Consider the following 488870-nt stretch of genomic DNA (forward strand, 5'->3'; position numbering starts at 1 on the left):
CGTGTGGAGCACACGGACACACGTATGCTCCACACGTACACACGGTCCATGGCAGAATACGCACGTGAGCGCAGACCCATTAATTTTAATGGGTCTACGTGTGCCCGTGTCTCCGGTACGTGAGGAAAAGGACCAAACACGTACCGGAGACAAGGATGTGTGAAAGAGGCCTAACACAGATTTAGAAAAATAGTGAACAATATGTGAGAGACAAAGACCATTTGTGTCCATAGAAAAAGTCTTAGATCATAGAGTTCAGCTCATGAAAAAAGAGAACAAAAACTAACGTGTTGTGTTTATATTTTTGTTCAGTGTATTTATCTTTATATCTAATAGATATATCAGACATATCTATTTCTATTTTTAAATTTAGAATTGGGTGATCTTGCAGCCTTCAGATAAACAAGTTCATCCACTATAATGAATGGAGCTATGTGGAACACGATTTCACAACTGTGTAGCAGCTTTGTCATTTTGCATGAATATTTATTATCTATCTATTTATAGGTCCATCCTTCTATATCTATCTATCTACCGCTATCTAGCTATGTATAATAAAAATAATACGTTTTTTATAAATACATTTTATAAGATTGATTGTGATTCTAGAGAAACTTCAATGTGTTTAAATACAGGATCATATTAATGAATAAACAATCACTATTAAAGTCAATGTTGTGATAACTGTTTTCTTATTATTTTTATCATCATTTGTTTTCTTATCATTTTTATCTGTCATTTGTTTTCTTATCATTTTTATCATCATTTGTTTTCTTAGCATTTTTATCATCATTTGTTTTCTTATCATTTTTATTTGTCATTTGTTTTCTTATCATTTTTATCATCATTTGTTTTCTTATCATTTGTATCTGTCATTTGTTTTCTTATCATTTTTATCATCATTTGTTTTCTTAGCATTTTTATTTGTCATTTGTTTTCTTATCATTTTTATCATTTGTTTTCTTATAATTTTTATCTGTCATTTTTTTAAACAATTATTTTTATAATAAATAAAGTATGAAAAAATATGAAAACCATGGGTCAAAAGGAACTTTTTTTTATTTGGAAATATTTAGGTTGTGATTATGTGAGTAGTAGTACTAAAATTTACTGAATTTCCCAATTATGCTTGGACAGATACTGGGCACACAGAAGGGAAAGGTCTGAGACTCTGATCTCAGAATGAAGTGGAAGATGCTCGCCACGCTCGGGCTGCTCCTAGCAGGTAAGACAGTAAATCTTTGCAGAGGACACAGACATTGGAAGAGAAATTTTCATGAATTTGCACAACACCCATCCTTTCAAAAATTCCAAAAGTCATGAAACCTACAACCATTGTTGGGTTTCTCCGTCACAATTTTTTTAAACATTAAGCTCAATAAAGCTTCAAAAAAGTATAATCAGAATCAGCCTATTGGTTTTTATGATCCCGCACTATAGGATGACTTATAATATAATCTACTTAATAAACACAGGATTGTCAATAGCAGACACTGTACTATATACATATCTTTGAGCTTGTCTGCTAATCTCTCCCATCAAACAACAAACAATGGGAGGAAGAAATAGGTACAATCCACACTGCCAATGAAAGGCAGCACAGATTTTACGCCATTCTTTCTCCTATTATTTGCTGATTCCACGTGGGCCTGCTGCAGCCATTTACAGTTAGGTCCAGAAATATTTGGACAGTGACACAAGTTTTGTTATTTTAGCTGTTTACAAAAACATGTTCAGAAATACAATTATATATATATATATATATAATATGGGCTGAAAGTGCACACTCCCAGCTGCAATATGAGAGTTTTCACATCCAAATCGGAGAAAGGGTTTAGGAATCATAGCTCTGTAATGCATAGCCTCCTCTTTTTCAAGGGACCAAAAGTAATTGGACAAGGGACTCTAAGGGCTGCAATTAACTCTGAAGGCGTCTCCCTCGTTAACCTGTAATCAATGAAGTACTTAAAAGGTCTGGGGTTGATTACAGGTGTGTGGTTTTGCATTTGGAAGCTGTTGCTGTGACCAGACAACATGCGGTCTAAGGAACTCTCAATTGAGGTGAAGCAGAACATCCTGAGGCTGAAAAAAAAGAAAAAATCCATCAGAGAGATAGCAGACATGCTTGGAGTAGCAAAATCAACAGTCAGGTACATTCTGAGAAAAAAGGAATTGACTGGTGAGCTTGAGAACTCAAAAAGGCCTGGGCGTCCACGGATGACAACAGTGGTGGATGATCGCCGCATACTTTCTTTGGTGAAGAAGAACCCGTTCACAACATCAACTGAAGTCCAGAACACTCTCAGTGAAGTAGGTGTATCTGTCTCTAAGTCAACAGTAAAGAGAAGACTCCATGAAAGTAAATACAAAGGGTTCACATCTAGATGCAAACCATTCATCAATTCCAAAAATAGACAGGCCAGAGTTACATTTGCTGAAAAACACCTCATGAAGCCAGCTCAGTTCTGGAAAAGTATTCTATGGACAGATGAGACAAAGATCAACCTGTACCAGAATGATGGGAAGAAAAAAGTTTGGAGAAGAAAGGGAACGGCACATGATCCAAGGCACACCACATCCTCTGTAAAACATGGTGGAGGCAACGTGATGGCATGGGCATGCATGGCTTTCAATGGCACTGGGTCACTTGTGTTTATTGATGACATAACAGCAGACAAGAGTAGCCGGATGAATTCTGAAGTGTACCGGGATATACTTTCAGCCCAGATTCAGCCAAATGCCGCAAAGTTGATCGGACGGCGCTTCATAGTACAGATGGACAATGACCCCAAGCATACAGCCAAAGCTACCCAGGAGTTCATGAGTGCAAAAAAGTGGAACATTCTGCAATGACCAAGTCAACACCAGATCCTAACCCAATTGAGCATGCATTTCACTTGCTCAAATCCAGACTTAAGACGGAAAGACCCACAAACAAGCAAGACCTGAAGGCTGCGGCTGTAAAGGCCTGGCAAAGCATTAAGAAGGAGGAAACCCAGTGTTTGGTGATGTCCATGGGTTCCAGACTTAAGGCAGTGATTGCCTCCAAAGGATTCGCAACAAAATATTGAAAATAAAAATATTTTGTTTGGGTTTGGTTTATTTGTCCAATTACTTTTGACCTCCTAAAATGTGGAGTGTTTGTAAAGAAATGTGTACAATTCCTACAATTTCTATCAGATATTTTTGTTCAAACCTTCAAATTAAACGTTACAATCTGCACTTGAATTCTGTTGTAGAGGTTTCATTTCAAATCCAATGTGGTGGCATGCAGAGCCCAACTCGCCAAAATTGTGTCACTGTCCAAATATTTCTGGACCTAACTGTATGCTGTTATAGGGGTTGTGACTTTCACAACCCTATGAGATGAGCCTCTCCTGGTTTTATTTGGATATATATATTTGGGTAAGACCCTATTTGCACTTTCTTGTCTCCAGCATCTCCATTTTTTGCACTCTCTCCTTTTTGTGAATAAGATTTCATATTTTTCTGCAGTAAAACAACTTTCTGGAACTGTTCTAGTGCAGTAGCACTTAGTCAAGATTGCTGCTCTCAAAATAAAACAATATTATACCGTTAATGGAAATCTGTCACCTCCAGAAACGCTAATTACCTGCAGATATGAGGATAATCTGCAGCAAAATAGGATTTAAATCCTGTATATCCGACTTGCAGGAGCAGGGAGAAAAAGTTTTCATCAGCTCGCTGCCAGTCATTGAGGAGGTGCAGACAGTAATTACAGCCATCATTAACTACTCTTCCAGTAAGGCATTCAGGCCGCCATTTACCTTCAAATTAACCCTATATCTGCATGTAAATAGTGTGTTTTGACATGACAAGTTCTCATTAGCACCACAATACAAGACTGAGATATTACATTTCCTGTTAAAGCAAGTCTAATATATAGATTAATAATGTATCAGAAAGTAGGATCAGTCATAAAGCTTGAGAAAGTTTTTCTGATTGTAATCTATAGTGAACTATGTACTGTATATAACGTGGCCAGTTTGGCTAATTAGGCATCTTCCACAGTGGCAAAAGTCCCTCTACTGATGGCCCTATGATAATATCCCATTTTTATATCTCACCCATTTAAATGCAATATGTTAGCAGGTTTTTGGTATGTAATCTGAAAACTGCAGGTAGGGGCTGAGACACAGGGTTCAGCGATATGCGTCTCTTTTCACATTGTGTGCTGTTATCTGCAATGTTTGTTTTAACTTCAGGTAATTATCATTGCTGGACTAGGTCAGCTAGTCCAGCACACCTCTTGCTGTGATTAGTAGTTCACTGTCTACAGACATTGTATATAGAGAGCCTGGTTTGGGCAGGGGCAGCTTTCTGAGCTTTAATAAATTTAACAATTCTGATTGCGTCAGAACAGCTGCACCAAGTAAACTAAATGATACATCATTGGATTCAGAATCTCTTTGCCTACATCATGCTGCTCTGAGATGAGTTAGCAAAAACCTGATGGCAGATTCCCTTTAATATGAAAATGAACTTGTAACATTGAACAAGTAGCAATAGTCGTTATATCAGGGATTTGGATCCCGTGAGGTTTACAATATGCCATTATAAATGGCATATGGTAGGTGAGGGCCTATTACAGATTTCACATTGGGAGGTTGCACCTATAGTTACTGAGACATCTTCAGACAAGTCTCTGTTAGGCTATGCGCACACGTTGCGTACTGACGTGACACATATTCTGCAGCAATTTGACAGCACATGTGCGCTTCAAATCGCTGCAGAAACACTGCGTAATGGTTGCAGTGTGTCTGCAGAATAGATGCAGATTTCAATTGCTCTGGTTGCTTCCTCTCCCATAGACAGAGCGGGAGCAGCATCCAAAGGGCACCAAATAAGTGACATGTTGCTTTTTTGAGCGCAGCGATTTGGATCAATATTTCAGCATGCAAATCGCTGCGCTCTCATATGCAATGTGCGGATGGATTACGCACAATCTTCATAGATTGTGCTGGGGACGCAGGATGCATGCGTTTATGCTGCAGTGCAATACGCAGCGTAAACGCATTAAATTATGCAATGTGCGCATATAGCCTAACTAATACTGATGACATGCTGCAGGATCTGTGGTTGCTGTTTTTTGAGACACCTATCTCTGATCTTCTTTTAATGCCACCACTAAAATCAATGTACAGTAAATGAGAAATGAAACATGTAAATTACTGTGATTGTTAATTAGAAATGTAATTTATTAAAACACACCTTTTTGAGTTTCTCCCCCTCTTCTAGCCTCGATATAATTCTAAGCATGGCATTTGATGGAGAAGCATGTGACCACACCTGTCCATAAACATCCAATGGATAAAACAGATGATGGCCAAGTATAGTCTCATGCTCCTCCATCAGTGGCAATTGAGAATAGAGAAAGGAGAGCGATCTGTGAGAAAGGCTGCACTCCACAAAGGAGAATAACTGGGAATACTGATAAATATGTAGCACAAACTCATGTCCCTAAAAGCGGCTTTGCACGTTGCGACATCGCACGTGCGATGTCGGTGGGGTCAAATCGAAAGTGACGCACATCCGGCGTCACTTTCGACATCGCAGTGTGTAAATGCAAGATGATACGACGAACGAGCGCAAAAGCGTCGTTATCGTATCATCGGTGCATTCACTGACATTTCCATAATGCCGGTGCCGCGACAGGTACGATGCAGTTCCTCGTTCCTGCGGCAGCACACATCGCTGTGTATGAAGCCGCAGGAGCGAGGAACATCTCCTACCTGGCGCCGGCGGCTATACGGAAGGAAGGAGGGGGGCGGGATGTTTACATCCTGCTCATCTCCGCCCCTCCGCCGCTATTGGCCGCCTGCCGTGTGACGTCGCTATGACGCCGCATGACCCGCCCCCTTAGGAAGGAGGCGGGTCGCCGGCCAGAGCAACGGTCGCAGGGCTGGTGAGTGCATGTGAAGCTGGCGTAGCGATAATTTTCACTACGGCAGCTATCACAAGATATTGTACCTGCGACGGGGGCGGGGACTATCGCGTGCGACATCGCAGCATCGGCTTGCGATGTCGCAACATGCAAAGCCCGCCTAACACATTAGTGGACAGTCCCTTTAAAGAAATCTCTTTGAAAATAAACAAAAGGCTTTATGTGTAAAGACATCTTTCCATTTCTATCCAATTACACCAATATTAGTCGACAATAGTATAGCGGGCTTTACACGCAACGACATCGCTAACGAGATGTCGTTGAGGTAATGGAATTCGTGACGCACATCCGGCCTCGTTAGTGACATTGTAGCGCGTGAAATGTACAAACGACCGCTAACGATCAAAATTACTCACCTAATCGTTGATACGTCGTTCTAATCCCAAATATCGTTGCTGTTGCAGGACGCAGGTTGTTCGTTGTTCCTGAGGCAGCACACATTGCTACGTGTGACATCCCAGGAACAAGGAACAACAGCGTACCTGCGTCCTCCGGCAACGAGGTGGGCGTGTCTTTCTTTCGGCTGCTCTCTGCCCCTCCGCTTCTATTGGACGGCTGCCGTGTGATGTCGCTGTGACGCCGCACGAACCGCCCCCTTAGAAAGGAGGAGGTTCACCGGCCACAGCGATGTCGCTAGGCAGGTAAGTATGTGTGACGGGGACAAACTATATTGTGCGCCACGGGCAGCGATTTGCCCGTGACGCACAACCGACGGGGGAATAATCAATCTATGGAATAATCAATCTTTTATTCCATAGGTCTACGCGTTTCGAGGTGTAAAAACCTCTTCCTCAGGACCAGAATATCAATAATTTGTTCATATTCTGGTCCTGAGGAAGAGGTTTTTACAACTCGAAACGCGTAGACCTATAGAATAAAAGATTGATTAATATATTATTATTATTATTATTATTTATTTATAGAGCACCATTGATTCCATGGTGCTGTACATGAGAAGGGGGTTACATACAAAATACATGTACAAGTTACAGTAGACAGACTAGTACAGAGGGAAGAGGGCCCTGCCCTTGCGGGCTTACATTCTATAGGATTATGGGGAGGAGACAGTAGGTGGGGTGTAGGTGGGGCGGCAGCTCCGCACGGTGGTGGGGCGGCAGCTCCGCACGGTGGTGGGGCGGCAGCTCCGCACGGTGGTGGGGCGGCAGCTCCGCACGGTGGTGGGGCGGCAGCTCCGCACGGTGGTGGGGCGGCAGCTCCGCACGGTGGTGGGGCGGCAGCTCCGCACGGTGGTGGGGCAGTGAGGTCATTCAAGGTTATAGGCATTTCTGAACAGATGAGTCTTTAGGTTCCGTTTGAAGTTTGCAAGTGTAGTAGATAATCTGACGTGTTGAGGCAGTGAGTTCCAGAAGACTGGGGATGTTCGGGAGAAGTCTTGGAGACGGTTGCATGAGGAGCGAATGAGAGAGGAGGATAGAAGGAGATCTTGGGAGGACCGGAGATTACGTTTTGGAGTGTAGCGAGAGATTAGTTCAGAGATATATGGAGGAGACAATTTGTGGATGGCTTTGTAAGTCAGTATTAGTAGTTTGAATTGGATACGATGGAAGATTGGGAGCCAGTGAAGGGACATGCAGAGAGGAGAAGCGGGGTGGTAGTGAGGCGAGAGGTGGATCAGTCGGGCAGCAGCATTAAGGATGGACTGGAGAGGGGCGAGCGTGTTAGCAGGGAGACCACATAGGAGGATGTTGCAGTAGTCGAGGCGGGAGATTATGAGAGCATGCACTAGCATTTTTGTAGATTGAGAATTGATGAAGGGACGGATTCTGGAAATATTTTTGAGTTGAAGACGACAGGAGGTGGTGAGGGATTGAATGTGTGGTATGAAGGACAAGGCAGAGTCAAAGGTCACTCCGAGGCACCGAACTTTGGGTGCTGGGGAGAGCGTGATGTTATTTATTGTAATAGATAGATCAGGTAGAGAGTGTAGGGGAGATGGAGGAAAGATGATCAGCTCAGTTTTGGCCACATTGAGCTTTAGGAAGCGAGAGGAGAAGAAGGAAGATATAGCAGATAGGCACTCTGGGATTCTGGACAGCAGAGAAGTGACATCTGGACCAGAGAGGTAGATCTGAGTGTCATCGGCATATAGGTGGTACTGGAAGCCATGGGACTTTATGAGTTGTCCCAGGCCAAATGTATAGATAGAAAAAAGTAATGGTCCCAGGACAGAGCCTTGAGGGACACCAACAGAGAGAGGACGGGATGAAGAGGTTGTGTGGGAGTGGGAGACAGTAAAAGTGCGGTTGGAGAGGTATGAAGAGATCCAAGAGAGGGCGAGGTCTCTGACACCAAGGGAAGAGAGGATCTGTAGTAGGAGGGAGTGGTCAACAGTGTCAAAAGCTGAGGATAGGTCTAGAAGTAGGAGTATAGAGAAGTGGTTGTTAGCTTTGGCAGTAAGTAAGTCATTTGTGATTTTTGTCAGGGCAGTTTCAGTGGAATGATGTGGACGGAAGCCGGACTGTAGGTTGTCAAAGTGAGAGTTAGAGGAGAGGTGGGAGGAAAGTTCAGCATGGACGTGCTGTTCCAGGAGTTTTGAGGCGAATGGGAGTAGCGATATGGGGCGATAGCTGGCAGCAGAGGTTGGGTCGAGGGAAGGTTTCTTTAGGATGGGTGTGACTGTTGCATGTTTAAAGGCAGAAGGGAAGGTACCAGTTGATAAAGATAGGTTGAAGAGATGGGTTAAGGCTGGAATTAGGATAGTGGTGAGGTTGGGGAGGAGGTGGGTTGGGATGGGATCACGTGCGCAGGTGGTGAGGTGCGCTTTTGAGAGAAGATGTGCAAGCTCTTCTTCGGTGATAGTGGAGAGGAAGTTTATGGGGGAGGAGCAGTGGTCTGTTATATGAAGGGGTTGTGGTGGTTGAGCAGAAAAGACTTGTCTGGTTTGGTCGATCTTTTCTTTGAAATATGTGGCAAATTCTTCTGCGGAAATGAGGGAGGTTGGAGGGGGCAGTGGTGGGCGAAGGAGGGAGTTGAAAGTATTGAAGAGCTGTTTGGGGTTGTGTGTTAAAGAGGATATGAGGTTTCTGAAGTATTCCTGTTTAGCCGAGGTAAGGGCCAAGCGAAATGTGTGAATTGCATTTTTGAATGTGGTGAAGTCTTCCTGGGAGTGCGTTTTCTTCCAGCGCCGCTCTGCAGCCCTAGACACTTGCCGCAGTTTTTTAGTGAGGCTGTTGTGCCAGGGTTGTCTATTGATTTGTCTCACTCTGCCATGCACAAGAGGAGCAACTGAATCAATAGCTGATGTGAGAGTGGCGTTGTAGAAAGTGGTGGCACTGTTTGTGTCGTGCACTGAAGATATGGAGGACAGTGGTAGGATAGAGTCAGAAAGGGTATGTATGTTGACGTGTGCGAGGTTTCTGCGAGGGTGTGATACGTGCTGGACAGGAGGGGCAGGTGAGGAGGACAGGGCAGAGAAGGTCAATAGATGGTGGTCAGATAAGGGGAGAGGGGAAGTAGTGAGGTTAGATAGAGAGCAGAGACGGGTGAAGATAAGGTCTAATGTGTGTCCATCTTTATGGGTGGCAGAGGTGGACCACTGAGATAGACCAAAAGATGAAGCAAGGGAGAGTAGTTTGGAGGCTGCTGACTGGCGGGTGTCAGTGGGGATGTTGAAGTCACCCATGATAATAGTGGGAATGTCAGCAGAGAGAAAGTGTAGAAGCCAGGCAGAGAACTGGTCGATAAAGGAAGTGGTAGGGCCTGGGGGTCTGTATATGATGGCCACTTGGAGGTTGGAAGGAGAATAGATGCGGACAGAGTGCACTTCAAAGGAAGGCAGGACAAGGGAGGGTAAGGGTGGGATTGGATTAAAGCTGCAGTTGTTAGAAAGAAGGAGGCCCACTCCTCCACCTTGTCTATTGCCAGGGCGAGGAGTATGGGAGAAGTGAAGGCCACCGTAGCACAGCGCAGCAGGGGAGGCAGTGTTGGATGGTGTCAGCCATGTTTCAGTGATGCCCAGAAAGGATAGATTGCTAGAGGTAAAGAGGTCGTGAATGATGTGCAGTTTGTTACAGACCGAACGGGCATTCCACAGCGCTCCAGAGAGAGTGGGCGGTGGAGTGGGTGAGAGGGGGATGGGTTTTATATTGGAGAGGTTGCGGTAGTTACTAGTAAGGGTGGAGCGATAGGGGGGTGGTAGAGAGGAGTGTCCCATCTGGGGAGGTCCAGGATTGGGAGATATGTCACCAGCAGTGAGGAGAAGTAGAGAAAGAGAGAGCAGGTGGGAGAAGGAGAGTGGACGGCATGGTCTGCGTGTTATTAAGAGAGACCTGAGATTTAGGAGCAGGTCAGCAGATGAGGACAGGTGGGGAGGTAAAAGGGAAGGGGAGATGAATATTTGTTTGGCGAGTGCTGACGTTGGGGGATAGCGAAGGAGAGTGAGGAGGAGTGGAGCAAAAACTGTGAGGGCATAGGTGAACATGGTGAGTTTAAGGTTTACATATGAGAATATGAAAAAGTGTAGGGGAAAAATGCAAGTGACAAACAGTTAAGGAGGTAACGCTCACCTTCTGGTCACTTCTGGGACATTTCTGGAATATTTCTGATTGCCCACTTAGAAAATCCCACTTATGAAATCACACAGACCATGGTCAGAACAGACCTGTGCCAACAAATTTATACAACTCTAGAGGCCTAGAAAATGACTCAGGTGTGAGCAGAAGGGAGGGGGATAGAGGAAGAGAGCTCTGAGAAACACACCAGGGGTGAATTAGTAAGTACAAACTAAGAGAAACATTTGGACTACTTCACAGCTAGAAAACGAACTACTTAAGATGCAGAAGAAATAGACAGGTGTGAACCAAGAACAAAGAGTTACAAGAATATGAAATTCAGATGGCAATGGCAGTGGTTGGAACAGTATCACATACCAATAGAAATAACATACAGGAAAGGATAGACTTCAATGGGAATGGCAGTGGTTGGAACAGTATCACATACCTGTGGATGAAACGGATGAATTGTCAGGTCAAAAGAGGTGGCAGCATTCAGGAGGATATATTATGAATTACATTTCTGGAATATTTCTGATTGCCCACTTAGAAAATCCCACTTATGAAATCACACAGACCGTGGTCTATATATCAACATTTCTACATCTTATTTGGCGGATTGCACAGGATTAACCCCTCTTTCTCCTCCTACTCTGATAATAATGCTTTGCAAAAGTGTAACACGCTGGAAGTTATATGCTCACTATCTGGAGTGTAAAATTGTGGCAGAAAATGATCCGTACAATAAAGAATTGTTGTTTACAGTGGACTGTTGGTCTCCTTGTGAGTGCGAGACATCATCTTGTCCTGGCCAGCCGACATCAGCGGCAGTATGCGGTCTACACGGGTTCTCTGTCCACACACCCAGCCAGGACGAGGCATTTCACGCATTGTGTCTTGTGTTCCTAGCGTCCTTCGTCAATCCCTCACCCAAAACTAACGCCCCACACCACTCTACAGTGGCATAAATAGGCTGATATTAATGTAGATGATATGTGGGTAATAATTTACATCATATAGCTAATGCCAGTGGCATACCGTCAATAGAGGCAGACCACACCACGGCCATGGGGCCCCTGACGTGAAGGGGGCCCGGCCCCGGCTGCCCGCTGTGTGTGTGTTCTCACTTTCATACTTCCCAGCACCAGCGGGCTTCCCCGGGGAGGTCACCAAGCAGCTGATTATAGCCGCTGGGGGCCCGCACTGTTCAAATAGCTGCAGGCTGCTGCAACATCGATATGCAGACACTGCACACCGCGTGGGCTCTGTGAAAGATGCCAGGAGGCGGACAGCCAATCAGCACAGGGGGCGGAGCTTGTTCAGGACAGCGCGGGAGATTGAAAGATGAAAAACAGAGCAGGAGCAGAGAGCATAATGAGCAGAGAGCAGAGAAAACAGAGCAACAAGGCAGAAAGAGTAGAATCAGCACAGCAAACACAGAGCACACAGAGAGAAGCAGAGGACAGGATCTGAACACAGCCAGACCCACAGGAAGTGCAGCATGGAGGGGAGCCACTAACATCTCTTACAGCACAGGAGCAGGTGAGCATTATAATGTACAAATGTCTGCCTGTAACACTACAGAAACTGCCCTGTGCTGTGCCATCCCTGTGTGTATTATCCCTGCACTGTGACATCACTGTGTTCACTACCTCCATACTGTGGCATCACTGCATGGTACCCCTGTACTGTGACAGCACTGCATGTTACACCTGTACTGTGACATCACTGTGTTCACTACCTCCATACTGTGACAGCACTGCATGTTACCCCTGTACTGTGACATCACTACATGTAACACCTGTACTGTGACATCACTGCATGTTACCCCTGTACTGTGACAGCACTGAATGTTACCCCTGTACTGTGACAGCACTGCATGTTACCCCTGTATTGTGACATCACTGCATGTTACACCTGTACTGTGAGAGCACTGGATGTTACCCCTGTTCTGTGACAGCACTGCATGTTACCCCTGTACTGTGACATCACTACATGTTACACCTGTACTGTGACATCACTGTGTTCACTACCTCCATACTGTGACAGCACTGCATGTTACCCCTGTACTGTGACATCACTACATGTTACACCTGTACTGTGACAGCACTGCATGTTACCCCTGTACTGTGACAGCATTGCATGTTACCCCTGTATTGTGACATCACTGCATGTTACACCTGTACTGTGAGAGCACTGGATGTTATCCCTGTACTGTGACATCGCTGTGTGTATATCTCTGTACTGTGACATCACTGTGTGCAATATCCCTGTACTGTGACATCACTGCATGTTATCTCTGTACTGTGACATCACTGTGTGTATTATCCCTGTACTGTGACATCACTGTGTGTATTATTCCTGTACTGTGACATCACTGTGTGTATAACCCCTGTACTGTGACATCCCTGTGTGTAATATCCCTGTACTGTGACAGCACTGTGTGTATTACCCCTGTACTGTGACATCACTGTGTGTATTACCCCTGTACTGTGACATCACTGTGTGTATTATTCCTGTACTGTGACATCACTGTGTGTATAACCCCTGTACTGTGACATCCCTGTGTGTAATATCCCTGTACTGTGACAGCACTGTGTGTATTACCCCTGTACTGTGACATCACTGTGTGTATTATCCCTGTACTATGACATCACTGTGTGTATTACCCCTGTACTGTGACATCCCTGTGTATTACCCCTGTACTGGGACATCACTGCATGTAATCCCTGTACTGTGACATCACTGTGTGCATTATCCCTGTAATGTGACATCACTGCATGTTATCCCTGTTCTGTGACATCACTGCATGTTATCCCTGTACTGGGACATCACTGTGAGTATTATCCCTGTACTGTGACATCACTGTGTGTATTATCCCTGTACTGTGACATCCCTGTGTGTATTATCCCTGTACTGTGACATCACTGTGTGTATAACCACTGTACTGTGACATCACTGTGTGTAATATCCCTGCCTGTACTGTGACATCACTGCATGTTATCTCTGCACTGTGACATCACTGTATGTATTATCCCGGTACTGTGACATCACTGTGTGTATTATTCCTGTACTGTGACATCACTGTGTGTATAACCCCTGTACTGTGACATCCCTGTGTGTAATATCCCTGTACTGTGACATCACTGTGTTTATTACCCCTGTACTGTGACATCACTGTGTGTATTACCCCTGTACTGTGACATCACTGTGTGTATTATCCCTGTACTGTGACATCCCTGTGTGTATTATCCCTGTACTATGACATCACTGTGTGTATTACCCCTGTACTGTGACATCCCTGTGTGTATTACCCCTGTAAATCCAAAAGCGGAAATAGAGATCCATATTTACATATGCATGTCTACCAAGCAAAATATATATAAACCTACATTTAGACCTGCGTGATTATATGGTGCATTAGAGAAAATACACAAAATTTCAAAAAGTATACAAATTTTATTAACATGATATTAACAGCACAGAATATCACATGATTAGAGACGGATGTCAAAAAGGACACAGTTAAAAGTCATTCCCCTTAAAAACACAGAAAAACAATCCTGGGACAGTGTGGTATAAGGTTGGTATAATTGTAGTGGTCAAAAAAATGGATATATGCATACACCCTAAAGTACATCAAAGCTAATTTGCACAAAAACACCAGTCTAATGTGCTTCAGCAATCATAAGAAGGTGTATGATTATACCCCTAATAAATCAGAAATACTAATACTGACACTCCAGCGGATGTAATAAACAACTGATACTCAGAGTTAATACAACATGCAGATGCAGGCATCCTATACATATAAAAGGCCATCATGGATTACAAAGATCAAGGCATGCATTACTGCAGTTGGGTTATTGGTTATTACCCATATAATGATTTACCAAACTTCAGGTCAAGAAGTATATAGTACCCCAAATGCGTACCATGCCAACCTACCACCCAAGGAAAGAGGGGGGAGGGGTAGGCAAGGGGTTAGACCAAAAAATACTTGGTGATCTGCTGGAGGCAGATTAAAGATAATCAGAGACCACTACCTGTTGAACCACACTGCCCAGCACCTCTACGCGCGTTTCACACTCGCTTCGTCAGGAGGTGCTGTGACAGGGAGGTGGTCATCTTTTTATTGCTCAGGACTCACCTGAGGCCCATCAGTGGCGCGCGGCGCGCGGCGCCGGCCATGCCGCCCGCTCCAGCCGGCGTCCCGGAAGTCGCATTGCGCATGTGCGCTAATCGCTTCACTCATTGGGCGCCGGCTGCAGGGGAGGGACAGACACCGACACACATCGCGCGCACGGGCATCAGTGAGTCCAGCGCCATCTTGGTTGAGGGCAAAACTCCTGGAAGCCAGCATAGATCACAAGAAATCATACATACATTACTGGAATATTGTTTTTTTGAGCAGTAATCATAGTGTAAGTACACAATATCACATATAGTTGACAGAAGATGCATAATGTCCTGATCCAAAGGTTTGTGGGAAACGCGGCACACGGGGATACCAACATACATTATTAAGCCATCTATAGCAAAAGGATTTATTTATTACAAGGTTATCCCGTGCGTCGCATGTCCACAACCAAAACAGGACACCATGCGTGTCATACAGGCTGAAATAAAATTACATTACTCCAATATTTAATATATATATTGATGCACATAAATCCTGGAATGTTGTTCCATCATATTATATCGCACAGATGTTTAATATGCAGATTGATGCACATAAATCCTAAACCGCAATTCCATCATATATGCAGAGAGTCCGCACATAACTGGCCTCCAAAAATTCGCTCTCCCCAAGCCCTGTATATAGGAATTAAAGAAAAAAGATTTAAAAAATGACCATAAAAATCAGACAGAGAGCAATAAGTCCGAGGAGGCAGCTCAAGTCAGACCCAAATAGTAAGTACCACACAGAACATGATTAAACAAGGATAATCAGCATATACCAAAAGAGCGCATGAGAACAGGATTTGAAACAAGAGTTCAGGGCAGACGTATCCACAGGGAGGGTGGTCACAGAAAGGACCTGTGGTCACAGAAAGGGCTTAAAGGACACCAGATCATTTAGACCCTGAGGCTACTGTGTACTGTGACATCACTGTGTGTATTATTCCTGTACTGTGACATCACTGTGTGTATAACCCCTGTACTGTGACATCCCTGTGTGTAGTATCCCTGTACTGTGACAGCACTGTGTGTATTACCCCTGTACTGGGACATCACTGCATGTAATCCCTGTACTGTGACATCACCGTGTGTATTATCCCTGTAATGTGACATCACTGCATGTTATCCCTGTTCTGTGACATCACTGCATGTTATCCCTGTACTGTGACAGCACTGTGTGTATTACCCCTGTACTGGGACATCACTGCATGTTATCCCTGTACTGTGACATCACTGTGTGTATTATCCCTGTACTGTGACATCACTGCATGTTATCCCTGTTCTGTGACATCACTGCATGTTATCCCTGTACTGGGACATCACTGTGTGTATTACCCCTGTACTGGGACATCACTGCATGTTATCCCTGTACTGTGACATCACTGTACCCTGTACTATGCAGAGTTTTACTATAACTCCTAAGGCTATAAAGAGGGTCATAATCGATACCATGATATGGGGGAGACAAATGTGAAAATTTATATTGTGTTTGGTGAGGGGCATGAAGGAGGACATCGCTACATTAGGCCAAGTTCCTAAACTGCAAATTTTTTGGGGGGGGATTTGCGGTGTGAACCCACTGGTCTTGGTGCAGTGAGCTCTGCTTATTAACTGGATGGTAGCTGTATTCAGACTCTGTGGTGATAATATTTGGTCATGGTGTGGCGGCATTATTGTGCAATGTATAGTAGTATTATTGGTCTTGGTATGGTGGGTGTTGTTCAGTAACACTATATAGAATGTGTTATCTGGTAATTGTATGACTATTTTGCTGATGCATTACTAAAAAGAAGTGTAAATATTTCTAGATTTGTATAATTGAATTATGTTTATGGCGTTAGTAAATGTATCAGTAATTACTGTAAGGCACTTGCTAGGTCTATTTTTTATTACTGTTTACTCTGGAGTTCTTTGGTTTGTTGGCTGCAGCGCATTCCACTGTTTGCAGGCACTGCGGTGTTCAGCGAGTGTCAGCCACTGCGGTGCTCAGCAAGCGTCGGGCACTGTTACTTTGGCTGCTTTGGTTTGAAAATCCCAGTGCATCCTAGGAGGCTTAAATGAGTCATGATCAGGGGGCAGAGGCTGCGGTCACTGTTGCAGTCTCTGCCCCCACCCTGAAATTAATTGTCATTAGCGACGTCCATTTGAGGGGATGAACCAGTCCCTGCTCTATTGAGTATATACCGGCTGTCAGTTACAACGGATGCTCAGTAGAATCTTGTAACTGTGTAGAGTTCTTCCCAGTGCACAATGGCAGTGCACTCCCTCGCCGACTCTGATTACAAGTGACAAGTTGGCAGCAGACCGCACGGTCAGTGTACATGGTAAGTAAAGAATGAAAAAAACACCAATCATTTACCTCTAAAATTATACTTTTATTAACAATCTCATTCAAATAGACACATAGGGTGTCCCTTCAACCAACATACAACATACTTCGTGCCAGTGAGTGCTAGGTAGGTATAAGGTCCATACCGTGAGGGATTGATAGATTATCAGTAATTTTAGGAAAGACTCAAATTACTAGATCACATCCTATATTGCCCTTTCTACCGAAGGAGGATGTCATAATTTTTTAGGCATCCCCCGTTCCGGGTGGCTGACCCTCCCTCACCCTATAGCTGTCTAGCAAGGTAACCACCACCGAAACAGGTGCAAAGAAAGGTGAAAAACAAAACACATACACACAATACAAAAATTGCGTTAAATATAATATGGTTTCTAACTAGTACTGAATCCCTAGGCAGAGCAAAAAATTGTTTAGGAATGGAGTCAACGGGCCTACTTACTTGTGTGGACACAACGCACACAGTCACAAAACAGGAGCACAGGACTGCCTAGACTGGTACTCTGCAGACGGATCCGTGCCCGATAATAGTCTACTAAAGGGCGCCTTACACGCTACAATGTATCTTACAATGTGTCGGCGGGGTCACGTCATAAGTGACGCACATCCGGCATTGTAAGGTACATTGCAGTGTGTGACAGCTACGTGCGATTGCGATTGAACGGTAAAACGTTCATCGTATGCACGTCGTTCAATTCCTAAAAATTGAACGTTAGGTTGTTGATCGTACCCGGGGTAGCACACATCGCTGTGTGTGACACCCCGCGAACGATGAACTGCCTAGGTGGGTGGGATGTTTTCGTCCCGCTCATCTCTGCCCCTCCGCTTCTATTGGCCGGCTGCCGCGTGACGTCGCTGTGACGCCGAACGTCCCTCCCACTCCAGGAAGTAGACGTTCGCCGCCCACATCGAGGTCGTATGGATGGGTAAGTACGTGTGACGGGAGGGTTACTCGTTTGTGCGACACGTTCAACAAATTGAACGTGCCGCACATACGATGGGGGCGGTTACGATCGCATACGATATCGTATGCTGGATCATAACACGTAAAGCAGGCTTTACTGGACTGGTAGATGTAGAGCCTGGCTAGCATAAAGAATAATTCATAATGAGTATATACGCCCCTAGTAACTTGTATGCCGGCCCCCAGTAACTTATATGTCCCTCCAGTAACTTGTATTCCCCCCCCAGACGTGAGCTGTTTATTATGTTAATATTTTATTGTATTTTTTTACCGGGTGGGTGGGGCCCTATTCAGACTTTTGCTATGGGGCCCCATGATTTCTATGTACGCCCCTGGCTAATGCATAATCTATATTTTTCTTTATACAGCTCTGAGCCTGGGAGCTGAAGCACAAACTACACAAACTACTACTGGTAAGTTGAGCACATTTTAAGGTAAAAATCAAACGTTTTGCACCACGCTCCATCTACCACACAGCAGCATGATGTGCTTTTATCTCTTGGCTATGTATTAAATATTCAGTTCTTTCATTTTAGTTGAGGTTTACTTTAATATATTTTCACACAAGGCAAGTTTAAAAAAAATCAAAAGCAAAATGAAGTCACTACTGCAAAAATAACAGCAGAGCCCCAGAATGTAGACACCACCGCACAGAGCTAAAATAGTACCATTAGTAGTGGTATACAATAACTATATTGATGACACAAAAAACAAGACACTGCCCCTCGTTCACTAATTTATTAGAAAGCAGAGATCCCAGGTCCAACTTAGTCCATCCAGCGGGTCACACAATGTTTCTTGATACATTAATCTAAGGCTATGGAGTCTCAGAATGAGGCACTATAGACTTTGAGCAGCAGCCACTCCCGACTTATGCTGCACTGTGCGATTGGGAGGAGCGGTGACGTGAGGAGCAGCACCACTCATCAGAGTGATGAACGATGACATTCCTGATGTCACTGTTCCACCGTTCCTGACGTCAATGTCCCACTATGCCCATTACAAAGTAATAATGCCTCCTTTGTGCCAGGTAGATAGTAAAATTACCCCCAAGAATACCATAATGCCCTGTACAAGTGCCCTAGAAAAGTGTATCCACATTTTGCCGCTAGCAAGGGTCCCATGTGCACCTTTGATGGTTACAATACTCCGAGTGCCCCTATAACAATAATGCTTCTTAAGGCCTTGTGCGCACTAGGCGTTTTTGCCGCGTTTTTAGCGGCGTTTTTTACCGCGTTTTTGTGCTGAAAACGCAGTGACATTGCTTCCCCAGCAATGTCAATGGGTTTTCAGAAGTGCTGTCTGCACACAGCGTTTTTTTTTAGCTGCGTTTTTGTGGTGACCACAAAAACGCAGCATGTCAATTATTTCTGCGTTTTTCACTGCGTTTTTCACCCATTGAGTTCAATGAGATGTTCAAAAACGCAATGAAAAAGGCACATTGCAAATATAGCTGCGTTTCTATGACTAAAAACGCAGCTATAAACGCAAGGGGTGGGTACTACAGTGACGTGTACAGGAAGAGGATTCCTTCTGTTGGTAAACACAGAAGCATGAATCCTCCCGGTACCGTCACCGCCGCTTCCACCTCCCGTCCTGTGCATGTCAGCTGCCGTGCGGCGCCATGTCTGGGCGGGAGGTGGAGGCAGCGGCGAAAACCAAAGTGAACAGTAGAAAAAAAAAATGTCATATATACTCACCTGTCTGCAGGGTCCCGGTGCCATGTCCGCTCCTGTCCCGGTCCCGCCGCTCTGGCTGTGTGCAGTCTCCCCGGGGCAGGACCTTGCTTGCAGGACCTGGCGGTGGATCACCTGATGCAGTCACCTGACGCATCAGCTGATCGTAATTCTCGCGGTGTCGCCCGGCCGGCTATCAGCTGATCCTGCCGTCAGGAGACTTCATCAGCTGATTACCGGCAGCTCCGGCAGCGATGGGACAGGATCAGACTCTCATCCGATCGCTCCTGGAGCTACCGGTAGTCAGCACATAAGTGAGTATTATTTTTTTTTTTTCACCGATGCATCTGCTGATTGTATAATCGGCTTTTATACAATCAGCTGATGTGTGATGTGATTCAGGCACTTGATCCTGACAGGAATAGCAAAGTGAAGAGAAAGACATACGCCTAAAACTTAGCCTTTAATCTAATGTATTATTAAAAATCCACAATGGACCTAAAAAAAAAAAAAAAAAAAAAAAAAACAACAACAAACAGACCACTAAAACAGCCAATACACTCATACAAGGTAGAGGACCAATTGGCTGATCACACAGTTTGATACGTGGAATGTGACATTCATATATGTAGTTAGCACACTGTACCGCACAATATACCAGCAGTAATGAACATGTAATGAATATCACATACTATACAGCCACAATAAACACATGCCAGAACTACAGCTGGCGGTGAGTACAGGATGAAAAAAGGAACGGTCTTACCCCGTCTGCCGTGTCACCCTTTCCCTGTACCAAATGGAGCACTTATTGCTGGGTGTTTCTGGTAACCATAACATATGAGATCGCCTGGTCCTTAGTCTAGATGACTCAGGTCTCCACAGGTTCCAATACAGTATCCAGCAGTTGTGCAGGATTCTCCCAACGCGTTGTCTTTACATCATCAGGGGAGGATAAACAATCCGGTATTCAGGTCACAATGAGACCCATGTAAAGCGGCATATATTACTCCATTAATACCAGGGATATTCCTGGGCAGAGTGCCTCTGGCACTCTGCCCAGGAATATCCCTGGTATTAATGGAGTAATATATGCCGCTTTACATGGGTCTCATTGTGACCTGAATACCGGATTGTTTATCCTCCCCTGATGATGTAAAGACAACGCGTTGGGAGAATCCTGCACAACTGCTGGATACTGTATTGGAACCTGTGGAGACCTGAGTCATCTAGACTAAGGACCAGGCGATCTCATATGTTATGGTTACCAGAAACACCCAGCAATAAGTGCTCCATTTGGTACAGGGAAAGGGTGACACGGCAGACGGGGTAAGACCGTTCCTTTTTTCATCCTGTACTCACCGCCAGCTGTAGTTCTGGCATGTGTTTATTGTGGCTGTATAGTATGTGATATTCTTTACATGTTCATTACTGCTGGTATATTGTGCGGTACAGTGTGCTAACTACATATATGAATGTCACATTCCACGTATCAAACTGTGTGATCAGCCAATTGGTCCTCTACCTTGTATGAGTGTATTGGCTGTTTTAGTGGTCTGTTTGTTGTTGTTTTTTTTTTTTTTTTTTTTTTTTTTTTTTTTTTTTTTTTAGGTCCATTGTGGATTTTTAATAATACATTAGATTAAAGGCTAAGTTTTAGGCGTATGTCTTTCTCTTCACTTTGCTATTCCTATTATTTACTAGTGAATTGATACCCAGTAGCTATTTCAAAACAACACTTGATCCTGACACATCATCTGATCGCTCTGCCTTCCAGCAAACCGATCAGATGATATTGGATCCGGATTGGACGGCGCGGGACCCTGACCCAGGATTACTGCGGAGGGGGGTTTATTTCAATAAAGATGGAGTCACTAATTGTGTTGTGTTTTATTTCTAATAAAAAAAATTTCTGTGTGTTGTTTTTTTTTTATCATTACTAGAAATTCATGGTGGCCATGTCTAATATTGGCGTGACACCATGAATTTCGGGCTTAGGGCTAGCTGATAATATACAGCTAGCCCTAACTCCATTATTACCTGGCTAGCCACCCGGCATCAGGGCAGCTGGAAGAGTTGGATACAGCGCCAGAAGATGGCGCTTCTATGAAAGCGCCATTTTCTGGGGTGGCTGCGGACTGCAATTCGCAGTGGGGGTGCCCAGAGATCTTGGGCACCCTGCACTGTGGATTCCAATCCCCAGCTGCCTAGTTGTACCCGGCTGGACTCAAAAATTAGGCGAAGCCGACGTCATTTTTTTTTTTTTAATTATTTCATGAAATTCATGAAATAATTAAAAAAAAAGGGCTTCTCTATATTTTTGGTTCCCAGCCGGGTACAAATAGGCAGCTGGGGGTTGGGGGCAGCCCGTACCTGCCTGCTGTACCCGGCTAGCATACAAAAATATGGCGAAGCCCATGTCATTTTTTTTTCTTTTTGGGCAAAAAAACTGCATACACTAGTGAATGGAGGATGCTGAGCCTAGTAGCTGCAGCTGCTGTCTGCTCTCCTGCATACACTAGTTCTGCAGCTGTCTGCTCTCCTGCATACAATGAACATTTTGAAGAAGGAAATGACATCAGACCTTTTTTTTTTTTTTTTTTCATCAACAATCTTTAATGGCATTGTGCACTGATTAAAAACGCAGTGAGCAAAAACGCAGCAAAAAATGCACCAAATCGCGGCAAAAACGCATGCGTTTTTGCCGCGTTTTTTTTAGCCGCGGGTGCGTTTTTTGAGACAAAAACGCACATAAAAACGTAGCGTGAAAAAAACGCCTAGTGCGCACATACCCTAAGTATCCACTTAACAATAAATCTCTCCCAATGAATCTGCCCATAAACAGCTCCCCTAGACACAGTTTAAAGGGCCCACAGCTCCCTATACACAGTATGATGGGCCCTCAGCTCCCCTATACACAGTATAATGCCTGCAGATATCCCCTATACACAGTATGTTGACTCCTTAGCACCACTATACACAGTATAATGTCTCCACAGCTTCACTTTGGGCGGCCCTATTCCCTTCAGGCCCCCCAATGGTGTGTCTGGTGGGTAGCATACCTCCCAACCGTCCCGGATACAGCGGGACTATCACACTTTGCATTGTTTGTCCCGTTGCCACAAGCGGGACGGCCGTCTCCCGGGCTCCGCCCACCCACTCTCTCCCCGCCTCCCTGTTTTTCCCTCCTACCATCCTAACACGTGAACAGAGAGGAGCGCGCTGCCCGAAACTAGTCTCTGTCTCTGTGCTGCTAAGGTATGTAGAATCTCCCCAGCGCTGATTCCCCTCCCATCCCCTCCCCTCCCCTCCCGGCCGGAGCCTCTCTGTGCGGTCGGCCGGCCGCCTGTCTGTGCGTGCGGCCGGGCGCCTGTCTGTGCGTGCGGCCGTGCGCCTGTCTGTCTGTGCGGTCGGCCGGCCGCCTCTCTGTGCGTGCGGCCGGCCGCCTCTCTCTGCGGGCGGACGGCCGCCTGTCTCTGCCGGCGGACGGCCGCCTGTCTCTGCGAGCGGACGGCCGCCTCTCTGTGCGGGCGGACGTCCGCCTCTCTGTGTGGGCGGCCCGCCGTCTCACTGTGCGGTCGGCTGGCCGCCTGTCTCTGCGGGCGGACGTCCGCCTCTCTGTGCGGGCGGCCCGCCTTCTCACTGTGCGGACGGCCGGCCCCCTGTCTCTACGTGCGGACTGGCCGCCTGTCTGTGCGGTCGGCCGGCCGCCTCTCTGTGCGTGCGGCCGGCCGCCTGTCTGTGCGGTCGGACGGCCGCCTGTCTCTGCGGGCGGACGGCCGCCTGTCTCTGCGGGCGGACGGCCGCCTCTCTGTGCGGGCGGACGTCCGCCTCTCTGTGTGGGCGGCCCGCCGTCTCACTGTGCGGTCGGCCGGCCGCCTCTCTGTGCGGTCGGCCGGCCGCCTGTCTCTGCGGGCGGACGGCCGCCTCTCTGTGCGGGCGGCCCGCCTTCTCACTGTGCGGACGGCCGCCTCTCTGTGCGTGCGGCCGGCCGCCTCTCTGTGCGTGCGGCCCGCGCCTGTCTGTGCGGGCGCCCCCAGCCGCCTGTCTGTGCGGGCGCCCCCCGCCGCCTGTCTGTGCGGGCGCCCCCCGCCGCCTGTCTGTGCGGGCGCCCCCCGCCGCCTGTCTGTGCGGGCGCCCCCCTGCCGCCTGTCTGTGCGGGCGCCCCCTGCCGCCTGTCTGTGCGGGCGCCCCCCTGCCGCCTGTCTGTGCGGGCGCCCCCCGCCGCCTGTCTGTGCAGGCGGGCGGCCGCCTGTCTGTGAAGGCGACCGGCCGCCTCTCTGTTCGGGCCGCCTCTTTGTGTGGTCGGCCCGCGCCTCTCTGTGCGGCGGCCCGCCACCTGTCTGTGCGGGCGCCCCCCGCCGCCTCATTGTGCGGGCGGACGGCTGCCTGTCTCTGCGGTGGACGGCCGCCTCTCTGTGCGGGCGACCGGCCGCCTCACTGTGCGGGCGACCGGCCGCCTCACTGTGGCTGCCTGCGTCTCCGTGCTGGAGGCCCGCCGGCTGCCTGCCGGCCGCGTGTCCGTGCTGGAGGCCCGCCGGCCGCCTGCGTGTCCATGCTGGAGGCCCGCCGGCCGCCTGCGTGTCCATGCTGGAGGCCCGCCGGCCGCCTGCGTGTCCACGCTGGAGGCCCGCCGGCCGCCTGCGTGTCCATGCTGGAGGCCCGCCGGCCGCCTGCGTGTCCATGCTGGAGGCCCGCCGGCCGCCTGCGTGTCCATGCTGGAGGCCCGCCGGCCGCCTGCGTGTCCATGCTGGAGGCCCGCCGGCCGCCTGCGTGTCCATGCTGGAGGCCCGCCGGCTGCCTGCGTGTCCATGCTGAATGGGTGTGGATGGGGAGTGGATATGGGCGTGACTGTGAAATGGGTGTGGTTAGGGGGCGTGGCCTAAAAATTTGCCCGCAAACTTTGTCCCTCTTTTCCTTCTTTAAAAGTTGGGAGGTATGGTACAGTGTAAAGTGTTCCTAGGATTTTGATTGGCTAAGCTGTTAGCAACACCAAAGGACCAGGACCTGTAACCAAGGAGGGTGGATACGGTGCAGAAGAGCAGATTACACAATACCCTGTGACGACCTGATAGGCCAGGGCGTCACAACCGCTCCATCTGCCCCTCAGGTAGCCACACTACTGGCCAAGCCCCATTCCGACCATTTTGGTGAAGCTAACTGGGACTAGCCTGAAAATCTTCAATGCTAGAATGTTTTTAGGCAACTTACAAAATATGCAAAAATGTTACAAAAATTAAACTGTTTTATGTCAGAAAACTGAGGTACACACCTTCATGAATCGGGGCCACAGCGCACAATACACCTCACAAACATCACACAGAAGATTCTAAACCGCAGATTTACAAAAATCACAAAACTCTCTGTTTGCTACTGGTGTCTCCAAACACGAAATTTGTGGTAAAATAATCTAACAACGAATCTTCTCACTTTCCTGTAACAGGTAAAACGTCAACTTCCTCAACACAGACGACAATCTCCACACAAACAAATAGTACTAACACTCACACTACAACACAGCCTCCAACTACAACACAGCCTCCCACTACAACACAGCCTCCAACTACAACACAGCCTCCAACAACCACTAAGCCTCCAACTACAACACAGCCTCCAACTACAACACAGCCTCCAACTACAACACAACCTCCAACAACCACTAAGCCTTCAACTACAACACAGCCTCCAACTACAACACAACCTCCAACTACAACACAACCTCCAACTACAACACAACCTCCCACAACCATGGAGCCTCCAACTACAACAGAGCCTCCAACTACAACAGAGCCTCCAACTACAACACAACCTCCCACAACCACTGAGCCTCCAACTACAACAGACCCTCCAACTACAACACAACCTCCCACAACCACTGAGCCTCCAACTAAAACAGAGCCTACAACTACAACACAACCTCCCACAACCACTGAGCCTCCAACCACAACAGAGCTTCCAACTACAACACAACCTCCCACAACCACTGAGCCTTCAACTACAACAGAGCCTCCAACTACAACACAACCTCCCACAACCACGGAGCCTCCAACTACAACAGAGCCTCAAACAACAACACAACCTCCCACAACCACTGAGCCTCCAACTACAACAGAGCCTCCAACTACAACACAAACACCCAAAACCACTGAGCCTCCAACTACAACAGAGCCTCCAATTACAACACAACCTCCAACAACCACTGAGCCTCCAACTACAACAGACCCTCCAACTACAACACAACCTCCCACAACCACTGAGCCTCCAACTGCAACAGAGCCTCCAACTACAACACAACCTCCCACAACCACTGAGCCTCCAACTACAACAGATCCTCCAACTACAACACAACCTCCCACAACCACTGAGCCTCCAACTACAACAGAGCCTCCAACTACAACAGAGCCTCCAACTACAACACAACCTCCCACAACCACTGAGCCTCCAACTACAACAGACCCTCCAACTACAACACAACCTCCCACAACCACTGAGCCTCCAAATAAAACAGAGCCTCCAACTACAACACAACCTCCTACAACCACGGAGCCTCCAACTACAACAGAGCCTCAAACAACAACACAACCTCCCACAACCACTGAGCCTCCAACTACAACAGAGCCTCCAACTACAACACAACCTCCTACAACCACGGAGCCTCCAACTACAACAGAGCCTCAAACAACAACACAACCTCCCACAACCACTGAGCCTCCAACTACAACAGAGCCTACAACTACAACACAAACACCCAAAACCACTAAGCCTCCAACTACAACAGAGCCTCCAATTACAACACAACCTTCAACAACCACTGAGCCTCCAACTACAACAGAGCCCCCAACTACAACACAACCTCCCACAACCACTGAGCCTCCAACTACAACACAGCCTCCAACAACAACACAACCTCCTACAACCACTGAGCCTCCAACTGCAACAGAGCCTCCAACTACAACACAACCTCCCACAACCACTGAGCCTGCAACTACAACAGAGCCTCCAACTACAACACAACCTCCCACAACCACTGAGCCTCCAACTACAACAGAGCCTCCCACTACAACACAACCTCCCACAACCACTGAACCTCCAACTACAACAGAGCCTCCAACTACAACACAACCTCCCACAATCACTGAGCCTCCAACTACAACAGAGCCTCCAACTACAACACAACCTCCCACAACCACTGAGCCTCCAACTACAACAAAGGCTCCAACTACAACACAGCCTCCAACTACAACACAACCTCCCACAACCACAGAGCCTCCAACTACAACAGAGCCTCCAACAACACAACCTCCCATAACCACTGAGCCTCCAACTACAACAGAGCTTCAAACTACAACACAACCTCCCACAACCACTGAGCCTCCAACTACAACAGAGCCTCCAACTACAACACAACCTCCCACAACCACTGAGCCTCCAACTACAACACAGCCTCCAACAACCACTGAGCATCCAACTACAACAGAGCCTTCAACAACACAACCTCCCACAACCACTGAGGCTCCAACTACAACAGAGCCTCCAACTACAACACAACCTCCCACAACCACTGAGCCTCCAACTACAACACAGCCTCCCACAACTACTGAGCCTCCAACTACAACAGAGCCTCCAACTACAACAGAACCTCCCACAACCACAGAGCCTCCAACTACAACAGAGCCTCCAACTACAACAGAGCCTCCCACAACCACTGAGCCTCCAACTACAACAGAACCTCGCACAACCACAGAGCTTCCAACTACAACAGAGCCTCCAACTACAACACAACTTCCCACAACCACTGAGCCTTCAACAACAACAGAGCCTCAAGCTACAACACAACCTCCCACAACCACTGAGACTCCAACTACAACAGAGCCTCCAACTGCAACAGAGCCTCCAACTACAACACAACCTCCCACAACTACTGAGCCTCCAACTACAACAGAACCTCCCACAACCACAGAGCCTCCAACTACAACAGAGCCTCCAACTACAACACAACCTCCCACAACCACTGAGCCTCCAACTACAACAGAGCCTCCAACTACAACAGAGCCTCCAACTACAACAAAGCCTCCAACTACAACACAACCTCCCACAACCACTGAACCTCCAACTACAACAGAGTTTCCAACTACAACAGAACCTCCCACAACCACAGAGCCTCCAACTACAACAGAGCCTCCAACTACAACACAATCTCCCACAACCACTGAGCCTCGAACTACAACAGAGCCTCCAACTACAACACAACCTCCCACAACCACTGAGCCTTCAACTACAACAGAGCCTCAAACTACAACACACCCTCCCACAACCACTGAGACTCCAACTACAACAGAGCCTCCAACTACAACACAACCTACCACAACCACTGAGCCTCCAACTACAACAGAGCCTCCAACTACAACACAACCTCCCACAACCACTGAGCCTCCAACTACAACAGAGCCTCCAACTACAACACAACCTCCAACAACCACTGAGCCTCCAACTACAACAGAGCCTCCAACTACAACAGAGCCTCCAACTACAACACAACCTACCACAACCACTGAACTTCCAACTACAACAGAGCCTCCAACAACAAGACAACCTCCCACAACCACTGTGCCTACAACTACAACAGAGCCTCCAACTACAACAGAGCCTCCAACTACAACACAACCTCCCACAACCACAGAGCCTCCAACTACAACAAAGCCTCCAACTACAACACAACCTCCCACAACCACTGAGCCTCCAACTACAAAGGAGCCTCCAACTACAACACAAACTCCCACAACCACTGAGCCTCCAACTACAACAGGGCCTCCAATTACAACACAACCTCCCACAACAACTGAGCCTCCAACTACAACAGAGCCTCCAACTACAACAGAGCCTCCAACTACAACACAACCTCCAACAACTACTGAGCCTCCAACTACAACAGAAACTCCCACAACCACAGAGCCTCCAACTACAACAGAGCCTCCAACTACAACACAACCTCCCACAACCACTGAGCCTCCAACTACAACAGAGCCTCCAACTACAACAGAGCCTCCAACTACAACACAATCTCCCACAACCACTAAACCTCCAACTACAACAGAGCTTCCAACTACAACAGAACCTCCCACAACCACAGAGCCTCCAACTACAACAGAGCCTCCAACTACAACACAACCTACCACAACCACTGAACTTCCAACTACAACAGAGCCTCCAACAACAAGACAACCTCCCACAACCACTGTGCCTACAACTACAACAGAGCCTCCAACTACAACAGAGCCTCCAACTACAACACAACCTCCCACAACCACAGAGCCTCCAACTACAACAAAGCCTCCAACTACAACACAACCTCCCACAACCACTGAGCCTCCAACTACAAAGGAGCCTCCAACTACAACACAAACTCCCACAACCACTGAGCCTCCAACTACAACAGGGCCTCCAATTACAACACAACCTCCCACAACAACTGAGCCTCCAACTACAACAGAGCCTCCAACTACAACAGAGCCTCCAACTACAACACAACCTCCAACAACTACTGAGCCTCCAACTACAACAGAAACTCCCACAACCACAGAGCCTCCAACTACAACAGAGCCTCCAACTACAACACAACCTCCCACAACCACTGAGCCTCCAACTACAACAGAGCCTCCAACTACAACAGAGCCTCCAACTACAACACAATCTCCCACAACCACTAAACCTCCAACTACAACAGAGCTTCCAACTACAACAGAACCTCCCACAACCACAGAGCCTCCAACTACAACAGAGCCTCCAACAACAACACAACCTCCCACAACCACAGAGCCTCCAACTACAACAAAGCCTCCAACTACAACACAACCTCCCACAACCACTGAGCCTCCAACTACAACACAGCCTACAACAACACAATCTCCCACAACCACTGAGCCTCCAACTGCAACAGAGCCTCCAACTACAACACAACCTCCCACAACCACTGAGCCTCCAACTACAACAGAGCCTCCAACTACAACACAACCTCCCACAACCACTGAGCCTCCAACTACAACAGAGCCTCCAACTACAACAGAGCCTCCAACTACAACACAACCTCCCACAATCACTGAGCCTCCAACTACAACAGACCCTCCAACTACAACACAACCTCCCACAACCACTGAGCCTCCAAATAAAACAGAGCCTACAACTACAACACAACCTCCCACAACCACTGAGCCTTCAACTACAACAGAGCCTCCAACTACAACACAACCTCCCACAACCACGGAGCCTCCAACTACAACAGAGCCTCAAACAACAACACAACCTCCCACAACCACTGAGCCTCCAACTACAACAGAGCCTACAACTACAACACAAACACCCAAAACCACTAAGCCTCCAACTACAACAGAGCCTCCAACTACAACACAACCTCCCACAACCACTGAGCCTCCAACTACAACAGAGCCTCCAATTACAACACAACCTTCAACAACCACTGAGCCTCCAACTACAACAGAGCCCCCAACTACAACACAACCTCCCACAACCACTGAGCCTCCAACTACAACACAGCCTCCAACAACAACACAACCTCCCACAACCACTGAGCCTCCAACTGCAACAGAGCCTCCAACTACAACACAACCTCCCACAACCACTGAGCCTCCAACTACAACAGAGCCTCCAACTACAACACAACCTCCCACAACCACTGAGCCTCCAACTACAACAAAGGCTCCAACTACAACACAGCCTCCAACTACAAAACAACCTCCCACAACCACTGAGCCTCCAACTACAACAGAGCCTCCAACTACAACACAACCTCCCACAACCACTGAGCCTCCAACTACAACAGAGCCTCCCACTACAACACAACCTCCCACAACCACTGAACCTCCAACTACAACAGAGCCTCCAACTACAACACAACCTCCCACAACCACTGAGCCTCCAACTACAACAGAGCCTCCAACTACAACACAACCTCCCACAACCACTGAGCCTCCAACTACAACAAAGGCTCCAACTACAACACAGCCTCCAACTACAACACAACCTCCCACAACCACAGAGCCTCCAACTACAACAGAGCCTCCAACTACAACACAACCTCCCACAACCACTGAGCCTCCAACTACAACAGAGCTTCAAACTACAACACAACCTCCCACAACCACTGAGCCTCCAACTACAACAGAGCCTCCAACTACAACACAACCTCCCACAACCACTGAGCCTCCAACTACAACAGAGCCTCCAACTACAACACAACCTCCACCAACCACTGAGCATCCAACTACAACAGAGCCTCCAACAACCACTGAACTTCCAACTACAACAGAGCCTTCAACAACACAACCTCCCACAACCACTGAGGCTCCAACTACAACAGAGCCTCCAACTACAACACAACCTCCCACAACCACTGAGCCTCAAACTACAACAGAGCCTCCAACTACAACACAGCCTCCCACAACTACTGAGCCTCCAACTACAACAGAGCCTCCAACTACAACAGAGCCTCCAACTACAACACAACCTCCCACAACTACTGAGCTTCCAACTACAACACAACCTCCCACAACCACAGAGCCTCCAACTACAACAGAGCCTCCAACTACAACACAACCTCCCACAACCACTGAGCCTCCAACTACAACAGAGCCTCCAACTACAACAGAGCCTCCAACTACAACAAAGCCTCCAACTACAACACAACCTCCCACAACCACTGAACCTCCAACTACAACAGAGTTTCCAACTACAACAGAACCTCCCACAACCACAGAGCCTCCAACTACAACAGAGCCTCCAACTACAACACAACCTCCCAAAACCACTGGGCCTCCAACTACAACACAACCTCCCACAACCGCTGAGCCTTCAACTACAACAGAGCCTCAAACTACAACACAACCTCCAACAACCACTGAGACTCCAACTACAACAGAGCCTCCAACTACAACACAACCTACCACAACCACTGAGCCTCCAACTACAACAGAGCCTCCAACTACAACACAACCTCCCACAACCACTGAGCCTCCAACTACAACAGAGCCTCCAACTACAACACAACCTCCAACAACCACTGAGCCTCCAACTACAACAGAGCCTCCAACTACAACAGAGCCTCCAACTACAACACAACCTCCCACAACCACTGAGCCTCCAACTACAACAGAGCCTCCAATTACAACACAACCTCCCACAACAACTCAGCCTCCAACTACAACAGAGCCTCCAACTACAACAGAGCCTCCAACTACAACACAACCTCCAACAACTACTGAGCCTCCAACTACAACAGAAACTCCCACAACCACAGAGCCTCCAACTACAACAGAGCCTCCAACTACAACACAACCTCCCACAACCACTGAGCCTCCAACTACAACAGAGCCTCCAACTACAACAGAGCCTCCAACTACAACACAACCTCCCACAACCACTGAGCCTCCAACTACAACAGAGCCTCCAACTACAACACAACCTCCCACAACCACTGAGCCTCCAACTACAACAGAGCCTCAAACTACAACACAACCTCCCACAACCACTGAGCCTCCAACTACAACAGAGCCTCCAACTACAACAGACCCTCCAACTACAACACAACCTCCCACAACCACTGAGCCACCAACTACAACAGAGCCTCAAACTACAACACAACCTCCCACAACCACTGAGCCTCCAACTACAACAGAGCCTCCAACTACAACACAACCTCCCACAACCACTGAGCCTCCAACTACAACACAACCTCCCACAACCACTGAACCTCCAACTACAACAGAGCCTCCAACAACAACACAACCTCCCACAACCACTGTGCCTCCAACTACAACAGAGTCTCTAACTACAACAGAGCCTCCAACTACAACACAACCTCCCACATCCACTGAGCCTCCAACTACAACAGAGCCTCCAACTACAACACAACCTCCAACAACCACTGAACCTCCAACTACAACAGAGCCTCCAACTACAACAGAGCCTCCAACTACAACACAACCTCCCACAACCACTGAGATTCCAACTACAACAGAGCCTCCAACTACAACACATCCTCCCACAACAACTGAGCCTCCAACTACAACAGAGCCTCCAATTACAACAGAGCCTCCAACTACAACACAACCTCCCACAACCACTGTACCTCCAACTACAACACAGCCTCCAACTACCACACAAACTCCCACAACCACTGAGCCTCCAACTACAACAGAGCCTCCAACTACAACAGAACCTCCAACAACCACTGAGCCTCCAACTACAACAAAGCCTCCAACTACAACACAACCTCCCACAACCACTGAACCTCCAACTACAACAGAGCCTCCAACAACAACACAAGCTCCCACAACCACTGAGCCTCCAACTACAACAGAGCCTCCAACTACAACACAACCTCCCACAACCACTGTGCCTCCAAATACAACAGAGCCTCCAACTACAACAGAGCCTCCAACTACAACACAACCTCCCACAACCACTGAGCCTCCAACTACAACAGAGCCTCCAACTACAACACAACCTCCCACAACCACTGAGCCTCCAAATACAACAGAGCCTCCAACTACCACACAAACTCCCACAACCACTGAGCCTCCAACTACAACAGAGCCTCCAACTACAACACCACCTCCCTCAACCACTGAACCTCCAACTACAACAGAGCCTCCAACTACAACACAACCTCCCACAACCACTGAGCCTCCAACTACAACAGAGCCTCCAACTACAACAGAGCCTCCAACTACAACACAGCCTCCAACAACCACTGAGCCTCCAACTACAACAGAGCCTCCAACTACAACAGAGCCTCCAACTACAACACAACCTCCCACAACCACTGAACCTCCAACTACAACAGAGCCTCCAACAAGAACACAACCTCCCACAACCACTGTGCCTCCAACAACAACAGAGTCTCCAACTACAACAGAGCCTCCAACTACAACACAACCTCCCACATCCATGGAGCCTCCAACTACAACAGAGCCTCCAACTACAACACAACCTCCAACAACCACTGAACCTCCAACTACAACAGAGCCTCCAACTACAACACAACCTCCCACAACCACTGAGCTTCCAGCTACAACAGAGCCTCCAACTACCACACAAACTCCCACAACCACTGAGCCTCCAACCAAAACAGAGCCTCCAACTACAACAGAGCCTCCAACTACAACAGAACCTCCAACAACCACTGAGCCTCCAACTACAACAGAGCCTCCAACTACAACACAACCTCCCACAACCACTGAACCTCCAACTACAACAGAGCCTCCAACAACAACACAACCTCCCACAACCACTGAGCCTCCAACTACAACAGAGCCTCCAACTACAACAGAGCCTCCAACTACAACACAACCTGCCACAACCACTGAGCCTTCAACTATAACAGAGCCTCCAACTACAACACAACCTCCCACAACCACTGAACCTCCAACTACAACAGAGCCTCCAACTACAACAGAGCCTCCAACTACAACACAACCTCCCACAACCACTGAGCCTCCAACTACAACAGAGCCTCCAACTACAACACAACCTCCCACAACCACTGAGCCTCCAACTACAACAGAGCCTCCAACTACAACACAACCTCCCACAACCACTGAGCCTCCAACTACAACAGAGCCTCCAACTACAACAGAGCCTTCAACTACAACACAACCTCCCACAACCACTGAGCCTCCAACTACAACAGAGCCTCCAACTACAACTCAACCTCCCACAACCACTGAGCCTCCAACTACAACACAGCCTCCAACTACAACACAACCTCCCACAACCACTGAGCCTCCAACTACAACAGAGCCTCCAACTACAACAGAGCCTCCAACGACAACAGAGCCTCCAACTACAACACAACCTCCCACAACCACTGAGTCTCCAACTACAACAGAGCCTCCAACTACAACACAACCTCCCACAACCACTGAGCCTACAACTACAACAGAGCCTCCAACTACAACACAACCTCCCTCAACCACTGAACCTCCAACTACAACAGAGCCTCCAACTACAACACAACCTCCCACAACCACTGAGCCTCCAACTACAACTCAACCTCCCACAACCACTGAGCCTCCAACTACAACACAGCCTCCAACTACAACACAACCTCCCACAACCACTGAGCCTCCAACTACAACAGAGCCTCCAACTACAACAGAGCCTCCAACGACAACAGAGCCTCCAACTACAACACAACCTCCCACAACCACTGAGTCTCCAACTACAACAGAGCCTCCAACTACAACACAACCTCCCACAACCACTGAGCCTACAACTACAACAGAGCCTCCAACTACAACTCAACCTCCCACAACCACTGAGCCTCCAACTACAACACAGCCTCCAACTACAACACAACCTCCCACAACCATTGAGCCTCCAACTACAACAGAGCCTCCAACTACAACACAACCTCCCACAACCACTGAACCTCCAACTACAACACAACCTCCCACCACCACTGAGCCTCCAACTACAACAGAGCCTCCAAATACAACACAATCTCCCACAACCACTGAGCCTCCAACTACAACAGAGCCTCCAACTACAACAGAGCCTGCAATTACAACAGAGCCTCCAACTACAACACAACCTCCCACAACCACTGAGCCTCCAACTACAACAGAGCCTCCAACTACAACACAACTTCCCACAACCACTGAGCCTCCAACTACAACACAACATCCCACAACCACTGAGCCTCCAACTACAACAGAGCCTCCAACTACAACACAACCTCCCACAACCACTGAGCCTCCAACTACAACAGAACCTCCAACTTCAACACAACCTCCCACAACCACTGAGCCTCCAACTACAACAGAGCCTCCAACTACAACAGAGCCTCCAACTACAACAGAGCCTCCAACTACAACACAACCTCCCAGAACCACTGAGCCTCCAACTACAACACAGCCTCCAACTACAACACAACCTCCCACAACCACTGAGCCTCCAACTACTACAGAGCCTCCAACTACAACACAAGCTCCCACAACCACTGAGCCTCCAACTACAACAGAGGCTCCAACTACAACACAGCCTCCAACTACAACACAACCTCCCACAACCTCTGAGCCTTCAACTACAACAGAGCCTCCAAATACAACAGAGCCTCCAACTACAACACAACCTCCCACAACCACTGAACCTCCAACTACAACAGAGCCTTCAACTACAACACAACCTCCCACAACCACTGAGCCTCAAACTACAAGAGAGCCTCCAACTACAATAGAGCCTTCAACTACAACAGAGCCTCCAACTACAACACAAGCTCCCACAACCACTGAGCCTCCAACTACAACAGAGCCTCCAACTACAACACAGCCACCAACTACAACACAACCTCCCACCACCACTGAACCTCCAACTACAACAGAGCCCCTAACTACAACACAACCTCCCACAACCACTGAGCCTCCAACTACAACAGAGCCCCCAACTACAACAGCGCCTCCAACTACAACAGAGTCTCCAACTACAACACAACCTCCCACAACCACTGAACCTCCAACTACAAGAGCGCCTCCAACTACAACAGAGCCTCCAACTACAACAAAACCTCCCACAACCACTGAGCCTCCAACTAAAACAGAGCCTCCAGCTACAACACAACCTCCCACAACCACTGAGCCTCCAACTACAACACAACCTTCCACAACCACTGAACCTCCAACTACAACACAACCTCCCACAACCACTGAGCCTCCAACTACAACAGAGTCTCCAACTACAACACAACCTCCCACAACCACTGAGCCTCCAACTACAACTGAGCCTCCAACTACAACAGAGCCTCCAACTACAACACAACCTCCTACAACCACTGAGCCTCAAACTACAACAGAGACTCCAACTACAACACAGCCTCCAACTACAACACAACCTCCCACAACCACTGAGCATCCGAATACAACACAGCCTCCAACTACAACACAACCTCCCACAACCACTGAGCCTCCAACTACAACAGAGCCTCCAACTACAACACAACCTTCCACAACCACTGAGCCTTCAACTACAACAGAGCCTCCAACTACAACACAAGCTCCCACAACCACTGAACCTCCAACTACAACAGAGCCTCCAACTACAACACAACCTCCTACAGCCACTGAGCCTCCAACTACAACAGAGCCTCCAACTACAACACAACCTCCCACAACCACTGAACCTCCAACTACAACAGAGCCTCCAAATACACTACAACCTCCCATAACCACTGAGCCTCCAACTACAACAGAGCCTCCAACTACAACAGAGCCTCCAACTACAACAGAGCCTCCAACTACAACACAACCTCCCACTACAACACAGCCTCCCACAACAACACAGCCTCCAACTACAACACAACCTCAAACTACAACACAACCTCAAACTACAACACAGCCTCCAACTACAACACAGCCTCCCACTACCACTGAGCCTCCAACTACAACACAGCCTCCCACTACCACTGAGCCTCCAACTACAACACAGCTTCCCACTACCACAGAGCCTCCAACTACAACACAGCCTGCTACTACCACTGAGCCTCCAATCACAACACAGCATCCCACTACCACAAAGCCTCCAACTACAACACAGCCTCCCACTACCACTGAGCCTCCAACTACAACAGAGCCTCCCACTACCACTGAGCCTCCAACTACAACACAGTCACCCATTACCACTGAGCCTCCAACTACAGCACAGCCTTCCACAACCACAGAGCCTCCAACTACAACACAGCATCCCACTACCACAGAGCCTCCATCTACAATAGAGCCTCCCACTACCACAGAGCCTCCAACTACAAAAGAGCCTTCCACAACCACAGAGCCTCCAACTACAACACAGCCTCCTACTACCACTGAGCCTCCAACTACAACACAGCCTCCCACTACCACAGAGCCTCAAACTACAACACAGCCTCCCACAACCACTGAGCCTCCAACTACAACACAGCCTCCCACTACCACAGAGCCTCCAACTACAAAACAGCCTCTCACAACCACAGAGCCTATAACTACAACACAGCCTCACACTACCACAGAGCCTCTAATTACAACACAGCCTCCTACTACCACTGAACCTCCAACTACAACACAGCCTCTCACAACCACAGAGCCTCCAACTACAACACAGCCTCCCACTACCACAGAGCCTCAAACTACAACACAGCCTCCCACATCCACTGAGCCTCCAACTACAACAGAGCCTCCCACTACCACAGAGCCTCCAACTACAACAGAGCCTCCAACTACAACAGAGCCTCCAACTACAACACAGCTTCCTACTACCACTGAGCCTCCAACTACAACACAGCCTCTCACTACCACAGAGCCTACCACTACAACACAGCCTCCCACAACCACTGAGCCTCCAACTACAACACAGCCTCTCACAACCACAGAGCATCCAACTACAACAGAGCCTCCCACTACCACTGAGCCTATAACTACAACACAGCCTCCCACTACCACAGAGCCTCCAATTACAACACAGCCTCCTACTACCACTGAACCTCCAACTACAAAACAGCCTCTCACAACCACAGAGCCTCCAACTACAACAGAGCCTCCCACTACCACTGAGCCTCCAACTACAACACAGCCTCCCACTACCACAGAGCCTCCAATTACAACACAGCCTCCTACTACCACTGAACCTCCAACTACAACACAGCCTCCCACTACCACAGAGCCTACCACTACAACACAGCCTCCCACAACCACTGAGCCTCCAACTACAACACAGCCTCTCACAACCACAGAGCATCCAACTACAACAGAGCCTCCCACTACCACTGAGCCTATAACTACAACACAGCCTCCCACTACCACAGAGCCTCCAATTACAACACAGCCTCCTACTACCACTGAACCTCCAACTACAACACAGCCTCCCACTACCACAGAGCCTACCACTACAACACAGCCTCCCACAACCACTGAGCCTCCAACTACAACACAGCCTCCCACTACTACAGAGCCTCAAACTACAACACAGCCTCCCACATCCACTGAGCCTCCAACTACAACAGAGACTCCCACTACCACAGAGCCTCCAACTACAACAGAGCCTCCAACTACAACCCAGCTTCCTACTACCACTGAGCCTCCAACTACAACACAGCCTCCCACTACCACAGAGCCTCCAACTACAACACAGCCTCCAACTACAACACAGCCTCCCACTACCACTGAGCCTCCAACTACAACAGAGCCTCCCACTACCACTGAGCCTCCAACTACAACACAGTCACCCATTACCACTGAGCCTCCAACTACAACACAGCCTCCCACAACCACTGAGCCTCCAACTACAACACAGCCTCCCACTACCACAGAGCCTCAAACTACAACAGAGCCTGCCACTACCACAGAGCCTCCAACTACAACAGAGCCTTCCACAACCACAGAGCCTCCAACTACAACACAGCCTCCTACTACCACTGAGCTTCCAACTACAACACAGCCTCCCACTACCACAGAGCCTCCAACTACAACACAGCCTCCCACAACCACTGAGCCTCCAACTACAACAGAGCCTCCCACTACCACAGAGCCTCCAACTACAACAGAGCCTTCCACAACCACAGAGCCTCCAACTACAACACAGCCTCTAACTACCACTGAGCCTATAACTACAACACAGCCTCACACTACCACAGAGCCTCTAATTACAACACAGCCTCCTACTACCACTGAACCTCCAACTACAACACAGCCTCTCACAACCACAGAGCCTCCAACTACAACACAGCCTCCCACTACCACAGAGCCTCAAACTACAACACAGCCTCCCACATCCACTGAGCCTCCAACTACAACAGAGCCTCCCACTACCACAGAGCCTCCAACTACAACAGAGCCTCCAACTACAACAGAGCCTCCAACTACAACAGAGCCTCCAACTACAACACAGCTTCCTACTACCACTGAGCCTCCAACTACAACACAGCCTCCCACTACCACAGAGCCTACCACTACAACACAGCCTCCCACAACCACTGAGCCTCCAACTACAACACAGCCTCTCACAACCACAGAGCATCCAACTACAACAGAGCCTCCCACTACCACTGAGCCTATAACTACAACACAGCCTCCCACTACCACAGAGCCTCCAATTACAACACAGCCTCCTACTACCACTGAACCTCCAACTACAAAACAGCCTCTCACAACCACAGAGCCTCCAACTACAACAGAGCCTCCCACTACCACTGAGCCTCCAACTACAACACAGCCTCCCACTACCACAGAGCCTCAAACTACAACACAGCCTCCCACATCCACTGAGCCTCCAACTACAACACCGCCTCCCACTACCACAGAGCCTCAAACTACAACACAGCCTCCCACAACCACTGAGCCTCCAACTACAACACAGCCTCCCACTACCACAGAGCCTCCAACTACTACACAGCCTCCCACAACCACTGAGCCTCCAACTACAACACAGCCTCCCACTACCACAGAGCATCCAACTACAACACAGCCTCACACTACCACAGAGCCTCCCATTACAACACAGCCTCCTACTACCACTGAACCTCCAACTACAACACAGCCTCTCACAACCACAGAGCCTCCAACTACAACAGAGCCTCCCACTACCACTGAGCCTCCAACTACAACACAGCCTCCCACTACCACAGAGCCTCAAACTACAACACAGCCTCCCACATCCACTGAGCCTCCAACTACAACAGAGCCTCCTACTACCACAGAGCCTCCAACTACAACAGAGCCTCCCACAACCACAGAGCCTCCAACTACAACACAGCCTCTCACTACCACTGAGCCTCCAACTACAACACAGCCTCCCACTACCACAGAGCCTTCCACTACAACACAGCCTCCCACAACCACTGAGCCTCCAACTTCAACAGAGCCTCCCACTACCACTGAGCCTATAACTACAACACAGCCTCCCATTACCACAGAGCCTCCAATTACAACACAGCCTCCTACTACCACTGAACCTCCAACTACAACACAGCCTCTCACAACCACAGAGCCTCCAACTACAACACAGCCTCCCACTACCACAGAGCCTCAAACTACAACACAGCCTCCCACATCCACTGAGCCTCCAACTACAACACCGCCTCCCACTACCACAGAGCCTCAAACTACAACACAGCCTCCCACAACCACTGAGCCTCCAACTACAACACAGCCTCCCACTACCACAGAGCCTCCAACTACTACACAGCCTCCCACAACCACTGAGCCTCCAACTACAACACAGCCTCCCACAACCACTGAGCCTCCAACTTCAACAGAGCCTCCCACTACCACTGAGCCTCTAACTACAACACAGCCTCCCATTACCACAGAGCCTCCAATTACAACACAGCCTCCTACTACCACTGAACCTCCAACTACAACACAGCCTCTCACAACCACAGAGTCTCCAACTAAAACAGAGCCTCCCACATCCACTGAGCCTCCAACTACAACACCGCCTCCCACTACCACAGAGCCTCAAACTACAACACAGCCTCCCACATCCACTGAGCCTCCAACTACAACACCGCCTCCCACTACCACAGAGCCTCAAACTACAACACAGCCTCCCACAACCAATGAGCCTCCAACTACAACACAGCCTCCCACTACCACAGAGCCTTCAACTACAACACAACCTCCTACTACCACTGAGCCTCCAACTACAACACAGCCTCCGACATCCACTGAGCCTCCAACTACAACACCGCCTCCCACTACCACAGAGCGTCAAACTACAACACAGCCTCCCACAACCACTGAGCCTCCAACTACAACACAGCCACCCACTACCACAGAGCCTTCAACTACAACACAGCCTCCTACTACCACTGAACCTCCAGCTACAACACAGCCTCTCACAACCACAGAGCATCCAACTACAACACAGCCTCACACTACCACAGAGCCTCCCATTACAACACAGCCTCCTACTACCACTGAACCTCCAACTACAACACAGCCTCTCACAACCACAGAGCATCCAACTACAACACAGCCTCACACTACCACAGAGCCTCCCATTACAACACAGCCTCCTACTACCACTGAACCTCCAACTACAACACAGCCTCTCACAACCACAGAGCCTCCAACTACAACACAGCCTCCCACTACCACAGAGCCTCAAACTACAACACAGCCTCCCACATCCACTGAGCCTCCAACTACAACACCGCCTCCCACTACCACAGAGCCTCAAACTACAACACAGCCTCCCACAACCACTGAGCCTCCAACTACAACACAGCCTCCCACTACCACAGAGCCTCCAACTACTACACAGCCTCCCACAACCACTGAGCCTCCAACTACAACACAGCCTCCCACTGCCACAGAGCATCCAACTACAACACAGCCTCACACTACCACAGAGCCTCCCATTACAACACAGCCTCCTACTACCACTGAACCTCCAACTACAACACAGCCTCTCACAACCACAGAGCCTCCAACTACAACAGAGCCTCCCACTACCACTGAGCCTCCAACTACAACACAGCCTCCCACTACCACAGAGCCTCAAACTACAACACAGCCTCCCACATCCACTGAGCCTCTAACTACAACAGAGCCTCCTACTACCACAGAGCCTCCAACTACAACAGAGCCTCCCACAACCACAGAGCCTCCAACTACAACACAGCCTCTCACTACCACTGAGCCTCCAACTACAACACAGCCTCCCACTACCACAGAGCCTTCCACTACAACACAGCCTCCCACAACCACTGAGCCTCCAACTTCAACAGAGCCTCCCACTACCACTGAGCCTATAACTACAACACAGCCTCCCATTACCACAGAGCCTCCAATTACAACACAGCCTCCTACTACCACTGAACCTCCAACTACAACACAGCCTCTCACAACCATAGAGCATCCAACTACAACACAGCCTCACACTACCACAGAGCCTTCCACTACAACACAGCCTCCCACAACCACTGAGCCTCCAACTTCAACAGAGCCTCCCACTACCACTGAGCCTCTAACTACAACACAGCCTCCCATTACCACAGAGCCTCCAATTACAACACAGCCTCCTACTACCACTGAACCTCCAACTACAACACAGCCTCTCACAACCACAGAGTCTCCAACTAAAACAGAGCCTCCCACATCCACTGAGCCTCCAACTACAACACCGCCTCCCACTACCACAGAGCCTCAAACTACAACACAGCCTCCCACATCCACTGAGCCTCCAACTACAACACCGCCTCCCACTACCACAGAGCCTCAAACTACAACACAGCCTCCCACAACCAATGAGCCTCCAACTACAACACAGCCTCCCACTACCACAGAGCCTTCAACTACAACACAACCTCCTACTACCACTGAGCCTCCAACTACAACACAGCCTCCCACATCCACTGAGCCTCCAACTACAACACCGCCTCCCACTACCACAGAGCGTCAAACTACAACACAGCCTCCCACAACCACTGAGCCTCCAACTACAACACAGCCACCCACTACCACAGAGCCTTCAACTACAACACAGCCTCCCACAACCACTGAGCCTCCAACTACAACACAGCCTCCTATTACCACTAAGCTTCCAACTACACCACAGCCTCCCACTACCACAGAGCCTCCAACTACAACACAGCCTCCCACTACCACAGAGTCTCAAACTACAACACAGCCTCCCACAACCACTGAGCCTCCAACTACAACACAGCCTCCCACTACCACAGAGCCTCCAACTACAACACAGCCTCCTACTACCACTGAACCTCCAACTACAACACAGCTTCCCACATCCACTGAATCTCCAACTACAACACAGCCTCCTACTACCACTGAATCTCCAACTACAACACAGCTTCCAACTACCACACAACCTCCAACTACCACACAGCCTCCAACTACCACACAGCCTTCCACTACCACACAGCCTCTAACCAGTACTAAGCCTCCAACGACTACTAGGCCAGTGACAACCACAACTGCTAATAACGTACTACCATTAACATTCAAGATTGTAAACAGAACATATACGCCCAGTCTCCAGGATCGATCGTCTACAGACTATCAAAGACAGTCCACTGAAATAATACACAAAGTAAGTAACAATGAATTAATCTCCACATTCATATTTATATTATTAGGGCGCAGTCCGCACATGGCATAGGATGTGTATCTTATCATGTACTATTGGGGGATATACGCAGATTATATTCTCATATCTGATGTCTCCACAGTGGGGTTTACAATCTAATATAATGAATTCCTATAAACCACACATACGAGCAGTGAGGATTTTTTTAATCTCATTTATGTAAAGAAGGGAGGTGAAATTTATTCAATTAAACGCTCCTACGATATACCGTAATTCCCAGTTTTCATTTTTCCCTTTTTGACAGTTAAAATAACAATCTACGACTGATATGAACATGTAGGAAATTTATAACAACATTTGCTCCATTTCCCCTCCAGTAGTGACTTGTCCATCATCTGCTGCGTCGCTCCCATCTAGGAGTATAGACTGCAGCAGAGCAGACTAGAAGCCACAGCACAGGATGATGGGCGATTCCCACTGTCATTACTGGACCCTCACCCTTCTCTCCTTTCATCTCTCTCTACAGCTGATGGTGTTTTTAAACAAATATTTCATCGCTATAAGAATAACCATAATAATATTTAGGTAAGTTCTTATATGAGTGTGAAGGATACAGTGATAATAAGCCGGGAGGAATATAACTGTTATCAGCGGCAGCCGGGGACATCACTACTGTTAGCCACATCAAGGCCACAATCAACAATATTTTATTCAACTGATAAAAATGTAAAATATGAATGATTCAATGTTTTATTTAAATATTATTTATTTTAATTGAGTAAAATATGAAGAATAATTTAAAAAGTTTTATATTTTCCACTTTTAAACACTAGGGGGAGCAGCTGCTGAAATTCGGCATGAAAACCTAATGTACAACTAGCTTGCATTACAACTGCAGTAAAAGTGGGTGGGGCCTGGTCACATGTGTCTGATGTCATCGATCCTCTCCCCTTCTGGGTGTTTGCAAAAAGATAAGAGAAGTTTAGGATCACAGTGAGGAGCCATTTTGTTGGTGACTGCAAAGCCATATTGAAATGTAGAAAGTGTCACTGAGGACAGCCAGCATAGTGCATCACTGTATAATGTGCCCCTTATAGTGCTCCTCTACTGTATAATGTGCCCCATATAGTGTTCCTCTACTGTATAATGTGCCTCATATAGTGCTCCACAGTATAATGTGCCCCATATAGTGCTCCACAGTATAATGTGCCCCATATAGTGCTCCACTGTATAATGTGCCCCATATAGTGCTCCACTGTATAATGTGCCCCATATAGTGCTCCTCTCCTGTATAATGTGCCTCATATAGTGCTCCACAGTATAATGTCCCCATATAGTGCAGCACAGTATAATGTGCCCCATATAGTGCAGCACAGTTTAATGTGCCCCATAATGCTCCACTATATAATATGTCCCATAGTGCTCTATACAGCACACGATTCTGCTATATCAGTTTGCATGAATATAACAGAGCTGTGTCAATGAGTTCAGGGCACAGCAGCGTGATTATTTCTCTGCTGTGCTCTGAACACGGCGTTGGCGGTGATCTGTAGCTTGTACTAATAACGTCATGCTGCAATCACTGCTCCACGCCGATGGTATTTACCTAATCCCAGACCTCTGCTCCTGGCAGCTCCTCCTGTCACTCTGGTGTCCCGGCAGTTCCTCCTCTCACCACTTGGCTCACACTTAGCACAGAGCAGTTACAGGGGAACTGTCTTCACAAAGATGGCACCGATCCCCTCTTACAGCTGTCACCTGACAACCCAGGGTGTGTGCCAAGGTCACTGCAGGAAGAAGCTACACTGTAGGTGAAGGGGTTTTGGACACATATTATCATCTCCTATGTACAGGGGCTGCTGTATTTTTGGTTTGTAAGTATCGTTACACACCAGCAAATACAAAATGGCAGCCCCCAGTGTTTGAATAAAAATAGAATAAAAAAAAAACTATCACTTTTCCTTTAAGTATTTTTTCATCATGGTTTTTTTTGTGCTGACAAAAGTTTGATGAATTTATCGTAAAGGGGTGGACAATGTTTGATGAATTGGTGCAATTTCTTTTTCCTCTTTAGCATTTTTATAGGCATTTTCCACTTCCAGAAATACTATTTACCTACAGAAATATATATATATATATATATATATATATATATATATATATATATATATATATATAGTGGGTATGGAAAGTATTCAGGCTTCTTGACTCCTTTAAATTTTTCACTCTTTGTTTTATTGCAGCCATTTGGTGAATTAAAAAAAAAATCATTGTTTTCTCATTTATGTCCACTCTGCACCTCAGCTTAACAGAAATGTAGAAATGTGTCGCCCAGGACGATGGTGTACTCGGTCCTGGGCCGTATATGTACGTGGATGCTGTGTCACGGGTGTGCTGTGGCCGTTGCCCGGTTCCGGTGACCCTGCGGACGCTTTTTAAAAGGGGTATATTTACAAATGCGGTTAGAATAACGTTTATAACGTGACGCCACTTGCGGGTTGTAGCTATGTAGTTGCAGCCGCCGCTGCACAGTTCCCCTTACTGGGGCTGGTGTTGGTGGCACCCTGAATATTTGGCCTTCCGCAAGCAGGGCCGGGCCCCAGAGGGTAGGTGATGTTGATGGGTGTGGAAAGAAGGTGGGCCACACAAGGGGTTGCAGTATAACTGGTGTCTTTACCCGCAGTCTCTGGTGAACTGGTCACCCGAGGAAGGCTGGTCTTAACCTCTGGTCTTCTTAGGCCCAGTGCCTGTGTAGTGACCTGGTGGCTTCTTTCCCCTGCACCTGTCTCTGGTTGGTGGGTCCCCTTGGCTTGGAGCGTCTGGGGGTCCCCTCCTGGTAGTCTCTCAACGGTAGTCCATATGACGGTAGCGTGAACCCTGTGGGGTCGGAGTCTCTGGTCCTGTTCCCCGGTTATCCCATTGCTACTGTGTCCCAAACTTCAAGGTCAGTGAGGTCCTTGATGGTCCCCTCACTGTGCAGATTTTATCAGGTCTGCCTGGAGCTTTTGCCTGACCTAGGATTCTGTACCCCGTTTGTGCTATGGTTCCGGGAGTACTCCACTGTACTCCACCGGCAACCACACGCCTGGGCCCTCAGGTCACCGTCACACTTCTGTCAGTGCTTCCACACGCCTTTACTGTCACCGACCAACTACTGACTCTTCACTGTCTGCCCCTCCCACCTGGTCATCTAGTGGACTGGATCGGCTCCACTCTCTAGGTGGCCATCCACTGGATCCAACCCTAGTCTGTCACCAGTCTTTGGGGAATTTGGGGACTGAAACAGGGATAAACGGGAATGTTTGGGTGTTACCAGCACTGGTCTATTGGGTCCCTGGGGGTAGCCCTGCATCCTGGTGGGGATGCAGTACCTTGTAGCTCCCTGATGGATTCAGGGGCGTTATAGACATTTTTGCAAATTTATTAAACAAGAAAAACTGAAATATCACATGGTCATAAGTATTCAGACTCTTTGCTTAGTTTTGAGTAGAACCACCCTTTGCTTTTGAGCTAGTACAGCCATGAGTCTTCTTGGGAATGATGCAACACGTTTTTCACACTTGGATTTGGGGATCCTCTGCCATTCTTCCTTGAAGATCCTCTCCAGCTCCGTCAGGTTGGATGGTGAACGTTGGTGGACGCCATTTTCAGGTCTCTCCAGAGATGCTCAATTGGGTTTAGATCAGGGCTCTGGCTGGGCCGCTCAAGAATGGTCACAGAGTTGTTCTGAAGCCACTCCTTTGTTATTTTAGTTGTGTGGTTAGGGTCATTGTTTTATTGAAAGGTGAAACATGACCTAAGTCTGAGTTCCAGAACACTCTGGAAGAGGCTTTCGTCCACAATATCTCCATACTAGGCCGCATTCATCTTTCCTTCAATTGCAACTAGTCGTCCGGCCCCCATCTGAAAAACACCCCCATAGCATGATGCTGCCACCACCATGTTTCACTGTTGGCATTGTATTGGGAAGGTGATGAGCAGTGCCTGGTTTTCTCCACACATACCACTTAGTATTATCACCAAAAAATTCTATCTTCGTCTCATCAGACCAGAGAATCTTATTTCTCATAGTCTGGGAGTCCTTTATGTGTTTTTTGCAAACTCTGTGCAGGCTTTCATATGTCTTGCACTGAGGAGAGGCTTCTGTTGGGCAACTCTGCCATAAAGGCCCGACAGGTGGAGGCTGCAGTTATAGTTGACTTTGTGGAACTTTCTCCTATCACCCTAATGCATCACTGGAGCTCAGACATTGTGATCTTGGGGTTCTTCTTTATCTCTTTTACCAAGGCTCATCTCCAGCGATTGCTCAGTTTTGCTGGACGACCAGGTCTAGGAAGAGTTCTGGTGGTCCTAAACTTCTTTCATTTTAGGATTATGGAGGCCACTGTGCTCTCAGGAACTTGAGTACTGCAGAAATTCTTTTGTAACCATGGCCAGATCTGTGCCTTGCCAGAATTATGTCTCTGAGCTCCTTGGGCAGTTCCTTTGACCTCATAATTCTCATTTGGTCTGACATGCAGTGTGAGCTGTGAGGTCTTATATAAACAGGTGTGCGCCTTTCCAAATAAAGTCCTATCAGTTTAATTAAACACAGCTGGACTCCAATGAAGGAGTAGAACCATATCAAGGAGGATCACAAGGAAATGGACAGCATGTGATTTAAACATGAGTGTCTGAGCAAAGACTCCTGAATACTTATGACCATGTGATATTTCAGTTTTTCTTGTTTAATACATTTTTTTCTGTCAAGATGAGAGATGGGGTGCAGAGCATACATTAATGAGAAAAAAAATTATCTTTGAATGAAATGAAACAAAGAGTGAAAAATTTAAAGGGGTCTGAATACTTTACATATCCAGTGTGCGTATGTGCAGGGGCGTAACGACCGCGGTAGCAGAGGTTGCCACTGCGACCGGGCCCGCAGGGTTATAGGGGCCCGGCAGCCGCTCTGCAGAGCCGGCTGCCGGGCCCCTATGTGTACTGCCGCTGTGTAGTGGCCGACTGCGCGACCGTTAGGGGGCCGGCCTGTGAGTCAGGGGGGCCCGGTGTCAGCAGGGGGGCAGAGGGGCCCCTGACTTGGAGAGGCCCACCAGGCGTTACTGACCTGCAGCAGAGCAGAAGTGCTCCTGCACGGCAGACGGAATCCATCGCTACCAGGACCTGCGATGATGTCATACCCATGTGTGGGAGGAGACACAGGATTGCCAGGGAGAAAGCAGGAGAAGATACTTTGGACACATGACTGGTAATGAGAAAAGAGGGAACATGAGGGGGAGGGGGTGCAGGGGGAGTGGGATATGAGGGCTGCAGCTGTGACAGAAGCATGTGAAGGGATGCAGAGTCTTTGAGAGGGGTAAGTTGGGGTACAGGCAGGGTGAGATATGTGGGGCAGGGTGTGTAAGATATGGGGGTGTAGTGTGTGTGTGATATGGGGGGGTGCAGGCTTTATGGGGAGCAGGGTGTGTGACATATGGGGGCAGGGGCGTAACTACTGAGGTCGCAGGGGTTGGAAGGAGAAGAGAGGTACTTGTTTTTTTATTTTGCTGGCTGCATGACACATGGAGGCCCTGGGGGGGCTGGATGCATGACACCTGGGGGGGCTGGCTGCATGACACATGGAGGCCCTGGGGGGGCTGGATGCATGACACATAGAGGCCCTGGGGGGGGGCTGGCTGCATGACACATGGAGGCCCTGGGGGGGCTGGATGCATGACACCTGGGGGGGCTGGCTGCATGACACATGGAAGCCCTGGGGGGGCTGGATGCATGACACATAGAGGCCCTGGGGGGGCTGGCTGCATGACACATGGAGGCCCTGGGGGGGCTGGCTGCATGAAACATGGAGGCCCTGGGGGGGCTAGCTGCATGACACATGGAGGCCCTGGGGGGGCTGGCTGCATGACACATGGAGGCCCTGGGGGGGCTGGCTGCATGGCACATGGAGGCCTGAGGGGCTGGCTGCATAACACATAGAGACCCTGGGGGGGGGGGGGCTGGCTGCATGACACATGGAGGCCCTGGGGGGGTGGCTGCATCACGCCTGGTGGGCTGGCTTCATGACACATAGAGGCCCTGGGGGGCTTTCTGCATGACACATGGAGGCCTTGGGGGGGCTGGATGCATGACACATAGAGGCCCTGGGGGGGCTGGCTGCATGACACATGGAGGCCTTGGGGGGGCTGGCTGCATGACACATGGAGGCCCTGTGGGGGCTGGCTGCATGACACATGGAGGCCCTGGGGGGGCTGGATGCATGACACATAGAGGCCCTGGGGGAGATGGCTTCATGACACATAGAGGCCCTGGGGGGGCAGGCTGCATGACACATAGAGGCCCGGGGGCCTGGCTCCATGACACATGGAGGCCTGGGGGGCTGGCTGCATGACACATAGAGGCCCTTGGGAGGCTGGCTGCATGACACATAGAGGCCCTGGGGGGCTGCCTGCATGACACATATAGGCCCGGGGGAAGCTGGCTGCATGACACATAGAGGCCCTGGGGGGGCTGGCTGCATGACACCTGGTGGGGCTGGCTGCATGACACATGGAGGCACTGGTGGAATTGGCTGCATGATACATGGGGGTCTATGGGACTGCATAATAAACATGAATGACACCTTATACATGGAATATAGGGGTGCATTATACATGGAGGAGTATGGGGCTGCATAATACAATATGATGATTCATGGGGCTGCATTATAATACATATAGGACTATGGGGGCTACATTATAATATATGGAGGACTATGGAGGCTACCTTACACATGGTCTGTGGTGGTGCATTATAAAACATGGAGGACTATGTGGTGCAGTATAAAATATGGAGAACTATGGGAAATGCATTATAATACATGGAGGACTATGGAGGTGCATTCTAATATATGAAGGGTTATGTGGGACCCTTTATACTATATGGAAGGCTATGTGGGGGCCATTTTAGTATTTGGAGAACTGTATACGAGGGGGGACAAAGATACAAGTAGGGGATGGTAATGTTTTGTGCTGAGGGAAAAAGGCTCTTTCCCTCAGCACCCAGCTATACATCTCTCAGCACCCAGATTTCCCATGCTCTGATATGGGAAAGCTGGGTGCTGAGGGAAAGATGTATGACAGAGCATGGGAAAGCTGGGAGACGAGGACAAGATGGATATCAGATCATGGGAAAGCTGGGTGCTGATAGAGGGATTTCAGATCATGGGAAACCTGGGTGCTGTGGGTAAAAGCCAAATGTCAGCATCATTATCCCGTACCCTAAGTGTCGGTGTACATGGAAGGGGGCCCTGGGCCCATCAAACTCTAGTTACGCCACTAGGTATGTGTATATATATATATATTTATTTACTGTGTATATATATATATATATATATATATATATATATATACGGCATATATATATATAGAGAGAGAGAAGTGGTGCAGGGAGCGGTTACATTCACTCCTCACTACACTATGACTGCGTCTGTAATCACTCGCAGGCACTTTGATAGACCGCCTGCTCTACAGTGTGTATATAGGTTGTATGTACAGAGCAGACTGTCAATCAATGTGCTGGGGAGTGATAACTGTGCACTCACTGTGTATTCAGCTGTCACTGTAACCGCTCCCTGCACCTCCCCAATGACTGCAAGCCACTCAGTTTTTTCCCTGTAGCCGCACTTCTTGCCAGCTGTCAGGGTTTAGTTGCCATTTAGGGTACTTTCACACTTGCGTTTATTTCCTTCCGTTACAATCCGCCCTTTTGTAAAACAGCGGAATCCGTTAACGGATTCCGCTGTTTCCCATAGACTTGTATGGGTGACGGATTGTACCAAAAGGACCTGCGTTGCTTCCGCTGGGCGATGCTCCGTTGCTTCCGCCCAGCGGGAGGAACGCAGCATGTAACGTTATTTTGAGCAGCGGAATCCTCTGGATTCCACTGCGCATGATCTTCTTTTTTTTTTTTTAAATCAAACTTTATTTTGGCTCGCGGTGGCCGAACGTTCAGCTGAGCGCCCGGCCGTCGGCAAGCGACAGCGCTCAGCTGAGCCACCGGCATGCCCGGCCGCCGGCAAGTCACAGCGCTCATCTGAGCGCCCGCCCGCTGGCATGCCCGCCCGCCGGCATGCCCGGCCGCCGGCAAGTGACAGCGCTCAGCTGATCACCCGGCGGCCGGCTGCAGGGAGCGATCAGCTGATCACCTGGCGGCCGGCTGCAGGGAGCGATCAGCTGATCACCCGGCGGCCGGCTGCAGGGAGCAATCAGCTGATCACCCGGCGGCCGGCTGCAGGGAGCGATCAGCTGATCACCCGGCGGCCGGATGCAGGGAGCGATCAGCTGATCACCCGGCGGCCGGCTGCAGGGAGCGATCAGCTGATCACCCGGCGGTCGGCTGCAGGGAGCGATCAGCTGATCACCCGGCGGCCGGCTGCAGGGAGCGATCAGCTGATCACCCGGCGGTCGGCTGCAGGGAGCGATCAGCTGATCACCCGGCGGCCGGCTACTGGGAGCGATCAGCTGATCACCCGGCGGCCGGCTACTGGGAGCGATCAGCTGATCACCCGGCGGCCGGCTACTGGGAACGATCAGCTGATCGTTTACAATAGTCTGCCGCTGGTAAAACTGTAAAAAAAAAATCAAAAAAATCAAAACGAATTGCGTTGTTTTGCAGCATCCGTTGCATCCGTTGTGCCACTATATGCAACACATCCGTTGCATCCGTTACACAACGCAATGCAGCGGATACCGTTCAACGCAAGTGTGAAAGTACCCTTACCTGCAGATTAACTCTATATATTGGCTTAAATAGCATTTCTGAATGTGGCAGCTTAATCAAGGATAATTTAAAATAAAAAAGTTGCATCATCTTTACAATAAACTTGAAAATGTTGCAAGTGATAATAATAATAATATTATAATATTAGTGATAGTTAATATATACTTGTATAAAAGTGAATGTCCAGGTGGTCAAAAATCAGTATTCCTAATTATCATAGATGGATCCTCCTCCTCTATATCCCCCCTTCTGCTGTCACATACAATACACTGATTACTCCACACTTCTAACCTGACTTTTTGGATCTCTCCTGCAGGAGCGGCTCTTTAGTGACTGACTTGGAAATAGAATTTGCAAATCAGACAGTAACCCCTACGTCCAGGAAGTTGGTTGATACAGTCTATCAAGGAGTGACAAACGACTCCAAGGACAGCATTGATGGTTTACAGTTCGATCCTCCTAGTATACAATCTAGAGGTAAGTCTACACTGGGATTTTTCCAAACTACATAATAGTACACAAACTTCCTTAGCAAGAAGGCCAGGCCGGGCCATCCTAAGCACATACAGGCCACTAGAGTAGTTCAGACTCTGGTTTTTGTGACCTTCTATACTTAGATTAAAGGGGTTGATCACTTCAGAGTTCACTGAAAACGAAAATAGCCTAAACTAAACCTCCTGGATTGGTGCCATATCAGCAATGTCGAGACTGAGAGAGGAGGGGGCTCTAAGGGTATGTGCGCACGTTGCTTTTTTACCTGCTTTTTACCTGCTTTTTTGCTGCTTTTTCTTCTGCGCTGTTTAATGCCAAAATGGATGTGTTCTTCTATTCAAGCAAAGTCTATGGGAATTTGGGTTTCTTGTTCACACTATGTTGTTCAAAATGCTGCCTTTTTGTGGCAGAACTTTGGTCAAAAACTCAGCTTTGCAGTACAAAACCCAAATGGCAAAAACAATTGACATGTTGCTTCTTTGAAAAGCTGAGTTTTTGACCAAAGTTCTGCCACAAAAAGGCAGCATTTTGAACAACATAGTGTGAACAAGAAACCCAAATTCCCATAGACTTTGCTTGAATAGAAGAACACATCCATTTTGGCATTAAACAGCGCAGAAGAAAAAGCAGCAAAAAAGCAGGTAAAAAGCAGGTAAAAAGCAACGTGCGCACATACCCTGAGGCAGAACTTTGGTCAAAAACTCAGCTTTTCAAAGAAGCAACATGTCAATTGTTTTTGCCATTTGGGTTTTGCACTGCAAAGCTGAGTTTTTGACCAAAGTTCTGCCACAAAAAGGCAGCATTTTGAACAACATAGTGTGAACAAGAAACCCAAATTCCCATAGACTTTGCTTGAATAGAAGAACACATCCATTTTGGCATTAAACAGCGCAGAAGAAAAAGCAGCAAAAAAGCAGGTAAAAAGCAGGTAAAAAGCAACGTGCGCACATACCCTAAAGGGGTCATCTCAAAAAATACTAAACACTATAGGAAAGAAATAAAATAATAATTATGTATCAAAGGAGGATCCCCAAATGAATGAAATATATTTACAGCATTAAATCACAGACAAAACAAATACAATAAAAAAGTGTAAAAACTCGTATGTTTATAGAAACAAAATACACAGAAGGTTGTGCCCAATAGGACGTTGTGTATTTTGTTTACAAACCTACAGGTTTTATAAGGACTTTCAATGTATTTGCCTCATCTGTGATTTAGTAAATATATTTCCTTGATTTCTGGATCCTCCTTTGATACACGGCTTCTTTCTTCTCTTTGCCGAGCGATGTCAGCGCTGAATTTGCGGCCCTTGTGTGATATAGTTATGTCATGTGAGCGCTGCAGCCAATCAGCCGCCTCTAATGGTCTGTTTTCCTCACATCACAAAACCCAACGTCACATGAGTATCGGCAGATGCTGGAGTGGCGACTGTCCAGGGGGTGAGTATAAGCTATTTTCATTTTCAATGGGGCTTTGTTTCATTTCAGAAGGGGTCCTCCAAGTAGGGAACAACCAATTTAAAGGGAATCCGTCTTAAAGTTTTTGGCATATTATCTGACAGCAGCATAATATAGAGCAAGAAGTCCTGATTCCAGCGATGTAGTTACTGGACTGCTTGGTGTTGTTTTGATAGAATCCTTGTTTGTCTGATATAGATATGGCAGAGATAAAAATCAGTGGCATAACTAGAATCCGATGGGTCCCAATGTGAAATGTGGACCAACTCCCCCAACCCCCACCCCTGCATGGTGGTCAGATGTATGGGCTCTTGTACTGTTCTAAATCCTATAAGGACACGAGTTACCACCCCTACCATATTATGAAGTAATGTCCCCTATCCTGGGCCCATCCTGGTATATATGTCCCCCATCCTGGGCCCATCCTGGTATATATGCCCCCCATGCTGGTATATATATATTTCGCCCATCTTGGCTTACATATTCCCCATCCTGGTTAATATATTCTCCATCCTAGTATATATGTGGTCCATCCTGGTATATATATATATATATATATATATATATATATATATATATATATATATAATATATATTTGACCCATCCTGGTTTATATGTTTCCCATCCTGGTATATGTGTGGCCCATCCTAGTATATATGTTCCTCTTCCTGGTATATACTGTATGTTGCTCATCCAGGGCCCATCCTGGTTTATATGTTCAATGTCCTGCTATATACAAGTGCATCTTAATAAATTAGAATATCCTCAAAAAGTTAATTTATTTCAGTAATTCAATACAAAAAGGCAAACGTATATATTATATAGAGTCACTACACACAGAGGGATATATTCCTATATATTATATAGAGTCATTACACACAGGGGGATCTATTTCTATCTAATATATAAAGCTGAATGTGTGTATGTTTGTATGTATGTATCTATGTATCTATCTATGTATGTATGCGTGTATGTCCGGGATTGGCATCTGCACCGTCGCAGCTACAGCCACAAAATTTTGCACACTCACACTTCTGGACCCCGACAGCGTCATAGGCTATGTTTTGAGGGGAAATTTTAACCCTGCTCTTTACAGTTATTCACCAAAAAACCTGCCTCCATTAAAGCGAATGAAGCTGAGAGCCACAGTGCAGCCAGAACTTCAGAAGAATGCGCAGCCACGCCCTTATATGGAATGTTGGCATGTCACAATGCAGCCAGGGAAAGAGACAGACACAGACAGGGAAAGAGACAGACACAGACAAAGAGACAGACTGACAGGGAAAGAGACAGACAGGGAAAGAGAGGGAAAGAGAGAGACAGGTTAAGAGACAGACACAGACAGGTAAAGAGACAGACACAGACAAAGAGACAGAGACAGACACAGGGAAACAGACACACAGGGAAAAAGAGGGAAAGAGACAGACAGGGTAAGAGACAGAGGGAAAGAGACAGACAGGGAAAGAGAGGGAAAGAGACAGACAGGGAAAGAGACAGACAGGGAAACTGACAAAGATAGACAGGGAAAGAGATAGACAGACAGGAAAAGAGACAGAGACAGTCAGAGACAGACAGGAAATGAGACAGACAGACAAAGAGAGAGAGAGAGACAGAGAGATATATACAGAGGGGGAGACAGAATGGGAGAAAAACAGAGAGACAGTTACTATCCCGGGCGTTAATACAATCTATTTATACATTCTATCCCGGGAATGTTAATACATTCTATTTTGTAAACAGCAGTTATTAACCCGGGCGAAGCCGGGTAGTACAGCTAGTATATTATATAGAGTAAATACACACAGAGGGATCTATTCCTATATGTTATATAGAGTCATTACACACAGAGGGATCTACTTCACGTGTTTATTTCTGTTAATGTTGATGATTATGGCTTACAGGCAATGAAAACCCAAAAGTCATTATCTCAGAAAATTAGATTATATAAGATCAACTGAAAAAATGATTTTAAACTCAGAAATGTTGGCGCCTACTGAAAAGTGTGTACAGTAAATGCACTCAGTACAGTACAGTAAATTGCTTCTTAAGCAATGATCTTTTATGGCTTACCCTCCTTGTGGAGTGTGTAAATTACTGCCTTCTGAACATCTGTGAAGTCAGCAGTCTTCTATATATATATATATATATATATATATATGTGTTTCCCTTTTTGTATTGAATTACTGAAATAAATCAACTTTTCGATGATATTCTAATTTATTGAGATGCACTTGTATATGTCACCCATCTTGGTATATATGTGGCCAATTCTCGTATATATGTTCCCTTCCTGGTATATATGTTACCTATGCTGGACTCGTCCTGGTATATACGGTAGTCTCAGATTAAATAACAAAACCTGCTGACAGATTCCCTTTAAGTCATTTGAACTTCATATTAATTTGGTGAGGTGGAGGTTTTGGCCTCTCTGAGTTTATCCTCTACATGTAACATCCTTAGATACTTGAAGGTTGGATTTGATTTATAATAAAGACTGAGAGCGGCTATTCCAACGTGGCTGATAAATAAGCTCAAACGACTTCAGTATAGTAGATGAATGTCTCTAAAGCTCACTCCAGTATTTTTTTTCTTATTTCAAAGCTGGCATGGTGCTTTAAATCTAAGTCCCCCTGTCCCCTGTCTTATATTCACCTGCCACTATCTTCATCTTTTTTGAGCGGGTTGGTCTCTTGCGATTTGTTACCTGCCTGCTGTAAGGCTCACCGCTTGAGATGGTACTGTGGTGATCAGAAGTGGACCCACTGGACCACAGGGGGGACCTCGGCTCACCCTTTAGTGGAAGGAGCTTGACAAAGCACCCACCGCGAGGCAAACGCCAGGTGCCACTCCCAGAGCAGTGAGCGGGACTGTGGCTGTTGACCTCCAAGGCAAGGCCGGACACAGATGCAGACAGGCAGAGTCACTAGTGTAGACAGGGACCACCAGGACAGCTGGGGCAGATAGCACGGCCAGGATGGAGAGGTACAGTCCCTAGTATAGACAGAGACCACTGGGACGGCTGAGGCAGATAGCACGACCAGGGTAGGCGGACACAGGGATACCGGCGGGCCTGAAAACAGGCAAGGACACTGTTCACTGACACGAGGATGCACAGCGGACAGGGGGACCTGACAACTAGCTGGTTAGGGAACAAGCCACTAACTAACTAATCACGTTGCTCAGGCATCTCCCCTAGTGGGAGAGTGCCTAAAGTACCCAGTGCCTCTCAGCGATAGGCAGTGTTTAATGTTGTGCGCCTGAAGTTACAAATTAATAGAAGTCTATAAGAGCCTCGTTCGCACCTCGTTCTGGTTCTCATAAACTTGCATTAAACAATTGTGACGTAACTTTTGACTTATGGCCAGTCAGAGGTTCTGGGTACAAGATGGCGCTGCAGTAACAAAGCTGAAAAACGATGAAGCTGCTGGACAGTAAGTTTAATACAGTGAGCAAAGGGTTTACATATAAAGCGCCATTCCAGTGTTGAAAAAAAAAAAAACAAACACTGACGTGGTGCTTTAACAGTTTGAAATCAGCCCATGTAAATGCAACCTAAATATCTTTGTGTATTGGTGCAATATTTTAGCATTGGGGCACGAGTTTTAACTTTTGTCCCTGGTCACACTTTGTCTAAAATTGGCACTGCATAGGATTCAGTTGGATTAGATAGGAGTTCCTTCCTGGGGATGTCTAAGGCTATGTGCACACGTTGCGTCGTGTCCATACTAAAAATTCTGCAGCGATTTGGCAGTGCATGTGCGCTTCAAATTGCTGCAGAAACACTGCGTAATAGATGCAGTGTGTCTGCAGAATAGATACTGATTTCATGCGCTTTGGATGCTGCCTCTCCCATAGACAGAGCGGGAGCAGCATCCAAAACGCACAAAAGAAGTGACATGCTGCTTTTTTTTAAACACATCGATTTTGTCAAATATTTGGCATCCAAAACGCTGCGTTTAAAAAAGCAGCATGTGCATGGATTATGCACAATCTTCATACATTGTGCTGGGGACGCAGGACGCATGCGTTTACGCTGCAGTGCAATACGCAGCGTAAACGCATGACATTACGCTACGTGCACACATAGCCTTACACACATTGCGAAAATATTAAGGCTGTGTGTGGATGCTGCATTTTTTTGTGTTTTTGCCTTGTTTTTTGGGTGCCCAAAACTGCATGCCTATCCTTCTCGCTGCAAAGTCTTTGAGAATCCATAAATGCTGCGCGCACGTTGCTTCTTTCGTCCATGGAGTTTTGGGTGCAGAAGAAAGAAGCAGCATGTCAATTGTTGAAGCGTTTTTGTCCTGCATTTTTTAGCCATTGAATACTCTAAAAAAAAAACACATGGCACAAAAACCCTCCGAAACCCCCCCAAAAAAGCATGCGATTCTGTCACAAGTTGAATTTCTAGGTGTAGAAAATGCCTGCACCTAATCTGCAGCGTGCGCACATACCCTACACAAGTTCTATTTTGGAGACACCTATTTTCACAACTACAATTCTGTGGTTTCCATTTTTTTCTAGTGGTGGTTACCTATTGATTTAATTCATTTTGTATTTTGATAGATCAAACATTTACAAACGCCATAATGCAAAACATGTTTATGTTTTCATTAAAACAAATTTGAATGGGCGAATAGGAAAGGCGATTCAATTTTTTTTCTTTTTTAGATATTTTTTTAACTTCAAATTTTCTATTTTTTCAGTCCCCTTAGGCCCCCTGCACACGTCAGTGATTCTGGTACGTATGTGCTTTTTTTTTATACGTACCAGAATCACTGACATACGCAGACCCATTATAATCAATGGGTCTGCTCACACATCAGTGATTTTTCACTGAAAGTGTCTCCGTGCAGCGTACTCGCGTGTCCGTGATTCTGCACGGAGACAAGTCCGTTTTTTTCTGGCGTCACTGATGACCCACAGACCACACTATGGTGTGATCCATGAAACAAGTATCAGAAAAACACTGACATATTAAATAATAAACATTTTCAAATTCCCTTTCCAGTGATTCGCTGTGCAGCCTCTGCTCTCTGCAGCTCCTACCCGGCTCATGAATATTCATGAAAGCAGGAACAGCCGACCCGGAAGTAGCTGCAGAGAGAGCGGTGGGCGGATGCTGCAGAGCCGAGGAGTTCAGCACCATGGAGAGCAGGAGCGAAGGCAGGTGAGTAATGTCTATTTGCAATCACGGATTGCACATAGACAACCCACGTGTGCCGTGAATTACGGAACACGCAGGGACATGTGCGTGTTTAGAACGTCAGTGTTTTTCACTGACGTGTGAAACGGGCCTTAGGGGATTTAAAACTGCAAACATCTCATCTCTTGAACCTGAACTCGCGCTTTACATGTCTCCTTCAGAGACTGACATTGGCATTTATGAGGCTCAGCTCCACTTGGCTTCTGTTAGAGGCAGATGATGAAGAAGATGTCAGAGGAAGATGATGGCTGAGTTTTTTTATCTGTTTTAGGCCCCCTTCACACGTCCATGAAACGCGTGCGTGTTTGGTCCATTTCCATATGTACCGGAGACACGGACACACGTATACGCATTAAAATCAATGGGTATATGTGCACGCACGTGTTCTGCCAGTGGCCCGTGCCTCCATGTGGAGCAGACACGTTTTGTGACAATTTAAGTAACTATGTTAAATAAGACAATACCTCAAAATAAATGAAAATAGACTCATTAAAATTATTTTTTTATTACAAATGTTTCATGAAAATCATTTTTTTAACTGCAATGAGCTCACTAACACACACTAAAATCGATTCTTCTTCCCAGTGAGGCTTCTCTTGGTACATTTACGCGTGTGAGTAGCATCTGTAATGTCTCTCTGAAGCGTCCAACAGTAGTCAGCCATCATTGTAGCACTCCATCTTTCCTGGTATCTTCTTGTAGTCTGCCATCATTGTAGTGCTCTATCTTCCCTGGTATCTTCTTGTAGTCTGCCATCATTGTAATGCTCCATCTTCCCTGGTATCTTCTTTCCATCTCTTTAATGTCCTGGTGGAATCGTTCACCTTGCTCTTCCCTCACAGCTCCCAAATTTTTTAGGAAAGTTGTCAAGGAGGAAATGGAGGAAATGCACTTTCAAACTCATCAGGCAACTTAAAGCTTGAAATGCTTTCAGCATTCGTCCGACGATTTGTTTGTAGTCAGGGTCTTTGTTATTGTCTAAAAATTTCTCTACAACTTCTAAATGCAATCCACCTTTCTTTTTGAGGATGCGTCATGGTATTGATAAACTCTTGATCAGCTATAAGCCTTCTAATGTCTGGTCCAACGAAGACACCTTCCTTCAATTTTGCCTTCGAGAGGCCTGGAAACTTGGCGACCAAGTATTTGATGCATTCTCCATCTTTTGGAAGTAATTTTACGAATTGCTTCATCAATCCCAATTTGATGTGGAGAGGTGATAGAAGAACTTTATGGGGAGGAACCAAAGTTTCTCGGAGGACATTTTTTTCACCAACTGTGAGCACCCTCTGCTGCCATTTTTTCTTGGTCCAGTGATTCTGTCAGTCTCAACTGTCCCATAGACACAGAAAACAAGGGTATTTGGTATACCCAGCTTGTTGACTTTCTAATCCCCGCACACTTGCCAACCGTGGTCTTCATATTTAAGTTTACGAAGAACCAATTCCAAGTTCTTGTAGGTTTCCTTGAGGTGTACGGAATGAACTACAAGGATAGAAGCATAAAAACCGCCGTTGTGGAGTAAAACTGATTTGAGACTTCTTTTTGAAGAATCTATAAAAAGACGCCATTGCGCTGAATCATATTGGATTTTGAATTGACCCATCAAACCTTTGACATTCATGCAATAACCCAACTTATCTTCCTGGGCAAAGTAAGGAACAAACTCGTCTTCACGATGTCTGAACCATGAAAAAGACACTCCTGGCAACAATAAATTCTTCCTTTTGAGTCTTGAGCCGAGTAACTCAGCGGCATCTTTGGGAAGATTTAAGTCTCTTACCAAATCATTCGTCTCCTCCTGGGAAAACAATTTTGGTCTTGTATCATCTTCAAAGTCAGAACTTGATTCATCTGGTTCAGATATGACTCCACCTTCTTCGGACATAGTTATTGTCACAAACCACCGGGGGGGTCACTCAGAAATCCCCCGCGCTGGCTACCAGTACGTCACAATCGGGGGGTAACAAGTGGGGGTCACCCCTCCTTTATACCTCCCGACCGACAGACAGAGCACGTGACGCGCTCTCTAGCGCCCCTCTTATAGTCAGGCCAATTATGGAATTGCCCGACAATAAGCAAGGAGGCCGCTATACTACTTATGCCGATTATTGAAGGGTCCCCGGTGAGAGTAGGGTATATATTCCCCCGACCTCCGCGGGCGGAATATATAAAACCTCCCCGAATCTCACTGGCCTCCCCACAATAATCCTTGGCACAACTCGCTGCCACCAACCGCTTCACGGTAACTATTAGCCGAACACACAGACGTGGGATTCAAGATCGAGATAACAGAACAGCCCAAGATTAATTATATAATTTAATCAGCCTAAAGCACACTAGAAACTACAATATATACAATAGGGAATCTACAGAATATACATATGTCAGAGTACAGTTACAGATAAAGCCTGGTTTACAAACAGGTATGCAATTCAATCAGTTACCTTGTGCGTCTGGCCACAGGGGGGCGCTGTAGACCAGGTTTCCAGGAACTCCCACAGATGTTTCCTACACGTGACCCCCAGCGAAAGAACACTGGAAAATGGCCGAAGTAGGGTTATCAACCTGGGCAAATCCAGGTCCCCTCCTACCTTCGTGACCTCGGAGGGAGCACTGCTCCACCCCTGGCTGGAGTTATGGACAAAATCCACAACATGGAATATGGCCATAACTTGGCCTGGGAGCGTCGTAGGCGGACGCCAACGCTCTCATTGTGACAGCTATGAATTTAGCTACAGAATGAGAGGACTCGTGACTTGTCTACTAGTTCCACATTGGCTGATATCACGCCTGGGGTATTTCCCAAGCTCCCGCTCCCATAAAAAAGGGTGTGCCAGCATCGTCCGCATGCGGAGACACCATTTTTATGGTTGCCATATTTATCGAAAATATGGCTTGCGAGATATGAACCATTTTTTACTGGAGTCGTTCTGTCTGGATACTTCCAAGCTTGCTAATTAGATAGCAGCTCCTACCACAGGGTCACGGCAGGGAGTCATCCTGTGTCCATTGTTCCCACATCACCTAATTTCCATATCATAGGAGATGGCCATGGGATGTGACACCTTCACAGATGCTGGACATTGAGGACAAGAAGGGAGGGGGGCACTGCCAGGGAGTGATGAGCGATTATGACTGGAAGTCATAATTCATCTTCATATCCCGGGATTTGCCTCACACCTCCCCCCTTTTGAGGGCGCTAGGGGGCAGCACACTCCGGTGTTCCCCCGTGCGCCCGTCCGCGACCTCTCCTTGTCGGGACAGCCCGTCTGCGTTACCGTGGTCACGGCCCCTTTTGTGGCGAATGGTGAAGTTGTATTGCTGGAGCGCAAGGCTCCATCGCAACAATCGCCCATTCGTCCCAGAGACGGTGTGCAACCAGCTGAGGGGATTGTGGTCCGTCTCCACGATGAAGTGGCGCCCGTATAGATAGGGTTGCAGACGCTGCAGGGCCCACACTATGGCCAGGCACTCCTTCTCCATCGTGGAATAGGCCACTTCCCTTGGTAACAGCTTCCTGCTCAGGTACAAGACTGGGTGCTCTTGGCTCGCAGAGTCCACCTGGCTGAGTACCGCACCGAGGCCGAAGTCACTGGCGTCGGTCTGTACTACAAACGGCCGCGTGAAGTCGGCTGCCTGTAGCACGGGCGGGCTGGACAGGGCGTCCTTTAGGGCCCGGAAGGCTGTCTCGCAGTCCACTGTCCAATCGACTGCAGAGGGCAGCTTCTTCTTGGTGAGGTCCGTCAAGGGCTTTGCCAGGCTACTATAGCATGGAACAAACCTCCTATAGTACCCAGCGGTCCCCAAGAAGGACATCACCTGCTTCTTGGTCCTGGGGGTGGGCCAGGATGCGATGGCTTCCACTTTCTCAGGCTCGGGCTTCAGTGTTCTCCCGCCTACCCGGTGACCGAGGTACTGGACCTCGCTCATGGCCAGCTGACACTTTCCCGGCTTGATGGTCAAACCTGCCTGGTGGATCCGCCTGAGCACCTGTGCTAGATGCTCTAGGTGGTCCTCCCAGGTGGGACTGAAGACGGCAATGTCATCCAGGTACGCGGCCGCGTACCCTTCAAGTCCCTTGAGCAGGGTGTTGACCATCCGCTGGAAAGTGGCAGGGGCATTCCTCATCCCGAATGGCATCACCGTGGACTCGTACAGTCCAAATGGGGTAATAAAGGCAGAGCGTTCCCTGGCCTTGCGAGTCAGGGGGATCTGCCAATATCCCCGGCTCAGGTCCATGATGGTCAGGTACTGAGCCCCGGCCAACTGATCGAGCAGGTCATCGATGCGTGGCATTGGGTACGCATCGGCGACCGTGACAGCATTGAGCCCCCTGTAGTCCACGCAGAACCGAGTGGTTCGGTCCTTCTTAGGGACGAGGACTACAGGCGAGGCCCAAGCGCTGTTGGATGCCTGGATCACCCCCAGCTTCAGCATCTCGTCAATCTCCTGGCGCATGTGTTGCTGCACCTCCAGGGAGACCCGATATGCTGAACGCCGGATCGGAGGATGATCCCCAGTGTCCACGTGATGGACAGCCAAGTCAGTCCTTCCGGGCTGGTTGGTAAACAACCCCCGGAAGGGGAGGAGGGTGGCCCACAGCTGGGACCGTTGGTCCTCCAAGAGCTGGTGGCCAACCTCCACATCCTCCATGGATCCGCCTGCCCTAACCTGGGCTAGCATATCCAAGAGGGTTTCCGCTTCTCCCTCCTCGGGCAGGTTGCACACGGGGAGCGCACATGCCTCCCGCTCATGATGTGCCTTCATCATGTTCACATGGAAGGGCTTCCGCCTTCCACGGGCAGGGTCCAGGGTGACCAGGTACGTCACAGGGTTGAGCTGCTGGTACACGAGGTATGGGCCTTCCCAGGCTGCCTGAAGCTTGTCCTGTGGTACGGGGACCAGTACCCACACCTTTTGACCCACTTGGTAGGTCCTCTCACAAGCGTTCTGGTCGTACCAACGCTTCTGATCGGCCTGGGCTTGAGCCATATTGTCGTGTACCAGTTGCGTCAAGGCCTGCATTTTGTCCCGGAAGCGCATGACATACTCGATAACCGACACTCCAGGGGTGGCCAAATCCCCTTCCCAAGCCTCTTTCACCAGAGCCAGGGGGCCCCGCACACGTCGCCCGTACAGGAGCTCAAACGGTGAGAATCCTGTTGAGGCCTGTGGAACCTCCCGGTAAGCAAATAACAGGTGTGGGAGATACCGCTCCCAGTCACGCCCATGGGAGTCGACCAACATCTTAAGCATCTGCTTTAAGGTGCCATTGAACCGCTCGCACAGGCCATTAGTCTGTGGATGGTACGGGCTGGCCACCAGATGTCGCACCTGGACTTGCTTACAGAGGGCCTCCATCAGCTGGGACATGAATTGGGTCCCCCGGTCAGTGAGCATTTCCTGGGGAAAACCCACTCGGGAGAAAATCTCCAGCAATGCGGTGGCCACCTTGTCAGCCCGAATGGACGACAAGGCCACTGCTTCTGGGTACCGGGTGGCATAGTCCACTACCGTCAGTATGAAGCGTTTCCCGGAGCTGCTGGGGATGGCCAGCGGGCCGACCAGATCCACAGCCACCCTCCTGAAAGGCTCATCGATGATGGGCAGAGATACCAGTGGGGCTTTGGGGCGTGGCCCCGCCTTCCCCACTCTCTGACAGGTTTCACACGAACGGCAGTAGGCAGCCACATCGGCCCCCATTTTTGGCCAGTAGAAATGCTGGTTTAACCTGGCCTTGGTCTTAGCGATCCCTAGGTGTCCGGCCATCGGAATCTCATGTGCGATCCGCAACAACTCCGTCCGGAACGGATAGGGTACCACCAACTGTCGGTCCCTGGGCCACGCCTCCGGTGAACCCTGCTGGACCGTGGCCCGGTACAGCCGTCCTTGGTCCCAGACCACTCGCTCCGGGTCCGAGTCCGAGGGAGGCTGTGCCGCCTGCTCCTTAAGAGCTTTCAGGCTGTCGTCAGCTTCTAACGCTGCCTGAAACCCCTGACTAGATGTGGCCAGAATCGACGAGACTGTCACATCTTCAGTCAGTACCCCGGGACCTGTGTCCTGGCCTCCACCTGACTCGGCTGCCACTTGGTCAGAAGGGGAAGAGCTATCGGACCTCCGGGAGGCCCCTTGGCTTCCAGCACTCCCACTGCGGGTGACAGCGGCCACAGCCGCTGCGACCGTGGGTCGTGCCTGCTCCTCCTCCGTTCCTGACCAAGTCGCCGGTTCAGGCAGACCGACCTGGCTTCCTGACACCCCGGTTGTGGGGGAACCATGCACCGAGATCTTACCTGGGAGCACTTCCGCTCCTGGACCGGCCCCAATCTGACCTGCCTGTTCCCCTCCTGCAGCAACAGAACCCCGCTGTGAAATCTCTGGGGACCCCACATTTGCTGTGGTAGCCCCCACCCCACACACTGGTCCTCCCCCTGCAGCACCCTGCTCTCTGCTTATCCCTGCAGAGGGCAGCAGATCCCAGCTCACAGGCTGGTTACTTGTAGAGGCATTGTCACACCTTTCTCTGACCCCCTCCCCTGTCACAGCTGCAGCTGAGTGTGTGTCTATGGTGTCTGTGCAAGCAGAAATATCAGAGTTCACTCCCTCCTCCCTTACATCATTCATAGATAACACATTAACATTGTTAGGAGTCATGTCAGTACGGGCTGAAGGTTCAGCCCTTGGGGGGGGGCCCAAACTGGGAGGTTATCTGCCCCAAATCTGTCCCAAGTAGCACGTTTGCAGGGATCCGATCAGTTACCCCCACCTCCCTCACCCCTCGCCCTGCGCCCCAGTCCACATAAATGTCAGCAACAGGCAGCGCCGGGTCAATGCCTCCAATCCCGGAGACAGCGAGGGTTTTTCCAGGGATCAAGTCTTGGGGGGACACCATCTCAGGCCGCACCAGAGTCACCTCCGAGGCGCTGTCTCGCAGTCCTATGGTCACAGACCGGCCGACGGTGACAGGTTGGAAGCTGTCCAGGGACCTACCACCACCCCCACCCACACAATACACCTTGGGCGGCCCTTGGGACGGAGCCGGGGCCTTGGGACGCCGAGGGCACATGGCCTTGAAGTGTCCAGGTAGGTTGCACTGGTGGCACCGTCTTGGTTCTGCCACGGGCCTGGAGAGGGGAGTTGAGGGGGACACCCCCTGCAGTCTAGGGGCAGGTGGGGCAGTCGCAGAGTTCATCTTACCCCCTCTCCAGGTGCTGCTGGTGGCTGCTCTCCTGGCGTCAGGAGCCCGATTGTTGGTGTAGTCATCGGCCAGGGCAGCTGTAGCCGTGGACCCCTTTGGCTTCTGGTCTCGGATGAACTGGCGGAGATCCTCAGGGCAGTTCCACAAGAGTTGCTCCGTGATGAACAAGTCCAGGATCTCCGGTCCGGTGGAAAGCTGCAGGCCTTGGGTCCAGTGGTCGGCAGCTCGGGCAAGTGCCCGCCGGTGGTCAGCCCAGGAGTCCTTTGGTCCCTTTTGCAGGGTCCGGAACTTCTTGCGGTAGGACTCTGGAGTGAGGTTGTACTGTTGGATCAGGGCCCGCTTGATGGTGTCGTAGCCCTGATCTGCCTCAGCAGGCAAGTCCCCAAGGATATCCAGGGCCTTACCCCTTAGACGGGGGGTCAGGTATTTGGCCCACTGATCCTTGTCCAGATGGTGCTGCAAGCAAGTCCGTTCAAAAGCAGTCAGGAAAGAGTCCAAGTCTCCATCCTTCTCCAGCACTGGGAAGTCCTCAACACGGACCTTTGGAAGTTTGGTGTTTTGAAGGTCACATGTGGCTGATGAGGGCCGGAGCTGAGCTAGCTGCAGCTGGTAGTCACGCTCTGCCTGGCGCTCTCGCTCTTCACGCGCTGCCTGCCGCTCCGCAGCCTCACGCGCTGCTTGCCGTTCCGCAGCCTCAGCGTCACGCGCTGCTTGCCGCCCACGCTCGGCCATGAGTATCTCGTAGGTATCCCGGTCTCCAGCCATAAGCCTGGCCAAGGCAGCTTGAAGGAGGGCCTCTGCACCTCTCAGGCCGGAGGGATCGGCAAGTGGTGATCTGCGGCCCGCTGCGGAGCCTGGTGATTCACTGTCCATTGCAGAGCGGAGGGCTGGCATCTGGCTCGTTGAGGACCCTTGGGTGAGCTGCTCCTCATCTTGTCCAGCAGTGCCAGGTTGTGCAATGTCCTCTGCAGAGCTGTTTTCTGGCGTCGAGCTCCTGGAGGACTCGTGGGCAACCTCCTCATTACTGTCCACAGCACCGTCCTCCCTCTCTTCGGCTCCTGCTTTAGCATTGGCCAGTTGCCTAGCTCTGCTCCTGGTGCCATCAGCCATTCTTGCAGACTTTTGGTCACTGACACAGAACTGACACCTGATGCCTCCACACACCTTACAGTATCTGCACTCTGACACTCTAGTGTTGAGCTAGTCTGAAGACCCCAGCAGCCACAGCTGCTGCAGGCAGTCTTTAGTGTCTGGGAGTATGGGTCTCACACTCACACACACTATTATCTCGATCCCACCGCTATGCCACCAATATGTCACAAACCACCGGGGGGGTCACTCAGAAATCCCCCGCGCTGGCTACCAGTACGTCACAATCGGGGGGTAACAAGTGGGGGTCACCCCTCCTTTATACCTCCCGACCGACAGACAGAGCACGTGACGCGCTCTCTAGCGCCCCTCTTATAGTCAGGCCAATTATGGAATTGCCCGACAATAAGCAAGGAGGCCGCTATACTACTTATGCCGATTATTGAAGGGTCCCCGGTGAGAGTAGGGTATATATTCCCCCGACCTCCGCGGGCGGAATATATAAAACCTCCCCGAATCTCACTGGCCTCCCCACAATAATCCTTGGCACAACTCGCTGCCACCAACCGCTTCACGGTAACTATTAGCCGAACACACAGACGTGGGATTCAAGATCGAGATAACAGAACAGCCCAAGATTAATTATATAATTTAATCAGCCTAAAGCACACTAGAAACTACAATATATACAATAGGGAATCTACAGAATATACATATGTCAGAGTACAGTTACAGATAAAGCCTGGTTTACAAACAGGTATGCAATTCAATCAGTTACCTTGTGCGTCTGGCCACAGGGGGGCGCTGTAGACCAGGTTTCCAGGAACTCCCACAGATGTTTCCTACACGTGACCCCCAGCGAAAGAACACTGGAAAATGGCCGAAGTAGGGTTATCAACCTGGGCAAATCCAGGTCCCCTCCTACCTTCGTGACCTCAGAGGGAGCACTGCTCCACCCCTGGCTGGAGTTATGGACAAAATCCACAACATGGAATATGGCCATAACTTGGCCTGGGAGCGTCGTAGGCGGACGCCAACGCTCTCATTGTGACAGCTATGAATTTAGCTACAGAATGAGAGGACTCGTGACTTGTCTACTAGTTCCACATTGGCTGATATCACGCCTGGGGTATTTCCCAAGCTCCCGCTCCCATAAAAAAGGGTGTGCCAGCATCGTCCGCATGCGGAGACACCATTTTTATGGTTGCCATATTTATCGGAAATATGGCTTGCGAGATATGAACCATTTTTTACTGGAGTCGTTCTGTCTGGATACTTCCAAGCTTGCTAATTAGATAGCAGCTCCTACCACAGGGTCACGGCAGGGAGTCATCCTGTGTCCATTGTTCCCACATCACCTAATTTCCATATCATAGGAGATGGCCATGGGATGTGACACCTTCACAGATGCTGGACATTGAGGACAAGAAGGGAGGGGGGCACTTCCAGGGAGTGATGAGCGATTATGACTGGAAGTCATAATTCATCTTCATATCCCGGGATTTGCCTCACAGTTATCTCTTCCAAGGTACCAGGGGCCTTGGGTACTGGTATATCTGTGCCATGGGGGATGGGACGAATTGCTGAGTGAATATTGGGGTATGAAATGGAATGCTTCCATTTTGAATTATATGCTTTCACATCGCATGAACAAAAGTAACAATCGTCACTATGGTTCTTTTGCTCTCGCCATACCATGGGAATCCCATAATGGAAAGCTTTTTTCTTACCTTTGAACCAGTTTCGGAGGTCCACAACACACCATTTGCACACTTTATGAGGCGCCCAAGCTTTATCTTGATCTCCAAGCTTTAGTCCGAAATATGCGAAGTATACTTTTTTCACAAAGTCTGTAATATTCAGCTGTTGCTTCAACACTGTATACTCACCACAAATGTAACAAACTGTCAGGCGAATTAATACACTTCCGCTGAGCCATAATGCTAATTTTGGGAAACACGGTTGAATATGAAGAGCTAAGGGTACATTCACACTTGCGTTGTTTTCCTTCAGTCGCAATCCGCCCTTTTGGAAAACAGAGGAATCCGTTAACGGATTCCGCTGTTTCTCATAGACTTGTATGGATGACGGATTGTGCCAAAAGTACCTGCGTTGCTTCCGTTGGCCGACGCTGCGTTGCTTCCGCCGTGCGGAAGCAACGCAGCATGTAACGTTAATTGCTTGCGTCAAAATGACGCCGAGCAGCGGATTCCGTTGTTTCCGTAAAAATTTATAATGGCTCCCTATGGTAGCTGATTCCATTGCAAAGTGCTTTACAACGGAATTCGCTGCTGGATTCCGCTAATTTCTACTGAGCATGCCCAGAATGAAAAAAACCCAGAGCCGACGCATTCCGTTAGACGGACGCCTAACGGACACCAAACGGATGCAACGGGTCCGTTATTTCACAGGAATCAGCTAACGGATTCCTGTGAAATAACGGTTCCGTTGCATCCGTTGACACCACAAAAATAACGTATGCGTCAAAGCGACGCAGCAACGGACCCAGCGGATTTCGCCTAACGCAAGTGTGAAACTAGCCTAACACGGACTGAGATTAAAAAGTGTGAACAGGCGAGAACAAAGATAAAACAATTGAAACAAGCCCGGGCATGTCAGAGCCCGCTTATTCAGCTTGCAAAATGTTGATGCAGGTTTCATTAGCTCACTCTGAAAGTTCTTTTCTTTGAAAGTTATATTTTTTTGGCATTATATATCTTCAATTCATTGATGTGAATTAATTAATAGTCATTTTGACTTTCAAAACCCTAAAAAAAAAAAAAAAGCAAAAAAATTATGAAAAATTTACTACATTTGAAGATAATTTTGCATTTTGTGGCGAATCCTGACGTCCAGGATTTTTTTCAATATTTTTTTTCATTTTCAGCACACCAAAATACATGGAAATTAGATTAAAATAATCAAACAGCTTTTTAGTCGCAGACCTGTGTAATTTTTAGAACTGCCTCTTTGTGGGGAATAAAAAAAAACAACATAAAAAAACCCCCAGATATTCCCCAGTTATTGTTTTGCTTTTATCTCCTTCCTATACTGTACAGTAAAAATGACAGGTTATTTTCATTAGAATGTGTTATTATAATGGTGGTGACAATAATTATTGTTTTTTTGTGATTTATTAACCCCTTGTTGATTGATGCTTATAGGAACTTATCAAATCGGCAGCATTTTAGGTTAATGCACTTAAAAAATTAATTATTCTGAGAGCCATAACTTTTTATTTCATGTGTGAAATAGTTGTGAAGAGCTTGATTAATTGAGGCTCTATTGTCATTATTGGTATTATTTTGTGATATTTATAACTTTTTAGTTTATTTTTTTAGGGGGGGTGAATAAGACAATGTGCACACAGTGCAGATTTGTTTCTTCAGCAAAAAACGCACCCTCTGGCAGAAATATGCACCTCTGGCCAAAAAAAGCACCCAAAAGGCATGCATTTTTTAACCGCATTTTGGTACGTTTTTGGTGCATTTTTGCTTGTGTTTTTGTTCCTGCGTTTTTCAAACATTATCAATGGCAAAACACAGGGACAAACGCAGGGACCTGCAGAAAAGAAGTCACATGCTGCTCCTTTCTGCTGCGGGAAAACTGCAGCAAAATTTGTAAGGGAATGTGCCCACGATCAGGATTCACTGTGTCCACGAGTCTCCTCCGCAGGAGAACACAGGAGACCGCAGCTGCTTGTACCCATGATGAGGGTTCAGTGCACTATGGTCTCTCACTTTTGTTCTTCCTACGGAGGATGCATGTGAGTCCGCAGCAAACAGTTGACATGCTGCGGTCTGGAATGTCACCCTGCATAAAAGTGTTTGCTGTGGAAAAAGCAAGCACAGTGGGCATGGGATTTCTAGAAATCTCGTCTACTATGCTTGTACTGTGCAACGCAGAGTTTTGGACACAGCATGCTTCAGCTGCGTCCAAAACTCTATAAACACTGATCGTGGGCACTCACCCTTTGGAAGAAATAAGCAACATACGCACAGCATTTCTGATTTCTCATTGACTTAGCTGGGGAAGGGCTGCATGAAGTTTATGAACAAAACTGCACCAATTTTGCACCAAAAAAGCAGTGTGCGCACAGGGCCTAAAGGAGATATTTGAGCTTTTATATATACATATTTTTACTATTTTTCATTTTAGTCTTCTTTGCTTGTATAATATACTTAAACAGTCCACAAAGCATAAATTTGGTTATAATACATTGGCAACTTGATTTTTTATTGTTTGTGGACTGCTGATCAAAAAGTGACAGACAAGCATTTTTTATGGACACATTAGAAAACCAAAATCAACAATTATAAGTTTAAGGCTATGTGCCCACGCTGTGGAAAATGCGCGGATTTTGCCGCGGATTTCTCGCGGAAAAGCCGCGGATTTCCCGAAAATCTGCAGCTCAGGCACTTCCCAGCCATTTCTATGGCATTTTGGAAATGCTGTGCCCACAGCGGATTTTGATCCGGAAAAATCTGCAACATGTCAATTATTGTTGTGGATTTTCATCCGGATTTTGGCTTTAAAATTGGGAAAAAAAAAAAATCCGCACCAAAATCCGCATCAAATCCGCGGCAATTCCGCGGTAAATCCACGGCAAATCCGCACCTTTGAAAAGGTGCGGATTTTGCGGGAAAGCTGCGGATTTTGATGCAGAAAAATCCGCAGCTACATTCTCCCGTGGACACATAGCCTTAAGGATACATGTCAACAGCGAATAATTCAGATATCAAGACATCAGCTGCATTCACTGTAAACGCTAAACTGATGATAATTACAGTCAAAATAATCTATAGAATTTCTTCAGGTTTGAAAAAAAAAAATCATAGACGCCTTAAGGCTATGTGCGCACGTGTCCGCTCTGCACCGCACCGAGAATGTGCGCTTCAGAGCGCAGCTGAAAAGCTGCGTTCTGAAGCGCATGGTGCCGGCAGAGAACGTGCGCTCTGCATGCTGCCTCTCCCTATAGACAGCATGCAGAACGCACGAAAGAAGTGACATGTCACTTCTTAGAACGCAGCGATTCGGCAAGCAGCCGAATCGCTGCGTTCTAACATGCCGTGCGCACGGCTCCTGCACAATCTCCATAGATTGTGCAGGGGACGCAGGACGCATGCAGTTACGCTGCGGTGCAGAACGCAGCGTAACTGCATGTAATACGCACACGTGCGCACATACCCTAATTATCTTTATGGACGTGGCAAAAAACTGCCCTATTTTCACTGACTGTGGTGGAATATCTGGACGGTTGGCAACCCTGCTGCTGGAGATTGCTATTGACGTTATTATGACACTGAGGACTAATTGTATTGCTCCCCCAAGGGGGTGCAGGCTGTGTGGGAATTATCTTTATAATTCAGCCCACACGGTGCTGTATCTGACATGATCGGACCCCCACTGATATGCTGGAAACATCTCTAGGGGTCGCTGGATGTAAACACATTAAGGCGGGCTTTGCACACTACGACATCGCAGGTGCGATGTCGGTGGGGTCAAATTGAAAGTGACGCACATCCGGCATCGCATGCGACATCGTAGTGTGTAAAGCCTAGATGATACGATTAACGAGCGCAAAAGCGTCGTAATTGTATCATCGGTGCAGCGTCGGTGTAATCCATAATTACGCTGACGCGACAGTCCGATGTTGTTCCTCGCTCCTGTGGCAGCACACATCGCTCTGTGTGAAGCCGCAGGAGCGAGGAACATCTCCTACCGGCGTCACTGCGGCTTCCGTAGGATATGCGGAAGGAAGGAGGTGGGCGGGATGTTTACATCCTGCTCATCTCCGCCCCTCCGCTCCTATTGGCCGCCTGCCGTGTGACGTCGCAGTGACGCCACACGACCCGCCCCCTTAACAAGGAGGCGGGTCGCCGGCCAGAGCGACGGTCGCAGGACAGGTGAGTCCATGTGAAGCTGCCGTAGCGATAATGTTCGCTACGGCAGCTATCACAAGGATATCGCTGCTGCGACGGGGGCGGGGACTATCGCGCTCGGCATCGCAGCATCGGCCTGCGATGTCGCAGCGTGCAAAGTACCCCTTAGGCTAGGGCCCCACTTTGCGTTTCCACTGCTTTTTAGGTCCGTTTTGAGCTGCAGCGTTTTCATGCCAAAAGGCATGCGTTTTGATTTTCCAGCAAAGTCTATGGAAAAAGTGGATTTCCTGACCGCACTTTGCGTTTCTAAACGCTGCGTTTAATTTGTATATTTTGTGGCAAAAACCATGCGCTCAAAGAAGCAGCATGTCAATTGTTTTTTCCATTTTGGGTGCGTTTTGCTACCATTGAAGTCAATGAGAAATGGCAAAAACAAAGATTCCTACAAATTCCTGCGTTTTGCCTGCTTTTCCAGTGCAGAAAACATGTGTTTTGGAATACCAAAACGCATGCTTTTTGGACATCAAAATAATGATTTCATATGTCCCTTTACACACACACATAGTCCGATAATTAAATTAAAGAAAAATAATAATTTATTGCTATTTTTCATATAAATAGTATATTACCGCTATAATTTTATTAAATATTTCTATCTTCTTTATTAATTCTTTAATTTTATGTTTAGTTTTTTTTTTTCTCTTTTTTCACTGTGTTTGAGAGATTAAACTTTATTTAGCTGTGTCTTGATGTTCAAAACGCATCTGTCAAAACGCAAGTGGAAAAGCATGCAAAAAGCGCTGAAAACGCAACTAAAACACGGTAAATACGCATGCATTTTCAGCGCTAAATTTCAGAAAAAAGGCAACTTTGGCTAAATCAATTAAGGCAAAAACGTGCGTTCTGAACTGCAAGTAGGAGAACGCAAAGTGGGGCCCTAGCCTAAATGTAGTGGCCATTGTCGAATATTGCAAAACAGCCTCTAATATTTGATCAAGAGTAGTGCTGAGCGGGCCCGGACTGTAAATGTCCGGATCCGCGCGGTTTCAGCACTATTTCCAGGCCCGACCCGGACGAGGGATTCCGGGTGCACGATCCGGAACCGGCAATTAATAAAAATGAAAAAAAAACAATATATACGGTAAATGAGCGTTTCATACTTAGAGACTCGGTGTCATGGCGGCACACTGCTTCCTGGTCGCGCTTTCACTTCCTGTGCAGTGCACGCAATCACACAGCTTTCTGTGTTTACCCCGCCTACCGGCCATCCTTTCAGCTGTGATTGGATCCTGGCTGACGCGCTCCCTGCCTGTGACAGCTCTGCCGTGCAGTCATCGCTTATCGCGGCTCAGTACTACGCTGCACTCAGAGCGGGCAGCCGTGCTCTATGGCTGCTCGCTGTGACATGTAGCAGAGCTGTATGTGTCTTCGCTGGATCTCCTGTGGATTACGCCGGAGCTGGAGGGGTGTGTTGGGGTAATAAAGTGGTGAAGAAGGAGGCTGCGTTTGTACTTTATTCTAAATAAAGGATTTCTCTGTGTCTTGTTTATTTACTGTAATTTACAGGTTTGTGATGCGGGAGTCTCACAGACGCCCGTGCGATCACAAACCTAGGGTTTAATAGCAGCCATGCGCTGTTATTAACCCCTGCTATTACCTTGATTGCCACCGCACCAGGGCAATCAAGATTAGCCGATATCGCCCCAGAATGGTCACATCTAATAGATGTGGCAATACCGGGCGGCTGCGGGCTGAGGATATACCAGCCCCCATCCGGCGTTATCATGGCTAGGAATGAAAATTGGGGGGGGACTGCACGTCGGGTTTTTTAAAATTATTTATTTAAATTAAAAACAAAACAAACGCATGCGGTTTATCTTAGGCAGCAATCACACTTGCGAGGGACTCCCACAAGTCTGACATCGCAGCACAGCCGTAAACACACCTGACAGGAGCGTGCATGTGTTTCTAGGTATATGCACGCTCATGTTCAGACAGCAGCAGGCTGTACGGTATGATGTCATGTCAGACCTGCACGAGTCTGACAGCCCATCTCCCGCACACATCTGACAGGAGCGTGCATGTGTTTCTAGGTACATGCACGCTCATATTTAGACAGTGGCAGGCTGTGTGGTATGATGTCATATCAGACCCGCACGAGTCTGACATTGCATCACCCGCACACTTCTGACAGGAGCGTGCATGTGTGTGCAATTTTATCCCACATCTGCATCTCCTGGCAAAAAACAGCCAAAAACCAGCAGTACGAAAACCATTTCATTACCGTTTTCTGCCAAAAGATGCAAATTTGTTGGTGAAGTAATACACCAAAATCCTGCACCAAATTTGCACCTCCTGGCACAAGACCGCACAAAAACAGCGTCTAAATGTTTCTTTTTAATTTTTGGACCAAGGGATGTAAATTGTGTGATTATTACATTTTTACACCATATTCCGGCACCCAATCTACACCTCCTGGTAAAAATAACCGCGGCAAAAACCGCAGCAACAAATTGCGGAAGTCTAGATTGGATGCAGGAATATGGTGTAAAAATCTCAGCATCAAATTTGCATCCCTTGGCCCCCAAAAATAAAAAAAAAAAAAAAAATTGTGCCACAGGTGGAAATTAGGTGCTGAAAGCTGGTGCAGATGATTTCAGCACCAAATGGTCACCTCCTGGCAAAAAACAGCGGCAAAAATTGCTGAAAAGTAACTGCGGCAAAAACCGCGGCAAAAATTGCGTCAAAACACCACGCTTTATTGCCAGGAGGTGTAGATTGGATGCAGGAATTTGGTATAATAATTTCAGCACAAAATCTGCATCTCTTGGCCAAAAAAACTGCGACTTTTCTGCTAGGAGATGCAGGTCTGTGAACTCAGTGACCTCCACCTGAGGTCAGGTTACCTGCGATCACAGATGAAGGACCGTGGGAACTTCCAGCTGTGACCGCAAATGACCTGAGTGACGTCACCGCTCAATGCGCAGCTCATTCATTCTCTGAAGCTCACAGAGCGCTGTCGGTCGTGCCGCTCTCTGTGATATTCAGATGTAGCAGAGCTGAAGCGGCGTGGGACTTCTCCTGTGGATTACGTCGGAGCTGCAGGGTGTTTGGAGTTAATAAAGAGGTGAAGCAGGGCGTGTTTTGTATTTTATTCCAAATAAGCGATTTTTCTGTGTGTCTGTGTTTATTTACTGTCATTTACAGGTTAGTGTGATGCAGGTATCTGATAGACGCCTATGCCATCACACTAACCTTGGGTTTAGTAGCAGCTATGTGCCGCTATTAACCCCTGCTATTACCCCGACTGACACCGCATCACGCCACCGGGAAGAGCCAGTAGCGTACACCGGTATGGTCGCATCTAATAGATGCGGCATTCCCGGACGGCTGCGTGCTGGAATACCAGCCCCCGGGCCGGCGTTATCTTGGCTGGGGATGAAAATAGGGGGAACCGCATGTCGTTTTTTTTTACTTTCACTGGAATCACACATGCGAGGGGCTCACGCGAGTCTGCCATGGAAGAACCCGTCAAAGCCTCGCATGTGTGACTCTGGGCACTGTATACAGCGCACAGATACAGCGCGGCAGCTGGGGCTGCAGCCGCGCACTATACCTTTGCTGCCGAGTGCTTATTTTTACCACCGTGAACTGACCGACAGACTGTACTGCATTCCCCGCCCACCAACCGTCCTGGCGCCTGTGATTGGTTGCAGTTAGCTGACACGCTGCCACTCAGGGTGGGGGCGTGTCTAGCTGCAACCAACACGTGCCGGTGGGCGGAGAAAACAATGAATATTGAATTGTCGGCTCCGGAAGGTAACAGCGTGACCCGGAAGGAGTGTGCCGCCATGACACCGCCTCGGTGAGTATGCCGCGCTCGCTCCTATCCCCTCCACAAACGTTTTTAACCTCCGGATTCCGGTCCCCATTCGCTTATATGGGCACCGGATTCTGGAGCGTATCGGACTTATTTTTAAGTCTGTCAATGATCCGCCGGCCCCGGATTATTGGCATCCCGCTCAACTCTAATCAGGAGCTGTGCTGCAGGACATTGCAGAGGCCGCTACCCTTCGGAGGTGCACAGTTATTTGTATGACACAGTGATGTAGAAGCTATACAGCACTTACTTTGGCCGAATATCTCGTAACCGAAGTTGCTATAAAGTCCCAGCCAAAATGTAACAATGCAGAGCACCAAAACTGAATTGGTCTACATGGCTCTGGACCCACTTTCGTTTTAGACACCAAAAATACCTTTATTAGCTAAACAGAAAAATATGTATGCCACCTTTCAGAGCACAGAGACCCCTACGTCAGGCAAGTATAGAATAAGTATGAGGAATCGTTAAAAAAGAATAAAATACAACAATAATCTTATATCTCCCTTAATTCTAATGAAAAATATGTAAATTACCTAATTCAGCTTCGATTTATTCAAGGTTTTAGGCCTGAGGCTGCTGAATTGTACTGATCATATAAAAAAAACCTTTTAATTTATAATTTTATTGTTGGCCACAAACAGCCGAAACGCTGCCTACTGCAATCCCCAATTGGCGTTTCACAATCAAGCGCACATAGACCCACGGCAGGAGGGCAGAGCTTTGGCAGCTTTTCCATCACACCAACATCGCACCATCCGGTTGAATTCTAATGCTCATTATTGTTCATGTAACACATTGGCCAGGAATGCAACAGGCAGTAAGGATGACTCAGTGGTGACTTCAACTGGTTTTTTAATAGGTGGGAACAGGGAGACGGAGGTTGGGTAAACAATAGACAAAGAAAATACAAAGCAAATTAAACTAAACAACAGTTGGCACATTTCACAGTTACACTCGACTGATGAAATATGTCCTAACACTGAGTATTATTTCCATCAAGCTCACTCAGCGATAACCCAAGCCCGGTCCTTTCTTTATGGGAGCATCAAAGTCGCCCTACTAGGGTAACAGTAGGCAATAAACAAGATAATATAAGCTTTCATTGACCCACTCATGTCAGTGGTTCATTAAATGTGGCACAGTTGCTTGGCAATCTCTTACACAACTAACTTTCTTATTAAGCTATTCTCTCTCAGTACCATACGCAAGGCGGGAAGTAACAGCCTGGCTCACTTGAATACTGCCAGGGAACAAATGACTGTTTCTTAGTCTCTGGTTCTCAATGTTCAGTCTTTGGCGCTTGACAACGTAGATCGATAATCTTCTGGAGGAGCTGTTACATCTTCCTCTGGTGACGATATTTGGTCATTGGGTTTCTCTGCCGACGATATTCGTTCTTTGGGTTCCTCTGGCAGTGACATGCAGACTTTGGGTTCCTCTGGACTCAGTGCACTCCAGATTATTTCCTTGCAGACAACACTGTCCTGCTCTGCTCCACACGAGTCCTTTCTCCTGATATTCTTGGCACCAACTCTGTCTTCACGTTGCTGGCCCAGCCATTTTTATTTGGCAACTGTGCTACAGTAGTTGTGTCGCCCACCGCTGCAGCGGTCGCCTCAGGGACACCGCTCCACCTCCAGGGACGCCGCAGGGTGGCTCCACAATGATTACCGCTGGCAACAGGTATGTCTGATTGTTTACTTCTGAGTCGTGACGCCACTCTCGGCTTGCGGTCAGGGTTGTAGGTGACCGCCACTGCAGTTTAACGAGCGTCTGGGGCTGATGGAATCTGCAGTCAGGTGGTGTGACCTCCCGAGAGTGAGGCTGGCCCCAGGGGCTTGGGTGTTTGGGTGTAGAACAACAGGTCGCAGAATAACTCAGTCTCAGTCCAAAGTGGCTTTCAACTTGTTTACTCACTGCTGTTGGTATTGTTGTGAGGTAACCTGGGCGATGCTGAGATGAACCAGGAGAAACCAGGTATCCTTCAGGCTGGCATAAGGGTGACTGTCAACTCGCCTTCCTAGCACTTCTTGTTTCGGACAGCCCCTGACTTGAAGTACCGTGGGACTCATCCAGGGAAGTCGCTTCTGCCTTTTCTCCCCTTTTTGGCCCGTTTGCTGGCAGCATGGACCAAGGAAGATGGCTCCAGGCTCGATCCTCCTTATGGGCCCCCTCGTTGCTGCTGATGCCCGGACTCTGTTTTGGTTGGTGTGGGACTTGTGGTCCTCCCCACCGGCAGGTTTAGCAGACCACTAAATGGATGTCTGGCTCTAGGGACCTCTTACCCGTGCGTGCCTAGCCCCCAGAAGTCTCTGTACACGACCAACTGACTCCTTCAGTGTCTTCCTGACCAACTGACTTCCTCAGCGTCTTTCTGTCCAACTTCTGGTGACCGTTGTCCCCCGCCAACAGCCACTACACGTGTGGGGTCTGACTAGCGTGTCTACGCCCCTCTCTCTCCCTGGGACCACACTTTGCGCTCTCCACTAACAGACTGGCTAACTCCTCCTACTTTTCCTTACAGCCTCCGCCGCCTAACTTCCAGCTTCTCTACCTCACCACTAGCTGAGATGTGGAGGCCACGCCCCCTCCTGGGTCTGCCCAGGGGTCCCCTCTATGGTGTGTGTGTGAACCCTGGTTGCTATGTGTCTGTGAGTACATACCCTATTTCAGCCTTTGGGTTACCTGAAGGTACTGACCCAGCATGGGTGCAGTACCCAGTGGTGCCTGACCAGGTCAGGGGCGCCACATAGTCACCAGACTCAGCATCTCCTACCTCTTCCCTAGAGGAAACACACTCCTGACACAGGGCTTCCTGGTGACCTTGGTTCTCTGGCAGATTACGATGTTGGTGCACAAATTTCATGGGGCACCAAATCTGAGTATTTTTTTTCTGACCACACTCTTAAGGGACTTTACATGCTACGATATTGTTAATGAATTATCGTCGGGGTCACGCACGCACATCCGGCGTCATTAACGAGATCGCAGCGTGTAACACTTAAAAGCGATCTTAAACGATCGCAAAAGAGGGCAAAATCGTTTGCCGTGGAGAGGTCGTCCTGAAACAAAAAATCGTTTCAGGATGTTAGCGATGTTGTTCCTCGTTCCTGCGGCAGCACACATCGCTATGTGTGACACTGCAGGAGCGAGGAACATCTCCTTACCTGCCTCCATCGGCAATGCGGAAGGAAGAAGGTGGGCGGGATGTTTACGTCCCGCTCATCTCCGCCCCTCCGCTTCTATTGGCCGCCTGCCGAGTGATGTCGCTGGAGCGTTGCACGCCCCAGCGACCCTTAGGAAGGAGGTGGTTCGCCGGCCAGAGCGACGTCGCAGGGCAGGTAAGTCCGTGTGACAGGGGTAAGCGAGGTTGGTCGACACGGACAGCGATATGCCAGTGTCGCTCAACCGACGGGGGCGGATATGATCGCTTGCGATCTCGCTAGCGAGATCACAGCGTGTAAAGCCCGCTTTACAGTCACATAATTCAATCATATCTACCACTTGTGGGAATTGATGTAGATGATGATTGTCATCCAATCAAAATCTCAATACATAGTTTTGTCACAGTTCCAGCAATCGGATGAAGTGTGAACATGTCAGTGATTGGTGAATAAATCTAGGAATCATCTGTACTAATTCTTTATATAATCCAGGATCAGATTGATGGAGGTTTATAGTGAGGTCTACAAATATCAAAATGTGCAGAACAGTTCCTATATATAAATTTTTCTATTTCTGCAGGTGAAACAATACCGACTCAGGCACCGAGCTCAGAACCTCCCACTTCAGTATCCACAACCACAAGACTAACAACAACAACCACACAGCCTCCCACCACTACCGAGCCTCCAACTACTACACAGCCTCCAACCAGCACTGAGCCTCCAACTACTACACAGCCTCCAACCAGCACTGAGATTACAACTACTACACAGACTCCAACCAGCACTGAGCCTCCAACTACTACACAGCCTCCAACCAGCACTGAGCCTCCAGCTACTACACAGCCTCCAACCAGCACTGAGCCTCCAACTACTTCACAGACTCCAACCAGCACTGAGCCTCCAACTACTACACAAACTCCAACCAGCACTGAGCCTCCAACTACTACACAGCCTCCAACCAGCACTGAGATTCCAACTACTACACAAACTCCAACCAGCACTGAGCCTCCAACTACTACACAGACTCCAACCAGCACTGAGCCTCCAACTACTACACAGCCTCCAACTACTACACAGACTCCAACCAGCACTGAGCCTCCAGCTACTACACAGCCTCCAACCAGCACTGAGCCTCCAACTACTTCACAGACTCCAACCAGCACTGAGCCTCCAACTACTACACAAACTCAAACCAGCACTGAGCCTCCAACTACTACACAGACTCCAACCAGCACTGAGCCTCCAACTACCACACAGCCTCCTACCAGCACTGAGCCTCCAACTACTACACAGCCTCCTACCAGCACTGAGCCTCCAACTACCACACAGCCTCCAACTACCACACAGCCTCCAACCAGCACTGAGCCTCCAACTACTACACAGACTCCAACCAGCACTGAGCCTCCAACTACTACACAGCCTCCAACCAGCACTGAGCCTCCAGCCACTACACAGCCTCCAACCAGCACTGAGCCTCCAACTACTTCACAGACTCCAACCAGCACTGAGCCTCCAACTACTACACAAACTCCAACCAGCACTGAGCCTCCAACTACTACACAGACTCCAACCAGCACTGAGCCTCCAACTACTACACAGACTCCAACCAGCACTGAGCCTCCAACTACTACACAGCCTCCAACCAGCACTGAGCCTCCAACTACCACACAGACTCCCACCACTGCCGAGCCTCCAACTACTACACAGCCTCCAACCAGCACTGAGCCTCCAGCTACTACACAGCCTCCAACCAGCACTGAGCCTCCAACTACCACACAGCCTCCAACTACCACACAGCCTCCAACCAGCACTGAGCCTCCAACTACTATACAGACTCCAACCAACACTGAGCCTCCAACTACCACACAGCCTCCAACTACCACACAGCCTCCAACCAGCACTGAGCCTCCAACTACCACACAGCCTCCAACCAGCACCGAGCTTCCAACTACTACACAGCTTCCTACCAGCACTGAGCCTCCAACTACCACACAGCCTACAACCAGCACTGAGCCTCCAACTACCACACAGCCTCCTACCAGCACTGAGCCTCCAACTACCACACAGCCGCCTACCAGCACTGAGCCTCCAACTACTACACAGCCTCCTACCAGCACTGAGCCTCCAACTACTACACAGCCTCCAACCAGCACTGAGCCTCCAGCTACTACACAGCCTCCAACCAGCACTGAGCCTCCAACTACCACACAGCCTCCAACTACCACACAGCCTCCAACCAGCACTGAGCCTCCAACTACTATACAGACTCCAACCAACACTGAGCCTCCAACTACCACACAGCCTCCAACCAACACTGAGCCTCCAACTACCACACAGCCTCCAACTACCACACAGCCTCCAACCAGCACTGAGCCTCCAACTACTACACAGCCTCCAACCAGCACTGAGACTCCAACTACCACACAGCCTCCAACCAGCACTGAGCCTCCAACTACTACACAGCCTCCAACCAGCACTGAGGCTCCAACTACTACACAGCCTCCAACCAGCACTGAGGCTCCAACTACTACACAGCCTCCAACCAGCACTGAGCCTCCAACTACCACACAGCCTCCAACTACTACACAGCCTCCAACCAGCACTGAGCCTCCAACTACTACACAGCCTCCAACCAGCACTGAGCCTCCAACTACTACACAGCCTCCAACCAGCACTGAGCCTCCAACTACTACACAGCCTCCAACCAGCACTGAGCCTCCAACTACCACACAGCCTCCAACTACTACACAGCCTCCAACCAGCACTGAGCCTCCAACTACTACACAGCCTCCAACCAGCACTGAGCCTCCAACTACCACACAGCCTCCAACTACCACACAGCCTCCAACCAGCACTGAGCCTCCAACTACCACACAGCCTTCAACTACGACACAGCCTCCAACCAGCACTGAGCCTCCAACTACTACACAGCCTCCAACCAGCACTGAGACTCCAACTACCACACAGCCTCCAACTACCACACAGCCTCCAACCAGCACTGAGCCTCCAACTACTACACAGCCTCCAACCAGCACTGAGCCTCCAACTACTACACAGCTTCCAACCAGCACTGAGCCTCCAACTACCACACAGCCTCCAACCAGCACTGAGCCTCCAACTACTACACAGACTCCAACCAACACTGAGCCTCCAACTACCACACAGCCTCCAACTACCACACAGCCTCCAACCAGCACTGAGCCTCCAACTACTACACAGACTCCAACCAGCACTGAGCCTCCAACTACTACACAGCCTCCAACCAGCACTGAGCCTCCAACTACTACACAGCCTCCTACCAGAACTGAGCCTCCAACTACTACACAGCCTCCTACCAGCACTGAGCTCCCAACTACCACACAGCCTCCTACCAGCACTGAGCCTCCAACTACCACAAAGACGCCAACCAGCACTGAGCCCCCAACTACACAGACTCTAATCAGCACTGAGCCCCCAACTACCACACAGCCTACAACCAGCACTGAGCCTAAAACTACCACACAGACTCCAACCAGCACTGAGCCTCCAACTACTACACAGACTCCAACCAGCACTGAGCCTCCAACTACTACACAGCCTCCTACCAGCACTGAGCCTCCAACTACCACACAGCCTCCAACTACTACACAGCCTCCAACCAGCACTGAGCCTCCAACTACTACACAGCCTCCTACCAGCACTGAGCCTCCAACTACCACAGAGCCTACAACCAGCACTGAGCCCCCAACTACCACAAAGACGCCAACCAGCACTGAACCCCCAACTACACAGACTCTAATCAGCACTGAGCCCCCAACTACCACACAGCCTACAACAAGCACTGAGCCTCCAACTACCACAAAGACGCCAACCAGCACTGAGCCCCCAACTACACAGACTCTAATCAGCACTGAGCCCCCAACTACCACACAGCCTACAACCAGCACTGAGCCTAAAACTACCACACAGACTCCAACCAGCACTGAGCCTCCAACTACCACACAGCCTCCAACTACTACACAGCCTCCTACCAGCACTGAGCCTCCAACTACCACACAGCCTCCAACTACTACACAGCCTCCTACCAGCACTGAGCCTCCAACTACTACACAACCTCCTACCAGCACTGAGCCCCCAACTACCACACAGCCTCCCACCAGCACTGAGCCTCCCACTACCACACAGACTCCAACCAGCACTGAGGCTCCAACTACTACACAGCCTCCAACCAGCACTGAGGCTCCAACTACTACACAGCCTCCAACCAGCACTGAGGCTCCAACTACTACACAGCCTCCAACCAGCACTGAGCCTCCAACTACCACACAGCCTCCAACTACTACACAGCCTCCAACCAGCACTGAGCCTCCAACTACTACACAGCCTCCAACCAGCACTGAGCCTCCAACTACTACACAGCCTCCAACCAGCACTGAGCCTCCAACTACTACACAGCCTCCAACCAGCACTGAGCCTCCAACTACCACACAGCCTCCAACTACTACACAGCCTCCAACCAGCACTGAGCCTCCAACTACTACACAGCCTCCAACCAGCACTGAGCCTCCAACTACCACACAGCCTTCAACTACGACACAGCCTCCAACCAGCACTGAGCCTCCAACTACTACACAGCCTCCAACCAGCACTGAGACTCCAACTACCACACAGCCTCCAACTACCACACAGCCTCCAACCAGCACTGAGCCTCCAACTACTACACAGCCTCCAACCAGCACTGAGCCTCCAACTACTACACAGCTTCCAACCAGCACTGAGCCTCCAACTACCACACAGCCTCCAACCAGCACTGAGCCTCCAACTACTACACAGACTCCAACCAACACTGAGCCTCCAACTACCACACAGCCTCCAACTACCACACAGCCTCCAACCAGCACTGAGCCTCCAACTACTACACAGACTCCAACCAGCACTGAGCCTCCAACTACTACACAGCCTCCAACCAGCACTGAGCCTCCAACTACTACACAGCCTCCTACCAGCACTGAGCCTCCAACTACTACACAGCCTCCTACCAGCACTGAGCTCCCAACTACCACACAGCCTCCTACCAGCACTGAGCCTCCAACTACCACACAGACTCCAACCAGCACTGAGCCTCCAACTACCACAGAGCCTACAACCAGCACTGAGCCTCCAACTACCACACAGCCTCCTACCAGCACTGAGCCTCCAACTACCACACAGACTCCAACCAGCACTGAGCCCCCAACTACCACAAAGACGCCAACCAGCACTGAGCCCCCAACTACACAGACTCTAATCAGCACTGAGCCCCCAACTACCACACAGCCTACAACCAGCACTGAGCCTAAAACTACCACACAGACTCCAACCAGCACTGAGCCTCCAACTACTACACAGACTCCAACCAGCACTGAGCCTCCAACTACCACACAGCCTCCAACTACTACACAGCCTCCTACCAGCACTGAGCCTCCAACTACTACACAACCTCCTACCAGCACTGAGCCCCCAACTACCACACAGCCTCCCACCAGCACTGAGCCTCCAACTACCACACAGACTCCAACCAGCACTGAGCCTCCAACTACCACACAGCCTCCAACTTCTACACAGCCACCTACCAGCACTGAGCCCCCAACTACCACACAGCCTCCTACCAGCACTGAGCCTACAACTACCACACAGACTCCAACCAGCACTGAGCCTCCAACTACCACACAGCCTCCAACTACTACACAGCCTCCTACCAGCACTGAGCCTCCAACTACTACACAGACTCCAACCAGCACTGAGCCTCCAACTACCACACAGCCTCCAACTACCACACAGCCTCCTACCAGCACTGAGCCTCCAACTACTACACAGCCTCCTACCAGCACTGAGCCCCCAACTACTACACAGCCTCCTACCAGCACTGAGCCTCCAACTAATACACAGACTCCAACCAGCACTGAGCCTCCAACTACCACACAGCCTCCTACCAGCACTGAGCCCTCAACTACCACACAGCCTCCTACCAGCACTGAGCCCCCAACTACCACACAGCCTCTTACCAGCAATGAGCCCCCAACTAGTACACAGCCTCCTACCAGCACTGAGCCTCCAACTACTACACAGCCTCCAACCAGCATTGAGCCGCCAACTACCATACAGCCTCCAACCAGCACTGAGCCCCCAACTACCACACAGCCTTTTACAAGCACTGAGCCTCCAACTACCACACAGCCTCCAACCAGCACTGAGCCCCCAACTACTACACAGCCTCCTACCAGCACTGAGCCTCCAACTAATACACAGCCTCCAACCAGCACTGAGCCTCCAACTACCACTCAGCCTCCTACAAGCTCTGAGCCTCCAACTACTACCCAGCCCAAAACCAGCACTGAACCTCCAACTATATCACAGCCTCCTACCAGCACTGAGCGTCCAACTACCACACAGCCTCCAACCAGCACTGAGCCTCTAACTACCACACAGCCTCCTACCAGTACTGAGCCCCCAACTACCACACAGCCTCCAACCAGCACTGAGCCCCAAACCACCACACAGCCTCCAACCAGCACTGAGCCTCCAACTACTACACAGCCTCCTACCAGCACTGAGCCTCCAACTACTACACAGCTTCCAACCAGCACTGAGCCTCCAACTAATACACAGCCTCCAACCAGAACTGAGCCTCCAACTACTACACAGCTTCCAACCAGCACTGAGCCTCCAACTAGCACACAGCCTCCAACCAGCACAGAGCCTCCAACTACCACACAGCCTCCAACCAGCAGTGAGCCTCCAACCAGCAGTGAGCCTCCAACTACCACACAGCCTCCAACCAGCACTGAGCCTCCAACTACCATACCTACTACTAGCACTGAGCCTCCAACTACTACAGAGCCTCCTACTAGTACTGGACCTCCAACTACCACACAGCCTTCTACCAGCAGTGAGCCTCCAACTACCACACAGCCTTCTACCAGCAGTGAGCCTCCAACTACAACACAGCCTCCTACTAGCACTGAGCCTTCAACTACCACACAGCCTCCTACCAGCAGTGAGACTCCAACTACCACACAACTTCCTTCCAGCACTGAGCCTCCAACTACCACACAGCCTCCAACCAGCACTGAGCCTCCAAATACTACACAATCTCCTACTAGTACTGGGCCTTCAACTACCACACAACCTCCAACCAGCACTGAGTCTCCAACCACCACACAGCTTACTACAAGCACTAAACCTCCAACTACAACACAGCCTCCTATTACCACTGAGCCTCCATCTACAACGCAACTTCCCCCTACCACAGAGCCTCCAACTACAACACAGCCTCCCAATACAACGCAGCCTCCCTCTACCACAGAGCCTCCAACTACTACACAGCTTCCCACTACCACAGAATCTCAATCTACAACACAGCTTCTCACTACCACTGAGCTTCCAACTACAACAAAGCCTCCAACTACTAATGAGTCTCCAACTACAACACAGCCTCCCACTACAACAGAGCCCCCAACTACAACACAACCTCCCACTACGATTGAGCCTCACACTACTACACAGCATCCCACTACCACTGAGCCTCCAACTACAAGAAAGCCTCCAACTACCACACAACCTCAAACTACCACAGAACCTACAACAACACAGCCTCCCACTACCAGTGAGCCTCCAACTAAAACACAGCCTCCCACTACCAGTGAGCCTCCAACTAAAACACAGCCTCCTACTACAACAGAGTCTCCAACAACCACACAACTTCCCACCAGTACTGAGCCTCCAATTACTACACTGCCTCCATCCACAACAGAGCCTCCAACTACTATACAACCACCCACCACCACACAGCCTCCAACCAGTACTAAGCCTCCAACGACTACTATGCTAGTGTCAACCACAACTGCTAAGAACATACTACCATTAACATTCAAGATTGTAAACAGAACATATACGCCCAGTCTCCAGGACCGATCATCTACAGACTATGAAAGACAGTCCACTGAAATAATACAGAAAGTAAGTAACAATGAATTCTAAAGAAGGGAGGTGAAATGTATTCAATTAAATGCTCCTACGATATAATTCCTGGTTTTCATTTTTCCCTTTTTGACAGTTAAAATAACAATCTACGACTGATAGAAACATGTAGGAAATTTATAACAACATTTGCTCCATTTCCCCTCCTGTAGTGACTTGTCCATCATCTGCTGCGTCGCTCCCATCTAGGAGTATAGACTGCAGCAGAGCGGACTAGAAGCCACAGCACAGGATGATGGGGGATTCCCACTGTCATTACTGGACCCTCACCCTTCTCTCCTTTCACCTCTCTCTACAGATGCTGGTGTTTTTCAGTAGATATTTCATCGTTATAAGAATAACCATAAGAATATTTAGGTAAGTTCTTATATATAAGTATGAAGTATACAGTGATAATAAGCCGGGAGGAATATAACTGTTATCAGCGGCAGCCGGGGACATCACTACTGCCACATTCATTTATCTGTTTGTTTAGGGTTTTTTTTATAGGGAAGGCGCCATAAAAAAAGAAACATTTTTTTCAACTATGGAAAAAATGTAAAATATTAATATTTACTTTGTTTAAAAAGTATCATTTGTTTTAATGGCGTAAAATATGAAAAAAATTAAAAAAGGCTTATGTTTTCCCTTTTTTAACACTAGGAAGAGCAGCTGCTAAAATTTGTCATGAAAACCTAGTGTACAACTGGCCTGCATTATAACAGCAGTGAAAGTGGGTGGGGCCTGGTCACATGGTCCTGATGTCACCAATTCCCTCCCCTTCTGGTGGTTTGCAAAAGAATAAGGGAGGATTAGTGTTGAGCGAGTACCTGACTATTCGTATTCACTATACTCATAACGAGTACTGTCTAATACTCGCGTATTCATTTCGAATAGCGTGTGCAATGCAAGTCAATGGGGGATACTCTCAATGTAACGATTAACCCGAATTCCGCACTATTCTCTACTCACACGAATAGTACGGCATTCAGGTGACTCGTTACATTGACTTGCATTGCAGACGCTATTTGGAATTAATACGCGAGTATTAGACAGCACTCGTTATGAGTATAGCGAGTATGACTAGTCAGGTACTCGCTCAACTCTCAGGAGGATGAATTTTAAGATCACAGAGAGGAACCATTCTGCTGGTGACTGCAAAGCGATACTGAAACGTGGAACGTGTTAAAGGACGGCTGGGATAGTGCTCCACTGTATAATGTGTCCAATATATAGTGCTCCACTGTATAATGTGTCCAATATATAGTGCTCCACTGTATAATGTGTGCAATATAAAGTGCTCCACTGTATAATGTGCCGCATATAGTGCTCCACTGTATAATGTGCCGCATATAGTGCTCCACTGTATAATGTGCCGCATATAGTGCTCCACAGTATAATGCACCCCATATAGTGCTCCACTGTATAATGTGCCGCATATAGTGCTCCACTGTATAATGTGCCGCATATAGTGCTCCACTGTATAATGTGCCGCATATAGTGCTCCACTGTATAATGTGCCGCATATAGTGCTCCACAGTATAATGCACCCCATATAGTGCTCCACTGTATAATGTGCCGCATATAGTGCTCCACTGTATAATGTGTCCAATATATAGTGCTCCACTGTATAATGTGTGCAATATAAAGTGCTCCACTGTATAATGTGCCGCATATAGTGCTCCACTGTATAATGTGCCGCATATAGTGCTCCACTGTATAATGTGCCGCATATAGTGCTCCACAGTATAATGCACCCCATATAGTGCTCCACTGTATAATGTGCCGCATATAGTGCTCCACTGTATAATGCGCCCTGTCACAAACCACCGGGGGGGTCACTCAGAAATCCCCCGCGCTGGCTACCAGTACGTCACAATCGGGGGGTAACAAGTGGGGGTCACCCCTACTTTATACCTCCCGACCGACAGACAGAGCACGTGACGCGCTCTCTAGCGCCCCTCTTATAGTCAGGCCAATTATGGAATTGCCCGACAATAAGCAAGGAGGCCGCTATACTACTTATGCCGATTATTGAAGGGCCCCCGGCGAGAGAAGGGTATATATTCCCCCGACCTCCGCGGGCGGAATATATAAACTCTCCCCGAATCTCACTGGCCTCCCCACAATAATCCTTGGCACAACTCGCTGCCACCAACCGATTTACGGTAACTATTAGCCGAACACACAGACGTGGGATTCAAGATCGAGATAACAGAACAGCCCAAGATTAATTATATAATTTAATCAGCCTAAAGCACACTAGAAACTACAATATATACAATAGGGAATCTACAGAATATACATATGTCAGAGTACAGTTACAGATAAAGCATGGTTTACAAACAGGTATGCAAATTCAATCAGTTACCTTGTGTGTCTGGCCACAGGGGGGCGCTGTAGACCAGGTTCCTAGGATTCTTCCTCACAGGTCTTTCCCAACCAGGCCCCCGAGCAGAAGAACGCTGGAAAATGGCCGAAGTAGGGTTATCAACCTGGGCAGATCCAGGTCCCCTCCTACCTTAGTGACCTCACAGGGAAGCACTGCCACTCCCCCTGCATGGATCAGAATTATCCAGCAAAGGGGATTTTGGCTATAACTTTGCCTGGGAGCGTCGTAGGCAGACGCCAATGCTCTCATTGTGACAGTTATGAATTTAGCTACAGAACGAGGGGACTCATGACCTGTCTGCCAGTTCCCCATTGGCTGATATCACGCCTGGGGCATTTCCCAATGTCCTGTTCCCATAAAAAGGGGGTGCCGGCATCGTCCACATGCGGAGACACCATTTTTATGGTTGCCATATTTATCGGAAATATGGCTTGCGAGATATGAACCATTTTTTACTGGAGTCGTTCTGTCTGGCTATTTCCATAGCCTTGCTAACTAGCTAGCAGCTCCTACTACAGGGTGACGGCAGGGAGTCATCCTGTGTCCATTGTCCTGAAGCCACCTAATTTCCATATCACAGGACATGGCCATGGATTTGTTGCTAAACCAGTTGTGTGAAGGGAAGGGGGTAGTGACACCAGGAGAGGGCTTCCTGACATGACTTGAATGTCATGATTTATCGTCATATCTCCGGATTTACCTCACACCTCCCCCCTTTTGAGGGCGCTAGGGGGCAGCACACTCCGGTGTTCCCCCGTGCGCCCGTCCGCGACCTCTCCTTGTCGGGACAGCCCGTCTGCGTTACCGTGGTCACGGCCCCTTTTGTGGCGAATGGTGAAGTTGTATTGCTGGAGCGCAAGGCTCCATCGCAACAATCGCCCATTCGTCCCAGAGACGGTGTGCAACCAGCTGAGGGGATTGTGGTCCGTCTCCACGATGAAGTGGCGCCCGTATAGATAGGGTTGCAGACGCTGCAGGGCCCACACTATGGCCAGGCACTCCTTCTCCATCGTGGAATAGGCAACTTCCCTTGGTAACAGCTTCCTGCTCAGGTACAAGACTGGGTGCTCTTGGCTCGCAGAGTCCACCTGGCTGAGCACCGCACCGAGGCCGAAGTCACTGGCGTCGGTCTGTACTACAAACGGCCGCGTGAAGTCGGCTGCCTGTAGCACGGGCGGGCTGGACAGGGCGTCCTTTAGGGCCCGGAAGGCTGTCTCGCAGTCCATTGTCCAATCGACTGCAGAGGGCAGCTTCTTCTTGGTGAGGTCCGTCAGGGGCTTTGCCAGGCTACTATAGCATGGAACAAACCTCCTATAGTACCCGGCGGTCCCCAAGAAGGACATCACCTGCTTCTTGGTCCTGGGGGTGGGCCAGGATGCGATGGCCTCCACTTTCTCAGGCTCGGGCTTCAGTGTTCCCCCACCTACCCGGTGACCGAGGTACTGGACCTCGCTCATGGCCAGCTGACACTTTCCCGGCTTGATGGTCAAACCTGCCCGGTGGATCCGCCTGAGCACCTGTGCTAGATGCTCTAGGTGGTCCTCCCAGGTGGGACTGAAGACGGCAATGTCATCCAGGTACGCGGCCGCGTACCCTTCAAGTCCCTTGAGCAGGGTGTTGACCATCCGCTGGAAAGTGGCAGGGGCATTCCTCATCCCGAATGGCATCACCGTGGACTCGTACAGTCCAAATGGGGTAATAAAGGCAGAGCGTTCCCTGGCCTTGCGAGTCAGGGGGATCTGCCAATATCCCCGGCTCAGATCCATGATGGTCAGGTACTGAGCCCCGGCCAACTGATCGAGCAGGTCATCGATGCGTGGCATTGGGTACGCATCGGCGACCGTGACCGCATTGAGCCCCCTGTAGTCCACGCAGAACCGAGTGGTTCGGTCCTTCTTAGGGACGAGGACTACAGGCGAGGCCCAAGCGCTGTTGGATGCCTGGATCACCCCCAGCTTCAGCATCTCGTCAATCTCCTGGCGCATGTGTTGCTGCACCTCCAGGGAGACCCGATATGCTGAACGCCGGATCGGGGGATGATCCCCAGTGTCCACGTGATGGACAGCCAAGTCAGTCCTTCCGGGCTGGTTGGTAAACAACCCCCGGAAGGGGTGTAGGGTGGCCCACAGCTGGGACCGTTGGTCCTCCAAGAGCTGGTGGCCAACCTCCACATCCTCAATGGATCCGCCTGCCCTAACCTGGGCTAGCATATCCAAGAGGGTTTCCGCTTCTCCCTCCTCGGGCAGGTTGCACACGGGGAGCGCACATGCCTCCCGCTCATGATGTGCCTTCATCATGTTCACATGGAAGGGCTTCCGCCTTCCACGGGCAGGGTCCAGGGTGACCAGGTACGTCACAGGGTTGAGCTGCTGGTACACGAGGTATGGGCCTTCCCAGGCTGCCTGAAGCTTGTCCTGTGGTACGGGGACCAGTACCCACACCTCTTGACCCACTTGGTAGGTCCTCTCACAAGCGTTCTGGTCGTACCAACGCTTCTGATCAGCCTGGGCTTGAGCCATATTGTCGTGTACCAGTTGCGTCAAGGCCTGCATTTTGTCCCGGAAGCGCATGACATACTCGATAACCGACACTCCAGGGGTGGCCAAATCCCCTTCCCAAGCCTCTTTCACCAGAGCCAGGGGGCCCCGCACACGTCGCCCGTACAGGAGCTCAAACGGTGAGAATCCTGTTGAGGCCTGTGGAACCTCCCGGTAAGCAAATAACAGGTGTGGGAGATACCGCTCCCAGTCACGCCCATGGGAGTCGACCAACATCTTAAGCATCTGCTTTAAGGTGCCATTGAACCGCTCGCACAGGCCATTAGTCTGTGGATGGTACGGGCTGGCCACCAGATGTCGCACCTGGACTTGCTTACAGAGGGTCTCCATCAGCTGGGACATGAATTGGGTCCCCCGGTCGGTGAGCATTTCCTGGGGAAAACCCACTCGGGAGAAAATCTCCAGCAATGCGGTGGCCACCTTGTCAGCCCGAATGGACGACAAGGCCACTGCTTCTGGGTACCGGGTGGCATAGTCCACTACCGTCAGTATGAAGCGTTTCCCGGAGCTGCTGGGGATGGCCAGCGGGCCGACCAGATCCACAGCCACCCTCCTGAAAGGCTCATCGATGATTGGCAGAGATACTAGTGGGGCTTTGGGGTGTGGCCCCGCCTTCCCCACTCTCTGACAGGTTTCACACGAACGGCAGTAGGCAGCCACATCGGCCCCCATTTTTGGCCAGTAGAAATGCTGGTTTAACCTGGCCTTGGTCTTAGCGATCCCTAGGTGTCCGGCCATCGGAATCTCATGTGCGATCCGCAACAACTCCGTCCGGAACGGATAGGGTACCACCAACTGTCGGTCCCTGGGCCACGCCTCCGGTGAACCCTGCTGGACCGTGGCCCGGTACAGCCGTCCTTGGTCCCAGACCACTCGCTCCGGGTCCGAGTCCGAGGGAGGCTGTGCCGCCTGCTCCTTTAGAGCTTTCAGGCTGTCGTCAGCTTCTAACGCTGCCTGAAACCCCTGACCAGATGTGGCCAGAATCGACGAGACTGTCACATCTTCGGTCAGTACCCCGGGACCTGTGTCCTGGCCTCCACCTGACTCGGCTGCCACTTGGTCAGAAGGGGAAGAGCTATCGGACCTCCGGGAGGCCCCTTGGCTTCCAGCACTCCCACTGCGGGTGACAGCGGCCACAGCCGCTGCGACCGTGGGTCGTGCCTGCTCCTCCTCCGTTCCTGACCAAGTCGCCGGTTCAGGCAGACCTACCTGGCTTCCTGACACCCCGGTTGTGGGGGAACCCTGCACCGAGATCTTACCTGGGAGCACTTCCGCTCCTGGACCGGCCCCAATCTCACCTGCCTGTTCCCCCCCTGCAGCAACAGAACCCCGCTGTGAAATCTCTGGGGACCCCACATTTGCTGTGGTAGCCCCCACCCCACACACTGGTCCTCCCCCTGCAGCACCCTGCTCTCTGCTTATCCCTGCAGAGGGCAACAGATCCCAGCTCACAGGCTGGTTACTTGTAGAGGCATTGTCACACCTTTCTCTGACCCCCTCCCCTGTCACAGCTGCAGCTGTGTGTGTGTCTATGGTGTCTGTGCAAGCAGAAATATCAGAGTTCACTCCCTCCTCCCTTACATCATTCATAGATAACACATTAACATTGTTAGGAGTCATGTCAGTACGGGCTGAAGGTTCAGCCCTTGGTTGGGGCCCAAACTGGGAGGTTATCTGCCCCAAATCTGTCCCAAGTAGCACGTTTGCAGGGATCCGATCAGTTACCCCCACCTCCCTCACCCCTCGCCCTGCGCCCCAGTCCACATAAATGTCAGCAACAGGCAGCGCCGGGTCAATGCCTCCAATCCCGGAGACAGCGAGGGTTTTTCCAGGGATCAAGTCTTGGGGGGACACCATCTCAGGCCGCACCAGAGTCACCTCCGAGGCGCTGTCTCGCAGTCCTATGGTCACAGACTGGCCGACGGTGACAGGTTGGAAGCTGTCCAGGGACCTACCACCACCCCCACCCACACAATACACCTTGGGCGGCCCTTGGGACGGGGACGGAGCCGGGGCCTTGGGACGCTGAGGGCACATGGCCTTGAAGTGTCCAGGTAGGTTGCACTGGTGGCACCGTCTTGGCTCTGCCACGGGCCTGGAGAGGGGAGTTGAGGGGGACACCCCCTGCAGTCTAGGGGCAGGTGGGGCAGTCGCAGAGTTCATCTTACCCCCTCTCCAGGTGCTGCTGGTGGCTGCTCTCCTGGCTTCAGGAGCCCGATTGTTGGTGTAGTCATCTGCCAGGGCAGCTGTAGCCGTGGATCCCTTTGGCTTCTGGTCTCGGATGAACTGGCGGAGATCCTCAGGGCAGTTCCACAAGAGTTGCTCCGTGATGAACAAGTCCAGGATCTCCGGTCCGGTGGAAAGCTGCAGGCCTTGGGTCCAGTGGTCGGCAGCTCGGGCAAGTGCCCGCCGGTGGTCAGCCCAGGAGTCCTTTGGTCCCTTCTGCAGCGTCCGGAACTTCTTGCGGTAGGACTCCGGGGTGAGGTTGTACTGTTGGATCAGGGCCCGCTTGATGGTGTCGTAGCCCTGATCCGCCTCAGCAGGCAAGTCCCCAAGGATATCCAGGGCCTTACCCCTTAAACGGGGGGTCAGGTATTTGGCCCACTGGTCCTTGTTCAGATGATGCTGCAAGCAAGTCCGTTCAAAAGCAGTCAAGAAAGAGTCCAAGTCTCCATCCTTCTCCAGCACTGGGAAGTCCTCAACACGGACCTTTGGAAGTTTGGTGTCTGGAAGGTCACGGGTGGCTGATGAGGGCCGGAGCTGAGCTAGCTGCAGCTGGTAGTTACGCTCTGCCTGGCGCTCTTCACGCGCTGCTTGCCGCTCACGCTCGGCCATGAGTTCCTTGTAGCCCTCCCGGTCTCCAGCCTGGCGTAGGGCCATAGCCATTTGAAGAAGGCTATCCGAGCCTCCCAGGCTCGGTGGAATGGCACGTGGTGATCTGCGGCCCGCTGCGGAGCCTGGTGATTCACTGTCCATTGCAGAGCGGAGGGCTGGCATCTGGCTCGTTGAGGACCCTTGGGCGAGCTGCTCCTCATCTTGTCCAGCAGTGCCCGGTTGTGCAATGTCCTCTGCAGAGCTGTTTTCTGGCGTCGAGCTCCTGGAGGACTCGTGGGCAACCTCCTCATTACTGCCCACAGCACCGTCCTCCCTCTCTTCGGCTCCTGCTTTAGCATTGGCCAGTTGCATAGCTCTGCTCCTGGTGCCATCAGCCATTCTTGCAGACTTTTGGTCACTGACACAGAACTGACACCTGATGCCTCCACACACCTTACAGTATCTGCACTCTGACACTCTAGTGTTGAGCTAGTCTGAAGACCCCAGCAGCCACAGCTGCTGCAGGCAGTCTTTAGTGTCTGGGAGTATGGGTCTCACACTCACACACACTATTATCTCGATCCCACCGCTTGCCACCAATATGTCACAAACCACCGGGGGGGTCACTCAGAAATCCCCCGCGCTGGCTACCAGTACGTCACAATCGGGGGGTAACAAGTGGGGGTCACCCCTACTTTATACCTCCCGACCGACAGACAGAGCATGTGACGCGCTCTCTAGCGCCCCTCTTATAGTCAGGCCAATTATGGAATTGCCCGACAATAAGCAAGGAGGCCGCTATACTACTTATGCCGATTATTGAAGGGCCCCCGGCGAGAGAAGGGTATATATTCCCCCGACCTCCGCGGGCGGAATATATAAACTCTCCCCGAATCTCACTGGCCTCCCCACAATAATCCTTGGCACAACTCGCTGCCACCAACCGATTTACGGTAACTATTAGCCGAACACACAGACGTGGGATTCAAGATCGAGATAACAGAACAGCCCAAGATTAATTATATAATTTAATCAGCCTAAAGCACACTAGAAACTACAATATATACAATAGGGAATCTACAGAATATACATATGTCAGAGTACAGTTACAGATAAAGCATGGTTTACAAACAGGTATGCAAATTCAATCAGTTACCTTGTGTGTCTGGCCACAGGGGGGCGCTGTAGACCAGGTTCCTAGGATTCTTCCTCACAGGTCTTTCCCAACCAGGCCCCCGAGCAGAAGAACGCTGGAAAATGGCCGAAGTAGGGTTATCAACCTGGGCAGATCCAGGTCCCCTCCTACCTTAGTGACCTCACAGGGAAGCACTGCCACTCCCCCTGCATGGATCAGAATTATCCAGCAAAGGGGATTTTGGCTATAACTTTGCCTGGGAGCGTCGTAGGCAGACGCCAATGCTCTCATTGTGACAGTTATGAATTTAGCTACAGAACGAGGGGACTCATGACCTGTCTGCCAGTTCCCCATTGGCTGATATCACGCCTGGGGCATTTCCCAATGTCCTGTTCCCATAAAAAGGGGGTGCCGGCATCGTCCACATGCGGAGACACCATTTTTATGGTTGCCATATTTATCGGAAATATGGCTTGCGAGATATGAACCATTTTTTACTGGAGTCGTTCTGTCTGGCTATTTCCATAGCCTTGCTAACTAGCTAGCAGCTCCTACTACAGGGTGACGGCAGGGAGTCATCCTGTGTCCATTGTCCTGAAGCCACCTAATTTCCATATCACAGGACATGGCCATGGATTTGTTGCTAAACCAGTTGTGTGAAGGGAAGGGGGTAGTGACACCAGGAGAGGGCTTCCTGACATGACTTGAATGTCATGATTTATCGTCATATCTCCGGATTTACCTCACACGCCCCATATAGTGCTCCACTGTATAATGTGTCCAACATATAGTGCTCCACTGTATAATGTGTGCAATATAAAGTGCTCCACTGTATAATGTGCCACATATAGTGCTCCACAGTATAATGCACCTCATATAGTGCTCCACTGTATAATGTGCCGCATATAGTGCTCCACTGTATAATGCGCCCCATATAGTGCTCCACTGTATAATGCGCCGCATATAGTGCTCCACAGTATAATGCACCCCATATAGTGCTCACTGTATAATGCACCGCATATAGTGCTCTACTGTATAATGCGCCCCATATAGTGCTCTACTGTTCAATGCACCCCATATAGTGCTCTACTGTATAATGTGCCCCATATAGTGCTCCACTGTATAATGCGCCCCATATAGTGCTCCACTGTATAATATGCCGCATATAGTGCTCCACTGTATAATGTGCCGCATATAGTGCTCCACTGTATAATGTGCCGCATATAGTGCTCCACAGTATAATGCACCCCATATAGTGCTCCACTGTATAATGTGCCGCATATAGTGCTCCACTGTATAATGCGCCCCATATAGTGCTCCACTGTATAATGTGTCCAAAATATAGTGCTCCACTGTATAATGTGCCGCATATAGTGCTCCACTGTATAATGCGCCCCATATAGTGCTCCACTGTATAATGTGTCCAACATATAGTGCTCCACTGTATAATGTGTGCAATATAAAGTGCTCCACTGTATAATGTGCCACATATAGTGCTCCACAGTATAATGCACCTCATATAGTGCTCCACTGTATAATGTGCCGCATATAGTGCTCCACTGTATAATGCGCCCCATATAGTGCTCCACTGTATAATGCGCCGCATATAGTGCTCCACAGTATAATGCACCCCATATAGTGCTCACTGTATAATGCACCGCATATAGTGCTCTACTGTATAATGCGCCCCATATAGTGCTCTACTGTTTAATGCACCCCATATAGTGCTCTACTGTATAATGTGCCCCATATAGTGCTCCACTGTATAATGCGCCCCATATAGTGCTCCACTGTATAATATGCCGCATATAGTGCTCCACTGTATAATGTGCCGCATATAGTGCTCCACTGTATAATGTGCCGCATATAGTGCTCCACAGTATAATGCACCCCATATAGTGCTCCACTGTATAATGTGCCGCATATAGTGCTCCACTGTATAATGCGCCCCATATAGTGCTCCACTGTATAATGTGTCCAAAATATAGTGCTCCACTGTATAATGTGTGCAATATAAAGTGCTCCACTGTATAATGTGCCGCATATAGTGCTCCACAGTATAATGCACCTCATATAGTGCTCCACTGTATAATGTGCCGCATATAGTGCTCCACTGTATAATGCGCCCCATATAGTGCTCCACTGTATAATGCGTCGCATATAGTGCTCCACAGTATAATGCACCCCATATAGTGCTCACTGTATAATGCACCGCATATAGTGCTCTACTGTATAATGCGCCCCATATAGTGCTCTACTGTTTAATGCACCCCATATAGTGCTCTACTGTATAATGTGCCCCATATAGTGCTCCACTGTATAATGCGCCCCATATAGTGCTCCACTGTATAATGCGCCCCATATAGTGCTCCACTGTATAATGCACCCCATATAGTGCTCCACAGTATAATGCACCCCATATAGTGCTCACTGTATAATGCACCACATATAGTGCTCTACTGTTTAATGCACCCCATATAGTGCTCTACTGTATAATGCGCCCCATATAGTTCTCCGCTGTATAATGTCCCCCATAAAGTGCTCCACTGTATAATGTGCCCCATATAGTGCTCCACTGTATAATGTGCCCCATATAGTGCTCCCCTGTATAATGTCCCCCATATAGTGCTCCACAGTATAATGTGCCCTATATAGTGCTCCACGGTATATTGTGCCCCATATAGTGCTCTATTGTATAATGTGCCCCATATAGTGCTCCACTGTATAATGTGCCCCATATAGTGCTCTATTGTATAATGTGCCCCATATAGTGCTCCACTGTATAATGTGTCTCATATAGTGCTCCACAATATAATGTGCCCCATATAGTGCTCCACAATATAATGTTCCCCATATAGTGCTCCACTGTATATTGTGCCCGATATAGTGCTCCACAGTATAATGTGCCCCATATAGTGCTCCACTGTATAATGTGCCACATATAGTTCTCCACTGTATATTGTGCCCCATATAGTGCTCCACAGTATAATGTGCCCCATATAGTGCTCCACAGCATAATGCGGCCCATATAGTTCTCCACAGTACAAAATGCCCATATAGTGCTCCACAGTATAATGGGCACTATATACTGCTCCCCTGTATAATGTGCCCCATATAGTGCTCCACAGTATAATGTGCCCTATGTAGTCCTCTACAGTATAATGTGCTCCATATAATGCTCCACAATATAATGTGCCCCATATAGTACTCCACATTATAATGTGCTCTATATACTGTTCCTCTGTATAATGTGCCCCATATACTGCTCCACAATGTAATGTGGTCCATATAGTTCTCCACAGTACAAAATGCCCATATAGTGCTCCACAGTATAATGGGCACTATATACTGCTCCCCTGTATAATGTGCCCCATATAGTGCTCCACAGTATAATGTGCCCTATGTAGTCCTCTACAGTATAATGTGCTCCATATAATGCTCCACAATATAATGTGCCCCATATAGTACTCCACATTATAATGTGCTCTATATACTGCTCCTCTGTATAATGTGCCCCATATACTGCTCCACAATGTAATGTGGCCCATATAGTGCTCCACAGTATAATGGGCCCTATATACTGCTCCCCTGTATAATGTGCCCCATATACTGCTCCACAATGTAATGTGCCCCATAAAGTGCTCCATTGAATAATGTGCCCCACATACTGCTCCACTGTATAATGTGCCCCATATGTATAATGTGCCCCATAGTTCTCCACTGTATAATGTGCCCCATAGCGTTCCATACAGTACACAGCTCTGCTATGTCAGTTTGCAGGGATATAGCAGAGCTGTGTCAATGTGTTCAGAGCTCAGCAGCGTGATGATTTCTTTGCTGTGCTCTGAACACAGTGGCGATGAGCAGTGATCTGCAGTCTGGTACTGAACTAATGATGTCAGGTTGCAATCACCGCTCTCCGCCGCCGGTACTCCACCTCTTCCCAGACCTCTGCTCCCAGCACCTCCTCCTGTCACCCTGGTGTCCCAGCAGTTCCTCCTGTCGCCACTCAGCTTGCTTAGCACAGGGCAACTACAAGGGAAGGCATACCATACATTGTAGGCTTCACAAAGATGGCGCCATTCTCCTCTCACAACTGTGACCTGGATAGCCCAGGGTGCATGCCCAGGTCACTGCAGTAAGAAGCTACAGTGTAGGAGATAGGGTCGGATGTCGACTATTATCTCCTACAGTGGGTACAGAAAGTATTCAGACCCCTTTTCACTCTTTGTTTCATTGCAGCCATTTGGTAAATTCAAAAAAGTTTTTTTTTTCTCATTAATGTACACTCTGCACCCCATCTTGATAGAAAAAAAACAGAAATATAGACATTTTTGCAAATTTCTTTAAACCAGAAGAACTGACATATCTAATGCTCATAAGTATTCAGACCCTTTGCTCAGTGTTGAGTAGAAGCACCCTTTCCTTTTGAGCTAGCACAGCCATAAAGTCTTCTTGGGAATGATGCAAGTTTTTCACACCTGGATTTGGGGATCCTCTGCCATTCTTCCTTGCAGATCCTCTCCAGTTCCTTCAGGCTGGATGGTGAATGTTGGTAGACGCCATTTTCAGGTCTCTCCAGAGATGCTCAATTGGGTTTAAGTCAGGGTTTTGGCTGGGCCGGTCAAGAATGGTCACAGATTTGTTCTGAATCCACTCCTTTGTTATTTTAGCTGTGTACTTAGAGTCATTGTGTTGTTGGAAGGTGAACCTTCGGCCAAGTCTGAGGTCCAGAGCACTCTGGAAGAGGTTTTCTTCCAGGATATCTCTGTACTTGGCTGCATTCATCTTCCTTCAGTTTCAACCAGTCGTCCTGTCCCTGCAGCTGAAAAAAAACCCATAGCATGATGCTGCCACCACCATGTTTCACTGTGGGGATTGTATTGGGCAGGTGATGAGCAGTGGCTGGTTTTACCCACATATACCACTTAGAATTATCACCAAAAAAAATCTATCTTAGTCCAGACCAGAGAATCTTGATTTTCAGAATTGAAAAATTCTTGAATTTCTTATAGTCTGGGAGCCTTCATTTATTTTTTGCAAACTTTATGTGGGCTTTCATATGTCTTGCACTGAGGAGAGGCTTCCATCGGGCCACTCTGCCATAAAGGCCTGACTGGTGGATGGCTGCAGTGATAGGTGACTTTGTGGAACTTTCTCCCCTCTCCCTACTGCATCTCTGGAGCTCAGCCACAGTGATCTTGGGGTTCTTTTTTACCTCTCTCACCAAGGCTCTTCCCCCACAATTGCTCACTTTGGCTGGACGGCCAGGTCTAGGAAGAGTTCTGGTGGTACCAAACTATTTACATTTAAGGATTATGGAGGCCACTGTGCTCTTAGGAACCTTGAGTACTGCAGAAATTATTTTGCAACCTTGGCCAGAGCTGTGCCTATCCACAATTCTGTCTCTGAGCTCCTTGGGCAATTCTTTTGACCTCATGATTCTCATTTGGTGTGACATGCAGTGTGAGCTGTGAGGTCTTATATAGACAGGTGTGTGCCTTTCAAAATCAAGTCCTATCAGTTTAATTAAACACGGCTGGGCTCCAATTAAGCAGTAGAACCATTTCAAGGAGGATCACAAGGAAATGGACAGCATGTGACTTAAATATGAGTGTCTGAGCAAAGGGTCTGAATACTTATGACCATGTGATATTTCAGTTTTGTTTTTTTATAAAATTTGCAAAAATTTCTACATTTCTGTTTTTTTCTGTCAAGATGAGGTGCAGAGTGTACATTAATGAAAAAAAATGAACTTTTTTGAATTTACCAAATGGCTGCAATAAAACAAAGAATAAAAAATGTCTGAATACTTTCTGTACCCACTGTAGATTGTATGTACAGAGCAGACTGTCAGTCGCTGTGCAGGGGAGTGATTAATCATGCACTCACTGTTTATTGCGCAGTGACTGTAACCGATCCCTGCACCTCCCAAAGACTGCTGTTATGATCCGGAACCATGGAAGATCACAATTTATCATACGCACAAAGGTGACAAGAGCATTGGCAGCTAATCTGGCCGCCATCCCCTTACTAACCACCAACACTAGAAGTAGCTGAGGAGTGAACTAACATCCTATGCACCGCAAACCCAGCCGGAGAAACTAGCTATCCTAAAAGAAGGAAGGATGAATAACTCTCTGCCTAAGAGTAGACCTCCAAAGGTATAGCAAGCGCCCCACATTCAAAGACTACGGTGATATAAGAAAATACAATACACAGATAAAGGATAGGATTAGCAAAGGTGAGGCCCCATTAACTAAATAGGAAATAATAGGAAAGGGGCTGATGGTGGCCAGAGAAAAACCCTACAAAAACCCAAATACCTGATAGTACAAAAAGGTCCTCAGATCACACGATCTGTATTCCGTCCTATATCAGGCGCTCTTGTCAAACTAATGAACAGAAAAAACAGGAACAATTACAAATTCAAGAAGAAACAAACACATGGACTTAAGGCCCCTTTACACACTGCAACATCGCTAGCGATATCGCTGTAACGTCACTGGTTTTGTGACGTAATAGCGACCTCTCCAGCTACATTGCAATGTGTGACACACATCAGCGACCTGGCCCCCGCTGTGAGGTCGCTGATCGCTACAAATCTTCCAGGACCATTTTTTGGTCCTTTATTTATAGTGTGTTTGACACCGTTACAACGACATTGTTAGCGACTTAGAAACCAGCCCATAGGCGTGCTATAGCGTTCCCTTTCCCGCCTCCTTACCTACGATTGGTGGTCGCCGTTGCGTTCTGATTGGGCGGCTTTCACTGAAAAGAAGGCAACTTTAGCGCCTCCGTCCTTTGTTTCAAAGCTACCTTGTTCCTGAGTGTGCTGGTTTGCGGATCATTAGAGAGTTCTCCAGTCTGCAATACTATAAAGCCTATACGGTAAGCATCATTTGATTAAAGCTGTATTGATGCTGTATAGATAAACCAGGGTGGAGTCGCCGCACAGAGAACTCTACAAAGATCCGCTAAGCAACAGAAGCTCAGGAACAAAGGATAAACAATCGCAAATTTTGCCAATCTTTCCAAGCTTGGGGACGCCAATAAGAACGCACTAGCGATCACCAATCGGAGCTGAGGGGGGGGGTAAAAAGGGAACTTAGGTGGCTTCAGCGCCAAACACCACGCCCCTAACATAGGTGTGAGTCGTCAAATAGCTGCTGTGACACGTCCCCAATGACCAGCAAGGTCGTTCTGCAGGTCCGTATCGCTGCTGCGTCGTTGGCCAGATCTCCCTGTTTGACAGCTCACCAGCGACTGTTTAGAGACTTTCCAGCGATCCCAGCCAGGTCGGGATTGCTGGTGGAATCGCTAGAAAGTCTCAGTGTGTAAAGGGGCCTTTATAGGAGCAAAACTCCAAACATAGCTGCAGGGAGCTTCCCAGCTAAGCAACAAAGAGGGAAGATTCCTGCATGCAAATAAACTGACAATAACCACAGTAAATGACAAACCCAGATAAGAACAAAAAGAACAAAACAACTAAGAAAGAACCAAGCACTTATCTGGGGTAGATGTGGTCAGAAGCAAGATGAAAAGGCAGGTGAGCGACAGGACAATGATAACTGGCTCAGACTGCCAGGAGGCCAAGGCTAAAATAGGCAGCGTTAGCAATGGAAACGCCCATTGCTCAAGAACACCTGGTCTCTGTCAAAACCATTCCTGCCCACAAGAGGGAGCCTCACAGCAGCAACAGCATAACTGACATTCACAACAGACTGGAGCCAGTAGCTGCAGAGGAAATAAAACTTAATTTTGTCCCTGTAGTCGCACTTTTCACCAGCTGTCAGGGTTTAATTTCTACTTATCTGCAGAATAACCCTATATCTTGGTATAAATAGCATTTCTGAATGTGAAAGATTCCTTTATAATACATAATCGCACTATATTTTCAATAAGCTTTAAAACTTTGCAAGTTATAATCAATATATACTTGTATAAATGTGGTTGACTAGGTGATCAAAAATCAGTAATCCCTACCACAGCTTGATCCTCTTCTTCTACATCCTTTACACCCCCCCTATCTGCTGTCATATATACAATAGACTGATTACTCCACACTTCTAACCTGACTTTTTGGATCTTCCTTGCAGGAGCGGCTCTTTAGTGCCTGAGATGGATGTAGAATTTGCAAATGAGACAGTAACCCCTACGCCCAGACGTTTGGTTGATACTGTCTATGATGGAGTGACAAACGCTACCCCACCAAACACCATTGATGGTTTATTGATCAATCCTTATACTATTGAATCTAGAGGTAAGTCTACGCTGGGATTATTCAGAACTACATAATAGTATCACAAGCCTTCCTAAGCAATAGCAAGGCCAGACTGGGCCATCCTAAGAAAGTACAGACCATCAAAAAAGTACAGACTCTGGTTTGTTTTTTTTCTATATTCTTTGTTGGGAGTTTATTTGCCTTACCTTCTATACGTCCTTGATTAAAGGGGTTGCCCATATTTGTGTTTTCTGAAAATGAAAATAGTTGAAACTAAACCTCTCAGATTGGTGCTATACCAGCAATATCAAGACTGAGAGAGGAGGGGGCTCTAATGGGATCATCTCACAAAATACTGAACACTATATGAACCAAAGAGAGAAAAAGAACCATGAATGAAAGGAGGATTCCCAAATGAATGAAATATATGTATTAAATCCCATACAAGAATGTGGCTAATTGGCCACATCATGGGCCAATAAAGGTTTGCTTTTTCAGCTTTAATATTAGAGTTATGTCCTCCTTTTCTTTTTGTGTATATTATTGGCAATTTGAAAAATTGCTTGGTAGGCCCTGCACCCATAATTGTTTTCTTCTGTGCTGCTCTTGTTTCTTTATATAAAATATAGATATTTATTTATTTATTTATAAATATATATAGAAATAACTTGAATCTGACAACAGTAATAATAAATAAAAATCTGAAAATAATGTGACAAAAGGGACATGTTAAATCAAGTTGTGTCCACTAATTAACATCGCAGGTGTCTACAATCTTGTAATCAGTCAGTGGGACTGTATATAGGGCTACAGATACTCACTGTGCTGTTTGGTGACATGGTGTGTACCACACTCAACATGGACCAGAGGAAGCGAAGGAAAGAGAGATTAGAAATTAGATTAGAAATAAAATTATAGACAAGCATGTTAAAGGTAAAGGTTATAAGACCATTTCCAAGCAGTTTGATGTTCCTGTGACTACAGTTGCAGTTATTATTAAAAAATGTAAGATCCATGGGACTGTAGCCAACCTCCGTGGCCACAGGAGGAAAATTGATGACAAATCAAAGAGACGGATAATACGAATGGTAGCAAAAGAGCCCAGAAAAACTTCTAAAGAGATTAAAGGTGAACTTCGAGCTCAAGGAACATCAGTGTCAGATCGCACCATCCGACATTGTTTGAGCCAAAGTGGACTTCATGGGAGACGACCAAGGATGACACCATTGTTGAAAAAAATCCCATAAAAAAGCCAGACTAGAATTTGCCAAACTACATGTTGACAAGCCACAAAGCTCCTGTGAGAATGTCCTATGGACAGATGAGACATAAATGGAACTTTTTGGCAAGGCACATAAGCTCTATCTTCACAGACAGAAAAATGATGCATATCAAGAAAAGAACACTGTCCCTACTGTGAAACATGGAGGAGGCTCTGTGATGTTCTGGGGCTGCTTTGCTGCATCTGGCACAGGGTGTCTTGAATCTGTGCAGGGTACAATGAAATCTCAAGACTATCAAGGGATTTTAGAGAGAAATGTCTTGCCCACTGTCAGAAAGCTTAGTCACAGTCGCTGGTCATGGGTCTTGCAATTGGATAATGACCCAAAACACACAGCTAAAAGCAGCCAAGAATGGCTAAGTGGAAAACATTGGATTATTCTGAAGTGGCCTTCTATGAGCCCTGACCTAAATCCTATTGAGTATCTTTGGAAAGAGGTGAAACATGCCGTCTGGAAAAGACAACCTTCAAACACGAGACAACTGAAGCAGTTTGCTCTTGAGGAGCGGCCAAAATACCCGTCAAGAGGTGCAGAAGTCTCATTGACAGTTTCAGGAGTCGTTTGATTGCAGTGATTGCCTCAAAAGGCTATGCAACAAAATATTAAGTTAAGGAGGAACCATCATTTCTGTCCAGGCCTGTTTCATGAGTTTTATTATTTTTTAAATTCTGTGGAAATATGGTTGAAAAGCAATGTCTGACTGTTATTTGTTCCTTTTTTCATAGATTTTTTTTATTTAGTATTACTTTTGTCAGTCCATGAATAAAGAAAAGTCCAGCTTCCACAGAGAGTTCCTTATTTTTTTGCTATGTTTTTATTTTTCTTTGGCACAAATAAATAGGCATATAACAGTCAGGACAGAGTCATGACCACGTCTGTGACGCATTTCGAGTGACGCAGCACTCTTAGGGGTACTTTGCACACTACGACATCGCAGGTGCGATGTCCGTGGGGTCAAATTGAAAGTGACACACATCCGGCATCGCAGGCGACATCTTAGTGTGTAAAGCCTAGATGATACAATTAACGAGCGCAAAAGCGTCGTAATCGTATCATCGGTGTAGCGTCGGCGTAATCCATAATTACGCTGACGCGACGGTCCGATGTTGTTCCTCGTTCCTGCGGCAGCACACATCGCTGTGTGTGAAGCCACAGGAGCGAGGAACATCTCCTACCGGCGTCACCGTGGCTCCCGTAGGATATGCGGAAGGAAGGAGGTGGGCGGGATGTAAAATGTTTTACATCCCGCTCATCTCCGCCCCTCCGCTCCTATTGGCCGTCTGCCGTGTGACGTCGCAGTGACGCAGTACGACCCACCCCCTTAATAAGGAGGCGGGTCGCCGGCCAGAGCGACGTCCCAGGACAGGTGAGTCCATGTGAAGCTGCCGCAGCGATAATGTTCGCTACGGCAGCTACCACAAGGATATCGCAGCTGCGACGGGGGCGGGGACTATCGCGTGCGACATCGCAGCATCGGCTTGCGATGTCGCAACATGCAAAGCCCGCCTTCATCATGATTAAGAGTGCTGCGTCACTCGAAACGCGTTGCTTACGTGGTCATGACTCTGTCCTGACTATTATGTGCCTATTTATTTGTGCCAAAGAAAAATAAAAAATAGCAAAAAATAAGGACCTCTCTGTGGAAGCTGGACTTTTCTTCATTCATGGACTTGCTTTAGGCGTGGCAGCACCTTGTCCAAAGCTCCAGAGAGCCTTTGAGACTGATTCAACACGGTGAGTTGAATTTTTTTTTTCTATTACTTTTGTCAGCTTCAAGTTATTTCTGTGACCATTGTGGGCTTTGCTTTCATTAAACGATGGGCACCAACAATTTTGACCACGTGTGTGTTGTGTGTGTGTGTGTGAATATATCTATATACATGTATGTATGTGTTCATTCATTGCATGATTGTATTATTCATGCTGGAACATAAGTCATTGATAGAGTTGGTCGAACTCGCAAGAAAACGGGATCGGCGGGTCCCTGCTGAATTAAAAAAAAAAACCCGGATCTACTCCGGAATCTGGTACCCGTATAAGTCTATGGGGACCAAAATCCAGAGATTATGTGCTGCCCCCGTGGAAGCAGCCGAGCTGCTCGGATCCAGGTTCGCTGTGGCTCGAGGGTCTCCGGACCCGGGGGTCGTGCGGCTACTCCAAATGTAAGAGGGGAGTGGTATTTACAGGGGAGTTGGTATATAGTTTGTGGCGCCACCCGTTGTGTACGGTAATTTGGGAAGTACCGCCGCTGCTGCTGGGAGTACCCGGGGTAATGAAGTGGGGAAGCAAGGTTTTGTAACCCTCCACAGGTAGGGGGATGCCCCGGGACTCGGTGAGGGGAGCCGTGGGGTGCAGGGGTCACTCTCGTACTCACTCAGTTCATAAGCAGACACTGACAACCAGGTAAACCAAGTCTCTGGGTACCGCTGCCGCTGAGGGGAGCTCGTCCGGGTCCCGTCCCCAATGGTGCTGCCTGGTGATCCATGACCTAGCACTTAGTTTGACTTTGACTTAATGGCCCGGTAGCATGGAACTAGCCGGGCCCCGCTCCCTACTATGGCTAAGTATGGGAGCTTGCTCTCAGGCCTCAAACTTGGGATTTACTGGACCGTTTTGGATTGGAAAGACCTATCCCCCTCATTGTGCTAATGCCCCGATTCTGGAGCGGGTGGGAACAGATCATAAAGGCTCCGTTCTCCTCAGGTGAATTGTCGGGTTGCCTGAAGCTACTCCCCGACCTAGGGTCCGTGTACCCCGGACCGGTGATAGAGCTAGGCTGCCGGCCATCCTCCTCGACGGGTCCAAGCACCTCGCCACTTTCCCCTGCGACCGGGGGTCCGACTTCTCTAGGCCCAGACCACCATCAGCAACCTAGACAGTTATTTCAGGAGTCACCACTCCCGACTTCCTCTGAGCTCCTCACAGCTCCTTCCCAACCCTCTCTCACTCACAGACTCTTACTCCCTGACTGACTACACTCCTCACTTCCCCTCCCTGACCCCCCAAGTGGGCGACTCTATTCCACTCAAGCCGTCCACTGGTGTGTCTGGTGGGTGTGGTGCAGGGTGTATCTAGGATTTGATTTGCTGTTGCAGGCAACAACATTTAGTTAGGGACCCAGAACCAAGAGGGTGGTGGAATACTGCACGGAATGGCGGCTTGTGCAGTACCCTATGACGACCTGATAGTCCAGGGGCGTCACAATTAAAAAGGGTTGGTGGAAGGGATAGGTGGGTAGGAGTGCGCGCTGTGTACTCACCGAGGCTGTGTTATGGCGGCACACACCTTCCGGGTCATGCTTTTCCTGCCGGAGTTGACAAGTAATTCTAATTGAATGTTCACTGCTTTGCCTGCCCACCGGTGCGTGTAATTGGATTGGTTGCAGTTAGATGCGCCCCCAACCTGAGTGTCAGCGTGTCAGCTAACTGCAACTAATCACAGGCGCCAGGACAGCCGGTGGGTAGGGAAAGCAGTGCAAGTGTCTGCAGGTCAGTATGGTGGTATAAAAATAAATGAATAAATAAAACAATCGGTGCAGGGTCTGCCATATTCTGATGCCAGCACAGATAAAGCCCATGGCTGCAGCCCCCAGCTGTCGGGCTTTATCTGTGATGTGTATCAAAATAAGCCCAGATTCACATGTGCGAGAGACTCGCATCACATCACCTGGCACGGCCTGCCACTCTCCAGACATGAGCGTGTAGGTAGGTACATAGAAACACATGCGGCAGCACGCTCATGTTACGAGAGTGTGTGGCTGTGTCGGGTGATGCGATGCGAGATTCATGTGAGTTGGGAATGACATCACCTGGCACGGCCTGCCGCTATCCGAACATGAGCGTGCAGGTACATAGAAACACATGCGGCTTCCCGCTCATGTTAGGAGAGTGTGCGACTGTGCCAGGTGGTGCAATGCGAAACTCGTGCAAGTCCCTCGCAACTGTGACTACGGCCTAACCCCAGACGGCTTTTTTTTTACTTTAAATAAATAATTGCCGACCGCCGCTCAATATGCTCATTGCATATTCACTTCACTGTGGCCGGAAGCAGCAGCAGCGGGGAGGCGGCAGGACCGGAGACTGAGGTTCAGCACCACGTACAGCAACGCCAGGGACAGGTGAGTAGAAAGTTCCCGTTCTCCGTGTGTTATCACGGATAACACATGGAGAACACAAGTGTGCCATACACACTGCTCACCAAGGGCAATACGCACCTTTGAAACGTCCGTGAAAAACGTGCGTGATTTTCACGAACATGTGAAAGAGGCCTTAGTGAGTGTAGTCATGTGAGGTCTGCCTTTTTTTCTGCAGGACAAGGTCAAGTCTTATTAGTGCTTTTTTGGGGTACCCATAATATTTATGAATAATGTATAGACTTACCTCTTTGTGGCGAATGCAAAAAAAACTACCCAGAAATTCCCCCATTCTTGTATTGCTTTTTTCCCCCTTTGTAACCTGTACAGTAAAAATATCAGGTTATATTTATTGTACATGTTATTATGATGGTGGTGGCAATATAAAATTGTTTCTTGTTATTTATTAATCCAAAAAACCACCTGATTCAACTCCTCTTATAAAAAATACACTTTATTAAATATTACTAAAACCAGAATACTTGGAATATTCCCTCTTTCTGATTTTAAAAAACTGCATACAAGACAATGACAATTGTGCATGTGCCAAACGGTGTTCAACCCACACCATAAGTCAGCTCAGGACAGATGGTTTTGAGAGGGAGAACAGGATTCAGAGGTTTCTCAGACAGATATCCAGGTGATACTAAGTCACATATATCCTGGTGGTTACCCCCTGCTCATTCTCCCGGGGTCCTCAACCTCTGTTCCTATATAAGCTCACCCTCACTCTCCTGGTAGCTTAGGCGGGGGTGACCATCACCAAAAGTGATAACATGTAGTGCAGGACAGAACCACAGTTATAACATAAATCATGCGTTAGTTTTCAAGGTTCCTCATGGGACATGGTATCCCTAGTATGAAATATAGATCTGTTAGGTAGGAGTCAAGAGGCCCACTTAACTTATGGACCCCCTTAAACTCTCCCGACGCGTTTCTCCCCCCCTAACGCAATATGGGGGATCATCAGGGGACCAATTCTGATTCACTTCATAAATTATCACACACAGGGAACTATTCTTGATTTTCCCGCCAATCAGTACAAAATTAGTCCTTATCTGATTTATGGCTTCATTAGGGGAAGGCTTGATAGACCTGTCCGTCACTACTGACTAGTCCCTGCGCTAGGATGTCATAAAAAAATCCTTTTAATACGTAGCGGTAGTTTTGGGTTTGTCTGGACGGACGAGCTTATGTCCACTCAAAAAACCCTCGAAGCTGAGAGTCCTGTCAAGGAAGTCAAGCAAAATACAAATTTCACAATTATACTAGTGTGTCTGTGCTTCCTCTCATTTGCCCTGGATAAGGTCTGGCCACAGTCAGTCCCTGTAAGGAAAACCATATGCAGAGGAGGAGGAAATAGCTCCCTGTCCTACGAATTAATCAGACAGACCCTTTTGCAGTCGGATAACTTTTGTTCTCGGGTAGTGAGCTCCACCAGCAAGGACTATTAGTCCCGAGTATCTGCTACTCTATCACGCTGGGAGCTCACGGCCGAATCCTCCAGGGAAAGGTGTAGTGTGGTCAGAGCGTGGCCATCGTCCAGACTGACTATACTATACTAGTTAGACCCTGCTGGGAACCCCTGCTTAAACCTTAGGGCTGTCTCTTTGCCCGGCTGTCTCTTTGCCCGGCTGTCTCTTTGCCCGGCTGTCTCTGTCTCTATCTCTCTGTCTCTTTCTGTGTCTCTGTCTGTCTGTCTTTTTCTGTCTCCCTCTATCCGTCTCCCCACCGACATCTTATTACCTCACACATAAGCTTCTTATACTAACAGTTTATTTTGTTCCTATAGCAACCACTGATAGTTGCTACTAATAGCCCGTATCTCCCAGCTCCATTCAGATTAATAGAGGCAGGATTTTGGAGACTAACTGTAAAGTGCAGGGTTAAATTTTCCCGTCCAAACATAGTCTATGACGTTCCCTGAGTCACATAAGGTGTCTGTGCAAAATTTCGTGATTGTAAATGCGATGGTGCGAATTCCTTTAGCGGACACACACACACACACACACACACACACACACACACACACACACACACACACACACACACACATATATACACACACACACATACACACACATATATATATACACACACACACACACACACACACATACACACACATATATAAATATATATACACACACACACACACACACACACATACACATACACACATACACACACACACGCACACATACACACACACACACATACACTCAGCTTTATATATTAGATAAATGTGTGTATATATATAATTATATAATATATATATATATATATATATATATATATATATATATATATATATATATATATATATATATATATATATATATATATATATATATATATATACACACATATATATATATTATATATATTATATATATATGCGAAAGTATTCGGCCCCCTTGAACTTTTCGACCTTTTCCCACATTTCAGGCATCAAACATAAAGATAAATTTTGTTGAAGAATCAAGAACAAGTGGGACACAATTCTGAAGTACAACGAGATTTATTGCTTATGTTAAACGTAAAAAATAAAAAACTGAAAAGTGGGGCGTGCAATATTATTTGTCCCCTTTACTTTTAGTGTAGCAAAATCACTCCAGGAGTTCATTGAGGATCTCTGAATGATCCCATGTTGTCCTAAATGCTGATGATGATAAATATAATCCACCTGTGTTTAATCAAGTCTCCGTAAAAATGCACCTGCTCTGTGATAGTCTCAGTGTTCTGTTTAAAGCGCAGAAAGCATCATGAAGACCAAGGAACACAACAGGCAGGTCCATGATACTGTTGTGGTGAAGTTTAAAGGCCCTGTCACACAGAGAGATAAATCTTTAGCAGATCTGTGGTTGCAGTGAAATCATGGACATATTGTTCCATTTGTACACACCCACAAACCTGGCACTGATTGTCCATAATTTCACTGCAACCACCGATCTACCACAGATCTGCCACAGATTTATCTTTGTGTGTGACAGGACCTTTAAGCTGGATTTGGATACAAAAAGATTTCCAAAACTTTAAACATCCCAAGGAGCACTGTGCAAGAGATCATATTGAAATGAAAGGAGTATCATACCACTGCAAATCTACCAAGACCCGGCCGGCCATCCAAACTTTCATCTCAAACAAGGAGAAGACTGATCAGAGATGCAGTTAAAAGGCCCATGATCACTCTGGATGAACTGCAGAAATCTACAGCTGTGGGGGGAGAGTCTGTCCATAGGACAACAATCAGTCGTACACTGCACAAATCTGGCCTTTATGGAAGAGTGGCAAAAAGAAAGCCATTTCTCAAAGATATCCATAAAAAAGTGTCAGTTAAAGTTTGCCACAAGCCACCTGGGAGACACCAAACATGTGGAAGAAGGTGCTCTGGTCAGATGAAACCAAAATCGAAAGTTTTGGGCACACTGCCAAACGATATATTTGGCGTAAAAGCAACACAGTTCATCACCCTGAACACACCATTCCCACTGTCAAACATGGTGGTGGCAGCATCATGGTTTGGGCCTGCTTTTCTTCAGCAGGGACAGGGAAGATGGTTAAAATTGATGGGAAGATGGATGGAGCCAAATATAGGACCATTCTTGAACAAAACCTGTTGGAGTCTGCAAAAGAAATGAGACGGAGATTTGTCTTCCAACAAGACAATGATCCCAAACATAAAGCAAAATCTACAATGGAATGGTTCACAAATAAACGTATCCAGAAGTATCCTATATAAGCAAGTCCTTGGTTACCCCTCTCTACACATAACAGTTTTTAATTGCAATGAGATGACACACAGTTAGGGTTATAGAGCAATGGACCCCAATATAGAGATATACCTTGACGAGGTTTTGGGGCTCAGTTACATTGATCAATGCAATTGCTAAATATCTCCTTTTTCCTAATATTCATGACCGGTATGCATTTCATTATTCACATTTTCAAGTTAGCAAGTGACATTTTTCATTGTATGCTTTTTCGGTATGCTTATGGCATTATACTATTATCTAAGTTCCAAGTCACAGTCCAGACCTGAACCTAATCGAGAATCTGTGGAAAGAGCTGAAAACTGCTGTTCACAAACGCTCTCCATCCAACCTCACTCTGCTCCAGCTGTTTGCAAAGGAACAATGGGCAAGAATTTCAGTCTCTCCATGTGCAAAACTGATAGACACATTCCCCAAGAGACTTGCAGCTGTAATTGCAGCAAAAGGTGGTGCTACAAAGTATTAACTTAACGGGTCCGAATAGTATTGCACTCCCCACTTTTCAGTTTTTTATTTTTTACAAAAGTTTAACATAAGCAATACATTTCGTTCAACTTCACAATTGTGTCCCACTTGTTGTTGATTCTTCACCAAAAAATAAATTTTTTTATCTTTGTTTGAAGCCTGAAATGTGGGAAAAGGTTGAAAAGTTCAAAGGGGGCCGAATACTTTTGCAAGGCATTGTATATACTGTATATATATGGCCCATCCTGTTATATATGTTTCCAATCCTGGTATATACTGTCTGTTCCTCATCCTGGGCCCATCCTGGTTTATATGTTCACCATCCTGTTATATATGCCCCCCATCCTGGTATATACGTGGCCCATCATCATATTTATGTTCCGTTTCCTGGTATATATGTTCCCCATCCTGGACCCATCTTGGTATATATGTCCCCTATCCTGGTATATATGGCCTCTTTCCACTCCCGGTCCTGGTCGAAACCGATACCATTACGCCCCTGCTAAGACTTTTGGGCTGTGTATAACCCCACACACTCCCCTGAGTCACACCTTCCTGTGTAATTGTCAGCAAGGAGTTAAACATTTATTCAGAGTAGGACTGCTGACCACCTGGCACCCAAGATTTAGTCCAGTAGACTGAACCTCATGTTGGTAAAATACTGATTGTATAGACACTACAGCACAAAGCCCAGCAAGTGACAGATCCCTATTAATATCAGGCTCTTGTGCCCTGTATTATGCTGCTGTCATATTTAAATAAAAAAACCTGCGGACAGATTCCCTTTGAAACATTTGATCTTGATATTAATTTTGTTGAGGTGGAGGTTTTGGCTTCGCTGACTTTAGCCTCTACATAAAACATCCCTGGGTATTTGCATATTGGATTTGATTTATAATAAAGACTGAGAGCAACTATATAATATGGCCTTAGGCCTTATGTGAAATAAAATAAAAAGCCCCACTTCCACCACTTTATTAACCCCCAAAACACCCTTCCAGGTTCCAAGTAATCCACACGAGGTCCCACGGCGATTCAGCTCTGCTACATCCCTGTCCTGTCACAGCCAGGAGCCATACAGTATGACTGCCAGCTGTAAGTGTGGAAAGAGCTGCAGCAATCAGAATGAACTCGGGTGAACCCCTGAAATCACAGCTGCGGGCCCCACAGAACGGCGTGTGTCACAGCGATAACGTCACGGGTTCACTGCTGTGAGATTCAGGCCGCTACTGAAGTGAGCCACGCAATGGGCAGTGCCATCACTCACGTGAGTCCTCCAGATGCGGCTCACTTCAGAAACTAACATTGGCATTTATGAGGCTCAGCTCTACTTGGCTTCTGTTAAAGGCAGATGATGAAGATGATGGCTGAGGTTTTTTTTGTTTTAGTCGGTGTAATCATTTACATTTACATTTACTGTTTTTTTTTCCTGCAGGAAGGGATCAACTTTTTGGTGTTGTTTTGGGGGTATCCATAATTTTTTTGAATAATTCTTAGAATTGCCTCTTTGTGGGGAATGTAAAAAATAAAACCCCCAGAAATTCCCCATTTATTGTTTTGCTTTTTTTTGTCCTTCTTATACTGTACAGTAAAATGACGGGTTATTGCCATGAGAACAGTAATTTTGATGGTGGTGGCAATAATTATTTATTGCTTTTGTGATTTATTAACCCCTTCCTGATTGATGCTTATAGGAACTTATCAAATGGGCAGCATTTTAGGTTAATTTAGTTAAGAAAAATAAATTCAAGACCTTGATTTATTGAGGTTTTATTGTTTTTATTGGTATCATGTTGTAATATTTACAAGTTTTAATTATATTTTTTGGGGGTGTTAAATAAGTTAATTGAGATTTTATATATACATTTCTTTAATTTTTTTTATTAGTCTCCTTTGCTTGTTCAATCTACTCCAATACTTCATATTGTAGTCTTTTGTAAGTCTCTATAAAGCCGGTCACATTAAGGACATTCAGTTCAAACATGGCAGATCCCGACATTCAGTGCTTTGTGCTGTGATCTTCTGAAGGACAGTCATGTAAAACTAGCGCCTCAGAAAAACGTTTAAATGTCCACCATAAAAACACTATAAAGCAGTAGGTTAGGTGTTTATATCAGTGTTACAGATATTCTCTTGATTTTCTTTATTTCAGTAAATATGTTCATGTCTATGAGGTCTATGTGGCTCTACAGAGACTGAAGCCTGAGGCGGTGCTGTGCTGATCTTGTTACAGCCATTAACCTCTGGTACATCAGGAGTTAAAACCAAATCTGCATCAATGTTCACACATAAACTAAGGGGGGCTTTACACGTTGCGACATCACTTCCGAAATATCGTCGGGGTCACGCCGTTAGTGATGCACATCCGGCACCGGTAGCGACATCGCAACGTGTAAATCTTAGGTGCGACGATAAATGATCGCAAGTGTGGAGAAAATCGGTGATCTGTATAGCGTTGTTCATTTTCATAATGTCGGGCCGACCGCAGGTACGATGTTGTTTGTCGTTCCTGCAGCTCCACACATCGCTGTGTGCAATCCCGCGGGAGCGACAAACATCTCCTTACCTGCGTCCCGACGGCAATGCGGAAGGGAGAAGGTGGGCGGGATGTTATGTCTCGCTCATCTACGCCCTCCGCTTCTATTGGCTGGCCGATTTGTGACGTTGTGGTGACGTCCCTGTGACGCCAAACGCACCTCCACCTTGAAGGAGGGATTGTTGGGCAGTCACAGCGACGTCGCCGAGCTGGTATGTGTGTGTGACGCTGTCGTAGCAATAATGTTCGCTACGGCAGCAATCACCACATATCGCATGTGTGACGGGGGCGGGTGCTATCGCGTTCGGCATCGATAGCCGATGCTAGCGATGTCGCAACGTGCAAAGTACCCCTAAGGACACAGTCTCACTAAACGACGTACCAGCGATTCCGACCACGATATGACCTGGTCAGGATTGCTGGTGCGTCGCAACATGGTCACTGGTGAGCTGTCAATCAGGCAGATCTCACCAGTGACCAGCCACCAGCCAGCAGCGACTCGTGGAAATGATGCTGCACTTGGTAACCAAGGTAAATATCGGGTAACTAAGCAAAATGCTTTGCTTGGTTACCTGATATTTACTCTGGTTACCAGGGCACACCGCTTAGCGCTGGCTCCCTGCACTCGTAGTCAGGGTACACATCGGGTTAATAAGCAAAGCGCTTCGCTTAGTTACCCGATGTGTACTCTGGCTACGTGTGCAGGGAGCCAGCACTGGCAGCCTGAGAGCGGCGTACGCTAGTAACCAAGGTAAATATCGGGTAACCAAGCAAAGTGCTTCGCTTGGTTACCCGATGTATACCTTGGTTACCAGCGTCTTCAGCTTCCAGATGCCGGCTCCCTGCACATTAAGATCGCTGCTCTCTTGCTGTCAAACACAGCAATGTGTGCTTCACAGCAGGAGAGCAATGCCCAAAAAATGAACCAGCACTGTGTGTAACAATTTAAGACAAAAATACTGAGTTTTTAAAGTGCAAGTGTACATTTTTTATTTCACAGTGGGTGACAATTTCAATAAAACTTTTTTCTAAAAGTCAAAACGCCAGGACTGGACAAAAACGGTATATAATAGTATATGTATAAGACAAAGTCTCCCGAGATTCACAAGGCACATGTATAAATTAATGGTACATGATCACAACATCTGGGAGCAGACTAACAGAACAAACCTACAGGTTATTATGACTAATTTAGTGCAGGTGACACATAAGCACATATGCATTAAAGGACAGTCAAAGATACATTTTTAGCCAAAGTAAGTAAAAATTATTGGTCCAAGATGCAAAAAGTCCTGAAAGATCCACTACATGGAGTGGTTTACACTCCACAGGATTGTATTTGTTGCGTGCCTAATAGCAAGCCCCAAGGAGACCCGTGAGATAGAAGATACATGAGACAATCCAGGCGTTTGGGAAGGCCCCCATTACGCCCTACGTACGTTTCAATTCTTTAGTTTGTGTAGAATCTTCATCAGGGGTCAAGGTGCCGTAGTGAGGGGTCCTCAATCCGCCGGGTTTAAATAGCACCGCTCAATAATGATGAACCCGGAAATCACGTAAGCGGCGCATGCGCGGATCGCTCCAGGTGATCTCGCGCGATTCTTTCTGTGTTCTTCACAGCCTATTCCAAAGCCGACATGAATTTTAGGGCCAGGGACAGCAGCTGGCTCTCATCACTTAATGATGCACTGAGGAGTGATGGTGACACAAGCAGTGGAGCAGATGGTACTCACTCAAATGAGGCATTGACCTCTAGATATAAAGAACTGTCTAAAAAACGAACCAAACTTTGGTGGAATAGGGCTTTCCTATCCAAATATATGGAGAAAGATCTAGTCCCTCGGGGCCTCCGGGTACAGGTGTTTCCGTCGTTTGTATCGGAGGACGAGGATTTCAAAATGAAATGGGAAACATTGGCACAGACATGTTCCAAGGGTTTCCTGGCCCTTTTATGCGATAATAATACCCTTTCATTAACTCAGATTGAGGGCGAATTGGAATCCCTTGATAAAGCCATTGTAGAAAAATGTGATCCTTCTACAGTTAGCCACTTCAATGCTGAGATGGAGAGAGAATTGGAAAGATGGGAGAAGGAAATTAAAGCTTATAAAATTAAAAAATTCAATCGTGATATGTTGGATTATTCCACACAAAGAGCCTACAGGTGGAAAACCGAACAGGGCCGTGGACGACAGATGTTTCGCTCTGATAAGAAACAGAGATCGAGATCTACATCCTTCATATCCCAGACCTCTGGTGAGGGATCCTCCTCTGGAGCATCAGAAAGTCACAATATGCCTGCAGAAACCGTAGGTGGTCGGGTCAAGCAGAGAAATCGTCAATTTGGGCCCCCCGGAAAAAACAAGCAACAAGGCAATAAATTGCAGGTAATAAATTTATCTACACGTGTTCTTTCTGGTGCCCAGGTGGAGGTTCTCTCCCGCGGTCTGACATTTGTCCCCTCTAACCCATTCAATCTCTTCACAGCGTTGAAGGACGTTAACCTTTTTGCCCGTAGATTAATTTTCAAAAAACTTTTTTGTAAGAGGGATGCTATGACTGACAGCCAAATGGAGAGGGAGGCCATTCAAAATCTGGAAGAACTTCTACAGGAACAGGAAGCTCCCCCGACAGGTGTGTTCCCTCAGACACTTTTGCCTAGATCCACAAAATTTCCCCCCTTTTCACTATGCCCGGCAGTGGATATATTTACTAGGTTGGTCAGTGAGGATTTTAAGAAGCTTAGAACTACATGTAAACGGGATAACCTCACCCGTGATCAGAGAAGGGCCCTCACTGAGCTACAAAATTATTCCGATATAATCATCAAACCTGCCGATAAGGGGGGAAACATTGTGGTTCTGTCTATAGAAAAATACGAACATGAGGTACTTAGGCAACTAAGAGACAGGGACACATATACTAAACTTACATATAACCCCCTAACGAAATACACCAGTGAACTTGCTGTGATCCTTTCCAGGGCTCTTGAAATCGGACTTATTGACAAAAAAATGCACGATGGTTTATGCAGGAAATATCCGAGGATACCGACCTTCTACGTCCTACCCAAAATACATAAAGATGCCGTCAACCCGCCTGGGCGTCCGATTGTGTCCGGCATCGAGGGGTTGTGTGACCCCATTTGTAAATTCATTGACTTCCATCTTAAACCTTTGGTGGAAACACTCCCCTCGTATGTTCGTGACACAACTGACGTCCTACGGCGCATTGACGGTATCTTTATGGAGGAGGATATGGTGATAGTCACTGCTGACGTGGAGGGTCTGTATACTTGCATATCACATGAGGATGGTTTGAGGGCGGTCCGCTTTTTCCTTGAGACGTCCGGTCGGGATGGCGTTATGGGTGAACTGATCCTTGAGCTGCTCCGCTTCGCCCTGACACATAACTTTTTTGTGTTTAAGGATAATTTTTATTTACAGAAACGCGGCACTGCAATGGGCGCGGCCTGTGCGCCCTCGTACGCTGGCCTTTTTCTGGGTTACTGGGAGAGGCTGGTTTTTGGAGACGGGGGCGTACAGGGCGTTGCCCATGTGCAGTGCTGGCATCGATTTATCGATGATATATTATTTATTTGGCAGGGCCCGGCGGAGCAACTCGATCAGTTCATGAGGCAATTAAATCGAAACAAATTTAACATCAAATTGACATATAAATGCAGTAATCGCAGGATCGACTTCCTAGATATCCAAATCATTGTTGACGATAGGGGGTCGATCCAGACGGACGTGTATCGCAAGAGCACGTCCGTCAATGCATTACTGCATGCCTCATCAGCCCATAATCCATCTACTATTCGCGCCATTCCGACGGGACAATTCTTAAGGATGAAGCGGATCTGCTCCTCAAACACCAATTTTGAAGCACAATCGTTCGATCTCAGGGGCCGTTTTCTGGATAGGGGTTACAGCAAGAGGTGTATAAAATCTGGCTACAATAGGGCTAAAAAAACACCTAGGACCCAACTACTTAGCTGTGCTCCCAAACGACGGGAAACCTTTGACCCGGTGATTAGGTTCATTGGCACTTACAATGAGGAGTGGGAGAGGATGCGGAACATAATGAAACAACATTGGTCAGTTTTGTTAACTGATCCAATTTTGGCTGAACAACTACCACAATTTCCATCCATGACTTCCAGGAGAGCTAGGAATTTGAAAGACCTCCTAGTGAAAAGCCATTATGTCCCCCCAAGGACATATATATTTGGCTCACGAGGCCCTTTACAGGGATGTTTTCCCTGTGGCCATTGCTTGGCCTGCAACAATGTCCTACGAAGTACAACATTCTATTCATCTGATGGCAAAAGGAATTATAATATTAAATCATACATTACATGTGACACTACACATGTTGTGTACTTTGCCACATGTACCTGCTCTCTGACATATGTGGGGCTCACTTCACGTGAGCTCCGCATTAGAGTCAGAGAGCATGTTAGGGACATTGTTGCGGCCGAAGCAGTGACCGACATGACTCTCCTGAAAACCTTGCCAAGGCATTTCAAGATCCACCACTCCTGTGACCCCTCTAAATTAAAAATTAGGGGCATCGATGTGATAGAGGGAGGGATCAGGGGTGGTGATCTGAAAAGGCGCTTGGCACAATGTGAGGCCAAATGGATCCTTACATTGGACACTTTGGTCCCTAAGGGACTTAATGAGTCCATTAGTTATGTCCCGTTTCTCTGAACCACCCCTCTCTGTATCTGTACCGTTGCTTGACTACCTCTGCTTCACTGTTAATTTTAGTGTTACTTTTAATATCACTATTTTAAATGTGGCTCCATCATTAATGCCGGGTATATATTTTTCTGATTGTTCCTCTTTAGGCAATTTTGCATCTCTACAATATTAACATTGAAGATTTGGACCACCGCTGTGGAATTCATATGAAAATCACTTTTTTGTAACATACTAATACATATTATGTTGATGGCCCGACTCACGTGTGCGCGTGCGTTGATCCCGGCTGGTCGGCGCGATGGTAGCCGCCGTCTGAGGCGCCGTGCGCATGCGCGGGAGCTATGGTGACGCGTCCCTGCTCCCGCGCATGCGCGAGATGGCCTGACGGCGGTGAATCGCGCGAGATCACCTGGAGCGATCCGCGCATGCGCCGCTTACGTGATTTCCGGGTTCATCATTATTGAGCGGTGCTATTTAAACCCGGCGGATTGAGGACCCCTCACTACGGCACCTTGACCCCTGATGAAGATTCTACACAAACTAAAGAATTGAAACGTACGTAGGGCGTAATGGGGGCCTTCCCAAACGCCTGGATTGTCTCATGTATCTTCTATCTCACGGGTCTCCTTGGGGCTTGCTATTAGGCACGCAACAAATACAATCCTGTGGAGTGTAAACCACTCCATGTAGTGGATCTTTCAGGACTTTTTGCATCTTGGACCAATAATTTTTACTTACTTTGGCTAAAAATGTATCTTTGACTGTCCTTTAATGCATATGTGCTTATGTGTCACCTGCACTAAATTAGTCATAATAACCTGTAGGTTTGTTCTGTTAGTCTGCTCCCAGATGTTGTGATCATGTACCATTAATTTATACATGTGCCTTGTGAATCTCGGGAGACTTTGTCTTATACATATACTATTATATACCGTTTTTGTCCAGTCCTGGCGTTTTGACTTTTAGAAAAAAGTTTTATTGAAATTGTCACCCACTGTGAAATAAAAAATGTACACTTGCACTTTAAAAACTCAGTATTTTTGTCTTAAATCATTATGTTCATGAGTTTGTGCCACCCGAGGGATTTCTGTGGGTACAGAACCCAGGGGAATTGTTTGAGTATGGTTTCATGGAATCTTCTTCTACTACTGTGTGTAACAAGCAGGGATTTCACAGCAGGGGCCAGATCACTGCTCAGAGTCACACAGCGAGATCGCTAATGAGGTCACTGGTGCGTCACAAAAACCGTGACTCAGCAGCGATCTCGCTAGTGATCTCACTATGTGAGAAGTACCCCTAAGTAAAGATGTGAACATTAATGTGGTTGGTAACTAGATTCTTCCAAGGCCTCAGCAGCAACTTGTGTACAAGTATGGTAATGACATTTTCACCAGAAAGTAAAAAGCAAAATTGAAAACATGTCAGTATTCGTGAATAAAGTGAATAAACATCTAAACATGTTTCCACTGGGGACAGGTTTTACAATAGTTCACGATGTGTTTCATAGAGTTTTTACCAAGGCAACATTTATAAACAATAAATAGAAAATTAGTAACAGTATATATTAGTATTGACAACAAAAGTTTGTTAATTTTTTTAAATCTATTTTTACAGGTGAAGTAATAACTACTCCAGTACCTACCACATCACAAACAACTACTCCATTATCAACAACTGCTGGATCTACAACAACAACCACAGGACCTGCAACAACAACCACAACGGGACCTGCAACAACAACCACAGGACCTGTAACAACCACCACAGGACTTGCAACAACCACAACGGGACCTGCAACAACAACCTCAGGACCTGCAGCAACAACAACCACAGGACCTACAACAACAACCACAGGACCTGCAACAACCACCACAGGACCTGCAACAACCACCATAGGACCTGCAACAACCACAACGGGACCTGCAACAACAACCACAGGACCTGCAACAACAACCACAGGACCTGCAACAACAACCACAGGACCTGCAACAACCACCACGGGACCTGCAACAACTACAACAGGACCTGCAACAACAACCACAGGACCTGCAACAACCACCACAGGACCTGCAACAACCACCACAGGACCGGCAACAACCACCACAGGACCGGCAACAACCACCACAGGACCTGCCACAACCACCACAGGATCTGCCACAACCACCACAGGACCTGCAACAACCAGCACAGGACCTGCCACAACCACAACGGGACCTGCCACAACCACCACGGGACCTGCAACAACCACCACGGGACCTGCAACAACCACCACGGGACCTGCAACAACCACCACGGGACCTGCAACAACCACAACGGGACCTGCAACAACAAGCACAGGACCTGCAACAACAACCACAGGACCTGCAACAACAACCACAGGACCTGCAACAACCACTACAGGACCTGCCACAACCACCATAGGAACTGCAACAACCACCACAGGACCTGCAACAACAACCTTAGGACCTGCAGCAACAACAACCACAGGACCTACAACAACAACCACAGAACCTGCAACAACCACCACAGGACCTGCAACAACCACCACAGGACCTGCAACAACCACAACGGGACCTGCAACAACAACCACAGGACCTGCAACAACAACCACAGGACCTGCAACAACAACCACAGGACCTGCAACAACCACCACGGGACCTGCAACAACTACAACAGGACCTGCCACAACCACCACAGGACCTGCCACAACCACAACAGGACCTGCCACAACCACAACAGGAGCTGCCACAACCATCACAGGACCTGCAACAACCACCACAGGACCTGCAACAACCACCACAGGATCTGCAACAACAACCTCAGGACCTGCAACAACCACCACAGGACCTGCAACAACCACCACAGGACCTGCAACAACCACCACAGGACCTGCCACAACCACCACAGGACCTGCAACAACAACCACAGGACCTGCAACAACCACTACAGGACCTGCCACAACCACCATAGGAACTGCAACAACCACCACAGGACCTGCAACAACAACCTCAGGACATACATCAAGAAACACAGGACCTGCAACAACCACAACAGGACCTGCAACAACCACCACAGCATCTGAAACAACAACATCGGGACCTACATCAACAACCAAAGGACCTGCAACAACCACTCCAGGACCTGCAACAACCACCACAGGATCTGCAACAACAACCTCCGGACCTACATCAAGAACAACAGGTCCTGCAACAACCACCACAGGACCTGCAACAACCACCACTGGACCTGCAACAACCCCCATGGGACCTGCCACAATGACCACGGGACCTGCCACAATGACCACGGGACCTGCCACAACCACTACGGGACATGCAACATCCACCATAGCAGCTGCAACAACCACCACAGGACCTGCAACAACCACCACAGGACCTACAACCACCACAGGACCTGCAACAACAACCAAAGAACCTGCAACAGCCAGCACGGGACCGGCAACAACCACCACGGGACCGGCAACAACCACCACGGGACCGGCAACAACCACCACAAGACCTGCAACAACCACCACGGGACCTGTAACAACCAGCACGGGACCTGTAACAACCAGCACGGGACCTGTAACAACCAGCACAGGACTTGCAACAACCACCACGGGACCTGCACCAACCACCAAAGGACTAGCAACAACCACCACAAGACCTGCAACAACCACCACAGGACCTGCAACAATCACCACAGGACCTGCCACAACAACCAAAGAACCTGTACCAACCAGCACAGGACCTGCAACAACCACCACGGGACCTGCAACAACCACCACAGGATCTGCAACAACAACCTTAGGACCTACATCAAGAACAACACGACCTGCAACAACCACCACAGGACCTGCAACAACCACCACAGGATCTGCAACAACAACCTCAGGGCCTTCAACAACAACCTCAGGACCTGCCACAACCACAACAGGACCTGCCACAACCACAACAGGAGCTGCCACAACCATCACAGGAGCTGCCACAACCATCACAGGACCTGCAACAACCACCACAGGACCTGCAACAACCACCACAGGATCTGCAACAACAACCTCAGGACCTGCAACAACCACCACAAGATCTGAAACAACAATCTCGGGACCTACATCAACAACCAAAGGACCTGCAACAACCACTACAGGACCTGCAACAACCACCACAGGATCTGCAACAACAACCTTAGGACCTACATCAAGAACAACAGGACCTGCAACAACCACCACAGGACCTACAACAACCACCACAGGACCTGCAACAACCACCACAGGACCTACAACAACCACAACAGGACCTGCCACAACCACCACAGGACCTGCAACAACAACCTCAGGACCTACATCAAGAACAACAGGACCTGCTACAACCACCACAGGACCTGCAACAACCACCACAGGACCTGCAACAACCACCACAGGACCTGCCACAACCACAACAGGAGCTGCCACAACCACCACAGGACCTGCAACAACAACCACAGGACTTGCAACAACCACCACAGGACCTGCCACAACCACAACAGGACCTGCCACAACCACAACAGGACCTGCCACAACCACAACAGGACCTGCAACAACCACCACAGGACCTGCAACAACCACCACAGGACCTGCCACAACCACCACAGGACCTGCCACAACCACCACAGGACCTGCCACAACCACCACAGGACCTGCAACAACAACCTCAGGACCTACATCAAGAACAACAGGACCTGCAACAACCACCACAGGACCTGCAACAACCACCACAAGATCTGAAACAACAATCTCGGGACCTACATCAACAACCAAAGGACCTGCAACAACCACTACAGGATCTGCAACAATAACCTCAGGATCTACATCAAGAACAACAGGACCTGCAACAACCACCACAGGACCTACAACAACCACCACAGGACCTGCAACAACCACCACAGGACCTCCCACAACCACAACAGGACCTGCCACAACCACCACAGGACCTGCAACAACAACCTCAGGACCTACATCAAGAACAACAGGACCTGCAACAACCACCACAGGATCTGCAACAACAACCTCAGGACCTACATCAAGAACAACAGGACCTGCAACAACCACCACAGGACCTGCAACAACCACCACAGGACCTGCAACAACCACCACAGGACCTGCAACAACCACCACAGGACCTGCCACAACCACAACAGGACCTGCCACAACCACCACAGGACCTGCAACAACAACCTCAGGACCTACATCAAGAACAACAGGACCTGCAACAACCACCACAGGACCTGCAGCAACCACCACAGGATCTGAAACAACAACCTCGGGACTTACATCAAGAACAACAGGACCTGCAACAACCACCACAGGACCTGCAACAACCACCACTGGACCTGCAACAACCACCACAGGATCTGAAACAACAACCTCGGGACCTTCATCAACAACCAAAGGACCTGCAACAACCACCACAGGATCTGCAACAACAACCTCAGGACCTACATCAAGAACAACAGGACCTTCAACAACCACCACAGGACCTGTAACAACTACCACAGGACCTGCAACAACCACTACAGGACCTGCAACGACCACCACAGGATCTGCAACAACAACCTCAGGATCTACATCAAGAACAACAGGACCTGCAACAACAACCACAGGACCTGCAACAACCAGCACGGGACCTGCAACAACCACCACAGGACCTGCAACAACCACCACGGGACCTGCAACAACCACCACAGGACCTGCAACAACCACCACAAGACCTGCAACAACCACCTTGGGACCTGCAACAACCACCATGGGACCTGCAACAACCAGCACGGGACCTGCAACAACCACCACGGGACCTGCAACAATCACCACAGGACCTGCAACAACCACCACAGGACCTGCAACAATCACCACAAGACCTGCAACAACAACCAAAGAACCTGTAAAAACCAGCACAGGACCTGCAACAACCAGCACGGGACCTGCAACAACCACCACGGGACCGGCAACAACCACCACAAGACCTACAACAACCACCACGGGACCTGCAACAACAACCAAAGAACCTTCAACAACAATCCCAGGACCTACATCCACAACAACCCCAGTAACTACAACAACCCTGGGAACTGAAACATCAAAAAGTGTAGCTCCAACTCAATCAAGTCAGCCACAAGGTAATGAGACCAGTAATACAGCTACATAGCACTGCTAAAATTTATTTTTAGTAATCTTAGGTATTTTGTCTTAACAAAAACATATATTGTATAATGATAAATAATACATGTATATTATGAGAATAATTTTGCTGCATTTTGTTTTTCTACAGGAAATACTGCTGGCGTTGCTGCCTCAGACACTATCCCTGCCTTTGGAATTGCCCTAATTGTGCTGGTCATTGTCGTTATCGTTATTGTACCTGTATGCTTTGTTGTGGTACGTAGACAAGTATTACTGAGGCTCCTATAAATATAATGATGATGACCCTCTGCTAAGTTACGGGAGCATTTGACACCACAATCATGAAGGCAGGAAGCTCAGTCTAGTCAGCTTTTAAGCATACTTTGCAGAGTTTACTATTAGTGATGAGCGAGCATGCTTGTAACTACTCGGTACTCGCACGAGTATCGCTGTACTCGGGCTGCTCGGCGGGGACCGAGTAATCTCGCGATACTCGTGCTGTACTCGTGGTCTTCATTTCTGCATGTTGGCGCTCTTTTGAGAGCCAGCCCTCATGCAGGGATTGGCTGGCAGACCACTGCAATGCCACAGCCCTGTTAGTTGTGGAATTGCAGTGATTGGCCGGCCTGCACAGCGTGACCGAGCCTTTATATCGGCCGGCGCGCTGTGCTCTGCTCACAGCTATCCAGACTGTCAGTGCAGGGAGAGTGTCGCTGATTCAGGGAAAGCTTTGCGGCCCTTTATAGCTTTTTCAGTTGCAGGGCTGCAAACAGTGTGACCAAAAGTCCTTCTCAGGACTATTCTAGTTGTATACAGGCAGGCAGGGTATAGCCAGGTCGGAGTACAGTAGCAGAGTCCTTCTCAGGACTATTGTTGCTATATACAGGCAGGGTATAGCCAGGTCTGAATACAGGCTAGTGACCAAAAGAGTCCTTGTCAGGACTATTGTACCAGTATACAGGCAGGCAGGCAGGCAGGGTAGTGGTGACCGTATACCAGCCTTCATCATATCTGGGGCTGGTGTACACAGTGTAAAACAGTCCAGATAGTGTCTGACTTGTCTGTAATTGTCGCTCCCCAAAAAAACCTGTTAGGTTCTTATTGCGTCCGTGCTTGGTTTTTAAAACCGCACGTGTGTGCCTGTTGGTGGCAGCGTACAGGTGCACTTGTGTGCAATTTCCACAAACTTTGATATAACGCACAAGTAGTGAATATACACGACAGCAGTGCACAGCATTGCAAAATGCGCAAGGGCATTGGCAAGGAACAAGGAAGTGGACGTGATGGTGGTGCAGGCAGAGGCCGAGGTCGTGGGCAAGCTCTAATTTCGCCACAACAAAGGGCCACATCTAGTCGCTCGCACGTCCTGTCCCAAATTCTTGGGGACCGCAGCAGTACACCGCTCTTGAACCAAGACCAGTGTCAACAGGTTGTTAGTTGGATAGCAGATAATGCTTCCAGTCAGATTGGCACCACCACAAACACTCTGTCTTCCACACGGTCAAGTGTCAGTAGCCGTGATACTGCACCGCACATTTCTGAACCTGATCCTCCTTCCTACCACCAGGCTGAGTACACGTCCTCCTCGGACATTAATGATCCCACACTTGGACACTCGGAAGAGCTGTTCACGTTTCCATTCACACATTCTGGCCTCTCGCCAGCTCATATTGAAGTGGGTCATGAGGAGATCGTCTGTACAGATGGCCAAATATTTGAGCAGCCACGTTCTCACGAAGTTGGCAACGTGTCTCAACAAGTGGTGGACGATGATGAGACACAATTGTCAGCAAGTCAGGAGGAGGAGCAGGGTGCGGAAGAGGAAGACGACGTGGTGGATGATCCAGTAACTGACCCAACCTGGCAGGATATGCAGAGCGAGGACAGCAGTGCACAGGGGGAGGGAGGCGTAGCATCACAACAGGCAGTAAGAAGCAGGGTAGTGGCCCCAGGCAGAAGTCAGGCAACCGTTCCCCGGAACAACACGACGACACAAGGTGCCTGTACAAATGTTAGGTCTTCCCGAGTCTGGCAGTTTTTTAAGTTGGATCCAGATGATTCAAAAAAGGCCATTTGCAACACCTGCCGTGCCAGCATCAGCAGGGGTACCAAAACTAGCAGCCTGACCACCACCAGCATGATCAGGCACATGTCAGCCAAGCACCCGACTTTGTGGGAAGTACTGTACATTCAAAACACTGCACTCTCATCAGCATGAGGTATTAATAAAAGGAAATCAACAGATTCTTTATCGTGCAAAAAAGTTTCTTTATTTTATGAATAAGGTGGGTGGGAGGGACTAAGGGACGTTTCGGCCCAGACTGGGCCTTCTTCATACCAGGTCACACTGGGAAAGGGTAGAAAAGAAAGAAAATCACTATTTACATATATCACAAAGAAAAACATATTTACAAAGCATATACATATATACAAAATAACATGAGAAGTCATATCCAAGTTATTGTGGGAAGTATAGTAGTAGCATCTCAGCAGTTGAGGTGACTCTCTGAATTTCATAGCAAATAATGTCACGTCAAAGACTAGGTCAAGCAGTATATGAATGGTTTGCATACCTCCAAATTAAGAAGAAGTAATGTCACAGAGGGAATTTTTTTCTCTCTCTTTCTCTCCTCGTTAGAGATTTATTGGTATAGAAGTGGTTACGGACTCCACCCAGGAAAATGAATATAATAGTTGCAAGATGCCAGTCCTGCAGATAGAGGCATGATTATCAAGGGGTGGTATTCCTACAGGGGAAGTGGCATTATGGAGGAGGGAATAACGAATTACCTTGCCTGTATTAGCAACTAAATAGTTATTAGAAGTTGTCCTTTTATATTGGGAGAGTTTTGCAACTCGTGGTCCCTAGAGGATAAACAAGGTCTGCTTATCGGCAGGTAATAAATGATATATGGCACCCCCCATATAGGATCCTCTGCATAGCATTACCTTAAGCTTATCGTAGGCAGATATGATCACATATGATATGTTAATATCCACAGGCATAGGGGGCTTATCTGCATCTATAATCATGTAAGCAAAGTCTTAGTGATTACATTCCATGTAAACAGAGAGTGCAGTGGCACATAGCAATTCATGAAGTAGCACGTATTACCTGCAGGCTTTAAGGTGAGAGTATAGCAATGGGTAATGGAGTCCTCTGAAAATTAGAAGGAGGAGTAAAGCGTTATAAGAATGGAGCATTGAGAGATTGGAGGTGGATAGCACTAGGGACAGATAAACTCATCGCATACCCTTGTGGCCGTCTTCCCAGACTGTGGCATAGAGCGATAAGTTAACAGGAATGGGAGCTATTTAACTCCCAGACCCGGAAGTGACTGGGCACGCCGGCGCCTGCGCAGTGGCGATCTGCGCCACTATTAGTATATGAACGGTACCGTTCAACCATGAATAGAGGCGCCCGCGCATGCGCAGTAGAGTAAAACTCGTACTTAGACATAGGAGGATGTTTCTCCTACGTGCGTCATAGGGGATCAATGGAGGGATAGGAGGTGGACATTAGGTGAAGCAGTCTGTTGATAGAGATTGTCTATTGGTACCAGGGGGGATTTATCTATCTAGTCACTATACAGAGCAGCAATGTATACAACATTTGAACATATAGGTACATAGAGACAATTGCAGTATAGTATATAAGCATATATACAGATATAACTAGAGATACTGAAATGACTTCCTCTTTTTGGTCAAAGACCAGTGGTGATTGGTTTACATATACACATCCTGAAGTATGATCTGGGAAGAACACATGAAAAACACATAAAAAAAGGAAGGGTCCCAATATTCTAGTAGAGTGAACTATCATTACCGTCTATATATGACTAAAAATAGAAAGTGCTAGATTTATACGTTACCATCTAATAGTGAGTGAGCGATGGAAGGAGGAAAGGTGAAGATGATAATTTTCAAGTTTTCTGCAAAAAAAAATTTTTTCATGATATGATTAGTATGAATATGGGTAAATGCATAGGTACAGTACCAACATTATACTAGCCAATCTAATTCTCTATTGAGACCTCTCGGTGCTAGGGTTTGAAGCTTATGGATCCAGAAGCTCTCTCTTTTTTGGCTACCTATTCCACACCACTTTCACGAGGCTAAGCATAACGTAGCGCAGTTGCGCTTTCAGGTTATTGATAAAGTATATAGACCCAGACGCGGAGGAAACCATATCGAGCTCCTCAAAAAAAGAGAGAGCTTCTGGATCCATAAGCTTCAAACCCTAGCACCGAGAGGTCTCAATAGAGAATTAGATTGGCTAGTATAATGTTGGTACTGTACCTATGCATTTACCCATATTCATACTAATCATATCATGAAAAAAATTTTTTTTGCAGAAAACTTGAAAATTATCATCTTCACCTTTCCTCCTTCCATCGCTCACTCACTATTAGATGGTAACGTATAAATCTAGCACTTTCTATTTTTAGTCATATATAGACGGTAATGATAGTTCACTCTACTAGAATATTGGGACCCTTCCTTTTTTTATGTGTTTTTCATGTGTTCTTCCCAGATCATACTTCAGGATGTGTATATGTAAACCAATCACCACTGGTCTTTGACCAAAAAGAGGAAGTCATTTCAGTATCTCTAGTTATATCTGTATATATGCTTATATACTATACTGCAATTGTCTCTATGTACCTATATGTTCAAATGTTGTATACATTGCTGCTCTGTATAGTGACTAGATAGATAAATCCCCCCTGGTACCAATAGACAATCTCTATCAACAGACTGCTTCACCTAATGTCCACCTCCTATCCCTCCATTGATCCCCTATGACGCACGTAGGAGAAACATCCTCCTATGTCTAAGTACGAGTTTTACTCTACTGCGCATGCGCGGGCGCCTCTATTCATGGTTGAACGGTACCGTTCATATACTAATAGTGGCGCAGATCGCCACTGCGCAGGCGCCGGCGTGCCCAGTCACTTCCGGGTCTGGGAGTTAAATAGCTCCCATTCCTGTTAACTTATCGCTCTATGCCACAGTCTGGGAAGACGGCCACAAAGGTATGCGATGAGTTTATCTGTCCCTAGTGCTATCCACCTCCAATCTCTCAATGCTCCATTCTTATAACGCTTTACTCCTCCTTCTAATTTTCAGAGGACTCCATTACCCATTGCTATACTCTCACCTTAAAGCCTGCAGGTAATACGTGCTACTTCATGAATTGCTATGTGCCTCTGCACTCTCTGTTTACATGGAATGTAATCACTAAGACTTTGCTTACATGATTATAGATGCAGATAAGCCCCCTATGCCTGTGGATATTAACATATCATATGTGATCATATCTGCCTACGATAAGCTTAAGGTAATGCTATGCAGAGGATCCTATATGGGGGGTGCCATATATCATTTATTACCTGCCGATAAGCAGACCTTGTTTATCCTCTAGGGACCACGAGTTGCAAAACTCTCCCAATATAAAAGGACAACTTCTAATAACTATTTAGTTGCTAATACAGGCAAGGTAATTCGTTATTCCCTCCTCCATAATGCCACTTCCCCTGTAGGAATACCACCCCTTGATAATCATGCCTCTATCTGCAGGACTGGCATCTTGCAACTATTATATTCATTTTCCTGGGTGGAGTCCGTAACCACTTCTATACCAATAAATCTCTAACGAGGAGAGAAAGAGAGAGAAAAAAATTCCCTCTGTGACATTACTTCTTCTTAATTTGGAGGTATGCAAACCATTCATATACTGCTTGACCTAGTCTTTGACGTGACATTATTTGCTATGAAATTCAGAGAGTCACCTCAACTGCTGAGATGCTACTACTATACTTCCCACAATAACTTGGATATGACTTCTCATGTTATTTTGTATATATGTATATGCTTTGTAAATATGTTTTTCTTTGTGATATATGTAAATAGTGATTTTCTTTCTTTTCTACCCTTTCCCAGTGTGACCTGGTATGAAGAAGGCCCAGTCTGGGCCGAAACGTCCCTTAGTCCCTCCCACCCACCTTATTCATAAAATAAAGAAACTTTTTTGCACGATAAAGAATCTGTTGATTTCCTTTTATTAATACCTCATGCTGATGAGAGTGCAGTGTTTTGAATGTACAGTTTAGTGTCCGGACCTTGGTCCTCTCACTAGCACCTCAATACCATCTTTAATAGTGCAGTGTTCACACCATACATATCTTAACTTTGTGGGAAGTACAACAGAGTCGAGGAGCAGTGCTTGCTGATGTCACTGCTATGTCTTCGCTGGTTGTGCATGCGAGCCAATCCTCTGTCCATGCTGCCTGCGAACAAGCCTCCTCCACTCCTGCACCTGCAGTTGCCTACGCAGAAAGAACACCATCATCAAGCACGTCCTTGTCCCAGCGCAGCGTTCAGTTATCCATTCAGCAAACCTTTGAACGCAGGCGCAAATACACTGCCAACACCCCACATGCCACAGTTCTAAATGCTAACATTTCGCTACTGCTTGCGCTGGAAATGTTGCCTTTTAGGCTGGTGGAGACAGAAGCATTCCGTGACCTGATGGCGGCAGCTGTCCCACGTTACTCGGTCCCCAGCCGCCACTATTTCTCCCGGTGTGCTGTCCCCGCGTTGCATAACCACGTGTCACAAAACATCACACGTGCCCTGAACAACGCTGTTTCACCCAAGGTCCACCTAACCACAGACACGTGGACAAGTGCTTGTGGGCAAGGCCGCTACATCTCGTTGACGGCACACTGGGTTAATATTGTGGAAGCTGGGACCCAGTCTGAGCGAGGGACGGAACACGTCCTTCCCACACCAAGGTTTGCAGGCCCTACCTCAGTCAGTGTTTCACCCACACTCTACAGCTCCGGAATGTCATGCTCTTCAGCCTCCTCCTCCTCCTGCGCATCCTCATCCACTGTGCCCTCCACACCAGTCACAAGCTGGAAGCACTGCAGCACTGCCTCGGCGAAGCGGCAACAGGCTGTGCTGAAGCTAATCTGCATAGGTGACAAACCCCACAATGCAGAAGAGCTGTGGACAGCTCTGAAACAGCAGGCAGATCACTGGCTCACACCTCTGAACCTAAAGCCAGGAAAGGTCGTGTGTGACAATGGCCGGAACCTGGTGGCGGCTTTGAGGCGAGGCCAGCTGACACATGTTCCATGCGTGGCCCATGTGCTCAACCTCGTGGTTCAGCGGTTTATAAAGTCATACCCAGAGCTGTCTGATCTGCTGGTAAAAGTTCGCCGCCTGTCTGCACATTTTCGAAAGTCACCTACTGCTTCAGCCGGCCTTGCCGGCTTTCAGCGCCGTTTGCATCTTCCGGCTCACAGACTGGTGTGTGATGTCCCCACGCGTTGGAATTCAACTCTGCACATGTTGGTCAGGATATGTGAGCAGAAGAGGGCAGTTGTTGAGTACCTGCATCACCTAAGCCGTCGGGAAATGGGTCAAACTCCACACATAACACCTGAGGAGTGGAGATGGATGTCAGACCTATGTACCATCCTCCAAAACTTTGAGGACTCCACCAAGATGGTGAGTGGTGATGACGCCATTATTAGCGTCACCATACCGCTACTCTGCCTTCTAAAACGGTCTCTGCTGAAAAACAAACATGATGCATTGCAGGCGGAGCGCGATGAGTTGCAGCAAGAAACAGTAGTGGGTGTGGGTGATAACACACAGCCCAGCCTCGTCTCATCACAACGTGCAGTGGAGGACTATGACGAGGAGGAGGATGAAGACATGGAGCAACTCTCCGGCCAAATTGAGGATATGACATGCACACCAGTCATATCCTCGGTTCAGCGTGGCTGGCCAGAGGACAGGGTAGATGAGGAGGAGGAGGAGGAGGACAGCATGTTCAGTCATCTTGTTGGTCAGGCTACTGAAGTCCTGGCTGTTAAGAGTCTGGCGCACATGGCTGACTTTATGGTAAGCTGCCTGTCTCGTGACCCTCGCGTTAAGAACATCTTGGCCGACAATCATTACTGGTTGGTAACACTGTTAGACCCACGCTACAAGGAGAACTTTTTGTCTCTTATTCCCGTGGAGGAGAGGTCAACCAAAATGCAGCAGTTCCGGAAGGCCATACTCACGGAAGTAGGCAAAGCATTCCCCTCACAAAACGCTAGCGGCATAGGTCAGGAATCAGTGGACAACCGAGGCGTACAGCCGAGAGAGGCACAAGTCCAATCCGCCAGAGGTAGGGGAACAGTCTTTAAGATGTGGGACAGTTTTCTCAGCCCCTCACGTACCACAGCCCCTGAGGTGCGGGGTAGTGCCACAAGAAATCCTAAGTTTGCCCAGATGCTGAAGGAGTACCTTGCAGATCGAACAACTGTGCTCCGACATTCCTCTGTGCCTTACAATTATTGGGTATCCAAGCTGGATACGTGGCATGAATTGGCTCTCTACGCCTTGGAAGTCCTGGCCTGCCCTGCTGCTAGCGTTTTGTCAGAGCGTGTTTTTAGTGCCGCAGGTGGAATTATTACAGATAAACGCACCCGCCTGTCAACTGAAAATGCTGACAGGCTGACTCTGATCAAGATGAACAAGGGTTGGATTGGGCCAGACTTCACCACACCACCAGCAAATGAGAGCGGAATTTAAAGTTTGCCATGTACCTCCACTCACCCATGGGTACACACTTCTGGACTTTGGATAATCGCTGGACTGCTCCTCCTTCTCCTCATGCGCCACCATGATGATGACCGTTACAAATTGCAATACTTAGGCCTTTGTTTCAGGTATACCCCCAGTGGTAAATTTTTTCGCCCATTCTTTGCAGAATGGACATTACAACGACAGGAGACCCGCTCCTTTGCAATGGGAACAATGTTTTGAGGCCCTCATGCACGTCTCTACCCAGGGACAACATGGAGCCTCCCAATTTTTGGCTGCCCTGCCTAAGGGCTATACTATAATACACCCACTTCCTTAAAATGGACACTTAATGTTTTGAGGCCCTCATGCACGTCTCTACCCAGGGACAACGTGGAGCCTCCCAATTTTTGGCTGCCCTGCCTAAGGGCTATACTATAATACACCCACTTCCTTAAAATGGACACTTAATGTTTTGAGGCCCTCATGCACGTCTCTACCCAGGGACAACGTGGAGCCTCCCAATTTTTGGCTGCCCTGCCTAAGGGCTATACTATAATACACCCACTTCCTTAAAATGGACACTTAATGTTTTGAGGCCCTCATGCACGTCTCTATCCAGGGACAACGTGGAGCCTCCCAATTTTTGGCTGCCCTGGCAAAGGGCTATACTAAAATAGACCCACTTCCTTACAATGGGCACTTCAGGTTTACAGGCCATCATGCACGTCTCTATCCAGGGACAATGTGGAGCCTCCCAATTTTTGGCTGCCCTGGCAAAGGGCTATACTGAAATAGACCCACTTCCTTACAATGGGCACTTCAGGTTTACAGGCCATCATGCACGTCTCTATCCAGGGACAATGTGGAGCCTCCCAATTTTTGGCTGCCCTGGCAAAGGGCTATACTGAAATAGACCCACTTCCTTACAATGGGCACTTCAGGTTTACAGGCCATCATGCACGTCTCTATCCAGGGACAATGTGGAGCCTCCCAATTTTTGGCTGCCCTGGCAAAGGGCTATACTGAAATAGACCCACTTCCTTACAATGGGCACTTCAGGTTTACAGGCCATCATGCACGTCTCTATCCAGGGACAATGTGGAGCCTCCCAATTTTTGGCTGCCCTGGCAAAGGGCTATACTGAAATAGACCCACTTCCTTACAATGGGCACTTCAGGTTTACAGGCCATCATGCACGTCTCTATCCAGGGACAATGTGGAGCCTCCCAATTTTTGGCTGCCCTGGCAAAGGGCTATACTAAAATAGACCCACTTCCTTACAATGGGCACTTCAGGTTTACAGGCCATCATGCACGTCTCTATCCAGGGACAATGTGGAGCCTCCCAATTTTTGGCTGCCCTGGCAAAGGGCTATACTGAAATAGACCCACTTCCTTACAATGGGCACTTCAGGTTTACAGGCCATCATGCACGTCTCTATCCAGGGACAATGTGGAGCCTCCCAATTTTTGGCTGCCCTGGCAAAGGGCTATACTAAAATAGACCCACTTCCTTACAATGGGCACTTCAGGTTTACAGGCCATCATGCACGTCTCTATCCAGGGACAATGTGGAGCCTCCCAATTTTTGGCTGCCCTGGCAAAGGGCTATACTGAAATAGACCCACTTCCTTACAATGGGCACTTCAGGTTTACAGGCCCTCATGCACGTCTGTATGCAGGGGCATTGGTGAACCTCACAATTTTGGACTGCCCTGGCAAAGGAAAATACTACAAAGACTAACTTCCTCAAAATGGGCACATTAGACTCAAGAGGCCTTCATGTACGTCTCTTCTCATTGACATCGGAGTGCCACACAATGTTTTCACGTAAAATCTTTCATGTATTAATCTCAAAAAGTAACATACACCAGCTCTATCTCACTATTGGGTATGTGCCCTTAACATTTCTGCCATGAAAAATCATTTTGGGGTCATTTTGGAAGGTTTTCTGGTGAGTCCGTAAAAATGGCGTGAAACGCGGACAAAATTGTTCACAGCTGTGACTTTTGAGTGATAAATGCTTCAAGGGGTCTTCCCCATGCTGTTGCCATGTCATTTGAGCACTCTTCTGAGACTTTTGTGACATTTTTAGGGTTTCTCCATGCTGCCGGGGGGTCATTTCACAAAAATACTCGGGTCTCCCATAGGATAACATTGGGCTCGTTGCTCGGGCCGAGTACACGAGTATCTTGGGAGGCTCGGCCCGAGCTTCGAGCACCCGAGCTTTTTAGTACTCGCTCATCATTATTTACTATGCATAATTTGGGTCACTTGAACCTCGCCCAAGGAATATCCCTCCATTTTCTGGTTTGGTTTGTGGTTCTAGCGCAACAAAATAACTGCAATATGAGTGGATTATCAGGGGCTTCAAAACCTGATCTGTAGCAATTAGCTGATATTCTGAAATAAAAAAATGATTATTATGGCAAAATTGTTGTCTAATATATATTTAATGACTATCGAAAGTGGGGGGGTGTTTTATACATTTGATATAATTATTACAATGTATCAATGCTCTGTAAGCTAAGTACAGCAGCAGAAATCTCTCCCCTGTCTTAGACCAGGCTGATAGCTTTTTACCTACACTGATACATTGTAGCAGCCCATCAGTGGTGTGCGCATGCTCCTAAACACATATTAGAAGTTTTCATTAGTATGGCCCTCTTAATTTAATACTGGGGTCCCTGATTAAGGTGGAATGCAGAATAGGGTATAAAATGGTTGTAAAGTTCATTCTTGGTTATTTTGCAGATTTTCTTTGTCATACCAGTGTTTTTCATCAATTTGTTTTCCATTTTTAGGCCGCCAGAATTGCTAGTGTTCCCTTTATCTTGCCTATTGGTCGCATCCCGGCCTAAAGTTTTGACACTTGCAACGGTAAGAGAATTTCTGTTGGTTTCTCCTCCAATGTCCTATGTGACTCTGTCTGGATGAAGTTAGATAATTGGGCACTTTGCACTAGCCTCACCCACTTTGACAAATATTAGGTGGCTATATCCCCCAAGAAAGGACAGCTGTGAGTTATGCTTATGCACAAACCTGCAGACAATGGCGGGTATATCAGTCTTATATCCATCTCATTCAGTGATGTAATTTTCTCCCAAGCAGAGACATGGATTCAATGATGATCTGATAAACAAGAAAAAAAGGGACAAAGTGCGATGAGAGACGTCCAATATTTCTGAAAGAAAGTGGCAACAGTAGTGAAAGAATTACTGATCCTGATACATCTAACAACCTGCAAATTAGCAATGCAACCGCAAAGAGAAGCAATCTCCATACAGTCTGCGGCTGTCGGGCCATTCTAGTTATTTTGCACATCTGGAGAGACACTGGACAAAGACCACTATTTCATGTCCTCTTTCCTGTTATCTCCTAATAAACCCCTGCTTCACGAATCTGTCATTTCCCAGCTGCCTCTTCCAATACTGGAGACCACATTCTCATGCTTGTAATATTCTCATAGCTGTGGTCACTGGTAATTATCTGGAAGGATAGGAGGGTCAGAAATGTAATGCAGGCCTATGGATTTGCACTAATGTCTACAATGATTTTGGCCTTACCAATGGATGGACAGAGGTCACACATGGAATACGTTATATGACGAACAGGACAATGGTTCAACATCACGCCTGTCTGCTGCACATGATGAATATTACCAAGCTCACCCATGAGCGCTTCATTTATTTATCTCCTATGTCTATTTATTGAATGATTTTTCTTTTTTATGGATTTAATGTGAGCAACCTGATATTTGTATTTATAAATATATGTAATGGTTTTCCTCATTTTGATATATAATCTGTGGCCTTATAAATAAAAAAATATGACAATCAAAGGCAGAAGCATAATATATTCTGTTAATCTGGCATCAAGTGTCAGATTAAGGGACTATCTGAACTACTGGATGCATTTACACATACACACATGTAGACGTCATAACATTTTACTAACATATGATTAATTAGAAATGAACTTCTTTCACTTTGTTACCGCTCACACGAGCTAACATTGACCTATTAATGGTGGCTCTAATACCTAAAGAAGACTTTTCAGCAAATTTTTCATCTTGACCTGGACACACAATGTAACACTGGCTGCAGGGAGTACTAAAACATTTTTTTTATTTTGTTTCTCTGTTGCATAGATATTATCAAAGGGACTGTGACACAACTAAACTCAGCTGTGCTGCCTTTCTCCCACATGGACCTTATCTGAAAGTTGAGAGTCACTTGTACTCTAATCTCCCACCATTTTCTAATCATGAAGGAGGTTAGACCAGGAGATCAGAGCTGCATCATCATATCACACACAGAGAAAGCTAACTTATGGTGGGTTAAGCACAGAAAGAAAAAAGGAACAGCACTCACCGGTAATTGCTGTGAAGTATTTCAAGTTTATTCCATGATCGGAGGATACATGCTTCGGCGTAACAGGGAGGGAATGAGGATGGTTAGCACAAAAAGACTATGGCCGTTTCGCCCCTGCAGGTGGGGCTTCGACGGGTCTTGCCTTCACAGCAATTACCGGTGAGTGCTGTTCCTTTTTTCTTTCTGTAGTCTTTTTGTGCTAACCATCCTCATTCCCTCCCTGTTACGCCGAAGCATGTATCCTCCGATCATGGAATAAACTTGAAATACTTCACAGCAATTACCGGTGAGTGCTGTTCCTTTTTTCTTTCTGTGCTTAATGTTTCATGCTCTGATGCTTTTGGAACAAGCACCCCGCAGCTGTATTCAGTATAGTCCGACCTGGAAGTTTTCTCTTGTCACAGCAGAGATTAAAAGCACCGTGTGTGCTTTTTGCAACTAGTCGCTGTTTGTTTGATGTGGACAGTCCTCAGTGGAAGTAGTGCCCCGCAAATCCTTCTTGTTATTACTGCATAACTTATGGTGGGAGTGTGTGTTCTTTCTTCACTGTGTTGTTGCCTGCTTATGATTGGGTAACTCATTGAAGTAGAATAAGTACCCGCGCCCCAGTTAAAACTATCTGATAACACCCACTTGAGCTTCAAAAATGCATTAGAAGCCACATACTTTGACTGCTAATATTTCTGCACAAAATGGTGAAATAAAAAACAGAAAAAAATAAAATAAAACGTTTTATTCTGCTCTGTAGCCACTATTACATCTTGTCCAGTTCAACATGAAACATTTAGTGAAAGGTTTTCTTTAAAAAAGAAATGTTCTATTTCCTTTCTCTTGTTCACAATGCAGAATAAGAGAGCTATCTGAGTAGACCAGAAATGCTATTATCACCAAGCACAGGCAGCCTAAAGGGTGCTTTACACGCTGCAACATCGTTAACGATAGCTAGCGATGTCGTGCGCGATAGCACCCGCCCCCGTCGCTCATGCGGCATTTGGTGATCGCTGCCGTAGCAAACATTATCGCTACGGCAGCGTCACAAGCACATACCTTATCCGCGACGTCGCTGTGACTGCCGAACAATCCCTCCTTCAAGGGGGAGGTGCGTTCGGCGTCATAGCGACGTCACTGCGGCGTCACTAAGCGGCTGCGCAATAGCAGAGGAGGTGCGGAGATGAGCGGCCAGAACATGCCGCCCACCTCCTTCCTTCCTCATTGCCGGTGGACGCAGGTAAGGAGATGTTCGTCGTTCCTGCGGCGTCACACACAGCGATGTGTGATGCCTCAGGAGCGATGTACAATCAGCAGCATGCACCACCAACGATATTTGGAAAAACAGCGACGTGTCAACGATTAACGATTTTAGACGATTTTGCGATTGTTGCACGTCGCTCCTTGGTGTCACACGCTGCAATGTCGCTAACGGCGCCGGATGTGCATCACAAACACCGTGACCCCGACGATATATTGTTAGCGATGTCGTAGCATGTAAAGCACCCTTAAGGGGTACAAGACTATCTCCATAGACCTTTGTATGACAGCTTCAACAGTTCAAAATAATATCAAAACGTTTGTTACACAAGGAACAGCCAAGAACCTTCCAGAACAAGGAGAAAAGAGGAGAATTGATGAGAAAATACTGCAAAAGTTAGTTCTAAATATGACAAAGAAACCAGATGTATAGTTCACTGAAACCACGTACATAAAAAGACACAAGTTCATTAACTTCAACTGATGAATGAGAAGGGATAAAGGCATTGGGGTTTAGGTAAATCCATAATTCATGATTCAGTCTGCCATTAAGACCACGTTTTTTCTCATAATTCCGAGAGTCGATCATAAATGGTAGTCATTCACTAAATGGGCTTTAGTCAGCAGTGGGGTACCGCACGGTTCTTTGCCATGATCGATTCTTTTTAATCTTATTAATGACCTTGTGGATGGGATAGATAGTAAAGTGTCAGTCTTTGCTGATGACACCAAACTATGTAGAATACTAAAAACTGACCTTGATAGTACAATATTACAAAATGATCTGAATAAGATGTTGAAATGGGCAGACATTTGGTAAATTACATTTAATGTTGATAAATGTAGAGTAATGCACCTAGGACGGACTAATCCTATAACTGCATATACAGTAAATGGAAGTAAACTTGAACAGAACAGGAGAAGGGCTTGGGTATTCTGGTAACAAGTAAGCTGAGCAGCAGCACTCAATGTCAGGCAGCAGCTGCTAAAGCAAACGAAATTTTAGAGTATATGAGAGATTAGATCCCATGATCCCAATGTATTGTTAGCCCTCTATAAATCACTTGTAAGGCCACATCTGGAATATGGGATCCAGTTTTGAGCTGCACATTTTAAAAAGGACATTCAGAAGTTAGAGTCAGTTCAAAGGCGGCAACTAAATTAATACAAGGAATGGAATGGATTTGTTTAGCTTAGAAAAAAGATGTCTCAGAGGAGATCTTATTTATATGTATAAATACATGTGTGGTCATTATATAGGACTGGCACATGACTTATTCCTTCCAAAGACAATACAAGGGACCAGGGGGCACTCACTGCGAGTGGCAGAAAAGCGATTCCGGCAGCTAAATAGGAAAGGGTTCTATTCAGTTAGAGCAGTCAGACTGTGGAATCCTGACCATAAGAGGTAGTAATGGCAGACATTATATCAGCTTTTATATCAGGGCTGGATGATTTCCTCAGTACATAACATAGTCGGTTATAAATGACTTAATGGCAAATTGTATAATTGGTGGACCTAGGTCTTTTTTCAACCTATGTAACTATGATCAACCTGATCTACATTCAGAACAAGAATTTTATACATTTCTATAAGTATTTTTGTAATTTTATTCTAAAAAAAAGCATTTAAGCCTTTTTTTTAAACAATCAACTGTTCCTGCTATGACCGGTGCCTGAGGTTGGTTGTTTCAGACTAATGGTTCTCATGGTAAAGAATCTGTTTATCCTCTGGAGATTGAACTTTTCTCCAGGCGCATCTTTTAAAGTAGTTTTACGTGAAACAACTTTTGACAATACTTTTTGTATAGGTCCTTTATGTACTTGTACAGGTTTATCATATTCTCCCCCTTATGTGTCCCTTTTAAAGACTAAATAAATGTATTTCTTAATTAACTGTCAAGGATTCGACCTTTAACATTATTTAAGGACGCCAAAATTAAAATTTCTCCTAAGGTGATCCTAATCATTTTTCTGATCCTCCTTGCATTAAAGTTATTGTGGAAAGAAGTAGTGTAGATGACAGGTGTCTTGGTATATACACTGTGATCGCTGCTTTCTGTTAAGAATAGACACTTACATGGCTTCTGTCAAAGAGAATAGCGTCTCTCTGTTTACTAATAACGCCACATCGCCGTTTGCCCAATGACACTGGGGATTCCGGCGGTGACGCAGTCTCACGCAATTGTTTTGATGAGCCGAACCTCGTGAGTGGCTGACCCTGGAGGGGTGTCATGGAAGAGGGCAGGCATTTATCTATATTAGCTGTACCTCTATGCGCAGCACGCACGGTTGACATTGTTACAAAATGGGGTGTATCTGAGCCATAACAATATATTTATGCCATAAAGATATATATCCCCAAGCATCAAAAAGGGGAAGTCGCAAATAAAATAGGCCTCCTGATGAGTTCCTCCAATATAGGGGTGATGAAACGAGTAGAGGCGAGGTAGACTAGGTTGCAACAATTAATAGCACCTAGTCAAAAAAAGCAAAGAGTGCTGAGATAAAGTGGCACAGGAAGTGGCGTAACTAGAGTTTGATGGGCTGTGGTGCAAAGTTTGGACCTGGGCCCCCCCCCCCCCCCTCTATGTACACCGACACTCGGGGTACGGGATAATGACGCCGACACTTGGCTCTTTCCCTCAGCACCCCGGTTTCCCATGATCTGAAATTCCTCTTTCTATCAGCACTCAGCTTTCCTATGTTCTGATATCCATCTTGTCCTTGTCAACCAGCTTCCCTCTGCTCTGCTATACATCCTTCCCTCAGCACACAGCTTTCTCATATCATAGCATGGGAAAGCTGGGTGTTGAGAGAAGATGTATAGCAGAGCATGGGAAAGCTGGGTGCTGAGTGAAAGAGCCTTGACAGGCAAGGGGGTCCAGAGCTACCGCCACTTACACTGGGCCCCCGACTCACGGGCCATATAGCGGCTGCGTAGTCTGCCACAGCACAGAATAGCTCCTCTATCACAGGGAGGAGCCGGCTGCTGATCTGCAGGGCGGGCGTGGGGCCCCTGACCCTGTGGGCCTGGTAGCGATGGTGACCTCTGCAACCGTGGTCATTACGCCTCTGGGCACAGGCAATTTAATGGATACTTAATTACTGCATGCAAAGATATAAATGCTGCGTTAATGTAAACGAGCAACGAATAGTACACGGTGTGGTTTACAATAGCGCTGTATGACGTTCAGCAAAATAAAGTGTGTCAGCATATGGCACACACGGGAGTAATAGCAGCACTATGAAACGGGACACATTTCAGGTTGCACTAGCACTGAGTGGCATAGGGATGAATTAAAGTGTCACTGTATAAGGTCTTATGCCCACAGGGCGTTTTTTCTAGCGTTTTTCCTTGTTTTTTTTAATCATTAAAAACCAAGGAAAAATCATCCCAGCAAAGTCTATGAGAATCATGACTTGCTGTGCCCGCGTTGCTTCTTTTTTATTTGTTGTTTTAGTTGCTGAAAAATGGGATATGATGCAGCGTGAAAATTATGTCATCTCAATAAGGATGCAGTTTTCATAAAAACCCATTTTAGACAATAGGCTAGATCACTAAATAAATAATTATTGGGGCCTAAGTAAATCCTCAATATTGATGTTTAAGGCACTAGACGCTTTAAAATAAGGAGAGGAGAGATATTGACGAATAAAGCAAAAATTTATAGAGGTTATATCTAGAAGGTCCTATGTGTGAATCTCTCACTGATTAACCCCTTCAGCCCCCAGCCTATTTTGACCCTAAAGACCCGGCCACTTTTTGCAATTTTGACCAGTGTCACTTTATGAGGTTATAACTCTGGAACGCTTCAACGAATCCCGGTGATTCTGAAATTGTTTTCTCGTGACATATTGGGCTTCATGTTAAGTGGTAAATTTATGCCAATATTTTTTGCGTTTCTTTGTGAAAATAACGGAAATTTTGCGAAAATTTAGTAATTTTTAAAGTTTGAAATTTTATTTTAAAGTTTTTAAATTTTATGTCATTTTAAAGTTTGAAATTTTATTTTATTTTTAATTTTATTATGAAATTTTATTTTATTTTAACATCGAAATTTTAAGTTCTTAAACCAGCGAGACATATGACACAAAATAATTAATAAATTACATTTCCCACATGTCTACTTTACATCAGCACAATTTTGGAAAAAAAAAAAGTCATAAGGAAGTTATAGGGGTTCAAAGTTTATGAGCATGTAAAAACATTAAAATTAATACATCTAGCTATTAAACATTTTATAGTAGGACATATTATATGTTTTCACAGTTTTGTCTATATTGGAAGGGCATATCTTATTGATAAAGTTTTTATAAGGAATAAATAATAAGGTATCTGTATTAAGTATGGATAGATGCTGACATAGCATGGTGCCTATTTATATATATATATATATATATATATATAGCCTTCCTTCTGGAAACGTCTAGTGATTACGTCATGTGTAACTGTGTTCAGTTGAAACACCCTATATGGATTGGACAGTTGTCATATAACACGATGGAGGGGGCTACTCCTGCTCCTGCACATCGTCTGCTGTCCCAGAAGCCTTCCAGGCTGCAAAATGAACACATGCTGAAAAGCTACGGTATATCACCTCTGCCTTACCATTCAGAATCCAAGGAGAGATGGATGAAGATTTTCTATTGATCAGTATGGACTAATTGAACTCTTTTCCGTTTTTTTCCTTTTCTGTAACTGAACTGCAACTTTATACTTTAGCAATCATTTTTATCATATATAAACTACATTTATTTTTTACATTTTTGAAGTTCTTTCTTTCATGCGCTTTTACGTATTTGAAGAAAAATATATTTAAGAGTATATTTTTAACATTTTGGAGAGCCAGCCATTCGTGTTTTTTAATTTTTGTACTTCTTCCTTCACTTTGCATAAGGGGGGACAGAGATAGATGCCTCCTGCAAAGTGACAGGGAATTGACAATTTATAAAAATTACGCAGAACCTAGGAAATACGGATAAGTCAAGTTGCATGAATGTTTTTTTAAATGAACTTTAAAGACTTTGCTAAGCCACAGACGATACTCTTTTGACGTGTCTTTGAGCAAGAAAGAATAAGTCAGTCCATAAAAAGTATTGGACGTGCTGAACAAGGTGAATCAAGTCTTAGAGGATCATCCATGAGATCATCTGATCATTTCAGGTAAGAAAATGGATTTTATCTCTTCATATGTTAAGCAAAGTAAACTTCAGTTCACTTACTCCGATATCTCTAATGTGGAGGAGCTTTGTTTAAGCCTTTATGGGGAGTGTGAACTTGAGAATTCACGTGTAGAATGTGCAAGGTCTTTTAATAGAGAGAAACAGAAAATCAGAAATGTCTGTCATTTAGTCTATGAATTTCACAAGTTAATCATAGAAAAATGTAAAAATGGTGGAAATAGACAACCTGAAATGTCAGGAAAGTCAGTGATAGAGAAATCTAAAGACTGCTTAGAACCTGGAATGTCAGTCAGTGATATTGTGAATTCTGACTGTAATGTTGCAAATGAAAAGTCAGATTTAGACTGTAATTTTGCAAATCAGAATCTTGACAATGGCCGCAGACATGTGCCGTCTTTCCGGGACTTTGGAGAAGAAGCAGGAAATGGCATAGAGAAGCCAGAAGGGGGAGGAGCCAGAGTGGGAGATGTGCAAAAAGTTGTCAGAAAAGGAAATGACAAAGCGGAGCTAGAAGGGGGAGGAGTCAGAGAGCATGGCGGAGATCAGTTTCTAAAAATAGAACAGACTAAGTTAGAACTTAAACGAAGAAAGAATTTATTGGACTTATGCAAATTAATTCCCGCATATAATCCTAAAATACATGTATGCAGAAATTCAGAAATATTTGAAAGTTCTGTTGAGAAATTAAATTTAACCAATAGTGAAACAAATCAGTTATTTGATATGTGGATACCCCAGCATTTCTTTAAACAATTGGCATTAAAAAAGTCTTCTGACAATGAGACATTTGATTGTTCAAATGATAATGATATCATAAGGCTGAAAAATCTCATCTTCTGTGCAAGGAATGACGCGAATCCAGATTATGAGATGTTAAAGGAATTACAAATTGAACAGAATGAAAGTACGTTCTCGAGATTATTATTGGTGAAAGTGAAGATAGAGGGCACTATCTACAACTTAGCAAACATATATGCACCAAATATTCCTGATCCACAGTTCAGAGCCAGATTGATCGAAAGTATCACAGGTTGGGATATGACTAATTTAATTGTAGGCGGAGATTTCAATGAGGCTCATGATGGAATTTTAGACAGGTCAAGTCCCCAGCCATCTCCTCTATTGGCACTCCATAGTGGTTTGCAATATCTCGTCAATCAATTGGGACTAATAGACACATGGCGCATGCAGCACCCAATAGATAAAGATTATACATTTTATTCACATGTCCATGACTTACATACACGGCTTGACTATTGGCTACTAAGCCCAGCACTGACGCCACATTTACTTTCCTCCAACATCCTAGACATCTGTATTTCGGATCATGCACCGGTTACTTTTAATTTGTTATTATCTACCACAATACTATGGGAAAGAAGGTGGAGGTTTCCTTCATATTTATATCAATCTGAGGATTTCAAAGCTTCTTTACAAAACTACTGGAGCTTTTATGAGAAGGATAATCACGAGCATAGTGGGGACGCTGGTTTGTATTGGGCTGCCTCCAAGGCAGTAGTAAGAGGTCAGATAATATCATATGTCAGCTATAAGAGAAAAAAGCTCCTGGAACAAACTATATCAGCACAAAAACTTCTCACGCAGGCATATAAAGATTTTAAAAATAACAACACGGATACGACAAAACAACATTTCTTAGAGGCCAAGGAGGCGGCGGACACCTTGGCCCATGAGATGGCACTTAGTAACCTGGACTACCAGAAACATAAATACTTTAAATGGGGCAACAAACCTGGGAAATTACTAGCTTCTTTAACCAAACCCTTTAGAACCACCACTAGAATCCACAAAATGAAAAAGAAAGATGGTACCATGGTAACAAAAGATGAGGAAATAGTGGAGGAGTTCAGGGCATTCTTTGGCTCGCTGTATGAGGCGGAACCGAGGGAGGTTGACGGGGAAGCTGATTTTATCCATGGTACCGTAGCGCCCATCTTGACAGAGGAACAAAGAGTAGTACTAAACGCCCCTATAAATATTTCAGAAATAGTAAAAACTATTGGCACTCTTAAACTAGCCAAAAGCCCAGGGCCCGACGGATTTAGTAACGAATATTATAAGATCTTGGGAGCCTCTATCGGTCCTCATCTATGTGCAGTGCATAATAAGATAGTCACAGATAGAATAATTCCCGACAGGTTCAATGAGGCAAACATTATAGTATTACCTAAGCCAGGAAAAGACCCACTACAGGTGGAGGGATACAGACCCATCTCATTACTCAACTCTGATTTTAAAATCTTTACTAAAATACTAGCTGGTAGATTACAAGTGATTCCAGATCTTATTCTGCTCTTCCAAACGGGATTCGTGCACGGGAAATCCATCACCTATAACATCAGGACGGCTATTGGTGCTATCTCTTATAGCAGGAAGCATAGATGTACCAAACATATAGTAGTTAGCCTTGATGCGGACAAGGCCTTTGACAGGGTCTCTTGGGCCTATTTACATAATCTTTTGGCATGTCGCCAGGTGGGATCCTGGTTTTGCGAAGCAGTCAAGATGATATACACAGACCCCAAATCCAGACTATCTATAAATCATACATTCTCTGAGCCATTTGAGGTACAGAGGGGAACGAGGCAGGGGTGTCCCTTGTCACCTTTATTGTTTAATTTGGCTCTGGACCCAATGTTGAGGACCCTACATAATTTAGCAATATTTCAGGGCATGAGAGTCGGTGGGACAACAATTAAACTTTTGGCTTTTGCCGATGATATTTAATTGTTTATTGCCAATCCCTCTCAAGCGATTCCAGAGATAATGAACACATTGAATAATTTTGGAAAGGCCTCAGGCTTCAGGGTAAATTACAAAAAAACTGAGGCATTGGCAATGTACAAATCGGGTAAAATTGATAACTTATTTCCCTTCCAGTGGTGTACCAGGTCCATTAAATATTTGGGGATTCAGCTCCCAGCAAACCCCTTGTTACTATATCAAATTAATTATGAGCCTCTTATAAATTCATTAATACATCTACTCCAATCTTGGAAACATCTGAAAATATCCTTTTCGGGTCGATGTCACTTAATTAAAATGGTAGCATTCCCCAAAATAATGTTCTTATTTCAGACTCTCCCGTTGCTTCTACGCAAATCAGATATTAAGCTACTAAATTCATCCTTTGGAAAATTCATTTGGGGGCACAAGGGGCGTACTAGGATCAGCTTAATCAAGCTTCAATTACCAAAAGGGGCAGGGGGCATAAATGTTCCAGATCTGGGCAGATATAATCTAGCAGCAAATTTTAGATATGTGGTGGACTGGGTGCGAGGAGTATCTCACTTTGCCAATGTACAATTGGAACAACAGCTATGTTCACAAGTCTCGTTAACAGCATTGCTGCATTTAGGGAACGAGGAAATACCGAGTGAGGTTAGCGATCATCCAACACTATGGCATACTATACTAACGTGGAGGAAGGTGAGGAAACTTGGTAAAATTAACACTTCAAGTTCCCCATTTCAACCGTTTATTGGAAATCCGAGATTCCTCCAGGGTCGCTTTCCGAGGATTTATGAAACATTGTCAATGCAGGGTTGTGCTTATGCTGCAGATCTAATGGAGCCTGATTGGTCGTTGCTTTCTTACGAGAAGGCGGCACACCGATTTCCAGCTTTTGTGGGTCAGCCTTTTCTTTTTCTTCAGGCGCGTAGCTTGGCACAAAAATATCTTGTTGACAAGCCAAAGGGAGATCTTGGAGGAAGTGTGGATAACTTTCTTAGGAGGGCAAGAAGCCAGGCGTCCTCGACTAGTCAGGTTTATTCAATGTTGCGTACAGTTTGGACATGGGAGGGGAAAACAACAGGTCCAGCAAAATGGAAGGTAGACATGCCAGAGTTCGAGGTAAAGGATTTTTTACAAGCCACGCTGTTGCAACGTAAATTTCTGTCGTCCAGTAGCTACACAGATATGGCCTTGATGATTCTACATAAAGCATATATTACTCCAAAAATTCAATCAAAAATGGACACAAATGCCTTATACTCTTGTTCTAAATGTGGCATAAGAGACACTGACCTGTTTCACCACTTATGGGACTGTGTTCAGATACAGGGAGTATGGAGAAGCGTTCTCTCAGTCTTACAAAACACATACAATATTCAGTTTGCTCTGACACCACAGTGGGCGATTTTTAACATGTTGGAGGAGGCTCAACAAAGTCTTCCGAGAGGTACCAGGGCAATGTTAACTATTTGGGCCTCGGCCACTAGGAAAAGTATCCTACATCTCTGGGTAAATCCTGAAGCACCCTCTCTAGCGTTTATCCAAACAAAACTAATGTTCATATTCAAAATGGACTGGCTGGATGCACTGTCGAATAAGGAGAAGTTGACTAAGCATTTCTTTGAAACATGGTCTTAATTTATACCTAACTTGGCTACAGTGCCTAAGGATAGACTTAAATCTCAGTTTGGACAGACCTCTTGGTACCTTTTTGAACTGCTCAATGGACACATACCAATTACATAAGTTACCATTTTAAGTTGCTTCTGGTCGCACGCAGAGCGGGGGGAGGGGTGGGCGGGACTGTTTTGATTATAATGTCATCAATGAAATGCTCTTTGTATAAGAGCAGATTGTAAAAGAAATTCGGTTAAAATTTAATAAAAAGATGTTTAAAAAAAAAAAAGAAAGTACGTTCTCATTTATGTCCGTTTTTGAACGTTTATATAGGGCGGTCATTCCAAATGTCAGATTAAAATCTTTAATTTCCACATTCATAAGGAAATTTAATTTCCTTGATAATGCAGCCTGTACGGTGGCATTAAAGAAAAAGTCCCTATTTGAATGTACGACATTTATCGATTTTGTTAGAAATCACCAAAGTCAATCAAAACAGAAATTAATTAAACAGTGTCTCCCAGATCCAGATATTTCTGTCACAAAATGTATGAAATTCGCAGGAAATTGCATATAAATTACAAACCATATAATCCATCACAATTATTATTATCTAAAAATCTTTTTCCACAGGAAAAACCTTTGTTTCCCTTGTCTCCAGTGAAGGGATTGGTCACAGGATCAGATATTGATGATCCCAGACAAATGATGAGTAAAAGCTTTGAAAGACAGAAACAGGTGTCTTGTGCAGATTCTCTCCCCTGGTCACTAGTGAAAGAAAAAAAGTTGTCCAGAGAATTTGACAGCCAGCGACAGCTGGGTGGTCTTTCAGAGAGAGACATTCTTTCTCATTTAAGGAGAAAAATTGAGTTACAAAATAATTTCCATTCCAATATTCTGGAAATTACTGTAATAGATCGGATCTTGAAAAAAATTGAAGTTTGGGTTTTAGCTGGATAAAAGGGGTTTTCTGGATAAAATAATTTTGCTATTTTGATAATCATGATTATTCATATACAGTGAATCTATGCATTACATATATATATTAAAAGTAGTGATAGTATAATCAAAGTCATATCTTCATTTAGTTATGATAGTCTAAAATGTTATAAATTAATAATTTGATCTCTGTATATGAATAATAATATTTAAAATGTAATAATAAGAGAAAGTAACTGATTCTAAGTGTTTCATTTTTATCATAAATATGATAATAATTTTATTCTTTTATTTCCCTCAGAATTTATCAGTAAAGCAGATTGATGAAGTATTAACTTTTTATTTATAAATTTGTTCTTGTCCACAATCAGGTAACATATATCTTATTGTGTAAGGCTGATCGCGAAAGCATGATTAATAATAATTATTATTTTCTCAGGTACCAATTGCCAGAGGACCATTAGTTTAACATTTCTTTTATGAATATATATCTTCCTTAGAGTTATTAGAAATGTAATCTGAGTTTTGAAGTGGAGTAATTAAAAAACTGCTTGCTGTTTTGGAATGGAATGTTCTTTGCACGTAACCAGAGCATGTGACTTTTGAATTACTAAAGCTAAAAATAAATGTCTGTCCTATGGTCAAATGTACAGTATGTGACTATCAAAGGTACCTGTCACTCATGAGTATATGGAATGAATAAAATTATTCATATTAGTATCATATATTTTGAAATGCGCATAGAAAAATTGGGAAAAAAAGGGATATGTGTCTGTCAATGTTTCTATGTGGCTGTATATGTTAAAGAACTATGACAGTTTTGTGTGCATAGATGTGTCTATGAATGATTGATTGTCTGAGCAGCTGTCAACATCAAGTACTTGTTTAAAAAGGTCTTTGAAGCTTCCAAAGAAAAAAAGGGGAAACATTTTTTTTTACTTCAAGCTTATAATATGTATGTATATTATTTAGAGTAAATAAGTTATAGTACATAAGTATAAATAATGAAGGAATTTATACAGAATATAGCTTATTCATAGACATATTTCTTTAGTATAGAGATGTTAGGATCCTTATTAAAGGTTTATTCTGAAGAATTACATTCTAGAATAAGGTTTTAACGTTTTGATTTTTATACAGTTATGAGTTACTTTTTTTACTGATACACAGATTGGTAATCATTTTTCTTTTCAAATATGGAAGTAATATTTATAATATGGTCTTGAAGATATACAACATAAATTTTAATTTAATTTAATTTTGACATATTAATTTTTATAACATCATATTTCATGATATTGAAAGGAAAAGGTTGGGTTTTAATTACATATTAATATTTGATAAATATATGTGTCTACAGAATACTTTAATAATTAATATTTCAAGTACAAAGGAAGAATTGGAAAAAAATATATATTTGAAGTATATCATAATGCATTTATATACTAAGAGAAGAGTATTATTTGCAAAGTTACATGACTTAATTATTTTTATAGGTTACTGATATGATAGGTATGGAAATCCTATAAGATACTGGTAATATTAAGGTTATGTATTATTAAAGACATAAGTGTTATATACATAGAAGGCCTTATTTTTATTTCAATTTTTATTTTTATTCCGATTTTCATTTTTCCTTTTATTCCTATTTTTTATATTAATTATTTTTATTTAATATTCAAATTTTTAATCAAAATTTTAATTCTACAATTTTTTATTTTTCCTTCAAATTTTAAATATCTCAATTGAGAAAACACTTCAATATTTAGTTAAGTAAAATCTAATATAAGAATATTACTTTATTAAATATGAATCTTATTAAAAAGGGAAAGTTCCAATTTTTGGAAAAAAGAACACTTCATTCATCACGGTATACAATTATTTACTTCCTAGTAATACATTATTCTTATATTAGTATGTTAACACAATAAGGATGAAATATTGGTTATAGTTGCACATTTTCTTATATAGTAGGTTATTTGATAAATAATAGACAAATCAAATAAAGTAAATTAGAGTAATAAAGATGGAAGATCGAGGTACATCTAGGTTTACCTTCCTATATTTACAAATAATATATATATATTATATTTTTAATCAATAATAATTTATAATGGGTATTATTGTGTTTTGATGGAATCATCCAGTCTTGTCTAAAAGGTTATTTGCTTTGGTTTATAATTTTACAAATGATCTAACTAAATGAAGGGAATTTTGTTTACTTACCGTAAATTCCTTTTCTTCTAGCTCCTATTGGGAGACCCAGACAATTGGGTGTATAGCTTCTGCCTCCGGAGGCCACACAAAGTATTACACTTTAAAAAGTGTAACCCCTCCCCTCTGCCTATACACCCTCCCGTGCATCACGGGCCCATCAGTTTTGGTGCCAAAGCAGGAAGGAGGAAACTTATAAATTGGTCTAAGGTAAATTCAATCCGAAGGATGTTCGGAGAACTGAAACCATGAACCAAAGAACAATTCAACATGAACAACATGTGTACACAAAAGAACAAACAGCCCGAAGGGAACAGGGGCGGGTGCTGGGTCTCCCAATAGGAGCTAGAAGAAAAGGAATTTACGGTAAGTAAACAAAATTCCCTTCTTCTTTGTCGCTCCATTGGGAGACCCAGACAATTGGGACGACCAAAAGCAGTCCCTGGGTGGGTAAAAGAATACCTCGATTAAAAGAGCCGAAAACAACCCCCTCTTACAGGTGGGCAACTGCCGCCTGAAGGACTCGCCTACCTAGGCTGGCATCTGCCGAAGCATAGGCATGCACCTGATAGTGTTTCGTGAAAGTGTGCAGACTCGACCAGGTAGCCGCCTGACACACCTGCTGAGCCGTAGCCTGGTGCCGCAGTGCCCAGGATGCACCTACGGCTCTGGTAGAATGGGCTTTCAGCCGTGAAGGAATCGGAAGCCCAGAAGAACGGTAGGCTTCAAGAATCGGTTCCTTGATCCACCGAGCCAAGGTTGACTTGGAAGCCTGCGACCCCTTACGCTGGCCAGCGACAAGGACAAAGAGCACATCAGAACGGCGCAGGGGCGCCGTGCGAGAAATGTAGAGCCGGAGTGCTCTCACCAGATCTAGCAAGTGCACATCCTTTTCACATTGGTGAACTGGATGAGGGCAAAAAGAAGGTAAGGAGATATCCTGATTGAGATGAAAAGGGGATACCACCTTATGGAGAAATTCCGGGACCGGACGCAGAACCACCATATCCTGGTGAAACACCAGGAAGGGGGCTTTGCATGACAGCGCTGCTAGCTCAGACACTCTCCGAAGTGATGTGACTGCCACAAGGAAGGCCACCTTCTGCGAAAGGCGTGATAGAGATAACCCTGAGGACGCTAGGAGCCAGGACTCAATGGCCACACAGTCAGGTTGAGGGCCGCAGAATTCAGATGGAAAAATGGCCCTTGAGACAGCAAGTCTGGTCGGTCTGGGAGTGCCCACGGTTGACCCACCGTGAGGTGCCACAGATCCGGGTACCACGACCTCCTCAGCCAGTCTGGAGCGACGAGGATGGCGCGGCGGCAGTCGGACCTGATCTTGCGTAACACTCTGGGCAGCAGTGCCAGAGGAGGAAATACATAAGGCAGTCGAAACTGCGACCAATCCTGAACTAATGCGTCCGCCGCCAGAGCTCTGTGATCTTGAGACCGTGCCATGAATGCCGGGACTTTGTTGTTGTGCCGAGACGCCATGAGGTCGACGTCCGGCATTCCCCAGCGGCAACAGATCTCTTGAAACACGTCCGGGTGAAGAGACCATTCCCCTGCGTCCATGCCCTGGCGACTGAGAAAGTCTGCTTCCCAATTTTCTACGCCCTGGATGTGAACTGCGGAGATGGTGGAGGCTGTGGCTTCCGCCCACAGCAGAATCCGCCGAACTTCTTGGAAGGCTTGACGACTGCGTGTGCCGCCCTGGTGGTTGATGTACGCGACCGCCGTGGCGTTGTCCGACTGTATTCGGATCTGCCTGCCCTCCAGCCACCGCTGGAACGCCCTTAGGGCTAGATACACTGCCCTTATTTCCAGAACATTGATCTGAAGGGAGGACTCTGTCGGAGTCCAGGTTCCCTGAGCCCTGTGGTGGAGGAAGACCGCTCCCCACCCTGACATACTCGCGTCCGTCGTGACCACAGCCCAGGATGGGGGCAGGAAGGATTTTCCCTTCGACAAAGAAGTGGGAAGAAGCCACCACTGAAGAGAGGTTTTGGCTGCCAGTGAAAGAGAGACGTTCCTGTCTAGGGACGTCGACCTCCTGTCCCATTTGCGGAGAATGTCCCATTGAAGTGGACGCAGATGAAACTGCGCAAAGGGAACTGCCTCCATTGCTGCCACCATCTTCCCTAGGAAGTGCATGAGGCGCCTCAAGGGGTGTGACTGGGCCCGAAGGAGAGAGTGCACCCCTGTCTGCAGCGAACGCTGTTTGTCCAGCGGAAGCTTCACTATCGCTGAGAGAGTATGAAACTCCATCCCGAGGTAAGTCAGTGATTGGGTCGGTGTCAATTTTGACTTTGGGAAATTGATGATCCACCCGAACCTCTGGAGAGTCTCCAGAGCAATGGTCAGGCTGTGTTGACATGCCCCCCGGGAGGGTGCCTTGACTAGAAGATCTGTAGGACCGCCACCACTGCTGCCATGACCTTGGTGAAGACCCGTGGGGCTGTCGCCAGGCCGAAAGGCAGTGCCACGAACTGAAGGTGTTCGTCCCCGATGGCGAAACGCAGGAAGCGTTGATGCTCTGGTGCAATCGGCACATGGAGATAAGCATCCCTGATGTCGATTGATGCTAGGAAGTCTCCTTGGGACATCGAGGCGATGACAGAGCGGAGAGATTCCATCCGGAACCGTCTGGTTCTCACGTGTCTGTTGAGCAGTTTGAGGTCCAGAACGGGACGGAATGATCCGTCCTTTTTTGGCACCACGAACAAGTTGGAGTAAAAACCGCGACCACGTTCTTGAAGGGGAACGGGGATCACAACTCCTTCTGCCTTCAGAGTGTTCACCGCCTGAAAAAGTGCATCGGCTCGCTCGGGGGGCGGAGATGTTCTGAAGAAACGAGTCGGAGGACGAGAACTGAGCTCTATTCTGTAACCGTGAGACAGAATGTCTCTCACCCATCGGTCTTGGACATGTGGCCACCAGGCGTCGCAAAAGCGGGAGAGCCTGCCACCGACCGAGGATGCGGTTTGGGGAGGCCGAAAGTCATGAGGAGGCCGCCTTTGGGGCGGCTCCTCCGGCGGTCTTTTTAGGACGTGACTTAGACCGCCATGCAGAAGAGTTCCTCTGGCCCTTCTCTGACCTGTTGGACGTGGAGGAATGGGACTTGGCTGAGGGCCGAAAGGACCGAAACCTGGGTTGTATCTTTCGCTGCTGAGGCCTGTTTGGTTTGGACTGGGGTAAGGACGAGTCCTTTCCCTTGGATTGTTTAATAATTTCGTCCAATTGCTCGCCAAACAAACGGTCGCCAGAAAATGGCAAACCGGTTAAGAACTTCTTGGAAGCAGAGTCTGCCTTCCATTCGCGTAGCCACATGGCCCTGCGGACTGCCACCGAATTGGCGGATGCTACCGCTGTACGGCTCGCAGAGTCCAGGACGGCGTTCATGGCGTAGGACGAAAAAGCCGACGCCTGAGAAGTCAAAGACACAACCTGCGGAGTAGAGGTACATGTGACCGCATTAATCTCAGACAGACAAGCTGAGATAGCTTGGAGTGCCCACACGGCTGTGAATGCCGGAGCAAAAGACGCGCCTATGGCTTCATAGATGGATTTCATCAGGAGCTCCATTTGCCTGTCAGTGGCATCCTTGAGCGATGAGCCATCTGCCACTGATACTACGGATCTAGCCGCCAGTCTAGAGACTGGAGGATCCACCTTGGGACACTGAGCCCAACCCTTAACTACGTCAGGGGGGAAGGGGTAACGTGTGTCATTAAGGCGCTTAGTAAAGCGCTTGTCCGGAAATGCTCGGTGCTTCTGGACAGCATCTCTGAAGTTAGAGTGATCGAAAAACGCACTCCGTGTACGTTTGGGAAACCTAAACTGGTGTTTCTCCTGCTGTGAAGCCGACTCCTCTATAGGTGGAGTTGGAGGAGAAAGTTCTAGCACCTGGTTGATGTACGCTATAAGGTCATTTACTATGGCGTCCCCTTCAGGTGTATCAAGATTGAGAGCAACGTCAGGGTCAGAGCCCTGAGCTGCGACCTCCGCTTCATCCTCCAGAGAGTCCTCATGCTGAGACCCTGAGCAGCGTGATGAAGGCGAGGAAGGTTCCCAGCGAGCCCGCTTAGGCGGTCTGGGACTGCGGTCCATGTCGGAGTCCTCCCCGTGGGACCTAGGTGTCACCCCAGGAGCACTTTGCTGCGCCGACCGAGGGGGGCCTGGTGGTGATGAACTGCCCTGGGCCTGTGATACCGGTCTGGACTGCAAGGCTTCTAGTATCTTAGCAGACCATCTGTCCATAGACTGAGCCATGGATTGTGAAAGCGACTCAGAGTTTTTCAGCCAAAACTGCAAACTCTGTCCCTGCCACCTGGACAGTGGAAGCCGGTGGTTCTACCTGAGCCGAGGGTCCCACCAGTGCCTGAGGCTCCGGCTGAGTGAGTGCCACAGGGGCCGAGCATTGCACACAATGAGGGTAGGTGGAACCTGCAGGTAACATAGCCGCACAAGAGGTACAGGTTGCAAAATAAGCCTGTGCCTTGGCACCCTTGCTCTTTGCGGACGACATGCTGTTGTCTCCTCTTAGAGTAATCAGTGAGGGTATATAGCCAAAGGCAAATAATGCGGCCGAACAGAGAAAATGTATACAATATATGAATATATATATACACTTCGGCACCCAAGGGGGCCAGCACCTTAACCGGTGCGGCTTACCGACCGCCCAAAGCGGTTGTGTGACCACCAGATTCCCTGCCTGGGCCTCCCAGAGCTGTAGAGCTCGTTCTGAATTCCTCCACCGGCAGAAGTGATTATAACAATGGCTGCCAGCATTCTCAGAGGAGGAGGGAGCCGTGGGCGTGACTAATAAAGTGCGGGAATCTGGTGCCCCTCAGTGCTCAGTGAGGGGGGAGGAGGATACCTAAGTATGCTCCAGCCCTCACTGCCGACGTCTAGTCGAGCGTCCCGCCCTTACCCCTGACTGGCAGGCCCGGGGGCGGGAGTTATGGTACTAGGCCGCAGAAGCCGGGGACTAAATTTAATAACGCGGCCGGCAAACAGGCGCGGTCGGCGCGATAGTCCCGGCGTCACAAAAAACACAGCAGCCGCTGCAGCGTCTGTTACACCGGCGCTCCATGCGCCGTCCCCAAGGGGACACAGAGTACCTCTTAGAAGCAGGGCCTGTCCCTGATGATACCCAGTCTCCTGTCCGTCAGATTCCCCCAGGGGCTGCGGAGCAGGGCTGTGGAGTCGGAGTCGGAGTCGTGGAGTCGGAGTCGGAGCTCATTTTGGTGGAGTCGGAGTCGGAGTCGGAGTCGGTATAAAATGCACCGACTCCGACTCCTAAAATATATAATAAATTGGGGACAGGAGTGCAATGCAGAATGTGCTGAATATTTTACTAAATAACAACATTTAGTATAATGCTTATATTTAAGTGAAAAATGTATTGTAGTACAATGTGAACATCAGACATTTAATTGTTTTTATGATACAATAATCAAGATATTTGGATAGAACATAAAATATTTATTGGAATACAACTTTAGAACACAAAAAAACTAATAAATTGTAAATATGTAATATATATAATATATATATATATATACAGTGTATATACACACACACAAGATATATATGTAATCTACTGTATATTACATAGTGTATTACATATTTACAATTTATTACAGTTTTTTGTGTTCTAAAGTTGTATTCCAATAAATATATTTTATGTTCTATCCAAATATCTTGATTATTGTATCATAAAAATTATTAAATGTCTGATGTTCACATACACATATTCATGTACTACAATAAATTTTTCACCTAACTATAAGCAATATATGTAGGAGTCGGAGTCGGAGTCGGAGCCGGAGTCGGAGTCGGAGCCGGAGTCGGAGTCGGTGCAAGAGAATTTGAGGAGTCGGAGTCGGAGTCAGAGTCGAAGGTTTGGCTTACCGACTCCACAGCCCTGCTGCGGAGGGAGCCCGGTCCCAGTGCATGGTGACCGGTTAGGATCCCACTTCTCCCAGAGCCTCTAAGGGATGGGGAAGGAAAACGGCATGTGGCTCCAGCCTTTGTACCCGCAATGGGTACCTCAACCTTAACAGCACCGCCGACCTTAGTGGGGTGAGAAGGGAGCATGCCGGGGGCCCTGTGGGGGGCCCTCTTTTCTTCCATCCGATAAAATCAGCAGCTACTGCTGACTAAATGTGGAGCTTGCGTGAATGTGTGCCTCCTTCAACACAAAGCATAAAACTGATGGGCCCGTGATGCACGGGAGGGTGTATAGGCAGAGGGGAGGGGTTACACTTTTTAAAGTGTAATACTTTGTGTGGCCTCCGGAGGCAGAAGCTATACACCCAATTGTCTGGGTCTCCCAATGGAGCGACAAAGAAAAGCCACATTGTTGCCTTTCATATTTATAATATGGTACATGTTATAGGTACACATTATATTATTTCATATTTTATATTACATTTTGGTTACATTTAACACATTGCCACCTATGGGTTTGGAAAGGTAATTACACCAATGACAAAAAAGGTTATTACATGAGAATACTATTGTCTATACCATTATGCAGTATTATTTTATCATTCTAACTATCAATTATATTAATACTTCTACGATAATAATAATGACATGGTATTATAGTATTAGTGTTATGATACGCTGTGACATTTATTAGTGATAGTTATTGCCATATTTGGTATCTAGATTAGGGAATGAAGACTTCAATCAAGATTAAGATAAAAGACTTTTATTCATTTTTCTAAAGTTAAGGCTATGTGCGCACAGTGCGTTTTTCGCGGCGTTTTTGCGCGTTTTTCGGGTGCGTTTTTGGCCTCAAAACTGCAGGACTTTGCTTCCCCAGCAAAGTCTATGAGTTTTCATTTTTGCTGTCCGCACACATCTGGTTTTTTTTAGCTGCATTTTTGTGGTGCCACAAAAACGCAGCATGTCAATTATTCCCGCGTTTTTCACTGCGCTTTTCATCCATTGAGTTCAATGGGATGTTGAAAGACGCAATGAGAAACGCAAATAGCTGCGTTTTGGTGCGTTTCTAAGACCAAAAACGCAGCTATAAACGCAGGAGGTGGGTAGTAAAGTGACGTGTACAGGAAGAGGATTCCTTCTGTCAGTATATACAGAAGCGTGAATCCTCCCGGTACCGTCACCGCCGCTTCCACCTCCCGTCCTGTGCATGTATGCTGCCGTGCGGCGCCATGTCTGGGCGGGAGGTGGAAGCGGCTGCGAAAACAAAAGTTAACAGTAGAAAAAAAAAAAAGTTATACTCACCTGTCTGCAGACTCCCGGTGCCATGCCCGCTCCCATCTCCTCTCACGGTATCGCCACCCCCGCTCCGGCTATGTGCAGACGGCCGGGAAACCTCCGATGGATGCAGGACCTGGCGATGGATCACCTGATGCAGTCACCTGACGCATCAGGTGATCGTAAGTATCGCAGTGACGCGGGCGCCCGGCCGGTATCAGCGGATGGGTCAGGAGACTTCATCCCTGATTACCGGCAGCTGCTGCAGCGATCGGACGGGATCAGACTCCCGCCCCATCGCTCCAGTAGCTGCCGGTAATCAGCACATAAGTGAGTATTTTTTTTTTATTTTTTTTTTGCACCGATGCATCTGCTGATTGTATAATCGGCTTTTATACAATCAGCTGATGTGTGATGGGATTCACGCACTTGATCCTGACACATCATCTGATCGCTTTGCCTTCCAGCAAACCGATGAGATGATATTGGATCCGGATTGGACGGCGCGGGACCCTGACCCAGGATTACTGCGGAGGGGGGGTTCTTTATTTCAATAAAGATGGAGTCACTAATTGTGTTGTGTTTTATTTCTAATAAAAATATTTTTCTGTGTGTTGTGTTTTTTTTTTATCTTTACTAGAAATTCATGGTGGCCATGTCCAATATTGGCGTGACACCATGAATTTCGGGCTTAGGGCCAGCTATACAGCTAGCCCTAACCCCATTATTACCCAGTGAGCCACCCGGCATCAGGGCAGCTGGAAGAGTTGGATACAGCGCCAGAAGATGGCGCTTCTATGAAAGCGCCATTTTCTGGGGTGGCTGCGGGACTGCAATTCACAGCGGGGGTGCCCAGAAAGCATGGGCACCCTGCACTGTGGATTCCAATCCCCAGCTGCCTAGTTGTACCTGGCTGGACTCAAAAATTGGGCGAAGCTCACGTCATTTTTTTTTTAAATTATTTCATGAAATTCATGAAATAATTTAAAAAAAAAAGGCTTCCCTATATTTTTGGTTCCCAGCCGGGTACAAATAGGCAGCTGGGGGTTGGGGGCAGCCCGTACCTGCCTGCTGTACCCGGCTAGCATACAAAAATATGGCGAAGCCCACGTCATTTTTTTTGTTTGGGGGGGCAAAGAAATCCTGCATACAGTCCTGAAAGGAGGATGCTGAGCCTTGTAGTTCGACAGATGCTGTCTGCTCTCCTGCATACACTATTGGATGGAGGATGCTGAGCCTTGTAGTTCTTCAGCTGTCTGCTCTTCTGCATACACTAGTGGAGAATGAAGAACACATTGAAGAAGGAAATGACATCAGACCTTTTTTTTTTGTTCACTGATAAAAAAAGCATAAAGACGCAGTGAGCAAAAACGCAGCAAAAAACCGCACCAAATCGCGGCAAAACGCGTGCGTTTTTTGCCGCGGGTGCGTTTTTGTGCGGTTTTAGCGGCCAAAAACGCACAAAAACGCAGCGTCAAAAAAACGCAGTGTGCGCACATAGCCTAAAAGGGATTCTACAAAAAGGTTTAAAAGGCTGAAATTCAACGGTCCAAAAGGTAACGTCATAAGACTGTGTTACATACAAAATACTTACCGCGTCTGGACCTCAGAAAGACAGTGATCTTATGGTGCCAGGATGGACAATGACACATGGTCTGTGCATTAAGACCTCACTACAGTTGCTAAGGAGAGCAATAACGTATTAAAGTTAACCCCTGTCGTGCTGACCAAGAACGTCTTAACATCTGTTCCAGGATTTGACAACAGGCAGCGCGGAGGATAAAGGTGACTAATGTAAATTACACTGCACAGACATCAAAGACTTATGCTATTCTTCTACACTCATGAACGGTGGTTTATCAACATTGGCTATGGACTTTGCAATAAAGAATAAAGTTTATGGACTTGATCTAACGATGATAAATGCAATACGGGACTGTATTAAATTGGTAACCATTCATCTTTTATCAAAGGATTTATTTCTAAGAGACTGTGTTTATGCCGGATTACTTCGGAGATAAGAAGAAATCATCTCAGAGGACATCATATGGTGACCGGATTTGTTTTGCATCTTTTAAATTTAGGAAAGTATAATTATATATATTGTATATGATTACCAGTCACGGCCTAAAATAACATGAATCCACATTATTATATTATTGAACTTACAACATGAATAATGCAAATTGATTATTATTCATCATTATTATTGATATCCATTATCGCCAAATAAGGAAAGAAGATTTGTTATTTTAATGATGTATTAATTCATTTTTGGGGTTTCATTAATAATAATTAATAATTCACCCGCTTCAAGGGGGAATTGTAAAAACATTAAAATTAATACATCTAGTTATTAAACATTTTATAGTAGGACACATTATATGTTTTCACAGTTTTGTCTATATTGGAAGGGCATAGCTTATTGATAAAGTTTTTATAAGGAATAAATAATAAGGTATCTGTATTAAGTATGGATAGATGCTGACATAGCATGGTGCCTATTTATATATATATATATATATCCTTCCTTCTGGAAACTTCTAGTGATTATGTCATGTGTAACTGTGTTCAGTTGAAACACCCTATATGGATTGGACAGTTGTCATATAACACAATGGAGGGGGCTACTCCTGCTCCTGCACATCGTCTGCTGTCCCAGAAGCCTTCCAGGCTGCAAAATGAACACATGCTGAAAAGCTACGGTATATCACCCCTGCCTTACCATTCAGAATCCAAGGAGCGATGGATGAAGATTTTCTATTGATCAGTATGGACTAATTGAACTCTTTTCCGTAAGCTAATGAAGTATATTTTTTTCCTTTTCTGTAACTGAACTGCAACTTTATACTTTAGCAATAATTTTTATCATATATAAACTACATTTATTTTTTACATTTTTGAAGTTCTTTCTTTCATGCGCTTTTACATATTTGAAGAAAAATATATTTAAGAGTATATTTTTAACAGAGCAATTTCTCATTTTTACAACAAAATTTACAAAGCCACTTTTTTTAGGAACCACATCACATTTGATTTGATTTTGAGGGGCCTACATGAAAGAAAACACCCAAAAGTGACACCATTCCAAAAACGGCACCGAAGGGAAGGTGCGTCATTTGACGTTTTGAACGGAAAATTAGATGAAATTGTTAGCTGCACCATGTTGTGTTTGGAGAGCCCCTGATGTGCCGAAACAGTGGAAAATCCCCATATGTGACCCCATTTTGGAAACTAGACCCCCCAAGGCATAGATATAGATGGGTAATGAGCACTTATAACCCTTATATGCTTCATACATTGAGCCGAAAAAACAAAAAAGTACTTTTTTTTCCACAAAAATGTTATTTTGGGCTCAATTTTTTAATTTTTACAGGGGGAACAGGATAAAATGGACCCCAAAATTTGTTGGGAAATTTGTCCTGAGCAATCCGATACTTCATATGTGGGGAAAAACTACTGTATAGGTGTGCAACAGGGCTCCGAAGGGAATGAGCGATGTATTTTATCAGGGACATGGTATGTCAATTTTATATTTGTGTTGTGAAGGTTTTGTGAAGTCACCGTCTTTGTCATGTAGTGTGCATCAGGTCACCGTCTTTGTCGTGTAGTGAGTCTGGTCAACATCTTTGTCATGTAGCGTGTATCAGGTCACCGTCTTTGTCGTGTAGTGTGCCTCAGGAATTTTAGGTTGGCATATATCAATTTAGTACCCGGACGAATGATAGACTTTGAAGCAGTCACTCATACAAAGTCCGGGTTTGTCGGGACAGGTATCACATTGATACTTGGTTTCCCGCCTCACCCCCTTTTTATAGCACACTCGGCACCTTTTGTGCGCTCTTCCTCTTCCGGTGGTTTGTGGTACCTCACCAGGAAAATGTTGCCCTGGTACGACACGGGAACCTTCAGATCTAGAGGTAGTAGGAACTGCTGCTTCTTCTTCTTCTTCTTCTTCTCCTCTTCCAAAAATCATGGTCTTGATTACTACCTCCTGGAACTGAAGGAAGGTGTTGGTCTGGCCTGGACATCGTGAGAGCACGAAAGCATTGTATAGTGCCATCTGCACGATGTGCATGGCCAGCTTTTTATACCACACCTTAACCTTCCGCAGGGCATTATAGGGCTGGAGGACTTGATCGGAAAGATCAACTCCTCCCATATGTTTGTTGTACCCCAAGGCACAGTCCGGTTTGTGAACCTGTGCTGAGGTACCTCGAACATTGGTGGCTGAGATGCTGGGACCATGTATTGTGGTCAAGAAAAGGACGTCCCTTTTGTCCTTGGACTTAACTACAGCAATGTTGTCGCTACATTGGGCTCTACTCTCACCTTTTTGGAGCAGCTGCCCAATTAGCGTCACAGGGAGGCCCTTCTGGTTTTTCCAGATCGTACCGCAAGCTGCGGTACCTCTGGAAGAGAGGGATTGGAAAAGTGGGATGCTTGTATAGAAGTTATCAACATACAGATGATAACCTTTATCAAGCAGTGGGTGGATCAAACTCCACACAATTTTCCCACTCACCCCCAGAGTAGGTGGTCATTTTGGGGGTTGGATCCACGTGTCCTTCCCTTCGTAAACACTAAAGCTGTGCGTGTACCCTGAGGTACTCTCGCACAGCTTATAGAGTTTAAAGCCAGACCTTGCCCTTTTACTGGGCAAGTACTGGCAGAACTTTAGTCTCCCCTTGAAGTGGATGAGGGACTCATCCACACAAATTTCCCTTTGGGGAACGTACACTTCAGCAAACTTTTTGCTAAAGTGTCAAAATTCGGGTCATTTCGGGGAAGACACTCCAAATTGTCCCTAAAATGTAAAAATCTGTGGATAGCCTCAAACAGTTTGCGGGTCATAATCATACCAAATACTGGAGTGCTGTATAAAACATCAACACTCCAATATTGGCGAAGTTCAGGCTTCTTCACTAACCCCATGTGAAGAGCCAGACCCCAGTACTTCATCATTTCTACTGAATCCATTGGGGTCCAGCTAGAATATGATGAGCGAGGTTTTTCGACCAAAAATTATTGGGCATAAAGATTTGTTTGCACCACTATGAGACTAACGAACTCTTCAGAGAAATAGACTTTGAAAAAGTCTATTTCTCTAAGGTTGTTAGGCGGGCTTTGCACGTTGCGACATCGCAAGCCGATGTTGCGATGTCACACGCGATAGTCCCCGCCCCCGTCGAAGCAGCGATATCTTGTGATTCCTGGCGTAGCGAACATTATCGCTACGCCAGCTTCACATGCACTCACCTGTCCTGCGACGTCGCTCTGGCCGGCGTCCCGCCTCCTTCCTAAGGGGGCGGGTCGTACAACGTCAGAGCGACGTCACACGGCAGGCGGCCAATCAAAGCGGAGGGGCGGATGAGCAGGATGTAAACATCCCGCCCACCTTCTACCTTCCGTATAGCCGCCGACGGCAGGTAAGGTGATGTACCTCGCTCCCGCGGCTTCACACACACAGCGATGTGTGCTGCTGCAGGAACGAGGAACAACAACGTACCTGTCGCTGCACCGGCATTATGGAAATGTCGGAGAATACACCGATGATACGATAACGACGCTTTTGTGCTCGTTAATCGTATCATCTAGGATTTACACACTACGATGTCGAAAGTGACGCCGGATGTGCGTCACTTTCGATTTGACCCCACCGACATCGCACCTGCGATGTTGCAACGTGCAAAGCCGCCCTTAGTATCAAACTGGATTCCTGATTGAGGAGTAAAATCAGGAATCCATGGTGCAAAACTTTCGGGGGCTGGGGTCCACTCCTCAAACATGGCAGAAAATGGGGAATTCAGTACTTTGTGCTGCGATCTTCTGAAGGATAGTCATATAAATGTGGCGACTCAGTAAAACATTTAAATGTCCACCATAAAACACTGTAAAGAAGAAGGTTATAGATATTTTCTTGATTTTCTCTACTTCAGTAAATATGTACATGTATATGAGGTCTTTGTGGCTCTACAGAGACTGACGCCTGAGGCTGCTGCGCTTTGCTGATCTTGTTAGGGTATGTTCCCATCGACCCCCGGAAGAAGAATCATTAACGAAACCTATAGGTCGGGGTTCAGGGTTCCCACCACATCTCCAGGTATGGTAATAGTACTGCAGCTGATCTAGGGATATATTTTCAGTCACTATGTATTTTGATTCCTTGGTGTCTTGGATTAGCTGCATTTAGCACCTCTACCTACTTGCAATGTGTCCTACCTTGGGCCACCTTTTCCATAGGTGAGCCTTAGGTTGTGTACATTTAGACATTATTCTTTGCACATGTGCTTTTACCTACCGTATGTTGTGGTGTGAGCGCAGCGCGCCGCGGCACATTTTTAGGCCACGCCCCCTAACCACACCCATTTCACAGTCACGCCCATATCCACTCCCCATCCACACCCATTCAGCATGGACACGCAGGCAGCCGGTGGGCCTCCAGCATGGACACGCAGGGAGCCGGCGGGCCTCCAGCATGGACACGCAGGGAGCCGGCGGGCCTCCAGCATGGACACGCAGGGAGCCGGCGGGCCTCCAGCATGGACACGCAGGGAGCCGGCGGGCCTCCAGCATGGACACGCAGGCAGCCGGCGGGCCTCCAGCATGGACACGCAGGGAGCCGGCGGGCCTCCAGCATGGACACGCAGGGAGCCGGCGGGCCTCCAGCATGGACACGCAGGCAGCCGGCGGGCCTCCAGCATGGACACGCAGGGAGCCGGCGGGCCTCCAGCATGGACACGCAGGCAGCCGGCGGGCCTCCAGCATGGACACGCAGGGAGCCGGCGGGCCTCCAGCATGGACACGCAGGGAGCCGGCGGGCCTCCAGCATGGACACGCAGGGAGCCGGCGGGCCTCCAGCATGGACACGCAGGCAGCCGGCGGGCCTCCAGCATGGACACGCAGGGAGCCGGCGGGCCTCCAGCATGGACACGCAGGGAGCCGGCGGGCCTCCAGCATGGACACGCAGGGAGCCGGCGGGCCTCCAGCATGGACACGCAGGGAGCCGGCGGGCCTCCAGCATGGACACGCAGGCAGCCGGCGGGCCTCCAGCATGGACACGCAGGGAGCCGGCGGGCCTCCAGCATGGACACGCAGGGAGCCGGCGGGCCTCCAGCATGGACACGCAGGGAGCCGGCGGGCCTCCAGCATGGACACGCAGGCAGCCGCCGGGCCTCCAGCATGGACACGCAGGGAGCCGGCGGGCCTCCAGCATGGACACGCAGGGAGCCGGCGGGCCTCCAGCATGGACACGCAGGCAGCCGGCGGGCCTCCAGCATGGACACGCAGGGAGCCGGCGGGCCTCCAGCATGGACACGCAGGCAGCCGGCGGGCCTCCAGCATGGACACGCAGGGAGCCGGCGGGCCTCCAGCATGGACACGCAGGGAGCCGGCGGGCCTCCAGCATGGACACGCAGGCAGCCGGCGGGCCTCCAGCATGGACACGCAGGCAGCCGGCGGGCCTCCAGCATGGACACGCAGGGAGCCGGCGGGCCTCCAGCACAGAGACGCAGGCAGCCACAGTGAGGCGGCCGGTCGCCCACACAGAGAGGCGGCCGGTCGCCCTCACAGACAGGCGGCCGGCCCGCCCGCCTTCACAGACAGGCGGGGGGCGCCCGCACAGACAGGCGGCGGGGGGGCGCCCGCACAGACAGGCGGCAGGGGGGGCGTCCGCACAGACAGGCGGCAGGGGGGCGCCCGCACAGACAGGCGGCAGGGGGGCGCCCGCACAGACAGGCGGCAGGGGGGCGCCCGCACAGACAGGCGGCAGGGGGGCGCCCGCACAGACAGGCGGCAGGGGGGCGCCCGCACAGACAGGCGGCAGGGGGGCGCCCGCACAGACAGGCGGCAGGGGGGCGCCCGCACAGACAGGCGACCGGCCGACCGCACAGACAGGCGGCCGGCCGCACGCACAGAGAGGCGGCCGGCCGCACGCACAGAGAGGCGGCCGGCCGACCGCACAGACGGGCGGCCGGCCGCACTCACAGACGGGCGGCCGGCCGACCGCACAGACAGGCGGCAGGGGGGGCGCCCGCACAGACAGGCGGCAGGGGGGGCGCCCGCACAGACAGGCGGCAGGGGGGCGCCCGCACAGACAGGCGGCCAGCCGGCCGCACAGACAGGCGGCCGGCCGTCCGCACAGACAGGCGGCCGGCCGTCCGCACAGACAGGCGGCCGGCCGCACGCACAGAGAGGCGGCCGGCCGCACGCACAGAGAGGCGGCCGGCCGCACGCACAGAGAGGCGGCCGGCCGACCGCACAGACAGGCGGCCGGCCGACCGCCCAGACAGGCGGCCGGCCGCACGCACAGAGAGGCGGCCGGCCGACCGCACAGACAGGCGGCCGGCCGACCGCACAGAGAGGCTCCGGCCGGGAGGGGAGGGGAATCAGCGCTGGGGAGATTCTACATACTTTAGGCTTAGCAGCAGCACAGAGCAGTTTCGGGCAGCGCGCTCCTCTCTGTGTTATGCCACGTCACGTGTTAGGATGGTAGGAGGGAAAAGCAGGGAGGCGGGGAGAGAGTCGGTGGGCGGAGCCCAGGAGACGGCCGTCCCGCCCGTGGCAACGGGACAAACAATGTAAAGCGTGATAGTCCCGCTGTATCCGGGACGGTTGGGAGGTATGCAACAACCACCACCCCAGGAACTGCAACAACACAAAGTGTTGCTCCAACTCTATCAAATCAGTCACTAGGTAATGATATCATTAACACAGGTAAATAGCACTGCTAATTATATATATATATATATATATATATATATATATATATATATATGGTACCAATAAAAATGTCACTTTGTCCTCCAAAGAATGCGGCCCCCCCAAATTATTTCTTTTCCTCTGTGCGGCCCATACACCCAGCCGAGTTTGAGATCCCTGGTGTAGTATTTGTTGTAATAGCTGTGACGACAGACATTCCACTCACCCCAGCTAGGAGTTCCTGTGTGTTAAAGATTAACTGTTACCAGTATAACTTCCTCTGTTCATTTGCAAAACGTTTAATTCCTGTCTGTCAATAAGGCTATGTGCGCTCTGCACCGCACCGAAAAGGTGCGCTTCAGAGCGCAGCTGAAAAGCTCCGTTCTGAAACGCATGGTGCCGGCAGAGAACGTGCGCTCTGCCTGCAGCTCCTGCCGTAGACAGGGCAGGGGCTGCCAGCAAAGCGCACGGAAGAAGTGACATGTCACTTCTTAGAACGCGCGCTTCGGGCAGCAGCCGAAGCGCTGCGCTCTAAGATGTCACGTGCTCACGGCCCCTGCACAATCTCCATAGATTATGCAGAGGACGCAGGACGCATGCAGTTACACTGCGCTACAAAGCGCAGCGTAACTGCATGTAATTACGCAACATGTGCACATAGCCTAAATCTATCCTTGGATCTGCAATCTCAACTGAAATACCATATTTGAATCTTGCACAAGAGGCTACATCCGTGTACATGAGATTTCTGGACTCTCATAGGTTTTGCTGGTACTGTAATAAGCAGTTATTGATTTGCATAAAACCAATGAAAAAACATGCAAAAAATGCACTGTGTGAACATAGCATTACAGACACAAAAAAGCCAGATGTCACATAATGAAGCTTACATAAAAATGAGAACGTTCTGGCTGCTACAACTATGAATGAATGAATGAATGAATGAATGAATGAAGAAAAAATAAATATATTCTGTTTTTCTATTGTATCAAATACTTATTTCATTGCAAAAAAATGCAAATTATTTAAAAATCCTACAATGTGATTTTCTGGATTTTTCTTTATTCTATCTGTCACAGTTCAAGTTACCTACGATAAAAATTACAGACCTCTCCATTCTTTGTAGGTGGGAAAAGTTGCAAAATTGGCAGAGAATCAAATACTTATTTTCCCCACTGTATAAATATTTGGAATTTAGCATTGTTTGACCAGCAGGGGGCAGAACTTGTATTTCACATACAATATTACACCTTGGTTTAAGTGACTGAGTCAACGTGCTGCTGGGTGTGACTTCTGCCCTGCAGCGCGGATCCTTTCTCATCTTTATTAGCAAAAATCACAATATAAACAACCAATAAATATTTATGTTACAAGCAAATAAAATACACAATCATATAGAGAACATCCTATTATTATTATAGATTTTGTAAGAAATCCCAAGACTATTACTATTCCATATGTCATGGTCACTTACAGTACATAGCACTGCTCCCCATCATACTATAATAGGGGGCTGTGAGGTCTGAGGTGGACCATCATATAATATAGGGCACTGTGAGGGTGGAACATTACAGTATATAGGGGCTATGATGAGGACTATCATACTATACAGGGGGTGTCACGTGGACCACCATACTATATAGGAGCTGTGAGGTGGACTATCATATATGAGGGGCTGTGAGGTAAACCATCATAGTTTGTAGGGGCTGTGAGGAGGACCATCATAGTTTGTATGGTCTTTGAGGAGGACCATCATACTATATAGGGGCTGTGACGTAGACCTTCATATTATATAGGGCCTGTGAGGTGGACCATCATACTATATAGGAGCTGTGAGGTGGACAAACATATATGAGGGGTTGTGAGGTAAACCATCATAGTTTGTATGGTCTTTGAGGAGGACCATCATACTATATAGGGGCTGTGACGTGGACCTTCATATTATATAGGGCCTGTGAGGTGGACCATCATACTATATAGGGGCTGTAAGGTGGACAATCATATATGAGGGGCTGTGAGGTAAAGCATCATAGTATATAGGGGCTGTGAGGAGGACCATCATATAAGAGGGGTTGTGAGGTAAAGCATTATAGTATACAGGGGCTGTGAGGTGGACCATCATAGTATATAGGTGCTATGAGGGGGACCATCATACTATATAGGGGCTGTGAGGAGGACCATCATACTATATAGGGGCTGTGAAGTGAACCATCATATTATATAGGGGCTGGCTGTGAGGTGGTCCATCATAATATATAGGGGCTGTGAGGTTGACCATCATATATAGGGGCTGTGAAGTGAACCATCATAGTATATAAGGGCTGTTGGGGGAACCATTATACTATATAGGGGCTGTGAGGTGGACCATCATGCTTTATAAGGGGCTTTCACATGGACAATCATACTATATAGGGGCCTATAGGAGGACTTTCATACTGTGTTGAGGCTATGGGGGTTCCTCATAGTATGTGGGGGATCTATCATACTGTGTGGCTGTGGGACGACCATTATACTGTGTTGCTTGGTCGTGATGGACATTATACTCTGTGGGGTGGCTGTGGTGGAAATCATACTGTATGCGGGCTGTGGGGTTATACTGATAGGGGGCTTTGGTGGACAACATACTTTATATAGGGTCTGTGGTGGACATCCTACTATGTGGGGGTCTGTGGTACACCTCATACTGTATATTAGCGGCTGTGGTGAATACTGCATTAGGGGCTGAGGTGACAATCTTACTGTGTTTGGTGCAGTGGGGCATCGTACGTTGTGTAGGATTTGTGGGACAATCATTCTGTGTGGGTTGTCATACCATATGGGGGCATAATACTTTAAGTGAGTCATGAAAGGGATATCAGAATGAGTGATATCACTTAGGGACAAAATAGCTGCATAAGTGCCGCAATACATATCCATACATATCCTTCTTTGTTTTTTTAAAAAATTTGGAGATATTTCTTTGACTGTGACATGGAAGGCCTTCAATGGGGCGCCTGTTATTTCTAGGTACTCCCTGCTCAGCAACTTTATTACAATAAACACTGAGAGTCACTATTTGCGTACGGTTCCACTTGCGTATGACTCATGCGTGTCTCACATCGGTATCACACGGCACGACCACACACTCTCCTGACAGGAACGGGTCGGCTGCATGTATTTCCATGCAGCTGAGGCGCTCGTGTCCGGAGAGTGTGCGGCCGTGCCAGGTGATACCGATGAGAGATTCGTATGAGTTATACGCAAGTGGAACTCCGGCCTTATAAAGAGGCACAATGGGGGATCATTATCATTATAGGGGAAGCAATGAGGCATTATAATAATAATAATAATATGGTGATGATGATGATGATGATGAAGAAAAAGAAGAAGAAGGCACAGGGGATGTTTTCATTATTTTAAGTAGTTTCGGGGTCCTTATTATAAGGTGTCAAGGTGTATTATTATTAAAGCAGGCACAGGGGACTTATTATAACACAGCACAACTTGTGGGTTGTGTAGAGGTGGTGGAATGTCAGGAGGGTCCTAGAAGAGCAGTAAATTAAAAATGTCTGCGTGTTACATTTTACAGGGATGAGTTAGGCTGCTTTCACACTACGTGTTTTTAACATGCGTCCTGAACGTTTTTTTTGCTGCAAAAGCGGATCCTGTTTTTCCAAAGAGAAACGCATGCAAACGCATGAGAGAGAAAGAAAGAGAGAGAAAGATAGAGAAAGTGGGAGAGAGAGAAAGAGAGAGAAGTGAGAGAGAGAGAGAGAGACATAACCGCACGCACACACACCGACACTGCCGCACCCATCATCATGGCACACAATCAGGCACTAACGCACCCCTCATCACCGCACACACAGGCATTACCACACCCGTCGTTACCGCACACACGCAGGCACTACCACTCCCATTATCATCGCACACACCGGCACTACCTGAGTGATGTCACCGCTGACAGTGCGACTCACTTCAGTTGCTTCATGGAGCTCACAGGGAGCGGCAGTGTTCTACTGCCACTCCTGTCATGTTCATGTAGCAGAGCTGCATGCGTCGTGGGACCTCGTGTGGATTACGCCGGACCTGGAGGGGTATTTGGGAATTTTAATAAAGTGGTGAAAGAGAGTGGGGTTTTTTTGTCTTTTATTTCAAATAAAGGATTTTTTTATTTTTTTGGGTGTATGTGTTTATTTACTTTCACTTACAGGTTAATCATTGGGGGTGTCTCATAGACGTCTGACATGATTAACCTAGGACTTAGTGGCAGCTATGGGCTGCCATTAACTCCTTATTACCCCGATTGCCACCGCACCAGGGCAATTCGGGATGAGACGGGTAGAGTCCCGAGACTGTCACAACTAATGGATGCGACAATTCCGAGCAGCTGCTGGCTGATATTTTTTGGCTGGTGGGCTCCCCATAACGTGGGGCTCCCCATCCTGAGAATACCAGCCTTCAGCCGTGTGGCTTTACTTTGGCTGGTATGAAAATTAGGTGGAACCACACGCCGTTATTTTTAAGTATTTATTTATTGTACTGCACCAGATAGACCCGCCCATCAGCGGCTGTGATTGGTTGCAGTGAGACAGCTGTCACTCAGCGTGGAGGTGTGTCTGACTGCAACCAACCATACGCAACGATGGGCGGGTGAAGCAGCGAATACGAGATGGAATTATGAGCGGCTGGCATTTTCAAAAGAGAAGCCACCAGAGCAGTGTGACAGCCGTGCAGTGCCACGCCCGTGATCGGTGAGTATGAGAGAGGGGGTGAGACGGAAAGACCAACCAACAGAGAGAGATAGAGACCGACAGAGAGAGATCGAGAGAGAGAGATAGACCGACAGAGAGGGAGAGACCAACAGAGAGAGATAGAGACGGAGAGAGAGAGCCCGACCGACAGAGACAGAGAGACAGAGAGAGACTCTGTGATCACGCCAGGCTGGTTTGCGCCCAAGAGGATCCTGTCTATCAGCATGCCAGCGTTCACATGTATTTTTGTGCAGTATAGTCAGGATCCAGTGACAAACAGTATTTTGACGCAGCTCAAAAATGCTACAAGTAGCGTTTTTGAAAAATGTTACAATACTGCAAGTCGCTGGATCCTCACTATACCGCACGCAAATGCATGTCAACGCGTGTCCATTGCAAATGCTTTGGAATTACAACGTATTTGCACTGGGTCAGCTCTGGCTGCAAAAAAACGTTCAGGACGCTTGTTAAAAAAACGTAGTGTGAAAGCAGCCTTATGGATGGAAGAAGAGGTCATGGCGAAAGGTAAAAGGAAAATGAATGACAATAATCAGTGAGAACATTACTGGTGAGAACCTGCATTGTACATTGTCTGCAGAGCACTATGATATTACCATAATATGGTCACTGTATGGTGGTAATATCAGTCGTAGTACAGTGGTCTTGGTTAAAGGGGTTGAAGTTAAAGTCTGCAGTGACTCTGTGACTGCAGAGATCTGACTCCTCACATGCTAGTGTGCTGTGAGGATTCTCCGATGCCAGCACTGGGAATTGGTGACAATGTGACCACAAGTACGGTATATGATTTGTATATATGCGGTCACATGCTGACTAGACGTGCACGGCCTCACACAATACAAGTGAATTTAGCAAAACTGAGTACGTTTAGTAAAAATGTGGCCAGAGATGTGGAAAAGCATGTTTGTGGTAAAATCACTGCGCACTGTGAGGATTCAGAAGTCTGAGGTCAGATACACTTTATCCTCAAGCCCTATAACGATCAGTATGGTGGTATATCACTATGGTATATAGTGGTAATGTTCAGTTATGGTTTGTCGGTATTTGTCTGTTATCTTGCAATATCATTATTGTAGTATTATTATTATTCAATCTTATATCGCGGTATTATTGAGATTATTAGGAATGTTGCTCTTGTAGTAAGTCGTGATTTCCTCCAGGCAGGGTGATATTAGTAATGGATGTCCCTATCTGGGGCTCGGGGGCAGGGAAAGCATTGGTCTCTGTGCATCCAAATACCATAGGTAAATTTCAGACTCAGTCCGACCCTGGTCAACACGGCACTCCCATGAATGCCAGCCGCTCATAGGAGACCATGATTTTTGCTTTCTACAGAAATACTGTGTAAAAATACCAATAAAAAGTAATTTTTCCCCATTCTTAGCCTGATAGATTTACTAATGACCATGAAACTGAAGTAAATGATGGAGCCTGCGCCTCCTCACAGCTGTTGTTTCCCACAAGATACACAAGATGGGGCTGCTTCCCAGTCTCCTCATATTTTCTAATCTTGCTTTTATACTATACACAAGAATTGCCCTCAGCACCTCTGGCTACTAAATGGAAACAATAAGTCACGTTCATTTTTTTTAGCATCAAAATTATATTATATACCATAAATGTTGTCACAAAAAAGACTACCTGTGTGTGGTGGACGCCTCACTGACCAGCACTGACTGGATCCCCCACAGCAACCAGGGATTAGCTTTCATCTCTGCTGAGGTAAAGTGAAAGCTGTGCTGTGATTGGTCGCTATGGGCAACGAGGCCTGGTTCTCTTACAGCCTGAACACAAGCCTGTCCTCTCTGACTGCTCTCTATGAGGCTACTTTCACACATCCGGCTTGAGCTCTGCGGCTCAATCCGGCTGTGCAAGCTATGCAACGGATGCGGTGAAAACACCGCATCTTTTGCATAAGTTTTTCCTTTGCGGCCAGTCCGGTTTTTGCCGCTTGCGGCATGCTACTGAGCATGCGCAGTGGCAAAAACCGCGTGCGGCGGCCGGATGCGGTTATTGCCGCATCGCGCCGCATCCAGCCGCCATAGGCATGCATTGAAAAATGCGCCGCATCGGCCGAATGCGGCGCGATGCGTTTTTTTTTTGCCGCACGAAAAAACGTGCCAGGCAACGTTCCATCCGGCCGCCGCATCGGCTAAATCTGCCGCATGCGGCAAAAACCGGACGGAACGCAAGGCCATGCGGCACAATGCGGCACTAATTAAAGTCTATGCAGGAAAATCGCAACCGGCAGCAAAAAAAAAACGGTTGCGATTTTCCTGCAAAGTGCCGGATTGTGCCGCTTAGCAAAAACCGGAGGTGTGAAAGCAGCCTAAGTCCACAATGCAGCAGAGCACTGCGGACATATGGCTGAACATGATATAGAACATACTTATATGGCCCTAGCACTATGTTTGCATAAATGAGTACACCCTCTTTGAAAAGTATGACTTTAATAAATATCTCACTGAATACAGGAACAATCTGTAAAATTTTGACAAGTCTGTGTGTCATACACTTTTTTTTAACCCATAACATAAATGTAGTAAGGGTAATAATCAGAGTTGAGCGAGTACCTAAATATTTGTTCGTACTCACTATACTCATAACGAGTACTGTCTAATACTCACGTACTCATTTCAAATAGCGTGTGCAATGCAAGTCAACGGGGAAAAACTCGCAAAGTAACGAGTAACCTGAATGCCGTACTATTCGTCTGAGTAGCAAAAAGTGCAGCATTCGGGTTACTAGTTACTTTGCGAGTTTTCCCCATTGACTTGCATTGCACACGCTATTCGGATTAATTCATTTTATATTCTGATTGGGCATTTCTGAACGCGGCGATACCAAATATGTGTATTTAAAAAAAAAAAATGTAACGGTTTTATTTTCAATGGGCCGAATGGGGGTGATTTGAACTTTTTTATTTTTTTATGTGTTCATAATTTTTTTTACATTTTTTATTTATTTTACTAGTCCCCCTAGGGGACTTTACGAATCAGCAGTCTGATGGCTTGTGCATTTCTGTTGATCAAAGTTGCACAGCTGTGATGAGCAGAAATGCAGCGTTCCTGTGAGAATAGGCACTTTGCCCGACTCTCACATGAAATACATTGAATTACATGACCCCAAGCTACCATGGCAACCACTAGCTCCTCATAATCACGTCATGGGGCCTTCTGCTGCGACTATTTAAATGGCGCTGTCACATTTTGACAGTGCAATCTAAGTGGCATCTAATAGCCCCACGTCTGCTGTTCAAATCAGCAGACGTGCAGGGATCACCGCCAGCTCACCACAGTAGCCGGCGGTGATTACCGCGACATGACCAATGATGTACCAGTATGTTGTTGGTCGTGAAGGGGTTAATAATATAACTTACAAATTCTCAAGTTTTACTCAGATTAGTTGATGCAAAAATGACTACACCCTACATAATAAACTACTACATCTAATATTTTATACGACCTTCATGATTTTGATGGACGGCACCAAGTCTTTCACTAGGCCTTGAATGAAAAAGTTGACGACATTTTGCACCATCAATCTTTCAGAGCCTGAACGGTGAATGGAGAGTGATGACAACTTGTCTCTTCAGAATCCCCCATAGGTGTCCGGTTGGGTTCAGATTAGGAGACGCTTTCACCCCGTTCTTCTTAAGAAATGCATCAGATGTGTGTTTTGGGTCATTGCCTTGTTGGAAACATGTTTGTCTACCAAGGGCCTGGAATGATGGCATCTTCTGTGAATTTGTGATACCATCAATGATATGTAGCTCCCCAACACCAGCAGGGCTCATGCACATAATGACATCGGCACTACAGGTCTCTCTGTAGGCACCATGCAGTTTTCTAAATTAATTTTTCTAAATACATGGCTTCTATAGTGAAGTATGGTGATGGCAGTATCTGAGAGTGGACTGATAGAAACAAGAACTTGGGTTTAAAATGTGATGTACACCTAGACAGAAAGATGATGGAGTCCATTATCGTCCGTGGGGACAGACGGACTCTGCTGTGTGTTTGACAAATCAACCCAAGCTGCTTTCCATTGTTCTGCTCCTATAACGGACAGGAGAACAAAACGATTTAGCAGTAATGTGAACACAGCCTTTAAATGTTTGTCCTTCCCTTTCTGAACCTTTTTAATGTGACCAGGTTAGAATTAATTGGTAAATGGGTGAGTTGTGGGGTAGTTAAGGGCTAAAATATTGCCAGGGCACGCGGAGCGTGCTTCATGTTCTTTCACTCTTCTATTCTTCAAAAGTTGGGAGGTATGTATACAATCCTCTGTGACAGTTTTCTAGTGGTAAGAGTTTATAGCTCCTTGTTCGAGCACAGACTTGGGGAAAATATAGCCTGCAAGACACATGCGGCTCTTTGGCTGTTTCAGTGTGGACCAAAAAATCCAAAGGACTGGATACAGAGGTGTCACTGACCACGTGCCTACCCTTTGCTCAGCTTGTCACTTTCACTGGTATCTGCATCCTCAGGACGCAGATACCGCTGAATACAATGATGGAACTGGAAGCCTCTGGCTCAAAGATTGCTACAGTGAAGCATAGTGGTGGCTCAGTGATACCTACAGTGAAACACGACAGAGCTTGTTGAAGCGCTGAGACTGCTTTACTTCTTCAGGCACTTAAACCTTTACAGGCCAGCCTTCATATTTCTCCAAGATGGGTACTACTGCTTGAACGGAATGTGAAGGCTCCAGGTTATTAGCTAATGCTGATTAACTGCAATGTTCACCATACCATCTTCAGATGTTGATGCCCTAAAGGGTGCTTTACACGCCGCGACATCGCTAGCGATAGCTAGCGATGTTATGCACACTAGCACCCGCCCACGTCGCTGTTTCGTCATGGGGGTGATCGCTGCCGTAACGAACAATATTGCTATGGCAGCGTCACATGCACATACCTGCTTAGCGACGTCGCTGGAGACACCAAACAATCTCTCCTTTAAGGGGGAGGTTCATTCGGCGTCACAGCGGCATCACTAAGCGGCTGCCCAATAGCAGAGGAGGGGCGGAGATGAGCAGCTGGAATATGCCGCCCACCTCCTTTCTTCCTCATTGCCGGTGGACACAGGCAAGGAGATGTTCGTCGTTCCTGCGGTGTCACACATAGCGATGTGTGATGCCGCAGGATCGACGAACAACCAGCGGCATGCACCACCAACGATATTATGATAAGGAGCGACGTGTCACCGATCAACGATTTTTGACGTTTTTGCGATCGTTGATCATCACTCCTTTTAGTCACACACAACAATATCGCTAACGGCGCCGGATGTGCGTCACGAACACCGTGACCCCGACGATATATCGTTAGCGATATCGTTGGGTGTAAAGTACCCTTAAAACCGGCGTAATGAATGCGTGCCTTTTGATGAGCTAAAAGCCCAGTTAAACAACCCCCAACTATTATTAGATGAGGATAAATTTACAGGTTTCGGAGCATGTTCACATTTGACTTATTCCAAACAAAGACAGAGATGAGGCTGACTCTGAATAGAAGCCTTTAAAGAGGGGGTAGTTTGAGATTGAAAAACATGCTGGTTTATTCCAGAAATGTACCATACCTACCCACAGGTTGGGTCTGTTAAGAAATTAGTAGTGCAATTGTTTTTATTCCTGGACAATCTTTTTCACCTTCTGGATTAACATTCACGAGCTGAGGCTCGGTGCTCATATGTGATGACCAGAAACTTTTTGGAAACCTGAAAGAGAAATTTCAGATGACCTAAGACAGTCTGGTTATAGAAAACTATGTTCACAATAAATCCTCCTTATGACGTTGTAATTGAGTTTTAGCGACTTGTGTAAGTGATTTCATTAAAGTAATTTCCATATTATTAATGGCTCTAATCATTCCAGGCATCGCTTAGATGTTTTAGTAATAGGCGTCTTTTACTTATTGATTATATTAACTTCAAATGACTTGATAGAGCAAAGTAAGTAAGAAAAGTGTTCTGACCAAAGAACATGCCGCACCCTCGCTGTATTATATTCTATAGTACAGCAATTATCATAGAATGCATTTACCAGGAACACATATTTTACCAACTACACTACAACATTACAAAACTGTGTAAAAAGTCTAGTAGTGTATCCTGATTTTGGCACAATCATGGCTATTTCCAATATAGTTTTAGGAACTACAACTGCATAAACAAATTAGTTACGGTACTTTATAAGTTCACTATCATATTTTCTACTTGACTCACTGTGTATATAAATGACGTATACTCTACTGATCCTGAGTTACATCCTGTATTATACTCCAGAGCTGCACTCACTATTCTGCTGGTGCAGTCACTGTGTATATACATTACATTACTTATCCTGTACTGATCCTGAGTTACATCCTGTATTATACTGCAGAGCTGCACAAACTATTCTGCTGGTGCAGTCACTGTGTACATACATTGCATTACTTATCCTGTGCTAATCCTGAGTTACCTCCTGTATTATACTCCAGAGCTGCACTCACTATTCTGCTGGTGGAGTCACAGTGCACATACATTACATTACTTATCCAGATACATCTTGTGTTATACTCCAGAGCTGAACTTACTATTCTGCTTGTGTAGTCACTATGCGCATACATCAATACACCTGTGGAATATAATACAGGCTGTCACTCAGGATCAGTACAGGATACAATGTTTCCCCACCCACCCTCTCTGCTGGGGTCTATGATTAGCTGTAGTTAGTCTGCCGGTGTGTTGTTGTATCTGATTGGCTGCCCTCACAGAGGCTGTCTGGGTCTCCGAATAGAGTGTAAAAATAAATAAATAAGAAAAATGTCACATGGTCCCCCATATATTGACACCCAGCAGAGATAAACCATTGCACGAGTTAAAAGCCTCCAGATGTCCAGTTGAGAACTCAAGGACCATTCAATTTTTCCTTAAAGTTACCAGGTTGACAGTTGCCACAAGAACCCACAACTGTGAGCTCCGGTAACCTAAAGGTTACCGGAACTCACAGCCACCAAGTCACTTGGCAGCTGTGAGGATCAGAAACCTTAAGAAAGCCTTTAAGTCTCTTGGAGTTCCCAGCTATTCGGACACCTGGAGGCTGTTAACTTTGGTAACAGATCAGTTTCCAGATGTTCTAGCAGCTGAGAACTCAAGGAATGTTAAAGGCTCCCTTAAAGTTACCGGGTTCACAGATGCTGCAAGACCAAGTGGCTGTGAGCTCCGGTAACTTAAAGTTACCAGCTCACAGCCACTCATGCTCCCGGCAGCTGTGAGGCCTGGAAACCTTAAAGGAGCCTTTAAGTTTCTTGGAGTTCCCAGCTGTTGGGACATTTGTAGGCTGTGACCTCTGGTAGCTGCTGGAACATCTGGAAACTGATGTTATCAGAGTTCACAGCGTCCAGATGTCCCAGCAACTGGGAACGCAAGGAACATTAAAGGCTCTCTTTAAAGGCTCCCTTAAAGTAACCAGGTTAACAGCTGCCATGGGACCCAGTGGCTAAGAGCTCCAGTAACCTAAAGGTTACTGGAGCTTCCAGCCACTGGATCTCCTGGCAACTGTGAGGCCTGGAAACCTTAAAAGAGCCTTTAAAATAACCTTTAAGTTTCTTGGCGTTCCCAGTTGTTGGGACACCTGGAGACTGTGAACTCTGGTAAGAGATTACAGGCTCTAGATTTCCCAGCAGCTGGGTACTCAAAAAATGTTAAAGGCACTCTTAAAAGGTGTCTAAAAGTTATCGGGTTGACAGCTGCTGTGAGACCTGATGGCTTTTTTTTTTTTTTAATCCAATCAATTTTTTATTGTAGGAAGTTACATTACAAAAAAGAGAAATTCAGGTATCATTGGCAATAGTACACAAAGAGAACAACGCTTTAACATGTGGTAGTATCACCTTTGATTATGATTCACATTTCCTGTCACACCACCAACAATCATGTCTGATGCAAGTTGCAACTTTTTTTTTTTTAGGTTAATCAATACCCAATACGTATAGAGTCAACCTACCAATTTACTCTTTAATCCTCAAAACGAGGGTTCCAAACAACCAGAACCAGAGAGTAAGAAAGGAAGATAAGAAAAGGGAGGGGAGAGAGAGGTGGGGGAGAGGGGGAGAACCATGGATGGTTGCAAGGAGGCAACCAGGGAGGGGGAGGGGGGAGAGAGGGAATTGGATGGCGTTTCGGGGTAGCCCGAGCAGTAACAACAACAGAGATTTAAACACCTTGAATATTGACATGTGGTATGGGTGAACTCCCTGCGTAACACTCTCTTTGACCCTAATTGACCCATTTTTAATTATCAACAGTTTGCCCTGGAAACAGATGCCTGACAGGGGATGCATATACAGAGTTTAGCCACGTGTCCCAAATCTGAAGTATTTTGTTTCTGGCGCGGATGGAGTGAGCCAGACAGAACTCGTATTGGCATTGGAGATTAATTCGGTTATATAGTTCAACTAATGTAGGCGTCTTTGGGGATTTCCAGTGCAAATTTATGCAGTATCTGGCAGCTACTAGAATGTGAACTAATAAACCCCTGGATTCCCAAGAGAACTCCTCTATACCCACGTTTAGCACTGCCAGACCTGGATTCGGATTAATAGGATTGCCTGTCAGCTCACCCATCAGGCCAAACACCTCCAACCAGAACGAGAAAACCTTGGGACAAGCCCACCAGCAGTGACCAAGAGTACCCCTTTGGAGGCAGCCCTTCCAACAATGTGGCGAATAATTTGGGAGGAACTGTGCTAAGTTGGCTGGGGACCGATACCATCGCAGGTGTACTTTTTTCAGTTGCTCCAGATGATTTATACACTTGGAATATTTTGGGATATTTGCTGATGCCGAGTGCCAGTTTGAAGGAGAGGTAGAGACACTCAACTCCACGTCCCATTTATTCATATAAGGAGATTTTTGCTCTTCGGGGGGGTTATTGAGCCATTTGTATATCGAGGAGATACCTTTGGATTTAATTATCTTTTTAAATACCAAAGCCTTTGTTGTAGGTAACAGAGGATTCGACTTTGAAGGAAATTTAGAGGCCAGAAAATGACTAATTTGGATGTGTTGATAGAAACAGCCCTTTAAAGAGGGGTGTTCCCGTACTATTTCATTAAAGGGGTTGTCAGGAACCACCGGGGGGGTCACTCAGAAATCCCCCGCGCTGGCTACCAGTACGTCACAATCGGGGGGTAACAAGTGGGGGTCACCCCTCCTTTATACCTCCCGACCGACAGACAGAGCACGTGACGCGCTCTCTAGCGCCCCTCTTATAGTCAGGCCAATTATGGAATTGCCCGACAATAAGCAGGGAGGCCGCTATACTACTTATGCCGATTATTGAAGGGTCCCCGGTGAGAGTAAGGTATATATTCCCCCGACCTCCGCGGGCGGAATATATAAAATCTCCCCGAATCTCACTGGCCTCCCCACAATAATCCTTGGCACAATTCGCTGCCACCAACCGATTTACGGTAACTATTAGCCGAACACTCAGACGTGGGATTCAAGATCGAGATAACAGAACAGCCCAAGATTAATTATATAATTTAATCAGCCTAAAGCACACTAGAACTACAATATATACAATAGGGAATCTACAGAATATACATATGTCAGAGTACAGTTACAATCAAAGCATGGGTTACAAACAGGCATACACAGTTCCAGCAGTTACCTTGTTGCGTCTGGCCACAGGGGGGCGCTGTAGACCAGGTTTCCAGGAACTCCCTCACAGGTCTTTCCCAACCAGGCCCCCGAGCAGAAGAACACTGGAAAATGGCCGAAGTAGGGTTATCAACCTGGGCAATCCAGGTCCCCTCCTACCTTAGTGACCTCACAGGGAAGCACTGCCACTCCCCCTGCATGGATCAGAATTATCCAGCAAAGGGGATATTGGCCATAACTTTGCCTGGGAGCGTCGTAGGCAGACGCCAATGCTCTCATTGTGACAGTTATGAATTTAGCTACAGAACGAGGGGACTCATGACCTGTCTGCCAGTTCCCCATTGGCTGATATCACGCCTGGGGCATTTCCCAATGTCCTGCTCCCATAAAAAGGGGGTGCCGGCATCGTCCACATGCGGAGACACCATTTTTATGGTTGCCATATTTATCGGAAATATGGCTTGCGAGATATGAACCATTTTTTACTGGAGTCGTTCTGTCTGGCTATTTCCATAGCCTTGCTAACTAGCTAGCAGCTCCTACTACAGGGTGACGGCAGGGAGTCATCCTGTGTCCATTGTCCTAAAGCCACCTAATTTCCATATCACAGGACATGGCCATGGGATTTGTTGCTAAACCAGTTGTGTGAAGGAAAGGGGGGGTGACACCAGGAGAGGGCTTCCTGACATACTTGAATATCATGATTTATCGTCATATCTCCGGATTTACCTCACACCTCCCCCCTTTTGAGGGCGCTAGGGGGCAGCACACTCCGGTGTTCCCCCGTGCGCCCGTCCGCGACCTCTCCTTGTCGGGACAGCCCGTCTGCGTTACCGTGGTCACGGCCCCTTTTGTGGCGAATGGTGAAGTTGTATTGCTGGAGCGCAAGGCTCCATCGCAACAATCGCCCATTCGTCCCAGAGACGGTGTGCAACCAGCTGAGGGGATTGTGGTCCGTCTCCACGATGAAGTGGCGCCCGTATAGATAGGGTTGCAGACGCTGCAGGGCCCACACTATGGCCAGGCACTCCTTCTCCATCGTGGAATAGGCAACTTCCCTTGGTAACAGCTTCCTGCTCAGGTACAAGACTGGGTGCTCTTGGCTCGCAGAGTCCACCTGGCTGAGCACCGCACCGAGGCCGAAGTCACTGGCGTCGGTCTGTACTACAAACGGCCGCGTGAAGTCGGCTGCCTGTAGCACGGGCGGGCTGGACAGGGCGTCCTTTAGGGCCCGGAAGGCTGTCTCGCAGTCCATTGTCCAATCGACTGCAGAGGGCAGCTTCTTCTTGGTGAGGTCCGTCAAGGGCTTTGCCAGGCTACTATAGCATGGAACAAACCTCCTATAGTACCCAGCGGTCCCCAAGAAGGACATCACCTGCTTCTTGGTCCTGGGGGTGGGCCAGGATGCGATGGCTTCCACTTTCTCAGGCTCGGGCTTCAGTGTTCTCCCACCTACCCGGTGACCGAGGTACTGGACCTCGCTCATGGCCAGCTGACACTTTCCCGGCTTGATGGTCAAACCTGCCCGGTGGATCCGCCTGAGCACCTGTGCTAGATGCTCTAGGTGGTCCTCCCAGGTGGGACTGAAGACGGCAATGTCATCCAGGTACGCGGCCGCGTACCCTTCAAGTCCCTTGAGCAGGGTGTTGACCATCCGCTGGAAAGTGGCAGGGGCATTCCTCATCCCGAATGGCATCACCGTGGACTCGTACAGTCCAAATGGGGTAATAAAGGCAGAGCGTTCCCTGGCCTTGCGAGTCAGGGGGATCTGCCAATATCCCCGGCTCAGGTCCATGATGGTCAGGTACTGAGCCCCGGCCAACTGATCGAGCAGGTCATCGATGCGTGGCATTGGGTACGCATCGGCGACCGTGACCGCATTGAGCCCCCTGTAGTCCACGCAGAACCGAGTGGTTCGGTCCTTCTTAGGGACGAGGACTACAGGCGAGGCCCAAGCGCTGTTGGATGCCTGGATCACCCCCAGCTTCAGCATCTCGTCAATCTCCTGGCGCATGTGTTGCTGCACCTCCAGGGAGACCCGATATGCTGAACGCCGGATCGGGGGATGATCCCCAGTGTCCACGTGATGGACAGCCAAGTCAGTCCTTCCGGGCTGGTTGGTAAACAACCCCCGGAAGGGGAGGAGGGTGGCCCACAGCTGGGACCGTTGGTCTTCCAAGAGCTGGTGGCCAACCTCCACATCCTCAATGGATCCGCCTGCCCTAACCTGGGCTAGCATATCCAAGAGGGTTTCCGCTTCTCCCTCCTCGGGCAGGTTGCACACGGGGAGCGCACATGCCTCCCGCTCATGATGTGCCTTCATCATGTTCACATGGAAGGGCTTCCGCCTTCCACGGGCAGGGTCCAGGGTGACCAGGTACGTTACAGGGTTGAGCTGCTGGTACACGAGGTATGGGCCTTCCCAGGCTGCCTGAAGCTTGTCCTGTGGTACGGGGACCAGTACCCACACCTTTTGACCCACTTGGTAGGTCCTCTCACAAGCGTTCTGGTCGTACCAACGCTTCTGATCGGCCTGGGCTTGAGCCATATTGTCGTGTACCAGTTGCGTCAAGGCCTGCATTTTGTCCCGGAAGCGCATGACATACTCGATAACCGACACTCCAGGGGTGGCCAAATCCCCTTCCCAAGCCTCTTTCACCAGAGCCAGGGGGCCCCGCACACGTCGCCCGTACAGGAGCTCAAACGGTGAGAATCCTGTTGAGGCCTGTGGAACCTCCCGGTAAGCAAATAACAGGTGTGGGAGATACCGCTCCCAGTCACGCCCATGGGAGTCGACCAACATCTTAAGCATCTGCTTTAAGGTGCCATTAAACCGCTCGCACAGGCCATTAGTCTGTGGATGGTACGGGCTGGCCACCAGATGTCGCACCTGGACTTGCTTACAGAGGGCCTCCATCAGCTGGGACATGAATTGGGTCCCCCGGTCAGTGAGCATTTCCTGGGGAAAACCCACTCGGGAGAAAATCTCCAGCAATGCGGTGGCCACCTTGTCAGCCCGAATGGACGACAAGGCCACTGCTTCTGGGTACCGGGTGGCATAGTCCACTACCGTCAGTATGAAGCGTTTCCCGGAGCTGCTGGGGATGGCCAGCGGGCCGACCAGATCCACAGCCACCCTCCTGAAAGGCTCATCGATGATTGGCAGAGATACTAGTGGGGCTTTGGGGTGTGGCCCCGCCTTCCCCACTCTCTGACAGGTTTCACACGAACGGCAGTAGGCAGCCACATCGGCCCCCATTTTTGGCCAGTAGAAATGCTGGTTTAACCTGGCCTTGGTCTTAGCGATCCCTAGGTGTCCGGCCATCGGAATCTCATGTGCGATCCGCAACAACTCCGTCCGGAACGGATAGGGTACCACCAACTGTCGGTCCCTGGGCCACGCCTCCGGTGAACCCTGCTGGACCGTGGCCCGGTACAGCCGTCCTTGGTCCCAGACCACTCGCTCCGGGTCCGAGTCCGAGGGAGGCTGTGCCGCCTGCTCCTTAAGAGCTTTCAGGCTGTCGTCAGCTTCTAACGCTGCCTGAAACCCCTGACTAGATGTGGCCAGAATCGACGAGACTGTCACATCTTCAGTCAGTACCCCGGGACCTGTGTCCTGGCCTCCACCTGACTCGGCTGCCACTTGGTCAGAAGGGGAAGAGCTATCGGACCTCCGGGAGGCCCCTTGGCTTCCAGCACTCCCACTGCGGGTGACAGCGGCCACAGCCGCTGCGACCGTGGGTCGTGCCTGCTCCTTCTCCGTTCCCGACCAAGTCGCCGGTTCAGGCAGACCTACCTGGCTTCCTGACACCCCGGTTGTGGGGGAACCATGCACCGAGATCTTACCTGGGAGCACTTCCGCTCCTGGACCTGCCCCAATCTCACCTGCCTGTTCCCCTCCTGCAGCAACAGAACCCCGCTGTGAAATCTCTGGGGACCCCACATTTGCTGTGGTAGCCCCCACCCCACACACTGGTCCTCCCCCTGCAGCACCCTGCTCTCTGCTTATCCCTGCAGAGGGCAACAGATCCCAGGTCACAGGCTGGTTACTTGTAGAGGCATTGTCACACCTTTCTCCGACCCCCTCCCCTGTCACAGCTGCAGCTGAGTGTGTGTCTATGGTGTCTATGCAAGCAGAAATATCAGAGTTCACTCCCTCCTCCCTTACATCATTCATAGATAACACATTAACATTGTCCGGAGGCATGTCAGTACGGGCTGAAGGTTCAGCCCTTGGTTGGGGCCCAAACTGGGAGGTTATCTGCCCCAAATCTGTCCCAAGTAGCACGTTTGCAGGGATCCGATCAGTTACCCCCACCTCCCTCACCCCCCGCCCTGCGCCCCAGTCCACATAAATGTCAGCAACAGGCAGCGCCGGGTCAGTGCCTCCAATCCCGGAAACAGCGAGGGTTTTTCCAGGGATCAAGTCTTGGGGGGACACCATCTCAGGCCGCACCAGAGTCACCTCCGAGGCGCTGTCTCGCAGTCCTATGGTCACAGACTGGCCGACGGTGACAGGTTGGAAGCTGTCCAGGGACCTACCACCACCCCCACCCACACAATACACCTTGGGCGGCCCTTGGGACGGGGACGGAGCCGGGGCCTTGGGACGCTGAGGGCACATGGCCTTGAAGTGTCCAGGTAGGTTGCACTGGTGGCACCGTCTTGGCTCTGCCACGGGCCTGGAGAGGGGAGTTGAGGGGGACACCCCCTGCAGTCTAGGGGCAGGTGGGGCAGTCGCAGAATTCATCTTACCCCCTCTCCAGGTGCTGCTGGTGGCCGCTCTCCTGGCCTCAGGGGCCCGGTTGTTGGTGTAGTCATCGGCAAGGGCAGCTGTAGCCGTGGACCCCTTTGGCTTCTGGTCTCGGATGAACTGGCGGAGATCCTCAGGGCAGTTCCACAAGAGTTGCTCCGTGATGAACAAGTCCAGGATCTCCGGTCCGGTGGAAAGCTGCAGGCCTTGGGTCCAGTGGTCGGCAGCTCGGGCAAGTGCCCGCCGGTGGTCAGCCCAGGAGTCCTTTGGTCCCTTCTGTAGGCTCCGGAACTTCTTGCGGTAGGACTCTGGAGTGAGGTTGTACTGTTGGATCAGGGCCCGCTTGATGGTGTCGTAGCCCTGATCTGCCTCAGCAGGCAAGTCCCCAAGGACATCCAGGGCCTTACCCCTTAAACGGGGGGTCAGGTATTTGGCCCACTGGTCCTTGTCCAGATGGTGCTGCAAGCAAGTCCGTTCAAAAGCAGTCAAGAAAGAGTCCAAGTCTCCATCCTTCTCCAGCACTGGGAAGTCCTCAACACGGACCTTTGGAAGTTTGGTGTCTCGAAGGTCACATGTGGCTGATGAGGGCCGGAGCTGAGCTAGCTGCAGCTGGTAGTCACGGTCTGCCTGTCGCTCTCGCTCTTCACGCGCTGCCTGCCGCTCTCGCTCCGCAGCCTCACGCTCTGCGTGCCGCTCTGCCCTGCGCTCTGCCAGGAGTTCCTTGTAGCCCTTCTGGTCTCCAGCCTGGAGAAGGGCCATAGCCATTTGAAGAAGGCTATCCGAGCCTCCCAGGCTCGGTGGAATGGCACGTGGTGATCTGCGGCACGCTGCAGAGCTAGGCGATTCACTGTCCCTTTCAGAGCGGAGGGCTGGCATCTGGCTCGTTGAGGAACCTTGGGTGAGCTCCTCCTCATCTTGTCCAGCAGTGCCAGGTTGCGCAATGTCCTCGGCAGAACGGTTTTCTGGCGTCGAGCTCCTGGAGGACTCGTGGGCAACCTCCTCATTGCTGTCCACAGCACCGTCCTCCCTCTCTTCGGCTCCTGCCTTAGCATTGGCCAGTTGCATAGCTCTGCTCCTGGTGCCATCAGCCATTCTTGCAGACTTTTGGTCACTGACACAGAACTGACACCTGATGCCTCCACACACCTTACAGTATCTGCACTCTGACACTCTAGTGTTGAGCTAGTCTGAAGACCCCAGCAGCCACAGCTGCTGCAGGCAGTCTTTAGTGTCTGGGAGTATGGGTCTCACACTCACACACACTATTATCTCGATCCCACCGCTATGCCACCAATATGTCAGGAACCACCGGGGGGGTCACTCAGAAATCCCCCGCGCTGGCTACCAGTACGTCACAATCGGGGGGTAACAAGTGGGGGTCACCCCTCCTTTATACCTCCCGACCGACAGACAGAGCACGTGACGCGCTCTCTAGCGCCCCTCTTATAGTCAGGCCAATTATGGAATTGCCCGACAATAAGCAGGGAGGCCGCTATACTACTTATGCCGATTATTGAAGGGTCCCCGGTGAGAGTAAGGTATATATTCCCCCGACCTCCGCGGGCGGAATATATAAAATCTCCCCGAATCTCACTGGCCTCCCCACAATAATCCTTGGCACAATTCGCTGCCACCAACCGATTTACGGTAACTATTAGCCGAACACTCAGACGTGGGATTCAAGATCGAGATAACAGAACAGCCCAAGATTAATTATATAATTTAATCAGCCTAAAGCACACTAGAACTACAATATATACAATAGGGAATCTACAGAATATACATATGTCAGAGTACAGTTACAATCAAAGCATGGGTTACAAACAGGCATACACAGTTCCAGCAGTTACCTTGTTGCGTCTGGCCACAGGGGGGCGCTGTAGACCAGGTTTCCAGGAACTCCCTCACAGGTCTTTCCCAACCAGGCCCCCGAGCAGAAGAACACTGGAAAATGGCCGAAGTAGGGTTATCAACCTGGGCAATCCAGGTCCCCTCCTACCTTAGTGACCTCACAGGGAAGCACTGCCACTCCCCCTGCATGGATCAGAATTATCCAGCAAAGGGGATATTGGCCATAACTTTGCCTGGGAGCGTCGTAGGCAGACGCCAATGCTCTCATTGTGACAGTTATGAATTTAGCTACAGAACGAGGGGACTCATGACCTGTCTGCCAGTTCCCCATTGGCTGATATCACGCCTGGGGCATTTCCCAATGTCCTGCTCCCATAAAAAGGGGGTGCCGGCATCGTCCACATGCGGAGACACCATTTTTATGGTTGCCATATTTATCGGAAATATGGCTTGCGAGATATGAACCATTTCTTACTGGAGTCGTTCTGTCTGGCTATTTCCATAGCCTTGCTAACTAGCTAGCAGCTCCTACTACAGGGTGACGGCAGGGAGTCATCCTGTGTCCATTGTCCTAAAGCCACCTAATTTCCATATCACAGGACATGGCCATGGGATTTGTTGCTAAACCAGTTGTGTGAAGGAAAGGGGGGGTGACACCAGGAGAGGGCTTCCTGACATACTTGAATATCATGATTTATCGTCATATCTCCGGATTTACCTCACAGGGGTTAACACCCAAATCAGAGTATAGATCCGCCAGCACTGTAATGCCCGATCCCTCCCACCTGGCCAGATTCAAAAAGGGGATTTGAGATTCCAACGACTTGAGGGAAATCTCTGAAAGAGGAATCTGAATCTTATGAATCAAGTCATTTTGCCAGACCTCCAGGGAGGCTGACATGGTGGGAACACACGGGGAGAACCGTGAACGGCTCAAATATTCTGCTTCCATCAATCTTCTGACCGAGCCCTGGCGGGACAGGAAGTTTTCAATCTGAGCCCATCTATGTGAATTACCTGGACGCCACCATTCCTTTAGTGATTCAATTAGTAAGGCTTTATAATATGCCGATATGTTTGGGGTGCCCAATCCCCCTAAGTCATATGGGGGGTATAACACTTTACCTGCGACCCTAGCCCTTTTATTACCCCAGACAAATTTGTTAGTCAACGATTGACGTTTCATCAGGGTTTTGTGAGAAATTTTGATGGGAAGGCATCTGAGCACATACAATATTTTGGGTAAGAAAACCATTTTAAAGGACTGTATCCTGGCCATCCAGGACAATGATATTTTTTCATACCTTCCCAATTCCTTTTCTAAATTTTGGATCAGAGGTTCCAAATTTTCTTTAATTAACATCTGCGATGGTGTCAGCTTAATACCCAAATAAGGTATCCCCCTGTCGCACCATTTGAATTGAAAGGCCCCCTCCAGTGCACTCCTGGCCTCCACCGGTACATTAAACGGCAGTATCAAAGACTTTGCCGCATTAAGCTTATAATACGACACTTTAGAAAAGTTCGATAATGTGTTCACCACTACTGGAATCGACACTGCAAGGTTAGAACAGGAAATTATCACATCGTCTGCGTATAAACCAAGTTTATGTTCAAATTCCCCAACTCTTATACCAGAAATGGCTATGTTTTTTCGTATAGCTTCCGCCAGAGGTTCTACCACTAAAGCAAAAATAGCGGGAGACAATGGACACCCCTGGCGGGTGCCATTACTTATTTGAAATTTAGATGACAGAAACCCCGATGCCAACACTGACGCATTTGGGTAAGAGTAGAGGGCTAGAATGGATGACTTGATTTTCCCCAAGAACCCGAATTTTGTTAGAACTCTCTCCAGGTATCCCCAGTGCACCCTGTCAAAGGCTTTTTCAGCATCAAGAGACAGGAATGCACTGGGTTCACACGATATCTCCACCAGTCCAATCAAGTCAAGCATCCGTCTGGTGCCATCCTTAGATTGCCTGCCTGTCACAAACCCAACTTGGTCTGGAGCCACTAAGGTCGGGATCACTTTATGAAGTCTATCTGCCACTAGTTTGGCATAAATTTTAACATCACAATTTAGGAGTGAAATGGGCCTAAAATTACCCGGGGTGTCTGCAGGTTTCCCTGGCTTGGGTAGCGTGATAATAATCGCTTCTAAGTTATCTGGGGAAATTGACCCTTTATTTTGCCAAAAATTGAAGGTTCTTGACATAAAGGGGGGCAGAGTGGGTGTAAATTGTTTGTAATATTTGTATGGCAGCCCATCGGGGCCCGGGGCGGAGTTAGACTTAGTCATTTTGATGGCACCTAGGATTTCATGTGTAGTAAAGGGAAGATTAAGTTCCTCTAATTGCTCATCTGAGACCCGGGGAAGATCCAGGGTGTCTAGGAAACCCTGTATATCCACTTGAGTCGGCTGTGACGTATTGGGATCATATTTTAGATTATACAGGGCCTCATAGTATTTCGCAAATGCTTCTGCTATTTCAATGGGATGTCTAGTGATTGTTCCGTTCGGGTCCCTCAGGAATTCTATTTTAGATTGAATCTCACGTTTTTTCGTCCTTCTTGCCAATAAGGACCCCGCTCTATCCCCCATAGCATAAAATGTCGATCTATTTTTTTTAAGATTATGTTCGTATTTTTGCAGGAGTAGGGATCTTAGTTGGAATCTATGGGTTACAATTTCTTTAGTCAAGTTAGGGGTTGCTTTGGCTTTATTCAGGGATTCAAGGTGATGAATACGGGTTAATATATATTTAATATCTGCGTCTTTTTGCCTTTTTTGGATGGAGGGTATTTTTATGAGCTGCCCTCTGACTACTGCTTTATGAGCAGCCCACAGGGTCTCATCAGAAATTTCCCCATTACTATTAAGTTTAAAATATTCTGTTAACACTGACTCTACTTCATCATGTACCTGCTGCCTACCAAGCAAGCTGGTATTCAGTCTCCACCTAGGGGAATTTTGAACATTAAAGCTACCCTGAACAGACAAAGAGATCGGCGCATGATCTGTCCAAGTAATTAAACCAATATCAGCTGCCACACAATTACTTATAGATTTGCTGTCGACCAAAAAAAAATCAATTCTACTGTATGAGCGATGCCTGGAAGAGAAGAATGTATAGTCTCTTTCTGATGCGTGCAAATATCTCCAGATGTCATGAAAATGGAATTCATTGATGAGATGCTTAAGTTCCTTAGCATGTGGGAGGCTGATGTTGGAGCAATCCATGGAGCGTATAACAGGTATATTAAAGTCTCCACAGATGATTTCCGCCCCTGTGGCAGTATCTTTGAATGCTTGGAAAAATTTCCTAGCAAAGGTCAATTGTGATGAATTTGGGGAGTAGACCGTTGCCAAGGTATAAGGGATGCTGTTGATATAACAAGACAAAATAATATATCTTCCATCCGCTCCATAACTGACATTTATCAATTTAAAGGCCACTGAGTTCTTTATTAAAATGGCCACTCCTCCTCTTTTTTTTGAGTCATTAGCAAAACAGGTGTGTTGGAAGCTTGGATGAAGTAGCCGTTTATTATCTGTGGAAAGAAGGTGGGTCTCCTGAATGCACGCTATATCACAGTTAGATGCCTTCACCTCTCTCCACATCATTGACCTTTTTGCTGGGGAGTTGAGTCCATTCACTTTAATAGACAATATCTTAATTCTCATATTGGAGCCGCAGGGGGGTTTGAATTCCTAGGAACGCCATCAGGGATGAGAGGGGCTAGACCAGCAAGGAATTGAGAGAAATTTCCAAAACAAATTAAGGAACATTTGTGAGAAGAGGAACAAAAACAAAAAAATTCCAACAACACCGGTTTGCCCCGAGTAGGGTGCCCGGTGTATAACCGCTCGCCATAGGCGAGAACATCAGGGGGGCTACGTGACATCCCGTGTCACAGGAGCAGGGACAGCAGGTGCCATAAGCAGGAAGGAGTCCCAGCTAAGCTACTGACCATTCAGGGTTATTCCTGTCTGGAGGGCCTCTTTGATTCTCCCGCTCACCAGGGTTTGGTGGGTGGGCTATTCCCCAGTCATCCAGCAATTTGCCCAGCTGAGAAGGAGTATGACATATGTGAGTGCCTCCATCTTTGAAAATTATCATCTTCACCGGAAAACCCCACTTGTACTTTATGTCTTGATCTCTAAGGAGTTTAGAAAGGTGGGCAAATTCTCTTCTTTTATTAAGAGTTGCAGCAGAAAGATCTGGGAAGATTTTTAGTCCCATGAAAGTGTCTGGCAGGGCTGGATTTCCCCTCAGTGTGTGAAGCACAGCTTCTTTTGTTTTATAGAAATGAAGTCTAGCCAGCACATCTTTAGGCAGAGCTGGATCTATGCCTTTGGATTTAGGGACTCTATGAATCCTGTCCACTATCAGGTCTCTGGTGTCCCATCCAGGGAGTATAAGCTGCAGAAACTTGTGGAAGTATTCCTGGAGGTCTTTATCTGCTACTGATGAGGGAATCCCTCTGATTTTTAGGTTATTTCTTCGGGATCTGTCCTCTATATCACTGATTTTAAGTTTTAGTGCCTCCACCTCCTTTTCCAAAGCTGTGTTAGCATCTATCAGATTATTATGTGATGTTGCAAATTCAGCCATTTTAGTTTCTACATGCTCTGTGCGATCACCCAGAGACCTGATCTCTTCCTTCAGTTCTCTTACTATTTCTCTGAGATCAGCCTGCAGGGAAGCCCTCAGCGTTTTCAGCAGAGATTGCATTGTTTCCTCTGTCAGAGGAATGCCTGTGCAGCCTCTCAAGCAGCCTGTATCTCCTTGTGAGGAGTGGGAAGAAGCTGAGTGGGAAGCCAGAGCCTTCTTGCTTGGTGAGCAGAGATCCCTATCCTAGGGGTAGAAGTCTGTCAGTTTGGCTGGAGTGCCAGTTTTTTTAGTTCTCCCCTTAGGCATCGCTGGGGGCTGGGGTTAGGGGTGCTTCACACATAGCGAGATCACTACCGAAATCGCTGCTACGGCACGGTTTTGGTGACGCAACAGTGACCTCATTAGCGATCTCGCTGTGTGTGACACTGAGCAGCGATCTGGCCCCTGCTGCGAGATCGCTGCTCGTTACACACAGCCCTGGTTCGTTTTCTTCAAAGGCGCTCTCCCGCTGTGACACAGATCGCTGTGTGTGACAGCGAGAGAGCGACGAAATGAAGCGAGCAGGGAGCAGGAGCCGGCATCTGGCAGCTGCGGTAAGCTGTAACCAGGGTAAACATCGGGTAACCAAGGTGGTTACCCGATATTTACCTTAGTTACCAGCCTCCGCAGCTCTCACGCTGCCTGTGCTGCCGGCTCCGGCTCTCTGCACATGTAGCTGCAGTACACATCGGGTTAATTAACCCAATGTGTACTGTAGCTAGGAGAGCAAGGAGCCAGCGCTAAGCAGTGTGCGCGGCTCCTTGCTCTCTGCACATGTAGCTGCAGTACACATCGGGTTAATTAACCCAATGTGTACTGTAGCTAGGAGAGCAAGGAGCCAGCGCTAAGCAGTGTGCGCGGCTCCTTGCTCTCTGCACATGTAGCTGCAGTACACATCGGGTTAATTAACCCAATGTGTACTGTAGCTAGGAGAGCAAGGAGCCAGCGCTAAGCAGTGTGCGCGGCTCCCTGCTCTCGCGGTTATGATCACTGCTTCGGCTGCTGTGTTTGACAGCTAAGCAGCGATCATAACAGCGACTTACAAGGTCGCTGTTACGTCACAGAAAATGGTGACGTAACAGCGACCTCGTTGTCGCTGTCGCTTAGTGTGAACCAGCCCTTATACCTCCTGTAGCTGGTAATCCTGTTATCTGTGAGCTGATAAGAGCCGGTTTATCCTGCTTCAGCACAGAGCTCTCCTTTCAAGCAGCCATCGCCATCAGCGTGCAGGCCACGCCCGACCTGATGGCTTTGAGCTATGGTAACCTAATAACCATGGGCCTCCCCAGCCTGTGAATACCAGTCCCCAGCTGTCTGCTTTACCTTGGTTGGGTATCAAAATTGGGGAGGTGGAACCGCACACCTTTTTAAAAGAATTATTTATTTAAATAATTAACAAAATGGGGTTCCTTTTATATTGATACACAGCCAAGATAACTCACATAGCTGGAAGCTGCAGCCTGTAGCCATAAGCTTTATCTGTGCTTAGTATCTATATACGGGGGACCCTGCAACATTTTTTTTTATTTATTCATTTGTTTTTACACTTCATTAGGGGACCCAGACAGCTACTGTGAGGGTAGCCAATCAGAGAGGCCGGCACACCGGCAGTCTGACTGCAGCCAATCACAGAAACCGGCAGAGAGTTTGGGCGATGGAAGTGTGACGCCCTGGGCAAGCCAGGGGTCACAGGTCATTGCACCACCACACCCTACACCCCAGTTAGGAACATCAAGGCTACCAAAATCCTTGTTGCCTTCCTCCAGGGGCTGATGTTCACACCAGGGGGTGGGCCAGGCGGTTGGCTCCGCCCACCGAGGAGTACACAGCCCTGGAGGCGGGAGGAACCAGGCAGATAGAGTTAGGAGGAGGAAGTAGAAGGAGGTGAAGATTAGCTCAGGGGGAGCTTGAGTGAGGAGCTAAGTGAAGGAGTAAACAGTAGAGTTGAGTTTAGAAAGTGAAGTAAAGTAGAAGTGAAGTTGGAGTGAAGCTGAAGAGAGAAGCTGAAGTGGCAGTAGTAAAGCCTGAAGTTGGTCCGGCTGTGTGCCAGGACAGTGTCAGCAAGGTCAGCAGACGGCGGTGATAGTCCGCAGGGGTGACTGCTCGGAGGTTGCTGGAAGGACCGCGGACGGGTAGTGGCCCGGCGGTCTGGAGCAGTATACGAAGAACAGTCAGTACCAGGGCAGGGGCCTCTCGGACCCCGGCAAGGCTAGGAGTCGCCGTAAATTTGCCAAATCCGTCAGTGAAGGGGACGTCTGTCTCCAAACAACCAAGTCCCGATTGAAGGCAACAGTCCAACCATTGAGGAGAGACACCGCCACCGCCAGGGCACCAGTTTCTCAGGGCCAGCGCCTGCGGGCAAAGTAGGGCTCCTCCGGCCCACATCCAAGCCGGGGAGCGGGTTACCGGTGGGAACCCATCGCTACCAACACAGGAACATTAGGTGCAGGAAAAGGGACATCACCGTCACCTACTGGGGAAAGCAAGTGCAGCCATCCGTGGGAACCGTCTTTCCAGCCGTGTGTTTTACCGAGAACTGTGTCAACGTCTCAGGCTGAGTGAGTACCACAGTGCCGCAAGGCACAGCGCTGCCCCCGCGTCCCTGCACCCACCAAGCCCTGCATCACCCACCTAATCACTGGGCCCCGGGATCACCAACCCCTACCCACGGAGGGGCAACACAACAACTGGCTGCTCCATACCATCCTTCCCGGGATCCCCATACAGAGCAGCGGTGGTGTCAACCAAATCACCACAACCGTGGGTGGTGTCACGGACAATAAACAATCCCCACACAAAAAAAAACCCTTTCACTCACGGGCGAGGAGCGCCGCTAGAGTCCCCGGGATCCGGCCCATCGCTCGAGCTACCGAGCAGCAGCAGGCCGCAGCAGCCGCGGCAGCCGGACCCGAGCAGCAGTGGGAGAGCGCGGCGTCCCCTCCTCCGCCCGCGACAGAAGCAGTGCATATGTATGATATCTAATGAGCGGACCCAGAAGTAGTGTAACAGCCATGGGGAATCTCAGTCTTTTTTTTTTCACTGCGCCTGCCAATCACAGCAATGCTAGCAGCAATGATAACTACGGAATTACTGTAATTGGAAGCAGGGGCGTAATGACCGCGTTCGCGGAGGTCGCCACTGCGATCGGGCCTGCAGGGTTATAGGGGCCCGACAGCCGCTCTGCAGAGCCGGCTCCTCTCTGTAAGAGAGGGGGTGCGCTGTGTAGTGGCCGACCACGTGACCACCAGGGGGCCGGCCTGTGAGTCAGGGGGGCCCAGTGTCAGTAGAGGGGCCCCTGACCTGGAGAGGCCCACCAGGCGTTTCTGACCTGCAGCAGAGCAGAAGTGCTCCTGCACAGAAGACGGAATCCATCCGGGGTGCAGGGTGTTTGAGAGGGGTAAGTTGGGGTACAGGCAGGGTGAGATATGTGGGGCAGGGTGTGTGACATATGGGGGTGTAGTGTGTGTGATATGGGGAGTGCCAGTTGTATGGGGAGCAGGGTGTGTGACCTATGGGGGCAGGGGCGTAACTACCGTGGTCACAGTGGTCGGCAGGAGAAGAGCAGTACTTGTTTTTTTATTTTGCTGGCTGCATGACACATGGAGGCCCTGGGGGGGCTGGCTGCATGACACCTGGGGGGCTGGCTGCATGACACATGAAGGCCGTGGGGGGGCTGGCTGCATGACACATGGAGGCCCTGGGAGGGCTGGCGGCATGACACATGGAGGCTCTGGAGTGACTGGCTGCATGACACATAGAGGCCCAGGGGGGGGGGTGGCTGCATGACACCTGTGGGGGCTGGCTGCATGACACATGGAGGCTCTGGGGGGCTGGCTGCATGACACATGACTATGTGGTGCAGTATAAAATATGGAGAACTATGGGGTGAATTATAATAAATGGAGGACTATGTAGGTGCATTCTAATATATGAAGGGTTATGTGGGACCCTTTATACTATATGGAAGGCTATGTGGAGGCCATTATAGTATTTGGAGAACTATATACTAGAGGGGCCAAAGATACAAGCATGGGATGGAAATGTTTTGTGCTGAGGGAAAAAGGCTCTTTCCCTCAGCACCCAGCTTTCCCATGCTTTGATATGGGAAAGCTGGGTGCTGAGGGAAAGATGTATGGCAGAGCATGGGAAAGCTTGGTGCCAAGGACAAGATGGATATCATAACATGGGAAAGCTGGCTGGTGATAGAGGGATTTCAGATCATGGGAAACCTTAGTGCTGAGGGTAAGCGCCAAATGTCAGTGTCATGATCCTGTACGCCGACTGTCAGTGTCATTATCCCGTACCCTAAAGGCCGCTTTACACGCTGTGACATCGCTCAAGCGATCTCGTTGGGGTCACGGAATTTGTGACGCACATCCGGTCGCTTTAGCGATGTCTTTGCGTGTGACACCTATGAGCGATTTTGAATCGTCGCAAAAACGGTCAAAATCGCTCATCAGTGACATGCCCCCCTATTCTCGAATATCGCTGCTGCTCGGTGTTCGCTATGTGTGACACCGCAGGAACGAGGAATCTCACCTTACCGGCGGCCGCCCGCAATGAGGAAGGAAGGAGGTGGGCGGGATGTTACGTCCCGCTCATCTCTGCCCCTCCGCTTCTATTGGGCGGCGGTTCGGTGACGCTACTGTGACGTCGCTGTGATGCTGAACGAACCACCCCCTTAGAAAGGAGGCGGTTCGCCGGTCACAGCGACGTTGCTAGGCAGGTAAGTAGTGTGACGAGTCCGCGTGATGTTGTGCGCCATGGGCAGCGATTTGCCCGTGTTGCACAACCGATGGGGGCAGATATCGCAGCGTGTAAAGCGGCCTTAAGTGTCGGTGTACGTGGAGGGGGTCCTCGGGCCAAATTTTGCACCAGGGCCCATCAAACTCTAGTTACGCCAATGATTGGAAGGCAACCCCAGCATGTTTAGTGGCTGACAATCAGGTGTCAAACCTGCTGGGAGGGGTCTCGAATCTCATAAGATGAATACCAAAATACTTGATGAGTAGCGGATATCACGAATACCTTAATATTTGTGCAAGTAACGACTAGTGGCGAGTATATTCACTCATCACTATTAGATACCAATGAAAGTTTTATATGTAATACACTTTGATACCAGCTACACAAACAGTCATTAAAGTCAAACCATTAATTACAGCCTAGAGTGCATCAGTCTATAATACATGTCGCTATCTAGTTAAATTCTGATGCAATGTATAATTACATCCTTTTTGAGTACTTTGTGATGTTCAGATTTACAACTCATCATTAACTTTTCTCTTCTAGGATTAAATCTAATAAGAAAGGCCGCCAGTGAGAAGTGTACATAAAATAAGCAGGTTTGCGTGAAGTATTAAGTGTTACTAACCACTACTTTATGGAATGAATTCATCGAGAGAAGAGCTAACTTAAAAAGAAAGTTCAGTGTAAATCATGGAAAAGCAGATAGAAGTCTGCGCCTCTGAACGGAGTGGAGAGATTACAGACAACCTCAGACTTCAACAGGCAATTCAGTTACACTGGAGTCTTGGCCATGACTGAATCATAGACCAGAGCTATAAAGCAGTCAACACTCCAGAAAGTAGAAAACCATTGCTGAAATATAGGAAATGTAAACAAGTGTAGAAACACATTTGGACACATCTGTTTGCAGAAGGAATCACTCATGTTAGTGCAACTATGAGATGTCTTAAGCTGGGTTCACACTAAGCGACAGCGACAACAACGTCGCTGTTACGTCACCATTTTCGGTGACGTAACAGCGACCTTGTAAGTCGCTGTTATGATCGCTGCTTAGCTGTCAAACACAGCAGAAGCAGCGATCATAACGTCGCTGTGCTACATGTGCAGAGAGCAGGGAGCCGCGCTTAGCGCTGGCTCCTTGCTCTCCTAGGTACAGTACACATCGGGTTAATTAACCCGATGTGTGCTGCAGCTACATGTCACAGTGCAGAGAGCAGGGAGCCGCGCGCACTGCTTAGCGCTGGCTCCTTGCTCTCCTTGCTACAGTATACATCGGGTTAATTACCCGATGCGTACTGCAGTCACATGTCACAGTGCAGGAGCCGGCGCTGGCAGCAAGAGCGGAGGCTGGTAACGAAGGTAAATATCGGGTAACCAGGGAAAGGTCTTCCCTTGGTTACCCGATGTTTACGTTGGTTACAGCTTACCGCAGCTGCCAGTGCTCGCTTCATTTCGTCGCTCTCTCGCTGTCACACACAGCGATGTGTGTGTCACAGCGGGAGAGTGACGACCAAAAAATGAAGCTGGACATTCAGCAACGACCGGCGACCTCACAGCAGGGGCCAGGTCGTTGCTGGATGTCACACACAGCGACAGCGACGTCGCTGCAACGTCACAGAAAATGGTGACGTAGCAGCGACGTCGTTGTCGCTGTGTGTGACACCAGCTTTAGAGAGAAAATAAACTTTGACATCTTGGGTGCTCAGTAGTCATTACTAGTCATGAGCGGGGACTACCATGCTCAGGTGCTCTGTACTCATAAATAGTAATGACGAGCAAGCACTGCCATGCTCGGGTGCATGGTACTTGTAAATAGTGATGAGCGGGCACTACCATACTCGGGTGCTTGGTACTCGTAAATAGTGATGAGCGGGCACTGCAATGCTTGGGTGCTTGGTAATCGTAAATAGTGATAAGCGAGCCTTACCTTGCTCGGGTGTACATGGTACTCGTAACTAGTGATGAGCGGGTACTACCATGCTCGGATGCTCAGTACTCGTAAATAATGATAAGTGGGCACTACCGTGCTCGGGTGCTCAGTACTCGTAACTAGTGATGAGCGGGCACGACCATGCTCGGGTGCCCAATACTCGTAACTAGTGATGAGTGAGCACTACCATGCTCGGGTTCTCGGTACTTGTAACAATTCGAGCAGTTTGTGTCCAGACGCGAATACACGAGTATAAGGGAAGTCCATGGGGGACTCGAGCTTGAGTCCCAAGTTCGATTGCTATTATACTTGGTATATTAATGGCTATCTGTTGAGTTATTCACAGGGCACCAAATTTACAAGGTTATACAAGCTGTACACTAACTGTAAATTATATCAAAGTGTCAGATCTTTAGTGTTCTCCCATGAAAAGATATAATAAAATATTTACAAAAACATGAGGGGTGTACTCGTTTTGCATAAACTGGGGTCTAAAGGTTTATGAGCCAGTTGTATCTACAAAAGGGGTTTCGTGTAAAGAAGGCTTTAGAAACATTGCTACATTAGTAATGGGACAGACATGAGCATGGAATTGAATTCTACTCTAATTTTACAAAAATCTGCATTCTGGAGAAATAGATTTTTTTGGAATTCTCTCGGGGCCACCATTTTGCTGAACAAAAGCTTAAAAAGAAAAGAAAAAAATACTCATCTCAGCTTTCCAGCTGTCCCCACTGCTCTGTGTGCTTTGTCCAGTCCTCTGAGCCTTGATCACATTGCATCTTCAGTCACCCTAGGCTGGGGCTACTAGCTGCATGGTGATCTCGGAGTTCACTGAGCATGCTCTGGGGCCTATTCACACCTGGAAGCCCCGGCCTAGAATGAACACCAGACCAGAGATGCAACGTAATGGAAGCAAGAAGGACCGACCAGACAGTGGATAGGGAGCAGTGGGAGTAGCTGGAGAAGTGAGCTGGTGGATCCTTTATGTCTCTGTCGCTCACCCTATATTCAGCCCTGTGTTCACTTTAGGCCAGGGCTGGAGTTCATTTTGCATGCTCCAAGGTCTTCTCATAGCACGAAGTCCATTCTAAGGGGTACTTTGCATGCTGCGACATCGCAAGCCGATGCTGCGATGTCGAGCGCGATAGTCCCCGCCCCCGTCGCAGCAGCAATATCTTGTGATTGCTGGCGTAGCGAACATTATCGCTACGCCAGTTTCACATGCACTCACCTGTCCTGCGACTTCCTAAGGGGGCGGGTCATGCGGCGTCACAGCGACGTCACACGGCAGACGGCCAATAGCAGCGGAGGGCCGGAGATGAGCAGGATGTAAACATCCCGCCCACTTCCGTCCTTCCGCATTGCAGCCGGGACGCAGGTAAGGAGATGTTCCTCGCTCCTGTGGCTTCATACACAGCGATGTGTGCTGCCGCAGGAACGAGGAACTACATCCTACCTGTCGCTGCATCAGCATTATGGAAATGTCGGACCCTACACCGATGATACGATAACGACACTTTTGCGCTCGTTAATCGTATCAAAAAGAATTTGCACACTATGAATACGACTGCGACGCCGGATGTGCGTCACTTTCGATTTGACCCCACCGACATCGCACCTGCGATGTCGTAGTGTGCAAAGCCCACCTAAGAGTGAACACCAGGCAGAAATATGACTCAAAAGAGGCGCAGAGGACCGGATAGCAGGCACAGAATAGTAGGGGCGGCCGGAGAGGTAAGCATAAGTATTTTTTTTATTTTTTACATCTTACATGTATTATGTTCTGGGGTCTCTACAGACCCCAGAGCATTATAAGGAACATTAATTTCACGAAGAAAACTTTCTTAGCAAATCAAATTTACTGGTAAAAGCCACATGAATAGGCGAATGTGAATTTTGATTGATCCATAATAAATCAAAATAAATCCATGAAAGTCAATGGTGACTAAAACAGAAGGTAGCCAAAAAGGAGAAAAAAGCATCAGCTTACCATAAATTAGTCTAGGACGTCTCAAGGGGTACGATAAAAAAATCAGACCGTCTCCCGGGCAGCAGTAAACATAGGCACAGGCCAGTCTACGCGTTTTGAGCGATCCCGCTCTTAATCATGTTTAATTTGAAACGCGTAGATTGGCCTGTGTCTATGTTTTTAACCTTTTGTATGGAATACATCAAGCAAAGAGTTATCAAGAAAATTTGCGGATACTGTTTTTTTTTCTATATTGGATTAATAAAGCAGAATCTGCTTATATCTCCAACTTTATTGCCTGTTATTACCTCTATATTTCCTCCCTATTAAAATTTTCCAGATACTATACAATGTTATACTCTATTATATCTCATTATGCTGATGGTTCACTCATGATACATACACAAACTTCTCACTGACCTCTTTATGAAACCTGTGTCAATGGGAGATGACAATTGCTGCATAAACAGATAATATTCATAAGTTACTGCTTCTATCTTGTCACGCATCAAGTGAGAAGTACGGGACATGACCTTATAGTAGAAACTAAGGTTAGCACTACTCCAAAAGACACTGCTAACCACATTGGGATAGAGAAGGTATTCACACATGTGCTGCACCATATCTGAAATTGTAAGACTGGCACACACAATCGTATCTCCCAACGTTTGAAGAAAAAGAGGGAGAAATAATGTAGCACATTACACATCCTTTGGTAAGTTTTCACCGTACACCTATCCCCACCCACTATTACTATTTTGTTCTACTCAGGCAGGAGGAGTTGTCGAGGGGCGGCAGCAGTGAGAGACATTCAGCAGATGCCCGCACTACTGGTTGTAGACCCAAACCCGGAACTGTACTACTGTATCCAGGACGGTTGGGACTAGAGATGAGTGGATTGATTCACAGGACTCTGGTCCAGTGTCCAGGTCAGTGGTACCCGGCGGCTGGATAGGAGGCCGCAAATCTATTACATTCCAGTATCCCCGACTTTTGATTATCCAAGGTTGACGTGACATCATTTGTGCATTCAGCTCATCTTTAGTTGGGACCTATAGATTTATTATTTGTTCCTTCATTTATAGTTGTAGCAGCCACAGCTTTCTCATTTTTATGTAAGCTTCATTATGTGACATCTGTTTTTTTGCTTCTGTAAGACCATGTTCACATATTGTATACAGGGTATTTTTTTTTTCTGCAGTTTTCCCACACCAAACTGCGCAATAATCTTCTCTAGTTATAGCATTTTTGCTGCACTTCTTATGCCTTTTCCCCTTAATTAGATGTGTTTTTGGTGCAGATGTGGAGTGTTTTTGTGTTTTTACAGTACAGAGAAGCTTTGATTCTGCACTTAAAGTGCACCAATCACCAAAATTTTTCTTTATAACCTAAAGCCAGTGCTATACTAGCGCTATCATGCTGATTCTATAAATACCTTTAGTTGTCAGCTAGGATGTATAGGTTTTAAAACACAAGCAAGTAAAGTTTGTAAAATGAGCAGCTTTTTCATTGGCTAATTCTATTATAGAAGCGTTTTACTAAGTGACTAGAAGGATCTTTGCTAATGTCATACCCATGTGACCAGAAAAGGTATGGCCTCAGCTAACAGAAAAATAATGTTACTTCCTGGTATCAGCTATGTTGGCTGAGGCCCCTCCCCTTCTGGTCACAGGCTATAATCCGTAAGTGGAAAGAACATAATTTCACCAGAAACCGGCCACGTCCAGGTGATCTCCACAATATTTCATACAGAATAGTGAAAATAATTATCAGAACAGTTGTTCAAGAGCCAAGAACCACCTGTGGAGAGCTACAAAAACACCTGGAATCAGAAGGTACAATTTTTTCATAGAAAACATATAAAGCACTGACCCTTCTGTGGCTTGTATACACGCTCACCACACAGGACCGCATTGCTGAAAAAAAAGTATGTTCAACTGCGTTTAAAGTTTGTTTAATAACATTTCAACAAGCCTGTGAAATACTGGGAGAATATAGTCTAGTCAGATGACATCAAAATTGAACTTGTTGGATATCATAATACACACCATTTTTGGAGGCCAAAAGACAAATTGCCCTCAAAACACGATACCATCAGTGAAGTTTGGAGGTGGGAACATCATGGTGTGGGGCTGTTTTTCAGCATACAGCACTGGCAAAATTTATTTAATTGAAGGAAGAATGACTGGAAAAATGTTTCAAGACATTATTGATAAAAATCTGCTGCCATCTACCAGGATGATGAAGTTGAAACAAGGGTGGAAATTTCAGGAAAATAATGATCCCAACCACATAGCCAAGGAAACTCTCAATTAGATCAGAGTAAGAAAATAAAGCTGCTAGTATGGCCGAGCCGCACACCAGACTTGAATACAATAGAACATTTATGGAAGCAACTAAAACTCAGAGTTCATAGAAGGAACCCATGGGACTTGCAGGATGTGAAGAGTGTTTGTGTGGAAAAATGGGCCAAAATTCCATCTGAGCAATTGAGGCGACTAGTTTCTCTATACAGGAGGATTCTTGAAGTTGTCATAAGCAACAAAGGCTGTTGAATGACATATTAAATACATGTCAGTAAGTGGGTTCAATACCTTTTTCCTGTGTAATTTCTCATTATTATACATAACTTCATTTATAGACACCTATATCTTGGTTTCTTTGCCTGTGCGGATTGGATGGGTTTTTAATTACATGTAGTGAGAATTAAATGCCAGTAGCTTAGCTCCATTAGAAATACATTTACTTAGAAATTTGGTGTCATTTTCATTACTTATTTCACCCGATGTATGTCCATGTTATTTGCTAATTTGTGATGTTCATTATTTTTAAAAAAGGACACTGCTAAATCCAGATGTATCTCCTATTTAGCAGTATAATCTGCCTGTGGGTTTGGTGTTTGCAATGTAGCTTCAAGTATAAAAAATTTCACTCAGTTATGTCAGTGCAGCCTGTGGCTCTTGGCTTTAGCTACTGTCCTCCAGTGTTAGGGGTACTTTGCACATTGCGACATCGCAGGTGCGATGTCGGTGGGGTCAAATCGAAAATGACGCACATCCGGTGTCACTGTCGACATCGCAGTATGTGAATCCTTTTACATACGATTAATGAGCGCAAAAGCGACGTTATCGTATGATCGTGTAGGGTCCGACATTTCCATAATTTTGCAGCAGCGACGGTACGATGTTGTTCCTCGTTCCTGCGGCAGCACACATCGCTGTGTGTGAAGCCGTAAGAGCAAGGAACGTCACCTTACCTGCGTCCCGGCTGCAATGAGAAAGGAAGGAGGTGGGCGGGATGTTTACGTCCCGCTCATCTCCGCCCTTCCACTTCTATTGGCCGCCTGCCGTGTGACGTCGCTGTGATGCCGCACGACCCGCCCCCTTAGGAAGGAGGCGGCTTGCCGGCCAGAGCGACGTCGCAGGGCAGGTAAGTGCATGTGCAGCTGCCGTAGCGATAATGTTCGCTATGGCAGCAATCACAGGATATCGCTGCTGCGATGGGGGCGGGGACTATTGCGCTCGACATCGCAGCATCGGCTTGCGATGTCGTAGTGTGCAAAGTACCCCTTAGAGGTTGTGTGGTTGGTTCCTGGGAAAATAACATTTTTTAATTGATTTTCATTATTTTTAGTAGTGGTGTAGGAGTAAAAAATATCTGACTTTTTATTCACCTCTAGAATAAAAGATACCCTGCTATGTACAGATTTATCTCTATGTACCTGCTTAATTTGTTTCTGAGTTCACTGCCTGCAATAGAGCTTCAAGATTTCCAAATTTTTCATGCTAATCAATGTAAGTTGTGGCTCATCACTTTAGCCACTTCCTGCAGAGATAGAGGTCATGGGTTTGACTCCTGTGGAAATCATAAAAAAAGAGAATTGTTAATTTTTGTACATCAGAGCAAAAAATGATGAAGCTATTGGAGTGAACTGAGTATTGGAAGTCGGGATAAAGCGCTGGGACTGCAGGGTGGACTCCTGAAATCAGAAGAGTCCTGCTTTATTGACCGTATAGACTGCACCAACAATCTTATATACAATAAATAACCATCAAATTTCCAGTTCGAGTTAATTGCAATTAAAGGGGGACTCTACTTGCCCCACAACTACAGAGCAAGCTGTGTAAGGTAAGACTGGTTATGACCATCCATCTTATACAAACAATATCTTTAGACTATTTTATTCTAAGTAGAATTCACAAAAAAAGTGTAATTTTTTCATTTGGTAATTTTTTGGCAGTTTTCCAAGCAGCTTAGATTTTATATTTTTTGTGCAGGCGTTAAAGATAAAGGTCAATTGTAGTGATCTGTGAATTTTCTGACAAAAATATTGGACAGGAAATCCTCAGAAATTCTGGCACTTGTGCATCTACCTTTAGGGTATGTGCGCACGTTGCTTTTTACCTGCTTTTTACCTGCTTTTTTGCTGCTTTTTCTTCTGCGCTGTTTAATGCCAAAATGGATGTGTTCTTCTATTCAAGCAAAGTCTATGGGAATTTGGGTTTCTTGTTCACACTATGTTGTTCAAAATGCTGCCTTTTTGTGGCAGAACTTTGGTCAAAAACTCAGCTTTTCAAAGAAGCAACATGTCAATTGTTTTTGCCATTTGGGTTTTGCACTGCAAAGCTGAGTTTTTGACCAAAGTTCTGCCACAAAAAGGCAGCATTTTGAACAACATAGTGTGAACAAGAAACCCAAATTCCCATAGACTTTGCTTGAATAGAAGAACACATCCATTTTGGCATTAAACAGCGCAGAAGAAAAAGCAGCAAAAAAGCAGGTAAAAAGCAGGTAAAAAGCAACGTGCGCACATACCCTTATTTCTTGGTTGATCTTGTAGGGCTCTATTGCTGATGTTACATGAAGTTCTTTCAGAGGAAGAAACATTCTATAATACTTTGTTTGATAGATAAACTGAAATAGACTCAGTGTCCTCCCCAAGATATCTTAGCAATCTCATCAATATATTTACATGGTAATGTATGTAAATGTCTCTAAGGAATCACCTGATGACACAGTAGAGTAGAGAGACAATCCACCCATCCTCTAATTATATTCTTATTACAAGGCTCACAAGTGGCGGCTGTAGATGTGGGTACAGTCATACAAAGCTTATGTAACTCACAGGAGCACTATCTACAAGGAAATAATACCAAGAGGAGTATTTATAGGGTTAGAAAACACAAGTACTTACATGTATGACAAGTGCTGATCTCACAGAGGCTCGAGGTTCAATATATTCTACAAAGCAACAGGATACGTAGCAATGGAAGCTTCTGGGGCTGAGTTACGATTTACAATACACTGGGCTTCTTATCTGACAAATGGACTTTTGAGCTGCTCAAGCATCACACAGGGCCTTTTTAGACAAAGTGGGTCACTCTGAAAAAGTTTAAAATAGGGCCCTAAATGCTCACATATTGCCCCATCACACTCAACCATTTATGTTGCAATTACATCTACTGACTTCAGACTAGTGACAATATTCTGCCCTTTGGCGCTTGTTTCCGGCCTCTTTACATAGAATGAGGAAGACTGGTGGGCACAGATAAATCACTAGTAGATAGAGTTGGTAGGACTCGCAGAAAACTGGGATTGGCGGGTCCCTTCTAAATTAAAAAAAAAAAAATTTAGATCCAGGTTCAGAGAGAGGGGGTATTGTTCAAGATGCCTCAAACAAGCATACAATCGGGCGAGAGCAACACCAAGACGTGAATTGTTATGTAACAAGAACAGTGAGGAGGATGAAAATCTTGAACAGATAAGGTTTATTTCAACCTATAATGAGAGGTGGGATGATATAAGGGGTATATTTCTTAAACTGGCCGTTGTTACAATCGGACCCATCTCTAAAATCTCTCCTCCCTGCGAATCCTTTGATGATGGCCAAAAGGGGCAAGAATTTGAAAGACGACCTGGTTAGGAGTCATTATGTTCCACCAAAACCTACCAACCCCTTTGGTTCCAGGGGTCCAACTAAAGGCTGTTTCCCCTGCGGTTGCTGTGTCTCCTGTGCCAATATCCCTCGCAGCTCCACCTTCAAAACAAGTGATGGTCAGAGGTGCTTTGACATCAGAGAACACATCACCTGTGGCACTGTTAATGTTATTTATTATGCCACATGTGGTTGTGGGAAAATCTGCATAGGTCTCACCTCTAGACAATTGAGTGTGAGAGTACGAGAACATGTGAGGGATATTGGCGCAGCTAGAACGGCGACCAATGAGGCAGACCTCAAGACCATCCCCAGACACTTCAAGGCCTTCCATGATTGTAATCCCAAATCCTTTAGTGTCAGGGGGATTGATGTGGTCCATATGGGTATACGGGGTGGTGACATTAAAAAGCTCCTGGCAAAAAGGGAGGCGAGGTGGATTACGGTACTAGATACGGTGTCTCCCAAAGGGCTAAATGAATCTTTGAGCTTTTCTTGCTTTTTATAACATGAGCTCACCGTGCAATAAATGTGTGTATTTACCATCAGCTTTTAAAGTGTTTTTAATTTTGTCTCTATGTAATTATATGGTGCTATAAATATTTTCATATGTTACATTTATTATTTCTAAAAGAACCCCCTTTTTTTCTGCCCTATATGATCTTTGCAGGTCTAACCTTAATGAATTTCTGGTCACTTAAATCCATCGAACTCCATGGAATATTCATACACAAATGAAGGAAAACAAATGATATGTACAGAATGAAAGAGGAAAGCCAAGAAAAACTCTATGATTTTGTGCATTTTTGAATATTTTCTGACCAATATTGCTACTTCCGTTGGCTTATTATTGTGATATCTTGATTTCCCTTATCATTGTATTATGTGTTAACATCCGTCCTTGCTACCAGTGCGCGTGCCTGCCGCCTGTGCGTGCCTGCAGTGTCCTTTATCGGAATCTTTATGGAGATGTGGGCGTGAGTGCAGTGTCCATGGTTACCTGTGGCGCTGTGGGCGCTCCCCTTATGCATCTCCATGATGTCTGGTGTGGGCGTTCCGAGCGCAGCACACGCGGCGCACATGCGCCGACGGCGGGCTAGGATTGGCTGTTGGACCAGATAGATCTTGGTTGTACGCAACCAATCCGGTCATGTGACCGGGTATTTAAGGTCTTGTACCTGCAGTATAGATCATTCTCCCGGACGAAGCGGTCTACTATAACATTGCGAAACGCGCGTCGGAGGTTTCCAGGCAGTAAGAGACACATCGGTGGGGCTAGTACTTTATGGGTGAGACTTTATTATATATTTTGCCTTGTCGGGCAATAGCCTTTTTACACTCTGCCTAATTTATGGCTGGGACATAGGGCAATATAATGAATTTAACAAGCCAATATGTGCAATAGCCCTGTTCCCTCTATTTACTGCTCCTTATTTATATCTATTCATTTATTTATTTAGAGTGTTATGTATGGTACTCCCCATACACCCCCTGAATTCACACTGATGTGTCTGCCTCTCGTGGGATTAAGATTGGGTTGGTTTTCCATTCCCTATCCCTCCCCCCCTCTTTTCCTTGAACATCTACAGCACCTTGTTTTTAATTGTGTGTGTTTTTTCTATATATTTCTATCTATATTAACTACAACAACCAATAAAATAACTATTTTTACCCTAGCCATTTAATCTCCAGTTCTTTTTGTTGTGTTTCAAAGCAACAGGATACGTAGCACTGCAAGCTTCTGGGGCTGAGTTACCATTTTACAATACACTGGGCTTCTTATCTGACAAATGGACTTTTGAGCTGCTCAAGCATCACACAGGGCCTTTTTAGACAAAGTCAGTCACTCTGCAAAAGTTTAAAGTAGGGCCCTAAATGCTCACATATTGCCCCATCACACTCAACCATTTATGTTGCAATTACATATACCGACTTCAGACTAGTGACAATATTCTGCCCTTCGGCGCTTGTTTCCGGCCTCTTTACATAGAATGAGGAAGACTGATGGGCACAGAGATATCACTAGTAGATAGAGTTGGCAGGACTCGCAGAAAACTGGGATTGGCGGGTCCCTGCTAAATTAAAAAAAAAAAAAATCCAGATCCGGTCCGTAATCTGGTACACATATAAGTCTAAGGGGACCAGGATCCATAAATTAAAAATGTTGGTAGAAGGGATAGGGAGGTAGGAGTGCGCACGGTGTACTCACTGAACATCCGTCATGGCGGCAAAATGCTTCCAGGTCACACATTCCCTTCCGGAGCCGACAATGAATCCTCATTGAATATTCACGACTTTCCCCGCCCACCGACGCTTGTAATTGATTGCAGACAGACGCACCCCCACCCTGAGTGGCAGCGTGGCAGCTGATTGCAACCAATCACAGGCGCCAGGGTGGGTGGGGAAAGCAGTGCAAATGTCTGTGGGTCAGTATTGTGTATAAAAATAAATTAATAAATAAAACAATCAGGGTAGGGGCCCCCATATTCTGATACCAGCACAGATAAAGCCCACGGTTACAGGCTGCAGCCTCCAGCTGTTGGCCTTTATTGTGCACAAACCAAGAGAACCAAGGGAAGCGGTAGTCATGGGTCACAATAGGACCACAAAGTCAATGATATACACAACTTTTTTTGCAAAAATATAGCAAATATTTTATTTATATAAAGTGAACAGCAAAAAAAGTGACAATACAGCAGCAATATCAAAGGTATTAAAAGAACAATGACCAGGCTTAAAGTTGTGTCACTAATGCAAAACACATGGGTCCACATACCATATGGGGAGTGGTATCACAAAGTATGTAAAACATAGGCAGTATCGACTCCCATATGCACAATGTACTAAATGAAGGATTGCCCCACTCATAATAAAATCAAGTTTAGACAGTCCGTGGACACCTCAATGTGTGTCCTAACATGCAGGGCCATAATTCAAGGAAGAAATCCTCAGTGCATAGGGGGTCGGAACATACACTGGTTCATAGGCAGACAGGTGGAAGTATACAACCTCAAGAAAACACTAGTATAATCCCGTCTTAGACTCACCCATAATGGATAGCGTGGAACCCAAGAAAAACGTGCCCCGACGCGCACGTTTCGCTAACTTCTTCAGGGGGCCGTGGAGTAGTGTGTAATAGGCTCAAATGCGTTTAAATAGACCGCTTCCATGACCGGCTTGTTAGCCATTGGTCGCACGCGAGGCGTGAGTCCAGCAAGGGACCGAGTCATCGGGCGCTCCCGGAACTGATGCGAGCACTTCCTGTGTCGTCACACAGAGTGCGCGCGTCACGCCGTATGGAGGCCGGCCGACGCCAGGTATAGCTGGAGTGCCACTGCACGCGCACACCGCCACAGCGGCCATTGAGGAGGTGGGCAACAAAGAGGGCAAAGACAGATAGAAAATACAGCCCAGCAGTATATTGCACAGCCCACACAGCGGAGTGACTATGGAAACAAAAACAGAAATCTCAATCCATATGTACACACGGCTCATATGAATAGGTATAGGGTATAATATGATCCCATAAAGGGCCAAATAAGCGCCGCTGACACAGGTAATGAGATTTCTTAAAACAGCCCACACAAACAGTGGGCGGAACAGAGGCCAACTCCGTCTCTCTATACATCAGGACCATAGAAGGTACAAAATGACCATAACAAAGTGAACAATGTAAGTGAACTACTACAGTTCTACATGGGTCCGGATTTGTATAGATATATGGGCAAACCAATGGTATATAGAAAGTCACTTCCTCAAAGGATTCTCCAATTCTTCCCTTCATGATGTAAATAAGGATAGGAAATAAAAGACAATCGTGCAAACCATCCGTATTAATTCTCATATATCCACAGGATGGCATGTCCAAGTCGAAAACTCATGAAGGGAGAGTCCGTGAAGCGGAACAAATATAGACGCAGTGACCTAGCCTGTAAACAAATAAACAGAAACAAAGAAAGCAGAAAAACAAACACACCAATATTAGTAAAATGTTTTTAAAAAGGACACCGAGGCATACCACTAAGTTTAAAAACTAGACAATCGACCAAATAAAGACTAGAACTGGATTCATAAAAAAGGGGCAAAAGATAATTTTTCGTTGAGTCCACCGGGTACCATCGTACCCAAAGTGACAATCCATCTGCAGTCAAGACGCGCCAACGCCTGCTGGTAGTTGCCGCCCCTTGAGCCCAAATGTAGCTTGTCAATAGCCCATACTCTGAATGATGCAGGATTGCAATCATGATGTATCTTATAGTGTCGGGGGATGGTCCTAAGGGAGCACAAATCATCTACCTCTCTTGCTGCTATGATGTCCCTGACATGCTCACGTGTACGTACACGGAATTGTCGAGTTGTCAGGCCGACATACAGCAGATTACATCCACACTTGGCAAGGTAGATGACATGATCTGTATTGCAAGAGATGTAGTGTCTGATAGTGGGAAAATAGAACGAAGGAAGGAGGGATCCAGCACAAATCCTCGTGGTTAAAAGTAAAAAAACATCCTTTATTTCAAAAATTTAAAAGATCATCAGAGACCCGAAGTAGGGAACATATTTACAGTGGGCGCATAGGCAAACTTTACGCGTTTCGGACTGGGGGGGTAAAAACAACAGAGTCCTTAATCATAAGTGACCTATGCTTAGCTGGAAGCAACTCATATAGGGGAGGAAATGAAATACACACCAGGAAAAAGGGGGCGGAAGTGAAAAAAGTCCATAGGTGGAAGGAACAAACCAAACCACCTGTACCCACTTCAATTAAGAGACAAAAGGACACTCAACATACATGAGATAGATATATAAATATACAACCATATTGTCATATACAAATAGACATCCAAATGTAGAAAAATCTTAGCCAAAAAAATCACATGGGAATAAATGGGTTATAAACAGAAAAGCAAGCCTTCCCTAACCACAGCAAATAAACGAAAATCAATATAAGCTGATAAAAAAATGAACACCATACAACATGATTGTAAGATAAAATCCGACAAAAGGCAAGGTAATTAGTAAGTAGAAAAATATATATATACATATATGCGTATAAATAAATATGAATTATATAAGATGTTGATGATAAAGATGTCAATTTAAATGTCAATCTGAACAAAGGCAAGACCTTATGCATAAAAAATACGGGCATAATAATCCATACTAATATCCCTATGTGGTGATGTAATGCAAATCTAGGAGGGGGGGGGGGGGAGAAACAAAACAAAAGGAAAAAAAAAAAAAAAAAAAAAAAAAAAAAAAAAAAGGGAGAAGGTAAAATGTATATAAGTGAAATACATATAATGTCAATGGCAAAAAAGCCAATCTGAAAGATGACAATATCTCACAAATAAATATGCGGGCTAGATGATTTATGCAGAAATCCTGATGCGATAATGTGCTGTACAGGGTAGGGAGGGGGGGGGGGGGAGAGAGAGGGGGGAGAGGGAGGGGGTATGATGGAGGGAATGGACAGAATAAATAATCAGAAAATATATCTCAAATCGGAACGATAATTCAGACCATGCGGATGTCTGGTATTTAATTTAAGTATCCATTTCGCCTCTGTGTGCAAAAGTGCCTGAAACCAGTCCCCTCCTCGAAATGGCTTGGGAACAAACTCAACGCCAGTAATTGTGAGCGACGAAAAATCCGCTGAATGGTGTTCCATGAAGTGTCGGGTAAGGCCCGACAGGGAACGTTTTTGTGACGGAAGACTATTAGAATTAGTCGGTTCAAAGCAAGATGTTATCCTAGTGTGTTCAGATATCCTGGTTCTCAAAGGTCTGGATGTACAACCGATGTAACTCATGCTACAGATAGAACATGTGGCTTTATACACGACATGAGTAGTGGCACAATTAATAAATGAATTGATCCTATAGTCTGTATTATCAACATTAGTGATGATCTTGGTGTTATTCATAAATTTACATAAACCGCAGCGATTGGAATTACATTTATAAGAACCTGAGACACTAAGCCATGTTTTCTTAGGGTTACGAACTGTGTAAGCGGTCGGTGCTATCATGTTACCGACTGTGCAAGCCCTCTTCGCCACAATATTAACTCCCTTAGAAAGAACAGACCTCAATGTAACATCCTGCTCGAGAAGGGGAAGAAACCGCAAAACCGCATCTCTAATGTGGAAAAAATCCACACTATATGGAGTGGAAAAAGTGATCTTCTCTTTATATGTGGTGGGTTTGATGCGATCTAGTAACAAACTGGAACGGGTCCGATTGTCCACAATGGACGATGCTCTATTGATTGTTTGGTTAGAATAGCCTCTGGTTCTCAATCTGTGTTTAATGTGGGAAGCTTCTTTAGAATAAGCTTGATCGGAGGAACAGAGTCTCTTTGCCCGAAAAAATTCTCCCACAGGAAGGTTGAGTAAAGTGTGGGGGATGTGGCAACTATCCGCATGAAGGGATGTGTTGCCACTAATGGGTTTCCTATAGAGAGTGGAACCGATGGTACCAGTAATGGAGTCGCCAAATAGGCAGATGTCTAAAAAAGGTGCTTGCTGTAAATGAACATTTATAGTAAATTTCAAATTTAGACTATTGTTGTTGAAATACAGACTGAGGGCTTCTGCAAACTCATGAGGTGTGCCTTGGTCACGGGTATTACATATCAATAACTGGTCATCGATATACCTGGCATACCAGGAGACCTGATGTAAGAAAGGGTTGGTATCAATGTGAACATAGTGCTCCTCCCAGTATGCCATATAAATATTGGCCAGGGCACAAGAAAAGCTGGCACCCATTGGGCACCCTGAAATCTGGAGATAATAAGAACCATTGAATTGGAAGTGGTTGTGTCTCAAAAGGAACCCAGTGACCATAAGAATGTATTCCTTAAAATGGTCATCTAAAGAACTGTATTTCTCCAAATGGAAGAAAAGGGCCTGTAAGGCTTTATCATGTGGAATACAGGGGTATAATGAGATCACATCACTAGTAATCCAAAATGAATTTGTGGTCCAATTTATTCTATCCAGATTTTGTAGCAAGCTTTTGGTGTCCCTAATATAGCCAGTTGCACGCTTCATAAGGGGTTGGAGGATGTTGTCCACCCAGTCACTGAGATTGCTGGTTAGGGAACCCGTACTGGCCACAATTGGTCTCAAAGGAGGTGGAAAAATGCCCTTATGTATTTTGGGAAGCCCCTGGAACACCGGGCATATAGGTTTGTCAATGAGGAGATAATCATAGGTTTTTTTATTTATGATGCCCCGGTCAAAACCATGTGTCAATATGTTCTGTAACTTGCCCAGGAAAGCAGTCGAGGGATCACTAGATAAACGCCTGTAAGTAGTGGCATCGTCTAATATGGAGTTTATCTCCCTTTCATAAAGTGAACTGTCCAGTATAACTACTGATCCCCCTTTATCCGCTTTCCGGATCACAATGTACTCATTATTTTTCAGGGACTTAAGAGCCTTTCTCTCTGATATGGATAGATTATCTTGAAATCCAGAGGTAGAAGTTAGGATACGTCTAATCTCCATCTCCATAACATCCTGAAAAGTGTCCATTGCTGGCACTCTGGAGGCCACCGGGTAAAAATGTGGATTACTAGTAGAAAAGGGAGGAGGCTCAGTTAGTACGGGAGATGGATCACCCAAATCCTGAAGATTTGAAATAGCAATCTGTTCTTTAAGATCCAAATGGAGTGGAATGTGAGTGATGTTATCTACTGTCGTCGTTGGGACAAAATCCTCATCCTGAGTCTCTTTATCAGTATTGAAAAAATGTCTCTTAACGGTCAGATTTCTGATAAATTTATTCACATCCTTGATAGTTATAAATAAGCCTTTTTTTTTTTTTTTTTTTTTTTTTTTTCTAATATGGACACCTCCTCCTTTTTGGATAATGAGGAACGCCGCAGAAGGGTGGATACGGTCTTTTCAGAACCAATTGATTCACGTCCTATGTTGAATAATGATCCACATGGAGATAATTTATACACATTCTGGGACTTAGAAAAATTGTCTATACAAAGGTTAAAAACATGGTGGGATTCGATGACCCTGAAAAAATATATTGAGAAAGAGATGGTTCCCAGAGGACTAAGGATTAAAAAATTTCCCACCTTTACTTTCTCGGACAAATTTATAGAGGAGTGGAATGCCATCCTTACATCCTGCTCATTAAAATTAATGGACTTAATTGTGAAAGAAGAATTATCACGTATCTCTGATCTGGACAGTAAGATAAAAGGTGTACATGATCATCTGGTGAAAAATTATGATAAGTCTGATTTTGATAAGCTAAATTCCCGTTTCAAGAGTACAATTGATAAGATTGAATCAGAGATTATGGAACTGAAGCAGGGCAAGTATCATAGGGATATCAGAGACTATGAGTCAAAACAAGTATATACATGGCAAAATGCCAGAAAGAATAAGTCAATCTTGAAAAAACGCCAGCAGAACCTCCATAGCGATAGATCGGTCAATTTTTCCTCAACAGATTTGGATTCCACTGATGGCAGTGTGGGCTCGCATGAATCTGCCAGAGACACTTATATCTCACGGCATACAAAAAACTTGTTGCCCATAAGGAACGTAAACCGCGGAGAGGGGGGAGGAAGCACAGACATTACAGAAGAGAGGTATCCCCTACGCTCCAGGAGGCGCCGATTTTGGAGGATTTAAATAAACCTGTATCCCCTGATATTGCCGTCATTAACCTTTCTGCTTGTTCCCTGGACTCCTCTCAAATTAAAATCTTACAGAAAGGTCTCAATTTCGCTCCTACAAATCGGGCCAACCTTTTTCAAACTATCAAGGATGTGAATAAATTTATCAGAAATCTGACCGTTAAGAGACATTTTTTCAATACTGATAAAGAGACTCAGGATGAGGATTTTGTCCCAACGACGACAGTAGATAACATCACTCACATTCCACTCCATTTGGATCTTAAAGAACAGATTGCTATTTCAAATCTTCAGGATTTGGGTGATCCATCTCCCGTACTAACTGAGCCTCCTCCCTTTTCTACTAGTAATCCACATTTTTACCCGGTGGCCTCCAGAGTGCCAGCAATGGACACTTTTCAGGATGTTATGGAGATGGAGATTAGACGTATCCTAACTTCTACCTCTGGATTTCAAGATAATCTATCCATATCAGAGAGAAAGGCTCTTAAGTCCCTGAAAAATAATGAGTACATTGTGATCCGGAAAGCGGATAAAGGGGGATCAGTAGTTATACTGGACAGTTCACTTTATGAAAGGGAGATAAACTCCATATTAGACGATGCCACTACTTACAGGCGTTTATCTAGTGATCCCTCGACTGCTTTCCTGGGCAAGTTACAGAACATATTGACACATGGTTTTGACCGGGGCATCATAAATAAAAAAACCTATGATTATCTCCTCATTGACAAACCTATATGCCCGGTGTTCCAGGGGCTTCCCAAAATACATAAGGGCATTTTTCCACCTCCTTTGAGACCAATTGTGGCCAGTACGGGTTCCCTAACCAGCAATCTCAGTGACTGGGTGGACAACATCCTCCAACCCCTTATGAAGCGTGCAACTGGCTATATTAGGGACACCAAAAGCTTGCTACAAAATCTGGATAGAATAAATTGGACCACAAATTCATTTTGGATTACTAGTGATGTGATCTCATTATACCCCTGTATTCCACATGATAAAGCCTTACAGGCCCTTTTCTTCCATTTGGAGAAATACAGTTCTTTAGATGACCATTTTAAGGAATACATTCTTATGGTCACTGGGTTCCTTTTGAGACACAACCACTTCCAATTCAATGGTTCTTATTATCTCCAGATTTCAGGGTGCCCAATGGGTGCCAGCTTTTCTTGTGCCCTGGCCAATATTTATATGGCATACTGGGAGGAGCACTATGTTCACATTGATACCAACCCTTTCTTACATCAGGTCTCCTGGTATGCCAGGTATATCGATGACCAGTTATTGATATGTAATACCCGTGACCAAGGCACACCTCATGAGTTTGCAGAAGCCCTCAGTCTGTATTTCAACAACAATAGTCTAAATTTGAAATTTACTATAAATGTTCATTTACAGCAAGCACCTTTTTTAGACATCTGCCTATTTGGCGACTCCATTACTGGTACCATCGGTTCCACTCTCTATAGGAAACCCATTAGTGGCAACACATCCCTTCATGCGGATAGTTGCCACATCCCCCACACTTTACTCAACCTTCCTGTGGGAGAATTTTTTCGGGCAAAGAGACTCTGTTCCTCCGATCAAGCTTATTCTAAAGAAGCTTCCCACATTAAACACAGATTGAGAACCAGAGGCTATTCTAACCAAACAATCAATAGAGCATCGTCCATTGTGGACAATCGGACCCGTTCCAGTTTGTTACTAGATCGCATCAAACCCACCACATATAAAGAGAAGATCACTTTTTCCACTCCATATAGTGTGGATTTTTTCCACATTAGAGATGCGGTTTTGCGGTTTCTTCCCCTTCTCGAGCAGGATGTTACATTGAGGTCTGTTCTTTCTAAGGGAGTTAATATTGTGGCGAAGAGGGCTTGCACAGTCGGTAACATGATAGCACCGACCGCTTACACAGTTCGTAACCCTAAGAAAACATGGCTTAGTGTCTCAGGTTCTTATAAATGTAATTCCAATCGCTGCGGTTTATGTAAATTTATGAATAACACCAAGATCATCACTAATGTTGATAATACAGACTATAGGATCAATTCATTTATTAATTGTGCCACTACTCATGTCGTGTATAAAGCCACATGTTCTATCTGTAGCATGAGTTACATCGGTTGTACATCCAGACCTTTGAGAACCAGGATATCTGAACACACTAGGATAACATCTTGCTTTGAACCGACTAATTCTAATAGTCTTCCGTCACAAAAACGTTCCCTGTCGGGCCTTACCCGACACTTCATGGAACACCATTCAGCGGATTTTTCGTCGCTCACAATTACTGGCGTTGAGTTTGTTCCCAAGCCATTTCGAGGAGGGGACTGGTTTCAGGCACTTTTGCACACAGAGGCGAAATGGATACTTAAATTAAATACCAGACATCCGCATGGTCTGAATTATCGTTCCGATTTGAGATATATTTTCTGATTATTTATTCTGTCCATTCCCTCCATCATACCCCCTCCCTCTCCCCCCTCTCTCTCCCCCCCCCCCCCCTCCCTACCCTGTACAGCACATTATCACATCAGGATTTCTGCATAAATCATCTAGCCCGCATATTTATTTGTGAGATATTGTCATCTTTCAGATTGGCTTTTTTGCCATTGACATTATATGTATTTCACTTATATACATTTTACCTTCTCCCTTTTTTTTTTTTTTTTTTTTTTTTTTTTTTTTCCTTTTGTTTTGTTTCTCCCCCCCCCCCCCTCCTAGATTTGCATTACATCACCACATAGGGATATTAGTATGGATTATTATGCCCGTATTTTTTATGCATAAGGTCTTGCCTTTGTTCAGATTGACATTTAAATTGACATCTTTATCATCAACATCTTATATAATTCATATTTATTTATACGCATATATGTATATATATATTTTTCTACTTACTAATTACCTTGCCTTTTGTCGGATTTTATCTTACAATCATGTTGTATGGTGTTCATTTTTTTATCAGCTTATATTGATTTTCGTTTATTTGCTGTGGTTAGGGAAGGCTTGCTTTTCTGTTTATAACCCATTTATTCCCATGTGATTTTTTTGGCTAAGATTTTTCTACATTTGGATGTCTATTTGTATATGACAATATGGTTGTATATTTATATATCTATCTCATGTATGTTGAGTGTCCTTTTGTCTCTTAATTGAAGTGGGTACAGGTGGTTTGGTTTGTTCCTTCCACCTATGGACTTTTTTCACTTCCGCCCCCTTTTTCCTGGTGTGTATTTCATTTCCTCCCCTATATGAGTTGCTTCCAGCTAAGCATAGGTCACTTATGATTAAGGACTCTGTTGTTTTTACCCCCCCAGTCCGAAACGCGTAAAGTTTGCCTATGCGCCCACTGTAAATATGTTCCCTACTTCGGGTCTCTGATGATCTTTTAAATTTTTGAAATAAAGGATGTTTTTTTACTTTTAACCACGAGGATTTGTGCTGGATCCCTCCTTCCTTCGTTCTATTTTCCCATTACCTTGGCTGGCCTGGACCTTCCAGCGGATCCGTGCACCCAGGAGATCACAGCAGTGGAGTCGGCAGGTGAGCTGAAATACCTTTATTTCACGTTTTAGTGTCTGATAGTGAACTCCCTCTTCCCATCCGCCGATGTGAAGGAAAAGGCTCTTTCAATGTTTCTGCAAGATACACATGAGCCACAAGGGAAACATCCCCATTTTGGTTTCCCGATATTAAAGGGAAGAGTATCCTGGTGTACATAATGACTATGCACCAAGATATCTCGCAGATTTTTTCCCCTCCTTGCTGTCATGAGAGGATGATCAGGAAGGGCTTTTGCTAGTATGGGTTCAGTTTTTAGCACCGACCAGTGCTTATCCATGATACGTCTTATCTCCCCCCACTGGTTATTGAAGGTAGAGATAAATCGAATTGGTCCAGTGGTGGATTCCATTTTATTTGATGTAGATAGAAGTTTGTGTCTGGAGGCGGCTTTGGCCCTGGAGTAGCCCTGCTTAATGCTACGCGCGCTATATCCTCTGCTCCTGAAACGCTGGGAAAGGTCCTTAGCCTGTGCATCAAATAGTTGATCAGAGGAACATATCCTCTTAATCCTCAAAAATTGACCCACAGGGATCGCCCTAATTGTTGAGGGTAGATGAGAGGATGATGCATGTAACAGGCTATTCACTGACGTCTCCTTGCGGAAGACGTCAGTGTGGAAGGATCTATCGGATTGAACAAAGATCTTAATGTCCAAAAAGTCCATGGTCTCTTTGTAACTCCAATATTCTGCCCTTCGGCGCTTGTTTCCGGCCTCTTTACATAGAATGAGGAAGACTGATGGGCACAGAGATATCACTAGTAGATAGAGTTGGTAGGACTCGCAGAAAACTGGGATTGGCGGGTCCCTGCTAAATTAAAAAAAAAAAATCCAGATCCGGTCCGTAATCTGGTACACATATAAGTCTAAGGGGACCAGGATCCATAAATTAAAAATGTTGGTAGAAGGGTTAGGGAGGTAGGAGTGCGCACGGTGTACTCACTGAACATCCGTCATGGCGGCAAAATGCTTCCAGGTCACACATTCCCTTCCGGAGCCGACAATGAATCCTCATTGAATATTCACGACTTTCCCCGCCCACCGACGCCTGTAATTGATTGCAGACAGACGCACCCCCACCCTGAGTGGCAGCGTGGCAGCTTATTGCAACCAATCACAGGCGCCAGGGTGGGTGGGGAAAGCAGTGCTAATGTCTGTAGGTCAGTATTGTGTATAAAATAAATTAATAAATAAAACAATCAGGGTAGGGGCCCCCATATTCTGATACCAGCACAGATAAAGCCCACGGTTACAGGCTGCAGCCTCCAGCTGTTGGCCTTTATCGTGGCTGTGTATCAAAATAAGGTTGGAGTCAAACTTGTGAGGGACTCTCAAGAGTCTTGCATCACATGGCACAACCTGACGTTCTCCTGACACGAGCGTGCAGCTGCATAGAAATACACGCAGCCGACCTGCTCCTGTGAGGAGATTGTGCGGCTGGGCCGGTTGATGCGATCCAAGACTCTTGAGAGTCCCTCACAAGTCTGACTCCAGCCTTATTTTGATACACAGCCAAGATAAAGCCCGACAGCTGGAGGCTGCAGCCTGTAACCATGGGCTGACTCCGGCCTAAGAGGAACCGCATGCGTTTTTTTTTAATTATTTAAATAATAAATAAATAAATAATAAATAAATCTTGATACCTAGCCAAGATAAAGCCCGGCAGCTGGGGGCTGGTATTCTCAGGCTGGAGAGACCCAGCTAAAAGTATCAGCCTGCAGCTGAATTGTCACATCCATTAGATGTGACAAGCTTGGTGCTTTACCCTGCTCTTTCCGATTGCCCTGGTGCGTTGGCAATGAGGGTAATAAGGGGTTAATAACAGCGCACAGCTGCTACTAAACCCTAGATTAGTGATGGCACAGGTGTCTATGAGACACCCGCATCAATCTGTAAGTGAAAGTAAATAAACACAAACACCGAAAAAATACTTTATTTGAAATAAAATACAAAAAAAAACCCATCTTTCACCACTTTATTAACCCCAACACATCCCACGATGATTCCAGCTCTGCTACATCTCACAGCGAGCAGCCATAGAACATGACTGCCCACTGTGAGCTCCAGAGAATGAATGAGCTGTGATGAGCAATGACTTCAGGCAGAAGCCATCACACAGGCTGGGGGCGCGTCTGACTGCAACCAATCACAGAAGCCAGGCCGGCCGGTGAGCAGTGCATATGACATGAGCAATAATAAGCGGCCCAGAGAGGACGCAGGAGCAGTGTAAAACCGGGTCAGATCCTCGGTAAGTATGAAGCACTCGCTTCATTCTTATTTTCTTTATTTTTTTCCCTTAGTTTTATAATTTCTCGAGTGCCAGAATTGGATCAAACACCCGGAATCCCACCCCCGGATCTGGCACCCGGGCAACTTTGAAGCCACGTGAATCCAGACTTTTACAGTCCAGGTCCACCCATCCCTACTAGAAGATCAGTCTGTCCCCTACAGTATCATGTTATCGGCACTTCTGTAGTTTGCAGCGGGCGATGTCCTGCTGAGAAGTGAGAGGAGAGAGTGAGGGTGGACGTGAGGAGATGCACTGACTTGGAGTGAACAGCAACCTGGTGCCCAGGAGGGTAGTTGCCGGTGGAGTACGGTGGAGTACTCCTTGAAGTATGCACCAACGGGGTACAGAACCCTAGATCAGGCAGAAGCTCCAGGCAGGCCTGATATCACCTGCACAGCAAGGGGACCATCAAGGATCTCACTGACCTTAAAAATATGAGACTCAGTAGCAAAGGGAGAACCGGGGACAGGACCAGCAGAGACTCCAACCCCACAGGGTTCATGCTACCATCATACGGACAGCAGTGGAAAAACCACCGGATGGGGACCCCCAGTTGCTCTACGCCACAGGGACCCACCAACCAGAGACGGGTGCAGGGGAAGAAGGTACCAGATTACTACACTGGCACTGGGACAAAGGGGACCTGAAGGTGAAACTAGCCGAGCTCGGGTGACCAGTTACCACCAGAAAGTGAGTAAATCACCAGTTGCACTGAACCCTTTGTGCGGACTACCTTCTTCTGACACCCGTCATTACACCTACCCTCTGGGGCCCGGACCTGCTTGCGGAGGACTAACATCCAGGCTGCCATTAACACCAGCCCCAGTAGTGGACATTGTGCAGCGGCGGCTTCATCTACATAGCTGCAACACCGCAAGTGGCGTCAAGTGTGAACACTAATCTAATCCCTTGTAAATATTCCCCTTTACAAAAAGGGCCCAGGGCACAGAACCGGGCAACGGCCACCAAAGTGACATTCCCAGATATACACCGCACGGGACCGAGTATCCCATAACCCTGGGCGTCACATATATGTGCCTATTATGTGTGTAATGAGAATATTTGAGTATATTCAAAACTAAAGTTTGCTATGGGGACTATAGTTTCCCATTGCTTCTCTTTTATTTTCCTGATCCATAGAGGTCTCGATATGAGAAACGATTTCTGAAAGTGCAGTTATTCCTGATATAAAGCAAATAACCTTTGTTACCTGAAATATGTCCTGAGAAATGTATCCTCTTGTCTACAGTATATGAAGTTTAACCTATATGCAGCGATGGACAGGACGGAGCAGGGTGAAGACTAAGGGGTACTTTGCATGTTGCGACATTGCTAGCATCGGCTAGTGATGACCAGCGCGATAGCACCCGCCCCCGTCGCACATGCGATATCTTTTGATTGCTGCCGTAGCGAACATTATCGCTACGGCAGCTTCACATGCACATACCTGGTCGGCGATGTGGCTGTGACCGCCGAACAATCCCTCCTTCAAAGGGTAGGTGCGTTCGGCGTCACCGCGACGTCGCTAAGCGGCCGGCCAATAGAAGCGGAGGGGCGGAGATGAGCGGGACGTAACATCCCGCCCACCTTCTTCCTTCCGCATTGCTGGTGGACGCAGGTAAGGAGATGTTTGTCGTTCCAGCGGCTTCACACACAGCGATGTGTGACGCCGCTGCAGCGACAAACAACATCGTACGTGGAGCAGGAGCGACATTATGCAAATGAACGACGTGACACAGATCAGCGATTTATGACTGTTTCACGCTCGTTCATCGTCGCTCCTAGGATTTACACATTGCGATGTCGCTACCGGCGCCGGATGTGCGTCACAACAACCAAGACCCCGACGATATTTCGGTAGCAATGTCGCAACATGCAAAGTACCCCTTAAGACTTCAAGAAAAACCATTAGCCACAAATTAATGCAACCAAATTAATTATCAAAGGGAGGTGTTTATCACATACCGCACTGCATTCTTATAAGGAACAGTGTAACATTCATCATTGCAGTACATTAATATATGCTGTAATCTATTTATAATCTAACTTTCCAGTTCAAATTAAAATCAGCTTTTTAGCTGGACCAAACACACATCAGCATTGCCAAAGTATGTGGAAGACCTAGAAATGAGGGACAGGTACAAATACAGGAATTCCATGGCATAACATCCTCCTCTCAGTCCATGACAAACACAAACATATTGTGCTGCTATGCCCACACAGTTTTATCCTTAGGGGTACTTTGCACACTACGACATCGCAAGCCGATTGTAGCGATGCCGAGCGCGATAGTCCCCGCCCCCGTCGCACATGCGATCTCTTGTGATAGCTGCCGTAGCGAACATTATCGCTACGGCAGCTTCGCACGCACTTACCTGCCCTGCGACGTCGCTCTGGCCGGCGACCCGCCTCCTTCCTAAGGGGGCGGGTCATGCGGCGTCACAGCGTCGTCACACGGCAGGCGGCCAATAGAAGCGGAGGGGCGGAGATGAGCGGAACGTAAACATCCTGCCCACCTTCTTCCTTCCCCATTGCAGCCGGGACGCAGGTAAGGAGATGTTACTCGCTCCTGCGGCTTCATACACAGCGATGTGTGCTGCCGCAGGAATGAGGAACAACATCGTACCTGTACCTGTCGCTGCAGGAAATGCCCGACACTACACCGATCATACAATTTCGACACTTTTGCGCTCGTTAATCGTAGTAAAAACGATTCACATACTCCGATGTCGACAACGATGCCGGATGTGCGTCACTTTCGATTTGACCCCACCGACATCGCAGCTGCGATGTCGTAGTGTGCAAAGTACCCCTTAAGCCCCCAACACACGCTTCAATATATCTCACAATCCGTCGCTGGGGTCAAGTTTTAAGTGACGCACATCCGGCATCGTTTGTGAGGTGTCTGCGTGTGACATCTACGTGAAGCTGAAAAGCTGCGTTCTGAAGCGCCTCACAATGTCTGTCATTCACTAATCTCTGTCAGTCGGTCACTATCTCTGTCCCTCACTGTCTGTCCATGTCAGTCTATCCCCCTCTCTCATACTCACCGATCCCCGGCGCGGCGCTGCACGGCGTTCACACTGCTCCGGCGGCTTTTACTGTTTTGAAAAAGCCAGCCGCCCATTAAACAATCTCGTATTCCCTGCTTTCCCCACCCACCGGTGCCTATGATTGGTTACAGTGAGACATGCCCCCACGCTGAGTGACAGGTGTCACACTGCACCCAATCACAGCAGCCGGTGGGCGTGTCTATACGGTGTAGTGAAATAAATAATTAAATAATTTAAAAAAACGGCGTGCGGTCCCCCCTAATTTTAAAACCAGCCAGATAAAGCCATACGGCTGAAGGCTGGTATTCTCAGGATGGTGAGCTCCACGTTATGGGGAGCCCCCCAGCCTAACAATATCAGTCAGCAGCCGCCCAGAATTGCCGCATACATTATATGCGACAGTTCTGGAACTGTACCCGGCTCTTCCCGATTTGCCCTGGTGCGTTGGCAAATCGGGGTAATAAGGAGTTATTGGCAGCCCATAGCTGCCAATAAGTCCTAGATTAATCATGTCAGGCGTCTATGAGACACCTTCCATGATTAATCTGTAAATTACAGTAAATAAACACACACACACCCGAAAAACCCTTTATTAGAAATAAAAAACACAAACATATACCCTGGTTCACCACTTTAATCAGCCCCAAAAAGCCCTCCATGTCCGGCGTAATCCAGGATGGTCCAGCGTCGCTTCCAGCTCTGCTGCATGGAGGTGACCGGAGCTGCAGCAGACATCGCCGCTCCTGTCACCTCCACACAGCAACTGAAGACAGCCGCGCGATCGGCTGAGCTGTCAGTGAGGTTACCCGCTGTCACTGGATCCAGCGGTGGCCGCGGGTAACCTCAGTGACAGCTCAGCTGATCGCGCTACTCACCTCAGTTGCTGCGTGGAGGTGAGAGGAGCGACGGTGAGTAGCGCGATCAGCTGAGCTGTCACTGAGGTTACCCGCGGCCACCGCTGGATCCAGTGACAGCGGGTAACCTCACTGACAGCTCAGCCGATCGCGCGGCTGTCTTCAGTTGCTGTGTGGAGGTGACAGGAGCGGCGATGTCTGCTGCAGCTCCGGTCACCTCCATGCAGCAGAGCTGGAAGCGACGCTGGACCATCCTGGATTACGCCGGACATGGAGGGCTTTTTGGGGCTGATTAAAGTGGTGAACCAGGGTATATGTTTGTGTTTTTTATTTCTAATAAAGGGTTTTTCGGGTGTGTGTGTGTTTATTTACTGTAATTTACAGATTAATCATGGAAGGTGTCTCATAGACGCCTGACATGATTAATCTAGGACTTATTGGCAGCTATGGGCTGCCAATAACTCCTTATTACCCCGATTTGCCAACGCACCAGGGCAAATCGGGAAGAGCCGGGTACAGTCCCAGAACTGTCGCATATAATGTATGCGGCAAATCTGGGCGGCTGTTGGCTGATATTGTTAGGCTGGGGGGCTCCCCATAACGTGGAGCTCCCCATCCTGAGAATACCAGCCTTCAGCCGTATGGCTTTATCTGGCTGGTTTTAAAATTGGGGGGGGGGTGAAGTTCACCCGAGTTCATTCTTTTTTTATCGTGCGGCTCTGTCTATGTCTGCGGTTATCTGCCATTCAGCTCTGCTACATGGCTGTCTGTGTCTGCTGTCAGCGGCCATGTAGCAGAGCTGAATGGCAGATGACATCGTAAAAACGCATCCCTACACATTACACACGCTTGGCAAGTCAATAAATAAAAAAAAAAAAAAAAGGTGCCCAATGCATACGTCACAGAACACATGATCTAAAGGAACGCGCACAAAATTGATCAATTTAACCTAGGCTACTAACGCACGTGTGACAGCAAATGAACGACCTACGTGCAATCTCATAAGATCCCGTATGCAACCTGGGCGTGTCACATCGCAAATGCGATTGTACAACTAATTGCAACATGTAAAGCAGGCTTTAGGGTATGTGCAAATGATGACTTAGTTCCAATAGAGAAACCTCCAAGGGAAAGTCACTTCAGGAAAAAGCCGTCGGTCTTCGATTACTTTGCTGGCGGTTTTGCCATATTTTCCTGTGTTTGTAACTATAGACAGTAGGTGGAAGAATGAACAGTTTCCACTTTTAATTGCTTCAGAGTTTGGAAACTCGTTCTCTATTGTTAAAAGAACAGTGAAATGGAAGAAATAACAAAAGACTCATCATATACCCAGCGGTGTTGTTTTTACCTACAACCTGTCTCTTCCATTCATCTCTGACCTAGTCTCCCGGTACCTACCTGCACGCAACCAATGATCTTCACAAGATCTCCTTCTCTACTCCCCGCTTATCTCCTCTTCCCACAATCGCATACAAGATTTCTCTCGGTCCTCCCGCATACTCTGGAACTCTCTGCCACAACATATAAGGCTTCTCAGCCACCGTGGAAACCTTCAAAAGGAACCTGAAGATCCACCTTTTCCGACAAGCCTACAACCATCACACAACCATCTCTGTCCTCACCTACTTTATCCTCAACTTCTTCCTTGAAGACCGTGAGCCCTCGTGGGCAAGGTCCTCTCTCCTCCTGTACCAGTCTATGCCTAGAAATGTTCACGATTATTGAACTTGTCTATGTATACCCCTTTTTCGCATGTAAAGTGTCATGGAATAAATGGCACTATAATAATATATAATAATGATTTTGTATACTTTTTTCGGCAGTTCTGAGATGCTTTTCCAAGTGGAATCTGCCATAAAAAGACGTGCACTTATCCTTACCCAGCTGGATGTATAAGATCTGTTCATTATTCAAGGAAAAAGAGCTCAGAATTTGTTATAAAATCTTCATCATCTTCCAAGGTCTCCTGGTCACAGTGTTTGCACAGTCTACTCTCCCAGGTCTCTGACTGTTCTGCTTTATTTGGACTAGACTGTGGGTGCTCAGTCTAAACTGGCAGAAAAACTGTCAGTCTCTATATATTTTATCTATAGATATGAGGCTAGTCTGTACTTTTCTGTGCACTTTAGAAAATATTACCTGGATTGACTTTAGATGCTTTTGTGTAACAAGATTCTATTATGATGAGAAGTAGATATTGGGTAGAGAATGACAGCACTCTTTCCAGGGAATATACTCAGCTAAGAACATGTAGAGTTTGAGGTACTCCGGTGGACGTGGAGTTAAATGCTTACAAAATACCAGGTGACACACATTGGATGAAATAAGTATTGAATATGTCACTAATTTTTAAAGTAAATATATTTCTTAAGGTGCTATTGACATAATTTTTTTTTACCAGATGTCAGAAAAAAGAAAGAAAGAGAGGGCGCTCCTCTGTTCAAAAGTTAACTTTCAAATGAGAAAGGTGTGTTTTTATACACTCACCTAAGGATGTTGTACTCCAGGTATAACGCTGTCAAATAGTGCTGGCAGAGGATTCTTAAGCACCCCGTTATTCACCGTCACAGATCCTGTTCCGACGTCCCCGCAGTAGCTCCTGTCTGTGCTGCCGCTCACACTGGTAATGTCCGAGAACACGTGTGATCACCGCGCTCTCAGACCGGCGTCATACTGCAGTTCCTGCTCTGGGCCGGAGGATTCCCGTGATTGTCGGTGCCGGTGTCAGACCAATCCAGTGGTGAAGCGTCAATGAAATCAGTTACTCCCGTTGTGGCTGCAGCAACCCCGTGAGCTCCCAAAGGGAGATGCAACAAGAAGTTCAGGGAGAAGAAAAAAGTTCACGATACTGGGTAGGCGCTGCTCAAAGAGGAAAAAAATGATTTTTTTGCTTTTTTGATAAGCCACAATGCATTTCGGGGGCATATATCCGCCCCCTTCCTCAGGTAGCATAAAACAAAGATAAAATGTACATTTTATATATATATATATATATATATATATATATAAAAAAAAACAAATTGCAATGATGGATAAATCCTCCCCTGAAATTAAAATTTAATTGAGGGTTAATTATGGGAAGGGTAAATCAACTATTGCAATTATTGCAATTGTTTTTTTGTATATATGTATATATATATATATATATATATATATATATATATGTTACGTCCGGGAGGTGGATTCACTGGGCCATGCACCGGACTCCCCCAGTGAGTCAACCCAGAGCTAACCCCTTTACAGGGACTGTCCGATCACCCCACCAGAGGGCCTTGATGCACGGTCGCTAGAACACTAGGGGTACGGGATAAGAGTCCTTCAGGGATCTGTATAGGAATGTCTTTGAGTCCAACGGGCACTGTAGGCAGGACAGATGACAGAACCGGATGTAGGTGCCGGGTAGGAACAGCAGATGGGGTCCGGGTCCAGCGAGACGTGCAGACTGAAGCTTCCAGGTAAAGTCCAGTTGACGGGTTGAGGCTGACGGGAGACGGCTGGATCCTCAGCAAACAGTCACCGGGACACCTCCTTGGTAATCGGCTCTCTGGGACCAGGTCACGACGGCAGACGGGCTCTGCGGAGGAGACAGGGTTAATCTGGGTACAAGACGCAGAGGGACCTGAACACCTAGCTATGGGAACATGTTGATCAAACACCGCCCACATGGAAAGGAAGTCCTAATATACCCTGTACCTGTAATTGACCATATCCTGTTTCCGGGACGCTGGCCCTTTAAGAAGAGGTGAGTGAACGCGCGCGCGCCCTAATGTGCATGCGTGAGGCTCGCGTGCCGGAGACCAGGGCAGGAAGCGGTGCAGGAGATGCAGGGGTCCTGGGTCGCAGGGAAACGCCAGGACCAGCGGGCAGGGGGCACGGAGGACGCAGAGGAGGGAGAGTGAGGAGGGCAGCCGCGGGCAAAAGAACCTGGGAACCGGAGCGGTGAGTGACAGGCGGCGCCGGGACCCGGGGAGCGTGACAGTACCTCCTCCCTCACGCCCCCTCCCCGAAACTGGGACAAGAAGTCGCGTATAAGAGGAGTGTCAACGTTCTCCCGGGGTTCCCAGGACCGGTCCTCGGGACCGTAGCCCTCCCAATCAACAAGGAAGAACTGCTTACCACGCACGGTCTTCATGGCCACTATATCTCTTACCGCATACACATCGTCGTCAGCAATAGGAGGAGGAGGAGTACCGGCATCAGAGGAGAAGGTACCAAGGACGACTGGCTTGAGCAAGGAGACGTGGAAGGAGTTCGGGATCCGCATCGTGGCTGGGAGCTGCAGTTGGTATGAGACCTCGTTGATCCGTTTGACGACCTTGAAAGGACCGATGTACCGCGGACCCAGCTCGTAAGAAGGAATCTTCAACCGGATGTATTTGGAGGAAAGCCATACCAAATTCCCAGGAGAGAAGTGAGGAGGGTCAAGGCGTCTCTTGTCCGCATGTTTTTTCATCTGGGCGGAAGCACGTTCAAGGGAGGTTTTAACAGTACGCCATATATTGGAGAAGTCTTTGGACAGGGCATCTGCAGCGGGAACATCAGAAGTCGAGTATACCGGTAAGGGAACGGAAGGCTGAAGACCGTAGACAACATAGAAGGGAGAGCTGGAGGAGGATTCACTGACGTGATGATTATGGGAGAACTCAGCCCAAGGGAGAAGCGTGGACCAGTCGTCATGATGGACGTTGACGTAGTGTCGAAGGAAGGAAGTCAGGACCTGGTTGGCACGTTCCACTTGGCCATTCGACTGGGGATGGTAGGCCGAGGAAAAGTCCAGAGACACTCCCAGATGTTCACAGAGCGTCCTCCAGAAGCGCGAGGTGAACTGAGTTCCGCTGTCAGACACTATATGCAAGGGAAAGCCGTGCAGCCGGAAGATATGCTGAATGAAGGCATCAGCGAGCTCCTGGGCAGAGGGCAGTCCGACCATGGGGACGAAATGTGCCATCTTCGAGAAACGATCCACCACGTCCCAGATAACCGTATGTCCAGAGGACAAAGGCAAGTCCGTGATAAACTCCATGGCAATGTGTTGCCATGGAACGGAGGGAATCGGCAGAGGCAGGAGACGGCCATAGGGCAAGTGCTTGGGCGTCTTGTTCCTGGCACAGGATGGTCAAGCGGAGACAAAGGAGATGACATCCTTACGGAGGGACGGCCACCAATAGTGACGGACGATAGTACTCCACGTTTTCTTCTGACCGGCAAGTCCGGCCACCTTCGAAGAATGCCCCCATTGAAGGACTTTAGTTCTGTCATTCTCCGTGACGAAAGTCTTCCCAGGGGGTATCTGTGCCAGAGTGACGGGAGCCACCGGAATAACATTACTGGGACAGATGATGGACTGGTTTGTCTCTTCTTCTTGTTCTACCGGAACAAAGAACCGGGACGACGCATCAGCCCGCACGTTCCTGTCCGTGGGCCGGAAATGGAGTTGGAAGTCAAACCGGTCAAAGGACAGAGACCAATGGGCTTGTCGCGGGTTCAATCTTCGCGTAGATCGCAGATACTCTAGGTTCTTATGGTCGATGTAAATGATAACCGGTTATACCGCACCCTTCAAGAGATAACACCATTCCTCCAAAGCCAGCTTGACAGCCAGGAGCTCTCGATCGCTAATGGTATAGTTGCGTTCGGGTGCCGAGAAGATTTTGGAGAAGAAGCCGCAGGTGACCATCTTCCCGGTGGATGACCTCCGTATGAGTGCGGCCCCAGCCCCTGAGGAGGAGGCATCCACCTCCAAGGTGAACTGTCGGTTCAACCCTGGTCTGTGGAGAACGGGAGAGGAGGCAAACGCCCGCTTTAGGGAACAAAAAGCGGCGTCGACCTCAGGTGACCAGTCTTTCGGTTTGGCCCCCTACTTGGTCAAAGCGGAGAGAGGCGCCATCAGAGCAGAGAAGTGAGGGATGAACTGGCGATAATAATTGGCGAAGCCTAGGAAACGGATGGCTTTTAGTCCAGAAGGAGGGGGCCACTTAAGGATAGAAGACACCTTCTCGGGATCCATCTGCAGGCCTGTGTCGGAGATCATGTAACCCAGAAAGGGAAGGGACGTCTGTTCAAACACACATTTTTTGTACTTAGCGTACAGGCGGTTCTCCCTAAGCCTTTGAAGAACGAGTCGTACGTTCCTTCTGTGGGTCGGCAAGTCCGGGGAATAGACCAGGATATCGTCCAGCTATACGACCACACAGACATAGAGAAGGTCCCTGAACACGTCATTCACCAGTTCCTGGAAGACAGCCGGGGCGTTACAGAGACCAAAGGGCATCACACAGAATTCATAATGCCCGTCATGGGTGTTGAATGCAGTCTTCCATTCGTCTCCCGGGCGAATACAGATCAGGTTGTAAGCTCCGCGAAGATCTAGCTTAGTGAAGATACGGTTCCCCCTGAGCCGATCGAATAGCTCTGGGATCAGAGGTAGAGGATACTTGTTTTTCACGGTGATCTGGTTCAAGACCCGGTAGTCGATGCAGGGGCGTAAGTCACCTTCTTTCTTCTTGACGAAGAAGAAGCCTGATCCAGCAGGAGACGAGGGATCTCCTGATAAACCCCCTTGCCCGGTTGTCTGCAATGTAGGCTGACATGGCCTGGGTTTCAGCAGGGGACAAGGGATAGATCCGTCCACGAGGAGGAGTAGTTCCAGGCAGCAAGTCAATGGCACAGTCGTAGGGTCGATGTGGCGGTAATACCTCTGCCTCCTTCTTCTCAAAAACGTCCATGAAAGACCAATATGCGGAAGGCAGTCCCGGTAGGGACTCCGGTGCCGGAGACTGACGGATGGGTCGTATGGACTGCAGAAAGTTCTCATGACAAGACGGGCCCCAACGTGTAATCTCTCCAGAGCGCCAGCTGACGACAGGTTCATGTACTCGTAACCAGGATAGGCCCAGCAGGAGTGCGTGGGCCAGTTTCGGGAGGACATATAGAGTAATCTTTTCGGTATGCAGAGCACAAATACGGAGTTCCACGGGTTTGGTGATAAACAACATGGAGTCGGATAGGGGTTTCCCATCCACAGAAGCAATCACAAGGGGTTTTGCAAGCGGGACGATAGGTACCTGGTACTTGTCCACCGTAGCCTGTTGGATGAAGTTGTCCGTTGCCCCCGAATCAAGATACGCCTCTGCCGTGAACCAGGTCTCCTCCGTCGTCACTTGGACGGTCCATCTAACTGGGTCTGAGAGGGTTCCGGTACCTAGGGTGGTTTTATCTCCTCTTTCTGTTGCTATTTTTTGATATTTATTAGTGTAGGGACCCACAAGCATGAGGATCCGTGATGAGGATTGTGGACTTATGTACATTGGCCAATTTACTAACTAATACCTCATATATATTTGAAATATATTTTTTGCACCTTTTTTTAACACGGGGTGCAGCCGGGCCTCTTAATACGGCCGTGCATAGTGGAGTCTCTGTCCCTTGTGTGCTGCAGTGAGTAGTGTCCGGGTAACTCGCCTAACCTAATAGTAAGGGCGTGATAATAGGTTGCTGGCAGGATACGATGCGCATACGAGTGTGAACAGTGCCCTATGCGCGCCACTAGTGTGCAATTTACCTTGCACCTGTGAAGTGTCCATCATGTTGAGAGGTTTGTCTGCATCCTGTTGGTGCATTAGATGTGTTGGCCTGGGCTAACTGGACTGGTTGCCCTCTTTTTTGCTGCGAGTATATTACATTTTTGGAGGAGTTTTTATCTCCTCTTTCTGTTGCTATTTTTTGATATTTATTAGTGTAGGGACCCACAAGCATGAGGATCCGTGATGAGGATTGTGGACTAATGTACATTGGCCAATTTACTAACTAATACCTCATATGTATTTGAAATATATTTTTTGCACCTTTTTTTAACACGGGGTGCAGCCGGGCCTCTTAATACGGCCGTGCATAGTGGAGTCTCTGTCCCTTGTGTGCTGCAGTGAGTAGTGTCCGGGTAACCCGCCTAACCTAATAATAAGGGCGTGATAATAGGTTGCTGGCAGGATACCATGCGCATACGAGTGTGAACAGTGCCCTATGCGCGCCACTAGTGTGCAATTTACCTTGCACCTGTGAAGTGTCCATCATGTTGAGAGTTTTGTCTGCATCCTGTTGGTGCATTAGATGTGTTGGCCTGGGCTAACTGGACTGGTTGCCCTCTTTTTTGCTGCGAGTATAGAAGATACGGTTCCCCCTGAGCCGATCGAATAGCTCTGGGATCAGAGGTAGAGGATACTTGTTTTTCACGGTGATCTGGTTCAAGCCCCGGTAGTCGATGCAGGGGCGTAAGTCACCTTCTTTCTTCTTGACGAAGAAGAAGCCTGCTCCAGCAGGAGACGAGGGATCTCCTGATAAACCCCCTTGCCCGGTTGTCTGCAATGTAGGCTGACATGGCCTGGGTTTCAGCAGGGGACAAGGGATAGATCCGTACACGAGGAGGAGTAGTTCCAGGCAGCAAGTCAATGGCACAGTCGTAGGGTCGATGTGGCGGTAATACCTCTGCCTCCTTCTTGTCAAAAACGTCCATGAAAGACCAACATGCGGAAGGCAGTCCCGGTAGGGACTCCAGTGCCGGAGACTGACGGATGGGTCGTATGGACTGCAGAAAGTTCTCATGACAAGACGGGCCCAAACGTGTAATCTCTCCAGAGCGCCAGCTGACGACAGGTTCATGTACTCGTAACCAGGATAGGCCCAGCAGGAGTGCGTGGGCCAGTTTCGGGAGAACATATAGAGCAATCTTTTCGGTATGCAGAGCACAAATACGGAGTTCCACGGGTTTGGTGATAAACAACATGGAGTCGGATAGGGGTTTCCCATCCACAGAAGCAATCACAAGGGGTTTTGCAAGCGGGACGATAGGTACCTGGTACTTGTCCACCGTAGCCTGTTGGATGAAGTTGTCCGCTGCCCCCGAATCAAGATACGCCTCTGCCGTGAACCAGGTCTCCTCCGTCGTCACTTGGACGGTCCATCTAACTGGGTCTGAGAGGGTTCCGGTACCTAGGGTGGCCTCTCCTATCAACCCTAGGATTTGGAGTTTCCCGGCTTCTCGGGGCAGGAACGAAGCAGGTGGGTACCTCTTCCACAGTAGAAACACAGACCCTTGGCGCACCGTTCTGCTCAGCGTTGCTCGGTTTGTCCCAGTAGATCTATTTGCATGGGTTCGTGAGGAGAGGTGCCGCCGGACGGCACTGACTGAGGGGCGGTGGACCTCTGCGGAGGGGAGATGTGACGTGTTGGTCGCCTCTCCCGGGATACTTCCTTGGACCGTTCCTGGAAACGGAGATCAATCCGGGTTGCAAGAGAGACCAGAGCATCCAGGGTAGGAGGAACGTCACGACCGGCCAACTCGTCCTTAATGTGGCCGGAGAGCCCCTCCCAGAAGGCTGCTGCCAATGCCTCGTTGTTCCACCCTAGCTCAGAGGCAAGCGTACGGAACTGGATGGCGTACTGGCCAACCATTAAAGTCCCTTGGCGTAACCGGAGGAGTGAAGAGGTGGCCGAGGAGGTGCGTCCAGGTTCATCAAATGTGTTACGGAAGGCCTCCAGGAATCCCCAGATGTCGGTAATAACAGGATCTTCTTTCTCCCACAAGGGATTTATCCAGGCCAATGCTTCACCCTCCAGATGGGACATCATAAAGGCCACCTTTGCTTGATCAGAGGCAAAGAGGTGTGGAAGCAACTTGAAATGCAGCGAGCATTGATTTAGAAAACCTCTACAGGTCTTGGGGTCACCGGGACACCTCCTGGGTAATCGGCACTCTGGGACAAGGTCAGGACGGCAGACGGGCTCTGCGGAGGAGACAGGGTTAATCTGGGTACAAGACACAGAGGGACCTGAACACCTAGCTATGGGAACATGTTGCTCAAACACCGCCCACATGGAAAGGAAGTCCTAATATACCCTGTACCTGTAATTGACCAGATCCTATTTCCGGGACGCTGGCCCTTTAAGAAAAGGTGAGTGAACGCGCGCGCGCCCTAATGCGCATGCGCGAGGCTCCCGTGCCGGAGACTAGGGCAGGAAGCGGTGCAGGAGATGCAGGGGGACCAGACAGAACATCCTGGGTCGCAGGGAGACGCCGGGAACGGCGGGCAGGAGGCACGGAGGACGCAGAGGAGGGAGAGTGAGGAGGGCAGCCACGGGCAGAAGAACCGGAGCGGTGAGTGACAGGCGGCGCTGGGACCCGGGGAGCGTGACAATATATTTACACACATTTTATCTTTGTTTTATGTGACCTGAGGAAGGGGGAGGATATATGCAACCGAAACGCGTTGTGGCTTATCAATAAATGATCTTTAACAAAAAAATCATTTTTCTCCTCTTTGATTAGCGCTTACCCAGTATTGTGAACTTTTTTTCTTTTCCCTGAACTTCTTTTACCAGATGTCAGAAACAACCCATGCAATCCACACAGGCAAATGAATCAAACCATAGATGTCCATAAATTAATTTATGTGGAATAATGAGAAAGGACACAGGGAAAAGTTATTGAACACGCTTACTGACATTTATTTAATACATCGTACAAAAGCCTTTGTTGGTGATGACAGCTTCAAGATCCATAGGATTTTGGCCCATTCTTCCACACAAATACTCTTCAACTCCTGCAGCTCCCGTGGGCTTCTTCTATGAACTCTGAGCTTTAGTCCCTTCCATAAATTTGCTATTGGATTCAGCTCCAGTGATCAGATCAGCCATTCTAGCAGCTTTACTGTCTTTCTCGGAAACCAATTGAGAGTTTCCTTAACGGTATGTTTGGGATCATTGTCTTGCTGAAATATCCACCCTTGTTTCATCTTAGTATAGGAATGTTAGTGTATGTATATATATATATATATATATATATATATATATATATATATACATTACAGACCAAAAGTTTGGACACACCTCATTCAAACAGTTTTCTTTATTTTCATGACTCTGAAAATTGTAGATTCACATTGAAGGCATCAAAACTATGAATTAACACATCTGGAATGAAATACTTAACAAAAAGGTGTGAAACAACTGAAAATATGTCTTATATTCTAGGTTCTTAAAAGTAGTTACCTTTTGCTTTGATTACTGCTTTGCACACTCTTGGCATTCTCTTGATGAGCTTAGTAGTCTTAATTGTCTATATTCGGTATTTTTTATCTACTGATTTATCTATGCGTCTCCTTTCTGGACAATATAGTGGAAGTCTGAAAAATGTATTCAAGGCCAAGAAACAGATTATTGTAAAGGGCAAGTTCTGTTATCTCATGGGTGTGGAAATTACCAGACTTAGGGGTGCTTCACACACAGCAAGCTCGCTGCCGAGATCGCTGCTGAGTCACGCTTTTTGTGACGCAGCAGTGACCTCATTAGCGATCTCGCTGTGTGTGACACTGAGCAGCGATCTGGCCCCTGCTGCGAGATCGCTGCTCGTTACACACAGCCCTGGTTCGTTTTCTTCAAAGCCGCTCTCCCGCTGTGACACACAGATCGCTGTGTGTGACAGCGAGAGAGCGACAAATGAAGCGAGCAGGGAGCAGGAGCCGGCGTCTGACAGCTGAGGTAAGCTTGTAACCAAGATAAACATCGGGTAACCAAGGTGGTTACCCGATATTTACCTTAGTTACCAGCCTCCGCAGCTCTCATGCTGCCTGTGCTGCCGGCTCCGGCTCTCTGCACATGTAGCTGCTGTACACATCGGGTTAATTAACCCGATGTGTACAGCAGCTAGGAGAGCAAGGAGCCAGCGCTAAGCAGTGTGCGCGGCTCCCTGCTCTCTGCACATGTAGCTGCATTACACATCGGGTTAATTAACCCGATGTGTACAGCAGCTAGGAGAGCAAGGAGCCAGCGCTCAGTGTGCGCGGCTCCCTGCTCTCTGCACACACAGCTAAGCGGTGTGCGCTGGTAACTAATGTAAACATCGGGTAACCATACCCGATGTTTACCTTAGTTACCAGTCTCCGCAGCTTCCAGACGGCGGCTCCGTGCAAGCGCAGTGTCGCTTGCACGTCGCTGCTGGCTGGGGGCTGTTCACTGGTCGCTGGTGAGATCTGCCTGTTTGACAGCTCACCAGCGACCATGTAGCGATGCAGCAGCGATCCTGACCAGGTCAGATCGCTGGTCGGATCGCTGCTGCATCGCTAAGTGTGAAGGTACCCTTAAGGCCCCGTCACACTAAGCAACATCGCTAGCAACATCGCTGCTAACGAACAACTTTTGTGACGTTGCTAGCGATGTTGCTGTGTGTGACATCCAGCAACAACCTGTCCCCTGCTGTGAGGTCGTTGGTTGTTGCTGAATGTCCTGGGCCATTTTTTAGTTGTTGCTGTCCCGCTGTGAAGCACAGATCGCTGTGTGTGACAGCGAGACAGCAACAACTAAATGTGCAGGCAGCAGGAGCCAGCTTCTGCGGAGGCTGGTAACCAATGTAAACATCGGGTAACCAAGAAGCCCTGTCCTTGGTTACCCGATATTTACCTTTGTTACCAGCCTCCGCCGCTCTCACTGTCAGTGCCGGCTCCTGCTCTGTGCACATGTAGCTGCAGGACACATCGGGTTAATTAACCCGATGTGTGCTGTAACTAGGAGAGCAGGGAGCCAGCGCTCAGTGTGCGCTGCTCCCTGCTCTGTGCACATGTAGCTACAGCACACATCGGGTAATTAACCCGATGTGTGCTGTAACTAGGAGAGCAAGGAGCCAGCGCTAAGCGGTGTGCGCTGCTCCCTGCTCTCTGCACATGTAGCTGCAGCACACATCGGGTAATTAACCCGATGTGTGCTGTAACTAGGAGAGCAGGGAGCCAGCGCTAAGCGGTGTGCGCTGCTCCCTGCTCTGTGCACATTTAGCTGCAGCACACATCGGGTAATTAACCCGATGTGTGCTGTAACTAGGAGAGCAAGGAGCCAGCGCTAAGCGGTGTGCGCTGCTCCCTGCTCTGTGCACATGTAGCTGCAGCACACATCGGGTAATTAACCCGATGTGTGCTGTAACTAGGAGAGCAAGGAGCCAGCGCTAAGCGGTGTGCGCTGCTCCCTGCTCTGTGCACATGTAGCTGCAGCACACATCGGGTAATTATCCCGATGTGTGCTGTAACTAGGAGAGCAGGGAGCCAGCGCTAAGCGGTGTGCGCTGCTCCCTGCTCCCTGCACGTGTAGCTCCGTGCGGTGGTAACCAAGGTAAATATCGGGTTGGTTACCCGATATTTACCTTAGTTACCAAGCGCAGCATCTTCCACGCGGCGCTGGGGGCATGTCACTGGTTGCTGGTGAGCTCACCAGCAACTCGTGTAGCGACGCTCCAGCGATCCCTGCCAGGTCAGGTTGCTGGTGGGATCGCTGGAGCGTCGCAGTGTGACATCTCACCAGCAACCTCCTAGCAACTTACCAGCGATCCCTATCGTTGTTGGGATCGCTGGTAAGTTGCTTAGTGTGACTGGACCTTTATGAAATAAATACCTAGTTCTTCAATTATTAGACACCATACAGCTTCCTAAAACGAGAGCTATATGTAAATGTGCAGCATATACACAAAAGTAAGATCCCATTTCCAGAGATAATAAAAAAGCAGATACCGCTGCAAAACAAGCAGCAATTACGGATAGACTAGCGTTAAAATAAATAAATTCAGACTTACAAATCTTTAAAGATATGCAACATATATCTCCAAAAGCAAAGCAAGCTAAATGGGCAAAGGAACCATTCTATAGAATGAGTTATATGTGTCCTCTGATAACAAATACATTTTAACTACTAATCTTTTCATGTATGCTGCTGTATTGAGCCATGGGATCAGTTATCCTTGTCTCAACAGGGGGATGGTACAGGTCATGTTTAAGGTATTTACTTCCTTCGGCTTTAATAATTACTAAAAAAAAATGTTTCGTTCATCAAGTCTAGTGTGTGCTAAAAACAATTCTCAAGGCAAAATGCTACCAAAACGAGGTCAGTTCCCACACCCACAGTATCCTTTTTAACACATTTGTATAGATTTTATTGAACTGAACAGATGTGAAGGGAAGAAATACTTTTTGGTAATAATAGACATATCTAACAAATGGATTGAATTATTTCAATCCACACACCATGATTCAATGACAGTAGCAAAGACACTCTTAGGCGGGCTTTGCACGTTGCAACATCGGTAACAATGTGTTACCGATGCTGCAGCGATAGTCCCGCCCCTGTCGCACGTGCGATATCTAGTGAAAGCTGCCGTAGCGATTATTATCGCTACGGCAGCTTGACACGCACATACCTGCCGTGCGACGTCCCTCTGGCCGGCGACCCGCCTCCTTCCTTAGGGGGGCGGGTCGTGCAGCGTCACAGCGATGTCACACGGCAGGCGGCCAATTGAAGCGGAGGGGCGGAGATGAGCAGGATGTAAACATCCCGCCCACCTCCGTCCTTCTCATTGCAGCCGGCGGCAGGTAAGGTGATGTTCCTCGCTCCTGCGGCTTCATACATAGCGATGTGTGCTGCCGCTGGAGCGAGGAACAACATCGTACCAGTCGCACCATCGGCATTATGGAAATGTCGGAGGCTGCAGCGATGATACAATAACGACGCTTTTGTGCTCGTTCATCGTATCAAAAAGGTTTTACACGTTGTGATATCGACTGCGACGCCGGATGTGCGTCACTTTCGATTTGACCCCATCGACATCGCACGTGCAATGTCGCAACGTGCAAAGCCGCCCTTAGGCTATGTGCGCACAGTGCGTTTTTCGCGGCGTTTTTGCGTGTTTTTCGGGTGCGTTTTTGGCCTCAAAACTGCACGACTTTGCTTCCCCAGCAAAGTCTATGAGTTTTCATTTTTGCTGTCCGCACACAACTGTTTTTTTAAGCTGCGTTTTTGAGCTTGAAAAGAAAAAATGGACATGTCAATTCTTTCCTGCGTTTTTCTGCGTTTTCCGCCCATGCAATGCATTGGAAAAACGCAGCAAAACGCAGAGATCAAAAACGCAGCCAAAAACGCACCAAATCGCGGTAAAAACGCATGCGTTATTTAATGCGTTTTTTTGACGTAGGTGCGTTTTTGTGCGTTTTTAGCGTCCAAAAACGCACAAAAACGCAGCGTCAAAAAAACGCAGCGTGCGAACATAGCCTTAAAAGGAATATAATACCTAGATTTGGTATCCCAGAGAAGATATACATTGACAATGATCCACACTTTGTAAATCAAGTAATATCATTATTGGCCAAGACACTGACTATCAAATTAAAGAACCGTTGTGCCTATTGTCCCCAGTCAGCTGGGTTGGTAGCGTGAAACAATGGCATTGTCAAGAGTATACAAAGAAAGACCATGCCGCAAGCAAGCAGTAAAATTGGCTCTATTACCTTCCATTGGTGGTGTTAAATATGCATGTAACTCTGACTCTGGCTGGTGGGACACCTTTTGAGATCATCTATGGAAGGCCTTTCCTACAATTAGAGCCATTTAAGAGGGTAGATGAAGAAATAGATCATACACTAGCGGAATACCTAGAAAAATATTGAACCATAAAGAGATTTCTACTCCTTATTCTATTCCAGGAGAGCCACTATCTGAGCCTGCAATGGTGAAACCCACTGATTAGACTCCAGTGAAGGTAATAAAGAAAAAACACTGGCACATGCCAAGGCGGGAGGGATAGTATCAGGTATTATTAGCTACACCCACAGCAGTACAGATGGCAGAAAGAACCTCATGGATACACCAATTACATTGTAAATTGTTAAAACATTTCAGGGATAAAGTAGGGTCAGAAAAGAAACAACCCAACCACCTGAAGCCTACGTCTGGTTACAAAGGGGGCTCTCCAGAAGGGAGAGTCTGTCTTAAACCGGTGAAGACTTCAAAAACGTCTTTCCCAGTGGAAGGTGGTGGAGTAGGATTCTGATTCCAGAAACAAAAAACATCTGGAACACAATGAAGGAATTTGCATTAATTCTAGGGTTATCTACAGTAATAATACTAATGATCCAAGAAACATATGTCATACCTATAAGAACCTATAGTAGTTTTGGATTAGACTACCCAGTAACTAATATAACCTTTTACCAGGGAGAGACATCCACAGTGGAAGTGGATTTTTACTCACTGATAAAGATAAATGTGGAACAAAAGAGAATGTAGATAATTTGACATGGGCAGAAAGATATGTGTGTGTGTCCCCTCAAAGACCCCGGCTTCTGTCCGGTGTAAGAATTGGGCCTTCACCATCTGAAATATGGTGGAAGATTATGGATATAATATAAACTGCGGTACAAATTCTGACACTAAGCTACAGCAGAGGTTCAAGATTATAAAAATGGCTAGTTCAGAATACACCACCAATGTTAATTGCAACAAACTTCTAATCATATTAGGAAGACCTGATTCTAGGGACTAGAAGTTGTATACAATAGGAGCTTATGTTTCAGGTAGATTTCATAGGTCACTTCTATATAGAAATAAAAGAGCATAATTAAATCTTATAGAAGTAGAAGTAGTTCATTTTCATGTTATGGCATGGTATGGTATGATATACGAGGAAACGCTGGCCCTTGAGTCTGGGTATACAGAGAAAAATGAATGCTTGGAATGGATGAACTATATACTGTTTACTATAGAGAAGACTAGTTGTATTGCATGTGCAAGAGCTCGACCACAGCTTGGTACTGCACCTTTTGCTTACAGTCATGAAGAATAACCCAGAGGGACTGCAGTGCATTTTACAACTGTGTAATTCTAATCACAACGTAACAACTGAAAAATGTAAAAAAAACTTTCTTTAAGGAACTACCCCTGTATTTAGAAAAGACATACTCACCTTGGTAATGACCTACACGGGAAACTACAGTTGCTTCTAGAAGAAAGGCGCCGCTAAGAACATGAAAACCATGGGTAAAAATTACTGTGCCCAGTCCATAAATATAACTGATCCACAGTTTAACTATCCCAAGGACTAGTTGGAGAACCATGTCACCCCGAGGGCGGACATATGGTGCTTATGCAGGGATGGAAGGTTAAGGTCCAGATTCCCAACCAGATGGAACGGGAGCTGTGCCTTAGTATACCTTCTAATGCCTTTCCACCTGTTCTCAATGGGCAACCTCGAAGGGATCAGAGAGACACCATGGAGAGCGTGGCACAGAAAAAAAGAGGGAGCAAGTGCCTGGTGGGTCCTTTGACTTGCTGATTTATATTGATGACATGACAGTTCCAATAGGGTCCCTAATGAATTCAAAGCAAGAAAGTCAAATTGTCGTAGCGTCCATATCAGAAAGAGGACTGCACTCACCAAGATCTAGTGAATTCTTTGTTTGAAAAAGGTGCAGTAAAAGTGGCAGGAGTAGAGCTGTCAGCGGGCCCCCTCACGGGCGACGGCCGTTTCGCGTATGAATACGCTTCCTCGGGTCCATTGTGGACAGGCATAGACCGTCTCCTTATGAGAGGGCTGTGTGAGGTCTACGTCACTGTCGATTAAAAACAGGTGAGGAGTGCAATTTAAAATCAATGTGATGCACAATACAGACATGTATGTGCAATATACCATTAAAAACAACATCATACAAAAACAGATGTACAACATATATGTAAATAGGATACATAGAAATATATCATATACGTTTTTTTACAAAAACACTGACATATCAACCTTATCAATTAATCCCCAAACTCCCTGGGCTTTATATTTAACCTCTTCAGCCCCAAGCCTATTTTGACCCTAAAGACCAGGACATTTTTTGCAATTTTGACCAGTGTCACTTTATGAGGTTATAACTCTGGAACGCTTCAACGGATCCCGGTGATTCTGAGACTGTTTTCTCGAGACATATTGGGCTTCATGTTAGTGGTAAATTTAGGCCGATATTTTTTGCGTTTCTTTGTGAAAAAAACGGAAATTTCGCGAAAATTTTGTAATTTTCAAATTTTTAATTTTTATGCTCTAAAACCAACGAGACATATGACACAAAATAATTAATAAATAACATTTCCCACATGTCTTCAATCAGAACAATTTTCGAAAAAAAAAATTAAGGAAGTTATAGGGGTTCAAAGTTTATGAGCAATTTCTCATTTTTACAACAAAATTTACAAAGCCACTTTTTTAGGGACCACATCACATTTGAAACAATTTTGAAAGGTCTACATGACACAAAACACCCAAAAGTGACACCATTACAAGAACGGCACCCCTCAGGCTACTGAAAACCACATTCAAGAAGGTTGTTAACCCTTCGGGTGCTTCACAGTAACTAAAGCAATGTGGAAGGAAAAAATGAACATTTTACTTTTTGCAACAAAAATGTTAATTTAGCCTCAAATATTGCATATTCACAAGGGTAGCAAGATTAAATGAACCCCCAAAATTTGTTGGGCAATTTCTTCTGAGCACGCAGATACCTCATATGTGGCGAAAAACTACTGTTTGTGCGCACTGCAGGACTCGGAAGGGAAGGAGCGTCATTTGACTTTTTGAACAGAAAATTAGCTGGAATCGTTAGCCGCACCATGTTGCGTTTGGAGACCCCCTGAGGTGCCGAAACAGTAGAGCTCCCCCACATGTGACCCCATTTTGGAAACTAGACCCCTCATGGAATTTATCTAGATGGTTATTAAGCACTTTGAACCTCTGGGGGCTTCACAAAAGTTAATAGAGTTGAGCCATGAAAATAAAAAAAAATTTTTTTACCACAAAATTGTTACTTCAACCAGGTAGCTCTTTTTTTCACAAGAGTATCAGGAAAAATTGCACCATAAAATGTATGGTGCAATTTCTTCTGAGTACACAGACACCTCATATGTGGTGTAAATCAAATGTTTGGGTGCACAGCAGGGCTCAGAATGCAAGGAGCGTCATTTGACGTTTCAAACGCAAAATTGTCTGGGATAATTAGCGTATTCCATGTTGTGTTTGGAGACCCCCTGAGGTGCCGAAACAGTGGAGCTCCCCCACATGTGACCCCATTTTGGAAACTAGACCCCCATGGCATAAAAAAAAAAATAGGGCGCACGCACAAATGTTCTGCAAAAAAGGGGGGGGACTAAGTGGGATGGAAAAAAGAAGTCCTGTCCAAAGTCGAGTACGACTGCAGGACGATTGCTGATCAGGTACCTAATTGTTCAAGTTTTGTTTTGTTTTTTTTTATTTGGGGTGCACAAAAAAATGCAAAAACTAGAGCAACAATTACGTACCTGATTAGCCAATCACGTAGCTGATCAGCACTTGGCGGCAAGCAGGTGGGGGAGGAGGGGGGGAGAGGGAGTGGGAGATGCGATTGGGGATAGTTAGAAAAGAGCCACGAACAATACTTACAGGATGGATCAGAACAGCGGCAGATGGGGGGGTGGCAGATGGGGGGCAGCGGCATATAAAGGGAGCATCTGTGAATGTGAGACGGCAGCGGCTGGGATAGGGTGGGGGCAGATGGGAGAGGGCGCAGTGGATGCAGGAGCGGCAGAGGATGGGGGGAAGGGGGGATGGAGGGGATGGAGGGGATGGGAGGGAAGGGGAGTGGGAGGTGAGATTGGGGATAGTTACCCTACAGGATGGATCTAGGCAGCAGGATCACAGGAGATGAAGGAGGCAGCAGATCGGGGAGGGTGAGAGGTGGGAGAGGGAGCGCAGCGCAGATCACGGGGGAGACAGGTGAGCAGAGCACAGATCACGGGGATGAGAGGTGAAAGGAGAGCGGACAGCAGATCACGGGGGTGACAGGTGAGGGAGCACAGATCACGGGGGTGACAGGGGAGGGAGCACACATCACGGGGGTGACAGGGGAGGGAGCACAGATCACGGGGATTACAGGTGAAGGAGCACAGATCATGGGGGTTACAGGTGAGGGAGCACAGATCACGGGGGTTACAGGTGAGGGAGCGCACATCATGGGGGTGACAGGGGAGGGAGCACACATCACAGGGGTGACAGGGGAGGGAGCACACATCACGGGTTGACGGGGGAGGGAGCACACATCACGGGGCTCACAGGTGAGGGAGCACACATCACGGGGGTGACAGGGGAGGGAGCACACATCACGGGGGTGACGGGAGGGAGCACAGATCATGGGGGTGACAGGGGAGGGAGCACAGATCACGGGGGTGACAGGGGAGGGGGCGGGTAGCCGATCACGGAGGTGAGAGGTGTGGGGGTGCGTGCAGCACATCACGGAGGGGAGGGGGCGAGCAGCACATAACGGAGGAGAGGGGGCGGGCAGCCGATCACGAGGGGGAGGGGCCGGGGAGCACATAACGGAGGAGAGGGAGCGCGCAGCACATAACGGAGGAGAGGGGGTGGGCAGCACATAACGGAGGAGAGGGGGCGGGCAGCCGATCACGAGAGGGAGGGGTCGGGCAGCACATAACGCAGGAGAGGGAGCGTGCAGCACATAACGGAGGAGAGGGGGCGGGCACCGATCACGAGGGGGAGGGGCCGGGCAGCAGATCGGGGGGAGCGGTGGCACTGTGGCAGATGGAGGGCGGCGGCGGATCGGGAGACTTTTTGCCGGTTTCATACAGTGCAATGGCAGCGTGGCAACTTCCGGGTCCCATGCTCCGGTCACATAACAGCATGGGACCGGAGCTTGTCGCCCTGCCATTGCACTGTATACACTCACTGTGCTGGCGTGCTGCAGAGACCGACAAGTGAAGCTGATGGGTGCGGTCACCGGCAACAGGTCCACTGTGATTGGAGAGATCGGTCACAAGGCCGATCTCTCCAATCAGAGCTACTGGACCTGGGGGAGGTGATCCAGTGAGGTCACCCAGCTCCAGCCAATGGCCAGTGCTACAGCTGCACTGACCATGGCTGGATTTCAATGTTTCAGTCACTTTAAATGGCTGGAACATTACAGTGGCTGTGATTGGTTCAGCGGCGTTCGTCAGCCAATCACAGCCTCCGTAGGTCCGGGAAGGAGGCACCACCCCTCCTGAGGTCAGGTACAGGTCCCCTCCTCCCCGAATCTGCGGTTTGTGTTAACCGATCGCAGTCACCGGGGGCTCCGGTGCCGCGATTCCGCCATGACGGAAAGATCCGTCCTTGGTCTTTAAGGCCCAGGGCACCATGACGGATCTTTCCGTCCATGGTCGTGAAGGGGTTAATAATCAATTTGGCTTCGGTTTGAAGGAGCAATTTATGCAGATCCCCCTTGTGGAGGGAGGGAAACCCTCTCTAAGCCTGCAAAACGCAATGCGTTCGGATCACCACTATTCACATTCCACACATGATCGATCAGGCAGGGGGACCCTTTTCCAGATGACACTGAATTATAATGCTCTTTAATGATTATGTTCTGATGAGGGGCAAATACCCCGAAACAGCTGTCTGTGGATGGATACCATGTTTTGGTATAGGTGGTTTCCTTGACTGGAAACTGCCCTTCCTATGGTTGTTCCTTCCTGGTGAAAGACCTGGCTAGTTTCTTGCCAGTGTTGAGAAACATGTAATGGTGTCTCCGCGGCATTCTTGTTTTGCATATTCTCCCAGGGGGCCTTGTTCTAGTGTCACTGCGTTGAGAAACAAGTGATGGTGTCTCCGCGGTGTTGGATGTTGATCTCCCCGAGGTTAACCATCCTTACCTATGTTTCCTTTGGTTATTGTCAGGTTGTGCTGACTGATGATTTGGTCAGATTGTGTTTGAGCAAGTTATTCCAGAGCGGCTGGTTTGCATCAGACAACTTCCCGTCGCAAGGCTTTATTATGATAGGAACTTAGACTGCGATTTTATAGGTCAGTAGAGAATGATAGCACACTTTTAAGAGAATACACCCAGCTCAGTACAAAATGGATAGTTTGAACTACTCCAATTCCATTGGAGTAGCTCAAACTATCCATTTTGTACTGAGCTGGGTGTATTCTCTGAAAGGAACTTGTAAAACACCAGGTACTACCCCGAATGTCATCACAATTTCAGCGGTAACTTGAGGCAGATACCATTGAATAGAATGGTGAAACAGGGAACCAATGGCTCCGTGATCCACCATTCAGTCTGTGAGTCTGAGACTCTATGGGCGGCTTTGCACGTTGCGACATCGCAAGCCGATGCTGAGATGTCGCACGCGATAGTCCCCGCCCCCGTCGCAGGTACGATATCGTGTGATAGCTGGCGTAGCGAAAATTATCGCTACGCCAGCTTCACATGCACTCACCTGTCCTGCGACCGTCGCTCTGGTCGGCGACCCGCCTTCTTCATAAGGGGGCGGGTCGTGCGGCGTCATAGCGACGTCACACGGCAGGTGGCCAATAGCGGCGGAGGGGCGGAGATGAGCAGGATGTAAACATCCTGCCCACCTCCTTCCTTCCGCATATCCTACGGAAGCTGCGGTGACGCTGGTAGGAGATGTTCCTCGCTCCTGCGACTTCACACACAGTGATGTCTGCTGCCGCAGGAGCGAGGAACAACATCGGACTGTCGCGTCAGCGTAATTATGGATTACGCCGACGCTGCACCGATGATACGATTACGACGATTTTGCGCTCGTTAATCGTATCATCTAGGCTTTACACACTACGATGTCACATGCGATGCCGGATGTGCGTCACTTTCAATTTGACCCCACCGACATCGCACCTGCGATGTCGTAGTGTGCAAAGCCCGCCTAAGTACTGCAGGTGGGATGACGTTACTACATTGTGCCCTCTGTGGGGAATCCTCAGCCCTCACACTTCAAACACTCGAGCGGCAAGCAGGGGAAACGAGTCTGGCGAGTAGTGGTTATTTTTTAAATGCCAGTAGTTGTGGAGACCATCATACTGAGTGGATGGTTGCGGAGGCCCTTATACTGAGTGGGGGTCCACATACTGATATGGGGACATCAAACTGTATGGGGTGCTGTGGGGCTATGATACTGAGTGGGGTGCTATGGGGAGTCCAGTACTGATTTGGGGCCATGGGTGCCTCAATACTGAGTGGAGGACTATCGAAGCCATTATTCTGAGGGGGGCTTTGTGGGAGCAATCATGTTGAGTGTGTGACTTTTGGAGCCCTGATACTGAGTTTCAGACTGAAAACATCCCATCCTGAAAGTGAAGACTATGGGGCCCCATCCTGAAATGGGAGACTATGGGGGCCATCATACTGAGTGGGGGGTGGGCTGTGGAGGCCATCATACTGTGGGCTTTGGAGGTCAACATCATACCGTGTTGTTGGCACTGTGGGGACATCATACTTTGCTGAAGGCACTGAGGAGGCATCCTACTGTACACGTAGGGTGAAATTTAAGAGGGGGTTCACTGTAGGGTTACCATACTGAGAGTGTGTGGGTGGAGAGTATTAGAGCACCATCAGCCATGATAGGGGTATCGTGGGTGAGAAGCACTGTGTGAAGTGCCAGTAGAAAAACAATTAGGAATTAATGTCAGAGATTAATGAAGAACAGAGGACATCTTTTCATCTTTACCTCATAGTTACTGTAGTTGCTAAAAAATGCCTACAACAATACTTGCTCATTATGCTCTAGTGTGTATTGGCAGGGATAAGGAGATGGCCATACTGCCCACGTTCCCCCTTGAACACACAAATACTGTTATGATATGTAATGTGTATTGTGACATACGTTATTAGGGATAGATTGTATTAGTCTGACTGTAGGGAGAGTTAGGGGTACTTTACACGTTGCAACATCGCTACCAATATATCGTCGGGGTCATGGTTGTTGTAACGCACATCTGGCGCCGGTAACGACATGGCAACGTGTAAATCCTAGGTGGGACGATGAAAGAGCACAGAAGCATTAAAAATCGCTGATCTGTGTCACGTCGTTTATTTTCATAATGTCGTTACTGGTGCCGGTACGATGTTGCTTGTCGCTCCTGCGGCAGCACACATCGCTATGTGTGAAGCCGCAAGAACGACAAACATCTCCTTACCTGCATCCCGCCGACAATGCGGAAGGAAGGAGGTGGGCGGGATGTTATGTCCCGCTCATCTCCGCCCCTCCGCTTCTATTGGCCGGTCAAACACACCTCCCCCTTGAAGGAGGGATTGTTCGGCGGTCACAGCGACGTCGCCATGCAGGTATGTGCGTGTGAAGCTGCCGTAGCGATAATGTTCGCTACGGCAGCAAGCACTAGATATCCCATGTGCAACGGGGGCGGGTGCTATCGCGCTCAACATCGCTAGCCAGTGCTAGCGATGTCGCAGCATGTAAAGTGCCCCTTAGTGTTAATGTTGGGACTAGCCTCTCACTATCTACCCAAACTCAGACAAAAACAACAACATGAAGTCACAGAGACAGTTTTCTGCCATGAGGGCAAATAGGGCCCAGCATGCATTAGTGATGGACCTAAGGTCTGACTAGTGAGCTGAGCCACATGACGTGGGTGTCCCATATGTGGGTGTAGACCGAGTCAGTGGATAGCATGATACTGAGTAAAGAGGAAGGAAAACGCATGGAAGGACGAGGTGGTCAACCGGAGACGGTTCCTGGACACAACGTCTATCAGTATGGCCCCAATTTTATAAGTCCGACAGGTAAAGGGTCAGGATGGAACAGAGAATGTGGGATGAAGGGAGTACCCTGGGCAGGAGTTCCAAGGCATCAGAATTAAAAATCTAAATTCTTAGAAACCAGCACTTAGAAGATTATTTCTTCTTATTTGTAGTTTATTTTCATTTCCATGATTTCTTTTAAATAGCAATATCCAATTTTTATAATGTGTTTAGCTGCAGCTCTCTTTAGACTTGCAAGGGATACATGATTCCATCCATTTTGTTTCTTCTAGAATTCCTTCTCTAATTATCCAAGTCAACTGTTTTACTGTAAGTGGAGGCATTTTGAAAGTCACTTAACAGCTATAATAACCCAGCATTTTCTCATAAATATTTCATGGCTAAAGCTCCAATGCAATTTAAATAGCTGTCTGCCAAGCGCTCAGTTGTTCTCCATCATGGGCTCCTTCCTGTAATGTACCCCATCCTGGCCCATTCCTTTAATAAAGTCATCCATCCTTGACCTCTTCCTCTAATAATGTTCCCATACTGATCCCCTTTAAATACTAATTTCCCCCATCATGTGCCTTGTCCTGGTATAATGTTCCCTATCCTGGCCCATTCCAGGTATAATGTCTCTTATCCTGGGCCCCTTCCTGGTATAATACTTCACATCCTAAGCCCCTTCCTCATATAATGTTCAACATCCTGGTACTGTATAACATCCCCCATCCTGGCCCCTTTCAGGTATAATTTTCCCATCCTGGGCACTTCCAAGTTCGCCTGCTTTATAAATAACAGTTTTATCAGATGGGGTGGAGGAAGCAGATGAAGCTGTCACCCGGAGTTTGGCTCAGAATTTGCTGAGTGTCCTGGCGGCATCAGACACTGTTCACACTACAGATTCTGACACTCCACAAAATGGTTTCTCTGGTGCTACTGAGTTGCATAGGCAGGGCACAGCTCGATGAGACTAGGTGGAGTCCAGGGCCGGTGTCAGGTGATTCACCAGGATCCAAAATAACAACCAGGAAATGAGAGCAGCGGGGCAGGAGTAGACAGGAAGCAGTATACTCAAGCAACTAGACTAAGCTTAGGGGCGGGCTTTTAAACAGATGAACAGGAAGTAGGGCAACAGAATAGAAAACTCCATTTTAACAAAGGGCAAGATCCTTCAGAAGCAAACTGGAAATCCTGGAACATTGACAGTACTCCCCCCCCCCAGAAACGGCCTCAGGACAAACCAGGGCCAGGCTTGTCCAGGTACCTCTGATGAAACTGAGCAATCTTCCGGGGAGCTCGGATGTTACCCACAGGTTCCCAGGAATCGTCTTCGGGGGAGTACCCCTGCCAACGAACCAGTTACTGAAGCCAATGCCGATGGAGCCGGGAGTCAATAATGTCCCCAACCACAAACTGCTCCTGGCCATCAACCATCACCGGTGGAGGAGGAGGCACGATACGTCCCTGAAACGAATTAGGGGAAACTGGTTTTAGCAGGGAAACGTGAAAGACCGGGTGTATCTTCAAATTCCAGTGATCTTGAACGGACCAATGAATTTCTACCCCAGCTTCTGCAAAGGAACACCCAGTTTTAGATTCTTGGTGGACAACCACACAGAGTCCCCTACCTTATACATGGGTGTCTGTTTCCGGTGAGTGTCTGCCGACTTCTTGTAACGCTCCTGAGCCGAAGCCAAAGAGTTCTTCAAAACCTCTAGATTCTGCTGTAGCTCTGTCAATCTGTCCTCCACCACTGGCACCAAAACTGCTACCAGTGACCTAGGCAAAATACTCGGATGATAACCCAAGTTAGCGAAAAAGGGCGTTACCTTAGTGGAGCTGCTCTGAGTGTTGTTATACGAGAACTCCGCCAAAGGAAGCAGCTTCAACCAATCATCCTGCAGATGGCTGACATAACATCGCAGGTACTGCTCCAGGGTTTGATTAGTCTGTTCTGTTTACCCATTTGTCTGGGGATGGTACGCAGAAGACAAACAAACATCAATATGGAGTGCAAAACAAAACCCTTTCCAGAATTTAGAAGTGAACTGCACGCCCCGGTCAGAGATGATCTCATCCGGTACCCCATGCAACCAAAATATATTCTGGATAACCAAATCCATTGTCTCTGTGGCTGAGGGAAGACCGGTACATGGAATGAAGTGCGCAGCCTTTGTGAACCGGTCCACTACCACCAAAATGGTATTGTTACTGCCCCAGATGGGCAACTCCACAATAAAAATCCATTGAGATGGATCCCCAAGGGCGAGATGGTACGGGTAATGGTTGAAGGAGTCCTGTAGGAACAACACAAGGGACCTTGCACCGGGCACAAACCACACACGAGTGGACATAGTCTTTCACATCCTTCAAGCAGGTAGGCCACCAGAAAAAAACGACTCAGAAATTCCTGCGTCTTCTGTACCCCCCTATGACCTGCCAACACGGAGTCATGGACCAACTTGAGAACCCGAAGACTTACAGCCTCCGGGACATAAATACGTCGCTCTCTCAACCACACACTATTCCAAAGGACAAGAGTCACATCATTCGGGGGGGGCAGCAAGAAATACGCCACCATCATAGGCCAGCTTGATGTCCTTCCACAAATCCTGGTCCTGGATTACTCCAATAAAATTGGCATCTGATAAAACGGTCTGAGACGGGGTTCCAGGCACGGAGTCCATGGCGTGGATACGGGACAAAGCATCTGCTTTCCCATTACGTGACCCTGGACAGTACGTAACGATAAAATTGAACTGGTTAAGGAACAGGCTCCAACTGGGCTTGCCGTGGAGACAGGCACCTGGCAGATTTAAGGAATTCCAGGTTACGATGGTCTGTGAGAACTACCACTTGTTGCGCTGCTCCCTGTAAGTGGTGTCGTCATACCTTAAAAGCGGAAATAATAGCCAACAATTCCTTGTCCGCAACGTCATAGTTCTTTTCTGCAGGGGACAACCGGCGAGAAAAGAAGGCACACGGGTGCAAAAGACCCTTGTCCCCAGTCCTCTGTGAAAGGATAGCCCCTAGTGCATAATCGGAAGCATCGACTTCCACAATAAAAGGGAGTGCGGGATCCGGGTGTATGAGTATTGGCGCCGAGGTAAAACAAACCTTGAGACGATCGAAAGCTTCCAGGGCCTGGGCGGACCACACAAACCTCTGCCCCTTTTTGGTCAACAAGGTGATAGGACGGACGATCTCCGAAAAGTTGCGGATAAAGCGTCTGTAAAAATTAGCAAAACCGACAAAGCGTTGTACCTCCTTGATGTTTCCCGGTTCCGGCCAGTCTAGAATTGCCCGGATCTTGCCAGACTCCATGTTTAGTCCCTGAGGAGAGATAACATATCCCAAGAATTTAATCTTTGAGCAATGGAATTCGCACTTCTCCAGTTTAATATACAGGTGGTTATCCCTCAGACGGGCAAGTACTGTCTTGACGTGCTCCTGGTGTTCCTGTAGGGAATCAGAAAAGAACAAGATATCATCCAGGTAAATCACCATGAACTGGTCCAATATATCCCTAAAAATATCATTGACTAGGTGTTGGAAAGTCGCAGGAGCGTTACAGAGTCCGAAGGGCATCACTAGCTACTCATAATGTCCATACGACATCTGAACGCTGTCTTCCACTCGTCCCCGGGACGTATGCAGAGTAGATTATATGCCCCACGGAGATCCAATTTAGTAAATATTTTGGCCTGTCGTACTCTATCCAATAGTTCGGGAATCAACGGCAACGGATACCGGTTCCGGATGGTTATCTTATTAAGTTCCCGGTAGTCTATATAAAGTCGCAGAGTCCCCTCTTTCTTCTTCACGAAAAAGATGGGTGCCCCCGCTGGTGAGGTAGAAGGTCGAATAAATCCCTTGGCTAGCTTTTCATCGATATATTCTTTCAGTGATTGTAACTCTGGGGCCGCCAACGGGTAGACATGACCAAATGGGATTTCTGCCCCTGGGAGTAACTCTATGGGACAATCATACGGTCTATGCGGGGGAAGCCGATCTGCTTTTTTTTTGTCGCTTATATCTGCAAATTCCTTATAAACCGGGGGTAGAACAGGTACCTGTACAGTGCCCTCCACGTTCTGTGTTACTGGAGCCGGTACTGTTGGACTAATGGTCGGACCATTCTGGGGTGGGAAGGATATTTCTTTAGTCTCCCAATCGATGACTGGATTTGTAGACTGCAGCCAAGGAATTCCTAAAATTATCGGAAAATGGGGAGAAGAAATCAATGAAAACAAGGGTCTCCTGCTGACCTGGTTTCATCACACATTCAAGGGGTACTGTCTCCCGATCAACTGGTCTGGAAACTAATGGAGAACCGTCTACCGTCTCCATGGTAACCGGTGAGGATCTTTGTTGAGTCTGGATACCGTGTTTCCTGGCAAAAGAACAGTCCATGAAATTTCCCCCTGCCCCAGAGTCTATCATAGCAGATGTAGGAATTAACTGTGTCCCCCACCGAATCTGAATGGGAAGCGAGCAATGGGTGTATTTCCCTTTCAGGCCCTTAGGTGAAGTTGACATCAATGTCGAGGGAAATACCGCATCCAGGTGTATACTTGCTTCAGAGACGTCGGACTCTGCGTCCGTGTTGTCACACTCTGTCACTGCTGCCAGTACCTTATTTGGGCAATTAGGACGTTTTGGACAGTCAATCAGAAAATGGTCCGATTGACCACAATAGAAACACAAACGCTCACGGAGCCGATGTTCATGACATTCGTTGGTCTCTCGCCTTTGCAAAGAGTCCACTTGCATAGGAACATACTCGGCCTCCCATCGCGTCTTGTTAGCAGGTTCCCTAGAAGGAAAAGCAAAGTTGGTTACCCGGTTTACAGCTGCCAATTTTTCCTGTCTGCGTTCCGTCAAGTGGGTATCGATACACACACAGTGTCGGAGAAACTGTTCAAAATCCCGTGGGGATTCGACACGAGCTAACTCGTCCTTGATGGTACCGGAAGGGACCGGGCACAAGCGCCAACCAGAAGTGGCAGACAGAGTCCGGGACCAGCGAGGGCACAGCTCGATGAGACCAGGTGGAGTCCAGGGCCGGTGTCAGGTGATTCACCAGGATCCAAAATAACAACCAGGAAATGAGAGCAGCGGGGCAGGAGTAGACAGGAAGCAGTATACTCAAGCAACTAGACTAAGCTTAGGGGCGGGCTTTTAAACAGATGAACAGGAAGTAGGGCAACAGAATAGAAAACTCCATGTTAACAAAGGGCAAGATCCTTCGGAAGCAAACTGGAAATTCTGGAACACTGATACTATCTCTCTGTTGGATTTCTTCTATTTTTCAGCCTAAGGATCTGTTTCTCTTTCATTGAGCGCTCCTTTCACCGCATATTGTGGATTCACAGCAACAGCTTCCAAATGCAAATGACGCACCTGGAATCAGCTCCAGACCTTTTACCTGCTTAATTGATGATGGATTAACAAGGACATAACCCATGCAACCCATTAAAGACCTTTTGAGATAATTGTCCAAATACTTATGGTCTATTGAAAAAAAGGCAGCTACATATTAAAGAGCTGAAATTCCCAAACCTTTACTTCAATTAGGATGTGAATACCCTCAAATTAAAGCTGAGAATTGACACTTTAAAAATAGAAGAAAGGATCTCCAGCAGCTCGGTAGAATAAGATAAAAAAAAAAATTATTGTAGTCCTCTAAATCCATAGAAGTAGCAAGGGAACACAGGTACTCAGCTTGATCCTACATATTTCGGCATGGAGCCTCAGACTTGAGTCGACACTTTAAGCCCATAGTGATTATGTAACTGTGTCTTGAATATGTTTTGATAAACAGCTAAAATGCCAAAACTTGTGTCACTAACCAAATATTTCTGGACCTAACTATATAAATAGATAGCAAGATTTCAGTCAGGACTATCCCACCACCATCTTCATAATAGAGGTGCAGTGACACATGCAATATAACTCTTATGGTTGAATGATGGTCCCTCTTGTGCACTATGGCAGTAAACACCTCTGTTACAATGTGACAGGTTCTCATTATACTGTAACATGGAACTTTCTCTGTTGTTACATATGTTGTCCCATTCATCCCCATCACTGATCTGCCAATAACCTCAGTCACCTAGCTCCTCACAGGGCTGCCCTCTACTTTCCTCCAGGTTGCACTCAGATAAGTGTAACATTTGCTGGTCCTATGACACAAGCTGATGCCCCGCCTGGGATTGTCGCCTCTTTCTCTCATTCCTCACATACTTGAATTACATTTTTGAATGATGATAATTATGATAATTGAGCTGTCCTTCTATCCCTGCATCCCAGTGTCAGGTATGAGCAGGGAAAGGGGATGATATTTTGTGCAGGTACCTGACTCATGTCACTGGTTGGCACTGCCTCCTTTATTTAAGCCATTGCCACTATCCAGGCCTCACACTTACCTTTATCAGCCGGGAGGATAATACAGGGATTGTAAACACTCAGGTGAGAATGTAACATTTTATTCATTCATTCATTCCTTGAAAATGTTTTGTTCATTCCAAGTTATTTTACTAAAAGCTCCAGCTACAGTGTCTTAGACAAGATAGGAAATAAAATTTCCATATCCAAAGTCAAAGATCCATTGTGTTTGTAAAAATGTTTGGGGGTAAATAATTTGGGCTATTAGGAGGCTTTGTAATTTATATTAAATAAATAGGGGTAAGGCAAATAATAAATCCTATGCAGTTAAAGTATGTTAAGAAAATGTATGTCCCGTCAAAAAAACATTTCCGTTCTAAAAGTCTAGATTATATCCCAAAGCTAAAGTCACATCTTTGCTATTTGTTATTGTTTACAGTCACCAAGTGTATGGATAAATAGCCTATCTACTTAGCAGACCTCATACACTGCAAAGGGGAGTTACTCTTTATTATATCATTCTAACACTGAACAAGCAGGAAATGCTGAAAGAGTTGTAGGGAGTAAAATACTGGATATAACTCAGGATCAGTACAGGATAAATAATGTAATGTATGTACACAGTGACTGCACCAGCAGAATAGTGAGTGCAGCTCTGGAGTATAATACAGGATGTAACTCAGGATCAGTACAGGATAAGAAATGTAATGTATGTACACAGTGACTGCACCAGCAGAATAGTGAGTGCAGCTCTGGAGTATAATACAGGATATAACTCAGGATTAGTACAGGATAAGTAATGTATTTATTTACACAGTGACTCCACCAGCAGAATAGTGAGTGCAGCTCTGTAATACTAATAATAATACAGGATGTAACTCAGGATTAGTACAGCATAAGTAATATAATGTATTCACATAAGTGACTAGACTTTCCTAATCCTCTTTTTCTGTGAATTTATTTATACTGAACAAAAATATAAAGTCAACACTTTTGTTTTTGCTCCCATTTCTCATGAGCTGAACTCAAAGATCTAAGACTTTTTTATGTACAGAAAAGGTCTTTTAATCTATCCAAGTCACAGGTGGGGAATATCAATACTGTCACGGCCAGGTGGACGGGCAGACCCAGGAGGTGGATCCACTGGGCCGAACTCCTAGATGGTAGTAAAGAGTCCGGTAGCTGGAACACTATAAACAGCAGAACAGTCCGTGCACACGAGTATAGCGGAGAAGTCCCTGGGACCACGGAGTCAAGGGTGGTAGTCCGGGTGACGCAGCTCAGGTTCGGAAGCCGAGATGATGTCAGGCGGGGTCCGGAACCTTTGGAGCGAGATGACGGGTCACCGCAGGGATCCGAGATGGTGCGGACTGTCAGGATGGCAGATGGACAGCGTTCGGGGTTCAGGATACGGCAGGACTGGATGGCGAGGCAGGCACGGCTCTACAAGAGAGATAGGTGAGTATATGCACAGAGACACCAGGAGACCTGACTCCTAGCTTAGGAAACACGAAGATCAGGCCCTGCCCCCTTGGACAATAAACCCCTTTATACCCTGTACCTGTTTGGCCTCATTTCCTGTTAATGGACGCTGGCCCTTTAAGAAAGGGTCAGTGACCGCGCGCGCGCCCTAATGCGCATGCGCGCGGCCCGGGTGCCAGAAGCCAGGGAAGGAAGCTGAGAGGAGGACGCAGGGGAGCCGGCCAGGGCCTGGGAAGCCGTCGGGCGCCGGGATCGGAGACCAGGGGACCTGGGAAGGACGGGCACCGGAGGCTGGAGAGCGGGGAGCGTGGCAGGTGAGCCGGGGAGCGGGGCTGAGGACTCGGGGAGCGGAACAGAGGACCCGGGAAGGGGAGCCGAGGACCCGGGGAGTGTGACAGTACCCCCCCCCCCACGCCCCCCTCCCCGCAACCGGGACATGAAGGCACGGATCAGAGGAGTGCCTACGTTCTCCCTGGGCTCCCAGGACCTATCCTCAGGACCATACCCTTCCCAGTCCACCAGGAAGAACTGTCGACCTCGTACGGTCTTCATGGCCACGATATCCCTTACCGCATAGATGTCGTCATCGGCAATAGGTGGAGGAGCCGGACTGGCAGCAGCGGAGAAGGGACCAAGGACAACCGGCTTGAGCAGGGAGACGTGGAATGAGTTGGGTATCCTCATCGTGGCCGGGAGCTGTAGTTTGTAGGAGACCTCATTGATCTTGTTGAGGACTTTAAACGGCCCAATGTAGCGAGGACCCAGCTTGTATGATGGTATCTTCAGGCGGACGTACTGGGAAGCAAGCCAGACGAGATCTCCAGGAGAGAAACACGGAGGGTCCAGACGTTTCTTGTCTGCGTGTCTTTTCATCCGCAGGGAAGCACGCCCAAGGGACGCTTTGACAGAGTCCCAAATGGTTGCAAAGTCACGGGCTACTGTATCTGCAGCAGGGACATCCGAAGAAGGGGATACAGGCAATGGGATGGAAGGCTGAAGTCCGTAAACGACATGGAAGGGAGAGCTGGAGGACGACTCACTGATGTGGTGGTTGTGGGAGAATTCAGCCCAAGGAAGAAGAGCGGACCAGTCGTCGTGATGGGCGTTAACATAGTGACGTAAGAAAGAGGTCAAGATTTGATTGACCCTCTCTACCTGGCCATTAGACTGAGGATGGTATGCAGATGAAAAGTCCAGAGTCACTCCCAGATGTTTACAGAGAGCCCTCCAGAAGCGGGAGGTGAACTGAGTTCCTCTGTCGGATACGATGTGTAATGGAAAGCCATGCAAGCGGAAGATGTGTTGTATATAGGCGTCCGCGAGTTCCTGAGCAGAGGGCAGTCCAGCCATAGGGACGAAATGAGCCATTTTAGAGAACCGGTCCACCACGACCCATATGACTGTGTGTCCGGAGGACAATGGCAAGTCCGTAATAAAGTCCATTGCTATGTGTTGCCACGGAACTGAGGGTATCGGCAGAGGCAGAAGACGGCCATATGGGAGGTGTTTGGGCGTCTTGTTCCTGGCACAAGAGGAACAGGCGGATACAAAAGCAGCGACGTCCGTGCGAAGGGATGGCCACCAATAATGACGTACAATCGCACCCCATGTCTTTTTCTGACCAGCATGACCGGCTGTTTTCGAGGCATGACCCCAGTGTAACACTTTTTTCCTGTCTACCTCGGAGACATAGGTCTTCCCGGGCGGTATCTGGGCCAGGGTGACAGGGGCCACCGGAATGATTTTACTAGGACAAATGATGGGTTGGGTAGTCTCTTCCTCCTGCTCCATGGGCATGAAAGACCTGGACAAGGCATCAGCGCGTACATTCTTGTCCGCGGGTCGGAAGTGAAGCTGGAAATCAAACCTGGCAAAGAATAGGGACCACCTGGCTTGCCGTGGGTTCAGACGCTGAGCGGACCGTAGGTATTCCAAGTTCTTGTGGTCCGTGTAAATAATCACGGGGTACACTGCACCTTCCAGGAGGTAGCGCCATTCCTCCAAAGCCAGTTTGACTGCCAAGAGCTCTCGGTCACCGATGGTGTAGTTGCGTTCAGGCGCTGAGAAGCCCTTGGAGAAGAATCCGCAAGTCACCATCTTCCCGGAGGAGGACTTTTGCATGAGCACTGCTCCGGCTCCTGAGGAGGAGGCATCCACCTCCAAGGTGAACTGGCGGTTTAACTCCGGACGGTGAAGTACAGGAGAGGAAGCAAAAGCCCGCTTCAGAGAGCCAAACGCGGCGTCAGCCGCAGGTGACCAGTCCTTTGGATTAGCCTCCTTCTTAGTCAAAGCGGAGAGAGGAGCAGTCAAGGCAGAGAAGTGAGGGATAAACTGGCGGTAGTAGTTGGCGAATCCCAGGAAGCGTTGGATTGCCTTCAGTCCAGAAGGAGGAGGCCAGTTGAGAATGGCGGAGACCTTCTTGGGATCCATCTGCAGTCCAGTATCAGAGATGATGTACCCCAGAAAGGGGAGAGAAGACTGCTCAAAGACACACTTCTCATGCTTTGCGTACAGACGATTCTCTCTCAGTCTTTGTAGAACCAGCTGTACGTTTTCTCTGTGGGTTTGGAGGTCCGGAGAGAAGACAAGGATGTCATCTAGATACACCACCACACAGATGTAGAGAAGGTCCCGGAACACGTCGTTCACCAGTTCTTGAAAGACGGCAGGAGCGTTACACAGGCCGAAGGGCATCACGCAGTATTCATAATGTCCATCGCGCGTATTGAACGCGGTTTTCCATTCGTCACCAGAGCGGATGCGTACCAGATTGTAAGCACCCCGAAGATCCAGCTTGGTGAACACACGAGCTCCTCTAAGCCGGTCAAACAATTCGGGAATCAGCGGCAGAGGGTACTTGTTTTTTACGGTGATTTGATTCAAACCCCGGTAGTCTATGCATGGGCGTAAGTCGCCCTCTTTCTTCTTGACAAAGAAGAAACCTGCTCCAGCAGGAGAGGAGGATCTCCGAATGAACCCCCTTGCCAGGCTCTCTGAGATGTAAGCAGACATGGCCCTTGTTTCGGCTGGAGATAAAGGATATATCCGTCCTCGTGGTGGTGTTGTTCCTGGGAGCAGATCGATGGCACAATCGTATGGACGATGTGGCGGCAGTACCTCGGATTCCTTTTTATCAAAGACATCTGCAAAGGACCAATAGGCCGAGGGCAGCCCCGGTAGGTTCTCTGGAACCGGAGGTCGTCGGATGGGTTGTATGGACTTTAGGCACCTCTCATGACACGAAGAGCCCCATCGGGTGATTTCGCCAGTGCCCCAGCTAACTGATGGTTCGTGTGTCCGCAACCATGGAAGTCCCAGCAGGATCTGGTGGGACATGTGTGGGAGGACGTAGAAAGCGATGTTCTCGGTGTGAAGGGCACCGATACGCAGTTCGACCGGCCTGGTGATCCAGGAGATGGTGTCAGAGAGGGGTCTCCCATCCACCGAGGCAATCACTAGGGGCTTGTCGAGTGGAATAACAGGCACCCGGTACTTGTCCACCGTGGCCTGCTGGATGAAATTGCCTGCTGCCCCGGAATCGAGGTAGGCATCAGCCGTGAACCGCGTCTCTCCCGTTGTCACTTGCACTGTCCATGTAACCGGGTCAGAGAGAGTCCCAGCACCTAGGGTGGCCTCTCCTACCAACCCTAGGCTTTGGAGTTTCCCGGCCTCTCTGGACAGGAGCGTAGCAGGTGTGTGCCCTCACCGCAGTAAAAGCAGAGACCCTTGGCGAGCCGCTCTGCTCGACGTTGTTCAGACTGACGCACTCGGTCGATCTGCATGGGCTCGTGGACGGGAGCCCCAGCTGTCGATGACTGAAGTACGGAGGGTTTCTGCGGAGGAGAGGAATGCCGTACCGGACGTCTCTCACGGGACACTTCCTTGGATCGCTCCTGAAAGCGAATGTCCACTCGAGTCGCTAGGGCAATCAGGGCATCCAGGGTGGTCGGTACGTCACGACCCGCCAGCTCGTCTTTAATTCGCCCTGAGAGTCCTTCCCAGAAGGCGGCGGTTAGGGCCTCGTTGTTCCACCCGAGTTCTGAGGCCAGGGTGCGAAACCGGATCGCGTATTGACCCACCGTCAGAGTCCCCTGACGTAACCGGAGAAGAGACGAAGCAGACGCGGAGGCGCGTCTGGGCTCATCAAAGGTACCACGGAATGCCTGCAGGAAGTCCTGGATGTTCGTGGTCACAGGATCCCCCTTCTCCCACAAGGGGTTCATCCACGCCAGTGCCTCACCCTCTAGATGGGACATGATGAAGGCGACCTTGGCTTGGTCGGAGGCAAACAAATGCGGCAGCTGCGTGAAATGGAGGGAGCATTGGTTTAAGAATCCCCTGCAGGTCTTGGGGTCTCCGGCGTACCGGGGTGGTGAAGCCAACCGAAGTCTGGTGGTATCTGAAGAAGTCGCCACAGGAGCTGGATCCGTGGATTGACTAGTGGAAGCCCGCGATGCTGAAGACGTGACTGCCGCTTGTAGCGTGTTCAGGCGGGCGTCCACAGAAGACATGAATTGCAGCATGCGGGTCTGAGTCTCACGCTGGCGTTGGAGTTCCTCCTGTACGGCTGCTAGTGCTGCAGCGGGATCCATGGCCTGATCTTACTGTCACGGCCAGGTGGACGGGCAGACCCAGGAGGTGGATCCACTGGGCCGAACTCCTAGATGGTAGTAAAGAGTCCGGTAGCTGGAACACTATAAACAGCAGAACAGTCCGTGCACACGAGTATAGCGGAGAAGTCCCTGGGACCACGGAGTCAAGGGTGGTAGTCCGGGTGACGCAGCTCAGGTTCGGAAGCCGAGATGATGTCAGGCGGGGTCCGGAACCTTTGGAGCGAGATGACGGGTCACCGCAGGGATCCGAGATGGTGCGGACTGTCAGGATGGCAGATGGACAGCGTTCGGGGTTCAGGATACGGCAGGACTGGATGGCGAGGCAGGCACGGCTCTACAAGAGAGATAGGTGAGTATATGCACAGAGACACCAGGAGACCTGACTCCTAGCTTAGGAAACACGAAGATCAGGCCCCGCCCCCTTGGACAATAAACCCCTTTATACCCTGTACCTGTTTGGCCTCATTTCCTGTTAATGGACGCTGGCCCTTTAAGAAAGGGTCAGTGACCGCGCGCGCGCCCTAATGCGCATGCGCGCGGCCCGGGTGCCAGAAGCCAGGGAAGGAAGCTGAGAGGAGGACGCAGGGGAGCCGGCCAGGGCCTGGGAAGCCGTCGGGCGCCGGGATCGGAGACCAGGGGACCTGGGAAGGACGGGCACCGGAGGCTGGAGAGCGGGGAGCGTGGCAGGTGAGCCGGGGAGCGGGGCTGAGGACTCGGGGAGCGGAACAGAGGACCCGGGAAGGGGAGCCGAGGACCCGGGGAGCGTGACAAATACGCTGATTAGACAGCATGATTATTGCACAGGCGTGCCTTAGGCTGGCCCCAAAAAATGGCCACTCTAAAATGTGCAATACCTGGTGTGACCACAATTTGCCAGTCTGCCATCTGCCCCAAACAGTGAAAACTGGGATTCATCGGTGAAGAGAACACCTTTTCCAATGTGCCAGACACCACTGAATGTGAGCTTATACCCACTCAAGACGGTTACAACGACAAGAAACTGCAGTCAGGTGGAGACCCCGATGAAGACGACGAGCAGCAGATGAGCTTCTCTGAGACACTTTCTAACAGTTTGTGCAGAAATTCTTTGGTTATACAAACTGATTACTGCAGCGGCGTTTCGGATGGCGGGTCTCAAACGATCTTGGAGGAGCGTTTTGCCCTCCGTGAGCCGTGTTTATGGCCTACGTGTGTTCTCCGTGTGTTATCCGTCAAAAAACACACGTAGAACGGGAACTTTCTACTCACCTGTCCCTGGCGTCGCTGTCTGTGGTGCTGATCTTCGGTCTCCGGTCCTGCCGACTCCCCGCTGCTGCAGCTTCCGGCCGCAGTGAAGAGAATATTCAATGAGCATAATGAGCGGTGGTCGGAAGCAAGTGACAGCAGCGGCAGAAACAGGAGGGCAGGAGAAGGTGAATAAAGTTTTTTTTTTATTTTCTCAAACACGTGTTTTCTCCGGCGCGTGTCACACGGAACACCTCTGTGTGGTCCGTTTGTGTTCCGTGTGACACCCGTGATGCCGGAGAAAAATGGACATGTTGACGTGTGGAGCACACGGACACACGTATACTCCACACGTACACACGGTCCATGGCAGAATACGCACGTGAGCGCAGACCCATTGATTTTAATGGGTCTACGTGTGCCCGTGTCTCCGGTACTGGGGAAAGGGACAAAACACGTGCCGGAGAGAAGGACATGTGAAAGAGGCCTAACACAGATTTAGAAAAATAGTGAACAATATTTGAGAGACAAAGGCCATTTGTGTCCATAGAAAAAGTCTTAGATCATAGAGTTCAGCTCATGCAAAAAAGAGAACAAAAACTAACGTGTTGTGTTTATATTTTTGTTCAGTGTATTTATCTGTCTATCTAATAGATATATCAGACATATCTATTTCTATTTTTAAATTTAGAAGTGGGTGATCTTGTAACCTTCAGATAAACAAGTTCATCCACTATAATGAATGGAGCTATGTGGAACACGATTTCACAACTGTGTAACAGCTTTGTCATTTTGCATGAATATTTATTATCTATCTATCTATAGGTCCATCCTTCTATATCTATCTATCTATCTATCTATCTATCTATCTACCGCTATCTAGCTATGTATAATAATAATAATACGTTTTTTATAAATACATTTTATAAGATTGATTGTGATTTTAGAGAAACTTCAATGTGTTTAAATTCAGGATCATATTAATGAATAAACATCACTATTAAAGTCAATGTTGTGATAACTGTTTTCTTATCATTTGTTTTTTTATCATTTTTATCATCATTTGTTTTCTTATCATTTTTATCTGTCATTTGTTTTCTGATCATTTTTATCTGTCATTTTTTTTAAACAATTATTTTTATAATAAATAAAGTATGAAAAAATATGAACACCATGGGTCAAAAGGAACTTTTTTTTATATGGAAATATTTAGGTTGTGATTATGTGAGTAGTAGTACTAAAATGTACTGAATTTCCCAATTATGCTTGGACAGATACTGGGCACACAGAAGGGAAAGGTCTGAGACTCTGATCTCAGAATGAAGTGGAAGATGCTCGCCACGCTCGGGCTGCTCCTAGCAGGTAAGACAGAAAATCTTTGCAGAGGACACAGATATTGGAAGAGAAATTTTCACAACACCCATCCTTTCAAAAATTACAAAAGTCGTGAAACCTGCAACCATTGTTGGGTTTCTCCGTCACAATTTTTTTAAACATTAAGCTCAATAAATTTTCAAAAAAGTATAATCAGAATCAGCCTATTGGTTTTTATGATCCCGCACTATAGGATGACTTATAATATAATCTACACCTAATAATCACAGCATTGTCAATAGCAGACACTGTACTATATACATATCTTTGAGCTTGTCTGCTAATCTCTCCCATCAAACAACAAACAATGGGAGGAAGAAATAGGTACAATCCACACTGACAATGAAAGGCAGCGCAGATTTTACTCCATTCTTCCTCCTATTGTTTGCTGATTCCACGTGGGCCTGCTGCAGCCATTTATGCTGTTATAGGGGTTGTGACTTTCACAACCCTATGAGATGAGCCTCTCCTGGTTTTATTTGGAAATATATATTTGGGTAAGACCCTATTTGCACTTTCTTGTCTCCAGCATCTCCATTTTTTGCACTCTCTCCTTTTTGTGAATGAGATTTCATATTTTTCTGCAGTAAAGTAACTTTCTGGAACTGTTCTAGTACAGCAGCACTTAGCCAAGATTGCTGCTCTCAAAATAAAACAATATTATACTGTTAATGGAAATCTGTCACCTCCAGAAACACAATTTACCTGCAGATATGAGGATAATCTGCAGCAAAATACCATTTAAATCCTGTATATCCGATTTACAGGAGCAGGGAGAAAACAAAGTTTTCATCAGCTCGCTGCCAGTCATTGAGGAGGTGCAGACAGTAATTACAGCCGTCATTAACTACTCTTCCAGTAAGGCACTCAGGCCGCCATTTACCTTCAAATTAACCCTATATCTGCATGTAAATAGTGTGTTTTGACATGACAAGTTCTCATTAGCACCACAATACAAGACTGAGATATTACAATTCCTGTTAAAGCAAGTCTAATATATAGATTAATAATGTATCAGAAAGTAGGATCAGTCATAAAGCTTGAGAAAGTTTTTCTGATTGTAATCTATAGTGAACTATGTACTGTATATAACGTGGCCAGTCTGGCTAATTAGGCATCTTCCACAGTGGCAAAAGTCCCTCTACTGATGGCCCTGTGATAATATCCCATTTTATATCTCACCCATTTAAATGCAATATGTTAGCAAGTTTTTGGTATGTAATCTGAAAACTGCAGGTAAGGGCTGAGACACAGGGTTCAGCGATATGCATCTCTTTTCACACTGTGTGCTGTTATCTGCAATGTTTGTTTTAACTTCAGGTAATTATCATTGCTGGACTAGGTCAGCTAGTCCAGCACACCTCTTGCTGTGATTAGTAGCTCACTGTCTACAGACATTGTATATAGAGAGCCTGGTGTGGGCAGGGGCAGCTTTCTGAGCTTTAATAAATTTAACAATTCTGATTGTGTCAGAACAGCTGCACCAAGTAAACTAAGTGATACATCATTGGATTCAGAATCTCTTTGCCTACATCATGCTGCTCTGAGATGAGTTAGCAAAAACCTGATGGCAGATTCCCTTTAATATGAAAATGAACTTGTAACATTGAACATGTAGCAATAGTCGTTATATCAGGGCTTTGGATCCCGTGAGGTTTACAATATGCCATTATAAATGGCATATGGTAGGTGAGGGCCTATTACAGATTTTACATTGGGAAGTTGCAGCTATAGTTACTGAGACATCTTCAGACAAGTCTCTGTTAGGCTATGCGTACATGTTGCGTACTGACGTGACACATATTATGCAGCAATTTGACAGCACATGTGCGCTTCAAATCGCTGCAGAAACACTGCGTAATGGTTGCAGTGTGTCTGCAGAATAGATGCAGATTTTATGCGCTCCGGTTGCTTCTGCTCCCATTGACAGAGTGGGAGCAGCATCCAAAGTGCACCAAATAAGTGACATGTTGCTTTTTTGAGCGCAGCGATTTGGATCAATATTTCAGCATGCAAATCGCTGCGCTCTCAAATGCAATGTGCGGATGGATTACGCAAAATCTTCATAGATTGTGCTGGGGACGCAGGACGCATGCGTTTATGCTGCAGTGCAATACGCAGCGTCAACGCATTAAATTATGCAATGTGCGCACACAGCCTAACTAATACTGATCACATGCTGCAGGATCTGTGGTTGCTGTTTTTTGAGACACCTGTCTCTGATCTTCTTTTAATGCCACCACTAAAATCAATGTACAGTAAATGAGAAATGAAACATGTAAATTACTGTGATTGTTAATTAGAAATGTAATTTATTAAAACACACCTTTTTGAGTTTCTCGCCCTCTTCTAGCCTCCATATAATGGTGAAGTTATGTTTGCTCTGGGGTTGACATGGAGTTAACAGACTTTTGCGTATGTTCTTCCTGTCACATATCCTCCACTCATTCATAATAGTAAAGGTCATGTGACATGAGGTCCTTGCCCAGAGAGGTTACTCTATAGATTTTACCATGGCAACACCCAAAGCAACCAACAAAAATATATAAATGACTGAAGTAGTAATAAACGCAGGAGAAGGAGTTGATGGCCACTATTTGGGGCAGCTTAAAAGGGTTGACTACTTTTAACAAATGTGATAGGAATGTGATTTGGGGGTATTACAGTTTGAGCACCAGTTTCCTTTTTTGTAAAGTGCTGCCTGCGTACAACCCCTCTCACCAGGTGCACAGCGCTATTGTTCTAAGCATGGCATTTGATGGAGAAGCATGTGACCATGTGGCGCCCCTGACCTGGTCAGGCACCACTGAGTACTGCACCCATGCTGGGGACAGTACAAAACAGGTAATCCAGAAGGCTGACCGAGGTGTGACTACACAGGCGCATAGTGATCAGGTCTCACACATGTACCTTTGGGAGGACCCCTGGGGATCCCAGGAGGGGCGAGGCCTCCATCTCCACTCAAGGGGTGTGGTAGAGAGCCTGGTTGCTAGGTGACGTAGGCGGGAACAGGAGTGAGGAGTGAGCCGAAGACAGTTGAGTGGTGAAGTTCAGGGAGAGCAGAAGCAGACCCTGTAGCTCTACACAATTCTGACAACGTACGCGCAGTGACTACCGACGGGGGAGAACGGTCACCTGGTAGTGCTGCCCGAAATCCACCCACGACTAAAGAGAGAGCAACGGAGTGGAGAGTAAGGAGACTGTCAGGGAGATACCAGGCCCAAACGGGTAGCAGGTCCCAGTGCAGGGATAGATCCACCTGTCCTTTGCCAAACCTGCATGAGGGGGCACTTTACACCCCCAAGACAACACCACAGAGTCCGCAGCCACGTAGCAAAGTGAGGGCCCATAGCTCACAGGAGGCAAGCAGCCGGAGTGATCTGGTCCAGGCTACAAGCAAACGGGCCAAAAGGAAGGGGAGAGAGGCACCAGCAACTTCCCTGGGCGACCCCAGCAGGGCTTCAAGCAGGGGTTACCCCAAAACACAAAGGGCTAAGGAAGGCGAGTCGGTAGCCACCCTCATCAGTCAGCCTGAAGGACACCTGGTTCCAGCCTGGTTCATCCCAGCTACGCCCGGGTTACTCACCCTGCCACCATCAGTGAGTAAAACCCCTGAAAGACATCCTGCTTGTGCGTGTGAGTCATTCTGCGACTTGTAGTTCCACACACCTACACGGGGCCCTGGGGCATGCCTCACTCTCAGGAGGCTATTACACCTGACTGCACCCACTATCGGCCCCAGGCACCCCTAACCTGCAGTGGCGGTCTCCACTGACCGCAATTCTGAGAGTGGCGTCACGACAATCAAAATAGAGGATTTCCTACCTGTGACAAGATCCAGCCGCGTGGAGTCCCTGAAGGTAATGCACAGCTGCACCGACACCGCACCTCGGGGCCCCACATATCTGGCGTCACGAACAGGATAAGGACTAGACCTGTTCAGACAGGTGACCATGTGCCTGGGCGGTCCGCTTGAAAAATTGGAAGCGCCGCCATATTGCCACCATGAAAAGCGCGCTGAAAAACAACAGCAGCCCGCGCTGGGAGAAGTTACCGCCCACGAAGAGGTGTGGCTGCCCAGAGATACCCTGAAGAGTCCTGGTCTCGCAAGTGATGAGAGCGGAGGCGTTCAGGGACGTCGGGAAGGAAAGGGAGCCAGAAGCCTGCTGCTGGAAAAGGCAGAGCAGAGACTGATAAGCCTGCTGTTGGGAGAAGAGTTCAAGGCAGTGAAGGAACTGGCACTGAGGCTGCAAGGAAGAGTCGGAGGCCTGCTGCTGAGAAATGATCTGCAGAGCAGCGACGACGTGGTGAAGATGGCGTCTGAAGATAGGAGCCCAGAGCCGGGTTCCGCTGCCTGGTGGTCCTGGGAGCTTGCCCAGTTCAGTAATCGACTGGAAGCGAGGATCGTGCAGCAGATCCGAGAGGGACGTGCGGAGCTGCAGGAGATGGCTGCGGCGGTTCAGGCCTACGAGAGGGGAACCGCACGACGGGTGCCAGACCGAGCGGCGACGACTCAGGCCCCGATGATGCTACCGATGGGTGAGTCCTGTGTTGCCCCTGCCAGCGCGAGTGCCCCGACCCCTGCTGCCATGCCTGCGGTCCCTGGAGAGATGCCCGGCGCGGCGGCGCTGACCCAGGCCGCCGCCAAGTCAGGTGCGGTCCGCCAAGCCCAGACCGCTGCAGCGATGCCCAGCCCGGCCCGCCAAGAACCGGCCTGCATAGATCCCATCGCAGCTGCGACGCCAATCCAGGCCGCCGCAGCGATGCCATGCCCGGCCCGACAAGATCCGGTCCCTGCAGCGACGCCAATCCAGGCCGCCGCAGCGATGCCCTGCTCGGCCCGCCAAGTCCAGGCCACTGCCACGCCAGGCTCAGCCCGCCAAGACAAGACTGTACAATTATCTACCCCGACCTGCAAGGCCAGAGCAGACATCACTCCCCAGCCCAAGGAAGTCCCTGCTGGGAAGTCCATGCTGGGGGAGGACCCCGAATACTGGAAGCTGAAGGCTGATCTGGAGGCCCACTTCCCAAAGGAGATGGTGGACCGGTATCTGCTCCCCCCGCACACCCACAGGAAGACTCCTGCAACATCCACGCCAAAGAGTCCACCGCCCTGGCCTGCTGATGAAAATCCATCCCTGGCGCTGCCACAAGAGGAGTGCCCAGAAGAACTAAGGGGGAGGGGAGGCCAGGAAGCTGAGGAGCTGACCCCAGAGCCATCAGCAGTGGATGCAGCACCAGTCCAAGAGCCAGAGATGCTGCCGTACTCCCGCTGGGATGAAGAGGGCCCGACCTCCTCCGCTGAAGAAGATCTGTCCAAATACATCACCTGGGAGCCTGCAAGCGGTGAGGTGGCAGTCAGGCAGGACCCAGCCCGCAGGACACGGCGCCGTAGCAGGACAAGGGATCCACCTGCACAGCAGTCTCCAGAGGAGAAGGACGAGGTCACGGCCAGAGACTTAGAGGAAAAGCGGTCCTTGAGAAGAGCCAAATCCCAGGTCAGAGGCCCACTTTGTCGAGGAGTTGTAGAAGACTTCAGTCTAAGGTCTGGATATGGCTTTATAGTAGCACCTGGTGTAAAGGAGGGCATTTTTGTGAACAGAAGGGATGTAAGAGCACATTTACCTAGAGGACATCCAGGAAGAAACCTACAGATAGGAGACCCGGTAGAATTCACCAAACACCAAGGAGAACGCGGATGGTACGCACTAGATGTCACACCATGCCCCAGAAATCCCTACAGAAACCCTGCTGTCTCAACACTACAAGATAAAGAAGGAGAAAAAGAAACAGATACAGAAGAAGAGGAAAGAAAAGATAAAGAACCCATTGATGAGACCACTACAGATGATGACAGAGATGGAGAAAGCAACAGGTGCCACAGCCCTACAGGCCCAAGCCCTGGTGAGGAGGAATCTGTGTAAAGCAAGTAAAGTACAGAAGTTACAAGTTTTGACAAGTTTTGCAACGTTTACAAGTTCAAGAAATGTGCCCACATGAACTAATGTGAGAAACCTCTTTTTGCACTTTAACCCATGAACCTTAAGGCTATGAACTGGCTATAGCCACAAACTCTCGCAGTGTAAATAGTTACCCCAGAGGTACAACCACTACCAGGGAGCACGCCTGTTTATGGGGCCTGGCTCTCCACCACAAAGAGGGTACCTGGTCGGCACCAACTGTGGAGGCCGCCTCTACATCCTGCTAGAAGAGGCTGAAGGCGCGGCTCCACCAGGCCAGGTATACCCTGAAACCACCAGACCATGAAAGCCGCCTCTACATCCTGCCAGAAGTGGCTGAAGGCGCGGCCAACGGGAGAGGCAGATTGGAGGAAAGGTCTGGGGAAACGGATGGCCCAGACCTGGTTACCAAAAGAAACCGGTGACCTGCCTCCTGAGAGGGTTTTGGGTGGGTTAACGGACTTGTGGGTGGAGGGTGGTGATGTATGGTACCTGGTGGTTTTAAAATGTTTTACAATGTTTTAATGTTTTATGCATTTTAAAATGTTGTCTTGCAGCCCGAGGACGTGCTGGTGATAACTAAGGGGGAATGTGGCGCCCCTGACCTGGTCAGGCACCACTGAGTACTGCACCCATGCTGGGGACAGTACAAAACAGGTAATCCAGAAGGCTGACCGAGGTGTGACTACACAGGCGCATAGTGATCAGGTCTCACACATGTACCTTTGGGAGGACCCCTGGGGATCCCAGGAGGGGGCGAGGCCTCCATCTCCACTCAAGGGGTGTGGTAGAGAGCCTGGTTGCTAGGTGACGTAGGCGGGAACAGGAGTGAGGAGTGAGCCGAAGACAGTTGAGTGGTGAAGTTCAGGGAGAGCAGAAGCAGACCCTGTAGCTCTACACAATTCTGACAACGTACGCGCAGTGACTACCGACGGGGGAGAACGGTCACCTGGTAGTGCTGCCCGAAATCCACCCACGACTAAAGAGAGAGCAACGGAGTGGAGAGTAAGGAGACTGTCAGGGAGATACCAGGCCCAAACGGGTAGCAGGTCCCAGTGCAGGGATAGATCCACCTGTCCTTTGCCAAACCTGCATGAGGGGGCACTTTACACCCCCAAGACAACACCACAGAGTCCGCAGCCACGTAGCAAAGTGAGGGCCCATAGCTCACAGGAGGCAAGCAGCCGGAGTGATCTGGTCCAGGCTACAAGCAAACGGGCCAAAAGGAAGGGGAGAGAGGCACCAGCAACTTCCCTGGGCGACCCCAGCAGGGCTTCAAGCAGGGGTTACCCCAAAACACAAAGGGCTAAGGAAGGCGAGTCGGTAGCCACCCTCATCAGTCAGCCTGAAGGACACCTAGTTCCAGCCTGGTTCATCCCAGCTACGCCCGGGTTACTCACCCTGCCACCATCAGTGAGTAAAACCCCTGAAAGACATCCTGCTTGTGCGTGTGAGTCATTCTGCGACTTGTAGTTCCACACACCTACACGGGGCCCTGGGGCATGCCTCACTCTCAGGAGGCTATTACACCTGACTGCACCCACTATCGGCCCCAGGCACCCCTAACCTGCAGTGGCGGTCTCCACTGACCGCAATTCTGAGAGTGGCGTCACGACAATCAAAATAGAGGATTTCCTACCTGTGACAAGATCCAGCCGCGTGGAGTCCCTGAAGGTAATGCACAGCTGCACCGACACCGCACCTCGGGGCCCCACAACCACACCTGTCCATAAACCTCCAATGGATAAAACAGATGATGGCCAAATATAGTCTCATGCTCCTCCATCAGTGGCAATTGAAAAGAGACAAAGGAGAGTGATCTGTGAGAAAGGCTGCACTCCACAAAGGAGAATAACTGGGAATACTGATAAATATGTAGCACAAACTCATGTCCCTAACACATTAGTGGACAATCTCTTTAAAGAAATCTCTTTGAAAATAAACAAAAGGCTTTATGTGTAAAGACATCTTTCCATTTCTATCCAATTACACCAATATTAGTCGACAATAGTATAGGGGGCTTTACACGCAACGACATCGCTAACGAGATGTCGTTGGGGTCATGGAATTCGTGACGCACATCCGGCCTCGTTAGTGACATTGTTGCGCGTGAAACGTACAAACGACCGCTAACGATCAAAATTACTCACCTAATCGTTGATCATTGACACGTCGTTCTAATCCCAAATATCGTTGCTGTTGCAGGACGCAGGTTGTTGTCGTTCCTGAGGCAGCACACATCGCTACGTGTGACACCCCAGGAACGAGGAACAACAGCGTACCTGTGTCCTCCGGCAACGAGGTGGGCGTGTCTTTCTTTCGGCTGCTCTCTGCCCCTCCGCTTCTATTGGACGGCTGCCGTGTGAAGTCGCTGTGACGCAGCACGAACCGCCCCCTTAGAAAGGAGGAGGTTCACCGGCCACAGCGATGTCGCTAGGCAGGTAAGTATGTGTGACGGGGACTAGCTATATTGTGCGCCACGGGCAGCAATTTGCCCGTGACGCACAACTGACGGGGGAATAATCAATCAATCTATGGAATAATCAATCTTTTATTCAATAGGTCTACGCGTTTCGAGGTGTAAAAACCTCTTCCTCAGGACCAGAATATCAATAATTTGTTGATATTCTGGTCCTGAGGAAGAGGTTTTTACAACTCGAAACGCGTAGACCTATAGAATAAAAGATTGATTCATTTATCAACATTTCTACATCTTATTTGGCAGATTGCGCGGGATTAACCCCTCTTTCTCCTCCTACTCTGATAATAATGCTTTGCAAAAGTGTAACACGCTGGAAGTAATATGCTCGCTATCTGGAGTGTGAAATTTTGGCTGAAAACTATCCGTACAATAAAGAATTGTTGTTTACAGTGGACCGTTGGTATCCTTGTGAGTGCGAGTCATCATCTTGTCCTGGCCAGCCGACATCAGCGGCAGTATGCGGTCTACACGGGTTCTCGGTCTACACACCCAGCCAGGACGAGGCATTTCACGCATCATGTGTCTTGTGTTCCTAGCGTCCTTCGTCAATCCCTCACCCAAAACTAACGCCCCACACCACTTTACAGTGGCATAAATAGGCTGATATTAATGTAGATGATATGTGGGTAATAATTTACATCATATAGCTAATGCCAGTGGTGTACCGTCAATAGAGGAAGACCACACCACGGCCATGGGGCCCCTGACGTGAAGGGGGCCCAGCCCCGGCTGCCCGCTGTGTGTGTGTTTCACTTTCATACTTCCCAGCACCAGCGGGCTTCCCCGGGGAGGTCACCAAGCAGCTGATTATAGCCACTGGGGGCCCGCACTGTTCAAATAGCTGCAGGCTGCTGCAACATCGATATGCAGACACTGCACACCCTGTGGCCTCTGTGAGAGATGCCAGGAGGCGGACAGCCAATCAGGAGAGGGGGAGGAGCTTGTTCAGGACAGCGCTGGAGATTGAAAGATGACAAACACAGAGCAGGAGCAGAGAGCATAATGAGCAGAGAGCAGAGAAAAGAGAGCAACAAGGCAGAAAGAGTAGAATCAGCACAGCAAACACAGAGCACACAGAGAGAAGCAGAGGACAGGATCTGAACACAGCCAGACCCACAGGAAGTGCAGCATGGAGGGGAGCCACTAACATCTCTCACAGCACAGGAGCAGGTGAGCATTACAATGTACAAATGTCTGCCTGTAACACTACAGAAACTGCCCTGTGCTGTGCCATCCCTGTGTGTATTATCCCTGCACTGTGACATCACTGTGTTCACTACCTCCATACTGTGACATCACTGCATGTTACCCCAGTACTGTGACTACATGTTACCCCTGTACTGTGACATCACTGCATGTTACCCCTGTACTGTGACAGCACTGCATGTTACCCCTGTACTGTGACAGCACTGCATGTTACCCCTGTACTGTGACAGCACTGCATGTTACCCCTGTACTGTGACATCACTGCATGTTACCCCTGTACTGTGACAGCACTGCATGTTACCCCTGTACTGTGACATCACTGCATGTTATCCCTGTACTGTGACATCACTGCATGTTACACCTGTGTACATCGCTGTGTGTCTATCCCTGTACTGTGACATCACTGCATGTTATCCCTGTACTGTGACATCACTGCATGTTATCCCTGTACTGTGACAGCACTGCATGTTATCCCTGTACTGTGACATCACTGCATGTTATCCCTGTACTGTGACAGCACTGCATGTTACACCTGTGTACATCGCTGTGTGTCTATCCCTGTACTGTGACATCACTGTGTGCAATATCCCTGTACTGTGACATCACTGCATGTTATCCCTGTACTGGGACATCACTGCATGTTATCCCTGTACTGTGACAGCACTGCATGTTACCCCTGTACTGTGACATCACTGCATGTTATCCCTGTACTGTGACAGCACTGCATGTTACACCTGTGTACATCGCTGTGTGTCTATCCCTGTACTGTGACATCACTGTGTGCAATATCCCTGTACTGTGACATCACTGCATGTTATCCCTGTACTGGGACATCACTGCATGTTATCCCTGTACTGTGACAGCACTTCATGTTACCCCTGTACTGTGACATCACTGCATGTTATCCCTGTACTGTGACATCACTGCATGTTACACCTGTGTACATCGCTGTGTGTCTATCCCTGTACTGTGACATCACTGTGTGCAATATCCCTGTACTGTGACATCACTGCATGTTATCCCTGTACTGGGACATCACTGCATGTTATCTCTGTACTGTGACATCACTGTGTGTATTACCCCTGCACTGTGACATCACTTCATGTTATCTCCGTACTGTGACATCCCTGTGTGTATTATCCCTGTACTGTGACATCCCTGTGTGTATTACCCCTGTACTGGGACATCACTGCATGTTATCCCTGTACTGTGACATCACTGTGTGCATTATCCCTGTAATGTGACATCACTGCATGTTATCCCTGTACTGTGACATCACTGTGTGCATTATCCCTGTAATGTGACATCACTGCATGTTATCTCTGTACTGTGACATCACTGTGTGTATTATCCCTGTACTGTGACATCACTGTGTGTATTATCCCTGTACTGTGACATCCCTGTGTGTATTATCCCTGTACTGTGACATCACTGTGTGTATAACCCCTGTACTGTGACATCCCTGTGTGTAATATCCCTGTACTGTGACACTGTGTGTATTACCCCTGTACTGTGACATCACTTCATGTTATCTCCATACTGTGACATCCCTGTGTGTATTACCCCTGTACTGTGACATCCCTGTGTGTATTACCCCTGTACTGTGACATCACTGCATGTTATCCCTGTACTGTGACATCACTGTGTGTATTACCCCTGTACTGTGACATCACTGCATGTTATCCCTGTACTGTGACATCACTGTGTGTATTACCCCTGTACTGTGAAATCACTGTGTGTATTATCCCTGTACTGTGACATCACTGTGTGTATTACCCCTGTACTGTGATATCCCTGTGTGTATTACCCTTGTACAGGGACATCTCTGTGTGTATTACCCCTGTACTGTGACATCCCTGTGTGTATTACCCCTGTACTGTGACATCACTGCATGTTATCCCTGTACTGTGACATCACTGTGTGTATTACCCCTGTACTGTGACATCACTGCATGTTATCCCTGTACTGTGACATCACTGTGTGTATTACCCCTGTACTGTGAAATCACTGTGTGTATTATCCCTGTACTGTGACATCACTGTGTGTATTACCCCTGTACTGTGATATCCCTGTGTGTATTACCCTTGTACAGGGACATCTCTGTGTGTATTATCCCTGTACTGTGAAATCACTGTGTGTATTATCCCTGTACTGTGACATCACTGTGTGTACTACCCCTGTACTGTGACATCACTGTGTGTATTACCCCTGTACTGTGATATCCCTGTGTGTATTACCCCTGTACTGGGACATCACTGCATGTTATCTCTGTACTGTGACATAACTGTACCCTGCACTATGCAGAGTTTTACTATAACTCCTAAGGCTATAAAGAAGGTCATAATCGATACCATGATATGGGGGAGACAAATGTGAAAATGTATATTGTGTTTGGTGAGGGGCATGAAGGAGGACATCGCTACATTAGGCCAAGTTCACACTGCAGATTTTTTGGGGGGATTTGCGGTGTGAACCCACTGGTCTTGGTGCAGTGAGCTCTGCTTATTAACTGGATGGTAGCTGTATTCAGACTCTGTGGTGATAATATTTGGTCATGGTGTGGCGGCATTATTGTGCAATGTATAGTAGTATTATTGGTCTTGGTATGGTGGGTGTTGTTCAGTAACACTATATAGAATGTGTTATCTGGTAATTGTATGACTATTTTGCTGATGCATTACTAAAAAGAAATGTAGATATTTATAGATTTGTATAATTGAATTATGTTTATGGCGTTAGTAAATGTATCAGTAATTACTGTAAGGCACTTGCTAGGTCTATTTTTTATTACTGTTTACTCTGGAGTTCTTTGGTTTGTTGGCTGCAGCGCATTCCACTGTTTGCAGGCACTGCGGTGCTCAGCGAGTGTCAGCCACTGCGGTGCTCAGCAAGCGTCGGGCACTGTTACTTTGGCTGCTTTGGTTTGAAAATCCCAGTGCATCCTAGGAGGCTTAAATGAGTCATGATCAGGGGGCAGAGGCTGCGGTCACTGTTGCAGTCTCTGCCCCCACCCTGAAATGAATTGTCATTAGCGACGTCCATTTCAGGGGATCAACCAGTCCCTGTTCTATTGAGTATATACCGGCTGTCAGTTACAACAGATGCTCAGTAGAATCTTGTAACTGTGTAGAGTTCTTCCCAGTGCACAATGGCAGTGCACTCCCTCGCCGACTCTGATTACAAGTGACAAGTTGGCAGCAGGCCGCACTGTCAGTGTACATGGTAAGTAAAGAATGAAAAAAACACCAATCATTTACCTCCAAAATTATACTTTTATTAACAATCTCATTAAAATAGACACATAGGGTGTCCCTTCAACCAACATACAACATACTTCGTGCCAGTGAGTGCTAGGTAGGTATAAGGTCCATACTGTGAGGGATTGATAGATTATCAGTAATTTTAGGAAAGACTCAAATTACTAGATCACATCCTATATTGCCCTTCCTACCGACGGAGGATGTCATAATTTTTTGGGCATCCCCCGTTCCGGGTGGCTGACCCTCCCTCACCCTATAGCTGTCTAGCAAGGTAACCACCACCGAAACAGGTGCAAAGAAAGGTGAAAAACAAATCACATACACACAATACAAAAATTGCGTTAAATATAATATGGTTTCTAACTAGTACTGAATCGCTAGTCAGAGCAAAAAATTGTTTAGGAATGGAGTCAACGGGCCTACTTACTTGTGTGGATACAACGCACACAGTCACAAAACAGGAGCACAGGACTGCCTAGACTGGTACTCTGCAGACGGATCCGTGCCCGATAATAGTCTACTAAAGGGCTCCTTACACGCTACAATGTATCTTACGATGTGTCGGCGGGGTCACGTCGTAAGTGACGCACATCCGGCATTGTAAGGTGCATTGCAGTGTGTGACAGCTACGTGCGATTGCGATTGAACGGTAAAACGTTCATTGCATGCACGTCGTTTAATCCCTAAAAATTGAACGTTAGGTTGTTGATCGTACCCGGGGTAGCACACATCGCTGTGTGTGACACCCCGCGAACGATGAACTGCCTAGGTGGGCGGGATGTTTTCGTCCCGCTCATCTCCGCCCCCACGCTTCTATTGGCCGGCTGCCGCGTGACGTCGCTGTGACACCGAACGTCCCTCTCACTCCAGGAAGTGGACGTTCGCCGCCCACATCGAGATCGTATGGACGGGTAAGTACGTATGACGGGGGGGTTACTTGTTTGTGCGACACGTTCAACAAATTGAACGTGCCGCACATACGATGGGGGCGGTTACGATCGCATACGATATCGTATGCTGGATCGTAACACGTAAAGCAGGCTTTACTGGACTGGTAGATGTAGAGCCTGGCTAGCATAAAGAATAATTCATAATGTGTATATACGCCCCTAGTAACTTGTATGCCGGCCCCCAGTAACTTATATGTCCCTCCAGTAACTTGTATTTCCCCCCCAGACGTGAGCTGTTTATTATGTTAATATTTTATTGTATTTTTTTACCGGGTGGGGGGGCCCTATTCAGACTTTTGCTATGGGGCCCCATGATTTCAATGTACGCCCCTTTCTAATGCATAATCTGTATTTTTCTTTATACAGCTCTGAGCCTGGGAGCTGAAGCACAAACTACACAAACTACTACTGGTAAGTTGAGCACATTTTAAGGTAAAAATCAAACGTTTTGCACCACGCTCCATCTACCACACAGCAGCATGATGTGCTTTAATCTCTTGGCTATGTATTAAATATTCAGTTCTTTCATTTTAGTTGAGGTTTACTTTAATATATTTTCATACAAGGCAAGTTTAAAAAAAATCAAAAGCAAAATGAAGTCAGTACTGCAAAAATAACAGCAGAGCCCCAGAATGTAGACACCACCGCACAGAGCTAAAATAGTACCATTAGTAGTGGTATACAATGACTATATTGATGACACAAAAACAAGACACTGCCCCTCGTTCACTAATTTATTAGAAAGCAGAGTTCCCAGGTCCAACTTAGTCCATCCAGCGGGTCACACAATGTTTCTCGATACATTAATCTAAGGCTATGGAGTCTCAAAATGAGGCACTATAGACTTTGAGCAGCAGCCACTCCCGACTTATGATGCACTCTGCGATTGTAATGAGCGGTGACGTGAGGAGCAGCACCACTCATCAGAGTGATGAACGATGACATTCCTGATGTCACTGTTCCACCGTTCCTGACGTCAATGTCCCACTATGCCCATTACAAAGTACTAATGCCTCCTTTGTGCCAGGTAGATAGTAAAATTACCCCCAAGAATACCGTAATGCCCTGTACAAGTGCCCTAGAAAAGTGTGTCCACATTTTGCCGCTAGCAAGGGTCCCATGTGCACCTTTGATGGTTACAATACTCCGAGTGCCCCTATAACAATAATGCTTCTTAAGTATCCACTTAACAATGAATCTCTCCCAATGAATCTCCCCATAAACAGCTCCCCTAGACACAGTTTAATGGGCCCACAGCTCCCTATACACAGTATGATGGGCCCTCAGCTCCCCTATACACAGTATAATGCCTCCAGATATCCCCTATACACAGTATGTTGACTCCTTAGCACCACTATACACAGTATAATGTCTCCACAGCTTCACTTTGGGGGGCCCTATTCCCTTCAGGCCCCCCAATGGTGTGTCTGGTGGGTACAGTGTAAAGTGTTCCTAGGATTTTGATTGGCTAAGCTGTTAGCAACACCAAAGGACCAGGACCTGTAACCAAGGAGGGAGGATACGGTGCAGAAGGGCAGGTTACACAATACCCTGTGACGACCTGATAGGCCAGGGCATCACAACTGCTCTATCTGCCCCTCAGGTAGCCACACTACTGGCCAAGCCCCATTCCGACCATTTTGGTGAAGCTAGCTGGGACTAGCCTGAAAATCTTCAATGCTAGAATGTTTTTAGGCAACGTACAAAATATGCAAACATTTTACAAAAAATAAACTGTTTTATGTCAGAAAACTGAGGTAAACACCTTCATGAATCGGGGCCACAGCGCACAATACACCTCACAAACATCACACAGAAGATTCTAAACCGCAGATTCACACAAATCACAAATTACTGTTTGCTACTGGTGTCATCAAATAAGAAATTTGTGGTAAAAGAATCTAACAACGAATCTTCTCACTTTCCTGTAACAGGTAAAATAACAACTTCCTCAGCACAGACGACAATCTCCACACAAACAAATAGTACTAACACTCACACTACAACACAGCCTCCAACTACAACACAGCCTCCCACTACAACACAGCCTCCAACTACAACACAGCCTCCAACAACCACTAAGCCTCCAAATACAACACAGCCTCCAACTACAACACAACCTCCAACTACCACTAAGCCTCGAACTACAACACAGCCTCCAACTACAACACAGCCTCCAAATACAATACAGCCTCCAACTACAACACAACCTCCAACTACAACACAGCCTCCAACTACAACACAACCTCCAACTACAACACAGCCTCCCACTACAACACAGCCTCCAACTACAATACAGCCTCCAACTACAACACAGCCTCCAAATACAATACAGCCTCCAACTGCAACACAACCTCCAACTACAACACAGCCTCCAACTACAACACAACCTCCAACTACAACACAACCTCCAACTACAACACAACCTCCAACTACAACACAATCTCCAACTACAACACAACTTCCAAATACAACACAACCTCCAACTACAACACAACCTCCCACAACCACAGAGCCTCCAACTACAACCGAGCCTCCAACTACAACACAACCTCCCACAACCACTGAGCCTCCAACTACAACAGAGCCTCCAACTACAACAGATCCTCCAATTACAACACAACCTACCACAACTACTGAGCCTCCAACTACAACAGAGCCTCCAACTACAACACAACCTCCCACAACCACTGAACCTCCAACTACAACAGAGCCTCCAACTACAACACAAACTCCCACAACCACTGAGCCTCCAACTACAACAGAGCCTCCAACTACAACTCAACCTACCACAACCACTGAGCCTCCAACTACAACAGAACCTCCAACTACAACACAATCTCCCACAACCACTGAGCCTCCAACTACAACAGAGCCTCCAACTACAACACAACCTCCCACAACCACTGAGCCTCCAACTACAACACAACCTCCCACAACCACTGAGCCTCCAACTACAACAGAGCCTCCAACTACAACACAACCTCCCACAACCACTGAGCCTCCAACTACAACACAATCTCCCACAACCACTGAGCCTCCAACTACAACAGAGCCTCCAACTACAACTCAACCTCACACAACCACTGAGCCTCCAACTACAACAGAGCCTCCAACTACAACACAACCTCCCACAACCACTGAGCCTCCAACTACAACAGAGCCTCCAACTACAACACAACCTCCCACAACCACTGAACCTCCAACTACAACAGAGCCTCCAACTACAACACAACCTCCCACAACCACTGAGCCTCCAACTGCAACACAACCTCCCACAACCACTGAGCCTCCAACTACAACAGAACCTCTAACAACAACACAAGCTCCCACAACCACTGAGCCTCCAACTACAACAGAACCTCCAACTACAACACAGCCTCCAACTACAACTCAACCTACCACAACCACTGAGCCTCCAACTACAACAGAACCTCCAACTACAACACAATCTCCCACAACCACTGAGCCTCCAACTACAACAGAGCCTCCAACTACAACACAACCTCCCACAACCACTGAGCCTCCAACTACAACAGAGCCTCCAACTACAAATCAACCTCACAAAACCACTGAGCCTCCAACTACAACAGAGCCTCCAACTACAACACAACCTCCCACAACCACTGAACCTCCAACTACAACAGAGCCTCCAACTACAACACAACCTCCCACAACCACTGAGCCTCCAACTACAACACAACCTCTAACAACAACACAACCTCCGACGACAACTGAGCCTCCAACTACAACAGAACCTCCAACTACAACACAACCTCCCACAACCACTGAGCCTCCAACTACAACAGATCCTCCAACTACAACACAACCTCCCACAACTACTGAGCCTCCAACTACAATAGAGCCTCCAACTACAACAGAGCCTCCAACTACAACAGAGCCTCCAACTACAACACAACCTCCCACAACTACTGAGCCTCCAACTACAACAGAGCCTCCAACTACAACACAACCTCCCACAACCACTGAGCCTACAACTACAACAGAGCCTCCAACTACAACAGAACCTCCCACAACCACAGAGCCTCCAACTACAACAGAGCCTCCAACTACAACACAAACTCCCACAACCACTGAGCCTCCAACTACAACTCAACCTACCACAACCACTGAGCCTCCAACTACAACAGAACCTCCACCTACAACACAATCTCCAACAACCACTGAGCCTCCAACTACAACAGAGCCTCCAACTACAACACAACCTCCCACAACCACTGAGCCTCCAACTACAACACAACCTCCCACAACCACTGAGCCTCCAACTACAACAGAGCCTCCAACTACAACACAACCTCCCACAACCACTGAACCTCCAACTACAACAGAGCCTCCAACTACAACACAACCTCCCACAACCACTGAGCCTCCAACTACAACAGAACCTCTAACAACAACACAACCTCCCACAACCACTGAGCCTCCAACTACAACAGAGCCTCCAACTACAACACAACCTCCCACAACCACTGAGCCTCCAACTACAACAGAGGCTCGAACAACAACACAGCCTCCAACTACAACACAACCTCCCACAACCACTGAGCCTCCAACTACAACAGAGCCTCCAACTACAACACAACCTCCCACAACCACTGAGCCTCCAACTACAACAGAGCCTCCAACTACAACAGAGCCTCCAACTACAACAGAGCCTCCAACTACAACACAACCTCCCACAACCACTGAGCCTCCAACTACAACACAGCCTCCAACTACAACACAACCTCCCACAACCACTGAGCCTCCAACTACTACAGAGCCTCCAACTACAACACAAGCTCCCACAACCACTGAGCCTCCAACTACAACAGAGGCTCCAACTACAACACAACCTCCCACAACCACTGAGCCTTCAACTACAACAGAGCCTCCAACTACAACAGAACCTTCCACAACCACTGAGCCTCCAACTACAACAGAGCCTCCAACTACAATACAACCTCCCACAACCACTGAGCCTCCAACTACAACAGAGCCTCCAACTACAACACAACCTCCCACAACCACTGAGCCTCCAACTACAACAGAGTCTCCAACTACAACACAACCTCCCACAATCACTGAGCCTCCAACTACAATAGAGCCTCCAACTACAACAGAGCCTGCGATTACAACAGAGCCTCCAACTACAACACAACCTCCCACAACCACTGAGCCTCCATCTACAACAGAGCCTCCAACTACAACACAACCTCCCACAACCACTGAGCCTCCAACTACAACAGAACCTCCAACTAAGACAGAAGCTTCCACAACCACTGAGCCTCCAACTACAACAGAGTCTCCAACTACAACACAACCTCCCACAACCACTAAGCCTCCAACTACAACAGAGCATCCAACTACAACACAACCTCCCACAACCACTGAGCCTCCAACTACAACAGAGCCTCCAACTACAACACAACCTCCCACAACCACTGAACCTCCAAATACAACAGAGCCTCCAACTACAACAGAACCTTCCACAACCACTGAGCCTTCAACTACAACAGAGCCTCCAACTACAACACAACCTCCCACAACCACTGAGCCTCCAACTACAACAGAGCCTCCAACTACAACACAACTTCCCACAACCACTGAGCCTCCAACTATAACAGAACCTCCAACTACAATACAACCTCCCACAACCACTGAGCCTCCAACTACAACAGAGCCTCCAACTACAACAGAGCCTCCAACTACAACACACCCTCCCACAACCACTGAGCCTCCAACTACAACACAGCCTCCAACTACAACACAACCTCTCACAACCACTGAGCCGCCAACTACTACAGAGACTCCAACTACAACACAAGCTCCCACAACAACTGAGCCTCCAACTACAACAGAGGCTCCAACTACAACACAGCCTCCAACTACAACACAACCTCCCACAACCACTAAACCTCCAACAACAACAGAGCCTCCAACTACAACACAACCTCCCACAACCACTGAGCCTCCAACTACAACAGAGCCTCCAACTACAACAGAGCCTTCAAATACAACACAACCTCCCACAACCACTGAGCCTCCAACTACAACAGAGCCTGCAACTACAACAGAGCCTCCAACTACAACACAACCTCCCACAACCACTGAGCCTCCAACTACAACAGAGCCTCCAACTACAACACAACCTCCCACAACCACTGAGCCTCCAACTACAACAGAGCCTCCAACTACAACACAATCTCCCACAACTACTGAGCCTCCAACTACAACAGAGCCTCCAACTACAACACAAGCTCCCACAACCACTGAGCCTCCAACTACAACAGAGCCTCCAACTACAACACAACCTCCCACAACCACTGAGCCTGAAACTACAACAGAGCCTCCAACTACAACACAGCCTCCAACTACAACACAACCTCCCACAACCACTGAGCCTCCAACTATAACAGAGCCTCCAACTACAACAGCGCCTCCAACTACAACAGAGCCTCCAACTACAACACAACCTCCCACAACCACAGAGCCTCCAACTACAAAACAACCTCCCACAACCACTGAACCTCCAACTACAACAGAGCCTCCAACTACAACAGAACCTTCCACAACCACTGAGCCTCCAACTACAACAGAGCCTCCAACTACAACAGAACTTTCCACAACCACTGAGCCTCCAACTACAACAGAGCCTCCAACTACAACACAACCTCCCACAACCACTGAACCTCCAACTACAACAGAGCCTCCAACTACAACAGAACCTTCCACAACCACTAAGCCTCCAACTACAACAGAGCCTCCAACTACAATACAACCTCCCACAACCACTGAGCCTCCAACTACAACAGAGCCTCCAACTACAACACAACCTCCCACAACCACTGAGCCTCCAACTACAACAGAGCCTCCAACTACAACAGAGCCTCCAACTACAACAGAGCCTGCAACTACAACAGAGCCTCCAACTACAACACAACCTCCCACAACCACTGAGCCTCCAACTACAACAGAGCCTCCAACTACAACACAACCTCCCACAACCACTGAGCCTCCAACTACAACAGAGCCTCCAACTACAACACAAGCTCCAACAACCACTGAGCCTCCAACTACAACAGAGCCTCCAACTACAACACAACCTCCCACAACCACTGAGCCTGCAACTACAACAGAGCCTCCAACTACAACACAGCCTCCAACTACAACACAACCTCCCACAACCACTGAGCCTCCAACTACAACAGAGCCTCCAACTACAACAGCGCCTCCAACTACAACAGAGCCTCCAACTACACAACCTCCCACAACCACAGAGCCTCCAACTACAAAACAACCTCCCACAACCACTGAACCTCCAACTACAACAGAGCCTCCAACTACAACAGAACCTTCCACAACCACTGAGCCTCCAACTACAAAAGAGCCTCCAACTACAACAGAACCTTCCACAACCACTGAGCCTCCAACTACAACAGAGCCTCCAACTACAACACAACCTCCCACAACCACTGAGCCTCCAACTACAACAGAACCTCCAACTAAGACAGAAGCTTCCACAACCACTGAGCCTCCAACTACAACAGAGTCTCCAACTACAACACAACCTCCCACAATCACTGAGCCTCCAACTACAATAGAGCCTCCAACTACAACAGAGCCTGCGATTACAACAGAGCCTCCAACTACAACACAACCTCCCACAACCACTGAGCCTCCATCTACAACAGAGCCTCCAACTACAACACAACCTCCCACAACCACTGAGCCTCCAACTACAACAGAACCTCCAACTAAGACAGAAGCTTCCACAACCACTGAGCCTCCAACTACAACAGAGTCTCCAACTACAACACAACCTCCCACAACCACTAAGCCTCCAACTACAACAGAGCATCCAACTACAACACAACCTCCCACAACCACTGAGCCTCCAACTACAACAGAGCCTCCAACTACAACACAACCTCCCACAACCACTGAACCTCCAACTACAACAGAGCCTCCAACTACAACAGAACCTTCCACAACCACTGAGCCTTCAACTACAACAGAGCCTCCAACTACAACACAACCTCCCACAACCACTGAGCCTCCAACTACAACAGAGCCTCCAACTACAACACAACTTCCCACAACCACTGAGCCTCCAACTATAACAGAACCTCCAACTACAATACAACCTCCCACAACCACTGAGCCTCCAACTACAACAGAGCCTCCAACTACAACAGAGCCTCCAACTACAACACACCCTCCCACAACCACTGAGCCTCCAACTACAACACAGCCTCCAACTACAACACAACCTCTCACAACCACTGAGCCGCCAACTACTACAGAGCCTCCAACTACAACACAAGCTCCCACAACAACTGAGCCTCCAACTACAACAGAGGCTCCAACTACAACACAGCCTCCAACTACAACACAACCTCCCACAACCACTAAACCTCCAACAACAACAGAGCCTCCAACTACAACACAACCTCCCACAACCACTGAGCCTCCAACTACAACAGAGCCTCCAACTACAACAGAGCCTTCAAATACAACACAACCTCCCACAACCACTGAGCCTCCAACTACAACAGAGCCTGCAACTACAACAGAGCCTCCAACTACAACACAACCTCCCACAACCACTGAGCCTCCAACTACAACAGAGCCTCCAACTACAACACAACCTCCCACAACCACTGAGCCTCCAACTACAACAGAGCCTCCAACTACAACACAACCTCCCACAACTACTGAGCCTCCAACTACAACAGAGCCTCCAACTACAACACAAGCTCCCACAACCACTGAGCCTCCAACTACAACAGAGCCTCCAACTACAACACAACCTCCCACAACCACTGAGCCTGAAACTACAACAGAGCCTCCAACTACAACACAGCCTCCAACTACAACACAACCTCCCACAACCACTGAGCCTCCAACTATAACAGAGCGTCCAACTACAACAGCGCCTCCAACTACAACAGAGCCTCCAACTACAACACAACCTCCCACAACCACAGAGCCTCCAACTACAAAACAACCTCCCACAACCACTGAACCTCCAACTACAACAGAGCCTCCAACTACAACAGAACCTTCCACAACCACTGAGCCTCCAACTACAACAGAGCCTCCAACTACAACAGAACTTTCCACAACCACTGAGCCTCCAACTACAACAGAGCCTCCAACTACAACACAACCTCCCACAACCACTGAACCTCCAACTACAACAGAGCCTCCAACTACAACAGAACCTTCCACAACCACTAAGCCTCCAACTACAACAGAGCCTCCAACTACAATACAACCTCCCACAACCACTGAGCCTCCAACTACAACAGAGCCTCCAACTACAACACAACCTCCCACAACCACTGAGCCTCCAACTACAACAGAGCCTCCAACTACAACAGAGCCTCCAACTACAACAGAGCCTGCAACTACAACAGAGCCTCCAACTACAACACAACCTCCCACAACCACTGAGCCTCCAACTACAACAGAGCCTCCAACTACAACACAACGTCCCACAACCACTGAGCCTACAACTACAACAGAGCCTCCAACTACAACACAACCTCCCACAACCACTGAGCCACCAACTACAACAGAGCCTCCAACTACAACACAAGCTCCCACAACCACTGAGCCTCCAACTACAACAGAGCCTCCAACTACAACACAACCTCCCACAACCACTGAGCCTGCAACTACAACAGAGCCTCCAACTACAACACAGCCTCCAACTACAACACAACCTCCCACAACCACTGAGCCTCCAACTACAACAGAGCCTCCAACTACAACAGCGCCTCCAACTACAACAGAGCCTCCAACTACACAACCTCCCACAACCACAGAGCCTCCAACTACAAAACAACCTCCCACAACCACTGAACCTCCAACTACAACAGAGCCTCCAACTACAACAGAACCTTCCACAACCACTGAGCCTCCAACTACAAAAGAGCCTCCAACTACAACAGAACCTTCCACAACCACTGAGCCTCCAACTACAACAGAGCCTCCAACTACAACACAACCTCCCACAACCACTGAGCCTCCAACTACAACAGAGCCTCAAACTACAACACAACCTCCCACAATCACTGAACCTCGAACTACAACAGAACCTTCCACAACCACTAAGCCTCCAACTACAACAGAGCCTCCAACTACAACACAACCTCCCACAACCACTGAGCCTCCAACTACAACAGAGCCTCCAACTACAACACAACCTCCCACAACCACTGAGCCTCCAACTACAACAGAGCCTCCAACTACAACAGAGCCTCCAACTACAACAGAGCCTCCAACTACAACAGAGCCTGCAACTACAACAGAGCCTCCAACTACAACACAACCTCCCACAAACACTGAGCCTCCAACTACAACAGAGCCTCCAACTACAACACAACCTCCCACAACCACTGAGCCTCCAACTACAACAGAGCCTCCAACTACAACACAACCTCCCACAACCACTGAGCCTCCAACTACAACAGAGCCTCCAACTACAACACAAGCTCCCACAACCACTGAGCCTCCAAATACAACAGAGCCTCCAACTACAACACAACCTCCCACAACCTCTGAGCCTGCAACTACAACAGAGCCTCCAACTACAACACAGCCTCCAACTACAACACAACCTCCCACAACCACTGAGCCTCCAACTACAACAGAGCCTCCAACTACAACAGCGCCTCCAACTACAACAGAGCCTCCAACTACAACACAACCTCCCACAACCACACAGCCTCCAACTACAAAACAAACTCCCACAACCATTGAACCTCCAACTACAACAGAGCCTCCAACTACAACACAACCTTCCACAACCACTGAGCCTCCAACTACAACAGAGCCTCCAACTACAACAGAACCTTCCACAACCACTGAGCCTCCAACTACAACAGCGCCTCCAACTACAACAGAGCCTCCAACTACAACACAACCTCCCACAACCACACAGCCTCCAACTACAAAACAAACTCCCACAACCACTGAACCTCCAACTACAACAGAGCCTCCAACTACAACAGAACCTTCCACAACCACTAAGCCTCCAACTACAACACAGCCTCCAACTACAATACAACCTCCCACAACCACTGAGCCTCCAACTACAACACAACCTCCCACAACCACTGAGCCTCCAACTACAACAGAGCCTCCAACTACAACAGAGCCTGCAACTACAACAGAGCCTCCAACTACAAAACAACCTCCCACAACCACTGAGCCTCCAACTACAACAGAGCCTCCAACTACAACACAACCTCCCACAACCACTGAGCCTCCAACTACAACAGAGCCTCCAACTACAACACAACCTCCCACAACCACTGAGCCACCAACTACAACAGAGCCTCCAACTACAACACAAGCTCCCACAACCACTGAGCCTCCAACTACAACAGAGCCTCCAACTACAACACAACCTCCCACAACCACTGAGCCTGCAACTACAACAGAGCCTCCAACTACAACACAGCCTCCAACTACAACACAGCCTCCAACTACAACACAACCTCCCACAACCACTGAGCCTCCAACTACAACAGAGCCTCCAACTACAACAGCGCCTCCAACTACAACAGAGCCTCCAACTACACAACCTCCCACAACCACAGAGCCTCCAACTACAAAACAACCTCCCACAACCACTGAACCTCCAACTACAACAGAGCCTCCAACTACAACAGAACCTTCCACAACCACTGAGCCTCCAACTACAAAAGAGCCTCCAACTACAACAGAACCTTCCACAACCACTGAGCCTCCAACTACAACAGAGCCTCCAACTACAACACAACCTCCCACAACCACTGAGCCTCCAACTACAACAGAGCCTCCAACTACAACACAAGCTCCCACAACCACTGAGCCTCCAACTACAACAGAGCCTCCAACTACAACACAACCTCCCACAACCTCTGAGCCTGCAACTACAACAGAGCCTCCAACTACAACACAACCTCCCACAACCACTGAGCCTCCAACTACAACAGAGCCTCCAACTACAACAGCGCCTCCAACTACAACAGAGCCTCCAACTACAACACAACCTCCCACAACCACACAGCCTCCAACTACAAAACAAACTCCCACAACCACTGAACCTCCAACTACAACAGAGCCTCCAACTACAACACAACCTTCCACAACCACTGAGCCTCCAACTACAACAGAGCCTCCAACTACAACAGAACCTTCCACAACCACTGAGCCTCCAACTACAACAGAGCCTCCAACTACAACACAACCTCCCACAACCACTGAGCCTCCAACTACAACAGAGCCTCAAACTACAACACAACCTCCCACAACCACTGAACCTCCAACTACAACAGAGCCTCCAATTACAACAGAACCTTCCACAACCACTAAGCCTCCAACTACAACAGAGCCTCCAACTACAACACAACCTCCCACAACCACTGAGCCTAGAACTACAACAGAGCCTCCAACTACAACACAACCTCCCACAACCACTGAGCCTCCAACTACAACAGAGCCTCCAACTACAACACAACTTCCCACAACCACTGAGCCTCCAACTACAACAGAGCCTCCAACTACAACACAACCTCCCACAACCACTGAGCCTCCAACTACAACAGAGTCTCCAACTACAACACAACTTCCAACAACCACTGAGCCTCCAACTACAACAGAGCCTCCAACTACAACACAACCTCCCACAACCACTGAGCCTCCAACTACAACACAACCTCCCACAACCACTGAGCCTCCAACTACAAAACAACCTCCCAGAACCACTGAACCTCCAACCACAACAGAGCCTCCAACTACAACAGTACCTTCCACAACCACTGAGCCTCCAACTACAACAGAGCCTTCAACTACAACACAACCTCCCACAACCACTGAGCCTCCACCTACAACAGAGCCTCCAACTACAACACAACCTCCCACAACTACTAAGCCTCCAACTACAACACAACCTCCCACAACCACTGAGCCTCCAACTACAACAGAGCCTCCAACTAGAACACAACCTCCCACAACCACTGAACCTCCAACTACAACAGAGCCTCCAACTACAACAGAACCTTCCACAACCACTGAGCCTCCAACTACAACAGAGACTCCAACTACAACACAACCTCCCACAACCACTGAGCCTCCAACTACAACAGAGCCTCCAACTACAACACAACCTCCCACAACCACTGAGCCTCCAACTACAACAGAGCCTCCAACTACAACACAACCTCCCACAACCACTGAGTCTCCAACTAGTACAGAGCCTCCAACTACAACACAACTTCCCACAACCACTGAGCCTCCTACTACAACAGAGCCTCCAACTACAACAGAGCCTCCAACTACAACACAACCTCCCACAACCACTGAGCCTCCAACTACAACACAACCTCCCACAACCACTGAGCCTCCAACTACAACAGAGCCTCCAACTACAACACAACCTCCCACAACCACTGAACCTCTAACTACAACAGAGCCTCCAACTACAACAGAACCTTCCACAACCACTGAGCCTCCAACTACAACAGAGCCTCCAACTACAACACAACCTCCCACAACCACTGAGCCTCCAACTACAACAGAACCTCCAACTACAACACAACCTCCCACAACCACTGAGCCTCCAACTACAACACAGCCTCCAACTACAACAGAGCCTCCAACTACAACACAGCCTCCCACAACCACTGAGCCTCCAACTACAACACAGCCTCCAACTACAACACAAGCTCCCACAACCACTGAGCCTCCAACTACAACAGAGGCTCCAACTACAACACAGCCTCCAACTACAACACAACCTCCCACTACAACACAACCTCCCACAACCACTGAGCCTCCAACTACAACAGAGTCTCCAACTACAACACAACTTTCCACAACCACTGAAACTCCAACTACAACAGAGCCTCCAACTACAACAGAGCCTGCGATTACAACAGAGCCTCCAACTACAACACAACCTCCCACAACCACTGAGCCTCTAACTACAACAGGGCTTCCAACTACAACACAACCTCCCACAACCACTGAGCCTCCAACTACAACACAACCTCCCACAACCACTGAACCTCCAACTACAACAGAGCCTCCAACTACAACAGAACCTTCCACAACCACTGAGCCTCCAACTACAACACAGCCTCCAACTACAACACAACCTCCCACAGCCACTGAGCCTCCAACTACAACAGAGCCTCCAACTACAACACAACCTCCCACAACCACTGAGCCTCCAACTACAACACAGCCTCCCACAACCACTGAGCCTCCAACTACAAAACAAGCTCCCACAACCACTGAACCTCCAACTACAACAGAGCCTCCAACTACAACAGAACCTTCCACAACCACTGAGCCTCCAACTACAACACAGCCTCCAACTACAACACAACCTCCCACAGCCACTGAGCCTCCAACTACAACAGAGCCTCCAACTACAACACAACCTCCCACAACCACTGAGCCTCCAACTACAACACAGCCTCCAACTACAACACAACCTCCCACAACCACTGAGCCTCCAACTACTACAGAGCCTCCAACTACAACACAAGCTCCCACAACCACTGAGCCTCCAACTACAACAGAGGCTCCAACTACAACACAGCCTCCAACTACAACACAACCTCCCACAACCACTGAGCCTTCAACTACAACAGAGCCTCCAACTACAACAGAACCTTCCACAACCACTGAGCCTCCAACTACAACAGAGCCTCCAACTACAACACAACCTCCCACAACCACTGAGCCTCCAACTACAAAACAACCTCCCACAACCACTGAACCTCCAACTACAACAGAGCCTCGAACTACAACAGAACCTTCCACAACCACTGAGCCTCCAACTACAACAGAGCCTCCAACAACAACACAACCTCCCACAACCACTGAGCCTCCAACTACAACAGAGCCTCCAACTACAACACAACCTCCCACAACCACTAAGCCTCCAACTACAACACAACCTCCCACAACCACTGAGCCTCCAACTACAACAGAGCATCCAACTACAACACAACCTCCCACAACCACTGAACCTCCAACTACAACAGAGCCTCCAACTACAACAGAACCTTCCCCAACCACTGAGCCTCCAACTACAACAGAGCCTCCAACTACAACACAACCTCCTAAAACCCCTAAGCCTCCAACTACAACAGAGCCTCCAACTACAACACAACCTCCCACAACCACTGAGCCTCCAACTACAACAGAGCCTCCAACTACAACAGAGCCTGCGATTACAACAGAGCCTCCAACTACAACACAACCTTCCACAACCACTGAACCGCCAACTACAACAGAGCCTCTAACTACAACACAACCTCCCACAACCACTGAGCCTCCAACTACAACACAACCTCCCACAACCACTGAGCCTCCAACTACAACAGAACCTCCAACTACAACACAACCTCCCACAACCACTGACCCTCCAACTACAACAGAGCCTCCAACTACAACACAACCTCCCACAACCACTGAGCCTCCAACTACAACACAGCCTCCAACTACAACACAACCTCCCACAACCACTGAGCCTCCAACTACTACAGAGCCTCCAACTATAACACAAGCTCCCACAACCACTGAGCCTCCAACTACAACACAGCCTCCAACTACAACACAACCTCCCACAACCACTGAGCCTTCAACTACAACAGAGCCTCCAACTACAACAGAACCTTCCACAACCACTGAGCCTCCAACTACAACAGAGCCTCCAACTACAACACAACCTCCCACAACCACTGAGCCTCCAACTACAACACAACCTCCCACAACCATTGAACCTCCAACTACAACAGAGCCTCCAACTACAACAGAACCTTCCACAACCACTGAGCCTCCAACTACAACAGAGCCTCCAACTACAACACAACCTCCCACAACTACTGAGCCTCCAACTACAACAGAGCCTCCAACTTCAACACAACCTCCCACAACCACTGAGCCTCCAACTACAACACAACCTCCCACAACCACTGAGCCTTCAACTACAAAACAACCTCCCACAACCACTGAACCTCCAACTACAACAGAGCCTCCAACTACAATACAACCTCCCACAACCACTGAACCTCCAACTACAACAGAGCCTCCAACTACAACAGAACCTTCCACAACCACTGAGCCTCCAACTACAACAGAGCCTCCAACTACAACACAACCTCCCACAACCACTGAGCCTCCAACTACAACAGAGCCTCCAACTACAACACAACCTCCCACAACCACTGAGCCTCCAACTACAACAGAGCCTCCAACTACAACACAACCTCCCACAACCACTGAGCCTCCAACTACAACAGAGCCTCCAACTACAACACAAGCTCCCACAACCACTGAGCCTCCAACTACAACAGAGCCTCCAACTACAACAGAGCCTGCGATTACAACAGAGCCTCCAACTACAACACAACCTCCCACAACCACTGAGCCTCCAACTACAACAGAGCCTCAAACTACAACACAACCTCCCACAACCACTGAGCCTCCAACTACAACACAACCTCCCACAACCACTGAGCCTCCAACTACAACAGAGCCTCCAACTACAACACAACCTCCCACAACCACTGAACCTCCAACTACAACAGAGCCTCCAACTACAACACAACCTTCCACAACCACTGAGCCTCCAACTACAACAGAGCCTCTAACTACAACACAACCTCCCACAACCACTGAGTCTTCAACTACAACAGAGCCTCCAACTACAACACAACCTCCCACAACCACTGAGCCTCCAACTACAACACAACCTCCCACAACCACTGAGCCTTCAACTACAACAGAGCCTCGAACTACAACACAACCTCCCACAACCACTGAGCCTCCAACTACAACACAGCCTCCAACTACAACACAACCTCCCACAACCACTGAGCCTCCAAATACTACAGAGCCTCCAATTACAACACAAGCTCCCACAACCACTGAGCCTCCAACTACAACAGAGGTTCCAACTACAACACAGCCTCCAACTACAACACAGCCTCCAACTACAACACAACCTCCCACAACCACTGAGCCTTCAACTACAACAGAGCCTCCAACTACAACAGAACCTTCCACAACCACTGAGCCTCCAACTACAACAGAGCCTCCAACTACAACACAACCTCCCACAACCACTGAGCCTCCAACTACAAAACAACCTCCCACAACCACTGAACCTCCAACTACAACAGAGCCTCCAACTACAACACAACCTTCCACAACCACTGAGCCTCCAACTACAACAGAGCCTCCAACTACAACACAACCTTCCGCAACCACTGAGCCTCCAACTACAACAGAGCCTCCAACTACAACACAACCTCCCACAACCACTAAGTCTCCAACTACAACACAACCTCCCACAACCACTGAGCCTCCAACTACAACAGAGCCTCCAACTACAACACAACCTCCCACAACCACTGAACCTCCAACTACAACAGAGCCTCCAACTACAACACAACCTTCCCCAACCACTGAGCCTCCAACTACAACAGAGGCTCCAACTACAACACAACCTCCCACAACCCCTGAGCCTCCAACTACAACAGAGTCTCCAACTACAACACAACTTCCCACAACCACTGAGCCTCCAACTACAACAGAGCCTCCAACTACAACAGAGCCTGCGATTACAACAGAGCCTCCAACTACAACACAACCTTCCACAACCACTGAGCCTCAAACTACAACAGAGCCTCTAACTACAACACAACCTCCCACAACCACTGAGCCTCCAACTACAACAGAGCCTCAAACTACAACACAACCTCCCACAACCACTGAGCCTCCAACTACAACACAACCTCCCACAACCACTGAGCCTCCAACTACAACAGAGCCTCCAACTAGAACACAACCTCCCACAACCACTGAACCTCCAACTACAACAGAGCCTCCAACTACAACAAAACCTTCCACAACCACTGAGCCTCCAACTACAACAGAGCCTCTAACTACAACACAACCTCCCACAACCACTGAGCTTTCAACTACAACAGAGCCTCCAACTACAACACAACCTCCCACAACCACTGAGCCTCCAACTACAACACAACCTCCCACAACCACTGAGCCTCCAACTACAACAGAGCCTCAAACTACAACACAACCTCCCACAAACACTGAGCCTCCAACTACAACACAGCCTCCAACTACAACACAACCTCCCACAACCACTGAGCCTCCAAATACTACAGAGCCTCCAATTACAACACAAGCTCCCACAACCACTGAGCCTCCAACTACAACAGAGGCTCCAACTACAACACAGCCTCCAACTACAACACAGCCTCCAACTACAACACAACCTTCCACAACCACTGAGCCTCCAACTACAACAGAGCGTCTAACTACAACACAACCTCCCACAACCACTGAGCCTTCAACTACAACAGAGCCTCCAACTACAACACAACCTCCCACAACCACTGAGCCTCCAACTACAACACAACCTCCCACAACCACTGAGCCTCCAACTACAACAGAGCCTCGAACTACAACACAACCTCCCACAACCACTGAGCCTCCAACTACAACACAGCCTCCAACTACAACACAACCTCCCACAACCACTGAGACTCCAAATACTGCAGAGCCTCCAATTACAACACAAGCTCCCACAACCACTGAGCCTCCAACTACAACAGAGGCTCCAACTACAACACAGCCTCCAACTACAACACAGCCTCCCACAACCACTGAGCCTTCAACTACAACAGAGCCTCCAACTACAACAGAACCTTCCACAACCACTGAGCCTAAAACTACAACAGAGCATCCAACTACAACACAACCTCCCACAACCACTGAGCCTCCAAGTACAAAACAACCTCCCACAACCACTGAAACTACAACAGAGCCTCCAACTACAACACAACCTTCCACAACCACTGAGCCTCCAACTACAACAGAGCCTCCAACTACAACACAACCTCCCACAACCACTGAGCCTCCAACTACAACAGAGCCTCCAACTACAACACAACCTCCCACAACCAATGAGCCTCCAACTACTACAGAGCCTCCAACTACAACACAACCTCCCACAACCACTGAGCCTCCAACTACAACAGAGCCTCCAACTACAACACAACCTCCCACAACCAATGAGCCTCCAACTACAACAGAGCCTCCAACTACAACACAACCTCCCACAACCAATGAGCCTCCAACTACAACAGAGCCTCAAACTACAACACAACCTCCCACAACCACTGAGCCTCCAACTACAACAGAGCCTTCAACTACAACAGAGCCTGCGATTACAACAGAGCCTTCAACTACAACACAACTTCCCACAACCACTGAGCCTCCAACTACAACAGAGCCTCAAACTACAACACAACCTCCCACAACCACTGAGCCTCCAACTACAACACAACCTCCCACAACCACTGAGCCTCCAACTACAACAGAGCCTCCAACTAGAACACAACCTCCCACAACCACTGAACCTCCAACTACAACAGAGCCTCCAACTACAACAAAACCTTCCACAACCACTGAGCCTCCAACTACAACAGAGCCTCTAACTACAACACAACCTCCCACAACCACTGAGCTTTCAACTACAACAGAGCCTCCAACTACAACACAACCTCCCACAACCACTGAGCCTCCAACTACAACACAACCTCCCACAACCACTGAGCCTCCAACTACAACAGAGCCTCAAACTACAACACAACCTCCCACAACCACTGAGCCTCCAACTACAACACAGCCTCCAACTACAACACAACCTCCCACAACCACTGAGCCTCCAAATACTACAGAGCCTCCAATTACAACACAAGCTCCCACAACCACTGAGCCTCCAACTACAACACAGCCTCCAACTACAACACAGCCTCCAACTACAACACAACCTTCCACAACCACTGAGCCTCCAACTACAACAGAGCCTCTAACTACAACACAACCTCCCACAACCACTGAGCCTTCAACTACAACAGAGCCTCCAACTACAACACAACCTCCCACAACCACTGAGCCTCCAACTACAACACAACCTCCCACAACCACTGAGCCTCCAACTACAACAGAGCCTCGAACTACAACACAACCTCCCACAACCACTGAGCCTCCAACTACAACACAGCCTCCAACTACAACACAACCTCCCACAACCACTGAGCCTCCAAATACTACAGAGCCTCCAATTACAACACAAGCTCCCACAACCACTGAGCCTCCAACTACAACAGAGGCTCCAACTACAACACAGCCTCCAACTACAACACAGCCTCCCACAACCACTGAGCCTTCAACTACAACAGAGCCTCCAACTACAACAGAACCTTCCACAACCACTGAGCCTAAAACTACAACAGAGCATCCAACTACAACACAACCTCCCACAACCACTGAGCCTCCAAGTACAAAACAACCTCCCACAACCACTGAAACTACAACAGAGCCTCCAACTACAACACAACCTTCCACAACCACTGAGCCTCCAACTACAACAGAGCCTCCAACTACAACACAACCTCCCACAACCACTGAGCCTCCAACTACAACAGAGCCTCCAACTACAACACAACCTCCCACAACCACTAAGCCTCCAACTACAACACAACCTCCCACAACCACTGAGCCTCCAACTACAACAGAGCCTCCAACTACAACACAACCTCCCACAACCACTGAACCTCCAACTACAACAGAGCCTCCAACTACAACAGAACCTTCCCCAACCACTGAGCCTCCAACTACAACAGAGGCTCCAACTACAACACAACCTCCCACAACCCCTGAGCCTCCAACTACAACAGAGCCTCCAACTACAACACAACCTCCCACAACCACTGAGCCTCCAACTACAACAGAGCCTCCAACTACAACACAACCTCCCACAACCACTGAGCCTCCAACTACAACAGAGCCTCCAACTACAACACAACTTCCCACAACCACTGAGCCTCCAACTACAACAGAGCCTCCAACTACAACAGAGCCTGCGATTACAACAGAGCCTCCAACTACAACACAACCTTCCACAACCACTGAGCCTCAAACTACAACAGAGCCTCTAACTACAACACAACCTCCCACAACCACTGAGCCTCCAACTACAACAGAGCCTCCAACTACAACACAACCTCCCACAACCACTGAGCCTCCAACTACAACAGAGCCTCCAACTACAACACAACCTCCCACAACCACTGAGCCTCCAACTACAACAGAGCCTCCAACTACAGCACGACCTCCCACAACCACTAAGCCTCCAACTACAACACAACCTCCCACAACCACTGAGCCTCCAACTACAACAGAGCCTCCAACTACAACACAACCTCCCACAACCACTGAACCTCCAACTACAACAGAGCCTCCAACTACAACAGAACCTTCCCCAACCACTGAGCCTCCAACTACAACAGAGCCTCCAACTACAACACAACGTCCCACAACCCCTGAGCCTCCAACTACAACACAACCTCCCACAACCACTGAGCCTCCAACTACAACAGAGCCTCCAACTACAACACAACCTCCCACAACCACTGAGCCTCCAACTACAACAGAGCCTCTAACTACAACACAACTTCCCACAACCACTGAGCCTCCAACTACAACAGAGCCTCCAACTACAACAGAGCCTGTGATTACAACAGAGCCTCCAACTACAACACAACCTTCCACAACCACTGAGCCTCCAACTACAACAGAGCCTCTAACTACAACACAACCTCCCACAACCACTGAGCCTCCAACTACAACAGAGCCTCCAACTACAACACAACCTCCCACAACCACTGAGCCTCCAACTACAACACAACCTCCCACAACAACTGAGCCTCCAACTACAACAGAGCCTCCAACTACAACACAATCTCCCACAACCACTGAGCCTCCAACTACAACACAGCCTCCAACTACAACACAACCTCCCACAACCACTGAGCCTCCAACTACTACAGAGCCCCCAACTATAACACAAGCTCCCACAACCACTGAGCCTCCAACTACAACACAGCCTCCAACTACAACACAAGCTCCCACAACCACTGAGCCTTCAACTACAACAGAGCCTCCAACTACAACAGAACCTTCCACAACCACTGAGCCTCCAACTACAACAGAGCCTCCAACTACAACAGAACCTCCCACAACCACTGAGCCTCCAACTACAACACAACCTCCCACAACCATTGAACCTCCAACTACAACAGAGCCTCCAACTACAACAGAACCTTCCACAACCACTGAGCCTCCAACTACAACAGAGCCTCCAACTACAACACAACCTCCCACAACCACTGAGCCTCCAACTACAAAACAACCTCCCACAACCACTGAACCTCCAACTACAACAAAGCCTCCAACTACAACAGAACCTTCCACAACCACTGAGCCTCCAACTACAACAGAGCCTCCAACTACAACACAACCTCCCACAACCACTAAGCCTCCAACTACAACACAACCTCCCACAACCACTGAACCTCCAACTACAACAGAGCCTCCAACTACAACAGAACCTTCCACAACCACTGAGCCTCCAACTACAACACAACCTCCCACAACCACTGAGCCTCCAACTACAACAGAGCCTCCAACTACAACACAACCTCCCACAACCACTGAGCCTCCAACTACAACAGAGCCTCCAACTACAACACAACTTCCCACAACCACTGAGCCTCCAACTACAACAGAGCCTGCGATTACAACAGAACCTCCAAATACAACACAACCTCCCACAACCACTGAGCCTCCAACTACAACAGAGCCTCAAACTACAACACAACCTCCCACAGCCACTGAGCCTCCAACTACAACACAACCTTCCACAACCACTGAGCCTCCAACTACAACAGAGCCTCCAACTACAACACAACCTCCCACAACCACTGAGCCTCCAACTACAACAGAGCCTCCAACTACAACACAACCTCCCACAACCACTAAGCCTCCAACTACAACACAACCTCCCACAACCACTGAGCCTCCAACTACAACAGAGCCTCCAACTACAACACAACCTCCCACAACCACTGAACCTCCAACTACAACAGAGCCTCCAACTAAAACAGAACCTTCCCCAACCACTGAGCCTCCAACTACAACAGAGGCTCCAACTACAACACAACCTCCCACAACCCCTGAGCCTCCAACTACAACAGAGCCTCCAACTACAACACAACCTCCCACAACCACTGAGCCTCCAACTACAACAGAGTTTCCAACTACAACACAACCTCCCACAACCACTGAGCCTCCAACTACAACAGAGCCTCCAACTACAACACAACTTCCCACAACCACTGAGCCTCCAACTACAACAGAGCCTCCAACTACAACAGAGCCTGCGATTACAACAGAGCCTCCAACTACAACACAACCTTCCACAACCACTGAGCCTCAAACTACAACAGAGCCTCTAACTACAACACAACCTCCCACAACCACTGAGCCTCCAACTACAACAGAGCCTCCAACTACAACACAACCTCCCACAACCACTGAGCCTCCAACTACAACAGAGCCTCCAACTACAACACAACTTCCCACAACCACTGAGCCTCCAACTACAACAGAGCCTCCAACTACAGCACAACCTCCCACAACCACTAAGCCTCCAACTACAACACAACCTCCCACAACCACTGAGCCTCCAACTACAACAGAGCCTCCAACTACAACACAACCTCCCACAACCACTGAACCTCCAACTACAACAGAGCCTCCAACTACAACAGAACCTTCCCCAACCACTGAGCCTCCAACTACAACAGAGCCTCCAACTACAACACAACGTCCCACAACCCCTGAGCCTCCAACTACAACACAACCTCCCACAACCACTGAGCCTCCAACTACAACAGAGCCTCCAACTACAACACAACCTCCCACAACCACTGAGCCTCCAACTACAACAGAGCCTCTAACTACAACACAACTTCCCACAACCACTGAGCCTCCAACTACAACAGAGCCTCCAACTACAACAGAGCCTGTGATTACAACAGAGCCTCCAACTACAACACAACCTTCCACAACCACTGAGCCTCCAACTACAACAGAGCCTCTAACTACAACACAACCTCCCACAACCACTGAGCCTCCAACTACAACAGAGCCTCCAACTACAACACAACCTCCCACAACCACTGAGCCTCCAACTACAACAGAACCTCCAACTACAACACAACCTCCCACAACAACTGAGCCTCCAACTACAACAGAGCCTCCAACTACAACACAATCTCCCACAACCACTGAGCCTCCAACTACAACACAGCCTCCAACTACAACACAACCTTCCACAACCACTGAGCCTCCAACTACTACAGAGCCCCCAACTATAACACAACCTCCCACAACCACTGAGCCTCCAACTACAACACAGCCTCCAACTACAACACAAGCTCCCACAACCACTGAGCCTCCAACTACAACACAACCTCCCACAACCATTGAACCTCCAACTACAACAGAGCCTCCAACTACAACAGAACCTTCCACAACCACTGAGCCTCCAACTACAACAGAGCCTCCAACTACAACACAACCTCCCACAACCACTGAGCCTCCAACTACAAAACAACCTCCCACAACCACTGAACCTCCAACTACAACAAAGCCTCCAACTACAACAGAACCTTCCACAACCACTGAGCCTCCAACTACAACAGAGCCTCCAACTACAACACAACCTCCCACAACCACTAAGCCTCCAACTACAACACAACCTCCCACAACCACTGAACCTCCAACTACAACAGAGCCTCCAACTACAACAGAACCTTCCACAACCACTGAGCCTCCAACTACAACACAACCTCCCACAACCACTGAGCCTCCAACTACAACAGAGCCTCTAACTACAACACAACCTCCCACAACCACTGAGCCTCCAACTACAACAGAGCCTCCAACTACAACACAACCTCCCACAACCACTGAGCCTCCAACTACAACAGAGCCTCCAACTACAACACAACTTCCCACAACCACTGAGCCTCCAATTACAACAGAGCCTGCGATTACAACAGAACCTCCAAATACAACACAACCTCCCACAACCACTGAGCCTCCAACTACAACAGAGCCTGCGATTACAACAGAACCTCCAAATACAACACAACCTCCCACAACCACTGAGCCTCCAACTACAACACAACCTTCCACAACCACTGAACCTCCAACTACAACAGAGCCTCCAACTACAACACAACCTCCCACAACCACTGAACCTCCAACTACAACAGAGCCTCCAACTACAACAGAACCTTCCACAACCACTGAGCTTCCAACTACAACAGAGCCTCTAACTACAACACAACCTCCCACAACCACTGAGCCTCCAACTACAACAGAGCCTCCAACTAAAACACAACCTCCCAAAACCACTGAGCCTCCAACTACAACAGAACCTCCAACCACAACACAACCTCCCACAACCACTGAGCCTCCAACTACAACAGAGCCTCCATCTACAACAGAGCCTCCAACTACAACACAACCTCCCACAACCACTGAGCCTCCAACTACAACACAACCTCCCACAACCACTGAGCCTCCAACTACTACAGAGCCTCCAACTACAACACAACCTCCCACAACCACTGAGCCTCCAACTACAACAGAGACTCCAACTACAACACAACCTACCACAACCACTGAGCCTCTAACTACAACAGAGCCTCCAACTACAACAGAACTTTCCACAATGACTGAACCTCCAACTACAACAGAGCCTCCAACTACAACACAACCTTCCACAACCACTGAGCCTCCAACTACAACAGAGCCTCCAACTACAACACAACCTCCCACAACCACTGAGCCTCCAAATACAACAGAGCCTCCAACTACAACACAACCTCCCACAACTACTGAGCCTCCAACTACAATAGAGCCTCCAACTACAACACAACTTCCCACAACCACTGAGCCTCCAACTACAACAGAGCCTGCGATTACAACAGAGCCTCCAACTACAACAGAACCTCCCAGAACCACTAAGCCTCCAACTACAACAGAGCCTCCAACTACAACACAACCTCCCACAACCACTGAGCCTCCAACTACAACAGAGCCTCCAACTACAACAGAGCCTCCAACTACAACACAACCTCCCACAACCACTGAGCCTCCAACTACAACACAGCCTCCAACTACAACACAACCTCCCACAACCACTGAGCCTCCAACTACTACAGAGCCTCCAACCACAACACAAGCTCCCACAACCACTGAGCCTCCAACTACAACACAGCCTCCAACTACAACACAGCCTCCAACTACAACACAACCTCCCACAACCACTGAGCCTTCAACTACAACAGAGCCTCCAACTACAACTGAACCTTCCACAACCACTGAGCCTCCAACTACAACACAGCCTCCAACTACAACACAAACTCCCACTACAAGACAGCCTCCCACTACAATACAGCCTCCCACTACAATACAGCCTCCCACTACAACACAGCCTCCAACTACAACAGAGCCCCCAAATACAACACAGCTTTCCACTACAACACAGCCTCCCACTACAACACAGCCTCCCAGTACAACACAGCTTCCCACTACAACACAGCCTCCCACAACAACAGAGCCTCCAACTACAACAGAGCCTCCAACTACAACAGAACCTTCCACTACAACACAGCCTCCCACTACAACACAGCCTCCCACTACAACACAGCCTCCCACTACAACAGAGCCTCCAACTACAACACAACCTCCCACAACCACTGAGCATCCAACTACAACAGAGCCTCCATTTACAACACAGCCCCCAACTGCAACACAGCCTCCCACTACAACACAGCCTCCCACTACAACACAGCCTCCCACTACAACACAGCCTCCAACTACAACAGAGCCCCCAAATACAACACAGCTTTCCACTACAACACAGCCTCCCACTACAACACAGCCTCCCAGTACAACACAGCCTGCCACTACAACACAGCCTCCCACAATAACAGAGCCTCCAACTACAACAGAGCCTCCAACTACAACAGAACCTCCCACTACAACACAGCCTCCCACTACAACACAGCCTCCCACTACAACACTGCCTCAAACTACAACACAGCCTCAAACTACAACACAGCCTCAAACTACAACACAGCCTCAAACTACAACACAGCCTCTGACTACAACACAGCCTCTCACTACCATTGAGCCTCCAACTACAACACAGACTCTCACAACCACAAAGACTCCAACTACAAGACAGCCTCTCATTGCTACAGAGCCTCCAACTACAACACAGCCTCCCACAACCACTGAGCCTCCAACTACAACAGAGCCTCCAACTACAACAGAGCCTCCAACTACAACACAGCCTCCCACTACCACAGAGTCTCCAACTACAAAACAGCCTCCCACTACCACAGAGCCTCCAACTACAACACAGCCTCCTACTACCACAGAGCCTCCAATTACAACACAGCCTCCCACTACCACAGAGCCTTCAACTACAACACAGCCTCTCACTCCCATAGGGCCTCCAACTACCACACGACCTCCAACTACCACACAGCCTCCAACTACAACACAGCTTTCCACTACCACAAAGCGTCCAACCAGTACTAGGCCCCCAACGACTACTAGGCTAGAGACAAGCACAACTGCTAAAAACGTACTACCATTAACATTCAAGATTGTAAACAGAACATATACGCCCAGTCTCCAGGACCGATCATCAGCAGACTATCAAAGACAGTCCACTGAAATAATACAGAAAGTAAGTAACGATGAATTAATCTCCACATTCATATTTATGTTATTAGGGCGCAGTCCGCATATGGCATAGGATGTGTATCTTATCATGTACTATTGGGGGATATACGCAGATTATATTCTCATATCTGATGTCTCCACAGTGGGGTTTACAATCTAATATAATGAATTCCTATAAACCACACATACGAGCAGTGAGGATTTTTTTAATCTCATTTATGTAAAGAAGGGAGGTGAAATTTATTCAATTAAACGCTCCTACGATATACCGTAATTCCCAGTTTTCATTTTTCCCTTTTTGACAGTTAAAATAACAATCTACGACTGATATGAACATGTAGGAAATTTATAACAACATTTGCTCCATTTCCCCTCCTGTAGTGACTTGTCCATCATCTGCTGCGTCGCTCCCATCTAGGAGTATAGACTGCAGCAGAGCGGACTAGAAGCCACAGCACAGGATGATGGGGGATTCCCACTGTCATTACTGTACCCTCACCCTTCTCTCCTTTCATCTCTCTCTACAGATGATGGTGTTTTTAAACAAATATTTCATCGTTATAAAAATAACCATAATAATATTTAGGTAAGTTCTTATATATGAGTGTGAAAGATACAGTGATAATAAGCCGGGAGGAATATAACTGTTATCAGCTGCAGCCGAGGACATCACTACTGTTAGCCACATCAAGGCCACATTCATTTATCTGGTTTCTTTAAAGGGAAAGTGCCCCTCAAAAAAAACAACAACATTTTATTCAACAACTGAAAAAAATGTAAAATATGAATGATTTAATTTTTTATTTAAATATAATTTATTTTAATTGAGTAAAATATGAAGAGTAATTTAAAAAGTTTTATATTTTCTACTTTTAAACACTAGGGGGAGCAGCTGATGAAATTCGCATCAGTGCGGAGCCATTTTGTTGGTGCCTGCAAAGCAATATTGAAATGTAGAAAGTGTCACTGAGGACAGCCAGTATAGTGCTCCACTGTATAATGTGCCCCTTATAGTGCTCCGCTGTATAACGTGCTCCATATAGTGATCCACTGTATAATGTGCCCCATATAGTGCTCCACTGTATAATGTGCCCCTTATAGTGCTCCGCTGTATAACGTGCTCCATATAGTGATCCACTGTATAATGTGCCCCATATAGTGCTCCACTGTATAATGTGCCCCTTATAGTGCTCCACTGTATAATGTGCTCCATATAGTGCTCCACTGTATAATGTGCCCCATATAGTGCTCCACTGTATAATGTGCCCCTTATAGTGCTCCACTGTATAATGTGCTCCATATAGTGCTCCACTGTATAATGTGCCCCTTATAGTGCTCCACTGTATAATGTGCTCCATATAGTGCTCCACTGTATAATGTGCCCCATGTAGTGCTCCGCTGTATAATATGCCCCATATAGTGCTCCACAGTATAATATGCCCCTTATAGTGCTCCACAGTATAATATGCCCCTTATAGTGCTCCACAGTATAATGTGCCCCTTATAGTGCTCCACTGTATAATGTGCTCCATATAGTGCTCCACTGTATAATGTGCCCCATATAGTGCTTTACAGTATAATGCGCCTCATATAGTGCTCCACAGTATAATATGCCCCATATAGTGCTCCACAGTATAATGTGCCCCATATAGTGCTCGACTGTATAATGTGCCCCATATAGTGCTCCACAGTATAATATGCCCCATATAGTGCTCCGCTGTATAATGTGCCCCATATAGTGCTCCACAGTATAATATGCCCCATATAGTGCTCCGCTGTATAATATGCCCCATATAGTGCTCCACAGTATAATATGCCCCTTATAGTGCTCCACAGTATAATATGCCCCTTATAGTGCTCCACAGTATAATGTGCCCCATATAGTGCTCCATAGTATAATATGCCCCTTATAGTGCTCCACAGTATAATGTGCCCCATATAGTGCTCCATAGTATAATATGCCCCTTATAGTGCTCCACAGTATAATGTGCCCCATATAGTGCTCGACTGTATAATGTGCCCCATATAGTGCTCCACAGTATAATATGCCCCATATAGTGCTCCGCTGTATAATGTGCCCCATATAGTGCTCCACAGTATAATATGCCCCATATAGTGCTCCGCTGTATAATATGCCCCATATAGTGCTCCACAGTATAATATGCCCCTTATAGTGCTCCACAGTATAATATGCCCCTTATAGTGCTCCACAGTATAATGTGCCCCATATAGTGCTCCATAGTATAATATGCCCCTTATAGTGCTCCACAGTATAATGTGCCCCATATAGTGCTCCACAGTATAATATGCCCCTTATAGTGCTCCACAGTATAATGTGCCCCATATAGTGCTCCATAGTATAATATGCCCCTTATAGTGCTCCACAGTTTAATGTTCCCCATAAAGTGCTCCACTGTATAATGCATAGTAGAGCTGTGTCAGTGAGTTCAGGGCACAGCAGCGTGATTATTTCTCTGCTGTGCTCTGAACACGGCGTTGGCCGTGATCTGTAGCCTGTACTAATAACGTCAGGCTGCAATCACCGCTCCACGCCGCTGGTATTTACCTCATCCCAGACCTCAGCTCCTGGCAGTTCCTCCTCTCACTACTTGGCTCGCACTTAGCACAGAGCAGTTACAGGGGAACTGTCTTCACAAAGTTGGCACCGATCCCCTCTTACAGCTGTCACCTGACAGCCCAGGGTGTGTGCCAAGGTCACTGCAGGGAGAAGCTACAATGTAGGAGAAGGGGTTTTGGACACATATTATCATCTCCTATTTATAGGGGCTATCACTTTCCCTTTAAGTATTTTTTCATCATGGTTTTTTTTTTGTGCTGACAAAAGTTACGATAAATTAATCAAAAAGGGGTGGAAAATGTTTGATGAATTGCTGCAATTTCTTTTTGCCCTTTAGCAACTTTATAGGCATTTTCCACTTCCAGAAATACTATTTATCTACAGAAATATATATATATATATATATGTATATATATATATATATATATATATATATATATATATATATATATATATATATATGTATATAGTGGGTATGGAAAGTATTCAAACTCCTTGACTCCTTTAAATTTTTCACGCTTTGTTTCATTGCAGCCATTTGGTGAATTCAAAAAAATGCATTTTTTTCTCATTTATGTCCACTCTGCACCGCAGCTTAACAGAAAAAAAACAGAAATGTAGAAATGTGTCGCCCAGGATGATGGTGTACTCGGTCCTGGGCCGTATATGTACGGAGATGCTGTGTCACGGGTGTGCTGTGGCCGTTGCCCGCTTCCGGTGACCCTGGGGACACTTTTTAAAAGGGATACATATACAAAGGCGGTTAGAATACAGTTTATAACGTGACACCACTTGCGGGTTGCAGCTATGAAGATGGAGCCGCCGCTGCACAGTTCTCACTACTGAGGCAGGTGTTGGTGGTATCCTGGATGTTTGGCCTTCTGCAAGCAGGGCCGAGCCCCAGAGGGTATGTGATGTTGATGGTTGCGGAAAGAAGGTAGGCCACACAAGGGGTTGCAGTATAACTGGTGTCTTTGCTCACTGTCTCTAGTGAACTGGTTACCTGAGGAAGGCTGGTCTTAACCTCTGTTCTTCTTAGTCCCAGTGCCGGTGTAGTGACCTAGTGGCTTCTTTCCCCTGCACCTGTCTCTGGTTGGTGGGTCCCCGTGGCTTGGAACATCTGGGGGTCCCCTCTTTCGTAGTGTTTCAACGGTTGTCCGTATGGCGGTAGCGTGAACCCTGTGGGGTCGGAGTCTCTGGTCCTGTTCCCCGGTTCTCCCATTGCTACTGTGTCCCAAACTTCAAAGGTCAGTGAGGTCCTTGATGGTCCCCTCACTGTGCAGATTTTATCAGGTCTGCCTGGAGCTTTTGCCTGACCTAGGATTATGTACCCCGTTGGTGCTATGGTTTCGGGAGTACTCCATCGTACTCCATCAGCAACCACACGCCTGGGCCCTCAGGTCACTGTCACACTTCTGTCAGTGCTTCCACATGCCTTCACTGTCACCGACCAACTACTGACTCTCCACTGTCTGCTCCTCCCACCTGGTCATCTAGTGGACTGGATCAGCTTCACCCTCTAGGTGGCCATCCCCTGGGTCCAACCCTAGTCTGTCACCAGTCTTTGGGGAATTTAGGGACTAAAACAGGGATAAACGTGAATGTTTGGGTGTTACCGGCACTGGTCTTCTGAGTCCCTGGGGGTAGGCCCTGCATCCTGGTGGGGATGCAGTACCTTGTAGCTCCCTGATGGATTCAGGGGCGCTACAGAAATTTTTGCAAATTTATTAAACTAGAAAAACTGAAATATCACATGGTCATAAGTATTCAGACCATTTGCTTAGTATTGAGTAGAAGCATCCTTTGCTTTTGAGCTAGTACGGCCATGAGTCTTCTTGAGAATGATGCAACAAGTTTTTCACACTTGGATTTGGGGATCCTCTGCCATTCTTCCTTGAAGATCCTCTCTAGCTCCGTCAGGTTGGACAGCCATTTTCAGGTCTCTCCAGAGATGCTCAATTGAGTTTAGGTCAGGGCTCTGGCTGGGCCGGTCAAGAATGGTCATAGAGTTGTTCTGAAGCCTCTCCTTTGTTATTTTAGTTGTGCGGTTAGGGTCATTGTTTTATTGAAAGGTGAAACTTTAACCAAGTCTGAGTTCCAGAACACTCTGGAAGAGGCTTTCGGCGACGATATCTCCGTACTAGGCCGCAGTCATCTTTCCTTCAATTCCAACTGTGACGCCCTGGCAAAACCAGGTAGTCACAAATAGGCCCATGCATAACACCTTCCCTCACCAGGAAACACACAGCCAACCAGAAAACCCTAGTCACCCCCCCTTAGGGACAGATAGACACACCAGTGGGCGTGACCAGGCGGTTGGGACACGCCCACCCAGGGGTTTAGATGGCTCAGGGCAGGAAAAAGGGAGTCTAGTGCAGGTTTGCGTAGAGTTGAGTGTGGAGTGGAGGTCAGGCCTGTGTGTCAGGCCTGAAGCTGACTAAGAGGTACCAGGGTAGGAGCCCTGGTGCCACTGGCTAGGAGGCAGACGGTGGTCTCAGTCAGCAGGAGACGGAAAGATGGCTCGGTGGAACGGAGGTGCACCGGGCCAGGGTTGGAGCCCGCCGGTACCGACACGGGAAAATGACCCGGAAACCGTACTTGGACCCTGAAGCCAGGAACCAGAAACAAGTGGAACTGGTTAATTCGCCGATTCAGGCCAGGACTAGAGGTCCTGTCCAACCAAAGTCTTTCATAGAAGACAACAGCCCACCGATTAGGGATAAGAGGTCACCGCCAGGGCCCATAGATCCCACGGGCCAGCTTCTGCGGGCACGGCTCTTTAGGCCACATCCAGCCGGGAGCGGACTCCTGAGTTTTATACTGGGAAAGTCCACCTTACACAACGTGCAGGTAAAGGATAGAGACCACCAGCCGGTGGGGGATCCCGAACGCAACTGGCTGCGGCACCGGCCACCACCACCTTTGTTTACCAGAGACTCGTGTGTGTTACTAACAGTGAGTACACCAGCACCCCCTGCGGTCGTCATCTCCCCTGCACCAGAGCCACCGGTGTCCCACCTCACCACACATCGTGGGTGGTGTCACTAACCTATTACGGCCTAGCCTGTACATCTACGTCCCCCATTTTATTCGGTGTGTCTGCGAGTCCCCCGGGTCCGGAGACCCTCGAGCCACCACCCCTGAAGGCCCGGATCCAAGCAGCGACCGGCTGCTGGCACGGGGGCGGCACACAACCATTCGTCCGGCCCCCATCTGAAAAACACCCCCATAGCATGATGCTGCCACCACCATGTTTCACTGTTGGGATTGTATTGGGCAGGTGATGAGGAGTGCCTGGTTTTCTCCACACATACCACTTACTATTATCACCAAGAAATTCTATCTTCGTCTCATCAGACCAGAGAATCTTATTTCTCATAGTCTGGGAGTCCTTTATGTGTTTTATACAAACTCTGTGCAGGCTTTCATATGTCTTGCACTGAGGAGAGGCTTCTGTTGGGAAACTCTGCCATAAAGGCCCGACAGGTGGAGGCTGCAGTGACAGTTGACTTTGTGGAACTTTCTCCTGTCTCCCTAATGCATCTCTGGAGCTCAGACATAGTGATCTTGGGGTTCTTCTTTATCTCTTTCACCAAGGCTCATCTCCAGTGATTGCTCAGTTTTGCTGGACGACCAGGTCTAGCAAGAGTCCTGGTGGTCCTAAACTTCTTTCATTTAAGGATTATGATGGCCACTGTGCTCTTAGGAACTTGAGTACTGCAGAAAATCTTTTGTAACCTTGGCCAGATCTGTGCCTTGCCAAAATTATGTCTCTGAGCTCCTTGGGCAGTTCCTTTGACCTCATGATTCTCATTTGGTCTGACATGCAGTGTGAGCTGTAAGGTCTTGTATAGACCGGTGTGTGCCATTCCAAATAAAGTCCTATCAGTTTAATTAAACACAGCTGGACTCCGATGAAAGAGTAGAACCATCTCAAGGAGGATCACAAGGAAATGGACAGCATGTGACTTAAACATGAGTGTCTGAGCAAAGACTCTGAATACTAAGGGTATGTGCGCACGTTGCTTTTTACCTGCTTTTTACCTGCTTTTTTGCTGCTTTTTCTTCTGCGCTGTTTAATGCCAAAATGGATGTGTTCTTCTATTCAAGCAAAGTCTATGGGAATTTGGGTTTCTTGTTCACACTATGTTGTTCAAAATGCTGCCTTTTTGTGGCAGAACTTTGGTCAAAAACTCAGCTTTGCAGTGCAAAACCCAAATGGCAAAAACAATTGACATGTTGCTTCTTTGAAAAGCTGAGTTTTTGACCAAAGTTCTGCCTCAAAAAGGCAGCATTTTGAACAACATAGTGTGAACAAGAAACCCAAATTCCCATAGACTTTGCTTGAATAGAAGAACACATCCATTTTGGCATTAAACAGCGCAGAAGAAAAAGCAGCAAAAAAGCAGGTAAAAAGCAGGTAAAAAGCAACGTGCGCACATACCCTTATGACCATGTGATATTTCAGTTTTTCTTGTTTAATACATTTTTTCTGTCAAGATGGGGTGCAGAGCGTACATTAATGAGAAAAAAAAATGATCTTTTTTGAATTTACCAAATGGCTGCAATGAAACAAAGAGTGAAAAACTTAACAGGGTCTGAATACTTTCTATATCCATTGTGTAGTATCATAGTATCATAGTTTTTAAGGTTGAAGGGAGACTCTAAAGGCTGCTTTACACCAGACAATCTATCGTGCGATAGATCGTCGGGGTCACGGTTTTTGTGACGCACATCCGGCATCGCTGGCGATGCCGGCCTGTGTGACACCTCCTAGCGATGCAGTATCGCTCACAAATCGTGAGTCGGGTACTGCTCGTTAGGTTTCATAATATCGTTTAATTTGGTTGATCATCGTTTCCGTGGTAGCACACGCCGCTCCGTGTGACACCACGGGAACGATGACCAGCTCACCTGCCTCCCGCGGCCGCCGCCGGCTCTATGTGGAAGGAAGGAGGTGGGCGGGATGTTTACATCCTGCTCATCTCCGCCCCTCCGCTTCTATTGGCCGGCGGCCGTGTGACGTCGCTGTGACGCCAAACGTCCCTCCCACTTCAGGAAGTGGACGTTCGCCGCCCACAGCGAGGTCGCACGAGAGGTAAGTATGTGTGACGGGGGTTACTGACTTTGTGCGACACGGGCAGCGATTTGCCCGTGACGCAGAAAGGACGGGGGCGGGTACGATCGATTGTGAAATCGCACAATCGATCGTACCATGTAAAGCAGGCTTTAGTCCATCTAGTTCAACCCGTAGCCTAACATGTTGATCCAGAGGAAGGCAAAAAAAAACCAATGTGGCAAACAAGTTCCAATGGGGAAAAAATGTCCTTCCTGACTCCACATCCGGCAATCAGACTAGTTCCCTGGATCAATACCCTGTCATAAAATCTAATATACATAACTGGTAATATTAAATTTTTCAAGAAAGGCGTCCAGGCTCTGGTTAAATGTTAGTAGTGAATCACTCATTACAACAGCATGTGGCAGAGAGTTCCATAGTCACACTGCTCGTACAGTAAAGAATCCTCGTCTGTGATTATGATTAAACCTTCTTTCCTCAAGACGTAGCAGATGCCCCCGTGTTCCAGTCGCAGGCCTAGGTGTAAAAAGATCTTTGGAAAGGTCTCTGTACTGTCCCCTCATATATTTATACATTGTGATTAGATCCCCCCATAGCCTTCGTTTTTCCAAACTAAATAACCCCAAGTTTAATAACACCTGTCTTGGTATTGCAGCCCCCCCATTCCTCTAATAATCTTGGTGGCTCTTCTCTGCACCCTCTCCAGTTCAGCTATGTCCTTCTTATATATCGGTGACCAGAATTGTACACAGTATTCTAAGTGCGGTCGCACTAGTGACTTGTACAGGAGGTAGAACTATATTTTTTTCATGAACACTTATACCTCTTTTAATACATCCCATTATTTTATTAGCCCTGGCAGCAGATGCCTGACACTGTCCACTAAAGTGAAGTTTACCATCCACCCATACACCCAAGTCTTTTTCTGTGTCTGTTTTACCCAGTGTTCTACAATTAAGTACATAATCATAAATGTTATTTCCTCTACCCAAGTGCATGACCTTACATTTATCTACATTAAACTTCAATTGCCACTTCTCAGCCCAATCCTCCAATTTACATAAATCTCCCTGTAATATAAAATTATCCTCCTCTGTATTGATTACCCTGCAGAGTTTAGTATCATCTGCAAATATTGAAATTCTACTCCGCATGCCCCCAACAAGGTCATTTATAAATATGTTGAAAAGAAGCGGGCCCAATACTGACCCCTGTGGTACCCCACTATGAACTGAGACCCAGTCCGAGTACGTACCATTAATAACCACCCTTTGTTTCCTATCACTGAGCCAGTTTTTAACCCAGTTACACATATTTTCCCCTATCCCCATTATTCTCATTTTATGTACCAACCTTTTGTGTGGCACCGTATCAAAAGCTTTTGAAAAGTCCATATACACAACATCCACTGCATTTCCCTAGTCCAGGCTTGAACTTACCTCTTCATAGAAGCTGATCAAATTAGTTTGACAGGATCGATCCCTCATAAACCCATGTTGATACTCTGTCATAAGGTTATTTTTCTTGAGATACTCCAGTATAGCATCTCTCAAGAAACCCTCAAGGATTTTACCAACCGTAGAGGTTAAACTTACCGGCCTATAATTTCCCGGCTCAGTTTTTGTCCCCTTTTTGAATATTGGCACCACATTTGCTATGCGCCAGTCCTGCGGTACCGACCCTGTTATTAAGGAATCTGAGAAGATTAAAAATAATGGTCTATCTATCAGAGAACTCAATTCCTGTAGTACTCTGGGGTGTATGCCATCCGGGCCCGGAGATTTGTCAACCTTAGTGATTTCGAGGCGGCGGCGTACTTCCTGCTGGGTTAAGCAGGTAATATTCAAGGGTGAATTTATGGCATCACTGGTCATGTCATCTGCCATGGCATATACTTGTATAAAAACCGTAGAAAAAAAGTCATTCAGCAGGTTGGCTTTACCCTCATCCCCTTCCACCATTTCACCAAGACTATTTTTAAGGGGGCCAACACTATCGCTTTTCAGTTTTTTACTGTTTATGTAGTTAAAGAATATTTTAGGATTATTTTTACTTTCTCTCGCAATGAGTCTCTCTGTCTCAAACTTAGATAACTTAATTTGCTTTTTACATATTTTATTTAATTTTCTATAATTATATAATGCCTCATCACTACCTACCCTCTTTAATTCTTTTAAGGCTTTCTGTTTTTCTTTTATTGCTTCCCTTATAGCTCTATTTAGCCATAGGGGTTTCCTCCTATTTCTAGCATGTTTGTTCCCATAGGGTATATTTTCTGCACAAGCCCTATTCAGGATGCTCATAAAAGTCTCCCATTTGCTTTATGTACTTTTATTACTTAGTACATCATCCCAGTTTATTACACTAAGATCATCTCTCAACCGCTTAAAATTTGCTTTCCTGAAGTTTAGTGTCCTTGTAGCCCCTCTACTAGACATCTTACTAAAGAATACATGAAAACTTATTATTTTGTGATCACTATTCCCCAAGTAACCCCCAACTTGTATATTTGATATGCGGTCTGGCCTATTGGTTATTACAAGGTCTAGTAGTGCTCCCCCTCTTGTGGGGTCCTGTACCATTTGTGAAAGGTAATTATCTTTCATTGTTATCAAAAATCTATTTCCTTTGCTGGAACTGCAAGTTTCTGTTCCCCAATTTATATCAGGATAGTTAAAGTCCCCCATAATAATTACCTCTCCGAGACTCGCTGCTTTATCAATTTGCTTTATGAGGAGATTCTCTACCTCTTCCATAATATTCGGCGTCTTATAACACACCCCTATCAGTATTTTATTATTCATTCTCCCCCCCCTTATCTCCACCCATAGGGACTCTACATTCTCAGTACCCTCACATATGTTGTCACGCAGGATGGGTTTTAAGGATGATTTTACATATAGACACACACCTCCCCCTCGCTTATTTGTACGGTCATTCCTGAATAGGCTATAACCCTGTAAATTAACAGCCCAGTCATAGCTCTCATCCAGCCATGTCTCTGATATCCCCACTATATCATAATTTTCTTCCAACAATATTAATTCTAATTCCTCCACCTTATTTGTGAGGCTTCGGGCATCAGTGTACATGCACATTACGTATGACTCTGTACCTGTATTCCTGCTTACTGTATTAACTGTCCTAACCCTTCCCCCCGTACCACCCCCAAGTTCATTACTTGTGCCCTGGTCACTATCTGCACTACATTCCCCTTCTATAAAGTGAATACCCTCGCCACATACATACATTTTATATATATATATATATATATATGTTGGTAGATAGATAGAGAGAGAAAGAGAGAGAGAGAGAGCGAGTGGGGAGTGGTGCAGGGAGCCGTTACATTCACTCCTCACTACACTATGACTGTGGCTGTAATCACTCAGAGACACTTTGATAGACCGCCTGCTCTGCAGGGTGTATGTAGATTATATGTACAGAGCAGACTGTCAATCAATGTGCTGGGGAGTGACAACCGTGCACTCACTGTGTATTCAGCAGTGACTGTAACCGCTCCCTGCACCTCCCCAATGACTGGAAGCCACTCCGTTTTCTCCCTGTAGCCGCACTTCTTGCCAGCTGTCAGGGTTTAGTTACTATTTACCTGCAGATTAACCCTATATAGTGGCATAAATAGCATTTCTGAATGTGACAGGTTAATCAAGTATAATTTCAAATAAAAAAGTTGCATCATCTTTACAATCATCTTGAAAATGTTGCAAGTGATAGTCAATATATACTTGTATAAAAGTGAATGTCCAGGTGGTCAAAAATAGGTATTCCTTATCATAATGATCCTCCTCCTCTATATCCCCCCTTCTGCTGTCACATACAATACACTGATTACGCCACACTTCTAACCTGACTTTTTGGATCTCTCCTGCAGGAGCGGCTCTTTAGTGCCTGACATGGATGTAGAATTTGCAAATCAGACAGTAACCCCAACGTCCAGGAAGTTGGTTGATACAGTCTATCAAGGAGTGACAAACGACTCCCAGGACAGCATTGATGGTTTACAGTTCGATCCTCCTAGCATTCAATCTAGAGGTAAGTCTACACTGGGATTATTCCAAACTACATAATAGTACACAAACTTCCTTAGCAAGAAGAAGGCCAGACCGGCCCATCCTAAGCACATACAGGCCACTAAAGTAGTAGTGACCTTCTATACTTAGATTAAAAGGGTTGTTCACTTCAGAGTTCACTGAAAATGAAAATAGTTTAAACTAAACCTCCTGGATTGGTGCCATACCAGCAATGTCGACACTGAGAGAGGAGGGGGCTCTAAAGGGGTCATCTCAAAAAATACTAAACACTATAGGAAAGAAATAATAAAATAATAATTATGTATCAAAGGAGGATCCCCAAATGAATGAAATATATTTACAGCATTAAATCACAGACAAAACAAATACATTAAAGATGTGTAAAAACTCGTATGTTTATAGAAACAAAATACACAAAAGGTTGTGCCCAATAGGGTGTTGTGTATTTTGTTTCCAAGCCTACAGGTTTTATAAGGACTTTCAATGTATTTGTCTCATCTGTGATTTAGTAAATATATTTCATTGATTTCTGGATCCTCCTTTGATACACGGCTTCTTTCTTCTCTTTGCTGAGCGATGTCAGCGCTGAATTTCCTGCACTTGTGTGATATAGTTATGTCATGTGAGCGCTGCAGCCAATCAGCCGCCTCTAATGGTCTGTTTTCCTCACATCACAAAACCCAACGTCACGTGAGTATCGGCAGATGCTGGAGTGGCGACTGTCCAGGAGGTGAGTATAAGCTATTTTTATTTTCAATGGGGCTTTGTTTAATTTTAGAAGGGGTCCCCCAAGTAGGAAACAACCAATTTAAAGGGAATCAGTCTTTAAGTTCTTGGCATATTATCTGACAGCAGCATAATATAGAGCAAGAAGTCCTGATTCCAGCGATGTAGTTACTGGACTGCTTGGTGTAGTTTTGATAGAATCCTTGTTTGTCTGATATAGATATGGCAGAGATAAGACTCAGTGGCATAACTAGAATCCGATGGGTCCCAATGTGAAATTTGGACCAACTCCCCCAACCCCCACCCCCGCATGGTGGTCAGATGTATGGGCCCTTGTACTGTTCTAAATCCTATAAGGACACATGAGTAGCTACCCCTCCTGCATTATGAAGTAATGTCCTCCATCCTGGATCTATCCTGGTATATATGTCCCCCATCATGGAATATATGTCCCCCATCCTGGTATATATATTTCGCCTATCTTGGTTTACATGTTCCCCACCCTGGTTAATATGTCCCCATCCTGGTATATATGTGGCCTAACCTGGTGTATATATATTTGACCCATCCTGGTTTATATGTTTCCCATCCTAGTATATATGTTCCTCTTCCTGGTATATCCTGTATGTTCCTCATCCAGGGCCCATTCTCATTTATATGTTCCATGACCTGCTATATACAAGTGCATCTTAATAAATTAGAATATCCTCAAAAAGTTAATTTATTTCAGTAATTCAATACAAAAAGGGAAACGTATACATTATATAGAGTCATTACACACAGAGGGATCTATTCCTATATATTATATAGTCATTACACACAGAGAGGGATCTATCCTATAAATTATATAGAGTCATTACACACAGAGGAATCTATACCTATATATTATATAGAGTCATTACACACAGAGGGATCTATTCCTATATACAGTCATATGAAAAAGTTTGGGCACCCCTATTAATGTTAACTTTTTTTCTTTATAACAATTTGGGTTTTTGCAGCAGCTATTTCAGTTTCATATATCTAATAACTGATGGACTGAGTGATATTTCTGGATTGAAATGAGGTTTATTGTACTAACAGAAAATGTGCAATCCGCATTTAAACAAAATTTGACCGATGCAAAAGTATGGGCACCCTTATCAATTTCTTGATTTGAACACTACTAACTACTTTTTACTGACTTACTAAAGTACTAAATTGGTTTTGTAACCTCATTGAGCTTTGAACTTCATAGGCAGGTGTATCCAATCATGAGAAAAGGTATTTAAGGTGGCCACTTGCAAGTTGTTCTCCTATTTGAATCTCATATGAAAAGTGGCATCATGGGCTCCTCAAAACAACTCTCAAATGATCTGTAAACAGATTATTCAACATAGTTGTTCATGGGAAGGATACAAAAAGTTGTCTCAGAGATTTAAACTGTCAGTTTCCACTGTGAGGAACATAGTAAGGAAATGGAAGAACACAGGTACAGTTCTTGTTAAGCCCAGAAGTGGCAGGCCAAGAAAAATATCAGAAAGACAGAGAAGAAGAATGGTGAGAACAGTCAAGGACAATCCACAGACCTCCTCCAAAGACCTGCAGCATCATCTTGCTGCAGATGGTATCACTGTGCATCGGTCAGCAATACAGCACACGTTGCACAAGGAGAAGCTGTATGGGAGAGTGATGCGAAAGAAGCCGTTTCTGCAAGCACGCCACAAACACAGTCGCCTGAGGTATGCAAAAGCACATTTGGACAAGCCAGTTACATTTTGGAAGAAGGTCCTGTGGACTGATGAAACAAAGATTGAGTTGTTTGGTCATACAAAAAGGCGTTATGCATGGAGGCAAAAAACACGGCATTCTAAGAAAAGCACTTGCTACCCACAGTAAAATTTGGTGGAGGTTCCATCATGCTTTGGGGCTGTGTGGCCAATGCCGGCACCGGGAATCTTTTTAAAGTTGAGGGTCGCATGGATTCAACTCAGTATCAGCAGATTCTTGACAATAATGTGCAAGAATCAGTGATGAAGTTGAAGTTACGCAGGGGATGGATATTTCAGCAAGACAATGATCCAAAACACCGCTCCAGATATACTCAGGCATTCATGCAGAGGAACAATTACAATGTTCTGGAATGGCCATCCCAGTCCCCAGACCTGAATATCATTGAAAATCTGTGGGATGATTTGAAGCGTGCTGTCCATGCTCGGCGACCATCAACCTTAACTGAACTGGAATTATTTTGTAAACAGGAATGGTCAAATATACCTTCATCCAGGATCCAGGAACTCATTAAAAGCTACAGAAAGCGACTAGAGGCTGTTATTTTTGCAAAAGGAGGATCTACAAAATATTAATGAATATTAATGTCACTTTTATGTTGAGGTGCCCATACTTACTAACAGAAAATGTGCAATCCGCATTTAAGTTTAATTTTCATGATATTCTAATTTATTGAGATGCACTTGTATATGTCACCCATCCTGATATATATGTGGCCAATTCTCGTGTATATATATATATATATATATATATATATATATATATATGTATGTTCCCTTCCTGGTATATATGTTGCCTATCCTGGACTCGTCATGGTATATACTCTCAGATTGAATAACAAAACCTGCTGACAGATTCCCTTTTAAGTCATTTGAACTTAATATTCATTTGGTGAGGTGGAGGTTTTGGCCTCTCTGAGTTTATCCTCTACAGCGATGTCGCTGGTGAAAGCACCCGCCCCCGTCAGTTGTGCATGACGGGCAAATCGCTGCCCGTGGCGCACAAGATCGTTAGTCCCAGTCACACATACTTACCTGCCTAGCGACGTCGCTGTTGCCGGCGAATTGCCTCCTTTCTAAGGGGGAGGTTCGTTCGGTGTCACAGCGGCATCACGAAGTGGCCGCCCAAGAGAAGCAGAGGGGCGGAGATGAGCACCTGGAACATCCCGCCCACCTCCTTCCTTCCTCATTGCAGGTGACCGCAGGTACGATGTTGTTCCTCGTTCCTGCGGTGTCACACATAACGATGTGTGCTGCCACAGGAACGACGAATAACCTGCGTCCTGCAACAGCAGCGATATTTTAGATTAGAACAACGTGTTAATGATTAGGTGAGTAATTTTGATCGTTAGCGGTTGTTTGTTCGTTTCACACGCAACGACGTCGCTAACGAGGCCGGATGTGCGTCACGAATTCCGTGACCCCAACGACATCTCGTTAGCGCTGTCGTTGCGTGTAAAGCCCCCTTAACACATATTGCCAAAATATTAAGGCTTTGTGTGGATGCTTTGTTTTTTTTTAATCATAAAGGTTTTTATTGAGTTTCAGAAAAATACACACTTCTCATACAACAACATCAAGAACAGGAGCAGTGAGTAGCAAGAGGTGGAATAGCCTCGAGCCATTATCAGAATATCAATCTGGGACATTAAATATCCCTTACAACAACAACCTGAACATAGGAGCAGGGAGGGAGGGGGGAAAGAGAGGGGGTGGGGGAAGCAGCTCTACAAGACATTCTTAGGCATAATCAATTTATTTATGGTGTAAGTGTCTGTATCTGGGGGAGGGCCGTTGCATAAAGGGAAGTGGCCCACGGGTGCCATTGTTTAAGTCTCACCGTTCTCTTCTCTAGGTTGGGGGCCAAGTTGGTTTCGTATAGCCAGTGTAGGTTGATCCTCTCAATTAGATCTCTTTTTGTAGGGGGGCTCACCGACCTCCACTTGTATGCCACACAGTACCTACCAGCTATGAGAATGTGAGAAATGATGTTTTTTAAAAGATCCGGGATCCCATCTAAGCCAATGTGTAGCACCGCTAAGGTTGGGTTTGGAGAAAGACGGAGACTAGTAACCTCATGGATTAGATTGAACACCTCCTGCCAGAAGTTAGATAACTTAGGGCAAAACCACCACATATGACATAAGGTGCCCCTGTGGTTGCAGCCCCTCCAGCACAGTGGTGACACATGTGGGTAAAAAGAAGCCAGTTTAGTAGGGGAGTTGTACCACCTCAGATGAACCTTTTTTAATTGCTCTATATGATTGAGACAAGAAGAGAACTTGTGGATCCATTTTGAGGCCGCGAACCATTCTTGCGACGGAAGCGGAGAAGCTAGATCTATTTCCCATTTGAGCATATACGGCAATTGTTTGTCCGGTTGTGGGGAGTTTAGCATATTATGGATATATGAAAGGCCTTTGATTTTGCTATTTTGAAAGAATTTTTTAATTGAGGCGTGGTCGGCTGTCGTGGGAGCCGGGAGATGAGGAGCGGACTGAAGAAAGTGACGTATTTGAAAAAACTGGAATAGACTGTGTCGGGGAAGGTTAAATTTATCACACATTTCTGAGTACGGGAGTAGGACGCCTTCACTATAGAGATCTGCTAGGGTGATTGGACCTCCACGTGTCCAGGCGGCAAGATTCAAGTTCGGAATGAAGGCTTCTAGCAATCTAAGGGGAATGCTGGGACCTAAAGCATGTGACACTGACTTGCTCCAGAAGGACCAAGCTTTCTTTAGAGCTGCTGAGGTGAGTAGAAGATCGCCGGGGGGCGAAGGGGTTAGGAGCAGGGAGTCTATGAATTGTTTAGGGGAGTGGACCTGTGCCCAGGTGTACTCAATCTGTAACCATCTTAAATCTGAATCATTCCTCCACCAATCTCGAGCCGGTTCCAGGATAGCGGCTCTGTGGTATGTTAGAATATTAGGAATACCCATTCCTCCACCACTTAACGGGGCATGCATGCATCTCAGGGCTATTCTAGGTTTTTTCCCAGCCCATATAAATTTACTCATTAGCGAATGAATTTTGGTGAGATACCGTTGCGGAATTGTTAGGGGCAGGCACCGAAGTAAGTAGATAATTTTTGGGAGGCAGATCATTTTAAAGGTCTGCATTCTCACCACCCAAGAGAGCGGGAGAAGAGAAAGGCGAGTAAGTTCTCTATCCAGTGAGGTGTGCAGGGTCAGCAGATTTTTCCGGATCATGGAGTGTAGCGGGGCCAGTATAATACCCAGGTAGGGGATACCCTCGTCTTCTCATTTGAAAGGGTAAAGATTAGAAAGAGTGGCTCTAGTTGAGGCGGGCAGGAAGAGCGGAAAAATTAAGGACTTGGTAATATTAAGCTTGTAATACGAGACTTGAGCGAAGGAGGACAGGATCTCCATTACGTGTTTTAGGGACACCTCTGCATTAGTGCAGGATAAAATCACATCATCCGCATATAGACTGATCACATGGTTTGTACTCCCCACTCGAATCCCCGAGATCCAAGGGCATTCACGGATAGTCTGCGCCAGAGGCTCTATAGCAAGGGCATAGATGATAGGGGAGAGCGGACACCCCTGGCGTGTCCCATTGGATAATTCAAAACTCAGAGATATAAATCCGGATGCCAGAACTTTGGCGTTAGGGTTAGAGTATAGCGCCATTATGGCGGTAAGTATGGGGCCTTCAAATCCAAACTTGGCCAGTACAGATTTCAGATATCCCCAGTGCACCCTGTCAAACGCCTTCTCTGCGTCCAGGGACAGGAATACACTGGGGATTTTCCTCCCCTCAGCCACCGCAATCAGATCCAGCATACGTCTCGTCCCATCTTTCGCCTGCCTCCCCGTCACAAACCCCACTTGATCCGGGGAAATCAGTGATGGAAGGACTTTATGTATTCTAGCTGAGATTATTTTGGCGTATAATTTTAAGTCGCAGTTTAGGAGGGATATTGGCCTGAAGTTTCCTGGTGAGATAGGGGGTTTTCCTGGCTTTGGCAGGGTAGTTATAATGGCCTCTAGATTATTTCGTGAAATATCTGCTGTGGCTCGCCAAGAGGAGAAAAGTCTCAGGAGGAAAGGAGACAGGGTTTCAGTGAATTGCCTATAATAGGAGTTAGTGAGGCCGTCTGGGCCTGGAGCTGAATTTCTTTTGGCTGTGATCACCGCCTGGCGAACCTCTTCCAGGGAGAGAGGGGAATTTAGTTGCTTTAGCTGTACTGTAGATAACCGAGGAAGATTAATATTGTTTAAGAAGGAATTAATTGCCGATTGGGTAGGCTTTGGGGCAGTGGGGTCATTTTTAAGGTTGTAGAGAGACTGATAAAAATCAGCGAATGCATTGGCTATTTCCGTTGGGTATTGTGGCATTAGAACCCGTCACGAGGTATTCAATTTTGTTTTGCATTTCTCGTTTTTTAACCCTCCTGGCTAGTAAGGCACCCGCCCTGTCACCCATCATATAGTACCGCTGTTTGAGGGATCTTAAATTTTTCTCATAGTCTACCATCAGCAATTGGCGGAGCTGTGTTCTTAATTTCCTGAGTTCGTCAGATGTTGACATGTTTGGGGCAGATTTATTGTGGGCTTCTAAAAGCGCTATGTGGGACAGTAGAGCTTTGGAAGTTGCCTGACGCCTCCTTTTCTCCCTAGTGGCAATTTTGATGAATGACCCCCTAATAAAGGCCTTGTGTGCAGACCATAGCGTTTCCTCTGTCACCTCCTTGTTGTCATTAAATTTAAAAAACTCTGCGAGGTCGGCTTGCAACTCCTCAGAGATTTGTCTACAGGCTAGGAGGGAGTCATTCATGCGCCACCGGGTAAAAACGGGCGTGCGGCTTTGCTCCTGGACTGTCAGGTATATGGGGGCATGGTCCGACCAAGCTATAAGTCCAATTTTTGAATCTGAGCAATCCAAAATAAGTGAGCTTTCAACCAGAAAGTAGTCCAATCTGCTGTATGAGGTGAACCGAGGTGAGAAGAATGTGTAGTCCCTCTCATTTGCATCAAATCAAATCTTTATTTTTATATAGCGCTAACATATTCCGCAGCGCTTTACAAACATCAGGAACACTGTCCCCCATTGGGGCTCACAATCTAAAGTCCCTATCTGTATGTCTTTGGAGTGTGGGAGGAAACCGGAGTACCCGGAGGAAACCCACGCAAACACGGGGAGAACATACAAACTCCTTGCAGATGGTGTCCTTGATGGGATTTGAACCCAGGACCCTAGCGCTGCAAGACTGCAGTGCTAACCACTGTGCCACCGTGCCACCCTATTTGCATGTTGGTATCTCCATATATCATGGAGATGCCTGTCTGAAATTATTGTGCTCCTTTCCTTCCTCTTTACAGCAGTATTGGAGCAGTCCAGAGTGCTGGACATTAACATGTTAAAATCCCCGCAGATTATTTGCTTACCCTCTGAAACGGATGAAAGCTTGGAAAGAAACCTCCGCAAAAAGCTGATCTGACCAGAGTTGGGGGCGTAAACGGTTGCAATAGTATACTTAGATCCATTTATGGAGCAATTAATAATGGCGTATCTACCTTCAGGGTCTAAATGTTGGGAATGTAGTGTGAACGCAACAGTATTTTTTACACAAATGAATACTCCAGCCTTTTTTTTTTCCCACAAGCCAACAGTATGAAAGGAAATTTAGCATTATTTAACCTGTGCGAGTCCCCCTGGAGGAGATGAGACTCTTGACCACAAATCACGTCACATTTGGATTTAACCACTTCCCGCCAAAACATGGATCTCTTGGCTGGCGAGTTCAGGCCCCTAACATTTATAGACATACAGTTCAATACCATTGTACATGAAAAAAAGTCTCTTGCCTAGAGCTGCGGGAGGAGAAAGGAAGGTTAGGCAGGAAAGAGATAACACTGACAACATTAACATCACTAACATTACTGATGTAGGGAGCATCAGTCCACATAGAAAAAAGCCCAAAAAGGGGGCCTGCGGTATGGTGGAAATGTACCGCCATGGGGGTTCAGGGTCCTGGTTGAAGAGAACCAGCGGACCTTAAAAGTAGCAACTAAGTCTCAGCCGCGACTCAGACATATCACATAACTCACGCGACGGACCAATCTTCATTCACTTTATCCCTTTGGGATGATCCTGTGGCTCTTGGAGATCTGGCTGGGAGATTTGCCATGTTCCATGAGGCTAGGAGCTTTGCCAACTGTTGTGGGGAATGGCAGACGTGGGTGTTTCCTGCTCGGAAAAGCAGGATCTTTACAGGGAAACCCCATCTATAGGATATAGCTTCATCCCTGAGAATTTTGGTATAAGGGGCAAATTCCCTCCTTTTTCCCAGGGTTCCTGCAGACAGATCCGGAAAAATGGACAGGTGCCGGAATTGCTCAGACAGAGGCGGCCTCCTTCTCAGGGCTTGTGTGAAGCCCCACAGGTGTTGTGTCGGTGCATTACCTTCAGGGACTCCACTCGGCTCAGTCTTGTCACAGGTAGGAGATCTTCTTCTTGTCGTGACGCCACTCTCAGAATTGCGGTCAGTGGGGACCGCCACTGCAGGTTGAGGGATGCCTGGGGCTGATGGTGAGTGCAGTTAGTTGGAATAGCCTCCTGAGAGTGAGGCAAGCCCCAGGGCCCTGTGTAGGTGCGTAGAACCACAAGGCGCAGAATAACTCCACACAGGCAGAATGTCTTTCAGGGTTTTTACTCACTTCAGGTGGCAGGGTGAGTAACCCGGGCGTAGCTGGGATGAACCAGGCGGGAATCAGGTATCCTTCAGGCTGACTTCTGATGGTGACTACCAACTCGCCTTCCTTAGCCCTTGGTGGTTTGGGGTAACCCCGACTTTTAGTCCCTATGGGGGTTACCCAGGGAAGTTGCTGAAGCCTCTCTCCCCTTCGTTTGCCGTGTGCTTGTTGCCTGGGCCAGATCACTCCAGCTTCTTGCCTCCTGTGAACTGTGGGCCCTAACTGTGGCTACGTGGCTGCGGCTTTTAGTTGTTGTGGTGTGGGCTTTGAGGGCCCCACACCGGCAGGTTTAGCAAGGAAAGGTGGATCTATCCCCGCTCCGGGATCTGCCGCCCGTTTGGGCCTGGTTCTCCCTAGCAGTCTCCTTACTTCCCACTCCGTTGCTCTCTCTCTAGCTGAAGATGGATTTCGGGTAGCACTCCTAGTTGACCGTTCTCCCCCGTCGGTAGCCACTGCGCGGACGCTGTCAGACTACAGCAGCCCAGGGGAAGGGGTCAGCTCTCCTCGGAGCTCCCTGGACTCTGCTCTGAACCGGCTCACATCTGGGACCTTCACTGCTGCTCCTGTCTGAGCTTCACTTTTCTGCTCCTCACTCCTCCACACTCTGCTGCCGACTCAAGACTGTTTACTCCTCCTTCTCTTTTCCCTTTTGTGCCTGCCTACGCCACCTAGCAACCAGATTCTCTTACCACACCCCTTGAGAGGAGATGGAGGCTTTTGGCCCCCTCCACTATTCCAGTGGAGGCGAAGGCTTTTCCCCCTCCTGGGATCCCCAGGGGTCCTATCATAGGTACATGTGTGAGACCTGATCACTATGCGCCTGTGTAGTCACACCTCGGTCAGCCTTCTGGATTACCTGTATTGTACTGTCCCCAGCAGGGGTGCAGTACTCAGTGGTGCCTGACCAGGTCAGGGGCGCCACACTTGCAGCAGGGCTTCTTTGGTCTTGTAAAAGTGCAGGCTAGCCAAAGTGTCCCGGGGGACATCAGCACTGAGGGATTTAGGTTTAGGGACTCAGTGTATTCTGTCCACCAGGAAATCAGTTGCAGACAGGTCTGGGAGCAGCTCCTGCAGCAAGGAGCCTAGAAAGCTCTGCAGCCCCTTGTCTGGTATGGCCTCTGGAATTCCTCTGATTCTTATGTTGTTTCGGCGGGACCTGTCCTCTAAATCCAAGACCTTGGTATGGAGCTTTTGCACTTGTTCCTCCAGTGCTGCATTGGCATCAATGAGGCTATTGTGTGACTTTGTCAGCTCCTGCATTTTAGTTTCAATGTGTGCTGTGCGACTGCCTATGGCAGTGATATCTCCCCTCAGCTCAGCCACCATATCTTTCCAATCCTGCTGCAGTGATGAGCGGAGGGCACTGAGCAGTTTCTGCATTGTACCTTTGGTAAGCGGTATATCTGCAGCATCTGTGTCCAAGTCTGGGCCTGCTGTGGATCCCCTCCTGGATGAGCGTGAGGAAGCTGTGGAGGAGGATGCCGCTGCCATTTTCCCTCGTCCCGTGCTGGAGAAGAAGTCTGTAACTTTCGCCAGGGACGGCTTCTTCTGGGACTTTCCCCTTGGCATGCCACGTTCCTGGGTACCTCCGCAGCACTTTCCCCCCGTGTGCAGAGAGATTGGTGCCACTGGTGAGCCGCAGTGAGCCGGTTAGGAGTCGAGGTGGCTGGAGCTCAGCAGCTAGGTGACCGGTGCCATTAGCAAGCAGGCCACGCCCCCCGATGCTTTGTTTTTTGATGTGTTTTTGCCTTGTTTTTTGGGTGACCAAAACTGCATGCCTATCCTTCTCTCTGCAAAGTCTATGAGAATTCAGAAATGCTGTGCGCACGTTGCTTCTTTCGTCCATGCAGTTTTGGGTGCAGAAAAAAGAAGCAGCATGTCAATTGTTGATGCGTTTTTGTCCTGCATTTTTTAGCCATTGAATACACTAAAAAAAGACGTGGCACAAAAGCGCTCTGAAACCCGCCAAAAAAAGCATGCGATTCTGCCACAAGTTGAATTTCTAGGTGTAGAAAATATCTGCAGGTATTCTGCAGCGTGCGCACATACCCTACACAAGTTCTATTTTGGAGACACCTATTTCCACAACTACAATTCTGTGGTTTCCATTTTTTTTCTAGTGGTGGTTACCTATTGATTTAATTAATTTTGTATTTTGATACATCAGACTTTTACAAGCACCATAATGCCAAACGTGTGTATTTTTTTATTAAAACAAATTTGAATGGGCGAATAGGAAAGGCGATTCAATTTTTGTCTTTTTTAGATATTTTTTAACTTCAAATTTTCTATTTTTTTAGTCCCCTTAGGGGATTTAAAACTGCAAACATCTCATCTCTTGAACCCGAACTCGCGCTTTACATGTCTCCTTCAGAGACTCACATTGGCATTTATGAGGCCCAGCTCCACTTGGCTTCTGTTAGAGGAAGATGATGAAGAAGATGTCAGAGGAAGATGATGGCTAAGTTTTTTTTATCTGTTTTAGGCCCTGTGCGCACTGGAAAATGGAATTTTCTCAAGAAAATTCCGCAGGTATTCAAAGATTATCGCACCGGCGGTAAAAAACTGCGGCAAACCGCACCCGAAAACCGCATGCGGTTTGCTGCGGTTTTACCGCGGTATTGTTCGCGGTATTGCCGCGTGCGGGTTGGTATGTGCTTTATTGCATTCAATGCAATAAAGCACATTGAAAAAAAAAAAAAGTCATTTCATTCTGAGATAGAGAAATAGACAGAAGAATAGATAGAAGAATAGATAGATAGACAGACAGAGGGATAGATAGGATAGATAGATAGATAGATAGATAGAGGACAGATCGCTGCATTTCTCACGGTCGGTAGTGAGTTCACATTACCGGCCTTGGGAAATGCCCTGGAGTTACCTCTGCTGTCTCGCTGTGAGGCTGCATTCAGCAGTGTCTGTGTCAGTCGCGGCTGGATGCAAGTATCGCAGGACGCCGGAGCAGTGGATTACACGGGGCTTTGTTTCGGGAGGGGTTAATAAAAGGGTGAACGAGGCTTATTTGTGTTTTATTTAAAATAAAGTATTTTTCTGTGTCTTTTTTCACTTTACTTACGGGTTGATCATGTCAGCTGTCACATAGACGCTGCCATGATCAAGCCTGGAGTTAATGGCGGTGATCCGCCACCATTAACTCCTTGTATTACCCTGACTGCCACTGCTACACGGCAGCAGAAAGAGCCGGGGACACTCCGGTACTGCCGCATAATGCATGTGACAGTCCCGGGGCAGCTGCGGCTGATATTCTCGGCTGCGGGAGGTGGGAGGGAGGCGGGGGACACTTACCCTGCCCCTCTCCCTCCCCAGCCTGAGAATACCGGGCCGCCGCTGTGTGTTTACCTTGGCTGGACGGTAAATATACAGCGGAGGTCACGTGTTTTGTTTTCTATATTTCCGTTTGATTTCTCTGTGTGTTCTATATGTCTATGTCTGTGTCTGTGTTCTATGTCTGTGTATGTCTGTGATCTGTGTGTGTTTACACTCTCTGCTCCGCTTCCTCTTCCTGTAATGACATCACTTCCCTGCAAAACCACAGGCAAGCGATGTACATTACCGGAGGTAAACCGCGAAATACCGCAGGGAATAACGCAGGAAAACGCAGTGAACCGCACAGAATTTGCTGCCTGCGTTATTCCCTGCGGGATTTCACGATTACATTGGAGTCAATGGAGTGAAATCCCGCAGCGATGTGCGGAAAAGAATTGACATGCAATTGTTTTTGCTGCGGGAATCCCGCAGCAAAACATGCAGCTGTCAAATTCCGCCTAGTGCACACAGGATTTTTTTTACCCATAGGTTTTTCTGGTGATTCACTGCAGAGATGTTATGAACATTTTCTGCAGCGAAACATGCAGCAAATCCGCAGAAAATCCGCGGCAAAATCCGGTAAGTGCGCACAGGGCCTTAAGCCTGCTTTACACGTTGCAATTAGTTGTACAATAGCATTTGCGATGTGACATGCCCAGGTTGCATACGAGATCTTATGAGATTGCACGTAGGTCGTTCATTTGCTGTCACACGAGCGTTAGTAGTCTATGTTAAATCGATCAATTTTGTGTGCGATCCTTTAGATCATGTGTTCTGTGACGTATGCATTGGGCACCCTTTTTTTTTCTTTTTATTTATTGACTTGCCAAGCGTGTGTAATGTGTAGGGATGCGTTTTTACTATGTCATCTGCCCTTCAGCTCTGCTACATGGCTGCTGACGGCAGACACAGACAGCCATGTAGCAGAGCTGAATGGCAGATGACAGCATACACAGACAGAGCCGCACTGTCAGAGTGAACTTAACCCGACTTCATTGTCATGCTGCGGCTCTGTCTGTGTCGCATCCTGATTAGCGGTCACCTGTGAAGGACTCACCGGTGACCGCTAAACTCCTGAGTAACTGAATTGAGCAGCCCTCTCTCATATACTCACCGATCCCCGGCGCTGCACGGCATTCACACTGCTCTGGCGGCTTTTACTATTTTGAAAAAAACGGCCGCCCATTAAACAATCTCGTATTCCCTGCTTTCCCCGCCCACCGGCGCCTATGATTGGTTGCAGTGAGACACGCCCCCACGCTGAGTGACAGGTGTCACACTGCACCCAATCACAGCAGCCGGTGGGCGTGTCTATACTGTGCAGATAAATAAATAATTAAATAATTTAAAAAAAACGGCGTGCGGTCCCCCCCAATTTTAAAACCAGCCAGATAAAGCCATATGGCTGAAGGCTGGTATTCTCAGGATGGGAAGCTCCACGTTATGGGGAGCCCCCCAGCCTAATAATATCAGCCAACAGCCGCCCAGAATTGCCGCATACATTAGATGCGACAGTTCTGGGACTGTACCCGGCTCTTCCCGATTTGCCCTGGTGCGTTGGCAAATAGGGGTAATAAGGAGTTATTGGCAGCCCATAGATGCCAATAAGTCCTAGATTAATCATGTCAGGCGTCTCCCCGAGATACCTTCCATGATTAATCTGTAAATTACAGTAAATAAACACACACACCCGAAAAATCCTTTATTAGAAATAAAAAACACAAACATATACCCTGGTTAACCACTTTAATCAGCCCCAAAAAGCCCTCCATGTCCGGCGTAATCCAGGATGCTCCAGTGTCGCTTCCAGCGCTGCTGCATGGAGGTGACCGGAGCTGCAGCAGACACAGCCGCTCCTGTCACCTCCACACAGCAACTGAAGACAGCCGCGCGATCAGCTGAGCTGTCACTGAGGTTACCCGCTGTCACTGGATACAGCGGTGGCCGCGGGTAACCCCAGTGACAGCTCAGCTGATCGCGCTACTCACCGCCGCTCCTCTCACCTCCACGCAGCAACTGAGGTGAGTAGCGCGATCAGCTGAGCTGTCACTGAGGTTACCCACGGCTGATTAAAGTGGTTAACCAGGGTATATGTTTGTGTTTTTTATTTCTAATAAAGGATTTTTTTGGGTGTGTGTGTTTATTTACTGTAATTTACAGATTAATCATGGAAGGTATCTCGGGGAGACGCCTGACATGATTAATCTAGGACTTATTGGCAGCTATGGGCTGCCAATAACTCCTTATTACCCCGATTTGCCAACGCACCAGGGCAAATCGGGAAGAGCCGGGTACAGTTCCAGAACTGTCGCATATAATGTATGCGGCAATTCTGGGCGGCTGTTGGCTGATATTGTTAGGCTGGGGGGCTCCCCATAACGTGGAGCTCCCCATCCTGAGAATACCAGCCTTCAGCCGTATGGCTTTATCTGGCTGGTTTTAAAATGGGGGGGGACCGTACGCCGTTTTTTTTAATTATTTAATTATTTATTTATCTGCACAGTATAGACACGCCCACCGGCTGCTGTGATTGGGTGCAGTGTGACACCTGTCACTCAGCGTGGGGGCGTGTCTCACTGTAACCAATCATAGGCGCCGGTGGGCGGGGAAAGCAGGGAATACGAGATTGTTTAATGGGCAGCCGGCTTTTTCAAAATAGTAAAAGCCGCCGGAGCAGTGTGAAGCCGTGCAGCGCCGTGCCGGGGATCAGGGATCGGTGAGTATGAGAGAGGGGGGTAAGAGGGATAGACTGACATGGACAGAGAGAGAGGAACAGAGATAGTGACCGACTGACAGAGATTAGTGAATGACAGACATTGTGAGGTGCTTCAGAACGCAGCTTTTCAGCTGCGCTCTGAAGCGGACCTTTTTTAAGCTGCGGTGCAGAGCGCACACCTGCGCACATAGCCACAGACATCACAATCGTATGAGGGATGTCACACGTTACAATTGACTAGGTTCGTGCAACAAAACGCTCAATTCTAGACAAAGATACGATGTGTTTGCGATCAACGGTTTTGCGTTCAATCCTGATCGCAGGTAGATGTCACACGCAGATACATCACAAACGATGCCGGATGTGCGTCACTTACAACTTGACCCCAACGACGGATTGTGAGATATATTGAAGCGTGTAAAGTGGGCTTTAGTCAGTGTAGTCATGTGAGATCTGTTGGGGGTTTTTTTTGTTATTTTTTTCTTTTTTTCCTGCAGGACTTGATCAAGATTTTATTGGTGCTGTTTTGGGGGTATCCATAATATTTTTGAATAATTTTTAGAACTGCCTCTTTGTGGGGAATAAAAAAATAAAAAAAACCCCAGATATTCTCCAGTTATTGTTTTACTTTTATCTCCTTCCTATACTGTACAGTAAAAAGGACAGGTTATTTTCATTAGAATGTGTTATTATAATGGTGGCGACAATAATTTTTTTTTTTTTGTGATTTATTAACGCCTTGTTAATTGATGCTTATAGGAACTTATCAAATTGGCAGCATTTTAGGTTAATGAGCTTGATTAATTGAGGCTCTATTGTCGTTATTGGTATTATTTTGTGATATTTACAACTTTTTAGTTTATTTTTTTTAGGGGGGGTGAATAAGACTATGTGCACACACTGCAGATTTGTTTCTTCAGCAAAAAACGCACCCTCTGGCAGAAAAACGCACCTCTGGCCAAAAAAAGCACCCAAAAACGCATGCATTTTTTTACCGCTTTTTGATGTGTTTTTGGTGCATTTTTGCTTGTGTTTTTGTTCTTGCGTTTTTCAAACATTATCAATGGCAAAACACAGGGACAAACGCAGGGACCTGCAGAAACGAAGTCACATGCTGCTCCTTTCTGCTGCGGAAAAACTGCAGCAAAATTTGTAAGGCTATGTGCGCACGCTGCGTTTTTTTGACGCTGCGTTTTTGTGCGTTTTTGGCCGCTAAAAACGCACAAAAACGCACCTGCGTCGAAAAAACGCATCAAAAAACGCATGCATTTTTGCCGCAATTTGGTGCATTTTTGGCTGCGTTTTGCTGCGTTTTTGATCTCTGCGTTTTGCTGCGTTTTTCCAATGCATTGCATGGGTGGAAAACGCAGAAAAACGCAGGAAAGAATTGACATGTCCATTTTTTTTTTCAAGCTCAAAAACGCAGCTTAAAAAAACAGTTGTGTGCGGACAGCAAAAATGAAAACTCATAGACTTTGCTGGGGAAGCAAAGTCATGCAGTTTTGAGGCCAAAAACGCACCCGAAAAACGCGCAAAAACGCCGCGAAAAACGCACTGTGTGCACATAGCCTAAGGGAATGTGCCCACGATCAGGTTTCACTGTGTCCTAGACGCAGCGGGCCCTGACCTGCGGGTCCACGAGTCTCCTCCACAGGAGAACACAGGAGACCGCAGCTGCTTGTACCCATGATGAGGGTTCAGTGCACTGTGGTCTCTCGCTTTTGTTCTTCCTACGGCAGACGCATGCGAGTCCGCAGCAAACAATTGACATGCTGCGTTCTGGAAAGTCACACTGCAGATCAGTGTTTGCTGTGGAAAAAACAAGCACAGTGGGCATGGGATTTCTAGAAATCCCATCTAATATGTTTGTACTGTGCAACGCAGAGTTTTGGACGCAGCATGCTTCAGCTGCGTCCAAAACTCTGTAAAACACTGATCGTAGGCACGCACCCTTAAGAAAAAAGAAGCAACATACGCACAGCATTTCAGATTTCTCATTGACTTTGCTGGGGAAGGGCTGCATGAAGTTTATGAACAAAACTGCACCAATTTTGCACCAAAAATGCAGCAAAAAAGCAGTGTGCGCACAGGGACTAAAGTTTTTATTTGCGCTTGTATATATACGGTACATTTTTTTACTATTTTTCATTTTAGTCTCCTTTGCTTGTATAATATACTTAATATACTCCAATACTTTCACGTTGTAGTCTATTGTAAATCTCCGATGAAGCCGGTCACATTAAGGACATTAATTTCAAATATGGCAGACCCCGACATTCAGTGCTTTGTGTTGTGATCTTCTGAAGGACAGTCATATAAAGGTGGTGCCTCAGAAAAACATTTAAATGTCCACCATAAAACACTATAAAGCAGTGGGTTAGGCATTTATATCAGTGTTATAGATATTTTCTTAATTTTCTTTTTTTCAGGAAATATGTTCATGTCTATGAGGTCTATGTGGCTCTACACAGTATAGAGACTGAAGCCTAAGGCTGGGAACACACTTTGCGTCGTCCTACTTGCAGTTTTGAACGCACATTTTGTGCTTAATTGATTTAACCAAAGTTGCCTTTTTCAGAAATTTAGCGCTGAAAACGCATGCGTATTAGACGCGTATTTGATGCGTTTTCAGTGCTTTTTACCTGCGTTCTGATAGTTGCGTTTTGAACATAAAGACACTGCTTAATAAAGTTTAAATAGTCAAAATCTATGAAAAAATGGGTAAAAAAGAATCAAATCTATATTCATAAGAAAAATCATGAAATTAAATTGTTTATTAATTTATTGCAGTAATTTTATATTTTAAGGCAAAATAGCAATAAAATATTAATTTCCTTAATTTAAATTGTCGGATTATGTGTGTGTGTGTAAAGGGACATATGAAATCATTATTTTAATGATCAAAAAGCATGCGTTTTGGTAGTCCAAAACGCATGTTTTCTGCAATGAAAAAGCTTGTAAAATGCAGGAATTTGTAGGAATCTTGGTTTTTGCCATTTTTCATTGACTCCAATGTTAGCAAAATGCACCTAAAATGGCAAAAACAATTGACATGCTGCTTCTTTGAACGCATGGTTTTTGCCACAAAATATGCAAATTAAACGCAGCGTTTATAAACGCAAAGTGTGTTCTAGAAAGCCCCATCTTCCATTGACTTTGCTGGGAAATCGAAACGCAGGCACTTTGGCATGAAAAGGTGCTTCTCAAAACGCAGCCAAAAAGCAGCTGAAACGCAAAGTGTGTTCCCAGCCTGAGGCTGTGCTGTGCTGATCTTGTTATAGCCATTCTTGACCTTTCGGGCATTAACATGAGTTAAATCCATATCTGCATGAATGTTCACACATAAAGTAAGTTAAGATGTGAGCATTAATGAATGTGGTTGATAACTAGATCCTTCCAAGGCCTCAGGAGCGACGTGTGTACAAGAATGGTAATGATATTTTCACTAGACAGTAACCAGCAAAAAAAAAACCCATGTCAATATTTGTGACAAGGAATTTGTGCGCACCTAACGTTTTTTGTGGCATCAAAAACGCTGCGCTTCTGGCCGCTAAAAACGCACAAAAACGCATAACGCATCAAATAAACACATGCATTTTTACCGTGAACTGGTGCGTTTTTGGCTGCGTTTTTGTTCACTGCGTTTTTATGTGTTTTTTATCAGTGAACAATACCATTAAAGATTGGTGAAGAAAAAAAAAAAAAGATCTGATGTAATTTCCTTATTCAATCTGTTCTTCATTCTCCACTAGTGTATGCAGGAGAGCAGACAGCTACAGAACTACAAGGCTCAGCATGCTCCATCCAGGACTGTATGCTGGAGGGAGAGACAGGGGGAGTAGAACTATAAAGCTCAGCATACTCCATCCACTAGTGTATGCAGGAGAGCAGACAGCAGCTGCAGAACTACAACGCTCAGCATGCTATATAATAAATATAGGGAAGCCCTTTTTTTAATTATTTCATGAATTTCATGAAATAATTAAAAAAAAACGACGTAGGCTTCGCCCAATTTTTTGTGTCCAGCAAGGTACAACTAGGTAGCTGGGGATTGGAATCTGCAGCAATGGTCACCACCCGCTGCGAATTCCAGTCCACAGCCGTCCCAGAAAGCTTTCATAGAAGCGCCATCTTCTGGTGCTGTATCCAACTCTTCCAGCTGCCCTGGTGCTGGGTGGCTCACTGGGTAATAATGGGGTCAGGGCTAGCTGTGTATTATCAAATGGCCCTAAGGCCGAAATTCATGGTGTCACGCTAATATTAGACATGGCCACCATGAATTTCTAGTAAAGATCAAAAAAACACAACACACAGAAAAATATTTTTATTAGAAATAAAACACAACACAACACAATTAGTGACTCCATCTTTATTGAAATAAAGAACTCCCCCCTCCACTGTAGTCCTGGGTCGAGGGTCCCGCGATGTCCAATCCAGATCCAATATCATCTGATTGGTTTGCTGGAATCACATGACACATCAGCTGATTGTATAAACGGCTTTTATACAATCAGCAGATGCATCAGTAGAAAAAAAAAAAACTACACACGTCTGTGCAGACTCCCGTCCGATAGCTCCAGGAGCCGCCGGTATTCAGCTGATGCGGTCACCTGACAGCGTCAGCTGATCGTTTAAACCGGCTGGGCGGTAAAAAGCCGGCCTCACCGCTGGACTTATACGATCATCTGACACCGTCAGGTGACCGCATCAGCTGATCACTAGCAGGTCCTGAAGCGATCTGACGTGTCCTGGGAGTCTGCAGACAGTCGGAGCAGGGGTGGCGGTACCGGGAGAAGAGCTGGGAGCGGACAATGCGCAGGACCAACACAAGGAATGCTGGGTGAGTACAATCCTCTTCCTGTACACGTGACTGTACTACCCACCCCTTGCGTTTATAGTTGCATTTTTAGTCATAGAAACGCAGCTATATTTGCAATTTGCGCTTTTCATTGTGTTTTTGAACATCTCATTGAACTCAATGGATGAAAAACGCAGTGAAAAACGCATGAATAATTGACATGCTGCGTTTTTGTGGGCACCCCCTAGGGCCCCAGGAGACCATTGCCGGTCACACACAAACTTCACAAAATCCCAGTTTTCCCCAACAATCCCCCATACAATGGTGCAAATCTAGGGTCGGACCAATGGATGGCCACCTAGAGGTGGAGCCAGTCCAGTCCACTAGTTGACCAGGTGGGAGGGACAGACAGTAGACAGTGAGTCTAAGTAGTCGGAGAGTGAAGGTGGTCGTGAGGAGACGCACTGACAAGGAGCTGACAGTAACCTGGTGCCCAAGAGAGTAGTTGTCAGTGGAGTACGGTGGCGTACTCCCGGAACTATGCATCAATGGGGTACAGGACCTTATGTCAGGCATAGAGCTCCAGGCAGGCCTGATAACACCTGCACAGCGAGGGGACCATCAAGGACCTCGCTGACCCTAAAAATCCGAGACTCAGTAGCAAAGAGAGAGCTGGGGACAGAACCAGAGACTCCAACCCCACAGGGTTCAAGCTACCGTCATACGGACAGCAGTGGAAAACCACCAGATGGGGACCCCCAGTTGCTCTACGCCACGGGGACCCACCAACCAAAGACAGGTGCAGGGGAAGAAGGTACCAGATTACTACACTGACACTAGGACAAAGGGGACCTGAAGGTGTAACAAGCCGGCCTTGGGTGACCAGTTACCACCAGAAAGTGAGTAAAGAACCAGTTGCACTGAACCCCTTGTGTGGAGTACCTTCTTCCGACACCTTTCATTACACCTACCCTCTGCGGCCCGACCTTGCTTGCGGAGGGTCTAATATCCAGGCTGCCATTAACACCAGCCCCAGTAGTGGACATTGTGCAGCGGCGGCTCCATCTACATAGCTGCAACACCGCAAGTGGCGTCACGTGCAGTGTCGCAGCAGTGGTTTCCACTGGGTACACTGGGTACAGTTTTTTGAATAGTTCAGGATGTTTCATAGAGCTTTTACCAAGGCAATGTCTGCAAACAATAAATAGAATATTAGAAACAGTATATATTACTATTCACAAAAAAAGATGTTAATTTTTTTATCCATTCTTACAGCTGAAGTAGTAACTACTCCAGTACCTACCACATCACAAACAACTACTGCATTATCAGCAACTGCCGGATCTACAACAGCAACCACTACAGGACCTGCAACAACAACCAAAGAACCTACAACAATCACCACAGGGCCTGCAACAACCTCAACAGGACCTGCAACAACCACCACAGGATCTGTAACAACAACTACAGGACCTGTAACAACTACAGAACTTGCAACACCAACTACAGGACCTGAGACAACCACCACAGTACCTGCCACAACCACCACAGGACCTGCAACAACAACCATAGAACCTGCAACAGCCACCACAGGACCTGCAACAACCACCACAGAACTTGAAATAACAACCAAAGAACCTGCAATACCCACCACAGGACCTTTAACAACCACCACAATACCTGCAACAACCACTACAGGACCTACAACAACAGCAACAACCACCAAAGAACCTATAACAACCACCATAGAACCTGTAACAACAACCACAGTACCTGCAACAACTACAGAACTTTCAACAACAACCACAGGACCTGAGACAACCACCACAATACCTGCAACAACACCTGAAGAACGTACAACAACCACTACAGAGTCTGCAACAACCTCAACAGAACCTGCAACAACCACCACAGGATCTGTAACAACAACCACAGGACAAGCAACAACTACAGAACTTGCAACAACAACCACAGGACCTGAGACAACCACCACATTACCTGCAACAACACCTGAAGAACGTACAACAACCACTACAGAGTCTGCAACAACCTCAACAGAACCTGCAACAACCACCACAGGATCTGTAACAACAACCACAGGACAAGCAACAACTACAGAACTTGCAACAACAACCACAGGACCTGAGACAACCACCACATTACCTGCAACAACACCTGAAGAACGTACAACCACCACAGAGTCTGCAACAACCTCAACAGGACCTGCAACAACCACCACAGGATCTGTAACAACAACCACAGGACCTGCAACAACTACAGAACTTGCAACAACAACCACAGGACCTGAGACAACCACAACATTACCTGCAACAACACCTAAAGAACGTACAACAACCACCACAAAGTCTGCAACAACCTCAACAGGACCTGCAACAACCACCACAGGATCTGTAACAACAACCACAGGACCTGCAACAACTACAGAACTTGCAACAACAACCACAGGACCTGAGATAACCACCACATTACCTGCAACAACATCTGAAGAACGTACAACAACCACCACAGAATCTGCAACAACCTCAACAGGACCTGCAACAACCACCACAGGATCTGTAACAACAACCACAGGACCTACAACAACTACAGAACTTGCAACAACAACAACAGGACCTGAGACAACCACCACATTACCTGCAACAACACCTGAAGAACATACAACAACCACCACAGAGTCTGCAACAACCTCAACAGGACCTGCAACAACCACCACAGGATCTGTAACAACAACCACAGGACCTGCAACAAGTACAGAACTTGCAGCAACCACAGGACCTGAGACAACCACCACATTACCTGCAACAACACCTGAAGAACATACAACAACCACCACAGAGTCTGCATCAACCTCAACAGGACTTGTAACAACCACCACAGGATCTGTAACAACAACCACAGGACCTGCAACAACTACAGAACTTGCAACAACAACCACAGGACCTGAGACAACCACAACATTACCTGCAACAACACCTGAAGAACGTACAACAACCACAACAGAGTCTGCAACAACTTCAACAGGACCGGCAACAACCACAACAGGATCTGTACCAACAACCACAGGACCTGCAACAACTACAGAACTTGCAACAACAACCACAGGACCTGAGACAACCACCACAATACCTGCAACAACACCTGAAGAACGTACAACAACCACCACAGAGTCTGCAACAACCTCAACAGGACCTGCAACAACCACCACAGGATCTGTAACAACAACCACAGGACCTGCAACAACTACAGAACTTGCAACAACAACCACAGGACCTGAGACAACCACCACATTACCTGCAACAACACCTGAAGAACGTACAACAACCACCACAGAGTCTGCAACAACCTCAACAGGACCTGCAACAACCACCACAAGATCTGTAACAACAACCACAGGACCTGCAACAACTACAGAACTTGCAACAACAGGACCTGAGACAACCACCACATTACCTGCAACAACACCTGAAGAACGTACAACAACCAACACAGAGTCTGCATCAACCTCAACCGTACCTGTAACAACCACCAAAGGATCTGTAACAACAACCACAGGACCTGCAACAACTACAGAACTTGCAACAACCACCACAAGACCTGAGACAACCACCACATTACCTGCAACAAGCACCACAGGACCTGCAACAACCACCACAGGACCTGTAACAACCACCACAGGACCTGCAACAACCACCACAGAACCGGCAACAACTACCACAGGACCTGCAACAACCACCACAGGACCTGAGACAACCACCACATTACCTGCAACAACACCTGAAGAACATACAACAACCACCACAGAGTCTGCATCAACCTCAACAGGACCTGTAACAACTACAGAACTTGCAACAACAACCACAGGACCTGAGACAACCACAACATTACCTGCAACAACACCTGAAGAACGTACAACAAGCACAACAGAGTCTGCAACAACTTCAACAGGACTGGCAACAACCACAACAGGATCTGTACCAACAACCACAGGACCTGAGACAACCACATTACCTGCAACAACCACCACAGGACCTGCAACAACCACCACAGGACCTGTAACAACCACCACAGGATCTGTAACAACAACCACAGGACCTGCAACAACTACAGAACTTGCAACAACAACCACAGGACCTGAGACAAGCACCACATTACCTGCAACAACCACTACAGGACCTGCAACAACCACCACAGGACCTGCAACAACAACCACAGGACCTGCAACAACTACAAAACTTGCAACAACAACCACAGGACCTGAGACAACCATCACATTACCTGCAACAACACCTGAAGAACGTACAACCACCACAGAGTCTGCATCAACCTCAACAGGACCTGTAACAACCACCACAGGATCTGTAACAACAACCACAGGACCTGCAACAAGTACAGAACTTGCAACAACCACAGGACCTGATATAACCACCACATTACCTGCAACAACACCTGAAGAACATACAACAACCACCACAGAGTCTGCATCAACCTCAACAGGATTTGTAACAACTACAGAACTTGCAACAACAACCACAGGACCTGAGACAACCAAAACATTACCTGCAACAACACCTGAAAAACGTACAACAAGCACAACAGAGTCTGCAACAACTTCAACAGGACTGGCAACAACCACAACAGGATCTGTACCAACAACCACAGGACCTGCAACAACTACAGAACTTGCAACAACAACCACAGGACCTGAGACAACCACCACATTACCTGCAACAACCACCACAGGACCTGCAACAACGACCACAAAACCAGTAACAACCACCACAGGACCTGTAACAACCACCACAGGACCTGCAATAACCACCACAGGACCTGAGACAACCACAACATTACCTGCAACAACACCTGAAGAACGTACAACAACCACCACAGAGTCTGCAACAACTTCAACAGGACCTGCAACAACCACAACAGGATCTGTACCAACAACCACAGGAACTGCAACAACTACAGAACTTGCAACAACAACCACAGGACCTGAGACAACCACCACATTACCTGCAACAACCACAACAGGACCTGCAACAACCACCACAGAACCAGCAACAACCACCACAGGACCTGTAACAACCACCACAGGATCTGTAACAATAACCACAGGACCTGCAACAACTACAGAACTTGCAACAACAACCACAGGACCTGAGACAACCACCACATTACCTGCAACAACCACCACAGGACCTGCAACAACCACCACAGGACCTGAGACAACCACCAGATTACCTGCAACAACCACCACAGGACCTGCAACAACCACCACAGGACCTGCAACAACCACCACAGGACCTGAGACAACCACCAAATTACCTGCAACAACACCTGAAGAACATACAACAACCACCACAGAGTCTGCAACAACCTCAACAGGACCTGCAACAACCACCACAGGATCTGTAACAACAACCACAGGACCTGCAACAACTACAGAACTTTCAACAACAACCACAGGACCTGAGACAATCACATTACCTGCAACAACCACCACAGGACCTGCAACAACCACCACAGAACCAGCAACAACCACCACAGGACCTGTAACAACCACCACAGGACCTGCAACAACCACCAGAGAACCGGCAACAACTACCACAGGACCTGCAACAACCACCACAGGACCTGAGACAACCACCACAGGACCTGAGACAACCACAACATTACCTGCAACAACACCTGAAGAACATACAACAACCACCACAGAGTCTGCAACAACCTCAACAGGACCTGCAACAACCACCACAGGATCTGTAATAACAACCACAGGACCTGCAACAACTACAGAAATTGCAACAACAACCATAGGACCTGAGATAACCACCACATTACCTGCAACAACACCTGAAGAACGTACAACAACCACAACAGAGTCTGCAACAACCTCAACAGGACCTGCAACAACCACCACAGGATCTGTAACAACAACCACAGGACCTGCAACAACTACAGAACTTGCAACAACAACCACAGGACCTCAGACAAGCACCACATTACCTGCAACAACCACCACAGGACCTGCAACAACCACCACAGGAACTGTAACAACCACCACAGGACCTGCAACAGCCACCACAGAACCGGCAACAACTACCACAGGACCTGCAACAACCACCACAGGACCTGAGATAACCACCACATTACCTGCAACAACACCTGAAAAACATACAACAACCACCACAGAGTCTGCAACAACCTCAACAGGACCTGCAACAACCACCACAGGATCTGTAACAACAACCACAGGACCTGCAACAACTACAGAAATTGCAACAACAACCACAGGACCTGAGACAACCATCACATTACCTGCAACAACTCCTGAAGAACGTACAACAACCACCACAGAGTCTGCATCAACCTCAACAGGACCTGTAACAACCACCACAGGATCTGTAACAACAACCACAGGACCTGCAACAACTACAGAACTTGCAACAACAACCACAGGACCTGAGACAACCACCACATTACCTGCAACAAACACAACAGGACCTGCAACAACCACCACAGAACCAGCAACAACCACCACAGGACCTGTAACAACCACCACAGGATCTGTAACAACAATCACAGGACCTGCAACAACTACAGAACTTGCAACAACAACCACAGGACCTGAGACAACCACCACATTACCTGCAACAACCACCACAGGACCTGCAACAACCACCACAGGACCTGTAACAACCACCACCACAGGACCTGCAACAACCACCACAGAACCAGCAACAACTACCATAGGACCTGCAACAACCACCACAGGACCTGAGACAACCACCACATTACCTGCAACAACACCTGAAGAACATACAACAACCACCACAGAGTCTGCAACAACCTCAACAGGACCTGCAACAACCACCACAGGATCTGTAACAACAGCCACAGGACCTGCAACAACTACAGAACTTGCAACAACAACCACAGGACCTGAGACAACCACATTACCTGCAACAACCACCACAGGACCTGCAACAACCACCACAGAACCAGCAACAACCACCACAGGACCTGTAACAACCACCACAGGACCTGCAACAACCACCAGAGAACCGGCAACAACTACCACAGGACCTGCAACAACCACCACAGGACCTGAGACAACCACCACATTACCTGCAACAACACCTGAAGAACGTACAACAACCACCACAGAGTCTGCAACAACCTCAACAGGACCTGCAACAACCACCACAGGATCTGTAACAACAACCACAGGACCTGCAACAACTACAGAACTTGCAACAACAACCACAGGACCTGAGACAACCACCACATTACCTGCAACAACACCTGAAGAACGTACAACAACCACCACAGAGTCTGCAACAACCTCAACAGGACCTGCAACAACCACCACAGGATCTGTAACAACAACCACAGGACCTGCAACAACTACAGAACTTGCAACAACAACCACAGGACCTGAGACAACCACCACATTACCTGCAACAACACCTGAAGAACGTACAACAACCACCACAGAGTCTGCAACAACCTCAACAGGACCTGCAACAACCACCACAAGATCTGTAACAACAACCACAGGACCTGCAACAACTACAGAACTTGCAACAACAACAACAGGACCTGAGACAACCACCACATTACCTGCAACAACACCTGAAGAACGTACAACAACAACCACAGAGTCTGCAACAACCTCAACAGGACCTGCAACAACCACCACAGGATCCGTAACAATAACCACAGGACCTGCAACAACAACCACAGGACCTGAGACAACCATTACATTACCTGCAACAACACCTGAAGAACGTACAACAACCACCACAGAGTCTGCAACAACCTCAACAGGACCTGCAACAACCACCACAGGATCTGTAACAACAACCACAGGACCTGCAACAACTACAGAACTTGCAACAACAACCATAGGACCTGAGACAACCACCACATTACCTGCAACAACCACCACAGAACCAGCAACAACCACCACAGGACCTGTAACAACCACCACAGGATCTGTAACAACAACCACAAGACCTGCAACAACTACAGAACTTGCAACAACCACGGGACCTGAGACAACCACCACATTACCTGCAACAACCACCACAGGACCTGCAACAACCACCACAGAACCAGCAACAACCATCACAGAACCAGCAACAACCACCACAGGACCTGTAACAACCACCACAGGATCTGTAACAACAACCACAGGACCTGCAACAACTACAGAACTTGCAACAACAACCACAGGACCTGAGACAACCACCACATTACCTGCAACAAGCACCACAGGACCTGCAACAACCACCACAGGACCTGTAACAACCACCACAGGACCTGCAACAACCAACACCGAACCGGCAACAACTACCACAGGACCTGCAACAACCACCACAGGACCTGAGACAACCACCACATTACCTGCAACAATACCTGAAGAACATACAACAACCACCACAGAGTCTGCAACAACCTCAACAGGACCTGCAACAACCACCACAGGATCTGCAACAACAGCCACAGGACCTGCAACAACTACAGAAATTGCAACAACAACCACAGGACCTGAGATAACCACCACATTACCTGCAACAACACCTGAAGAACGTACAACAACCACCACAGAGTCTGCAACAACCTCAACAGGACCTGCAACAACCACCACAGGATCTGTAACAACAACCACAGGACCTGCAACAACTACAGAACTTGCAACAACAACCACAGGACCTCAGACAAGCACCACATTACCTGCAACAACCACCACAGGACCTGCAACAACCACCACAGGAACTGTAACAACCACCACAGGACCTGCAACAACCACCACAGAACCGGCAACAACTACCACAGGACCTGCAACAACCACCACAGGACCTGAGATAACCACCACATTACCTGCAACAACACCTGAAAAACATACAACAACCACCACAGACTCTGCAACAACCTCAACAGGACCTGCAACAACCACCACAGGATCTGTAACAACAACCACAGGACCTGCAACAACTACAGAAATTGCAACAACAACCACAGGACCTGAGACAACCATCACATTACCTGCAACAACTCCTGAAGAACGTACAACAACCACCACAGAGTCTGCATCAACCTCAACAGGACCTGTAACAACCACCACAGGATCTGTAACAACAACCACAGGACCTGCAACAACTACAGAACTTGCAACAACAACCACAGGACCTGAGACAACCACAACATTACCTGCAACAACACCTGAAGAACGTACAACAACCACCACAGAGTCTGCAACAACTTCAACAGGACCTGCAACAACCACAACAGGATCTGTACCAACAACCACAGGACCTGCAACAACTACAGAACTTGCAACAACAACCACAGGACCTGAGACAACCACCACATTACCTGCAACAACCACAACAGGACCTGCAACAACCACCACAGAACCAGCAACAACCACCACAGGACCTGTAACAACCACCACAGGATCTGTAACAACAACCACAGGACCTGCAACAACTACAGAACTTGCAACAACAACCACAGGACCTGAGATAACCACCACATTACCTGCAACAACCACCAAAGGGCCTGCAACAACCACCACAGGACCTGTAACAACCACCACAGGACCTGTAACAACCACCACAGGACCTGCAACAACCACCACAGAACCAGCAACAACTACCATAGGACCTGCAACCACCACCACAGGACCTGAGACAACCACCACATTACCTGCAACAACACCTGAAGAACGTACAACAACCACCACAGAGTCTGCAACAACCTCAACAGGACCTGCAACAACCACCACAGGATCTGTAACAACAACCACAGGACCTGCAACAACTACAGAACTTGCAACAACAACCACAGGACCTGAGACAACCACATTACCTGCAACAACCACCACAGGACCTGCAACAACCACCACAGAACCAGCAACAACCACCACAGGACCTGTAACAACCACCACAGGACCTGCAACAACCACCAGAGAACCGGCAACAACTACCACAGGACCTGCAACAACCACCACAGGACCTGAGACAACCACCACATTACCTGCAACAACACCTGAAGAACGTACAACAACCACCACAGAGTCTGCAACAACCTCAACAGGACCTGCAACAACCACCACAGGATCTGTAACAACAACCACAGGACCTGCAACAACTACAGAACTTGCAACAACAACCACAGGACCTGAGACAACCACCACATTACCTGCAACAACACCTGAAGAACGTACAACAACCACCACAGAGTCTGCAACAACCTCAACAGGACCTGCAACAACCACCACAGGATCTGTAACAACAACCACAGGACCTGCAACAACTACAGAACTTGCAACAACAACCACAGGACCTGAGACAACCACCACATTACCTGCAACAACACCTGAAGAACGTACAACAACCACCACAGAGTCTGCAACAACCTCAACAGGACCTGCAACAACCACCACAAGATCTGTAACAACAACCACAGGACCTGCAACAACTACAGAACTTGCAACAACAACAACAGGACCTGAGACAACCACCACATTACCTGCAACAACACCTGAAGAACGTACAACAACAACCACAGAGTCTGCAACAACCTCAACAGGACCTGCAACAACCACCACAGGATCCGTAACAATAACCACAGGACCTGCAACAACAACCACAGGACCTGAGACAACCATTACATTACCTGCAACAACACCTGAAGAACGTACAACAACCACCACAGAGTCTGCAACAACCTCAACAGGACCTGAAACAACCACCACAGGATCTGTAACAACAACCACAGGACCTGCAACAACTACAGAACTTGCAATAACAACCATAGGACCTGAGACAACCACCACATTACCTGCAACAACCACCACAGAACCAGCAACAACCACCACAGGACCTGTAACAACCACCACAGGATCTGTAACAACAACCACAAGACCTGCAACAACTACAGAACTTGCAACAACCACGGGACCTGAGACAACCACCACATTACATGCAACAACCACCACAGGATCTGCAACAACCACCACAGGACCTGTAACAACCACAACAGGACCTGCAACAACCATCACAAAACCGGCAACAACCACCACAGTACCTGCAACAACCACCACAGAACCTGCAACAACCATCACAGAACCAGCAACAACCACCACAGGACCTGTAACAAACACCACAGGACCTGCAACAACCACCACAGAACCTGCAACAATTACCACAGGATCTGCAACAACCACCACAGGACCTGCAACAACCACTACAGGACCTGTAACAACAACAACCAAAGAACCTGCAACAACCACCACAGAACCAGCAACAACCACCACAGGACCTGTAACAACCACCACAGGACCTGCAACAACCACCACAGAACCTGAAACAACTACCACAGGACCTGCAACAACCACCACAGGACCTGCAACAACCACTACAGGATCTGTAACAACAACAACCAAAGAACCTGCAACAACCACCACAGAATCGGCAACAACCACCAAAGGACCTGCAACAACCATCACATTACCTGCAACAACAACCAAAGAACTTGCAACAACCACTGCAGGACCTGTAACAACCACCACAGGACCTGCGACAACCACCACAGGACCTGCAACAAGCAACACATTACCTGCAACAACCACCACAGGACCTGCAACAACCAGTACTAAGCCTCCGACAACTACTAGGCCAGTGACAACCACAACTGCTATAAACGTACTACCATTAACATTCAAGATTGTAAACAGAACATATACGCCCAGTCTCCAGGACCGATCATCTGAAGACTATCAAAGACAGTCCACTGAAATAATACAGAAAGTAAGTAACAATTAATTCATCTCCACATTCATATTTATATTATTAGGGCGCAGTCCGCACATGGCATAGGATGTGTATCTCTTATCATGTACTACTGGGGGATATATGCAGATTATATTCTCATATCTGATGTCTCCACTGTGGGGTTTATAATCTAATATAATGAATTCCTATAAACCACACATACGAGCAGTGATTTTTTTTTTTATCTGATTTATTTAAAGAAGGGAGGTGAAATGTATTAAATTACAGGCTCCTACGATATAATTCCCGGTTTTAATTTTTACCCTTTCTGACAGTTAAAATAACAATCTACAACTGATAGAAAAATGTAGGAAACAAGAACATTTGCTCCATTTCCCCTCCTGTAGTGACTTGTCAATCATCTGCTGCGTTGCTCCCATCTAGGAGTTTAGACTGCAGCAGAGCAGACTAGAAGCCACAGCACAGGATGATGGGGGATTCCCACTGTCATTACTGGACCCTCACCCTTCTCTCCTTTCGTCTCTCTCTACAGATGATGGTGTTTTTAAGGAGATATCTCTTTGTTATAAGAATAACGATAATAATATATAGGTAAGTTCTTATATATGTGTGTGTGAAGGATACAGTGATAATAAGCAGGGAGGAATATAATTATTATCATCGGCAGCCGGGGACATCACTACAGTTAGCCACATCAAGGCCACATTCATTTTATTTGTTTCTTTAAAGGGACGATGCCATAAAAAAAAAACATTTTTTCGACAACTGAAAAAAATGTAAAATATGAATGATTTCATTTTTTTTAAACTATTATTTGTTTTAATGGAGTAAAATATGAAAAATAATGTAAAAAAGTTTGATATTTTCCACTTTTTAACATTAAGGGGAGCAGCTGCTGAAATTCGATATGAATTTGCACAGATTTCTACATTTCTGGGTTTTTTTCTGTCAAGATAGGGTGTAGACTGTAGATTAATGAGAAAAAAAAAAAACTTTTTTGAATTTACCAAATGCATGTGTCGCGGGCGGGGAGGAGGGTGTCAGCACACCGCGCTCACCCCTTCTGCTCGGGTCCGGCAGTTGCTCCTGGTGGCTCGAGCTGCGGGCCGGATCCCGGGGTGTCTCGAGCGGCACTCCTCGCCCGTGAGTGAAAGGGGGGTGTTTGTTGGGATTATAGTTCGTGACGCCACCCACGGTTGTGGTGATGGCACCACCGCTGCTCAGTGTGGGGGTCCCGGGGATGGTGATGGGAGCAGCCAGGTGTTGTGTTGCCCCTCCGTGGCTAGGGGTTGGTGATCCCGGGGCCCGGTGAAGAGATGCAAGGTGTAGGGCCTGGAGGGTGCAGGGACGCGGGGGCAGCGCTGTGCCTTGCGGCACTATGGTACTCACTCAGCCTGACACGGACACAGTTTGTACGGTAAACCAACGGCTGGTAGGACGGTCCCACAGACGGCTGCACCTGCACTCCCGGTAGGTGACGGTGACTTCTCCTCTCTCCAGCTCTCCCCTGAGCTATCTGCCTGGTTTACTTCCTGCCTCTAGAGTTGTGAGCTCCTAGGTGGGCGGAGCCAACCGCCTGGCCCACCCCCTGGTGTGCATCACAGACTCCTGGAGGGAGGCAACAAGGATTTCTGGTTAGCAGGTGTGCCTACCTGGAGTGTGGGGTGTAGTGGTGTTGTTATCTGTGTCCCCTGGCTTGCCCAGGGCGACACATTCCCCCTTAGCAAAATGCAGACCGTCCGCGGGCTGCCGTCCTACACCGGTTTTATTTTTCTGTAAAAGGGGATAACAAGGGTTAATCAAACATAAATAACATTTTTAATCATAAACTCTTCCCAAGACGGGAGGCACATTTTACTTTAAACGTTGCAACGGTGTACGGTCACGGTTTCCGCTCTCTCCCACCCAAGCAACCTGGCCCTGATGCTGCCCCTAAAACCCAGGCAGCACCCCTTGACCCACAGTCCAGCACAAGTCACCCGAGCGGGATCTGTCCTTGCCCTCCAGAGGGTGGCCACCGGTTCCTTTGGTGGCTGGGCCCTGGCCTGCTCTGCTCAGGGCCCTCCCTCCAACCTGCCTCTCCGGAGGCGGCCTGCGGAAACGGTAACGGTACCCAACATATTTACAAGCCACTTAACGTTTGTGGTTGCCCTGCAGAGTTCACGGGCTTGTCCATAGATAGTTCCCATGCATTTTAAACGGTCCCCACGGGGACAACGGTGCCGGCTCCTGCCGGTTGCAAATCACTGCAGCAAATCAGGTAACAAACTCGGGTAATCATCTTTCATCATTGCAGAATTTTCAAAAACTTTCAAACTTTTTCAAACAACACTCTTTTACATTCGCGGACCCTTTTTCATTCATAGAACGGTCTCCCTGTACCTAAGTGGGGGTCTACCTAGGTTGGAACGGGTGGACCTTCGGGGCCCGGTGTCAGTGGTACTAGACAGTGGGGTAGAGGGAACAATCGGTTCCTCCTCCCTGCTACAGTGTGGGGCAGGCGGAGGTGCAGGGGAGCTGGGTACAGGTTCATCCCTGGGCACTGGCACTAGTTCTGGCTCACGGTTGACCGCTTCCACTACTTCTTCATCCACGGGTTGTGGGAACAGTATCACTGGAAGTATCACCGCGCCGTTCTGTGTAGGCCAGTTTGCTGGGAAGTCACCCATTACAGTGTGGATTACCTCTGCTGCCTTTTCCACTGGTGGAGGAACCGGTACTTCGGCCTCTGCCTTCAGCGCTGGGGGGCATTTCTTTAGATGGTCCCGAGAAACTGTGGCCAGGGTGTCCCCTTGGTCACGACTGATCAGGTAGGTCTTCCCATTGTCCCACTCAGTGGGTTGTATGACGTAAGGGACTTGCTCCCACTGGTCATCCAGTTTGTGGGCTTTTCTCTTCCGTTTCAGCACCACATCTCTTGGCTGGAAAGGACCTGCAGGCGCCTTCTGGTTGAACCGGTGCTCTTGCTGTTCTCGACTTCGACTGAGGTTTTTCTCCACATACTCCTGGATTTGCCGGTACTGGGCCCTCCTCTGACTTTCCCACTCTGCTGTTGAAGGGAGTGCTTCCGGGGCTTCCAACCCCATCTCCAGATCCACCGGCAGGCGGCCAGGCCGAGCCCTCATCAGATACGCTGGGGTACACTTCGTCGAGCTGGTTGGGATGTTATTGTACATGTCGACCAAGTCGGGTAACTTTTCCGGCCACATGTTCCGTTCTTCCAGCGGTAGCGTCTTGAGGAGCCCCAGGACCAAGTGATTCATTTTCTCGCACATGCCGTTGGTTTGGGCGTGGTACGGAGTGGTCCGGATCTTCTTGCAGCCGTACAACTGGCAGAATTCATGAAACACCTCTGCTTCAAAAGCCGGGCCCTGGTCAGTCAGCACCTTCTCGGGGTACCCATGAGGTCGGCAGAAATAAGCCTGGAACGCACGAGCAGCAGTTCGACCAGTCAGGTCCTTGACGGGGACTACCACCATAAACCTTGAGTAGTGGTCTACCATGGTCAATGCGTAGGTGTACCCACTTCGGCTAGGGGTGAGCTTAACATGGTCTAGGGCGACCAGTTCCAGCGGCTGATGGGTGACGATGGGATGTAACGGCGCCCTCTGGCTAGTCTCGTCCTTTCTCCTCAGCGTACAAGGACCGCACTCTCGACACCAGGCTTCCACCGATTCACGCATCCCACTCCAATAGAACCGCTCCCTCAACAGCATCTCCAGCTTCTTCCACCCGAAGTGGCCAGCACCATCATGGTATGCCTGCAGTACAGTAGCGACATCAGCCTGAGGAACGATTAACTGGCATATTTTCTCATGGGTCTTCGGGTTGATCAGCTCACGGTACAGCCTCCCTTGGTGTAGGTAGAGCCGTTTCCGTTCTTTCCACAAGCGTTGGGCTTCGGCTGGAGCGCTGGGGTCCATTCCCATGGCGCCTTGTTCCACCAGAGTCTTGACAAGGCGGACAGCCGGCGCTTGGTCCTGGGCGTCCTGCCACTCTTGACTGGGCCGCGGGTCCAGATCCACCCTTTGCTGACATACCTGTATCCTCTCAGTAGGCGGCTGGTGAAACGCAGGTAACTCAATCTCCTCGAGGTCGTCGTCCTCACACCCCTCTTCTGACAAATGGGGCATCCGGGAGAGTGCATCTGCATTGATGTTGACACGACCAGCTCGGTACTTTATGGTGAAATCATAGTTGGCTAACCGAGCTACCCACCGCTGCTCCAGCGCGCCCAACTTGGCCGTGTTCAGGTGAGTTAACGGATTGTTGTCCGTAAACGCGGTGAATTTTGGTGCCGCCAGGTAGTGGCGAAACCGCTCGGTGATAGCCCACACCAACGCCAATAGCTCGAGCTTGAAGGAGCTATAGTTCTCAGGGTTCCTTTCGGTCGGCCGGAGTTTCCGGCTGGCGTAGGCAATCACCTTCTCCTTTCCATCCTGGAGCTGGGACAAGACCGCTCCTAGCCCCACGTTACTGGCGTCCGTGTGGAGAATGAACGGGCGCCCATAGTCGGGGTACGCCAAGACCTCTTCTCCGGTCAAGGCCGCTTTCAACTGGCCAAAGGACTCTTCATGCTGGTCCTCCCACAACAGTGGGGCTACAATGGGTCTACCACCTTTGGTCTGTCCCACGAGGAGATCTTGCATGGGGGCAGCCATCTTCGTGTACCCCTTTATAAAACGCCGATAGTACCCCACCAGGCCCAGGAACTGCCTTACTTCCCTCACTGTGGTTGGTCTCGGCCAGCTCTGGATGGCAGTGATCTTCTCAGGGTCGGGGGCAACACCATCCGCACTCACCACATGTCCTAGATACTGTACCCTGGGTTTCAGCAGATGGCACTTCGAGGGCTTCAACTTCATCCCGAACTTGGCAAGGGACGCGAACACCTCGGCCAGGTGCTCCAGATGGGCTTCATACGTCTGGGAATAAACAATCACATCATCCAAATACAGCAGGACGGTCTCGAAGTTTAAATGTCCCAAACAGCACTCCATCAGCCGTTGGAAGGTCCCGGGGGCATTGCACAGCCCAAACGGCATGCTATTGAATTCGCAGAGCCCCATCGGGGTGGTGAAGGCGGTCTTCTCCCGGTCCTCGGGGGCCACGGCCACTTGCCAGTATCCGCTGGTGATGGCAAGGGTCGAGAAGTAGTTTGCAGTTCTCAGTGCAGCCAAAGATTCTTCGATACGAGGCAAGGGATAGGCATCTTTATGGGTTATCTGGTTGATCTTCCGGTAGTCCACACACATCCGCATGGTACCATCTTTCTTCTTGACCAGTACCAACGGAGCGGCCCAGGGACTACAACTGTCCCGAATAACCCCTGCCTCCTTCATATTCTTCAACATATCTTTGGCACACTGGTAATGTGCAGGGGGAATAGGTCTATACCTCTCTTTGATAGGGGGATGTTCACCCGTGGGAATGTGGTGTTGGACCCCCTTGATCTGCCCAAAGTCTAGGGGGTGCTTACTGAAAACTTGTTCGTACTCCTGCACTACCCTGTGTACCCCTGCTCTGTGATGTGTAGGGGTATCATCAGTGCCCACATGTAGCTGTTGGTGCCACTCCTTGGTGTCCCCCTGGGGTGGGGAAGTGCTGGTGGTAGGTGGGAGTGTGGATGGACGGGCTTCCTGGATAGTGTGAGGGTCTAGGGTGAGCAGTTTGGCAATGGTGGCATACCGGGGGAGCCTGACTTCTTCCTCCCCACAGTTCAACACTCTCACAGGCACTCTCCCTTTCTTCACATCTACCACCCCTCGGGCGGCCACTACAGTGGGCCAGTGCTCGGAAGGCATGGGTTCCATCATCGCAGGGTAGTCACGCCCCTGAGGCCCTACTGCTGCCCTACACCAGATCATCATCTCACTCCTAGGGGGCACAGTCAATGGAGCAACATCCATCACTCGCACTCCACCAATCTCCCCTCCGGTTGAGCTTACATGCTGGCGGTACATCAGGGCGCGGATCTCACGCTGCACAGCCCTCTGCCGGCTCCCCGCCGCCGTGGCGGCTAGCCGTTGCAAAAGGTTCAACACATCAGCCATGCAGTGTTCCATCACATTGGTTCCCAGCACTATTTTCGGGTTATGATCACTGGGTTCATTCATGATCACAATCATGCCCTGATGTTGCAGTTCAGCTTGCCCCACTGTCATAGCCACTTCTTTATACCCCACCTGGGTCAATGGAAGTCCATTAGCGGCAATCAAATTTATACTAGGGTCTGGAGGCGCCAGCTCGTCTGTGGCCCAATACTGCTGGTACAAGGTATACGGTATGGTAGTTACCTGTGATCCAGTGTCCAGGAGAGCCATCACGGGTATGCCGTCCACAGCCACAGGGATGATGGGGCGGGCCCCGACATATCGGTCTCGCCAGTCCGGGGGGCCACGGTGTTCTACTCCTGAGGATTGGCCCGGGGCCCCAGGGGTTGCTCGTTTAACGGGCACTGTCGGTAAACATGGCCCGGCTTACGGCACTTGTAGCAGATTGGAAGTCTGCTCCGCGAGTTGGTAGTGCTTCTCCGCTGCATCCAGGGAACATCCTCGGGACTGTCAGCAAGCTGTATCTGTGCTGGGGGTTGAGGTCTGGTCAGAGGTTGTAGTGCAGCAAGGATTTTGGCAAGGTCTCCGTCCAGGCGACGGACCTGGGCTGCCAGTTCTTCCACTGTACTGCTCGAGGCTGCAGGTAGTAAGGAGGTTGGTTTGGCTGGGGCCGCCACAACGGGAGCTGTTTCGACGGGCCACGGGACGGGTTCCAGAATTTCAGCAGCTGGGGGCTGTAGTGCTTTGATAGCCCGCTCCTTTAACACGGCAAAGTCCACATCAGGGTGTTCCAGGGCCCACAGCCGGAGTTGTTTACGATCCTCAGGGGACCTCATCCCCTGCGCAAATTGCTCCACTAACATCTTGTTGCTATCCGCCTCATTAATAGAGTTCACCCGCTTCAGCGTGCGGAGGGCGGTCTGCAGACGTAGAGCATAGTCCCGAATGCTATCCCCAGCTCGCTGCCGGCACTGGTAAAACTGCATCCTCAGCTCAGCTTCTGTCTGGGTCTCGAAGGCAGTCTGTAGCTTCTCGAAGATGGTGGCTACAGAGAGCCGGTCCCCCTCGGCCCAGGTCTCCGCTTCCTGCTCCGCCGCACCGGTTAACTGGCCTAGCACTATCGCTGCACGTTGCTTATCAGTCAGGGGGTACAGCTCTAGCAACGGGTTAAGCTTTTTCCGGAAGGCCTGTAGGGCATCCGGTTTCCCGTCATACTGCGGTAGCCAGGCAGCTCCGGGCGCATAGGGCAAGGAAAACGGCATGACCTGAGCAAGCGCGGGGGCCGCGGCACCTCCCGCCAGTACGGCCGGGACCTGGGCAGGCCCATTCCCATCCGCGGGTGCCGCTGCGGCTGCGACCACCGCTCCTCCAGCGGCTCCGTCGGGCGCAGACATCTTGTTTCCGTCCCCCTTAGCTCTTTCCGGCCCCTCCTCTCTCGGGGCGGGGTTTTGGCCTTCGCGCTTCTACTGCTCGAGAAGACGCTCGAGCGGGAACTTTTCGCGCCAAAGATGGCGGCTTCTGAAATTTTTCTGCCGGATATCTACGGCGGTCACAAGGCGCACCTCTACCTGACGGCAGAGCGGTAAGATCCTGTTCGTGACGCCAAGTTGTCGCGGGCGGGGAGGAGGGTGTCAGCACACCGCGCTCACCCCTTCTGCTCGGGTCCGGCAGTTGCTCCTGGTGGCTCGAGCTGCGGGCCGAATCCCGGGGTGTCTCGAGCGGCACTCCTCGCCCGTGAGTGAAAGGGGGGTGTTTGTTGGGATTATAGTTCGTGACGCCACCCACGGTTGTGGTGATGGCACCACCGCTGCTCAGTGTGGGGGTCCCGGGGATGGTGATGGGAGCAGCCAGGTGTTGTGTTGCCCCTCCGTGGGTAGGGGTTGGTGATCCCGGGGCCCGGTGAAGAGATGCAAGGTGTAGGGCCTGGAGGGTGCAGGGACGCGGGGGCAGCGCTGTGCCTTGCGGCACTATGGTACTCACTCAGCCTGACACGGACACAGTTTGTACGGTAAACCAACGGCTGGTAGGACGGTCCCACAGACGGCTGCACCTGCACTCCCGGTAGGTGACGGTGACTTCTCCTCTCTCCAGCTCTCCCCTGAGCTATCTGCCTGGTTTACTTCCTGCCTCTAGAGTTGTGAGCTCCTAGGTGGGCGGAGCCAACCGCCTGGCCCACCCCCTGGTGTGCATCACAGACTCCTGGAGGGAGGCAACAAGGATTTCTGGTTAGCAGGTGTGCCTACCTGGAGTGTGGGGTGTAGTGGTGTTGTTATCTGTGTCCCCTGGCTTGCCCAGGGCGACACACATGCAATGAAACAAAAAGTGAAAAAATTTAAAGGGGTCTGAATACTTTCGGTACCCACTGTATATACATTATATAGAGTGGAGTGGTGCAGGTAGCGGTTATATTCACTCCTCACTACACTATGAGTGCGGCTGTAATCACTCACAGACACTTTGATAGACCGCCTGCTTTGCAGTGTGTATGTAGGTTGTATGTACAGAGCAGACTGTCAATCAATGTGCTGGGGAGTGACAACCGTGCACTCACTGTGTATTCAGCAGTGACTGTAAGCGCTCCCTGCACCTCCCCAATGACTGGAAGCCACTCTATTTTCTCCCTGTAGCCGCACTTCTCGCCAGCTGTCAGGGTTTAGTTGCTATATACCTGCAGATTAAACCTATATAGTGGCATGAATAGCATTTCTGAATGTGAAAGATTAATCAAGGATAATTTAAAATAAAAAAAAGTTGCATCATCTTTACAATAATCTTGAAAATTTTCCAAGTGATAGTCAATATATACTTGTGTAAAAGTGAATGTCCAGGTGGTCAAAAATCAGTGTTCCTAATTATCATAGATGTATTCTTGTCCTCTATATCCCCCCTTCTGCTGTCACATACTTTTACTGATTACATACACTGATTACTCCACACTTCTAACCTGACTTTTTGGATCTTTCCTGCAGGAGCGGCTCTTTAGTGCCTGAGATGGATGTAGAATTTGCAAATGAGACCGTAACCCCTACGTCCAGGGTGTTGGTTGATACAGTCTATAATGGAGTGACAAACGCCACCCCACCAAACACCATTGATGGTTTATTGATCAATCCTTATAGTATTCGATCTAGAGGTAAGTCTACACTGGGACTATTCCAAACTACATAATAGTATCATAAACCTCCCTAAGAAAGAAGAAAGTCCATCCTAAGCACATACAGGCCACTAAAGTAGTACAGACTCTGGTTTTTAATATCGTTTATACACGGGATTTCTTTTGGTGACCTTCTATACTTAAATTAAAGGGGTTGATAACTTCAGAGTTCACTGAAAACGAAAATAGCCTAAACTAAATCTCCTGGATTGGTGCCATACCAGCAATGTCGACATAGAGTGGAGGGGGCTCTAAAGGGTTCATCTCAAAAAATACTAAACACTATAGGAAAGAAAGAGGAAAAAAATAATAATTATGTATCAAAGGAGGATCCCCAAATGAATGAAATATATTTACAGCATTAAATCACAGACAAGACAAATACAATAAAGATGTGTAAAAGCATCTTAGGTTTATACACAGAAGGTTGTGCCCAATAGGGTGTTGTGCATTTTGTTTGTAACCTACAGGATTTTAGGTGTCTTCATTGTATTTGTCTCATCTGTGATTTAATAAATATATTTAATTTATTTCTGGATCCTCCTTTGATACACGGCTTCTTTTCTTCTCTGTGTGATGTCAGAGCTGAATTTGCTGCCCTTGTGTGATATAGTTATGTCATGTGAGCGCTGCAGCCAATCAGTCGCCGGGTCATTCCATGTCAAGTGATCCAAATATGAATATTTTTTTTACTTGACGTCTTTTTTCTTTGTCGCTCCATTGGGAGACCCAGACAATTGGGTGTATAGCTACTGCCTCCGGAGGCCACACAAAGTATTACACTTAAAAGTGTAAACCCCTCCCCTCTGCTATACACCCTCCCGTGCATCACGGGCTCCTCAGTTTTTATGCTTTGTGCGAAGGAGGCACACATGCACGCATAGCTCCACATCTTAGTCAGCAGCAGCTGCTGACTATGTCGGATGGAAGAAAAGAGGGCCCATATTAGGGCCCCCAGCATGCTCCCTTCTCACCCCACTCTGGTCGGCGGTCTTGTTAAGGTTGAGGTACCCATTGCGGGTACAGAGGCTGGAGCCCACATGCTGTTTTCCTTCCCCATCCCTTTAGGGCTCTGGGTGAAGTGGGATCCTAATCGGTCTCCAGGCACAGGGGACCGTGCTCCCTCCGCAGCCCCTGGGGAATCTGCTGGACAGGAGCCGGGTATCGTCAGGGACAAGGCCCTGCTACTGTGAGGTACTCTGTGTCCCCGTGGGGACCGCGCATGGAGCGCTGGTGCCATATACACTGCAGCACTGCTGGGTGTGTTAGTGCGCCGGGGGACCACCGCGCCGGCCGCGCTGTGAGGTACTCTGTGTCCCCGTGGGGACCGCGCATGGAGCGCTTGTGCCATACACACTGCAGCACTGCTGGGTGTGTTAGTGCGCCGGGGACTACCGCGCCGGCCGCGCTTATTTGCGGGCCGCGCTTATAAATTTAGTCCCCGGCTTTTGCGGCCTAGTATCGCATATTCCCGCCCACAGGCCTGCCAGTCAGGGGAAGGGCGGGACGCTGCACAGGACGTCAGCGCTGAGGGCTGGAGCATACTCTGTATCCTCCTCCCCCCTCACTCAGCTCAGTGGGGCACTGGATTCCCGCACTTTCTAGGGCATGCCCACGGCCCCCTCCTCCCCACAGAACGCCGGCAGCCATTACGGTCAGCACTTCTGACGCTGGAGAGGAGAGACACCAGGGAGGCCCAGGCAGGGATTCTGGTGATCACACATATCTATATATATATGCTTGTATGCTATACATGTATGGTCGCACTGTTGAATTTTGGCTACTCCAGGAGAAGCCTTACAGTCCTCCCGGGCACTGTTCAATCATTACCGCCCCCGGACCTGCCAGTCAGGGGGAAGGGCGGGACAGTCGGGCTGACGCCGACAGTGAGGGCCGGAGCACACTTCGCTGTCCTCCGCCCCCCTCACTATTCACGCTACGGCACTGATCCCCGCAAGGTACTCAGTGTCCCCTTGGGGACGGTGCAGAGAGCACCTTCGCCTCAGACTTGGCGACTACCGCGCCGACCGCGCCTGCTTGCCGGCCGCGGTCTGTAACTTTAGCTCCCGGCTTTTGCGGCCTAGCGCATTAAACTCCTGCCCCTGGCCCTGCCACAGGGGGAAGGGCGGGACGGTCAGTCGGAGGCTAGCAGTGACGGCTGGAGCACACTTGGCTGTCCTCCGCCTCCCTCACGTTTCACTCAGGGCACCAGATTCCCGCACTTTTGGGGTTACGCCCACGGCTCCCCCATCCACTGTACGCCGACAGCCATGTTTTCATGCTTCAGGGTCGGTACACCAGGGGGCTTCTTCTCGATGCTGGGCCCCCTAGAGTGATGAACTGTATATGTGATGCACTGTATATATGGATATATAATGTTTGTATGCAGTTTCACAGTTCGGCGGTACATATGTATCCTCAGTGATCACTGTGAACATTGCTCGGGCCATGTGGCTCTCGCTCAGCCGGTGTCGGGGGCACTGTGGAGCTTCGCCGGCGTTCCCTGTCCAGGCGGCAGGGACAGAGTTACAGCTTGCTGAGAAACTCTCTGGGTCATTTTCACTATCCATGTCTCAGGCTATGGACAAATGGTCGGCTAAGAGACTAGGAGTTTGCAGTCCAGCCCGGCCCCTTACACAGGCCCCAGGCACTGCGGGATCGCCCCAGGCCTCTATCGGTCTGCGACGAAGCGTGTTCCTGGGGTGGCCTCTAGTTTTTACGTGGTGAACTCCAGCACGAACCGCAGTCCCAGTCCGGCTAAGCAGCCTTGCTTGGAATCTTCCCCGACTTCTTCAAGGGTCTCAGCTTGAGGACCCTCTAGAGGATGGGGCGGAGGTCGCAACCCAGGACTCTGTCCGGACGTGGCTCTCAAGGCTTCACAGATACTGTCCAGAAGCACAGAACGCCTCATAACACACGTTGTCCCTTCCCCTCTGACGTTGTTCAGGTTTGGGCTCAGTGTCATAAAGTGCCCTCCAGTCTCTTGACCGGCGGCTAGATCTGTAGTAGCAGTGGCTGGCGGGCCCACGCTCAAGAATGCCACGGACAGACAGATAGAATTCCTAATGAGATCCATCTATGAAGCCATAGGCGCGTCCGTTGCCCCAGCCTTTGCAGGGGTGGGCACTCCAGGCTATTTCAGCTGCTCTGCTCAGATCAATGCGGTCATCCTGTGCTTCGCAATAGCGTCTTTGACGTCTCAGGCGGTGGTATTTTCATCCTCCGCCGTGCACAGAGAACCTTTTCTGCATGGCGGTCCAGGTCAGGGGAGACATTCTGTCTTACGGTCACAGGATAGAGCTCAGTTCTCGTCCTCCGACTCGTTGCTTCAGAGCATCTCCGTCCCCCGAACGAGCCGATGCACGTTTCCAGGCGGTGAACACTCCGAAGGCAGGAGGAGTTGCGATCCTCGTTCCCATTCAAGAACGTAGTCGCGGCTTTTTACTCCAGCTTGTTCGTGGTACCAGATAGGACGGATCACTCCGCCCTGTTCTGGACTTCACACTGCTCAACGGACAGAGAACCTGACGGTTCCGGATGGAATCTCTCCGCTTGCCATCGCCTTTGATGGCCCAAGGAGGCTTCCTAGCATCAATCGACATCAGGGATGTTTATCTCCACGTGCCGATTGTACCAGAATATCAGCGTTTCCTGCGCTTCGCCATAGGGAACGAACACTTTCAGTTTGTGGCACTAACTGCCGGCCTGGTGACAGCCCTACGGGCCTTCACCAAGGTCATGACAACGGTGGTAGCGGTCCTACTCTCTCAGGCAATCTGCTGGTCAAGGCCCCCTCTCGGGTGGCATGCCAACACAGCCTGAACATTGCCCTAGAGACTCTCCAGAGATTCGGGTGGTTCATCAATTTTTCCTAAAGTCAAAATTGACACCGACCCAATCACTGACATATCTCGGCATGGAGTTTCATACTCTCTCAGCGATAGTGAAGCTTCCGCTGGACAAACAGCGTTCACTACAGACAGGGGTGCAATCGTTCCTTCGAGCCCAGTCACACCCTTTGAGGCGCCTCATGCACTTCCTAGAGAAGTTGGTGGCAGCAATGGAGGCAGCTCCGTTTGCGCAGATTCATCTGCGCCCACTTTATTGGGACTTTCTCCGCAAATGGGACAGCAAATCGACGTCCCTCGACAACAACGTTGCTCCTTCTCGGGCAGCCATGGCCTCCCTTCAGTGGTGGCTTCTTCCCACTCTTGTCGAAGGAAAAATCCTTCCTGCCCACATCCTGGGCTGTGGTCACGGCGGACGCGAGTCTGTCAGGGAGTCTTCCTCCGCCACAGGGCTCAGGGTACATGGACTCAGCAGAGTCCTCCCTCCAGATCAATGTTCTGGAGGTAAGGGCAGTGTTCTAGCCCTAAAAGCGTTCCAGCCATGGCTGGAAGGCAGGCAGATCCGAATTCATTCGGACAACGCCACGGCGGTGGCATACATCAACCACCAAGGCGGCACAAGCAGTCGGCAAGCCTTCCAGCAAGTCCAGCGGATTCTGCTGTGGGTGGAAGCCACAGCCTCCACCATCTCCGCAGTTCACATCCCGGGCGTAGAAAACTGGGAAGCAGACTTTCTCAGTCGCCAGGGCATGGACGCAGGGGAATGGTCTCTTCGACAGGACGTGTTTCAAGAGATTTGTTGCCGCTGGGGGAAGCCGGACGTCGACCTATTGGCGTCCCGGCACAACAACAAGGTCCCGGCATTCATGGCACGTTCTCAAGATCACAGAGCTCTGGCGGCAGACGCATCAGCCCTCAACCTGACTGCGTAGCCATTGAGTCCTGGATCCTAGCGTCTTCAGGGTTATCTCAAGAGGTCATTGCCACTATGAGACAAGCCAGGAAACCAACGTCCGCCAAGATCTACCACAGGACGTGGAAGATCTTCTTATCCTGGTGCTCTGATCAGAGTTTTACTCTCTGGCCATTCGCCTTGCCCACTTTCTGTCCTTCCTTCAATCCGGAATGGAAAAGGGGTTGTCTCTCGGTTCCCTCAAGGGACAAGTTTCGGCGCTTTCTGTGTTGTTTTCAAAAGCGTCTAGCCAAACTCCCTCAGGTACGCACGTTCCTGCAGGGGGTTTGCCACATAGTCCCTCCTTACAAGCGTCGGCTAGAACCCTGGGATCGGAACAGGGTGATACCGGCTCTTCAGAAACCACCCTTCGAGCCAATGATTGAACTTCGCAGAAGGTGGTGTTCCTAGTGGCAGTCACGTCACTCCGCAGAGTGTCTGACATAGCAGCGCTGTCATGCAAAGCCCCCCTTCCTGGTGTTTCACCAGGACAAGGTGGTTCTGCGTCCGGTTCCGGAATTTCTCCCGAAGGTGGTATCCTCTGTTCATCTCAATCAGGATATCTTCTTACCTTCTTTTTGTTCTCATCCGGTTCACCAATGTGAAAAGGATTTGCACTTGTTAGGTCTGGTGAGAGCACTCAGACTCTACATTTCTCGTACGGCGCCCCTGCGCCGCTCGGATGCGCTCTTTGTCCTTGTCGCTGGCCAGCGTAAAGGGTCGCAAGCTCCCAAGTCAACTTAATTCGGTGGATCAAGGAATCAATTCTTGAAGCCTACCGTTCTGCTGGGCTTCCGGTTCCTTCAAGGCTGAAGGCCCATTCTGCCAGAGCCGTGGGTGCGTCCTGGGCGTTACTGCACCAGGCTACGGCTCAGCAGGTGTGTCAGGCGACTACCTGGTTGAGTCTGCACGCCTTCACGGAGCACTATCTAGTGCATACCTACGCTCGGCAGATGCCAGCTTAGGTAGGCGAGTCCTTCAGGCGGCGGTTGTCCACCTGTAGGAAGGAGCCGTTTTACGGCTCTTTTACCGAGGTATTCTTTTACCCACCCAGGGACTGCTTTTGGACGTCCCAATTGTCTGGGTCTCCCAATGGAGCGACAAAGAAGAAGGGAATTTTGTTTACTTACCGTAAATTCCTTTTCTTCTAGCTCCAATTGGGAGACCCAGCACCCGCCCCTGTTCCCTTTGGGCTATTATTTCATGTTGTTCAGATTGAATTGTTCTTGGTCATGGTTTCAGTTCTCCGAACATCCTTCGGATTGAATTTACCTTAGACCAATTTATAAGTTTCCTCCTTCCTGCTTTTGCACCAAAACTGAGGAGCCCGTGATGCACGGCAGGGTGTATAGCAGAGGGGAGGGGTTTACACTTTTAAGTGTAATACTTTGTGTGGCCTCCGGAGGCAGTAGCTATACACCCAATTGTCTGGGTCTCCCAATTGGAGCTAGAAGAAAAGGAATTTACGGTAAGTAAACAAAATTCCCTTCTTTTTATTATGAAGTACAGCTTTAGTTAATTACAAATTAAAAGTTTTGAATCTTTTTCTTCGTTTGTTAATTTTTTTACAGATTTTTCAAGTTTTAAAAAAGTGCAAATTTTGGCCTGGTATAACTTTACATTTTTTATCATATCTCGGGCTAGAAGTAAGATAAAGAGGTGGGAGAGGAATCATTTTTCTCAGAATGGTACCGGATTTCATTTGATATGTCACAAGAATAGGTTTCTTTATATTTTGTTTTGGAGAAATTAAATTCAAAATTTTGATGCACAATTGTGAAAAAAGAGTATGTTTTAAAATTGTGAAAAATTGCAAGTGTGTTACTTGTGTTCTTGGTTATATTTGTGCAGGGATTCAATTTGGGATCCAACTCTTCAGTAGTGTAGTCACTACCATGAACTGTTCACTTCTGCTATTGGTGGATTTAATTTAGCTTTAATCTGCAGAATGATCTCTGAATCAGTGTCATTTTTTCCTTCACCTTCTATTGTGTCACCTACCAGATTAAGGATCTTTTTTTTTTTTTAGTAACTTTTTCTAATTTTTGTTGGCAATATCCTGGATTAGGCCTCTTTCACACGTACGTGCCTCCGGTACGTGTATGGTCCGTTTCCTCACGTACCGGAGACATGTACACACGTAGACCTATGTCTTCCTATGGTGTCGGACACACGTATGTATTTTCGCACGGAACGTGTGTCCGTTCCGTACATACGTGTGTCCGTTTGTTTCTCACGCCGACATGTCCGTTTTATCTCCGGCATCACGGGTGTCACACGGAACGCAATCGGGTCACACGTAACATTCTCACGGACCACACGGATGTGTTCCGTGTGACACGCACCGGAGAAAAGACATGCGCCTGCGAGAAAAAAAACAAAACTTTACTCACCTTCTCCTGCCCTCCTGTCTCTGCCGCTGCTGTCACTTGCTGCCGACCGCTGCTCATTATGCTCATTGCATATTCACTTCACTGCAGCCGGAAGCTGCAGCAGCGGGGAGTCGCAGGACCAGAGACCGAGGTTCAGCACCACGGACAGTGACGCCAGGGACAGGTGAGCAGAAAGTTCCCGTTCTCAGTGTGTTATCACGGATAACACACGGAGAACACACGTACGCCATGGACACAGCACACCGAGGGCAATACTCACCTTTGACACGTCCGTAAAACACGTGTGTGATTTTCACGGACGTGTAAAAGTGGCCTAAAGGATTCTTTTTTTTGCAATGGGCGATTCTTCGATGTTAGAAAGTGATTTATTCAAATACTCCATTGTTAAATCAGGATTTATAAAATCCTCTGTGTTGGAAGTAACAGGTCCTCCGTAATTTTCTGCCTGCAGATTATTTTTCTCTTTTGCAAGCTGCTTTCTACAACTGTCACAAATTTTCATGCCTGCATTGATTGATGGATTTATATGAAACATCCAGTCTTGTACAGGTCTAAGATTTTTTTTCTTGTCCAGTTTTTTCAAAAGGATTACAACAGCATATATTATAAAATGCTGTTCCTTGAGAAGTAGCAGCCATTGCTGTGTGAGAAAAATACAGATAATATTAAGTAAGGAAGATGGGTAATAAAAATAAAGATTTACAGTACACTTGAGATATAACTGTTACTATAAAGTGAGTATTAGGGCTAGCGCACACACAGGTATTCATTCTGCCTGCGGATAAACGCTGCGGTTTTGGCAGCATTTTTCTACCCAATTTTCACTATATCTGCATTAATTTTTAATCGCTAGTGAAAACAATCGCAGCTTTTGTTTCATATAAATAGTGATAGATCACTGCAATAAACGCAGCATTTAACAGTTGTGAAAGCAGTGATTTTACCCTGTGAGTGTTTCAAAAAAACACTGCATATGTTTAACCCCATTGAAATTAATGGGGGGGGGGTTTCTGAACAATGATCACTCAGAGCTGTGTGTGTATTAGCCCTTAATAAGAAAAGCATTAAACTATTAATATAAATTTACTCAAACTTTAAACATACTCACCAATTTTGTAGCACACCAACTCCCTTGATGCCTGTGTAGAGAACGGTTTGTTAAAAAGTGACCATGTCCAGGCATGGCGTCCACATGAAAGTTCTGAAGCTCTGTCTTACTTCCATATTTTTAAATATGATCCCATCGCGATCCCAACTTGAAATTTGGTACAGATGTGGCTAGGAACATAGCAGGCGCATGTGCATTTTTTTAAAATTTTTAGATTAACCTTCGTCAGGCTGCATAATTTTACAACGTTAAAAGTGACCCCTTATCTCGGAAGGGGGTGGAGATATTTTATTGAAATTTGGTCAATATATTCTGGACCAAAACTGCAGAGATGTCACGAAATTTCAGCCTTTTACGGATTTTGGAAAAAAAAATGTATTGCAATTTTAAAACGAAATAGCTACAATTGTACCTATTCAGCCGGACAAAGGTTAAACGTTTTTTTTCGAAAATTTGTTTTAACATTTTGCATTTGCGTTCGCACGGGTAAAATATTAACAAAGATACTCTTGTGACATATCTGGTGAAAGTCTGTATAGTTCTGAGTAGAATGGTGTTTATTTTGTTTCTCAAACTTTTTTTCTAGACTGAGTTATGAGGAGAAATGTAAAGGTAGGAAACACCGAAATTCGCACTTTTTCCGAACTTTGAAAATCAATTACAAAAAAACATATCTAGAATTTTTTTTTCTTCACATTTTGCATTCACTGACACACTATTAACAAATAACAAAATCTCAAAGGAATTAAAAATATAGAGGTAAAAAATCATTGGTTCACTTGACATGGAGTGACCCCGCCTCTAATGGTCTGTTCTCCTCACATCACAAAACCCAACATCGAGGGAGTATCGGCAGATGCTGGAGTGGCGACTGTCCACGGGGTGAGTATAAGCTATTTTAATTTTCAATGGGGCTTTGTTTCATTTCAGAAGGGTTCGTCCAAGTAGGGAACAACCAATTTAAAGGGAATTAGTCTTTAAGTTTTTGGTATATTATCTGACAGCAGCATAATATAGAGGAAAAAGTCCTGATTCTAGTGATGCAGTTATTGGACTGCTTGATATAGTTTTGATAGAATCCTTGTTTGTCTGATATAGATATGGCAGATATAAGTGGTGTAACTAGAATCCGATGTGAAATTTGAAACAACCCCCCCACCCTGCATGTTGGTCAGATGTATGGGCCCTTGTAGTGTTCTAAACCCTTTAGGGACAAAAGAGTTACTACCCTTCTCCCATTATGTAGTAATGTCCCCCATTCTAGTATATATGTCCCCCATCCTGGTGTATATATATACATATATATATATATATATATATATATATATATATATATATATATGGCCCATCCTTGCTTATATGTTCCTCATCCTGGTATAAATGTCCCCCATCCTGGTAAATATGTCCCCCATCCTGGTATATCTCCAATTCTGGTATATATGTCCAGTATCTTAGTATGTATGTTTACCATCCTGGTATTTATGGCCCCAATCCAGGTATATATGTTCCCCATTCTGGTATACATGTGGCCCATTGTTACGCTCACCGCCGGGGATGAGGAGGTGAGCGCGTCCATAGGGTGGATCCGGACTCACCCAGACAAGGGAAGGGCAGTGTCCAGGATCTGTGGAAGCTGAGCCAGGACTAGGTGACCACAGGACAGGGGACAGGAAAGGACAGGCAGAATTGGCACGGAAACACAATACAGTTCAGGTGGGACTGACATGGGAACACAGTACAGTTCAGGAACGGATCAGTATCAGGCTGGTCATGATGATTAAATTTTCCTTTATTTTTATTTTTTATATTTTTTTTAATTTCCAATTTTATATATTTTTTTTATATATATCTATATATATATATATATATATATATATATATATATATTCCAATACTTTCATATTGTAGTCTATTGTAAGTCTCCTATGAAGCCCGGCCACATTAAGGATGTTCAATTCAAACATGGCAGAAAATGGGGAATTCAGTACTTTGTGCTGCGATCTTCTGAAGGACAGTCATATAAATGTGGCGACTGAGTAAAATATTTAAATGTCCACCATAAAAACACTGTAAAGAAAGAAGTTATATATATTTTCTTGATTTTCTCTACTTCAGTAAATATGTACATGTATATGAGGTCTTTGTGGCTCTACAGAGACTGACGCCTGAGGCTGCTACACTTTGCTGACCTTGTTAGGGTATGTTCCCATGTTGCAGATTTGTTTGCAGATTTTCTGCACTCAAAACTGCATCTCTTCGCAGGAAAAACGCTGCTGAAAAAACGCACGGCTTTGCATTTTTTAATGCATTTTTTAATATGCATCGTGATGGGACAAAATGCTGGAAAAACCACAAAAACAATTGACGTCAATTGTTTGGTCCAGATTTTTCCTAAACCAAAATCTGCAAGGAAAAAGCATGCAACGTGTGCACAGCACTTCAGAATTCTCATAGACTTTTCTGGGATTCGTTTTCCCTTGCAGATTGATTAAAATCTGTAAGTAAGACGCATAACACCACATCCCCTCCCAAAAAAAACAAAACAAACCAGCATGTGCACGCAGCCTTACAGGTTACAAATTTTTCAATAGTTCAGGATGTGTTTCATAGAGCTTTTACCATGGCAACATCTGCAAACAATAAATAGAATATTAGTAACAGTATATACTGTAAGTATTAATGATAACATTTGAAAATGTTTTTATCCATTCGTACAGATGAAGTAGTAATGACAACCCCAGGACCGGGAACAACAACAATCCCAGGACCTGCGACGACAACCCCAGGACCGGGAACAACAACCAGCCCAGAAACGGGAACAACAACCACCCAAAGCACTGCGACAACAACAACCCCATGGCCTGCGACGACAATAACCCCAGGGCCTGTGACGACAACAATCTCAGGGCCTGTGACAACAACAACCCCAGGGCCTGTGACAACAACCACCTCAGAACCTGTGACAACAACAACCCCAGGGCCTGTGACAACAACAACCCCAGGGCCTGTGACAACAACAACCCCAGGGCCTGTGACGACAACAACAACCCCAGGGCCTGTGACTACAACAACCCCAGGGCCTGTGACGACAACAACCTCAGGGCCTGTGACAACAACAACCCCAGGGCCTGTAACAACAACAACCTCAGGACCGGTGACAACAACAACCCTAGGTCTGATATCAACAACAACCCCAGGGCCTGTGACAACAACAACCCCAGGGCCGGTATCCACAACAACCCCAGGGCCTGTGACGACAACAACCCCAGGGCCTGTGACGACAACAACCTCAGTACCTGTGACGACAACAACCCCAGGGGCTGTGACGACAACAACCCCAGGGCCTGTGACAACAACAACCCCAGGGCCTGTGACAACAACAACTCCAGGGCCTGTGAAAACAACAACCCGAGGGCCTCTGACCACAACAACCCCAGGGCCTGTGACCACAACAACCCCAGGGCCTGTGACCACAACAACCCCAGGGCCTGTGACTACAACAGCCTCAGGGCCTTTGATTACAACAACCTCAGGGCCTGTGACTACAACAACCTCAGGGCCTGTGACAACAACAACCCCAGGGCCTATGACAATAACAACCTCAGGACCTGTGACAACAACAACCCCAGGGTCTGTGACAACAACAACCTCAGGACCTGTGACAACAACAACCCCAGGGCCGGTATCCACAACAACCCCAGGGCCTGTGACGACAACAACTCCAGGGCCTGTGACGACAACAACCCCAGGGCCTGTGACGACAACAACCCCAGGGCCTGTGACGACAACAACCCCAGGGCCTGTGACAACAACAACCCCAGGGCCTGTGACAACAACAACCCCAGGGCCTGTGACAACAACAACCCCAGGGCCTGTGACACCAACAACCCCAGGGCCTGTGACAACCTCAGGGCCTGTGACCACAACAACCCCAGGGCCTGTAACCACAACAACCCCAGGGCCTGTGACCACAACAACCTCAGGGCCTGTGACCACAACAACCTCAGGGCCTGTGACTACAACAACCTCAGGGCCTGTGACAACAACAACCCCAGGGCCTGTGACAACAACAACCTCAGGGCCTATGACAACAACAACCTCAGGGCCTGTGACAACCTCAGGGCCTGTGACCACAACAACCCCAGGGCCTGTGACCACAACAACCCCAGGGCCTGTAACCACAACAACCCCAGGGCCTGTGACCACAACAACCCCAGGGCCTGTGACCACAACAACCCCAGGGCCTGTGACGACAACAACCCCAGGGCCTGTGACGACAACAACCCCAGGGCCTGTGACAACAACAACCCCAGGGCCTGTGACAACAACAACCCCAGGGCCTGTGACACCAACAACCCCAGGGCCTGTGACAACCTCAGGGCCTGTGACCACAACAACCCCAGGGCCTGTAACCACAACAACCCCAGGGCCTGTGACCACAACAACCTCAGGGCCTGTGACCACAACAACCTCAGGGCCTGTGACCACAACAACCTCAGGGCCTGTGACTACAACAACCTCAGGGCCTGTGACAACAACAACCCCAGGGCCTGTGACAACAACAACCTCAGGGCCTATGACAACAACAACCTCAGGGCCTGTGACAACCTCAGGGCCTGTGACCACAACAACCCCAGGGCCTGTAACCACAACAACCCCAGGGCCTGTGACCACAACAACCTCAGGGCCTGTGACCACAACAACCTCAGGGCCTGTGACTACAACAACCTCAGGGCCTGTGACAACAACAACCCCAGGGCCTGTGACAACAACAACCTCAGGGCCTGTGACAACAACAACCTCAGGGCCTGTGACAACAACAACCTCAGGGCCTGTGACAACAACAACCTCAGGGCCTGTGACAACAACTACACGAGGGCCTGTGAAAACAACTACCCCAGGGCCTGTGACAACAACTACCCCAGGGCCTGTGACAACAACTACCCCAGGGCCTGTGACAACAACTACCCCAGGGCCTGTGACAACAACAACCCCAGGGCCTGTGACAACAACAACCCCAGGGCATGTGACAACAACAACCCCAGGGCCTGTGACCACAATAACCCCAAGGCCTGTGACCACAACAACCCCAGGGCCGGTATCCACAACAACCCCAGGGCCTGTGACAACAACAACCCCAGGGCCTGTGACTACAACAACCCGAGGGCCTGTGACTAAAACAACCTCAGGGCCTGTGACAACAAGAACCCCAGGGCCGGTATCCACAACAACCCCAGGGCCTGTGACCACAACAACCCCAGGGCCTGTGACCACAACAACCCCAGGGCCTGTGACAACAACAACCCCAGGGCCTGTGACAACAACATCCCCAGGGCCTGTGACAACAACAACCTCAGGGCCTGTGACTACAACAACCTCAGGGCCTGTGACAACAACAACCCCAGGGCCTGTGACAACAACAACCTCAGGGCCTGTGACAACAACAACCTCAAGGCCTGTGACAACAACAACCTCAGGGCCTGTGACAACAACAACCTCAGGGCCTGTGACAACAACTACACGAGGGCCTGTGAAAACAACTACCCGAGGGCCTGTGACAACAACTACCCCAGGGCCTGTGACAACAACTACCCCAGGGCCTGTGACAACAACTACCCCAGGGCCTGTGACAACAACAACCCCAGGGCCTGTGACAACAACAACCCCAGGGCATGTGACAACAACAACCCCAGGGCCTGTGACCACAATAACCCCAAGGCCTGTGACCACAACAACCCCAGGGCCGGTATCCACAACAACCCCAGGGCCTGTGACAACAACAACCCCAGGGCCTGTGACTACAACAACCCGAGGGCCTGTGACTAAAACAACCTCAGGGCCTGTGACAACAAGAACCCCAGGGCCGGTATCCACAACAACCCCAGGGCCTGTGACCACAACAACCCCAGGGCCTGTGACCACAACAACCCCAGGGCCTGTGACAACAACAACCCCAGGGCCTGTGACAACAACATCCCCAGGGCCTGTGACAACAACAACCCCAGGGCCTGTGACAACAACAACCCCAGGGCCTGTGACTACAACAACCCCAGGGTCGGTGACTACAACAACCCCTGGGCCTGTGACCACAACAACCCCAGGGCCTGTGACTACAACAACCCAAGGGCCGGCATCCACAACAACCCCAGGGCCTGTGACAACAACAACCCCAGGGCCTATTACCACAACAACCCCAGGGCCTGTGACCACAAGAACCCCAAGGCCTGTGACCACAACAACCCCAGGGCCTGTGACCACAACAACCCCAGGGCCTGTGACAACCACAACCCCAGGGCCTGTGACCACAACAACCTCAGGGCCTGTGACAACAACAACTCCAGGGCCTGTGACCACAACAACCCCAGGGCCTGTGACCACAACAACCCCAGGGCCTGTGACCACAACAACCCCAGGGCCTGTGACAACAACAACCCCAGGGCCTGTGACAACAACAACACCAGGGCCTGTGACAACAACAACACCAGGGCCTGTGACTACAACAACCCCAGGGTCTGTGACTACAACAACCCCAGGGCCAGTGACCACATCAACCCCTGGGCCTGTGACCCCAACAACCCCAGGGCCTGTGACCACAAGAACCCAAGGGCTGGCATCCACAACAACCCCAGAGCCTGTCACCACAACAACCCCTGGGCCTGTGACAACAACAACCCCAGGTCCTGTGACAACAACAACCCCAGGGCCTGTGACAACCACAACCACAGGGCCTGTGACTACAACAACCCCAGGGCCTGTGACTACAACAACCCCAGGGCCTGTGACTACAACAACCTCAGGGCCTGTGACTACAACAACCCCAGGGCCCGTGACCACAACAACCCCAGGGCCTGTGACAACAACAACCCCAGGGCCTGTGACAACAACAACCCCAGGGCCTGTGACAACAACAACCCCAGGGCCTGTGACCACAACAACCCCAGGGCCTGTGACCACAACAACCCCAGTTCCTGCGACCACAACAACCCCAGTTCCTGCGACCACAACAACCCCAGGGCCTATGACAACAACAACACCAGGGCCTGTGACTACAACAACCCCAGGGTCTGTGACTACAACAACCCCAGGGCCTGTGACTACAACAACCCCAGGGCCGGTGACCACATCAACCCCTGGGCCTGTGACCACAACAACCCCAGGGCCTGTGACCACAACAACCCAAAGGCCGGCATCCACAACAACCCCAGGGCCTGTGACCACAACAACCCCTAGGCCTGTGACCACAACAACCCCAGGGCCTGTGACCACAACAAGTCCAGGGCCTTTGACCACAACAACCCCAGGGTCTGTGACCACAACAACCCCAGGGCCTGTGACCACAACAACCCCAGGGCCTGTAACTACAACAACCCCAGGGCCTGTGACAACCACAACCACAGGGCCTGTGACTACAACAACCCCAGGGCCTGTGACTACAACAACCTCAGGGCCTGTGACTACAACAACCCCAGGGCCTGTGACTACAACAACCCCAGGGCCTGTGATAACAACAACTCCAGGGCCTGTGACCACAACAACCCCAGGGCCTGTGACCACAACAACCCCAGTTCCTGCGACCACAACAACCCCAGGGCCTGTGACAACAACAACCCCAGGGCCGGTGACTACAACAACCCCAGGGTCTGTGACTACAACAACCCCAGGGCCGGTGACTGCAACAACCCCAGGGCCGGTGACCACATCAACCCCTGGGCCTGTGACCACAACAACCCCAGGGCCTGTGACCACAACAACCCAAGGGCCGGCATCCACAACAACCCCAGGGCCTGTCACCACAACAACCCCTGGGTCTGTGACAACAACAACCCCAGGGCCTGTGACCACAACAAGTCCAGGGCCTTTGACCACAACAACCCCAGGGCCTGTGACAACAACAACCCCAGGGCCTGTGACCACAACAACCCCAGGGCCTGTGACCACAACAACCCCAGGGCCTGTGACTACAACAACCCCAGGGCCTGTGGCTACAACAACCCCTGGGCCTGTGACAACAACAACCCCTGGGCCTGTGACAACAGCAACTCCAGGGCCTGTGACCACAACAACCCCAGGGCCTGTGACCACAACAACCCCAGGGCCTGTGACCACAACAACCCCAGGGTCTGTGACAACAACAACCACAGGGCCTGTGACAACAACGACCCCAGGGCCTGTGACTACAACGACCCCAGGGCCTGTGACTACAACAACCCCAGGGCCTGTGACTACAACAACCCCAGGGCCTGTGACTACAACAACCCCAGGGCCTGTAACAACAACAACCCCAGGGCCTGTAACAACAACAACCCCAGGGCCTGTGACTACAACAACCCCAGGGCCTGTGACAACAACAACACCAGGGCCTGTGACTACAACAACCACAGGGCCTGTGACAACAACGACCCCAGGGCCTGTGACTACAACGACCCCAGGGCCTGTGACTACAACAACCCCAGGGCCTGTGACTACAACAACCCCAGGGCCTGTGACTACAACAACCCCAGGGCCTGTAACAACAACAACCCCAGGGCCTGTGACAACAACAACCCCAGGGCCTGTGACAACAACAACACCAGGGCCTGCAACAACAACAACCCCGGGAACTGCAACAACAGAAAGTGTTGCTCCAACTCAATCAAATGAGACACAAGGTAATGATTTCATTAACACAGATAAATAGCACTGCTAATTCTTTTTCAGATATTTTGGCTTAACAAAAACATATATTGTATGTATGTATGTATGTATGTATGTATGTATGAATATATATATATATATATATTCATAACGTGTGTGTGTGTGTGTCGCCCAGGGATAGGGGGTACTCAGAGCCGGGCCAATGGGGTCGCTTCTAGAGGTATCACGGTGGCGTGACCCGGTCTGTGATCCCAGGCTCCACAGCAAAAGGGGAATATGTAAAGGGGGATTGTCTGTGACGCCACCCGTGGGTTGCGGTGATGAGATGGTGGCACCGCCGCTGCCTCTGGGAACTGTGCCCGGGCCTGATGGTGTGGGGCAGCAAGGTGGGATCCCCTCCACGGATAGGGGAGTTGTAGTCCCGGACGCCAATTGGGAGTTGTGGTGGTGGCAGGGATTGCAGGGAGCAGGAAACTCACAGTTCAGTTGTCTTGGTGTTGGATGTAGCTAGGCTGATGTGTGTGGTCAGAAAACACAGAGTCCTTTGTAAACCAACTTGCCAAATGGCCGGTCACCGTTGGCGGGTGTCTTCGGGTCCCACACGCAAATGTACAGCCAGGGGCCCTTCCTTCCACACTCTCTGTCTGTTTCTCTCTTGTCTGGACTAGTCCATTTGAACAGCCTCCGGATTGGGTCCCTTTCCCGGCACCGGCGGGCTACAACCCTGTCCCGGTCGCCTAAGGTTCCCCGCTGCCAGATCTTCGTCGCCTGTGGCCCTCACAGCCACCTAGTCCGGTAGTCCAGGGATCCAACCCCAGCTACCACTTTCTCCGGGAGCTGCAAGCCTCCCCTGTCAGCTTTTCACTGACTACAGCACAACTGAGCTGAATTCTGCTCTGCCACTTCCTTAGCTCCTGTCGCCCCCTCCGTTTTCCTGGGGAGGGGGTGAGTAGGGCCCTGATTGGCTGCTGTACATCTGTGTGGGGATTGTGTAGCTGCCAAGGAGGATTAACTCTTTCTGTGACTACCTGGTTTTGCCATAATGTATATTATGTACATCGTTTTTCTCCATTTTGTTTTTCCACAGGAAATCCCGCTGGTGTTGCCGCTCCAGACACTATCCCTGCCTTTGGAATTGCCTTAATTGTGCTGGTCATTGTCGTAATCGTTATTGTACCTGTATGCTTTGTTGTGGTACGTAGACAAATATTGTGGCTCCTATAAATATAATTATGATGACCCTCTGCTAAGTTACGGGAGCATTTGGCCCCACAATCATGAAGGCAGGAAGCTCAGTCTAGTCAGCTTTTAAGCATACTTTGCAGGGTTTACTATGCATAATTTGGGTCACTTGAACCTCAATCAAGGAATGTCTCTGGCCATTTTCTGGTTCGTTTTGTGGTTCTGTCCCAACAAAATCATGACTGCTGCTAAGTATGATTATGTGGTTGCTACGGTAATTCATATACTAGTGGTCCCTGCAATATGAGTGTATTATCAGGATCTTCAAAACCTGAACCTGTGACAATTAGCTGATTTGCTGAATTAAAAAAATAATTATTATGGCAAAATTGCTCCTTAAAATATATTTTACGACTACGGAAAGTGTGTGTAAAATTTGACACAGCCAATAGAATAGTTACAATGTATCCAGTCTAAACTATCCTCTGTAAGGCTACTTTCACACATCCGGTTTTTGCTCTGCGGCACAATACGGCGCTCTGCAGAAAAACCGCAACAATTTTTTTGTTGCCGCCGTTTGCGGGTTTTTTTGCAAAGACTTACATTAGTGCCGTATTGTGCCGCATGGGCTTGCATTTGGTCCGGTTTTTGCCGCATGTGGCAGATTTAGCCGATGCCGCGGCCGGATGGAACGCTGCCTGCAACGTTTTTTGCTCCGGCAAAAAAAAACGCATCACGCCGCATCCGGTCGCTGCGGCGCATTTTTTCAATGCATGCCTATGGACGCCGGATGTGGCGCGATGCGGAAAAAACGCATCCGGCCGCCGCATGCGGTTTCTTCCACTGCGCATGCTCAGTAGCGTGCCGCAACTGGAAAAAAACGGACGGGCCGCATGTAAAAAGTTATGCAAAGGATGCAGTGTTTTCGCCGCATCCGTTGCATAGGTTTCACAGCCGGATTGAGCGGCACTGCTCAAACCGGATGTGTGAAAGTAGCCTAAGCTAAGTACAGCAGCAGAAATCTCTCCCCTACCCTAGACCAGGCTGATAGCTTTTACCTAGACAGATACATTGTAGGAGCCCATCATCTGTGCACAGGAATAGATCAGGAAAGGAAACTCTGAATGTCATCAATGAGGAATGCTCCTAAAGACATATTAGATGTTTTTATTAGTATGGCCCTCTTCATTAAATACTGGGGGTCCCTGATTATAGTGGAATGCAGAATAGGGTATAGAATAGTTATTAAGTTCATTCTTGGGTGTTTTGCAGATTTTCTTTGTCATACCAGTGTGATTCATCAATTTTTATTTTTTTTTTCATTTTTAGGCCGCCAGAATTGCTAGTGTTCCCTTTATCTTGCCTATTGGTCGCATCCCGGCCTAAAGTTTTGACACTTGCAACGGTAAGAGAATTTCTGTTGGTTTCTCTTCCGGTGTCCTATGTGACTCTGTCTGGATGAAGTCAGATTATTGGGCATTTTGCACTAGCCTCACCCACTTTGACAAATATTATGTGGCTATATCCCCCAAGAAAGGACAGCCGGGAGTTATGCTTATGCACAAACCTGCAGACAATGGCGGGTATATCAGTCTTGTATCCATCTCATTCAGTGATGTAATTTTCTTCCCGGCAGAGACATGGATTCAATGATGATCTGATAAGCAAGAAAAAAAAGGGACAAAGTGCGATGAGAGACGTCCAATATTTCTGAAAGAAAGTGGCAACAGTAGTGAAAGAATTACTGATCCTGATACATCTAACAACCTGCAAATTAGCAATGCAACCGCAAAGAGCCGCAATCTCCATACAGTCTGCGGCCATTCTGATAATTGTAGTTTTACACATCAGGAGAGACACTGGATGAAGACCACTTTGCATGTCCTCTTCCCTGTTATCTCCTAGTAAGCCCCTACTTCACGAATTTGACATTTCCCAGTTGCCTCTTTCAATACTGGAGACCACATTCTCATGCTTGTAATATTCTCATAGCTGTGGTCACTGGTAATTGTCCAGGAGGATAGGAAGGTCAGAACTATAATGCAGGTCTATGGATTTGCACAACTGTTTACGCTGATTTTGGCCTTACCAATGGATGGACAGAGGTCACACATGGAATACGGAATATACATATGGAATTATATGAGTAACCGGACAATGGTTCATTTCGATCTACAACATCACGCCTGTCTGCTGCACATGATGCACATATCAAGCTCACCCATGAGCGCTTCATTTGTTTATCTCATATGTCTATTTATTGAATGATTTCTCTTTTTTAAGGATTTAATGTAACCAACTAGATATTTGTATATAAAAATATATGTAATAGTTTTCTTCATTTTGATATATAATATGTGGCCTTATAAATAAAAAAATATGACAATCAAATCCAGAAGTACAATACATTCTGTTAACCTGGCATAAAGTGTCACATTATTGGATCATCTGAACTACTGGATCCATATAAACATACACACATGCAGACCTCATAATATTTTACTAACGTATGATTAATTAGAAATAGACTTACCTCTTCCACGTTGTCAGAACTCACACAAGCAAATAATAGTTACACTATTAATGATGATGGCTTTTATGCCTAAAGAAAAGTTTTCACCACATTTTTAATCTTGACCTGAACACATAATACAATAGTGGCTGCAGAGAATAATAAAACTTTTTTTTATTTTCGACTTTCTGTTGCAGAGATATTATCAAAGGGTTAGTAATGTGACACAGCTAAACTCAGCTGTGTTGTCCCTCTCCCACATGGACCTTATCTGTAAGTTGTGAGTCACTTGTGCTCTAATTTCCCACCATTTTCTAATCATGAAGGAGGTTAGACCAGGAGATCAGAGCTGCATCATCATCTCACACACAGAGAAACCTAAGTTATGGTGGGGGCGTGTTCTTTCTTCGCTGTGTTGCTGCCTGCTTATGACTGGGTAACTCATACAGGTAGAATAAGTACCCGCATCCCAGTGAGAACTATCTGATAACAGCCACTTGGACTTCAAAAAGTGAACTCATTAGAAGCTACATACTTTTATTGCTAATATCTGTGCACAAAAAGGTGAAATAAGGCTATGTGCGCACTTTGCGGTTTTTTTTTGCGTTTCCACAGCGTTTTCAACTGCAGCGTTTAATTGCAAAAATGCATGCGTTTTGATTTTCCAGCTAAGTCTATGGGAATTTGGGTTTTTTTGTGCGCACTTTGCTTTTCTAAACGCAGCGTTTTTGTTGCAGAAAATGTGTCAAAAACTCAGCGTTTAAAGAAGCAGCATGTCAATTGTTTTTGCCATTTTGGCAGCGTTTTGCTAACATTAGAGTCAATGAGAAATTTCAAAACGCAACCTAAATTGGGCGGCACGGTGGCTCAGTGGTTAGCACTGCAGTCTTGCAGCGCTGGGGTCCTGGGTTCAAATCCCACCAAGGACACCATCTGCAAGGAGTTTGTATGTTCTCCCCGTGTTTGCGTGGGTTTCCTCCGGGTACTCCGGTTTCCTCCCACACTCCAAAGACATACAGATAGGGACTTTAGATTGTGAGCCCCAATGGGGACAGTATTGCAAATGTATGTAAAGTGCTGTGGAATTAATAGCGCTATATAAATGAATAAAATTATTATTATTATTATTAATTAAAATTAACAGCATTTTACATGCTTTTTTGATGCAGAAAACATGCTTTTTTGGCAAAATAAATGCATGCGTTTTTGACTTTATAATAAGGGAATAATATGTCCCTTTACACACACACATAGTCCGACAATTACATTAATGAAAATCCATAATTTAACATTATTTTAAGCATGAATATTAAAAAATAGTTATAATATTAATAAAAATAGTTATTTTGTGTATGATTTTCATCATGATATTTGTTATAATTTTTTTCCGTTTTTCCCAAAGTGTTTGAATGTTTAAACTTTATTTGGCAGTGTATTTGTATTGAAAACGCATCTGACTTTATGCAATGAAAAAGCATGTAAATCGCGGGTAAAATGCAAGTGTATTTATAGCGTTCTTGTGGTCAAAACCAAATTTGACTTATGCTATGTGCGCACTTTGCGTCGAGGTAGTTGCAGTTCTAAACGCATCCTCTGGCAGAAATGTTTTTTGCCAAAGTTGGTTTTGACCACAAAAACGCTATAAATACGCGTGCGTATATACCGCTTTTTAGGCACGTTTATAGCGTGTTTTACATGCTTTTCCATTGCTTAAAGTCAGATGCGTTTTGATTACAAAGGCACTACTAAATAAAATTTTAACATACAAACAATATGAAAAAAGGTAAAAAAGAAGGGAATTTTGTTTACTTACCGTAAATTCCTTTTCTTCTAGCTCTAATTGGGAGACCCAGACAATTGGGTGTATAGGCTATGCCTCCGGAGGCCGCACAAAGTATTACACTTAAAAGTGTTAAGCCCCTCCCCTTCTGCCTATACACCCCCCGTGCTCCCACGGGCTCCTCAGTTTTGGTGCAAAAGCAAGAAGGAGGAAAAGATTATAAACTGGTGTAAAGTAGATTCAATCCGAAGGAATATCGGAGAACTGAAACCAAACAACATGAACAACATGTGTACACAAAAAAAAACAGGGGCGGGTGCTGGGTCTCCCAATTAGAGCTAGAAGAAAAGGAATTTACGGTAAGTAAACAAAATTCCCTTCTTCTTTGTCGCTCTATTGGGAGACCCAGACAATTGGGATGTCCAAAAGCAGTCCCTGGGTGGGTAAAATAATACCTCGTAATAGAGCCGTAAAACGGCCTCTTCCTACAGGTGGGCAACCGCCGCCTGAAGGACTCGTCTACCTAGGCTGGCATCCGCCGAAGCATAGGTATGCACCTGATAGTGTTTCGTGAAAGTGTGCAGGCTCGACCAGGTAGCCGCCTGACACACCTGCTGACCCGTAGCCTGGTGCCTCAAAGCCCAGGACGCGCCCCCGGCTCTGGTAGAATGGGCCTAGAGCCCTGAGGGAACCGGCAGCCCGGTAAGCTTCGAGAATTGGTTCCTTGATCCACCGGGCTAGGGTTGATTTGGAAGCCTGTGACCCTTTACGCTGGCCAGCGACAAGGACAAAGAGTGCATCCGAGCGGCGCAGGGGCGCCGTACGAGAAATGTAGAGCCTGAGTGCTCTCACCAGATCTAACCAGTGCAAATCCTTTTCACATTGGGGAACTGGATGATGACAAAAAGAGGGTAAGGAGATATCCTGATTGAGATGAAAGGGGGGTACCACCCTTGGGATAAATTCCAGAACCGGACGCAGAACCACCTTGTCCTGGTGAACACCAGGAAAGGGGCTTTGCACGACAACATTGCTAGCTCAGACACTCTCCGAAGTGAAGTGACTGCTACTAGGAAAATCACTTTCTGCGAAAGGCGTGAGAAAGAAATATCCCTTATTGGATCGAATGGTGGTTTCTGAAGAACCATCAGCCCCCCGTTCAGATCCCAGGGTTCTAACGGCCGCTTGTAAGGATGAACGATGTGACAACCCCCTGCAGGAACGTGCATACCTGTGGAAGTCTGGCTAGGCGCTACTGGAAAAAACACAGAGAGCGCTGAGACTTGTCCCTTAAGGGAGCCGAGCGACAAACCCTTTTCCAGTCCAGATTGAAGGAAGGACAGAAAAATGGGCAAGGCAAAAGGCCAGGGAGAAAAACCCCGAGCAGAGCACCACGACAGGAAATTTTTCCACGTCCTGTGGTAGATCTTGGCGGACGTTGGTTTCCTAACCTGTCTCATAGTGGCAATGACCTCTTGAGATAATCCTGAAGACGCTAGATCTAGGACTCAATGGCCACAGTGTCAGGTTGAGGGCCGCAGAATTCAAATGGAAAAACGGCCCTTGAGACAGCAAGTCTGGTCGGACTGGTAGTGCCCACGTTTGGCCTACCGTGAGATGCCACAGATCCGGGTACCACGACCTCCTCGGCCAGTCTGGAGTGACGAGGATGGCGCGGCGGCAGTCGGCCCTGATCGTGCGTAACACTCTGGGCAATAGTGCCAGCGGAGGAAACACATAAGGGAGTTGAAACTGCGACCAATTCCGAACTAAGGCGTCTGCCGCCATAGCTCTGTGATCGTGAGAGCGTGCCATGAATGCCATGACCTTGTTGTTGTGCCGGGACGCCATTAGGTCGACGTCCGGCCTCCCTCAGCGGCAACAGATCTCCTGAAACACGCCCGGGTGAAGAGACCATTCCCCTGCGTCCATGCCCTGGCGACTGAGAAAGTCTGCTTCCCAGTTTTCGACGCCCGGGATGTGAACTGCGGAGATGGTGGAGGCCGTGGCTTCCACCCACATCAAAATCCGCCGGACTTCCTGGAAGGCTTGCCGACTGCGTGTTCCGCCTTGGTGGTTGATGTAAGCCACCACTGTGGAGTTGTCCGACTGAATTCGGATCTGCTTGCCTTCCAGCCACTGCTGGAACACTTTTTAGGGCAAGATACACTGCCCTGATCTTCAGAACATTGATCTGAAGCGAGGACTCTTGCTGAGTCCACGTACCCTGAGCCCTGTGGTGGAGAAAGACTGCTCCCCACCCTGACAGACTCGCGTCCGTCGTGACCACCTCCCAGGATGGGGGTAGGAAGGATTTCCCATGCGATAATGAAGTGGGAAGAAAGCCACCCCCTAAGGGAAGCTTTGGTTGCCTGAGAGAGGGAGACGTTCCTGCGGTTTCCTGTCCTATTTGCGTAGGATGTCCCAATGAAGAGGACGCAGGTGAAACTGCGCGAAAGGAACTGCCTCCATTGCTGCCACCATCTTCCCCAGGAAGTGCATGAGGCCCTTCAAGGGGTGTGCTTGACCTTGAAGGAGAGATTGCACCCCTTTCTGTAGTGAACGCTTGTTGATCAGCGGAAGCTTCACTATCGCCGATAGGGTATGAAACTCCATGCCAAGATATGTCAGCGATTGGGCTGGTGTCAGATTTGACTTTGGAAAATTGATGATCCACCCGAAACTCTGGAGAGCCCCCAGAGAAGCGTCGGGGCTGTGTTGGCATGCCTCTTGAGAGGGTGCCTTGATCAGCAGATCGTCCAAGTAAGGGATCACCGAGTGACCCTGAGAGTGGAGGACCGCAACTACTGTAGCCCTGACCTTGGTGAAAACCCGTGGGGCTGTAGCCAGGCCGAACTGCAGTGCCACGAACTGCAGGTGTTCGTCTCCTATGGTGAAGCGCAAGAAGCGTTGGTGCTCTGGAGCCACCGGTACGTGGAGAAAAGCATCTTTGATATCGATCGATGCAAGGAAATCTTCTGGGGACATTGAGTCGATGACGGAGCGGAGGGTTTCCATCCGGAACCGTCTGGTCTATACGTGTTTGTTGAGCAGTTACGGGTCCAGGACAGGACGGAAAGACCCGTCCTTCTTTGTAACCACAAACAGGTTGGAGAAAAACCCGTGACCCTGTTGCTGAAGAGGAACAGGGACCACCACTCCTTCTGCCCTCAGGGTGCCCAGCGCCTGCAGAAGAGCCTCGGCTCGCTCGGGAGGCGGGGATAACCTGAAGAATCGAGTCGGGGGACGAGAGGCGAACTCTAACTTGTAACCGTGAGACAGAATGTCTCTCGCCCAACGGTCTTTTACCCTTGGCAGCCAGGAGTCGCAAAGGCGGGAAAGCCTGCCACCAACCGAGGATGCGGATTGAGGAGACCGAAAGCCATCAAGAAGCCGCTTTGGTAGCGGCACCTCCGGTGGTCTTTTTGACTTAGACCGCCATGAATCGGAGAGCCCTTGATCTATTCAGAGGCCTTTTGGATGAGGAGAATTGGGACCTGCCCGCGCCCCGAAAGAACCAAAACCTCGACTGCCCCATCCTCTGTTGGGGTATGTTCAGTTTGGGCTGGGGTAAAGATGTATCCTTTCCCTTGTATTGTTTGATGATTTCATCCAAACGTTCGCCAAACAGTCGGTCGCCAGAAATTGGCAAACTGGTTAAACGCTTTTTTGGAAGCAGAATCTGCCTTCCAGTTCCGTAGCCACAAGGCCCTGCAGAGTACCACCGAATTGGCGGAAGCAACCGCCATACGGCTCGCAGAGTCCAGGACAGCATTAATAGCGTAAGACGCAAATGCCGACGTCTGTGTGGCTGCGTCAATTTGCGCTTGACCTGCTGAGATAGCTTGTAGCACCCATACGGCTGCAAATGCTGGTGTAAAAGAAGCGCTGATAGCTTCATAGATGGATTTCAACCAGAGCTCCATCTGCCTGTGAGTGGCATCTTTGATTGATAGACGCTATAAGATCGTTCACTATGGCGTCCCCGTCAGGCGTATCAAGATTGAGAGCGGCCTCAGGATCAGAATCCTGATCAGCTGTCTCCGCTTCATCATCCAGGGATTCCCCCCGCTGAGACCCTGACCAATATGAAGATGTCGAGGGAATTTCCCAGCGAGCTCGCTTAGACGGTCAGGGGCTGGGGTCTGTATCAGAGACCTCACTCTGGGATCTATGAGACACCCCGGGGAGACCTCTGGTCCAACTGAGGTGGGCCAGGGAGCAATGATTCAACAGTGCCCCTGTGCTGAGATACCGGTCTGGATTGCTCAGTGGATCCTGCCGGCAGAGGGGTCGTACATGCGGCGCAGGCAGCATAGTAAGCCTGTGGTTTGGCGCTCCTGCCTTTTATGGGCGCCATGCTGTTGACTTCCCTGAGCAACACAATATATATACAGAATCAACTGTGCACCATACAGTGTAAAGCATATCTTATAAACATATGATTTAAAATTACACTCCTGCACAAATGTGGCTAGCACCACAGATGCTGCATACCCCCCGCATAAAGCGGTTGTGAGGCCACCAGGGTCCCTGCCTGGGTCTGTCAGAATTTGTCCCCCTCTGCAGCATTCAAGGAGCTGACAGGAATGGCTGCCGGCTTCTGAGGAGAGGACAGTGAGGGGGGTGGAGTATGCAAAGCATGCTCCAGCCCTCAGTGCTGCTCATCCTGTGCAGCGTCCCGCCCTTCCCCTGCTTGTCAGGGCTGTGGGCGGGAGGAAGAAAGACTAGGCCGCAAAAGCCGGGGACTCGAGTAATAAACGCGGCCGCCGTAAAAGCGCGGCCGCGCGGAAGTCCCCGGCGCACTACAAGTCCCAGCCGCGCCTCAGTGTCAAAACATGGCGGTGGCGGTCAGCGCGGTAGTCTCCCTACATAAACACACTCAGCGATGCTGAGTGTGTAATGGCACGGCTGCCGGCGTCCTGAGAGAGGAGGAAGCCGTGGGCGTGACCCTTAGAAAGTGCGGGAACTGGTGCCTCACAGTGCAGTGAGGGGAGTGGAGTATGCAAAGCATGCTCCAGCCCTCACTGCAGCTCGTCTGTAAAGCGTCCCGCCCTTCCCCTGCCTGTCAGGGCTGTGGGCGGGAGGAGGAAACACTAGGCCGTACAAGCCGGGGACTCAAGTAATGAGCGCGGCTGCCATAAAAGCGCGGCCGCGCGGAAGTCCCCGGCGCACTACAAGTCCCAGCCGCGCCTCAGTGTTAAAAACATGGCGGCGGCGGTAGTACGGTAGTACCCCTACATAAACACACTCAGCGACGCTGAGTGTGTAATGGCACATTAACCCGGTCAGCGCCGCGGTCCCCGGTGCACTAGCACACCCAGCAATGCTGGAGTGTTGCTGTGCGCGGTCCCCACAGGGACACAGAGTACCTTCAAGTAGCAGGGCCATGTCCCTGAACGATACCCGGCTCCTATCCAGCAGAGTCTTAGGAGCTGTGGATGGAGCACGGTCTCAGTGCCTGGAGACCGGTAAGATCCCACTTCACCCAGAGCCCTGAGGGGGATGGGGAAGGAAAACAGCATGTGGGCTCCAGCCTCCGTACCCGCAATGGATACCTCAACCTTAACAACACCGCCGACAAGAGTGGGGTGAGAAGGGAGCATGCTGGGGGCCCTATATGGGCCCACTTTTCTTCCATCCGACATGGTCAGCAGCTGCTGCTGACCAATCTGTGGAGCTGTGCGTGCGTGTCTGACCTCCTTCGCACAAAGCAAAAAACTGAGGAGCCCGTGGGAGCACGGGGGGTGTATAGGCAGAAGGGGAGGGGCTTAACACTTTTAAGTGTAATACTTTGTGCGGCCTCCGGAGGCATAGCCTATACACCCAATTGTCTGGGTCTCCCAATAGAGCGACAAAGAAAATTGAAAACAAATATAATTATTTAAATCATAACGAAAATAGTTATATTTAATATAATTATAGTGGTTTTATACTATTTATGGCTAACATAACAATAAATTAATATTTTTCATTAATTTAATTGTCAGACTATGTGTGTGTGTGTAAAGGGACATATCATTCCATTATTTTGATGTCATAAACGCATGCGTTTATGTAGTCCAAAACGCATGTTTTCTGCAGCTAAAAAGCAGGTAAAAACGCTGGAATTTTGATGTTGCTTGCTTTTTGCAACTTCTCATTGACTTCAATGATAGCAAAACGCAGCCCAAATGGCAAAAACAGTTGACATGCTGCTTCTTTGAACGCTGAGTTTTTGCCCAAAAATATGCAAATTAAACGCAGCGTTTTGAACTGCAAAGTGTACACAAGAAATCCCCATTTCCCATAGACTTTGCTTGAAAATCAAAACGCATGCATTTTGGCATGAAAACGCTGCAGTTCAAAACGCAGCTGAAACGCAGGTAAAAACGCAAAGTGCGCACATAGCCAAAGACAATTTCTGCCAGAGGATGTGTTTAGAACTGCATCTACCTCGACACATTTCTGCTGTTCAGAGCGATGATGAAGCATCGCTCTGAAAAGCAGAAGCGATCGGCTACGCATAAAGTCTCCTAAGGGACTAGTAAAATCAATAAAAAATGTTTTAAAAAAGTTTTTAAAATTATAAAAATATAAAAAAACCTAAAAGTTCAAAATACCCCCCTAGTTGCCACATTGAATATAAAACACTAACAATATCTGAAAAAAATTACATATTTGGTATTGTCTCATTCAGAAATACCCGATTAAAATATAAAATCAATTAATCTGTTCGAGAAAAAAAATCAAAACGCCAGAATTATGTTTTTTTGGTAGCTGCAAAATTGCATTAAAATGCAGTAACAGGCAATCAAAACATTGCATCTACCTAAAAATGGTATGATTAAAAACATCAGCTCAAAATGCCAAAAATGAGCCATCAATGAGCCCCAGATACTTAAAAATGAGAACGCTACAAGGCTCGGAAAATGACAATAAAAGCGCAATTCTTTTTTTTTTTTTACAAACGTCTGAATTTTTTTTCACCACCTAGGTAAAAGCAACACTAGACATTTTTAATGAACGTGTCTGACCTGGGCAATCCTAATGCCAGGTCAGTTTTACCATATAGTAAACATGGTAGATAAAAAAAAAAAAACAATCGTGCAATTGCATTTTTTTTGCAATTTCACCACAATTGGATTTTTTTTTTCTGTTTTCCAATACGTACAATATGGGCAGAATGAATGGTGTCATTCGAAAGTATAGCTCCGAGGTATTCCAATAATATAGACATGTAATGAGAGTCTGAGATGAGTAAATGTTGTCAATAAGAGCAAGCGGCTGTCGCACAATACTGCTTTACTATAATCATACAGACAAGTAATCCTTTTTGTAAACTATAATTATTCCAATAAAACAATACAAGGCTTAGGCGGATAATATAAACATTAGATATTGTGCTAATCATCAAACCAAATATTATCTTACAAGATGTAACATGAAGAAAAACACGATTTGTGTTCTGAGAAACAAGATAAGGATAAGCCGGTTGTGTCAGACTCTTAAATCTCAGTTGTGCAATCTGGGGATCCCATCTTTGGCTTTGATAACGGAATCTTTCACATTCACTTTTCTATGATATCTAACTTTAGAAAAAATCTTACATAAAGCTGTAACAAATGTTAATATTTATAACTTTATAATATATTGTATCACGGGAAAGTGTTGTCTTCCTTACTTCCCAGAAGCTTGAAATTTCCTTTTCCTTCAGGAACCTCCTCAGTGAACAAAAAGCTATCTGAATTAATACAGTAAAGAGAATCTGTCACCAGGTTTTCGCCATCTAATCTGAGAGCAGCATAACGTAGGGGCACAGATCCTGATTCCAGCGATGTGTCATTTACTGGGCTGCTTAGTGTAGTTTTGATAAAATTACTGTTTGATCAGCAGTGAATTATCATTAGAGGACTACTTGGCGTGGTGCAGGTAGTCCAACATATTCATGATCTCTGTATAACTGCTAGATCTGCAGCAGAGAAAACATTGATTTTATAAAAAATGATAGCAAACAGTTCAGCAAGTTACACATCGTGGGAATCAGGGTCTCTGGCTCTACATTATGCTGCTCTCAGGTGGGCTAGCAAAAATCTGGTGACAGATTCCCTTTAAATATGAAAAGGGAGAGGAGGGAGATGCAGCTGCATTTCCCCCATGAAAAAAAAAAAATTGAAATAATCTTCTCACCCCCTGCACAGTGTTTTTATGTCTTTGCTTATTCTTGGGTCCTCTACCAGAGGCCTGGGAGTTTGAAGGTTCTGCACAGGATCTCAGTTGTTCCCAGCACTGCGCTTTTCTGGACAGAGAGTTCAGATGTTACTCCTGGGATCTGTTGTAGCCATTCTTACAGCTTAGGGCTCACTGCTCAAAGTGCTGCTATCACCACTGGAATTACTGTTACCTTCACCTTGCACATTTTCTCCAGTTCTTATTTCAGACTCTGGTATTTCTCCAGCTTCTCATATTCCTTCTTTCTGATATTGCTGTCATTAGGCACTTCTATTACCATTGCTGTCTTCTGACTCTTGTCTACTATCACGATTTCTGGTTGGTTAAACAACACCTTCTTATCGACTGGATCTTGACGTCCCTCTGGATTTTAGCCCTTTCATTCTCCATAATGTTTCTGAGGTCTTCCACCTGAATTTAGGGGGACTTAGCCCTTACACTGTACAGACGTCCCTTTAAACAATAACTGCTACTTGGTTGTGGCGTTTGGTATATGCTGTTCCTGCTTGCATTTTGCATCCTGCCAGTATGCGTTGGACTGTTTCTGAGGTTTCATTGCATAGTCTGCACCTTGGGTCTTATCTTGTGTGGTAGATCCCTTCTTCTATGGACCTGGTGGTTAGTGCCTGCTCTTGTGCCGCTATGATTAGTGCCTCTGTGCAGTCTAGGAGTCCAGTTCTCTCCAGCTATTGGTAGGATTTCTCAATGTCAGTCACCTCCATTAACTGTCGATGGTACATCCCATGCAGCGGCTTGTTTTGCCATGGAACTTCATGTTCCTGTTCTTCTTTCCATGACTGTTGTTGTTGCTGCCTTAGGCTCTCTCTCAGTATCTCATCTTTTGGTGCTATTTTTCTGATGTAGTCCGGGATACTCCTTATTTCGTCTGTGATAGTGGCTTGGACGCCTATCAATCCATGACCACGCTCCTTTCTGTTGGTATACAATCTTTGGGTGTTAGGTTTGGGGTGGAAACCTCCATGCATGGTAAGGAGCTTCTGGGTCTTCACATCTGCAGCATCCATATCTTTTTTTTAACCAGCTCACAATGCCAGGAAGGTATCTGATAACTGGCAGGGCGTATGTATTAATGGCGCGAATCTTATTCTTCCCATTGTGCTGACTTTTCAGGTTCTGCCTTACCCTTTGATAGTATTTGGATGTTGCTGCTTTTCTTGCCTCTTCATCATGGTTACCATATCCCTGTGGGATACTGTGGTACTTTTAGCAGGTCTGTATATCTGCTATGTGTCCTGCTGGTAGTTCCTTTCCATCAGCGTTGACTGCCTTGCCTCTCTTTATTACCAACCGGCCACACTTCTCCAGTCCAAAGGACATCTTACCTGGGCCGAGGAGAAAAAGAAGTAGACTGTTTCTCAGTGGTCCAAGATGTTGTTTTCAGATGGAAGTAAATCTTGCATTTCATTTGGAAATCGCGGTCCCAGAGATTGGAGGAAGAGTGGAGAGGCCACAATCCAAGCTGCTGGAGGTCTAATGTGAAGTTTCCACCATCAGTGATGGTTTTGGGAGCCATGCCATCTGCTGGTGTAGGTCCACTGTGTTTTATCAAGACCAAAGTGCAAAGTGCAGCCATCTACTAGGAAATTTACAGCACTTCATGCTTCCCTCTGCCGACAAGCTTTTTGGAGATGGAAATTTCATTTTCCAGCAGGACTTGGTACCTGTCCACACTGCCATAAGTACCAATAGCTGATTTACTAACCACAGTATCACTGTGCTTGATTGGCCAGCAAGCTCACCAATGTCAACAACGCAGACGAGCTGAAGGCGGCTATCAAAGCAACCTGGGCTTCCATAACACCTCAGCAGTGCCACAGGCTGATCGCCTCCTGCCACATTGCTGCATTGATGCAGTCATTCATGCAAAAGGAGCCGCGACCAAGTATTGAGGCATTTACTGTTCAGACTTTTCAGTAGGCGCCAATATTTCTAAGTGTAAAGTCATTTTTTCAGTTGGCCCTATATAAGATTCTAATTTTCTGAGATGATGACTTTTGGGTTTTCATTGGCTGTAAGCCATAATTATCAACATTAACAGAAATAAACACTTGAAATAGATCACTCTGGTTGTAATGACTATAAAATATAAGTATTTCACTTTTTGAATTACTGAAATAAATTAACATTTTGATGATATTCTAATGTACTGAGATGCGCACACACACTATCTAATATATAAAGCTGAATGTGTGTGTGTGTATGTCCGGGATTGGCATCTGCACCGTCGCAGCTACAGCCACAAAAGTTTGCACACTCACACGTCTGGACCCCGAGAGCGTCATAGGCTATGTTTTGAGTGAAAATTTTAACCCCGCGCTTTACAGTTATTCGCCAAAAAACCTGCCTCCATTAAAGCGAATGGAGCTGGGAGCCACAGTGCAGCCAGAACTTCAGAAGAATGCGCAGCCACGCCCTTATATGGAATGTTGATGTGTCACAATGCAGCCAGGGAAAGAGACAGACACAGACAGGGAAAGAGGCAGACATAGACAGGGTAAGAAACAGACATAGACAGGGTAAGAGACAGACACAAAGAGACAGACACAGACAAAGAGACAAAACTGACTCAGTCAATAATTCTTAACAATTATTAATAAAGGCAAATACCCAATAGGTTTTGCAAAAGTACAAAAACATTTATTTTATTTTATTTGTGACCACAACACAAAAAGACATACACAGAAACGTAATTTAAAATCAACACAGCAGAGCAGTGTGATACAGATGGAGACTCGTTTATATATAATGTAAATACATGAAATGTATAATGTATATACAGATGAACTCTCTAAACAGGTAAATGTGTACTCTAAAGGAATCCAATGGTTAATTCTGAATAGAAAAATGCAAAATAACCTGCAGCAATAGAAGGTTATCTATGATATCATGATTACACAGTGTCCATCACCAGACATATAGACAATCGTATATTGATACAAATATTTAAGGTAGATACCCATTTGCATATGATGCCACAATAAGTCAGATAATATACAAGAGTATATATCACGATATAAAGAATAACCTACTGGATCAAACGTGCCACATGAGAAATAAAGCAAAAAAAGCTGCTATAAGGCAACAATTAATCCAGAGAGGTGTAGAATTGAGTACAGGTATATTACACATTATACATTTCATGTATTTACATTATATATAAACGAGTCTCCATCTGTATCACACCGCTCTGCTGTGTTGATTTTAAATCACATTTCTGTGTATGTCTTTTTGTGTTGTGGTCACAAATAAAATAAGTTTTTGTACTTTTGCAAAACTATTGGGTATTTGCCTTTATTAATAATGGTTAGACATGTCAGTTGTTTTTGCCATTTGCGTTTTGAACTGCAAAGCTGAGTTTTTGCCCAAATTTCTGCCACAAAAAGGCGCATTTTTGAACTGCAAAGTGGGTTCAAGAAAACCAAATTCCCATAGACTTTGCTTGAAAAGCAGAACATCCATTTTGGCATGTAACACTGCAGTTGAAAAAGCAGCAAAAAAGCAGGTAAAAAGCAGGTAAAAAGCAAAGTGGGGCCCTAGCCTTAAGAGGAGACTTTGTGCAGCAGGCCTTCATGGTAAAATAGCTGCTAGGAAACCACTGCTAAGGACAGGCAACAAGCAGAAGAGACGTGTTTGGGCTAAAGAACACAAGGAATGGACATTAGACCAGTGGAAATCTGTGCTTTGGTTTGATTAGTCCAAATTTGAGATCTTTGGATCCAACCACCGTGTCTTTGTAGAAAAGGTGAACGGATGGACTCTACATGCATGGTTCCTACCGTGAAGCATGGAGGAGGAGGTGTGACGGTGCTTTGCTGGTGACACTGTTGGGGATTTATTCAAAATTGAAGGCATACTAAACCAGCATGGCTACCACAGCATCTTGCAGCGGCATGCTATTCCATCGGTTTGCGTTTAGTTAGACCATCATTTATTTTTCAACAGGACAATGAACCCAAACACACCTCCAGGCTGTGTAAGGGCTATTTGACTAAGAAGGAGAGTGATGGGGTGCTACGCCAGATGACCTGGCCTCCACAGTCACCAGACCTGAACTCAATCGAGATGGTTTGAGGGTGAGCTGGACTGCAGAGTGAAGGCAAAAGGGCCAAAAAGGGCTAAGCATCTCTGGGAACTCATTCAAGACTGTTTGAAGACCATTTCCGGTGACTACCTCTTGAAGCTCATCAAGAGAATGCCAAGAGTGTGCAAAGCAGTAATCAAAGCAAAAGGTGGCCACTTTGAAGAACCTAGAATATAAGACATATTTTCAGTTGTTTCACACTTTTTTAAGTATTTCATTCCACATGTTTTCATTCATAGTTTTGATGTCTTCAATGTGAATCTACAATTTTTAGAGTCATGAAAATAAAGAAAGGTCTTTGAATGAGGTGTGTCCAAACTTTCGGTCTGTACTGTATACATATATATATATATATATATATATATATATATATATATATATATATATATATACACACATACCCCAGGTGTAAACGTTTTTCAGCCCCTGCACATAGGGCATAGGAATTACCAGCCTAGGAGTCCCACTTCTTAAAAATGGTAAAATGTTGTGAGAGGTCCCACTCTACGTCTCTTCTAAGGTGTATTGGAGTGCCTCCTAATATTTGGGAGCCCTTGATCATAGTGCATAGGATTTACCAGTCTAGGAGTCCCACTCCTTATCAATTATAAAAAAATGTTTTCAGAGGCCCTCCTCTACATCTCTTCCAGGGTGTATAGGAGTGCCTCCTTCTATTTTTTGCAGTCCTTGCATATACAGAATTTGCTTTACCAGGCCTTAAAAGGTGCGACATTTCGCACTCCAAATAGGCCACAAGTCTCTTACTGTAAACAGTGCACAGCTCCTTTTGCCACCTGCTGTATTTAATTCCTAACAGAAAACTCACACTCCTCTCTTATCATTCAATTGAGGTTCCATCCCTCTAGGCCTCCGCTCACACAATCAAGGTTCCAACACTTTAACCTGGCCGTGGCTCACACGATAGAGGTTTTGTCCCTTAAATACATTGTCTTCCGGAAAGACTCTGTACCCCTCAGCTCATCCACTACCAACGATGGCCATGCGTTTCCAACTACGCTAACTTACTTCACATGCGACTTGTTACAGGTCTGAGGACTGAGCTCCTGTTCTGGTCCCAGTGGCTTTTATATTTTCTTGCTTCATCACAGGAGATCACATGTCCCCCTGTGCATCCATCTTCTCCTTTACTTATATTCAAAAAGTCCTCCTCCTTTTGTTTCCTGTGCTCTTTTTGGTTCCTACATCTATTGCCTCTGATCACTAGATGGCACCATCCACAGTACATTCCTGTTGTATGAGTCACTCCTCCCTGTTACAGACACTACAGCTTTTTCTGTACATTGTATAGTGACAGAAAGCTGCTAATCAGTGCTGAGGGCATGGTTGGACTACCTTGCAAGTGCCACATTGTCCTGTAAAGATAATCTCCTCCTGATAAAATGCTGATTATAATGAAACAGCAAAACACAGCCCAGTAAGTGACACATCACTGCAATCAGGGACTCTTTTCCTACATTACGGTGCTCTCAGATGATATAGCAAAAACCTGGTGACAGAATCCCTTTAAGAATCTGAAGAACCTATTTTATCCTACCTTGCAAACAGTAAATATAAGAAACCTGAAACTGATCCAAAAATTGGATAATTTTTCGATGTTTTTTTTTTTTAAGCCAATTATTCATCTCTTTTCAAACAACAAACCTATTGCTGATCCCTCACAAAAAATATTAGATGGATTGTTAAAAAGACATTGCTTCTTCACTTTCCAAACAAACCTGTGGATGATGTCCAAACAGGAAACTTTTTGAATACCTTGTTAACAGCAATTGCTGCTTCTTGGTTATTCTGTCTTTGCGAAGTGGTCTAGAAATGTTCACATTATTACAATAAAAATGTTATTGCTGCAAAAATTGTTTATTGTTTATTAAATATGTGGCCTCTGCTGAAACAAGCCATTGTTTCTTCATCCTTTTATTTCACTCATCCACAAAATACAAAAATTTCTTTTACTACTTTTAAGTTTATTATTTCCAAAAAATTAAAAATAAATATTGTCACGGGTCAGATATACGGGTCCACACTGTCCCCAACATTTTTTTAATATTACGACCAATACTCTACTGCTCTGCTTACCCTTGTTACCTTGTTTGAATGAGGTCATGGGCAACTTGAAATACGCCATTGCTTCATCAACTTTTTTTCTCGTCATCATTTTTATCTCAATCCTGTCTAGCTTAAAAATCACACACCCACCCCTCACTCCACCCTCACCCAATCAGCAGCGGCCCTGCATCACACCCCCCACACATCCACACCTTAAGGCCACTTTACACGCTGCGATATTGGTACCGATATCTCTAGCGAGTGTACCCGCCCCCATCTGTTGTGCGACATGGGCAAATCGCTGCCCGTGCCGCACAACATCGCCCAGATCCGTCACACGTACTTACCTGCCCGGCGACGTCGCTGTGACCGGCGAACCGCCTCCTTTCTAAGGGGGCAGTTCGTTCAGCGTCACAGCGACGTCACAGCTGTGTCACTGAACCGCCGCCCAATAGAAGCGGAGGGGCGGAGATGAGCGGGACGTAACATCCCGCCCACCTCCTTCCTTTTGCATAGCGGCCGGGAGGCAGGTAAGGAGAGCTTCCTCGTTCCTGCGGTGTCACACGGAGCAATGTGTGCTGCCACAGGAACGAGGAACTTCGTTACTGCTGCAGTAACGATATTCGAGAATGGACCTCCATGTCACCGATGAGTGATTTTGCACGTTTTTGCGACGATGCAAAATCGCTCATAGGTGTCACACGCAACGGCATAGCTAATGCGGCCGGATGTGCGTCACCAATTCCGTGACCCCAACGACTTCGCATTAGCGATGTCGTAGTGTGTAAAGCCCCCTTTACTCTACCAACACCCAATCAGCAGTGACGACCGCTCAATTAGGACACGCCCACTGGCCGAAACCCTGACAACACCATGACACAGCCGGCGGACAGGTACAAGGGACACCGCCATGGAAGCTCCCTACACCCGACGCGACGGAGCACAGTAAGCCCCGACCCACAGGAGGCCCCAATGCGCAGGTCAGTGACCCAACTACACCACAGAGACATAGAGGGACTGAGACCGGAGGAGACACAGCTACAGCATTGCAGGGCTTCCCCGCGCCACAGAGGATGGACAAGGACCAGAGGAGACACAACTGCGGCATGCAGGGCTTCCCCGCGCCACAGAGGCACAGAGGATGGACGAGGACCGGAGGAGATGGAGCTGCGGCATCGCAGGGCTTCCCCATGCCACAGAGACACACAGAGTGACTGGGACCGGAGGAGACGCAGCTGCGGCGCACTAGGAACCCAGCATTCCAGGACGCAGCTCTCACACTAACCAACGATAAATGCAGGGGAAGCACATGGCTACTTAAATATTAACACTGCTGTGAATGTTAAGGAGCCGCTCATTACTATTTATAAGCCGCTCATTACTATTCATAAGCGGCTACTTAACATTCACTGCAGTGTTCATACTTAAGTAGCCAGCATTCATCAGTGGTTAGTGGGAGAGCTGCGTCCCGGAGTGATCATGAGCCAATCATTACTCTTCATGGCCAGCGGGAAATGAAGCCACACACACACACACCACGACTCCCACACAGCCCAACACAAACGCACACCGGCACACACAAGCCACCACGCACACACACCGCCGCACACACACACACACACACACAACAACCCCGCTCATATCAAATGTACCCCCCCACACACTCACACAACCACCCACACACGGGCGCACACACACACAGCCGTACACAAACACCCCCGCATACACACATCACCCCACAATCACACACCGCGGCACACAGACAAATACACACACCGCACAAAATACACCCCCCCCCACAACAATCACACATCGCCCCACATACGCATCGCAACACACACAACGCAATACAAACACACCGTGCAACACAAACACCGCCCTACACAGACACCCACATACCAGGATAGGGGCCATATAAGGATGGAGACTATACCAGGATGGGAAACAGACCAGGATGCTGCATACATAAGGATCCTGCCTATACCACGATGGGGCCATATACCAAGATGGGGCCACATACCAGCATCAACCCACATACCAGGATGGGGGCCATACAAGGATGGAGGGTATACCCGGATGGGACACAGACCAGGATGCTGCATACACAAGGATCCTACCTATACCACGATGGGGGCACATACCAGGATGGTGGCAATCACAGGATGGGGCCACATATCAGGATGGGGCCACATCACAGCATCAGCCCACATACCAGGATGGAGACTATACCAAAATGGGACACAGACCAGGGTGCTGCCTGTCTACACCAGATGGCACACACAGACCAGGATGGGGGCACATGTCAGGATGGTGGCTAGTGGCTACACCACGATGGGGGCACATACCAGCATGGGGCCACATCAAGCATCAGCCCACATACCTGGCCAACCCACACCTCCCAACGCCACAGCCTGCAACTCACCGCTGGCCACAGTGGAAAAGCGCAGCGGACAAGGCACAGGAGCGAGCAGCTGGCAGACAGGTACAAGGGACACCTTAGGAAACATTCTGGATGGTGCCTATACCGGGAGGCTGCCTTCACCAGATTGCGCACACAGACCAGGAGGGGGGCACATGTCAGGATGGTGGCTGCACCACAATGGGGGAACATACCAGCATGTGGCCACATCAAAGAATCAGCCCACATACGAGGATGAGGGCCATACAAGGATGGAGACTATACCAGGATGGGACACAGACCAGGATGCTGCATACACAAGGATCCTACCTATACCACGATGGGGGCACATACCAGGATGGTGGCAATCACAGGATGGGGCCACATATCAGGATGGGGCCACATCACAGCATCAGCCCACATACCAGGATGGAGACTATACCAAAATGGGACACAGACCAGGGTGCTGCCTGTCTACACCAGATGGCACACACAGACCAGGATGGGGGCACATGTCAGGATGGTGGCTAGTGGCTACACCACGATGGGGGCACATACCAGCATGGGGCCACATCAAGCATCAGCCCACATACCTGGCCAACCCACACCTCCCAACGCCACAGCCTGCAACTCACCGCTGGCCACAGTGGAAAAGCGCAGCGGACAAGGCACAGGAGCGAGCAGCTGGCGGACAGGTACAAGGGACACCTTAGGAAACATTCTGGATGGTGCCTATACCGGGAGGCTGCCTTCACCAGATTGCGCACACAGACCAGGAGGGGGGCACATGTCAGGATGGTGGCTGCACCACAATGGGGGAACATACCAGCATGTGGCCACATCAAAGAATCAGCCCACATACGAGGATGAGGGCCATACAAGGATGGAGACTATACCAGGATGGGACACAGACCAGGATGCTGCATACACAAGGATCTTGCCTATACCACGATGGGGGCACATACCAGGATGGCGGCAATCACAGGATGGGGCCACATACTCCGTGACATTGCCCTAACCTGACTTCTTTACTTGACTCTACTTGATCATTTGCTACCACTGTCTATGTGGGTATCTTTCACAGATTACGACAAACAACATTTAACCTTCCGGCCTTACAAGGGCTCCTTAAAGAAAAAACGCAACCCAGCAACACAACAAACCAGCAGCAGGAAGAAGCCAACAACAACTTCACAAGAAACACAATTCTACAAAGGAAGACCAGACAACCACACGAGCACGAACATCACACACAACCTCAAGAAGAAACCACACTACAACACAAGAACGCCTTACTAACCCCGGAAGCAGAATCTCAGACAACAGTCAGAAGAAGAGAATCTTCCACAAACTAAGGACACATATTTTTCAATGATATTGCTAAATCACACAGTATACTGTTAATGCAGTTAGTTCCCAACAATATTTAGTTACAGTTACATCTTTATGTTAAACATTCACAATTTTTAAACAATAATATTTATCTTTGACAAAAAATATATTGTGTCTTCCTTCCATTATTAGTCAAAAATCATACATTAACTACACAATAAATTCAAGAATACCCGATGCGTTACAATTGGGCCACCATCTAGTATTATATAAGGGCTGTGAGCTGGACCATCATAGTATATAGGGGCTGTGAGGTGGACCATCACATTATATAGGGACTGTGAGGTGGACAATCATATATAGGGGCTGTGAGGTGAACCACCATGCTGTATAAGGGGCTGTGAGGGAAACCATTATACTATATAGGGGCTCTGAGGTGACCCATCATATTATATAGGGGCTGTGATGTGGACCATTGTACTATATAGTGGCTGTGAAATGGACGATCATGCTACATAACGGTCACGTGGACAATCATACTATATAGGAGGTTGGGGGAGGACCATCATACTCTGTTGTGTCTATGGGGGAACCTCATAGTGTGTGGGGGATCTATCAAACTCTGTGGCTGTGGGAGGTCGATTACACTGTGTAGTGTGGTCATGGTGGACATTATACTCTATGGGGTGGCTGTGGTGGACATTATACTCTATGTGGTGGCGGAGGTGGACATTGTACTGTGTCAGACCTGGGCAAGGGGCGGCCCGCGGACCACATCCAGCTCGCCTACTGTCTGTGACCGGCCCGCCCATTAGATCAGAGTTGGAGACGTGGTGCCGCTTCTTCTGCCGGGCAGGAACTTTTCAAATGACACACGCGTGCTGTACTGACGACATCAGGGCGTGCGTTTGTCACAGAGAAAGCTGCCGTGCAGGGAACAGAGGACAGATTCCTGCGTTCCGCTGCTACACTGTGCGGAGCTTCAGGATCGGTCCTCTGTTCCCTGCGGCAGCTTTCTCTGTGACACACGCGCGCCCTGATGTTGGCAGTACAGCGCGTGTGTCATTTGAAAAGTTCCCGCCCGGCAGGAGAAGCAGCACCAGCCGGTGCCTGGACAGAGAGACGCAGCGGCGGGGGCAGGGGCCGTACAAGAACAACAGCGGCGCAGCCAGGGCCCGTACCAGGGAAGAAGCAGCTCAGCGGGAGACCCGTACGGAGGTTCCTGAGGAGGGAGAGGTGAGTGCTCACTAATAACCTGAGGGGGAGGGGAAGGGAAAGGGGGAGGGGGGGTAACTGGTGTAATATTTGGGTGTAGTCAGGGCTGTATTTTGCCTTCGTGCTGCCCTAGGCACTTTAAGTGGTCGCGCCCCTTAGTGACAACGTAACACTATGAGTTTTCCCACACGACATCTGTTTAAGGCAGATCTAGTCTGTAAAACACTTGAAAAAGTATCAATGAGAAACGAAGGGCACTAACCCCCCCCAATGGGGATCACCACAGGCACATCAAAACATAGCATGAGTATAAAATATTCCCACCACACCGTCCCTACTTATATACTGTGACTGTCACACTGCCCCTAATAAACTACACACTGTCCTTCCTTATAAATTATACCCACCACACCTTCCTCAATTATGAAATATGATCTGCACATTGACCTCACATCATGCTGCCCCCTCCTCACAATGTCCCATGCATGCTGCCCCCTCCTCACAATGTCCCATGCATGCTGCCCCCCTCCTCCCAATGTCCCATGCATGCTGCCCCCTCCTCACAGTGTCCCATGCATGCTGCCCCCTCCTCACAATGTCCCATGCATGCTGCCCCCTCCTCACAATGTCCCATGCATACTGCCCCCTCCTCACAATGTCCCATGCATGCTGCCCCCTCCTCACAATGTCCCATGCATGCTGCCCCCTCCTCACAATGTCCCATGCATGCTGCCCCCTCCTCCCAATGTCCTATGCATGCTGCCCCCTCCTCACAATGTCCCATGCATGCTTCCCCCTCCTCACAATGTCCCATGCATGGTTCCCCCTCCTCACAGTGTCCCATGCATGCTGCTCCCTCCTCACAATGTCCCATGCATGCTGCCCCCTCCTCACAGTTTCCCATGCATGCTGCCCCCTCCTCACAATGTCCCATGCATGCTGCCCCCTCCTCACAATGTCCCATGCATGCTGCCCCCTCCTCACAATGTCCCATGCATGCTGCCCCCTCCTCCCAATGTCCCATGCATGCTGCCCCCTCCTCACAATGTCCCATGCATGCTGCCCCCTCCTCCCAATGTCCCATGCATGCTGCCCCCTCCTCACAGTGTCCCATGCATGCTGCCCCCTCCTCACAATGTCCCATGCATGCTGCCCTCCCCTCACAATGTCCCATGCATGCTTCCCCCTCCTCACAATGTCCCATGCATGCTGCCCCCTCCTCCCAATGTCCCATGCATGCTGCCCCCTCCTCACAGTGTCCCATGCATGCTGCTCCCTCCTCACAATGTCCCATGCATGCTGCCCCCTCCTCACAGTGTCCCATGCATGCTGCCCCCTCCTCACAGTGTCCCATGCATGCTGCCCCCTCCTCACAATGTCCCATGCATGCTGCCCTCCCCTCACAATGTCCCATGCATGCTTCCCCCTCCTCACAATGTCCCATGCATGCTGCCCCCTCCTCACAATGTCCCATGCATGCTGCCCCCTCCTCACAGTTTCCCATGCATGCTGCCCCCTCCTCACAGTTTCCCATGCATGCTGCCCCCTCCTCACAATGCCCCATGCATGCTGCCCCCTTCTCACAATGTCCCATGCATGCTGCTCCCTCCTCACAATGTCCCATGCATGCTTCCCCCTCCTCACAGTGTCCCATGCATGCTGCCCCCCTCCTCACAATGTCCCATGCATGCTTCCCCCTCCTCACAATGTCCCATGCATGCTGCCCCCTCCCCACAGTGTCCCATGCATGCTGCCCCCTCCTCACAATGTCCCATGCATGCTGCCCCCTCCTCACAATGTCCCATGCATGCTGCACCCTCCTCACAATGTCCCATGCATGCTGCCCCCTCCTCACAATGTCCCATGCATGCTGCCCCCTCCTCACAATGTCCCATGCATGCTGCCCCCTCCTCACAGTGTCCCATGCATGCTGCCCCCTCCTCACAATGTCCCATGCATGCTGCCCTCCCCTCACAGTGTCCCATGCATGCTGCCCCCTCCTTACAGTGTCCCATGCATCCTGCCCCCTCTTCACAATGTCCCATGCATGCTGCCCTCCCCTCACAATGTCCCATGCATGCTTCCCCCTCCTCACAATGTCCCATGCATGCTGCCCCCTCCTCACAGTGTCCCATGCATGCTGCCCCCTCCTCACAATGTCCCATGCATGCTGCCCCCTCCTCCCAATGTCCCATGCATGCTGCCCCCTCCTCCCAATGTCCCATGCATGCTGCCCCTCTCCATGAGCTCCTAATGCTGCCTTCCTCTTTTCCATAATGACACCTCCATGCTGCCCCATTCATCATACTAAGACCACCACACTAACGCTTATGCTGAGACACCCCCCCACACACACACACTACCCCACTCTTGATATTGACTCCCCTACATTGCTCCACTCCATACTGAGCCCACACATGTTGCCCCTTCTCCATAATGAGCTCCCAATGCTGCCCCCCTCTCATTCTGAGTCCTTACACTCCCCCCATCGATTTTGTCATTGCACTATCCCTCAACCCTTGTCCTCTGTCTCTAGTATTGGCCCCTCTCTCCCATTCCCCCAGCAGCAGCCTTTCTCCCCCGCCTTCAGCAGCAGCCTCTCCCCCAGCATCAGCCTCTCTTCCCCAGCCCCCCAGCATCAACCTCTCTCCCCCCAGCGTCCCCCAGCATCAGCCTCTCTCCCCCAGCCTCCCCCAGTTTCAGCCTCTCTCCCCCAGCTTTCCCCAGCATCAGCCTCTTTCCCCCAGCTTCCCCCAGCATCAGCCTCTCTCCCCCAGCTTCCCCCAGCATGAGCCTCTCTGCCCCCAGCATCAGCCTCTCTGCCCCCAGCATCAGCCTTTCTCCTCCCAGCCTCCCCCCTCCCAGCCTCCCCCAGCATCAGCCTCCCCCCTCCCAGCCTCTCCCAGCATCAGCCTCCCCCAGCATCAGCCTCTGTCCTCCAAGCCTCCCCCAGCATCAGCCTCTCTTCTCCCAGCCTCCCCCAGCATCAGCCTCTCTCCTCCCAGCCTCCCTCAGCATCAGCTTCCCCCTCCCAGCCTTCCCCAGCATCAGCCTCCCCCAGCATCAGCCTCTCTCCTCCCAGCCTCCCCCAGCATCAGCCTCCCTCAGCATCAGCCTACCTCCTCCCAGCCTCCCCCAGCATCAGCCTACCTCCTCCCAGCCTCCCCCAGCATCAGCCTCCCCCCTCCTAGCCTCCCCCAGCATCAGCCTCTCTCCTCCCAGCCTCCCCCAGCATCAGCCTCCCTCAGCATTAGCCTCTCTCCTCCGAGCCTCCCGCAGCATCAGCCTCTCCAAGCATCAGCCTCCCTCAGCATCAGCCTCTTTCCTCCCAGCCTCCCCCAGCATCAGCCTCTCTCCTCCCAGCCTCTCCCAGCATCAGCCTCTCTCCTCCCAGCCTCCCCCAGCATCAGCCTCCCTCAGCATCAGCCTCCCTCCTCCCAGCCTCCCCCAGCATCAGCCTCTCTCCTCCCAGCCTCCCCCAGCATCAGCCTCTTTCCTCCCAGCCTCCCCCAGGATCAGCCTATCTCCTCCCAGCCTCCCCCAGCATCAGCCTCTCTCCTCCCAGCCTCTCTCCTCCCAGCCTCCCCCAGCATCAGCCTCTCTCCTCCCAGCCTCCCCCAGCATCAGCCTCTCTCCTCCCAGTCTCCCCCAGCATCAGCCTCCCTCAGCATCAGCCTCCCTCCTCCCAGCCTCCCCCAGCATCAGCCTCCCTCCTCCTAGCCTCCCCCAGCATCAGCCTTCCTCCTCCCAGCCTCCCCCAGCATCAGCCTCCCTTGTCCCAGCCTCCCCCAGCATCAGCCTCCCCCAGCATCAGCCTTTCCTCCCAGCCTCCCCCAGCATCAGCCTCCCTCAGCATAAGCCTCCCTCAGCATCAGCCTCCCCCAGCATCAGCCTCTCTCCTCCCAGCCTCCCCCAGCATCAGCCTCTCTCCTCCCAGCCTCCCCCAGCATCAGCCTCCCTCAGCATCAGCCTCCCTCCTCCCAGCCTCCCCCAGCATCAGCCTCCCTCTTCCTAGACTCCCCCAGCATCAGCCTTCCTCCTCCCAGCCTCCCCCAGCATCAGCCTCCCTTGTCCCAGCCTCCCCCAGCATCAGCCTCCCCCAGCATCAGCCTTTCCTCCCAGCCTCCCCCAGCATCAGCCTCCCTCAGCATCAGCCTCCCTCAGCATCAGCCTCCCCCAGCATCAGCCTCCCCACTCCCAGCCTCCCCCAGCATCAGCCTCCCTCCTCCCAGCCTCCCCCAGCGTCAGCCTCAGCCTCCCTCCTCCCAGCCTCCCCCAGCGTCAGACTCCCCCAGCATCAGCCTCCCCCCCTCCTAGCCTCCCCCAGCATCAGCCTCCCCCTCCCAGCCTCCCCCAGCATCAGCCTCCTTCCTCCTAGCCTCCCCCAGCATCAGCCTCCGCCAGCATCAGACTCTCTCCTCCCAGCCTCCCCCAGTATCAGCTTCTCTTCCCCCAAGTCTCCCCCAATATCAGCCTCTCTCCCCCCACCACATGCGCAGATCTCCAGTCTGCATTAGAGACACCCCCACGCTCCTTATGAATCTTCAGCTCTGCGAGCACTTACCTGCTCCAGGGCCCGCTGTCATCTTCCTGGCTCACGTGAGTATCCTCCTCTGACACCGGCTTCCATCGCGGCGTCCTCTGCGGCGTCCTGCTGTAAGCTCTGCATGTGAAATCCACACAGCATTGGACACAGCACAGAGAAAGGAACTGATTGGCGCGCCTGTGACCCCGGAAGTGCAGGCGCCGGCAGTTCCGGGGTCAATCAGCTCTCTGTGCCCGGCCGCCGCAGTTTGTCTGCATTTGTGTCTTAATTGATGCGGATACAAATAAATGGAGGCGCACCTCTCCCCCCTCCCCCCTCCGAAAATACAGCGGATTTAATGGATATGTAAAAAAAAAAAAAATAATTTTTTTTTACTGCTAGAAGGTGCCTCCCCCCCGCATCCTGACGCCCCAGGCACGGGACCACGGGTGCCTAATGGTAAATACGGCCCTGGGTGTAGTGATGTAGTATATGGGAATGTAATGATGTAGTTTTACAGGGGCAGTATATAGTGCTGTAATGTATTACAGGTGCAGTATATAGTGCTGTAATGTATTACAGGTGTAGTATATACTGCTGTAATGTATTACAGGGGCAGTATATAGTGCTGTAATGTATTACAGGGGCAGTATATAGTGCTGTAATGTATTACAGGGGCAGTATATTGTGCTGTAATGTATTACAGGGGCAGTATATAGTGCTGTAATGTATTATAGGTGCAGTATATAGTGCTGTAATGTATTACAGGTGCAGTGTATAGTGCTGTAATGTATTACAGGTGTAGTATATAGTGCTGTAATATTACAGGGGCAGTATATAGTGCTGTAATGTATTACAGGTGTAGTATATAGTGATGTAATGTATTACAGGTGCAGTATATAGTGCTGTAATGTATTACAGGGGCAGTATATAGTGATGTAATGTATTACAGGTGCAGTATATAGTGCTGTAATGTATTACAGGGGCAGTATATAGTGCTGTAATGTATTATAGGTGCAGTATATAGTGCTGTAATGTATTACAGGTGGAGTATATAGTGCTGTAATGTATTACAGGGGCAGTATATAGTGCTGTAATGTATTACAGGTGCAGTATATAGTGCTGTAATATATTACAGGTGCAGTATATAGTGCTGTAATGTATTACAGGGGCAGTATATAGTGATGTAATGTATTACAGGGGCAGTATATAGTGCTGTAATGTATTACAGGGGCAGTATATAGTGATGTGATGTATTACATGTGCAGTATATAGTGATGTAATGTATTACAGGGGCAGTATATAGTGCTGTAATGTATTACAGGGGCAGTATATAGTGCTGTAATGTATTACAGAGGCAGTATATAGTGCTGTAATGTATTACAGGTGCAGTATATAGTGCTGTAATATATTACAGGTGCAGTATATAGTGCTGTAATGTATTACAGGGGCAGTATATAGTGCTGTAATGTATTACAGGGGCAGTATATAGTGCTGTAATGTATTACAGGTGCAGTATATAGTGCTGTAATGTATTACAGGTGCAGTATATAGTGCTGTAATGTATTACAGGGGCAGTATATAGTGATGTAATGTATTACAGGGGCAGTATATAGTGCTGTAATGTATTACAGGGGCAGTATATAGTGATGTGATGTATTACATGTGCAGTATATAGTGATGTGATGTACTACATGTGCAGTATATAGTGATGTAATGTATTACAGGTGCAGTATATAGTGATGTAGTGTGTGTGTGTGTGTGTGTGTATATATATATATATATATATGTCACGCTCCCCGGGTCCTTGGCTCCCCTCCCCGGGTCCTCTGCTCCGCTCCCCGGGTCCTCAGCCCCGCTCCCCGGCTCACCTGCCACGCTCCCCGGGTCCTTGGCTCCGGTGCCCGTCCTTCCCAGGCCCCCTGGTCTCCGATCGCGGCGCCCGACGGCTTCCCAGGCCCTGGCCGGCTCCCCTGCGTCCTCTTCTCAGCCTCCTTCCCTGGCTTCTGGCACCCGGGCTGCGCGCATGCGCATTAGGGCGCGCGCGCGGTCACTGACCCTTTCTTAAAGGGCCAGCGTCCATTAACAGGAAATGAGGCTAAACAGGTACAGGGTATAAAGGGGTGTATTGTCCAAGAGGGCGGGGCCTGATCTTCGTGTTTTCCAAGCTAGGAGTCAGGTCTCCTTGTGTCTTCGTGCCATACTCACGTATCTCTCTTCTAGAGCTGATCCTGCCTCGCCATCCGGTCCTGCTGAATCCCGAACCCCGCACGCTGTCCGTCTGCCATCTGACAGTCCGTACCATCTCGGATCCCTGCGGTGACCCGTCATCTCGCTCCAAAGGTTCCGGACCCCGCCTGACATCACCCCGGCTTCCGAACCTGAGCTACGTCACCCGGACTACCATCTGTGACTCCGTGGTCCCAGGGACTTCTTTGTTACACTCACTGGCACGGACTGTTCTACTGCCCATAGTGCTTCAGCTACCGGACTCCTTACCACCATCTTAGAGTTCGGCCAAGTGGATCCACCTCCTGGGTCTGCCCGACCGCCTGGCCCTGACAGTAAGATCAGGGCATGGATCCCGCTGCAGCACTAGCAGCCTTGCAAGAGGAACTCCAACGCCAGCGTGAAGTCCAGACCCGCATGCTGAACTTTATGACTTCCGTGGACACCCGCCTGACCACGCTACAAGCGGCAGTCACGTCTTCGACATCCCAAGCCGCCACTAGTCAAGCCACGTCCCCCGCTCCCGTGGCTGCTTCTTCGGATGCTTCCAGACTGCGTTTGGCCTCACCACCCCGGTACGCCGGAGATCCCAAGTCCTGCAGGGGGTTTATAAACCAATGCTCCCTCCATTTCACGCAGCTGCCACATCTGTTTGCCTCCGACCAAGCCAAGGTCGCCTTCATCATGTCTCACCTGGAGGGCGAGGCACTGGCGTGGATGAACCCGTTGTGGGAGAAGGAGGACCCTATGACCAAGGATCTTCAAGAGTTCCTGCAGGCCTTTCGCAGCACCTTTGACGAGCCGGGACGCGCCTCTGCGTCTGCTTCATCCCTCCTCCGCTTACGTCAAGGAACACTGACGGTGGGCCAATACGCCATCCGTTTCCGCACTTTGGCTTCAGAACTCGGGTGGAATAATGAGGCCCTAACAGCCGCCTTCTGGGAAGGACTCTCGAGTCGCATCAAAGATGAGTTGGCGGGTCGTGACGTGCCCTCCACCCTAGATGCCCTGATTGCCCTAGCAACTCGAGTGGACATTCGTTTTCAGGAGCGCTCCAAAGAGCTGTCTCGTGAGAGACGTCCGGTACGGCATTCCTCTCCTCCACAGAAGCCCTCCGTATCTCAGTCATCAACAGCTGGGATTCCCGTCCACGAGCCCATGCAGATCGACCGAGTACGACAGTCTGAACAACGTCGAGCAGAGCGGCTCGCCAAGGGTCTCTGCTTTTACTGCGGAGAGGACACACACCTCCTACGCTCCTGTCCGGAAAGGCCGGGAAACTCCAAAGCCTAGGGTTGGTAGGAGAGGCCACCCTAGGTGCTGGGACTCTCTCAGACCCGGTTATGTGGACTGTGCAAGTGTCAACGGGAGAAACGCGCTTCACGGCTGAGGCATACCTCGACTCTGGAGCAGCAGGCAATTTCATCCAGCAGGCCACGGTGGACAAGTACCAGCTGCCTGTTACTCCACTCGAGAAGCCCCTTGTGATTGCCTCTGTGGATGGGAGACCCCTCTCTGATACCATCTCCTGGGTCACCAGTCCGGTCGAACTGCGTATCGGTGCCCTGCACACCGAGAACATCGCTCTCTACGTCCTTCCACACATGTCCCATCAAATCCTGCTGGGACTTCCCTGGTTGCGGACACACGAACCATCAGTCAGCTGGGGTACTGGCGAAATCACCCGATGGGGTCCTGCTTGTCATGAGAAGTGTCTGAAGTCCATACAACCCATCCGACGACCTCCGGTTCCAGAGAACCTACCGGAACTGCCTTCGGCCTATTGGTCCTTCGCAGACGTTTTTGACAAGAAGGAGTCTGAGGTACTTCCGCCACACCGTCCCTACGATTGTGCCATCGACCTGCTCCCAGGAACTACACCGCCTCGAGGACGGATATATCCGTTGTCTCCAGCCGAAACCAGGGCCATGTCTACCTACATCACAGAGAGCCTGGCAAGGGGATTCATCCGGAGATCCTCCTCTCCTGCGGGAGCAGGCTTCTTCTTCGTTAAGAAGAAAGAGGGTGACCTACGCCCATGCATCGACTACCGGGGTCTGAATCAGATCACCGTAAAAAACAAGTACCCTCTGCCGCTCATCCCCGAATTGTTCGACCGGCTCATAGGAGCCCGTGTGTTCACCAAGCTGGATCTTCGGGGTGCCTACAACCTAGTTCGTATCCGCTCTGGGGACGAATGGAAGACCGCGTTTAATACTCGCGATGGGCATTATGAATACTGCGTGATGCCCTTCGGCCTGTGTAATGCACCAGCAGTCTTCCAAGAATTGGTGAACGACATATTCCGGGACCTCCTCTACATCTGTGTAGTAGTTTATCTGGATGACATCCTTATCTTCTCTCCGGACCTCCAGACCCACAGAGAGAACGTACAGCTGGTTCTACAAAGACTGAGAGAGAATCGTCTCTACGCCAAATACGAGAAGTGTGTCTTTGAGCAGTCCTCTCTCCCTTTCCTGGGATACATCATCTCGGGCACTGGACTGCAGATGGATCCAAAGAAGGTCTCCTCCATACTCAACTGGCCTCCTCCTTCTGGACTGAAGGCAATCCAACGGTTCCTGGGATTCGCCAACTACTACCGCCAGTTTATCCCTCACTTCTCTGCCCTGACTGCTCCTCTCTCCGCTTTGACCAAAAAGGAGGCTAATCCAAAGGACTGGTCACCTGCGGCCGACGCCGCGTTTTGCTCACTGAAGCGAGCATTTGCCTCCGCTCCCGTACTCCACCGTCCGGAGTTAAACCGCCAGTTCACCTTGGAGGTGGATGCCTCTTCCTCGGGAGCCGGAGCAGTGCTCATGCAGAAGTCCTCCTCCGGCAAGATGGTGACGTGCGGTTTCTTCTCCAAGAGCTTCTCAGCGCCTGAACGTAATTACACCATCGGTGACCGAGAACTATTGGCGGTCAAACTGGCTCTGGAGGAGTGGCGCTACCTCCTGGAAGGAGCAGTGTACCCCGTGATTATCTACACGGACCACAAGAACCTGGAATACCTGCGGTCCGCTCAGCGACTGAACCCACGGCAAGCCAGGTGGTCCCTATTCTTTGCCAGGTTTGACTTCCAGCTCCATTTCCGACCCGCGGACAAGAATGTACGCGCTGATGCCTTGTCTAGGTCTTTCATGCCCATGGAGCAGGAGGAAGAGACTACCCAACCCATCATCTCTCCTAGCAAGATCATTCCGGTGGCCCCTGTCACCCTGGCCCAGATACCGCCCGGAAAGACCTATGTCTCTGAGACTGACAGGCAAAAAGTGTTACATTGGGGTCATGCCTCAAAAACAGCCGGTCATGCAGGCCAGAAGAGAACATGGGGTACGATTGTACGCCATTACTGGTGGCCATCCCTTCGCACGGACGTCGCTGCTTTTGTCTCTGCCTGCATCTCTTGTGCCAGGAACAAGACGCCCAAACACCTGCCCTATGGCCGTCTTCTGCCTCTGCCTATACCCTCAGTTCCGTGGCAACACATAGCGATGGATTTTATTACGGACTTGCCATTATCCTCTGGACACACAGTCATATGGGTCGTGGTGGACCGGTTCTCCAAAATGGCTCACTTCATCCCCATGGCTGGACTGCCCTCTGCTCAGGAACTCGCGGAAGCCTATATACATCACATCTTCCGCTTGCATGGCTTTCCATCCCACATCGTGTCCGACAGAGGAACTCAGTTCACCTCCCGCTTCTGGAGGGCGCTCTGCAAACATCTGGGAGTAACTCTGGACTTTTCTTCGGCATACCATCCTCAGTCTAATGGCCAAGTGGAGAGGGTCAATCAAATCTTGACATCCTTCTTACGTCACTATGTCAACGCCCATCACGACGACTGGTCCACGCTTCTGCCTTGGGCTGAATTCTCACATAACCACCACATCAGTGAGTCGTCCTCCAAGTCTCCCTTCCATGTCGTTTACGGACTTCAGCCCTCCGTCCCATTGCCTATATCCCCTTCTTCGGATGTCCCTGCGGCTGATACTGTAGCCCGTGACTTCGCTACCATTTGGGACTCTGTCAAGGCGTCCCTTGGACGCGCTTCCCAGCGGATGAAGAAACACGCTGACAAGAGGCGTCTGGACCCTCCGTGTTTCTCTCCTGGTGACCTGGTCTGGCTTGCTTCCCAGTACATCCGATTGAAGATACCTTCCTACAAGCTGGGTCCTCGCTACATCGGGCCGTTTAAGGTCCTCAGCAAGATCAATGAGGTCTCCTACAAGCTACAGCTCCCGGCCACGATGAGGATACCCAACTCATTCCACGTCTCCCTGCTCAAGCCGGTTGTCCTTGGTCCCTTCTCCGCTGCTGCCAGTCCGGCTCCTCCACCTATTGCCGATGACGACGTCTATGCGGTAAGGGATATCGTGGCCATGAAGACCGTACGAGGTCGACAGTTCTTCCTGGTGGACTGGGAGGGGTATGGTCCTGAGGATAGGTCCTGGGAGCCCAGGGAGAACGTGGGCACTCCTCTGATCCGTGCCTTCATGTCCCGGTTGCGGGGAGGGGGGCGTGGGGGGGGGGTACTGTCACGCTCCCCGGGTCCTTGGCTCCCCTCCCCGGGTCCTCTGCTCCGCTCCCCGGGTCCTCAGCCCCGCTCCCCGGCTCACCTGCCACGCTCCCCGGGTCCTTGGCTCCGGTGCCCGTCCTTCCCAGGCCCCCTGGTCTCCGATCGCGGCGCCCGACGGCTTCCCAGGCCCTGGCCGGCTCCCCTGCGTCCTCTTCTCAGCCTCCTTCCCTGGCTTCTGGCACCCGGGCTGCGTGCATGCGCATTAGGGCGCGCGCGCGGTCACTGACCCTTTCTTAAAGGGCCAGCGTCCATTAACAGGAAATGAGGCTAAACAGGTACAGGGTATAAAGGGGTGTATTGTCCAAGAGGGCGGGGCCTGATCTTCGTGTTTTCCAAGCTAGGAGTCAGGTCTCCTTGTGTCTTCGTGCCATACTCACGTATCTCTCTTCTAGAGCTGATCCTGCCTCGCCATCCGGTCCTGCTGAATCCCGAACCCCGCACGCTGTCCGTCTGCCATCTGACAGTCCGTACCATCTCGGATCCCTGCGGTGACCCGTCATCTCGCTCCAAAGGTTCCGGACCCCGCCTGACATCACCTCGGCTTCCGAACCTGAGCTACGTCACCCGGACTACCATCTGTGACTCCGTGGTCCCAGGGACTTCTTCGTTACACTCACTGGCACGGACTGTTCTACTGCCCATAGTGCTTCAGCTACCGGACTCCTTACCACCATCTTAGAGTTCGGCCAAGTGGATCCACCTCCTGGGTCTGCCCGACCGCCTGGCCCTGACAATATATATATATATATATATATATATTACACATACAGTATTGGGTAGAATTGAGTTAATTATATCAGTCCGGCCCTCTAAAAGGATCCCAAGTTCTCATGCGGCCCCATGAGAAATTTAATTGCCCACCCCTGTACTGTGTGAAGGTCTACGAGTTACATTATACTATGTTAGGTGTTGTGGTGACCATCATACTATAATGGGTAGTTATGGAGAACATCTTACTGTATGAGGGCTGTGGAGTCATCATCATACTGTATGGGGGGCTCTGATGGACATCATACTATATATAGGAGCCTGTGGTGGACATCATACTTTGTGGGGGGTCTGTGGTGCACACCATGGGGAGATAAGGTATGCACACCAGTTACGTTTTTTTAGGTTTTTTGCACCCAGTTCAGACATAGAATGGAGTTCCAAATGTTATTCCTTAATGTGGTGCACACCATACTGTATTAGGGGCCATGACGACATTCTTACTGTGTTGGGAGCTGTGGGGCATCATACGTTGTTTAAGTTTTGTGGGGCAATCATTCTGTGTGGATCATCACACCTTGTGGGGGCATAATACACTAATGTATATCAAACATGACAGGGATATCATAGTGAGTGATATCACTTAGGGGTTTCAGTAGGAGCAAAATAGCTGCATAACTGTTGCAATACATATCCTTGTTTCTTAAAAAACTGGAAGACATACCCTTCTTTGACTGCGACGTGAAAGGACTTTTTCTATGGGGCGCCTGTTATTTCTATGTACTCCTTGCTCAGGAGCCTTATTAAAATATAGAGGCACCGAGAGTCATTATTATAAGGATGCACAATGAGAGGGATCATTATAGGGGATGCAGCACAACTTGTGGGTTGTGTAGAGGTGGTGAAATATCAGGAGGGTCCTAGAAAAGAAGTAAATTAAAGGTGTCTGTGTGTTACATTTTGCAGGAACAAGTTATGGATGCAAGATGAGGTCATGGTGAATGGAAAAGGGAAAATAAATGACAATAATCAGTGAGAAGTTGAACATTACTGGTGCGAACCTGCACTGTACATACATACAATATATGGTCTGCAGAGCACTATGATATTACCATTATATGGTCACTGTATGGTGGTAATATTAGTCTTAGTATAGTGGCCTTGGTTAAAGGAGTTGAAGTTAAAATCTGCAGCAGTGGCGTAACTAGAGTTTGATGGGCCCTGGTTCAAAATTTGGACCGGGGTCCCCCTCCACATACGTCGACACTTAGGGTATGGGATAATGACACTGACACTTGGGGTACAGGATCATGACGCTGACACTTGGCTTTTAGCCACAGAACCAAGGTTTCCCATGATCTGAAATCCCTCTATCAGCACCCTGCTTTCAAACGATCTGATATCCATCTTGTCCTCAGCACCCAGCTTTCCCATATCAGAGCATGGGAAAGCTGGGTGCTGAGGGAAAGAGCCTTTTTCCCTCAGCACAAAACCTTTCCATCCCATGCTTGTATCTTTGTCCCTCCCTAGTATATAGTTCTCCAAATACTATAATGGCCCCCACAAAGCCTTCCATATAGTATAAAGGGTCCCACATAACCCTTCATATATTAGAATGTACCCCATAGTCCTCCATGTATTATAATGCATTTCCCATAGTCCTCCATATATTATACTGCACCACATAGTCCTCCATGTTTTATAACGCACCCCCATAGTCCATGTGTAAGGTAGCCTCCATAGTCATCCATATATTATAATGTAGCCCACATAGTCCTATATTATAATGCAGCCCCATAAATCATCATATTGTATTATGCAGCCCCATACTCCTTCATGTATAATGCACCCCTATATTCCATGTATAAGGTGTCCTTCATTTTGTATTATGCAGCCCCATACTCCTCCATGTGTCATGCAGCCAGCCCCCCTCCCAGGGCTTCCATGTGTCATGCAGCCAGCCCCCCCAGGGCCTCCATGTGTCATGCAGCCAGTAACCCCAGGGCCTCCATGTGTCATGCAGCCAGCCCCCCCAGGGCCTCTATGTGTCATGCAGCCAGCCCCCCCAGGGCCTCCATGTGTCATGCAGCCAGTAACCCCAGGGCCTCCATGTGTCATGCAGCCAGCCCCCCCCTGGGCCTCTTCGTGTCATGCAGCCAGTCAACCCAGGGCCTCCATGTGTCATGCAGCCAGCCCCCCCCCCCTTATCCCCAGGCCTCTACGTGTCATACAGCCAGCTAAATAAAAAAACAAGTACCTATCTTCTCCTTCCGACCCCTGCAACCGCGGTAGTTATGCCCCTGCCCCCATATATCACACACCCTGCTCCCCATACAGCCTGCACCCCCTATATCACACATACTACACCCCCATATGTCACACACCCTGCCCCACATATCTCACAGCCTGTACCCCAACTTACCCCTCCCAAACACTATGCACAACTTCACATACTTCTGTCACAGTCTGCACCCCTAATATGCCACTCACCCTGCAGCCCCCACTTTTCTCATTACCAGTCATGTGTCCAAATCTCCTTCCAGAATCAGTATCTCTTGCTTTCTGCCCGGCAAACCTGTGTCTCCTCCCACACAGTCACATGGGCATGACATCATCGCAGGTCCTGGTAGGATGGATTTCGTCTTCTGTGCAGGAGCAATTCTGCTCTGCTGCAGGTCAGAAACGCCTGGTGGGCCTCTCCAGGTCAGGGGCCCCTCTACTGACACCGGGCCCCCCTGGCGGTCGCGTAGTCGGCCACTACACAGCGCATCTCCTCTCTTAGGCTATGTGCCCACGCTAGAATGTCCCTGCGGATTTTTTTGCCTGAAAATCCGCGACTTTCGCGGCAAATCCGCACCCGCGGATTTGCCGCGGATTTGCCGCGGATTTACCGCGGATTTTGATGCGGATTTTTTTTTTTTTTCCCCATTCAAAGCCAAAAATCCGCACCAAATCTGCACCAAACAATTGACATGCTGCAGATTTTTCCGGATCAAAATCCGCGGCAAATCCGCCGCGGAAAAATCCGCAGCATGGGCACAGCATTTCCAAAATGCCATTGAAATGGCTTGGAAGTGCTGCTGCTGCAGATTTTCGGCAAATCCGCGGTAAATCCGCGGCAAAATCCGCGGTAAATCCTGTAGCGTGGGCACATAGCCTTACAGAGCGGCTGCCGTGCCCCTATAACCCTGAGACCGCGGTTGTTACGCCCCTGGTCTGCAGTAATCCATGTGACTGCAGATATCTGAATCCTGCCATACCTGTGTGCTGTGAGAATTCTCTGATGCCAATGCTGGGTTTTAGCAACCATGTGACCACAAGTATATGATTTGTGTACATGCGGACACATGCTGACTAGACGTGCACAACCTCACTCAATACAAGGGAAATTAGCAAAGCCGAGTATGTTTAATCGAAATGTGGCCGGAGATGTGGAAAAGCATGTTTGTGGTAAAATCACTGCGCACTGTGAGGATTCAGAAGTCTGAGGTCACATAGACTTTATCCTCAACCCCTTTAATGATCAGTATGGTGGTATATCACTATGATATCTAGTGATAATGTTTAGTTATGGTTTGTTCGTATTTGTCTGTTATCTTGCAATTTTATTATTGCGGTATTATTGACATTATTAGAAATATTGCTCTTGTAATTAATGTTGATTTTCTTCAGGCAGGATGATACTAGTAATGGATATCCCTATCTGGGGTCTCTGTGCCCTCAAATGTCAGGGCTGAATTTTAGTCCCAGTCCATCTCTGATCAAGACAGTACTCCCATAAAAGCCAGCTGTTCATAGGAGACCATGATTTTTGCTTTACACAGAAATACTGTGTAAAAATATCAGTAAAAAAAGTGGGTTTTTTTGTTTTTTTAATATATAAAAGTTAGAATCACTCTCTATTACTCTCATTAAAAATAAAGAAATAATAAAAAAAAAAAAGATAAATACACATAGATGCTATCGTTACATCTGTAAAAGTCTAATCTATCAAAATATAGATAGAAGGAAATACCTGATCAAGAAACGGCATAATGAAAAATAAATCAGGCCCTCCGAATCACAATTTTTCAGCTGCTGCAATACCTGAAACAAATGGAATAAGAAGTGATAAAAACATTGTATGGCTATGTTCACAAAGGGCTTTTTTGGTAAGTTTTTGCTGCATTTTTTAGGCCTGTTTCACAGGTCAGTGATTCTGTTACGTTTGTGCTTTTTTTAAAACGTACCAGAATCACTGACATACGCAGACCCATTATAATAAATGGGTCTGCTCACACATCAGTGATTTTTCACTGAACGTGTCTCCGTGCAGCGTACACCCTTGGCCGTGAATCTAAACGGAGACATGTCAGTTTTTGTCTGGCATCACTGATGACCCACGGATCACACTATGGTGTGATCCGTGTGTGATCAGTGAAACACGTACAAGAAAATCACGGACATATTAAATATTAAAAATTTTCAACTTACCTTGCCTGCGATTCGCTCTGCAGCCTCTGCTTTCGGCAGCTCCTGCCCGGCTCATGAATATTCATGAGTAGGAAAACCCGACCAGGAAGTAGCTGCTGAGAGCAGTGGGCGGACCCTGGAGAGCCGAGGAGTTCAGCACCATGGACAGCAGCAGTGAAGGCTGGTGAGTAATGTCCATATGCAATCACGGATCATGGATCACGGATTGCACATGGACAACCCACGTGTGCCGTGAATCACGGAACACGGAGGGACATGTGCGTGTTTTACACGTCAGTGAAGAACGTCTGTGTTTTTCACTGACGTGTGAAACGGGCCTTAGCTGCAGATTTGCCTTGGTTTTATGCAAATCCATGCTAATAAAAAGCTGCTTTTTACAGTCCCAGCAAAGTCTATGAGATTTCTGAAAACTCATACACACACACACACACACACACACACACACACATCAGGTTTTATTCCTGACTGTTTTGTCAAATACCTGCATTTTTGGTCAGGTTTTTAAAGAATGAGCATGTCAGTTCTTTGCTGCAAATTTGCTGTGTTTTTTCATTGATACAACCCATTTTGTAGAAAAAATGCAGCAAATCCGCACCAAATCTGCAGCAAAAACGCCACTGAAAACACATGAAAAACGCAGATTACTCAAATGAGATTTCCTGCCACAAGATCAGGTTCTGGTCAGGAAAAAAACCTTACCAAAAAAGCCCTGTGTGAAAATAGCCTATCTACTGTAAAATGGTATCAATAAAAACATCAGTTCAGGGTGCAAAAAACAGGACAACATAGAAGGAACAAGACGAAGAGGAAGATCAGCAACCCGATGGCTGGATACAATCAAATTAATGGCAGAAAAGAGACCCTGGTGGACTTATCTTGGAGGAGAAGACCCTGGTGGACCTATCTAGGAGGAGAAGACCCTGATGGACCTATCTAGGAGAAGAAGACCCTGATGGACCTATCTAGGAGGAGAAGACCCTGATGAACCTATCTAGGAGAAGAAGACCCTGATGGACCTATCTAGGAGAAGAAGACCCTGATGGACCTATCTAGGAGGAGAATACCCTAGTGCAGGGGTCCCCAACTCCCGTCTTCAAGGCCCACCAACAGTGCATGTTTTCAGGGTTTCCTTAGTATTGCACAGGTGATAATTTAATCACCTGCACAGGTGATCATTCCAACACCCATGCAATGCTAAGGAAATCCTAAAAACATGTACTGTTGGTGGGCCTTGAGGACTGGAGTTGGGGAACTCTGCCCTAGTGGACCTATCTAGGCTGCACAAGATCGAGCCTCCTACAGAGCGTTCATCCATCAAGTAGCCATGGCTTGAGATCGAAATGGACACATTACGTATATTCACCCGTAGTCTGAAAACATCAGCAGCCACAGGCTGGACTTCATAGGGGCACTGAGGTGGTGGCGATGGGGCAGCCGGTGGTGGCATACATCGGCGCCAACAATTGTGCCACTGGGAGGTGGGTGCCATATGGACGCCCCTCAGTGATTGTGCCAGTTTTCCGCCATTGTCAGTGATTATAGCTAGTGCTGCTCGCTGCTGTTAGACGCTGGAGTCATGTGTAGCTCAGCGACATCCGCCATGTACGGTATATAGTGACAATATAGTAGTAACGTCCTGACCTGCTGTAGTGTGAGGGACAGTATATGAAGGGCCATATACAACTGCAGCATATTTTTACAGAAGCCGCACTTGTGGAGAAACTGGTTATAATTTGCGATTTTTTTTCGCCATCTTTGACCTGATAGATTTACTAATGACCCTGAAACTGAAATAAATGATAATGGAGTCTGCGTCTCCTCACAACCATTAAGTTGTGTCCACAAAATACACAAGATGGGGCTGGTTCCCCGTCTTTTCTTAAATTGCCTAATCTTGCTTTTATTCTATACACAAGAATTGCCCTCAGCGCCTCTGGCTACTAAATGGAAACATTTATAAGTCATGTACATTTTTTTTAGTCAGAAAATGAAATTATATACCATAAATGTTGTCACAGGAAAGACTACCTGTGTGTGGCGGACGCCTCACTGACCAGCACTGACTGGATCCCCCACAGCAACCAGGGATTAGCTTTCATCTCTGCTGAGGTAAAGCGAAAGCTGTGCTGTGATTGGTCACTATGGGCAACGAGGCCTGGTTCTCTTACAGCCTGAACACAAGCCTGTCCTCTCAAACTGCTATAAGTCCACAATGATGCAGAGCACTGTGGACATACGGCTGAACATGATATATACTTATATGGCCCTAGCACTATGTGTATATATAGATATATAGAAATACTATATATATGTGAAGTGCTCAGCATAAATGAGTACACCCTCTTTGAAAAGTATGATTTTAGTAAACATCTCACTGAATATAGGAACATATAATATAAGCTTAGGAAGTGTCGGCAATTCTTCTATATTGAATACAGGAACAATTAGCAAAATTTTGACAAGACTGCACTTCAAAGAACATTTTTTTCCTATAACATAAATGTAGTAAGGTTATAATATAACTTATCAATTGATGCACAAATGAATACACCCCACATAGTTGATGCAAAAATGAATACACCCCACATCAAAAATTACTACATTGAGTATTTTGTACAATCTCCATGATTTTTAAGGACAGCACCAAGTCTGGAATGAAAAAGTTGGCAATATTTTCTACCACCTATCTTTTTCCATTCTTATGAACGAGCTCTTAGGCCCTGTGTGCACTGGAAAATGGAATTTTCTCAAGAAAATTCCGCCGGGTCTGAAAGATTACCGCACCCGCGGTAAAAAACTGCGGCAAACTGCATGCGGTTTGCTGTGGTTTTACCGCGGTATTGTTCGCGGTATTGCCGCGGTTTTGCCGCGTGCGGGTTGGTACATGTGCTTTAATGCATTCAATGCAGTAAAGCACATTGAAAAAAAAAAAAAAGTAATTTCCTTCTTAGATAGATAGATAGATAGATGGAGGGATAGATAGAGGGATAGATAGATAGAAGGATAGATAGATAGAGTCCCTGTGAGCACACGCTGCATTTCTCACTGTCGGTAGTGAGTTCACATTACCGGCCGTGGGAAATGACCGGTAATTACCTCTGCTGTCTCGCTGCGAGGCTGCATTCAGCGCTGTGTCAGTCACGGCTGGATGTAAGCAGGGCAGGACCTGTGGATTACGCCGGAGCTGTGGATTACGTTGGAGCTTTGTTTCGGGAGGGGTTAATAAAAGGGTGAACTAGGCTTATTTGTGTTTTATTTAAAATAAAGGATTTTTCTGTGTGTGTGTGTTTTTTCACTTTACTTACGGGTTGATCATGTCAGCTGTCTCATAGGCGCTGCCATGATCAAGCCTGGAGTTAATGGGGGCGATCCGTCGCCATTAACTCCTTGTATTACCCTGACTGCCACTGCATCACGGCAGCAGGAAGAGCCGGGGACACTCCGGTACTGCCGCATAATGCATGCGACAGTCCCGGGGCAGCTGCGGCTGATATTCTCGGCTGCAGGAGGTGGGAGGGAGACGGGGGACATTAACCCTGCCCCTCGCCCGCCCCCCAGCCTGAGAATACTGGGCCGCCGCTGTTTGCTTACCTCGGCTGGACGGTAAATATACAGCGGAGCCCACGTGTTTATTTTTTCTATATTTCCGTTTGCTTTCTATGTGTGTTCTATATGTCTGTGTCTGTGTTCTATGTCTGTGTGTGATGTGTGTGTGTGTGTGTATGTTTACTTTCTGCTCTGCTCCTCTTCCTGTCATAATGACATCACTTCCCTGCAAAACCGCAGGCAAGCGATGTACATTACCGCAGGTAAACCGCGAAATACCGCAGGGAATAACGCAGGAAAACGCAGTGAACCGCACAGAATTTGCTGCCTGCGTTATTCCCTGCGGGATTTCACGATTACATTGGAGTCAATGTAGTGAAATCCCGCAGCGACGTGCGGAAAAGAATTGACATGCAATTGTTTTTGCTGCGGGAATCCCGCAGCAAAACATGCAGCTGTCAAATTCCGCCTAGTGCGCACAGGATTTTTTTTTCCCATAGGTTTTGCTGGTGACTCACTGCAGAGATGTTATGAACATTTTCTGCAGCGAAACATGCAGCAAAACCGCAAAAAATCCGCTGCAAAAACCGGTAAGTGCGCACAGGGCCTTAGAGAGCCTGAACGCTGACTGGAGAGAGATGACAATTTATCTCTTCAAAATTCCCCATAAGTGTCCGGTTGGACTCAAATGAGGAGACACTTGGTCACTTTCACCCTGGTCTTCTTCAGAAATGCAACAGATATGTGCTTTGGGTCATTGTCTTCTTTGAAATGTATTAAGCTATGCCTTTTTTCGCAGCATTTTTGCGCGTTTTTCGGTGCGTTTTTGGTGTAAAAACTGCATGACTTTGTTTCCCCAGCAAAGTCTATGATTTTTCATGTTTGCTATCCGCACAGTGCAGTTTTGTTCTAGGTGCCTTTTTGTGGTGACCACAAAGATGCAACATGTCAATTATTTCTGCCTTTTTGCAAGTGTTTTTTACCCACGCAATGCATTGGAAAAAACGCAGCAACAAAAACGCAGCAAAAAACGCATGCGTTTTTTTAATGCGTTTTTACCGTCGGGGCATTTTTCTGGCCCAAAAACGTACAAAAACGCTGCATCTTTGTGGTCACAAAAAAATGCAGCGTGCGCACATAGCCTAAAGGGTACTTTACACGCTGCGATATCATTACCGATATCGCTAGCGAGCGTACCCGCCCCCATCGGTTGTGCGTCACGGGCAAATTGCTGCCCATCGCTAACACCCGTCACTCAGACTTACCTTCCCTGCGACGTCGCTCTGGCTAGTGATCCGCCTCCTTTCTAAGGGAGCGGTTCGTGCAGCATCACAGCGACGTTACATGGCAGCTGTCCAATAGCTGAAGAGGGGCGAAGATGAGCGGCCATAACATGCCGCCCACCTCCTTCCTTCCTCATTGCTAGTGGACGCAGGTAAGGAGATGTTTGTCGTTCCTGCGGTGTCACACATAGCGATGCGTGCTGCCGCAGGAACGACGAACAACATTGTACCTGCAGCAGCAACGATATTTGGAAAAGGAGTGACGTGTCAACAAGCAATGATTTTTCACGTTTTTGCGCTCGTTGATCGTCGCTCCTTGGTGTCACACGCTGCAATGTCGCTAACGGCGCCGGATGTGCGTCACTAACGACGTTACCCCGACAATGACTTTTCAATTGTTTTTGCCATTTGAGTTTTGAACTGCAAAACACATCCATTTTGGCATTAAACGCTGCAGTTGAAGAAGCAGCAAAAAAGCAGGTAAAAAGCAAAGTGCGGTCTTAGCCTTAAGGGTTGTCCATCCCTTTCTAAACCTTTTTCATGTGGGTGTGGCTAAATATATAAATACACATATACACACAGTCATGGTTGAAAGTGTTTCCACCCTTGAAATTGTTCCAGAAAATTAAGTATTTCCCCAGAAAATTAATAATAATACACCCCCTACATTGCCCCTGTTCACAATACACCCTCTACACTGCCCCTCTCCATAATCTATCCTACACTGCCCCTCTGTGTAATATCCACCTACACACACTGCCCCTCTGTACAATATCACCCTCACACACACTGCCCCTCTGTATAATATCCCCCAAACACACTGCCCCTATGTACAATATCCCACCACGCATACTGCCCCTCTGTATAAAATCCACCCCACACACTGCCCCTTTGTATAAAACACCCCCACAAACACTGTCCCTCTGTGTAATATCCCCCCACACACTGCCTCACTATACAATATCCCCCCACACATTGTCCCTGTGTATAAGATCCACCCATACACTGCCACTCTGTACAATATCCCCACACACTGCCCCTCTGTATAATATCCCGCACACACACTGCCTCTCTGCATAATATCCCACGCACACACATTGCCTCTCTGTACAATATCCTACATACTACCCCTCAGTATAATATCCCCCCTCACACTCCTTCTCTGTATAATATACCCCCACCCACTGCCCGCTGTATAAAATCTCCCCACACACTGCCCCTCTGTATAATATTTCTGTACAATATTCCTCCACACACTGCCTCCCTGTACAATATTCCCCCACTCACACTGCCCCTCTGTATAATATCCCACACAATACCACTCTGTATAATATCCTCCACACACTGCCCCTCTATAATATCCTCCCACACACATTGCCCCTCTGTATAATATCCCCCCACACACTGCCCCTCTGTATAATATCCCCCACACATTGCCCCTCTGTATAATATCCTCACACACATTGCCCCTCTGTATAATATCCCCCCACACACTGCCCCTCTGTATAATATCCCCCAAACACACTGCCCCTATGTACAATATCCCACCACGCATACTGCCCTTCTGTATAAAATCCACCCCACACACTGCCCCTTTGTATAAAACACTCCCACAAACACTGTCCCTCTGTGTAATATCCCCCCACACACTGCCTCAATATACAATATCCCCCCACACATTGCCCCTGTGTATAAGATCCACCCATACACTGCCACTCTGTACAATATCCCCACACACTGCCCCTCTGTATAATATCCCGCACACACACTGCCTCTCTGCATAATATCCCACGCACACACATTGCCTCTCTGTACAATATCCCACATACTACCCCTCAGTATAATATCCCCCTCACACTCCTTCTCTGTATAATATACCCCCACCCACTGCCCCGCTGTATAAAATCTCCCCACACACTGCCCCTCTGTATAATATTTCTGTATAATATTCCTCCACACACTGCCTCCCTGTACAATATTCCCCCACTCACACTGCCCCTCTGTATAATATCCCACACAATACCACTGTGTATAATATCCTCCACACACTGCCCCTCTATAATATCCTCCCACACACATTGCCCCTCTGTATAATATCCTCCCACACACTGCCCCTCTGTATAATATCCCCCACACATTGCCCCTCTGTATAATATCCTCACACACATTGCCCCTCTGTATAATATCCCCCCACACACTGCCCCTCTGTATAATATCCCCCAAACACACTGCCCCTATGTACAATATCCCACCACGCATACTGCCTCTCTGTATAAAATCCACCCCACACACTGCCCCTTTGTATAAAACACCCCCACAAACACTGTCCCTCTGTGTAATATCCCCCCACACACTGCCTCAATATACAATATCCCCACACACATTGCCCCTGTGTATAAGATCCACCCATACACTGCCACTCTGTACAATATCCCCACACACTGCCCCTCTGTATAATATCCCGCACACACACTGCCTCTCTGCATAATATCCCACGCACACACATTGCCTCTCTGTACAATATCCTACATACTACCCCTCAGTATAATATCCCCCCTCACACTCCTCTGTATAATATACCCCCACCCACTGCCCCGCTGTATAAAATCTCCCCACACACTGCCCCTCTGTATAATATTTCTGTATAATATTCCTCCACACACTGCCTCCCTGTACAATATTCCCCCACTCACACTGCCCCTCTGTATAATATCCCACACAATACCACTCTGTATAATATCCTCCACACACTGCCCCTCTATAATATCCTCCCACACACATTGCCCCTCTGTATAATATCCCCCCACACACTGCCCCTCTGTATAATATCCCCCACACATTGCCCCTCTGTATAATATCCTCACACACAGTGCCCCTCTGTATAATATCCCCCAAACACACTGCCACTTTGTACAATATCCCAACACACTGCCCCTCTGTATAATATCCCACACACACAGCCTCTCTGTATAATATCCCACGCACACACGTATACCTCTCTGTACAATATCCTACAGACTACCCCTCAGTATAATATCCCCCCACACACTCCCTCTCTGTATAATATACCCCCACCCACTGCCCCGCTGTATAAAATCTCCCCACACACTGCCCATCTGTATAATATTCTCTGTATAATATTCCTCCACACACTGCCTCCCTGTAAAATATTCCCCCACTCACACTGCCCCTCTGTATAATATCACACACAATACCTCTCTGTATAATATCCCCCACATGCACTGCCCCTATATAATATTCTCCCACACACATTGCCCCTCTGTATAATATCCCCCCACACACTGCCCCTCTATATAATATACCCCACACACTGCCCCCTGTATAATATTCTCTGTATAATATTCCTCCACACACTACCTCCCTGTAAAATATTCCCCCACTCACACTGCCCCTCTGTATAATATCACACACAATACCACTCTGTATAATATCCCCCTCACACACACTGCCCCTCTATAATATCCTCCCATACACATTGCCCCTCTGTATAATATCCCCCCACACACTGCCCCTCTATATAATATACCCCACACACTGCTCCTCTGTATAATATCCCCCACAAATTGCACCTCTGTATAATATCCCCACACACACTGCCTCTTTGTATAATATAACCCTACCCCTCTGTATAATATCCCAGACAAACTACCCCTCTGTATAATATAACCCCACATACTGTTCCTAGCAATACTGTGCCCCCTTTCACAATTTCACCTATTGCCCTATAATGTGCCCTTGTAGTAACACTTTGCACCTCTCCCTTTCGTCTCACCTCCCCTCAAGAGTAAATGGTAGGACATATAATCTTCAGCTTCTCCATGGAGTGCTTACCATGGAACGCTGAGTTAAAGCCCAAACCCTTTAAGCACATTTGACTTATTTGTGACTCCAAACAAAAACTGAGGATGAGACTCACTGTGAATATGAACCTCTAAAGGGGGGTAGTCTGATATTAAAAAACATGGTGGATTCTTGTTGAATTGTACCATGCCTACCCACAGGTTGCGTCTGGTAAAAAATTAGTAATGTAGTTTTTTTTATTCATGGACAATCTTTTTAACCTTGGATTAATATTCTAGAGCTGAGGCTCGGTGCTCATATGTGATGACAAGAAACATTTTGGAAACCTGAAAGAGAAGTCTCAGATGACCTAAAACAGTCTTGTTATAGAAAACTATGTTCACAATAAATCCTCCTTATGACGTTGTAATTGAGTTTTAGCGACTTGTGTAAGTGTTTTCATCAAATTATTTTTCATATTATTAATGCCTCTAATCATTCCAGGCATCGCTTAGTAGATGTTTTAGTAATAGGCGTCTATTACTTATTGATTATATTAACTTCAGATAACTTGATAGAGCACTGAGAGTAAGATAAGTGTCCTGAACAAAGAACATGCCGCACCCTCGCTGTATTATATTCTATAGTACTGCAATTATCATAGAATTCATTTACCAGGAACATTTATTTTACCAACTACACTCCAACATTACAAAACTGTGTAAAAATGCTACTAGTATCCTAATGTTTGCACATACACGGGTATTTGTTCCCAATACAGTTTTAGGTACTTCAGGTGCATAAACAAATTACCGTAGTTACTTTGTAAGTTCACTGTCATATTTTCTATTTGACTCACTGTGTATATAAATGATGTATCCTGCACCGATCCTGAGTTACATCCTGTATTATCCTCCAGAGCTGCACTCACTATTCTGTTGGTGCAATCACTGTGCACATATATTACATTACTTATCCTGTGCTGATCCTGAGTTGCATCCTGTATTATACTCCAGAGCTGCACTCACTATTCTGCTGGTGTAGTCACTGTGTACATACATCAGTACAGCTCTGGAGTATAATGCAGGATGTAACTCAGGATCAGTACAGGATAAGTAATATAATGTATGTACACAGTGACTGCACCAGCAGAATAGTGAGTGCAGCTCTGAAGTATAGTACAGGATGTAACTCAGGATCAGTACATGGTAAGTAATATAATGTATGTACACAGTGACTGCACCAGCAGAATAGTGAGTGCAAAGTAATGTAATGTATGTACACAGTGACTGCACCAGCAGAATAGTGACTGCAGCTCTGAAGTATAATACAGGAGGTAACTCAGGATCAGTACAGGATAAGTAATGTAATGTATGTAGACAGTGACTGCACCAGCAGACTAGTGACTGCAGCTCTGAAGTATAATACAGGATGTAACTCAGGATCAGTACAGGATAAGTAATGTAATGTATGTACACAGTGACTGCACCAGCAGAATAGTGACTGCAGCTCTGAAGTATAGTACAGGATGTAACTCAGGATCAGTACATGGTAAGTAATGTAATGTATGTATACACAGTGAGTAATAGATACCAATGAAAGTTTTATATGTAATACACTTTGATATCAGCTATACAAATAGTTATTAAAGTCAAGCCATTAATTACAGCCTAGAGTGCATCAGTCTATATTACATATTGCTATCTAGTTATATTCTGATGCAATGTATAATTACATGCATTTTGAGCGCTTTGTGATATACTATTCATCATTAATATGTATCCTCTAGGATTAAATTTAGTAAGAAAGGCCGACAGTGAGACAGTGGACATAAAATAGGATTCTGTGAAGTATTAAGCCTAATATGTGTTACTAACCTCTACGTTATGCATTGAATATGGAGATCTAACCTAAAAAGAAAGTGCAGTGTAAATCATGGAAAAGCAGATAGAAGTGTGCGACTCTGAACAGAGTGGAGAGATTACAGACAACCTCAGACTTCAACAGGCAATTCAGGTAAACTGGAGTCATGGCTATAGCTGAATCATAGACCAGAGCTATAAAGCAGTGAACACTCCAGAAAGTAGAAAACCATGACTCCGGAATGTCTGACTGAAGGCCTTATCATTCACCCAACACCCCCTACCCACCAGGGTTCTTATCTAAAATAAACACAAAACACTGCGTGACATTGGATATAAAGGCCACAGCAGCCCCATTTATTAATAACAAAACATAAGCCATATAACATTACACATCTTCATTGAAGAACACCCGAAAAAGGAGGGGGGGGTAACTGAAGGTTGACCAAACTGTTCCTTGCAACATCAGCCCACCTCCTGACCCTCAGCCGCAACACACCGACTCGAGAGCCCTGGCCAGATGTTGCCCACACCATGTCCCGCTGAGACTCAACCCAGCAAGGACCCGTTTCACCAAACAATTGCACCGCTAGAGATAACCCGCTCCGGCACTGGGTTCCGTCCTCTCCTCTGTGCAAACCCCCACCTTCAGACACCCCCCTCCTTTCCGCCACCGCGAGTGTGCATGACCCCTTGTGCGCGCGAGTCCTCCCACAACACCAAAGCCTTCTCGACCCCTTCCATAAGCCCTGAGGCCCAGATATCATTCCCCACCGAATTTAAATGGACCCCGTCCCGCCGCAACAAGGGACGCTGATTCCAACTCTGGGTGCCGAACCGAGACACCCCCGACCCGAGAAACAAAACGCCCAATCTCACGATTAACTTTGCTACGCGCTCTGTTAACAGCCTCCACCGACCTGGCGCGCCGCCATGCCCGCCGCGCTACAATATCAGACCACACAATCACTAGACCCCGGTGGGATGACAGGAGCCGCAGGCAGTCGCACTTTATGTCCTGGATCAGGTCCCTGGACGCCCGAAGACTCAAGTCATTCCCACCCGCGTGTAGCACTACCACGTCCGGAGGTCTATCCAATTCTGAATGGTGGCGCCAGGTAGGCAAAACTTCACTCCACAGCATACCCCTGACGCCGATCCATCGCACTATCGCCTTTTCCCTGGGGCCCCCCAACTGACGGCCGTTCGGTCTTACTCCCGCACGAAACGCACCCCAGTACACATACGAGTGACCAAGCACCCATACCAACAAAGGTAATCCTACGAGACAAAAAGTGACAACATGGGGGGGGGGGGACATGGGGAAGAAAGGGGGTAATGAGGACCCAGCAAATACCGCCCCGACCCCCCACACAACATTACAACAAGGTTGGCCGCACGTAGGATCTATACCTAGCCGATTCCCAGCGTCCAATCTTACGGACAGCCTGCGCGCCCAGGCCCCAACGAGCCGACTGAGTCGCAGCCCCAATCCGAAAGGAATGAGACGCGAACTCAGCCTCATTGAGACCGCAACACTGCAGGCACCTCCGAAAGATGCAGACAAACTGGTAACTGGAAAAGGCTGACCCGTCTTGATGAGACAAAAGGGACCCAGGGCGGGTTCCCCTCACCTCTAAAAACGACAAAACCTGTTTGACGGGGCACTCCGCCAGGCCAGGTACACCCCACAGTTCCACCACACGACCTCTGCCCAGCTGATCCGTCTTTGACCGTCTCAAGCAACACCGTACCACATCCACACCACATGCCACGTCCTCCAACAACAAACCTCCGTGACTCCTCACATTCCTACTCACCAGTTCACTGATCCTAAACGCACCAAAAAAGGCCAAAATGAAAGCGGTCCCGAACAAACGGCATTCATACTCTGAAAAGCACACACGGGGCAAAACTGACAACAAATTGCCCAGCAACTCAAAAGACACCGGGCGCCTAAGGTCTCGGCACGCCCTTGCCCTACGGTAGCCCTTCAATGCCTGACGCACCATGAAATCCTTAGTGACGTCCTTCCAACCCAGTAACCTAAAAAAGAAAGCCATGCCAGCCAGCCTGCCAGCAACCGCCGACCATGACAGGCCTTCTTCCTTCGCTCTACCCATCATTAATAAAACTAAATAAACCCTGTCATCTTCATGTACATCACCTCCAACCTCAGCAACCAACTCGAGCCAATGATCCCACGCCGCAGTATAGCTGCGCCACGTACTGGGTGCCACCGATTGTTTGATCAAATCCCAGGCCGGCTGCAAACCAGGTCCCACAACCAGACGGGCCACACGGTCTCCTGCTGCTCCGCGTCCGGCGCCAGCATTCGAAAATGGTCCCACTGGAAGCGAGATAAAGCATCAGCCACGGAATTCAGAACACCCGGCACATGCACCGCACAAACCCACAAATTCAGCTCCAGACACTTCAACACCAAATGCCGCAAGAGATCCACCACCGGAGGGGAATCAGCTGTCAACTTGTTAACACACTGAACGACCCCCAGGTTTTCACACATAAAACGCACCTTTCTGTCTCTCAGATCCTGCCCCCAAACCTCTATGGCCACGACAATGGGAAAAAGTTCCAACAAGGCCAAATTCCTGGTCAAACCGGAAACCCGCCAAGATTCGGGCCACCTGCCGACACACCATCTCCCCCCGAAATATGCCCCGAAGCCATTGGACCCCGCCGCATCCGTATAAAGGACCAACTCATCATTGGACACCACCTCACGAAGCCACAATGACCGTCCATTATACAATTGTAAAAAACGGGACCACACTCGCAAGTCCGCCTTGTGTTCCACCTTTAAACGTACAAAATGCAAAGGGTGCGACACACCGACGGTGGCTTGAGCCAAGCTACGGGAAAAAACTCTTCCCTTCGGCAAAATCCGACAAGCAAAATTCAACTTGCCTAAGAGGGACTGCAATTCCCGTAAACGAATTTTCTTGGCTTCCAGGGCCCTATGTACACAACACCTCAAATCCGCCAGCTTGTCCTCCGGCAAGCGGCACTCCATGGCAATGGTATCTAACTCAATTCCGAGAAATTTCAAAACCGTAACCGGACCCTCCGTCTTCTCAGGTGCCAATGGAACACCAAAACGGCGAGCAACCTGCTCCACTGTCCGAAGCAAAAGGGAACACTGCGGAGATCCAGCAGGCCCCATACACAAAAAGTCGTCCAAATTGTGCAACACTGAATCCAGGCCCGCCTCCTCCTTAATCACCCATTCCAAAAAACAACTAAACTTTTCAAAATAGGAACATGAAATTGAGCAGCCCATAGGCAAACAACAATCCACATAAAACTTGTCCTCCCACCAACACCCCAACAGGTGAAAACTGTCCGGGTGCACCGGTAACAGACGGAAGGCGGCCTCCACATCCATTTTTGCCAAAAGCGAGCCACGACCCAGCTTCCTCAGCCATTCCACCGCCTTATCAAAACGAACATACGATACCGAAACCAGTTCCGGATCAATACCGTCGTTCACCGACCTGCCAGTAGGATATGACAAATGGTGAATCAGCCGAAACTTGTTAGGTTCCTTTTTTAGGACCAACTCCAACGGGGACACCACCAAGTCAGGCAATGGAGGGGCATCAAAAGGCCCCGCCATCCGTCCTAATTCCACCTCCTTCTGTAACTTATCTGCAACAATCTCACCATGTAAGCGAGTCGACTGTAAATTTTTTAAACGAATCTCTCCCGTCTTAACAACTGACGGTATCTTGAAACCAAAACTAAAACCTTTGCTCAACAATTCCGCCGTCACCCGGCACGGGTATCTGCTTAGAAACGGCGCCATCCGATCTACCATCACTGGGGTCCTCCCTTTTTGACGAAGACTCTGCGGCCTTCCCTTTTCCCTTCCTAAAGCACTTGAGATAACTGTGGGCGCCGCCACAGCCCGAACATTCGTGCTTAAATCTGCAGGAGGACCCAAAACGGCAGTCCTTCTCATTGAACTGCCAGCAAACACCCTTTTTGGGCCCCGGCAAGGCCCCAAATGATCCCCCGCCGGAGCCCCCTGGAAAGGACTGCGATGCCAACTTCGGCGCAGCCATCAGCCGCATCCAGAGGCTAATTTCCTTGTGGTCCCATCGTAAACTAGGTCTGACCGCTTTCCTCTGGCGAAACTGCTCGTCATATCGCAGTCAAGCAGTCCCCCCATAAGTCCTGTATGCTTCGCATATCAAATCCAGATAACAAAAAAGTGCCGAGCAGTTGTCCGGGGCTTTCTCCCCTACAACACTGGCCAGTATCACAAACGCCTGTAACCAGTTCTGAAAAGTGCGAGGAATAAGGCGATAACGCCGCCGCTCTTCCTCGTCCTTTTTGCTCTCATCCGGTTTAACCCGATCGAGGTTAAACTTCTCCAGAGGTAGCAACGAGAATATCTCAACATATTCATCCTTCCATATTTTCTCCCTGACCTCTTGCTTTAAATGAGCCCCCAACGGCCCATCAAAGCAAACATACACCTCCCCTCTCGCTTTGTCATCTAAACGCACTACATCCACCGCAGCAGCGGCTGGGGCAGCGGGAGCCACCACCACCGGCTCACTAACAACATTTCCGCTGGTCACCGCACTGGTTGCAGTGGCCCCGGCCTCCTGAACCGGCGCGCCAGCCGCTCCCTGCCACACCATGCTAGGGCCCCCCGTGGGGGCAAATAAACCCCTAACCAAACGCAGCAACTCGGATGCCACACTGCCGTCACCCGGCACCAGATTCACACCAGGCCCCCCACCAGGGCCACCGGGCACAACGCTTATACCACCAGCACCGCCATCCAAACCCTGCACGCCGCTCATACCACCAGACTCACCACCAACAGCCAAACCAGTCATGCTAGAAATAGGGAAAACAATGGTCTTACCAGGCTGACTCCGAGAAGTCCCCGAAACAGCCGTCACGTGTCCTCCGCGACGCACTCTGGCCGGTCCGTTGTCGCCAGTGATGTCATCCTCTGCGACGTCGTCCTCCCCGATGTTGTCCTCCTCACTGGACCCTGGACCAGGGAGCCCGCCGTCCGGCAGGCTCGACCTGTAGCCCGGTCCGCCCCGAGAAACCTCTGCATGCGGTGCGGTGTTGTGCTGCGCTCCGTCAGCCGATCCTCCCCCGATAATCCTGCCGGAGGCCTGCCCGACGACAGCCCCGCATGAAATCACTGATCCCGCCGTCATCTGCCTGCAGTCCTCTGTCCCGTCTCTGCGCCATCCCGATCCAGGCCGCCGACTTGGCCCCCTTGCTGTCACTGGAGCCCTATGCTCCGGCATAGGCTCCGCCCCAAGGTGCACCGGAGAGTCCCTTCCCCCTCTCCGTGCTCCGTGCTGTGCTGCAGGGTCCCCTGCCAATGAATCGCGGTCATGTGACAGGGCCGCCGCCCCACGTGTCCGCGGCGCCGTCCCACGTGACCGTGACGCCGTCCCACGTGATCGCGCTGCCGCCCCACGTGACCGCGCCAGGTCAGTGGAGCAGGACGGGCCAAGGGAGCAGGACGGGTTTGCAGGGAGTGCCGGGTCTGGTGTGCGCGCCACGTCACGTGATCGCGCCGGACCACGTGAACACGCCGGGCCTGGTGACCGCGCTGGGTCAGGTTACCGTTCAGGTGACCGCGCCGGGTCACGCGGCCGCGACGCGCGCGTCACCAAAGCGCGCCGAGATCCGGAAACAGGAGGGTGGCCGGCCACGTCCCTCACCGCCCCGCTGCCTTGCTGCCTGCGGCCCGACTTCCGGCCCAGGCCCCGCGATGTCCCGACCTCCAGATCCACCGCCGCCGCCGTCGTGGGTCCTCCGCTGGGGCTTCGTCTCCGCTGCCGGCTTCTCGGGGTCATCTCTGGGCTGAGGCACTCCGGAGGCCGCGATCTTCGCTGCCGCTTCGGAGGCAGGGGGGTCCCATCTTCCACGCCGTCTCCTTCGCTGGACCACCGCTGCAGCTGCTCCGTCATCCATCGCTGGCCATGCTGCTTCGCCATCTTCTGCATATGTGCTAAGAAGCTCTCCATCTTCAGGATCCAACGATTCCAGTCACTGTCCAGGTAAGAATGCCCTCCCACCCTTTGACCTGACCTATATACAACCCCCAACAGCACCACCCCCTGACCAATCATCTGACCCCTAGTCGTAACTGCCCCTTAGTTCCACCCCCAGATTTCCCGCTCAAACTACATCCTACATTAACCCCTTACTGACCCTATGGCCTGGCATCCCTCCTAGTCATGCTGCCCTCCCTTGAGCCCCTTTGGGGCAGCAGTCCGGGCTATTCCTTTGCTGAAATATATTAAATGTAAACCAGTGTTAGAAACACATTTGGACACATCTGTTTGCAGAAGGAATCACTGATGTCAGTGCGCTTATGTGATGTCTTAGGCCCGCTTTACACGCTGCGATATCGTTACCGATATCGCTAGCGTGTGTACCCGCCCCAATTGGTGGTGCGACATGGGCAAATCGCTGCCTGTGGCGCACAAAATCGCTAGGAACAGTCACAATACTTACCTGCATAACGACGTCGCTGTGACCGGCGAACCGCCTCCTTTCTAAGGGGGTGGTTCGTGCGGCGTCACAGCGACGTCACTAAGCGGGCGCCCAATCAAAGTGGAGGGGCGGAGATGAGCGGGACGAACATCCCGCCAACCTCCTTCCTTCTTCATTGCCGTTGGACGCAGGTAAGGTGAGGTTCCTCATTCCTGCGGTGTCACACGTAGCGATGTGTGCTGCCGCAGGAACGACGAACAACATCGTACCTGCAGCAGCAACAATAATTGTGAATAGGGGGTGATGTCACCGATGAGCGATTTTGAACATTTTTGCGACGATTCAAAATCGCTCATAGGTGTCACACACAACAACATCGCTAAAGTGTCCGGATGTGCGTCACAAATTCCATGACCCTAACCAGATCTCTTTAGCGATATCGTAGCGTGTAAAGCCACCTTTAGAGAGAAACTGAGCTTTAGGCCTGCGACACACATCCGTGCCGCTGGCACGTGTTTGTCATTTTATACACGTACCGGCGGCACGGAGACACATTAAGCAATGCTACCCTATTGTAGCAGGCACACACACGTAAAACCACACGGAACGTGTGTCCGTGTGCGTTTGTACGTGTGTGCGTTTTTCAAAGCGCTAACATGTCAGTGTTTTCTCCCGCAGCACGGGTGTCACACGGCCCACACCCGTACCACACGGGTGTAGTGTGGATGCGGTCCCGTGTGACACGCGCCGGAGAAAACACACGTGTCAGTGAAAAAAAACAAAAACATTTACTCACCTTCTCCAGCCCTCCTGTCTCTGCTGCTGCTGCCTCTTGCTGCCGACCGCCGCTCATTAATCTCATAGAATATTCACTTCACTGCCTGGCAGCAGCGGGGAGACGGGAGAGCTGGAGACCGAGGATCATCACCACGGACAGCAGCGTGGACAGCAGGAAGGACCAGGTGAGTATGTTAATTACCGGTTCTACGTGTGCTATCGCGGATATCACACGTAGAACACACGTGTCCCGCACGTACCAGAGGCACGTACTTACCTGCACGCAACACGCAGGGGAAATACGTGTCTCTCGGCACGTTCGTGATTTTCACGTGAATGTGGCAGAGGCCTTAAACCTGTTTTTTTTTTAGATTTGACAGCCACCTTAATTGCCTGCAGATCAGTGGGGGTCTTAGGGGGCTTTACATGTTGCGACATCGCTACCGATATATCATCGGGGTCACGTCGTTAGTGACACACATCTGGCGCCGGTAGCGACATCGCAACGTGTAAATCCTAAGTGAGACGATGAACGAGCACAGAAGCGTAAAAAATCGCTGATCTGTGTAACGTCGTTCATTTCCATAATGTCGCTACATCAGGAGATATGATGTTGTTTGTCGCCCCTGTGGCGTCACACATCGCTGTGTGTGAAGCCGCAGGAACGACAAACATCTCCTTACCTGCGTCCAGCAATGCGGAAGGAAGGATGTTATGTCCCGCTCATCTCCGCCCCTCCGCTTCTATTGGGCGCCCGCTTAGTGACATCGCGGTGACATTGCTGTGACGCCGAACGCACCTCCCCCTTGAAGGAGGGATTGTTCGGCAATCACAGCGACGTCGCCAACCAGGTATGTGCGTGTGAAGCTGCCGTAGCGATTATGTTGCTACGGCAGCAATCACAACATATCGCATGTACGAGGGGGCGGGTGCTATCGCGCTGGACATCGCTAGAAAATGCTATCGATGTCGCAACGTGTAAAGCCAGTCTTAGGATCCAAACCTCCACGAATCTACACACAAAGTGCCTGCCAAACTTCAAAAAAAGATATTCAGAGTTTAGTTAGGGTTTATTTACACGAGCCAAAAATCATTTGAACAATGACCTATGCAATTGTAACTCTCAACCAGCAAGTGTTGATACAGGACAAAAAACAAAAACAAAAAACGATCCACTTCTCCTTTTTGTTGGTTTGGTTGTTCAACCTATGAACAATCTCCATTTACATTACACAATCTTCAAAAGATGAACAACTAATTTATTTGCATGGAGGACCAGATAGCAGGCACAGAGTAGTAGGGGCGGCCGGAGGGGTAAGCATAAGTATTTTTTTTTTAATTTTTTTACATCTTACATTTATTATGCTCTGGGATGTCTACTGAACTCAGAGCAAAATAAAGGACATGACATTTTTTTCCCAGAGAAAACCTCAGCAAATCAAATTTCCTAGTAAAATCTGCAGGAACAGACAAATTTGAATTTTGCTTGATTCACTCATCTCTAAGGCTAAGGCCCCACTTTGCGTTCTCCTACTTACAGTTTAGAACGCACGTTTTTGCCTTAATTGATTTATCCAAAGTTGCATTTTTCTGAAATTTAGCGCTGAAAATGCATGCGTATTTCCCGCGTTTTAGCCGCGTTTTCAGCGCTTTTTACATGCTTTTCCACTTGCGTTTTGAAAGATGCGTTTTGAACATCAAGACACAGCTAAATAAAGTTTAAGCAGTCAAACAGAATGAAAAAAAGGAAAAAAGTTAAACAAATCTATAATTTAAACTAAAATAATGGAAATATATTTATATCATTAATTTTTTGCGTTAATTCGATATTTAACGAAAAATTAGCAATAAATAATATTGTTTTTAATTTTATTGGTCGGACTATGTGTGTGTGTAAAGGGACATATGAAATCATTATTTTGATGTCCAAAAAACATGCGTTTATGAAGTCCAAAACGCATGTTTTCTGCAACAAAAAACCAGGTTAAACGCAGGAATTTGGAGGATTCTTGGTTTTTGCCATTTCTCATTGATTTCAATGTTAGCAAAATGCACCCAAAATGGCAAAAACAATTGACATGTTGCTTTTTTGAACGCATGTTTTTTTCCACAAAATATGCAAATTCGCAGATGCGTTTAAAAACGCAAAGTGGGGTCGGAAAAATCACATTTGCGATTGATTTTAATGGGAAATGGAAACGCAAGCATTTTGGCCGGCAAAAGGTGCTTCTCAAAACGGACCAAAAAAAGCACCTGAAGCGCAGGTGGAAACGCAAAGTGGGGCCCTAGCCTCACAAGGAATCAATATAGATCCATAAAAGTCAACGGAACCTAAAACAGAAGCTGCCTATTTCTCCAACATTATTGCCTGCTATTACCTCTAATAACATTTCATTCCTCCTTATTAACATTTTCCAGGTACTATGCAATATTATACTCTACTATAGCTCATTATGCTGATGGTTCACTCATAATACACACACAAACTTTTCACTGACCTCTTTATATAATCTGTGTGAGGCCTGAAACACACATCCGTGAAACACGTGCGTGTTTGGTCCGTTTCCGTGTATACTGGAGACACGGCCGCCGTGGATTACGCCGGACATGGAGGGCTTTGTTGGGCTTAATAAATTGGTAATGAGGGAATTTGTTTGTGGTTTTTATTTCTAATAAAGGATTTTTCGGGTGTGTGTGTTTTTTAACTCACTTACAGATTAATCATGGAAGGAATCTCGGGGAGACGCCTGACATGATTAATCTAGGACTTATTGGCAGCTATGGGCTGCCAATAACTCCTTATTACCCCGATTTGCCAACGTACCAGGGTAAATCGGGAACAGCCGGGTACAGCCCCAGAACTGTCGCATATAATGTATGCGGCAATTCTGGGCGGCTGCTGACTGATATTGTTAGGCTGGGGGGCTCCCCATAACGTGGAGCTCCCCATCCTGAGAATACCAGCCTTCAGCCGTATGGCTTTATCTGGCTGGTATTAAAATGGGGGGGGACCGCACGCCGTTTTTTTTAATTATTTATTTATTTATTTCACTGCACAGTATAGACACGCCCACCGGCTGCTGTGATTGGGTGCAGTGAGAAAGCTGTCACTCAGCGTGGTGGGCGTGTGTGATTGCAACCAATCACAGGCGCCGGTGGGGAGAGAAAGCAGGGAATACGAGATTGTTTAATGAGCGGCCGGCTTTTTCAAATTAGAAAAAGCCGCCGGAGCAGTGTGAATGCCGTGCAGCGCCGTTGATCGGGGATCGGTGAGTATGAGAGAGGGGGGGACACTTCAGTCACTCGGGGCATTAGCGGTCACCGGTGAATCCTTCACAGGTGACCGCTAATCAGTACACGGCACAAAGACAGAGCCGCGGCATGACTATGAAGTCGGGTGAAGTTCACCCGAGTTCATTCTCATCCCGCTACTCTGTCTTCCGACATGTAGTAACGACATTTTGCATCACACACGTACATTTCACACGGACAACACACACACATGTCAGTTATTTCACTCACGCACACACGGACATTCCACACGCACATACGGCTAGCATACGGGATACACACGCAGGCCACACATACCATAAAAACGGACCTAGAAAACGGAAAACGGACCCGAAAAACGGCCCATTTTACACGGACGTGGTTTTCACGGATGTGTGGCGGAGCCCTGAATGAGAGCCAACAATTGCTGTATAAACAGAAAATATTCATAAGTTACTGCTTGTATCTTGTCACCCATAAAGTGAGAAGTACGGGACATGACCATGTAGTAGAAACTAAGCTTGGTACAACTCCGTAAGACATTATAACCACATTCACACATGTGCTGCACAATATGTAAAATTGTTCAAGTGTAACACATCAAAAAGTAGGTGGGCACCCACAATCATATTGTCACAGTCGACACAGTCCTGTGGTATCTGGCCATAGAAGGACGCAGCGTTTGGTTGCACAAACTGCTCCCTGACATTCTATTCTTCCTGCTGTGTAAGGCTATGTGCGCACTTTCCGTTTTTACCTGCGTTTCCGCAGCATTTTGAACTGCAGCGTTTTAATGCCAAAATGCATGCGTTTTGATTTTCCAGCAATGCCTATGGGAAATAGGGTTTTGTTGTGCACACTATGCAGTTCAGACGCTGCGTTTAATTTGCAGATTTTGGGCAAAAACTTAGCGTTTAAAGAAGCAACATGTCAATTGTTTTTGCCATTTTGGCAGCGTTTTGATAACATTAGAGTCAATGAGAAGATGCAAAACGCATCCTAAATCAAAATCCCAGCAGTTTACATGCTTTTTGGATGCAGAAAACAAGTGTGTTTGACAATTTAATTGCCTGCATTTTTGACATTATATTAAAGGAATGATATGTCCCTTTACACACACACATAGTCCTACAACTCAAATTAAGAAAAACATTAATTTAACGTTATTTTAGACAAATATTAACAAATATTTATCATTTTAATAAAATCAGCTATTTTATTTATGATTTTAATCATGATATTTGTTATCATTTTTTCCCCATTTTTTCATAGTGTTTGAATGTTAAAACTTTATTTAGCAGTGTATTTGTCATCAAAACGCATCTGACTTTAAGCAATGAGAAAGCATGTAAATCGCGTCCAAAACGCGGTAAAAACGCAATCGTATTTATAGCGTTTTTGTGGTCAAAAGCAACTTTGGCAAATACCATTTCTGCCAGAGGATGCGTTTACAACTGTAACTACCTCGACGCAAAGTGCGCACATAGCCTAAGGCTGTGTGCGCACTTTGCGTTTTTACCTGCGTTTCCGCAGCGTTTTGAACTGCAGCGTTTTAATGCCAAAAAGCATGCGTTTTAATTTTCAAGCAAAGTCTATGGGAAATAGGGATTTCTTGTGCGCACAATGCTGTTAAAAACGCAGCGTTTTAGTTGCAGAAATTTTGGCAAAAACTCAGCGTTTAAAGAAGCAACATGTCAACTGTTTTTGCCATTTTGGCAGTGTTTTGCTAAGATTGTAGTCAATGTGAACTTTCAAAACACAATCTACTTCAAAATTCTAGCGTTTTACATGCTTTTTTGATGCTGAAAATATGCTTTTTGGACCAATTAAATGCATGCGTTTTTGACAAAATATTAATGGCATGATATGTCCCTTTACACACATACATAGTCCGACAAATAAATGTATGAAAATCAATAAATAAATGTAATTGTATGCATAAATATTAGCACACAGTTATCCTTTTTATAAAATAAGCCATTTTTTATATGATTTTAATATTAATATTTGTTATCTTTTTTTTCCGTTTTTTTCAAAGTGTTTGAATGTTTAAACTTTATTTAGTAGTGTATTTGTAGTCAAAACGTATCTGACTTTAAGCACTGACAAAGCATGTAAATCGCGGTAAAAACGCGGCTATATTTATAGCGTTTTTGTGGTCAACACCAAATTTGACAAAGACAATTTCTGCCAGAGGATGCAGTTAGAACTGCAACTACCTTGACGCAAAGTGCGCACATTGCCTAAATGGTATTCTATATATCTTCTCTACTTCATGTTAATCCCTTTCCTTTTAAGACCCTGCCAATATCCTTACCTTTCAGCTGCCAATCATCACATCCCCTTGTGTCTTTAAATACCCACATTTCCCTTGATATTTGATTGTGATAGAGTTATATTCCTATACAGGGCTTGGATGCAAGTAGTTGGCTTGTATTCATATGAAGAAAGATTGTTGTTTGTTGCTGTTCCTCTACCTGAGTCTTCTTGGAGCGAAGTGTTGTAGCTGTTCTGTTTTGTCACAAGTCAGCTTATGGGATCACCAGTGAGGTCCTCTGAATTAGGCCTCTTCAGACCTAATCAAGATCGAGCGCTCGGAGAAAAAGACCTGCATCCATGTGAGCATGATCAATTTTCTGTTTATTTAGCTAAGGTACAGTTTATTTATACGATTTACAGATCAATGTGATATTGCAAATAAGGCTTCTAGCTGGACTTTACAAGTTGCTCATATGACCTTAAGGCTAATTTTACACACTGAAACTTTCTAGCGATCCCACCAGCGATCCCAACCTGGCCGATATCGCTACAAAGTCTCTGGTGAGCTGTCAAACAGGCAAACCTGGCCAACGACGCAACAGCGATCCGGACCTGCAGAGTGACCTAGCTGGTTGTTGGGGACGTTGTAAAGCAGCTTTTTGAAAGGGAAGTCGCTGTAAAGTCCCCTTTACACACTGAAACTTTCTAGCGATGCATGCTGCACAGCGGGAAACAAAGGACCTAGGAATGGTCCTGAACGATTTGTAGCGATCACAACTTCACAGCAGGGGCCAGGTCGCTGATAGGTTTCACACACTGCAATGTCGCTGGGGAGGTCGCTGTAACGTCACAAAACCGGTGACGTTACAGCGATGTCGTTTGCGATGTTGCAGTGTGTAAAGCCACCTTTAAGTTTTAGCAAAACAAAAATGTAGAGTCATGCATATGAGATAAGAAGAAGATAAGAAGAACATTTAGAGACAATAATAATCTTTGAGCTTGTCTCTTATTCCGAAGGCTCTATGACTATGAACTACCACCAGATATACTTACTAATGAAATAAAATATCTTTAATAAAGAAATAGAGAAACTATTTAACCCTTCTATATCAGAAGTTATTTATTTTTTGCTAACATTTTTGTGTTTTTATAATACAAAAAAAACTTGATTCTGTACTTAAAAAAGTAGATGCAATTTTCTACATTCATTTTTTGGGTGGATTCACATTGAAGCCTCTAGAGGAAAAAACATTCATGAAATCACATCTAATTTGCTTTGCCACAGTAAAAATTTATGTGCAAAAAAAAGCAGCAAAAATAAACAACAGTTCCATGGCCTAAATAGCCAAGCAAAGTGGATGTGATTTCATGAAAACTCTGCTTTTGGTGAGTCTAATCACACTGCTGAACTGCGAGGCATTATTGCGTTTTTGCTCTATCGATTCTATGGGGAGTTTGAAAAACAGCATGTAAAAAAACGCTGTTGCATATATAAGCGCAGAATCAAAGCTTTTCTAAACTGTTAAAAAAGCAATAAAAAAGCAGCTGCACCAAAAAAAGCATAAAACAAGGGGGACAAAGCACAAAAAAAACTCAACAAACACACAATAATCAAAGAAGATTGTTATTGTGCCTTGTGGTGCAGACATCTGCAGAAAACGTGCAGAAAAAAGCAGAACAAAAAAAAACCAGAACAAAAAACAGAGCAGTTATGCTACGTGTGCACGCAGACTCAGCATTGTATTTTTATTAAACAATCACGCCATTTTTATGGCATTTACTGATCACTACAAGTAATCTGATAGCTGTGTTGTACAGGTCGTTACAATTACAGGAACACCAAATACAGAGGATGAAATAAGTATTGAACATGTCACCAATTTTCTAAGTAAATATGTTTCTAAGCTATTGACTTGAAGTCAGTAACAACCCATTCTATTCACAAAGGCAAATAAATCAAAACATAGATATCCATGAATTACGTTAAGTATAATAATGAAAAATGGCACAGGAACAAAGTATTAAATACATGAAGAAAGAGAGGAGTAAAAGGTCTTGGAAAGTCATGATGATAATTGAAATCTATCAGTAACTAAAAAGCAATCATGCCACTTAGTGAAAAATAATATCAGCTGGTTCAACTGATGGCCTATAAAAATGAGTCTTATTACCAAATAGCCACACAAGAAAGATCTGATGATGGGTAAAACCAGTGAGCTGTCTCAAGACCTTTGCAACCTTTTTGTTGCAAAGTATACTGATTGCATTGGTTATAGAATAATATCTAAACTACTGAAGGTTCCAGTGAGCATTGTTAGGGCCACCTGGAAGTGGAAAGAACATCATTTCACCATAAACCAGACATGACCATGTGGTTATTGCAAGATTTCAGACAGAGTAATGAAAGTAATTATCAGAACAGTTGTCTAAGAGCAATTTAACACCTGCGTAGATCTACAAAAAGACCGGAAATCAGCAGGTACACTTGTTTCACAGAGAACAAGTAATGCACTCACTCTCCAAGGCCTGTACGCATGCTCACCATGGAGGACTCCATTGCTGAGCAAAAAGCATGTTCAAGCGCATGTAAAGTTTGCTCAAGAACATTTAGACAAGCGTGTGAAATACTGGGAGAATATAGTCTGGTCAGATGAGACCAAGATTGAATTCTATGAATATCATAATAGACACAATGTTTGGAGGGCAAAAGGCAAACCTCCTCCAAAGCATCAACAACAGTGAAGTTTGGAAGTGGGAACATCATGGTGTGGGGCTGTTTTTCAACATACGGCATTGGAAAACTTCATGTAATTGAACTATGAGTGATACAAATCTGCGATATAAAATGATGATAAGTTAAAATGAGAGTGCACATTTCATCAAGACAATAATCCCAAACACACAGCCAAGAAAAATCTCAATTATTTTCAGAGAAAGAAAATAAAGCTGCTTGAATGGCCGAGCCGATCACCTGACATGAATACACTAGAACATTTTTTGAAGGAACTAAAGCTCAGAGTTAATAGATGGAGCCCACTTGACCTTTAAGATTTGAAGGGTGTTTGTGTGGAAGAATGGACCAAAATCCCACCTGAGCAATGTGGGCGACTAGTTTCTTTATGCAGGAGGTGTCTTGAAGTTATCATAACCAACAAAGGCTGTTGTAGGAAGTATTAAATACATTTCAGTAACTGTGTTTAATACTTTTTCTCTGTTTGATTTTTCATTATTAAACATAACTTAATTTATAGACATTTATAGTTTGATTTATTTGCCTGTGTGTATTGGAGAGGTGGTTAATGTGAAGAGATGAGCGCGATGGCTAGAGATGAGCAAGATACAATAATGTCATTACAAAAATGACATTATTGTAATTGTTTTTCCTTATTAATATTTTTATACTACAAAAAAAACTGACTTATTTTCCCTCAAGAATACAGGGACATAGAAATACACAGGTTAGCCCACATGTATTTCTTATGTACCAGTATAACCTGTCTGTGGGTTTGGTGTTTGCAATGGAGCTTGAACTATACAAAATTCACCCAGTTCTGTCACTGCAGCCTGTGGCTCTTAGCTATAGCTACTTCTTCCAATGTTAGAGGTTGTGTGTTCATCTCCATGGAAAATTACATTATTCTGCAATTATTTTTTAGTAATTTTATAGAAACAAAAAAAATTGACTTTTTAATCACCTCTAGAATAAAAGATACCCTGCTATGCACAGATTTATCTCTATGTACCTGCTCAATTTGCTTCTGAGTTCATTGCTTGCAATACAGCTTCAAAATTACCAAATTCTCTCATGCTAATCAATGTAAGTTGTGTCTCATAGCGTTAGCGTCTTTCTGCAAAGATAGAGGTCGGGGGTATGATTCCTGTGGAAACCATAAAAGAAGAGAATTGTTAATTTATGTACATGAGAGCAGAAAATGATGAAGATATAGGAGTGAACTGAGTATTGGAAGTCGGGATAAAGCGCTGGGACTGCAGGACGGACACCTCAGATCAGAACAGTCCTGCTTTATTGAATGTATAGACCGCACCAACAATCTTATATACGCTAAATAACGATCAAATTTGCACCTTGAGTTACTTGCAATTAAAGGGAGCCTCTAGTTGCCCCTCAACTATAGAGTAATCTTTGTAAGGTAAGACTGGTTGAGACCGCCCATCTTATAGAAGCATTTTATTTAGACTAATTCACAAAAAAAGTGTAATTTTTTAATTTGGTAATTTTTTTTTGCAGTTTTCCAAGCAACTCATATATTTTCTATTAATTTTACTGGCGTTAAAGATAAAGGTCAATTTGTGGATAAGGTTTGTTCACAACACTGGCAGACACAGACAGAAAGGGGCCCCTGTGCAAGAAGAATATATGGGCCCTTTGCAGCCCAAGAGTTCATAAAAATGCAAAATTGCCCCTGTTTGGAGGTGGATGTGGCCTCCTTACTAGAGATGAGCGGTGTTCAAATCGAACGGTTTGATCACCAAAAGCGTAACTGGCTTTTCACAGTAAGGCTATGTGCGCACTGGAAAATGGAATTTTCTCAAGAAAATTCCGCAGGCACTGAAAGATTACCGCACCCGCAGTAAAAAACGCGGCAAACCGCACCCGAAAACCACATGCGGTTTGCCGTGGTTTGCTGCGGTTTTACCGCGGTATTGGTTTTGCCGTGTGCGGGTTGGTACATGTGCTTTATTGCATTCAATGCAATAAAGCACATTGAAAAAAAAATAAAAAAAAAATCATTTCCTTCTTAGATAGTAGATAGATAGATAAAGAGACAGAAGAATAGATAGAGGGATAGATAGATAGATAGATAGATAGAGGACAGATCGCTGCATTTCCCACGGTCGGCAGTGAGTTCACATTACCGGCCGTGGGAAATGACCGGTAATTACCTCTGCTGTCTCGCTGCTAGGCTGCATTCAGCAGTGTCTGTGTCAGTCGCGGCTGGATGTAAGCAGTGCAGGAGCTGTGGATTATGCTGGAGCTGTAGATTACGCTGGAGCTTTGTTTCGGGAGGGGTTAATAAAAGGGTGAACGAGGCTTGTTTGTGTTTTATTTAAAATAAAGGATTTTTCTGTGTGTTTTTTTCACTTTACTTACGGGTTGATCATGTCAGCTGTCACATAGACGCTGCCATGATCAAGCCTGGAGTTAATGGCGGTGATCCGCCACCATTAACTCCTTGTATTACCCTGACTGCCACTGCTACACGGCGGCAGGAAGAGCCGGGGACACGCCGGTACTGCCGCATAATGCATGCGACAGTCCCGGGGCAGCTGCGGCTGATATTCTCGGCTGCGGGAGGGGGAGTGAGGCGGGGGACATTAACCCTGCCCCTCTCCCTCCCCAGCCTGAGAATACCGGGCCGCCGCTTTGTGCTTACCTCGGCTGGACGGTAAATATACAGCGGAGCCCACGTGCTTTGTTTTCTATGTGTGTTCTATGTGTCTGTGTCTGTGTTCTATGTCTGTGATGTCTGTGTGTGTCTGTGTCTGTGATGTGTGTGTTTACTCTCTGCTTTGCTTCCTCTTCCTGTAATGACATCACTTCCCTGCGTTATTCCCTGCGGGATTTCACGATTACATTGGAGTCAATGGAGTGAAATCCCGCAGCGACGTGCGGAAAAGAATTGACATGCAATTGTTTTTGCTGCGGGAATCCCGCAGCAAAACATGCAGCTGTCAAATTCCGCATTGTGCGCACAGGATTTTTTTTTCCCATAGGTTTTGCTGGTGACTCACTGCAGAGATGTTATGAACATTTTCTGCAGCGAAACACGCAGCAAAACCGCAAAAAAATCCGCGGCAAAATCCGGTAAGTGCGCACATAGCCTAATACAGTGGAACCTTGGTTAACGAGAACAATCCGTTCTGGGACTGTGCTTGTTAACCAAGTTACTCGTTTAGCAAAGCAAGATTTCCCATAGGAAATCATTGCATTGCAGACAATTCCTTCCACAATTTGTTAAATGTCCCATCCTGGTCCCCTATTGTGCCATTTCACACACGCACAAACACACACAAACATACACGCACACATACATATTATGCTCACCTTACCTTCCGTTCCATCGCCGGCCTCCTGGGACTTGCAGTTCACCGGTACAAGATGTTTATCAGGTAACCATAGCGACCGATGCCGGAACTTCCGCTGCCAGAGCGCTGACGTCAAAGGCAGGAGCCGCTTGCCTCTGATTGGCCAGCGCGCTGCCTTTGAGTAGCATCTGACAGAGGGAGGAAGTTCCGGCATCGGTAGCTATGGTTACCCAATACACATCCTGTAGAGGCGAACTACGTGTATCGGGTAATCATAGCGACGAGGGAAGAACTTTCACTGTCAAACGCTACTCAAAGGCAGCGCACTGGCCAATCTGAGGCAAGCGGCACCTGCCTTTGACGTCAGTGCTCTGTCAGCGGAAGTTTCGGTATCGGTTGCTATGGTTACCCGATACACATCCTGTAGTGGCGAACTACGTGTATCGGGTGACCACAGCGACGAGGGAGGAACTTCCTCTGTCAAACACTACTCAAAGGCAGCGCGCTGGCCAATCAGAGGCAAGTGGCATCTGCTTTGACGTCAGCGCTCTGTCAGCGGAGGTTTCGTCATCGGTCGCTATGGTTACCCGATACACATCCTGTAGCGGCGAACTACGTGTATCGGGTAATGATAGCGACGAGGGAAGAACTTCCTCAGTCAGACGCTACTCAAAGGCAGCGCGCAGTCCAATCAGAGGCAAGCGACTCTTGCCTTTGACGTCAGCGCTCTGGCAGCGGAAGTTCCGGCATCGGTCGCAATGGTTACCTGATAAACATCTTGTATCGGTGAACTGCAAGTCCCAGGAGGCTGGCGATGGAACAGAAGGTAAGGTAAGCATAATATGTGTGTGTGTGTTCGTGTTTCTGCATGTTTGTATGTGTTTGTGTTTGCCTGCCATTGTTTTCAATGGTGTTTGAAAGTGTTCGACGAACGTTCGTCGAACACACCCGCCGTTCAATGAACCGAACCGAACTCGAACACTAGGGTGGTGGCTCATCTCTACTCCTTACCTCTTGGGACTCTGTGTGGCCGCACAGGTGGCACCAATGATATGTCCGCCCCCTGTTCACAATTCATCCATAATGTTGGCACTGTAGTGATCTGTGAATTTTCTGACAAAAATATCGAACAAGAAAACCTCAGAAATGCTGGCACTTGTGCCTTTACCCTTAGCTCTTGGTTCATCTTGTAGAGCTCTACTGCTGATGTTAGACGCAGGAAGAAATGTTCTATACATTGCTTGATAGATAAACTGAAATAGACTCAGTGTCCTCCTTAAGATTTCTTAGTAATCTCATCAATATTCTTATACAGAAATGTATGTAAATGTTGCTAAGTAATCACCTGATGACACAGTATAGAGACAATTCACCCATCCTCTAATTACATGCTTATTACAAGGCGCACAAGTGGCAGCTGTAGATATGGGTACAGTCATAGAAAATAAAGCTTGTGACCGGAGCACTGTCTACAAGGAAATAATATCAGGACAGCACTTAGAAAACACAAGAAATTACATGTATGACATGTGCTGATCTCACAGAGGCTCGATGTAATCTATAAAGCAACAGGATACGTAGCACTGGAAGCTCCTGGGGCTGATTTACCATTTATAATACACTGGGCTTCTTATCTGATAAATGAACCCTTGCAACCCTCAAGCATCACACAGGGCCTTTTTTAGACAAAGTTTAAAGTACAGCCCTAAATGCTGACATATTGCACCATTACACGTATTTAGGTTACATTTACATATATTGAGTTTAGACTGGTAAATAAGCACACTTGACAATATTCTGTCTGTCGACACTTGTTTCTGGCCTTCTTACAAAGAATGAGGAAGACGAGTGGACACAGAAAAATCACTAGTAGATGAATCTGTCCCCTACAGTATCGTGATATCTTCTGCAATTTTCATCGGGCGATTTGATGCTGAGAGCAATGATTTTTGTTCTGCAATAAACAATCCCATAACCCCATGAATGAGCAGCATTGTACTTGTTCGTTGGGCGGCTGTCGACCTGTTTACACCTGTGAACGCTCGTCTGCACTGTCAGGATTTATAAATGGCTGCCAGTAGTAATTTCAGTGCCCCATACTGGCAACATTTTTGGGCCCCCTTCAGACTTTGCTCAGGCTCCACCCCAGCTCCGCCTTTTCCCTTCAAACCTTCCAAGGTCCCGCCGCTACTTTTGGAAATACATATATATATATGCACACACAGTCATGGCCAAAAGTGTTAGCACCCTTGAAGTTGTTCCAGAAAATGAGAAACTGAAGTATTTCCCTCTTGCCCCTCTACATAATCTCTCCCACACTACCCCTATGTATAATATCCCCCCAAACACTCTACCCTTCTGTATAATATCTCTCCCACACACTCCCTCTCTGTATAATGTATAATATTTCCCACACACCGCCCCTCTCCATATTACACCTGCTACACCGCCTCTTTCCATAATACACCCTCTACACCGCCCCTCTCCATAATACACCCTCAACACCGCCTCTCTCCATAATACACCCTTTACACCTCCCCTCTCCATAATATCTCTCCCACACTGCCACTATGTATAATATCCCCCACACACTCTTCCCTTCTGTATAATCTCTCCCACACACACTGTCTCTGTACAATATCTCCCACACACACTGACCCTCTCCATAACACACTTTCTGCTCCGTTTCTTTCCATAATACACCCCTTACAATGCCCCTCTACATAATAGACCCTCTACACCGCCCCTCTCCATAATATCTCTCCCACACTGTCCCTATGTTTAATATCCCCCAAAACACTCTGCTACTCTATATAATATCTCTCCCACACACTACCTCTCTGTATAATATCTCTCCCACACACTACCTCTCTGTATAATATCCACCACACACACTGCCTCTCTGTATTATATCCACCACATACATTTACCCTTGGTATAATATCCCCCACACACACCGCCCCTCTCCATAATACATTTTCTACACCACCCCTCTCCATAAACAGCCTCTATACCACCCCATGTCTCAAAGATGAGAAACTGATTTTATATTTATTCACTTTATCACTAACTTGTCCTATATTCTTTTGGAGTGAGTGTAGGCACGTAATAGAGCTATCCAGGGAGTCCCGTCAGTGAATGGGGGTACCATAAATGTTTCGGGTGTCATACCCTCCATTGCTAGGTAGGCAATACTAGGGCATAACAGGGTTATTATTGACCCATGTGTTTCACCAAATGCATTTGTAGTAATGTATTTTCTCTCTTCGGATATTTTGCCCGTAGAGTCTCACTCTCTCACCATTATTAATATTTTTCAATGTGTTTTTAAACTTTTAAATACATTTATTAAAAGTTATGTTTTATAAACTTTTTTTCTGTTTGGTCATAAAATAAGTGTAACCCTTGTTGTTATGGAGTATTTTGGTAGATCAGACTTTTACAAGCACAGCTATACCAGATATGTGTATTTTGTATGTTTTTAATGATATATTATCAATGTAGCTCTTGTTGTAGACAATGGGGGCCCCAAGAGGAATGGGGGCCCTGGGAAATTGTGCAGTTTGCCCCCACTTAATACTGGCCTTGGTAGCAGAGCTCAGGTGTGACCGCTGCCTCTGCAGTCGCTATAGAGATACTTATTTTTTCAGAAAACAAATGTTAAAGGGAACCTGTCATGTGACACCCAAGAAAAAAGCAAAGTAAAAATCAGCAAGATACCATAAAATAAGTAAATAAATAGCAATAGTGCATGTAAATTAAATAATTAAATAGGGTACTTAGTTAACATTATTTTGATTAAAAAACAAAACAAAAAGATAAAAGGCATCCCACCATATCAAGGTGACCTATTTCGGGATGGTCTTAGCATCTAATATGTAAAACCTTACCATATATCTAGTGAAATGTGAAATAAGAACTAAGCAGAACCATGGCGGAAAATGGACACCCAGCCATGGGAAATTATACTAGGGCGCGCTCACACGAGCTGTATGACTCGCACGAGTATTGGATTGCATCACTCGGCACGGCCACACACTCTCTGACAGGAGCGGGTCAGCTGCATGTATTTCTATGCAGCTGAGACGCTCCTTTCCGGAGAGTGTGCAGCCACAACGGGTGATACAATGCGAGACTCGTGCGAATCATACGATTCGTGTGAGCGCGCCCTAAAATTAATGTCCAGCTCAAAGAATGGGAGGCCACATCTTTGTTTTGTATAACTGAAAAAAAATCAGAAAGAAAACCAAAAGAAATGAATTAGAATAAGTTTGTATACAAGCACTGTACAAGAAAATGTTCACACTGGCCATTATTTTTATCTGACAAATCGACCTTTGAGCCTCTTAAGCACTACAGCTTGGGAGTGACAGTTACCTCTGCAGTCTCTTTAGATAAAACTGTGACCATAAGGTTTTTTTATTTTTTCAGAAAGCAAATTTTAAAGGGAACCTGTTGCAGAGACACAACGGTCAGGGGGTGCTCTTGTCCGCTGGCCTGGCTGTCTTCAGAAAGACTGATCAGATCAGGGCTCATCCCATTGAACGCCCACACTCCTTCCCCGTGGGCAGAACACTACTCAAACAACACAGGGTGAGGGAACCACACATTGGTAAGACTTTATTGCTTCACCAACAGGCAAAAACATATCATACATTCCCAACAAGAACTCAAGATGGTACAAGCGAGTTTTGCTCTTCTGCTGGCCCGCCAGGAATTAGAGTCTTTGAGGCTTCCAGGGCCAACTATCCCAGCCAGTAACACCCCGCTTTTGGTGGGCACCCACTGAGAGAAGACAGCGACAAGCTTAGGATGCTGACCGATCACAGCAAGATATGTAACCAGGCAACTGAATTGTTCCAATATGGGTTCTCCAAGTGAATTTGTAGGCTCAGAGTTGAGCAGTGAAGCAGTTCTGTAATCCTCCAGCTGGAACCATGGACCCTAGGCTGAAGTTCTGTAGAACAAATGAAGTGAAGCAGTTCTGTGATCCTCAGCTGGAAACGTGCATCCTATGCTGAAGTCCTGTAGAATATGAATCTAGTGACAGAAACAAGGCCCTTTTTATACTAAGTTCTCATTTCAGGGTATTGTATCTTACAGGATTGGAGGGAGATGGCTGTTCTCGCATTCATTGCTAGTTCAATCTGACTGCACAATTTTCCTCTGATTGATGTAGTCAAAGGGACTGAGGCAATTCACACTTGTCAGACTGACTGGAGCCATATTGTCTGTTATGAAACAATGGCTAACTACTCTTGATTTATTAAACAATGAATCAATACATCTGGCCTAATTAAGAACAGTTCACCCCCCACACAGGTGGCCAGGTGCTGTCATGTGAAAAAACGCTAGTAACCTGCAGGTTAATAGCATTCTGAACTTTCCTGGCGTTCGCACTTAAAGCCCCACTGTCGAGAGGAAATTAACTTTATTCCTCTTGGCAGCGTTCAGCTTCCAGTCATAGGGGTCGCGACAACGCAAATACAATCACTGCTCAGTATGCAGAATAAATTGTTAGTCAGTGCTGGGGATGTGGGTACAGTTGATGCTCGCTACACACAGATTAGTGACTGAATCCGCATCTGTACCACCCCAATGACTGGAAGTTGAATGCTGCCGGGAGGAATAAAGGTAATTTCCTATCTATCTACATAATTATTCATAAAAACAATACCAAACAAAAAAAAAATACAATGGCCTCTGTATGTGCTAAGATGTACTTAAAATTTAATATATGAAATTTAGTAGGAATAACTACGTCACTGACCTAATATATGATGTGCTGTGAGCGGGGGGGGGGGCAGACGGTGCGGTTGCCCCGGGCTCCATGCTCAGAGGGGGCCCACTCGAAGCTACAATACTATCAATTGTATCAGTGACACTGCCCCTTTAAATATAGTGGCTTGGTCGTGTCACGAGGTTTAGGTCCTAACTGTTTGCAAAGGATTTCCTGCTGTTCCTCCAGGACCTGTGTGGGGCTCAGTGCTGGCTCCGCCTCCCTCTTCCTCTGCTACCTGTGATTCCCTCCTGCTGCACACGAAGCTCTGGACTGGTGGTAAGATGCAGAGAGTATCTAAGATCATGTGCAGTGAGGGAGGGGAGAGAGTTACTGTGGTGACATGTGGCAGTATCCATTACTGTGCAGTGTGAGGGCCTGATAACATGTATGTAATGAGGGAATGTGTGTGTGGGGGGAGGGGGCTACATATTATAAGGACCTGATAACATGTATGTACTGAGGGGATGTGTGTGGGGGGATAGGAAGCTATATATTATAAGGGCCTGATAACATGTATGTTCTGAGGGGATGTGTGTGTGTGTGGGGGAGGGGAGCTGGATATTATAAGGACCTGATAACATGTATGTACTGAGGGGATGTGTGTGGGGGAGGGGAGCTGTATATTATAAGGACCTGATAACATGTATGTACTGAGGGGATGTGTGTGAGGGGGGCTGTATATTATAAGGGCCTGATAAAATGTATTTACTGAGGGGATGTGTGTTTGGGGGAGGGGGGAGAAAATAAAAGTTATGATTATGAATCGCTTATGATTAAGGACTGTGTTTTTATTTTCTGAGTCTGAAACGTGACAAGTATCCATTCTTTGGCGTCAGCATGGAACATTTTGTACTTTAATAACTTTTAAAATGACCTAATAAAGTTTTTTGGATTTTATCATACTGGATCGGTGCTGGATCCCTCCCACTCCTTCCCTTGGCTTCTGAGTTCGGACCTGCCTCTGCCTGTCCGGTGGACCGCGGGCACTCCACAAAGTCCTGAAATGCATCTGTGGAGACACGGGGCTCAGTGGGTGCTCTCGTCCACTAAAACCCGCCGCCTTTAGAAAGACAGCGTGTCTCAGGGCTCATCCCAACTGAACGCCGGCCTCCTTAACCGTGGGAGTAACACTACTCAGACAACACAGGGTGAGGGAACCACAATAATTAGACTTTATTGGATCCCCAAACAATTAACGGCACATAACACATAACCAGCAAAACAAAAATGTATCAGGCAACAGAGTCTCACCCTTCCGCTGGCTCACCAGGGATTTAGAATGTCCATGCCTCAGAGGTTCCAGGGCTATTTACTCCAATCCAGCAGCACCCCGCTTTTGGCGGGCACCCACCGAGAAAGGAATAATGCCAGATTCAGGAAGCTGTGTGAGGTCTGCAAAGTCTGTAGCAGGTGACTGAACTGTCCCAACCTGAGTGTCCTCCTTAGGTAGTCCTGGTTTGATGTTACAATCCTGGCAGCCGGAGTCGAAATCCCTAGGCTGTGGATATGGTCTCCAACCGGAACCGGAGGCCCTAGATTGAAGCCATAAGATATCCTGATCCTCTAGTCAGCTCCAAAGAGTTTAGACTGGATCCATTAGCATCCAACAACCTTCATCAACCCTGGTGGCTTAAAGAAGTCCCTTTTATAGCCATAACCTTCCCTTAGGATACACTGCGTCCTCACCGATTGGTTGGACAAGATTGCTTCTCCCATTGGATGAATTTCAAGCTGCATATATAATGGTCATTTAAATGATGTGCATAGAAAGACTCAGTATATCTACATGGAGTCAGCAAGTCACCGACTAGACAATGGCTACTAAGGTAATTACATTATCAATACACAACTACAATACAATGATTACTGGAAAAGTCTGGAGAGCAATAGCTAAGAAAACATGACTTAGCACACATAAGAACAATAGTCTGGCTGAATGTTAAGAAACTTTAACCCATGAGAGTCCATGTCGTCACAGCATCTACTCGGGTGAGCTGAAAGTTTTCCCTCTTATCTACTCTACATTTGGCTCCTAGACTGACCCTTAAATGAGAGACCCTACACTGTCCCTTATCTCAGAAGTATGCTTGGTGGTAGCGAGGTCTGAGCTCCTCAGCGTGACCCTGACTCCTGTCTGAGCCCTGATCTTACTCTCCCTCTTCCCCACACTTGGGACGGGCTGGAAAACACAGTAACAAAACCGTCACGAAAACGACACGGATAATGGAGAAACAAAACGCGTACACATGCATTCAAACATGGAGAGACTATACGTGTACAGAGGGAATAAAGAAAAAAAAGGAAGAAAGTAAATGCACAACAGGGGAACTTCCACACTACTCAAATAGCAAACGACAGGTCACCAAAAACTGGATCACCACAAAGACCGGAATCGCTGGAGTTATGATGAAGCTATTATCGGCTCAGAGAAACAGACTTCCATCCGTTAAATAGGAAGGAGACGGCTGTGGGTGGTAATCAGCAACCTGAACTCCCAGGAGCTGCACACCAATCTACAGGAATTAACTTCTGCAGGATTGGATAGAAAATGGAAATGAATCAGCCAATGCCCGACCCTGGCTGAGCAATTAGGAGACATCAGGTTGCCTGTCAGACTCTATAATGTGAACCAAGTTTGATGACAGGATAACAGAGAGGAGTAGTGCATGGTTTAATGCCCCCTCTCTTTGACCTATATATTTACACAATTATTAGCAAGAGTTTACCTGAAATCATACTCTCTATGTATTAATTTCTATAGGGGACAGTAGGCCATCATCTTGCAAAAATATATCGAACTGTTTTTATCGAATCACAGTTCTTCACTTTGTCCATTGTGTTTGTGTTTGTCCTGTTCTATGTCACAAGTTTAACATGTGGGGTTCGTGTGGTGGTGGTATCTTGCTAGTGGAGGTCAGGGCGAGCTAGGGCCAGTTATTGGTGAGCGGGGGATATCCAATAAATTAGGATATCCTCCGTTGTCAGAAAGGGTAAAAGCAGGGTGTATTTATGTAGGCATTATATCTGTCCTACCCATATTCCCTCGGCCATATCTATATTAATCTACGTATTGATTTATTTCCCTGTGCTCCATCAGTACGGATATTCGTTCACTTGCACCAAGCACTGTCGTACATGTCTGATAGTTTTATTTATGTTAATTTATGAATAAAGAAATATATTTTTATAATGTGGTATTGTGTCAGGTTTTTCATACTTCATTTATCTCCACAGTAATTATAATTTGGTTGGTCTTTATATATTTCCAGGTGGATATGTGGTTCGAATTCCAGCCCCTTATTTACGGATTTATCTTGCATGGTAAACCCCAGTTGTTTTCCCTACAGAGGAGCTGCGAGTTATTTCTTCTCCTGGCAGCTTTTCTTTTTCTATTTATTTGAGTGTCTGGGAGAATTCTATTTCTATTATATTTCTTGGTTCTTTTTATTTCCCCTACATCTCTCCTTCATGTATGTGTGTAAGTGTCTCACCCTGAGTACTCATTTCTACTGGCTTGCTTCTCTCCCTTTGTTAGGATTGTTTTGCAGCCTTCCCTCTGCTTCCTCAGGAGATACGAGAAACCCCTTGACGGTCTTTCAGGGTGGCAGGTCAGAGGAGGTGTTGTTAGTTGTGTTATTTGGGTATTTCCTAATCTGTACAGGAACCAGTTGGGTGCAGGTGCTGCGTTTCACCTAGTTAGTCCTGTCTCACTTCTGTTACCCGTCTCAGAGTGTGAGTACGTTCATAACAGTATGCTTGCATCTGAAACGCATTTGTTTTTCTTCTATGATACTTTTGAATTATAAAGTTTTAATAGCACAACACAGACTCAATATATTTATCCTCGTAGAGCTTGAAGAGTTTTAAATTTCTATCTCTCTGGATGCCTGGTTGGCGAGAATTTTCTGCTCCGAGGAAACAGAGTAATTTTACCTGATGGTCATGCTGTCAGCAAGGAGAGATCTGGAGTTCAAGCTTTGGGATCACGTCAGGGTCACCAAAAAATGTTGTGGAATATCACTCAGGAGTCAGAGTCTTCAAGAAGATTACAACAAGGTGAGAGAATTTACACTTTCAGCACGCTTCAAGGAATGCTGAAACAACAAAGTAATTTTCTTCTTTTATACATTGACACCCTTATTCATACATCATCTCAATTGGATATTTTGAACATAAATATTTATAGTATTGGTTTTATAATCAGTGCACAGCTCATGATTATTCATGCTCTACATAAGGCTTTCATTATTAGAGATGAGAAAACCTGTTCGATAAAGGTTTGCCAATTTTAATTTCGGTACAAGCCTTAGCCTGTTTGGTTTGGGCTCGGTAACCAGAGCACTGTTCCCAAAAGTCAGCAATGTTCGGTTTTGTTTTATCAGTGGTTGTGTTTTAAAAAAAATGCTTTTCTAATAACATGTTATGCTTCTGGATAGGATAGTGGTGCTGTGTGATGAATGGGGGATGTGTTTAAAGAGTGGAGTGGTGGGGACTCGGGAGAAGCCAGATGCGCGAGGCGCCATTTTTTTTGGCTTAACTTTATTTGTGGATGTTCCTGAAGCCATTCACGGTGCAGCAAACATCCACAAGGTTCAGACACAAGGGCTAGTGTCATTGGCTGCCTAAGTCACATGTCCATCTACATATAAAATGCGGAAATGCGGCACTGTCGCCATGTTGTGAATTTGAAACGTTAGGGAAGTTGCTGCCACCTATGCTGCTGGCAGGGCTGCTAGACAGTTAGCTTAGCTAGGGGGTTTAGTGATAGCTAGTTGAGATAAATAGGAAAATAGACATGTGCATTGTAGGGAAATCTGTGTGCCCACAAACCGGCATTTAATGATAGAAATAGGGATAGCTACCTGTCAGTGCCAGGTAAAGAGTTCCCAGTGAAGGCTCTAAATAGCTATTGCTACTTATTACAGCCTGCTCCAAATTAGCCAGTCAATCACATTTTTAAGTATCGTTAGTTAGTAGTGCCTGACGTAAATTTGCTACTGAACTAGGTAAAAAGGTCTTGGCTGTTTTCACTGCCTGCCCAAAATTACACAGTCAATCACATTTATAGGTATTGTTATTTAGTACCGCCTGCTGTAAATTTGCAGTGAACTAGGTAACAAAAGTCTTGTCATTTTTCATTGCCTTCTCACACTTAAGCAGTCAATCCCATTTCTAGGTATTGTTAGTTAGTACTGCCTGCTGTAAATTTGCTAGTGAACTGAGTAAAAAGCTCTTGGCAGTTTTCATTGCTTGCTCAAAATTACGCAGTCAATACCATTTCTAGGTATTGTTAGTTAGTACTGCCTGCTGTAAATTTGCAAGTAACTTAGGTAAAAAGGTTTTGGCAGTGTTGATTGCCTGCTCAAAATTATGCAGTCAATCATATTTCTAGGTATTGTTAGTTAGTACTGCCTGCTGTCAATTTGCTACTGAACTAGCTAAAAATATCTTGGCACTTTACATTGCTTGCTCAAAATTCCTCAGTCAACCATATTTCTAGGTATTGTTAGCTAGTACTGCCTGCTGTAAATTTGCTAGTGAACTAGGTAAAAAAAAGTCTTGGCACTTTTAGAGTCTGCTAAAAATTATGCAGTGAACCACATTTCTAGTTATTGGTAAGTTTTAGTGCCTTCACAATATTAACAACTCAGGCATGAAATAAATAACTTATCTTTTGTGTCAGGTGTGATAGATTTAATAGGTGTCCCTGACTTCCTGTTCCTGCGCTGAGATGTGAGGAGGGAGAAGGAGCAGCTCCATACAGCCCCTGCAATATACAGCGACCTACAGAAACAAATAGCACCCTAGACCAACATATAAAGGCTGCACTGAATTACCAGCTGTCAGTGCATGGATCGTTATCTCCTCAGAAGTGGAGGAACACCATTCAAGCCCAGAGCAGAGCAGAGGAAGGAAGGGGTGAGTGCAGATAACATGGCACCCACAGTGAGGGGGAAGGAGGGGGAGGAGGGAGAGGAACCACAAGGGCTGCTGCAGCAATGTGCAGGGGGCCAAGATAACAGAAGAATTCAGAGTATGCAGAGTGGTACAGAGACATTGGGCTTAGGGGAAAGATATGAGATGGATTACAAAAGGCTGGCAAAAGAAGTGGCAGATCATCTGACAGCAGAAATCAGAGAGGCAATAGCAACCTCAGTGAAGGAGGCTTTGGCTGCGCTGCAGGAGGATGTGGAGCACCATGATATGAGACTGACAGAGGTAGAGCAAAGAGTATCTGATGCTGAAGAAAATCTGACAAGATTGGAGGGCAGATTTAAGGAGCTAAACACTAATGCTCAGCTTATGAAGGATAAAATAGAAGATCTCGAAAACAGATCTAGGAGAAATAATTTAAGGCTGGTGGGTCTGCCTGAGACAGTGACAACAAAATATTTGGACTCAATCTGTGAAAAAGAATTACCCCAGGCTTTAGGCTTACCACATAGCTGCCGTGTAGAAAGAGCGCACAGAGTGGGACCCATAAGGGAGCAAAGAGATGGTCACAGTAACAATGATAATACCCCCAAGCAAGGTGAAATGTCCAGAGCAAGACAGGTTATTATAAAATACCTGGAATACAAAGATAAAGAAGAAATTCTACGGGCCTTCAGGAATAGGAAACAGGCACTATGCATTCAGGGACACAAGATTCTATTATTTGGCGACTATTCGGCAGAAGTCACACGAAAAAGAAAAGCATTTAGCCAGATCTGCACTGCCCTCTATCACAAAAACATTAAATTTCAGCTTTTATACCCAGCAATACTAAGAGTAAGAGGAGAAGATGGGGTCACAAAGACTTTTCGGGATCCTTCAGAGGCGGAGCGAGAGATACTACAGGACGGGAGGACACGGCGACAGGAGAGGAATGGAAAAGAAGGGACTTTCACTGATCCGAAACATGCAGATCCTGCAAACATATGGCGACTTCAGCTGGGAAAAGAGGAGGAAGAGGCAGCAGCTCATGAACAAGCAGGCAAGACAAGGACTTAATTTGAGAATGCTGAATGGAGCCGTATGGTGACAAATGTGCCTTAACTCTCTAAAGTCTCGCCTACCTCCTTCTCTCTTTCTTCTCTATCTCTTTTTCTTTCGCTCCCTTTTTCTCTCTCTCTTTTTCATGCTTATCACTTTTTCCCTTTTATCATTTACTAATGCTTTTTTTTTTTTCCTTCTTCTCTCTCTCTTTTTCTTCTCTTAATGACGGTTTTAGAAGGTTGATAAATTTATAAAGGCTGTTTAGGGGCAAGGAGTTAATAGCCAATAGAGGGGGAGAGGTGACTTAGTGGGGTGGCTTCATGGAGAGCTTGAGTTGAAGCAGGGGTTTGAAAGGAGTCTCAATCATCTCAGAAAAAATGGAAGACGTTAATTGTATTTGTAAAGTTGGGGATGGGAGGGGTTATATACAGTTGGGGGAGGGGAGGGGAGGGGAAGAGAGTTGGGGAATCCATGCGACACGGCCTGAAAAAGGAACTGTTGATTTTGGGGATTATGGTTAAGCTCATTACGTGGAATGTTAAGGGACTCAGATCGCCGCACAAACGAAATATGATACTACGTCATCTCAAGAAGCTTAAGGTTGATATTGCTTTATTACAGGAGACGCACTTGCAAAAGGATGAGTTCTTCCGTATGAATAAGATGTGGGTGGGAAGGGTATATGGGTCGGCCTCAAACGGTAGGAAAGCAGGGGTTCTTATTTTGATCAATAAAAACTTTGCATACGAGGTGGAAACACAAGATTCAGATGAAGAAGGAAGATACATACATATAAAGATTTCAGGTACTCAAGGCACTTTTAGTATCCATAATATATATGCACCCAATACGGAACAAAGGGGTTTTTTTTTAAATATAGCTAGTAAAATTTTGCTGGATGGGGATATATGTAAATTGGTGGGGAGAGACTTCAATACAGTGGTTTCTCAGGAAGAAGACAGGAGGAGTCAGGGGAAGCAGGGGAGGAACACGGAGGGGTCACTGAGAGCATTGTTAAATACAACTACACTACAGGATTGCTGGAGATTATATCACCCGCAAGAGAGAGAATTTACACACTATTCCCACCCACACGACTTTTGGTCAAGGATTGACCTTTGGCTGACAAGTGAGAATTTATTGCAGAGGGTAGAAGAGATAGTTATAGAGACTATGGTAATATCGGATCACAGCCCAGTGGTAGTCAGTATAGCTGACAAAGTTCAGAGAGGACAGGATTATATATGGCGCTTCCCCTCATTCTTGACTTTGGACGAGAACTTCCATAGAATACTGAGAGAATGGTGGGTGGATTATACATTGACGAATCAGGAGCACAGTGAGGAAACACCATTGTATTGGGAGACTGCTAAGGCAGTTTTGAGAGGAAAAGTGATAGGATATATGACAAAGGTGAAACGACAGGCACAAGTAAAGTTTCAGGAGGCTAGCCGGGCAGTCAGGGAAGCATATACTGACTTCTTAAAAAAACCATCAAGGGTGACAAAAGCAAAGTGGGTGGAGGCGAAGGGCAATTTTGAGAACTGGGTAGAAAGGAAAGAAGGTATGTACAGGACACAACAAGAGGCAGAGTTGAATCGTTTCGGGAACAAGGCAGGGAAGTTATTGGCAAATCTGGCAAGGGGAAGACGACCGATGACACATATTATGACACTGAGAAACGCTGTGGGGAGTAAAACGACAGACCCCAAAGAGATAAACGACATTCTTGGAGACTTCTATGCAGGTTTATATAAAGAGGAGGGGTTAGATGATAGGAGAGAAGGAAATGAGTGGTTAAAAGGAACAAAAATGCCTACGCTCACGGAGGACAATTTACAGGCTCTGAATAAAGAGGTGACAGAGGAGGAGGTGCTACAGGTTATAGGAGAGTTAAAAACGACAAAGGCCCCGGGACCAGATGGCTTTAGCGGCAGTTTTTTCAAAATTATGAAGGATCAAATCTCACCTATACTGACAGAGTTATTCAATAGGATAATGGACAGGGAAAGAATATCGGGTACACTTAATACAGCCTATATAAAGCTCATTCCTAAAGGAGGAAAGAATTTAGAAGACCCATCTAGTTATAGGCCCATCTCGCTGATTAATCAAGACCTAAAAATTTTAGCGAAGTTGATGGCAAATAAGTTAGCGGCAGTATTGCCAGAGATTATAGATCTCCCCCAGGCTGGCTTTGTTAAAGGACGTTCATTGGTGACAAACATTAGGAAAGTAATGCTAGCAATTGATGTAGTAAAGCAGACGAGAGAAGGGGGGAGGGGAATCCAGCCTTGATCACCTTGGACGCGGAGAAAGCCTTTGACAATGTGAGGTGGTCATGGCTGGAACAGGTGTTAGATCACCTGGGCTTACACGGAGCTTTTAGGAATTTTGTGAGGGTCCTTTATGCAAATCCTCAGGCAAGAGTGAGTACCCCGGGATTTCTGTCAAAAACATTTCCTTTGATGAAGGGAACCAGGCAAAGATGCCCGATGTCACCACTATTGTTTAACTTGGCTATTGAACCACTGGCTAGACGTTTGAATGAGGGGGGGTGGTTTGAAGGGATCAAGGTAGGGAGGAAGTCATTGCACTCAGCCTTATTTGCTGATGATATAATCCTGTTCATGAGCAAACCTAAAACACAATTGAGTAGAGTCATAGAACAAATTGAGGAGTTTGGGAGGTTAGCAGGGTTTAGACTTAACAAAAACAAATGTGAAATTCTCTTCTTGGACGGAAAGAGAGCGGAGGGGTAGAGGGGTGCATTATGTGACATTCCAATAGCTAGAAATACAATTAAATACTTGGGAGTACAGGTTGGGAGGGATACAAAAACCATATATTCATTAAATTATTCCCCTTTGATCGAGAAAATTGAACGTGAACTGCAAGGTTGGGCAAATTTGCCGTTGACTCTTCTGGGAAGAAATCATCTAATAAAAATGATGAGCTTTTCCAAGCTTCTCTATCCAATGCAGACAATCCCATTGCTTCTTAAACACTCGGATGTGAACAGATTGACAAAAGCGTTCTCACGTTTTTTGTGGAAGGGATATAGGCCGAGGATTAGTGCCAAAAAGCTAATGTTATCAACAGAAAATGGAGGGATCAGACTACCTAACATCAGGGGGTACAATTTGGCCTGTATCTTAAGACATGTAGTCGATTGGATTAGACGAACAAGTAGGTATTCTGACTGGGATATAGAGGCAGAATTTTGTAAACCTTGGGACCTGAGTTCAATCCTACATACCTCCATTCCAAATTTGCCGCCCAACATTAAACACTCACTGATTTGTAGAGACACAGTGATGACTTGGAAGGCGGTTAGGAAAAAGTTCGGATTAGCCTGGAACATCTCCAAATTCCTTAATATATGGGCTTGTCCTGACTTTCCACAGGGAAGGGAAAATTATCTCTTTAAAGAATGGAGGGAAAAAGGGATTGGAACTCTAAAAAACCTGATGCATGATATAGAACGGAGATGGATGACGTGTGAGGAGTTGAGAGCAAAGTATGACTTGCGCCCATTCCAGACTCTCCAGTATGAACAGGTGAAACAAGGGATAATGAAGAAACTATACAACATAAATAACGAATATGAGGCAAATCAGATGGATGCGATCATATTAAGGAACATCCATGCCACAAATATATCAAGTCTTTATGGAAATATGAGAGAAGTGTTAGTCCCTAACATATCAGGAAGAATGTTGAAAGGGTGGGCAAAGCAGTTGGGAGATCAAGAAGTGGAGGAGAAGATTTTGAATGGTTGGATGGTGATGAGAAAGAAGATTGTGAATGAGAACTTAAGAGATACCCAATTCAGGATCATACATAGAGCTATCTATGGATTTAATATACTGAATGCTAGACATCCAGATAAGATGATGAGTTGTCCAAATTGTGGTACGGAAAAAACAGATCTATATCATGGGATATGGCAGTGCGAAAGGATTGAAAGATTTTGGAAACAAGTCCAAGGGGTAGTGAGGAAAATCTGGAATAGAAATGTAGAGTTAGATCCAATGGTCTGGTTATTTCACTATCAGCATCGGGAGGAGGGAGAGAAAGGGGGAGACAAGTTACCGAATCTTTTCCATGATATAGCAATGATAAGTAAAAGGGCTATTCTTCAGAAGTGGCTGGTGAAGGAAATACCAACAAAAGAAGAACTTGTTAATCAATTGAAAAAAACGCTCATGTTGGAGAAGGTGATGGTGGAGAGGTGTAAAGAAAGGATGACAGCAAAATTTTTCAGTAAATGGAAAAAGTTCATAAGCGTTATATGTTCTAGAGAAGAAACAATACAAATAATGTCCACATTTGTGTCTACGGAATGGTACATGAAGGAAGACCTGTCAGGGTCCCTGTGCGAGCTGAAAGTATAGTTGGCCAAGTTCTGGGTCGTGTCGCATGGAGAGGGGGGTGGGAGGGATAGTGTTTATAAGTAATGTTTGTAACAAATTATCAAGGAATGCTGAAGGGGGGTAGCGGAGACTGAATAATGGAAATATACATTGACGAAGAAGGGGAAGGAACAAATTTGACAACCATGACAAATATTTGATCGATAAATTGTAGAGACTATGTTATTTGATATGTTGATTTGTTGACCCTTATTTTCTTCATTCTGTACCCTTTTTTACCATTACAAGAAAAGAAATAAAAATTTGGTTTAAAAAAAAAATAGGTGTCCCTGGAGGAGTCCCTGACGAAATCTAAAAGCCAGAAATCAACTAGGAACCAGTTTTGAATCAATCCTCCCCATAATAACGGTAAACAAAAACGCTTTATAAACTACACTAGAGATGCAATAAAGGGAATAGCTGATCAAATTGGTCCAACCTCTTTAATGACGTGGTAGAACAGAATGGCTTTAGATATATTAGCAGAAAAAGGAGGGGTCTGTAAAATGCTTGGTACTCACTGTTGTACTTTCATCCCTAACAATACAGCTCCTGATGGAAGTATCACGAAAGCATTGGAGGGCCTAACACCATTATTGGGGATGCTTGCAGAGAACTCTAACATTGATAACATCTTCACGGATTGGCTTGAATCATGGTTTGGAAAATGGAGTCACATGGTATCCGGCCTTCTTCTTATTTATTTAGCAGTTGTAGCAGCAATACTTGTCACCTGTGGATGTTGTTGTATTCCTTGTATCCAAGGACTTCTTCAAAGACTGATTGATGCATCTATTAATAAAGGGTGCTCTACACGCTGCAACATCACTAACGATATATCGTCGGGGTCATGTCGTTAGTGACGCACATCCGGCGCCGTTACCGACATCGCAGCGTGTGACACCAATGAGCGACGATCAACGAGCGCAAAAACGTGAAAAATCGTTGCTTGTTGACACGTCGTTCATTTCTTTAATATCGTTGCTGCTACAGGTACGATGTTGTTTGTCGTTCCTGCGGCAGCACACATCGCTATGTGTGACACCGCAGAAACGACGAACATCTCCTTACCTGTGTCCACCGGCAATGAGGAAGGAAGAAGGTGGGTGGCATGTTACGGCCGCTCATCTCCGCCCCTCCTCTGCTATTGGATGGCTGCCGTGTGACGTCGCTGTGACGCCGCATGAACTGCCCCCTTAGAAAAGAGGCAGATCGCCGGCCAGAGCGACGTCGCAGGGAAGGTAAGTCCGTGTGACTGCTGTTAGCGATGATGTGCGTCACGGGCAGCGATTTGCCCGTGTTGCACAACCGACAGGGGCTGGTACACTCGCTAGCGATATCGGTACCAATATCACAGCGTGAAAAGTACCCTTAAAACTATGTACGTGGGATTGAAACCTCACGATGATGATTATGAAAAGATGCTGTAGTTGAGAATAAGAGATGATCTTCCCACACTGGGGGATTCGGTTAAGAAAATAATTAGGAAATCCGACACTAGTCTTTTGCTCTTGTATGTACGTGGTGACAATGAAGCATCACATCTTGTTCTCAAAATGAGGGACTGATAGGGGACCCCAGAAGGGACTCTTCAGTTTGATCTGTCACGATTTGCGCTTCTTGCTGTTTTTCTGCTGTCTCAAGCCGTACCAGCCTGTACCAATACTTTTTATAATTTTATTATAATAACAAATATAAACTGCATGCAGGCATAACCTGATTGCTACACTTTATTGCTATACTAAGCACATTGATCGGAATTGCTTATTTGTACAAATTATGCTGACCAAAACTGCGGATGCCACGTAATATTAGATCATACTGGACTTTGGCTATAACACGTCCACACACAGCCTGTATATATATGGGAATGATTTACACAATAAATTATTGTACTTGCATTTTTAACCAGGGTCATTATTGACTCTGCGTTGTTTGCATACTGACTGCAGTCTTATCATCTAATTGACTATCATTCAATATATTTAAAGGTCTTATTGAGATCAACCTGACAGACAGGTATGGCTGTAGGGTTGTGAAACATCTGTTTGAAAGGAGAAGGGTACATCAGACATGAGTGGTAAATCACGACGAGGTTGTGGTGGAAGAGTGAATAGGCAGAGTGTTGTATGTGTACGTATGGGAAGCTTTGTTAGTCAGAGCTCAAGTGAGCAAACACCGGATCATTCTATCTGAAGAGAAATGAGAACAACTTCCATTACTGTACTGCCTACTCCACTAGATTTGTTTGGCAGCTGCACATCGTTTCAACTTCCAAATGAGGCCGATAAAGAGCATGTGCTAGAGTGAATGGCAAGCGCTGCATCAAGTGGCTTTTCCTCCTCTTCCTTCACCTCAACATCACAAACAGTCCACTCCTGAGAGGTGCCACCCCAATTACACTTGTTTCCCCCGTATCATGAATCTCCAACTGGCAAACTGACTGTGGGGAACCACACATGGGTGAGTCTGCAGAGCTGTTCCCACATTCTATCCCATGGGCATCAGAGGTCTGCTCCAAAGATTCCAAAACTCAAGGGGAGGAGAGCATCTGCACCGATGCCCAAAATCTTTGTCAGTTGGATCCTAGCCTGGCTGAAGTAGGGTCCGAGCAGGATCCTGACTCTCGTCAACTGACGTTAATCCTTGGAAGTGGAGGTGATGATGATGAGACTCAGATACCTGAGGTGCACGCGTACTGTTATGTGATGTCAGGTCAGGAAGAGGAGGAATGGGACAAAATAGAGCCTGACGATGACGTTGTAGATCCTACTTGGCGTGAACCCAGAGGCATGCAGCTGTGTAGCTCAGCAGATGAGAAGGATGAGGGGGAGGAGGAAACCGAGGAGGTTACATTGGCAATTCTCAAACAAATACATAGTGATGCAACCATGAGAAGCACTGCATCCTCAGGCACAACTCTGGCTTTCACCAGCAGCGGTCGCAAGGCAGCAGTTCGCCGGAAGGATTGCCTAGCCTGAGCCTTTTTTGAGACCACAATGGATGACTCAACTTTCATTACCTGCCAACGTTGTAAACAACAATTTAGTAGAGGTAAAAATTAAAATAATTTGACTACTACATGCTTGATCCAGCACATGCGCGAGCAACATGCATTACTCTTACCGCATAACCTCCACTTGTTTACCTACAATAGTCAGGGTGAGTGAGAGCCCATCTCAGCTGTTATGGAAGGAATCATGCCTGGTGTTTTTGACCCATGTGAAACACCGAGGTCACATCCCGTGTGTTGCATGGACTATAACCTCCCTACTGTGCAAAAACAGTATGGGAAAATGGGGGTGGCAATTGATGCCACTGTCCTGCTGTCTGCTTGAAAGATTTTTAATCTAAACACTCCAAGATGGGTCTCCAAATTGTCTTTTGTCTGTATTGCCAGGGTTCTGAGAGCAAGCAGACCTACACCTGTCACTCATGCATCTCTTGATTTTTTTTAAATTAAAATGAGAGCTCACATCCTGTGTTTATTGCATGGACCATACGTACTTCCCTGGTGTGCAAACACACTATGATGAAATGTAGTCAGCAATTGATGCCACTGTCCTGCTGTCTGGCAAAATGGTTTTTAAATATCAAGACTCCAAGATGGGTCTCCAAGTTGTGTCTTGTCTGTATGTTCTGGGAGCAAGAGGCATACGCCTGTCACTCATGCATATCTTGATTTTTTAAAATGAAAATTCCAGTCCACATCCATGTGTAAGATAATGCAATCAGGCAGTGCTTAAATGAATATGCATTGGAGAACCTTCACACATCTGCAGAGTTGTGGACCACTATTCAGGCCCAGTTTAATCAATGGCTATCATCAGTGACCCTGGAGCCAGGGAAAGACATGTGCTATAAAGCTGCAAGTCTGGTGGGGGCACTACGCCTGGGCGTCATGACATGTGCTTTGCATGGATCAACCTGGTTGTACAGATATTTTTAGGGCACTATTACGGACTGGGTGCGGTGCTGCAAAAGGCACAGTTGCTGTATGCTCCCTATTTAAAATGGAAATGCTAGCCCACATCCTGTGTGTTGCATGAACCATACTTCCCTGCTGTGCAAACACACTATAGGAAAATGGGGGGGAATTTGATGCCACTGTTAAATAAATCCTCAAGTTTTTTTATAAATACATTAATGCCAAAAGGAAAACAAATGATAGTATAGGCTCCTTAAAATATAATAACAAGTTAATTATAGAGGACAAAGCAAAGACTGAGATATTAAACAGGCACTTCTCATCAACGTGGCTTCAACTTTCTTCTTGTTAATGAGTGTCTGACTTATCAAGGTCTCCATTCTGGGAATCTTGTTACACTCTGCTATGAATTCATCCCGTGACGGGATTCTAGTTTGCTTCCAATATCTTGGAATTAGGTTTCTGGCAGCTGTTAAAAAATGTCTCAATAAACCTTTCCTAAACCCTGGAGCAGTTTTGTGGGCATTTTAAGGGATGACATGCAAAAATATATTACAGAAAATAATATAACTGACAGACAAAATGGATTCATGAAAGATAAGTCGTGTCTAACGAACGTGTTGGTGTTCTATGAGGAAGTAAGTGCAAACCTGGATATTGGTAATGCAGCCTATTTTGGACTTTGATACTGTACCACATATTAGCCTTATACTGAAGCTCCAGAAGCAGGGACTAGGGGAAACTATATGCAAATGGATAAGGAATTGGCTAAAAGATAGGAAACAAAGAGTAGTCATAAATGGTGTATTCTCTAAATGGGCTATAGTCAGCAATGGGGTAGAGCAGGGATCTGTGCTAGGACCGATTCTTTTTAACATCTTTATTTACAACCTTGTGAATGGGATTGATAGTAAAGAGTTAGTCTTTGCTGATGACACCAAACTATGCAGGATATTAAAAATTGACCTTGATATTACAATATTCCAAAACGATCTGGATGTTAGAATGGGCAGATACTTGGCAAATGAGATTTAATGTTGATAAATGTAAACTAATGCACCTAGGACGGAGTAATCCTATAGCTGTGTATACATTAAATGGAAGTACTCGGTACTACAGAACAGGACCAGGACTTGGGTATTCTGGTTACAAGTAAGCTGAGCAGCAGCACTCAATGTCAGGCAGCAGCTGCTAAAGCAAACAAGATTTTAGGGTGAATAAAAAGAGAGATTAGATCCCGTGATCTAAATGTATTGTTACTTCTCTATAAATTACCTGTAAAGCCACATCTGGAATATGGGATCCAGTTTTGGGCTCCACATTTTAAAAAGGACATTCAGAAGTTAGTCAGTTCAAAGGCGGGTAACTAGACTACTACAAGGAATGGAGGCCGCCCGTATGATGACAGGTTGAAAAAGTTAGATATGTTTAGCTTAGAAAAAAGACGTCTCAGAGGAGATCTCATTTAAATGTATAAATACATATGTGGTCAATATAAAGGACTGGCACATGACTTATTCCTTCCAAAGACAATACTAAGGACCAGGGGGCATTCACTGCGAGTGGAAGAAAAGCGATTCCGGCAGCTAAACAGGAAAGACTTCTTTACAGTTACAGACTGTGGAATGCCCTACCACAAGACGTAGTAATGGCAAATAATATAACAGCTTTTAAAAAAGGGCTGGATGATTTCCTTAGTGCACACAACATTGCTGGTTATAAATGACTTAATGACAAAATGTATAATTGGTGGAAGAAGGTTGAATCAGATGGACCGAGGGCTTTTTTCAACCTATGTAACTATGTAACTGTCCTGCTGTCTGCCTGAATGATATTTTTAAATATCAAGATTCCAAGTTGGGTCTCCAAGTTGTGTCTTGTCTGTACTTGCAGGGGTATGGAACCACCAGCCCTACACCTGTCTCTCATCCACCTTTATATTTCTGACTCGCCCACCCCAGGGCTTTGGGATACCCGGTGTCGGGCCGGACTAGTCTGGGGGTAGTCAGTGGTGGCGGGGACCGACTCCGTGACCCTGGCGGGGTCAACTAATATGGCAGTTGTGGGGGTGGTAACTTTAATTAAAGTTTGTGGAAATATTCGTGACGCCACCTGTGGATTGCGGCTATAGAGCCGCCGCTGCTGGATGAGACCTCCGGATTAGCAGCTGGGATGGTTCTGCTCCCCGCAGGTGCTTATTAAAGTCTAAGGTGCATTGGAAATGGATGCGGTGCAGGGCGAAATAAAGGAGGCAAGACCTGGAGGTGCAATTTCAAGGTTTTTACTCACTGTTCCAGGGCTGCAGCAAACTGGTTGCCTTTGGATTGCAGAAATTCACTGTCAGGGACCTTCGCCGATCCTGGGTAGTTCTTAAGGTAAATGCCGGTGCACCCCTGTTTGTGTCTCCTTCCTAGACTGACTTCAAAGCCTTTACCTTTATAGATAAACTCGTCTCGGCCTCCACCATAGGGTCTGGTCAAGAAGGCTTGCCTGGATGGAATCTTGCCCTCTTCCCAGGGGATCTACGGTGGGTTGTGGCCCTGGGCGCTTGCAACCACCCTGGGCCTTCGGTGTTTACTTTTGGAAATGTCTTTCTTCCCTTAGTTTCTAGGGACCGTCCCTGGATGCAGCCTGATCCCTCCACCCAATGTTCTAGTGGAACAGGCCACGAGCTTGAAAGCCTTCCGTGGCCCTGGAATCATTTCTTTACTGTCTGTGGTGTCACCTGGGCCTAGCTGGGCCCCAGGGTCTCCACCAGGTAGCTTCACTCTCTGTCACTTTTCTGAGGTATCAACCTCTCTCTCTTTCCAACTCCTCACTCTCCAACTCTCCACTTCTGACTAAACTTGACCTTCCTGTATCTGCTCTTACTTTCTGTTGACTCCTCCCACTTTTCCTGTTTCTAGGCCCTACCCTATGGGAGAAGAGTTGGGTCTTACGGCCCCCCAGCATGCAGCATGGGGGTAGCTGCCACTATCTCCGGTCCAAAAATATGCCTAACAATAGGTGTAGTGTGAATTTGCCTGTGAACCGGCGTTTACCCTTGTCCTTACCCAGGAAGGGACATCACACCTCTGGCTGAGGTGCAATGTCTCTGTGACGACGGAAGCCTCAGAGGCGCCACACTCCCCCACAGCAAATCTCAGCACGTCCGCGGGCTGAAACAAAAAGACAGTGGAAGAAACTGCAAAATTTTTATATGCTTAAAACAGTACATTTTTTAAAACATTTCATCCCTTTATGGGAGGCACATTTTCCTGAACGTTACAAACTTGTAAAACTTTAAAGTCTTTGGTGCACTTTTACTGTCCAGTGCATAAGTGCTGTGGTACATTCGCACCAGAATTCTGGTAGGGGGCACAACTGGTGCAACTTTATACAAGGGGAATGGCTGACCACACCTAGTCCAGTGGCCCAAATGTCTTTGCAACTTTTTTAACTTAGGGGTGGGGGGAAGAACCAGTCACTAAGTCCAGTGGCCTGGTTAAACATTACACAGATAAATACACATGTAACTGTGGACCACTTTCCAGTCTAGTGGCCCCGTAACACATAAACAATAGCCCTCAGTCCAGTAGACCACTGCGCAACCAGCTCTGTCCTCACCTATTGTACCATCACCCATTCCCTGTAGACTGTGAGCCCTCGCGGGCAGGGTCCTTTCTCCTCCTATACCAGTCTGTCTTGTACTGTTAATGATTGTTGTACGTATACCCTCTCTCACTTGTAAAGCGCCATGGAATAAATGGCGCTATAATAATAAATAATAATAATAGACAAGGGGGGTGACATCTTCGAAAAGCACAAAAGGGGCAGGATTTCAGGGATGGGTGATGTCTTCAAAAAGAACAAAGGGGCGGTACAAAAGGGGGCATCTTCACAAAGGATGAGGGAAAAACAGGGGCTATTTACAGTTCGGTGTCTTCTTCTTTAATCTCTTGGATATATGCGTGGGTCCCATTCTGGCATGGCTCCAGGCAACAGGTAGGCCAAGGAGATCATGGTTTGGGTCTCCCGTGTGTTTGTTGCTGGCCTTCTGCAGGGTGCTGCGGCCTGGGCTGGAACTGCTTGATGGAGTGGGACTGCTTGCTGGAGTGGGACTGCTAGCTGGATTGGGACGGCGCCACTCTGGCTCCTCCGGGGCTGTTTCCTCCCGTAGTATGTGGACATTTAGGGCATACCAGCCACGGTTCCCCATCAGCCGCGTGTACTCGACCAGGTCGCCGGGCTGGACATTGCGCCCTGGGTGGCCCTTGGTCAGATGCTCTTCAATGTCCCGGCGGGAGACAAACATGTCCTTTCCCAGGCCGGGCTCCCGGATGAAGCCCCAGCCCTCCTCCAGTCAAAAGTCTATGACTTGGCCCCTCCTAACTGGGCCCTGGGACCCTTTGCAGGCTTTTCGTATGCGGGCCTTGGAGGCCAGGTTAGACGCTTCTATGGCCCTTCGCTTTTCCTCCCGGCGCTCTCTTTCACGCTGGAACTGCTCCAGCTGCTGCGTGCAGGCCAGGTGGGCGGCAAGCGGGGTCGAGGCACGGAGTATCGGCCGAGGCAGCCCCCTATCGTGGACTGGTGCAGTGTCCCAGTTTACCTCTGGCGAGGACGTACCAAGTAAGCCAGTGGGAGGGCTCGGCAAGGGGCCCACTAGATGTTCGGGGCCCGTGCTGTCTGGGGAGTCATCCTCGCTGCCGGGGTCTACGGTGCTCTCCCTCGCCTTGGCGTGGTCAGCGGAGACCCCCTGCAGGCCTGCAGGGGGGCTTGGCGATGGCGCTTCATAGTGCCCTGGGCTTGGACGGGTAGGGGCGGCGTACAGCTTACCCGGGTGTATCACGACGGCCTGCTCTCTGTGGCCCACGACCTCGGGTATCGCCCGGTCCTTCTTGGCACTTGCCCCACCAACTTTGTTCTCCATTCGCCTCTCCACCTCCGCTTGCAAGGAGCTCAACCTTCGGGTGAGGAGCTCCACTTCTTCCCGGAGGAAGTTCAGCTCGGGGTCCAATTGCTTGGTCCCTAGGGTTCCTGGCTGCAGTTTTTCCGCCATGCTTCCAGCCTGGTTACTGCTCGCTTCTGCACTGCTTGAGTGCTCAACCACGCCACTCGGCTGCACCCTCTTTCCTTCTGGAGGCGGAGCCGGGGGCTGCACCAGCGCCTGGCGCCAAACTGGCACCCAGACCACCACGGCCGGCATCACTCCGCCTACGATCCAGTACATTCTAGCGGTCTTCTGGTCTGGCATTTAGGATCACTTTGCCAGCCTTTCAACTTCTTTATGCGCCATTTTTTATCCTTCGCTTTGCATAGCGGAGGCAGGCTCTTACTTCGCGCTCCTTTCCAAGACAAGGGAGCGGGGCCTATTTTCGCGCTCTTTCTTCAGGCACGCCCTTCTTCTTCCCGCGCTCTGCAGTTTCAATGGCGGCGGATTTCACACAGTAAAACACTCTTTTAAGCACAGTTCTTTAAGGCGCACAGTACCCGGTGGGACTGGGCAAGAAATCCTGTTCGTGACGCCAAGGTTGACTTGCCCACCCCAGGGCTTTGGGACACCCGGTATCGGGCCGGACTAGTCCGGGGGTAGTCAGTAGTGGCGGGGCCCGACTCCGTGACCCTGGCGGGGTCAACTAATATGGCAGTTGTGGGGGTGGTAACTTTAATTAAAGTTTGTGGAAATATTCATGACGCCACCTGTGAATTGCGGCTATAGAGCCGCCGCTGCTGGATGAGACCTCCGGGGCTGATGGATTAGGAGCTGGGATGGTTCTGCTCCCCACAGGTGGAGCGGTACCCCGGGGCCGCCGTTGGTGCTTATTAAAGTCTATGGTGCGTTGTAAATGGAAGCGGTGCAGGGCGAAATAAAGGAGGCAACACCAGGAGGTGCAATTTCAAGGTTTTTACTCACTGTTCCAGGGCTGCAGCAAACTGGTTGCCTTTGGATTGCAGAAATTCACTGTAAGGTAAATGCCGGTGCACCCCTGTTTGTGTCTCCTTCCTAGACTGACTTCAAAGCCTTGAACTTTATAGATAAACTCGTCTCGGCCTCCACCATAGGGTCTGGTCAAGAAGGCTTGCCTGGATGGAATCTTGCCCTCTTCCCAGTGGATCTACGGTGGGTTGTGGCCCTGGGCGCTTGCAACCACCCTGGGCCTTCGGTGTTTACTTTTGTAAATGCCTTTCTTCCCTTAGTTTCTTGGGACCGTCCCTGGATGCAGCCTGATCCCTCCACCCAATGTTCTAGTGGAACAGGCCACGAGCTTGAAAGCCTTCCGTGGCCCTGGAATCATTTCTTTACTGTCTGTGGTGTCACCTGGGCCTAGCTGGGCCCCAGGGTCTCCACCAGGAAGCTTCACTCTCTGTCACTTTTCTGAGGTATCAACCTCTCTCTCTTTCCAACTCTCCACTTCTGACTAAACTTGACCTTCCTGTATCTGCTCTTACTTTCTGTTGGCTCCTCCCACTTTTCCTGTTGCTAGGCCCCACCCTATGGGAGAAGAGATGGGTCTTACGGCCCCCCAGCATGCAGCATGGGGGTAGCTGCCACTATCTCCGGTCCCAAAATATGCCTAACAATAGGTGTAGTGTGAATTTGCCTGTGAACCGGCGTTTACCCTTGTCCTTACCCAGGATGGGACATCAAACCTCTGGCTGAGGTGCAATGTCTCTGTGGCGACGGAAGCATCAGAGGCGCCACATTTCTTCTGTCAATAGTCTAAGAAGCTAATGGCTATGCCAAAACAGTGGTGCTGCACTGTAAAAAAAATTTTTGCTGTTTTGGAAGTTTTTCAACCCCCCTAAAAATGTTTTCTCTGCCTTACGTTTGGCCTCTTATTGAATTCAATGGGGTTCGAAAAGGTTTGGAGTTCAGTTTGGTGAACGTAGTTTTGTTCGGTAGGGCTTGATGAACCAAACTTTCTAAGGTTTGCTCATCTCTATTCATTATGGCCACTACACAAAGTTTCTTTGTTCTGTCAAAATGAATACATAGCTTGTAGGCTTTTCCACTTTTAAAAAGGTGGTCTCCAAATGCTCTAAAATATATAAAGTAACAAACAAAGGAGGTGCTGGCCCATTCCAGGTCCAACGCCGGCTCCCAGCCACCACTCCAGTCTTTATATTTAGGCTGCAGTGGTGACATCATGTTCACATCACTGCTATCGCCAAGAATATGACTTTTCTAAGTGTGTGAATGTGATTTATTCAACTACCCAAAAAGACCAAGTGAACTGGGCTTACACTTTGCATACACAGGCTAAAAGAAATATATGTCTAAAGAAATCTATTTTTTTCACTAATATATATATGTACATAAGTAGCAAGAATTCAAAATCAGGAATAACCCACCACCATCTTCATAACTGAGTTGCAGTGAGGCCTAAGACACACGGCATGAAAATTGGAGAGAGTGGAATGCGATAAAACATCGCATTCCACTCGGACCAATATTAACCTATGTGCCAGCACCCATAAGCGATTATTTTCTCAAACCTAATCGGACCGAGAAAACAGTCGCAGCATGCTGCGGGTGCAATGCGATCCTTGTTTCTCTCTCACCAATTCAAGTCTATGGGGCGAGAGAAAAATCGCACTGCACTCGCAGTACACCGGTGTACCGCGCGTGCAGTGCGAGAATGGCAAGAGCCGGCAACAGAGGAGAGGGAGATAAAGCCCTCCCTCCCCTCCTCAGCGCCGGCCCTCCTCAGTAATGGCTTGCCCCTCCTCAGAGTCGCCCCGCCCCCCGCAGCTGTGGTACGATCGCATGATCGGACCACAGTGGCAGTGACACTCGCATGACACTTGACTTCCGCTCTGTGCTGCCAGCGTGAGCCGAGTGTCATGCGAGGATCGCAGTAGCCCCCGTGTGGCCCCGGCCTTACACATACAATATAACTCTTATGGATGATGCACAGTGGCAGTCAACACCTCTCCTGTAATGTGACAGATTCACATTATACTGTAACATGGAACTTTCTCTGTTGTTACATACTTTTTCCATTCATCCCCATCACTGATCTGCCAATAACCTAGCTCCTCACAGGGCTGCCCTCTCCTTTCCTCCAGGTTGCACCCAGATAAGTGTAACATTTGCAGGTCCATTTACAAGCTGATGCCCCGCCTATGATTGTCTCCGCTTCTTTATGTCATTCCTCACATACTTGAATTACATTTTATAATGGTGATGACTATGATAATTGAGCTGTCCTTCTATCCCTGCATCCCAGTGTCAGGTGTGAGCAGGGAAAGGGGATGATATTTTGTGCAGGTACCTGACTCATGTCACTGGTTGGCACTGCCTCCTTTATTTAAGCCATTGCCACTATCCAGGCCTCACACTTACCTTTATCACCCGGGAGGATAATACAGGGATTGTAAACACCCAGGTGAGGATATAAAATCTAATTCTATTTGACATTTATTATTTGCTGTGTCATTCCAAGATATTTTACATGCTCACATGGGACAGTGTCTGAGACAAGATAGTAAATAGTATAATAATATTCCCATATCCAAAGACAATGGTCCATTGTGTTCGTAAAGGGGGTCTGTTTAATATATATATATATATAATGTGTGTGTGTGTATATATATAATATATAGATATATATATATATATATATATATACATATAAACACACACACGGTGCCTTGAAAAATCATTTGTAGCTCATGAACTTTTCCACATATTCTTATGTTAAAATCCCTATGAAATATATTTAAAGTTTGTGGATTTATGTGATCTACCGACATTAAGTAGCAAGTACTTGTGAAGTGTAAAGGAAACGATACAGAGTTTTCTAAACATTTTAAGGATATACCTTAGGATAATTGTGACGTGCGTTTTTATTCAGGCCCCCGAGTCAATGCTTTGTAGGACCACCTATTACTGCGATTACTGTTGCAAGTCGTCTTTTCGGGAATGTCTCTACCAGCTTTGCACATCTAGAGGTCACATTTTTGCCCATTATTCTTTGCACACGAGCTCTCGCTCAGTGAGATTGGATGGAAACGTCTGTGAACAACAATTTTCATGTCTTGTCACAGATTCTCAATGGGATTTCAGTCTGGACTGTGACTGGGCCGTTCACACATATGACTATGCTTTGATCTAAACCCTCCACTGTAGCTCTGGCAGGATGTTTACGGTTGTTGCCCTGCTGGAAGGTGAACCAACACGCTGGTCTCAAGTTTTTTTCAGCCTCTAACTGGTTTTCCTCCAGGATTGCTCTATTTTTAGCTCCTTTCATCTTTTCATCATCTCTAACCAACTTCCCTGCCACTGCTGAAGAAAAGCCTCCCCACAGCATGATGCTGCCATCATTTGTGACAGTGGGGATGGTGTTTTCAGGGTGATGTGCAGTGTTAGTTTTCCGCCAAATATAGGGTTTTGCATTTAGCACAAAGTTCTAGTTTGATCTCATCTGACCAGAGCTACTTCTTCCACATTCTGCTGTGTCCCCTACATGGCTTTTTGAAAACTACAAGTGGGACTTTTTATGGTTTAATTTAAAAAAAAAAATGTTTTTCTTGTTGCCACTCTTCTATAAAGGCCAGATTTGTGGAGTATACGACTTATAATTATCCTGAGGACAGACTATCCACATTGAGCTGTGATCTCCGTAGCTCCTGCGGAGACAATGGGCTTCTTGGCTGCTTCTCTAATTAGTGCCTTCCTTGCTCTGGATGTCCATTTTTATGGACAGCCATGTCTTGATAGGTTTACAGTTGTGCCATACTCTTTCTATTTAAAATAATGGTTTGAACAGTGCTCCGTGAGTTTCACAGCTTGGGTTAATATTTTTGTTATTACCTAATTTTGCTTTACCGTTCTCCACAACTGTCTCCCTGACTTGTGTGGTGAGTTCCTTTTTTTCATGATGCTGTTTTATCCTAAAGTTCTCAAACAAACCTCTGAAGTCATCACAGAACAGCTGTAGTTATACTGTAAAGTAATTACACACAGGTGGACTCAGCCTACTTGTCTTCTGGAGGCAATTGCTCAGGAGGTTTCTTAGGGGTATCAGAATACAAGCGTCTGAATACAAAGGCACGTGGCCAACATTGCAGATATATAATTTTAAAATACTTAGAAACCATGTATCATTTCCTATACACTTCATAAATATCTGCTACTTAGTGTTGGTCTATCACATAATATCCCAATAAAATACATTTACGTGTGTGGATGTAATGTGAAAAAATGTGGAAAAGTTCACTGGGTATGAATACTTTTTCAAGGCACAATATACATACATGAATAAAGTGTATGTTCTGTCGAGAAGACATTCTTTCTTAAAGCCTATGTTATATCGAAGAGGTGAAGTCACATCTGTGCTATGTGTTACTGGTTAGTCAGCAAGTGTACGGAGTATGGATGGATAGCCTATCTAACTGCTTTGCAATGTGACGCAATGAGTGGCATATGGTCTGAGCAATGACAGTCAGTCTCCCCACCCTGTAACTTCTGCAGTATGGCGTACAGTCTGAGCACTGACAGTCGGACCCCCCACCCCTGTAACCTCTGCAGTGTGCGGTATATGGTCTGAGCACTGACAGTCGGACCCCCCACCCCTGTAACTTCTGCAGTGTGCGGTATATGGTCTGAGCACTGACAGTCGGACCCCCCACCCCTGTAACCTCTGAAGCAATGCGGGCAGCACTCATACACCTATTCTGAAATGACAGCCTCTGGATATGGTGCTGAACATGTGCACTCAGCCTCTTTGGTCGACCATGCAGAGGCCTGTTCTGAGTGCACAATTTGATCATTGTCACTTAGGGAAGTAATCACTTTTATTTACAGCAGTTTTGACATTAATGGCTATGTGTTGGTTATACAGTATAGAGGACACCAAATGTACACTGTTATACGAGCTGTACATTGACTAATTTAGATTGCATTAAAGTGTCATATCTTCAGGGACAGTGAGTGCAGCTCTCGAGTATATAATGCAGGATGTATCTCAGGATCAGTACAGGATCATTAATGTAATGTACTGTATGTACACAGTAACTCCACCTTCAGAATAGTGAGTGCAGCTCTAGAGTATAATACAGGATCAGTACAGGATCACTAATGTAATGTATGTACACAGTGACTGCACCAGCAGAATAGTGAGTGCAGCTCTGGTGTATAATACAAGATGTAACTCCGGATCAGTACAGGATAAGGAATGTAATGTATGTACACAGTAACTGCACCAGCAGAGTAGTGAGTGCAGCTCTAGAGTATAATGCAGGAAGTAACTCGGGATTAGTACAGGATAAGTAATGTAATGTATGTACACAGTGACTCCACCTTCAGAATAGTGAGTGCAGCTCTGGAGTATAATACAGGATGTAACTCAGGATCAGTACAGGATCAGTAATGTAATGTATGTACACCATGAGTATTAGATACCAATAAGAGTTTTATATGTTATTCACTTAGTTGCTGGCTACAAAAACAGTAATTAAAGTCAAACCATCAATTAAAGCCTAGAGTGCATCAGTCTATACTACATGTTGCTATCTAGTTACATTCTGATGCAATGTACACAGTGAATCAGGGCTGTATTTAGCCTTCATGCTGTCCTAGGCACTGTAAAGACCCCTTCACACTAAGCAACATCGCTAGCAACATCGCTGCTAACGAACAACTTTTGTGATGTTGCTAGCGATGTTGCTGTGTGTGACATCCAGCAACAACCTGGCCCCTGCTGTGAGGTCGTTGGTTGTTGCTGAATGTCCTGGGCCATTTTTTAGTTGTTGCTGTCCCGCTGTGAAGCACAGATCGCTGTGTGTGACAGCGAGACAGCAACAACTAAATGTGCAGGCAGCAGGAGCCGGCTTCTGCGGAGGCTGGTAACCACAGTAAACATCGGGTAACCAAGAAGCCCTGTCCTTGGTTACCCGATATTTACCTTTGTTACCAGCCTCCGCCACTCTCACTGTCAGTGCCGGCTCCTGCTCTGTGCACATTTAGCTGCAGCACACATCGGGTAATTAACCCAATGTGTGCTGTAACTAGGAGAGCAGGGAGCCAGCGCTCAGTGTGCGCTGCTCCCTGCTCTCTGCACGTGTAGCTCCGTGCGCTGGTAACCAAGGTAAATATCGGGTTGGTTACCCGATATTTACCTTACTTACCAAGCGCAGCATCTTCCACGCGGCGCTGGGGGCTGGTCACTGGTTGCTGGTGAGCTCACCAGCAACTCGTGTAGCGACGCTCCAGCGATCCCTGCCAGGTCAGGTTGCTGGTGGGATCGCTGGAGCGTCGCAGTGTGACATCTCACCAGCAACCTCCTAGCAACTTACCAGCGATCCCTATCGTTGTTGGGATCGCTGGTAAGTTGCTTAGGGTGACTGGACCTTAAGCGGTCGCTCCCCTTACTGATAACATAAAACTATGAGTCTATGCACACGACATCTATGTCAGACCGATCTACTCTGTAACACTCTTGAAGAATTGCTAAACGCTAAAAGAATGAAGATCAGCACTTGCTATGCATACGTTGATTTTTTTTTAGCCAGAGATAGACAGGATCGGCCGACAGTCTGATTTGTCAGGGAGAGGAAGACTCAGCAAGTCCAATTTCGGACTGTGGATCTTTTTTTTTTCCCTAAGAGATGAGCCACCGCCATAGATGTCTAGTAGTGTCTGTCTCATAGAGAACAAGAGCATCCACAAAGTGAGCGCTCCTGTGTATGGGAGAGTCATGGAGATAGCTGCCAGCCGAGTGATGGGACACCTGTTTATAGTGTATGGGAGGGTCAGGGAAACAGCTGCCAGCCGAATGATAGGACACCTGTGTATAGTGTATGGGAGAGTCAGAGAGACAGCTGCCAGCCACATGATGGGACACCTATCTATAGTATATGGGAGAGTCAGGGAAATAGCTGCCAGCCTTATGATGGGACACCTGTTTATAGTGTATGGGAGAGTCAGGGAGATAGCTGCCAGCCGTATGATGGGACACCTGTTTATAGTGTATGGGAGAGTCAGGGAGATAGTTGCCAGCCACATGATGGGACACCTATCTATAGTATATGGGAGAGTCAGGGAGATAGCTGCCAGCCGCATGATGGGACACCTGTCTATAATGTATGGTTGAGTCAGGGAGACAGCTGCCAGCCAAATGATTGGACACCTGTCTATAGTGTATGGGAGAGTCAGGGAGTTAGCTGTCAGCCGAATGATGGGACAGCTGTCTATAGTGTATGGTGGTTTTAGTCAAATACTCGTTTGGCTGACATATGGACGGGTGCCTAGTGGCAAATACGGCCTTGAGTGCAGCTCTGGAGGATAATACAGGGTATAACTCAGGATCAGTAATGTAATGTATGTACACCAGCTGAATAGTGAGTGCAGCTCTGGAGTATAATACTGGAGGTAACTCAAGATCAGTACAAAATGAGTAATGTTATGTATTCAGGTTTCCTAATCCCCTTTTTCTTTAAATCTATTTATCTATCTAATAGTTATCTCCGATCTATTTTTCTATTTCTATATTTAGGACAAAGTCAACCTTCCCATAAACAGGTTTATCTACTATAAGTGGATCTTCTTGGAACACTATTTCATAACTATGGATGAAGAACTTTGTCATACTACATAACTATGTAGTAATCATCCTATCTATATATCTCTGTCCATTCTTTTATCTATATATGGCTGGGGCCACACAAGTGATAATTCTCTATTCCAAGAAAATCGTATCAATTATGGTGATGACACTCGGCTTATACTCTGATTAGAGTTGGAGCTAAATGTCAATTTTGCTATGATCCGATTCTCTACATGCGAAAATTGGATCACTGGTGCGAAGAAGATGGAGAGCTTAATTTCTCCATAGTCTGTGTCGGCGTATATCTAGCTGCACTCGTATTACATCTGAGAGCAGGATGATGTTTTACACCCATACATAGACTTGAATGGGTGCATGCCATCCGATATACACTGCCATATATATATATTGCTATATACAGTTAGGTCCAGAAATATTTGGACAGTGACACAATTTTCGCGAGTTGGGCTCTGCATGCCACCACATTGGATTTGAAATGAAATCTCTACAACAGAATTCAAGTGCAGATTGTAACGTTTAATTTGAAGGTTTGAACAAAAATATCTGATAGAAATTGTAGGAATTGTACACATTTCTTTACAAACACTCCACATTTTAGGAGGTCAAAAGTAATTGGACAAATAAACCAAACCCAAACAAAATATTTTTATTTTCAATATTTTGTTGCAAATCCTTTGGAGGCAATCACTGCCTTAAGTCTGGAACCCATGGACATCACCAAACGCTGGGTTTCCTCCTTCTTAATGCTTTGCCAGGCCTTTACAGCCGCAGCCTTCAGGTCTTGCTTGTTTGTGGCTCTTTCCGTCTTAAGTCTGGATTTGAGCAAGTGAAATGCATGCTCAATTGGGTTAAGATCTGGTGATTGACTTGGCCATTGCAGAATGTTCCACTTTTTTGCACTCATGAACTCCTGGGTAGCTTTGGCTGTATGCTTGGGGTCATTGTCCATCTGTACTATGAAGCGCCGTCCGATCAACTTTGCGGCATTTGGCTGAATCTGGGCTGAAAGTATATCCCGGTACACTTCAGAATTCATCCGGCTACTCTTGTCTGCTGTTATGTCATCAATAAACACAAGTGACCCAGTGCCATTGAAAGCCATGCATGCCCATGCCATCATGTTGCCTCCACCATGTTTTACAGAGGATGTGGTGTGCCTTGGATCATGTGCCGTTCCCTTTCTTCTACAAACTTTTTTCTTCCCATCATTCTGGTACAGGTTGATCTTTGTCTCATCTGTCCATAGAATACTTTTCCAGAACTGAGCTGGCTTCATGAGGTGTTTTTCAGCAAATTTAACTCTGGCCTGTCTATTTTTGGAATTGATGAATGGTTTGCATCTAGATGTGAACCCTTTGTATTTACTTTCATGGAGTCTTCTCTTTACTGTTGACTTAGAGACAGATACACCTACTTCACTGAGAGTGTTCTAGACTTCAGTTGATGTTGTGAACGGGTTCTTCTTCACCAAAGAAAGTATGCGGCGATCATCCACCACTGTTGTCATCCGTGGACGCCCAGGCCTTTTTGAGTTCCCAAGCTCACCAGTCAATTCCTTTTTTCTCAGAATGTACCCGACTGTTGATTTTGCTACTCCAAGCATGTCTGCTATCTCTCTGATGGATTTTTTCTTTTTTTTCAGCCTCAGGATGTTCTGCTTCACCTCAATTGAGAGTTCCTTAGACCGCATGTTGTCTGGTCACAGCAACAGCTTCCATATGCAAAACCAAACACCTGTAATCAACCCCAGACCTTTTAACTACTTCATTGATTACAGGTTAACGAGGGAGATGCCTTCAGAGTTAATTGCAGCCCTTCGAGTTCCTTGTCCAATTACTTTTGGTCCCTTGAAAAAGAGGAGGCTATGCATTACAGAGCTATGATTCCTAAACCCTTTCTCCGATTTGGATGTGAAAACTCTCATATTGCAGCTGGGAGTGTGCACTTTCAGCCCATATTATATATATAATTGTATTTCTGAACATGTTTTTGTAAACAGCTAAAATAACAAAACTTGTGTCACTGTCCAAATATTTCTGGACCTAACTGTATATTATATATATATATATATATATATATAGTAAAAAATAATTTTTGTGATAAATTGTAATACTACAGAAACCTGAATGTGCTTAAAATTAGAAACCCTCCTGGAAGAAGCACCGCAAGTGCGAAATGTGCGTTGGGTGTGTGGGACACCATTATGCTTTGTCCACCGACCTCTTTATAGGTATACTATATGTG

At 47.5% G+C, this 488870-nt stretch overlaps 5 protein-coding genes and 1 long non-coding RNA gene across 8 annotated transcripts; 5 read left to right on the plus strand and 1 right to left on the minus strand.

Moving 5' to 3' along the window:
* Window positions 1-13963: 13963 nt before the first annotated feature.
* Window positions 13964-461830, minus strand: LOC142248955 (uncharacterized). Of its 3 annotated transcripts, XR_012724966.1 has the most exons (8): window positions 461689-461830; window positions 449669-449803; window positions 422169-422239; window positions 384060-384149; window positions 209905-210038; window positions 182207-182340; window positions 140647-140736; window positions 13964-15291 (listed from the first exon to the last, which is right to left on the minus strand). It is a non-coding gene; the product is annotated as an uncharacterized LOC142248955 (long non-coding RNA). The 3 variants fall into 3 exon arrangements; XR_012724968.1 differs by lacking the exon at window positions 449669-449803; XR_012724967.1 differs by lacking the exon at window positions 209905-210038.
* LOC142249333 (uncharacterized) lies at window positions 17777-41028 on the plus strand. Its single transcript, XM_075320963.1, has 8 exons — window positions 17777-17789; window positions 18338-18382; window positions 27768-28300; window positions 29750-30915; window positions 36096-36132; window positions 38942-39491; window positions 40236-40776; window positions 40992-41028. Exons 1-8 carry the CDS (start codon window positions 17777-17779, stop codon window positions 41026-41028), a joined length of 2922 nt encoding a protein of 973 aa, XP_075177078.1.
* LOC142249338 (uncharacterized) lies at window positions 43572-141436 on the plus strand. Its single transcript, XM_075320965.1, has 13 exons — window positions 43572-43735; window positions 44259-44317; window positions 52803-52963; window positions 81442-81562; window positions 84308-84385; window positions 85454-85513; window positions 86783-88841; window positions 89161-89219; window positions 105840-106003; window positions 124477-129009; window positions 129162-129268; window positions 140409-140484; window positions 140713-141436. Exons 2-12 carry the CDS (start codon window positions 44262-44264, stop codon window positions 140463-140465), a joined length of 7455 nt encoding a protein of 2484 aa, XP_075177080.1. The 5' UTR covers window positions 43572-43735; window positions 44259-44261; the 3' UTR covers window positions 140466-140484; window positions 140713-141436.
* Window positions 220151-311888, plus strand: LOC142249340 (uncharacterized). The gene is made up of 8 exons (XM_075320966.1): window positions 220151-220501; window positions 220690-222059; window positions 278693-278765; window positions 294817-295477; window positions 298394-298926; window positions 299404-300048; window positions 303592-304340; window positions 311885-311888. The coding sequence occupies exons 1-8, from the start codon at window positions 220151-220153 to the stop codon at window positions 311886-311888; spliced, it is 4386 nt and encodes a 1461-aa protein (XP_075177081.1).
* On the plus strand, window positions 343884-376806 carry LOC142249341 (uncharacterized). Its single transcript, XM_075320967.1, has 9 exons — window positions 343884-343896; window positions 345729-345854; window positions 346896-347009; window positions 350244-350513; window positions 354132-355183; window positions 355701-355759; window positions 364191-364354; window positions 375394-375659; window positions 376798-376806. The coding sequence occupies exons 1-9, from the start codon at window positions 343884-343886 to the stop codon at window positions 376804-376806; spliced, it is 2073 nt and encodes a 690-aa protein (XP_075177082.1).
* LOC142248954 (uncharacterized) lies at window positions 378025-384894 on the plus strand. The gene is made up of 4 exons (XM_075320447.1): window positions 378025-381324; window positions 382398-382504; window positions 383822-383897; window positions 384129-384894. The coding sequence occupies exons 1-3, from the start codon at window positions 379695-379697 to the stop codon at window positions 383876-383878; spliced, it is 1794 nt and encodes a 597-aa protein (XP_075176562.1). The 5' UTR covers window positions 378025-379694; the 3' UTR covers window positions 383879-383897; window positions 384129-384894.
* Window positions 461831-488870: the final 27040 nt, after the last annotated feature.

The sequence above is a fragment of the Anomaloglossus baeobatrachus genome, chromosome 8 (assembly GCF_048569485.1).
Source record: "Anomaloglossus baeobatrachus isolate aAnoBae1 chromosome 8, aAnoBae1.hap1, whole genome shotgun sequence".
Classification (NCBI taxonomy): domain Eukaryota; kingdom Metazoa; phylum Chordata; class Amphibia; order Anura; family Aromobatidae; genus Anomaloglossus; species Anomaloglossus baeobatrachus.

Coding starts and splice junctions, on each gene's coding strand:
- LOC142249333 (XM_075320963.1), top strand. Junction 18,383..27,767: donor AACTACACAAACTACTACTG/GTAAGTTGAGCA, acceptor CAACTACAACAG/AGTTTCCAACTACAACAGAA. Junction 28,301..29,749: donor CTACAACAGAGCCTCCAACT/ACAACACAACCT, acceptor ATCACTGAGCCT/CCAACTACAACAGACCCTCC.
- LOC142249338 (XM_075320965.1), top strand. CDS start 44,262: ATGGTGTTTTTAAACAAATATTTCATCGCTATAAGAATAACCATAATA. Junction 81,563..84,307: donor GAGCCTCCAACTACTACACA/GCCTCCAACCAG, acceptor GACTCTAATCAG/CACTGAGCCCCCAACTACCA. Junction 84,386..85,453: donor CAGACTCCAACCAGCACTGA/GCCTCCAACTAC, acceptor GCCTCCAACCAG/CACTGAGCCTCCAACTACTA.
- LOC142249340 (XM_075320966.1), top strand. CDS start 220,151: ATGACCCTGAAAAAATATATTGAGAAAGAGATGGTTCCCAGAGGACTA. Junction 222,060..278,692: donor CAGGTCTCCTGGTATGCCAG/GTATATCGATGA, acceptor CTTATTTGGCAG/ATTGCGCGGGATTAACCCCT. Junction 295,478..298,393: donor ACAACCTCCCACAACCACAG/AGCCTCCAACTA, acceptor CAACTACTACAG/AGCCTCCAACTACAACACAA.
- LOC142249341 (XM_075320967.1), top strand. Junction 347,010..350,243: donor CACCACAGGACCTGCAACAA/CCACCACAGGAC, acceptor CAACCACCACAG/GATCTGTAACAACAGCCACA. Junction 364,355..375,393: donor TTATAGTATTCGATCTAGAG/GTAAGTCTACAC, acceptor CCATTCGTACAG/ATGAAGTAGTAATGACAACC.
- LOC142248954 (XM_075320447.1), top strand. CDS start 379,695: ATGACAACAACAACACCAGGGCCTGTGACTACAACAACCCCAGGGTCT. Junction 381,325..382,397: donor TCAATCAAATGAGACACAAG/GTAATGATTTCA, acceptor GTTTTTCCACAG/GAAATCCCGCTGGTGTTGCC. Junction 382,505..383,821: donor TACCTGTATGCTTTGTTGTG/GTACGTAGACAA, acceptor TTTCATTTTTAG/GCCGCCAGAATTGCTAGTGT.